The 576,716-nt window shown below is 48.0% G+C and overlaps 1 protein-coding gene and 1 non-coding gene across 2 annotated transcripts; both read right to left on the bottom strand.

The window, feature by feature from the left end:
- Positions 1 to 240,043: 240,043 nt before the first annotated feature.
- WDR75 (WD repeat domain 75) lies at positions 240,044 to 477,098 on the bottom strand. The gene is made up of 21 exons (XM_069225921.1): positions 476,917 to 477,098; positions 473,506 to 473,635; positions 464,239 to 464,304; positions 458,518 to 458,617; positions 447,623 to 447,747; positions 446,410 to 446,480; positions 442,591 to 442,707; positions 427,694 to 427,782; positions 427,177 to 427,335; positions 426,681 to 426,740; positions 426,482 to 426,597; positions 416,626 to 416,801; positions 407,971 to 408,134; positions 374,591 to 374,771; positions 370,271 to 370,365; positions 344,010 to 344,105; positions 320,433 to 320,602; positions 289,614 to 289,673; positions 287,426 to 287,560; positions 286,466 to 286,554; positions 240,044 to 240,310 (listed from the first exon to the last, which is right to left on the bottom strand). Exons 1-21 carry the CDS (start codon positions 477,003 to 477,005, stop codon positions 240,103 to 240,105), a joined length of 2,496 nt encoding a protein of 831 aa, XP_069082022.1. The 5' UTR covers positions 477,006 to 477,098; the 3' UTR covers positions 240,044 to 240,102.
- Positions 313,108 to 313,237, bottom strand: LOC138286282 (small Cajal body-specific RNA 24). Its single transcript, XR_011201941.1, has one exon. It is a non-coding gene; the product is annotated as a small Cajal body-specific RNA 24 (non-coding RNA).
- Positions 477,099 to 576,716: the final 99,618 nt, after the last annotated feature.

Genomic DNA, 576,716 nt, shown 5'->3' on the forward strand with positions numbered 1-576,716 from the left:
TCTCCATTTGTGCAGCAGTTGCTTGCAGTGGTGTTTAATCAGCTTGAGTTCTTCTATGTACCAACCAGGCTGTTGTCAATTTCTTGCCTTTGTGTTTCTTTTGAGTACCGCCAGGATGTTGGCACATGTGACAATACAGCTGCTGAGGTTCTTGATGGCTTTCAGCAAGTTGCCGGTGCGATCAAGCTGGTGCGAGGACAGGGTGGAAGCCCATTCTTTTTCTGTGATGCTTTACAAGTTGTGGCAGGTGTTTCCGGTGTTGGTTGGTCTGCAGTGGTGGGTGGATATGCCGAAACCGAAGAGGGCATATTCTTTCCAGGTTATGATTTCTGGCTTGTCAACTGTGATGTTGCCTATTGAGATTAAAATAAGGTCTAATACCTGTCCCGCAGTTTGGGTTCGCTCGATAACATGCTGGGTGAGGCCAAAATGTGTGATATTTTCTAGATGTGCCATAGAGTTTGGGTCGGTGAAGTCTTCTAGGTGAAAGTTAAGGTCTCCTAGGATGAAGGTTCTTTCATTGATGATGAGTTGTGCAACAAGATCTGCGATGTTGCTGGCAAAACTGGTGCAGGGTCCAGGTGCTTGGTATTAAAGGGTTCCAACCAGGAAAAAGCTAGCTGTGGGCTGTGATGTTTGAGCAGGTGGAGTTATCTGTGTAGGTGATGCAGCTGATGGTATCTTTGAATTTGATGGCAACTCCACCTCTGGGTTTGTGCTCACAGTCTTGTCTGACAATCTTCACTGGCAGGTGTGGCTATAGTGATGTCCAGTGCAGAGGTTAGGTGGTTTAGCCATGATTCTTTGTGGCACAGCAGGCCTTTAGTGTGCTCGTTCAGCAGGTCCTATATCTCCATGGTATGGTTGGTGAATGAGTGTGTTATGATCCATCTATAAATTCTAAATGATACTGTGAGTAGTTTACAGATCCTATAGCAGAAATTTCTGAGTGACAGAATAGCAAAATAATTACTGCCATGTCCATCTGTTCAGCTGAGAAAACCCTCTTGACTGTCTCTCAGACTGTGACATAAATCAGATCTTGTTAATTCTTAGTTAATGCTACATCCTCGATTGCAGTTCCTTGCAGGCTACACAACTTGAATATCCTGCTTTACTTTATACTAAGTGGACTCAATATATGATATGAGCCACTAAGTTATGTGGGTTACAGTAGAAATATTCTTACTCACAGCTCAGCTTAATTACATTTTTTATTATTGAAATCATCAGTTAGGATCACCTTGCTATAACACATATTTCATCCTTAAATTAATTTCTGCCACCACCAGAAATACTGCCTTCCTTGCTACTTTTAGCTCCCAAATAACACTAGCAAAAAACACACATGAAATCTGTACAGGAAAATAGCACTCAAAATCACATTTAACACTTGCTCATTCCAAGTTCAAAACCCTTGACCTTGTTCAATCCTTCCTATTCTCCCTTTGATGTTGAGTGATGAAACTTCCCCCATAGTATGGTCTCTCCCTGCAGATTGGACCTCCTATAAAACCTAAATGATAGACTCTGTTAAAAGCAAAAAGGCCATTGAATGAATGCTTGAATTAATTTAAGCCACAGGTAATGTCTCTGGGTAGCATTCTAGTTCATCCTTTGCACATGTTTACCCATCAATCTCTTGTAGTCATAAGTGCACTTTCTCACACCACAAAACTGAAACTCAGACCCTCAGCACCATGGGACACACAGGATTTCAACACAAGCACACAGTTGGTTTCCACCAATGCACACTCTGGCAATTCAAAAGATCTGAAATCCCATGTTTTCTACTGGAGTGATTCTATTGCAAATGCCATCTTTCAGTTGAAAATGCCTATGATGTTGACTGTAAGAAATACATGAGGGGATTTGGAGATTTTACTGGTCAAATGTACAGTCTCCCAGCTAGCATACACAGTACATCAAAGTGCACTGGTCTGAAATGGGAGGTCCCACTCAGACCCCACTGTGAGACCCAGGGCAATCTGGGCACTTCTATGACTATAAGCAAGTGCCCTCACACACCAAAATGGGTGTCATGCTTCATCCTCTGGCCTGCTCCTCATCGGGACAGTGCTGCCATGCCCAACGGGCCCCACAGGGGGGCTCTCTGCCAGAGGTCTTTTGGTAAATGCTGTGTGTTGAGAGAATTAATTCAGCCCTGCAGGTGAGGGGAGTTAAGGACTAGAAGGTGAACGTAAAAAATTGGCTCTAGGCCCTTAAACCTGTGTGTTTATTTACCTCTTAAAGGGTCTATGCCAAAGTTAAAAGTGAAGGGGGAGTGCTAAAGGAAGTAATGATCCTGCACTCACCGCAACAAAAGAAAAAAAGAGGGAAAACCCAGTGTGTAAGTCAACATTTTTCACGCCTGTGTTTGTCACTAAAGGATCAAGTGGTGTTTCATCAGGACTGAAAACAAAAACTTAGGCCCTCATTCTGACCTTGGCGGTCTTTTCGCAAGACCGCTGAGTTACCGCCGCGGTGAAGACCGCCGACCGCGGCGGTGTGCCGCTGTGCGCATTCTGACCGCTGGGAGCGTTCCGCCGGAATACCGCCAGCAGCCACACTGGCGGTCGGCGGGAAAGTGGAGACTGGTCAACCTCCACCGCCACGCCAGCAGAACACCGCCCACAGAATTACGACCCACATTTCTGTGTGGCGGTCTTCTGTTGGCGGTCTTCTGTTGGCGGTCACGTCCCTATGGCTCCCGTCGCCTCCCGGAGGACCAACGCACAAGGTAAGTTGATCGTCCGTGAGGGGAGGGGGTGGGGGGGTGTTGTGTGATGTGGGCGTGCATGGGGGTGTGCGTGTGAGTGTGTAGAGGGGGTGTGTGAGTGCGTGTATGCGGGCGGGGGGTGCTGCTGTGTCTATGGGTAATGTGTGCTGTTCGGCAGGTGCGCATGTCGGCATGTATGTGTGCGGGTATGTGTCCCCGTTGTGTATGTGTGTGTAGGGGGTGTGTATATGTGCATGTTGGGGGTGTGTGCATGTCGGGGTACATGTATGTGCATGTCGGGGTGGGGGTGGGGAGGGGGTTCGTACCACCTCTGGGGGGTGGCAGGGGGGTGGAGGGTGTGGGGGGAGGACTCGGGTGGGTAGTGGGGGGTGGGGGAGACCCCTATCAGTGCCAGGGAAGGAATTCCCTGGCCCCGATAGTGCTTACCGCCATGGTTCGCACGGCGGTTCCCGCCCGCAAGAAACCGCGGCGGTAGGCAGGGTCATAATACCCTTGGCGGTCTTGGGACGACCGCCGGGCCGGAGTGCGCAAACTCCAGCCCCGCGGTCATGACCGCCGCGGCGGTCGGAGTGGAGAAGTAGCGGTCGGTCGCGGCAGGGACCGCCGCGGTCAGAATGCCATTTTTAATACCGCCGGTCTGTTCGCGGTCCGACCGCCGTCTCTCCGCCGACCGCCAGGGTCAGAATGAGGGCCTTAGTCCTCACTACAGAGACCCTGAGTGTGTCTGTATTGTGTAGGAATGTGAAAGAAAACTTACATAAGTGCCCTAATTATAGGTTGACCTGGAAAGAAAAGAAAAATTGTAGAATTTGTACAACATAAATGAATAAATACATTCTAAAAAACATATAGGCCCTCATTCTGACCCTGGCGGTCGGCGGAGAGACGGCGGTCGGACCGCGAACAGACCGGCGGTATTAAAAATGGCATTCTGACCGCGGCGGTCCCCGCCGCGACCGACCGCTACTTCTCCACTCCGACCGCCGCGGCGGTCATGACCGCGGGGCTGGAGTTTGCGCACTCCGGCCCGGCGGTCGTCCCAAGACCGCCAAGGGTATTATGACCCTGCCTACCGCCGCGGTTTCTTGCGGGCGGGAACCGCCGTGCGAACCATGGCGGTAAGCACTATCGGGGCCAGGGAATTCCTTCCCTGGCACTGATAGGGGTCTCCCCCACCCCCCACTACCCACCCGAGTCCTCCCCCCACACCCTCCACCCCCCTGCCACCCCCCAGAGGTGGTACGAACCCCCTCCCCACCCCCACCCCGACATGCACATACATGTACCCCGACATGCACACACCCCCAACATGCACATATACACACCCCCTACACACACATACACAACGGGGACACATACCCGCACACATACATGCCGACATGCGCACCTGCCGAACAGCACACATTACCCATAGACACAGCAGCACCCCCCGCCCGCATACACGCACTCACACACCCCCTCTACACACTCACACGCACACCCCCATGCACGCCCACATCACACAACACCCCCCCACCCCCTCCCCTCACGGACGATCAACTTACCTTGTGCGTTGGTCCTCCGGGAGGCGACGGGAGCCATAGGGACGTGACCGCCAACAGAAGACCGCCAACAGAAGACCGCCACACAGAAATGTGGGTCGTAATTCTGTGGGCGGTGTTCTGCTGGCGTGGCGGTGGAGGTTGACCAGTCTCCACTTTCCCGCCGACCGCCAGTGTGGCTGCTGGCGGTATTCCGGCGGAACGCTCCCAGCGGTCAGAATGCGCACAGCGGCACACCGCCGCGGTCGGCGGTCTTCACCGCGGCGGTAACTCAGCGGTCTTGCGAAAAGACCGCCAAGGTCAGAATGAGGGCCATAGTGTGAGGACACAGTGGTCACATGCACTCACTTCGTGGAACAGTGCTGTGTTTCTGCCATCAAAGCTCATGTCGAAATTCATCACAGAGGCTGTGTTGTCACACAAAAATAGACATTGATGCCTTACTCTCCTATATTAAGTGAAGGGCTCCTCGGGAAAATGCGAGCCGTGGGACTGCTGCAAAATTATAATAAACAAAACTCAAAAGTAAAGTATACATTAAGAATAGAATTACAACATATCCATAAGCTGGCATCTTTTAGTATATCATAGTGAATCAATATGTTCCAGGCAGGTGAGAATGTGACTGAAAAATAAACGCATCATTCATGGACGGGATGATGCTCATGTAGGTGTTTATTGGATCATGTATAACCTGTCTGTATTATAGTAAATATGTAAGAGGGTGTAAAAATACTTCAATATCTGATGTCTTGGTGCCAATGTTCACTAATGCCCTCTCCCAGTGGGTAGGAAGGCTCAATGTTAGTAGTAGCATTGAAAATGTTGTCACGACAGAAATAATGGAGCGGGGGGCTCAATGTTGCCTTCACCTATCATAAGTAAGACAGGGTGATATCATAAGTGAGACAGGGTGATACTACAGCTCCCACCAAGTCCTGTAAGTGATCAGTATACTACCCTATGCGTATGCACCAGTGAGAGTTTAACTATGTAGTGCAACACCATGCATGGAGAATCTGGTAACACAACTGTAAACAATATTCATCACCAACAAACACTATATTTGCAAGCTGGAAAAACTGCCACATCACACAGAGCCACCGACCAATAACTGACACTACCAAGATAGTTTGAAAAACACAAACATGATAATGTGAAGTCAAACTCTAATCACTATCCGAAAGCCACATGTAAAAGCCATCTTTAACAAAGTCACACACTAATTCACACGTTTTCGACCAATCTCATTTTACACTCCAAAACATTAACCAGTACTTTATTAACTATGCAACAAAAACAATCAGCAGTACTTTGTCAACAATGCAACACCCATACAACAGAACGTCTTTACAGCCAATGCTCTTTCCAATTTGTTCTTGAAAGGTTCTGCTAATTGTAACCTTCTGAAGAGTAGCAATATATAACAGAATATGAGGGTGGTGCTGCTGACAATCTAAATCATGGGTTTACGCCCAATATCCAGTATATGTCAACATGGTTTCTCATAGAATAGTGCAACTAAGGAGCTAAGGAACATGGTGGAGTTGGAGGTCCTAACGTCATCGGTCTGGCGGTCGGATCGCTGCATTACAAGTTTGGCGCGTGTACCAATAAAAGACTGCCAGCGGTCTTCCAGCATCACCAGGCGAATATAAGTCAGAACAATGAATGCTGGATCCGCACATGCCTAAACAACCTGGTCAGAAAAATTACTGCGTTGTTTCCACGAATGCCTTTACCACGAATGCCTTAACAATGATTTTTCATTGTAAAGGCATTCCTGGTAAAGGCACGTGTGGTTCCAGCATGTGACCTCCCCCACCATGACCCCCCACCCGTAAAACAATTGTACCCCAATCTGACCGTGTCCTCCTCTGAAGCCAACTCTCTGTACGTTGTTCAGCACATGCATGGTTAAGGCACAGAAGAACAAAGTTGTGGTTAACAAAAGCGTTGTTCCACGTTCGTTGTCCACAACTTCATTCTTCCGGAGTTGTGGTTTGGGATGTTTCCCTCACCAAGCACCACAGACCGCCAAGGTCACGAGGAAGAACAAACGGGCCAGCAGAGCCTATGTTTCTGTTGGACTCATTACAAGGTTGCACACCGCTAATGTGCCCATGGTGATCCAACCACCATGTACAAGCTGGCAGGAATGGACAGTATAAAGGAGACACTCACCTGCAGGCAGCCTTACATGTCCAGTGCCACCATGGAGCCCTTTATTAACACCAAGCCGCTGCTGGTAATCTTCGAAAGACAACGAAATCCATGCCCCCGTGGACGGCATCAACCATAAGTACACACACCTACCTGTATGATTAACCTTCAAAACAGCTTGTGGCACCAGCTTACACTTCATAGGGGGTGGCATGCCATGAGCAGCAGGTACACATCTCAACCTATAAATACTCAGTAACATACAACAACACGGACACGTACATAATCACAATACACCCCCTGTGGGCATAACACCCACACTGCACTGCAACACTACACAAATACACATGACCACACAGCTCAGGTACAGGGAGACTGAATGCCACACAACATTGTCACACACATCAACAACAACACACCTACAGCACATATACAAATACAACTCACACAATCACATTCATCACTGGCCAAGGACTGTCCTCACATACAACAGACATATGTATCTATGTTGTATGGAACACAAACAACACCACCATTTAACAGCCCTGCAATGGACACACACATTACACACTTCACAGCACAATGGTATGCACAAAACACAGAGAGACAAATAGACAAAGAACAATATGGCAACTATGCCTGCACAATTGTGATGGGGCCATCTGGGACACCCATAGAAGGAGACTGCACTGGGACATATATCACTTTGAACAGGCCCCTCAAACAACATGTGCACAGGAAATGGCCTCACATGGGTCTCAGGGCCAAACAATACTAAACTGAAATGTCATGCACATCTGCACAACGGGGAAGGGCAAGGTAACTAAGGACATACAGCTCCTACTGCATGGGATGTACCTCTTCAGGAACCAGCTGCAAGACACACACCTATATGGACACTTGAACAGTCTAATGCAAACACAGCTAGCACAATTTAACACACTTCATGTCTGCACAAGCAAAACTCAAAATGATACACTTCACATGAATACATCAGCCATGCCAGGAGGACATGTCTAACACCATGCATGCCCACATTGGGCAACGTAAAAAGAAATACTTACCATACCAAACAGTACACAATGCCATGACACCACCATTGCATTTACACACACATACCAATACACACAACATATACCCTTCTCTTGGTGGACACCACCACTGCCCACAAAGTCACACACTACAAACAACAGCACATGGAGCAGCAGGCAGGCTGAAACACGCACAACTGGAGGCACACAACCAAAGTCACTCAGGAACAACATAAAGCTATGTGTTTGAGGTTTATAGACATAAGGCTCAGGTCGCCGTACTCTACGAGGCAGAGCTATGAGGACTAACTAATTTGAAACAACTAGCACTGCAAGAAAACAATTTTATGAGAGGATATTAGGATTACATGCTTCAACACCTTTGATCTCAGTGTTCCTCAATTTAAATATAACACAAATTGACCATTTAGCAGCTTTGAGGCCAATGCTCTGCTGGTGCAGATTGTGGATAACACAAGATTTGGTTCATTACAGGGAAGCATTAGTCAAGCGATTGGACCTAGATAGATTTGTAACCTTTCCCTGGCTTCGCCATGTTAGGATTTGGTTTTTCAAACTTAGCCTTAACTCTTTTTGGGAGGAACCCCATATTCTCACAGTGCAGTCAATGGGCCACTTGAAACAAGTGTATTGGGATCATCTTTTTAGCAATTTTTATCAAAATCCTGGACAGGGAAGACTGGCCACCCAATTTTTAAATATTAAACTAAATCCCAACTTTGAAGAGTGGCTAGACATAACTCAACCAAGGCATGCAAAAACACTCTACATAAAATGTTGATACAATACGCTTCAAGTTAAGGCATTTACTGCCAAATGGGATCAGCAGAGAAACAACAGAGATGATCTAATCTGCAGCTAATGCAACATAAGTAGTATCGAAACTACACAGCATGTGCTACTCTTTTGCAAAGCTTATCAGAAACCTAAAAGGAAATGGAGCCGCCCGATCTGTAATAACCTAGGAATTAGGGAGTACAAGGAAGTCTTAAGAATCTTAAGGTCTAACACCATTCCTTATATTGTATTTGGAGTAGACTGCTTTTTACTAACAGTATCACAGGCTAGAGAGCAAAGCAGCTTTGAACCTTTAGAATACTGCAAGCTATTCTATTTCCAAGGATATTAACCTGTCTCATTGGCACCTCTTCAATAAATCTTCGGATAAGGCCATAGCATGCTCCTAAAAAGCAGGTTGGATCATTAGATATATTGAGAAGAGAATATGACATCCTAATTCTTATGATAAAACAAGTACCCCCATCTAGACTGATTGTAACTAAGCACATTCTCACGTAAATAATAATTCTGCGATTGATCACAAATAATTAATTTTGTTGCAGCTGGTGAATGGTAAATCAGTCGCAATGCTAGAGCGAGCCATATTAAACCAGGATCCTTCGGTTGTTTGTTTAAAAACTGGGATATAAACCTATGAAGGAACTCCTGAATCAGATTTTTTTTTAGTACTATGGGACAGGAGTCCAGTGTTTTATTATTTGCTTTATAAACTCCTAAGCAAACCTTAAAATGATTGACAGCCTTTCTATCTGCTATAAAGGATACTGATTTGGTGGATCCAAGGCTGTATTATTCGCACCACTACTATGTATCTTAAACTCCAAATCTATTAAAGAATGTTAACAGCATCCCAAACTTTAACCTGAGATCTAGAATATCATCATGTGTTACAAATTATGCATGCACATTTTTAGACCCAGAAAATCATTGACTAATGTTGGTTGTTAACATGAGTTGTGAATATTGAATCTAGATTTTAACTGATCTGATTTAGATCTAGCACTTGCACTTTATTACGGCTTTCTTTTTAAGGTTGCTACATCTGTTTCTACCCTTATGTACCTTAGATTTCATAAATAATGTTTATAGTACTTCCAAATCTTAGACTTGGAAACTGATATGTGCTATAAGTTATGTATCTCAAGCCTTTTAGGCTTTGTGTGTGACCGAAATATGATTATATTGAACTATTTACCTTATGCTGTGTTTTTATTGATATTTATAAGCATGTTTTGTATTGTTGATTTACTATGGCATTATCCTTTTATGGCTTAAAACCGAATAAAGATCTTTGATTGATTGATTGAAACATAAAGCTAGAAAATGAATTGCAGGACAAATGTGTAGCCAAAACAAAACAACTCTTTGAGTTTATTCCAAAATCAAATGGGAAATGTCTAGTCCATTGGCCTGTCCATCAGTCCATCAGTCTATTGGCCAGTCCATCAGTTTTTAAAGTACACAGTTCTGTGCAAACTCTTGTCTCCTTTTACTGCCGGGGAACCACCACAGGAAGGGGCATCAAGGGGGCAGGCACCTCAGGGATTATCTGGGGGTGGGGGCCTGGGGATCAGATTTGGGAGGGGGGGTTTGGGCTTGGGAGGGGTGGTCTACTTCTTGGGAAGGCTGGGCTTCTTCTTGGGGAGGAGAGGTATGGCTACTTGCAGGGGGGTAGGGGAGGCCTTGGAGGTGGAAGGGGCAGCCTGGGAGCTGGGTGGGGTCCTTCTGGGTTTGGGACAGGGGTAACAGGACAAAGGTTAAGGTCACACAAGAAAAGTCCCTTTGATATACTGGGACGGTCATCCGAACGGGGTCGGGATTTGGAGGTTGAGGGAGTGGTTGTAAGCTGTGTTGGTGTGGATGTCTTGGGTGCGTGCTTCAGAGAGTTATGCTTGTGTGTGTTTTTGGTGTCCGTTGGGTGGGTGAGTGTGGGCCTTTGTATGTCTTCGGGGGGCAGGAAGTAAAGGTGCTGGGGATGTGGGAGTGGCAGATGTGTGTGTGTCTGTTGGGGTGGTGACTGTAGATTCGCTAGACGTGGTGGATGTATGTGTGCCTGTAGTTGTAGTGTCTACAGGGGTCGTGCTTGTGGTGGATGTCTGCAGGTCTGCTGGGGTGGTGCCTGCAGGTTTGATGGCTATAGTGGGTGTGTCAGTGACTGTTGGTGTTGTGTCTGGGTGTATGCTTGATGTTGTGTATGTGATGCTGGAGGTGGTGGAAGTGTCTGTGGAAGTAATGAATGTTGTTGTGTCTGTAGGTGACTGTTGTTTGTGTGTGTGCCGGTTTGTATTGTGGTGCTTGTGTTTGTGTGAGCTACTCTTGGGTGTTGACGTGGATGTCTGTGGATCTGTCTGTGTGCCTCGGGTAGGTAAGGGGAGGGAGGACTTGGATTGGGAAGAGGGAAGCTGAGGTGGACAGAAGGTGGAGGGTGACTGGCTACAGTCGGTGAGGAGGACAGAGCCTGAGAAGGTGTCTGTAGGCCAGCCATTGCACCTTGAATGATGCCTTCCAGGAATGCATTGACCAGTTGCAGATGACTCACCAATCACTGAATGGCATTCACAATGGCTGACTGGACCACAGAGATCGTCTTCAGGAGGTCAATATCCTCCTCACTGAGGGCAGCAGGGGGAACAGGGGTTGGGGTAGAGGTGCCTGCAAAAACCTCTTAGGTAAGCGGACACGGCCAACTTGGTGGGGAGCAACAGGGAGGGTGGTGATAGAACAGGGGGTGGTGGACAAGGATGGTACTGGTGGGTGCCCCGATGGGTCAGCCACCAATAGAGAGTGGCCACTGAAGGAAGAATCTGATGATAAAGTTGATGTTCTGGTCTCCCCCATGGCACTCCCCTCGCCACTGGATCCCTTTGTGTCAGCTGTGTCTTGACCCTAGGTCCCGTGGGCAGATACTTCCCCACTCAGCTCAGCCCTGTCTCCTCTGCTTGTTGGTGCTGATGCTACAAAAACAAAGAGGAATAGGGTTATCACATATCCATGATAAATCTTGAACCACAACTCTGGTTGACAAACAATTGCATTATGTGAACAAACTCCACCTAAGTAGCTCATGCATGTGCTGTAACATTTGCATGCATGCCATCTGGATTTTCTAAAGTTGCCCACAGAAAATCTGGATCTCAGACAACTACAATTGCATGGCTGAAGTCGTGCAACCACAATAACCATACAACAACTAGGAGACCTCTTCACCCTCAAAGCTGTGCCACATGCAGCAGTCCCCAGTTGTCTATTGACAAATATCCCACACAAGGACATGAACACATCTATGTGGCACATACATAATGAACCAACAATGAGAAATAATGCCCTGAAATCCTGCTATGTTGCTTACAAAAGTGCAACATCCTGGAGTAGGTGGCATGGAAATACATGCCATGCTGGAAACATATCAACAATGCACACTTCACCAAGTTCCATCTGTCCCAATAGAGCCAAGGAGGTAGTATCAGTGTTACTCAGATAGGCCTCACATGTGACATTGAAAGCAACATTGTTGACGTCATGTCCAATATGTCAAGGAGAGAAGTCACAAAACAATGAATCAGCAAGCCCCAGGATAGTCACCACCAATGTCTGACATCCATAACAATGACATTTTCAGAGTGTTTCCATAGAAGCCATCTGTCATTCGCATGTTGGAGAGACACAGAACTTGCAAGGCCCTCAATCTGTTGCCCAGTGAGAAGCAACACCACTATCCACATCCTGGACATGCCAATCCTGGTGTCTGTCTGTGGATGAATGCCTGAACCCAAACACATGTGGTGTCAACATCACTGCAAGTCACACCATGTTGCATACCAACAGTCAGGGTGCAATCATTGACCATATGTGCAGTACAGTTTTCCACATTATTCAACATCAAGGGCATAGATAAACACAAAGGCCCATATTTATAGTTTTTTAACGCCACATTTGTGTAATTTTTTGACGCAAAAGTGGTGCAAACTTACAAAATACATTTGCAGACGTACACCACTTCAGGGGTTCTGTGTGACTTATCATTAACACAGAACACACTTTTGAACATAGGTGTCCATATTGCATAGACTGCATTCACAATAACATAGGCATGCATTGTTCATTTTGTCCTGCAATGTGACTAAACTACTGAGTCTCATATCATGGGTTTCCAGGAAACAACACACTGTTTGCACTTTGAAAATGTCAGTAATGCAATGAACCTTCACAGGACATATATGGCTTGTATGAAGGTGACAACAGGGCTTTGGGACTAAGGGACCTGTCATGGGTCAGAGACACACATTGACAATGATGACAAGTGTACATCAGCCACAGATCAGTAACTCTCCTCTAAAACCATTTACAATCTTACCAAATGAAAGAGCCGCAAAAAGCTGCATATTAGCACAGAACCTACATGATACTCCAGTCCCATCACTTCCATGCATGACAGTACATCATGTAGCCAACAGCAATTTGGCATGTGGTGTGTGTTTGGCAACCTTAAAAGCAGTGAGAGTGATGACATGCCTCCCAACCAATAGTCTAGCAAGGGCAGATGTGTGAAGAAATATATGTGGCAATAGACACATAGCTCACTTTACACACAACTGACACATATGCCATGCATAAACAGCTCATGCTGTCATGCACATACATGTCTCACATTGACAACATTCACAAAGTAAGAGATGTCTGCGGGTGGCTGTAATGTCACCTCATCTAGTTATGTGCATCCAGCACATGGTGGATCAGGAAGGATACAAAACACACACACCACAATGTATTAGAACTCAACCCTTACCACTGAAAACAAATACATGCACGTTGACTCTCCCATTGATGCCACACTGACTCCACCTACAGGGCCTCGAATTTACATTCTGGCACACATGGGTACAATCTAGCCTGTGAGGAGGGAATATATGGTGAAGTACAGAGACAACTGTGCACATGAGGCACTTACCTACCCACCTGGTGCACCATAGAGCTGTTCATAGAGGGGTAGGACCTCAAACACCAGCTTCTCCAACTTCAACTCCTCTGGTGAGAAGGCAGGGTCCCTATCACCTGCTGGACGTGGCATGATTTCTCCCAGAGGCGGTACACAGCAGCTCAGGTAGTAGAGGACTTGCTGGTAGCAGTATCAGGAGTCAAGTGAGGGATTTTGCAGAACATGTCAGTCACGTCTGCCACATCTAGGGTCATCACCGCCAGTGGACACAGCCATTGGTCTGCGCCTGGCAACAATGTTAGCCTATGGCTGTGTACTCTGTGGTTACAAGCGCCTACCGCCATGACGACTTCCGCTGGCGGATACGGGCAGCTCCTAATTTCCAGTGGAATAGGTTGAGCAGCTGCCATTTTAGAGGCCTGAAATGCATTATAGGCCTCCTAAAAATGCATCAGACCTCCAAAAATGTGTTTTTAGCATCACAAACTGCTTTGTCTTGTGTTGAAATTAGGGTCCTGCTACTCAAACACTCCCGTTGTACCTGGCTGGGTACATATGGCAATTTACCCCCACGAAAAAAAGTCATTTTAATACTTGGGACATCTAGTGGGACAGGTATATCTACCCTGACTCTATATGGTTCAGCCATTCTTTGCTATGGCAGTCCAGACACTTTGACAAACTATGTGCTGTACAGTGTAATAAAATGTTGGTGTGACCAGACACTTGTATCAGTGTGTTGCTAATAATCCTCACCATGACACTATCTGTGACATATCCCTCCTTCCATTACCATCTTGTGTCTTCCTCATGTGCATCACATGGGCTTACAGCTCAACATTTAAAAATGTGGAACAGAAGCAAGCAGGCAATGATTTAATGATGGGTGAGTTTATTGACATAGGTGCAGGAGATAATAATGAGATGCACCACAAAAGGAAAGTGAAGGGATCAGTCATAGTGGATATAATCATTTTAGTAGATGCCACAACATTTGAAGTTCTAAGTCAAGTGTGCTACTACCGTAGAAAATGGAAGGTGGTTGAAGAACAGTCAACAGAGTGAATATGTGGCTCACAAAGGAGTTCCTTCAGGAAGAGGTCACTTGCTGGCAGTGGTTGGCGTCTTGCCATCCGATGCTCCTGGATTCTAGGCTGGATGTCACCGCTTGTGGGGGGTTCTGTTGCTACAGAGGCAGGGGTGTCTGAAGTGGGTCCTTCCCCTGACAGGGCCTCCCTTCCACTGGATGTCACAGTTGTTGACGGGACTGGTGTTGCTTGGCCAAAGGAAGGGGTGTAATGTTGCTCACAGTCCCTGATCAGGGTACTGCTTATTTCCTTGAACAACCTTAATAGGGAGGCCAGGATGGTGTTGGTGGCCTCCCACATTTCCAGTGACTCACAACGGAGTTCGGCAAGTACCTGGCCCAACACACCTTAGAATTCTTGATAGGCTAACAAGACTTGGCTGTTGGTGTCCTGGCCCACAACATCTGTCTTACGCACCTTACCCCCATGTGCCTGCACCCTTGCCGTAGATTGCTCCCTACCACTGGTTCCAGGACCATCATTGTCGGAGGTGTGTTGCTGTGACTCAGGATCCTGGATTGGGGCTCAAGATGGTTGTCACTGTTCTAGGGACACAGGTTGGGGAGCGAATGACTGCCTGCGATGTTGATGCAACCAGGCAGGGAGGACTTGATGTAGTCACGGCGGGGCTCACCGGTGTCATCTGACCAGGTTGCCCTGGTAGGCCAGAACTGCCCTCAACGTCCAGACGTCCAGGAGTGTTCTCATCACTGAGGGCTTCATCCATGGGGGTAGTGGCAGTCTGTTCAGTGGGCTCAGTGTTCCCAATGGCAGCTCAACTTGTTGATGTGAGAGATACAATGTTACTGGTTGTATTACAACATCTACATTGACATTTAGCAAAGACCATGTACACAATGGATATGCAGGTTTTCCTTATGTGACTGGTACACATGCTGTTAATTGTATAGACCTGACATTTGAGAAACATACCAATTCCATTTCAGTCAACCAAATGCAGAATGTAGGAGTTAATTAGCACTTGGGAGGATGGGCATAGACTTACATTTTGCCACCAGTGCAGGAAAAACAGTGGCTGGGCAGGATGTGAATGTTGTTCATTTTAAGGCCTAGTTGACTGTTATGCAGGCAGACCTAGAACTTTGTTGTATATGTGGTTGGAATCATATGTGGTCAGTGCATTGTGAAAGTGTCTGCTGCCAATACCATTCAGGTGATGCATCTTGAGGCCTTGGGTTCTTTTTTTGTTGCACACAGGTTGAGCTGTCCTTCCTGTGCACAATATGTTCATCTTGGATGAGCTGCTCAGGATGCAGCTAGGTGGTTTGCCACATCACAGAGTGTATCATGATCTTTATCTTGGCCTCTCCCAGGTGAGTAAACTTCATTCGTGAGTTCACAGACAGATGCATTATGGCAGATGGACACTGGCCTGGTGATTGGACTTACAGAGACTGGAACGCCTGTGATTTACAGTCATGTTACTCCATGTACTACACACAGTATACAGAAGTTATCCTTCCAGGTGAGTACACTTCCACTGCAAGTTAACGAACAGGGGTATTTGGACAGAGGCACACTGGTCTTGTGTTTGGAGTTAGAGAGAAAGAGCCTCCTGGCCTTAGCAGTCATGTCACTCCCGGTACTTCATGCACTTGTTGTATGTCACCCTCCCCTTGTGAGTACACTTCATGTGTGAATTCGTAAAGAAGGTTATTTTGGCAAGTGTGCACTGGACTTGTGGTTGGACTGATTGTAAGGGAGTCTCCTGTGAGTTGCAGCCATGTAACTCCCCGTATTACATACACTATACTGATGGTTTCTTCCCAGGTGAGTATACTTCAATGATGTTTTGGTACACAGGGGTATTTTGAGGGGCAAACACTGTTCTGGTGTTTGGAGTTAGGGGAACAGTGCCTGCTGTGAGTTGCACTCTCACTGCTCCCCAATACCTGAGAGATGCCAGCTGTCCCAGTACACATGATATGCGATTTAAAATACTGTGGTCTTCAGAGAAGAGGACACTGTTCTGGTGTTTGGAGTGACAGTACCAGTGCCTCCTGGCCTTAGCAGGCCTGTCAGTGCCTGTAATACTCACACTAAATAAATGTAATCCTTCCAGGTGAACACACTTCTCTGGGGAGGTCAGGGACAAGGGTCATTGGAGTAGAGAACACTGTGGTGGCTGAGTAAAGTGACAGTAGCAGTGCCTCCTGGCCTTAGCAGTCCTGTCAGTCCCTGTACTACATACAAACTATACAAATGTCATCCTCTCAGGTGGGTACACTTCAATGGGGAGTTGACAAGCAAGGTAATTTGGAGAAGGATACATTATTCTGGTTTTTGGAATTGTAGAACAGTGCCTGCTGGGAATTATAGCGCTGTAAACCCTGTACTACACATACCATACACAGATGTTGTTCCCCCAGGTGAGTCTACTTCACATATGAGATGTCAGATAGCGGTCAATGGACAGGTGGACGCTGGGCTGGTGAGTGGGGTGACAGTGAAGGTGGCAAAAGGGGAGCAGTGAACATGCATGACAATACATTTTGGTGACATGTTTTTGTGTTGTGACTTACCAGACTCCACTCCCCCATGCATTCCTGTTAAGCTCTCAGGATGCAGGATGGCCAAGACCTTCTCCACCCAAGATGTGAGTTGTAAGGGAGAAGAGGGGAAACCACTGCCGGTATTCTGGACCTGCAGCTGGTGCCTGGATACCATGTAATGGGCCTTTCCCCTGAGGCTGTTCCACCTCTTCCTGATGTCTTCCCTTGTGTGCAGGGCATACAGAATTCACTCTGTCAACTATCCTTTGCCACATTTCCATTTTCCTGGAGATAGTAGTGTGCTGGACTTGGGCTCCAAATAAATGTAGCTCCACTCATATAATTTCATCCACCATGACTCCTAACTCATCTTCAGTGAAATGGGGATTTTTCAGGGGAGACATGATAAAAAAAATAGTAGGAAATTAGCAGGTGATGGTGAGTTTATGAAGTTGGGAAGTGCAAATGAAGTGCAAATAGATGTGATTGGAAGTAAAAGTGTGTTGTGGGTATGATTATGTGCTTAGGGAAAGTTGGAGGAGTGCCTATTTTATAGTTTTATTTTTTTTTATATTGTGCTCTGGCTTAAATGCTTGGCATTGGTGATGCAAAGGATTGTGGTGTGTGAAGGTGGGTGTTTTATAGTATGCTTTGCAGTTGTGTCCGGTTTGGCAATGTGTGTCAGCTGTGTTGTTTTCAAATCCATCTAATGTGCAGTTGTGTTTTACTGTGGTAACCGCAAAACACCGTGGATGGTTCAGCCATCATTAGGTGGACCACCATGGCTGGCCGCCAAAGTGACTTTGAACTTCTAATGCGGTTGGTGGTTGGTCAGCGGACTGTCGGTGTTGGAGGTTGGATCGCCTATTTCCTTCCCTCCACGGTACTGGTGGTCTGGCTTTTTTGGCTTGCGGTCCTGCCTGTGTAAATATGGCAGTCTTTTGGCTACCGCCACTAAAGCAATCCAACCGCCAAACTCGTAATGAGGCTCTATGTCTTTCCTTCTACAGTAAATCACAGGACAAGCACCCCAAATTAATTATTTGTATTCTTCTGTTATTTTATGACATTTTCACATTATATTGGAAGGATGGTACATTCTTCAATACTAGTGTCAGGATGATACACCTACCATGTGCTTCACCCTTGATGGCATTGAAGTCTAGGCCTTACTCAAGGCTGGAAGATTGATATACCTTCATGAATAACATTCCAATTTTGAGCTCTGGTTCACTATAATATCAATCTGTGTAAAATCGAATTTATTGTACATGGAAAAAGAATCATACAACAAGAGGTGTACCTAGTGAAGTCACTCTGTGTAATCATACTTAGTGTGAGAAAGCACTGTTCAAAGTACATAATATAGTACATGTTCTTGTACGTGTACATGCATTATGTTTGAATTCAAATATGTTTCCTGGTATGTGTTGTGCAGCAAGGTTTCAGGTGGCATTTTAAGTGAGGGTAGTGTCAGTTTTTTGCCTATAACTATACATTGTGGTTAGGAGTCTAAAATAACGTTAGAAATATAGAAGAAAAAATATATTAAAAGACAACAGTTCATTGCTGAGGGCACAGTTCTAAAAGTGCAATGTTCTTCATGTCAATTGTTATAGAAACCAAAGAAAGAACATTTGTATCATTTGTATAATGAAAAAGAACACCAATTACTACTTAGTATATCATATTATGTATTATGTACCCAGGTTAGAATCAACTTTGTGTAGTGTTTGCAAGTTAAAATATAGCTCCTCTGGTTATTTTTTGGCATGCAAAGGAAAATAAAGGAAAATCATTTGATATTTGCAGGCACATTAGTATGTATTGGTATGTCACAAAATGAGAACCAAGGAAAAGGAGTGGCTATAGAATGAGCCACTGTTGCTGCTCCTACAGCTATAGCGTTTTGGCAAAAAAACTCAAAACTCTCTTCAACCCAGCTCTGTATTCACCAACACAGTTAAGTACTGGACTTTTATGCAGCCCTTCCCTAATGGCTATACAAGCTTCGAAACAGCTCAGTCTTCAGGCCTGACTTTGAATTACTTTGCTTTTCTACACTAAGAACCTCATTCTTAGTTGCCTGGCTTTCCTGATTCTGGTGCACATGGAAGTTGGTATTCTATTGTACTGTAATTTTGTTGGTGTTTGGACAAAATATTGTTCAAGGAATACTGTGATGTCCAAAATATCATGGACATAAATATTGAAGGTAAGAATATAGGCCCACATTTATACTTTTTTTGCGCCGCGTTTGCCTCATTTTTTTACGCTAAAGTGACGCAAACGTAAAAAATATAATTGCATTTTGTAGGTTTGTGCCGCATTTGCGTCAAAAAGTGACGCAAATGTGGCGCAAAAAAAGTATAAATATGGGCCATAGTTGTAAGTGTTGTTTTTAATATTGTTGCAAAATATATCATTAACATAAATATTGTTGTATCTAATACCGTTTTGTAGGTTAATTTTGTAGGGTCTTTATGTTATGCCTATAATTTGGTGTAATTTTTATAGAAAATGTTTTTATATTTATTTATAGTAAAAAGTTATTCTCTGTCATTTTATTTTGTTGTAATTTAAAAAAAATGTAATTCAGAAGTTAAATGTGTGTTTTTAAATGTTTTAGGAACAGGATTCTGGGTTTCTAGTGAAAAAGGTGGGACGATTTTTAGTTTATGTTTATTTAATACTTTTATTTATTATTTGAGTATGTAAAAATAAAACAGGAAGCATTTTTTAAATTGTATTGGATTTTTAAAATTTAGGTTTTACATTTAATAATAATGTATTATTGATATATTTATGTTTTGATATTTTAAATATGTTTGCATTAACTTAATGAAAAATTTTATCTTTTAAGTTTACATTTAAAATAATGTATTTTTATAAATAAATACTAGAGCTTTTTATTTTCTTATTTTGGGTTGTTCTGTAGTTTTTTGTGCTTGATTTATAATTTTTTCAGAAATAATTTTGATTTTTTGGGGGGAGGTTTATGTGGGATGAGGGTTGTTATTATTTGAATTCATCATTAAAAGTAAAATTGTTAGTTTTTATTTGGTGCCTCAAATAGTTTTTACAATATTGGTACATTTAGAGATGCTGTGGTAGATTTTGTATTAATTTAAATATATTTTTGAGATAGTGTAGAAAATTAGTATACTGAACCCCTTCGCTGCCAGGCCTTTTCCCCCTCAGGTGCCAGGCCTTTTGTTGGCTATTTGGGGCAGTTCGCGCTTAGGCCCTCATAACTTTTTGTCCACATAAGCTACCCATGGCAAATTTTTGACCTTTTTTCCAATGTCCTAGGGATTCGAGAGGTACCCAGACTGTGTGGGTTCCCCTGAAGGAGACCAATATATTAGCCAAAATACAGCAAAAGTTTCATTTTTTTCAAATAAATGGGATAAAGGGCGACAGGTGAAGGCTTGTGTTTTCTTTCCTTGAAAATGGCATCAACAAAGGGTTTACAGTGCTAAAATCACCATCTTACCAGCTTTCAGGAACAGGCAGACTTGAATCAGAAAACCACATTTTTCAACACAGTTTTGGCATTTTACTGGGACATAGCTAATTTTCACTATTTTTTGTGCTTTCAGCCTCCTTCCACTTTGTGACAAAAAAGGGTATGCAACATTTTTGAAAAGTAGATTCAATTCTGAATTCAGCAAGGGGTCATTTGTGTAGATCCTACAAGGTTTTCCCACAGAAAAGGAGGCTTCCATTGGTTACAATGGGCCTCTGGGTGCTTTGCAAGATTTTTTATGCTAATCCTGCAAAGCGTCGGACTAGCGTAAACAATTCTGATGCTAGTCCCCTAACTACTGCAATGCACCGTATTTGAAATATGATGCACACATGGTGGTGTTAGGGGGCGCTAGGGGGTGCAAGAAAAGTGCAAGCGTGCAGCACCACTTTTCTTAAATATGCCCCATAGTTCTGTTTTTTGCAACAGGCATATTAACCCTCTATGCTACTTTATGTTGAGGCAAAACTCCCACCTCTCTCTCTAGCAGGAACATTCAGGAGCATTCATCGCAACATGTATCTTGACGTTTTAATTGTTTCTTGAAGGCTAAACGCACAATCAACTTTTCAGCAGGTGCTTTTCAACAGCAAGTTTCAGAAGTTATTGCTAAACACATCAACCCCAGAGGTCAGCGCCCGGTGCGGTTGCACAGCTCGCACCGCCCAAAAGCCGGCCCTGCTTGCATCACCTCCGTAGAGTGTTGGAGGCCCTGCAAAAGGCAGGCCTCACTATAAAGGCTGGTAAGTGACAGATACGGCAGAGCTTTCTAGTGTACTTGGGGCACCAGGTAGGGCGGGGCCAGGTGGCACCCCTATAACCCAAGATTGACACTATTCTGGTTTGGGAGCCTCCCAAGACCCAGAATGAGGTCAGGGACTTTTTAAGTCTCACAGGTTACTATATAGGAGGTTTGTTAAGGGGTATGCCACCATTGTTGCAGATTAAACCTTCAAAAACCAACCAAAGAAAGTGATCAAGACTGAGGCCCTCATTACAACATTGGCGGTAAAAGCCGCTTACTGCCGTGCAGAAGACCGCCAACACACCCCTGCTGCCGCGGAAATCCACCACAGCTATTATGACCCACAGCACGGAATCCGCCAAAATTCAGACACCCACACAAGTCCACCACACCAAAGGTCAGTGATAAACTTGCGAAAACAAAACCTCCACCGTCACGCCAACAGAAATACGCCCACAATATCACAACATACGAATCCACGCAGCGGTCTTTCGACCGCGGTATTCCATTGGCGGTTCACACCGCCGCGCTCAAAATACACACACACACATACAAAACACAGCCACATTGGACAAATCGAAATACACACACCTGATACACACACCACTCCCACACACCCAATACAATATAAAACACACACCCACATCACCCACAAACCCCTACGACAACAATTGAGAAAGAAGCACAGAGAGAGACACCACCATCAACAATACTAGCATCCACAGGCATACAACACCATCACCCACATAACTTCCACGCACCTCACACAACACCCCACTACATATCAGCACACTTATCACCACACACACCACCCGACACATCACCCACACCACCCCATGGCACGGCAAAGACACCCCAGGTTCTCGGAGGAGGAGCTCGGGGTCATGGTGGATGAAATCGTCCGCGTAGAGCCACAGCTATTCGGATCACAGGTGCAGCACACCATTGCAAGGAATATGGAGCTATGGTGATGAATAGTGGACAGGGTCAACGCAGTGGGACAGCACCCAAGAAATCAGGGTGACATCAGGAAGAGGTGGAACGACCTACGGGGGAAGGTGCGTTCCGTGGTCTCAAGACACCACCTTGCGGTTCAGCGAACTGGCGGCGGACCCCCACCTCCTCCCCCACAACTAACAACATGGGAGGAGCAAGTCTTGGCGATTCTGCATCCTAAGGGCCTCGCAGGAGTAGATGGCGGACTGGACTCTGGTAAGTTAAATCTTAACTATTACATCCCCCACCCTACCTGCATGCCATCACATACCCCCACCCTCACCCCCATCACTCCAACTCCTCACAGATGTCCCACTATCACAAACCACACATCCCAACACCAACCCCTGCATGCAACACCAAAGCATGGACACCCATCACCAAAGCATGCCCACTGCACAAACCCATACACCCCCCTAAACCATCATCACACAAGGTCCCACACAGGAATGCAAGCACTGGGGTACACGGTCACCCACCCATTGCACACCATGCCACACACAGATGTAATAAACATCCTTTTATACCCCTGCAGGACCCCTACCCAACGTCACCGGACAGGAGGGTCCACACATGTCCACACCACCAACAGAAGAGGCCCACAGTGATGACAGCAGCTCTGTCCAACTGGATTTAGATGACCAGCCCGGCCCATCGGGGACCTCGGGACAGTCGGTTCCCCTGACAGAGGCCACCACAGAGCTTCCCCCCTCTGGAAACACCAGCACAGCACCCACCCAGCGGGCCCATACCTCTGTCCCCAGGACACGTCAATCAGCAGTGTGTCCACCACTACAGGGAACCCAGGCTAACCCACCACCCCAACAACAACAGGGACCTGGGGGCAGTGGCAGTGGGCACACGGTCCAAGGGACGGAGGCCCAGGAACACATGGGAACTGGAAGGGCTGCTGTGCAACAGGGGGAGGACAGGCCAAGGGAACCCACTCTCCACAAGGCCCTCTCCTCCATCATGGGACCCTACCACCACTCCCAGGAGACGATGGCAACGGTACTGGCCAAGTTTCAGGAGACCCAGCGCCTGCAGGAGGAACAGTATTTGGGCTTCAGGGAGGAACTCAGACCCATCAATTCCACGCTGGGCACCATTGTAGGGGCGCTGAAGGAAGTACTCAACACCAGGAGGGACACTGTGGCACAACAAGGGGCCCCTGACACTAGCATGGACGATGAACTGCCCACCACCTCCGCCGGAGCTAGTGGACAGGAGGCACAGCCACAGGACCACCACACCAGCACCCCACCCCCTGCAGAGGGAGAACCACCCCGCAAACGGTCCCTGAGATCCAGGACAAAGACAGAGAACGATGCCAAGACCCCGCCAAGAAATGAGACCACCCTGAATGTCATCCTTCTGTCCGACTTTGTCACCCTGTCCATCCTTAAACTGCCCCAGCTCTACTTCCTATGCCCATTTGGGCAATGCACCTGTTAGACTAATAGACTGGACTCTGCCATGGACATTCCTCCACCATCACCCCTCACCATTTTGCAACCCCTCCAATATTTTGCACTTAAATAAACACCCTTGAAGCACAAAACAATCTCAAGTCAGTCTGTGATTTCGGAATAGTGTATTAGCAATTACTGTGTCAAAAAGCTCTTTCAATTGTAATGTCAACATACCTATGTCACACAGCTCTAGTCCATGAGGAATCAAAGCAGATGTCACACAGTGGGACCCGCATCTGTGAAATCGTAAGGGAAAGTGACAACTCAGTGACCATACACTGGGTGAAAAGGACAGACAGTAGAGAGGTAGTAGTGTTAAAGTACATGTAGTAGGCAGGTTTGTATTCTTACCTGTGTCTCACTGGAAATATTGCTGGATCACCGAGTCCCTGTTGTCCATGTCCTCTTCTTCTGCTTCCTCGTCTTCACTGTCCACAGGCTCCAGAGCTGCAACAACACCGCCATCTGGACCATCCTCCTGCAGAAAAGGCACCTGGCGTCGCAAAGCCAAGTTGTGAAGCATACAGCAGGTCACGATGATCTGGCACACCTTCTTTGGTGAGTAGAATAGGGATCCACCTGTCATATGGAGGCACCTGAACCTGGCCTTCAGGAGGCTGAAGGTCCGCTCAATTATCCGTCGTGTTCGCCCATGGGCCTCCTTGTAGTGTTCCTCTGCCCTTGTCCTGGGATTCCTCACTGGGGTCAGTAGCCATGACAGGTTGGGGTAACCAGAGTCACCTGCAAATGGCGAGGGACAACTGTTAGACACACACTAACCTGTAGGGATAACCCCAGACCCAGAAAACCATTCCCACTGTCTTGCTTCCAGGTACTCACCTAATAGCCACACACGGTGCCTCTGGAGTTGACCCATCACAAAAGGGATGCAGCTATTCCGCAGGATGTAGGCGTCATGCACTGAGGCAGGGAACTTGGCATTCACATGGGAGATGTACTGGTCTGCCAAACACACCATCTGCACATTCATGGAATGATAACTCTTCCGGTTTCTGTACACCTGTTCACTCCTGCGGGGGGGTACCAAAGCCACATGTGTCCCATCAATGGCACCTATGATGTTGGGGATATGTCCCAGGGCATAGAAATCACCTTTCACTGTAGGCAAATCCTCCACCTGAGGGAAAACGATGTAGCTCTGCATGTGTTTCAGCAGGGCAGACAACACTCTGGACAACAGATTTGAATACATAGGGTGGGACATCCCTGATGCTATGGCCATTGTTGTTTGAAATGACCCACTTGCAAGGAAATAGAGCACTGACAGCATCTGCACTTGAGGGGGGATTCCTGTGGGATGGCGGATAGCTGACATCAGGTCTGGCTCCAGCTGGGCACACAGTTCCTGGATTGTGGCACGGTCAAGCCTGTATGTGATGATCACATGTCTTTCCTCCATTGTAGACAGGTCCACCAGCGGTCTGTACACCGGAGGATGCCGCCATCTCCTCACATGTCCCAGCGGACGGTGCCTATGAAGGACAACAGCGAGCACAGAGTCAAACAACTCAGAGGTACGTACCCACAGCTTACACAGAACACAAATCTTAATCCGAAAAGTGGCCTGTATGTGTGTTGAGTCTAGGCCTAGGTATGTGTGACACACTTAAAAATTAAGCCATGTCGGCCCCTGAAATGGCGGCTTCCTGACCTCTAAGGTGGGACAATGGGATGTGAGGTAACTGCGCTGGCGTTGTACACCGTTGCGGTAGGCGTTCGAAGACCGCAGCGCGAAAGCTGCATTGGTTAACATTGGACCCTATGGGTCCCAGGAGCCAATGACGATGTACGCCGGCGGTGAGGGTACGCACCGCCGCGGACGTGACCGCCATTTTCTATCTGTTCAATCACTCAATACCTGATCTTCGACAGGAGAGGACCTACACTGCAAGTGCTGTGTGACCTCGGTCTGGAAGAGACAGTGGCTCGAGTGTCTGGGGAAAGGGCCCCTGCCTTCACATCGGAGGAGTTGGAGAAACTCGTGGACGGGGTCCTCCCCCAGTACACGCTACTCTACGGTCCACCAGACAAACAGGTAAGTACACTGGGAGCATGCTGTATGGGCTATGCCTGTGTGGAGTGGGGTGAATGTAAGAAGGGTGGGGGAGATTGCGGCATGCATGAAACGACGGTGAGTGCATGTGCCACATGGCAAGGGTAGGGATGGGGGCCAGTGACTGTGACGGTGCAGTTGGTAATAACTTTTCTTTTCCCCATGTATAATTCATGTAGGTCAGCGCCCACCAGAAAAAAAGATATTTGGCGTGCCATCGCCAAGGACGTCCGGACCCTGGGGGTCTACCACAGACGGAGCACCCACTGCCGGAAAAGATGGGAGGACATTCGCCGCTGGAGCAAGAAGACGGCAGAGGCTCAGCTGGGGATGGCCTCCCAACGTGGGAGGGGTGCCCGTTGCACCATGACCCCACTGATGTTCAGGATCCTGGTGGTGGCGTACCCGGAGTTGGATGGGCGCTTGAGGGCATCACAGCAGCCACAAGGGGGTGAGTACACTCTCATCCTGCTGATTTTGCACGCAGTGGAGGTGTCTGGGTGGGGGAGGTGGGGGAGGTGAGCTGTGGGTTTCCCTAGGCCAGGGTGAGTTTAGTAGGCAAGGTCCCTCTGTAAGGCAGGCCATGTGGCACTCCATCCCACCTCTGTAGAGTGCCAAGTACACCTAGTCATGCCCCTGTGTCATCCATATGTGCAGATGTCATCCATAGCCTAGTAGGCCATTTCCCAGGGATTGAACAGTGGGGCCCAAGAGCGCGGTGTAGTGCAGGGGGCTTCTGTGTTTGTCGTGTCCGCCAACGGTAGCGGTAATGCATGCACTGAACATGTCTTTCTTCTGTCCCCCCCCCCTTTTTGTGGTCTCCCTGTTCTTGTATGCATTAGCATCATCAGGCGGAGGAGCAATGGCACCGGAGCACGAGGGAGCTGCATCCCACATGGCCCTGGAGGGCGACACTACGGAGTCTGAATTCGCCAGTGGGAAGGGGGGCGAGGGGAGCTCCAAGGCAGGGACAGGAGCTGAGACCAGCGACACGTACTCGTCCTCTGATGGGAGCTCCATTGTGGTGGTGGCAACATCTGTGCCCCCGCATCTACAGGTGCAGCCACCACCCCCCCTACCAGCACCGCCCTCCCAGCAGCCCCTCAGCCTTTGCCCCGTGCCCACTCACCCAGGAGGGTGGGCATCACCTTTCCCCCAGGCACCTCAGCCCCTGCCCCTGTCACCCCTGCTGCCCTCAGTGAGGAGAACATTGACCTCCTCAGGTCCCTCACTGTTGGGCAGTCTACCATTTTGAATGCCATCCAGGGTGTCGAAAGGCAGTTGCAACTAACCAATGCATTCCTGGAGGGCATTCATTCTGGTCAGGCGGCCCTTCAGCGAGCTTTTCAGACTCTGGCCTCCGCACTGATGGCAGCCTTTATCCCTGTCTCTAGCCTTCCCCCTCCAACGTCCTCCACCCAGACCCAATCCCCTGTACCCCAGCCTATCCCAAGCACACCTTCAGACCAGCATGCACACACGTCAACACACAAGGGAAGCTCAGGCAAACATAAGCACCACACATCCCACAGGCACTCACGCAAGCATCACACACATGCAGACACACCAACATCCACTGCCTCCACTGTGTCCCCCTCCTCCTCGTCTCCCTCCTCCCTCCCAGTCTCGTCTCCACTCACACCTGCATGCACTACATCTACAGCCACTACTGCCATCGCCAGCACACCCACCACCACACCCCGCTCACGTGCAGTCACCACCCCCACTACCATTCACACGTCCCCTGTGTCCTCTCCCAGTGTGTCTGTGACGCCACCTCCCAAGATACACAAACGCAGGCACACACCCACCCAACAGCCATCCACCTCACGACAGCCTCCAGCACATGCACATGCATTTTCACCCAAAGTCACCAAATGAACACCTCCTACAGCCACAACCTCTTCCTCAACTCCCAAACCCCCTCCAGCTACCCGTCCCAATGTCTCCAAAAAACTATTCCTGTCCAACCTTGACCTCTTTCCCACACCTCCCCCACCCCGTCCGTGTCCTAGGGCCCGACTCTCCAGGTCCCAACCTAGCACCTCAACCACAACATCTCCGGGAACAGTGGTGCCTGTAGTCACCGGAATCTGGAGTGCCCCGGCCACCAGGGCAGCCAGTGTGGCACGGAGCCACAGCACGGACAGTCCCCCACCTGTCAAGCATCAAAAGTTGGGCAGTGCCCAGCGGTAGAGGGGGAAGACTCCAGCCACCAAAGCTGCTCCCAGGGGTCCCGGTGGGAGCGTGGAGTCAGCTGCGACACCTTCCAAGGTGGGGAAGGGCCACAAGAAACCCAGAAAGTCTGGGAAGAGCAGCATGGGGGAGGAGACCGCCATCATCCCCGCTGCCCAGGAGGCCACTGCCATCATCCCCGCTGCCCAGGAGGCCACCGCCATCATCCCCGCTGCCCATGAGGCCACCGCCAGCACCTGCCCTGCTGCCCAGGAGGCCATCGCCAGCACAAGCCCCCCTGGGCTAGAGAGGACCACCAGCACAAGCCCCGCTGGGACAGAGAGGACCGCCAGCACAAGCCCCGCTGGGACAGAAAAGACCGCCAGGACACGCCCCGCTGGGACAGAGAGGACCACCAGCAGCTGAGTCACTGCAAAGGAGGCCGCCAGCTCAAGCACCGCTGAACAGGGCACCGCCGAACAGTGCACTGCCGCTACAAGCACCGCTGAACAGGGCACCGCCGCCTCATGCACCGCTGAACAGGGCACCGCCGTTACAAGCTCCACTGAACAGGTCATCGCCGCCTCATGCACTGCTGAACAGGGCACCGCCGCTACAAGCACCGCTGAACAGGGCACCGACGCTAGAAGCACCGCTGAACAGGGCACTGCCACCTCATGCACTGCTAAACAGGGCACCGCCGCCACAAGCACCGTTTAACAGGGCACCACCGCTACAAGCACCGCTGAACAGGGCACCGCCGCTACAAGCACCGCTGAACAGGGCACCGCTGCTACAAGTACCGCTGGCCCATGAGCGCCAAGGGCACTGACGCCACTGAGTCCGTCACGAGCAGGATGAAGCACTCTGGGCACAGTGCCCCCTCCAGAACCAGTGGATATTCCCATCCACTACCTCTGTCCTTAGCAGGATGAAGAACTCTGGGCACAGTGCCCCCTCCAGAACCAGTGGATATTCCCATCCACTACCTCTGTCCTTAGCAGGATGAAGCACTCTGGGCACCGTGCCCCTTCCAGAACCAGTGGAGACTGTCAGCCACTACCTCTGTCCTAAGCAGGATGAAGCACTCTGGGCACCATGCCCCTCCAGAACCAGTGGAGACTGCCATACACTTGAGAGACTGTGGCTTTGCACTCCCCAGGATGGCACAGTGGGCAACCCACCCACTGTATAGACTTGAGAGACTGTGGCTTTGCACTCCCCAGGATGGCACAGTGGGCAACCCACCCACTGTAAAGACTTGAGAGACTGTGGCTTTGCACTCCCCAGGATTGAACAGTGGGCAACCCACCCACTATATAGACTTGAGAGACTGTGGCTTTGCACTACCCAGGATGGAACAGTGGGCATGTGGCCCCCTCGTGGATTTGGCATTGTGCACTCAACCGGCTGAGGTGCCCCCCCCTTTCCCTCCCCCTGAGGTGCCTGTTTTCTTGCTCTCTGATGCCCCTGCAGTGTTCTATCCGTTATGATCGGGGATCTTGTGTGGGCCTTGCCCATACCGTGTGGGCCCAGTGTTCCACGGACTTCATTGGAGCACTACATGGACTACTACGCTTGGTGTATATTTTGTTTATGGTGTATATATATATTTTTGCTTACTTGATTTTAATATATTACAATGGTTACACTCATTTTCTTTTGTCTTTGCATTCTTCCTGGGGGGTTGAGGGTGTAACTATAACGTATAAATATGTATTAGTGTGTGTGTTGTAGTGGGTGAGGGTGGGGATGTTGCGTGTGTGTGTCCCTGTTTTTCCCTCCCTCCTCCCCTGTGTCGTAGGTGCAGTACTCACCGTTGTCTTCACCGCCGGCGTTCGTGCTCCTGGTAGAGGAGAAAGAAGATGAGGGCTGGCAGGATGTGCAGCTCGGGTTCCATGGCGTCCGGATTCCTTGTGGGGTATGTAGAGGTGAGCGTTTTCCCTTTGAAGTCCTGTTTCCGCCGTGTTTTTGTCCACGGGGAATCCACCCCGGAAAAGGTGGCGGATTGGTAGGTTGTGATATTGTGGGCGGTACTTTGTCTCCCGCCTGTCTGTTGGCGGTGACTGCCAAGCTGTTTGTCTGTACCGCCGTGGCGGTCGGAGTGTTAAAGTGGCTGTCTTTGTTGGCGGTTTCCTTCACGGTCGTAATTCCAATTTTTTTTACCGCCGGCCTGTTGGCAGTCTTACCGCCGCTTTAACACCATCCGCCAGGGTTGTAATGACCACCTGAGTCTTGCCTGACAGCTTTTGATGCCCTGAAGGCAGCCATATGCATGGTACCCATGCTGAAGGCACCTGACTTTTCCAAGGAGTTTGTCGTGCAGACTGATACTTTGGAGCATGGTGTAGGAGTAGTGTTGTCACAGCTAAATGAAGAGGGCCTAAATCAACCTGTAGCCTTCATCAGTAGGAGCCTACTTCCCCGGGAACGTAGGTGAAGTGCAATTGAGTGTGAAGCTTTTTTGTGGTCTGGGTGCTGAAGAAGCTAAGATCCTACTTATTTGGGACTCACTTCCGGGTTCAGACCAACCACAGGCCCCTGAGATGGTTAATGCAGATGAGGGGTGAGAATCCAAAACTGTTGAGGTGGTCCATTTCCCTACAGGGGATGGACTTCACGGTGGAACACCGCCCTGGAACAGAACACGCCAATGCTGATGGTCTGACCAGGTTCTTCCGCCTTAGTGAAGAGAACGCCCATGAGGTTGGGTAGTTCTTCCCACTTTCAGCTGGGGGACACACGTGTTAGACATGGCATCCTTCGAGTGGTGTCCCCTAACTTTTAGCCTCTGCTTCCCAGGTTGTTATGTGCTGGACTCTGTTTTTGTTACTCTGGGCACTTTACCACTGCTGACCAGTGCTAAAGTACAAGTGTTCCCTAATGTGAAATTGTATGTGTAATTGGCTTTTCCATAATTGGCATATTTGATTTGCTAGTAAGTCCCAAGTAAAGTGCACTAGAGGAGCTTGTGGCCTGTAAAACAAATGCTACTAGTTGGCCTGCAGCACTGATTGTGCCACCCACATGAGTAGCCCTGACAACTTGGCTCGGGTCCTGCCACTGCAGTGTCTGTGTGTGCAGTTGTAAAATGCCAATTTGACTTGGCAAGTGTACCCACTTCCCAGGCCTACACCTTCCACTTTATACATGTAAGGTGCCCCTAGGTAGGCCCCAGGTAGGCCCCAGGTAGGCCCATGGGCAGAGTGCAGTTTATGTTAAATGTGGGACATGTACTGATGTGTTTTACATGTCCAAGCAGTGAAATACTGTCAAATTCGGTTTTCACTGTTGTAAGGCCTATCTGTCTCATAGGTTAACATGGGGGCTGTCTTTAAATATCTTTTAAATGCGTATTCACTTTGAAAGCAGATAGATGTGTGGAGTTTGGGGTCTCTGAACTCACAACTTGAAAATACATCTTTTAGTGGAGTTGGTTTTTAGATTGATAGTTTGGAAATGCCACTTATAGAAAGTAGGCATTTTGTTACTTAAACCATTCTGTGACTCTGCTTTTTTGTGGATTCCCTGTCTAGGTCAGGCTGACAATTGGGCTGTTTGTGAATCTCCTCTAGACAGTGACACAAAGGGAGCTGGGGTGTAGCCTGCATATCCTGATAAACCATCTGGGCTAGAGTGGTCACTTACACCTGAATGGGCTGTGACTGCCATCACACAATGCAGTCTCCAACCCCCTGGTGTGTGTCTGGGGGCTGACCTGGGCATGGCAGGATAGTGTAAACAATAGAGACTTTTCTTTGAAGTTGGCCAACTTCAAAGGTAGAAAGGGGTGTAAGTATTGGACCCAAAACCCCAGACTTTAGATTTCTTCAAGATTTGCTTCTGGAACTAAGAGGAACCTCTGCCAAGGAGGTGTGCTAAAGAGCTGAGGAGAAGTGCTGCCCCTGCCTGTGACTGGGCTTTGTTGGGCTATCCTGCAGTTGCTGCTTCTGCCTGTCAAAGGGGACAAAGACTGGACTTTGTGGTATAATCCTGCTTGAGAAGAATCTCCAAGGGCTTGGATTGAGCTTGCCCCCTGTTCTGAAGACTCAGGGTTATCAAATACTTCCTCTGCCAGCACCTGGACTCTCTACTGAGACTCCCGCCCTGCCAAGTGGTGCCTAATCCAGTACCTGGGCCCTTGAAATGAGAAACTGGTGGAAAAACAAAGAAAACCAAGAGAACCGACTTTGGACAACTCTGGACTGACGCCGATGCCTAATCCTATGATGGCGCCTGCAACCAAAGCTGTGGTCCTCGCTGGAGTGCGACGACCCCACAGGCCCGACGCTACTGCACCCTTGCTGAAGTCTGCAACTCCGTAGAAGTCACCCCACCACGATGTGATCACCGGATACCAACTCGGCCGGAAGTGTGCGGATCAAATGCTTCGCACCGATGCTGCCTCACCTCCACCGCTCTGCAGCAAGGCCTCTTCATGACGCCTCTGCTCCTTCGCTCCGCAGCACCGGCACCAAAAACGCTTCGGACCCAGCGACGCTGTGATCCCTGACTGTGCCCAGGCTAGTTTCCTCATTTTCACAAGGTACTCTGGGGTCTGTGTGACTCCGTGACCGACGCCATTGGATTCAGATTGTTGGGAATGACTCCGTCATGATGCCGCAATATCACCATATCATCTAAACGAAGCATTTGTGTTTCTAAGCGCTATTTTTGTGTTTAATCTTTGAAAGTTCATAACTTTGCTTGTGTATGTTGGATTTTTGTCATTTTGGTCTTGTTTTGCTTAGATAAATATTGGCTATGTTTCTAACCTGGTGTTGAGTCATTTTGTGGTGTTTTCACTGTATTACTGTGTGGGTTAGTACAAATACTTTACGCATTGTCTTTGGGTTAAGCTTTTCTGCTGGTGTCAAGCTACCAAGTGGGTGAGCTGGGGTTAACCGAGTGTGATTCTCCTTTGCCTTGACTAGAGTGAGGGTCCTTTCTGGGGCAGGCGGCAACCTGACTGCTAACCAAAGACCCCAATTCTAACAGGTAACGATTACTAGGGACTTATCAGGGGTACAACATTGGGGAACAATTGTACAGTTTTAGGGAAAGATATCTGGCATGGGGGGTCTGGTTAGCAGGAACCCAGTGCTCTTTCAGTCAAAATTGCATCAAATACAAAGCAGAAAATGTGGGTGACCATGTCAAAAAGGGGCACTTTCTTACAGTGAGGGGCAGGCAAGGAGACTCTTCACCTCTGCACTCTAACTATATGGACATCACTTAAATATGTGATTGGATAAAGAGAGAGAATATTAGTGTTACTGTTTGCTGTGCTACTTGGTAGTTACCTGATATTTCTTTTACCATCAAATGTTGATTGCACTCAGAGGTTGAAGTGGCAAGGACTGTGGGGCATGATGTGCCCACCCTTTTTTTAATTTACCAAAAACAGTTACACTACATTTTCTTAAAAGATAGCTGTCATAACCATCCCTGGGTGGTGAATTCCAACAGTTGAGTAGCCTCATGTGAAGTGTAAGGGAAATGGTCTCCAGTGTTGTGAAGCGGAAGGATGGACAGACAGCTAAACATGAAACATGCCGTCTTGCTAGGATGCCTGCTGCATCACAAAAATGTAAATAGGTGCAATTGGTAATATGGAACAGTAAAGGCTGCTTGGAAGCTGGTATTGTCTTTAAGTGATGCATTCATTTGAAGCTCTGTCATGACAAAGATTTATTTTTTGACAGGTAGTGCAAGGGTGTAACAAGCTAAAGTGTGTGCTTTAATTGACAGTTATAAAATGTTTGCTCTAGGTACAGTCTGTATATTGCTAAAATCTGTAGTTTGGAAGCCATTTTGTAATATTAAACCTAAATCTTTTTTTAAGGTTGTGTTGCAGTGTATCTTACACTGTGTGTGATGGTGCATTTCCCACGAATTAGTTTAACTTGCATTTATGTTTCATTGATTGTGTGCATTATTTTATATGCAGTTACCTGAAGGTGAAAGACCAGCAAAATAGTTACATAATATACTTTCTTTTTAGTCATGCCTTTGACACTGCCCTCACTTTTACTGACTCTGCCCCATTGTTCTCAGCAACACAGTTCCCATTCTTTTTTAATGCAATTCGACAGCTGTTTGTACTTATATAATTAATGTTATGCCTGTCACGTGATTCTGCTTTCTTAACTACAGGAGCATAAATGATGCAACAAGTCCAGAGGCACTGGTCCCTGGGGTGTAAGAGGCCCATTGATGCCCAAATGTAACATTAATGCCAAACCACAGAATGGGCGCCCAAGTTTCGTGTTTGCAGTTCGGTATGACACCTCTGCTATGCCACTGCCCAATTGTACTTCTGAAATATGTTGATATGTATTTGTTTGTTTGACTTACCTTGCACCTAACATGCGCCATTCAGCCCCCTCAATTAGTTTTAGCCTTGAGTGAAAGCACAAATCAAAGGGTCAGGCAAACTCACAACATGGATTAAGGATGACTTGGTCAGTGCAAGAAGCAGCTCTGTATTGTCTTTGCTAGAGAGAGTGATTGTGATACCCTCACCGCCTATGGGTGCTGCGCCAGAGGAAAACACCATAAATATTTAGTTATCTAAGGCACTTAATTAGTATTACAATGACGTGTTTGTGACTGCTCAGGCAGCTGGATACATAAAATGATCATAGCTGTGTAGAAGAGCAACACTATTTTTTGTGGAAGCACTCAACCTCTGCCCAATCAAAACCTGTACTCCTGACTCCCAACATGTGGACGAAGACCAGGCACCTCTCCTGGTGGTTTTCACATAATTGTCTGGCAACAGTTGTGCTGTCAAGCCAGGCCATAAAAAGGTAAAGGATGTTATCGTTTTATGTTTTATAACAGCCAATAAAATCAGCTACACAAAATGTGCCCTCTTGTGCCAGCAAAGCAATGCCTTCTCAGCAGCCATGCCGCTGTGTGTCAAATCACACGTAGAAGCTTTAAATATAGAAGCATTCCACTGCCGAACGAGCAGTGGTGCCAGGGCCTTGAGTGTACCGGGTCCCGCCGGTGCTCATCACGGCAGTTCTTAAAAGCGGGCCCCTTTTTGGTTCTCAATTACTGCCCTCACCCTCAAGATAAAAACAAAAATCTTGACTCTGCAGCCTACCACCCTGCACTGCCTTTGATGTAACTTCAAAGACTACTTATAGTTGTTTGTCTCATTGTTTCATAACTGAAGCATGTTCTATGTTAAATACAACAAACCATTGTTGTGCTTGTTTATCTTATGCAACTAACAACCATTGGCAAAGCCAATAGACCTGGCTTGTTTTATATAGTAATGTCAGTTGTAGTACAGTGTATATCTGGATGCTGTTGTGTCGTAAGGTCACAGCACCTCACCACACAAAATGCTTGGTGGGGAAATGTCGCAGTAATACGTGGACGCATGTAACTGGTTGCTGGCCAGGAGGGAAACCTCCCTTGGCCTTTTACTAACGCCGGTTCCACATCACCGGCCATACCAACTTGCAAATCATTACAGGGGAGATTAACATCATCTCCCTCAATCAGTGTGCGTCATGGGCGGGTCCATGACGAACACAATAGATGCAAGGACAGAACAGCAGAATACCAGTCCGGCAGTACTCTAAGCTAAGCACAGATTCTAAACTTGCTGTTTTTAAGCCACGCCCTTAATTATACAGGTAATGCCCTTTGAGAGACTCCCAGCATTCTCATCCCACTTAAAGCCCTGAGTTGTGTTATGACTACAAGGGATTCGCATTTCACAACAGGCCTCCCGAGTAGAACACGGATATATTCACTGTTAAGACAAAGGTTTGGTACCGATGCGCATACTTTTCTGGGAAGTAAGATGGGGTTGCAATGTCAACCATCCTTTAAGCGTGAGGACAGAGGGAGTTGCAAAAAGAGGGAGTTTTAGAGCAGTGGCGGCCCGTCCTTTAGGGTGGAGGGGTCACATCCCCCCCACCTTTTGCCCCTCATGAAGAGTGTCTGTCAGGCTGAACAAAGGTCAGCCTGACAGACACCCTCCATGTTCAGCTCAGGCAGCCAGGAGCAGACATGCATGATTTGCGCACACTCCTAGCTGCCTGAGCTGAACTTTGCTGGGCTGAGGTCACAGCTCCTATGGGCGTGACCTCCTTGGCTCAGCAAAGGTGCCTCGAGGCCCTCCCCTGGGTGACGAGGGAAGCGTCACCAATTGACACTCTCCCTGGGCGCTTCAGGTTTATGCCCTGAAGTGCCCAGGGCGAGTGTCAATCAGTGACACTTCGTCACAGAGTGGGGTGGGGTCAGCAGTCTCACTGACCCCATCCCACTCTGTGACGAGGCTGGGACTGCTGCCTTCCCTCATTGGCTGACCCAAGGTCAGCCAATGAGGGAATGCAGCAGTCAGTGTGTGTGTCTGTGTGTGTGTGTGTATGTGTTTGTGATGTTTTAAATTGAATGTTTGGTGCGCGCGTGCATGTTTGAGTGTTATGAGTGTTGTTAATGGATGTGCGTGCGTGCGTGTGTGTGTGAAAGAATGAGTGTGTGCGATCTTTTAAAATGAATGTTTGGTGCGTGCGTGCATGTTTGAATGGTACGAATGTTGTTAATGGATGTGCGTGCATGCGTGTGTGAAAGAATGAGTGTGTGTGATTTAAAATGAATGTTTGGTGCGTACGTGCATGTTTGAATGGTATAAGTGTTGTTAATGGATGTGCGTGCGTGCGTTTCTGTGTGTGAAAGAATGAGTGTGTGTGTGTGTGTGTGCGTCCCGCCTGCCCCCCTCCCTCCTAAAGCCACTGGTTTAGAGTTATAGGGGAGAAATAGAAATACCGTAACTCAACGGTACTCAAAGTACGGCCCGCGGGCCGCCAGCGGCCCCACGGACCTAGCTTGGCGGCCCGCGAGACCTACGCCAAACGCCATATTATAATGGCAGCAGTATGTAAACATAGAAGAGGGCCGCGTGAGCATGCTCCCGCGGCCCTCCTCTATGTTTACATACGGCGGCCATTGTTTATGGCGTTGCCCTGACGATCCTGGAAGCCAAAGCCCCATAAAAGTCAGCGCTTGCAGCTAACTTTTACGGGGCTTTGGTCGTCTGCTTCCTGTCACCGGCTCCACGTCTGCTGCCCGCCTGCCTGCCTGCTGTTCCACATTTGTGGCATCTTCACAGTGCTTTGAGTCAGGTAAGTCTCTTTGGTTATTTATTTATTTGTTTTTAATATAGTGTGTGTTACTCGGGTAGGCATGAGAGCAGATTGCGCTGTGTGTGTGTGTTACTGGGGTGGTGTAGGAAGTTGGCTCTGTATGTGCTATTTCAAAGTAAGGAATAGCATGCACAGAGTCCAAGGGTTCCCCTTAGAGGTAAAATAGTGGTAAAAATAGATAATACTAATGCTCTATTTTGTGGTAGTGTGGTCGAGCAGTAGGCTTATCCAAGGAGTAGTGTTAAGCATTTGTTGTACATACACATAGACAATAAATGAGGTACACACACTCAAAGACAAATCCAGCCAATAGGTTTTTATATAGAAAAATATCTTTTCTTAGTTTATTTTAAGAACCACAGGTTCAAATTCTACATGTAATAGCTCATTCGAAAGGTATTGCAGGTAAGTACTTTAGGAACTTCAAATCATCAAAATTGCATGTATACTTTTCAAGTTATTCACAAATAGCTGTTTTAAAAGTGGACACTTAGTGCAATTTTCACAGTTCCTAGGGGGAGGTAAGTATTTGTTAGTTTTACCAGGTAAGTAAGACACTTACAGGGTTCAGTTCTTGGTCCAAGGTAGCCCACCGTTGGGGGTTCAGGGCAACCCCAAAGTCACCACACCAGCAGCTCAGGGCCGGTCAGGTGCAGAGTTCAAAGTGGTGCCCAAAACACATAGGCTAGAATGGAGAGAAGGGGGTGCCCCGGTTCCGGTCTGTTTGCAGGTAAGTACCCGCGTCTTCGGAGGGCAGACCAGGGGGGTTTTGTAGGGCACCGGGGGGGACACAAGTCCACACAGAAATTTCACCCTCAGCGGCGCGGGGGCGGCCGGGTGCAGTGTAGAAACAAGCGTCGGGTTTGTAATGGAAGTCAATGGGAGATCTAGGGATCTCTTCAGCGCTGCAGGCAGGCAAGGGGGGGGTTCCTCGGGGAAACCTCCACTTGGTCAAGGGAGAGGGACTCCTGGGGGTCACTCCTCCAGTGAAAGTCCGGTCCTTCAGGTCCTGGGGGCTGCGGGTGCAGGGTCTCTCCCAGGTGTCGGGACTTTGGATTCAAAGAGTCGCGGTCAGGGGAAGCCTCGGGATTCCCTCTGCAGGCGGCGCTGTGGGGGCTCAGGGGGGACAGGTTTTTGTACTCACAGTCTTAGAGTAGTCCTGGGGTCCCTCCTGAGGTGTTGGATCGCCACCAGCCGAGTCGGGGTCGCCGGGTGCAGTGTTGCAAGTCTCACGCCTTTTGCGGGGAGCTTGCAGGGTTCTTTAAAGCTGCTGGAAACAAAGTTGCAGCTTTTCTTGGAGCAGGTCCGCTGTCCTCGGGAGTTTCTTGTCTTTTCGAAGCAGGGGCAGTCCTCAGAGGATGTCGAGGTCGCTGGTCCCTTTGGAAGGCGTCGCTGGAGCAGGATCTTTGGAAGGCAGGAGACAGGCCGGTGAGTTTCTGGAGCCAAGGCAGTAGTCGTCTTCTGGTCTTCCTCTGCAGGGGTTTTCAGCTAGGCAGTCCTTCTTCTTGTAGTTGCAGGAATCTAATTTTCTAGGGTTCAGGGTAGCCCTTAAATACTAAATTTAAGGGCGTGTTTAGGTCTGGGGGGTTAGTAGCCAATGGCTACTAGCCCTGAGGGTGGGTACACCCTCTTTGTGCCTCCTCCCAAGGGGAGGGGGTCACAATCCTAACCCTATTGGGGGAATCCTCCATCTGCAAGATGGAGGATTTCTAAAAGTTAGAGTCACTTCAGCTCAGGACACCTTAGGGGCTGTCCTGACTGGCCAGTGACTCCTCCTTGTGGCTTTCTTTGTTCCCTCCAGCCTTGCCGCCAAAAGTGGGGGCCGTGGCCGGAGGGGGCGGGCAACTCCACTAAGCTGGAGTGCCCTGCTGGGCTGTGACAAAGGGGTGAGCCTTTGAGGCTCACCGCCAGGTGTCACAGCTCCTGCCTGGGGGAGGTGTTAGCATCTCCACCCAGTGCAGGCTTTGTTACTGGCCTCAGAGTGACAAAGGCACTCTCCCCATGGGGCCAGCAACATGTCTCTGGTGTGGCAGGCTGCTGGAACTAGTCAGCCTACACAGACAGTCGGTTAAGTTTCAGGGGGCACCTCTAAGGTGCCCTCTGTGGTGTATTTTACAATAAAATGTACACTGGCATCAGTGTGCATTTATTGTGCTGAGAAGTTTGATACCAAACTTCCCAGTTTTCAGTGTAGCCATTATGGTGCTGTGGAGTTCGTGTTTAACAGACTCCCAGACCATATACTCTTATGGCTACCCTGCACTTACAATGTCTAAGGTTTTGTTTAGACACTGTAGGGGTACCATGCTCATGCACTGGTACCCTCACCTATGGTATAGTGCACCCTGCCTTAGGGCTGTAAGGCCTGCTAGAGGGGTGTCTTACCTATACTGCATAGGCAGTGAGAGGCTGGCATGGCACCCTGAGGGGAGTGCCATGTCGACTTACTCGTTTTGTCCTCACTAGCACACACAGGCTGGCAAGCAGTGTGTCTGTGCTGAGTGAGAGGTCTCCAGGGTGGCATAAGACATGCTGCAGCCCTTAGAGACCTTCCTTGGCATCAGGGCCCTTGGTACTAGAAGTACCAGTTACAAGGGACTTATCTGGATGCCAGGGTCTGCCAATTGTGGATACAAAAGTACAGGTTAGGGAAAGAACACTGGTGCTGGGGCCTGGTTAGCAGGCCTCAGCACACTTTCAATTGTAAACATAGCATCAGCAAAGGCAAAAAGTCAGGGGGCAACCATGCCAAGGAGGCATTTCCTTACACAACCCCCCCCCAAACGAAAGAGGATGAGACTAACCTTTCCCAAGAGAGTCTTCATTTTCTAAGTGGAAGAACCTGGAAAGGCCATCTGCATTGGCATGGGCAGTCCCAGGTCTGTGTTCCACTATAAAGTCCATTCCCTGTAGGGAGATGGACCACCTCAACAGTTTAGGATTTTCACCTTTCATTTGCATCAGCCATTTGAGAGGTCTGTGGTCAGTTTGAACTAGGAAGTGAGTCCCAAAGAGGTATGGTCTCAGCTTCTTCAGGGACCAAACCACAGCAAAGGCCTCCCTCTCAATGGCACTCCAACGCTGCTCCCTGGGGAGTAACCTCCTGCTAATGAAAGCAACAGGCTGGTCAAGGCCATCATCATTTGTTTGGGACAAAACTGCCCCTATCCCATGTTCAGAGGCATCAGTCTGCACAATGAACTGCTTAGAATAATCTGGAGCTTTGAGAACTGGTGCTGAGCACATTGCTTGTTTCAGGGTGTCAAAGGCCTGTTGGCAGTCCACAGTCCAGTTCACTTTCTTGGGCATTTTCTTGGAGGTGAGCTCAGTGAGGGCTGTCACAATGGATCCATATCCCTTCACAAACCTCCTGTAGTACCCAGTCAAGCCAAGGAATGCCCTGACTTGAGTCTGGGTTTTTGGAGCTACCCAGTCCAGAATGGTCTGGATCTTGGGTTGGAGTGGCTGAACTTGGCCTCCACCTACAAGGTGGCCCAAGTAAACCACAGTTCCCTGCCCTATCTGGCATTTGGATGCCTTGATAGAGAGGCCTGCAGATTGCAGAGCCTTCAAAACCTTCTTCAGGTGGACCAGGTGATCCTGCCAGGTGGAGCTAAAGACAGCAATATCATCAAGATAAGCTGTGCTAAAGGACTCCAAGCCAGCAAGGACTTGATTCACCAACCTTTGGAAGGTGGCAGGGGCATTCTTTAAACCAAAGGGCATAACAGTAAACTGATAATGCCCATCAGGTGTGGAGAATGCTGTCTTTTCTTTTGCTCCAGGTGCCATTTTTATTTGCCAGTACCCTGCTGTCAAGTCAAAGGTACTTAGAAATTTGGCAGCACCTAACTTATCAATGAGCTCATCAGCTCTTGGAATTGGATGGGCATCTGTCTTGGTGACAGAGTTGAGCCCTCTGTAGTCCACACAAAACCTCATCTCTTTCTTTCCATCTTTGGTGTGAGGTTTGGGGACTAAGACCACTGGGCTAGCCCAGGGGCTGTCAGAGCGCTCAATCACTCCCAATTCCAGCATCTTGTGGACTTCCATCTTGATGCTTTCCTTAACATGGTCAGACTGTCTGAAGATTTTGTTCTTGACAGGCATGCTGTCTCCTGTGTCCACATCATGGGTACACAGGTGTGTCTGACCAGGGGTTAGGGAGAAAAGCTCAGGAAACTGTTGTAGGACTCTCCTACAATCAGCCTGCTGTTGGCCAGAGAGGGTGTCTGAGTAGATCACTCCATCTACTGTGCCATCTTTTGGGTCTGATGACAGAAGATCAGGGAGAGGTTCACTCTCTGCCTCCTGATCCTCATCTGTTACCATTAACAGATTCACATCAGCCCTGTCATGGAAGAGCTTAAGGCGGTTCACATGGATCACCCTCTTGGGGCTCCTGCTTGTGCCCAGGTCCACCAGGTAGGTGACCTGACTCTTCCTCTCTAGCACTGGGTAAGGGCCACTCCATTTGTCCTGGAGTGCCCTGGGAGCCACAGGCTCCAGAACCCAGACTTTCTGCCCTGGTTGGAACTCAACCAGTGCAGCCTTTTGGTCATACCAAAACTTCTGGAGTTGTTGGCTGGCCTCAAGGTTTTTGGTTGCCTTTTCCATGTACTCTGCCATTCTAGAGCGAAGGCCAAGTACATAGTCCACTATGTCCTGTTTAGGCTCATGGAGAGGTCTCTCCCAGCCTTCTTTAACAAGGGCAAGTGGTCCCCTTACAGGATGACCAAACAGAAGTTCAAAGGGTGAGAACCCTACTCCCTTCTGTGGTACCTCCCTGTAAGCGAAAAGCAGACATGGCAGGAGGACATCCCATCTCCTTTTGAGTTTTTCTGGGAGCCCCATGATCATGCCCTTTAATGTCTTGTTGAATCTCTCAACTAAGCCATTAGTTTGTGGATGGTAAGGTGTAGTGAATTTATAAGTCACTCCACACTCATTCCACATGTGCTTTAGGTATGCTGACATGAAGTTGGTACCTCTGTCAGACACCACCTCCTTAGGGAAACCCACTCTGGTAAAGATACCAATGAGGGCCTTGGCTACTGCAGGGGCAGTAGTCGACCTAAGGGGAATAGCTTCAGGATACCTGGTAGCATGATCCACTACTACCAGGATATACATATTTCCTGAGGCTGTGGGAGGTTCCAGTGGACCAACTATGTCCACACCCACTCTTTCAAAGGGCACCCCCACCACAGGAAGTGGAATGAGGGGGGCCTTTGGATGCCCACCTGTCTTACCACTGGCTTGACAGGTGGGGCAGGAGAGGCAAAACTCCTTAACCATGTTGGACATATTGGGCCAGTAGAAGTGGTTGACTAACCTCTCCCACGTCTTGGTTTGTCCCAAATGTCCAGCAAGGGGAATGTCATGGGCCAATGTTAGGATGAACTCTCTGAACAGCTGAGGCACTACCACTCTCCTAGTGGCACCAGGTTTGGGGTCTCTGGCCTCAGTGTACAGGAGCCCATCTTCCCAATAGACCCTATGTGTTCCATTTTTCTTGCCTTTGGACTCTTCAGCAGCTTGCTGCCTAAGGCCTTCAAGAGAGGGACAGGTTTCTTGTCCCTTACACAGCTCCTCCCTTGAGGGTCCCCCTGGGCCTAAGAGCTCAACCTGATAAGGTTCAAGCTCCAAAGGCTCAGTTCCCTCAGAGGGCAGAACTTCTTCCTGAGAAGAGAGGTTCCCTTTCTTTTGCTGTGTTGCAGTTGGTTTCCCAACTGACTTTCCTGTTCTCTTGGTAGGCTGGGCCATTTTTCCAGACTCCAGCTCTACTTTTTCACCCTGTGCCTTGCATTGTGCTCTTGTTTTCACACACACCAGTTCAGGGATACCCAGCATTGCTGCATGGGTTTTTAGCTCTACCTCAGCCCATGCTGAGGACTCCAGGTCATTTCCAAGCAGACAGTCCACTGGGATATTTGAGGAGACCACCACCTGCTTCAGGCCATTGACCCCTCCCCATTCTAAAGTAACCATTGCCATGGGATGTACTTTTCTCTGATTGTCAGCGTTGGTGACTGTGTAAGTTTTTCCAGTCAGGTATTGGCCAGGGGAAACCAGTTTCTCTGTCACCATGGTGACACTGGCACCTGTATCCCTCAGGCCCTCTATTCTAGTCCCATTAATTAAGAGTTGCTGTCTGTATTTTTGCATGTTAGGCGGCCAGACAGCTAGTGTGGCTAAATCCACCCCACCCTCAGAAACTAGAGTAGCTTCAGTGTGGACCCTGATTTGCTCTGGGCACACTGTTGATCCCACTTGGAGACTAGCCATACCAGTGTTACCTGGATGGGAGTTTGGAGTGGAACCTTTCTTGGGACAGGCCTTGTCTCCAGTTTGGTGTCCATGCTGTTTACAGCTATGACACCAGGCCTTTTTGGGATCAAAGTTTTTACCCTTGTACCCATTGTTTTGTGAAGAGGCTCTGGGCCCACCCTCCTGTGCAGGTTTTTGGGGGCCTGTAGAAGACTCTTTACTATTTTTAGTTTTGGTTGTCTCATCACCCTTCTGCTGGGGAGTCTTCGTGACCCCTTTCTTTTGGTCACCCCCTGTTGAAGTCTTGGACACCCTTGTCTTGACCCAATGGTCCGCCTTCTTTCCCAATTCTTGGGGAGAAATTGGTCCTAGGTCTACCAGATGCTGATGCAGTTTATCATTGAAACAATTACTTAACAGGTGTTCTTTCACAAATAAATTGTACAGCCCATCATAATTACTTACACCACTGCCTTGAATCCAACCATCTAGTGTTTTCACTGAGTAGTCAACAAAGTCAACCCAGGTCTGGCTCGAGGATTTTTGAGCCCCCCTGAACCTAATCCTGTACTCCTCAGTGGAGAATCCAAAGCCCTCAATCAGGGTACCCTTCATGAGGTCATAAGATTCTGCATCTTGTCCAGAGAGTGTGAGGAGTCTATCCCTACACTTTCCTGTGAACATTTCCCAAAGGAGAGCACCCCAGTGAGATCTGTTCACTTTTCTGGTTACACAAGCCCTCTCAAAAGCTGTGAACCATTTGGTGATGTCATCACCATCTTCATATTTAGTTACAATCCCTTTGGGGATTTTCAACATGTCAGGAGAATCTCTGACCCTATTTATGTTGCTGCCACCATTGATGGGTCCTAGGCCCATCTCTTGTCTTTCCCTCTCTATGGCTAGGATCTGTCTTTCCAAAGCCAATCTTTTGGCCATCCTGGCTAACTGGATGTCCTCTTCACTGGAGTTATCCTCAGTGATTTCAGAGTTGTTGGTCCCTCCTGTGAGGGAACCAGCATCTCTGACTATTATTTGTGGAGTCAGGGCTTGAGAAGCCCTGCTCTCCCTAAGTAGGACTGGAGGGGGGGAATTTCCCTCCAAGTCACTATCTTCATCCTCTGAGTTGCCATCCTCAGAGGGGTTGGCCTTTTCAAACTCTGCCAAAAGCTCCTGGAGCTGTACTTTGGTAGGTTTGGGGCCCATTGCTATTTTCTTTAGTTTACAGAGTGACCTTAGCTCTCTCATCTGTAGATGGAGGTAAGGTGTGGTGTCGAGTTCCACCACATTCACATCTGTGCTAGACATTATGCTTCTAAAAGTTGGAATACTTTTTAAGAAACTAAAACTGGTTCTAGAATCTAATTCAAACTTTTACAAACTTTTAAACTCTAAAAGAAATGCTAAACAGGATCTAACACAAGGCCCTAGCAGGTCTTTTAAGAATTTAGAAAACTTTTCAAATTGCAAAAATCAATTTCTAATGACAATTTTGGAATTTGTCGTGTGATCAGGTATTGGCTGAGTAGTCCAGCAAATGCAAAGTCTTGTACCCCACCGCTGATCCACCAATGTAGGAAGTTGGCTCTGTATGTGCTATTTCAAAGTAAGGAATAGCATGCACAGAGTCCAAGGGTTCCCCTTAGAGGTAAAATAGTGGTAAAAATAGATAATACTAATGCTCTATTTTGTGGTAGTGTGGTCGAGCAGTAGGCTTATCCAAGGAGTAGTGTTAAGCATTTGTTGTACATACACATAGACAATAAATGAGGTACACACACTCAAAGACAAATCCAGCCAATAGGTTTTTATATAGAAAAATATCTTTTCTTAGTTTATTTTAAGAACCACAGGTTCAAATTCTACATGTAATAGCTCATTCGAAAGGTATTGCAGGTAAGTACTTTAGGAACTTCAAATCATCAAAATTGCATGTATACTTTTCAAGTTATTCACAAATAGCTGTTTTAAAAGTGGACACTTAGTGCAATTTTCACAGTTCCTAGGGGGAGGTAAGTATTTGTTAGTTTTACCAGGTAAGTAAGACACTTACAGGGTTCAGTTCTTGGTCCAAGGTAGCCCACCGTTGGGGGTTCAGGGCAACCCCAAAGTCACCACACCAGCAGCTCAGGGCCGGTCAGGTGCAGAGTTCAAAGTGGTGCCCAAAACACATAGGCTAGAATGGAGAGAAGGGGGTGCCCCGGTTCCGGTCTGTTTGCAGGTAAGTACCCGCGTCTTCGGAGGGCAGACCAGGGGGGTTTTGTAGGGCACCGGGGGGGACACAAGTCCACACAGAAATTTCACCCTCAGCGGCGCGGGGGCGGCCGGGTGCAGTGTAGAAACAAGCGTCGGGTTTGTAATGGAAGTCAATGGGAGATCTAGGGATCTCTTCAGCGCTGCAGGCAGGCAAGGGGGGGGTTCCTCGGGGAAACCTCCACTTGGTCAAGGGAGAGGGACTCCTGGGGGTCACTCCTCCAGTGAAAGTCCGGTCCTTCAGGTCCTGGGGGCTGCGGGTGCAGGGTCTCTCCCAGGTGTCGGGACTTTGGATTCAAAGAGTCGCGGTCAGGGGAAGCCTCGGGATTCCCTCTGCAGGCGGCGCTGTGGGGGCTCAGGGGGGACAGGTTTTTGTACTCACAGTCTTAGAGTAGTCCTGGGGTCCCTCCTGAGGTGTTGGATCGCCACCAGCCGAGTCGGGGTCGCCGGGTGCAGTGTTGCAAGTCTCACGCCTTTTGCGGGGAGCTTGCAGGGTTCTTTAAAGCTGCTGGAAACAAAGTTGCAGCTTTTCTTGGAGCAGGTCCGCTGTCCTCGGGAGTTTCTTGTCTTTTCGAAGCAGGGGCAGTCCTCAGAGGATGTCGAGGTCGCTGGTCCCTTTGGAAGGCGTCGCTGGAGCAGGATCTTTGGAAGGCAGGAGACAGGCCGGTGAGTTTCTGGAGCCAAGGCAGTAGTCGTCTTCTGGTCTTCCTCTGCAGGGGTTTTCAGCTAGGCAGTCCTTCTTCTTGTAGTTGCAGGAATCTAATTTTCTAGGGTTCAGGGTAGCCCTTAAATACTAAATTTAAGGGCGTGTTTAGGTCTGGGGGGTTAGTAGCCAATGGCTACTAGCCCTGAGGGTGGGTACACCCTCTTTGTGCCTCCTCCCAAGGGGAGGGGGTCACAATCCTAACCCTATTGGGGGAATCCTCCATCTGCAAGATGGAGGATTTCTAAAAGTTAGAGTCACTTCAGCTCAGGACACCTTAGGGGCTGTCCTGACTGGCCAGTGACTCCTCCTTGTGGCTTTCTTTGTTCCCTCCAGCCTTGCCGCCAAAAGTGGGGGCCGTGGCCGGAGGGGGCGGGCAACTCCACTAAGCTGGAGTGCCCTGCTGGGCTGTGACAAAGGGGTGAGCCTTTGAGGCTCACCGCCAGGTGTCACAGCTCCTGCCTGGGGGAGGTGTTAGCATCTCCACCCAGTGCAGGCTTTGTTACTGGCCTCAGAGTGACAAAGGCACTCTCCCCATGGGGCCAGCAACATGTCTCTGGTGTGGCAGGCTGCTGGAACTAGTCAGCCTACACAGACAGTCGGTTAAGTTTCAGGGGGCACCTCTAAGGTGCCCTCTGTGGTGTATTTTACAATAAAATGTACACTGGCATCAGTGTGCATTTATTGTGCTGAGAAGTTTGATACCAAACTTCCCAGTTTTCAGTGTAGCCATTATGGTGCTGTGGAGTTCGTGTTTAACAGACTCCCAGACCATATACTCTTATGGCTACCCTGCACTTACAATGTCTAAGGTTTTGTTTAGACACTGTAGGGGTACCATGCTCATGCACTGGTACCCTCACCTATGGTATAGTGCACCCTGCCTTAGGGCTGTAAGGCCTGCTAGAGGGGTGTCTTACCTATACTGCATAGGCAGTGAGAGGCTGGCATGGCACCCTGAGGGGAGTGCCATGTCGACTTACTCGTTTTGTCCTCACTAGCACACACAGGCTGGCAAGCAGTGTGTCTGTGCTGAGTGAGAGGTCTCCAGGGTGGCATAAGACATGCTGCAGCCCTTAGAGACCTTCCTTGGCATCAGGGCCCTTGGTACTAGAAGTACCAGTTACAAGGGACTTATCTGGATGCCAGGGTCTGCCAATTGTGGATACAAAAGTACAGGTTAGGGAAAGAACACTGGTGCTGGGGCCTGGTTAGCAGGCCTCAGCACACTTTCAATTGTAAACATAGCATCAGCAAAGGCAAAAAGTCAGGGGGCAACCATGCCAAGGAGGCATTTCCTTACAGGTGGGGTGAGAGCAGATGGCGCTGTGTGCAGATGGCGCAGTGTGTGTTACTGGGGTAGGGGTGAGAGCAGATGGTGCTGTGTGTGTTACTGGGGTAGAGGTGGGAGCAGATGGCGCTGTGTGTGTGCGCTGTGTGTGTGTGTTACTGGGGTGGGGTGAGAGCAGATGGCGCTGTGTGCAGATGGCGCAGTGTGTGTTACTGGGGTAGGGGTGAGAGCAGATGGCGCTGTGTGTGTGTTACTGGGGTAGGGGTGGGAGCAGATGGCGCTGTGTGCAGATGGCGCTGTGTGTGTTACTGGGGTAGGGGTGGGAGCAGATGGCGCTGTGTGCAGAGGGCGCTGTGTGTGTTACTGGGGTAGGGGTGGGAGCAGATGGCGCTGTGTGCAGATGGCGCAGTGTGTGTTATTGGGGTAGGGGTGAGAGCAGATGGCGCTGTGTGCAGATGGTGCAGTGTGTGTTACTGGGGTAGGGGTGAGAGCAGATGGCACTGTGTGTGTTACTGGGGTAGGGGTGGGAGCAGATGGCGCTGTGTGCAGATGGCGCTGTGTGTGTTACTGGGGTAGGGGTGGGAGCAGATGGCGCTGTGTGCAGATGGCGCAGTGTGTGTTACTGGGGTAGGGGTGAGAGCAGATGGCGCTGTGTGCAGATGGCGCAGTGTGTGTTACTGGGCTAGGGGTGGGAGCAGATGGCGCTGTGTGCAGATGGCGCTGTGTGTGTTACTGGGGTAGGGGTGGGAGCAGATGGCACTGTGTGCAGCTGGCATTGTTTAGCATTGTTTTGAAAAAGGGGGTGGGGTGGTTGTTCCCCCTCTAAGCCCCGCCCCCTCTAAGCCCCGCCCCCCGCTGTCACTTCAGTGCGGCCCTCGGCCGCAAACCATACTGCAATTTTGGCCCCCGAGAAAAAGTTTGTGAGTACCCATGCCGTAACTGGTTCAGAGTATAAAAGGATTAGCTGAAGGCAAGCAGTGATGGTTTTGAAAACAAATTAAAAGATTTGCATTCATGTCAGACCTTTCCTCCAGAAAGTGCCACCTTGAGTGAATTACACCTCCTGCCCCCAAGGGATGGTAAGTCCAGTTTCCTCTCACCAATGGAAAGTAAAATCGTCTGTCATATAAGACGCGATAGAATTTTTTTCTCCTCTTTAACAGGTCTCTTACCGCAAAAGCTTGACCCTCTGCTGTGAAAATAAACGACTATTTCTGCTTCCTGCCTGTCACTGAAAACATTGAGTCTAATTTACAAAGGTTAAACTATGAGTAAATGTGACTTACTTCTGTTCAGAAGAAATCCAGGAATACTACAAGAGTAAGTAACTAGAAAATCTTTGTGAAATGGAATCCGTATCGCATATTTGTAAATTTAATCTTTCAGCACTGCAATGTTCTCTTTTGCAGTCTAACGTAGAGACACTTGCCTGTTAAAAGGAGAAGCGAAATTAACTTTTTTTTTATTTCAATATTCATTCTTTACACAGGGGGATGTAGCCAACAATTTACAAATGAACACCTGTGGGCTGTTCCACAAGTCTACAGACAACTAGCATTCAAACACTAAGGCCCAGATTTAAGAGGGCTGAGCGCCATTCCAACACCACATTGCCGTAATTTTTTTACGCTAATGTGGCACTGGAAAGCCAAAAACGCTGTACCATATTTACGAAGTGGCTCAATGCTTGCATTGCACCACTTTGTAACCTCTTGCGCCAGGCATAATGTATGCATGAGGGGCATTCCAGCGCTAGGGGGGCTGAAAAAATGGTGCAAAGGAATCTAAGAGATTGCTTTGCATCGTTTTTATCAGCAGTTTTAATGCCTGCTAAGAGCAGGAGTTAAAAGAAGGCTCCCATTGTTTTAATTGGGCATCTGGGTGCTTTGTAGGATTAGCGTCAACATTTTTTATGCTAATCCTGCAAATCGCCTTACCAGCATCAAAAATTATGTTAGTACCCCTCACTACCGCGATGGTGCGATGTATTTTAAACATGGCATACACATGGTGGCGTTAGAGGGGCCCTAAGGGGCTCATGAGCACCACTTTTAATAAATCTGCCCCTATCTGTCATTGTATAAAGAAATTAAAGGACAGGTCGGGGAATGAATAAAAAAAGGTTGAAAAGCAGGAAGCTGGGAGAAATGATTTAAAGTAGGATGAAGAAAAGTAGAAAATGGTATGGTTATGTAAACATTAAGAACCTTTAATATTACTTGAATACAGGGCCCTTCTAGGGATATTTGTGTAGAAACTTTGTAATAATGGCCTCATTGAGAGTCTCTCTGGTAACCCCTATGGAGCTGGTAATGCCAGTTACAGGCCCCCTCTCGATTATAAGTGTGTTTCAGCAGAAAGCACGGATTCATTGACGTCAATTAACCAAAATGCCAAGGGTAGCAGAAGTGACATCACATACTCTTTGACATTCACTTTCAGTCACACATGAATGATTACACACACACCCACCTTTAAATGTACACACACCCTCTTTTACATACACCATCTCTCACCCGCAAGCATGCATACAACATATATTTAATATCATTTTTTACTTAACGTAAGCTGTCAGAGAAGCCATATTCTAGGTAATTGTACTCCATTTTTTACGCTAATAGTGAACACCCTAATATTAGTCACTATTAGTGCAATGACAAAAATGACAGAAAACAAGGAGAGTGGAGCCCCAACCGACCTAAGACCAGGGGTCGCAAAGGTAATGCAAGGGTTTCAATGAGAAAGCCAGGGGTCTCAGTTGCGACCCTAACACATAAAGGACGTCAATGAAGGGATTCCAGCATGTCGTTTTAGCCACGTTTTACAAATTAATGCTAACTTTAGTAGCAAATTCTGTAGGAGGGGATCATTGTCATCTAACGAAAAACAGCGGTGGATAACATAGACTACCAAACCAGACCAGCAAGTGTTCAAGAGGATATTCACCTTAAAAAGCCTGCCTAAAACCACCTTGATTTCTTGCCAGAAAGGGTTGCTTTTACTGCTTGAACAGATCACATCAAATTCATTGGTGACTGAGCAAGGCTGCGCCGGTGACAATTGTGCCCTGCGACTTGCAATTAAAGGCCAGTCTAAAAATACATTTGCCCAAACTAATCAATGCTAGATCATGTTTGCATCAAATGAAAATTACATGTTACATAGAATGGTCTGTGCTAATGACAGCTCATATTTGCCTGGTTACAAGTAGAAAACTGCACGGCCTATAGTGAAATGCGAGTGCTCTGTTTCCACATGGAGCCTCGTCACTCCTGCAATGCCAACAATCACCTGAGATGACATCTTGAACTTTTTTGGTGGTGCCCGATTTGTGCAATGTATTAAGAAACAACCAGGCTTGTCCAATCAAAAATCTTTGGTCCTGACTTAAAGTCGGAATAAAAGGTTGGGGATTGTGTCTCTAAGAGGGGTGTGATCAAGGATGGGGTAACTAGAAACACAGTACAAATGGTGTGGCTTATGTAACTAACATAGTGGCCTATGACACAGCAAACAAAACATATGAAAATTGGGAATGTATACATACACAGCATATTGTATATGCAAAACGTTAAACAGTCAATTTGGTGAATAATGTCACTTTTCATTTAAACAACCAGCTGACATCATCAAACAAAGCAGCATTCTAGGATGTTCATCTTCTCAGGGCAAAATAAGTCAGCTCTTTCAAGGGCGGTGATGAGTCTGAGGGGTCCCTTCTGCAGAATAGTCCTGGTCCCAGCAAGCAGAAGCTTCAACTCAACCCTCAGCCAAGTCCTGACTATTTCAACAAGAGTACAATACCTGTCGGGGGTCGATTCGGGTCTAATCTCTTATTTTCTAGAGGTCTGGAAGAGCTTACAGCAGATCAATGGGTACTAGAAATAGTGGAGAAAAGTCTTCAGATTGGTTTCTCTACCCAGCCTCCAGAATTGTTCTGTCAGACTTTGTTGCATCAAACCAAGAGAAGCAAAAGGCCTCGAAAGAAAGAATCCAGACGCGGTTATTTAAGTGGCAATTGTACCAGACCCAGCACACCAAAGGGTAAAGGGTACCTACTTTATCCTCTTTTTTAGTAAAGAAGCCATTGAGAGAGTTCAGGCTGGTCCTGGACCTAAAGAATGTGAACAGGTACATTCTTCATAAAAAGTTCAAAATAACAACCCTGCAAGAGATCCTGCCCTTCATCAGTAAGGGGGATTTCCTGGCTTCTCTAGAACTTTTGAATGTGCTCCTGCTGCATGTGCCGATGCACCCCACATCTCTGAGGTTCTTGCCTTTCTGAGTCCGGATCAGTAGTACCAGTTACAGGTACTTCCTTTGGGCTCTTTTCATCCCTCAGAGTTTTTACTAAGGGTCTAGCACCTGTGGTGGAGGGACCTTAATGCTAGCGATATTCAGTTATTTCCATACTTGGATGATTGGCTGATTTTCCTCTTCTGATTTTTCCCAAGGCCCAGAGTCAGATCCAGGAGGTTTGGGGAATCATCGAGGAGCACAGGTTTTTGCTCAACCTAGAAAAAGTCAAGTCTTGTTCCTACCCAAGATCTGGTTTTCATAGGGGGACAGTTCAAGACCAATGAAGGGAAGGTATTTTACCCCAGGTAAGAAAGCACATTCTCAGAATGGAGATTGTGTCACTGTTGGCAGAAACTGCTCTTCGAGTATGACAGTGGGTGAGAATTCAACATCTTTTGGCTTCAACCCAGATGGTCCTGCATTAGGCTTGTTTACATATGTTCCCACTGATATGATAAACTGTTTGTGGGAGCACTGGGATACGTCTTCACAAGAATTTGAGCGAGAGGGTCCAGTGGTGGTACATGCAAAGGATGCACTATACTGGTGGTTGAGGGAGGAACACTTGAGCAAGTGCAGCCCTTTTCTCATAGAACAATAAAATGTAATCACAAACAATGGCAGCAAGGTGGGCTGGGTGCTACATTGGAAGGGACAACAGCACAAGGGAAATGGTCTACGATCCGGGCAGCAAAATCCTTGAGCTGGAGGGAACGTAAGGTTGTACATTTAGCCTTACTGGACTTTGTGCCACAGTTGGCAAAACATCATGTCCAAGTCAGAATAGACAACCGGGTGGTTACAGGCTATGTGAACCATCGTGGAGGCTACAGTGTTCATAGCCTTTATGTTCTAGTTCAGGAGATTTTGAGCTGGAGGGAATCCAATCTGATGTCACTTTCAGCCATCCATTAATCAAGGAAAGATAATTGGGCAGCGGGCAAGTTAAGCATGGTGTTTCCCCCAATGAGTTTCTTGTCCTTGAATAGGGAAATCGTACAGAAATTGCAGAGGAGGTTTTGCTATCCGACAGTGAATCTCTTCACCTCCAGGGAGAATTCTCTCCTTGCCTGTTTCTTCACAATTAATCCCTGTGCAGAGGCTTGGAGGAGAGGTGCTATGTCTTTCAGGTGGCCAGCAGGACTACTGTATACTTTACCTCTAAATTCCATGATAGGCAGGATCCTAAAAAAAGATCAGACAAGACAAGGCCTTGGTACTGTTGGTGGTTCTGGGGTGGCGAAGACTAATTTGGTACCCTCTGTTGTTGCAACTGGCACTTTGGTTGCTTCCATGGGACCGTTATCCTCTGACTAGTCCTTCTGTGTCAGTGGCAGTGTTTCAGTGCCTCCATCTTCAGGCATGGCTGTTGAGAGGGTGAACCTGTTAGTGAAGGGGTGTTCAGAGGTAGTACAGATGATCCAGCATTTGAGACGAACATCTACCCTGAAGACATACTCCCATCACTGGGACAATCTTACCAAATGGTGTTAAGATGGGGAATATTTTCCCAAATCTGTTGTAATGACGGGATTCTGGATTTCCTCAGGGATGGTGTTGTGGGTGGCTATAAAGACATTGTGTTTCAAGGAGACTGAGCCCACGGTAATCAAATTATTCAGAACCTTTTCCCTTGAAAGGCCGAGAGTGAGACGTCCATCGCCTGCTTGGGATTTACCGTTGGTTCTGAAGGCTCTCTAAAATCCTCCATTTGAACCCTTGCAGAGTATAGACCTCAGGTTTCTCATGCTTACGGTGGTGTTCTTAGTAGCAATCTCATCAGTTCTGAAAGTAGGAGAATTTGGATCACTTCTGAAGTCTGAACCTTTTTTAAAGGTATAGCCAGACACGCCAATCCTACGGTTAAATCCCAGGTTTGTTCCAAAGATTCCTTCTCACTTCCAATCTTATACAGATATTGTATTGCCAGTTTTGGTTCCAAACCCATTTTCGAAAGAGGACTCTTTGTTACATCTATTTGATGGGAAGAGGGTGGTTCTGATTTACTTACAGAGCACAAGGCAATTCAGGAAGGCTGACAATTTGTGAATTTTGTGCCAGTGGGAAATGGTCTAAAGGAAGTGTCTCTAACCAGTCAACTGTGAGCTACCCATAGCTCGTATACACCTATAGAGCATCTGGTAGCCTTGAGTTAATTTTTACATAAGCAAAGGGTCACATTTTCCTTGTACAATTAAGGGAAAGCGGTCTTTATTTTATATTACAATCTATGGGCTGCAGATAGCAGGGCCTGACAATGAGCAGTGATCAGTCAGATTTACAACCCAGGCTGGGACACAGAGGTGACGAATTGACCGCTGAGGTATTAGACTCTTAAATAAAAGTCCTTGTCAACTCATCATTGGAGTGAGAGATCAAAATGATGTTTCTGAATGCTTTTAAATGGGAGAAAATGTAAATGAAAACTTACATTTAATGTTTAAATGATTTCTTCATTATAATTTTTTCCCACTTCAGTGTCCCATTTACAACAGAAGGCCTCTTGTACCCAGTGGCCAGTAGACACTGTACCTTATTTATAGCTGGAAAATACTGTAATTGATTTTAATGGGAGGAATTTAAAGTGAAGAAAAATATATCTATGAAACACTAAGGGCCTCACCGCCAGCCCCGCGGTGGAGGTCAGGACCGCCGCTGCTGTGGTGGTGGTCCAACCACCACATAAAGACCTTGGCGGTCAGACTGCCAGGGTTCCACCAGCATTGCCGGGATCGGTGATCCCGACGGCCTGGCAGTGGCAGAGATCGTAATCTTTCTCTTGGCATGGGCAGTGCAGGGGTCCTCCTGCCCAGCAGTGAACATTGCGAGGGTGCTGGTGCACCCTGCAGACAACAGCATTGTCACTGGGTCAATTACAAGCCGGAGACAATGCTGTATACTGTTTCCAACTGGGCCAGCAGGTGGAAACCAAGGTTTCCGCCCACCAGCCCAGCAGGAAACTCCTAATAGGTCCGGAAGGGTGGTCGCCACTACTGCGGTGGCCACCCTGTCAGGAGTTTGGTGGACAGGTTTTCCCGTCTGCTAAACTCATAATGAGGGCCTAAGTGTTACTGTTTTTCTCCACATTTAATTACGCCAATTATGTCTTGATGTTTTATGAAGCATGTTTCGTCACTTTAAATTGTGCGTTTTTAAACAAATGCCTATATTTTTCTGTTATAAATATGGAACAGTTTCTACTGGCCACTGAGACCAAGATACCTGCTGTTTGCACATATGACACTTGGAAGTGGGAGAAAATGTGAAGAAGTAGTTTTATAGAATCCATATAAACATAACGTTAACTATGCAGTTTAATTTTCTCCCATTTCAAAGTGTCGTCCGTAAACACAGCAAGCATATTGCTCCCAGTGGCTGGTAGACATGGTGCCATATTTCTAACTGAAAAATACAGCCATTATTTTAAGTGGGAGATATTTAAGGTGCAGAAAAATGTTCCATATTATAAACACTTTTGCTGATCATTTCTACGCACTTTAAATTTCACCCATTTAAAAAAATGGTTGTGTTACACATGTCACGTTACACATAAGGCAAAAGGTATGTCCTGTACCACAAGTCTATCGACACAGGCCTTCAGTCACCTATACCCATATATGCCATTCATACACACACATCTTCATACATCCCCAAACACCACGTTCTCACTGGCACACATTGCAGTCTTTCATAGTTTCCCTTGGCAAAAGTATTTTGTTCAGACCATATTATTTGGCTGTATGGACATTAGGCATAACATGTCAATGAAGCTGGGTCTGGGAGTGTCTGGTAACAATGTGCAAGTTGCTTAGCCTTCAATGGCTCACAATCATTTTCACTGATCAGAAGTAGCTCTCGTACATAAAATGTTGGAGACCCCTGGTCTAATGCCTCCCACCTCCACCATAAGAAGAGGGGCCAGACAGATTATTCAGGTTAGCCCATGAGTTCCAGGGGAGACACTTGGTATCCCCTGTGCAAAGGAGGTTGACAAGAGGTAAGTCTGCCTATTAGGCATTATTTAAGGGAGCATCAGTGGAGGACATCCGTAATGCTGCCACTTGGGCTTCACCTAGTACTTTTATGAATCATTATCATTTTCAGATGGAAGGATATTCAGCTTGTGTTGCAATGTCAGTATTGAATGCCGTGACAGATTTATAATATGTGAGGTAACATATGAACTTTCTCTGGTGTTTATTAAAGCATGTATATTGCTGCATATAACAATGTCTGGTGGACATGTTTTTATATATTACTCTCTTGAAGTCAATATCTGCTTGGGTATCAGCTCATTGGTAAAGACTGCAGTGAGGAAGACAGATGAGGAGGTAAGACCCCAGTTACTTATCGGTAATCTTCATTACTCGACTCCAAGTGTTCCTCACCACAGTCAAGGTTTCCCATCCCTCCCATCACAGGAACATGTGGCTTCAGACTGTGTTTCATGCGTCAGAGAACTGGAAGATAGGGGAGTCGATGACCGGTTTTATATCAGTGTAAAGGAAGAGTAAGGCAGCCCTATTGGTAGAATTCAGTAATTCTTTGCTTAGAAGTGTTCTGTCCGCAGCAGCTAAGTTAATTGTAAAGACTGAGGGGTAGACGACTTTGACTTGGAGTAATGAAGATTACTGGAAGTAAACGGGGCATTCTGGAATTCTAGAATGCAGGAGTGGGTAAAGAGGACAGTTTATTCCTTATGTTGTATGGCTCCATTAAAGCTACTTTAGAAACACCATAAAGTACCAATCATCTGTCTGTACCAGCCATGTTGTGCTCCTCATAAAACAAAAAAACAATCCATCAAGTCAATTCGTTTTGTTGGACTACTGCATTACTATACCTCTGGAGGTGTGATGTGACCTGCTGACATAATATAAAAATGTGATATGTTTCTTGAATGTGGTTTTAATAATGAGGAAACAAACAATACATCTTCCCTTTAGTGCTTTTAAATTACTTGTGTAACTTGTTTCTTTTACCTTTGATGAAAGCGATGCTGTGTAGTCAGCTGTTTGCATGTCAACAGTGCTGGAACTGGAAAAAACACTACTTCCAAAGCCCAGAAATTAGGTGTCAAGGTGTGGCAGAAGGAAGGGGGTGGGGTCACAAGGGGCAGATTCATGATAAGCTGGGCCTGACAGTCAACGTATACAATATATTTTTTAAATCCACTGCAAAGAAATTGGCAACAAGGTCAAAGGTGACAGGAAATCTGCTCTGGTTAGATTGGTCATAAATAGGTTGCATTTAAAAAAAATCATACAGGGTCAACCCACCTGCTGCAGAGATCTTTGTGAGCTGAGCAATTTTCAAGGGATTATAATAATGGTAAAATAACTGGTGGTTATTACAGTTCCGGGAGAGTTCAATGTTTTGTTAAGTTTGGGCTCATATAGTAGCATATAGGGTTAATGTGACTGTTTCAAAGTGAATTGTATAACATGCTGATATCAGAATTACATTTTATGTGGATGGGTAAGTGGGTTACTGCTTTTGACAAAGAGATCCTTTTGTTACTTCCTGTTCATAAGACGCAGTCCTTCTACTACATCAAGATGAGCTATGAATTGTCATCAAGAAGCTGCATGCAAACTGCAAGTCGGAGGTTTAGATCCTTTCTGTTTTTTTTCTCAATCTAGTGGCGTGGCTTGGGGCTTCAAGATGGCGGCCGCACTTTGAGAGTGCTCCATACCCCTCTGTCATCTGCCACCATCCACGCCATACGGAGCCCCGCCGGGGCTGATGCTGGGACCCCCATCTGACTGTGGGGGAAGCCTGAAAATAAACAGGGGGACACCACAGGCCCTCCGGTGCATGGACTGCCTGACCCCCTCGAGGACCTCGGATGATGGGAGCCCAAGATGGCGGGCACCCGCTGAGAGAGGAGACGCTGCTTGGGACACCTCGCGCTTGGTGGTGGCCACTGGTGGCTTGGGCCAGAGGACACTGGTGATGGCCCGGCCCCCCTCACCTGGATCGGGGTTGCTGCTGCTTGGCCCGGGGAATCGGCGGATCGCGGGCTGGCAGTGGAGGCCTGGAGGAGACCCCACAGCTGTCAGTCCACGGGGGAACTGCTCCACCACCCTTTCTCTTCTTTTCTCCCCCCGCCTGGATATGTGCCCCTGGAACTGGCAGTGGAGAGGGGGTGGTAGCCTTCCTGGATTGCTCGGGGGGTGTCACTGCTCCCCAGGTGCTTCATGAGGTTCAGTGGTGCCGTGAGCGGTGTCCACAGCTGCTAGAGTTGCACAGCTGGTGGGCCTCGGACTGCGAGGTGACTGGCAGCAGGCGACTGGGTTCGTGCTGGAGGGAGTGGCCTGGACCTAGGCCCGGCGCAGCGCTGCAAGACCTGTGGGGTACGACTGGGCTCGCCTGTTGGCCCCTGACTGTATGGGACCTGTTTTGCTGGCCAGGCTGGGCACGTGGTTCTGAGGGTAGCGGAGTGGGCCGACAGTGCACGGCTGGGCCTGCGCTGGTGAAGACGGTCCAAACCTGGGCAGACGTGGCACTCCCGGGCCTGTGGGACATGACGGGGCTCACCTGCTGGCCCCTGACCATCTGTGACCTGTTTCACTGGGCCTGCTGAGCACGCGGGCCTTACACACCTAAGCTACATTGAGGTCTGGAGGGAGGGGACTGGACTTCCTGGTGCATCGCGGATTTAGCCACGGCTGCGGCGCATTGGCCCTTGGCATCATGGGGAAGGACAAACAGGCGAAAACATCTTCCTCTCAACCTCGTATTGACAAATTCACTACTCCAGCTGGGGCCCCTCAGGTTGGCACTGCTGGGGCTCCTGGCCTGACCGGATAGACCGAGGGAGACACAGACAGGATTCTACATGCCATACAATCCTCTCAGGCAGTGGTGGAGAACAAAATTGGGGAGGTCAGAGTAGACATGACGTTGCTGCGACAGGACCTCAAAAATGTCTTGGCACGACTCACCGAGACAGAAACTCATGTGTCGACAGTGGAAGACGAGGTCCGCGATCTCATTACCAAGGTGTCCTGCCTTCTAACCCGCACACACGAGCTACATTAATGCGCAGAGGATGCCGAAAACCGCTCAAGACGGAATAACTGGTGTTTCGTGGGATTTCCGGAGACGTACGAGGGTCACAGCCCTGTGGAGTTCTTGGAGGCTTGGTTCAGATCGTGGGTGCCCTTGGACAGTCTGCCCTCATGGTTTGACACTGAATGTGCCCATAGAGCACTCTCTACAAAGCCTCCACCGGGGGCACCGCCCAGGGCACTAATTGCCACCTTCCTCATTTTTCGAGATCGGGACGCTCTCCTGTGTGAGGCCGTACTCAGTTGGAGCTCCGCTGTCAGAACTCAAAGATACTGATCTTCCCGGACTACTCCTGGGAGGTCCAGGTAAAGCGGCGCTCATACGAACAGGTGAAACAAAAACTGAGGGCACTACATCTAAAATACACGCTCCTCTTCCCAGCCCGCCTTAAGGTCCTGCATGCAAGCAAAACACACTTTTTTGATACACAGGAGGCGGCCTGGGAGTGGGTGATGGAGGAGCGACTGCTTTGTGGGGTGCCGGTGGGTACTCCTCTCACTCCGGGTGGGTGCTGGCTGCCATGCCTGTGGTTGACCCGGGGGACTCCGGTCACCCTGGGCGGCCTCGCACTGGTTCCCGCCGCAGAAGACACCGATCCCGATGGGCTTCAAAAACTCATGGGGCAGGCCCGACCTTTCCATCGCTCCAGCGGCGGGAGGAGGCCTCCCATGGTCCAGGCGTCTCTGGGGCAAACCGCTTCGGAAGAAGGAGAAAGATGGAGTCAAACTCCACCCATTCGACTGCCCGGCAGGATGACGACAGGCTCAGTATGGGCCCACCAGTGGAACGCAGATGAGATCCAACCCAATGGAGGGGTCCACCACTCCACACCACTAGGGGTTCACTTTATCTTTTCCAGGGACCTTTCCAGGACGACAGATGCTTCTTCAAGTGGGAGGGGAAACATAGGGAGGGGGGAGGTGGGAGGTGTTCATCAATGCATGATTACGTTACTATGTTGTTGCTTATCCTTTACCTTCACCATCTGGATGTCACACTTTGGAAGACACAGACAAGTAGCTCAGAAACTAGGCATACACAGGATCCACCGCCCATACAGCCCCACTCAGACAAATGTCTCATTCCCACTGCTGCGTGTACGGAACTGGGAAATGCTCCTTTTCAAGACACTGTATGGCGCCCACCACTGTAGTCTCATGGAATGTTAATGGACTCCTTGACAAAATTAAACAGACGGCGGTGCTATGCCATGCGCAGCCTCCACCCTTCTATCCTACTTCTCCAGGAGACACACCTACTGGGGTCCAAATGCCCGTTCTTGGCTCACTATGGTTTTGACCGGATCTACCACTCAGGGTACACTCGTGGTCTAGGGCATAGCGATACTTCTGCACCGGGGACTACCCCTTAACGATACAGCAGACATGGGAGGACCCACAGGGGAGGTATGTGGCCCTGACAGGCAGATAGATAGGCATAACATCAACCTACTCAGCATATATGCCCCCCCCATGGGGCTTGATGAGTTTCTTCACACTCTTGCCGCCTTACAACCATGAGCAGTGACATGAATTCAGTCTTGGACCCGAACCTGGACATCACGGGTCCCCTATCGGACACGCGCCGCAGGCGCTCCCTATCTCTTTCCAAGGGGATGATGAGCACGGGCCTCTGTGACACATGGCGGGTGTGGCACCCCCGCTGGCGGCAGTACACCCACACCTCAGCGGCACACCACACCCAAGCCTGTATAGATATGATTCTTACACTGTTCGCTGATCTTTCCCTAGTTACCCAAATTCAGATACTCGCTTGGAGCCTCTCCGACCATGCCCCTTTACCTATGACCATTGGCCATCCTGATCAGAGTCAGAAACCTATGTGGCGTCTCAATGCATGGTTTTTGCAAGACAAGGCTTACTCTACGGACCTCCGCAAAGAGATCAAACACTACTTCAGTAACAATACGGGGTCGGTCCAGTCCCATATCACCCTCTGGGCAGCAGGTAAGGCCACAATCCGTGGCCATGCTAAGGGTCTTCTGTGACGATGGGAGAGGGAGAAACTAGCCCACAGGACGTTTCGTGAGGCCTGGGCACTCCTTTTGGAGCACAAGGCGATGAGAAGAGGAGAGGAGAGACACGGGCGAGCCCTGGAGATGGTGAGACAGGAAATTAGAACCAACTCCCTAGAGGAGGCAAAGCAGATCTGGCGGGCATCACAGGCCTGAATCTATGGCTGGGGGGATAAGAACAGTAATCTCCTTTACTGGCTGGCAATCAGACCAATGGAGGGACGGGTGATCCCAGAGATAACAGACGACTCTGGGACCATCTATACAACCCCTGAGACATAGCTGAGACCTTTGCTCGGTACTATGCCACTTTATACACTGCGGCACCCAGACCCATCATCGAACAGCAGATGCCACTGTTAAATGAAATAGACATGCCAACCGTCTCAACCCCAGTTAGCAGAAGTCTTGACAACCCCATAGCCATAGAGGAAATTGGGGAAGCCATTGAGAATCTTAGACCTGGGAAAACCCCTGGCCCAGATGGGTACCCAGCAGAATATTACTCTAAATTCCAGGACATACTATTGCCCCAGCTCCATGGTCTATACACCAAGGCCTTCTGGAAGGGTGCCTTCCCACACGACTTGGACCAGGCCACGATAGTAGTTGTACCTAAGTCCAAGACACCCTCTTTGTCCTGCACAGACTATAGTCCAATATCATTAATTAACAATGAACTTAAAATGTATGCCAATATATTGGCTAATGGTCTACAGCTGGTTCTACACCACTTGATCTAACCTGCCCAATGCGGCTTTATGCCAACCCACAGCACCAGACATTGCCTGCAAAGGCTTCATGTTGCCCTGGCACACAGACACACGCTCCTCTCCCCACTGGCGCTTCTCCTAATTGACTTTGAAAAAGCATTTGATACGGTGGACTGGGGCTACCTGGACTTGGTCCTCCAGAAAGCGCGCTTGGGGCACTCATTCCGGCGCATGGTTCAGCTACTATACGACACACCAAAGACCCATGTCCTGGTAAACGGGATGCTGTCAGAGGTCTTCCCCATCAGGAGGAGCACTAGGGGAGTTGTTCCCTATTCCCTCTCCTCTTGGCCCTAGCAATTGAACCATTTGTACAAATGATTTGCCAAGATGCCTTCTTAGGAGGCTGGCGATGGGCGGGAGGGAAGGAAGTCTGCATATCACTTTACGCCGATGTAATCCTGCTTTATCTATCGCGACCAGAGATAAGCGGCCCTAGGTGTCTTCAATTGCTGCGCATTTCCGGTGAGGCCTCTGGCCTTAAGATTAACTCCTAGAAATCTCTGTTGGTCCCGCTCTCGGAGTCTCGCACTCTGGTTGATTGGCAAGCGACCATTCCTATCAAACGTTTAAGCTTCACGTACCTTGGCATGAAGGTGGCACTTGACCCATCTATGACCTGGGCCCTCAACCTTACCCTTCTTGCCCGCAAGGTGAAAGCAGACGTGGGAAAATGGCAGACCCTGCCGCTAAACGTCATGGGTTGCATAGCACTCTACAAAATGCTTGTCCTACCCCGCTTTCTATATGTCCTCCAAAATCTCCCCATCCAGATTCCTCGCCACTGGTTTAAGGAGGTGGATGCAGCGGCTCGCTCCTTTATATGGCGCAAGCACGATGGCGCCTATCCTGGGACACCTGCCAGCACAGTGTATATGATGGCAGTCTAGTTATGTCTAACTTACACCTCTACTATTTGGTAGCACAGCTACTCACTATCAACGAATGGCTCACAGGGGATGGTACAACTCAACCTATCATTTAGAACTGTCCACAATGGGGTTCACATGTCTTATGGACCTGCGGTATGAAAATTTCATCTCCAGGGCTATACCAGAGGTCACCAGCCAGGTCCTGTATGGGTGTCGGGCAGCCCAAAGACTAACGGGGTGGTGGGGCCAGTCACACAACACACCCCTCTATGGTGGGGAACATGGCTACAAGAGGTTGCCAACCTTGAAGGCTTCACGTGCTGGGACGCCATAGGCATCACGGTAGTGGGAGACGTCTGGGAGGGCATGCACATAATGTCTTTTCAGCAACTCCAAGAAACATACGCACTGACCCAGACACAATTCCACAAGTTTTTACAGCTCAGACATGCACTACGTGCCCATGTTAACAATGATACCCAGATACCTGAATTCAGCCTTATGGAGGCAAAGGCAATGAGGGGGCTATGGGTGTGGGGTGATTCTCGCAGATTTACAGTTCCCTCGTACTAAACGCTTCACCACCCCTCCAGCCTCTATGGGCCCATTGGGAGACCTGGATTGGCCCCCTAGACTAGGAGGACTGGCGGGACGCGTTGATGGCACTGCGTGTCCTCACAATCCCAGCCAGGCTGCATATGGTGCAAATGTATTTCTTGAACTGTGTCTATCTGACCCGGTCCGACTCTTTCACGCCAGGCTCAGACCTCACTCTCAATAAAACAGATGCTTTCACTCACTGGCGGACTTCTTCCACATACCATGGTCCTGCCCCAAGATCCAACGATACTGGACACACATCCTGCATGAACTCTCTACTCTGATGGAGGACACTGGGGGCTACCAGGCAACTCTCACACTTGCAGGTACGACCCTACTTATTGCAAAAAGAGACATTGCTAGGTACTGGACGTCCAAGGCCTCTCCCTCGCTACAACAATGGAGGAGGGTGATGGATTGGTGTGCCCAAATGGAACGACCCGTATGCCAGGCAAGGGGATGTTTGTCTGGGCTCTACCTGAACATGAACATTCTATTCAGTCCAAGTGCTAAATGGACCTATCAACCTATGAATCTGAACCCATATGTGATACTGTGATAATGAAATGTGTCTTCTTCCCTGCGACATGTTGTTACACATATAAATCAATAAAAGTTGGTTATCAAAAAAAAATCTACAAATGTTGACAATAAGACACTCCTACACTTCATAGCGCTTATTGCCTTCTGTAACATTTCATGTTGATTTACACACTGTCTGATTGAATGTCTCACTGTGTGTGATGTAAGTGCTCTGACATCCTAAACTGGGGTGCTTAGCGCTATAAAACAATAAAACAAAAAATTAATTAGTAAGTGCCATTTAAATCATTATTTGTATTTTGATATACTCTAATACATCCCACATTCTTACAGTACATGCACATCTCTTACATTAAAAAACCTGCCTCAAAATCATATTTTCTCTGAAGTGCTTGTGGCATGATAAGATGAGGACCTTTGCTTTTCTCCATTGCATTGGCATCTGAGGGGATCCAGCCAGCTTCTAGACACAGTGATATTTGAACAAAATAACAGTTGATGCCCTTGTTTTCGGCCCAGCTGGAGGTGAAAATATCAAAAAAACCTACGTATATCGAGCAGCAGGGTGTGTCCTGTTACACACTGTGTATGGTCCCCTGATTACACCTGCAAGCAGGTCTGGGTGGCGGATAGCACAGCAATAGTGTTTAAATCCACTGAGCAGTCTACTGAATACCTGGGAATGCAGCTTCTGAATGTGACCAGTTTACATCTACCTCAGAAGCAGTGGTACACACTCTGAGAGGGCAGCGCCTCACGCCCCTCAATACCGACAGCATCGACACACTGAGTCCCGTGGGGGTGCACGCTTCATGCCTCTTTAGGTGCCTCTGGTGTGAGAAGGGGGAATAATCTCAGCATTTTTATCACTTCCAGCCCATCACATTGCAGATCATAAAGGCCTTCCAGGGAAGGGGCATCTGGTCGTGGTGCCATATGTTTACATCATTTAAAATAAGTTGACCAGAAACGTGAAATGATCACACTGGCCAATGGATGAACATCCCTTGATAAACATATATGTCCTCTATGTTAATTTTTGTATGCCATTTTTTTTTAACCCCGTAGCCTTTTTCAGCCGCCATATCAAGCGATTTGACGCCTCGTCAGGGGTAGTAAGCTCTATATAAATACTATTACAATACAATACAATAGAATATGTATTTTTTGCTGGAGTAAAGGGCAAGAATAGAAGCTCAGACTTAAAAGTAAACACGGACAAGACAAATATTATAGAAGAAGGGTAAATTAAAATGATTGAAATTAGTGCTGTTGCTACTATCTCGATGCATAAATTGGCCCCAAAAAAGCAAAGCATACTTCAAAAGCAGCATTCCAGAGATGTAAAATATTTACACTTCATGAAGAGAATTTGTTTTTAATTTTCCACTTATATGTCCATGTGCCAAGTAGCCTATGTCATGTGTGAAATCCAAACATGCAAGGTACTGTTGGTCAAAAACCCTGCCTGTGCACTCCTGGTATTATCCACTTTCACCTTTGCAGGTGGTCATGTGTATCTGTATACAATTTCTAGAATGCAGAGGAAAAAGAGGCTTAGGTAAGCTACTAATGCTTATTTAAGATGCCTCAGACAACACTCTCTGCCGCCTATCAAACATTGAGATGTGTCTTCAATTGTAAATCGGGTGCTCCCATTGGACATCTCCCGGTGCACCACAATGCAAACAGGCCTGTCTCTCTTAAGTGTACATCATCTAGTGTTCATCTAAAGCACAACAGCAAGAGGTGACCTCACAACAGTCACTGATTGATTCCTTGAGAGACATCACTCCATTCTTCTCGGAAGATCACCAGTACACCCGACTACAAAGTCCCATGAGGTTCATCCTTAATGCTCCCGAGATGCTCATCATTCTTCTGTCCTCTGGTGCACATCATCATGTGCTTCCAGGCTGCAAATCACCCCGTGCCCACCCTGCACATCACCCCGCGCCCACCCAGCACATCATCCCCTCCTCCGTTTTACTTATAGCACGGAATGCCTCCTACTGAACAGGATCACCTCTGACTGTGCCTTTGTGCATCAGGGCCTATATGTGCACCCATATGTTTGCATCTGTGCCTCAGCATATATTCGTTACAGAACAGCAAAACCTATTGACTTTGACAATGTTTGCCTATATTGTGATAAAAAAATAAATGAGAAAACAGTTGCATGGACCATAAAGATATCTAAGCCATTATAAAGAATGCAAGCTTTTGCATATACTAGAACGAAATTAGGCCTTTTAAGAAACAAAGGTGAAAATGGAGGCGAGCATGACAAATAGGCCCATATTTATACTTTTTTTTGCGCCGCATTTGCGCCGCTTTTTGACGCAAAAGCGGCGCAAACTTTCAAAATACAATTGTATTTGGTAAGTTTGAGCCGCTTTTTCGTCAAAAAGCGGTGCAAATGCGGCGCTAAAAAAAGTATAAATATGCGCCATAGTCTTCATAGATTGCGCAAATGATAGAAAAGAGAGCAGCGACATATCTACAAAGAATTGCCTGCGCAAAAATTGGCTTCTTAGCATGATGAACGCGTTGCGTTATTATAAAAAAGGCGAGACTGGACAGTCTAGTGTAGCATTTGTACCATGGAGGTACACCATGCAGTACAAATTCCTAGGTGTAATCAACAGCACAGGGCCAGACGTGTAAGATGTATGCTTTAGGGTACAGCACACTTATTGATATCGAAGGAATTGATATTGAAGGAATTTATAGAGAGCGTAGCTGCGACATAGGCTTCCCCGCGCTTGCACGTTACATCTAGGTATGTTAGGCCACATACATCACGACCTTGGTTGTGCCTGCTTTTTACTTGTCATTGAGGTTTGTGGCAAAGCCAGATCAAACTCATTTAGCAGACCTGGCTTAGCGTCAAAACGCAAAGTCGTAGAGCTGGACTAGCCAAGCACGGCTCATTGCATACATGAACGGGAGATGACCAGAGGGGTTTAGGCACAACGCAAGGATCAAGTTTTAGAGCAGAATAGATCTTGCTTGAGAAACGTCTCCCGCTGATGCTGGGCAAGCCCAAACCCTTTCAGATCGCTTAATATGTGTATAATATTCTACTGTCAATTTATTTATTGAACTAAGTCAAACTCTACTTCATAATCTTTTTCTACGTATTACAAAGTAATATGAGTTTAGGCTCATTAAATGTTGCTTTTAAAGTAGATTTATGCTGCGCTTGTCTCAAAAAGTGCCCAATGCACGTGAAAGTATTTACTTTCGGCAACAGCCTCCTTTAAAAGTAAAACATAAGTACCATAGTAATGCAATTGCAATTAATCAACAAAAAACGACTTATTACGCATTAATAAGATGGTGCTTAGTTGCCAACGTACTCTAAATTATGCCGGAATGTTCAATAACCTGCACAGCTGGCTGATAAATGCTTCAGTTTTGACTAGGCCTTTCTAACTGAATTGTTTTCCTAGTCTCAGTACATGACCTCTCACACACTAAGCACCACGTGATATTTCTTGTCAAACTGACAGCTCTTTCTACGGTGTTATGTATGCTTCTTCCTCTAGCTGCTTGCTTTGGACACAGTCAGCAGACAGCCAACATAATTCTGTGTTTTTTTAGCTGTAGAAACAGAAGTTCTCTGCCAACTCGACTGCACTGAAGAAAAAATAAAGGAGAGTCACATGCAGCAAGAATAATCGTTGCTTTAAAGAGCCAGGGGGCATATTTATAAGAGGTTTGCACCACGCAACGTGTTACATGAGTGCCGAAAACCTCCAAGCAAGATTTTTAAATTAGCGCAAAGGCAGTTTGAGTGGCTCCAAAAATGTGTTAAAATCTTATGCCACTCCAGGAGAGGCGTACCAAGGAGAAATATCTTTATTTCTCCTCATTTCTTCCTCTTTCTATGTGTGCTGCATTCTGCAGCACACATAGGTGAAAAAGCCTTTTAGGATTGTTTTTGTACAGGAAAGTGTCCCTTCATGCACAAAAACAATCCTACATGCAACTTAGGAACCCTTGCACCGTGGTGCAAGAGTACCTGTGTTGCTGCTAGGCAGCCCATTGTGCACCAGTACAGGGGGAAAGCCAGGAACTAACTGTATGCCTTAAATATGGCACATTCCTGCCCTTTCCAAGTGAGGCAGTGCAGCACATTAAGGCGACTTGCTGAGCTGTGCAACTTTCTAATAAATATGCCCCTATATAAACACTCATACATAGATAATATGGCAACAATGACTCTGGTTATAGATAAACTTATTATTAATTAGTATTAGTAATGAGGATAACATCGAAATAGCACATTTTCAGGGTTGGCATTAGCCAAAGATCACTTGTGCACAATACATAGTGGGCATTGGGTCAACCTGTTTCTGGAAATGGCTTGTGTGTGACAGTCTCCTTTTATTGCTTGGGTATAGCACACTCACTCATGCAATGGCTCTGTTTCCTGAAACACTTAACCCCAGAGAAATGACAGCCACAGATACTTTGATTAGAGTACAACATAGGAAATTCCACTTCAGGAAAACATATTGCAGAGCAGGGTAACAAAATACATATACATTTAATGTCTGCACATTATGGACATCCTCAGATGGATATCAACCTTGAAACTTGAATGCGTCGTAGTTTGACTCTTGCTTTAGGCAAAACTGCTGGTTTAAGGATGACAGAACTTTTGTTTGTAGGCAACTAGGCCAATCCTACAACATGTCACAACTGTCGTCCCAACCCTCCTGGCTCACAAGCAGTACCTCACCAAAAACTCAAACAGTAGAAGGTGATTTGTGGCAGACTTTATGCATGGACATAAGAGTGCGACATCTCAGGGAGGTCGTGGTTAAACGGAGATTACCAATTTATCACATAAACAACATGTCTCAGTCAAACACATGCAATTAAAGAGATGCTGTGAAGTTTTCAATAGGTTTTATTAACAAAACTGCTATCTACGATAAAATGCATGGGCTGCAATGATTAGGATAATGAACAATGCAAGGAACAGAATTGTAAAAACAAGAGTTATGAATATAAAGACCCCCACCATCTTGTAATAACGTAATATGAACTAGATGTGAAGGAGACCCTATTACCCTGGCATGATGAAACTAATCTCTAACCTCAAGAGAGCTAGGTGTGTTAAACCTGATTTGCCAGTACCATGTCCATGAGATGAGCCCCCCAACCCTTGTTACCTTGGAATGAGGTCTCTAGATCAGACTCCGTGGGGACACGAAGACTCGGTCAGCATCAAGGCAAAGTGTAGCATAGATAGTGTCAATGGCATCTGGTAGGAATCCCTCTGATTATCTTGTCCGTGTGAGATGTATTTATACAGATGTGGTGGACACCTTACGCAGGTATGTTCCCAAACAATAGAAAAGAAGGGATGCTTGGGGCGGCAAATACATCAGCAATTCTCTGAAAAGGTACATTATGTTACTGGCATACGAAAGTAGGAAAGTACATAACTTGAATACCTACGTATCTCATTTATCTTTGATGCTGATAGCGATGACTTTACAGAGTGGCACTGATAACATGAAACTAAAACATCTTCCTAACTATAAACATGGAAGCCATCCTGGAAGAAATAATTAAATTAATGTGCTAAAACAGAGCAGGGAAGTTGGTATTTAATAGGGATTGTACCTCAGCTGGTGATCTTGCTATCTGGAGAGCATAAGTCTTTCTAGCCGATGTCAACTCAATTTGTTTCTGGAACAGTAGTGCCTTTAGTCTGCTCAGCTTGTCATAATTTACATTAGTAGTATTAATGTGAGGCCACATTTCTGCTAATCTTATCTCTTGTGTGGGGGGGAATAAAACATGTCCGCAACACGTTACGATCTTAGAGTCTGCAATTGCATAGGCAATTCCTGGTCGCATACAGCAACAGCTTTGGTCACTCAGCACCACATAACGTCCATTCAAAAGTACATGTAATGTCGAACGAATCAAAGGGATGGGAGTACCCTTGAGAAAAAAGTTTGCGACCCCTTCATTGCAAAAGCCATGAAATGACATCTGTTTGTAAATCATTGAATGACTAACAGTAGTCTCACATTTGCTTCCGCGAAGAAAGACCTCTGTTTCGCCATTGAAACATTTATATTCAAAAGATAACTCCCACTCTTCTTTAATATAACTATCGCCTAGCCACTCGTATCAGCCCACAGCAAGATGTTTCAAGCATTTTGAAAAACGAAAAGTGGAAATGGGCAGATTTACAAAGCTGTGTACGAGTCAAACTGTCAATGGACTTTCTGCAACCATGAAAGGCAGTTTTTCTAGCTTTTCTATGTGAAGCATGGTGAAACTTGCTTCCCTTTTAGCTACTGTCTGTTGTTCCCTGGATGGATTAAAAGCAGCAAACAAGTCACTACTGTTAATATACTTCCATGGAACGCAGCCGCTTTTCAGAATCTGCAGTGTCCAACCTACCTGCATGATGGAACGCAGTTGACTTTGTCCATGGTGTGAAAGGGACATGTCATTCTGAATGATGTCAGTCACAAATGACACTGTTATTATGGGAATAAATCCTGTTGGACAAAGTGTTCATGCCATTATCGACACACCAGCTAAAGCCTTTTCTAACTTTTCTTTGTCTATCTGCCTTAAATGAGCAGCAGCTTCTATTTGATGAATATTTTTGAGCGTGGCTTTCTTGGACCAAGTCTATATCTTCAGAAAGAGTGTTAAGATGTTCCTTAACTGATGCTAAGGTGTTAGTCTGTAACCATTGTTGGCACAGTTTACCCACACTATGGGGGTCATTACAACCCTGGCGGACGGTGTTAAAGTGGCGGTAAGACCGCAAACAGGCCGGCGTAAAAAAAAAGGGAATCATGACCATGGCGGAAACAGCCAACAAAGACAGCCACTTTAACACTCCGACCGCCACGGCGGTACAGACAAGCAGCGCGGTGGTCACCGCCAACAGACAGGCGGGAGACAAAGTACCGCCCACAGTATCACAACCTACCAATCCGCCACCTTTCCCGGGGCGGATTCACCGTGGATAAAAACACGGCGGAAACAGCCATTTCAAAGGGAAAACGCTCACCTCAAACACTCCACGAGGAAGGAGGGCACCATGGAGCCAGAACTCCAAATACTCCCTGCGATAGTATCCCTGCTCCTGTACGATGACCATCAACGGCGGCGCTGAAGACAACGGTGAGTACTGCACCTACGACATAGGGGGGAGGGGAGGCAAAAGTCAGGGACACACACAGGCAACACCCCCACCCCCACCCTCACCCACTACAACGCACACACAAATGCATATCCAAACAACACAGTAACAACCCCCAACCCCCCCGGAAGAATGCAAAGACAAAAGGAAATGAGTGCAACCATTGTAATGTATAAAAAAACAGTAAGCTAATATATACAGATATATATACACATTCAACAAAATATACATCACGATTAGTAGTGCAGTATGCACCATTCAATGTCCGTGGACCACTGGCCCCAAAATGCATGAGAGAGGCCCACACTAGATACCTGAGCAAAACAGAGAGAACACTGCTGGGGCATCAGATAGAAATACAACAGGCACCTCAGGGGGAAGGGTAGGGGGGGGCACCTCAGCCGATGACAGCACCTCGCCAGATCCACGAGGGGGCTCCATGCCCATTGATGTATCCTGGGGAGTGCAAAGCCACAGTCTCACAAGTCTTTTCAGTGGGTGGTTTGCCCACTGTACCATCCTGGGGAGTGCAAAGCCACAGTCACACAAGTCTTTTCAGTGAGTGGTTTGCCCACTGTACCATCCTGGGGAGTGCAAAGCCACAGTCTCACAAGTGGGTGGTTTGCCCACTGTACCATCCTGGGGAGTGCAAAACCCCAGTCTCACAAGTCTTTTCAGTGGGTGGTTTGCCCACTGTACCATCCTGGGGAGTGCAAAGCCACGTTCTCTCAAGTCGATAACAGGATCCACTGGTTCTGGAGTGGGCTTGGTTCCCAGAGTGCTTCATCCTGTTAAGGACAGACAGAGTGGATGCATGTCTCCACTGGTTCTGGAGGGGGACTGGTGCCCAGAGTGCATCACTGTCCCCGTGACGGTCCCTGTTCCGTCACTGCCCCTGCCGCACATGTGCTAGCGGTGCTTGAGTTGGCGGTGCTTGCCCTGTTCAGCGGTGCTTGCCATGGCGGTCTTTGCCTTGTTCAACAGTGCTTGACTTTGCAGTTTCTGACCTGTTCAGCGGTGCTTGCCATGGCAGTCTTTGCCCTGTTCAGCGGTGCTTGCCCTGTTCAGTGGTGCTTGCCATGGCGGTCTTTGCCCTGTTCAGCGGTGCTTGCCATGGCAGTCTTTGCCCTGTTCAGCGGTGCTTGCCCTGTTCAGCGGTGCTTGACTTTGCTATCTCTAACCTGTGCAGCGGTGCTTGCCATGGCGGTCTTTGCCCTGTTCAGCGGTGCTTGCCCTGTTCAGCGGTGCATGCCATGGTGGTCTTTGCCCTGTTCAGCGGTGCTTGACTTTGCTGTCTCTGACCTGTGCAGCGGTGCTTGCCATGGCGGTCTTTGCCCTGTTCAGCGGTGCTTGCCATGGCGGTCTTTGCCCTGTTCAGCGGTGCTTGCCCTGTTCAGCGGTGCTTGACTTTGCTGTCTCTGACCTGTGCAGCGGTGCTTGCCATGGCGGTCTTTGCCCTGTTCAGCGGTGCTTGACTTTGCAGTTTCTGACCTGTGCAGCGGTGTTTGCCATGGCGGTCCCTAATTGCCCAGCGGGGCTGTGGCTGCCAGGGCCCTCCTGGGCACTGACTCTGGCGGTGGTCTCCGGACCAGTGACGATGGGACTGCCCTCCTGGGCACTGACTCTGGCGGTGGTCTCGTGACCACTGACGATGGGACTGCCGTCCTGGGCACTGACTCTGGCGGTGGTCTCCTGACCACTGACGATGGGGCTGGCGGAGGCCTCCTGGGCAGCGGGGATGATGGCGGCCTTCTCCGCCATGCTGCTCTTCCCAGACTTTGGCGCTTTCTTCTGCCCCTTCCCCACCATGGGAGGAGTCACAGCTGAGTCGACACTCCCCCCGGGACCCTTGTGAGCAGCTTTGCCGGATGGAGTCTTCCCCTTATCCCGTCGGGCACTGTCCAACTTCTGGTGCTTCACAGGGGGGGACTGGCTGTGTTTGGGTCCGTGTCACACTGGCTGCCCTGGTGCCCGGTGCACTCCACATACCTCTAACAGGCACTACTGGTACCGGAGATTTTTTGGCTGAGGTGCTAGTACGGGACCTATGAATCGGAGGGGGGGGTGGTGGGAAAGAGGTCAACGTTGCTCAGGAAAAGTTTCTGACGAACACTGGGACGGGTAGCTGGAGGGGGTCTGGGAGTGGAGGAAGAGGAGGTGGTTGTAGGAGGTGTAACTTTGGATGATTTGGGTGCAGGTGCATGTTCTGGAGGCTGTCGTGAGGTGGATGGATGTTGGGTGTGTGTGTGCCCACGTTTGTGTACTTTGGGAGGGGGCGTCACAGACACACTGGGAGAGGACACAGGGGATGTGTAAATGGTAGTGGGGGTGGTGAGTGCAGGTGAGCGGGGTGTGCTGGTGGATGTGTTGGTGCGAGTCCTAGTGGCTGTAGTGGTAGTGCATGCAGGTGAGAGTGTAGACGACACTGGGAGGGAGGAGGGGGACACAGTGGAGGCAGTGGATGTTGCTGTGCCTGTATGTGGGTGATGCTTGTGTGAGTGCCTGTGGGATGTGTGGTGCCTATGTTTGCCTGAGCTTCCCTTGTGTGTTGACGTGTGCAAGCTGGTCTGATTTGGTGCTTGGGATAGGCAGAGGTACAGGGGATTGGGTCTGGGTGGAGGAAGTTGGAGGGGGAGGCTAGACACAGGGACAATGGCTGCCATCAGTGCTGAGGCCAGAGATTGCAGGGTTCGATGATGGGCAGCCTGACCAGAATGAATGCCCTCCAGGAATGCATTAGTGTGTTGCAACTCCCTTTCTACACCCTGGATGGCATTCACAATGGTAGACTGCCCAACAGTGAATGACCTGAGGAGGTCAATGGCCTCCTCACTGAGGGCAGCAGAGGTGACAGGGGCAGGGGCTGAGGTGCCTGGGGTGAAGGTGATGCCCACCCTCTTGGGTGAGCAGGCACGGGGCACACGCTGAGGGGCTGCTGGGAGGGCGGTGCTGGTAGGGGGGGTGGTGGCTGTACCTGTAGAAGTGGGGGGCACAGATGTTGCTGCCACCACAAGGGAGCTCCCATCGGAGGATGAGTCCGTGTCACTGGTTGCTGATCCGGTGACCGACGTGAAGCTTCCCTCGCCCTCCGTCCCACTGGTGTATTCGGAGTCCGTGGTGTGGCCCTCCATGGCCATGTGGGATGCAGCCCCCTCGTGCTCTGGTGCCACTGTACCTCCGCCTGATGATGCTGATGCACAAAAGAACAGGGAGAGCACAAAAAGGGGGGGACAGAAGAAAGACAGGTTGAGTGCATGGCTTACCGCTACCGTTGGCAGTCAATACAGACACAGCAGCCCCCTGCACTATGCCGCGCTGTTGGGCTCTACAGATGTAGTTCCTGGGATATGGCCTACATGGCTATGGTGGACATCTGCACACATAGATGACACAGGGGCATGTATACCTGTACTTGGCACTCTACAGAGGTGGGGTGGAGTGGCACATGGCCTGCATTACGGAGGGGCCTAGCCTACGGAACTCGCCCTGGCCTAGGGAAACCCACAGCCCTCCTCCCTCACCCAGACCCCTCCACTTTGCGCAGAGTCAGCTGAATGAGAGTGTACTCACCCCCTTGTGTCTGCTGTGATGCCCTCAAGCGCCCATCCAACTCAGGGTAGGCCACTGCCAGGATCCGGAACATCAGGGGGGTCATGGTGCGACGGGCACTCCTCCCACGTTGGGAGGCCATCCCCAGCTGAGCCTCCACCGTCTTCTTGCTCCAGCGGCGAATGTCCTCCCATCTTTTACGGCAGTGGGTGCTCCGTCTCTGGTGGACCCCCAGGGTCCGGACGTCCTTGGCAGTGGCACGCCAAATATCCTTCTTCTGGTGGGCGCTGACCTACATGACATGGACAGGGGAAGAAGAGAAGTCATTACCAACTGCACCGTCAAAATGTGTGGCCCACATCCCTGCCCTTGCCATGTGGCACATGCATTCACAGTCCTTAATGCTCACAGAACTCTGCCCCCTTCCTTCTTACGACCAGCCCTCTCCAGCCAGGCATAGCCCATACAACTTGCACCCTATGTACTCACCTGTTGGTCTGGAGGAAAGTAGAGTAGCGTGTACTGGGGGAGGACCCCGTCCACGAGCTTCTCCAACTCCTGTGCAGTGAAGGCAGGGCCCTTTCCCCAGATGCACGTGCCATTGTCTCTTCCAGACCGAGGTCACAGCAGCACTTGCAGTATAGTTCCTCTCCTGTCGAAGATCAGGTATCGAGTGATTCAACAGATAGAAAATGGCGGTCATGTCCGCGGCGGTCACGTCCATGGCGGTGCGTATCATCACCGCTGGGGCACTTCCTCATTGGCTCCTGGGACCCATAGGGTCCAATGTTAACCAATGCAGCATTGCGCTGCGGTCTTCGACCACCCACTGCGACGGTGTACAACGCCAGCGCAGTTACCTCACATCCCATTGTCCCAGTTTAGAGGTCAGGCAGCCGCCATTTCAGGAGCCCACATGGCTTCATTTTCAACTGCGTCACACATACCTAGGCCTGGACTCAACACTCCTACAGACAACTTTTTGGATTATGTTTCATGTTCTGTGTAGCTGTGGGTACATACCTCTGAGTTGCTTGACTCTGTGGTCGCTTTTGTCCTTCCTAGGCACCGTCAGCTGGGACATGTAGGACATGGCGGAATCCTCCAGTGTACCGACCGCTGGTGGACCTGTTGACAATGGAGGAGCGACATTTAATCATCACCTACAGGTTTGACCGTGCCACAATCCAGGAACTGTGTACCCAGTTGGAGCCAGACCTGATGTCAGCAATCCGCCATCCCACAGGAATCCCCCCTCAAGTGCAGGTGCTATCAGTGCTCCATTTCCTTGCAAGTGGGTCATTTCAGACAACAGTGGCCATGGCATCAGGGATGTCCCAGCCTATGTTTTCCAACGTGTTGTCCAGAGTGTTGTCTGCCCTGCTGAAACACATGAGGAGCTACATCGTTTTCCCTCAGGTGGAGGATTTGGCTACAGTTAAAGGTGACTTCTATGCCCTTGGACATATCCCCAACATCATAGGTGCCATTGATGGGACCCATGTAGCTCTGGTCCCCCCCCACAGGAGTGAACAGGTGTACAGGAACCGGAAGAGTTATCATTCCATGAATGTACAGATGGTATGTTTGGCAGACCAGTACATCTCCCAGGTAAATGCTATGTTCCCTGGCTTTGTGCATGACGCCTACATCCTGCGGAATAGCAGCATCCCTTATGTGATGGGTCAACTCCAGAGGCACCGGGTGTGGCTATTAGGGGACTCTGGTTACCCCAACCTGTCACGGCTACTGACCCCAGTGAGGAATCCCAGGACCAGGGCAGAGGAACGTTACAATGAGGCCCATGGGCGGACTAGGAGGGTGATCGAACGCACCTTCGGCCTCCTAAAGGCCAGGTTCAGGTGCCTCCATATGACAGGTGGTTCCCTATTCTACTCACCAAGGAAGGTGTGCCAGATCATCATCGCCTGTTGTATGCTTCACAATCTTGCTTTGTGACACTAGGTGCCTTTTCTGCAGGAGGATGGTCCAGATGACGGTGTTGTGGCAGCTGTGGAGCCTGTGGACAGTGATGAGGAGGAAGCAGAGGAAGAAGACATTGACAACAGGGACTCAGTCATACAGCAATATTTCCAGTGACACACAGGTGAGAACACTTTCTTGACTACTACAAGTACTTTCATACTTCTACCTTTATCCTGTCTGTCAATTTCAACCAGTATTTGGTAACTGAGTTGTACATTTCCCTTACGGTTTCACAGGTGTGGTTACCAACGTGTGTCATCTGCTTGCACACTTCATGGACTTGTGATGTGTGACATAGGTATGTTGACATTACTATTGAGAACCGATTTTGTCACTGTAATTGCTAATACACATTTTCTAAATCACAGACTGACTCCAGATTGTTTTATGGTTCAAGGGTGTTTATTGAAGTGCTAAATATTGGAGGGGGTGGTAAAATGGTGAGGGTTGATGGTGTAGGAATGTCCATGGCAGAGTCCAGTCTATTACTCTCACAGGTGCACTGCCCATATGGGCATAGGAAGTGGAGCTGGGACAGTTCCAATATGGACAGGGTTATAAAGTGGGACAGTGGGATGACAATCAGGGTGGTCTCATTTCTTGGCGGGGTTCTTGCCATCGTGCTCTGTCCTGTTCCTGGATCTCAGGCACCGCTTGCAGGGTGGTTCTCCGTCTGCAGGGGGTGGGGTGCTGGTGTGGTGGTCCTGTGACGGGGCGTCCTGTCCACTAGCGCCGGCGGAGGTGGTGGGCAGTTCATCGTCCATGCTAGTGTCAGGGGCCCCTTGGAGTGCCACGGTGTCCCTCATGGTGTTCTGTATGTCCGTCAGCACCCCTACGATGGTGCCCAGGGCGGAGCTGATGTTCTGAGTTCCTCCCTGAAGCCCAAATACTGTTCCTCCTGCAGGCGCTGGGTCTCCTGAAATTTGGCCAGGACCGTTGCCATCGTCTCCTGGGAGTGGTGGTATGCTCCCATGATGGAGGAGAGGGCCTCGTGGAGAGTGGGTTCCCGTGGCCTGTCCGCCCCCTGTCGCACAGCAGCCCTCCCAGTTCCCCTGTGTTCCTGTGCATCCGTCCCCTGGACCGTGTGCCCACTACCACTGTCCCCAGGTCCCTGTTGTTGTTGGGGTGGTGGGTTATCCTGGGTTCCTGTAGTGGTGGACACACAGCTGATTGACGTGTCCTGGGGACGGAGGTATGGGCCCGCTGGGTGGGTGCTGTGCTGGTGTTTCCAGAGGGGGGAAGGTCTGTGTTGGGCTGTGCCTGTGTGAGGGGAACCGACTGTCCCGAGGCCCACGATGGTCCGGGCTGGTCATCTGGATCCAGTTGGCCAGAGCTGCTGTCATCACTGTGGGCCTCTTCTGTGGGTGGGGTAGAGATGTCTGGACCCTCCTGTCTGGTGACGTTAGGTCGTGGTCCTGCTGGGGTGTAAAAGTATGATTATTGCATGTGTGTGTGTCATGGTGTGCAATGGGTGGGTGAGCATGTACCCCAGTGCCAGCAGTCCTGTGTGGGGGCTTGTGTGATGATGGTTGGGGGGGGGGGTGTTATGGGTATGTGCCGTGGGCATGCTTTAGGCAGGGGTGTCCATGCTTTGTTGTGTCATGCAGGGCTTGGTGTTGGGATGTGTGGTTTGTGTTATTAGTACATTAGTGAGGAGTTGGAGTGATAGGGGGGTTGAGGGTGGGGGTGTGTGATAGCATGCAGGTAGGGTGGGGGATATGATAGTTAAGATTTGACTTACCAGTGTCCATTCCTCCACCGACTCCTCCGAGGCCCTCTGGATGCATAATGGTCAAGACCTGCTCCTCCCATGTTGTTAGTTGTAGGGGAGGAGGTGGGGGTCTGCCGCCAGTCCGCTGTACCGAGATGTTGTGCCTGGGGACCACAGAACGCACCTTCCCTGTAGGTCGTTCCACCTCTTCCTGATGTCCTCCCGATTTCTTGGGTGCTGTCCCACTGTGTTGACCCTGTCGACTATTCTTCGCCATAGCTCCATCTTCCTAACTATGGAGGTGTGCTGCACCTGTGCTCCAAATAGCTGTGGCTCTACCCGTCCGATTTCCTGCCCAATGACCCTGAGCTCCTCCTCAGAGAACCTGGGGTGTCTTTGGCGTGCCATGGGGTGGTGTAGGTGATGTGTGGGATGGTGTATGTGGTGATGAGTGTGGTGATGTGTAGTGGTGTGTGGTGTTTTGTGCGTGGATGTTGTGTGGTTGATGGTGTTGTGTGCCTCTGTGTGGTGGGGTTGTCTATTCTGTGCTCTCTCTCTGGCCTTCGTCAATAATTTTTGGTCATAGGGGTTTGTGGGTGATGTGGGTGTGTGTTTTATATTGTGTTGGGTGTGTGGGAGTGGTGTTTGTATGTGTATCAGGTGTGTGTAATTCGAATTGTCCAATGTGGCGGTATTTTGGAGATGTGTGTGTATTTTGAGTGCAGCGGTGTGTACCGCCATAGGAATACCGTGGTTGAAAGACCGCCACGTGGATTCGTGGGTCGTGATAGCCTGGGTGTGTTTCTGTTGGCGTGACGGTGGAGGTTTTGTTTTCGCCAGTTTATCACTGACCTTTGGTGTGGCGGACTTGTGTGGGTGTCTGAATTTTGGCGGATTCCGAGATGTGGGTCATAATAGCTGTGGCGGATTTCCACGGCCGCAGCGGTGTGTTGGCGGTCTTCTGCATGGCGGTAAGCGGCTTTTACCGCCAATGTTGTAATGAGGGCCTATATGTTGTAACTATACCTGAGTGTTGGCCTGAGACAAAGAGAGGGTCCGGCCGGCTAATCTTGAAACCCCCTGAGGAATTCACAAAACGTGCCTAACACCCATTTGTGTCTATTGGCCATAATAACAACCCGTCAGGCACGGAAAGTGAACAATTATATGTACCAGCCTGAACCTTTGCATCTAGTTCTTTCTCGATGACGTTCAGGAACGATTGTCAATTGGTTTAATTTTGCTGGTGTGGGGATGCTGGCTGCATTAATTTCCTTCATTTTTGCTAACCCCAGGCAGAATTTCTGTTGAATAGTGTCATTTAAAAAGATAATTTGTACAGAAATAAGGCACGCTCTAAATAAAGCTTCCCTACCCTGTATTTGCCAATCTTGTGTTCCCCATACACTCTTTACATCAATAGTGTTCTTCCAGTATTAGTAGCCTTCAACTGCAAGACGGGAAACAAAGGAATCTGAATAAATTAACTTTGTGTTTGCTAGCAAAAGTTTCCTAATTTTAGAAGGTGGTGACTTGAAATAGTATGATTCTGCATTTTTAATATCATGCTAAGAGAAATATGTAAATGTATCTGTGTAATGTTTTGGGGGCTTCCCGCAGGTGGAGTTGAACAGTGATCCCACTGTGTGTAATTGAATACTGATTTATGTCTAGTTGCACGGTGCAGGTAGTAGTGTCTCCAGTTGTAATAGCAGAACACATCCCCATAGTTCTTTGTGTTAGTGTAAGCATCATCCCTTTCAAATACAGTGTAATCATTAATTTTGTCTAACAGTGAATCAACTATTTGGACATCCCAGTCATCAGATACAACACCAGGTGCAATTACATCACTCATTGAAATTTTGTAAAACATATGGAATTTCAAATGACCTCAATGTGCCCATATGTATCAAATGGAACTTTATCCCACACAATCCCATCAGGAATCAGTACTTCTGAAATGTTCAGAAGGGACAAGTCTCTTTGGACCTTATGTGAGGAAAGATATGGAGTTAAGACTTCATCCACAGGCTCAATAGAGGAGAGTCCAGGAAGGTAATGACCATTTATAAGCAGGAAGAAAACCGTCACAAAATTAATCCATAAAAAAATGCAAGCAATGTCAGAAATAACCACAGATAGTTCCATGGGTAAATTAAATAGTTATTTCTAAGCCATATATACAGCTTACGTGTGTTTGAAACAGTTTCTGTAGCAGGTGCAGAAGTTTAAGAAAAATCATCAAGGTCGATGAAATAGCCAGAAGCAGTCTCTGCAAACACAGGAGCTGGTGCGTGGAGGCTCAAAGTAGGCAATGTCAGTTTGTGTAGAAGAGTAGAAAACAGCCACATCTTGGACAGGTGTCGTCGTTGAGGTAGTAACAGGAATCAGAAAAGACAAATTTTTCGCCCTCCCCATGCTCTAGGAGGCATTTGTAGTATCGTTGAACACGTTTGTGTAATTAGAAGTGTTGTTGTTTCTTCTTTGAATAGGTATGTCCTGTTAGGTAGTGAGAGGGGACTGGGAACTACCCAAGGGACCTCTGGGTCTACTGTGCAGGATCTGCCACATGATGAAGTTTGATGTTGTCAATCGAAACAAATCTGTTTGCTTTGGAGCCAGACAGCGGTGGTAGGATAACAGTTCTGGTACCTTGTATTCTCAGGACTTGGACCGGTGCTCTATAAGATGGGCCAAATTCCTTCTTCACAGCAATCTTCTCACAAACCAGATCTTGCCTTTAGGAATACAACCAGTAGAAGTTGTTGGCAAATCCCTTATTCCTAAAGTGGCAGCACTGGCGGATGATTTATCATCACAAAATTACTGAAGCTCCTGTAAGACAGTGAGACGTTCATTTATGTCAAAAGGTGTATCTGCTGCCACCAAACCAGAGCCATCTAAATCTCAGACATACGTAGGCATCCCAAAGAGAACCTCATAAGGAGTGCGGCCATCCAAGGAACCTTCTTGGCAGATTATTCAGAAGCCAACTGCAGCCAGATCCTAATACTCTAGCTGCTAAGGACTGCTTTAAATCTTAATTCCTCATTGTCACAACCGAAATTCCCTCAGGATAGTAGGGTGAGGAGTAATGAAGTTCAACACCCATCTTCCCCATGGTGTCCCTGAATGCCTTAGAAGCAAAGGCAGGGACCTGGTCCGAATGGCATGCTGCAACCGCATATGTACCTATAAAGATCAGCAAGTCTCTTTTAACAGTTTGAGCGTCAGTCGACCGCTGGGGCCATACTCACAGGAATCCAGAACAAGAATCTACAGCAACTAAGATGTATTTGTATGCACCATCAGGTTGTAGGGGACCACAATGGTCCAGGTACACACACTGTAGTTGCCTGTTGGACACTAAGAGGGATGTCTGCGGAGGACGTTAGATCCTTGAGCCCTTTCTCTGCTGGCAAATGTCAAAGCAAAGGACATATTGCTTAGCCTGCTTGTGAAGACCTGGCCACCAGAAGTGTTTCTGTAAGACTGTTATTGTGGCCGCAATACCAGCATGTGCAGATGCGACACCCTCATGCGCTGCTTTTATCAGATCTAATCTCTGGTCTTGGTTGAGGATCACTCAATCTCCAACCCCAGGAAAAGTTGCATAGGCAACATTCTGTTCACTGATATGGTAAAAGTATTTTGTAGGGTATGCTTTTAAGAGAGGCTTGACTTCAGCCGAGACTTTCACAGCAGCCAAAATTTAATTATCCAATCTCGTCTGAGAACGAGTCACTGCAGCCACAAAAGCCGTAGGTACTGCAGATTTGGCTGCTTCATCAGGCAAATTATTGCCAATAACTTGTACTCCTACACGTTGATGGCCCAGTGTATGGACTACATGAGCATTCTGTAGCTTATTCTTCCGCTCAGTCACTCTCCCCCACAGAGTTCTGTGTCTTATGGTGGTCTCTTTGGAATCTCTGAACCCGTTCAATCGCCAATGATCAAGATAATCATTGTAGAACTGGACGCAGGAATATGAGTCACAGACAATCATAGTGAGTTGTCCTGGATCCGTGTGTTCTAGCGCTGAGATGAGGGCTTTGAGTTCAGCCAGCTGAGATGTGCAGTTCCCCAGGGTCTGCATGTAGGTATTGCGAGGGTAGAGGTACAACATCCTTCATCACTCCGCTCACGGCTGCACAAGCGGCTGAGTATTGATGTTTAGTACTTACAGCTGGTTGTGTTGAACCATCAGTGTAGATTACAGTATGGTATCTGTCAAGTGGCAAGATGTCCAGAGGTCCGGGGTACTCCTGTTTGTATTTAGAAATTCCTGTGTCTGAAGTTTTGGATCAAAGATATAGGGGGTTATTACAACTTTGGAGGAGGTGTTAATCCGTCCCAAAAGTGACAGTAAAGTGACGGATATACCACCAGCCGTATTAGGAGTCCATTATATCCTATGGAACTCGTAATACGCCTGGTGGTATATCCATCACATTTGGAACAGATTAACACCTCCTCCAAAGTTGTGATAACCCCCATAATCAACATCAGTGGCAGTCAGGAAAGTTGCCCACTGAATCCAGCATGGATGTAATGCTTTGGTGACGGCCTCTAAAGCTGGCACGGGGGTGACAACAATAATGTGTTTCTGTTGGGCAAGTGGTCTCTCCTTAACGACGTCCATCTGTACAGCAGTCAGAATTTATTTTGTGGGTGCAAAGTGTTGTTCTGCATTAGAGTATAAACGTGATTTATATGCTATGGGCACCGTGACGTCTTCATTAAAGGTGACATAAGTGAACCCAATGGCACCAGCAATTATTCTGATGACCAAATTAGTTTTATTGTCACATGTGTGGAAGTGTTTTGCTACTAGCATGTCTTGATGCAGTTCTCTAAGGATGCACGTGTGTTCTACTGTCCAGTGTCTGCTAAAAAAAATCAGGGCAAATTAAGTGCATAGTCAGGAATGTAAGTTCTGCCAAAGTTAAAGAAACCAAGTAAAGACTGTAGTTACTCGATTGTATTTGGTGGCTGGAGTTGAACACAGTCACAGGCTCTTGCCCTCGTTTGATAGCTCGTATCCCAGAAACAATACGCTGAGAAAGGCTATTTTAGTTTTCCTAAAATTGAATTTGTAACCAGGGGCTGCGAATCCCAGAACTATACGATGGACCCTTGCAAGATGAATGTTGAGGTTGTCATCTGTGAGATAGATGTCATGGACATAGGACAGTGCCTCTGGATCAATATCAAGTAATATTGATGCCCCACGGTCTGAGAATAGCCCTGGGCTGTTCCTGTAGCCTTGGGACAAACGGCAAAAACGTTTCTGTGAGCCAAATGAGAATGCACTCAGGTCCTGACTTTCGTGTGCTAAGTTTTGGCAGAAACAAAACGTTGGAGATATCCAAGGTTGTTTTATATTTTTTACGCACTATGTTGTTAATTAGTGCTGTAATGTGTGAATTTTGTATTGCATATGTGCATGTATGACTATATAACTGTCTGTAATCTAAGACTATTCTGTAAGAATGGTCGGGTTTTCCAATGGGGAATAAAGAGTTATTCATTGCAGAGACACAGGGCTCAATTACTCCCTGGTACTCAAGCTCAGTGAGGATCTCCTTCACTGGGGCTTTGGCTTCATGTTTAACAGGATATTGTGGCTGAGGCTGGGGTGTAGACCTAATAGGTATTACATGGTAAAGAAAATCATTGTCCCAACCTACATGATTGCGGTATAACGCAGGTGCCTGTGCCAAAGCCCAATTGACAGCGTAGGCTTGTTTTACCGCCTCTAGAAAAAGATCAGAGAAAGAAGGCAAAATGGCATCTTCCCTATGTGGGAGCTTATGGATGTGCTCTGGTGTCCAGTCCCTTTCGGCCAGCAGGATGTTATAACTAAGTTCATCCCAAAATATCACACCAATGTTGCGCAACATCTCCCTCAATTTGGATATTTAAATCATAAACCCTTTCGGGTGGGAGAACTTGGCCATCCGCAGTCTCAACCGCAATGAAATCACTAGTTGTTGTCGCATCCAGATGATCTTTTAGACTCTGGATACATATGGTGACCTCTGCCGCGCTGTCTAGCAGTGTCACTGACCACGTCTTGCTCTTCAGCAATGTTCCCAAGTATACTGGCATTTTTAATTGACAGTGCTGCCATCTTTTTCTTTTTAAACTGTGGGGACTTATCTTCTTTTTTTGTCTGAAGACTATGGTGAGTCTTTCTTCTGTTTCACGTAGTCAGGATGTCACTCTGACAGGCCCATTCTCTTGCTACGTCTATCCGGTGCTTCCTGAAAGGAATGAGAGGGACGTGAATCAGTATATCTGTCAGGAGCTTTTATATTTTCTCTATTTCTGAGATTATGGGCCTGATTACAACTTTGGAGGAGGTGTTAATCCGTCCCAAAAGTGACGGTAAAGTGACGGATATACCACCAGCCGTATTACGAGTCCATTATGGGGGTCATTACAGCCCTGGCGGACGGTGTTAAAGGTGCGGTAATTCCACAAACAGGCCGGCGGACAAAAAAAGGGAATTATGACCGTGGCGGAAACCGCCAACATAGACAGCCACTTTAACACACCGCCCGCCACGGCGGTACAGACAAGCAGCGCGGCGGTCACCGCCAACAGACAGGCGGAAGACAATGTACCACGTACAGTATCACAACCCGCCAATCCGCCACCTTTTCCGGGGCGGATTCACCGTGGATAAAAACACATCGGAAACAGCTTTTGCAATGGAGAAAACGCTCACCTCAACACACTCCACGAGGAAGGAGGACACCATGGAGCCAGAATTACAAATACTCCCTGCCCTTGTCTACCTGCTCATCTACGAACACCAGCAACGGCGGCGCCGAAGACAACGGTGAGTACTGCACCTACGACATAGGGGACGGGGGAGGCAAAAGTCAGGGGGACACACACGTAACACCCCCACCCTCGCACATTACAACACACACACCAATGCATTTCCAAACATCACAGTAACAACCCACAACCCCCCCGGAAGAATGCAAAAACAAAAGGAAATCAGTCCAAACATTGTAATGTATCAAAATACAGTTCCAAATATATACAGATTTATATACACATTCAAAATTATATACATTATGAGAAGTAGTGCAGGTATGCACATATCAATGTCTGTGCACCACTGGTAAAAAATGCATGGGTGAGGCCCACACTAGATACCTGTCCACAAACGGAGAGAACACTGCAGGGGCATCAGATAGAAATACAACAGGCACCTTTAGGGGGAAGGGAAGGGGGGGCACCTCAGCCGGATCGCAGCACCACGCCAGATCCACGACAGGGCTCCATGCCCATTGATGTATCCTGGGGAGTGCAAAGCCACAGTCTCTCAAGTCTCTACAGTGGGTGGTCTGCCCACTGTTCAATCCTGGGGAGTGCAAAGCCACAGTCTCTGAAGTCTCTACAGTGGGTGGTTTGCCCACTGTTCAATCCTGGGGAGTGCAAAGCCACAGTCTCTCAAGTCTCTACAGTGGGTGGTTTGCCCACTGGTCAATCCTGGGGAGTGCAAAGCCACAGTCTCTCAACTCTCTACAGTGGGTCGTTTGTCCACTGTTACATCCTGGGGAGTGCAAAGCCGCAGTCTCTCAAGTCTCACAAGTGGGTGGGTTGCCCACTGTTCAATCCTGGGGAGTGCAAAGCCACAGTCTCTCAAGTCTCTACAGTGGGTGGTCTGCCCACTGTTCAATCCTGGGGAGTGCAAAGCCACAGTCTCTCAAGTCTCTACAGTGGGTGGTTTGCCCACTGTTACATCCTGGGGAGTGCAAAGCCACAGTCTCTCAAGTCTCTACAGTGGGTGGTTTGCCCACTGTTACATCCTGGGGAGTGCAAAGCCACAGTCTCTCAAGTCTCACAAGTGGGTGGGTTGCCCACTGTTCCATCCTGGGGAGTGCAAAGCCACAGTCTCTCAAGTGGATAACAGTCTCCACTGGTTCTGGAGGGGGACTGGTGCCCAGAGTGCTTCATCCTGTTAAGGACAGATGGAGTGGATGCATGTGTCCACTGGATCTGGAGGGGGAATGGTGCCCAGACTGCATCAGGCTCCCTGTGACGGTTCCTGTTCCGTCACTGTCCCAGCTGCACATGGGATAACGATGCTTGATGTGGCAGTGTTTTCCTTGTTCAGCTGTGCTTTGCCCTGTTCAGCGGTCTTCACCATGGCGGTCTTTTCCTTGTGCAGCGGTGCTTTGCCATTGCGGTCTCTGACCTGTTCAGCGGTGCTTTGCCCTGTTCAGCGGTGCTTTGCCATGGCGGTCTTTTCCTTGTGCAGCGGTGCTTTGCCATGGCGGTCTCTGACCTGTTCAACGGTCCTTTGCCCTGTTCAGCGGTGCTTTGCCATGGTGGTCTTTTCCTTGTGCAGCGGTGCTTTGCCATGGCGGTCTCTGACCTGTTCAGCGGTGCTTTGCCCTGTTCATCGGTGCTTTGCCATGGCGGTCTTTTCCTTGTGCAGCAGTGCTTTGCCATGGCGGTCTCTGACCTGTTCAGCGGTGCTTTGCCCTGTTCAGTGGTGCTTTGCCATGGCGGTCTCTGACCTGTTCAGCGGTGCTTTGCCCTGTTCAGCGGTCTTCACCATGGCGGTCTTTTCTTTGTGCAGCGGTGCTTTGCCATGGCGGTCTCTGACCTGGTCAGCGGTGCATTGCCATGGCGGTCTCTGACCTGTTCAGCGGTGCTTTGCCATGGCGGTCTTTTTCTTGTGCAGCAGTGCTTTGCCATGGCGGTCTCTGACCTGTTCAGCAGTGCTTTGCCCTGTTCAGCGGTGCTTTGCCCTGTTCAGTGGTGCTTTGCCATGGCGGTCTTTTCCTTGTGCAGCGGTGCTTTGCCATGGCGGACTCTGACCTGTTCAGCGGTGCTTTGCCCTGTTCAGCGGTGCTTTGCCATGACGGTCTTTTCCCTGTTCAGCGGTGCTTTGCCATGGCGGTCTCTGACCTGTTCAGCGGTGCTTTGCCCTGTTCAGCGGTCTTCACCATGGCGGTCTTTTCTTTGTGCAGCGGTGCTTTGCCATGGCGGTCTCTGACCTGGTCAGCGGTGCTTTGCCCTTTTCAGTGGTGCTTTGCCATGGCGGTCTCTGACCTGTTCAGCGGTGCTTTGCCATGGCAGTCTTTTTCTTGTGCAGCGGTGCTTTGCCATGGCGGTCTCTGACCTGTTCAGCTGTGCTTTGCCCTGTTCCGCAGTGCTTTGCCCTGTTCAGTGGTGCTTTGCCATGGCGGTCTTTTCCTTGTGCAGCGGTGCTTTGCCATGGCGGTCTCTGACCTGTTCAGCGGTGCTTTGCCCTGTTCAGCGGTGCTTTGCCATGACGGTCTTTTCCTTGTGCAGCGGTGCTTTGCCATGGAGGTCTCTGACCTGTTCAGCGGTCCTTTGCCCTGTTCAGCAGTGCTTTGCCATGGCGGTCTCTGACCTGTTCAGCTGTGCTTTGCCCTGTTCAGCGGTCTTCACCATGGCGGTCTTTTCCTTGTGCAGCGGTTCTTTGCCATGGCGGTCTCTGACCTGTGCATTGGTGTGTGGCATGACGCTCCCTCGTTGCCCAGCGGGGCTGTGGCTGCCAGGGCCCTCCTGAGCACTGACTCCGGCGGTGGTCTCCTGACCAGTGACGATACTGCTGCCCTCCTGGGCACTGACTCCGGCGGTGGTCTCCTGACCAGTGACGATACTGCTGCCCTCCTGGGCACTGACTCTGGCGGTGGTCTCCTGACCAGTGACGACGGTGCTGGCGGTGGCGTCCCGGCCGCCGGGGAGGAAGGCGCCCTTCTCCGCCGTGCTGCTCTTACCAGACTTCTTCTGGCCCCTCACCACCTTTGGATGAGTCACAGCTGACTCTGCAATCCCCCTGGGACCCTTGTGAGCAGTTTTGCCACCAGGAGTCTTCACCCTGTCCCGTCGGCCACTTTACAACTTGAGGTGCTTCACAGGGGGTGGACAGTCAGTGCTTCGGCTCCGTGTCACACTGGCTGCCCTGGTGGCCGGTGCACTCCACACACCTTGGAGGGGTGGGGGTGGCGGCAAAGAGGTCAACGTTGCTGAGGAAGAGTTGCTGACAAAGACTGGGATGGGTAGCTGGAGGGGGTCTGGGAGTGGAGGAAGAGGAGGTGGTTGTAGGAGGTGTAACTTTAGGTGTTTTGGGTGCAGGTGCAGGTACTGGAGGCTGTCGTGAGGTGGATGGATGTTGGGTGTGTGGGTGCCCGCGTTTGTGTACTTTGGACGGGGGCATCACAGACACACTGGGAGTGGACACAGGGGACGTGTAAATGGTAGTCGGTTAGTGAGTGCAGGTGAGCGGGGTGTGGTGCTGGGTGTTCTGGTGCGAGTCCTAGTGCCTGTAGATGTAGTGCATGCAGGTGAGAGTGTAGACGACACTGGGAGGGAGGAGGGAGACGACGAGGAGGGGGACACAGTGGAGGCAGTGGATGTTGCTGTGTCTGTATGTGGGTGATGCTTGCGTGAGTGCCTGTGGGTTGTGTGGTGCCTATGTTTGCCTGAGCTACGTGTGTGTGTTGAGGTGTATGCATGCTTGTTTGATGGTGTGTTTGGGATAGGCTGGGGAACAGGGGATTGGGTCTGGGTGGAGGAAGTTGGAGGGGGAGGCTAGACACAGGGACAATGGCTGCCATCAGTGCTGAGGCCAGAGATTGCAGGGTTCGATGATGGGCAGCCTGACTAGAATGAATGCCCTCCAGGAATGCATTAGTGTGTTGCAACTCCCTTTCTACACCCTGGATGGCATTCACAATGGTAGACTGCCCAACAGTGAGTGACCTGAGCAGGTATATGGCCTCCTCAATGAGGGCAGCAGGGGTGACAGGGGCAGGGGCTGAGGTGCCTGGGGCGAAGGTGATGCCCACCCTCCTGGGTGAGTGGGCACGGGGCGAACGCTGAGGGGCTGCTGGGAGGGCGGTGCTGGTAGGGGAGGTGGCGGCTGTACCTGTAGAAGTGGGGGGCACAGATGGTGCCGCCACCACAAGGGAGCTCCCATCAGCGGACGAGTCTGTGTCGCTGGTTGGTGATCCTGTGCCCGACGTGAAGCTCCCCTCGCCCTCCGTCCCACTGGTGTATTCAGAGTCTGTGGTGTGGCCCTCCATGGCCATGTGGAATGCAGCTCCCTCGTGCTCCGCTGCCACTGTACCTCCGCATGATGATGCTGATGCACAAAAGAACAGGGAGAGCAGAAAAAGGGGGGGGGGGCGACAGGTTGAGTGCATGGCTTACCGCTACAGTTGGCGGACAATACAGACAGCAGCCCCCTGCACTACGCCGTGCTCTTGGCCACTGCAGATGCAATTCCTGGGATCTGGCCTACATGGCTATGGTGGACATCTGCACACATGGATGCCACAGGGGCATGTATACCTGTACTTGGCCCTCTACTGAGGTGGGGTGGAGTGGCACATGGCCTGCATTACAGAGGGGCCTAGCCTACGTAAGTCGCCCTGGCCTACGGAAACCCACATCCCTCCTCCCCCACCCAGACCCCTCCACTGCGCGCAAAGTCCCCAGAATGAGAGTGTACTCACCCCCTTGTGTCTGCTGTGAAGCCCTCAAGAGCCCATCCAACGCCGGGTAGGCCACCGCCAGGATCCGGAACATCAGGGGGGTCATGGTGCGACGGGCACCCCTCCCACGTTGGGAGGCCATCCCCAGCTGAGCATCCGCCGTCTTCTTGCTCCAGCGGCGAATGTCCTCCCATCTTTTCCGGCAGTGGGTGCCCCGTCTCTGGTGGACCCCCAGGGTCCGGACGTCCTAGGCGATGGCATGCCAAATGTCCTTCTTCTGGTGGGCGCTGACCTACATGACATGCACAGGGGAAGAAGAGAAGCCATTACCAACTGCCCCGTCGATGTGAGTGGCCCCCATCCCTACCCTTGCCATGTGGCACATGCATTCACAGTCCTTCATGTTCCCTGAACTCTGCCCCCTTCCTTCTTACAACCAGCCCTCTCCACCCAGGCATAGCCCATACAACATGCCCCCTGTGTACTTACCTGTTGGTCTGGAGGACCGTAGAGTAGCGTGTACTGGGGGAGGACCCCGTCCACGAGCTTCTCCAACTCCTGAGCAGTGAAGGCAGGGGCCCTTTGCTCAGACGCAGCAGCCATTGTCTCTTCCAGACCAAGGTCACAGCAGCACTTGCAGTGTAGGTCCTCTCCTGTCGAAGATCAGGTATCGAGTAATTGAACAGATAGAAAATGGCGGTCACGTCCGCAGCGGTGACGTCCGCGGCGGTGCGTAACATCACCGCCGGCGCACTTCATCATTGGCTCCTGGGACCCATAGGGTCCAATGTTAACCAATGCAGCATTGCGCCGCGGTCTACGACCGCCTACCGCGACGGTGTACAACGCCAGCGCAGATACCTCACATCCCATTGTCCCAGTTTAGAGGTCAGGCAGCCGCCATTTCAGGGGCCCACATGGCTTCATTTACTACTGCGTCACACATACCTAGGCCTACACTCAACACACATACAGGAAGAGTTTAGTGTTTGATGTCGTGTTCTGTGTATCTGTGGGTACATACCTGGAAATTTGTTGACTCTGTGGTCGCTGTTGTCCTTCCTAGGCACCGTCAGCTTGGACATGTGAGAAGATGGCGAATCCTCTGGTGTACCGACCGCTGGTGGACCTGATGACAATGGAGGAGCGACATTTAATCATCACCTACAGGTTTGACCGTGCCACTATCCAGGAACTATATACCCAGTTGGAGCCAGACCTGATATCACCAATCCGCCATCCCACTGGAATTCCCCCTGACGTGCAGGTGCTGTCAGTGCTCCATTTCCTTGCAAGTGGGTCTTTTCAGACAACAGTGGCCATGGCATCAGGGATGTCCCAGCCTATGTTTTCCAACGTGTTGTCCAGAGTGTTGTCTGCCCTGCAGAAACACGTAAGGAGCTACATCGTTTTCCCTCAGGTGGAGGATTTGGCTACAGTGAAAGGTGACTTCTATGCCCTTGGACATATCCCCAACATCATAGGTGCTATTGATGGCACCCATGTAGCTCTCGTCCCCCCCCACAGGAGTGAACAGGTCTACAGGAACCGGAAGAGTTATCATTCCATGAATGTACAGATGGTATGTTTGGCAGACCAGTACATCTCCCAGGTAAATGCTATGTTCCCTGGCTCTGTGCATGACACCTACATCCTGCGGAATAGCAGTATCCCGTATGTGATGGGTCAACTCCAGAGGCACCGTGTGTGGCTATTAGGGGACTCTGGTTACCCCAACCTGTCCTGGCTATTGACCCCAGTGAGGAATCCCAGGACCAGGGCAGAGGAACGCTACAATGAGGCCCATGGGCGGACTAGGAGGGTGATCGAACGGACCTTCGGCCTCCTGAATGCCAGGTTCAGGTGCCTTCATATGACAGGTGGTTCCCTATTCTACTCACCAAGGAAGGTGTGCCAGATCATCATCGCCTGCTCGATGCTTCACAATCTTGCTTTGCAACGCCAGGTGCCTTTTCTGCAGGAGGATGGTCCAGATGGCGGTGTTGTGGTAGCTGTGGAGCCTGTGGAGCCTGTGGACAGTGATGAGGAGGAAGCTGAGGAAGAAGACATAGACAACAGGGAGTCAGTCATACAGCAATATTTCCAGTGACACACAGGTGAGAACATTTCTTTCTTACCATTACATTCACTTTCACACTTCTACCTCTGTCATGTCTGTTATTCCATAGCACTATTTGGTCACTGAGTTGTACCTTTCCATTACGGTTGCACAGGTGTGGTTACCAACGTGTGTCATCTGCTTGCATCCTTCAAGGACTTGTGATGTGTGACATAGGTATGTTGGCTTTACAATAGAAAACGCATTTTGACACTGTCATTGATAATACAAATTTACCAAATCACAGACTGACTCCAGATTGTTTTGTGGTTCAAGGGTGTTTATGTAAGTGCTCAAAAATGGAGGGGGGTTGTAAAATGGTGATGGGGGACGGTGGAGGAATGTCCATAGCAGAGTCCAGTCTATTGGTCACACAGCTGCACTGCCCATATGGGCATAGGAAGTGGAGCTGGGGCAGTTAAAGTATGGACAGGGTAACAAAGTGGGACAGTGGGAGGACAATCAGGGTGGTCTCATTTCCTGGCGGGGGTCTTGCCATCTTGCTCTGTCCTGTTCCTGGATCTCAGGGACCGCTTGCGTGGTTGTTGTCCGTCTGCAGGGGGTGGGGTGTTGGTGTGGTGGTCCTGTGGCGGTGCCTCCTGTCCACTAGCGCCGGCGGAGGTGGTGGGTAGTTCATCGTCCATGCTAGTGTCAGGGGCCCCTTGGAGTGCCACAGTGTCCCCCATGGTCTTTTGTATGTCCTTCAGCACCCCTACGATGGTGCCCAGGGTGAAGCTGATGGTTCTGAGTTCCTCCCTGAACCCCAAATACTGGTCCTCCTGCAGGCGCTGGGTCTCCTGAAACTTGGCCAGGACCGTCGCCATTGTCTCCTGGGAGTGGTGGTATACTCCCATGATGGAGGAGAGGGCCTTGTGGAGAGTGGGTTCCTTTGGCCTGTCCGCCCCCTGTTGCACAGCAGCCCTCCCAGTTCCCCTGTGTTCTTGTGCCTCCGTCCCCTGGACTGTGTGCCCACTACCACTGCCCCCAGGTCCCTGTTGTTGTTGGGGTGGTGGGTTATCCTGGGTTCCCTGTAATGGTGGACACTCTGCTGATTGACGTGTCCTGGGTACGGAGGTATGGGCCCGCTGGGTGGGTGCTGTGCTGGTGTTACCAGAGGGTGGAAGGTCAGTGTTGGGCTGTGCCTGTGCGAGGGGAACCGACTGTCCCGAGGCCCACGATGGTCCCTGCAGGTCATCTGGATCCAGTTGGCCAGAGCTGCTGTCATCACTGTGGGCCTCTTCTGTGGGTGGAGTGGAGATGTGTGGACCCTCCGGTGTGGTGACGTTCCTTAGTGGTCCTGCAGGGATATGAGAGCATGATTATTGCATGTGAGTGTATAATGGTGTGCAATGGGTGGGTGTGCGTGTATCCCAGTGCAAGTATTCCTTTGTGTGGGTTTGTGTGATGATGGTTAGGGGGTTGTTCTGGGTATGTGCAGTGAGCATGCTTTGGTGAGGGGTGACCATGCTTAGTTGTGTCATGCAGGGCTTGGTGTTGGGATGAGTGGTTTGTGTTATTAGTACATTAGTGAGGATTTGGGGTGATGTGGAGGGTGTGAGGGTGGGGGTGTGTGATAGCATGCAGGTAGGGTGGGGGATATGATAGTTAAGATTTGACTTACCAGTGTCCATTCCTCCACCGACTCCTCCAAGGCCCTCTGGATGCATGATGGTTAAGACTTGCTCCTCCCATGTTGTTAGTTGTGGGGGAGGAGGTGGGGGTCCGCCGCCAGTCCGCTGTACCGCGATGTTGTGCCTGGAGACCACAGAACGCACCTTCCCCCGTAGGTCGTTCCACCTCTTCCTGATGTCCTCCCGATTTCTTGGATGCTGTCCCACAGCGTTGACCCTGTCCACGATTCTGCGCCAAAGCTCCATCTTCCTGGCTATGGAGGTGTGCTGCACCTGTGAGCCAAATAGCTGTGGCTCTACCCGTAGGATTTCCTCCACCATGACCCTGAGCTCCTCCTCGGAAAACCTGGGGTGTCTTTGGCGTAACATGGGTTGGTGTGGGTGATGTGTGGGGTGGTGTAAGTGTTGATGTGTGTGGTGATGTGTAGTGGTGTGTGGTGTTTTGTGCGTGGAATGTTGTATGGGTGATGGTGTTGTGTGCCTCTGTGTGGTTGGGTTCTCAATTGCTGTGCTCTCTGTCTCTCTGGCCTTCCTTCGTGAATTATGGTCGTAGGGGTTTGTGGGTGATGTGGGTGTGTGTTTTATATTGAATTGGGTGTGTGGGAGTGGTGTTTGTATGTGTGTCAGCTGTGTGTATTTTGAATTGTCCAATGTGGCGGTGTTTTGGAGATGTGTGTGTATTTTGAGCGCGGCAGTGTGTACCGCCAATGGAATACCGCAGTTGAAAGACCGCCATGTGTATTCGTGTGTCGTGATAGCATGGGCGTGTTTCTGTTGGCGTGACGGTGGAGGAATTGTTTTCGCCAGTTTAACACTGACCTTTGGTGTGGCGGAGTTGTGTGGGTGTCTGAATTTCGGTGGATTCCGAGATGTGTGTCATAATAGCTGTGGCGGTATTCCGCGGCCGCGGCGGTGTTTTGGCGGTCTTCTGCACGGCGGTAATCGGCTTTTACTGCTGATGTTGTAATGAGGGCCTATATCCTATGGAACTCGTAATACGGCTGGTGGTATATCCGTCACATTTGGGACGGATTAACACCTCCTCCAAAGTTGTAATCAGGCCCTATATCTCATGTCAGAGTTCTCCAGGTGTGGAGAATCTGCTCTCTGACTTCGTCTGTCTTTAATTTGCTTTTTTCTCTCCCAGTGCTTTTTAGAACCCTTCTGTGCTTGTTAAGTACCTTCCTTAGGGTTGGTACTTTGTTTTTCAGGCTTTTTCGGCTTAGCTCCCAAACTATCCCGTCCTATACTGGTATAGGTATCAGAAATTCTTTTCGGTAGCTGTTTCACTTATTCCAAATGTGGAATCTCTGGGAGCCGCTGGCATATAGCCAGTTCTACTGCTTCCCCTTTAACGTTACTGAGTATAATTGAGGAAACTGTGTCAAACTTATGCATCAGTTTTATCCCCAAATCTAGGGCTGGTGCAGCTCTGTGCTCATTATGAATTTGTTTTAACACTTCCGGTAAATTGGTGAATGTCTGAGTACCATGTGTAGTAGTATACATCACAGCAAAGGCTGTACTCCATGTGGCGCAGTCATCCAGTGAGGGAACCATACCGAAGGGCAAGTACATTGTGAGAATTCTGTTTTTTTTTCCTTTGGTCCCGTATGGGGAAACACAGATTCCAGCTGATTCGTTTTCTGGGCTATCCAGAACGGGATATTCTCTTGTTCTGTGGGCACTTTACCCATGATAGAATGTACTGGTTGTCGATTAATCCCAGTAGTAGCCAATTGGTATCCAGCAGGTGCTGGTCGTGCTGGACGTGCTGGTGTAGTGTTCAGAGTTTGCATTACAAACTGAACAAGGCTATATAGTGTTACTAGCTCAAGGATAGATTGCACATAGATTGCACATAGATTGCACATAGATTGCACAGATCAGCGTCTTGCATGTTTTGTACACCAGGGTGAGGTGTATATGTGGCAAACATAGGCCATGTTGGTCCTTCATTACCTAAAGAACCTAATCTCACAAGTTGTATTACGTGTGGTAAGGAGCCATTAAACCAGTTCTGATGTTCTTGATAAGTAATCAGAATTTATTTCAAAATACTGGTATGCTTCGTACAGTTGTGGTACATTTGCAATTCTGTATGTGTGGAATGTGAATGATATTTGGTCTTTCTCAAGAAAGGTGACCCAAGAGTAGAATGTTTCTGTTTGGTAAGCTTCACTAGCTTCTACAATGAATGTAACATCCCGGCCCTCGTCTGTTAAGCCATGCGCTGCTAGGTGTAATGTTAATGCTTGCCTAGCATTCTCAGGAATGTCTATGGCATTAGCCATATTGTACAATGGGTAAAAAGATGGAACACCAAGTGGGGTGAAAGCCTTTTTAATATTTCAAGCTCAAACAACCTACAGTCTAGTTAGGTGCTCTCTGTTCAGCTGAGGAGGATCTTCCCCAAGACCACAAACCTCTCGGCTCACAAGCAGTACCTTACCAAAAACCCAGACAGCAGAAGGTGATTTGTGGCAACCTTTATGCATGGACTCAAGAGTGCGACATCTCAGGGAGGTCGTGGTTAAATGGAGATTACCCCTTTCACATATAAACAACGTCTCAGTCAAACACAGGCAATAAAAGAGATGCAGTGAAGTTTTCAATAGTTTTTTTTAACAAGACTGCAATCAACGATAAATTGCATGGGCTGCAATGATTAGGATAACAAACAATGCAAGGAACAGAATGGTAAAAACGTGAGTCATGAATAAAAAGACCCCCACCATCTTGCAATAACATGTAATATGAACTAGATGTGAAATAGGCCCTACTACCCTAGCATGATGAACCTAATCTCTAACCTAAAGAGAGCTAGGTGTGTTAAACCTAATCTGCCAGTACCATGTCCATGAGAAGTGCTCCCCACCCTCGATACCTTGGAATGAAGTCTCTAGATCAGACTCTGTGGGGACACGAAGACTGGGTCGGCATGAAGGCGACGTGTAGCATAGATAGCTTCGAAGGCATCTGGTAGGAATCCTTCTGATTATCTTGTCTTTTTGAGATGTGTTTATACAGATCTGGTAGGATCCCTGACACACATAAGTTCCCAAACAATAAAGAAGAAGGCATGCTTGGGTGGCAATTATATAAACAATTCCCTGAAAAGGTACATTATGTTACTGGCACCCAAAAATGGGAAAGTACATAATGTGAATATCTACAAATCCCATTTATCTTTGACGCTGATAGTGATGCCTTTACAGCGTGGCACTGATAATATGAAACTAAAACATCTTCCTAACTATAAACACGGCAGCCATCTTGGAAGAAGTAGTTAAATAAATGTGCTAAAAGAGAGCAAGCTAAGTAGGTTAAAAGGCACTGGGTGGTGGGGGCACAGGCCTGCAAGCCAGAAGGCTAAGCTAACTGATTCCCATTCAAACTAAATAGGATCCACTACAAATGTATATACATTTCCTAATTACATCCCGCTTGGGGCAGGCAGGGCACAAGGACTCGGCCACATAGTTTACTTGAAACAAAGAGAAAGGTTATTAAATATTAGCACAACGTTCACAGGTTTGACTCATTCCACCTTTATAAGGCAAACAACAGGGAGGCGCTTAGCGTATTGCCCTTCCCAGAGCAGCCTGTGATGATTAGGTTGTGCCCAAAGAAACATCATGGGTACCAGAAGTAGGGCTAGAAGGTGAGGACCACCCGCAGGTCAGTCTCCTCTCTCACCAGCCCCATACCCAAAGAACTGCCCTGGCAGAAGATTTTTGATAAGAAACTCAAGGGCACTACAGCGTTTTAGCACCATTATTTAGTAAGGGTGCTAAAATGCTATAGTGCCCAAATTCCCAAATCAACCTATGGAGTAGATGGGTGGGTGTTTTTCAGTTCTATTACACTGGACTTCATAAGTGTGGGGAAGCCATTTTATCTGTGTACTGGACACAGGTACACAATGGTAACTCTGAACCTGGGCATGTTTAGTATCAAACATGTCAGAATCATACCCCAATACTGTTGCCAGTATAGGTTGTATGATTCTATGTACTTTGGGGGCTCCTTAGAGGACCCCCAGTATTACTCCTACCAGTTTTCTGGGGTTTTCCGGGCAGCCTGCACTGCTGTCACCTCACAGTCACCTAGGCCAGCTCAAGCAGGGGAAGGCAGAACAAAGGATTTCCTGTGGGAGAGAGAGGCAACACCCTCTCCCTTGGAAGTAAGTGTGACAAGGCTTGGGACGGGGAGCCTACCGAAGCCACTGGTTTGCTTTGAAGGGCACATTTGGTGCCCTCCTTTCATAAATCGGTTTGTACCAGTCCAGCGACCACTGGTCCCTGCTCCGGCATGAAACTGGACAAATGAAAGGAGAGTGTCCACTCCCCTGTCCATCACCACTCCAGGGGTGGGGCCCAGAGCTCCTCCAGGTGGCCACTTGATTCTGCCCTCTTGAATCCAAGATGTGCAGAGGCCCCTTTGAGCATCTGAGTGGCCCGGTCAGGCAGGTGACATCACAGCCCCTTCCTGATAGGTTGTCACCTTGCCAGGTGACCAATACCCCTTCCAGGGCTACTTAGGGTCTCCCAATTGGGTGGGTCCTCAGATTTGATGTTCAAGACTCCACCAAGACTCCTCTGCATCATTTACTTCATCTTCTGGTCACTGGACCTGCAACTGGACTCTTCAGGAGCCAACAATCTGCAACTCCAGCAATAATTCCGCTTTTTAACATTGTTTCTCCGGCTCCTTCCGGCAGCTGCAACATTTCCCCTGCTGGGCATCCTCTGAGGCCCACAAGTCTCCAGCCTGCACCAAGAAGGAAGGAGGAATCTCCCTTTGAATGAAGGAGTCACTCCTCTGCATCTGCAGGCACCAACTGCATTGAAGACTGGCTGCGTGGATCTGCTCTCCTCTGGAACTGCATGGATCCTGCAACACAGTTGGTAATCTAGGGTGATCCTTTTGGACCTCTCTGCCAGCTGTCCAACTTGAGAGACGGTAAGCCCTTGCCTTTCCTTACAGGACAGTACCCCTTAGTAACCACAACACTTGCAACTACTAAGGCTTGTTTGCTCCTGCTCCTAAGGATATTCAAGCTCCATGTAGTCCAGGCCCCCAGCATTCCATTTTGCTAAGCACAGTCTTCTCTTTGCTGCTCCAGCAACATGAGACTCCTCTTCAGGTGTGCAGACTGGGCCTCACTGCGACTTACTGCGCCTTCTGCCAGTGGATTGCCTGTTGGGGCTGTGACTGCTTCTGTTGGCTCTCCCAACTGCTGAGGGTTACCTCGGACACCCCACCGTGGGTCAAGTCACCTGGACCTTGCAGGTCCTCTTCAGCCTTCCAACTCTTCCAACTCTTCTTTGTCTGCTTTTGCATTTGCCAGGTGGTTCCTGGGCACCACTCACCCACTGCAACCCGCCAGAACACCAACTGCATCACTTCAGGGATTCCTCTTCATCTGCTGCACTGCACAGCTGGTCTTTTTCTTCCCTCGTTGAACTAGTCCTGCATCCACAGAAGGGTGGGTAGTGGCTCCTGCAACAGCCAGACACTCCATCATGAACTGGACTTGGTCCCCTTCTGTAGGAGGCTGGCCTGGTTTGTAGTGGTACCAAGGGGTACTTACACTCTGCACCAGGTCCAGTTATCCCTTATTAGTGTAGAAGAGGTGTCTAGCAGCTTAGGCTGATAGAAAAGGTAGCTTAGCAGAGCAGCTTAGGCTGAACTAGGAGACGTGTGAAGCTCCTACTATACCAATGGTGTCATATGCACAATATCATAAGAAAACACGATACACAGATATACTAAAAATAAAGGTACTTTATTTTTATGACAATATGCCAAAAGTATCTCAGTGAGTACCCTCAGTATGAGGATAGCAAATATACACAAGATATATGTACACAATACCAAAATTATGCAGTAATAGCAATAGAAAGCAATGCAAGCAATGTACAGTCACAATAGATTGCAATGAGAGCACATAGGTATAGGGGCAATACAAACCATATACTCCAAAAGTGGAATGTGAATCACGAATGGACCCCAAAACTATGTGACCTTGTAGAGGGTCGCTGGGACTGTAAGAAAACAGTGAGGGTTAGAAAAATAGCCCACCCCAAGACCCTGAAAAGTGGGTGCAAAGTGCACCTAAGTTCCCCAGAGAGCACAGAAGTCGTGATAGGGGAATTCTGCAAGGAAGACCAACACCAGCAATGCAACAACGATAGATTTCCAGATGAGAGTACATGTGGAACAAGGGGACCAAGTCCAAGAGTCACACTCAAGTCGTGAGTGGGCAGATGCCCAAGAAATGCCAGCTGAGGGTGCAAAGAAGCTGCCACCAGATGGTAGAAGCTGTGGATTCTGCAAGAACGAAGAGGACTAGGAACTTCCCCTTTGGAGGATGGATGTCCCACGTCGTGAAGAAGCTTGCAGAGGTGTTTCCGTGCAGAAAGACCGCAAACAAGCCTTGCTAGCTGCAAGGGTCGTGGTTAGGGTTTTTGGATGCTGCTGTGGCCCAGGAGGGACCAGGATGTCGCCAATTGTGTGAGGAGACAGAGGGGGCGCCCAGCAAGACAAGGAGCTCACTCAGAAGCAAGCAGCACCCGCAGAAGTGCTGGAACAGGCACTACAAAGAAGAGCAAACCGGAGATCACCCGAAGTCACAAAGGAAGGTCCCACGACGCCGGAGGACAACTCAGGAGGTCATGCACTGCAGGTTAGAGTGTCGGGGACCCAGGCTTGGCTGTGCACAAAGGAAATCCTGGAAGAGTGCACAGGAGCCGGAGCAGCTGCAAATCACGCGGTACCCAGCAATGCAGTCTGGCGTGGGGAGGCAAGGACTTACCTCCACCAAACTTGGACTGAAGAGTCACAGGACGGTGGGAGTCACTTGGACAGAGTTGCTGAGTTCCAGGGACCACGCTTGTCGTGCTGAGAGGGGACCCAGAGGACCGGTGATGCAGTCTTTTGGTGCCTGCGGTTACAGGGGGAAGATTCCGTCGACCCACGGGAGATTTCTTCGGAGCTTCTAGTGCAGAGAGGAGGCAGACTACCCCCACAGCATGCACCACCAGGAAAACAGTCGAGGAGGCCGCAGGATCAGCGATAAAAGGTTGCAGTAGTCGTCTTTGCTACTTTGTTGCGGTTTTGCAGGCGTCCAGAGCAGTCAGCGGTCGATTCCTTGGCAGAAGGTGAAGAGAGAGATGCAGAGGAACTCTGATGAGCTCTTGCATTCGTTATCTAAAGAATTCCCCACAGCAGAGACCCTAAATAGCCAGAAAAGGAGGTTTGGCTACTTAGGAAGGAGGATAGGCTAGCAACACAGGTAAGAGCCTATCAGAAGGAGTCTCTGACGTCACCTGCTGGCCCTGGCCACTCAGAGCAGTCCAGTGTGCCAGCAGCACCTCTGTTTCCAAGATGGCAGAGGTCTGGAGCACACTGGAGGAGCTCTGGGCACCTCCCAGGGGAGGTGCAGGTCAGGGGAGTGGTCACTCCCCTTTCCTTTGTCCAGTTTTGTGCCATAGCAGGGCTGGGGGATCCCTGAACCGGTGTAGACTGGCTTATGCAGAGATGGGCACCATCTGTGCCCATCAAAGCATTTCCAGAGGCTGGGGGAGGCTACTCCTCCCCAGCCCTGACACCTTATTCCAAAGGGAGAGGGTGTAACACCCTCTCTCTGAGGAAGTCCTTTGTTCTGCCTTCCTGGGCCAAGCCTGGCTGGACCCCAGGAGGGCAGAAACCTGTCTGAGGGGTTGGCAGCAGCAGCAGCTGCAGTGAAACCCCGGGAAAGGTAGTTTGGCAGTACCCGGGTCTGTGCTAGAGACTCGGGGGATCATGGAATTGTCTCCCCAATGCCAAAATGGCATTGGGGAGACAATTCCATGATCTTAGACATGTTACATGGCCATGTTCGGAGTTACCATTGTGACGCTATACATATGTCGTGACATATGTATAGTGCACGCGTGTAATGATGTCCCCGCACTCACAAAGTCCGGATATTTGCCTTGAACAATGTGGGGGCACCTTGGCTAGTGCCAGGGTGCCCACACACTAAGTAACTTAGCACCCAACCTTTACCAGGTAAAGGTTAGACATATAGGTGACTTATAAGTTACTTAAGTGCAGTGGTAAATGGCTGTGAAATAACGTGGACGTTATTTCACTCAGGCTGCTGTGGCAGGCCTGTGTAAGAATTGTCAGAGCTCCCTATGGGTGGCACAAGAAATGCTGCAGCCCATAGGGATCTCCTGGAACCCCAATACCCTGGGTACCTCAGTACCATATACTAGGGAATTATAAGGGTGTTCCAGTATGCCAATGTAAATTGGTGAAATTGGTCACTAGCCTGTTAGTGACAATTTGGAAAGAAATGAGAGAGCATAACCACTGAGGTTCTGGTTAGAAGAGCCTCAGTGAGACAGTTAGTCATCACACAGGGAACACATACAGGGCACACTTATGAGCACTGGGGCCCTGGCTGGCAGGGTCCCAGTGACACATACAACTAAAACAACATATATACAGTGAAATATGGGGGTAACATGCCAGGCAAGATGGTACTTTCCTACACCTTCCTTTGCCAGAATCCTCCTTTGGGTTCTTCCAGTCTGGTTGGGGTCTTGCACAATTCTTTTGCTAAGTCCTGTTTGTTTTTGGGACAACCAGGTACTTACCTCTGCTCTCCTGGTTGCCGGGGGTCACTCTGGGACTCACCTCTTGGGCTTCCTAGTTCCTCCAGCTCCCCTCTAACAACTCCACATCCTTGGGTGGGGGACCGTATCTCACATTCCAATTTCTTAGTATATACAGCCCTCACTATTTTCTAATCCTTTTGCCAATGCTTATTGTTTCTATGCTATTTTCCAATTGCTAATGTGTATATAATTATTGTGCAATTACATCCAGTTGAGGGGAACTGCCTATAAGTATTCTAGTGGTGTGTACAATAATAAAGTATCTTTATTTTGGTAACATAAGTCTTGGCTGCTCATCCACAGCTACTGCTAGAACGCACCGGCTTCTTAGACACTGCCTAACCTTCACTAATAGGGGAAACCTGAACCTGGTGTCCACCACACACCAGGTCCAGCTTCCTACATTAAGTACTGGCTGGAAATTGAGGTATTTATTTGTACTAGCTGGTTTATTGAGTTTTGAGTCTCTAACCGCACACAGCCTTCCTAAATGAAACTGGGACCACTTGACTGCAATACCCTGAGGGCAGAGTGTTATATGGATTTACTTGGTTCTCAGTTTTGGACTCAGTAGTAGGGTTGAGTCTAATTGGTACAATATGAACCTAGTAACCCAGTTCTCTCCTGGTTTTCCTGAAAAAGCTCCCACAAGCGGTGAGTAGTGAAACAACAGTTTAGCTTGTAGCAGGGGATGAGATTGTTATACTGCTTATTTGACTACTCAGGGCACTTGGAACACATCCTCCAGGGCTATATCAGCAACAGCATGAGCTGCTGAAGCAAGTGTATTTGATGTGGCTGTTACAATGGTGGTGGAATCCCTAAGACCACTCTGTCCACCAAATGGTAAGAGGCACAGTCTGACTCATTCCTCTGTATAGCCATGTAACCAGCCTTCCTCTATATCCTAATATGTAAATAAAGGGTATGTATTCATGATTCATGCTTTGATGTATGCAAATCCATGATTACCCATATCTTGGGCACCGTCATTATTAGGGTCCTGTTTCTGAGGAGTTGTCCATTATGGAGCCCAAACCCCTCCACCAGTGACTCAAATGAAGTCAATAGACTCAGTAGGGTTCCATATTAGAAGCCCCAGGCCTGCCAGGTAAAGAGATGAGGAGTAGAAGAATCCCCCTTAGACAGTTTTTTATATTGCTGCATTCCTATGAGCTGGCTGGGACACAATGGAGGGAGGAAGGAAGGGATTTTTCCTTTGCACTTTCAAAAGGTTGCTCTTTGATTTACTGATAGTTCACAAGAAAGGGGTATGGACACATCTCAGGAAGGGAGATGAGATGAGGGAGGGTCATAAGGAAATTATAAAGAGTGGGGCTGGGAGTCCAGGATTAAACTTTTGATGCACGTACACTGTGGCTGACATCTAGGTGTGAACTCTGGTCACACCCATGAATTGTGTTATGGGTCAATCAGTTTCAGAGTCATTCCTGCAGTGACAGGCTTCCTTTCAGAGGAAAGAGGAAAATTAAAGATGTTCACTTCAAAGGAAGCAGAACCCCAACATAAAACATTAACAGACCCTAAAGCACATTTGTTGTCTGGAAAAGGACTAAAAGAGGGGGGAGGTTGAGACCCCAAACTTTGTGCTTTTCTAAGCAGCCAGACTGTCTGTATCAGGAGGGGAAGCCCTACAAGACTCATTACCCTTGTGCAGAGTTGGTTCTAAAAGTCCTGTATGCTAGGAAAGGGCTGCCTTGTTCTGAGCCGTGCCTGAAGTACTGTGCAGGAGGCACTAGACCGACATCACCACACTGTGGTGCCCTGTTGACCAGAGGGAGTCACTGGTGAACTGATTAGGGGTCAGGAAGACAGGACTTGTGACTACCGAAATTGGTGGCCCCATATGCTACCGTAGTGAGGGCGATTGCATAAGGAAAGTTGTGCCTGGATCATGAGTACAGCAGAAACCCTTATGCCAGGTGGGGCTGCCAATACCACTTTGGTTAAGGATTCGGGTCATAGCAGGTCACCACTCATACCAAAGGAATGCTGCTGTGAAGAGAGGGTCAAGCCCATATGCAGTGACCTGCACCTGACGGATTCCTAGAGAATCACCAGGACGCTGCCAAGGACATTGTAACCTTCTTGGACCTACAGTCAGGAGCTGGTGGAACACACCAGCACCCTGCCCCCTCCCCCTGCTAGAGAAAGAGCAATTTAACTTTGTGGATGCCAAGCAGAAGCAGCTCCAGTCACCTGAATGAACCAGCAGTGCTGCTCAACAGAAAGAGACTGCTGCTGCATGCATCACAAGCCTCCCTACTTCTCCCCACTCGTGAGTGCCCAAGGAGAGGGCACTTGCTGCACCACTGAAGACTGCCATACCACTGGAGCTGCTAAGAGTGGAAGTGGGCCTTTGGTGCCCCAGGGAACTTGCTGCTAAATGCGCTGCGGCACCATAGACACTTTTGGCCAATTCCTACAGAGTTAAAAAGAGAACTCTTGAGTATGGCTTAATAGTTTGCCTTCCCTGGATATGGCCACCAGGGAATGGGGAATAACTCTGAACATGTTACACAAAGGAGGGTGGCACAGGGATTCACCTGCCAACTACTAGAGCCCAAACTTCAAGAGGAATTATGTTATTGCTTCTGAATATCGTATACCTTTGCTTGTGTAGAGTTAGAAATAAATAAATAAAATGCTTCTTTTTTATATAAAAGTGAATATTGGACTGGACATTGATTTATTCTTTGTACTGTTTGCACCTTGAGTTATGAGTCGTGGTCACTGACCTGTATGTACATCCAAGTCCCCCACCCAAACCCCTGGGGGAGCCTTGACTGCTCAACCACAGCTATCACTTAAAGTCAAATGCAGAAGGGATGTTTGGTCCAGTTGCTCAGGATCAAGGTCATCCCAGGTACATCAGGAGTAAAAGGTCTCAACCACTACAGTTGGGCGCAGTAGCCTCTGGGTACCCTGTGGCCCTTTGAAAGGGATTCTGACACTGATCGTACCACATCCTGCATTAGTAGGGTAGAAAAGATAGTTTGTGATACCTTCTCAAAATTGTTCAGGACCATTGTGATTGGGAGAAGACTGTCCCATGCATAACGTATCTTCTGTATATAATGAGACACAGATCTCCATTTTGCAGGATGCCTCAGCCCTTGCTTACCTCAAGAGTGAACAGCAGTAGGGATATTGGGCAGCCCTGGTGTGTTTTTCTATCACCAAGATATGTGCCTGATATTATGTCCCCCATTTGACTCTTGCTTTTGGACTAATATATAACTGAGAGATCCAACTGATCAAGGTTCTTTGTATGCCAAACTTTATGAGCATGTGAAAGAGGTATTGTCAGTTCAGAGAGGCAAAGGCCTTTTTTTAAGTCTGGGGCCTGTAGAGTGGAGTGCAACCAAAAATGGGACACCCTCCACCACCTGAAACAGCCTTCTAATATTCAGGATCATGCTGACACTGGGGATGAACCCACTTTGCCCAGCATGGATCACTGTAGGCATATGTTGTAATAATATATGAGCCTGGATTTTCCTGCTAATTTTATAGTCCATCTTTAAAATCAATATTGGTTGATGTGAAGCCATATCTAGTTAGTTTTCCCAGGTTTCAACAGTGATACTATCATTGACTCTCAGGCCTTTGAGTGAAATTGTCCAACATAAACCAGCCAGTCCATATGTGTACTGTAGAACTTTGCGGGTGTTTGTATTTCTAGGTGCAGTACATTTTCTGTGAACAGTAGCTTCAAAATATGACAAAGATTCACTTGAGGAGATCCGTGAACCATGGTCATTTGTTTTAGCCTGGGCAGAGCAAGGTAACCTAAATTCTAAGTCTCTCAAAATTATTTTGGGGATGAAGAGGATTAGAGGAATGGATAGTAAAGTATAAAGTAAAGTCTGCCAGCTCAGAGAAAATGATGTGGCCTCAGAGACGTTCCCAGGGAAATATGTTCAATATGCTACACTTCCTGTTCACATACTGTAAATAAATGAATCGTGGTGTTCTACACACCGAAGATATCTTGACTGACCTCTGTATTACATGCCCATTCATGATTCGATGAAGAAAGTCTACTACTGAGTGAATAAACTGTTGCTTTCCACTTCTACAAGGTGCATTGCAAAAATTGCCTCTTCTTTCCCTATCGTCCAAGCCACAAAATCAGTACTTTGTGGCAGATGTTTTGCCCTGACACGTTTCCACTTGGTTGCATGGTATGCTAGCACCATACAGAGAGAAGGTACTTTATCAACACTAACTTAAGAGGACAAAGTTCTCACATTTTGATGGGGAGACAGTGCTTTTCCCTACATGGCAATTTGTTCACAACCATAAGACCTTTATTTTTTTAGGATTATGCAAGCAAAAAACGGGAAGTACTAAACTGGAAATTTTGCCTTCTCATTATTAACCTCACTAATTTACTGTGGTGCCTGATCGGAAATATCTTGGAGTTCCTTGGAGTCAAGGGAGCTCTAAAGGTCTATATCTCAGTGAATCTGTGCTTGTTTTACCATGTTTAACTTTTATTTCCTCAAATAACTGGTGAGAAAACAAAGGCATAAGATTAGGCAAACACCGCCACTTTTCTCGATACCCAAAAATTATCCGAAAAACAATATTTGCTCTTTTGTTTGCAGGACACTCTCTATTTATCCTTTCTCCAACAAGGCAAACACTTAATACAAGTGTGAGCATGGGAGAAAAGGACGGGGGTTCCCAACAATTGGTTGGAAGACCCATTATTGTGAGATGATCCTTATTTACACTGGCAAAAACATTTACACCATTCCCCTCACAGGGTTTTGTGCACACGCAGGATCAATGGCTTTGAAGCAATTTTAGTGATGTGAGACTAAAGTTAAACCAGATTTGTTGCTGTTGTTGATGTCTTCTGCTAGACCCTCTCACCAGACACAATGAAAATATTAAAGCAGCTACTGGGAAGATCAGGCTGCCTTTTTGAAGCATCTAGGATTTTCTGTGTTGCTGGTGGAACAGAAGAGTCTGGTCCCATTGAGATGTGCGTGGCTCTGCTCAGGGGATCTAAGGGCTCACCAAAACCTCATCTCTTTGTTGAAGGGCATGTTATTAGTTCATCTTGAAAATCGTGTGAAAATCCAAGATAGCATCCAGGATTCACATCTGAGTAGAACACTTCTACCCAAGGACACTAGGACCGCATCCATTATATCCTGGTTGGAATGCAGTGTTTATTCCAACATGTCCAACCTATTTTGAATCAGCTCTAAAAATTCTACTTAGGCTATCCATTTTATTTGACTATTGCAAAGTCACTTTCAAGGAAAGGATTAATGTTGGAATTTATATTGGTAAGTGGACAATCTACCTAGGGCCCATCATTGTTGTGAGTAGGGAATGGCTCAGGAATCCCAGACGAACTACAGAAGCTGCCAGCTCCCAGGGCATCTGATAGTAAGCTGAACTAGTTTTTTTAATACCTTTATTTATGCATTTTCTCAAATAAACGGTAACAAACAGCCATAACAGTTAGTACAATCTATGAAGTGGGAGTAGCCAGTTGACCCTGCCCCCATCTTAGAGGTCAGCAGTGTTGTCATAGTACAGGCATAAATGTCAGGTCTACATAGAGATCACATCCAACAACAATCATTTTGGTGCTGTCCCCAACTGTCATGTCATTTCTCTTATTTATATGTGTGCTGTAGCATGTTCCATCTCTGTAACTATTCTAGTTAGTATCCGATTCTATCTCATCCAGTTCGTTAAAGGAGTCTAACATTGCCTCCCCCCCAAGTTACCAAATCGTCTGTGATCTTATCATCTACGCGGGATAGTCTAATGTGCTGTACTCCCCTTTATAACACATCTTTGACCCACAGTGTCTCATCCGGGATCTTGGTCCCCATCCATCCTATAGCAATTCTCCGTTTGTCTAGTCATAGTGCCACTTATAGGAGTTTGTAAGGGCGCTTCCGTCCCCTAGTGTTTTTTTATCATGCCCAAGAGACATGCGCCTGGTAGGAGCGACACCTCAATCCCCACTGCCTCCTCTTTGGGGGGTACCAAGCATTCCCAGAACATTAGCACTTCTGTACACTGCCATGCCAAATGCAGAAAGGAAGCTTCTGAAGCTCCACAGAGTGCACAATTGGACGATCTGGAGGGGTCTATACGCGTAAGCCATCCAGGTGTCAGATATGTGCAATATAAAAAATTAAAATGAAGTAGTTTGAACAAATTGTTACAGGATACTTTTTTCACAAAGGCACATGCTTGTTCCCAACAGGTGTCATCAATGACGTTGTCTAAGACTCGCTTTCATGCTCTCTTAGATTTGAATGAATCTTTCATCATGTCCGCCCAAATTGTTATGTAGAATAGGGATGTAAAGTGACTGACCCCCCTCATAGCCCCCCAAAGGATTAGATAAGAATTCAAGAGTTCCTTTGCTGTATTTTCTAACTTAGCAAATTGCAAGAAATTACCCCTCCTTGCGCTAAAGGTGTCTCGGGCCTCTTGGAAAGTGAGGAACATTCCCCCTGGACAAAAAGCCCCAGCCAGTAGACACTCCCCTCCACTGTGCCATAGACATAGACAAGTGTTAAGTCACCCACCTGAATTCCCCAGTGTTCCAGTTCTTTGCACAACACTACAGCCAGAGGCTCCATCGCCAAGGCAAATAATAGCTGTTAGAAGGGACACCTCTGCCAGGCCCTCATGTCTACCACCCAGGAATCTGACATCTCCCCTCCCACCTTAAAGTGTGCCACAGGTCTCATGTAAAGTAGTTGAACTCAACCTCGAAAGCTCAGTCTTATTTCCATCGCCTTGTGCACTGACCAAACTTAATTCCAGCCAACTGTGTTGAACGCTTCTCAATGTCAAGCGATAAAAGAGCCATCTCTCATTCCAACCCAGTGGTCTCATGAATGACATCAGTAAGATGCCTTAGATTGAGTGCTGTGCTGGGGGCGGGCATAAACCCACACTGATCTTCGAGCATTACTCTCCGAATCACTCCCTTTAGCCATTTTGCCAACACCTTGCACAGTATTTTGACATCTGAGTTAATCATGGTGAGTGGCCTAAAGGATGCAGGATCTTCAGAGACCCCCTCCCCGGTTTCAGCATTAAACACAATGGGGGTCTTTACAACCCTGGCAGACAGTGTTAAAGGTGCGGTAATACCGCAAACAGGCCGGCGGACAAAAAAAGGGAATTATGACCCTGGCGGAAACCGCCAACAAAGACAGCCACTTTAACACACCACCGCCACGGCGGTACAGACAAGCAGCGCGGCGGTCACCGCCAACAGACAGGTGGAAGACAATATACCGCCCATAGTATCACAACCCGCCAATCCGCCACCTTTTCCGGGGCGGATTCACCGTGGATAAAAACACGGCGGAAACAGTTACTGCAATGGGAAAACGCTCACCTCAACACATCCCACGAAGAACGAGGACTCCATGGAGCCCGAATTACACATTCTACCGGCCCTTGTATTCCTACTAATCTACGAAGGCCAAAAGCGGCGCGGCCGAAGACAACGGTGAGTACAGCACCTACGACATGGGGGAGGGGGAGGCAAAAGTTATGGGGACACCCACGAAACACTCCCACCCTCACATATTACAACATACACACCAATGCATCCTAAAAAATCACAGTAACAACCCACAATCCCCCCGGAAGAATGCAAAGACAAAGCAAAATCTGTTCAAACATTGTAATGTATCAATATACATGTCTGTCAAAAATATACAGATATATAAGAAAATCAGGCAGAAATATATACATTACGAGAAGTAGTGCAGATATGCACATAGCAATGTCCGTGCACCACTAGTCCAAAAATGCATGGGCGAGGCCCACAAAAGATACCTGTCCTCAATCGGAGAGAACACTGCCGGGGCATCAGATAGAAATACTACAGGATACTCAGGGGGAAGGGAAGGTGGGGCACCTCAGCCGGATGACTGCAAAACTAGATCCACGATGGGGCTCCATGCCCATTGATGTATCCTGGGGAGTGCAAAGCCACAGTCTCTCAAGTCTCTACAGTGGGTGGGTTGCCCACTGCCATATCCTGGGGAGTGCAAAGCCACAGTCTCTCAAGTCTCTACAGTGGGTGGCTTGCCCACTGTACCATCCTGGGGAGTGCAAAGCCACAGTCTCTCAAGCAGATAACATCCGCCAGTGGCTCTGGAGGGGGACTGGTGGCCAGACTGGATCAGTCTCCCCGTGAAAGTTCCTGTCCCGTCACTGTCCCAGATGCACATGGGATAAGGATGCTTGATGTGGCAGTCTTTACATTCTTACCCGGTGCATGCCCTGTTCAGCGGTGCTTTGCCATGGCGGTCTCTGGACTGTTCAGCGGTGCTTTGCCATGGCGGTGCTTGCCCTGTTCAGCGGTGCTTTGCCATGGCGGTGCTTGCCCTGTTCAGCGGTGCTTTGCCATGGCGGTCTCTGGACTGTTCAGCGGTGCTTTGCCATGGCGGTGCTTGCCTTGTTCAGCGGTGCTTTACCATGGCGGTGCTTGCCCTGTTCAGCGGTGCTTTGCCATGGCGGTGCTTGCCCTGTTCAGCGGTGCTTTGCCATGGAGGTCTCTGGACTGTTCAGCAGTGCTTTGCCATGGGGGTTCAGGACTGTTCAGCGGTGCTTTGCCATGGCGGTCTCTGGAACGGGCATTGGTGTGTGGCATGACGATCCCTAGACTGGGGATTAGTGTGTGGCATGACGTTCCATGGACTGGGCATTGGTGTGTGGCATGACGATACCCAGACTGGGCATTGGTGTGTGGCATGACGTTCCCTCATAGCGCACCGGGGCTGTGGCAGCTGGGTCCCTCCTGGGCACTGACTCCGGCGGTGGTCTCCTGACCAGTGACGATACTTGGGCCCTCCTGGGCAATGACTCCGGCGGTGGCGGTGGTCTCCTGACCAGTGACGATACTTGGGCCCTCCTGGGCAATGACTCCGGTGGTGGTCTCCTGACCAGTGATGATACTTGGGCCCTCCTGGGCAATGACTCCGGCGGTGGTCTCCTGACCAGTGACGATACTTGGGCCCTCCTGGGCACTGACTCCGGCGGTGGTCTCCTGACCAGTGACGATACTTGGGACCTCCTGGGCAATGACTCCGGCGGTGGTCTCCGGACCAGTGACGACGGTGCTGGTGGTGGCGTCTCGACCGCCGGGAATGATGCCGCCCTTCTCCGGCGTGAGACTCACAACAGGCTGGGCAGACTCCCTCTGGCCCTTCCCCACCTTTGGTGGAGTCACAGCTGACTCTCCAATCCCCTTGGGACCCCTGTGAGTTGTTTTCCCACCAGGAGTCTTCACACGGTCCCGTCGTCCACTTTCCAATTTCAGAGCCTTTACAGGGGGTGGGCTGCCGGTGCCTTGGCTCCGGGTCATACTGCCTGCCCTGGTGGCCGGTGCACTCCACATACCTTGAACAGGCACCACTGGTATTGGAGGCTTTTTGGCTGAGGCGCTACAATGGGACTGATGAATTGGAGGGGGGTGGGGGCAAAAAGGTCAACTTTACACAGGGACAGTTTCTGACGAACACTGGGATGGGTAGTTGGAGGGGGTCTGGGAGTGGAGGAAGAGGAGGTGGTTGTAGGAGGTGTCACTTTAGGTGTTTTGGGTGCAGGTGCAGGTACTGGAGTCTGTCGTGAGGTGGATGGATGTTGGGTGTGTGGGTGCCCGCGTTTGTGTACTTTGGGAGGGGGCGTCACAGACACACTGGGAGAGGACACAGGGGACGTGTAAATGGCAGTGGAGGTGGTGAGTGCAGGTGAGCGGCTTGTGGTGCTGGGTGTCCTGGTGCGATTCCTGCTGCCTGTAGATGTGGTGCATGCAGGTGTGTGTGTAGACGAGACTGGGAGGGAGGAGGGAGAAGAGGAGGAGGGGGACACAGTGAAGGCAGTGGATGTTGCTGTGTCTGTATGTGGCTGAGGCTTGCGTGAGTGCCTGTGGGTTGTGTGGTGCCTATGTTTGCTTGAGCTACTTGTGTGTGCTGACTTGTGTGCATGCTGGTCTGTAGGTGTGGTTGGGATGGGCTGGGGTACAGGGGATTGGGTCTGGGTGGAGGAGGTTGGAGGGGGGAGGCTAGACACAGGGACAATGGCTGCCATCAGTGCTGAGGCCAGAGATTGCAGGGTTCGCTGAAGGACAGCCTGACCAGAATGAATGCCCTCCAGGAATGCATTACCGTGTTGCAACTCTCGTTCTACACCCTGGATGGCATTCACAATGGTAGACTGCCCAACAGTGAGTGACCTGAGGAGGTCAATGGCCTCCTCACTGAGGGCAGCAGGGGTGACTGGGGCAGGGCCTGAGGTGCCTGGGGCGAAGGTGATGCCCACCCTCCTGGGTGAGCGGGCACGGGGCGAACGCTGAGGGGCTGCTGGGAGGGCGGTGCTGGTAGGGGAGGTGGCGTCTGTACCTGTAGAAGTGGGGCGCACAGATGGTCCCACCACCACAAGGGAGCCCCCATCGGCGGACGAGTCCGTGTCGCTGGTTGGTGATCCGGTGGTCGACGTGAAGCTCCCCTTGCCCTCCGTCCCACTGGTGTATTCTGAATCCGTGGTGTGGCCCTCCATGGCCATGTGGGATGCAGCTCCCTAGTGCTCCGGTGCCACTGTACCTCCGCCTGATGATGCTGATGCACAAAAGAACAGGGAGAGCACAAAAAGGGGGCGAAAGACAGAAGAACAGGTTGAGTGCATGGCATACCGCTACCGTTGGCGGACAAGACAGACACAGCAGCCCCCTGCATTACGCCGTGCTCCTGGCCTCTGCATATGCAATTCCTGGGATCTGGCCTACATGGCTATGGTGGACATTTGCACACATGGTGCCACAGGGGCAACTAGGCCTGTACTTGGCACTCTACTGAGGTGGGGTAGAGTGCCACATGGGCTGCATTACAGAGGGGCCTAGTCTACGCATTTCTGGCTGGCCTAGGTACACCCACAGCCCTCCTCCCCGACCCAGACCCCTCTACTGCGCGCAAAGTCCACAGAATGAGGTTGTACTCACCCACTTGTGTCTGCTGTGATGCCCTCAAGCGCCCATCCAACTCCGGGTAGGCCACCGCCAGGATCCGGAACATCAGGGGGGTCATAGTGCAACGGGCACCCCTCCCACGTTGGGAGGCCATCCCCAGCTGAGCCTCCGCCGTCTTCTTGCTGCAGCGGCGAATGTCCTCCCATCTTTTCCGGCAGTGGGTGCCCCGTCTGTGGTGGGCCCCCAGGGTCCAGACGTCCTTGGCGATGGCACGCCAAATGTCCCCCTTCTGGTGGGCGCTGACCTACATCACATGCACAAGGGAAGAAGAGAAGTCATTACCAACTGCACCGTCGATGTGAGTGGCCCCCCTCCCTACTCTAGCCATGTGGCCCATTCATTGACATGCATTAATGTTCCCTGAACTCTGCCCCTTCCCTCTTCCAACCAGCCCTCTCCACCCAGGCCTAGCCCATACAACGTGCTCCCTGTGTACTAACCTGTTGGTCTGGAGGACCGTAGAGTAGCGTGTACTGGGGAGGACCCCGTCTACCAGTTTCTCCAACTCCTGAGCAGTGAAGGCAGGGGCCCTTTCCCCAGACGCAGCAGCCATCGTCGCTTCCAGACCGAGGTCACAGCAGCACTTGCAGTGTAGGTCCTCTCCTGTCGAAGGTCAGGTATCTAGTGATTGAACAGATAGAAAATGGCGGTGACGTCCGCGGCGGTGCGTATCATCACCGCCGGCGCACCTGTTCATTGGCTCCTAGAACCCAGAGGGTCCTATGTTAACCAATGCAGCATTGCGCCGCGGTCTACGACCGCCTACCGCGACGGTGTGCAACGCCAGCGCAGTTACCCCACAATCCCATTGTCCCAGTGTAGAGGTCAGGCAGCCGCCATTTCAGGGGCCCAAATGGCTTCATTCACTTCTGCGTCACACATAGCTAGGCCTACACTCAACACACATACAGGAAGGGTTTTGTGTGTGGTGTCGTGTTCTGTGTAACTGTGGGTACATACCTGGATGAAAATTGACTTTATCGTCGCTCTTGTCCTTCGTAGGCGCCGTCAGCTGGGACATGTGAGAAGATGGCGGAATCCTCCGGTGTACCGACCGCTGGTGGAACTGTTGACAATGGAAGAGCGACATGTCATCCTCACCTACAGGTTTGACCGTGCCACAATCCAGGAACTATGTACCCAGTTGGAGCCAGACCTGATGTCACCAATCCGCCATCCCACTGGTATCCCCCCTGACGTGCAGGTGCTGTCAGTGCTCCATTTCCTTGCAAGTGGCTCTTTTCAGACAACAGTGGCCATGGCATCAGGGATGTCCCAGCCTATGTTTTCCAACGTCTTGTCCAGAGTGTTGTCTGCCCTGCTGAAACACGTAAGGAGATACATCATTTTCCCTGAGGTGGAGGATTTGCCTACAGTTAAAGGTGACTTCTATGCCCTTGGACATATCCCCAACATCATAGGTGCCATTGATGGGGCCCATGTAGCTCTGGTCCCCCCCCCCACAGGAGTGAACAGGTGTACAGAAACAGGAAGAGTTATCATTCTATGAATGTACAGATGGTATGTTTGGCAGACCAGTACATCTCCTAGGTTAATGCTATGTTCCCTGGCTCTGTGCATGACGCCTACATCCTGCGGAATAGCAGCATCCCTGATATGATGGCTCAACTCCAGAGGCACCGTGTATGGCTATTAGGGGACTCTGGTTACCCCAACCTTTCCTGGCTACTGACCCCAGTGAGGAATCCCAGGACCAGGGCAGAGGAACGCTACAATGAGGCCCATGGGCGGACTAGGAGGGTGATCGAACGCACCTTCGGCCTCCTTAAGGCCAGGTTCAGGTGCCTCCATATGACAGGTGGTTCCCTATTCTACTCACCGAAGAAGGGGTGCCAGAACATCATCGCCTGCTCGATGCTTCATAATTTGGCTTTACAACGCCAGGTGCCTTTTCTGCAGGAGGATGGTCCAGATGACGGTGTTGCGGCAGCTGTGGAGCCTGTGGAGCCTGGGGACAGTGATGAGGAGGAAGCTGAGGAAGAAGACAACGACAACAGGGAGTCAGTCATACAGCAATATTTCCAGTGACACACAGGTGAGAACATTTTCAGATTTTACATTACATTCACTGTCACACATATTCCTCTATCCTGTGTGTAATTACTTGGGATTATTTAGTAATTGAGTTGTTTCTTTCCATTACGGTTTCACAGGTGTGGTTACCAACGTGTGTCATCTACTTGCATCCTTCAAGGACTTTTGATGTGTGACATTGGTATGTTGCTTTTACATCTCACAACGCATTTTCACACTGTCATTGATATTACATTTTAACAAATCACAGACTGACTCCAGATTGTTTTGTGTTTCAAGGGTGTTTATTGCAATGCTCAGAATTGGGAGGGTGTTGTTAAATGGTGATGGGTGATGGCGGAGGAATGTCCATGGCAGAGTCCAGTCTATTAGTCTCACAGGTGCACTGCCCATCTGGGCATAGGAAGAGGAGCTGGGGCAGTTCAAGTATGGACCGGGTAACAAAGTGGGGCAGTGGGGGGACAATCAGGGTGGTCACATTTCCTGGCGGGGGTCTTGCCATCTTGCTCTGTCCTGTTCCTGGATCTCAGGGCCCGCTTGCGTGGTGGTTGTCCATCTGCAGGGGGTGGGGTGCTGATGTGGTGGTCCTGTGGTGGGGCGTCCTGTCCACTAGCGCAGGCAGAGGTGGTGGGCAGTTCATCGTCCTGGCTAGAGTCAGGGGCCCCTTGGAGTGCCACGGTGTCCCTCAGGGTCTGCTGTATGTCCTTCAGCACCCCTACGATGGTGCCCAGGGCAGAGCTGATGGTTCTGAGCTCCTCCCTGAACCCCAAATACTGGTCCTCCTGCAGGCGCTGGGTCTCCTGAAACTTGACCAGGACCTTGGCCATCGTCTCCTGGAAGTGGTGGTATGCTCCCATGATGGAGGTGAGGGCCTCGTGGAGAGTGGGTTCCCTTGGCCTCTCCACCCCCTGTCGCACAGCAGCCCTCCCAGTTCCCTTGTGTTCCTGTGCCTCTGTCCCCTGGACCGTGTGCCCACTACCACTGCCCCCAGGTCCCTGTTGTTGGTGGGGTGGTGGGTTAGCCTGGGTTCCCTGAAGTGGTGGACACACCGCTGATTGACCTGTCCTGGGTAGGGAGGTTTGGCCCCGCTGGGTGGGTGCTGTGCTGGTGTTACCAGAGGGTGGAAGGTCAGTGTTGGGCTGTGCCTGTGCAAGGGAAACCGACTGTCCTGAGGCCCACGATGGTCCGGGCTGGTCATCAGGCTCCAGTAGGGCAGAGCTGCTATCGTCACTGTGGGCCTCTTCTGGGGGTGGAGTGGTGTTGTCTGGACGCTCTGGTGTGGTGACGGTCCTTCGTGTTCCTGCAGGGGCATAAGAGCATGATTATTGCATGTGTGTGTGTGATAGTGTGCAATGGGTGGGTGACCTGGTACCCCAGTGCTAGCACTCCTGTGTGGGGGCTTGTGTGATGATGGTTAGGGGGTTGTTCTGGGTATGTGCAGTGGGCATGCTTTGGTGATAGGTGTCCATGCTTAGTTGTGTCATGCAGGGCTTGGTGTTGGGATGTGTAGTTTGTGTTATTAGTACATTAGTGAGGATTTGGGGTGATAGGGGAGGGTGTGAGGGTGGGGGTGTGTGATAGCATGCAGGTAGGGTGGGGGATATGATAGTTAAGATTTGACTTACCAGTGTCCCATCCTCCACCGACTCCTCCGAGGCCCTCTGGATGCATGATGGTCAAGACTTGCTCCTCCCATGTTGTTAGTTGTGGGGGAGGAGGTGAGGGACCGCAGACAGTCCGCTGAACCGCGATGTTGGGCCTGGAGACCGTTGAACGCACCTTCCCCCGTAGGTCGTTCCACCTCTTCCTGATGTCCTCCCTATTTCTTGGGTGCTGTCCCACAGCGTTGACCCTGTCCACTATTCTTCGCCATAGCTCCATCTTCCTGGCTATTGATGTGTGCTGTACCTGTGAGCCAAATAGCTGTGGCTCTACCGGGACAATTTCCTCCACCATGACCCTGAGCTCCTCCTTGGAAAAGCGGGGGTGTCTTTGGCGTGCCATGGGGTGGTGTGTGTGATGTGTGGGGTGGTGTGAGTGTTGATGTGTGTGGTGATGTGTTGTGGTGTGTGGTGTTTTGTTCGTGGATGCTGTGTTGGTGATGGTGTTGTGTGCCTCTGCGTGGTGGGATTGTCTGAGCTGTGCTGTGTCTCTGGCCTTCTTTCTGAATTTTTGGTCATAGGGGTTTGTGGGTGATGTGGGTGTGTGTTTTATATTGCGTTGGGTGTGTGGGAGTGTTGTTTGTATGTGTGTCAGGTGTGTGTATTTTGAATTGTCCAATGTGGCGGTGTTTTGGAGATGTGTGTGTATTTTGAGCGCGGCGGTGTGTACCGCCAATGGAATACCGCGGTTGAAAGACTGCCTCGTGGATTCGTGGGTCGTAATAGCATGGGCGTGTTTCTGTTGGCGTGGAGGTGGAGGTTTTGTTATCGCCAGTTTATCACTGACCTTTGGTGTGGCGGACTTGTGTGGGTGTCTGAATTTCGGCGGTTTCCGAAATGTGTGTCATAATAGCTGTGGCGGAATTCCTCAGCCGCGGCGGTGTATTGGCGGTCTTCTGCACGGCGGTAAGCGCCTTTTACCGCTAATGTTGTAATGACCCCCAATATTCCTTCATGCATAGCTGGAGGCAGGATTCCAAGAGTTTGAGCCTCTTGAAGTACCTCGAGTAGTCGCTTCCCCAGTATGTCTGAATAGGCTTGGAAGAATTCAGAGGGAAACCCATCACCCTCTGGAACCTTGACCCTACCCAGCTCCCAGATTATGGCTCTAAGTTTCTCCAAAGTGAGAGGCTCATCTAGGTCTTGCATCTCTTCATGAGAAATAGAGGTCAGAGTCAGCCCCCTTAGAAACTCTTCGATCACGTCTGGAGGAGTTTCATCATCTGCCTGATACACCTTTAGAAAGTGTGCTGACAGTACTGCCAGTATGTCGTTTCATTGTGTCATTAACTGCCCTTTCCAATACCAAAGTCGCTGGGTTGGCAGGATATTCCACTCATGTTTCAATATGCTGGGCAGCAGGCAGCCTGATTTATCACCTTCCCTATGGAGGCGTTGTGGTAAGATCAGAGAGTATGCCTATCTAGGGTATCCCAGTTTTTCTGTAGGTTCCATTGGGAATGTACAACCTTGTTTCTAATTATGGCGGAACTAGGTTCTGCCTCCTGCAGTCATGCCAGCATTTACTTGTCCCTCTGTATGTCGGCTATGAGTTGTCGCCACAGTCCACAAGTCACTCTGGTACAAACCCCTCTCACAATGGCCTTAGGGACCTCCCATTCTGTGACTCTGCTGTCTGTCATGCCCATTTGTTGCGTATCTACTGCCCAAGGTCTTCTTCCAGTGACTCTTTACTCACTGAGTCTGTGCACTATGACCTCCCTGTACGTATCCTTTTTCTTCCCCAGCTCAAATGTACCTATACCAGGGCATAATCAGACAGGCCCCTATCCATATGTGTAGTTTTCTATATGGACTTAGGGTCCAGTCCTGCCATGTGAATCCTATTAAGTCTGCTAAAGGTGTTATGTGTTGTAGAATGACAGGTACAGCCATGGGTTTGTGGGTGACGGACACACCAGCAATCTATAAAACCCAGGTTCTGCATGACTCTGTCAGGGATTCGTTCCCAAACATGGTAGGCATAAATTTCAGTCTCAATCAAGTATACAGTTGAAATTTCCTGTCTACACTAGTGGAAAGCCCACACTGTCATCAAGAAGTCCCTGCATTGTGTAATAGAATTACCAGTCATCTATGTTGGGACCATAGATGTTCAAAATAGTAACATCCCTACCATCCATTGTACACTGTAGGAAAGAGAGAGAGAGCGCGAGAGAGCTAGAGAGAGAGCAAGACAGTGAGAGAGAGAGCAAGAGAGCGAGAATGTGTGCGTGTGTGCACGCACGCTCCGGGTCCTATCCAAATCACCATCACCACCCCCTTGTCATATGATGAATAGGAGGCAGAGAGAAGGTGGCCTCTCCACTTCTTGGCCAGCTTTTGGACCTCAGACCACAGATGTGTTTCCTTTAGACAAGCGATCTGGACTTTATGGCGCCAAAGGTATGAGTGCACTCTATAGCATTTAGTGTAACCCCCTGACATTCCATGTAAGAATACGTAGTGTCAGCCATAAGAATATGTATCCTGTCCTAGGAAGCAACTCTATGCGCCCACCGTAGCAGGCCTCCAGCATTTCCAACCTTCTATGGACTTGATCCCCACCAGCATCATCGATGCATTGTACCATCTAATGTAAACCCTGCGAACATCAGAGAATTAAAAAAAACTGTAACTGACTCCCTCCCCGGAAATACAGCATCAAAACTACCAAACTTGCTGTTCATCCATAAGTACTGAAGCTGCTGGGACCTGCAGCCTAAACTCAGTCCCCCCACCAACCAAGTCCTGCTGCAAATTGTGAAGAGGGGTCCACATCATCCCACAAATTGTACTATATAGTGCCAGTATTACACTGGCATGCATCTTGAACAATGGCCACCTACAACTATATTTTCTAGCCTCCCCAACTCTCTAGAAACAATGTAGAACAACAATAGTGCAGAACAATGAGAAGAAAAGCATCACAACACATATGAAATCAGATCTTTTCATTTTAGGTAGTGAGATCTGCCGAGGATATCTCCTCTAATAGGACTGGATCAGATACCAGCTGCTCTGACACCTCTGATAAGGGGACCATTGCCATAGTCCTATCCTCCTGCACCACAATGTGCCCTTGATCCGTATTTTCCGGACTCTCTGTGGTGATGGTAACAGGATCATCTGCGGATCTCCAGTTGCGACTACGACAGCCCCTTCCCTGGTGAGCATCTGATCTCCATGGGCCCCATTTGCCCCTGAGAGCCTCTTCCTGTACCTCCAATCAGCTCCATATGTCCTCTGGAGAGTCTAAAAAGTGGGACTTGCCTCCAGAGATCACCCGCAATCAGGTGGGTTAGAGCAACATATAGCAAAGACCCATGACGGCTAGCTTGGTCTTGGCCTCCAGGAAGTTCTTTCTGTGCGCTTGAACCTTATAAGTGTAGTCAAGGTAAATGTAGATTTTGTGGTTCTCATTAAGCTGCATTCATTTCTCGGGCCGTTCTTAGGATGCAGTCTCTATCCTTGTAATTAAGGATGCTCGCTATTATGACCCTTGGTAGTGCACCGAGTCTAGGCGGTGTTACTGCTGGCTTGTCCTTTAGACCCCTATATTTCTGTTGATATATTTTTTTATAAGGGGACACGTTGGGGGAGGTTGCATGGACCTTTGGACTTTGACAGTGAGAAAGGGTATGGTCTCAAAACAACTCATCAATAAACATTTCAATCAATAATATCACAAATTTGGTTAGTCAGTAACTTGAACGCACCATGACCTTTGTGGTCACAAATCACCACACCAGCTTAGTAAAGTTTGAACATTTATTTCCCTAGATTAACAATGCTAAAATCACATAAATCCAGCACAGAACAATATGATAGAAAAACACAAGGAACATTGGCTGTCCAAATCTCCTAAAGAAATTCAGCTTCTGCAAAACATGTATTGTTAAACACTCAAGAATAATCGTACAGAATAGCAACAATATCAATTGAATATTTGAAACAGAATACATTGAATTATGGCAGAGGAATCAATAACAATCAGTTTGAAACAACAGTCAAACTTGGGATGTGTGGAACCCTGACCTATTACCCTAATCAGGTTGCGCATGTTTGGGGCTTCATGCAAAAATAAAAAACAGGCCAAAATATAATTTTGGAAACCATCTACATATGGCGCTAACAGAAATCAGTGGGAAAACATTTAAAACCTGCAAGAAAAACAGATGCACATTTTTTTATACCTGTCCTTAACTGGGTTCAGCAGGCGGCGAGGATTTTCATCAGCAGAGCACCTCCACGGTCAGCTTCAGATGTGCAGTGACGTAAGGGAATGGTTCAGTAAAAGTGGGCTCAAAGTACCTGAACCATCAATGGCAGTAAGCTAAAGAATAAACATCAGGTAAAGTGGGAAGAAAAAGATTGAAACACAGTCAAGGAAAGGAAAGCCACTGAACATTACGAAAGGCTGGAAGACAACAGTAAGCAACTGCAGGGTTTGAAAGATAGAAAGACAACTGGAACAACTGAAAAGCAACTGAACAGAAAGCGGAGCAGGAGCTAGAGGGACTGAGACTGTGAGAGAGACTGACTTTGCTTCCTCATCACTGAAGGTTTTTTTTTAAGGTCTCAGAAAATATCTAAATTGTCTGCCATTGGACAGATACTAGGATGACTAAGAAGGAATCAATAAAATCAAATAAGTTTCATAATGTAACATCTTTCTTCGGTGGCATCTTCTCAGGCTCCTGTTCTCACGCAGAGGTTTTCACCAACTGCTTCTCACAGTCTTCACAATGTGCAGAATGTACGCCATTGTTCTCCACTGGCACATTGGGAATGAATGAGATATCATCTTCCCTTCACATCATTAATTCTAAACCTTTTCTACATGTCGAGTTAAATGTGGCTTTCAGCTGAAAGAAAACACGCATTTAAAATGCGCAATATAAACATTTCATAAGCTCTAAACTAAAACATTTTAATTTCATAAATCATTAGTTAATCACTGTGCAGAGTTAGTAAAATACGAAATACATTTCATAGTGTGTTTATTTCAGTAATACATTCATGTAACGTGCATTTATTAGTAAAGAGTAGGCCACATTTAAAACGTGTGCTCATGTTATTTCATGTGTGCAATGTTTAAACATATGCAAACAATATAATTAGTCACACAAGTGATTAACCCTAAATTACGCTCTCTCATTACTAGTGCCTGATGCGCCCTCTCAATGGCAAAGAACGATGACAACACAGTGGGTTGAAAGGTGTCGTTGATTCAATGTTTCCACTAAGTTTTCCATCCCCCCCTCCATTCATTCAGGAAAGCCCAGCAAGCTAATGTTATTGAGACAGGATCTCCCCACCGCATCTTCAGTTCTAAGTTCCAAATGTCTTGTTTTAGAGTTGATCATGGTCATTTGCAGTCTAAGTGTAGCTACCTCAGATTGGATTTCCACAATTGTCCCCTCCACAACATGCACTATTTCAGCTATCTTCCTCAGGACAGCATGGAGGAGGTTTATCTCTATGGCTAATTTCTCTATTTTTCCCTCTAATGACACTCGCGAGCCCTGAATCGCCACTCTGAGGTCTGCCTGTGAGGGTTCAACTGTTTCGGTATCCATGGTCCCATCTCCTCACCCTGTTCCTTGTCTTGTCTGTTGTTGTGACATCAGGGTCGCCCGCTGATCTATTGCATTTCCCTGTGTGGGGCCTGTATGCTTATTCCTTCCCATATCGTACTTGCCATAATCCTCACTTCTTATGGTACACTACTCCTCTGTCCATCATCCAATGACTGTCGCATGCAGCCCTGTCCAGATTCTTGGCCACCAAGTGCACAGCTGGTATAACCAGTTCTTATGTGTTGGGAATCTGGGTGCCCTAATCCATATTAGTGTGATGCAGTGGTTGCAGGCCTCCTATCAGATATGCTAAGTATGAAGTCAGTACACTGTCTAGTGGAAGTTCAGGTAGGACCAGGATCACATGGCTCTCCTTTTCAGTTTAAAGTCTATGGGTTATCTATATGCTGAGCACCCAGCCAAGAGTCATGCCCCAGCATAAAGGCCCCCTCAGATCTTCAGGATGTTTTGCCACCTCCTCCTCACCAGGTGCCAATCTATCAGTTATGTTAATCAGTGCCTGGGGGTTGTCTCTAGTCCCTTCACTCTTTCCAACCATGCATGCTTGCCTTGCCCAATCGTGCCACATCTGCCATAAATGTTTATCGTCAGAGGGCTGTGGGAAACTGGCCCTTTGTTACGGTACCCTCCCCCCCCACTTTTTGCCTGGTTGCTGAATGCAACTTGGACTGTAGTGCACTAGGTACCTGCTAACCAGGTCCCCATGGCCAGTGTTCTTCCCCTAAAATAGATAAAAATATTGTCACAACTAGCAACACTTTTAGCTGCCACTAAACGTCCCTGGTAAATAGTACTAAGGTACCAAAAGCATAAGGTACTAAGGGTAGGCCCCTGAGGGTAGCAGCACAGATTGTGTCACCCTCAGGGACCAAGAATCCCAGTGCAACCGGCACTGCCATTGCAGGCTGAGTGTCCTGGTGCAATCCTGAAATGCAAAACTGACATGGCACTGTCAGGTCAGCACCCCCTCCTTCACCGTGCCAGTCACAAAAATAGTCTAAAATCATGCTGGGCATGTGTAAGTAAAGTATCACCATTGGTATTAAACAATGCTTGTTGTAGATTATTGTTGCATTGGACAATGTTTGTTGAAGAACAAGTGTTACATTGGCCAATGTTTATTAAGGAACTTGTGCCAATCTGAAAATGACATAGCTGTTTACTCTGGGCACGTTTGAACTGCTCAGCAGAGCATCTTGAACAACGGGAGCATTCTTCCATTGTTTTAAGGGGGTATGTTTCTCAGGGATTTGAGCCGCACCCGCTAGGGTGACCACCCATCCGTAAATTTTATGGACTGCCCCTAATTTTGCCCTGCTGCCTGTTGTCCATGATGAAAGGCTTAACGGACGGCATTTGTCCGTAATTTTAGCCTTTCACCAAAAGGACAACAGACGGCAGGGCGAAATGACGGGCAGATTCGTTTCCCCAGCTGGATTGAAAGGCAGGGGGTCTCCTGTGCTCTGAGGGAGGGAGGGGCAGACAGATAAGAAAAGGCATTCTTGCCAGGGTGTCTCCTTCCCCAAAGAAATGCAAATGTGGGCAACAGGTAAATCTGCAAATGCAAAGGGGCTTGAAAACCTGCATTGACATTAATCAAAGGAGTCACATGAAGCTTTCTGATGGCAAAGATATTTTCTTTTAGAGAGGTACAGTAATGGTGTTCCAAGGTGAGCTGTGGAGTATGTGGTTTTAATGGACCATTATAAAAAATGTTAGTACTAGGTATAAACTGTATATTATTCAAATCTGTTTTGAGAAGCACTTTTTTTTATTTAACCAGAATGTATTTGCGCATTTTGTAGCAGCCTACATTATGATGTAATTGTATTTATATAGCGCTTACTACACCTGATGAGGCGTTGAATGCATGTTTGTTATAAGGACTTACACATTCACAGTTCTGTCAGGTACCGCAATACCTCATAGTACTAAAAAACAATAGGCCTCGTCTACATTAGAGTTATTGGCTTTGCTAATGTGTTTTAGCCATGTTATACACCAGAGTAGCTGCTGTTCAGCATGGCTAAAGGTTAGTGGCATAGTGGTGTGGAGTGGAGTAGAGTGGAATAGGAGCAGTAGCCTAGAGCCCAGTAGTGCAGAGTACAGTGCAGTGGGGTACGGTGCAGTTGTTTAGAGTGCATTGGCATAGAGTGTAGTGGCATGGAGTGGCGTGGGACAGAGTAGAGTTGCAAAGAGTGCAGTGGAGTAGAGTGGCAGAGTGTGCAGTACTGTAGAGTGGTGCAGAGTGCAGAATAGACTTGTGTAGCAGATAGTGCAGAGGCATAGTGTAGAGTAGTGCAGAGTAGAATATAGTGCTGTAGAGAGCAAAGTGATGCATAATAGAGTGGCATAGGGTGCAGTAGTACAGAGTATATTGGTGTACAGTACAGTGGCAGAGAGTGCAATGTTGCAGAGTAGAGTGTCAGTGCAGTGATGTAGAGTGGCACAGAGAGCAGTGGCATAGAGTACAGTAATGCAGAGTAAAGGGCAGTGGCATACAGTGCATTTGTTTAGAGTGCACTGACGTAGAGTGCAGTGGGATAGAGTGGCATGGGGCAGAGTAGAGTGGCATAGAGTGCAGTGGAATAGAGTGTATTGGTGCAGAACGTAGTAGTACAGAGTAGAGTGGTGTAGAGTATAGTGGCGGCCAGTGCAGTGTTGCAGAGTAGAGTGTCAGCGTGCAGTGGTGTAGAGTGCATTGAACTAGAGTGCAGTGGTCAGAGTGGCGTAGAGTGCAGTGGTGTAGAATAGATTGTTTCACAGTATAGTGAGGTGGCTTAGAGTGGAGAGGAGCAGGGCAAAGTGGAGTTTCATAAAGTGGCATAGAGTGTGATGGCATAGAGTAAAATTGTGTAGAGTGCCGTGGCATAGAGCGCAGAGGTTCAGAGTAGATTAGAGTGACGTACAGTGTATTGATGTAGAGTGCAGGGGCATAGAGTTAAGTGTTACAGAGTAAAGGGCACTAGCATAGAATGTATTAGCTTAGAGTGCAGTGGCGTACAGTGCATTGTTGCAGAGTGGCATAGAGTGGAGTTGTGTGGACTAGATTGGTGTTGCCTAGACTGGAGTGGTATAGCGTGCAGAGGAGCAGAGCACAGTGGTGTAGAGAGGAGTAAAGTGCATTGGCATAGAGTGGTACAGAGTACAGTAGAAAGGCTAGTGTGAAGTAGCATGGAGTGCAGTGGCAAAATGTGGAGTGGTTCAGAATGGAGAGGAGTGCAGTGCAGTAGCATGGAGTGGTATAAAGTGGAGTGATGCAGAGTAGGGTGCAGTGGGTGGACTGGTGCAGAGCAACATGGAGTATGCATGGTGTGATAACACACTGCCATTACAGACAACACATTTTTGATTGAAATGACCATTACATTTGCACAAACATACAGTTTTTCAAATCAAACTATACTGTGCACAGACGATGATGTGTGGAAATTGAATCACCTAATGCAATGATTTGTTTTAATCATATAAAGGTATTTGTTTCCAGCACAGTTCAGAATTAACAAAAATGTGCTTCATTTGTCATATTAGGAAGTTTATTTAAATGTTGTCATGTGATAAAAAAACTCTTTCCTAACCCCAGTATCCAGCAAGATTGTCGCATAACTCCTCACACTTTGAGGTCAGAGAAATAAAAGTAAACACTGAGGCCCTCATTACAACATTGGCGGTAAGTGCCGCTTACCGCCATGCTGACTGCGCCAACACACCGCACGGGATATATCGCTACGGGTATTATTAGCCACACATAGACATCCGCCACTATACAGACACAAACACAAGTCTGCCAGACCAAAGGTCAGTGATAAAAAGGCAGTACCAAAACCCACACCGTTACGGCAACAAAAATACGCCCACAGCATCATGACCCATGAATCACCGCAGCGGTCAACCATTGGCGGTACACACCGCCACGCTCAAAATACACACATACTAACAAAACTACACCACATTGGACATTTCAAAATACACACACCTGACACACATACACACACCACACCCACACACCCACAACACTATAAAACACACACCCACAATACCCACAACCCCTTACCACGAAAAAAAAAAATTGCCAACTTAGAGAGAGACAAGCCAGGAGCACCCACTGAATCTGAGCCACAAAACACCATCAATCATACACCATCCACGCACCTCACAGCACACACCCCAACACATCACCCCACACACCCTCACACACACCACTCACACTACACCCATGACACCACAACAACACCCCAGATTCTCTGAGGAGGAGCTAAGGGTCATGGTGGAGGAAATCATTTGGGTAGAGCCACAGCTATTCGGATCACAGGTGCAGCAGACGTCCATTGCAAGGAAGATGGAGCTATGGCAGAGAGTCGTGGACAGGGTCAATGCCGTGGGGCAGCACCCCAGAACAAGGGATGACATCAGGAAGAGGTGGAACGACATACAGGGGAAGGTGTGTTCCGTGGTTGCAAGACACCAGATAGCTGTACAGAGGACTGGCGGTGGACGCCCAACTCCTTCCCCACAACTAACAACATGGGAGGAGCAAGTCTTGGCGATCATGCATCCTGAGGGCCTCGCAGGAGTAGCAGGAGGACTGGACTCTGGTAAGTCAAATATTTATTACTAACATCCCCCTCCCTGCATGCCATCATAACCTCCTACCCCTACCCTCACCCCCCTCACTCCACCACCTCACAAATACCCCACCATCACAACCCACCCATCCCAATACCAAGCCCTGCATGTAAACCAATGCATGTGCCCCCATCACAGACCTGCATGGACACCCATCACCACAGCATGCACACTAGTGACAATCACTTAGCTAACCCAATAATATCTCACACAACCCAAAGGTGCCTTGCTAATAACAAACATATCCATGCACAAGATAGCACACGCAAAAACAATAACACTGCATTTACATCCCCACAGGACCCCCACTCAACGTCACCGGAGAGGAGGTGCCAGCCACATTCAGTCCACCCCGCCAGAAGAGGCCCACAGTGATGACAGCAGCTCTGCACGCCTGAATCACGATGACCAACCTGGCCCATCAGGGATCTCTGGACAGTTGGTGACCCAGCCACAGTCCCAAATCACCACAGAGCCTCCACCCTCAGGAAACACCACCACAGTACCCACCCAGCGGGCCCATCTCTCTGTCCCTAGGGCATGCCAATCTGCAGTGTGTCCACCACTACAGGGACCCCAGGCAACCCCACAAACACAGGACAATCAGGGACCTGGGGTCAGTGGCAGTGGGCACACAGTTCAGGGGAGGGAGGCACAGGACAACAGGGAAGCTGGGAGGACTGCTGTGTGACAGGGGGAGGACAGACCCAGGGAACCGACTCTTCACGAGGCACTCACCAACATCCTGGGAGCATACCACCATTCCCAGGAGACCATGGGCCAGATACTGGCCAAGTTGCAGGAGACCCAGCGGCTGCAGGAGGGACAGTAACTGGGGATCAGGGAGGACTTGAGGGACATCCACACCACCCTGATCACCATTGCAGGGGTGCAGGCAGACATGGCCAACACCATGAGGGAGGCAGTGGCACACCAATGGGCCCCTGACACTAGCCACTCCGAAGAACAGCTCCGCCCTAACCTCTGCCGACGCTAGTGGACAGGAGGCCCCCCCCCCACTGGCAAAACAGGTCCCCAGCACCCCATCCCCTGCAGAAGGAGAACCACCACGCAAACAGTCCCTGTGATCCAGGCAGAAGCCAGAGAACATTGCCAAGACCCCCGCCAGGAAATAAGACTCTCCTGTTTGTCACCCTTGTGTCCCACTCTGTCACCCTGTCCACCTTGAACTGCCATTGCTCCTCTTCCTATGCCCCCTTGGGCAATGCACCTGTGATAAAAATAGACTGGACTCTACCCTGGACTTTCCTCCATCATCAACCCAGCCCATTGCAATGCCCCCTTCACTTATCACCTAAATAAACACCATTGGAAAAAAATCAAATATGGAGTCTGTCAATTGTGTCACAAATGTATTAGTTACACAAACGTTAAACATTGCAATTCAAATGTACTGTAATATTTACATGGGTATGACCTGTAGTGGCCAGCAGTAAACACACAAGGAGCCAGAGTGGGGCACACAGATCTGAAAATAGAGATGCCAAAGGGTACAGTAAGTGGCCATAGAAATAGGGAATTCAGGCTGCCATGTTCAATGTCCAACACAAAACTGCAATGGAAGGTGAAGTTACTGTGTCTTACCTGTGTGTCACTGGAGGTACTGCTGAATTAATGTGGTTCTGTTATCCACATCTTCTTCCTCTGCCTCCTCTTCATCACTGTCCACAGGCTCCACCGCTGCCACACGACCATACCCAGGCTCATCCTCCTGCAGAAGAGGCACCTGGCGTCTCAAGGCCAGGTTGTGCAACATGCAACATGCAACGATGATCTGGCACACCTTCTTAGGTGAGTAGTACAGGGACCCACCAGTCATATGCAGGCACCGGAATCTGGCCTTGAGGAGGCCAAAGGTGCGCTCAATGATCCTCCTTGTTCGCCCATGTGCCTCATTGTAACGTTCCTCTGCCCTTGTCCTGGCATTCCTCACTGGGGTCAGTAGCCTTGAGAGGTTGGGGTAACCAGAGTCACCTGCAAAATCGAGGGATACCTGTTAGCCACACACTCACCCTTAGGGCCAACCCCACACCTTTATACCTACATAAACTGGGTGGGGACCATGGGCTCACTTATTAGCCACTCCCGGTGCCTCTGGAGTTGAGCCATCACATTTGGGATGCTGCTATTCCTCAAGATAAAGGCATCATGCACAGAGCCAGGATACTTAGCATTGACTTGAGAGATGTACTGGTCCGCCAAACACACCATCTGCACATTCAGAGAGTGAACGCTTTTTCTATTTCTGAACACTTGTTCATTTCTCCGGGGGGGACAAATGCAATATGTGTACCATCAATGGCACCAATGATGTTGGGGATGTGTCCCAGTGCATAGAAGTCAGCCTTCACTGTGGCCAAATCCTCCCTGGATCTCTCTCCTTAATTGGTTAGGGACCCTGTGTTTGGCCAAGGCCAAGAAGGGGACACCAGCCAGCAAGGGGAAGGAGGCACCACCAGGCAGCAAGAAAAAGACACCTGCTGGCAGAAGCAAGGAGGCACCACCATCTGCCAGGGCCAGGAAGGGGCACACAACACCAGCCATGGCACTTCAGCTGTCCAAGGCTGCAGGTCTAGGCCTGAAGGCTGCCACCACCACTGGCAGCACTACCACCTGCACCATGGCCAGCACAGCCACATGCACCGCCGCCAGCAGCACCACTGCCAGCAGCAGCAGCCCCAGTGGGCAGCCGTCCGAGGCTGCAGGTGAAGGCCTGGAGGCTACCACTGGCAGCACCGCCACCTGTACCGCAGCCAGCACCGCCACCTGCACCGCGGCCAGCATCACCACATGCACCGCCTCAAGGAGCACCACTGCCAGAAGCAGCAGCCCCAGTGGGCAGCTGTCCGAGGCTGCAGGTGAAGGCCTGGAGGCTACCACCACCAGTGCCTGCACCTCTGGCATCCACTGAGCAGCCATCACCACCGGCGAGCAGTGTGTAGTGGTGACTACATGGGCTGCAGTGCGTCCTGGCCCCTGCAACACCTGTTGGTGTGACACACAGGTGAGAGACTGTGACCTTGCCTCATTCAGGATGAAGCACACTGGGAACAAGGCCCCCTCCAGAACCAGTGGAAGAAGGCATCCACTCAGCCCCTCCTTGCCAGGATGAAGCACACTGGGCACAAGGCCCCCTCCAGAACCAGTGGAAGAAGGCATCCACTCAGCCCCTCCTTGCCAGGATGAAGCACACTGGGCACAAGGCAAACTACCCACTTGAGAGACTGTGGCTTTGCACTCCCCAGGAGCAAGCAGTGGGTAAACTACCCACTTGAGAGACTGTGGTTTTGCACTCCCCAGGACCAAGCAGTGGTCAAATATCCACTTGGGATACTGTGGCTTTGCACTCCCCAGGCCCAAGCAGTAGGCAAACCACCCACTTGAGAGACTGTGCGCTTGCACTCCCCAGGACAAAGCAGTGGGCATGGAGCTCCCTCCAGGCCAGTGGCATTGTACCATCATCCGGTTGAGGTGGCCCCCCCCATCCCCGTCCCCCTGAGGTGCCTGTGTGTTTTTGACCTGATGCCCCTGCAGTGTTCTCTCCGTTTTGAGGCGGGAGTCAAGTGTGGCCTTGGCTTATGTGTTTTGGGCCAGTGGGCCACAGACATTTTAGAGTGTGCATTGTCCCTCCTTTTGTATATATTGTACATACTGTTTCTTGATTTAAGTACGTATTTTTCTAAGACTTTACTATTACACTCATTTTACTCCATTCCTTTTGTCCTTGCGTTATTCCTGAGGGTTACGGGGTGTATATGTAATTTTGTTGCATCTGTTTGTGTGTATGGTGTTGGGGGTGAGGGTGGGGGTGGGGGTGTTGCAAGTGTGTGTCACTCTCTTTTTCCTCCGCCCTTCCCTTGTGTGCTAGGTGCAGTACTCACCGTGGTCATCTTCGCCGGCGTTCGTGTTCCTGGTGTATGAGAAGGTACACCAGCATTGGGAACACCTGTAGCTTGGGCTCCATGGCTTAGTGGTTCTTCCTTGAGTGTCGAGAGGTGAGTCGTTTCCCTTCACAGTAGTGTTTCCGCCGTGCTTTTGATGGTGTTGGTACAGCCAACAAAAGCTGACGGATAGGCGTGTTGTGATGCAGTAGGTGGTACATTGTCTTCCGCCTGGCTGTTGGTGGTTACTGCCGCGGTGTTTGTTGCTACCGCCGAGGTGGTCGGTGTGTTAAAGTGGCTGTTTCGGTTGGCGGTTTCCGCCAAGGTCACTATTCCGATTTTTTTACCGCTGGCCTGTTGGCGGTGTTACCACCACTTTATCACCACCCGCCAGGGTTGTAATGAGGGCCTAAGTTCCCACCGAAGACCGAGCCTGACATTTGACTTTGTTCATTGAATGCATAGCAAATGTGATGCGATAAGAATAAGATATACAGGCCTATTTACAGAATGGGAGCACTCAGAAGGATACTGTAAATAAGGGTTGAGCAAGGGAAGAGATGAACTCAAGCTGCATAGCTTCAAACAAATAAAGCCAGCAAATTGAAAGCAACAGAATGTGAGTTACAAACCACAAGGCCAATGGCAAGCAACAGGCAGAATGCATTCCCAAGGAAGCACTATGAATGTACTTAAAGTGATAGCCGTGGGATACTTTGTGGGAAAAGTCCAGTATTTTAGTCCATTCCGTATCTTGCAGAGGTTCGGCCAAATCAATCACCCAGGTGCTATGACGAGAAGACCTGGAGTGGTTTCCATGTTGCAGGAAAGGTCTGTACACCCATTCTATCAGTTTGCCACCAGTTCCTATAGTGTAGAGCTTCTGCCACACGTATTCTAGGGTTAGTGCTAGGTTGCAGACATGAAATTGGGCATTTAATTATTATTTAAGGTGGTTGTAAGTAAGGAGTTGGTCTGGGTGAAGATGGTAGTCTGCCACAAGGCTTTGGAAATTTAGTTGCTCGCTGTCCAGAAACAAATCCCCTAATTTTTAGATACCTGCAGCATGCCACTGATAGGGTTGCTCTGAGCACAGACATCCTGTGCGAGTGGGGAGGCTTAGCAAAGGTAGTGTAGGAGCACAGGGTTTCTTCGTGTCTGTCACGCCGCTGCGCGCGGCACGAGCTAAACATTCGGCTTGGGCCGCAGTACGCGGCAGGAAGACGCGCTGCGTCCCCAGCCTGCTGTGCACAGTACGAGGCCACATATTGGGTATGGGGCCTCGTTCTTTCTTAGTGTGACACGCTTTCATGCAGGTCTTTCACAAATGTCTTCAATATCTGATTCATTGGAAGAGTTACCCTCTCAGTGAATGCTCTTGGGAAGATGCGTCTTCTGTTCATGCCCCTCTTCTGATTCGTCATTTTCACCGCTTGTTTCTGAACAAACCTGGGCCTTTGTGGGGGGGAGGGGACCTACTGTTGCGCTGTCGCGCGGCACAAGCCAAACATTCGGCTCGAAACACAGCATGAAGACGCGCCGCATCCCCAGCCTGAAGTGCACAGTACGAGGCCCCAAATTGGGCATGGGGCCTCGTTCTTTCTTAGCGTGACGCGCTTTCATGCAGGTCTGACCTCCCCCACTCACCTGTTCTTCTTCTCTTCTTCTTTTTCTGTCTCTTCATTGTGCCTTCCTTTATGTTTTTTCCTTTTCCCATATTACCCCTCTCTTCCCAGCGTGCCTTCGTTCCCTACTCTCTATGGCTCCTAGTCCATTATGTTCAATGTTTTTTTCCCTATCTAAGATGGTGTCCTACTTCCTGTTAGTCGCTTCCTGTTTTTTGGTATTTAAGGGCTGTGATTCTTTCTCTCCTTGCGCTGCAACACTTTCTGTTTGGATGGTGTCTTCGCTCCTGCTTTCTCGTATTCGATACTGGCTCACGTCTGTTCCAGTGTTTTTTCCTGTACTTTGCTCTTGTATTTACCTATTAATTTTGCTCCTCTTTCAAGAACCTTTCCTTTTTGGAGTTTATTTCCCCTTTCAGGGTTTTTTTCCCTCTGGCACTACTTCTGAAGGACACGGCCTGCTCTTGGCGTTTCCATTGCCTGCAGCACTGTGGCTACCAGAAAGAGTCGCCCCTACCTGGGCCAAGGCCGAACATTCAGTAACAAGATCCTCGCCACTCATTCTGCGGACTCCAGGTTAAAGCAGCGTGTAAGTCGTGACAGTGTCAGTGAGTTTACAGGTTCTAGCAAGGCAATAGAAAGCTGTGCATAATAACCCTGGATGGTGATCCGTAGAATGGTCAGTAGGAAATGATGAGCAGTGCATTAAGCCTTCTTCAAAAGTCTTTACTGATAAACCCGCATCTCATGCAGGGGGCAGGCAGAAAGTCAGGGTGCCACCCATTGGACCTGTGCAGCTGAATAATAGCATTCTAAGTCCAGAAGACCTAATCCACCCACAGTCACGGGTAGCTTTAGAGAGGAAAGAGCTACCTGACGGTGCCACAGCAACCAAATCAGATGTGTGGCATGTCTGAAGAAGGACAATCAGGGGAAGGTTTGCAAAATAATAATGTCATCAGGGTAGCACACCATCTTTACTAGTGCCACGTGGTCCACTACAGAAAGTAGAAGAGAAGACCAAAAAGCAAACTGGGTTTGGAGGGAACATGACGCTCTGCCAAGATTTCCATCATGCAAATCAGCAGAAGAATGGTAAATATTAATCACTAGGTATCGAAAGGTAACTGGTTACCAGTTCAATCTGAGATCTAATTGTGTATAAAGGGGAAAACAGTGCCATGTGTTGAAGAAATACTAATTACATTTTTAAATGTTTACATTTTGTTTTTGCAATTTACATCCCAAATATTTTGAAGTTTCTATGTGTACTTGACACTTAGTGATAACCCAGATCACTAGTTTGTCTCAATTTCAAAACCATTTAAAGACATGAACAAAGCGGTCAATTGCCTTGCACAACCTTGCAAGGTGCCTGGCCCCTGCTCACCCTTCACAAGCACGAACAGTGGACCACTGCACCAGAAGAGTTTGCCAAGGTGGATGGGTGATGCTTGTTCGCCCACTTGACAGTGCCTCTTCTGCTTCTCTCCTGTGTGCAGAGAAAAATCCCCAGGTACCCAATACCTTCAAATAGTCTTGGTGGACCCATCTTGTCTGATTATAGGAATTGTCCCACCTTGTTCTTCTCTTACTTATTTATCCAGTTCTGAGCAACAACCCTTTGAATCACTTGCCGTGGATCTCCCATTTGATCTTGATTTCATCCTCCTCTTTTATTATCTTTGATTGGTAGTCCGGGCTCCCATTTCTGAGATAAATGTAAAGTCACAGACATACTGTGGGTACCTCACATCCTGACATTAGGTGTAAGACTGTCGCCCACACCATCTGCCCTGCCTCTTTAAATTCTTTTTAGGTTGAAAGTCCATGGGCGGTTGGGATAAGCCAGATGTTTTTGTTCAATTTATTTAAACTAGCATAAGGTTAATTACCTTAATGTTTCCCATACTGTTCACCAAGGGTCTTACAATGTTCAGAAACACAATCAAAATGTTGCTGTTACTTTCTCTTCAAGAATGATTGTGTAGATTTGGGTAGGGGCGATGGCCTTGACGCAGTACTGAAAGGCATTAATTTACTATTGAACAAGGACATATTGTGACACCTGAATGTAGCATAACAGGAGGCAATCACAAAAAGACCACAGTGAATAAATAGTGCTATGTTAAAAAAAGAGTAAAGAAATGCACTGACAACATAGTGAGGCATGGCCTCTCGTGTGTGTCTGTAAAACATTTATTCTTGAACTTTTGTCCTTAATTTTGACCACTTGTCCTGAATTTTTGTCCTGAATTTTGACCCTTGTCCTGATTTTTTACAGTCCTGTCCAGAATTTGTCTCAATGCCAGGTGGTCACCCTAGCCCCCATCCCAAATCTCTGCTTGCTGTAGAAGAGATTCTTCGGTGCGGTGCGGAAGCATTCTTGACTCCAGTGGTGATTCCGGCTCTTCTTTGGCAATCTTGCTGTTGGACACGGAAAAGCTTCAGCCTAAGAACAACGTGCCACGTGCGCAGACTTAAAAGAGCCTATTCATACTTGGAGGAATTCGACTGTAGCATTCATTCTTTAAGTATTGACAACACAGTCGGAACAAAATGTCGTAGCTTGTCAGCTTGCCTTAACGCTTTGAGTGCATTGTCTCGGTGTAACGTTATTGGATGTCTGCTAAGGAAAGCAAGTACAATCCCTGAAGAGGTTACTGTACAATGGTGATGTTTAGTCATCATACTATTGCTTAATCATCTCTCTGTCATGAATGCCGCTTTGGCAGGTGTGGATGTATGTGAAACAATTATGATGTCAGTATGCATTAATACTGCAGGCGCATAACCATACAATGATTCCAGTATGCATTAATACTACAGGTGTATAACTGTATACAGTATGCTATACTACTGTAACACTATTAACCTTTGTGTGAGACTGATGTTAAACACTATTGTGCCTGTTAGACCTGGCATCCTTGACATGGTTCCTCCTATCTTTTTGCCTCTGCTTCATGTATTTTTGACTGTGTGCTGGACTTTGTTTTTGCTGGTTTTTGGTACTCTGGGCACTTTACCACTGCTGACCAATGCTAATGTGCAAGTGTTTCCTGTGTAACTTGCAATTATGATTGATTATCCCTGATTGGCATTTTTAATTTATTAGTAAGTCCCTAGTAAAGTGCACTAGAGGTGCCCAGGGCCTGTGAATCAAATGCTACTAGTGGGCCTGCAGCACTGATTGTGCCACCCATGTGTAGCCCTGTAAACATGTCTCAGACCTGCCACTGCAGTGTCTCTTTCTGCAGTTTTGCACTCCCAGTTCGTCCTGCCAACTGTACCTACTTGTCAGGCCCAAACCTCCCCTTTTACTACACGTATGTCACCATTAAGGCAGACCCTAGGTAGCCCTCTGGGCAGGGTGCAGTGTATTTAAAAGGTAGGACTTGTACTGGTGTGTTTTACATGTCTTGATAGTGAAATACTGCCAAATTAGTTTTTCACTATTGCAAGGCCTATCTCTCCCATGAGTTAACATAGAGACTGCCTTTAAATATCTTTTAAGTGCAGTTTCCTATTGGGCGCAGATAGAGATATGGAGTTTGCGGTCTCGATTCACAATTTAAAAATACATCTTTTGGTAGAGCTGTTATTTCTGTTTGAAAATGCCACTTTTAGAAAGTGGGCATTTGTTGCTTAACCATTCTGTGCCTCTGCCTGCCTGTGAAATCCACATCTGGGTCAGACTGACAGTTGGGCTGTTTGAATTCCCTCTAGACAGTGACACAAAGGGAGCTTAGGAGTGGCCTGCATATCCTGATGAGTCTCCTGGGACAGAGTGGGGAGGGAGGAGCTGACACTTATACCTGAAAGGGCTGTGCCTGTCCTCACACAATGCAGTCTCCAACCCCCTGGTGTGTGTCTGAGGCCAGGCCTGGGCAAGGCAGGATCTTGTGAACAACAGGGACTTTCCTTTGCAGTTTGTCTACTCCAAAGGCAGAAATTAGTATAAGTAGTGGACCCGAATCCCCAGATTTTTAGAATACCTCTGCATGAAGAGGAACCTCTGCCAAGAAGAGCTGAAGATCTGGATGAGGAATACTGCCCCTTTGCTGTGTGTGCATTGCTGGGCTGGCCTGCAGTTGCTCCTTCTGCCTGAGAGAGGACAAAGTCTGGACTTTGCTGTGTATCCTGCTTATGAAGATTCTCCAAGGGCTTGGACTGAGCCTGCCCCCTTTTCTGAAGTCTCAGGGCCATCAAAGTCTTTATCTGCCAGCATCGGGGATCTCTTGCTGAGATCCCTACCTTGTCAAGTGGTGCCACATCCAGTCCCTGGGCCCTTGAAAGGAGAAGCTGGTAAACACAAGGTGAGAACCTGCGCACCGGAGCCAAGCAACAGAAAAATTGATGCAGCGCCTGCACTGCGGCTGAAAAATCGACGCATCACCAGCTCAGCATTGATTAATCGCTGAAGTGCGTCCGGATTTTCCACGCATCGTCCCTGAGCATTAAAACCTGCAACATAACCGCGCAGACCCGAGGCTGCTTGTCCGGAAATCAACACATCTCTACCATGAAGGACACCCTGATCAATAGGTTTGGTTTCACTCCACAGCAGTACAAGGAGAATCAACACATCGCTTGCCCATAGGGTAAAGAATCGATGCACGGCCTCACTTGTGAATAGGGAATAAGCACATTGGTTGCTTTTCCTATGCACGCTCACCAGTGCAGCTTTATTTTTGATGCATACTAGGTACATTGTGCTAAAACAATACAGCCATTGATTTCTATGGATTAAGACTCTTTTTACTTTAAAAAATCATATCTTGGCATGTGTATGCTGCATTTTTGTCATTTTGGTCTTGTTTGATTTAGATAAATATTGCCTATTTTTCATAACTGGTGTGGAGCCCTTTTGTGGTATTGTTCACTGTGTTACTGTGTGTGTTTGTACAAATACTTTACACTTTGCCTCTGAGATAAGTCTGACAGCTTGTGCCAAGCTACCAAGAGAGTGAGCAGGGATTATCTGAGTTGTGTATCTCCTTTGCCCTGACTAGAGTGGGGGTCCCTACTTGGACAGGGTGTAAACTGACTGCCAACTGGAGACCCCATTTCTAACATTGGTGATCAGCGGTGAGGATAGGACTTGTATTCGTACTTAACATACAGTGATTGATGTACACTCCTGTTTTATTGCAGACCATTACACAATCACATACTGATTTGTTCTCTTGGATTTATTTTCCTTGTTGTCCTTCTTGGGATCTCTCTGCCTTTTGAGACTGTGCACCTTTATTGAGCCTTGTCCACGAAGATATCTCAGTCTGGGGAGCCACCAGCAGTTGTTACAAAAGTGGTGTTGGAGCTAGAGAAATTGGCGAGTTACACAGTGGCCCAGCTCAAGGAATTTTGTAAGGAGTTCCAGTGCCCAGTCAAAAGCTCTACCAAGAAGGATGATCTGTAAGAGGTGCTGAGGGCCTGGTTGGCAGCAAGGGAGGCTGAGTGGCACACAGCAGAGGTGAAATGGCTGTGGATGAGGAGGTACAGAGCATGCATGGCAATTTAGTGGATAACCTTTACCTTCCTGGAGGGAGGGCCTCCAGGGCAGGCAGCAATGTTTCTTCTAAAGGTCTGACCCCAGAGGAACTGAGGGACAGACAGGCAGAGAGGCAACAGCATTTGGTGCTTGAGAACATCATGGTAGAATTGGCTAGTCTGGACAGAGAAGCAGTAGCAAAGAAAATGCCAATGGCCATGAAGGAGAGAAAAATGTTGTTGGCTCATGAACTGAGTTTAAAGGAGCTGGATCTGAAAGGCAGGTCCAGCACAGATGGTGACAGCAGAAGCCCAGTGCAACCTGAGAAGAGAGTGCACACTCCTAAAGATCTGGGGAAGGATTCCAAGAGGGATGATGACTTATACTTGCGGTGTAAGGGGTATGAGTCTGCTCTTCACATAACCCTGGTTCCTGAGGTACACTGGGGTGCAAGTCTGTAGAAGCACTTTGAGCTAGAGGGGCACCTTGACAGCCCTAGGAGATCCTCAGGGGCTCACCTACTCTACCATGAAGGACGCTCTGATCACTAGGTATGGTCTCACTCCACAGCAGTACAAGGAGAAGTTCAGATCTTGAAAGGGGGTTCTCAAGCTTGGTTAGAATGTGTTGATTCTTTTTGCAGAGCACTAGATAGTTGGGTGAAGGGCAGTAAGGTAACAGATTATAAGGGGATGTACAATATGATTGCATGTGGGACACTTGTATAGTCTTTGTTTTCCAGAGCTACGCCAGCACCGAATTGACAGCAAGGTGACTAACCCCAGGAAGCTTGCCCAGGAAGCGGATCAGTGGGAGAACACCAGGGTCCAAAAGAGGTATGAGGGAGACACTGCCAAGGGTGGGCAGGGTCTCCATCAGAAGAAGTGGGGGGGTAAGGGTAAACCGGGGGGGGGGGTTCTCTAAAGGGCCCCAACCTAGTTCCCAGGGTAAGGATTTCCAGCCCCCAGGTAAGAAGAAACCATAAGTGTCTACAGGGAAGCCTGCAGAGAGGGGACCCCGTAAGTGCTATGCATGTGATCAGGAGGGTCACATGAAGGGGGATCCCAAGTGTCACAGCGTTTGGCCAGTGTAGCACTTGGGGGAAGAGTTGATTCCAGAAGAAGGGTGAGAGCCAGCTGAGATGACCCTTGTCTCACTAGGGGACAGAGAGGTGGTCTAGAGGGCCCTTGTGCCTGTGAACACAAAGAAATACAGGCAGTGGGTGACCATCAATGAACAGAGGACTTAGGCACTGAGAGACACTGTAGCCAGTGCAGCTACTGCCAGGTGTCTGAAGAGCAGGTGGTCCCTAATGTACTTCAGCAAGAAGTTGTTGTAGACAACTCAGAGCACATGTGTAAGGTAGCACAGGTTCCCTTTGAATGGGAAGGACTTAGGTTCCTTGAGGGTAGCTGTGAGTCCAACCATGCCTGTTGATTGTCTGCTAGGTAATGACCTGGAGCATTCCCCTTCGAGTGAGGTGGAGGGCCGGTCACACTTGGAGATGTTGGGTCTGCCTGGGTGGGTATGAATGATCACCTGGTCTGTGGCAGCCAGACAGGGTGATCAGGAGGCCCTGGAACCTGAAAGAGTTGCCAAGTTGCCTGCCATGAAAAGGAAGGGCAAGGGGTGTGGGAAACCTGCCCCAGAAGTTCCCATGGTCTGGGAGGAGGCTGAACCTGAGGGGGATGCCTGGGAGCCTCCAGAGAACAAGTAGCTGAGCTTGGGGATGTGCCAGAGCTGACCCATTGGCAGCAGGAAGAGGGACCCACCAGGGAGGAGATCTGCGAGGTGCAGAGGACATGCCCTTCTTTTGAGGGTCTGCGGCGGCAGGCTGCAGACCAGGCATCTGGCAAGAAATCTGTCTCACACTGGATTTACTGGGAGGATGGCCCCCAGTATAGTGAGCCTAAGGTTGGTAAGCTTGGGGCAGCACATGTGCTGGCGCTACCCAATCGCTTCAGAACCTTCCTACTGGGGCTGGCTCGTGATGTGCCTTTGGCAGGACATTTGGGGCAGGACAAGACTTTTGAGAGGATTGTCACCCACTTTTACTGGCCCCAAATGCGCAGGCACTCTGACCACTATTGTAGGTCTTCCCAGACTTGCCAGGCGAGTGGTAAGAGTGGGGGAGATGTAAGGTTCCCCTCTAACCATTCCCTGTTGTCAGCACCCCTTTTGAACGGGTGGGAATTGACATTCATGAGATACAGGTTCAATCTGGTCCTGGTGGATAATGATACCCGGTACCCAGATGCCATTCCTCTGAGGTCAGTGAAAAGCCCCGGTGGTGGCCGGGCATTGAATGGAATTTTTAACCTGCATGGGGTTCCCCAAGGAGGTGGTATCTGACCGGGGTACCAAATTCATATCTACCTATATGACGTCTCTGTGGAAGGAGTGTGAGGTAATCTACAATTTCACCACTCCTTACCATCAACAAGGAAGTGGGCTAGTTGAAAGGTTCAACCACACCCAAAAGGGCATGATTAAGGGTCTGTCAAAACCCATGACGTGTCAGTGGGATGTTCTTTTGCCATGCCTTCTCTTTGCCTACAGGGAGGTATCACAGAAGGGACTTGGTTTTAGCCCCATTGAGCTGCTGTATGGCCACCCTGTGAGGGCCCTCTGAGTCTGGTAAAGAAGGGCTGGGAGAAATTCGTTCAGGCACATCTGGAAGCCAGCCAGGAGGACATGAACTGTGGTACATCCAGAATGCCACTCTGGTTGAGTTTCAGCCTGGCCAGAAGGGGTAGGTCAAGGCCCCAGTGGAGCCTTGTGCTCTTCAGGAAAGGTGGACTGGACCTTTTGAGGTGGTGGAGCGCAAGAGTAATGTCACCTATCTGGTGAACTTGCAGACTCCCAGGAACCCTTTGAGGGTCCTACATGTGAACCACCTCAAACCACATTTTCAGAGGTCTGAACTGACCATGCTCTTGGCAACAGTTGATGGGGTGGAGGAGGAGAGTGTATCTCTTCCTGACCTCCTGTCTGCCCAAGGCAAGGATGGGTCTGTAGAGGGTGTGAATCTCTCCTAGACACTGCCCCTGGAACAGCAGAGGGACTGTCACCAGTTGCTGTGGCAGTTTGCCTCTCTGTTTCCCTTGACCCCAAAGGTCACTTATTTGTGTACACATAGGGGGTCATTCTGACCCCGGCGGTCATGGACCGCCGGGGCCAGGGTTGGAGGGAGCACCGCCAACAGGCTGGCGGTGCTCCACAGGGTATTCTGACCGCGGCGGTTCAGCCGCGGCCAGAAAGGGAAAACCGGCGGTCTCCCGCCGGTTTTCCGCTGCCCTGGGAATCCCCCATGGCGGCGCAGCTTGCTGCGCCGCCATGGGGGATTCTGACACCCCATACCGCCATCCTGTTCCTGGCGGTTCGACCGCCAGGAACAGGATGGCGGTATGGGGTGTCGTGGGGCCCCTGGGGGCCCCTGCAGTGCCCATGCCAATGGCATGGGCACTGCAGGGGCCCCCGTAAGATGGCCCCACATTGTATTTCAGTGTCTGCATTGCAGACACTGAAATACGCGACGGGTGCCACTGCACCCGTCGCACCTTCCCACTCCTCCGGCTCAATTCTGAGCCGGCGTCCTCGTGGGAAGGCTCTTTTGCACTGGGCTGGCGGGCGGCCTTTTGGCGGCCGCCCGCCAGCCCAGTGCAAAAGCCAGAATCACCGCAGCGGTCTTATGACCGCAGAGCGGTGTTCTGGAGGGGGGAACTCTGGCGGGCGGCCTCCGCCGCCCGTCAGGGTTAGAATCACCCCCATAATGTGTACACATGATAGGGACACTGCACACAGTCCACCTGTGAAGCATAAGAGCTACAGGGTGACTGACAAGGTTAGAGCCAGCATCAAGGATGAGGTTTCCAAGATGCTAGTATTAGGGGTGACCAAGTTCTCCAGGAGTCCTTAGTCCAGCCCAGTGGTCTTGGTTCCAAAGGCTGCTGCCCCCTGTGCCACTTCTGAACTTAGGTTCTGTGTGGACTACTGTGGACTTACCGCTGTCACTAAGACTGACGCGCACCCCATCCCCTGAGCTGATGAGCTCATAGATTGGCTAGGAGCTGCCAAGTTCCACAGCACATTTCACTTAATTTCTGGGTACTGGCAGATTGCCTTGACCGATGGGGCCAAAGAGACGTCAGCGTTTTCAACACCAGAGGGGCACTACCAGTTCAGTGTCATGCCCTTTCAGTTGAAAAATACCCCTGTCACCTTTCAGATGTTGGTCAAACAGGTTTTAGCTGGGCTGAAGAATTTCAGCGCTGCCTTCCCTTCCTGGAGGACATTACAATGTTCCGCTCCCCCTGGCAGTGTCTAGTAGCCAGGCCCTCCAGAGGTAGCTGTGGATGAGCAGCCAAGGCTTATTGAGGAGATTGCAAACCTCATGCAATACCACTGTAGTCACACACCACTTACACATATGAAAGAAAAAACTCTGTTACAAAAGTAAAGATACTTTATTTTAGTGACATGATTATCAAAAAGTACTATAGATGCAACCCTCCAATAGGAGGTAAGTAACACACTAGATATGTACACTAGTAATCAGAAATAGGCATCAAAAGAAGTAGAAAACAGTGCAAAAAGCAATAGACAATAGGGTCCCTAGGGGGAGCCCAAACCATATACTAAGAAAATGGAATGGGAATGCAGGACCTCCACCTAGGTAAGTGGACTGTGTAGAGGGGAGCTGGGGGAACTAGGAAACCCCAAAGGTAAGTACCATAGGGCCACCCAGCGACCAGGAGGAGAGAAGTAAGTTACTGGATTTTCTCCAAACCACTCAAATCGACTAAAAAAAGAATAATGCAACACCCAGACAAGACTGCAATAAACCAACGGTGGATTCCTGAAGAGGAAGACCTGTGGAAAAAGAGGATTAAGTTCAGAGGTTGCAGGAGTGTCCGGTGGTGGCAGGAGCCACTACCCACCCGTCTGTGGTTGCAGAAGTTGGTTAACGGTAGGACGAAGATGGTCAGCAATGCAACCCTGGAGCCAGAGAAGAGTTCCTGGAGGATGCAGTTCACGTCCCACGCTAGATAGAAGATGTCAGTCGGTGGCGTGGAAAGGCCACCAAAAAGCCTTGGCAAAGGCAGAAGTCACAGTGAAGCACAAGTGGAGCTGCCGGGGACCAGCAAGGTCCAGGAGGACTCAACCCATGGTGGGAGGCCTGGGGGGACCCTCAGCAAGGCAGAGAGTCCACAGAAGAAAAGGCAGCTCCCATAGGAGACCCATTGGAAAAGGAACCAGGAGCCGCAGAGGAGCCCACGTAGCACACATGGAGAAGTGTCCCACGCCGCAGAAGAGGCATGCAGAGGGCTGTGCATCACAGGAAGGAGTGCTGGGGGCTAGGGGTTGGGGCTACAAGGAGCCTGAAGATCCCTTGGAGTAGATGCCGACAAGCCTTGGTAGCTGCAAGAAAGGTAAGGCATGGGCTTTCCACCACCAAAGTTGAACAGCTAACAGAGAGGACCAAGGGGACTACTCCAGACCACCATCTGTGATGCAGGATCCATGCAGCGGAGGATGAGAGGAGATCCACTCAGCTGGTCGTCGTTGCAGTTGGTGCCTGCGGATGCAGGGGAGTGACTCCTTCAGTCCAAGGGAGATTCCTTCTTCCTTCTCATGCAGACTGAATCCTCAGAGGATTCACAGCTGGGGGAATGTTGCAGAAGCTGGAAGCAGCCATGGAAACAATGTTGCAAGCAGAGTGTTTGTCGTGGATGCAGATTGTTGGTTCCTGGAGGGTCCAGTCACAGTTCCAGTGGCTAGAAGTCAAAGTAGAGGTTGCAGAGGAGTCCTACTGGAATCTTGCAAGCCTAATCTGAGGACCTACCCCAGAGGAAGACCCTAAATAGCTCTGACATCACCTGCCTGACCTGGCCATTCTCTTGGATTCAAGATGGCAGAGTTAAGGGACGCTCTGGAGGAGTTCTGGGCACCATCCCTGGGGTGGTGATGGACAGGGGAGTGGTCACTTTTGACCAATTTGGCACCAGTGCAGTAACTGGGGGTCCCTGAACCGGTGTACACTAATTTATGCATGGAGGGCACCAAATGTGCCCTTCAAAGCATACCAGTGGCTTTGGCAGGCTACCCCTCCCAAGCCATGTAACACCTATTTCCAAAGGAAATCCTTGTCTGCCTTCCTGGACTTGAGCTGATCAAGCACCCATGAAGTCCACGAAAATGGAACTGAAGTTCATGAGGGCACCTCTGCTAGTGCAGGGGTGCCCTCACACACAGGTACTTGCACCCTGCCCTCTGGGCTAGGAGAGCCTAACATAGGGGTGACTTACAGTGACCTGGTGCAGTGATCTGTAATGAAAAAGGTTCCTGCACCCTTTCATGCAGGCTGCAATGCCAGGCCTGCAGATACACTTTGCATGGGCTCCCCATAGGTGACATATGCTGCAGCCCATGGGGATCCCCTGGTACCCCAATGCCCTCGATACCATATACTAGGGACTTACATGGGGCACCAGTATGCCAAAGTGGGGTGCATGTGGTTCAAGTAACCAAGTTTAAAGGGAGAGAGCATTTTCACTGGGATCCTGGTTAACAGGATCCCAGTGAACACAGTCAAACACACTGACAACAGGCAGACAATGGGGTTAACCATGCCAAGAAAGAAATACTTTCCTACAGTATTCATAGAAGATAGCAAAAAGTGGCACTGTTTCTTCTTGCAGAATAACTCCACTGTGATATAGAGGATTTTTTTTTGCAGGGGATCCAACTAAATTTAACATTTTTATGAATCAATGTTGACTCTGTTTCTTGTGTAGACCTACCCCTTTTCCCAATAAACAATCTAAAGTGGCCTTTGTACTCTCCTATTTGGCAGGACCAGCGGCGTCTTGGTCCATACCTTTAGTGGAACAGGATGACCACTTGTCTGATTATTGGGCCTTTAAGGCAGAGATGAAGAAACTTTGTGATAAACATACATTTATGCAGTCCGTAGATACGCAATTGCCTAATTTACTGCAAGGTAGTAAGGATTTCCTTACCTACATAACTACTTTCAATAGACCGGTAGCCGAGCCTGAATGGCCTGAAGAAAAGAGGACTTCGAGATGAACTCAGAGATTTCCTAACCCACCGGATACTTGTGAAGAGCTGATAAGCATATTCTTGCTTAGGTTTGATTATATAGCATGATTGTGTATTCGTAATCTGAGTTGTAGAGCTACCAGCTATTCCAGTTCGTCCGGTGAAGTCAGTAGGAAAAACAGAATCTTAGGTAGATGACCAGACATTGGTAAGGGTGGGAGGTATTCATAGAAGATAGCAATAGGAGACACTGTTTCCTCTTACAGAATAATGCCACAGCGATCTACAAGAATAAGAGAGTGAGAGGGCATCACATTCGGGAAAGGGGATCCACCCAGGTAGTTGAATACGCAGTTGGATTAACAAAAGATTATAGTACATTACATTGGTTCACCACATACTTACTGGGACATATGTTACAGGGAACATTAATGACTACAAGAACTGGACCAGATTCCCAGATATGTACATCCACGATCAGAAGTGATGACAAGATCTCTCTCTCTCTTCCAAATCCCCTTTTCCTCAGCACACCTCAGTGCTGGTCATGTGAACCTTGTGACTAGGGCTTAGACGTCCAGTTGGAATTGGGACTCGATGGTGTGTCTCTGTGGGGAAAACCAGTCAGACCTAGACAGGTACATAGCCTGTGTGCCCTGTCCACTACACACTGCATGCAATATAGGTAAGTCACCCCTCTGGAAGGCCTTCCAGCCCGAAGGCTGGGCGCACTATATTGCATGTGTGGGCATAGAGGCATGAGTAATATGCCTCTACTGTATCCTTGCCAAACCTGGGACATGGTAAGTGAACAGAGCAGCCATTTTACATGCACTGGTCAGTACGAGTTTCACAACCACATGATGGCCACTCTGCACCCTGGGTTGTTTGGTATCAAACAACTCAGAATGATAAATCCAAACTGGTGCCAGTATAGGATTTATTGCAAAATGTACCCACGTGCCACTTTCAAGGTGCCCCCTGCAAAAGCTAAGTACTCTGGCATGGTTTCTGGATGGTAACAACCAGCCCGCCACCATCAAACAGGATTATGGAAACCTGGGGTGAGAGCCTGTGCTCCAGAGAACAAAGCCCTTTCCGGGCAGAGGTGTTACACCTCCTCCCCCTGTAATATGCCAAGCCCTGCCTATGAGCTTCAGGGGGCTTTCCGCTCATGAAACTCAACCCCCAGCCCTGCTGCTAGCAGCAGATGGCCGCCCCAGTGCAAACCCCCACTTTTGATGGGTAGCAATGGAGGGAAAATGCAGAGGAATGGCCACCCCCAGCTTGCACCACTTCTAAGGTGACCTTTCTATTTCATTTTCCTCCACCTTCCATGGTAGGAACATAGCTTTGTCAGGGATAGGAAGGTGACCTCTGCCCACAGGAAGTGGTCACATAGTGGGTGTAGCCATCCGAAGGTAGATGACTCATTGGTCACTACTAGGTACTCCCCTAAATGCCCAGTAAATGCAGTATTTAGTGGTCACTCCTAGACCTGCAGATCAGATTACAAGGACACAAGATAACCAGCAACAAAGAAGACCCAAAGTTTGAGAACTGCATTCCTGCTGCACAAAGAAAAAGGTGCCAACCCTGCCTGTTGCACCCATGACTCTTCAATCGCCACTGAGGGGTTACTCGGACATCGGACAGATTCTAAAAATCCCCAGAGGACCTCCATTCTTCTAAAAATTGCTGAAGATCTCCCTCCAGGGTAAAGGCATCACTCTTTTGCAACAAAAAACCCAAAGACCAGTGAAGTTCAGTTCACTAACCGGCTGCTGACCAAGGAACCAGACGCTGCATCCAGACCAAATTTTACCTGATAGTCCCAGAGGACAAATCCTGCAAGTGTGCCAAGTTTGGTGGCACTGCACCCTCCAGTGGCTGAACCGTGCAATAGCCTGAGGTACTGGTCACTCAATGTTGGAGACCAAGAAGAAAAGTCCACACTGGACTCCAAAAGGACCAGGAGGAAGCTCAGTCAAGAGACTTCGGAAACCACAGGACCACCCATCAAAGTAGACCTGATGGCCTGCAAGTGACCCTCAAATTGACCTACCTCCTGCTTCCAAGGGCACCTTTGCACACAGCTGTTGGCTCACCTGACTGCTCTGCACCTGACCTCCTTGGTTCCTGCACCGGAGACCCAGCTGTGCTCTAAGGATTCCCCACCCCTTGTAACCTCTACACTCCAAGGGGACCCACCGGACTCACCTTGAAGTTTATCCATGCATTGCTTTTCCAAGTTGTCTCCCGCAAAGGTCCTACACCAGATACAAGGACATTTCAGAAGCTCTTCCCGCGAAAACCCAGAACCACCTGAACTCCTCTGGTGGGCCCACAGGACTTGACCTAAGAGCAAAAGGAGACATTGGTAAACACATTGCCTGATTTTATATGCATTTTTTAAGTTTTCTCCCATTGATTCCTATGGTGTATACTTGTGCACAAAAGACTATTTTTCCTAACATTTGAAAAATGATAACTTAAAAAGTACTTACCCAATTTTGATGATCTTGGTCTTAAAAATGTGATAAAAGTCTGAGGTATTTTTGTAAATTGGACTCGAGTTATTCCTTTGAGTATGTGTCTTGCTTTATTGATAATGTGAGTACAACAAATGCTTTGCACTTCTCCAAGATTACCCTAACTGCTCGACCAAGCTACCACAAAAGTTAGAGCATTAGGTGGTCTGGATTTTACCTCTGTAAACCAAAGTGTGGTTGTCTGGACTCTCTGCACAGTGTGCCTGGTTTTGCACACTACATAAAGAGCCAGCCTCCTGTAAGGGCCCTAGGGAAAAGGCCACAACAGGGCCCCTACTGTCTATCCTGCACCATTAGTCACAGCTCCCAGTGGCGCAGGCTCAGCATCAGCATTCCTGGGACTAGAGGGACAACGTCCACAGCAACACAAGGCCTGCACCGCCCACTGTCCGGTCCCAAGGCATCACCGCTCCCAGGCAGTCACTGCAGCGTCAATCCAGAGCACCTTAGGATCCAGAGGGCCCCTGCAGCCAGTCAGCGGGTCACGCTGCATAGTCTCAGGCCACCCATCTCACCAAGTTTCACGGCAGGTAAGCTTTAAAAATGTGAACAGGCTTCCAGGTCGACGATAAGGGCTGCTTTTCTGCACAAGGTGGGGGCCCGAAGCCAAAACAGATCTCACTCCTATCCTCCCCCTGCTGCCATCATGCTTCTCCTCACCTCACAACACGACTCACGGCTCCCAGCGGCACGGGCCTCCACCTCCGATCCCCCCAGGTAAGCGATGGGTGGGGGAAGGTACAGTGCTGCGACAAACTTTAACCAGAACGGTCTGCTCCACCCGAGCCTCTTTGCCCTATGCAGCTACAGAAACATTGTGGGCAGCAGCCATCACCCACCAGGACACAGCCAAAAATGAATTCCTTGCAGAGCCACCCTAAAGTTAGCAGCTCCAGAGGATCCTGCAGTACTGCCATGGTGGTAAAATATATATATATATATATATAGTCCAGCCTTATATATGTTTTGATGCTACTGAGGGAATAACATGGACCCACCATTCTCCATCCCTGTCGACAGTGCTGAGTATATTCAAGACTGTGCGTGGCCCCGACTGCAAAAAAGGGGATAGAGGAAGAGAGATATGAGAAAAAGAATAGAATAGATTTAATCAATTTATAGCCACACAGCTCATCTCTTCAGAAGGAAGTTCTCTCAGATTTTCTGCAGTTTCAATAGAGTCACCTTATTATACTAAAGAGAACATAAGACTACTGCTAATCTCTGCTCTTACATCAACTCAAAATACACAGTTTTTTATTCAGATAGATTTCCCATGAATGGTAACATTCTATATGAAATGAGACATATTCAATGTTTAATATATTCACTTTGGCAAACATTCAACATAATAATGGCATAGTATCTTGTTATGATGTATAGCAGTTATTAACGCTTTGAAACATCAATCTGAAATAAAGGTTCACACAGTTGTCTGCCTATAATACTTCAGAGGCCCAAAAGATAGTGGTTACAATACAGCTTTGTGGGTGCGATGGAATGCCAGTGTATAAGTGCAAGGTACAGTACAGGGGCCCAAGATTAGTCCGACAATACAAACAATTATTATCTAAGTTTGCCAAGGTATCACTGACGTGAGGCCTCTGAAGACAGCACTGGGAGATGATGAATAATTCCAAGAATGCAGTGAAAGACTTTGATGTGACAGGAAGAAGAAAATCCAAGAAGTGTTGCAAAAGGAAAACCTTTTGTAAAATGTTCTCAATAACTGGCTTGAAGATAATATTGACTGGAGAGCTAGAAACCTGGATAAATAGCTGAGTCTATGGCGAAGAATGCAGGCCGAGCAGAAGCTCCCCCTCATCAACGCAGAGGAAAGCAAAGAACCTGGCCATGACCTGGGTATAGCACCTAACAGGCTTATGCTTGTCTGGGTGATGAGAGTGAAATAGGTAAACTAAACCAGGAGCACAGACAGCCCAGCTGACCCTTAATACCTATCCTCGGGTCATACACTTTTCAGTCTACTGGGTAAAACAGTTGTCTCTGTTGCACCTGGAGCCTAAAGGACGTTTGCCTCATATTTCATATGACAATCTACATGTACAGGAGGAGGTGGATCATAGCTACTGTGTTCATCACTGGGCTTCAGCAACGAAACATGAAAAGCAGGATGTACAGGGAGATCCGTTGGGCAGAACTAATTGAACTGCCGTTGCCTTAACATACTTCCTGTGGCAAAGGGACCCAAAACACATGACTTTAACTTTCCTGGGCTTCGTAACTGTAGGCGCTTGGTTCTTTCCCAAACATGAGGCACTGGTTGTCTATTTTTATTTGACTGCTTTTGATGAACAATCTTGGATTACTGCAAATATTTCCTAGCGTGTTCCAAAATGTCCTGGAGATGCTGAGAGTGTTCTTTCACAGATGGCACCTGACTCTCCCCATGTCATCACGAGGCATAAACAAACTCAGCAAGACTGAGTGCTTCTATCCCATCGGCGTTATAAGTGGTCAGAAAGCATTGCAGGACTGTTCCAACATTTGGTTTTACATGTTCCATTTATCTATCGCTCTGCCAGTGGTAGGCTGTGGACAAATGGACGTCAATGTCTAAAAATACATAAAACACCAGAACTTGGACATGAACTAAGGCCCAGAGTCCGAAATAATGACAGCAAGAAGGTCATGTGGTCATAGAATATATTGAGTGAACACCTCTGCCAATTCCTTTGTTTTTGGATGTGATACAGGGCAATAAAATTGTGGTTAATAGAAAATCCACTATGGCCAGGTTGGTGGTCTCACCACAAACTGGTGCCAATCAGTTACAAAGTCCATAGTAATAGTATGCCGAAGGGAAGGCACCACAGGTAAAGACTGTAGCAGTCCAGCAAGAGGAGAATGCATGCTTTTGTTGCTCCGTAGATTGTGCAGTTGTAGACAAATGCCTGTTCATCTAATACAGGTTTCCCACCAAAACTAAAGTTGACTAAATAGAAGACTTTTACACTCTACAGGATGTCATGCCAGAGGTTCAGAATGACACCAATGAAGTGCCTGCTGCTACAAGTCTAGGGTAGATACAAATAAGGCCCCCTTTCTGAAGTACAGATCATGTCGAATTGTGCCTTCAGGATCTTGAAGTAACTCAAAGGGAGTGGCCCCACGTGCATTCTCAGTGTATGTTGATGACATGAGCTCTGGCAGACAGCTGAAGCAGTCTGTAGCCCGGCCTAATTAATTCGTGGTTATTAACCCCTTAGCTGCTGGACCTTCCCCTCATCCCTCTCCCCCCAGTGCTGAGCCCTTTCTTTGCCATTTGGGGTGGTTCGAGCTTAAAGCTTCATATTTGTCCACATAAGCTATTCACACCAAATTTTTGTTCTTTTTTAACAACATCCTAAGGATTCTAAAGGTACCCAGGGTTTGTGGATTCCCATATAGCAACATTCTTTTAGACAAATAGGGAAACATTTGCTCCAGATAAAAGTGTATTTTTTTCCCCTAAAAATGGCATCCACATACAGTTTATTGTACTAAAGTCACCATCTTCCCAGCTTTCAGGAACACGCAGAGCTGAATTAAAAAAAAAACTAATTGTGTACCACAGTTTTGCCATTTTTCAAAGAGAAAGCGTATTTTCCCAATTTTTTGTGTTCTCAACCTATTTTCAGTTTGTGGTGGAAACCAGTTTGAAACCCATGGGCGATCTGAAAAGTAGACAAAATCCAGATCCAGAAAAGCTATGGATGTCTGAAAAGTACAGAAAACTTCAAATTCATCAAGGGATCATATGTGCATATCCCTCAAGTTTTTCCCAAGGAAAATAACTGTTGAAATAAAGAAATATTAAAATTGAGTAGGAAAAACAATGGGCGTTTGTGACATCTTCATCTGTAAATTTTTGTCACAATGGCCAATTTGCAAAAAGAATATACCATTACGTCCACTAGACTCTTCTGGTTGCAGGAATATATGGGGTCTGTAGGCTGTCCAAGAACCCAAGGTGCCCAGAGAGCCAGTAACTGAGCTGCACCGTACAATGGTTTTCCATTGAGTGCTGAGTATACACTAATTCATACAGCAAAATAGGCAAGGGCGGCCCCTCAGCTATGGTGGAGGAGCGTCACCCCAGTGCTAATAAGGCAGCAGAAAAATAAAATGATAATAAATTATTTTATTTTTCCTCTGTCTAGGGCGGGGCAGGGCCAGCATCCTCCGTGTCAGGAGGAGGCAGAGTCGGGGTGCACTCTAAATGCGCATGTCAGTTTGATCGGCCGCCTAAAGCTGGCCAAACTGACGTGCGCTTAGAACTATCCACTCAGCTGTATTTCACTGCTGGGTGGAGACCAAGTGCAGGCTCCCACTCCACCCCTGAACTGCATTTCAGCCTGCTTGGGTCAATCACAGCACTTTTCTCATGCTGTGTAACAGCATGAAAGAAGCGTCTAGATCGGGTGGGGGAGGGGAGCAAAGCAAGCACAGAGGTGGTGAAAGCGGAAGAGGTGAGGCGACAGCAGGAGAGGCGAGGCAGCAGGTAAGTTCACATTGTTTTTTTATTCCCCCCCGCGTTGCCCCACAAGACCTGCCTGGTAACAGCTGCCACTGGAAATAGGCAGAGTGAAAAATGGGTTTCTAAGAAACCTATATATTTCTGAAATGAGCACAAGAGATGGCGTTTGGAAGCAGGGGCTATTTGTACATCTCTGAATTTGTGGGTACCCATACTAGCGTATGATTTAGAGGGTAGTATTCAAAATGTCATCTTTCTTACACACTGGCTTATATTTACTGTAAAAGCCTCAAATTCAGTGAAATTGAATCGGTAATAACAAATGTTCTACTATTCTATGCTCCCACAAATCTTCCAATAAAAATGGTACATAACTTGTTTGGGTAGACCTAGTGCCCGCAACAGGAAACAGTCCAAAACTCAACATGGACACATCATATTTTTCCACCATAAACTGACACTTTTTTTCAATGTGGGTAGCTCTAGATTTCTGACTCTAGCTCAGCCAACACTTCGGGAAACCTAGCCAACCTGTAATTTTTTTTAAAGCTAGACATCTAGGGATATCCTAGGTAGGCTGACTTGTGTGGGTCTCACCACATTTTGTTTTACCCAGGATCGTTTGCAAACCTCAAACTGACTAAAAAAACACAATTTCCTCACATTTCCATGATGGAAAGTTCTGGAATCTGTGGAGAGGGACAAACTTCCATCCACCTGGCATTTCCCCAAGTCTTCAAATAAAAATGGTACCTCATTTGTGTGGGTAAGCCTCGTGCCCATGATAGAACAGGTCAAACCAAGGTCAATGAGTGTCCCTTTGCAAGGACTCCCACTGATGTTAGGTTGATCCTTTTCTTTCGCGGGCACTATTCCCACCTACACAACTGGGGCAGCATTTTTAATGGATTTTATTGGAACAAAAGGGAAAACTGTTCTGTGAATTCCTTGTGATTCTGGAAGAATAAGGCACAGAAAGTCAGTGAAAATGTATGCTTTTAATCAAATTGTGAGGTTTCCCGGGCATTGAGGATAAGAAAACCTTACGGGATCAATCAGAGGCACACCACCCTCTACTCCCCTGGGTGTCTAGTTTTCAAAAATGCCTGGGTTTGGTAGGTTTTCCTGGACGCCCACCGAACTGAGGCCCAAAAACTTCAGCTAACTCTCTTGTTGGTGTTGCCACATTGCATCTTGGACCCACACGGTTGCATGCACACAGGTGAGGTACTATATTTATCAGGAAATATGTAGGAACTCTGGGCAGCAGGAAGTTTGAGGCTCCCAGCAGATTCCAGTACTTTGAGAGATCCATGCAAACCACCTCTGAGTCCTTCCGGTTTCTAGTTTATGAAAATATCTAGAGTTCATAGATTTTACCTAGAGACAATGTACACCCTAGCAAAGAAAAACAGAAAAGACAAATATTGCTGCAGAACCATCTACTCCTCAAGTACACACACATACTGGTTGGATTTGGCATGAGGGTGAGTGAAAAGTTCAAAATGTAAATTTTATTAACAAGAGATTTCACAGAAATGAAATACACTGTTAATAATTTAAAGTAAATAAAAACAGAACCAATGACTCACAGCTCATGAGCTGTAAAGCCACAACAAGCACCAACCACTTTACAGGCCATTCAGACACCTTCCATGTATGACACACACAAAACCATTCACACTGCCAGCCACAGGCCCAGCACATTACAACACTCACATCAATCAATCAATCAATCAATCAAGACATTTATAAAGCACGCTATGTACCCGTTAGGGTTTCAAGGCGCTAGGGAGGGGGGGGGGTAGCTGCTATCGGTCGAAGAGCCATGTCTTGAGGAGTCTCCTGAAGGTGAGGAGATCCTGGGTCTGGCGAAGGGAGGTCGGAAGTGAGTTCCAGGTCTTGGCGGCGAGGTAAGAGAAGGATCTGCCGCCAGAGGTCTTGGGCTGGATTCGGGGGACGATGGTGAGGGAAAGGTTGGCAGAGCGGAGTTGGCGGGAGGGGACGTAGAAGTTGAGTCTGATGTTCAGGTAGGCGGGTCCGGCGTCGTGTAGTGCTTTGTGCGCGTGGGTGAGAAGTTTGAAGGTGATCCTCTTGTCCACGGGGAGCCAGTGGAGGTCCTTCAGGTGGTGGGAGATGTGGCATCGGCGGGGTATGTCGAGGATCAAGCGGGCAGATGCGTTCTGGATGCGTTGGAGTCGTTGGATGTCTTTTGTTGGGATGCCTGTGTAGAGTGCGTTGCCGTAGTCAAGTCTGCTACTGACGAGGGCTTGGGTCACCGTCTTTCTGGTTTCCGTAGGGATCCACTTGAAGATTCTGCGGAACATGCGGAGGGTGTTGAAACAGGAGGAGGAGACTGCGTTGACCTGTTTGGACATGGTGAGAGCGGAGTCGAGGATGAAGCCGAGGTTGCGTGCGTGGTTGGCTGTAGTGGGTGGGGGGCCCAGTGCGGTGGGCCACCAGGAGTCGTCCAAGGCCGAGGGGGAACGACCGAGGATGAGGACTTCTGTCTTGTCGGAGTTTAGTTTCAGACGGCTGTTTCTCATCCATTCGGCGATGGATTTCAGTCCCTCGTGTAGGTTGGCTTTGGCGGTGTGTGGATCTTTAGTGAGGGAGAGGACGAGCTGGGTGTCGTCGGCGTAGGAGAGGATGCTGAGGTTGTGCTGACGGGCCAGTTGTGCGAGGGGTGCCATGTAGACGTTGAACAGCGTCGGGCTGAGCGAGGAGCCTTGGGGGACGCCGCAGATGAGGTTGGTGGCTTTGGAGCGGAAGGATGAGAGTCGGACTCTTTGGGTTCTACCGGAGAGAAAAGAGGAGATCCAGTTGAGGGCATTGTCTTGAATTCCGGCTTCGTGGAGTCGGGTTAGTAGGGTGCGGTGGCAGACCGTATCGAAGGCGGCGGATAGGTCTAGGAGGATCAGGGCTGAGGTTTCGCTGTTGTCCATTTGTTGTCTGATGTCATCTGTGGCAGCGAGGAGTGCAGTCTCGGTGCTGTGGTTGCGTCTGAATCCGGATTGGGAGGGGTCTAGGATGGAGTTGTTTTCGAGGTAGTGGGAGAGCTGTGCGTTGACGATCTTCTCGATGACCTTCGCTGGGAAGGGGAGGAGGGAGATCGGTCGGAAGTTTTTGAGGTCGTTGAGGTCAGCCTTGGGTTTCTTGAGGAGGGGTTGGATGTCGGCATGCTTCCAGCTGTCCGGGAAGGTTGCAGTGTTGAAGGAAAGGTTGATGATCTTGCGGAGTTGGGGGGCGATGGTGGCGTTGGCTTTGTTGAAGACGTGTTGTGGGCAGGGGTCAGAGGGAGATCCTGAGTGGATGGAGTTCATGGTCTTTAGGGTTTCGGCGTCGTCTACGTGGGTCCAGGTGGTGAGGCAGTCGGCGTGGGAGGGGTTGTTGGGGGTGGGGTCTGGCGGAGGTGTGGTGTTGAAGCTGTCGTGGATGGTGGCGATTTTCTGGTAGAAAAAGGTGGAGAGAGCGTCGCAGAGTTTCTGGGATGGTGGGACGTCGTTGACGTTGGCGTTGGAGAGCTCCTTCACGATGCAGAAGAGTTCCTTGCTGTCGTGTGCGTTGTTGTTTAGGCGTTCTGTGAAGTGGGAGCGTTTGGCGAGTCGGATCAGTTGGTGGTGTTTGCGGTTGGCTTCCTTGTGGGTTGCTAGGCTGTCGGGTGTGCGCTCGCGGATCTATTTTTTCTTGAGTTTCTGGCAGTTGCGTTTGGAGGTGATCAGTTCGTCTGTGAACCAGGCTGCTTTTTTCTTTTCTTGGTTGACGGTGGGTCTCTTGAGTGGTGCTAGGATGTTGGCGCAGTTGAGGATCCACTGTTGGAGGTTGATGGCGGAGGAGTCTGGGTCGGTGGGGTCGGACGGTGGGTTTTTGGCGAGGGTGCTGGTTAGTTGGTCTTCGGTGACATTTCCCCAGCGGCGGTGAGGCGGTAGTGGGGTGCGGTGGTGTTCGGTGTTTTTCTTGAAAGTGAAATGGACGCAGTGGTGGTCGGTCCAGTGGAGTTCGGAGGTGTGGCTGAATGAGATGTGGTTGCTTGCAGTGAAGAGTGGGTCAAGGGTGTGACCGGCGATGTGGGTGGGTGTGTTGACCAGTTGTCTGAGTCCAAGGTTGGAGAGGTTGGTGGTCAGAGATGCGGTGTTGGCGTCGTTGTTGTTCTCCAGGTGGAAGTTGAGGTCTCCCAGGAGGATGTAGTCCGTAGAGGCGAGGGCGTTGGTGCTTGCGAGGTCGGAGATGGTGTCACTGAAGGGGGGTCTTGGTCCTGGAGGTCGGTATATGAGGGTTCCTCTGAGGGTAGTGTTGGGGTCCGTGTGGATCTGGAAGTGGAGGTGTTCGGCTGTCTTGAGGGTGTCGTCCGTGTGGGTGTGGATCTTGAGGGTGGATTTGTGGGCGATGGCTATCCCTCCACCGATTCCGTTGGTGCGGTCTCTTCTGGTGATCTTGTAACCGTCAGAGATGGTGATGGCGATGTCTGGGGCCGAGGAGTCGTTCCACCAGGTTTCGGTTAGGAAGGCTACGTCTGGGGCAGTGGTGTCGAGCAGGTTCCCAGAGCTGGATGGCGTGCTTTCGTGCGGAGCGTGTGTTGAGGAGGATGCAGTGCAGGTGGTTGGTGTTGGTTGTTGTAGGCTTCGTTGTTCTGTTGCAGGTGAACTTGCAGGTGCGGCAGGAGAAGGGCCCTTTGGTGTGCTTCGGGGTGGCCTGGAAGCAGGCTGTGGAGGGGCCAGGGTTGAGGGCGAGGAGTTCGCTGGCCGAGTAGCGAAGGCTGGGGATGCGGGGGGCGTGAGGACCAGGGGGGGTGGCGCTGGGCGCGGTCCAGGTGCGGACGGGTGCAGACGGGCTTGCCTCTGGCACACCTCCGGCGCGCCAGCGGCGCAGCGCCAGCCATTAAGAAGGGAGGGGGGAGGGAGGAGCAGCTGGGAGGTGGGAGGCGGGAGGGAGCGGCGAATGGGGGCGCGAGGGGGGCGGGCCGCAGGGAGGCAGCGGCAAGGGTAGATCGGCAAGGGGGAGCGCCCAAGGGGCGAAAAAACCAGGGAAAAAGCAAGGCACAAACAGTAAGGAAAAGTTCAAAAACAGTCACAAAATACAATTATGGCACAAATTACAATCGGGGTACAGTAATCAGAAGGAGCACAACGGGGACAGAAGCACAAGGAGGCAAGGCGCTGAAAAATAGGAAAAACACTTACAGGACGGCGAAAAGCGGCACACGGGTCAAGTGAAGCTTAAAAAGAGCCCACTAGGCACCAGGGATGAGGCGCAGGAGGATGCCTGCGGGTGGAGGAGGGCCTCGAACACGCTAGCAGCAGCGTGGGCGGGGGTCAGGGGCACGAGACAGCTGGGTGGTGCTGCGGACGTGGGGGGCGAGCTCTAGACCTAATGCAGGTCAGAGGTCGCTCACTCGCGACGCTCAGCGCCAGCCATTAAGAAGGGAGGGGGGAGGGAGGAGCAGCTGGGAGGCGCGAGGCGGGAGGGGGGAGGCGGGAGGGAGCGGCGAATGGGGGCGCGAGGGGGGCGGGGCCGCAGGGAGGCAGCGGCAAGGGTAGATCGGCAAGGGGGATCGCACAAGGGGCAAAAAAAACAGGGAAAAAGCAAGGCACAAACAGTAAGGAAAAGTTCAAAAACAGTCACAAAATACAATTATGGCACAAATTACAATCGGGGTACAGTAATCAGAAGGGGCACAACGGGGGCAGAAGCGCAAGGAGGCAAGGCGCTGAAAAATAGGAAAAACACTTACAGGACGGCGAAAAGCGGCACACGGGTCAAGTGAAGCTTAAACAGAGCCCACTAGACACCAGGGATGAGGCGCAGGAGGATGCCTGCGGGTGGAGGAGGGCCTCGAACACGCTAGCAGCAGCGTGGGCGGGGGTCAGGGGCACGAGACAGCTGGGTGGTGCTGCGGACGTGGGGGGCGAGCTCTAGACCTAAAGCAGGTCAGAGGTCGCTCACTCGCGACGTGCAGCGCCAGCCATTAAGAAGGGAGGGGGAGGGAGGAGCAGCTGGGAAGCGGGAGGCGGGAGGGAGCGGCGAATGGGGGCGCGAGGGGGGCGGGGCCGCAGGGAGGCAGCGGCAAGGGTAGATCGGCAAGGGGGAGCGCCCAAGGGGCGAAAAAAACAGGGAAAAAGCAAGGCACAAACAGTAAGGAAAAGTTCAAAAACAGTCACAAAATACAATTATGGCACAAATTACAATCGAGGTACAGTAATCAGAAGGGGCACAACGGGGGCAGAAGCGCAAGGAGGCAAGGCGCTGAAAAATAGGAAAAACACTTACAGGACGGCGAAAAGCGGCACACGGGTCAAGTGAAGCTTAAACAGAGCCCACTAGACACCAGGGATGAGGCGCAGGAGGATGCCTGCGGGTGGAGGAGGGCCTCGAACACGCTAGCAGCAGCGTGGGCGGGGGTCAGGGGCACGAGACAGCTAGGTGGTGCTGCGGACGTGGGGGGCGAGCTCTAGACCTAAAGCAGGTCAGAGGTCGCTCACTCGCGACGCGCAGCGCCAGCCATTAAGAAGGGAGGGGGGAGGGAGGAGCAGCTGGGAAGCGGGAGGCGGGAGGGAGCGGCGAATGGGGGCGCGAGGGGGGCGGGGCCGCAGGGAGGCAGCGGCAAGGGTAGATCGGCAAGGGGGAGCGCCCAAGGGGCGAAAAAAACAGGGAAAAAGCAAGGCACAAACAGTAAGGAAAAGTTCAAAAACAGTCACAAAATACAATTATGGCACAAATTACAATCGAGGTACAGTAATCAGAAGGGGCACAACGGGGGCAGAAGCGCAAGGAGGCAAGGCGCTGAAAAATAGGAAAAACACTTACAGGACGGCGAAAAGCGGCACACGGGTCAAGTGAAGCTTAAACAGAGCCCACTAGACACCAGGGATGAGGCGCAGGAGGATGCCTGCGGGTGGAGGAGGGCCTCGAACACGCTAGCAGCAGCGTGGGCGGGGGTCAGGGGCACGAGACAGCTGGGTGGTGCTGCGGACGTGGGGGGCGAGCTCTAGACCTAAAGCAGGTCAGAGGTCGCTCACTCGCGACGCGCAGCGCCAGCCATTAAGAAGGGAGGGGGGAGGGAGGAGCAGCTGGGAGGCGGGAGGGAGCGGTGACTGGGGGCGCGAGGGGGGCGGGGCCGCAGGGAGGCAGCGGCAAGGGTAGATCGGCAAGGGGGAGTGCCCAAGGGGCGAAAAAAACAGGGAAAAAGCAAGGCACAAACAGTAAGGAAAAGTTCAAAAACAGTCACAAAATACAATTATGGCACAAATTACAATTGGGGTACAGTAATCAGAAGGGGCACAATGGGGGCAGAAGCGCAAGGAGGCAAGGCGCTGAAAAATAGGAAAAACACTTACAGGACGGCGAAAAGCGGCACACGGGTCAAGTGAAGCTTAAACAGAGCCCACTAGACACCAGGGATGAGGCGCAGGAGGATGCCTGCGGGTGGAGGAGGGCGTCGAACACGCTAGCAGCAGCGTGGGCGGGGGTCAGTGGCACGAGACAGCTGGGTGGTGCTGCGGACGTGGGGGGCGAGCTCTAGACCTAAAGCAGGTCAGAGGTCGCTCACTCGCGACGTGCAGCGCCAGCCATTAAGAAGGGAGGGAGGAGCAGCTGGGAGGCGGGAGGGAGCAGCGAATGGGGGCGCGAGGGGGGGCGTGGCCGCAGGGAGGCAGCGGCAAGGGTAGATCGGCAAGGGCGAGCGCCCAAGGGGCGAAAAAACCAGGGAAAAGGCAAGGCACAAACAGTAAGGAAAAGTTCAAAAACAGTCACAAAATACAATTATGGCACAAATTACAATCGGGGTACAGTAATCAGAAGGGGCACAACGGGGGCAGAAGCGCAAGGAGGCAAGGCGCTGAAAAAATGGAAAAACACTTACAGGACGGCGAAAAGCGGCACACGGGTCAAGTGAAGCTTAAACAGAGCCCACTAGACACCAGGGATGAGGCGCAGGAGGATGCCTGCGGGTGGAGGAGGGCCTCGAACACCCTAGCAGAAGCGTGGGCGGGGGTCAGGGGCACGAGACAGCTGGATGGTGCTGTGGACGTGGGGGGCGAGCTCTAGACCTAAAGCAGGTCGGAGGTCCCTCACTCGCGACGCGCAGCGCCAGCCATTAAGAAGGGAGGGGGGAGGGAGGAGCAGCTGGGAGGTGGGAGGGAGCGGCGAATGGGGGCGCGAGGGGGGCGGGCCGCAGGGAGGCAGCAGCAAGGGTAGATCGGCAAGGGGGAGCGCCCAAGGGCCGAAAAAACCCTTTTTAGTTACAATATAACTCATTTGTTGATGGTACCATGCTAATTTAGGAATTGTGATGTGTTCTAAGGTAATTTTACCCTGCTGGGATTTCTTGAATTATGTCTGAGAAAGAACTGTTTTCTCATGATTGAATGGAAGGTGCTCCAGAAGCTAAAATTAGAGCATATTTTCTGTAAATTCACTCTATCTTTCTCAACCATATGAGAATGAAGCCTGACATTCTATGTCAGGACCGGAGGGAAGGATTATGCAGTACTTTCTTCACTTTATTAATAGAGCAAGTTCAAATAATAAAAACGTAATAGAAACTCCAACTCCCATGATGCCCATGATCGTAACCAGTAAGCCAATCCAGTGTCCATCCGAATATCCATATAAATGTCAGACGGGAGCAGTCCATCCTCTTTCTTCACTGCTGCCCGTCAGTTAAGTCCTCGCTTCCTTCTCATTCTTTTACAAGGGGTTGTCGGGGATTGCCTTGTGTTATTACAGTATGTGCATTGTGCTGAGCACATTTACTGTGTTTTTCTATTATTGGCATATTTCAGTTGAAGAGAGATGCGCAGAGGGCTGCGGCCCGAGCGCAGAGTGCAGTGACTACCAGAGCTGCTAGGGGTGCGCTTGCGCGCTGTTATCACACTCTGGTGAACACTTGACAGATTGCGCTTCAGCACTTCTTTAGCGCGTATGCTACCTTCCCACGTGTGTGGGGGACCATTCAAACCCTGCCCTCAGGTTTTTTTTTAGCAGATTATTGCCCCCCATCCCTCGCTGACACCGCACTCGCAGTAGATGCAGTCTGGGCCTGCTAAAATCTTTATTTGGTGGAAACACAATAGTGGGATTTCTTAGCAACCACTTAACTGGGGAGCACAGCGAGGGGGCTGCCCTTAAATAATTTAGTATTTGGGCAAATTCTGGTGCTCTCCCCCCAACAAAAATTTATATTCCTTTAAGGGAGTACGACATACATATTTTTTTGTCCAAACGGCCCAGAGACATATTCTGATGGAGTCCTTTAAGAACCATTCCTATGCTCCTTCCTAAGTGGCTGAGGAGCTGTGGCCCCCTCAACGCCAATTACCTGCAGGAGTGGACAAACTCCTTTCGCAGGCAGTAGCTAAGGCTTTAGCACCCCTGCAGGATAGAGTTGACAGATTAATGGACCAAGTGTCTAACGCCCCTGGCATATTTGGGGACTCCGGTACAAGGGCCAGTGCCTCTAGTAGCTTGTCCTTCTCTAGGCCATCTAAGCGTGACGCAGGGCACCTGGAAGGTTTCAACAAATTGAGAGAGACCTTCCGTAAGAGTGTGTAGACACTCACAAACATACCCTGCCGGGAGGATGCAACACCCAGAGAGCATGGCACCGCGGCTCCCCTAGAGATGGATCCCTTCATGGGATCGCCCTGTTCCGGGGGTGAAACCGGTGTGGGCTCATCGGACGAAGGGCGCGTTTTGGGCAGACCTTGGCACCCATCAGCGACCACTTCTAGCCTAGAGGAGGAGGGGCTGAACGATTCCAATATGTTTGACTTTGTTGACATATGCTATCCAAGGTCCTCAGAATGAGTACCTGACCCCAAAGTAGCAGTTTATGTGGCCTAGACTATTCGGCACCCTTTAGAGAAGGAGGTTAGAGCCTGCCTTCGCACGGAATGCCCCAGACCCACACTGGAGGACAAAGTGGAGGCCACTTTGTCTATCGACCCCAAATTATGCACCTTTTTTTCTAAGAACATGTGCGACCCCAAGAAAGGGATCGATCGCTCCTGGCGTGCTTGGCAGGATAAACTTTTGAACGTCCTGGGACCATTGACAATAATAATTGAACTGGCAGAGTCGGTCAGACAATCAAGAGTGCCCATGCACACCGACGTCATCGCGGGATGGACACAACGGGCAGTCTGTCTGCTGGGGAATGTGAATTGTGCCATCTCTGCGAAGAGACGCCGCTCCCTCCTAATAAAAATTTATCCCAAACTGGGAGAGTTATTCAGCTCTGAGATAGGCACGGTTGCACAAGGCAAACTGTTTGGGGACCCTTTTGTAAAAGAGTTGGGGAAGTTTGTGGCACCTTTCTCAGCTCTTGACAAAGCACAATCTTCCATGTGAAAGATTTTTCTGGGGCAGGTTTTCCATGGGGCCGGAAGAGGCAGGGGTCACTCCTCCGGCCTCTCCCTGTAACCAGGCCCATCCAGAGCTCAGGCCCACTGCAACAATGGCTGTAACAATGGGAGACAAGGTGTCTTCTTCCCCAATGAGGTTCTGTTAGAAGCCGACCCTCCCGCTTTACCAGAGGAGGAGGCGGCAGTAAGCACTCCCCTTTTTTCCCCTCAAAATCCATGATAGAGAATAAGCCTATACATCCGACCCATGAGTCTTGGAGACGGTGAAAGGTTCCCACATAGAGTACCCCGATGCAACGCGCGAGGCCTCGCCCCATCCAATTCAATTTGCAGTAACCTCAAATGATAGACACGGAGATACAACATCTTCTTGGCAGAGTCCATTACCCAAACGAGCCTTCACATCCAAGGGGTTTCTTAAGCAATATCTTCTTGGTCGAAGGATTCCGACCCATGATAAACCTCAAGGAATTCAACGAGTGGATGGCCTACCAACACTTCAAAATGGAGGCTATCCATCTTCTCAGGGACCTTCTGTGCCAAGGAGACTGGCTGGTCCATCTGGACCTCAAGGATGCTTACCTCAGGGTCCTGATCTTCCCTCCTCACCGATCTTTTCTGCAATTTCAGTGGCGGGATCTAATTTACGAATTCCTGTGCTTCACGAAGTTGTTGAAACCAGTGGTGGAGTACCCGAGGACCAGGGTGTCAGACTAATAATTTATCTCGACGATATACTTTTGATGGACCAATCACGTACTCAGCTGCTGGATTACGTGAACATGACTATTGCCTTGCTTCCGGATCTCGGATTCATTATCAACGGGGAGAAGTCTATACTCCTCCCGTCACAATCCACAACCTTCCTGGGGTTTGTAGTAGACACTACGTCGGCGATGCTGAAACTTCCAGAGAACAAGATCTCCCAGATCAAGAAAGAATTATCCTCAGTGCTAAGGAGGGACAGGATCTCCCTACGGCAGATAGCCAGGATAATAGGACTTCTGTCTTCGTCAATACAGGCTATCTTCCTGGGCCCACTGCAATATAGGGCCCTCCAGCAATTGAAAGCATCACACCTCAGTAAAGGACATACGTATTCGGAACCGGTGGAGCTGTCATCAGAAGCCAGATCGGAGATGCAGTGGTGGCTGGATCACATGGACACATGGAATGGGAGAGCGATCTATGGGTCCCTTCCCGACTTGGTGATAGAGTCAGACGCCAGCAGACTGGGCTGGGGGGCCAGGTGTGGACAAATATCCATGGGAGGTCTCTGGACCACAGAGGAGCTGAATCTACACATCAACTGCCTGGAACTCCTAGCGGGTTAGTTCGCAATCAGATCGCTGACACAAGACAAGGTATCTTGCTGTATCCTGTTAAGACTAGACAATATCTTAGTGTTCCAATAAATCAACAGGTTGGGGGGCACTCGCTCCAGAGCCCTGGAGGAACTGGCAAAGGACTTCTGGCATTATGGCCTACAAAAACAGATCTCAGTGACAGCGGAATACCTCCCGGGAGTGCAGAACAAGGTGGCAGGCTGGAATTCCCGATATCTCAGGTATTCCAGCGACTGGCAACTGGAACCTGCGATTTTTTGATCTATGATGGATCGCTGGGGACCCTGTGGGGTGGATCTGTTTGCGTCACAACTGAACACTCAGCTTCCCAAGTATTTCAGTTGGAGACCGGAACCAGGAGTGGTGGCCGTGCACGCTTTTCTGTAGGATTCGTCGGGAATTCAGGGATATGCTTTCCCTCCATTTCTGTTGATCCCCAGGGTGGTAGCTCAAGTCAGACTACAGAGAGCATCATTGATCTTGATCACACTGGTTTGGAAAGCTCACATGTGGTTCTCTACACTTCTGGAATTGTCATGGATTGCACCCCTCAAACTTCCGACATCTATGGGAATCCTTCGGGATCCAGCTGGATGTCCACACCCATTAGTGAATCAGGGTCATCTCAGCCTCATGGCTTGGAGGATTTCAGGGTATGTTGGCAAGATATCCAACTTTCACAAGGCGCTAATACACTTATCAGACAGTCGTGGGTTCCGGGCCCGATCAAGCAATACAAGTCAGCCTGGAATTGATAGGCTCGTTGGTGGGTGGAGAGGAAGGTGGATCCTGTGGGGGCTCTCGTTACTCTCATAGTCAACTTCCTAGCAGAATTGTACAATTCCGGCTTGGCATATTGCATGATCAATCCGATCGGCCATTTCTACGGGCCACAACCAAATCAATAATTTGCCGGTCGGTGAACATCCTTGGGTGAGTAAACTACTTAAGGAGTTAGATTGTCGAGACCTCCAGAACCCAGATACTCTGGCTTATGGGACATCAAAAAGGTACTCAACCTCATCTCTTTGTGGCAGGATAATCAGTTTCTGTCCAGAAAACAAATCTCTGCAAAATTGGTGATGCTGTTGTGCCTGATTTCCTGCAAAAGGTATCTCGGGCCCCCACCATGCAGTTTTTTCCTAAACCATTCTACTACAAATATTACATTGATATTATCAATGATGTTGTCAAAAATGTCATTAGTGCAGTAATTTGTGGGGTGATTAGCAGTGCATGGTGAAGGCACGAGTTATAGTTACTGTAGGAAGTTGGCTCTGTATGTGCTATTTCAAAGTAAGGAATAGCATGCACAGAGTCCAAGGGTTCCCCTTAGAGGTAAAATAGCGGTAAAAATAGATAATACTAATGCTCTATTTTGTGGTAGTGTGGTCGAGCAGTAGGCTTATCCAAGGAGTAGTGTTAAGCATTTGTTGTACATACACATAGACAATAAATGAGGTACACACACTCAGAGACAAATCCAGCCAATAGGTTTTGTTATAGAAAAATATCTTTTCTTAGTTTATTTTAAGAACCACAGGTTCAAATTTAACATGTAATATCTTGTTTGAAAGGTATTGCAGGTAAGTACATTAGGAACTTTGAATCATTTCAATTGCATGTATACTTTTCAAGTTATTCACAAACAGCTACTTTAAAAGTGGACACTTAGTGCAATTTTCACAGTTCCTGGGGGAGGTAAGTTTTTGTTAGTTTTACCAGGTAAGTAAGACACTTACAGGGTTCAGTTCTTGGTCCAAGGTAGCCCACCGTTGGGGGTTCAGAGCAACCCCAAAGTCACCACACCAGCAGCTCAGGGCCGGTCAGGTGCAGAGTTCAAAGTGGTGCCCAAAACGCATAGGCTAGAATGGAGAGAAGGGGGTGCCCCGGTTCCGGTCTGCTTGCAGGTAAGTACCCGCGTCTTCGGAGGGCAGACCAGGGGGGTTTTGTAGGGCACCGGGGGGGACACAAGCCCACACAGAAATTTCACCCTCAGCAGCGCGGGGGCGGCCGGGTGCAGTGTAGAAACAAGTGTCGGGTTTGTAATGTTAGTCTATGAGAGATCAACGGATCTCTTCAGCGCTGCAGGCAGGCAAGGGGGGGCTTCCTTTGGGAAACCTCCACTTGGGCAAGGGAGAGGGACTCCTGGGGGTCACTTCTGCAGTGAAAGTCCGGTCCTTCAGGTCCTGGGGGCTGCGGGTGCAGGGTCTTTTCCAGGCGTCGGGACTTAGGTTTCAGAGAGTCGCGGTCAGGGGAAGCCTCGGGATTCCCTCTGCAGGCGGCACTGTGGGGGCTCAGGGGGGACAGGTTTTGGTACTCACAGTCGGAGAGTAGTCCGGGGGTCCTCCCTGAGGTGTTGGTTCTCCACCAGCCGAGTCGGGGTCGCCGGGTGCAGTGTTGCAAGTCTCACGCTTCTTGCGGGGAGTTGCAGGGTTCTTTAAAGCTGCTTCTTGAAACAAAGTTGCAGTCTTTTTGGAGCAGGTCCGCTGTCCTCGGGAGTTTCTTGTCATCGTCGAAGCAGGGCAGTCCTCAGAGGATTCAGAGGTCGCTGCTCCCTTTGGAAGGCGTCGCTGGAGCAGAGTTCTTTGGAAGGCAGGAGACAGGCCGGTGAGTTTCTGGAGCCAAGGCAGTTGTTGTCTTCTGGTCTTCCTCTGCAGGGGTTTTCAGCTAGGCAGTCCTTCTTCTTGTTGTTGCAGGAATCTAATTTTCTAGGGTTCAGGGTAGCCCTTAAATACTAAATTTAAGGGCGTGTTTAGGTCTGGGGGGTTAGTAGCCAATGGCTACTAGCCCTGAGGGTGGGTACACCCTCTTTGTGCCTCCTCCCAAGGGGAGGGGGTCACAATCCTAACCCTATTGGGGGAATCCTCCATCTGCAAGATGGAGGATTTCTAAAAGTTAGAGTCACTTCAGCTCAGGACACCTTAGGGGCTGTCCTGACTGGCCAGTGACTCCTCCTTGTTGCTTTCTTTGTTCCCTCCAGCCTTGCCGCCAAAAGTGGGGGCCGTGGCCGGAGGGGGCGGGCAACTCCACTAAGCTGGAGTGCCCTGCTGGGCTGTGACAAAGGGGTGAGCCTTTGAGGCTCACCGCCAGGTGTCACAGCTCCTGCCTGGGGGAGGTGTTAGCATCTCCACCCAGTGCAGGCTTTGTTACTGGCCTCAGAGTGACAAAGGCACTCTCCCCATGGGGCCAGCAACATGTCTCTAGTGTGGCAGGCTGCTGGAACTAGTCAGCCTACACAGACAGTCGGTTAAGTTTCAGGGGGCACCTCTAAGGTGCCCTCTGTGGTGTATTTTACAATAAAATGTACACTGGCATCAGTGTGCATTTATTGTGCTGAGAAGTTTGATACCAAACTTCCCAGTTTTCAGTGTAGCCATTATGGTGCTGTGGAGTTCGTGTTTGACAGACTCCCAGACCATATACTCTTATGGCTACCCTGCACTTACAATGTCTAAGGTTTTGTTTAGACACTGTAGGGGTACCATGCTCATGCACTGGTACCCTCACCTATGGTATAGTGCACCCTGCCTTAGGGCTGTAAGGCCTGCTAGAGGGGTGTCTTACCTACACTGCATAGGCAGTGAGAGGCTGGCATGGCACCCTGAGGGGAGTGCCATGTCGACTTACTCGCTTTGTCCTCACTAGCACACACAAGCTGGCAAGCAGAGTGTCTGTGCTGAGTGAGAGGTCTCCAGGGTGGCATAAGACATGCTGCAGCCCTCAGAGACCTTCCTTGGCATCAGGGCCCTTGGTACTAGAAGTACCAGTTACAAGGGACTAATCTGGATGCCAGGGTCTGCCAATTGTGGATACAAAAGTACAGGTTAGGGAAAGAACACTGGTGCTGGGGCCTGGTTAGCAGGCCTCAGCACACTTTCAATTGTAAACATAGCATCAGCAAAGGCAAAAAGTCAGGGGGCAACCATGCCAAGGAGGCATTTCCTTACACAACCCCCCCCCCCCAAACGAAAGAGGATGAGACTAACCTTTCCCAAGAGAGTCTTCATTTTCTAAGTGGAAGAACCTGGAAAGGCCATCTGCATTGGCATGGGCAGTCCCAGGTCTGTGTTCCACTATAAAGTCCATTCCCTGTAGGGAGATGGACCACCTCAACAGTTTAGGATTTTCACCTTTCATTTGCATCAGCCATTTGAGAGGTCTGTGGTCAGTTTGAACTAGGAAGTGAGTCCCAAAGAGGTATGGCCTCAGCTTCTTCAGGGACCAAACCACAGCAAAGGCCTCCCTCTCAATGGCACTCCAACGCTGCTCCCTGGGGAGTAACCTCCTGCTAATGAAAGCAACAGGCTGGTCAAGGCCATCATCATTTGTTTGGGACAAAACTGCCCCTATCCCATGTTCAGAAGCATCTGTCTGCACAAGGAACTGCTTAGAATAATCTGGAGCTTTTAGAACTGGTGCTGAGCACATTGCTTGTTTCAGGGTGTCAAAGGCCTGTTGGCATTCCACAGTCCAGTTCACTTTCTTGGGCATTTTCTTGGAGGTGAGTTCAGTGAGGGCTGTCACAATGGATCCATATCCCTTCACAAACCTCCTGTAATACCCAGTCAAGCCAAGGAATGCCCTGACTTGAGTCTGGGTTTTTGGAGCTACCCAGTCCAGAATAGTCTGGATCTTGGGTTGGAGTGGCTGAACTTGGCCTCCACCTACAAGGTGGCCCAAGTAAACCACAGTTCCCTGCCCTATCTGGAATTTGGATGCCTTGATAGAGAGGCCTGCAGATTGCAGAGCCTTTAAAACCTTCTTCAGGTGGACCAGGTGATCCTGCCAGGTGGAGCTAAAGACAGCAATATCATCAAGATAAGCTGTGCTAAAGGACTCCAAGCCAGCAAGGACTTGATTCACCAACCTTTGGAAGGTGGCAGGGGCATTCTTTAAACCAAAGGGCATAACAGTAAACTGATAATGCCCATCAGGTGTGGAGAATGCTGTTTTCTCTTTTGCTCCAGGTGCCATTTTTATTTGCCAGTACCCTGCTGTCAAGTCAAAGGTACTTAAGAATTTGGCAGCACCTAATTTATCTATGAGCTCATCAGCTCTAGGAATTGGATGAGCATCTGTCTTGGTGACAGAATTGAGCCCTCTGTAGTCCACACAAAACCTCATCTCTTTCTTTCCATCTTTGGTGTGAGGTTTGGGGACTAAGACCACTGGGCTAGCCCAGGGGCTGTCAGAGCGCTCAATTACTCCCAATTCCAGCATCTTGTGGACTTCCACCTTAATGCTTTCCTTAACATGGTCAGACTGTCTAAAGATTTTGTTTTTGACAGGCATGCTGTCTCCTGTGTCCACATCATGGGTACACAGGTGTGTCTGACCAGGGGTTAAGGAGAAGAGTTCAGGAAACTGTTGTAGGACTCTCCTACAATCAGCTTGCTGTTGGCCAGAGAGGGTGTCTGAGTAGATCACTCCATCTACTGAGCCATCTTTTGGGTCTGATGACAGAAGATCAGGGAGAGGTTCACTCTCTGCCTCCTGATCCTCATCTGTTACCATCAACAGATTCACATCAGCCCTGTCATGGAAGAGCTTAAGGCGGTTCACATGGATCACCCTCTTGGGGCTCCTGCTTGTGCCCAGGTCCACCAGGTAGGTGACCTGACTCTTCCTTTCTAGCACTGGGTAAGGGCCACTCCATTTGTCCTGGAGTGCCCTGGGAGCCACAGGCTCCAGAACCCAGACTTTCTGTCCTGATTGGAACTCAACCAGTGCAGCCTTTTGGTCATACCAAAACTTCTGGAGCTGTTGGCTGGCCTCAAGGTTTTTGGTTGCCTTTTCCATGTACTCTGCCATTCTAGAGCGAAGGCCAAGTACATAGTCCACTATGTCTTGTTTAGGCTCATGAAGAGGTCTCTCCCAGCCTTCTTTAACAAGAGCAAGTGGTCCCCTTACAGGGTGGCCAAACAGAAGTTCAAAGGGTGAGAATCCTACTCCCTTCTGTGGCACCTCTCTGTAAGCAAAAAGCAGACATGGCAAGAGGACATCCCATCTCCTTTTGAGTTTTTCTGGGAGCCCCATGATCATGCCTTTTAATGTCTTGTTGAATCTCTCAACTAAGCCATTAGTTTGTGGATGGTATGGTGTAGTGAATTTGTAAGTCACTCCACACTCATTCCCCATGTGTTTTAGGTATGCTGACATGAAGTTGGTACCTCTGTCAGACACCACCTCCTTAGGGAAACCCACTCTGGTAAAGATACCAATGAGGGCCTTGGCTACTGCAGGGGCAGTAGTGGACCTAAGGGGAATAGCTTCAGGATACCTAGTAGCATGATCCACTACTACTACTAGGATGTACATATTTCCTGAGGCTGTGGGAGGTTCCAGTGGACCAACTATGTCCACACCCACTCTTTCAAAGGGGACCCCCACCACTGGAAGTGGAATGAGGGGGGCCTTTGGGTGCCCACCTGTCTTACCACTGGATTGACAGGTGGGGCAGGAGAGGCAAAACTCCTTAACCTTCTGGGACATATTGGGCCAGTAGAAGTGGTTGACTAACCTCTCCCACGTCTTGGTTTGTCCCAAATGCCCAGCAAGGGGAATATCATGGGCTAAGGTCAGAATAAACTCTCTGAACGACTGAGGCACTACCACTCTCCTAGTGGCACCAGGTTTGGGGTCTCTGGCCTCAGTGTACAGGAGTCCATCTTCCCAATAGACCCTATGTGTTCCATTTTTCTTGCCCTTGGACTCTTCAGCAGCTTGCTGCCTAAGGCCTTCAAGAGAGCGACAGGTTTCTTGTCCCTTACACAGCTCTTCCCTTGAGGGTCCACCTGGGCCTAAGAGCTCAACCTGATAAGGTTCAAGCTCCGAAGGCTCAGTTCCCTCAGAGGGCAGAACTTCTTCTTGAGAAGAGAGGTTCTCTTTTTCTGACTGTGTTGCAGTTGGTTTCCCAACTGACTTTCCTTTTCTCTTGGTAGGCTGGGCCATTTTTCCAGACTCCAGCTCTACTTTTTCACCCTGTGCCTTGCATTGTGCTGTTGTTTTTACACACACCAGTTCAGGGATACCCAGCATGGCTGCATGGGTCTTTAGCTCTACCTCAGCCCATGCTGAGGACTCCAGGTCATTTCCAAGCAGACAGTCTACTGGGATGTTTGAGGAGACCACCACCTGTTTCAGGCCATTGACCCCTCCCCATTCTAAAGTTACCATTGCCATGGGATGTGCTTTAGTTTGATTGTCAGCATTGGTGACTGTATAAGTTTTTCCAGTCAGGTATTGGCCAGGGGAAACCAGTTTATCTGTCACCATGGTGACACTGGCACCTGTATCCCTCAGGCCCTCTACACTTTTCCCATTAATAAAGAGCTGCTGCCTGTATTTTTGCATGTTAGGCGGCCAGGCAGCTAGTGTGGCTAAATCCACCCCACCCTCAGAGACTAGAGTAGCTTCAGTGTGGACCCTGATTTGCTCTGGGCACACTGTTGATCCCACTTGGAGACTAGCCATTCCAGTGTTACCTGGATTGGAGTTTGGAGTGGAATTTTTCTTGGGACAGGCCTTGTCTCCAGTTTGGTGTCCAGACTGACTACAGTTTCGACACCAGGCCTTTTTGGGATCAAAGTTTTTACCCTTGTACCCAGGATTGTTTTGTGAAGAGGCTCTGGGCCCACCCTCCTGTGCAGGTTTTTGGGGGCCTTTAGAAGACTCTTGACTATTTTTATTTTTGGCTGTCTCACCACCTTTCCCCTGGGGAGGTTTTGTGACCCCTTTCTTTTGGTCACCCCCTGTGGAAGTTTTGGACACCCTAGTCTTGACCCAATGGTCCGCCTTCTTTCCCAATTCTTGGGGAGAAATTGGTCCTAGGTCTACCAGATGCTGATGCAGTTTATCATTGAAACAATTACTTAACAGGTGTTCTTTCACAAATAAATTGTACAGCCCATCATAATTACTTACACCACTGCCTTGAATCCAACCATCTAGTGTTTTTACTGAGTAGTCTACAAAGTCAACCCAGGTCTGGCTCGAGGATTTTTGAGCCCCCCTGAATCTAATCCTATACTCCTCAGTGGAGAATCCAAAGCCCTCAATCAGGGTACCCTTCATGAGGTCATAAGATTCTGCATCTTGTCCAGAGAGTGTGAGGAGTCTATCCCTACACTTTCCTGTGAACATTTCCCAAAGGAGAGCACCCCAGTGAGATCTGTTCACTTTTCTGGTTACACAAGCCCTCTCAAAAGCTGTGAACCATTTGGTGATGTCATCACCATCTTCATATTTAGTTACAATCCCTTTAGGGATTTTCAACATGTCAGGAGAATCTCTGACCCTATTTATGTTGCTGCCACCATTGATGGGTCCTAGGCCCATCTCTTGTCTTTCCCTCTCTATGGCTAGGATCTGTCTTTCCAAAGCCAATCTTTTGGCCATCCTGGCTAACTGGATGTCCTCTTCACTGGGGTTATCCTCAGTGATTGCAGAGTTGTTGGTCCCTCCTGTGAGGGAACCAGCATCTCTGACTATTATTTGTGGAGTCAGGGCTTGAGTAGCCCTGCTCTCCCTAAGTAGGACTGGAGGGGGGGAATTTCCCTCCAAGTCACTATCTTCATCCTCTGAGTTGCCACCCTCAGAGGGGTTGGCCTTTTCAAACTCTGCCAAAAGCTCCTGGAGCTGTATTTTGGTAGGTTTGGGGCCTATGGTTATTTTCTTTAGTTTACAGAGTGACCTTAGCTCTCTCATCTGTAGATGGAGGTAAGGTGTGGTGTCGAGTTCCACCACAGTCACATCTGTGCTAGACATTTTGCTTCTAAAAGTTGGAATGCTTTTTAAGAATCTAAAACTGGTTCTAGAATCTAATTTCAAACTTTTACAAACTTTTAAACTCTAAAAGAAATGCTAACAGGGACTAACACAAGGCCCTAGCAGGACTTTAAAGAATTTAGAAAATTTTTCAAATTGCAAAAATCAATTTCTAATGACAATTTTGGAATTTGTCGTGTGATCAGGTATTGGCTGAGTAGTCCAGCAAATGCAAAGTCTTGTATCCCACCGCTGCCACCAATGTAGGAAGTTGGCTCTGTATGTGCTATTTCAAAGTAAGGAATAGCATGCACAGAGTCCAAGGGTTCCCCTTCGAGGTAAAATAGCGGTAAAAATAGATAATACTAATGCTCTATTTTGTGGTAGTGTGGTCGAGCAGTAGGCTTATCCAAGGAGTAGTGTTAAGCATTTGTTGTACATACACATAGACAATAAATGAGGTACACACACTCAGAGACAAATCCAGCCAATAGGTTTTGTTATAGAAAAATATATTTTCTTAGTTTATTTTAAGAACCACAGGTTCAAATTTAACATGTAATATCTTGTTTGAAAGGTATTGCAGGTAAGTACATTAGGAACTTTGAATCATTTCAATTGCATGTATACTGTTCAAGTTATTCACAAATAGCTACTTTAAAAGTGGACACAGTGCAATTTTCACAGTTCCTGGGGGAGGTAAGTTTTTGTTAGTTTTACCAGGTAAGTAAGACACTTACAGGGTTCAGTTCTTGGTCCAAGGTAGCCCACCGTTGGGGGTTCAGAGCAACCCCAAAGTCACCACACCAGCAGCTCAGGGCCGGTCAGGTGCAGAGTTCAAAGTGGTGCCCAAAACGCATAGGCTAGAATGGAGAGAAGGGAGTGCCCCGGTTCCGGTCTGCTTGCAGGTAAGTACCCGCGTCTTCGGAGGGCAGACCAGGGGGGTTTTGTAGGGCACCGGGGGGGACACAAGCCCACACAGAAATTTCACCCTCAGCAGCGCGGGGGCGGCCGGGTGCAGTGTAGAAACAAGCGTCGGGTTTGTAATGTTAGTCTATGAGAGATCAACGGATCTCTTCAGCGCTGCAGGCAGGCAAGGGGGGGCTTCCTCGGGGAAACCTCCACTTGGGCAAGGGAGAGGGACTCCTGGGGGTCACTTCTGCAGTGAAAGTCCGGTCCTTCAGGTCCTGGGGGCTGCGGGTGCAGGGTCTTTTCCAGGCGTCGGGACTTAGGTTTCAGAGAGTCGCGGTCAGGGGAAGCCTCGGGATTCCCTCTGCAGGCGGCGCTGTGGGGGCTCAGGGGGGACAGGTTTTGGTACTCACAGTCGGAGAGTAGTCCGGGGGTCCTCCCTGAGGTGTTGGTTCTCCACCAGCCGAGTCGGGGTCGCCGGGTGCAGTGTTGCAAGTCTCACGCTTCTTGCGGGGAGTTGCAGGGTTCTTTAAAGCTGCTTCTTGAAACAAAGTTGCAGTCTTTTTGGAGCAGGTCCGCTGTCCTCGGGAGTTTCTTGTCGTCGTCGAAGCAGGGCAGTCCTCAGAGGATTCAGAGGTCGCTGGTCCCTTTGGAAGGCGTCGCTGGAGCAGAGTTCTTTGGAAGGCAGGAGACAGGCCGGTGAGTTTCTGGAGCCAAGGCAGTTGTTGTCTTCTGGTCTTCCTCTGCAGGGGTTTTCAGCTAGGCAGTCCTTCTTCTTGTTGTTGCAGGAATCTAATTTTCTAGGGTTCAGGGTAGCCCTTAAATACTAAATTTAAGGGCGTGTTTAGGTCTGGGGGGTTAGTAGCCAATGGCTACTAGCCCTGAGGGTGGGTACACCCTCTTTGTGCCTCCTCCCAAGGGGAGGGGGTCACAATCCTAACCCTATTGGGGGAATCCTCCATCTGCAAGATGGAGGATTTCTAAAAGTTAGAGTCACTTCAGCTCAGGACACCTTAGGGGCTGTCCTGACTGGCCAGTGACTCCTCCTTGTTGCTTTCTTTGTTCCCTCCAGCCTTGCCGCCAAAAGTGGGGGCCGTGGCCGGAGGGGGCGGGCAACTCCACTAAGCTGGAGTGCCCTGCTGGGCTGTGACAAAGGGGTGAGCCTTTGAGGCTCACCGCCAGGTGTCACAGCTCCTGCCTGGGGGAGGTGTTAGCATCTCCACCCAGTGCAGGCTTTGTTACTGGCCTCAGAGTGACAAAGGCACTCTCCCCATGGGGCCAGCAACATGTCTCTAGTGTGGCAGGCTGCTGGAACTAGTCAGCCTACACAGACAGTTGGTTAAGTTTCAGGGGGCACCTCTAAGGTGCCCTCTGTGGTGTATTTTACAATAAAATGTACACTGGCATCAGTGTGCATTTATTGTGCTGAGAAGTTTGATACCAAACTTCCCAGTTTTCAGTGTAGCCATTATGGTGCTGTGGAGTTCGTGTTTGACAGACTCCCAGACCATATACTCTTATGGCTACCCTGCACTTACAATGTCTAAGGTTTTGTTTAGACACTGTAGGGGTACCATGCTCATGCACTGGTACCCTCACCTATGGTATAGTGCACCCTGCCTTAGGGCTGTAAGGCCTGCTAGAGGGGTGTCTTACCTACACTGCATAGGCAGTGAGAGGCTGGCATGGCACCCTGAGGGGAGTGCCATGTCGACTTACTCGTTTTGTCCTCACTAGCACACACAAGCTGGCAAGCAGAGTGTCTGTGCTGAGTGAGAGGTCTCCAGGGTGGCATAAGACATGCTGCAGCCCTCAGAGACCTTCCTTGGCATCAGGGCCCTTGGTACTAGAAGTACCAGTTACAAGGGACTTATCTGGATGCCAGGGTCTGCCAATTGTGGATACAAAAGTACAGGTTAGGGAAAGAACACTGGTGCTGGGGCCTGGTTAGCAGGCCTCAGCACACTTTCAATTGTAAACATAGCATCAGCAAAGGCAAAAAGTCAGGGGGCAACCATGCCAAGGAGGCATTTCCTTACAGTTACCTTAGGGCATGAGTTATAGTTACTTTAGTTAACTAACAGGTGAATTTCTATAGTTTTGTACATTTAAAATGGGAGAATAACAATAACGTCCCTATAACCTTTGTTTTTTTTAAGTGAATGTCTATTTTTTTAAATTATATTTCCTAACCATAACATCCTTGTAACCTTTGTTTTTTCAGTGAATTTCTATGTTTTTTTTAAACTTAAAGTAATTGTAATTACTATAGATTAATCCAACCTCCGCCACGTACACGCCTTTGGCTGTGTGTGGGGTCAGCTGGCCGCAGGGCCCTGTGACCAACCCCTAAAACCACCCAACCTTGCGCAGCACACGGCCTTTGGCGATGCACGGTGGAGTTGGCCGCAGGGACTGGCCACGGCCAACCCCTCTTAACACCCAACCCTGAAAAAGAGGGAGAGAAATAAGAGATTGAGAGAGAGAGTAATTTTGGCTTTGATGAATTTTATATTTAGACTGAGATATTTTCGGACATGTTGAAAATAAAAATGTGTTGTCAATTAAAAAGAGTGAGATCACCTTTCAGTATGTAACTTAAATATTCATAGCTGAAAAGAAACTAAAGCAGGAAATGACCACAGACTCACCTAGACTAGAACCCTTAATCTTTAGTGTGCATGTCTGAGACTTTAACCACTAGGTCAGAGGTTACTGCTTACTGTGCAGTGTCCAGACTTAGCCATGACATTCAACCTACACATTTTGAGGCGAAAAAATACGTCAATGTTCCTTCACTAGGAATGTTTAACAGTGAAAACACTAGAAAATAAACAAACACATAGGCAAGCGATACTAGGATATGAACCTTTAGCCTACTAAGTGAAAGCACAATTGACCATTAAGCCAGAAGTGATTCTGTTCCACTCTGCATCCAAATGTAACTATAACATTCATACCAAACATCTTCCTAGTCTGACTCTTTTAAGTTATTGTGTGGGAAAAACCATTGAAATAACAATCTCTCATAATAGGATGGAAGAGAGTAACAGGACCACAGGGGTACCCTGAAGGCCCCTGCGGTCCTAGCTGGCTCCCCACGTCCTGCTGGAGCTCACATTGTTCCTACAAGCAGGGAGCTACTTTAAATAGCAGCTACCTGCTTGCTGGAGCAATGTTTTAATCTGTTTCCCTGCACGCATATTTGGGTGCAGGGAAACAGATGAAAACTTCACTTCTGCAAGTGAGAGCTGTTTGACAGCTCTCGCTTGCAAAAAGTGAAGTGTTTGCTCTGACTTGGAAGGAGCTGCCAAAGTTCCCGCCAAGTCACAGCAAACAGCTATGTCTCAAGGGTGGGCATTCAGGGACATAGCAAGAGCCAGCCCTGGGCTCTGTTAGTCCCATCTATGTCCTCCCTCCAATGTTAAGTAGCCCTGGGGAGGTGGTGGTCCCAAGGGCTGCAGGGGGGGTCAGCACGCCCCCTCTGCACTGCAGTTGATTTGAATCCCTGGGGAGGTGGTGCCCCCCCAACTGTATCTGATTTGAGCCCTGGGGAGGTGGTGGTCCTCGGGGCTGCATGGCCACACGCACTGTATTGAATTTGAGCCCTGGAGAGGTGGCAGTCCCCAGTGCTGCGGAGAGCTGCACGGCCCCCTCACACTCTATTTAATTTGAGCCCCGGGGAAGTGGTGGTCCACTGAGCTGCAGGGGGGCAGACAGTCCCCTGCCTTGCATTTGATTAGAGCCCCGGGGAGGTGGCAGTACCCAGCCCCCGAGACCTTCCCCATGGAGGGGCTGCACTTAAAGAAGCGCAGGAGGCTGGGCTTGGTTTATTTTAACATTTTTGGTGGATACAGGGATCTGCTGCGTCTCCTGCCAAAATAGTTTTTTTTTAAATGCTTTATTTTTGGCTCTGGGGGGGGGAGTCCCTCTTGGACCCCAAGACCAGACCTAAGGGGTGAGGGTGTCCGTAGTCTGGACCCTTTTTCTTTTTTTTAAATCTTTTTTCAGGGACTTGGTTGTAGAAGTGTTGGCAGCCAATCAAATCTCAGAACAAGATCAGAGTGTTTGCAGAGCCTTCAAGCCCCTATATATACAAATATATTTTTTGTTCAATATTTCAAAAACTACTGAAGGGATTTACATCAAATAAGAAAAAGGGTGCTTCCTGGGCCAAGACCTACCTTTCTGCCAAATTTGGTGTAATTCCGTCTAGCAGTTTGGGCTGTAGACGGTTCAGAAATCCTGTGGAAATTAACATGGGAAAGACACCTTTTTTGATCCACTTTTTTCTCAGCCCCCGCTTGATGGATCACCCTGAAACTTTACAGCTAACAAGAGCATCTAATTTGTTTTGGAAAATTTCAGAAAGATTCGTCAAGCGGCGCCAAAGATATAGGCAAGTTAAAAAACACTTTTTTTATGGATACTAGTTCCTAACTATACCTAGTGGCGACCGCTACTAGGTTTTATTCATATATATATATGTATATATATATATATATATATATACACATATTACACCAAATTTGGCAGAAAGCTAGCACTTGCTCAAGAAAGTGTGCTTTTTGTGCTATGGTGTAAATCCATTCAGTAGTTTTTAGAATATTAAAGTTTAAAAATATTGATAGCTAGGGACACGGGTCCAACTGTCCCCATGCTGATAAGGAAGTGTTTGCTGCCATTTTGGGATTCGGCTTCAGCTGAGTCCCAAAGCAAAAACACAAAAAAAAAAGAAAAGGGGCCAGGGTAAGAATACCCTGAGCCCCTAGCCTTAGTCCAGGGGTCCCCCTGGGACCGCGCCACGGCTAAAAAGTATTTACAAATATATATGTTAGAAGTCTGTGGACTGATCTCACATTTTTCTATGATTTAAAAAAGAAATGTGTGGTCTCCTAGTGCTCTTAATTTGTTTTGCCACCAGGTGGGCCTGGTCCCGGGGACTTTATGGCCTACAAATAGGAGGGGGTGCATGGTACCCCCCTCCTAGGGCTTTTAGAAGTCCCAGACACCACCACCTCCCTGGGACTCAGCTTAATAACAATGGGGGGTGCATGGCCTCCTGTACCCCAGGAAACACCTACAAGTAAAATAATATAATAATACATTATATATATCTATATAGATATATATATATATATAGACATATATATATACAGAAAGCACCACCTCCCTGGGCTATTTCTACAAACTATGCGGGGTGTGTGGCTCTTCTGTGCCTCGGAACCACCACCTCTCTGGGGCAATATATTAAAAAATGTACATGGGGGTCCTGCGGGTCCTCCTGTCTCCTGAGATGCCCAACCGTGGGTGTTAGCTGTTTGCTTTAGCTCCCACCAAGCAAAAGCAAACACTCCGCTTTCAGCAAGCGGGAGCATGAAAAATAAACATGCTTGCTCAAAGTGTAGTTTTCATCTCTTTCCCTGCCTGCTAATATGCTAGCAGGGAAAGCTATGTCTCGGGACATAGCTGTTTGCTTTGACATGGCGGGAGCTTTTGACAGCTCCCGCCGAGACCAAACACAACTCCACTCCCAGCAAGCGAGAGCTGTCAAATAGCTCTCACTTGCTTGGGTGGAGTTTTCTTCTGTTTCTCTGCCCCCAGAGATGCAGGCAGGGAAATAGATGAAAGAATTGCGCTCACAGATATGGATCCGCATGTTTAGCAGCTCCCTGTCCGTGATAGCGATGCCGGCTGGGACCAGGAGCATTCAGGCTCCCTCATGGTCTCCAACGGTGGTGACTGGGTGCCCTGTGGGGCGCCCAGGTGACATGGCCAGGTCCTGTGGGATGGGGTCCCCAGGGCAGAGTTCAGGAGTTGGACCCTAAGGTAAATATAACTTGTGCCCCTGTCATGCACAGTGTTTTGTTCAATAATTTGACTGTTAATGTTTCATTGATATTTTTATTGATGTTATAAATGTTGGCATGAGTGCTGTAATATCTGAGGTAATTAGTAATTCAGAAACTCAACTATTATGTTCCTGTAACCTTTGAATTTTTAAGCAAATTTCTATATTTTTTTAAAATTCTATTTCCTAACTAGAACGTCTCTGTAAACTTTGTTTTTTCAGTGAATTCTATGGTTTTTAGAACGTAAAGTCATTTTAAATACTATACACTAATCCAACAACTGCTGTGCATGGCCAGGCTCAGTGATCAACCCCTATAACCACCCAACCCCATGCTGCGCACGGCCAAAGGTTAGGGGTTGGGTGGTTATAGGGGTTGGACGCTGGACCTCTCTCTGGGTGTGAGAGGGTGTCTTTGGGTGTGTGAGTGGGTGTGATAGTGTCTGGGTGTGAGAGTAAGTGTGAGAGGGAGTCTGGGTGTGAGAGTGGGTGTAATAGTGTCTCAGAGTGTGTGTGTGGGTTTGTGTGTGTCTGTTAGTAGGTGTGTGTGAGTCTGAGTGGGTCTGTGAGTGAATGAATGAGTGTCTTGTGCAGAGTAATGCTTGTGTATAACTCCGGCCCAGCACACAAAGTATGCATTGCAAATGTCTTACCAGTTGTTCCTGTGGCACATAGCATTGCAAATAGAGTCCTACTGGGCTGGAATGCATCAATGGTACACTCACAGCAGATGAGTAGGCTCTGAATTTGCATTGTACAGCAACTGTCCCAGTGGGCTGAAACTTATGAATAGTTTTATCACCGTGGGATATGCAGCAGCAAAACCTAATATAGTGAGTCCATAATGTTAGTATCAAAAAGTGGCGTGAACTTTTTTCTTTGCCTAAAAATTATTTTTATCTAACCCAGGGGAAAAAAAAACATTTTAAAATAAAAGTATGCCACCTTCTGAGGGGGTTGGCCTGTTAGCCACGAGGGCTGACCCCCTCCAACACTGACCTTTGGTGGCCTAGTGGTATTCCTGCTTGTGGATTGCACCATTGAGTGCAATCCATGAGCAGCAATAGGGTTGTGAGATGCATTGCTAGGAGGCTCTCCACTTTCCAACAATGCCTCCCACAAACATGGAGAGGCATCCTAATGGGACAAACCACACCGGACGCAGCAGCAGCATACTTACTTGCCATCTTCTTCCCCTTGTGGGGGTTTGTGATATCAGCGTGTCGCAAGGCGTGATTACATCACAGATGGGCATTAGGGGTGGCGGGGGCGGGGGCGGACATGGAAGTGACTCCATCTCTCCCCTGCCCTTTAGGGGAAAAAAGGAATCTTCAAGTACTTGCACTGGAGGATTCTTTGAAGCCCTCCTTGGTGGCAGCCAATGGCTGACATATGCACCAGGGAGAGTGTGCGTGTGTCAGCCATTAGTCCAAAAACACACACACACACACACACACACACAAAAGTAGTTAATATTAACATGTATCTATTTTAACTAAATTTCCATCTCCCATAGGTCTGACACAATTACATGAAGGGCTGGCTTATCACAGAAGCATGAGTTGCATCGATAACATACGTTCTCAATCGAAGCAGTAATGTTTCATTCTGCCCACAAAAGTGGATGTTCACAAATGCAAAATAAACAATCTAAGAAACTGCCTCTAAACTCATAAGAAGTGCCAGATGCCCACATCTTCAAACACAATTCTCAAGAGATATTACATTAGTGGTTTAAGTGTACCCACTCTATCTAATTCAGATTAATTTTGTGAAATTGTGCAACGTCACTGTATATTGTGCCTAATATTTTATGAACAACATGATTATGACAACGTACATTATACTGTTGTAAGGCCAAGCTCTGACTTAAAGCCATATTCATCTGTACTCTAGTATTTTTACCAAAGTGTTCTGCCAATCTAGCAAAGGAAAACAACAAACAACCCCTCTCTCAGCGTGTTTGACTAGGCTCTGGTCAGGCATCCTCCATTTTCAAAAGTTTTCTAAATGATCTTGCTATCAGGCTGTTCATGCTAGATTAGGAAACTTCCTCATACTTCTACTTTTTAATGGCAAGGCATAGCCCAATATTTGATTTCCTATGAGCTTCAAAGTATGTGGCATCTCTAAAATGTACTGGGATAGCATAGGCTTCATTAGCAATGACCCAAGAAAAACCTGTATGTTGACGAATTGTAGGAGATGCACGTCGGCCCATTACACCTGAAAGATTTCCCACATGTTCAGAGATCACTACTGGCCAAGCAGTGATTTCTGTAACTTCAGAGGAACTGCCGTCACAGCAGCACTACAAATTTGATGGAGAGTTACTCTATGCTAGATGGCTGGTCACCAAACCCAAAGTATGAGTTTGACGGATGGCAGTGGTGGCCTGTCCTTTAGGGCGGAGGGGCCACACGCCCCCACCTTTTGCCCCTCATGAAGAGTGTCTGTCAGGCTGACATGTGTGATTTGCGCACTCTCCTGGCTGCCTGAGCTGAACTTTGCTGGGCTGAGGAGGTCACAGCTCCTATTTGGGGGGGGGGGGAGAGATAGAGGGAGGGAGGGAGGGAGGGAGGGAGGGAGGGAGGGAGAGAGAGAGAGAGAGAGAGAGAGAGAGAGAGAGAGAGAGAGAGAGAGAGAGAGAGAGAGAGAGAGAGAGAGAGAGAGAGAGAGAGAGAGAGAGAGAGTGTGTGTGTGTGTGTGTGTGTGGCCACTGTCGGTTAGGTGCTTTTTTTTTTTTTTTTTACCCAACTTTTTCATTATTCACAAACACCCAAAGTGATAATTTGCTTCTGAAACAAAAAAATGGTGACTCGCTTTATTCTTTCATTTGTTTTCTTCTTTGTGTCTCAAATGTACTGTCTTTGCTGGTTTTCCGCCCTATGTCTCCAAGCGTTCCTTCAGGGCTCCTGGAAAGATTCAGTGCCAAATGGTTCTGTTCTGTGTCCACTGTAGTTTTACTTCTATATAATTAGGTGTTACATTAGCCAAGATCTTTTGATTTTACAAAATAATATGTATAATATACGTATAATTTATATTTATTTTGCATTTATAAAATTGAAAAAAAAACATTTCCCAGCAGTCTCTCCCTTCTCCCCATCACTCCCCCCCAGTGAGAGAAGCTGGACACAGTATGGCTGCTTTCGCAGTAAGATATTTCGCATTTCAGAACAGTACCAGCATCACTGTAAGACTTCATTCATATTAAACACATCTCATTTCAAATATATGTACATCAGTTCATCCTTCCATTGCCCCATCATTTTGCATATCTGCATCCCCACCCATTTCCTGTTGTAAGCGAACCTCTGCCATGCCCCACACCATTCTGCCCACTTGTCTTGAGCCAGTACAGACCAGTCTATGTCTCACAACACATTCGGCCTGCATCCATTTCCCAAATTTCCATAGCCATTGTTTACGTGTGGGTAGTTGAATCATTAGCCATGGTACAGGAATGCATTTCTTTGCCACTGGTAATCCCAATTCCAATATCTTTTCTGCATGTGTTGTGTATTTAGCCTATTTCACCAGACCCAGTAGGCAAAGTGAGATTGTGGGCCTCAGCGTGAAACTTCTCAGGTCCTCCAACACCTTTACCACTAACTCCCAATATCCACTTATCCCCAGGGCATAGCCACCACATGTGTATGTATTTTCCCATCAATATCTTGCATTTCAGACAGTGTTCTGCCCTAGAGTGGTCTATCCCATGCATCTAATGTGGTGTTACATAATCTCTATGCACCCATTGGTAATGTATCAACTTTAGCCTTGCATTGCGTGTCACCCTCCTACTTTTACTCACTATGGACATCCAGTCCAAATCCCGTATTCCATCACCTATTTCATTCTCCCATTGAAATTTAAATGCATCCATACGGTGAGCAGTCTGTGGTAACACCAATGTATTGAGTCATGTCATCAATCTGCCTTCTCCTCCCATATCTGGCAAAGCCTGGTTTAGTGTGTGAGTGTCTGGCTCCCTGGGGAATCCCACCTATGCCTTGCTAATTGCCACCCAAAAGCCTCCATAGGCCAGAAAGCAGCCGCGTCATCCCCCATCTGTTGCAAAAGGTTGCATATCCCATCAGGCAGCCATCCTCATATAGTTCCCCTAGAGTCTGCGGAACTACTCCACCCTCCCAATGTCACAGAAATAGGGGCAGCATAGGGCTAATCCATGTGTATCATGGGACCAGCTGTTGAACATAAATATAATCATCCCCCTCTCTCCAGAAACCTTGTCCTCACTGGGTCAGTACCCCCCTCAAGAAACCACAGAACCACATGCTGTAATAGGGATACCCAGTAATAGATACAGAAATTCAGGGCTTGCAAGCCTCCTCCATTCCAGCGCAGTCTTAGGACCTCTAAGCTGATACGTGCCCTCCATTCACCCCAGCACCTTAATCGAGATGCAAAAGCAGGCATCTGGTATACACATAGGCACATGTTGTAATATATATAATATTTTAGGTAACATGATCATTTTACTCAGCAATATCCTTCCCATCAACAACATTAGGAATTTCAACCATCTATACTCTTTTCTCTAGCGAATGACATATCATACTTCTCAGGGAAGTCGTGGTTACTCATGTGGCATCTGGTTCTCTCATTCTCAATTTAGTCTCATATATAAATGACAATAAAAAGCAGTATGAGTTTTAAAGACTGGTTTAATAAAACAACTGCATTTTAGATAGCAAAGCATGAGCTGCAATAACCAGTACGACACAACATGACAATATTAAAATGGTGACGATAAGAGTAAAGCATAAGAATAACGCTATCATATTGCTACTAGAATCGATGGACTATTTTCTATCTGAGTCATAATCTGAGCACAGCATGTTAAACTCTAATTCTGTCTTTCAGGTTCTCCCGGGAGGACATCGACTCTCATACCTGAGCAAAGGCCTGTAGTCTGCGTTAGCATCTGCAGCGAAGCATTCAGCAATCAGCATACAGTCGTGGTTCCCTGGCTGGAATCTCCCTCTTAACGTGTAATGGGACTGGGAAGTGTTTTTATATTAATACAGCTAATGTTCTAAGAAAATGTCCCTACGTAAGGATGTGTATTTTCTACGAATGTTGGAGACTAAGGGCCGTATTTATACTTTTTGGCGCACAACTGCACCAACGCAGTTGTGCGTCAAAATTTTTTACGCCGGCTAACGCCATTCTAAAGCGCCATGCGGGCGCCTTATTTATGGAATGACGTTAGCCGGCGGAGCTGCCTGGTGTGCGTAAAAAAAAATGACTTACACCAGGCAGCGCAGGCGTAGGGGAAAATGGAGCTTGGGCGTCAAAAAATGGGGCAAGTCAGACTGAGGTAAAATTTTCGCCTCAACCCGATTTGCGCCATTTTTTTTTACTCCCAACCCCCATTGAAATGACTCCTGTCTTAGCAAAGACAGGAGTCATGCCCCCTTGCCCAATGGCCATGCCCAGTCTAACCCTGGGCATGGTCATTGGGCATAGTGGCATGTAGGAGGGCACAAATCAGGCCCCCCTATGCCACAACAAAAAAATATATATATACTTACCTGAACTTACCTTAAGTTCCCTGGGATGGGTCCCTCCATCCTTGGGCGTCCTCCTGGGGTGGGCAAGGGTGGCAGGGGGTGTCCCTGGGGGCATGGGAGGGCACCTCTGGGCTCCTTCCGAGCCCACAGGTCCCTTAACGCCTGCCCTGACCAGGCGTTAAAAAAATTACGCTAAAGCGGCTGGACGTCATTCTTTTTGACCCGCCCACTCCCGGGCTTCATTTTTGCCCGGGAGTGTAAATACGGCGCACATGCCTCGGAGTCATTTTTTAGAAGGGAACGCCTACCTTGCATATCATTAACGCAAGGAAGGTGTCCACGCTAAAAAATGACGCAAACTCCAAGATCTTTGGCGTTAGACGGGTCTAACGCCAAAGTATAAATATGGAGTTAGTTTTGCGTCGGATTTGCGTTAAAAAAAACGACGCAAATCCGGCACAAACAGAGTATAAATATGCCCCCAAGCTTCTACCATGTCCACCAGCAATGTACCAAACTGTAGCCTTGACTGAAGCACAAAGTGATCAAGAATGTCTTGTTTGAAAACACAGTGCTAGGCTAAGCAAAACAGTTAGATGAAATTAAAACAAGACCGTAAAACTGGTTATTGTAAAAATAACAATGCGAAGCCGAATAAAATATATCTAGGTCAAAGTGCACAACGTGCATAGAGCTATAGCTTAAAATGGCTACACAACAGAGTCAAGCATATGACCCACATTTGTCTCATATACCTCAATTAAATCTGAACTTAAATACATGCCTAAGTATTTAACTGGGTTTGTTTTAATTCTTATATTGGGTAGATTACTGTCTGCTATCTGGTATATCCCATGGGGTACAGTACAGATTTATCCGCATTGAGTTTGAACTCCAAGTGTGTCCCCACTGTCGCATTTGTATTGTAAACTGCTTAATCTCTGGGTTCTGGATGGTCAACAAAATGTCATCTGGGCAAAGGGAAATTATTTCCCTCTTCTCTCCCACCATCATCCCACCTGTTTCATGCTTGGGCCAAACAAGGCATGCCAGTGGTTCAATTACTAATGCAAATATAAACAGGAAGAAGGGACACCCCTGTGGGTTCCCTTCTCCACCTTCCAACTGTCTGAGACCCTGTTACTCACTGTTACCCTTGCTCTACAAGCTTGTACAAGAGGTGAACCCATTTTAGGTAATCTGCTCCCAATTTATATTGTTGTAGCACTTAGTCCATAAACACCCAGTCTACAGTATTGAAGGCTTTGTGAGTGTCCATACTCGCCAGGGCGCAAGGCTCTCCCCACTTCTCTATCTGTTCCATTATCAGAAATGCCTTCCTGTTGTTGGTGGTAGTAGTGCAACCCCCAATGAATCCTGCCTGGTCCAGGTGTATAACATACAAGAGGTAGGTCAGTATCTTCCCCAGGATCTTGACATCTATATTGATCAAAGACAAGGGGCAATTTGATTCTCATTCACTTGGATCCCTGCCCACTTTAGGGAGAACCACTAATACAAGCCTTCCTCAGGGACTCCAGTAACACCCCAATCTCAAGTGCCTCCCTATACATGGCTAGGAGCGGTGCATAATCCTGATATACCTCAACTGAGAAACCATTGCTCCCAGAAGCTTTCCCTGTGTTCATTTGTTTTATGGCCCATCTAACATTTGACTCCTCTACTGGGGCCTTCAGTGCTTCTGTCACTACATCCTCCACCTGAGGTAGATGTGCTTCATCTAAGATTTCAGTTATACCCACTATATCTCTTTGGCCTTACTTTGCAAAATGTCACAGAATGCCCTCCTATGCTGTGAGAATCACCCCATCTGCATCCTTTATTGCCACTACTGTGTTCCCTCCTTTCTCCCTATTGGCCAGCCATGCTAGCAGCCTGCCTCTGTGTGTCCCCTATTCATTCATGTTGGAGTTCCGTGTATGCTTTAAGGTCAGGTTTCCCAAGGGTGTCCTGAAACTCCTCCAGTTCTCTTTGTAATATGTTTCTATCTTTCAATATTGCTTCTGTGTGCTAGGCTTGCCTGTCTATATCACCTATCTGATTTTCCAGTTATGTCACTGTGTTTGTCAAGAATTTACATACCCCATAGGTGGTAGCTATACATTTCCCCCCGATTGTTAGCTTAAACCTTTCCCAGAGTACCCCAGCAGAGGCAACCAATCCCATATTGAGAGCAAAGAACTCCCGGGATGCTCCCCTATTTTCTTTCCTGTACGCCTGGTCCCCGAGTGCCCAGGATTGAAACCGCCACTGTGGAATTGGTACCATGTATGTGCGGCCTCTTAACTCGACCACCAATGGGACATGAATTGATAACGTGCAGTCTAAATATCTACTCTCCCCAAAATCCGCTACCTGTTCCGGAAGTGTCAATAAGTAGTCCATCCTAGAAAATGTGCCATGTGGGTGTGAATAAAAGAAGTACACCCTTGTGTTCCCCTGTGCTCCCTTCCCCCACAGTTCTAGAAGATTCAGGGTGTCCAAACCTGTTATTAGTGCACTTGAGGCCCTGCCCAATGGCCTAATCACCTGTCTGGAGCTATCTATTTATTTATCCAGTACACAATTGTAGTCCCCCACCCACACCACAATGTAATGGGCATAGGGTATCATCAGGCTCACCACCTTTTCAGAGAAATCTGCAGTGTCAATATTGGGAGCATATGTGTTTAGCAGTATTTTGGGCATGCCACCAATCTCTCCCACTACTCCAACGTATCGGCCATCAGCCGCTTTTAGTTCAATATCTACTCATAAGGGAACACTAGCATCCACCCAAAGCAACACTCCACGTGCCAAGGAGCTAAAGCTGGCATACCATATTCTGCCCCCCTGTTTAGCATGCAACTTCTCAGGTTCCTGTGGCAGTAGGAACGTCTCCTGAAGCATCACTATTTTTGCTCACTGTTTACATATATATGACCATATCAGATGTTGCTTGACGGGATCATGGATCCACTTTGCATTCCAGAATAAAATTGTTACCCCCATGTGTCAGTGTACTGTCTAAGCCATCAACTCAGTGTTTGCTCCCTCTCCTTGGGTTAAAAACATGAACATCCCTCCGACCCCCTCCCATGTGGTCTACCCCAACCAGGCCATCATAAATGACACATGTAGTGTTCTACCCCTCCCTCCCTCTCAAAACCCACTTTGCCCATTACAGCACGTGGTTCCCTGGTAGGGGGCACCCCAGGGACAGTGCTGCCATTTATCACACACATAGTAAGGAGTGCCAATATACTCAATTTTCACTTCCCCCTGTCAGACATATATAATATGCTCTGTCAACTGTTATGTACCAACCTTACCTGTGACAATACCATGGTCGTTGACTTCCCCTTCTCATCAAAACAACATTTTACAACATAAATCACATTTTCTTCCACCACAATTAGTAATTCTCAGTGATTCATATATCTCACTTCCCAGTCAGCCCGTCAATCACTCTCTATGAAGTGCATGACTTCTTCAGCTTGTTAAAAAAAAAAGCCTTTTCTTCTGTAAGTCGTCTGAGACATGCTGGTGGCAGCAGGGCGTAGGCCAACCTTTTCTCTTAGTTTCCTCTTCACCTCCACAAATTTTATGCCTCTCCACTCCATAATCCGGGTAGAAGGAAATGCACTTTCCATCGAACTCAACCTCACCCTGCTGATGCACTGACACCAGTATACTTATCTTGTCCTTGTATTGTAGCGTTTGGGCAATCAACAAGCTAGGCGGTGTGCCGGGTTTGGCCTTTCACCAGGTGTTTTATGTTCTCTGACCACTTGTAAGCCATCCTCAATGCCCAGCCTTAGCAGCACTGATGGTATCTATGCCTCCAAAAACTATTCAACTGGTGCGGACTCAGTGTCTTTCAGTACCCCCAGTAAACTGTCAACACCAGAGCAATACGCGCTCTATTGGCGACAAAAATGCAAAAACCCAGCACTCTCAAAACAAAGTAATTTATGCATTGTGCTGATATGTTGTGGTTTAACCTTTTGCATTGCAGAGTTCAATCCTGAAAACTTATTTTTAATATGCTTACAAATACTGTTCCTTTGCAATGTATTGCTGCAGGTTTTCAGAGTGTGTTAGGGTGTGGCCCCTTTCCAGGGCCTTCCAGAGACTTTCCCTGCAACATGCCTGGGCGTGGTTCTGGGCTGGGCCAAGACTCTATAAAAGAGAGCCAGCCCAACTCCCAGTGCTCACTATTCAGAGGTCCTGGTGCAGAGCAGCAGCTTCTTCCTGAGCTCCTGTCCCGGCGGCTTATTTGGATCTTCCAGTCTTCTGCCCTAATCCTTCATTGGTGATCATTGTTCCAGGCGGTAAGACGGTGGTTGGACTGTTCCGACACCGTTATTTAGAATTTTCATATTCTTGGTTTAAATTCTTAAATGAGTAACAGATTACTTGCGCGCTACCATTTCTTGACATTTATATGGTAGTTTACAAATAGGCAAGACGTGCAATTTATTTCATAAAGGTTTGACTTTGTTATTCATTGCGCGCTACCATTTCTTGACATTTACATGGTGGCTTAAGAATCGGCAAGAAGCGCGATTCGTTTTAAGGTGTTTAAACATTGTTGTCCATTGCGCGCTACTATTTCTTGACATTTACATGATGTTTTACGAATTAGCAAGACGCACAACTCATTTCATGAGCTTTTAACTTTGTTGTTCATTGCGCGCTTCCATTTCTTGACATTTTACATGGTGGCTTAAGAATCGGCAAAAGAAGCACGATTCGTTTTCATTGTACTTTGATCTTGTTATGTATTGTGAGCTGTTATTCCTTGACATTTACATCGTGTTTTACGAATCAGCAAGACGCGCGATTCGATTAATGATGGTTTGACTTTGATATTCATTGCTTGCTACCATTTCTTGGTATTTTACATGGTAACACTCGAATTGGCAAGACGCACGATTCTCTCCTCAAGTTTAATTCATATTGTTTATTGTATGCTACTATTCTAAGATATTTATTATGTAATATTCGAGTTGACAAGTTATGTGATTTGTTTCCTGAATCCATATTGTGTTATTCATGGTGCACAATCCTTTTATGGTGTTTACTATATATATATATATCTGCAATATGCGCAATTTGTGTTGAAACATTTTAAGAGTACACAGAAGGCCAGAGTTTCTAGATGCAATGTTGTATGGTCCTAGTATACATTCTCAAAAACAGGATTTATATGACTGGTTTAAAATTTAGTCAGAATGTTTTTTCTGATTCTCATGTAAAGGAAAGTACTTGAATAAGAAAGTTTTCATTTAATTCATCTTGATTCCCCTACAGGTATCCGGCCATCTTGAAACTTAGTCATTTTAAACTTAACTCTTAGATTGTTCATGTTTTCAGAGTGACTAGGCTTATAATTATAGTCTAGTATTGATTTCAGGAGATATAATTTTCATATTGTGTGTTCTAACCTTTTTCTTACTACATGTCTCCTTCCCAGATGTTCACTTCCTAATCCCCTCTTGGACTCTCTCAGTCTCTGTGATTTATCTATCAGAGTCATGAAGCTGTTCAATGGTGGATGTGTTGGGAACGTGCACAGACCCAGAGGATCTGGTGACTCTGACATAACACACATTGTTCTGGCATGATCTGTCCTCTAAGTCGGCCAGTTTAGCTTCCTGGTGTTTCAAGTGCCTCTCCTGGACCGCAAGTTGGCTAGTGTGTGCTCTCAAGATCTCCTCAGCGCAGTAATCTCTTGTACCCAGTTCCTTCACCCGCTTCCTCATTTTCTCCATGTCCTGATGCATTAATGCCAGGGTAATGGCCACTCCATCTTTTTTCTCAGTTATAGACTTGTTCCCATCCAGTATGAAGTTCTTAATGTCCTCATCTGGGGGTCCTCCCTGCGTCACTCTGGCAATACCCTATTCAATTGTGTGTCTTGTTTTGGGGGACGCTCCGGAGCCGCCCGAACGTTTGGGAGGCATGCATGGCCAAAGGAATCACACAGCGTGATCCACAGTCTGGGGCTCCAAAACTCCCCCCTGTGCACTCAAATATCCGCGAGCTTCTAGTCACAGATATGTAAGAGGGAGGTGTATGCAATATTCCATGCTCCCCTGACCTGTCCTGCACACACACTGCTAGTATCTCCGGTTCTGTAATAATGTATCCAGTGGTAGGAGGTGGGGCAAATAGAACACATATGCTAACAAGTAGTCTCCACCAAAGAGGGATCTACCCTCAGTGTGCCTCTAGTAACACCCACCTAGCAGATCCCCTGTACGCTAGCTTGCAGGCCCCGGCAGCCCTGTCCTGTGTGTAGACCTCCAAGCACCCCAGGCCTTAGTCTCGCACTCCAGAATTGTGTGTGTGGGTGGGGTTGGGGAGTTAGCTATTTCGTGTCCCCTGTGTTGACTCCAATTGAGCTTGGCTTTCAGGCCTCACATGTGGTCCACCATGATCTCGTGGAACCGCTCAGCCATACCTCTTAGCTTGCTTCCACAGCCGATCACAGTGACAGCTCATGTTGCCTACAACACCACTGCCACCTGTTTCCCTGGCCCGCACAACACCAGTGCTGGTCATCTGCCATTGTTCTCCGATGCCATGCCCTCTGTAGCAATGTTGCTCCCTTCCCAGCAGAACTCCCGCAGCCCCGCAAATGCGGGTGAAGAGGCTCTATTTGCGGATTTCTCAGGCTGGCACCTCCAGTGCATGCGAGGGTGCACCATCTCCTTCGCGGGGGCCCAACTGTGGCCAAGAATAGCCAATGGGGGTCTTAGCATATGTGGCCTGATGGAGCTCTGATCACTAACATATACTCTGCCTACATATATGCTCTGCATATATGCTCTGCCTCCTTTGTATAACATACCTACTTAAAGGGGCTTTCAGCCACATCTCTTCATCCATTGGTCTGTTCTTGTGTCATTCATACATTGCTCTGACCACTACAGCATACCAGTATGTGGCAATGGGTCAGCCTATAACAGTGAATGATTAACTTCACTTTGAGCAACTGAATTTTGCTCTTTCACATGGAGCACGCCCACACAAAAGTAGTTCCCTTTAGCGTCAATGTTTTTATTTTTGCTTTGCAATTTCTTTGATATAGCTTGATGTGATTGCAGGATGCCTTTGAAGTGAGCACAGGCCAGATTCCAGCTTTATCAGTTCTTGTCTCTTGCCAATGCTGTTGTAAATTTCTTTCGGAATGGCCTTTGTTTATCTGACTAATGCGATTTCACAGCATATGATATTGTGTATTTGAACCAATGATTCTTCAATAAGCTTTAAAACCACAAACTTTACTTGAATTTGCAGCGTTCTTGTAACAATTATGTAAAAATAGATGGGGTGTACTTTGAGCTTTAGTATCCAATAATTTATTCTGTGAACATTTATTTCTTCCTTCTTTCCAACTTCTGCCTTTCTTTTTCTTTCCATATTCTATTTTTCATATTTCTTTCCTTCTTCATCTTTTTCTTTCCCTATCCTTTTTAGCAGTTTTTCCTTCACTTTCTTTCCTTCTTTTTTGCCCTGTTTCCCTTCTTCCATTTGTTCTTTTTACATTCATTCCCTTTTTCTTTTTCTTGCTCTGTCTTTTCTTTCATATTTGTCTTCTTTATTTCCTTCATTATTTTTTGCCCTATTTCCCCTTTCTTTTTTCCCTTCTTCGTTTTTAACCTTCTTTTCTGCTTTGCCTATTTTTCTATATTGCTTTCTTCCTTCCTTGTTCTGCTTTACCTTATTTTTTCCTTCCTTCCTTTTTTCTTTCTTTCTTTCATTCTTTCTCTTTTGCCTGCTCTAATATTTTCTTTCATTTTTCCTACTTTTTCTTTCCTTAGCGGCTTTTTTTTAGGTTAGGTTAAAATATCACTAGCACAAAGGACCCAACCTAAGTATATGCAATGAGTATTGCCTTATCATCCACTGCACTGACTCAGAGAACATGTGTCTTCATTTCATTAAAGAAAAAAGGATTGTTGTATTGCATGACCTCAGAGGAAGGAGTGCTCAAAATCGTTAACGCCTCAGCCTTTCCGAGGCAGAGTGCTATATGTAGCATGGGGAAGGCTGGGTGGTAACCATCTGGGTTGAGCTAAAAACACAGTGCACTAGATTTTATTGTCCCACTCTGTACACCAACAATGAGAGATCCTGTCTACATTGTTCTCATTGTTAATGATATAACCCTGGCGATATCCTGAGGGTTTCATCTCTTATTGCTGATAATCATTTCAGTTTGGTAGAGATGCCCTTTGCAGGTCCTTAGATTACCTTCTTTTAGGGTTACAGATACATCTGAGTTATTGTGTATCGCCTCATACATGAAAGCTACACCTTTAAATATCATGAGCATGTAAGGAATTGTAGAGTTTTCTCAGGAGATCATGACAGATAAGGGATGACTTCTCAGATCACAACTAGTGTCTAAGGTAAGCAAACTATTGGGAATCACCAAAAGTGTGTTTCTTTATTAACCCAGAAGTACATATTAGTCAAAAGGTACAAGACCCATTTGAAAAAGTAATATATGAAGATGGCACCGACAAAAAAAAAAAAACTACCCTTGGTCTTATATGTTATTCAGTGTCCCCCCTAAAGAATCCACCAGCCTTACAGATTACTATTTCTGAGACTTGCAGTAACTCCCCAAGAGTTCTTGTTACAAAGCCAGACAAGACCCTAAGGTTTTGCATTGGCTTTAGAAGTCAGTGACATTTCACAATTTGATACTTGCCCAACACCCATTATTGATTAAATAATTCACACCTCAGGCAAAAGCATTATTTGTGATCGCTCTTTGCTATACTAAGGGTTACTGGCAAATTCAACTTTCCCCAAAAGAGCAATAAAAAAATGTCTTTCTTCATTCCCTTTGGACTATCCCAGTTTACTATTCCACCATTTGCTCTATGTAGAGCACCTGCCATACTCCAAAGGCATGAGGCGCCATACTGACTCCCTATTGATCATATCAAGCAGGTTATTGTCCGAACCTACTGCATTGCCAAAGAGAGGTCCTAAGCACTACTAGAAGCAGGCTTCTATTCAATACCAGAAAAAAGTGCTGTAGGAAAAAAGTTGGGAGAATGAACCATAAGGCTTCAAATAAACACACTTGAAGAAATTAGATTTGTAGCCCATACCCATGCCTGGAAGGCTATGACGGCCTTTTATGGGGCTAGTCATTTATCGGGGATGCCTCATTTTGAGCTATGAAAACACTGCTGCCACTTTACCCCATCTCCTGAAAAGTCAGTATCCAATAAATTACCAACCCCTCCAATGACCTGCAGTATAGAATGCTCTATTCTGAAATATACCATATTTAGCTATCGAGGGCTTTGTCTTTAGATTTTGACAACTTTTCCATTTGCAAACTGACACCTCAGCGGTCAGGATTGGGAACTTTGTTGTCCAGGCCTGATGAAACATGGGTGTTTGGACAAAATATTGACTTAAAAATATTAGGAAACAAAAATATTGGAAATTAAATATCATCACACACAAATATCATGATGCACAAATATCATTGATAAGCATTGTAAGGAAATGCCTCCTTGGCATGGTTACCCCCTGACTTTTTGCCTTTGCTGATGCTATGTTTTGAATTGAAAGTGTGCTGAGGCCTGCTAACCAGGCCCCAGCACCAGTGTTCGTTCCCTAACCTGTACTTTTGATTCCACAATTGGCACACCCTGGCATCCAGGTAAGTCCCTTGTAACTGGTACTCCTGGTACCAAGGGCCCTGATGCCAGGGAAGGTCTCTAAGGGCTGCAGCATATCTTATGCCACCCTGGGGACCCCTCACTCAGCACAGACACACTGCTTGCCAGCTTGTGTGTGCTGGTGAGAACAAAACGAGTAAGTCGACATGGCACTCCCCTCAGGGTGCCATGCCAACCTCACACTACCTATGCAGTATAGATAAGTCACCCCTCTAGTAGGCCTTACAGCCCTAAGGCAGGGTGCACTATACCATAGGTGAGGGCACCAGTGCATGAGCACTGTGCCCCTACAGTGTCTAAGCCAAACCTTAGACATTGTAAGTGCAGGGTAGCCATAAGAGTATATGGTCTGGGAGTCTGTCAAACACGGACTCCAAAGCACCATAATGGCTACACTGAAAACTGGGAAGTTTGGTATCAAACTTCTCAGCACAATAAATGCACACTGATGCCAGTGTACATTTTATTGTAAAATACACCCCAGAGGGCACCTTAGAGGTGCCCCCTGAAACCTAATCCAACTACCCGTGTAGGCTGACTGGTTCTAGCAGCCTGCCACACTTGAGACATGTTGCTGGCCACATGGGGAGAGTGCCTTTGTCACTCTGTGGCCTGTAACAAAGCCTGCAATGGGTGGAGATGCTATCACCTCCCCCAGGCAGGAGCTGTAACACCTGGCGGTGAGCCTCAAAGGCTTACCCCCTTTGTTCCAGCACCGCAGGGCACTCCAGCTAGTGGAGTTGCCCGCCCCCTCCGGCCACAGCCCCACTTTTGGCGGCAAGGCCGGGGGAGATAATGAGAAAAACAAGGAGGAGTCACTGGCCAGTCAGGACAGCCCCTAAGGTGTCCTGAGCTGAGGTGACTCTGACTTTTAGAAATCCTCCATCTTGTAGAAGGAGGATTCCACCAATAGGGATAGGAATGTGCCCCCCTCCCCTTGGGAGGAGGCACAAAGAGGGTGTACCCACCCTCAGGGCTAGTAGCCATTGGCTACTAACCCCCCAGACCTAAACACGCCCTTAAATTTAGTGGCGAGTGAAGCGTGAGCAAGCCTTGCTTGAGAAAGAGCAGCGGAAGAATGTATATGTGAAAGCATTGGAAATGAGAAAGAAAGAAATAAATGACTTAAAGGAGCTAGAAGAGAAAGAATGTAAATTACAGGTAACTGGCCAATACACTGTTAGGCAACCTCTCTATCCTATCCTTAATAAACCACATGATGATTTATTGTTACTAGATCGCCCTCCACCTCCGTATTTCGTCCCTTCTGCCCCTCACGAGTTAGCTAAGGTCTCCAGTTCGGAGCAACAGAAGATGCGAGACAGTCGCTCTATGTTGCCTGCTGACCGTGCGTCTGAGCTTAGATCTATTGCTCGTAAAACAATTCGTAGCGTTGTCTCTGCTTCTGAACTTTTAGATAACATGAAAGGGTGGACGGAAAAGGAGCAGCTATATTTTACTGAGGCATTTGGCTCAGACGTTATTGAACTATATCGGAAATATTCTGATGAGTTAGAGCCCGAAGATGTAGCAGCTGATCATAAGCAAATGTGTGATGTTTTTTTTGTTTTCTCCCAGGTGGCTGATGCAATCAGGCGGTTGGTGAAATTATGTGTTACGGCAGTCCATTTGCAAGAGGAGAAACGTGCTGTGGCCGTAGTTGCACGGACATCTCAGACCGGTGGGGTGCAAGCTTCCATCTTCGGAACAGATAAGCCTATGATAGTTCACGCGAAACCAGTGCGGGAGGCCGCGCCTTTGTATGTTCCTCCTAAAGGATTGGGTACAAGTGATGATAAAACTTCTGTTGATGCTAAGGGTTATTTTATTTATAATTGGGTGTACACTCCTTGGAATAGGGCAGATGTAATGGCACTTAAAACAGCATTACCTGACCCGCGGAAAAATCCAGCCGCCTTTTATGAGGAAGTTGAGGGAGCAATTAGTTCTTGTACTAGGACTTTGGCTGACATTGATTTATTTTTCGGATTGATATTACCGCCAGATATGTGGAGAACTGTTCGTAAAATTGATGATCGTGCAGTTTTTGGGGCGTCATGGAAAGAATTAGAACAGATGGACGGGGATAGGGAACCTGCGAAAAAGCCATATCAGTCGATTCTAGATCTTCCTGCAGCCATATTAGTTAAGTTAAAAACGATTATCCCCCCTAAAAAGATAGATTGGATTGTTTTAGCGTCTTGTAAGCAAAAGGCAGATGAATCGGTCTCTGATTTCTTTACACGCTTTGAAGAAGCATTTCATGATTTTAGCGGTCAGTTATTGTCAGATGATATGGGCAGACATTTATTTGCAAATCTGTTACCAGGAATAGCTAGTCGTCTAAAAGCTAGTGAAAGTTCATGGACTACCTCTACTCAGGTTTCTCTTTTGACTATGGCTCAGTATTATGAACGTCAGGAATTAGAAGCAAAAGGTAGCGAGGACAAAAAGATTAAAGAATTAAAGACGAAGGTTATGTTGGCTCAAGCTTATGGTCCGCCTTTTAGAGGTAGTGATAGAGGTGGACGTGGATCTTATGGTTCTTCTTACACTCGTTCGAATTTGTCTGTTGATCAGTGTGCGTATTGTAAGAAATTTGGGCATTGGGCTGCCGATTGTCCAGCACTACGTGTTCAGCAGTGTTGACGTGGTCGGGGACAAATGAGAAATCCACTCAGGGTATTCAGGACCTAGAAGAAGCACAAATGATCATGCTAGGGTTGATGCTAATGTACGAGGGCAGGATGAGTTTAACACTTTTGATAGACGGAACCAATTCCAGATGTCTAACTATGTGCAGCCTGATTTCCAAGATTCTGCTTATGCATAGGATTGCCTAGGATGGGTAAGGAATCAGTTGAAGTTCCAGTAGATGAGAGGGGTCCCTATGTTACAGCACATGTTTTGGATTCTACTGATCAGTTTCTGATTGATACAGGAGCTACTCATAGCGCCTTGTCTAAACAATTGATTCCAAGGGCTCCCCTGTCTGGCGTAACCATTACATCGATAGGTTTCGATGGAACACCTTCCCCTAGCCCATTGTCACAACCACTTGCATTCCATGTTGATACATTTACTGCTCCATGCCCATTTTTGCTTTGTCCAAATACACCAGACCATATTGTGGGTCTTGATATGCTCAAGTATTTCAGGGCTACAATACGATGCTCTCCTGAAGGGGTGCGTGTTATTTTAAATGATAATCATCCTGTGATGGAAAGAGTTTGTCTTGTTAAAGAGGATATTGCATTAGCTTCACTCCCTAGTACTTTGTGGGCTACTTCAGATACTGATGTGGGACAAATGATTATTCCACTGGTACATATTAGTGTCAAGGAGGGAGCTGTATTGCCACGTTTGCCTCAATACAAAATTTCACTGGAGGGCGAAGAAGCACTCACACGAATTGTGCATGATCTTATTGCAGTTGGAGTTGTTGAGGAAGTTCTGTATAATGTTTGTAACAGTCCGATTCTTCCTATTCTGAAAAAGGATACTGATACTAGGATTTACCGATTCATTATTGATTTACGAGAAGTCAATAAGATTGTGATACCACAATATCCTGTGGTATCTGACATCACAACACTCCTCACTTTGGTTCCCCTGACAGCAACTACGTTCTCTGTGATAGACTTGAAGAATGTTTTCTTTTCGATCCCTATTCATCCTGACAGCCGATATTTGTTTGGTTTTACTTTGAATAAACGATCATATAGATTTTGTAGAGGCTATACGGAGAGTCCAAATATTTATAGTCAAGCGTTAAAACGACAACTTGATTCTTTTGTTTTGCCTGAACATGCTCTCATACAATATGTCAATGATATTTTGTTGGCGGCTGATACCCCTGAGCAATGTGAAAAGTGCACTTTGTCCTTACTTTCTTTTCTTGCTTCACACCATCATAAAGTGTCACGAAAGAAATTGCAATATTGTAGACCAAAGGTAACCTATTTAGGTCACCTTTTGTCTAAGGAGGGCCGTGCACTTACATCAGATCATATTCAAGCAATTTTAGACACACCAGTACCCTCTACTCAGAAAGATGTTCGGGCATTCCTTGGTCTTACTTCTTTTTGTAGGCAATGGATATTAGGGTTTTCACACATTGTCAAACCTTTGCTAGCACTTTTGACTAAAGATACTCCAATGCCCCTCCCATGGACAGATGAATGTGAGACTGCTTTCAGGCAGCTGCGACAAGCCCTTTATTCCGCACCAGTGTTAGGTACTCCAGATTACATGAATCCTTTTGCACTTTACGTACATGAGAAAGATGGATGTGCATTGTCAGTTTTAGTACAGACACATGGCGATAAGCAGCGTCCCTGTGCATATTTTTCAGCAGTACTTGATCCTGTCGCTCGAGCGTTGCCTGGGTGTTTTCGTTCAGTTGCCGCAACAGCTGTGTCAATACGTCAGAGTGAAGGGATAGTTTTGTCACATAAGCTGTTGGTGTTAGTACCCCATGCGGTTGATGCTCTTTTAAATCAAACAAAGACACAACATTTAACTAGCGCCCGTATAACGGGATATGAGTTGACATTGTTGGCTCCTCACATTACACTGAAGAGATGTGCAACACTAAATCCAGCCACTTTGTTGCCATATCCGGTGACTCAGCCTCAGTCACAAGAAACACATGATTGTATATTCCTTACCGAAGAACAGACAAAGGGTCGTATTGATTTACAAGATACGCCCCTTTTAGATGTAGACGGGGAATTGTTGGTTGATGGGTCTTGTTTGAAGTTGCCAGATGGTACGACCTCAGCTGCATATGCAATCACCACAATACACACGGTAGTGGAGACAGCTCGTAAACCACAGAAGTCAGCTCAAGCAGCTGAACTAATAGCTTTGACACAAGCATGTGAGCTTAGTACTGACTTAAGTGTGAACATTTATACAGACAGCCTCTATGCTTTTGGAGTGGCTCATGATATTGGTTTGCTTTGGAAGGAGAGAGGCTTTCTCACATCCCACGGGATGCAGATAATGCATGGAGAATTAGTGCATAACCTCTTGACTGCATTGACGTATCCAAAGAAACTAGCTATTGTGAAATGTAGTGCACATAAGAAAGTGACCGATAAGATAGGGCAAGGTAATGCTCTTGCAGACCGCGTAGCACGTGAGACTGCGATGCAGCGAAGTACTACTTCTATGTATGTAGTGAAGCCACAAGCTGAACGTTGGCATAATGCTAGACAAGACATATTAGATATACAGAAATCTGCTTCTGTGAAAGAACGTGAGCAATGGTCTGAAGATGGAGAATTGGATGATGAGGGCTGTTGGCGGAATAAGCAGATGGATAAATGGAAATTGCCTATAGCTTTTGTACAACCTATGGTTCAGATGGCACATGGGCTGGCACATGTTGGAGCTTCAACAATAACGAAGTTGCTTACGCAAGTTTGGGAGCATCCAGAAATTTCCAGTACAGCTAAGAGAGTAGTACAGTCTTGTTTGATCTGTTTACAATACAATCCTGGAAAAGCGACACGTACTCCTGCGGGAAGGTTTGCTACACCAACTGCACCTTTTGAAGTTCTACAAATGGATTATATTCAGCTTGAACGCTGCAACAATTTAAAGTATGTCTTGGTGGTGGTTTGTGCCTTCAGTAAATGGATAGAGGCGTAACCCACAAAGGATAATACTGCCATTACCACAGCGAAGGTGCTTTTGAAATAATTTTTCCCTAGGTTTGGTGTTTGCAGACTTTTATGGAGTGATAACGGACCTCATTTTGTTGGGAAAGTTATTAAGTATGTCCTGAAAGGATTAGGGATCAAACAGAAGTTCCATGCGGTTTTCTACCCACAATCAGAAGGGTTGGTGGAAAGGTATAATGCTACTTTGAAGCTGAAGTTAGCGAAGATACAGGCTTCCACATCCTTAACTTGACCGGATGCATTACCATTGGCATTATTGTCTATTAGGTCAGTGCCACACTCTCAAACAGGCCTGACCCCCTATGAAATTGTATTCGGGAGGCCAATGAATATTTGGGGAGTTCCTAAGCCAAAATCTGTATATGATGTACCTTGTGTCCTGATGAACGATTATTTGGCACAGTTAACCGACAATTTGGTTTCTATTCATCAACAGGTTCGAGAAGCACTTCCTGACAGATCTACAGGTGAAGGCCATGAACTCTGACCTGGTGACGAGGTGATGATTAAGTCTTTTGAAAGATCAAGCAGCTTGGAACCAAGGTGGCGAGGCCCAGAACAGGTGCTCCTTGTGACAAGGACAGCAGTTGGAGTGACGAACCGAAAGAATTGGGTCCATAGTACTCACTGCAAGAGAGTGCTACCTACCTTGGTGAAACCTGCTGTGCTGACCGATCATCGAGAGATTTTGACTACGGAGAAAGGCCTTGCTATATCACCTGACGAATCTGCAGAGGTCTTCCCGGACCATACGACTTCTGGAGTGTTGCGATATAATTTGAGACCGAGGAAAGAATCTGACAATTTTTTTAAACAAACTGGTTGAGCTACCGCCCTGGGTTAGTGAAACGGAGAGCCAATGTGGCAAGGGGGGGGGGGAATCAGCCATGCATTAGAGTAGTGACACCCGTCTTGGCCCGTGGTGAAGAAATCAGCGGCTGCCCAGGGATAAGAGCTCCAACGATTGTTTTTAATCCATTTCTGAAAGGGTCGATTATCACTGTTGCTAAAATGAATAACAAACTGATCATTAGTACTATGGGGTTTGTTGTTGTTTTGGTGGTTACAGCAACAATCACCTGGTTTGTTGAAAAGAAGGCTCCTGCTCGTGAGTTTTTTGTTGCCACTACTCCAGTACCAGAGGATCACTATTACTTTACGCTTCCCTATCAGGAGCAGAAGCACCGTCAATCGTACTTCAATAATACTTTCATTCAGATGTTGCATCATACTCATAATGCTACAAATACTACTAACTGTTGGGTATGTGGAATGATACCTGCGCATCAAAAGAAAGGAGGAACACCTTTCATTCCTCTTCCTTTTTCACACAATGGTTCTTGTCAAGCTTGGTACACGCTTTTGTTTGTATCTGGAAAACGTACAGAGGGCGGACATCTTTTTCGCCTTAATAAGGTATGCTACCAAGACAAAGATGGGTATCCCCAAGCCAAAGGAACTAAATGGGAATGGGAAGAGTATCAACCGGACAATGTTTCAATACCATATGTCTTCACAAATATAAGAGACTCTGACAAGAAAGAACAATTTGTGATTTCTGTTACAAAAACTAAAGCAGATTTATGTATACGTAGCATTGGGCGAATTCCAGTAGGGATAAGTGATTGTACCTTGATTTTAACTATTGAGGGTATAAATAATAGTAGTTTTACAGCTTCACATAATACACATTTTGTTTGTGGTAACTATGGATATTACCAACTACCTGTTGGGTGGTCAGGTGTGTGTTATGTATCTTTTCTATTACCCCCTGTGTTTTTGGCCCCTGCATCATATCACCGAGATTTAAAACTGTTCAATGACATCATTAACAATATATATAAGAGGGCAATAAGTACAAATGAGGTAGACCAAACGGATACTAGCCTGCAACAATATGTTGATTTTAATTTAGGATTGTTCCCCTTTGTGGGTGCTGCGTTAAATAGTAGGAAAGTGAGACGATTGACTAGGGTTGTGGAAGCTGTTACCAATCAGGCAGCTCTGGCACTTGGGAATATTTCTGAGGAGCTCCAAATTGCGAGGATTGTATCGCTCCAAAATCGTATGGTACTAGATGTGATATTAGCTGACCGAGGTGGTGCATGTCGCATCATCGGTAGTAGTTGCTGTGTTTTCATTCCCGATCACTCACCTTCAGTATATGAAGCAATATCTAAATTGCATAAAATTGCTGCAGAAATCCACACAGAGACTGGTACTTGGACTTTTTCTGGATGGTTTTGGGCTCTTGTTTCCGCCTGGGGCTGGAAACTACTGACTATCCTGTGCGTAATGATTGCAATATTTTTCACATGCTGTATCTGTATTCAGTGTGGTCCAATGTTCTGCTCCATGTGTATAACTACTTGTATGCCTACCAAAAGAAATATTACAGAAATGAAAGCACAACATATGTTAGATAAGGAAATAGCTGAAATAATGAGCATAAATATACAAGATGAATATTTAGATTATCCCAGAAAGACGAATGTCTTCAGCTAATGCTGAAAGGGTCGTCTGTTGTAGTTTAGCAGCGATTAGATTAAGCATTAGTGGAAGACATCTGTGTTTGTAACTATTGTGAACATTTCGCGGAATCCATTTTGTATTCATGGCAGCCATTTTCTCTGCCACATGCTGCCATGTGCTCACCATGTGCTCTGTCCTACCTTTCTGTTAACTACTCTTGAAATCTGCCTAGTGACAAGTTATATTTAGCATCTCCCACTTTCGCACATGCTCAGTAAGGTCTGCAGCTGTTAGTCCTTGAAAACTGTTAACTCCTCCTACCTGTCGACTGTGCATTTTCCACATGACCTTACATGTATAAAAGTCTTGCTTCTATAATTGTACCACCTCCTTTTAGCCCCTGTGTGGGTATAAAAGGACCATGCTCTCTCAGTTCAGTGTGCTACTTCAAGCATTACCTAAGGGTGCTGTTTGAACTGTAGTACCACCTCATGAGGTTAATAAACTTTGGGGGTGATTCTAAGTCTGGCGGGCGGCGGAGGCCGCCCGCCAGACTTCCCCCCTCCAGAATAACGCACCGCGGTCGGAAGACCGCTGCGGCTATTCTGTGTTTTACACTGGGCTGGCGGGCGACCGCCAAAAGGCCGCCCGCCAGCCCAGTGTAAAACTACCTTCCCACGAGGACGCCGGCTCAGAATTGAGCCGGCGGAGTGGGAAGGTGCGACGGGTGCAGTTGCACCCATCGCGAATTTCAGTGTCTGCAAAGCAGACACTGAAATTCTCTTTGGGTCCCTCTTACGGGGGCCCCTGCAGTGCCCATGCCATTGGCATGGGCACTGCAGGGGCCCCCAGGGGCCCCGCGACACCCCATACCGCCATCCTGTTCCTGGCGGGAGAACCGCCAGGAACAGGATGGCGGTATGGGGTGTCAGAATCCTCCATGGCGGCGCAGCTTGCTGCGCCGCCATGGAGGATTCATTTGGGCAGCGGAAAACCGGCGGGAGACCGCCGGTTTTCCACTTCTGACCGCGGCCGAACCGCCGCGGTCAGAATGCCCAGCGGGGCACCGCCAGCCTGTTGGCGGTGCCCCCGTCATTTTAGCCCTGGCGGTCTTGGACCCCAGGGTTAGAATGACCCCCTTTGTCTTTTATTTCAGTTCCTGTGCCAACTTCTTCCTACATGGTCTGAGGACTTTGTGCAGAGAAAGGTGAACCCCTTGCACTAGTAGGCCTTGCTGAGGCTTACTTCAACACAGGAACATACCCCATTTTTACTATTTTTGGTGCTTTCAGCCTCCTTCCAGTTAGTGACAGGAATGGGTGTGAAACCAATACTGGATCCCGGAAAGCTAAGCATTTCTGAAAAGTAGACAAAATTCTGAATTCAGCAAGGGGTCATTTGTGTAGATTCTACAAGGTTTTCCTACAGAAAATAACAGCTGACAGATATTGAAATTGAGCTGAAAAAAACAGCCATTTTTCTCAGCGTTTTACTCTGTAACTTTTTCCTGCAATGTCAGATTTGTTAAAGCAATATACCGTTACGTGTGCTGGACTCTTCTGGTTGCAGGGATATATATGTCTTGTAGGTTCATCAAGATCCCTAGGTACCCAGAGCCAATAAATGAGCTGCACCTTGCAATGGGTTTTCATTCTATACCGGGTATACAGCAATCCATTTGCTGAAATATAAAGAGTGAAAAATAGGTATCAAGAAAATGTTTGTATTTCCAAAATGGGCATAAGATAAGGTATTGAGCAGCAGTGGTTATTTGCCCATCTCTGAATTCCAGGGCGCACATACTAGCATGTGAATTACAAGCCATTTCTCAAATAGAAGTCTTTTTTACACACTGTCTTACATTTGGAAGGAAAAAACGTAGAGAAAGACAAGGGGCAATAACCCTTGTTGTGCTATTCTGTATTCCCCCAAGTCTCCCGATAAAAATGGTACCTCACTTGCGTGGGTAGGCCTAATGCACGTGACAGGAAAGGCAACATGGACACATCACATTTTTACATTGAAATCTGACGTGTTTTTTGCAAAGTGCCTAGCTGTAGATTTTGGCCTCTAGCTTAGCCAGCACCTAGGGAAACCTAGCAAACCTGCACAGTTTTGAAAACTAGACACCTAGGGGAATCCAAGATGGACTGACTTGTGGGGCTCTGATCAGGTTCTGTTATCCAGAATCCTTTGCAAACCTCAAAATGTGGCCAAAAAAAACACTTTTTCCTCACATTTCGGTGACAGAAAGTTCTGGAATCTGAAAGGAGCCACAAATGTCCTTCCAACCAGCGTTCCCCCAAGTCTCCCGATAAAAATGGTACCTCACTTGTGTGGGTAGGCCTAGTGCCCGCTACAGGAATAGATCACACAATGGTCAATGTTGGTACTTACATGAGGCAACTGTTGACCCTGGGGTTATCCATTCCTTACGCAGGCAGTAGGTATAGGCACTGAAGTGGGGTCATTCTTTTTATCAGGACAGGTGAGGAATCACTGGGTGGTAGGAATTTTGTGGATCGCAGCATATTCCTGTAGTTTGTGTGACAGAAATGCAAGAAAAAATAGAGTTTTTATTCAACATTTCAGCTTTGCAGGGTATTCTGGGTAAGACAACTTTGGGGAATCCACACAAGTCACACCTCTGTGGACTCCCCTGGATGTCTAGTTTCCAGAAATGTTTGGGTTTAGCATCTTTCCCTCTATAGCCGCTGAACCCAGGACCAAAAACACAGGTGCCTGCCTTACAAAACCAGTTTGTTTTGTGATAGATAATTTTGATGTCTCCACAATACAATTTGGGCAGTGGAATTCGGGGCTGAACTAAATTGGGGAGCTCCCAAGAGAGCACCCTCTCTGTGTTTGCCCCCGCATTCACCTGCTCTCTGGGTTGGGCTAACCCACTATTGCCCTGTTGCACAGACTGTGCTTGAGAAGGGACAACAGGACTGCCCTCATCACCTCCCTCACAATTTACTGGAAGGAGTTATCCAATGGGACTCCTCCAACTGAAAAATCACTCCCAGAGTCTGCGCCATTGTCCTATCCTTCAGATGCTGTCTCAGTATCTGCTGTCTCAGTCTCTGATCCTATGTCAGAGCTGTCCTCTATAACCAGAGTGACATCAGCAGCAGTCATCCATCAAGATGCCATCTCTGCTTCTCTGCTACTGGATAAACTGTTGCTCTAAAACACTAGCCTACATAGACAGCCACAAAATTGCTGGTGAGTGTGTGTGATACGTGCAACAGTAGAGGCCACCTTACCTGCGCTTCTTCCCTCAATCAGCATGTTCTTTCAAGACACTCAAACACCTTGTCACATACCATTCGTCACAGTTTTTAGCACCTCCTGTGCCCAGTCCAACAATCATTATTGGTGCTCCCACTCCCATGTCCTCCTCCTCAGATTCCCTCATTACCACCCAGCAAACGTGCTCTTAATCTCTCCATAGCCACCCCGCACATACATTTTATTTGTATTATAGCGCAGGTAGTGGCTGACTTTACTAACGTACTCAGCTATTTACTTAAAATACAGATTTGCTCTTTGCAGTAGTCATATAAACCTTCTGCGCTTCTTTATGGTACTAAAACTGCCACTAGACAAAAGTCTGATCCTTTTGTAGCAGAAACATAATCACAAGACTTACTTGACTTCTTTATTGCTGAAAAGCTGCAGTTGAAATGTGTCAGTTTAAGTATGTGCACTGGTTTGAAGACGCAAACTGCAACTGCAAGACAACTGGTGGCAAATATATATATATATATATATAAATAAAAAAGATATATATAGATCACTTTAATATGTGGGTCTGGTTTTCCTGGGGGCCGATTGCAGCCCCCAGGGAAACCACACATGCACTGACAAATGTGCATCTATCTATCTACATGGATATTTCTATAGATATATATATATATATATATAGATCTATATATATAGATCTATCTATAGATATATCCATGTAGTTAGACATATCTATCTACATGGATTGATATATCTATCTCTCTATAGATCTGTATTTTTTTTTGTAGTTTTAGGTTTTCCTTAGGGCCAAAATGGCCCCCAGGGAAACCCTACAACTACAAAAAAAAAAAAAAAATCCACACAGGGGGTCGCCCTGCCTATGGGCGACCCCCTGTCAATGTTGTTTTTATATTTTTTAAATTAGCCCCTGGGGGAGGCGCGATTGCGCCCCCCCCCCCCCAAGGGGGCCCCAACATCAAAAAATATGGCCCCACAGGGGGTCGCCCTGTCTATTGGCGACCCCCTGTCAATTCTTTTTTTTTAAATAAGCCCCAGGGGGCCCCAACATTGAATTTTAAAAATATGTCCCCCGGGGGGCGGCCCGTTTTCCTGCGGGGGAAAAGCCCCCCCCCCTCCGCCCCAAGTGAAATCCCTGGCATCTAGTGGCGTTTCCTGGCCTCTGATCGCAGCTATGCATTCAGGAAGGCCTCGTATGAAAGGGGAGAGTCCCCCCTTTCATACGAGGTCTTCCCGAACGTGGAAAACAACACTGTCACAGCGGCGCGCTGACGTCACAAAGGGGCGGGGGAGACACGGAAGCTCTTCCATGTCTCCCAGGGCTATTTAAAAAAAAAATATATAAAAAAAATCCTGAGATGCGACGCACCCGAGGATTTTCAAACCCCCTCCCCAGTGTCGGCCACTGGTCATGAGCCGCACCAGGGAGGTAGTGCGGGGCGTCGGCCACTGGCCGACGCCCACACTAAAGTGGTTAAAATATTGTTTTAAGTTATTTGAATGTGTTTTAGTTGATATATTAATTATGTGTTACTTTTGTGTATAATAAATTGTATTAATTTGAGTATATAGTTTGAGAGAGATTTAGAATTTTTTTATTTAATAGTATTTTATAGCATATCAGGTTTGGTTTATTGGGGATAGGTTGGGAAATTAATCAGGTTATAATTAATTATTGAATACATTTTCATATTTATCTTATGATAATGTAAATAAGGTAATACTGACCTATTATGTCTGTGGGGGTAGAGGGTGGGAAGTTAATTAAGGCAATAATTAACTATTATTAATTGTTAATTATTTAATTGATTCTTAAATATGTAAAATATGGAATACAGATTTATTTTATGTATATTTTAGTAGTGGGATGCTAGCTTTATATATCAGTGTAGGGTGGAAAGTTAAGTAATTGATTAACTATTGATTGTTATTTGTAAATTAACTATTTAACTGAGTTCTAAATTATTAGAACAGTTATTTTTTTTAGTTATATTTTTGGTGCAGGCGGCTAGGTTTGTAGGCGTATAGGGTGGGTAATTAATAATGGAATAACAAATATTCATTAATTGATCATTGTTTTATTGAATAGTAATTATGTACATTAATTAAATGATTGTTTTTAGTTTATTACATACTTTTCATGTTAATTCATAATTTTAATATTATGAGTTTAATATTTTTTCTACATTCATGGTGTTACTTATATATGCAAAGTTTTTGAAGTGAAGTTCTTTCTCTACTTTTGTTTAGACCTCAGTAGGAATAGTAAAATTAACCTCTTTGTCGTTGAACACTTTCCCTACTGTTGTATAGTTTGTAGTGGGAATAGTACATTTACCCCCTCCAAAGTCCAATGCTTTCCCTACTGTTGTACTGATTAGAGTTGGAAAAGTAAATTTGACTCTTCCATGGTCCACCACTTTCCCTACTGCTGCACTGTTTAAAGTGGGAATAATTAATTTAACCCATCTGCAGACCAATGCTTTGCCTATCTTTGCACAGACTGGAATATGAGTAGCAAATCCCACCTCTCTGAAGTCCAGCACTTTACATACTGTTGTGCTGTTTGTAGTGGAAATAGTAAATTCAACCCCTCTGAAGTCCAATGCTTTCCCTAATATTGCGATGACTGGATTAGAAATAGTAAATAGAACCCTCTCCAAAGTTCAACACTTTCCCTACCGTTGCACTGACTGGAGTAGGAATAGAAAATTTAACCTCTACGAAGCCAAACGCTTTCCCTACCGTTGCACTGACTGGATAAGGAACAGTAAATATAACTTCTCTGCAGTCTAAAACTTTCTTACTACTGAAATATCCATCTAAAAAACTAAAGGTTACAGGGATGTTATAGTTAGGCTCACTTTTTAAACATACCAAATTTATAGAAATTCACGTTGTAGCGTTATCTAAAGTAATTTAACTCGTGCCCTATGGAAACTATCACTCAGTTTTTTATGAACAATTTGACAACAAATGTCACAGTGATATTATCAATGATGTTATAAAAGATGTCATGATTGCTGTAAAATCTGGGGTAATTAGCAGTGCATGGAGAGGGCACGAGTTATAGTTACTTTAGATAACTAACTAGAACAGGTGAATTTCTATGGTTTGGTACGTTACAAATATGAGCATAACGTCCCTTAAACCTTTGGCTTTTTAAGTGAATTATCATTTTTTTTTTAAATTCTATTTCCTAACTATAAAGTCCCTGTAACCCATGTTATTTTCAGTGAATTTCTATGCTTTTTTTTTTTTAACGTAAAGTAATTTTCATTACTATACATTAATCCAACCACACACTTGTGTGCAGGGAAGACAGATGAAAACTCAGTTTTCTGCCAGCGGGAGCTGTTTGACAGCTGCTGCTGTCAGTTAACGGACTTTGTTTGCTTTTGCTTGGTGGGAGCTGTCAAAGCTCTCACCAAGAAAAAACAAAAAACTATGTCCCAGGAGTGAGCAGCCCGGGACACAGCAGACCCCAGGGCCATCAGTGGATCCACGAGTTCCGCTGCACTCTAAATATAGCCTTGGGGTAGTGGTCCCCAGGGTTGCGAGGGGGGCACACAGTTCACGCATACACTATTTAAATATAGCCCCGGGAGGTGGTCAGCTCCGAGGATGCGGGCGGTGGGTGGGGGCTGAGGTGGTCGGGCAAAGCAGATAGTGATCTTTGAAATGGTGTTGGGCAGGGGGACCCCTGCACTTGTTCTCTCCCAGCCTTTTCATGGCTGGCATAGAATGAGGTAGTAATCAGGAGGGTGGTGCTGCATGCAGCGCCGTCCTTGCTGATTGTGATTGCCATCGCCGGCAGGCGGTGCTCGTGGTGCCCTGGCAGTCTAACCACCAAGGTCTTAATGTGGCAGTCGGACCACCACGGCAGCTGTGGTCCTGACTGCCATCACGAGGCTGGTGATCTTAAGACCGCCAGCCTCGTAATGAGGGCCGATGTCTCCATTACTACTCAATGTCATTAACATGCAATGCCTTTACCTCCCATGCCTTCACAACATTTTAAGTATAGTACAGGTAAAGAAAACCTCTATTTTTTTATATATTTTATTGTTCAAGGGCGTGCATATGCATTATTGGAAGCATGCAATTGCTTATGCCTAATAGAGGTTCCAAATACCATAAATGTTTGTTATGGCTCTTGCCAGGTGATCAGGCTGTTAGCCAGCCGAAAAGCATCTGGTCTCAAGTTGGCTGATTTCATAAATGGTTGATTTATTCCTGTCTTTGAGTGCTGTATTTCTCTCTGAGGAGGTGGGGGGGGGGGGGGGAGACAGAGCGAGAGAGAGAGAGACACAGAGAGAGAGAGAGTGTGAGTGAGTGTGTGTGTCTCTATATATAATTTATATAATTTCAATAAAGCACCAGGGTTGAGGTGATTATTGCTGCACCTTCTTCCTTAGTTACATTCCTGATTGGAAACACTATTGGTGCTCAGGTCTTGAGGATCAACCCCATAAGCCTCAAATAACCATATGTTTTTAAACATTCAGAGAAGACCCGGCACATCAACGCGTTAATTAGTATCCAAAACCTTTTTGACCTATCTCTTCAAGTTTCATTTGAGATCACACAGTCCACAATCCAATTAATAGAATTAGTATTTTTTACTTTTTATTAGTTACTGATCCAATTAGAATTACATGATCCATAGCCAACACGTTTCGTCCCAACGGACTTCTTCAGGGCAAGTGGATGAGCTCCGCATTTTGTAAATTTTTAAAGGCTGCTTAGTCTGGGTTGCTTAGTCTAAAATGCAGGGATTTATCCCATAAATTTACAAAATGCGGGACTCCCAAGGTGCCCACCATCGAGAGAGAGAGAGAGAGAGAGAGAGAGCAGTTTACTTTCAGTTGGCAGTAGGTTTGACAGCTTCTGCCAAGCAAGAGCAAACTCTAAGTCTGCTTCCAGCAGGCAGGAGCAGGAAAACTGGGAAAGAGATCTGTACCAGGGAACCTGGTTAGCAGCAACTTTGAAACCATATCAAATACCATGCAAAAAGTGGGGGCTAACCATGTCAAAAAAGGGCCTCTCTCACACTACCCCCTTTCCCCAAAGAAAGAGGATGATACTACCCTTTCCCTAGTGAGTCTTCATCATCTAAGTGGTAGAACCTGAAAAGGCCATCTGCATTGGCATGGGCAGTCCCAGGTCTGTGTTCCACTTGCAGGTCCATTCCCTATAGGAAAATAGACCAACAATGTAGCTTGGGGTTTTCATCTTTCATGTGTTGTAATCATCTGCAAAGCCTTTGGTCTATTTGATCAATGAAGTGAGAGCCAAACAGGTATGGCTTCAGCTTCTTCAAGGCCCAGACCACAGCAAAGGCTTCCCTCTCTATGGCACTTCATTTTTTGTTCCTTGGGGAGTTGTTTTCTGCTTATAAAAGCAACATGCTAGCCATGTCCCTAATCATTTTTCTTGGACAGGTTCTTTCAAACCCTCAGTTCTGAGGCATCTGTTTGGACAATAAACTGCCTGGAGAAGCCTGGAGCTTGTAGGACTGGAGCAGAGCACATATCATTCTTCAGAGTGCCAAAGGCCCTTTAACAACTCACTGTCTAGTTAAACGTTTGGGGAATCTTCTTGGAGGTCATTTCTATGAGGGGGGCAACTATGGCGCCTTCACAAATCTCCTAAAATACCCAGTGAAGACAAGTAATGCCCTGACCTGAGACTGTGGGAGCTTTCCAAGCCAGAATGGTCTAGATCTTGGATTCGAGGGTTTGGACTTGGCCTCCACCTACCAGGTGGCCCAAATAAACAACTTTATCCTGCCCTATATGCACTTACTGCCCTTGATAGTAAGGGCTGCCTTTTGAAGAGCCCCATGAACCTTCGGTAGGTGGATCAGGTGATCCTGCCAGGTGGAGCTGTAGACAGCTATGTCATCCAAATAAGCTGCACTAAAGGATTACAGCCCAGCAAGGACTTGGTTCCCCAACCTTTGGAAGGTGGCAGGGGCATTCTTCAAAACAAAAGAAATAACAGTAAACTGGTAATGTTCACTTGGAGTGGCAAACACAGGCCTCTCTTTTGCTCCTGGGGTCAGACCAATCTGTCAGTCCCAGATGTCAAATCAAACGTACTCAGATATCTGGCTGCTCTTAATTTATCTATGAGCGCATCAGCTCTTGGAAATGGGTGTGCATCTGTCTTGGTTAGTGAGCTGAGGCCCCTGTAATCCACACACAACTGTTTCCTTTTTCTCTTCTTTAGAATGAGGTTTGGGTACTAAAACTACTGGGTCAGCCCAGGGGCTCTCCGAGGGTTCAATGACACCCAAAGCCAAAATTTTCTTGACTTCCGTTTGGATTCTCTCCCTGACATGGTCTGTCTGTCTGTAAATTTTGTTTTTGACAGGCAAGCTGTCACAAGTGTCCACATCATGGGTACACCAATCAGTCTTCCCAGGTAACAGAGAGAATAACTCTGCATACTGGTCAAGGTCTTGCCTGCAATCAGCCTGCTGCTGTTCTGTGTGGGTATCTGACAAGACCAACCCATCCATAGAAACATCTTATGGATTCCTGGAGATGAAATCACGGAGAGGTTCACTCTCTTCTTCCTGTCCCTCATCTGTAACAATGAGCATGGTCACATCATCTCTGTCAAATTAGGGATTTAGGCGGTTGACATGGTTAATTCTCTTAGGGTTTTTGCAACTGCCTAAGTCAACCAAGTAGGTGACTTCCCCTTTTGTTTCAAGAATGGGATAGGGCCCAGACCACTTTTCCTGAAGAGCCTTAGGAACCACAGGCTCCAACAAACACACTTTCTGCCCTAGTTGGAACTCCACCACAGCAGCTTTTTGGTCATACCAGTGCTTTTGCAGCTATTGTCTGGCCTGAAGGTTTCTGCTTGCTTTCTCCATGTACGTTGCCGTTCATGAACGTAGGCCAAGTACATAGTCCATCATGTCTTGCTTGGGATCTCTGGGAGGCTTCTCCCAGCCTTCCCTTACAAGATTCAGTGGTCCCATAACAGAATGCCCAAACAAAAGTTAAAATGAAGAGAATCCTATTCCCTTTTGTGGCACTTCCCTGTATGCAAAAATCAGACATGGAAGTAAGACATCCCATTCTCCTTCTGAGTTTTTCAGGGAGTCCTCCAACCACGCCTTTTAGGGTCTGTTTAAATCTTTCAACCAACCCATTTGTTTGTGGATGGTATGGGGGTACTGAATTTATAGGTCACTCCACACTCCTGCCATGTGTTTTAAGAATGCAGACATGAGGTCTGACCCTCTGTCTGATACTACCTCCTTAGGGAACCCAACCCTGGTAAAAAACGAAAAAAAAAAAACACGAGGGCTTTTGCTACTGCAGGAGCAATGATGGTCCTAAGGGGTATAGCCTCAGGATTATCTAGTGGCATGATCCACTACCACTAGGATATATCTATTTCCTAATGCTGTCTGGGGGATTGGAGGGGCCAACAATATCAACCCCAACCTTCTCAAAGGGAACCGCAACCACAGGTTGTGGAAAGAAGGGGGCCTTTAGGTGGCCACCTGCTTTGCCACTGGCTTGACAGGTGGCACAGGACTGGCAAAAGTCCTTCACTTTCTGGGACATTCCACACCAGTAAAACTGATTCACTAGCTTGCTCCAAGTTTTATTTTAGCCCAAATGCCCAGTTAGGGGAATGTCATGGGCTAGAGTGAGGAGAAACTCTCTGTACTGCTGGGGTACTACCACCCTCCTGATTGCACCAGGCTTGAGGTCTCTAGCCTCAGTGAACAGGAGTCCAACCTCCCAATAAACCCTGGGGGTACCACTGACACTACCCTTTTCTTCCTGTGCAGCTTGCTGCCTCTGGCCTTCAAGACTGGAACAGGTAATTTGTCCCTGGCACAGATCCTCCCTGGAGGGTCCCCCAGGGCCTAAGAGTTCTGGGTGGTAAGGCTCCAGCGCTGCAAGCTCAGTTCCCTCTGGGAATAAAACATCCTCTTCTTGAGAAGAGGGGTTCTGACTTGAGATCTGTTTTGAAGCTGGTTCCCCAGTCTTTCTGCCTATTCTCTTGGGAGGGTGGTCCACTGTTTCAGGATCCAACACTCCCTTTTCTCTCTGAAGATTGCACTGTGACCTAGTCTTAACACAGGCACATTCTGGGATCCCAAGCATGGCTCTTCAGTTCTACTTCAGCCCAGGGGGAAGGCTCCAGGTAATTTCCAAGCAGACAATCTACTGGGAAGAATGGGAACACAACCACTTCTTTTTGACCAACTACTCCCCCCCACCACCAAATCAAATGCTACCATAGCGAGGGATGTAACTTTACCTCATTGTCAGCATTAGTGAAAGGATAACATTGCCTTACCAGGAACTGATTCGAGTGGACCAAGTGCTGGGTCCCCATGGTGACACCAGCTCCTGTGTCCTTCAGGGCTTCAACTTTTTCCCCATTTATCAAAGGGTGCTGCCTGTATTTTTGTATATTACTAGGCCAGGCAGCACAGGATAATTCTAGCCCTCCCTCTGTGACTAGTGTTAACAGTGTAGGTTCACTGACCTGGTCATGCCACAACTGTGGTCCCATCTGGAGATTAGCAACTGCATTTACTACAGGTTGGCTAGTGCCATTTTTCCTGTTTTTACAGCTAGCGTATCCAATTTGGTGCACTCTATTCTTGCAATCATAGCACCAAGCCTTGTTGGGATCAAAATGCTTTGCTTTGTACCCACTCTTACCCTGCGAGGAGTCTCTGGACCCACCCCCTGTGCAGGTTTTTGGGGACCTTGAGAAGTCTTTATTTTAGTTCTTGCTCCCATCTTTCCCTTGGGAGCTTTTTGGCCTCTTTCTTTAGGTCTCCCGAACCAGTGGTGACCCTAGTCTTGACCCAATGGTCTGCCTTCTTCCACAACTCTAGAGGAGAAAGTGAACCTAGGTCTACCAGGTATTGATGTAGTTTCTCATTGTAAGAATTACTTTGCAGATGCTCTTTCATGAACAGGTTACAAAGCCCATCATAATATTGTACCTTGTTACTGGCGAACCAACCATCCAGCATTTTTACTGAATAGTCCACAAACTCTACCCAAGTTTGGCTCTGGGTTTTTCAAGCCTTTCCAAACTTTATGCAGTATTCTTCAGTTGTAAATCCAAAGCCCTTAAACAGGGTACCCATCATAAGATCATAGTAATTACAATCTGCCCCATTCAGTGTCAGGAGCCTATCCCTGCACTTTCCTGAGAAAAACCAATGTTTCTTTTCAATTTCACACCCAATGCAGCCTCTTTCAAAGGCAGAAAACCAAAACATTTTACTATATCATCCCCTTCTGAGAAGGGAGGGGCAACTCAATTTGGGAGTTTGAGGTTGAAAGGTTTCTCTCTCAACACTTGTAAGTTGCCAGCAGAGATGGGTCCTAGGCCCAGCTGTAAGGAAATGCCTCCTTGGCATGGTTACCCCCTGACTTTTTGCCTTTGCTGATGCAAAGTTTTGATTTGAAAGTGTGCTGAGGCCTGCTAACCAGGCCCCAGCACCAGTGTTCTTTCTCTAACCTGTACTTTTGTTTCCACAATTGGCACACCCTGGCATCCAGGTAAGTCCCTTGTAACTGGTACCCCTGGTACCAAGGGCCCTGATGCCAGGGAAGGTCTCTAAGGGCTGCAGCATATCTTATGCCACCCTGGGGATCCCTCACTCAGCACAGACACACTGCTTGCCAGCTTGTGTGTGCTAGTGGGGATAAAAAAGACTAGGTCGACATGGCACTCCCCCTCAGGGTGCCATGCCAACCTCACACTGCCTATGAAGTATAGATAAGTCACCCCTCTAGCAGGCCTTACAGCCCTAAGGCAGGGTGCACTATACCATAGGTGAGGGCATAAGTGCATGAGCACTATGCCCCTACAGTGTCTAAGCAAAACCTTAGACATTGTAAGTGCAGGGTAGCCATAAGAGTATATGGTCTGGGAGTCTGTCAGGCACGAACTCCACAGCACCATAATGGCTACACTGAAAACTGTGAAGTTTGGCATCAGACTTCTCAGCACAATAAATGCACACTGATGCCAGTGTACATTTTATTGTAACATACACCCCAGAGGGCACCTTAGAGGTGCCCCCTGAAACCTTAACCGACTATCAGTGTAGGCTGACTAGTTTTAGCAGCCTGTCACACACCAGACATGTTGCTGGCCACATGGGGAAAGTGCCTTTGTCACTCTGTAGCTAGTAACAAAGCCTGCACTGGGTGGAGGTGCTTCACACCTCCCCCTGCAGGAACTGTAACACCTGGCGGTGAGCCTCAAAGGCTCACCCCCTTTGTTACAGCACCCCAGAGCACTCTAGCTAGTGGAGTTTCCCGCCCCCTCCGGCCACGGCCCCACTTTTGGCGGCAAGGCCGGAGGAAATAATGAGAAAAACAAGGAGGAGTCACTGGCCAGTCAGGACAGCCCCTAAGGTGTCCTGAGCTGAGGTGACTAACTTTTAGAAATCCTACATCTTGCAGATGGAGGATTCCCCCAATAGGATTAGGGATGTGCCCCCCCTCCCCTCAGGGAGGAGGCACAAAGAGGGTGTACCCACTCTCAGGGCTAGTAGCCATTGGCTACTAACCCCCCAGACCTAAACACGCCCTTAAATTTAGTATTTAAGGGCTCCCCAGAACCTAGGAACTCAGATTCCTGCAACCTAAGAAGAAGAGGACTGCTAAGCTGAAAAACCCTGCAGAGAAGACGGAGACACCAACTGCCTTGGCCCCAGCTCTACCGGCCTGTCTCCCCACTTCTAAAGACACTGCTCCAGCAACGCTCTCCCCAGGGACAAGCGACCTCTGAAGCCTCAGAGGACTGCCCTGCATCTAGAAGGACCAAGAACTCCAGAGGACTCCCTGTTCACCAAAGACTGTAACTTTGAAACAAAGAAGCAACTTTGCTACAACTTGCGGTTCCCGCCGGAAGCGTGAGACTTGACACTCTGCACCAGATGCCCCCGGCTCGACTTGTGGAGAACAAACACTTCAGGGAGGACTCCCCGGCGACTGCGAGACCGTGAGTAGCCAGAGTTGCCACCCTGAGCCCCCACAGCGATGCCAGCTGAGGGAATCCCGAGGCTCCCCCTGACCGCGACTGCCTGCTTCTAAGAACCCGACGCCTGGTAGGGACACTGCACCCGCAGCCCCCAGGACCTGAAGGATCCGAACTCCAGTGCAGGAGTGACCCCCAGGAGGCCCTCTCCCTTGCCCACGTGGTGGCTACCCCGAGGAGCCCCCCCCTTGCCTGCATCGCTGAAGAGTCCCCTTGGTCTCCCATTGAAACCTATTGAAAACCAGACGCGTGTTTGCACACTGCACCCGGCCGCCCCCGTGCTGCTGAGGGTGTACTTTCTGTGTGGACTTGTGTCCCCCCCTGGTGCCCTACAAAACCCCCCTGGGTCTGCCCTCCGAAGACGCGGGTACTTACCTGCTGGAACCGGGGCACCACTTTGACCTCTGCACCTAACCGGCCCTGAGCTGCTGATGTGGTAACTTTGGGGTTGCTCTGAACCCCCCACGGTGGGCTACCTTGGACCCAAACTTGAACCCCGTAGGTGGTTTACCTACCTGCAAAATCTAACAAACTCTTACTCCCCCCAGGAACTGTTGAAAATTGCACTAAGTGTCTAGTTTTAAAATAGCTATGTGTGATTTATGTGAAAACTGTATATGCTATTTTGCTAATTTAAAGTTCCTAAAGTACCTACCTGCAATACCTTTCATTTGAAGTATTACATGTAAATCTTGAACCTGTGGTTCTTAAAATAAACTAAGAAAATATATTTTTCTATATAAAAACCTATTGGCCTGGAATTGTCTCTGAGTGTGTGTTCATTTATTGCCTGTGTGTGTACAACAAATGCTTAACCCTGCTCCTTTGATAAGCCTACTGCTCGACCACACTACCACAAAATAGAGCATTAGTATTATCTCTTTTTGCCACTATCTTACCTCTAAGGGGAACCCTTGAACTCTGTGTATACTATTCCTTACTTTGAAATAGTGCATACAGAGCCAACTTCCTACACCAGCTCTTTTCTTTTTGCTTCAATTTCCAAAAACTGGGTCTCCAAGGCCAGTCTTTTGGTCAGCCTAGGGCCAGGTCTTCCTTTATAGGTGCACTAATGCTAAGGGAAGAGGAGCTAACCTCATACCCACTGTCCACAGTGTTTTCTTCTCCATCAGTGGTCTCATCATTTGCTTCCTCTGGGGAGTTAGCGTTTTCATGCTGAGCTACTAGGAACCTAAGCTGATCAGCTTTAGCATGTTTCCCAGTAGGGATATTGTGCAGCCTATAGTTTCCTTAAATGGGCATGGATATGTTAGACCTGACATCCTTGGCATGTTTTCCCCTATCTTTTTGCCTCTGCTTCCTGTATTTTTGACTGTGTGTTGGATTTAGTTTTTGCTGGCTTTGGTACACCGGGCACTTTACCATGGCTGAGCAGTGCTAAAGTGAATCTGCTCTCTATCTAAGTTGTGATTATGACTGGTTACCCCGGATTGGCATATTTGATTTACTAGTAAGTCCCTAGTGAAGTGCACCAGAGATGTCCAGGGCCTGTAAATCAAATGCTACTAGTGGGCCTGCAGCACAGATTGTGCCACCCATATGAGTAGCCCTGTAAACGTGTCTTAGATCTGCTATTGCAGTCTGCTCCATGGGATCAGGAACCCACAAAGAACAGGTCAGTCAGTGGTGCAGTGACTCCTCTCCTCAGGCAGAATCATGTAAGGGCTCTCCAGGTGCAGATGGCAGTGGATGGGCTATGGTTTGTGGGTCCTCTGATGGAGCAATCCTAAAACCAGACCGCCATCTCACCCTGGCTGGCCATGCTCCCCTTCAGTTTCAATTACATGATACCAAACACTGCACCCAAACCTACACACATGAATCACAGTTGTTACCTGATGGCCATTTCATTTTCCACCAAAATGCGCTAGATGTTCGCCAAAGAACGAAAGTGGAGAATCTGAGGATTTTAATAGGTCTGTGAAGGGATTTTTTTCTACAGAGGTAAGGACCTGCAACACGGATAGCTGTAGCCGTTTACGCACTGGTAACCAGAGAACAGACTTGAGAGTTCAGGGCTGAGGGAAAATACACAAGCAAGTTAAGCACCAGACAAGGTGCAGCATTTAAATGGTTTGAGTTTTTTTCAATAAGGATTCTGTACTGCTCATGTAAAGAGCATTGTCAAAGAACATTACTAGTGCTTCCATGACAGTTGTGCAACAATCTAAAGGAATCCATTGAAAATTTTGCATAACATGTACAGGAAACCTTGGCAGTAACTTGCTCTTTTATGGAAAGGGAATGGTTGATTATGATCTTTAGGTTCCTACCCATGTTAGTGGGACAAGGAGAGGCACTCAGCTTGCTTGGCCACCAATCCTTTGCTTTACAAAAAAAGAATGACTTCAGACAGCTCTTGTTCCTGAAGATAGCAATTTTAAGTATGCAGTCCAGAAAAATGTGCCTGGTCTCTTCAGCAAGAAGAATGTTGTGGCTGTTCGGATAGGCCAGGACCAGACAGGCCTTATGGAACTCATTAATATGGTGGATGTTACAGGTCTGGCCTCCTACATTATGCATTTTCAGTCAGCCTGTGGTAAACTGTAGGAGCAGTCTTGGGGGCTTCAGATTCCAAGGACACTGCACAATCATCAATTTTTAGTAGGCCACAGTTATACTTAGTGGACCATCCCACCCTACTCTGGCATCAAAAACACAGAGAAAGTGAAACTTATTAGTCCAGCTCAACATTTGAAAGAAGCCTAAACTGACAGCTAACAAAAGGTAGCAAAAAAAACAAAAAAAAAAATACACAGGGTTACTAAGGTACTCAATGCTTTGGAGAAAACAAACTGCCCCTGGCAAGGAGGGTGTGGTGATGTATACTCAGGAGATTCTTCTGCATGTAGTCAATGGACAGACATTTTACCCCACCGTGGTTGTTGAGGATGGCATTCATGAGATCTCTGATGGAGTCTTCCAAACAAGGCTGTATCTCCTATGTTGAGTCATAGGTCAAGAGATTAGTGAACATTTTATAGCATATTCTTGGTGGAATGTCTGGAGTCTGTGTCAGGCTGTTGGTTGAAGTGGAGAAGCATCCTGACATCCGCATATCAAGCAACAGGCAGAGGGAAAGGTCACATCAGCAGGCAGAATACAGCAATGCAATACCGTTTAATCATTGTGTGCGCGTAACAGGATATCAAGGGTTGAACACTATCCATGTCTAAGAGATTGTCTGAAGGACCTGCCCTCTCGATCACAGCACACTGATGAGGTGAGCAGAGCTTGAGGTCCTTGAAGAACTGTGGCTTACCATTCATAGTGATGCAGATTTTGGCAGGATACATCAGCATGCTGAATAAAGACTTATTGCAAATCTCTTAACGGGGAGAAACTCCATATTAGCAGTGCACACCGCAAGGATGGAGTACAGATCTGTTGACATCTTGTTTCCCTCATATGTGATGGAGTGTGATCTTTGGCTGCGTGCAAGGGTGTGTCCCTGTCTTTGAAATTCAGGAGCTGAGCTATGATGGCGCAGGCAATCTGGGCAAAGGGAAAAGGCCCAGCAATCTGTGCACCCACTCAAACAAGAACATGGGGATGAAAGCAGCTTTATCGAGACATCTGCAAATTTTCCACACAATCTTTCATTCTTCCCATGCCTGCAGATCCTGTGATCCTCAAAATCCACGTTGTTTCAGCTTATCACTGCACGCGCGCGCTGTGTTCTGCATTTGTTATTCTCTGTTCTAGGTAATCTATATTTTCCACTTGTTTATTTATGTGTTCCTTCATCTGGCCAAGTCTGTCTGTTAAGGTACCAATCCTCGATTCAATGATGACAAGGCTCTGTTGCATGTTAGCAAGTAGGGCCCAAAGGCCCTGTTCAAGTAGACCCTCCAACCCTGAAAGCCAGGGGAAGAAGGGCGAGTTCCAATCATTTGTCTCAGTAGGAACCAGCTTTCAAAATTGCTCCTGGAATGATTGTTGTCATGCGTACTCATGTTCAAATCAGTATGGATGCATATGTGATGTCTGCTCATCCATCTGCTACCTAATGGTAGTAAGCATTGGTGGCAGTAGCTTCCGTCCTATCTGAGTCGCACCCAGCACTTCTCTGGGGCTATATAAATGACCTCATAGGCATACTTGCAGAGGGCAGGTCAGCCCAAGTCCGAATTTGCCACCTGCACTGCTGAACTCTTTGTTGGTTTGTGGGCAAAGTGGGGCGGGCATGGAGCATACCAAACCCAGTCAGGCCTCCACATAGCCTGTTGCAGCAGAAAATAAGAGGTTGTTGTAAGGAAATGCCTCCTTGGCATGGTTGCCCCCTGACTTTTTGCCTTTGCTGATGCTATGTTTACAATTGAAAGTGTGCTGAGGCCTGCTAACCAGGCCCCAGCACCAGTGTTCTTTCCCTAACCTGTACTTTTGTATCCACAATTGGCAGACCCTGGCATCCAGATAAGTCCCTTGTAACTGGTACTTCTAGTACCAAGGGCCCTGATGCCAAGGAAGGTCTCTAAGGGCTGCAGCATGTCTTATGCCACCCTGGAGACCTCTCACTCAGCACAGACACCCTGCTTGCCAGCTTGTGTGTGCTAGTGAGGACAAAACGAGTAAGTCGACATGGCACTCCCCTCAGGGTGCCATGCCAGCCTCTCACTGCCTATGCAGTATAGGTAAGACACCCCTCTAGCAGGCCTTACAGCCCTAAGGCAGGGTGCACTATACCATAGGTGAGGGTACCAGTGCATGAGCATGGTACCCCTACAGTGTCTAAACAAAACCTTAGACATTGTAAGTGCAGGGTAGCCATAAGAGTATATGGTCTGGGAGTTTGTCAAACACGAACTCCACAGCACCATAATGGCTACACTGAAAACTGGGAAGTTTGGTATCAAACTTCTCAGCACAATAAATGCACACTGATGCCAGTGTACATTTTATTGCAAAATACACCCCAGAGGGCACCTTAGAGGTGCCCCCTGAAACTTAACCGACTATCTGTGTAGGCTGACTAGTTTTAGCAGCCTGCCACAAACCGAGACATGTTGCTGGCCCCATGGGGAGAGTGCCTTTGTCACTCTGAGGCCAGTAACAAAGCCTGCACTGGGTGGAGATGCTAACACCTCCCCCAGGCAGGAATTGTCACACCTGGCGGTGAGCCTCAAAGGCTCACCTCCTTTGTGCCAACCCAGCAGGACACTCCAGCTAGTGGAGTTGCCCGCCCCCTCCGGCCAGGCCCCACTTTTGGCGGCAAGGCCGGAGAAAATAATGAGAAAAACAAGGAGGAGTCACTGGCCAGTCAGGACAGCCCCTAAGGTGTCCTGAGCTGAGGTGACTCTGACTTTTAGAAATCCTCCATCTTGCAGATGGAGGATTCCCCCAATAGGGTTAGGATTGTGACCCCCTCCACTTGGGAGGAGGCACAAAGAGGGTGTACCCACCCTCAGGGCTAGTAGCCATTGGCTACTAACCCCCCAGACCTAAACACGCCCTTAAATTTAGTATTTAAGGGCTACCCTGAACCCTAGAAAATTAGATTCCTGCAACTACAAGAAGAAGGACTGCCCAGCTGAAAACCCCTGCAGAGGAAGACCAGAAGACGACAACTGCCTTGGCTCCAGAAACTCACCGGCCTGTCTCCTGCCTTCCAAAGATCCTGCTCCAGCGACGCCTTCCAAAGGGACCAGCGACCTCGACATCCTCTGAGGACTGCCCCTGCTTCGAAAAGACAAGAAACTCCCGAGGACAGCGGACCTGCTCCAAGAAAGGCTGCAACTTTGTTTCCAGCAGCCTTGAAAGAACCCTGCAAGCTCCCCGCAAGAAGCGTGAGACTTGCAACACTGCACCCGGCGACCCCGACTCGGCTGGTGGAGATCCAACACCTCAGGAGGGACCCCAGGACTACTCTGATACTGTGAGTACCAAAACCTGTCCCCCCTGAGCCCCCACAGCGCCGCCTGCAGAGGGAATCCCGAGGCTTCCCCTGACCGCGACTCTTTGAATCCAAAGTCCCGACGCCTGGGAGAGACCCTGCACCCGCAGCCCCCAGGACCTGAAGGACCGGACTTTCACTGGAGAAGTGACCCCCAGGAGTCCCTCTCCCTTGCCCAAGTGGAGGTTTCCCCGAGGAACCCCCCCCTTGCCTGCCTGCAGCGCTGAAGAGATCCCGAGATCTCTCATAGACTAACATTGCGAACCCGACGCCTGTTTCTACACTGCACCCGGCCGCCCCCGCGCTGCTGAGGGTGAAATTTCTATGTGGGCTTGTGTCCCCCCCGGTGCCCTACAAAACCCCCCTGGTCTGCCCTCCGAGGACGCGGGTACTTACCTGCAAGCAGACCGGAACCGGGGCACCCCCTTCTCTCCATTCTAGCCTAGGTGTTTTGGGCACCACTTTGAACTCTGCACCTGACCGGCCCTGAGCTGCTGGTGTGGTGACTTTGGGGTTGCTCTGAACCCCCAACGGTGGGCTACCTTGGACCAAGAACTGAACCCTGTAAGTGTCTTACTTACCTGGTAAAACTAACCAAAACTTACCTCCCCTAGGAACTGTGAAAATTGCACTGTGTCCACTTTTAAAACAGCTATTTGTCAATAACTTGAAAAGTATACATGCAATTTTTATGATTTAAAGTTCCTAAAGTACTTACCTGCAATACCTTTCAAATGAGCTATTACATGTAGAATTTGAACCTGTGGTTCTTAAAATAAACTAAGAAAATATATTTTTCTATACAAAAACCTATTGGCTGGATTTGTCTCTGAGTGTGTGTACCTCATTTATTGTCTATGTGTATGTACAACAAATGCTTAACACTACTCCTTGGATAAGCCTACTGCTCGACCACACTACCACAAAATAGAGCATTAGTATTATCTCTTTTTGCCACTATCTTACCTCTAAGGGGAACCCTTGGACTCTGTGCATGCTATTCCTTACTTTGAAATAGCACATACAGAGCCAACTTCCGAGCCAAGGAATGCAGACAGCCTTTAAGGGCCTTGCCTTAGTTCCTGCACACTCATGGGTGTTCCGCTATCCAGTCGGTTACCAAGGGGGAGGGGGAAGAAGTCCTTGTTGTTGCTTACATAGAGTGAGTTGACTATTCTTCAACACACTGAGTCTACAAGGCAGCAGGGGGGAAGGGCTGGGGGGGGTTACACAGGACCCGCTGTGGGGCACCATCATCCCTGAAGATCAATGTGCCAAAAACGAACCACCTGCTCAGGCCCACAAAGCTCTTTCCACATATCTGGTAGTGAATAGGAACAGTTTCACCAGGCACTCAAGTCCCCCCTCTGCAAAACCCATGCATCAAATTCAACATGCCAGGTCAGCAATCCAGACTGTCAGCCCTCCCAGCAGCAAATAGATTATAGTTAGTATCTGTGCGAGTCTGGGCAGCTGCAATAATTAATCTTGGCAAGAGAAAGTGAGCCATATGTGCAGCACAGACTGCCCATCTCATCAGTTCGATTGTATCCAGTTGACCACAGGAGCTGCACCTACCCACATCAGCAGCCACAGTGATGTTGGGAAGATTTCTCCTGCTAGGATGGCACCAAGAACCACAGTTAGTTTGGACAGCTGTCAGATGATTGTTTTGGCAAGCGCCAGCCTTCCTCCTTATAAGGTATAACCTTACTACATTTTTAACCAGCCCAGTAGGACTCAAAAAATGTATTTTCCTTGGCATCAAGGCAATCTACCACCAGTCACTGGTCATACAAAAAGTACTAATGTTCTTTGTTGCACTGAACGTACCATGAGCTAAAGAGATTGGCTAGGTGTCACTTTTGGTTACAGTATTTAGGCTGTGATACTCCACACTGAAGTGCAGGTCTGCTGACCCTTGCTTAGGACCCAACACCACTAGCATGGTCCATGGACTACAGGAAGGCTCACTAACATCCATGTCGAGCATCTTAGCCACTTGATACACTCTTGGACCAAGTCTGATACCAAAGTCTTGCTCTCAACAGATGTGGTGTATCCTGTGTCTAGGTCACGGACAAAGACAGGTGTCAGCCTGGGGGTAAATGAGAAGAGATGGGAAAATCATACCAGTATGCTTGATGTTCAGAAATCAGTTCAGAGGTGAGTTCAACTCCCTCCACTGAACAAAATGGTTACTTACCAGTAGGAGTAGTTGCAGCCTGAAGAGTTTTCTCAATTCACATGCTGTGCATCACTCCGCCATCTAGTGGTTGGGTACGGAATTTAGTTTTTTTTTTTTTTGCTGGGCATCAACCACCATTTGGTGCTTTGGTTCGTCCCCCGCATGACATACGACGCCCTGTAAATTCGTGTGCATGGTAGCAATATTCTGATTCTTTTTCCCCCATTGAGTTTTTGTTTCCTGTTTTCTCCGACCTCTTCCCTAACCTGTTTGTCCTGTTCTCATTTCTGGGGAAGTGGGTCGCATGTGAATCCAGAAAACTCTACAGGCTGCAAAACTACTCCTGCTAGTAAGTAACCATTTAGTTTTTTAGTATGAATCCTTTTCCAGCTTCACATGCTGTGCATCAGATTGTGTAGCGGTTTATCCCCTTCCATTGGGTTGGCTGGGTTTAAATGATAAGTTTGCAAGTAGGTGCTGTAGTACTTTCTGTCCAACTTGGGCTTCTTTATGCATCTGGATGTCTACACAATAGTGTTTTGTAAACGGGTGTGGAGATGCCCATGTTGCTGCTGCGCAAAGTGTCTATGGGCATGTTTGCTATGAATCCCAATGTTGCACCCTTTTTCCTTGGTCAGTGTGCCTTTGGGCGGTGCGGCAGCTGTTTGCCTGCTGCTGCACAGCACATTTGAATTGTTTACATGATCCATTGTGCGATAGTCCCCTTTGTGAAGGGGGTTCCCCTGTTGGATTTAGCATATGCTATGAATAGTTGGTTTCCCTTGCAGAATCGCTTGGTCTCCTCCAAGTAGTATATTAGTGCCTTTCTTATGTACAGTATGTAGTTTTTTCTCCATTTAGATAACTGGTAACTGTATGGTTTGATTGACATGGAATTTGGTGACCACATTAGGGTAGGAACTGTGGGTTTGTTCGAAGAACTACCTTGCCCTGGAGGATTTGCATGTATGGTTCTTGTATTGTTACAGCTTGAATTTCCCTTTCTCTCTGTAGAAATGTGATCGCTATCCGGAAGGCATTTTTTTTATCTGATAAACCGCAGTTCAGCCTTGTGCATGGGTTAGAATGGTTTGGTAATTGTAGGAAGTCGGCTCTGTATGTGCTATTTCAAAGTAAGGAATAGCATGCACAGAGTCCAAGGGTTCCCCTTAGAGGTAAGAAAGTGGCAAAAAGAGATAATACTAATGCTCTATTTTGTGGTAGTGTGGTCGAGCAGTAGGCTTATCAAAGGAGTAGTGTTAAGCATTTGTTGTACATACACACAGGCAATAAATGAGGAACACACACTCAGAGACAATTCCAGGCCAATAGGTTTTTGTATAGAAAAATATATTTTCTTAGTTTATTTTAAGAACCACAGGTTCAAATTCTACATGTAATATCTCATTTGAAAGGTATTGCAGGTAAGTACTTTAGGAACTTTGAATAATCACAATAGCATATATACTTTTTACATAAAACACATCTAGCTATTTTAAAAGTGGACACTGCAATTTTCACAATTCCTGGGGGAGGTAAGGTATTGTTAGTTCTTGCAGGTAAGTAAACCACCTATGGGGTTCAAATTTGGGTCCAAGGTAGCCCACCGTTGGGGGTTCAGAGCAACCCCGAAAGTCACCACACCAGCAGCTCAGGGCCGGTCGGGTGCAGAGGTCAAAGAGGTGCCCAAAACGCATAGGCTTCAATGGAGAAGGGGGTGCCCCGGTTCCAGTCTGCCAGCAGGTAAGTACCCGCGTCTTCGGAGGGCAGACCAGGGGGGTTTTGTAGGGCACCGGGGGGGGACACAAGTCAGCACAAAAAGTACACCCTTAGCAGCACAGGGGCGGCCGGGTGCAGTGTGCAAACACACGTCAGGTTTTCAATAGGTTTCAATGAGAGACCAAGGGGTCTCTTAAGCGATGCAGGCAGGCAAGGGGGGGCTCCTCAGGGTAGCCACCACCTGGGCAAGGGAGAGGGCCTCCTGGGGGTCACTCCTGCACTGGAGATCCGATCCTTCAGGTCCTGGGGGCTGCAGGTGCAGGGTCTTTTCCAGGCGTCGGGATTTTAGAGTCAGGCAGTCGCGGTCAGGGGGAGCCTCAGGATTCCCTCTGCAGGCGTCACTGTGGGGGCTCAGGGGGGACAACTTTGGTTACACTCAGTCCCGGAGTCGCCGGGGGGTCCTCCCTGTAGCGTTGTTTCTCCACCAGTTGAGTCGGGGTCGCCGGGTGCAGTGTTGCAAGTCTCACGCTTCTTGCGGGGATTGCAGAGGTCTTTAAATCTGCTCCTCTGGAAACAAAGTTGCAGTCTTTGTTGAACAGGGCCGCTGTCCTCAGGAGTTTCTTGGTCTTTTGGAAGCAGGGCAGTCCTCTGAGGATTCAGAGGTCGCTGGTCCTGGGGGAAAGCGTTGCTGGAGCAGTTTTCTTCTGAAGGAGGGAGACAGGCCGGTAGGGCTGGGGCCAAAGCAGTTGGTGTCTTCTTCTCTGCAGGGTTTTTCAGCTCAGCAGTCCTCTTCTTCTTTAAGTTGCAGGAACCTAAATTCTTAGGTTCAGGGGAGCCCTTAAATACTAAATTTAAGGGCGTGTTTAGGTCTGGGGGGTTAGTAGCCAATGGCTACTAGCCCGGAGGGTGGGTACACCCTCTTTGTGCCTCCTCCCAAGGGGAGTGGGTCACATTCCTATCCCTATTGGGGGAATCCTCCATCTGCAAGATGGAGGATTTCTAAAAGTTAGTCACTTCAGCTCAGGACACCTTAGGGGCTGTCCTGACTGGCCAGTGACGACTCCTTGTTATTCTCATTATTTCCTCCGGCCTTGCCGCCAAAAGTGGGGCCGTGGCCGGAGGGGGCGGGCAACTCCACTAGCTGGAGTGCCCTGTGGTGCTGGAACAAGGGGGGTGAGCCTTTGAGGCTCACAGCCAGGTGTTACAGCTCCTGCCTGGGGGAGGTGTTAGCATCTCCACCCAGTGCAGGCTTTCTTACTGGCCTCAGAGTGACAAAGGCACTCTCCCCATGTGGCCAGCAACATGTCTCGAGTGTGGCAGGCTGCTAAAACCAGTCAGCCTACACAGGTAGTTGGTTAAGGTTTCAGGGGGCACCTCTAAGGTGCCCTCTGGGGTGTATTTTACAATAAAATGTACACTGGCATCAGTGTGCATTTATTGTGCTGAGAAGTTTGATACCAAACTTCCCAGTTTTCAGTTTAGCCATTATGGTGCTGTGGAGTTCGTGTTTGACAGACACCCAGACCATATACTCTTATGGCTACCCTGCACTTACAATGTCTAAGGTTTTGCTTAGACACTGTAGGGGCACAGTGCTCATGTACTGGTGCCCTCACCTATGGTATAGTGCACCCTGCCTTAGGGCTGTAAGGCCTGCTAGAGGGGTGACTTACCTATACTGCATAGGCAGTGTGAGGTTGGCATGGCACCCTGAGGGGAGTGCCATGTCGACTTTCTCGTTTTGTTCTCACCAGCACATACAAGCTGGCAAGCAGTGTGTCTGTGCTGAGTGAGGGGTCCCCAGGGTGGCATAAGATATGCTGCCGCCCTTAGAGACCTTCCCTGGCATCAGGGCCCTTGGTACCAGGGGTACCAGTTACAAGGGACTTACCTGGATGCCAGGGTGTGCCAATTGTGAAAACAAAAGTACAGGTTAGGGAAAGAACACTGGTGCTGAGGCCTGGTTAGCATGCCTCAGCACACTTTCAATTCAAAACATAGCATCAGCAAAGGCAAAAAGTCAGGGGGTAACCATGCCAAGGAGGCATTTCCTTACAGTCATGAGTTGTTTTAGCACTGCGTTCAAGTTCCACATCGGGGCCAGTGCCTTTCTTGAAGGGGCAATTCTTTTGCATCCTTCCAGGAATCTTTTTATAACAGGTGCTGTGACAAAACCTATGTATAATACCCCTCTGGTGTAGGCCATGATTGCTGCCAAGTGTACCTTGAGGGAGGAGTAGTTGATTCCGCATCTAGCAGGTGTGTGAGAGGTTATTACTGTCTCCTGCCTAGATATTGGTTCTAGGGTATTGCTTCCTGTGCCCTACAGAAGGTATATTTTCCATTTTGATATGTAGCACCTCCTTGTTTTAGGCTTCCTAGCTTCCTTTAGTATCTTCATGGTTGTGTGGTAGGTTTAGGTGTCCAAATCGAATTCTATGTATTCAGGTGTCATGTTGCTACACTGAGTGTTGCTGGTTCCAGGTGGAACACTTGCCCCCTTGTATTGTGAGTAGTCTTGTTCTGGTTTAATCTTTATACTCTCTCCCTTGGACAGTTCAAGTAGGTCCAACTACCACGCTTGCATGGCTCATTTGGGTGGGGGTGGGGGGGGGGGGCGGGGCTATAAGGATGAGGTTTGTTCCTGGTCTCCTAAGCCTTCTCCAGTATTTTTTTATATTACGGGAAATTAGTGGAAAGGCGGAAGCAAATCTTCCTGACAAGTTTAGTGACAGGGCATTCCCTTCTTATTGGTGGTGTGGAAACCTGGAGGCAAGGTTTTGGCATTTTTTGTTCTCTGCTGATGCAAACTGGTTGATTGTTGGTACGCCTCAAATCCTGAAAATCTTTTCTAGGCTCCCTTATGTTCCATTTGTTTGTACTGTTTTCTTGTCTGCTTAGTTTGTCCACCTCTATGTTGTCCTTTCCTGGTAGGTGTATTGTTTGTAGGTTGATCCCTTGAAGTATTGCCCATTTCCATATTTCTTGGGCTACTTTCTTAGAGTGAACAATTTTGCACCCCCTTGCTTGTTTAGGTAGAACATTGATGCATTGTCTGTTTGTAATTGTACTGTTTTCCCTGCTATTTCCATTTGGAATGCTTTCAGGGCCAGTAACACTGTTTTCAGTTCAAGGAAATTGATGTTTTATCGCATCTGTTTTGTTCTAGTGGCCTCAGATTCTTAGATTGTCCGTGTGTGCTCCCCGCCCCCTGTGGGATGCATCCATGGTGATGGTCACAGAGGGAGGAGTTGTCTTGAAAGGTCTTTCCTTGGTTATTTGTTTGGATGCCCACCACTGTATTTCCTTTTGTATTTTCCTCGTTACAACCACTAGATCCTCCTAACTCCCTGTGGTTTGTGATCAATTGTTGATTAGCCATTTGTGGTTTATACTGAACCCAGGCTCTTGTAGGGTTGTTATAACGGTTTTGGTTTTTCTGACAATTCTCCTTTGTAGGTGCTCTTATAAGCCAGTCATCCAGGTAGGGGTACACATGAACTACTCTTCTTCTTAGGAATGCTGTCACTAGGCATTTTGTGAAAACTTGGTGTGGATTTTATTCCAAATGGTAAGACCTTGAATTGATAGTACTCCTTCAAGCACAAATCTCAGGTATTTCTTGTGTGCCAGACTTATTGTTATGTGCAGAGGCGTCCTGGAGGTCTATGGTTGCCATGTAATCTCCCCTTTGCAGGAGTGGTATTACCTCCTGAAGTGTTATTTTGAAATGCGGAGTGTGAGTGAATTTGTTTATGAACCTGAGGTCTAGGATCGGTCTTAGTGTAAGGTCTTGTTTTGGCACCAAGACGTAGGGTGAGTAATTCCCCTTGTTTAATTCACCCTTTGGTACTTTTTCTATTGCCTGTTTTGCAAGAGTTCTTTCACCTCCCTTTTCAGTTGAACCAGCTTTGTTGTCTGATATTTTATTTTCCTTGGGTGATTTGGTGGTGGTAGCTTTGGGAGTTCTATACAGCAGCCTTGGTGTGCCACGTTTAGTACCCAATTGTCTGTAGTAATGGTCTTCCACCGATGTGGGTACAGAGCTATTCTACCCCTACCGGTGTTGTGCAAGGGCTTGAGGGCATTTGAGAGTCATTTGATTATTACCCCTCCTCTGAGAGGTTGGCCCCTTGCTCTCCCTCTGCCTCAAAGGTGCTGTCTGGTGGGGTGTTGCCATTTATGGTATCTGATTTGTTTGCTGCCCTGTAAGGTACTCCCCTGGATTGACTGCTGTTGCTGTTGTTACCCAGAGATAAAAGCTCGTTTTACTGTGGGCCTTCGGATGCTTCTCCCTCTCCCTCTCCTGAAATTATCTCTGAATTGTAGTCACAGCATCAGCTTTGTCTGTATCTTTGTCCTTTTTGATTTGCTGCAAGGACTGATCCACTTCTTGGCCAAACAAGGCCTATCCAGTGAATGGCTTGTTAATTATAAAGACCTGCACTTTGGGTTTGAAGCCGGTAATCCTATATTCATGGGTGCCTTCCAAGTGTTGACCCTGTGCACATTTGCCTGCCAGCTGTGGCCACAGCATCCAGAGCAGATTTTAAACATGCATTGGCAATAGTTTTTCCTTCTTAAATAATCACCTATGCCCTCTTATCTCCTTCTGGGATTTTTTCATGAGTTGCTCAATTTCATCCCATTGCTGGTGGCTGTATCTATTTATGAGGGTCTTGGAGTTGACTAGATGTCTCTGCATTGCTGCTTCTCTTCCATCTTCTTCCCACCCATGTCCAGTCTCTTGCTTTCTCTTTCTGGGGGGTGAACGGGGGGGGGGGGCAGAAGGGGGGTGACTTGGATGAGTGTGCATTGCACCTCCTCCTTGCTGTTGTTACTATAATGGAGTCGGCAACAGTTTCCCTGAATGTATCTGGGGTCCTTGAGAGGGTTTGTACTTCTTTTCTACCCTCAATGTACCTCCCTTGGCTGCTGCAGGTTCCCTTAAGGACTCCTTACCTTGGTCCAGTATGCTTGGTAACATGGGTAGGTATAGATTGCCCTTGCTCGAAAGCATGAGGGTTTCCAGTAGAAAGCAAGAGTCCCCTTTCTCTTCTTCCAGGGGTATTCCATGTGTCTGTTGCCCTCTTCACCAGGTTGTTGTACCATGTGATGTTGTCGGGACGAAGGATTCGAGCAGCAGCTGTTGACCTCCTCTTGTGAGCTCTCTGTTTCAAGGTCATTCCAATCGTCCTTGAAACTCCCTGTGGCTTCCTCTTCCTCGGGTTCGTAAAACTCCTCCTCCGCCACTTCTACGTGTCTCTCAGGGGTTGCCCGGGCTTCGAGGGCAGTTTCTTCCTCTTCTGCGTCCATGGAGGGGATCAATGGAATTCAAAATTGTTTTAGTTTATTGTCAAATTTGTTTCTATGCAGGAGCGTTGCCATTTCAGCCTCCAGACCACGCTCTTTCTCCACCTCAGATGCCTCTTCGATATTTGTTCTGTCAAAGGTCGGCTTTTCGGCATATGTTCCCCCAATGGCTTTAGGGTCTGGTTCCCCTATGGTTTTGAGGTCTCTGCTGCAAAGTGGGGTCTCGCCTGTTTTGGCAGCCAGTCCTCTTCGGGATCCGTGGGGGATCTCTTACTTTTGGCTTGCCTTCAATCGTCATTTTCTTGGACGTCGGGCTGCCTTGTTGTAAGAAGTTGGCTCTGTATGTGCTATTTCAAAGTAAGGAATAGCATGCACAGAGTCCAAGGGTTCCCCTTAGAGGTAAAATAGTGGTAAAAATAGATAATACTAATGCTCTATTTTGTGGTAGTGTGGTCGAGCAGTAGGCTTATCCAAGGAGTAGTGTTAAGCATTTGTTGTACATACACATAGACAATAAATGAGGTACACACACTCAGAGACAAATCCAGCCAATAGGTTTTGTTATAGAAAAATATCTTTTCTTAGTTTATTTTAAGAACCACAGGTTCAAATTTAACATGTAATATCTTGTTTGAAAGGTATTGCAGGTAAGTACATTAGGAACTTTGAATCATTTCAATTGCATGTATACTTTTCCAGTTATTCACAAATAGCTATTTAAAAAGTGGACAGTGCAATTTTCACAGTTCCTGGGGGAGGTAAGTTTTTGTTAGTTTTACCAGGTAAGTAAGACACTTACAGGGTTCAGTTCTTGGTCCAAGGTAGCCCACCGTTGGGGGTTCAGAGCAACCCCAAAGTTACCACACCAGCAGCTCAGGGCCGGACAGGTGCAGAGTTCAAAGTGGTGCCCAAAACGCATAGGCTTCAATGGAGAGAAGGGGGTGCCCCGGTTCCAGTCTGCCAGCAGGTAAGTACCCGTGTCTTCGGAGGGCAGACCAGGGGGGTTTTGTAGGGCACCGGGGGGGGGACACAAGCCCACACAGAAATTTCACCCTCAGCGGCGCGGGGGCGGCCGGGTGCAGTGTTAGAACAAGCGTCGGGTTCGCAATGGAAGTCAATGAGAGATCAAGGGATCTCTTTAGCGCTGCAGGCAGGCATGGGGGGGCTTCCTCGGGGAAACCTCCACTTGGGCAAGGGAGAGGGACTCCTGGGGGTCACTTCTGCAGTGAACGTCCAGTCCTTCAGGTCCTGGGGGCTGCGGGTGCAGGGTCTTTTCCAGGCGTCGGGACTTAGGTTTCAGAGAGTCGCGGTCAGGGGAAGCCTCGGGATTCCCTCTGCAGGCGGCGCTGTGGGGGCTCAGGGGGTGACAGGTTTTGGTACTCACAGTCGTAGAGTAGTCCGGGGGTCCTCCCTGAGGTGTTGGTTCTCCACCAGCCGAGTCGGGGTCGCCGGGTGCAGTGTTGCAAGTCTCACGCTTCTTGCGGGGAGTTGCAGGGTTCTTTAAAGCTGCTTCTTGAAACAAAGTTGCAGTCTTTTTGGAGCAGGTCCGCTGTCCTCGGGAGTTTCTTGTCGTCGTCGAAGTAGGGCAGTCCTCAGAGGATTCAGAGGTCGCTGGTCCCTTTGGAAGGCGTCGCTGGAGCAGAGTTCTTTGGAAGGCAGGAGACAGGCCGGTGAGTTTCTGGAGCCAAGGCAGTTGTTGTCTTCTGGGCTTCCCCTGCAGGGGTTTTCAGCTAGGCAGTCCTTCTTGTTGTTGCAGGAATCTAGTTTCTAGGTTCAGGGGGAGCCCTTAAATACTCAATTTAAGGGCGTGTTTAGGTCTGGGGGGTTAGTAGCCAATGGCTACTAGCCCTGAGGGTGGGTACACCCTCTTTGTGCCTCCTCCCAAGGGGAGGGGGTCACATCCCTAATCCTATTGGGGGAATCCTCCATCTGCAAGATGGAGGATTTCTAAAAGTTAGAGTCACCTCAGCTCAGGACACCTTAGGGGCTGTCCTGACTGGCCAGTGACTCCTCCTTGTTGCTTTCTTTGTTCCCTCCAGCCTTGCCGCCAAAAGTGGGGGCCGTGGCCGGAGGGGGCGGGCAACTCCACTAGCTGGAGTGCCCTGCTGGGCTGTGACAAAGGGGTGAGCCTTTGAGGCTCACCGCCAGGTGTTACAGCTCCTGCCTGGGGGAGGTGTTAGCATCTCCACCCAGTGCAGGCTTTGTTACTGGCCTCAGAGTGACAAAGGCACTCTCCCCATGGGGCCAGCAACATGTCTCTAGTGTGGCAGGCTGCTGGAACCAGTCAGCCTACACAGATAGTCGGTTAAGTTTCAGGGGGCACCTCTAAGGTGCCCTCTGTGGTGTATTTTACAATAAAATGTACACTGGCATCAGTGTGCATTTATTGTGCTGAGAAGTTTGATACCAAACTTCCTAGTTTTCAGTGTAGCCATTATGGTGCTGTGGAGTTCGTGTAAAACAGACTCCCAGACCATATACTCTTATGGCTACCCTGCACTTACAATGTCTAATGTTTTGCTTAGACACTGTAGGGGCACAGTGCTCATGCACTGGTACCCTCACCTATGGTATAGTGCACCCTGCCTTAGGGCTGTAAGGCCTGCTAGAGGGGTGTCTTACCTACACTGCATAGGCAGTGAGAGGCTGGCATGGCACCCCTGAGGGGAGTGCCATGTCGACTTACTCATTTTGTTCTCACTAGCACACACAAGCTGGTAAGCAGTGGGTCTGTGCTGAGTGAGGGGTCTCTAGGGTGGCATAATACATGCTGCAGCCCTTAGAGACCTTCCCTGGCATCAGGGCCCTTGGTACCAGAGGTACCAGTTACAAGGGACTTATCTGGATGCCAGGGTGTGCCAATTGTGGAATCAATGGTACATTTTAGGTGAAAGAACACTGGTGCTGGGGCCTGGTTAGCAGGGTCCCAGCACACTTCTCAGTCAAGTCAGCATCAGTATCAGGCAAAAAGTGGGGGGGAACTGCAACAGGGAGCCATTTCTTTACACTTGTGGTATCTTTTTGCAGGGATTTTCTCCTCCAGATCCTTCAGTGGCTTTTTTAAAATAAAAATTGTAACCTTTTCGGGTCCCTTTTTGGCATCCTTTGTCATCTTCTTTTGCGGCTGTTTTCTCTCTGTCTGCGTCTCCCTCGAAGAGTACAACATCCAACCATCCGTGCGTAAATTTTGGGCCTCCCGCTTGCGCTTCATCGTCGCTGGATAGGCGTAACTCCTTCAGCGACTCGTGGCACTTTTGACTCCGCATCGCTACATGGTGTTCTTCTGCTTTAGCCACGCTTTAAGTGTCTTGGGGACAAATGTTGCGCGGGTTTTTCCAGCCTTCGTCTCTGTGATCTCTTAGAAGGCACAGGTTGCAGGCATCGTGTGGGTCACACTGGGCAAATATAGTGGCAATTTGGGCAGAATTAAAAAGGGGTGTTTTCCATGACCCCTACCTTGCTTCATTCTCCTGCTCCATCTCCTGAAGCCCAGGACAAAGTTCACCACACCAGTTTGGGATTAGGAACGTCAGATTGATCTTTTCGACCGATCAAGGGACCTCAGACATGGTACTCAAAATGTAATTCAAAGGGACTGAACAAAAACCCCTTTGTGTTTTTATCTGCAGGCCAAAAAAAAAAAAAACTAGCAAGAGTAGATCCCACTTCCTTTTGAGGGAATCAGAGTCACATTCATATTCTTTAGCGTTTTACTGAAGCTTTCCACCAACCTGCTAGTCCTGGAGAGATACGTTGTGGAGAAGTGATAAGTCACCTACTTCTACCAACATTGCCTTCATATAAGAGGAGATTAAGTTATGCTGTCCTAAACCACAGTCTGGGGGAATCCAACTCTAGTATTGCCCTAGTTACCACATTAATTAACAGGAGTGCTCCTTAAGGCCAGCAACTCAAGGTACCGGGGGAATGATCCACCACAAGAAAGTACTTACTGAGGATGATGGATTGTCAAAGGGAACTTCTATATCAATCCCTACCCTCTCAAAGGTACCCTCAACCACAGACCGTGGCACCAATGGTTTGCTGCAATGGCCATCAGGCTTGCTGCTGGCCTGAGAGGCAGTTAGGTCCGGCAAAACCTCTCCACATATTGGCCAGTAGAAAAGAAGTACTAACCAGTCTTTAATCCTCTTGATACCCAGGTGAATCATTATGGGTACTTCATGGCTATCTGCAACAGGAAACTCTGTACACCAGAGGAACGGACTATCCTTTTGATGATCCTTGGCTCAGGGCCACTGTGCTCACAATACAGGAGTACATCTGCTGAAGCCACTTTGTGCTTTGACTACATCAAGAGGAGACATGCCACTAGGCAATCTTCCAGAGACACAAAATTATAGGACACTCAACCTGTACCTTACAAAACTCCTCCCAAGATGGTCCTTCTGCTGCAAGCAGCTCCTGAGGCTCTGACTCCCAATACCTTATCTGCTTCTGGATGTTCACCTTACCCCACTTGGAGTGGAAGGTGAACAGCAGGTGCAGTCTAAGAATATGCCCTTGGTTCTGATCTACTGCTCTCTGGTCACCCCCTCCTCTACGGTGGTCCCCATCTAACTGAAAAGCTGCTTTACAATCTGTGCCCTTGTGAGCACAGCTGATAAAATCCTGGACAAACATCTCAGGCACTGGTGCTAACCCAGGCTCAACAAGGTCTCGTAGGGAGCACCAAGTGCACTTCTCTTGCAAATCCATGTATACCATGGCTGCCTTCCTATTCACCTCTATCCCCTAATCTGGCAAGAATACTCTATATCATCGCTGTTAGCTACAAGAACATAATCCTTGAAGTAAAGGATGATCTCCTCTGGTTTGAGATATTTCTGCTCAACCATAGTCCTGTGGATGCCAGTATCTCACATGCTGGAATCTTCCTCCCAGTGATACCTGCAGCACTCCTATACCCAGCTGAGTTTGAGAAAAAGTCACAAGTGATAACTGGGAACTAGATCCAGAAACCCTTGAGCACAAAGTTAAACTCATTTGAGCCTCCCTTTTTGTCGGCCCTCAATGAAATCACACTAGCTGTAATGTGCACCACTGACATCACACAAGTCACTGGGCAGCCCTTAATGTGCCAGTTACACCTAAAGCATTCCACTACTTCCTTCCCTCTATTTCCTTGCTGGTGCTTACTACAGACCTTGTTCCTTTTAGACTTATGTCATGGATGAGAGGCTTGAGAACTATTCTGGCCCTTCCCCTCTGGATAAGGGCAGACTGCAGGGAGTTAGTTTCGCTGTTGGGCTTAGAGCAGAGATGCTCCTGCCCCTTGGTGTCACTGTTGGCAGGAGGCTTATCAGTCAACACTGCATGTTTTTCTGGATCCTTCTCAAAAAGGTGAGAAGTATTTCTGAGAGGGATAGAACACTCTTCCTGGAGTCTCTCTGCTATTATTAAATGATATACAGACAGGTAATCATTCGCTTCCATCTCTCACTCAGTCTAGTCATATACTAGGTCATAAATCCAGTTCTCCAATTGAACTCCATCCCCTTCTTGTTCTCACAAAACCTGGGTGAGTACTGGGCTGCCTTTAACCTAGGCTAACGAAAACACCATTCAAACACATATGTCAGACTGTCCCTCTCAGGCATCGTTTCAATGACCTCAGCCCCTTCCTGCCCAGCCCTGTACTTCATTTAGACTGAGCCTTGCATGCAATTACAAAACAATGGATCTAGCGGAGAATCAGTGCCTAGGACATACATGCGTATCAATTCCTTTAGTACCTTGGGAGGACTGGAGGGAGACTCACTATTCAAAAGGTGCAGAACTTTCCCTGCTGCTAGCCTAAGCTTCTCTTTCTCCTGGGATATCCACTCCTTCTCCAGTTCTTATCTCTTTCTCCTGCCACTCCCTTTCTTTCATCTGCCTCTCTCACTCACCGTCATGCCTCCCCTGCACATGTTCCTTCTTCAAAGCACACTCTTTATGTCTGTCCTATCACCACTCATCTGCCTACAGGGTAATCCTTAGCTTCTCCGTCTCAATTTCCCTTATCCTCTGCTAAATCCTTAACTTCCTGCAGTTTCATTTCCTCTTGGGGCATGGAAAAAGTTAACCCTAGAGATGGGAGGGGGTTGGGGGTAGAAAATTTAGGAAGAGGTCTAGAGAAACTAAGGGGCAGGTGAAGTCTACAGGGAAGGACTGGGAAGGAGTGACAACAGTGCTCTTTCCTCTAGGTCTTTAACGACTCCTCACCCTGCACTGCAATGGCCTTACTCAAGCAGTTCCTTATGTAGCTAAAAGAAAATCCCATTCTTAAACCATGGGACATTCCACCCAGTCATCACACGTTTGCTTACATAGACTATGGTCAGGTACTGCAGTTCAGAACCCTCTTCAATGGGTCTAACGAAGTCTGGGAACAGTTACTGGCACCCCATCAATCCAGTAGCCACTGGGCAACTGTCAGAGGATAGTGGCAGGCTTAGGTACCAGTCCACCACAATCCCCTGACTCAAAGGTGGGAGGCGGCATCACAGAATCCACTGGTTGCAGTCTAACGTTTCTAATAGCAGGGCACACACTGGGACAGTGCTGTTTGCTTCTAGAGCCAGACAAGCAAGGGCAAAGCTGGAGACTATGCAAGCAGTCTCACCTTCATTTATAGTCTTCTTTGATGTTGAGGTGCAGCAGGTTTCCTTATCTTTAGCAGCTGCCTGGAGTCTCCTTGTGCTTCAAAGCACCAATTGCCTTGATAAATCTCACACATAGCTTGTTCTCTGTTGGGATCTGGGTGATGAATGAAGCACATCTCCTTCCATCAGACTGGAAAATTCCTTTTACAGGTTATGTTTCACTGAGAGAGCTCCTAGTCTTTGGTGTGCCAACAGCAATCCAGCTTCTGGGTCTCTAACTACGCCCCCATCCCAGGTGTAGAAGGTCTGAGAAAGAGCGCTGAACAAACATCTGGAGGATGAGGCCATACTTATTCCATGATGAACAGGTGATCCAAACAAGGGAGTCTGCTACTTTTGAATCCTAGACTCCTCTAATTCGGGGCATATTTCATGTATGTTCAATGCATGAACAGTGCATGCTGTACGTCTTCCCTGTACCTTGTTCTCTCTCTCCCAGCTATCCCCAGAGAGGAAGGTTAATCAAATCCACACTAGGAGGCCCTGGCCATCACACAGCAGAAAGAGGAGCTATGAGTGCAACACCGAGGAGTTGGTGTCTTCCCCTCCTAGCTACGCTTCTAAAAGGACTAGGGGTTTGTACAGGGGAGTTGAACGTCCAGCAGACCAGATTTCAGCTCGGTTGCATTAAACACAACGGTGCACCATACTCTCCCAGGGAACCCACTGGCTACCAAAAGACACATCCCAGATATGATAGAGGTAAAAAGAACCTAGGTAAGGGAGAGGGCACAGACTACCAGGAGGGGACTGGAAGGCAAACCCACATAAGGAGTACATGTAACCCATGACTATAGATTAATGCTGCCAACACAGTCTCCACAACCAGAGTAGAGAGGGCAGTAGTCATTCTCTGTAAAAGAGGTTTGCACTATGTATGCCCCTTGACCTTTGATCCAAGCTCAACAGTCTCTATCCATGTAAAAATGGAAAAAAAGGGAGATCCTCAGTGTACACGTGATTTCAGTGACATAGGGCAGGGAAGCACTCTCTCGCCATCCCCAAACCCCTCATTTTAATTAGGCATGACCATCCAAGAACAGACCGCTATTGTATGACAATAAGATCAGATTCAAGATAAAGGTTCTGGATTCGAAATATATTATAAAAATATAAGGTGCAAAAACGTTTCAATATTTCTACAAAGTTGAAATCCAACTATAATCTTTTTTCCTTAGTCTTTTCAATTCTCTCTCTTGATATTTTGAAAGTTGGGGACAGGTTTCCTCCATATAAGGTGGTGGTGGTGGTATTTCCTGGTTTCTCTCTGTAGAATCCATTTCTTCATCAGAATCCTCCACTCCATTTTCACTCTGCATTTCCACTTCATCTGGAACTTCTTCAGTGCTGAAATGGGAACCACAGAAAAAAACAGTAAAATAGGTGTTGAGTTTTGCTGAAAATCTTGCTGGGAAATATGTGCAACTATGAGCATGGACCAGCTATTAGGACAGACTACTGCAATTTGGACAAATGACTGTGTTGCACTGCAAATAATGTGTATAACCTAGGATTATTTTATCCCTAAAATTAACAATGTGTGTGGCTTGTAGGAGTAAGTACTGTCTCAAGAACAAGTTAAACACAGAAGGATTATTTAAGGCTTTTGTCAAAACCTATTTTCCTCCATCAGCATAAGATTTAAACATGAGATTAATCAGATATTTTTCATGTTATTCACTAGTGTCGAGCTCAGGGACAACAGGCAACTCTGACCATACCCCCACCTCAAACCCATTACAACACAGGGCCATCAAGCATTTGTATTATGATTAGGGTTTCCTGTTTTCAGTCATTATTTTTTGTGGATTTCAGTGGTGGTTTCTCAGTGTTTGAAACCAGTGTTTAGTAATGTTTGACTGTCCAACCACCAAAATAGACGTGTTTTTCCGTATTTACAAAACCTTTTTTGCACTGATTAAGCACATATTTAATTTAAAGACGAAGTAATGCAGGGTATGGAATTCCTGTAATCCTAGTTCTCTCCGGTGAATCTCCATTAACAACATAAACACTGTATGGTCCCGCCAACATGTGGGAACCCCACTGCAGTTCCTTCAAAGTCACATCTACTTTGTAAAGGCCAGGAAACATGCGCCAGACATGTTAACTTTTGCAACTTTTAAAACATGCGACCAATATTTATTGAATTACTTTTCAAATTAGAAGGAAAAAAAAAGGTGATACTCTTAAAAGTCACTAAAGCAAATGAAGTAACCTTAAAACATCCTTCACAAACCCTTTTTACTTATTTTTGAAGTAAGTAAAGGAATAATACATAGCAGCATAGCCTGTATAGGCTATAGCTTTGAGATAATGCAAATAGGACATTGCGCCTTTAAGGGCCACTTGACCTCCGGTGTCCCATCATGCCCTGTAGAAGGAAGTCTAAGTTCTTTTTGACAAGTGTAAAGAAATGGCTCCCTGTTGCAGTTACCCCCCACTTTTTGCCTGATACTGATGCTGACTTGACTGAGAAGAGTGCTGGGACCCTGCTAACCAGGCCCCAGCACCAGTGTTCCTTCACCTAAAATGTACCATTGTATCCACAATTGGCACACCCTGGCATTCAGATAAGTCCCTTGTAACTGGTACTTCTAGTACCAAGGGCCCTGATGCCAAGGAAGGTCTCTAAGGGCTGCAGCATGTCTTATGCCACCCTAGAGACCCCTCACTCAGCACAGACACACTGCTTACAAGCCTGTGTGTGCTAGTGAGAACAAAATGAGTAAGTCGACATGGCACTCCCCTCAGGGTGCCATGCCAGCCTCTCACTGCCTATGCAGTATAGGTAAGACACCCCTCTAGCAGGCCTTACAGCCCTAAGGCAGGGTGCACTATACCATAGGTGAGGGTACCAGTGCATGAGCATGGTACCCCTACAGTGTCTAAACAAAACCTTAGACATTGTAAGTGCAGGGTAGCCATAAGAGTATATGGTCTGGGAGTCTGTCAAACACGAACTCCACAGCACCATAATGGCTACACTGAAAACTGGGAAGTTTGGTATCAAACTTCTCAGCACAATAAATGCACACTGATGCCAGTGTACATTTTATTATAAAATACACCCCAGAGGGCACCTTAGAGGTGCCCCCTGAAACTTAACCGACTATCTGTGTAGGCTGACTAGTTTTAGCAGCCTGCCACAAACCGAGACATGTTGCTGGCCCCATGGGGAGAGTGCCTTTGTCACTCTGAGGCCAGTAACAAAGCCTGCACTGGGTGGAGATGCTAACACCTCCCCCAGGTAGGAATTGTCACACCTGGCGGTGAGCCTCAAAGGCTCACCTCCTTTGTGCCAACCCAGCAGGACACTCCAGCTAGTGGAGTTGCCCGCCCCCTCCGGCCAGGCCCCACTTTTGGCGGCAAGGCCGGAGAAAATAATGAGAAAAACAAGGAGGAGTCACTGACCAGTCAGGACAGCCCCTAAGGTGTCCTGAGCTGAAGTGACTAACTTTTAGAAATCCTCCATCTTGCAGATGGAGGATTCCCCCAATAGGGTTAGGATTGTGACCCCCTCCCCTTGGGAGGAGGCACAAAGAGGGTGTACCCACCCTCAGGGCTAGTAGCCATTGGCTACTAACCCCCCAGACCTAAACACGCCCTTAAATTTAGTATTTAAGGGCTACCCTGAACCCTAGAAAATTAGATTCCTGCAACTACAAGAAGAAGGACTGCCCAGCTGAAAACCCCTGCAGCGGAAGACCAGAAGACGACAACTGCCTTGGCTCCAGAAACTCACCGGCCTGTCTCCTGCCTTCCAAAGATCCTGCTCCAGCGACGCCTTCCAAAGGGACCAGCGACCTCGACATCCTCGGAGGACTGCCCCTGCTTCGAAAAGACAAGAAACTCCCGAGGACAGCGGACCTGCTCCAAGAAAAGCTGCAACTTTGTTTCCAGCAACTTTAAAGAACCCTGCAAGTTCCCCGCAAGAAGCGTGAGACTTGCAACACTGCACCCGGCGACCCCGACTCGGCTGGTGGCGATCCAACACCTCAGGAGGGACCCCAGGACTACTCTGATACTGTGAGTACCAAAACCTGTCCCCCCTGAGCCCCCACAGCGCCGCCTGCAGAGGGAATCCCGAGGCTTCCCCTGACCGCGACTCTTTGAACCTAAAGTCCCGACGCCTGGGAGAGACCCTGCACCCGCAGCCCCAGGACCTGAAGGACCGGACTTTCACTGGAGAAGTGACCCCCAGGAGTCCCTCTCCCTTGCCCAAGTGGAGGTTTCCCCGAGGAATCCCCCCCTTGCCTGCCTGCAGCGCTGAAGAGATCCCGAGATCTCTCATAGACTAACATTGCGAACCCGACGCGTGTTTCTACACTGCACCCGGCCGCCCCCGCGCCGCTGAGGGTGAAATTTCTGTGTGGACTTGTGTCCCCCCCGGTGCCCTACAAAACCCCCCTGGTCTGCCCTCCGAAGACGCGGGTACTTACCTGCAAGCAGACCGGAACCGGGGCACCCCCTTCTCTCCATTCTAGCCTATGTGTTTTGGGCACCACTTTGAACTCTGCACCTGACCGGCCCTGAGCTGCTGGTGTGGTAACTTTGGGGTTGCTCTGAACCCCCAACGGTGGGCTACCTTGGACCAAGAACTAAGCCCTGTAAGTGTCTTACTTACCTGGTTAACCTAACAAATACTTACCTCCCCTAGGAACTGTGAAAATTGCACTAAGTGTCCACTTTTAAAACAGCTATTTGTGAATAACTCGAAAAGTATACATGCAATTTTGATGATTTGAAGTTCCTAAAGTACTTACCTGCAATACCTTTCGAATGAGATATTCCATGTAAAGTTTGAACCTGTGGTTCTTAAAATAAACTAAGAAAATATATTTTTCTATACAAAAACCTATTGGCTGGATTTGTCTCTGAGTGTGTGTACCTCATTTATTGTCTATGTGTATGTACAACAAATGCTTAACACTACTCCTTGGATAAGCCTACTGCTCGACCACACTACCACAAAATAGAGCATTAGTATTATCTCTTTTTGCCACTATCTTACCTCTAAGGGGAACCCTTGGACTCTGTGCATGCTATTCCTTACTTTGAAATAGCACATACAGAGCCAACTTCCTACAACAAGCAAATCAGTACTATATTGGTATACACATTATCTATTCCATAAGGAAGGAGTGAGGGTTGCTGTGATTTCAATGGAGATTCTCCTGAGAAAGAACTAGGATTATAAGAAACCTTTTTTTCCCTCTCTCTCTAAGATTCTGTGAAGGAAGAGATCAAAGAAGAAAGGGAAAAGTAAAATTAGGTTTAGAGATGCTTACCTAACTTTGACATCCAAATCAAGACAATATATTGTGTATCAAAGGTGTGAACTGATCTCCAAGTTGCAGCCTTGCAAATCACAGCAATTCGGATGTTCCTAGGCAAAGCAGCAGTAGCTGGTTCACCGAGTGGGTCCAAGGTTTACCAGACAGGGTTTCTCTTTTTTTATAGCAAATTATTATGCTGGGGAAAATCCTGCTAGATAAGGATTGTTTGGAAGTGACAGTGTGTCTGCGGACGACCACAGTTAGCCAAGCGGTCTACATTTTCTTAAAAATGTTGTCCTACCTAGATAAAACTTCAAAACCTTTCTAACATCGAGAGTGTTGAAAGACCTCTCTGCAAGAGAAGAGGGTTTCTGAATGAATGAAAGTAAAGTAATAGTCTGACACTGAAATCTGAGCCTACCATAGGGAGGAATTTCAGATGGGTCCTCATCACTACCCTGTTGCTATGGAATACTGTGAAAGGTTCATGAGGAAAGAGCGTATGAATCTCTAACTCAGCAAGCTGAAGTAAAGGCTGCTGAGAAGGATGCCTTCTAAGAGTTGTTGATAAGAAGCCTTTTGAATGGGTTCTAAGAGAGGACCCATCAGGCGAGAGAGGACAATGTCTAACTCCCATGGAAGAGGTGGTCTCCTGACGGGAGGATGCATCATCTTAACGTCTTCCAGAAAATCTTGAACAGGCATTGTGAAAAAGGACATTTGTGAAGGACATTTTCGATAAGCTGTGACAACTACAAGATGTGTTCTAATTAAGGAGAAATTAAATTTCGCAAGATGTAGGAAGCTGGCTCTTTAGGCACAATATCTTATTTTGATATCTTATAGAGTCCAGGGGTTCCCTTACCAGTGGACAAGGGCTTGCACTAGCAATCCCAAGGTGCTCTTTTAGGGTGATGTGTGGTCACGCAGCCTTAGGCTCATCAGAGAGGATTGTCTGACATCTGCAAATACACAGTCAATAAATGAGGCACACAACTCATGCCTTTGCTGATGCTAAGTTTTGATTTGAAAGTGTGCTGAGGCCTGCTAACCAGGCCCCAGCACCAGTGTTCTTTCCCTAACCTGTACTTTTGTTTCCACAATTGGCACACCCTGGCATCCAGGTAAGTCCCTTGTAACTGGTACCCCTGGTACCAAGGGCCCTGATGCCAGGGAAGGTCTCTAAGGGATGCAGCATGTCTTATGTCACCCTGGGGACCCCTCACTCAGCACAGACACACTGCTTGCCAGCTTGTGTGTGCTGGTGGGGACAAAAACGAATAAGTCGACATGGCACTCCCCTCAGGGTGCCATGTCAAACCTCACACGGCCTATGCAGTATAGATAAGTCACCCCTCTAGCAGGCCTTACAGCCCCAAGGGAGGGTGCACTATAACATAGGTGAGGGCACAAGTGCATGAGCACTGTGCCCCTACAGTGTCTAAGTCAAACCTTAGACATTGTAAGTGCAGGGTAGCCATAGGAGTATATGGTCTGGGTGTCTGTCAAACACGAACTCCACAGCACCATAATGGCTACACTGAAAACTGGGAAGTTTGGTATCAAACTTCTCAGCACAATAAGTGCACACTGATGCCAGTGTACATTTTATTGTAACATACACCCCAGAGGGCACCTTAGAGGTGCCCCCTGAAACCTTAACCAACTACCCGTGTAGGCTGACTGGTTTTAGCAGCCTGCCACACTCGAGACATGTTGCTGGCCACATGCGGAGAGTGCCTTTGTCACTCTGTGGCTAGTAACAAAGCCTGTACTGGGTGGGGGTGCTTCACACCTCCCCCTGCAGGAACTGTAACACCTGGCGGTGAGCCTCAAAGGCTCACCCCCTTTGTTACAGCACCACAGGGCACTCCAGCTAGTGGAGTTGTCCACCCCTTCCGGCCACGGCCCCACTTTTGGCGGCAAGGCCGGAGGAGATAATGAGAATAACAAGGAGGAGTCACTGGCCAGTCAGGCCAGCCCCTAAGGTGTCCTGAGCTGAGGTGACTAACTTTTAGAAATCCTCCATCTTGCAGATGGAGGATTCCCCCAATAGGGATAGGAATGTGACCCCCCCTCCCCTTGGGAGGTGGCACAAAGAGGGTGTACCCACCCTCAGGGCTAGTAGCCATTGGCTACTAACCCCCCAGACCTAAACACGCCCTTAAATGAAAATGTCACTTACCCAGTGTACATCTGTTCGTGGCATCCGTCGCTGAGATTCACATGGTATGCATGAGCTCGCCATCTGGTGATGGGTCGGAGTGTTACAAGTTGTTTTTCTTCGAAGAAGTGTTTTCGAGTCACGGGACCGAGTGACTCCTCCTTCTGTGCTCATTGCGCATGGGCGTCGACTCCATCTTCGATTGTTTTCCCCGCAGAGGGTGAGGTAGGAGTTGTACTATAGTAATAGTGCCCGCGCAATGAAAAATGTAAATATGTACCTATTAAAGGATTAAATATATATACAAATTGAAGGTAACTTCTGAACTGCTACAGGCTTCCGGGGAGGTGGGTGGGTCCATGTGAATCTCAGCGACGGATGCCACGAACAGATGTACACTGGGTAAGTGACATTTTCAGTTCGATGGCATCTGTCGCTGTAGATACACATGGTATGCATAGACTAGTAAGCAGTTAGTTCCCCATAAGCGGTGGTTTAGCCTGTAGGAGTAGAAGTTGTCTGAAATAGAGTTCTTAATACAGCTTGACCTACTGTAGCTTGTTGTGCGGATAGCACATCTATACAGTAGTGTTTGGTGAATGTGTGAGGCGTAGACCAAGTGGCTGCCTTACATATTTCCTGCATTGGGATGTTTCCTAAAAAGGCCATTGAAGCACCTTTTTTCCTTGTTGAATGTGCCCTGGGTGTAATGGGCAGTTGTCTTTTTGCTTTAAGGTAGCAGATTTGGATGCATTTAACTATCCATCTGGCTATACCTTGTTTTGATATTGGGTTACCTGCATGAGGTTTTTGGAATGCAATAAATAGCTGTTTAGTTTTTCTGATGTTTTTTGTTCTGTCAATGTAGTACATTAATGCTCTTTTGACATCTAATGTATGTAGTGCTCTTTCAGCCACAGAATCTGGCTGTGGGAAAAAAACTGGTAGTTCTACCGTTTGATTTAGATGGAATGGTGAAATAACTTTGGGTAAAAATTTTGGATTAGGTCGTAGGACGACCTTATTTTTATGTATTTGTATAAAAGGCTCTTGTGTTGTGAACGCTTGAATTTCACTTACTCTTCTTAGAGATGTAATGGCGATGAGAAAGGCAACTTTCCAGGTTAGGAATTGTATTCCGCAAGAGTGCATGGGTTCGAAAGGTGGGCCCATGAGTCTTGTTAGAACCACGTTTAGGTTCCATGAAGGAACAGGTGGTGTTCTTGGTGGTATAATTCTTTTAAGCCCTTCTATGAATGCTTTGATAACTGGTATCCTATACAAGGAAGTTGAATATGTAGTTTGCAAGTATGCAGATATTGCTGCAAGATGTATTTTAATAGAAGAGAAGGCTAGCTTTGCTTTTTGTAAATGGAGCAAGTAATTTACTATATGTTTTGGAGTTGCGTCTAGTGGTTGTATCTGATTATGATGGCAGTACCAAACAAATCTTTTCCACTTACTTGCGTAGCAGTGTCTAGTGGATGGCCTTCTGGCCTGCTTTATGACTTCCATACACTCTTGGCTAAGTTGTAAGTGTCCGAATTCTAGGATTTCAGGAGCCAGATTGCTAGATTCAGCGATGCTGGGTCCGGGTGTCTGATCTGTTGGTTGTGTTGCGTTAACAGATCTGGTTTGTTGGGCAGTTTGATGTGTGGTACTACAGACAGATCTAGCAGTGTTGTGTACCAGGGTTGTCTTGCCCACGTTGGTGCTATTAAAATGAGTTTGAGTTTGTTTTGACTCAATTTGTTTACTAGGTAAGGAAGGAGAGGGAGAGGAGGAAAAGCGTAAGCAAATATTCCTGACCAGTTCATCCATAGGGCATTGCCTTGGGATTGCTTGTGTGGGTATCTGGACGCGAAGTTTTGGCATTTTGCGTTCTCTTTTGTTGCAAACAAGTCTATTTGTGGTGTTCCCCAGAGTGTGAAGTAGGTGTTTAGAATCTGTGGGTGGATTTCCCATTCGTGGACTTGCTGGTGATCTCGAGAGAGATTGTCTGCCAGCTGATTCTGGATCCCCGGAATAAACTGTGCTATTAGACCAATTTGATGGTGGATTGCCCACTTCCATATTTTTTGAGCTAACAAGCTTAACTGCGTTGAATGTGTTCCTCCTTGTTTGTTTAGATAATACATCGTTGTCATGTTGTCTGTTTTGACAAGGATGTATTTGTGGGTTATGATTGGTTGGAAAGCTTTTAGTGCTTGAAAAACTGCTAATAATTCTAGATGATTTATATGCAGTTTTGTTTGATGTATGTTCCATTGTCCTCTTATGTTGTGTTGATTGAGATGTGCTCCCCACCCTGTCATGGAAGCATCTGTTATTACGTACTGTGGCACTGGGTCTTGGAAAGGCCGCCCTATGTTTAAATTTATACTGTTCCACCATAGAAGCGAGAGGTAAGTTTGGCGGTCTAGCAACACCAGATCTAGAAGGTGACCCTGTGCTTGAGACCACTGTGAGGCTAGGCACTGTTGTAAGGGCCTCATGTGCAGTCTTGCGTTTGGGACAATGGCTATGCATGAGGACATCATGCCTAGGAGCTGTAGTATTGTTCTTGCTTGTATTGTTTGGTTTGGAGACATGTGTTGAATGACCCTGTTGAAATTGTGGATCCTTTGTGGAGTTGGCGTTGCTACTCCTTTTGTTGTGTCTATTATGGCTCCTAGATATTGCTGTACTTTGCTTGGCATAATGTTTGACTTTGCCAAGTTGACGGTGAACCCTTGTAAGGAAATGCCTCCTTGGCATGGTTGCCCCCTGACTTTTTGCCTTTGCTGATGCTATGTTTACAATTGAAAGTGTGCGGAGGCCTGCTAACCAGGCCCCAGCACCAGTGTTCTTTCCCTAACCTGTACTTTTGTATCCACAATTGGCAGACCCTGGCATCCAGATAAGTCCCTTGTAACTGGTACTTCTAGTACCAAGGGCCCTGATGCCAAGGAAGGTCTCTAAGGGCTGCAGCATGTCTTATGCCACCCTGGAGACCTCTCACTCAGCACAGACACACTGCTTGCCAGCTTGTGTGTGCTAGTGAGGACAAAACGAGTAAGTCGACATGGCACTCCCCTCAGGGTGCCATGCCAGCCTCTCACTGCCTATGCAGTATAGGTAAGACACCCCTCTAGCAGGCCTTACAGCCCTAAGGCAGGGTGCACTATACCATAGGTGAGGGTACCAGTGCATGAGCATGGTACCCCTACAGTGTCTAAACAAAACCTTAGACATTGTAAGTGCAGGGTAGCCATAAGAGTATATGGTCTGGGAGTCTGTCAAACACGAACTCCACAGCACCATAATGGCTACACTGAAAACTGGGAAGTTTGGTATCAAACTTCTCAGCACAATAAATGCACCCTGATGCCAGTGTACATTTTATTGTAAAATACACCACAGAGGGCACCTTAGAGGTGCCCCCTGAAACTTAACCGACTATCTGTGTAGGCTGACTAGTTTTAGCAGCCTGCCACAAACCGAGACATGTTGCTGGCCCCATGGGGAGAGTGCCTTTGTCACTCTGAGGCCAGTAACAAAGCCTGCACTGGGTGGAGATGCTAACACCTCCCCCAGGCAGGAATTGTCACACCTGGCGGTGAGCCTCAAAGGCTCACCTCCTTTGTGCCAACCCAGCAGGACACTCCAGCTAGTGGAGTTGCCCGCCCCCTCCGGCCAGGCCCCACTTTTGGCGGCAAGGCCGGAGAAAATAATGAGAAAAACAAGGAGGAGTCACTGACCAGTCAGGACAGCCCCTAAGGTGTCCTGAGCTGAAGTGACTCTAACTTTTAGAAATCCTCCATCTTGCAGCTGGAGGATTCCCCCAATAGGGTTAGTGTAAGGAAATGCCTCCTTGGCATGGTTGCCCCCTGACTTTTTGCCTTTGCTGATGCTATGTTTACAATTGAAAGTGTGCTGAGGCCTGCTAACCAGGCCCCAGCACCAGTGTTCTTTCCCTAACCTGTACTTTTGTATCCACAATTGGCAGACCCTGGCATCCAGATAAGTCCCTTGTAACTGGTACTTCTAGTACCAAGGGCCCTGATGCCAAGGAAGGTCTCTAAGGGCTGCAGCATGTCTTATGCCACCCTGGAGACCTCTCACTCAGCACAGACACACTGCTTACCAGCTTGTGTGTGCTAGTGAGAACAAAACGAGTAAGTCGACATGGCACTCCCCTCAGGGTGCCATGCCAGCCTCTCACTGCCTATGCAGTATAGGTAAGACACCCCTCTAGCAGGCCTTACAGCCCTAAGGCAGGGTGCACTATACCATAGGTGAGGGTACCAGTGCATGAGCATGGTACCCCTACAGTGTCTAAACAAAACCTTAGACATTGTAAGTGCAGGGTAGCCATAAGAGTATATGGTCTGGGAGTCTGTCAAACACGAACTCCACAGCACCATAATGGCTACACTGAAAACTGGGAAGTTTGGTATCAAACTTCTCAGCACAATAAATGCACACTGATGCCAGTGTACATTTTATTGTAAAATACACCACAGAGGGCACCTTAGAGGTGCCCCCTGAAACCTATCCGACTATCTGTGTAGGCTGACTGGTTCCAGCAGCCTGCCACACTAGAGACATGTTGCTGGCCCCATGGGGAGAGTGCCTTTGTCACTCTGAGGCCAGTAACAAAGCCTGCACTGGGTGGAGATGCTAACACCTCCCCCAGGCAGGAGCTGTAACACCTGGCGGTGAGCCTCAAAGGCTCACCCCTTTGTCACAGCCCAGCAGGGCACTCCAGCTTAGTGGAGTTGCCCGCCCCCTCCGGCCACAGCCCCCACTTTTGGCGGCAAGGCTGGAGGGAACAAAGAAAGCAACAAGGAGGAGTCACTGGCCAGTCAGGACAGCCCCTAAGGTGTCCTGAGCTGAAGTGACTCTAACTTTTAGAAATCCTCCATCTTGCAGATGGAGGATTCCCCCAATAGGGTTAGGATTGTGACCCCCTCCCCTTGGGAGGAGGCACAAAGAGGGTGTACCCACCCTCAGGGCTAGTAGCCATTGGCTACTAACCCCCCAGACCTAAACACGCCCTTAAATTTAGTATTTAAGGGCTACCCTGAACCCTAGAAAATTAGATTCCTGCAACTACAAGAAGAAGGACTGCCTAGCTGAAAACACCTGCAGAGGAAGACCAGAAGACGACAACTGCCTTGGCTCCAGAAACTCACCGGCCTGTCTCCTGCCTTCCAAAGATCCTGCTCCAGCGACGCCTTCCAAAGGGACCAGCGACCTCGACATCCTCTGAGGACTGCCCCTGCTTCGAAGAGACAAGAAACTCCCGAGGACAGCGGACCTGCTCCAAGAAAAGCTGCAACTTTGTTTCCAACAGCTTTAAAGAACCCTGCAAGCTCCCCGCAAGAAGCGTGAGACTTGCAACACTGCACCCGGCGACCCCGACTCGGCTGGTGGCGATCCAACACCTCAGGAGGGACCCCAGGACTACTCTAAGACTGTGAGTACAAAAACCTGTCCCCCCTGAGCCCCCACAGCGCCGCCTGCAGAGGGAATCCCGAGGCTTCCCCTGACCGCGACTCTTTGAATCCAAAGTCCCGACACCTGGGAGAGACCCTGCACCCGCAGCCCCCAGGACCTGAAGGACCGGACTTTCACTGGAGGAGTGACCCCCAGGAGTCCCTCTCCCTTGCCCAAGTGGAGGTTTCCCCGAGGAACCCCCCCCTTGCCTGCCTGCAGCGCTGAAGAGATCCCTAGATCTCCCATTGACTTCCATTACAAACCCGACGCTTGTTTCTACACTGCACCCGGCCGCCCCCGCGCTGCTGAGGGTGAAATTTCTGTGTGGACTTGTGTCCCCCCCGGTGCCCTACAAAACCCCCCTGGTCTGCCCTCCGAAGACGCGGGTACTTACCTGCAAGCAGACCGGAACCGGGGCACCCCCTTCTCACCATTCTAGCCTATGTGTTTTGGGCACCACTTTGAACTCTGCACCTGACCGGCCCTGAGCTGCTGGTGTGGTGACTTTGGGGTTGCTCTGAACCCCCAACGGTGGGCTACCTTGGACCAAGAACTAAGCCCTGTAAGTGCCTTACTTACCTGGTTAACCTAACAAATACTTACCTCCCCTAGGAACTGTGAAAATTGCACTAAGTGTCCACTTTTAAAACAGCTATTTGTGAATAACTTGAAAAGTATACATGCAATTTTGATGATTTGAAGTTCCTAAAGTACTTACCTGCAATACCTTTCGAATGAGCTATTACATGTAGAATTTGAACCTGTGGTTCTTAAAATAAACTAAGAAAAGATATTTTTCTATATAAAAACCTATTGGCTGGATTTGTCTCTGAGTGTGTGTACCTCATTTATTGTCTATGTGTATGTACAACAAATGCTTAACACTACTCCTTGGATAAGCCTACTGCTCGACCACACTACCACAAAATAGAGCATTAGTATTAACTCTTTTTACCACTATTTTACCTCTAAGGGGAACCCTTGGACTCTGTGCATGCTATTCCTTACTTTGAAATAGCACATACAGAGCCAACTTCCTACAGTTAGGATTGTGACCCCCTCCCCTTGGGAGGAGGCACAAAGAGGGTGTACCCACCCTCAGGGCTAGTAGCCATTGGCTACTAACCCCCCAGACCTAAACACGCCCTTAAATTTACTATTTAAGGGCTACCCTGAACCCTAGAAAATTAGATTCCTGCAACTACAAGAAGAAGGACTGCCTAGCTGAAAACCCCTGCAGAGGAAGACCAGAAGACGACAACTGCCTTGGCTCCAGAAACTCACCGGCCTGTCTCCTGCCTTCCAAAGATCCTGCTCCAGCGACGCTTTCCAAAGGGACCAGCGACCTCGACATCCTCTGAGGACTGCCCCCGCTTCGAAAAGACCAGAAACTCCCGAGGACAGCGGACCTGTTCCAAGAAAAGCTGCAACTTTGTTTCCAGCAGCTTTAAAGAACCCTGCAAGCTCCCCGCAACAAGCGTGAGACTTGCAACACTGCACCCGGCGACCCCGACTCGGCTGGTGGCGATCCAACACCTCAGGAGGGACCCCAGGACTACTCTGATACTGTGAGTACCAAAACCTGTCCCCCCTGAGCCCCCACAGCGCCGCCTGCAGAGGGAATCCCGAGGCTTCCCCTGACCGCGACTCTTTGAACCTAAAGTCCCGACGCCTGGGAGAGACCCTGCACCCGCAGCCCCCAGGACCGGACTTTCACTGGAGGAGTGACCCCCAGGAGTCCTTCTCCCTCGCCCAAGTGGAGGTTTCCCCGAGGAATCCCCCCCTTGCCTGCCTGCAGCGCTGAAGAGATCCCGAGATCTCTCATAGACTAACATTGCAAACCCGACGCCTGTTTCTACACTGCACCCGGCCGCCCCCGCGCTGCTGAGGGTGAAATTTCTGTGTGGACTTGTGTCCCCCCCGGTGCCCTACAAAACCCCCCCTGGTCTGCCCTCCGAAGACGCGGGTACTTACCTGCAAGCAGACCGGAACCGGGGCACCCCCTTCTCTCCATTCTAGCCTATGTGTTCTGGGCACCACTTTGAACTCTGCACCTGACCGGCCCTGAGCTGCTGGTGTGGTGACTTTGGGGTTGCTCTGAACCCCCAACGGTGGGCTACCTTGGACCAAGAACTAAGCCCTGTAAGTGTCTTACTTACCTGGTTAACCTAACAAATACTTACCTCCCCTAGGAACTGTGAAAATTGCACTAAGTGTCCACTTTTAAAACAGCTATTTGTGAATAACTTGAAAAGTATACATGCAATTTTGATGATTTGAAGTCCCTAAAGTACTTACCTGCAATACCTTTCGAATGAGATATTACATGTAGAATTTGAACCTGTGGTTCTTAAAATAAACTAAGAAAATATATTTTCCTATACAAAAACCTATTGGCTGGATTTGTCTCCGAGTGTGTGTACCTCATTTATTGTCTATGTGTATGTACAACAAATGCTTAACACTACTCCTTGGATAAGCCTACTGCTCGACCACACTACCACAAAATAGAGCATTAGTATTATCTATTTTTACCACTATTTTACCTCTAAGGGGAACCCTTGGACTCTGTGCATGCTATTCCTTACTTTGAAATAGCACATACAGAGCCAACTTCCTACATTGGTGGATCAGCGGTGGGGTACAAGACTTTGCATTTGCTGGACTACTCAGCCAATACCTGATCACACGACAAATTCCAAAATTGTCATTAGAAATTGATTTTTGCAATTTGAAAAGTTTTCTAAATTCTTAAAAGACCTGCTAGGGCCTTGTGTTAGATCCTGTTTAGCATTTCTTTTAGAGTTTAAAAGTTTGTAAAAGTTTGAATTAGATTCTAGAACCAGTTGTAGATTCTTAAAAAGTATTCCAACTTTTAGAAGCAAAATGTCTAGCACAGATGTGACTGTGGTGGAACTCGACACCACACCTTACCTCCATCTTAAGATGAGGGAGCTAAGGTCACTCTGTAAAATAAAGAAAATAACAATGGGCCCCAAACCTACCAAAATACAGCTCCAGGAGCTTTTGGCAGAGTTTGAAAAGGCCAACCCCTCTGAGGGTGGCAACTCAGAGGAAGAGGATAGTGACTTGGAGGAAAATTCCCCCCTACCAGTCCTATCTAGGGAGAACAGGGTCCCTCAAACCCTGACTCCAAAAATAATAGTCAGAGATGCTGGTTCCCTCACAGGAGAGACCAACACCTCTGAAATCACTGAGGATAACCCCAGTGAAGAGGACATCCAGTTAGCCAGGATGGCCAAAAGATTGGCTTTGGAAAGACAGATCCTAGCCATAGAAAGGGAAAGACAAGAGATGGGCCTAGGACCCATCAATGGTGGCAGCAATATAAATAGGGTCAGAGATTCTCCTGACATGTTAAAAATCCCCAAAGGGATTGTGACAAAATTTGAAGATGGTGATGACATCACCAAATGGTTCACAGCTTTTGAGAGGGCTTGTGTAACCAGAAAAGTGAACAGATCTCACTGGGGTGCTCTCCTTTGGGAAATGTTCACTGGAAAGTGTAGGGATAGACTCCTCACACTCTCTGGAAAAGATGCAGAATCTTATGACCTCATGAAGGGTACCCTGACTGAGGGCTTTGGATTCTCCACTGAGGAGTACAGGATTAGGTTCAGGGGGGCTCAAAAATCCTCGAGCCAGACCTGGGTTGACTTTGTTGACTACTCAGTGAAAACACTAGATGGTTGGATTCAAGGCAGTGGTGTAAGTAATTATGATGGGCTGTACAATTTATTTGTGAAAGAACACCTGTTAAGTAATTGTTTCAATGATAAACTGCATCAGCATCTGGTAGACCTAGGACCAATTTCTCCCCAAGAATTGGGAAAGAAGGCGGACCATTGGGTCAAGACAAGGGTGTCCAAGACTTCAACAGGGGGTGACCAAAAGAAAGGGGTCACAAAGACTCCCCAGGGGAAGGGTGATGAGACAACCAAAACTAAAAATAGTAAAGAGTCTTCTACAGGCCCCCAAAAACCTGCACAGGAGGGTGGGCCCAGAGCCTCTTCACAAAACAATGGGTACAAGGGTAAAAACTTTGATCCCAAAAAGGCCTGGTGTCATAGCTGTAAACAGCATGGACACCAAACTGGAGACAAGGCCTGTCCCAAGAAAGGTTCCACTCCAAACTCCCATCCAGGTAACACTGGTATGGCTAGTCTCCAAGTGGGATCAACAGTGTGCCCAGAGCAAATCAGGGTCCACACTGAAGCTACTCTAGTTTCTGAGGGTGGGGTGGATTTAGCCACACTAGCTGTCTGGCCGCCTAACATGCAAAAATACAGACAGCAACTCTTATTTAATGGGACTAGAATAGAGGGCCTGAGGGATACAGGTGCCAGTGTCACCATGGTGACAGAGAAACTGGTTTCCCCTGGCCAATACCTGACTGGAAAAACTTACACAGTCACCAACGCAGACAATCAGAGAAAAGTACATCCCATGGCAATGGTTACTTTAGAATGGGGAGGGGTCAAGGGCCTGAAACAGGTGGTGGTCTCCTCAAATATCCCAGTGGACTGTCTGCTTGGAAATGACCTGGAGTCCTCAGCATGGGCTGAGGTAGAACTAAAAACCCATGCAGCAATGCTGGGTATCCCTGAACTGGTGTGTGTGAAAACAAGAGCACAATGCAAGGCACAGGGTGAACAAGTAGAGCTGGAGTCTGGAAGAATGGCCCAGCCTACCAAGAGGAAAGGAAAGTCAGTTGGGAAACCAACTGCAACACAGCAAAAGAAAGGGAACCTCTCTTCTCAGGAAGAAGTTCTGCCCTCTGAGGGAACTGAGCCTTTGGAGCTTCAACCTTACCAGGTTGAGCTCTTAGGCCCAGGGGGACCCTCAAGGGAGGAGCTGTGTAAGGGACAAGAAACCTGTCCCTCTCTTGAAGGCCTTAGGCAGCAAGCTGCTGAAGAGTCCAAAGGCAAGAAAAATGGAACGCATAGGGTCTATTGGGAAGATGGACTCCTGTACACTGAGGCCAGAGACCCCAAACCTGGTGCCACTAGGAGAGTGGTAGTGCCTCAGCTGTTCAGAGAGTTCATCCTAACATTGGCCCATGACATTCCCCTTGCTGGACATTTGGGACAAACCAAGACGTGGGAGAGGTTAGTCAACCACTTCTACTGGCCCAATATGTCCAACATGGTTAAGGAGTTTTGCCTCTCCTGCCCCACCTGTCAAGCCAGTGGTAAGACAGGTGGGCATCCAAAGGACCCCCTCATTGCACTTCCAGTGGTGGGGGTTCCATTTGAAAGAGTGGGTGTGGACATAGTTGGTCCACTAGAACCTCCCACAGCCTCAGGAAATATGTATATCCTGGTAGTAGTGGATCATGCTACCAGGTATCCTGAAGCTATTCCCCTTAGGTCGACTACTGCCCCTGCAGTAGCCAAGGCCCTCATTGGTATCTTTACCAGAGTGGGTTTCCCTAAGGAGGTGGTGTCTGACAGAGGTACCAACTTCATGTCAGCATACCTAAAGCACATGTGGAATGAGTGTGGAGTGACTTATAAATTCACTACACCATACCATCCACAAACTAATGGCTTGGTGGAGAGATTCAACAAGACATTAAAAGGCATGATCATGGGGCTCCCAGAAAAGCTCAAAAGGAGATGGGATGTCCTCTTGCCATGTCTGCTTTTCGCTTACAGAGAGGTGCCACAGAAGGGAGTAGGATTCTCACCCTTTGAACTTCTGTTTGGTCATCCTGTAAGGGGACCACTTGCCCTTGTTAAAGAAGGCTGGGAGAGACCTCTCCATGAGCCTAAACAGGACATAGTGGACTATGTACTTGGCCTTCGCTCTAGAATGGCAGAGTACATGGAAAAGGCAACCAAAAACCTTGAGGCCAGCCAACAGCTCCAGAAGTTTTGGTATGACCAAAAGGCTGCACTGGTTGAGTTCCAACCAGGGCAGAAAGTCTGGGTTCTGGAGCCTGTGGCTCCCAGGGCACTCCAGGACAAATGGAGTGGCCCTTACCCAGTACTAGAAAGGAAGAGTCAGGTCACCTACCTGGTGGACCTGGGCACAAGCAGGAGCCCCAAGAGGGTGATCCATGTGAACCGCCTTAAGCTCTTCCATGACAGGGCTGATGTGAATCTGTTGATGGTAACAGATGAGGATCAGGAGGCAGAGAGTGAACCTCTCCCTGATCTTCTGTCATCAGACCCAAAAGATGGCACAGTAGATGGAGTGATCTACTCAGACACCCTCTCTGGCCAACAGCAAGCTGATTGTAGGAGAGTCCTACAACAGTTTCCTGAACTCTTCTCCTTGACCCCTGGTCAGACACACCTGTGTACCCATGATGTGGACACAGGAGACAGCATGCCTGTCAAGAACAAAATCTTTAGACAATCTGACCATGTCAAAGAAAGCATCAAGGTGGAATTCCACAAGATGCTGGAATTGGGAGTAATTGAGCGCTCTGATAGCCCCTGGGCTAGCCCAGTGGTCTTAGTCCCCAAACCTCACACCAAAGATGGAAAGAAAGAGATGAGGTTTTGTGTGGACTACAGAGGGCTCAATTCTGTCACCAAGACAGATGCCCATCCAATTCCAAGAGCTGATGAGCTCATTGATAAATTAGGTGCTGCCAAATTTCTAAGTACCTTTGACTTGACAGCAGGGTACTGGCAAATAAAAATGGCACCTGGAGCAAAAGAAAAGACAGCATTCTCCACACCTGATGGGCATTATCAGTTTACTGTTATGCCCTTTGGTTTAAAGAATGCCCCTGCCACCTTCCAAAGGTTGGTGAATCAAGTCCTTGCTGGCTTGGAGTCCTTTAGCACAGCTTATCTTGATGATATTGCTGTCTTTAGCTCCACCTGGCAGGATCACCTGGTCCACCTGAAGAAGGTTTTGAAGGCCCTGCAATCTGCAGGCCTCTCTATCAAGGCATCCAAATGCCAGATAGGGCAGGGAACTGTGGTTTACTTGGGCCACCTTGTAGGTGGAGGCCAAGTTCAGCCACTCCAACCCAAGATCCAGACTATTCTGGACTGGGTAGCTCCAAAAACCCAGACTCAAGTCAGGGCATTCCTTGGCTTGACTGGGTATTACAGGAGGTTTGTGAAGGGATATGGATCCATTGTGACAGCCCTCACTGAACTCACCTCCAAGAAAATGCCCAAGAAAGTGAACTGGACTGTGGAATGCCAACAGGCCTTTGACACCCTGAAACAAGCAATGTGCTCAGCACCAGTTCTAAAAGCTCCAGATTATTCTAAGCAGTTCATTGTGCAGACTGATGCCTCTGAACATGGGATAGGGGCAGTTTTGTCCCAAACAAATGATGATGGCCTTGACCAGCCTGTTGCTTTCATTAGCAGGAGGTTACTCCCCAGGGAGCAGCGTTGGAGTGCCATTGAGAGGGAGGCCTTTGCTGTGGTTTGGTCCCTGAAGAAGCTGAGACCATACCTCTTTGGGACTCACTTCCTAGTTCAAACTGACCACAGGCCTCTCAAATGGCTGATGCAAATGAAAGGTGAAAATCCTAAACTGTTGAGGTGGTCCATCTCCCTACAGGGAATGGACTTTATAGTGGAACACAGACCTGGGACTGCCCATGCCAATGCAGATGGCCTTTCCAGGTTCTTCCACTTAGAAAATGAAGACTCTCTTGGGAAAGGTTAGTCTCATCCTCTTTCGTTTGGGGGGGGGTTGTGTAAGGAAATGCCTCCTTGGCATGGTTGCCCCCTGACTTTTTGCCTTTGCTGATGCTATGTTTACAATTGAAAGTGTGCTGAGGCCTGCTAACCAGGACCCAGCACCAGTGTTCTTTCCCTAACCTGTACTTTTGTATCCACAATTGGCAGACCCTGGCATCCAGATAAGTCCCTTGTAACTGGTACTTCTGGTACCAAGGGCCCTGATGCCAAGGAAGGTCTCTAAGGGCTGCAGCATGTCTTATGCCACCCTGGAGACCTCTCACTCAGCACAGACACACTGCTTGCCAGCTTGTGTGTGCTAGTGAGGACAAAACGAGTAAGTCGACATGGCACTCCCCTCAGGGTGCCATGCCAGCCTCTCACTGCCTATGCAGTATAGGTAAGACACCCCTCTAGCAGGCCTTACAGCCCTAAGGCAGGGTGCACTATACCATAGGTGAGGGTACCAGTGCATGAGCATGGTACCCCTACAGTGTCTAAACAAAACCTTAGACATTGTAAGTGCAGGGTAGCCATAAGAGTATATGGTCTGGGAGTCTGTCAAACACGAACTCCACAGCACCATAATGGCTACACTGAAAACTGGGAAGTTTGGTATCAAACTTCTCAGCACAATAAATGCACCCTGATGCCAGTGTACATTTTATTGTAAAATACACCACAGAGGGCACCTTAGAGGTGCCCCCTGAAACTTAACCGACTATCTGTGTAGGCTGACTAGTTTTAGCAGCCTGCCACAAACCGAGACATGTTGCTGGCCCCATGGGGAGAGTGCCTTTGTCACTCTGAGGCCAGTAACAAAGCCTGCACTGGGTGGAGATGCTAACACCTCCCCCAGGCAGGAATTGTCACACCTGGCGGTGAGCCTCAAAGGCTCACCTCCTTTGTGCCAACCCAGCAGGACACTCCAGCTAGTGGAGTTGCCCGCCCCCTCCGGCCAGGCCCCACTTTTGGCGGCAAGGCCGGAGAAAATAATGAGAAAAACAAGGAGGAGTCACTGACCAGTCAGGACAGCCCCTAAGGTGTCCTGAGCTGAAGTGACTAACTTTTAGAAATCCTCCATCTTGCAGCTGGAGGATTCCCCCAATAGGGTTAGGATTGTGACCCCCTCCCCTTGGGAGGAGGCACAAAGAGGGTGTACCCACCCTCAGGGCTAGTAGCCATTGGCTACTAACCCCCCAGACCTAAACACGCCCTTAAATTTAGTATTTAAGGGCTACCCTGAACCCTAGAAAATTAGATTCCTGCAACTACAAGAAGAAGGACTGCCTAGCTGAAAACCCCTGCAGAGGAAGACCAGAAGACGACAACTGCCTTGGCTCCAGAAACTCACCGGCCTGTCTCCTGCCTTCCAAAGATCCTGCTCCAGCGACGCTTTCCAAAGGGACCAGCGACCTCGACATCCTCTGAGGACTGCCCCCGCTTCGAAAAGACCAGAAACTCCCGAGGACAGCGGACCTGTTCCAAGAAAAGCTGCAATTTTGTTTCCAGCAGCTTTAAAGAACCCTGCAAGCTCCCCGCAAGAAGCGTGAGACTTGCAACACTGCACCCGGCGACCCCGACTCGGCTGGTGGCGATCCAACACCTCAGGAGGGACCCCAGGACTACTCTGATACTGTGAGTACCAAAACCTGTCCCCCCTGAGCCCCCACAGCGCCGCCTGCAGAGGGAATCCCGAGGCTTCCCCTGACCGCGACTCTTTGAACCTAAAGTCCCGACGCCTGGGAGAGACCCTGCACCCGCAGCCCCCAGGACCTGAAGGACCGGACTTTCACTGGAGGAGTGACCCCCAGGAGTCCCTCTCCCAAGTGGAGGTTTCCCCGAGGAATCCCCCCCTTGCCTGCCTGCAGCGCTGAAGAGATCCCGAGATCTCTCATAGACTAACATTGCAAACCCGACGCCTGTTTCTACACTGCACCCGGCCGCCCCCGCGCTGCTGAGGGTGAAATTTCTGTGTGGACTTGTGTCCCCCCCGGTGCCCTACAAAACCCCCCCTGGTCTGCCCTCCGAAGACGCGGGTACTTACCTGCAAGCAGACCGGAACCGGGGCACCCCCTTCTCTCCATTCTAGCCTATGTGTTCTGGGCACCACTTTGAACTCTGCACCTGACCGGCCCTGAGCTGCTGGTGTGGTGACTTTGGGGTTGCTCTGAACCCCCAACGGTGGGCTACCTTGGACCAAGAACTAAGCCCTGTAAGTGTCTTACTTACCTGGTTAACCTAACAAATACTTACCTCCCCTAGGAACTGTGAAAATTGCACTAAGTGTCCACTTTTAAAACAGCTATTTGTGAATAACTTGAAAAGTATACATGCAATTTTGATGATTTGAAGTCCCTAAAGTACTTACCTGCAATACCTTTCGAATGAGATATTACATGTAGAATTTGAACCTGTGGTTCTTAAAATAAACTAAGAAAAGATATTTTCCTATACAAAAACCTATTGGCTGGATTTGTCTCTGAGTGTGTGTACCTCATTTATTGTCTATGTGTATGTACAACAAATGCTTAACACTACTCCTTGGATAAGCCTACTGCTCGACCACACTACCACAAAATAGAGCATTAGTATTATCTATTTTTACCACTATTTTACCTCTAAGGGGAACCCTTGGACTCTGTGCATGCTATTCCTTACTTTGAAATAGCACATACAGAGCCAACTTCCTACAACCCTAGTTTGTAGAGGGTTTGTATGACTTGATTTGTGTGGTTTGAGCATTGTGTGAGCGAACTGGTTTTGATTAGCCAGTCGTCTAGATACGGGAACACATGTATTTGCTGCCTTCTGATGTGTGCAGCGACTACTGCTAGGCATTTTGTGAATACTCTTGGAGCGGTTGTTAAACCAAAAGGCAATACTTTGAATTGGTAATGTATTCCTTTGAATACAAACCTTAGATATTTCCTGTGTGATTGATGTATTGGTATATGGAAATATGCGTCCTTGAGGTCTAGGGTTGTCATGTAGTCTTGTTTTTTGAGCAATGGTAACACTTCTTGTAGTGTGACCATGTGAAAGTGGTCTGATTTGATGAATGTGTTTACTACCCTGAGGTCTAGAATTGGTCTCAGTGTTTCGTCCTTTTTTGGTATCAAGAAGTACAGTGAATAAACTCCTGTGTTTATTTGTGTGCTTGGTACTAATTCTATTGCATTTTTTTGCAGTAGTGCTTGAACTTCTATCTCTAGAAGCTGTGAATGGTATTTTGATAAATTTTGTGATTTTGGTGGTATGTCTGGAGGGAATTGCATGAATTCTATGCAATAACCATGTTGGATAATTGCTAGGACCCATGTGTCTGTAGTTATTTTGTCCCATGCTTCGTAATATTGACGTATCCTCCCCCCCACTGGTGTTGTGTGGGAGGGGTGAGTGACGTGTGAGTCACTGCTTGTTGGTAGTGGTTTTGGGGCTTTGAAATCTTCCTCTATTCCTAGGGAATTGCCCCCCTCTATACTGGCCCCGAAAACCTCCCCTGTACTGTCCCTGGTAGGTGGGCGGTGCGGACTGTGAGGTGCTAGCTTGTGTGGCCTGACCCCGAAACCCTCCTCTAAAAGGTGTTTTGCGGAAGGTGTTATAGGATCCTCTGCTCTGCGGGGAGTAGAGTGCGCCCATGGCCTTGGCAGTGTCAGTGTCCTTCTTGAGCTTTTCTATGGCTGTGTCGACCTTCGGACCGAACAGAAGTTTTTCGTTTACTGGCATGTTAAGCACTGCTTGCTGAATTTCTGGCTTGAAACCAGACGTTCTGAGCCATGCGTGCCTACGGATGGTAACCAACGTATTAATGGTCCTTGCGGCCGTGTCTGCTGCATCCATGGAGGAGCGTATTTGATTGTTGGAAATGTTTTGACCCTCCTCAACAACCTGTTTTGCTCTTTTTTGCAGATCTTTTGGGAGATGTTCAATGAGATGCTGCATCTCATCCCAGTGGGCTCTGTCGTATCGCGCTAGCAGCGCTTGTGAATTTGCGATGCGCCACTGGTTTGCTGCTTGGACAGCAACCCTCTTCCCGGCTGCATCGAACTTCCTGCTTTCTTTATCTGGGGGAGGTGCATCCCCAGAAGTGTGTGAATTTGCCCGTTTTCTGGCAGCCCCTACCACCACAGAATCTGGTGGCAGCTGAGAGGTGATGAATACAGGGTCCGTAGGAGGCGCCTTATACTTTTTGTCCACCCTAGGCGTCACTGCCCTACTTTTAACTGGCTCCTTGAAAATGTCCTTTGCATGGCGTAGCATGCCTGGGAGCATCGGCAGGCTTTGGTAGGAGCTGTGGGTTGAAGAGAGGGTGTTAAATAAAAAATCATCCTCTACTTGTTCCGAGTGTAGTTCCACATTATGGAATAGTGCTGCTCTAGCCACCACCTGTGAGTAGGCTGTGCTGTCTTCCGGTGGTGATGGCCTAGTTGGGTATGTGTCTGGGCTGTTATCAGACACTGGTGCGTCGTACAAGTCCCACGCATCCTGATCTTGGTCATCGTGGCTCATGGCGGTGTGAGCTGGCGAATGTGACGGGGTGTAAGTTGGCGAAGCCGGAGTTACAGGTGGAGGCGAGGGAGGTGTTACCTTTTGTGCTGTTTGTTGCTGAGGAGTAAACTGAAGCGTTCTCTTTCGTTTGACAGGTGGAAGGGTACTGATCTTCCAGTCCCCTGCTGAATAAAGATACGCTTTTGCGTGTGATCCACGTCAGTGGATTGCAGTTCTTGTTCAAATCTATGTTTCTTCATTTGTGAAGACATAGAATGCTCTTCAGTATAGGAGCCTGAAACAGGGTCTGATGTCGCTATTTTCAGCTCCGAAAACCCTGTTGATTGTTTTTTCGGCTCCGAGGTAACCTTCCTCTTTTTCTGTGCCGAAAATTCTTGGCCTCTATGGTCTTCGGTGCCACTGTCTCGGCGTCGATCCGTGTCGACACCGAACTCTCGGTGTCGATGCTTCTGTTTAGCACTCTCTCGGTCCCGAGGAGGCTGCGTGCCGGTGTCTCGACCGAAGTCGGACGATCTCGACACTGAATGGGCCTTTTTCGGTGCCGATCGTTGGTCACCGAGAATTTGGGTGGAGCCATGGCCGGTTGGCAGTGGCGTCCCCTGGGCCTTCTTTCCTTTTTTAAGTTCTGATCTCAACGTCTTACTCACAGTTTTTGTAGAGTCTAGCTCGTCGGAGTCTGAATCCTGGATGGAAAAGGATTCCTCCTGTTCCTCTTCTGTCTCGAACTGTCGACGCTCCTTTGGCGTGGACGCCATCTGCAGTCTTCTCGCTCGACGGTCGCGCAGAGTTTTTCGGGACCGGAACGCCCGACAGGCCTCACAGGATTCTTCGCTGTGCTCGGGTGACAGGCACAGGTTACAGACCGAGTGTAGGTCCGTATAAGGATATTTGTTGTGGCATTCGGGGCAGAATCGAAACGGGGTCCGTTCCATCGGCGTTGTTCTCCACGCGGTCGGGCCGACTAGGCCCCGACGGGGTGCCGAAATCTACCCCGAAGGGCACCGAAGCGCTTCGATGTTCAACGCGTCGTCGTATGTGTTTATCTCGAACCGGATCGCAACGATACCGTCGAAAATCTTCCGTTTTCAGCTATCTTTCCGTTCCGAAACCCGGAGCGACAGGAACACGTCCGAACCCGATGGCGGAAAGAAAACAATCGAAGATGGAGTCGACGCCCATGCGCAATGAGCACAGAAGGAGGAGTCACTCGGTCCCGTGACTCGAAAACACTTCTTCGAAGAAAAACAACTTGTAACACTCCGACCCAACACCAGATGGCGAGCTCATGCATACCATGTGTATCTACAGCGACAGATGCCATCGAACTTTAGTATTTAAGGGCTCCCCAGAACCTAGGAACTCAGATTCCTGCAACCTAAGAAGAAGAGGACTGCTGAGCTGAAAAACCCTGCAGAGAAGACGGAGACACCAACTGCTTTGGCCCCAGCTCTACCGGCCTGTCTCCCCACTTCTAAAGACACTGCTCCAGCGACGCTTTCCACAGGGACCAGCGACCTCTGAAGCCTCAGGAGGACTGCCCTGCATCTACAAGGACCAAGAACTCCCGAGGACAGCGGCTCTGTCACCAAAGACTGCAACTTTGCACCAAAGAAGCAACTTTGAAACAATGCGCGTTTCCCGCCGGAAGCGTGAGACTTGGCACTCTGCACCCGACGCCCCCGGCTCAACTTGTGGAGAACAATCACTCCAGGGAGGACTCTGCGGCGACTGCGAGACCGTGAGTAGCCAGAGTTGACCCCCCTGAGCCCCCACAGCGACACCTGCAGAGGGAATCCTGAGGCTCCCCCTGACCGCGACTGCCTGCTTCAAAGACCCGACACCTGGTAAAGGCACTGCATCCGCAGCCCCCAGGACCCGAAGGATCCGACCTCCAGTGCAGGAGCGACCCCCAGGTGGCCCTCTCCCTTGCCCAGGTGGTGGCTACCCAGAGGAGCCCCCCCCCTTGCATGCCTGCATCGCTGAAGAGACCCCTTGGGTCTCCCATTGATTTCTATTACAAACCCGACGCTTGTTTACACACTGCACCCGGCCGCCCCCGTGCCGCTGAGGGTGTACTTTCTGTGTGGACTTGTGTTCCCCCCCGGTGCCCTACAAACCCCCCTGGTCTGCCCTCCGAAGACGCAGGTACTTACCTGCTGGCAGACTGGAACCGGGGAACCCCCTTCTCCATTGAAGCCTATGCGTTTTGGACACCACTTTGACCTCTGCACCTGACCGGCCCTGAGCTGCTGGTGTGGTAACTTTGGGGTTGCTCCGAACCCCCAACGGTGGGTTACCTTGGACCCAAACTTGAACCCCGAAGGTGGTTTACTTACCTGCAAAAACTAACAAACTCTTACTCCCCGCAGGAACTGTTGAAAATTGCACTGTCTAGTTTTAAAATAGCTATATGTGATTTAAGTGAAAACTGTATATGCTATTTTGCTAATTCAAAGTTCCTAAAGTACCTACCTGCAATACCTTTCATTTGAAGTATTACATGTAAATCTTGAACCTGTGGTTCTTAAAATAAACTAAGAAAATATATTTTTCTATACAAAAACCTATTAGCCTGGAATTGTCTGAGTGTGTGTTCCTCATTTATTGCTTGTGTATGTACAACAAATGCTTAACACTACTCCTTTGATAAGCCTACTGTTCGACCACACTACCACAAAATAGAGCATTAGTATTATCTCTTTTTGCCACCATCTTACCTCTAAGGGGAACCCTTGGACTCTGTGCATACTATTCTTTACTTTGAAATAGTGTTACAATGCCCCAGGGCACTCCAGCTAGTGGAGATGCCTGCCCCCTGGACACAGCCCCCACTTTTGGTGGCAAGTCCAGGAGAGATAATGAGAAAAACAAGGAGGAGTCACTGGCCAGTCAGGACAGCCCCTAAGGTGTCCTGAGCTGAGGTGACTCTGACTTTTAGAAATCCTCCATCTTGCAGATGGAGGATTCCCCCAATAGGATTAGGGATGTGCGCCCCTCCCCTCAGGGAGGAGGCACAAAGAGGGTGTAGCCACACTCAGGGCTAGTAGCCATTGGCTACTAACCCCCCAGACCTAAACACGCCCTTAAATTTAGTATTTAAGGGCTCCCCAGAACCTAGGAACTCAGATTCCTGCAACTTACGAAGAAGAGGACTGCTGAGCTGATCACTTGAGGCCCCCCAAGGGGGGCCCGCCCCCCAGTTTGAAGACCTCTGCCTTAGGGGCTGTCCTGACTGGCCAGTGACTCCTCCTTGTTCTCATTATCTCTCCTGGACTTGCCGCCAAAAGTGGGGGCTGGGTCCAGAGGGCAGGCATCTCCACTAGCTGGAGTGCCCTGGGGCATTGTAACACGAAGCTTGAGCCTTTGAAGCTCACTGCTAGGTGTTACAGTTCCTGCAGGGGGGAGGTGTGAAGCACCTCCACCCAGAGCAGGCTTTGTTTCTGTCCTCAGAGAGCACAAAGGCTCTCACCGCATGAGGTCAGACACTCGTCTCTCAGCAGCAGGCTGGCACAGACCAGTCAGTCCTACACTGAACAATTGGGTAAAATACAGGGGGCATCTCTAAGATGCTCTCTGTGTGCATTTTTTAATAAATCCAACACTGGCATCAGTGTGGGTTTATTATTCTGAGAAGTTTGATACTAAACTTCCCAGTATTCAGTGTAGCCATTATGGAGCTGTGGAGTTAAGTTTTTGACAGACTCCCAGACCATATACTCTTATGGCTACCCTGCACTTACAATGTCTAAGGTTTTGCTTAGACACTGTAGGGGCATAGTGCTCATGCACATATGCCCTCACCTGTGGTATAGTGCACCCTGCCTTAGGGCTGTAAGGCCTGTTAGAGGGTTGACTTACCTATGCCATAGGCAGTGTGAGGTTGGCATGGCACCCTGAGGGGAGTGCCATGTCGACTTAGTCATTTTCTCCCCACCAGCACACACAAGCTTGTAAGCAGTGTGTCTGTGCTGAGTGAGGGGTCCCTAGGGTGGCATAAGACATGCTGCAGCCCTTAGAGACCTTCCCTGGCATCAGGGCCCTTGGTACCAGGGGTACCAGTTACAAGGGCTTACCTGGATGCCAGGGGTGTGCCAATTGTGGAGACAATGGTACATTTTAGGTGAAAGAACACTGGTGCTGGGGCCTGGTTAGCAGGGTTCCAGCACACTTCTCAGTCAAGTCAGCATCAGTATCAGGCAAAAAGTGGGGGGTAACTGCAACAGGGAGCCATTTCTTTACAGGGGGGTTTCGAGGACCGAGCACAGAAACCTCACAAACAAGACCCACTTACCAGAGTCTATATCAGAGGGGACGTTTTCGGGGACAATACAGAGGGGGACAGTTCCCTACAGTGACTTCAGCGTCACAAATCCCCAACACATAACACCAGTGGGGGGGAGACTAACCAATTTTTACAAAAACTGGGAGGAAATAAGACACGTGGGTCCTAGCCATTATCCAACATGGTTATTGCATAGAATTCCTACAATTCCCTCCAAAGGTCCCACCGAAAACACACATGTCCAAACACATGGATCTATTACAACTGGAGGTCCAAGCGGTGTTGCAAAAAGATGCAATAGAACTAGTACCAATTCATCAGAAAGGAACAGGGGTTTACTCCCTGTACTTTCTCATACCCAAAAAAGACAAAACTCTAAGACCTATCCTAGATCTCAGAACATTAAACATTTACATCAAATCAGATCACTTTCACATGGTGACACTGCAAGACGTGATCCCATTGCTCAAACAACAAGACTACATGACAACACTAGACCTCAAGGATGCGTATTTCCATATACCCATACATCCTTCACACAGAAAGTACTTAAGGTTTGTAATCCAAGGAGTACATTACCAGTTCAAAGTGTTGCCATTCGGAATAACAACAGCGCCAAGAGTTTTTACAAAATGCCTTGCCGTAGTGGCAGCCCATATCAGAAGGCAGCAAATACATGTGTTCCCGTACCTAGAAGATTGGTCAATCAAAACCAATACGCAAGAACGGTGTTCACAACCCACAAAGTATGTCATAGAAACCCTTCACAAGCTAGGTTTCTCATTCAGCTACAATAAATCACACCTTCAGCCGTGTCAAATACAACAATACTGAGGAGCAACAATCAACACAACAAAAGGGATTGCCACTCCAAGTCCACAAAGGGTACAGGCATTCCAAAACGTAATACAGGCCATGCACCCAAACCAAAAGTTCCAGGTAAAATTAGTAATGAAACTACTAGGCATGATGTCCTCATGCATAGCCATTGTCCCAAACGCAAGATTACACATGCAGCCCTTACAACAGTGCCTAGCATCACAATGGTCACAAGCACATGGTCAACTTCAAGATCTAGTGTTGATAGACCGCCCAACATACACCTCGCTTCAATGGTGGAATACTATAAACTTAAACAAAGGGCAGCCTTTTCAAGACTCAGTGCCTCAATACGTAATCACAACGGTTGCTTCCATGATAGGGTGGGGAGCACACCTCAACCAACACCGCATCCAAGGACAATGGGACACTCAGCAGAGACAGCTTCATATAAATCACTTAGAACTACTAGCACTATTTCTAACGTTGAAAGCATTTCAACCTATAATAACCCACAAACACATTCTTGTCAAAACAGACAACATGACAACAATGTATTATCTGAACAAACCGGGAGGGACACACTCGACACAATTGTGTCTCTTAGCTCAAAAGATATGGCATTGGGTGATTCACAACCACATTCGCCTAATAGCGCAGTTCATACCAGGAATTCAAAATCAGTTAGCCGACAATCTCTCTCGGGATCACCAACAGATCCACGAATGGGAAATTCATCCCCAAATACTAAAAACTTACTTCCAAGGATGGGAAACACAGCAAATAGACCTATTTGCAACAAAAGAAAACGCAAAATGCCAAAACTTTGCATCCAGGTACCCACAGGCTCACTCTCAAGGCAATGCGTTATGGATGAGTTGGTCAGGGATATTTGCATACGCTTTTCCCCCTCTCCTTCCGTATCTAGTAAACAAATTGAGTCGAAACAAACTCAAACTCATATTAATAGCACCAACTTGGGCACGACAACCTTGGTACACAACACTACTAGACCTCTCAGTAGTGCCTCATATCAAACTGCCAAACAGACCAGATCTGTTAACTCAACACAAACAACAGATCCGACACACGAATCCAGCATCGCTCAATCTAGCAATTTGGCTCCTGAAATCTTAGAATTCGGACACCTAGACCTTACACAAGAATGCATGGAGGTCCTAAAACAAGCTAGGAAACCAACCACAAGACATTGCTACGCAAATAAGTGGAAAAGATTTGTTTATTACTGCCATAATAATCAAATTCAACCATTACACGCATCTGCTAAAAACATTGTAAGCTACCTACTACACTTACAAAAGTCCAAGTTAGCTTTTTTCATCCATTAAAATACATCTCACTGCAATTTCAGCTTATCTGCAAATTACGCACTCAACTTCATTATTCAGAATCCCAGTCATAAAAGCATTTATGGAGGGTCTGAAAAGGATTATCCCACTAAGAACACCACCAGTTCCTTTGTGGAACCTCAACATCGTATTAACATGACTCATGGGTCCACCATTTGAACCCATGCACTCATGTGAGATACAGTACTTAACATGGAAAGTAGCATTTCTAATAGCTATCACATCTCTCAGAAGAGTAAGTGAAATACAAGCCTTTACCATACAAGAACCCTTTATACAAATACACAAACATAAAGTAGTTCTACAAACAAATCCTAAATTCTTACCTAAAGTCATATCACCGTTCCACTTAAATCAAACAGTGGAACTCCCAGTGTTCTTTCCTGAACCAGATTCTGTAGCTGATAGAGCATTACATACATTAGACATCAAAAGGGCACTAATGTACTACATTGATAGAACAAAACAAATTCGCAAAACAATTGTTTGTTGCTTTCCAAAAACCTCATACAGGGAATCCAATATCCAATCAAGGCATTGCCAGATGGATAGTTAAATGTATTCAAGCCTGTTATATAAAAGCAAAAAGAGAACTGCCTATTACACCAAAGGCACACTCCACTAGAAAGAAAGGTGCTACCATGGCCTTTCTAGGAAACATACTGTAAAGAAATGGCTCCCTGTTGCAGTTACCCCCCACTTTTTGCCGGATACTGATGCTGACTTGACTGAGAAGTGTGCTGGGACCCTGCTAACCAGGCCCCAGCACCAGTGTTCTTTCACCTAAAATGTGCTTTTGATTCCACAATTGGCACACCCTGGCATCCAGGTAAGTCCCTTGTAACTGGTACCCCTGGTACCAAGGGCCCTGATGCCAGGGAAGGTCTCTAAGGGCTGCAGCATATCTTATGCCACCCTGGGGACCCCTCACTCAGCACAGACACAATGCTTGCCAGCTTGTGTGTGCTGATGAGAACAAAACGAGTAAGTCGACATGGCACTCCCCTCAGGGTGCCATGCCAACCTCACACTACCTATGCAGTATAGATAAGTCACCCCTCTGTTACAGCTCCTGCAGGGGGGAGGTGTGAAGCACCTCCACCCAGAGCAGGCTTTGTTTCTGTCCTCAGAGAGCACAAAGGCTCTCACCGCATGGGGTCAGAAACTCGTCTCTCAGCAGCAGGCTGGACGAGACCAGTCAGTCCTGCACTGAACAATTGGGTAAAATACAGGGGACATCTCGAAGATGCCCTCTGTGTGCATTTTTTTTATAAATCCAACACTGGCATCAGTGTGGGTTTATTATTCTGAGAAGTTTGATACTAAACTTCCCAGTTTTCAGTGTAGCCATTATGGAGCTGTGGAGTTCGTTTTTGACAGACTCCCAGACCGTATACTCTTATGGCTACCTTGCACTTACAATGTCTAAGGTTTTGCTTAGACACTGTAGGGGCATAGTGCTCATGCACCTATGCCCTCACCTGTGGTATAGTGCACCCTGCCTTAGGGCTTTAAGGCCTGCTAGAGGGGTGACTTACCTATGCCATAGGCAGTGTGAGGTTGGCATGGCACCCTGAGGGGAGTGCCATGTCGACTTGGTCTTTTTCTCCCCACCAGCACACACAAGCTGGCAAGCAGTGTGTCTGTGCTGAGTGAGGGGTCCCTAGGGTGGCATAAGACATGCTGCAGCCCTTAGAGACCTTCCCTGGCATCAGGGCCCTTGGTACCAGGAGTACCACTTACAAGGGACTTACCTGGGTGCCAGGGTTGTGCCAATTGTGGAGACAACAGTACATTTTAGGTGAAAGAACACTGGTGCTGGGGCCTGGTTAGCAGGGTCCCAGCACACTTCTCAGTCAAGTCAGCATCAGTATCAGGCAAAAAGTGTGGGGTAACTGCAACAGGGAGCCATTTCTTTACATACTCCATCTTGCAGATGGAGGATTCCCCCAATAGGGATAGGAATGTGACTCCCTCCCCTTGGGAGGAGGCACAAAGAGGGTGTACCCACCCTCAGGGCTAGTAGCCATTGGCTACTAACCCCCCAGACCTAAACACACCCTTAAATTTAGTATTTAGGGGCTCCCCAGACCCTAGGAACTCAGATTCCTGCAACCTAAGAAGAAGAGGACTGCTAAGCTGAAAAACCCTGCAGAGAAGACGGAGACACCAACTGCTTTGGCCCCAGCTCTACCGGCCTGTCTCCCCACTTCTAAAGACACTGCTCCAGTGACGCTTTCCCCAGTGTAGGAAGTTGGCTCTGTATGCACTATTTCAAAGTAAGGAATAGTATGCACAGAGTGCAAGGGTTCCCCTTAGAGGTAAGATAGTGGCAAAAAGAGATAATACTAATGCTCTATTTTGTGGTAGTGTGGTCGAGCAGTAGGCTTATCAAGGGATTAGTGTTAAGCACTTGTTGTACACACAAGCAATAAATGAGAAACACACACTCAGAGACAAATCCAGGCCAATAGGTTTTTGTATAGAAAAATATATTTTCTTAGTTTATTTTAAGAACCACAGGTTTAAATTTTACATGTAATACTTTAAGTGAAAGGTATTGCAGGTAGGTACTTTATTCAAAGTTCCTAATCAAAATAGCATACACAGTTTTCAAATAAATCACATATAGCTATTTTAAAACTAGACACTTAGTGCAATTTTCAACAGTTCCTGGGGGGAGTAAGAGTTAGTTAGTTTTTGCAGGTAAGTAAACCACCTACGGGGTTCAAGTTTGGGTCCAAGGTAGCCCACCGTTGGGGGTTCAGAGCAACCCCAAAGTTACACCAGCACCTCAGGGCCGGTCAGGTGCAGAGGTCAAAGTGGTGCCCAAAACGCATAGGCTTCAATGGAGAAGGGGGTGCCCCGGTTCCAGTCTGCCAGCAGGTAAGTAGTACCTGCGTCTTCGGAGGGCAGACCAGGGGGGTTTTGAAGGGCACTGGGGGGGGGGACAAGAGGAGGGGAGGGGGGGGGGAGAAGGACGGACACAAGTCAGCACAAAAAGTACACCCTCAGCAGCACGGGAGGTTCTGTGTGGACTTGTGTCCCCCCCCGGTGCCCTACAAAACCCCCCTGGTCTGCCCTCCGAAGACACGGGTACTTACCTGCTGGCAGACTGGAACCGGGGCACCCCCTTCTCCATTGAAGCCTATGCGTTTTGGGCACCACTTTGACCTCTGCACCTGACTGGCCCTGAGCTGCTTGTGTGGTAACTTTGGGGTTGCTCTGAACCCCCAACGGTGGGCTACCTTGGACCCAAACTTGAACCCCGTAGGTGGTTTACTTACCTGCAAAAACTAACAAACCCTTACTCCCCCCAGGACCTGTTGAAAATTGCACTGTCTAGTTTTAAAATAGCTATATGTGATTTATGTGAAAACTGTATATGCTATTTTGCTAATTCAAAGTTCCTAAAGTACCTACCTGAAATACCTTTCATTTGAAGTATTACATGGAAATCTTGAACCTGTGGTTCTTAAGATAAACTAAGAAAATATATTTTTCTATACAAAAACCTATTGGGCTGGATTTGTCTGAGTTCCTCATTTATTGCCTGTGTTTGTACAACAAATGCTTAACACTACTCCTTTGATAAGCCTACTGCTCGACCACACTACCACAAAATAGAGCATTGGTATTATCTCTTTTTGCCACTATCTTACCTCTAAGGGGAACCCTTGGACTCTGTGCATACTATTCCTTGCCTTGAAATAGTGCATACAGAGCCAACTTCCTACATTTGGGTTTCTAGCTCTCAGAGGTATAAACCCTGTCTAAGCGGGAACCACAATCCTAATCAGGGTAAGTCACAAACACACTAAATTAGCCTGTGCTTACTTACCCTCTGGTAGCTTGGCACAGAGCAGTCTGGCTTAATTTAAGAGCAATGAGTTAGGCATTTGTGCAACACTTCGAACAGTAAACCATTGAAAACGCAGAGACCACATCGGGTTAGAATATTAGAACTAAATTTAATGAAGAAAAGAAGACCAAAAGTGACAAAAACCCAATTAGTATAACTTAAGACATGAATTTGTAAAGTAGTAAGTTGTATTGCCTAAAAGCATAAAGTGCCAACCAGAGCTATTTGGCCATGCTAGAACATGTCAAATCTGTAGAGTCAGACCAACCACGATGGAGAGCAGGGTTAGACACACAGACCAGCCTTGGCCCACTGAAAACAGTACCTTGGTTTGCGGTTGCATCAAAGGCGAGAGCAAGATCCGAGGAACAAAGGAGGCGATGAATCGGCACCAGTCTCGCAGATGTAGGTGATGCCTCGGTTCCAAGCTCAGTAATGTCAGAGATGCATCATGAATGTAGATTATGTGTCACGCGGTTGGCATTGCGGTGTTCCCAAACCTCGCAGCAGCAGTGAGGCACTGGCATCAACGGCGATATGGTTTTCTTGATCCTTATATCAATGGTGATGCGTTTGAGTTGGTGCACCGGTTCCGAGCAGCACAATGGCATTGATGCATGGATTTTGGACTGGAGCAGCATTTTATACCCACTTCCAAGTACCTATGTCTAGACAGGCACCACTTGGCAGTGTGAGACTTGCAACAAACAAAGTTCAGGTGCTGTAGGTGAGGAGTTGGCAGTCTTGTGTCCCCGAGACCTCGGAAGACTAAGAGGCAAGCCAGCAAGCTCATGGAGTCACTCTGTGTAGGAAGTTGGCTCTGTATGTGCTATTTCAAAGTAAGGAATAGCATGCACAGAGTCCAAGGGTTCCCCTTAGAGGTAAAATAGTGGTAAAAATAGATAATACTAATGCTCTATTTTGTGGTAGTGTGGTCGAGCAGTAGGCTTATCCAAGGAGTAGTGTTAAGCATTTGTTGTACATACACAAGACAATAAATGAGGTACACACACTCAGAGACAAATCCAGCCAATAGGTTTTTATATAGAAAAATATCTTTTCTTAGTTTATTTTAAGAACCACAGGTTCAAATTCTACATGTAATATCTCATTCGAAAGGTATTGCAGGTAAGTACTTTAGGAACTTCAAATCATCCAAATTGCATGTATACTTTTCAAGTTATTGACAAATAGCTGTTTTAAAAGTGGACACTTAGTGCAATTTTCACAGTTCCTGGGGGAGGTAAGTTTTTGTTAGTTTTACCAGGTAAGTAGGACACTTACAGGGTTCAGTTCTTGGTCCAAGGTAGCCCACCGTTGGGGGTTCAGAGCAACCCCAAAGTCACCACACCAGCAGCTCAGGGCCGGTCAGGTGCAGAGTTCAAAGTGGTGCCCAAAACACATAGGCTAGAATGGAGAGAAGGGGGTGCCCCGGTTCCGGTCTGCTTGCAGGTAAGTACCCGCGTCTTCGGAGGGCAGACCAGGGGGGTTTTGTAGGGCACCGGGGGGGACACAAGTCCACACAGAAATTTCACCCTCAGCAGCGCGGGGGCGGCCGGGTGCAGTGTAGGAACAGGCGTCGGGTTCGCAATGTTAGTCTATGAGAGATCTCGGGATCTCTTCAGCGCTGCAGGCAGGCAAGGGGGGGATTCCTCGGGGAAACCTCCACTTGGGCAAGGGAGAGGGACTCCTGGGGGTCACTTCTCCAGTGAAAGTCCGGTCCTTCAGGTCCTGGGGGCTGCGGGTGCAGGGTCTCTCCCAGGCGTCGGGACTTTAGGTTCAAAGAGTCGCGGTCAGGGGAAGCCTCGGGATTCCCTCTGCAGGCGGCGCTGTGGGGGCTCAGGGGGGACAGGTTTTGGTACTCACAGTATCAGAGTAGTCCTGGGGTCCCTCCTGAGGTGTTGGATCGCCACCAGCCGAGTCGGGGTCGCCGGGTGCAGTGTTGCAAGTCTCACGCTTCTTGCGGGGAGCTTGCAGGGTTCTTTAAAGCTGCTGGAAACAAAGTTGCAGCTTTTCTTGGAGCAGGTCCGCTGTCCTCGGGAGTTTCTTGTCTTTTCGAAGCAGGGGCAGTCCTCAGAGGATGTCGAGGTCGCTGGTCCCTTTGGAAGGCGTCGCTGGAGCAGGATCTTTGGAAGGCAGGAGACAGGCCGGTGAGTTTCTGGAGCCAAGGCAGTTGTCGTCTTCTGGTCTTCCGCTGCAGGGGTTTTCAGCTGGGCAGTCCTTCTTCTTGTAGTTGCAGGAATCTAATTTTCTAGGGTTCAGGGTAGCCCTTAAATACTAAATTTAAGGGCGTGTTTAGGTCTGGGGGGTTAGTAGCCAATGGCTACTAGCCCTGAGGGTGGGTACACCCTCTTTGTGCCTCCTCCCAAGGGGAGGGGGTCACAATCCTAACCCTATTGGGGGAATCCTCCATCTGCAAGATGGAGGATTTCTAAAAGTTAGAGTCACTTCAGCTCAGGACACCTTAGGGGCTGTCCTGACTGGCCAGTGACTCCTCCTTGTTGCTTTCTTTGTTCCCTCCAGCCTTGCCGCCAAAAGTGGGGGCCGTGGCCGGAGGGGGCGGGCAACTCCACTAAGCTGGAGTGCCCTGCTGGGCTGTGACAAAGGGGTGAGCCTTTGAGGCTCACCGCCAGGTGTTACAGCTCCTGCCTGGGGGAGGTGTTAGCATCTCCACCCAGTGCAGGCTTTGTTACTGGCCTCAGAGTGACAAAGGCACTCTCCCCATGGGGCCAGCAACATGTCTCTAGTGTGGCAGGCTGCTGGAACCAGTCAGCCTACACAGATAGTTGGTTAAGTTTCAGGGGGCACCTCTAAGGTGCCCTCTGTGGTGTATTTTACAATAAAATGTACACTGGCATCAGTGTGCATTTATTGTGCTGAGAAGTTTGATACCAAACTTCCCAGTTTTCAGTGTAGCCATTATGGTGCTGTGGAGTTCGTGTAAAACAGACTCCCAGACCATATACTCTTATGGCTACCCTGCACTTACAATGTCTAAGGTTTTGTTTAGACACTGTAGGGGCACAGTGCTCATGCACTGGTACCCTCACCTATGGTATAGTGCACCCTGCCTTAGGGCTGTAAGGCCTGCTAGAGGGGTGTCTTACCTATACTGCATAGGCAGTGAGAGGCTGGCATGGCACCCTGAGGGGAGTGCCATGTCGACTTACTCATTTTGTTCTCACTAGCACACACAGGCTTGTAAGCAGTGTGTCTGTGCTGAGTGAGGGGTCTCTAGGGTGGCATAAGACATGCTGCAGCCCTTAGAGACCTTTCTTGGCATCAGGGCCCTTGGTACTAGAAGTACCAGTTACAAGGGACTTATCTGAATGCCAGGGTGTGCCAATTGTGGATACAATGGTACATTTTAGGTGAAGGTACACTGGTGCTGGGGCCTGGTTAGCAGGGTCCCAGCACACTTCTCAGTCAAGTCAGCATCAGTATCAGGCAAAAAGTGGGGGGGTAACTGCAACAGGGAGCCATTTCTTTACACTCTGGTTCTGGGTTCAAGTGTTGTGGGTCCACCCCTTCTCGTCCAGGCAAAGGTGGCAGCAGGTGAGCACAGCAAGAAAACAGTTATTTCATAACATCAGTCCAGCAGAGTAGCAGTCCTTGTAGCAGCACAGCAGTCGTCCTTCCTGGCATAGTATCCACAGGTGCAGAAGTGTACCTAAGTGGTGGTGTCAGAGGCCCAGTAATTATACCCAGCTGTGCATGTGAAATGGGGAGACTTCATGGAGATCTTTGAAGTGCACAGAGTCCCTGTCTTCCCTACCATGGTTCCAGACTGACAACAGGGGGTAAAGGGAGGAGGTGGGGTGAATAGGGATGTGGGGGGTTTGGTATGTAGCCTTTTGTATGGGGGCAGGACACTGCCTATTCAGGTGTGTCAGCCCCTCCCTCCCATCAGTCACACCTAAGCTCCCTTTGTGTGTGGCTCTCTAGAAGGATCGCACAAGTCCAGCTGCCACCCCCAACCCAGATATGTAAAAGAGATAGGGTGAAGGCACACAGGAAAATACAAACTTTCTTAAAGTTGTAGTTTCAAAACTGTGACAATAAAACAGACTGTACCATTAAAGAGGAATGAAAATGTCACTTACCCAGTGTACATCTGTTCGTGGCATCAGTCGCAGTAGATTCGCATGTTCTGCAATAGCTCGCCATCTGGTGTTGGGCCGGAGTGTTACAAGTTGTTTTTCTTCGAAGAAGTCTTTCGAGTCACGGGACCGAGTGACTCCTCCTTTTGTCTCCATTGCGCATGGGCGTCGACTCCATCTTCGATTGTTTTTCCCCGCAGAGGGTGAGGTAGGAGTTGAATTGTAGTAATAGTGCCCATGCAATGGAGTGACTAAGTATGCACTTATTTAAGGTTGAGATGATACATATATAAATAATTGAAGGTAACTTTCAAACTGCTACAGGCTCCCGGGGAGGCGGGTGGGCACATGCGAATCTACTGCGACTGATGCCACGAACAGATGTACACTGGGTAAGTGACATTTTCAGTTCGATGGCATCTGTCGCTGTAGATACGCATGTTCTGCAATAGACTAGTAAGCAGTTATTTCCCCAAAGCGGTGGATCAGCCTGTAGGAGTGGAAGTAGTTTGAAATAATGTCCTTAATACAGCTTGACCTACTGTGGCTTGTTGTGCGGATAACACGTCTACACAGTAGTGCTTGGTGAATGTGTGAGGCGTAGACCATGTGGCTGCCTTACATATTTCTTGCATTGGGATGTTTCCTAGAAAGGCCATAGTAGCACCTTTCTTTCTGGTTGAGTGTGCCCTTGGTGTAATGGGCAGCTGTCGTTTAGCTTTAAGGTAGCAGATTTGGATGCATTTAACTATCCATCTGGCTATACCTTGTTTTGAAATTGGGTTTCCTGCATGAGGTTTTTGAAATGCAATAAAGAGTTGTTTAGTCTTTCTGATGTTCTTTGTTCTGTCAATGTAATACATTAATGCTCTTTTGACATCTAATGTATGTAGTGCCCTTTCAGCTACGGTATCTGGCTGTGGAAAGAACACCGGAAGTTCCACTGTTTGATTTAGATGGAACGGTGAAATAACCTTTGGCAAAAATTTAGGATTGGTCCTTAGGACGACTTTATTTTTGTGTAGTTGTATAAAAGGTTCCTGTATAGTAAACGCCTGAATCTCGCTTACTCTTCTCAGGGAAGTAATGGCGATGAGAAATGCCACCTTCCAGGTTAGGAACTGTATGTCGCAGGAGTGCATGGGTTCAAAAGGTGGACCCTTAAGTCTAGTTAGGACAACATTTAGGTTCCATGAAGGAACAGGTAGTGTTCTTGGTGGTATAATTCTCCTAAGGCCCTCCATGAATGCTTTAATGACTGGTATTTTATATAGGGAAGTTGAATAGGTAGTCTGCAGGTATGCAGATATTGCTGCAAGGTGAATCTTAATGGAAGAGAAAGCTAGGTTAGATTTTTGTAAGTGAAGCAAGTAACCCACTACATGTTCTGGAGTTGTGTGTAATGGTTGTATTTGATTAATATGGCAGTAGCAAACAAACCTCTTCCATTTACTTGCATAGCAGTGCCTGGTGGATGGCCTTCTTGCTTGTTTTATGACTTCCATACATTCTTGGGTAAGTTGTAAGTGCCCGAATTCTAGGATTTCAGGAGCCAGATTGCTAGATTCAGCGATGCTGGATCTGGGTGTCTGATCTTTTGGTTGTGCTGTGTCAACAGATCTGGCCTGTTGGGCAATTTGATGCAGGGTACCACTGATAGGTCTAGCAGGGTTGTGTACCAGGGTTGCCTTGCCCAAGTTGGTGCTATCAATATGAGTTTGAGTTTGCTTTGACTGAGTTTGTTTACCAGGTAAGGAAGGAGAGGGAGAGGAGGAAAAGCGTAAGCAAATATCCCTGACCAGTTCATCCATAGGGCATTGCCTTGGGATTGTTTGTGTGGGTATCTGGATGCGAAGTTTTGGCATTTTGCGTTCTCCCTTGTCGCAAACAAGTCTATCTGAGGTGTTCCCCAGAGTTTGAAATAAGTGTTCAGTATTTGGGGGTGAATTTCCCATTCGTGGACCTGTTGGTGATCTCGAGAGAGATTGTCTGCGAGTTGATTTTGTATCCCTGGTATAAACTGTGCAATTAGGCGAATTTGGTTGTGAATTGCCCAATGCCAAATTTTTTGTGCTAACAGGCTTAACTGCGTGGAGTGCGTCCCTCCCTGCTTGTTTAGATAATACATTGTTGTCATGTTGTCTGTTTTGACGAGAATGTATTTGTGAACTATTATTGGTTGGAAAGCTTTTAGTGCTTGAAAAACTGCAAGAAGTTCTAGGTGATTGATATGCAGTTTTGTTTGATGTACGTTCCATTGTCCTTGTATGCTGTGTTGATCGAGGTGTGCTCCCCACCCTGTCATGGAAGCATCTGTTGTTATTACGTATTGTGGCACTGGGTCTTGGAAAGGCCGCCCCTTGTTTAAATTTATGTTGTTCCACCACAGAAGCGAGAGGTAAGTTTGGCGGTCTATTAACACCAGATCTAGAAGGTGACCCTGTGCTTGAGACCACTGTGATGCTAGGCATTGTTGTAAGGGCCTCATGTGCAGTCTTGCGTTTGGGACAATGGCTATGCATGATGACATCATGCCTAGGAGTTGTAATACCATCTTTGCTTGTATCTTTTGTGTTGGATACATGCGTTGTATGATGGTGTTGAAATTTTGAATTCTTTGTGGACTTGGAGTGGCTACTCCTTTTGATGTGTCTATTATGGCTCCCAGGTATTGTTGTACCTTGCGTGGCAGAATTTTGGATTTTGTGAAATTGACGGTGAACCCTAGTTTGAAGAGGGTTTGTATGATATGATTTGTGTGATTTGAGCACTCTATTAACGAATGGGCCTTGATTAGCCAGTCGTCTAGATATGGGAACACATGTATTTGCTGCCTTCTGATGTGTGCAGCGACTACCGCTAGACATTTGGTAAAGACTCTTGGTGCGGTTGTTAATCCGAAAGGCAGTACCTTGAATTGGTAATGTATTCCTTTGAATACAAACCTTAGGTATTTCCTGTGCGATGGGTGTATTGGTATATGGAAATAAGCATCCTTGAGGTCTAAAGTTGCCATGTAGTCGTGCAGCTTTAGCAATGGCAATACTTCTTGTAGTGTGACCATGTGGAAGTGGTCTGATTTGATGAAAGTGTTGACTACTCTGAGGTCTAGGATTGGTCTCAGTGTTTTGTCCTTCTTTGGTATCAGAAAGTACAGTGAGTAAACTCCTGTGTTTATTTGTGTGTTTGGCACTAATTCGATTGCATTCTTTTGCAATAGTGCCTGCACTTCTATCTCTAGGAGATTGGAATGGTGTGTTGTTAAATTTTGTGCTTTTGGTGGTATGTTTGGAGGAACTGTAGAAATTCTATGCAGTAACCATGTTGGATAATTGCTAGAACCCAAGTGTCTGTAGTGATTTTTGTCCCATGCTCTGTAATAATGACCTATTCGTCCCCCCACTGGTGTTGTGTGGGAGGGGGGTGAGTGACATGTGAGTCACTGTTTAGTAGTAGGGGTTTTGGGGCTTTGGAATCTTCCTCTATTTCTAGGGATTGCCCTCCTCTATATTGTCCCCGAAAACCTCCTCTATACTGTCCTTGGTAACTGGACGGTGTGGCTTGTGAGGTGCTGGCTTGTGTGCTTTGACCCCGAAACCCCCCTCGAAAGGGCGTTTTACGGAATGAGCTGTAATTCCCTCTGCTCTGCGGGGAGTAGAGTGCGCCCATGGCTTTGGCAGTGTCCGTATCTTTTTTGAGTTTCTCAATCGCTGTGTCCACTTCTGGATCCGAACAGTTCTTTTTCATTAAAAGGCATATTGAGAACTGCTTGTTGAATCTCTGGTTTAAATCCAGACGTTCGGAGCCATGCATGCCTTCTGATAGTTACAGATGTATTAATTGTCCGTGCAGCTGTATCTGCAGCGTCCATGGAGGGAGCGGATCTGGTTGTTGGAGATGGCTTGTCCCTCCTCAACCACTTGTTTTGCCCTATTTTGGAAGTCTTTGGGCAGATGTTCGATGAGATGTTGCATCTCGTCCCAGTGGGCTCTGTCATAGGCGCGCAAGTAGTGCCTGGGAGTTCGCGATGCGCCACTGGTTTGCAGCTTGTGCTGCGACTCTCTTACCAGCTGCATCAAACTTGCGGCTTTCTTTATCTGGGGGTGGTGCATCTCCAGATGTGTGAGAGTTGGCCCTTTTCCTAGCTGCTCCTACAACAACAGAGTCTGGTGGCAGCTGTGTTGTGATGAAAGCTGGGTCCGTAGGAGGCGCCTTGTACTTTTTTTCCACCCTTGGTGTGATTGCCCTACTTTTGACCGGGTCCTTAAATATGTCTTTTGCGTGCCGGAGCATACCAGGAGCATAGGCAGGCTTTGGTAGGAGCTGTGGGTGGAGGAGAGTGTGTTGAACAAGAAATCATCCTCGACTTGTTCTGAGTGGAGGCTTACGTTGTGAAATTGTGCTGCTCTAGCCACCACCTGAGAGTACGCGGTGCTGTCTTCTGGTGGAGATGGTTTTGTAGGGTATGCCTCTGGGCTGTTATCTGACACTGGGGCGTCGTATAGGTCCCATGCGTCCTGGTCTTGGTCACCCTGGCTCATGGTGGTGTGAGCTGGGGAGTGTGATGGCGTTTGTGCTGGTGAAACGTTAATCACGGGGCGGAGGAGAGGGTGGTGGTGTAACTCTTTTCACCACTTTTGGTTGTGGTGCTTGTTCCGTCTGGAACTCCAACCTTCTCTTTCTCCTAATGGGGGGAAGGGTGCTTATTTTTCCTGTCCCCTGCTGAATGAAGATACGCTTTTGCGTATGGTCCGCATCAGTTGCTTGTAGCTCTTCCTCAAACCTATGCTTCTGCATTTGGGAGGTTAGCGAGTGCTCTTCTGTATAAGAGCCTGAAGCTGGGTCGCTTGCAGTTTGTTTCGGCATCGAAACTTTGTCTGCGTGTTTTTTCGGCTCCGAGGTGACTTTTTTCCTTTTCGGGGCCGAAACCTCTCGGGCGTCGATCTGGTTTCGGTGCCGCTGTCTCGGCGTCGAGCCGTGTCCACACCGGCATCTCGGTGTCGAGGCTTGTCTCCAGCACTTTCTCGGTCCCGAGAAGGCTGCGTGCCGGTGTCTCGACCGGAGTCGGACGATCTCGGCACTGTTTGGGCCTTTTTTCGGTGCCGACCGGTCGGGTCACCGATTTTATGGGTTGAGCCATGGCCTGGTGGCAGTGGCGTCCCCTGGGCCTTGTAAATGTTTCTTTGTGTGGTTTTCGACGTCTTACTCACGGTTTGTGTATCGTCGAATCCTTCGGAGTCTGACCTTCGGAGTCTGAGTCTTGGATCGAGAAGGTACCTTCCTCTTCCTGTTCCTCGAACTCCCGTTGGGCTGTCGGTGCGGACGCCATTTGAAGTCTTCTGGCTCGACGGTCTCGGAGTGTTTTGCGGGACCGGAACGCACGACAGGCCTCGCAGGTGTCTTCGCTGTGCTCAGGTGACAGGCACAGGTTGCAGACCAAGTGTTGGTCTGTGTAGGGGTATTTATTGTGGCATTTGGGGCAGAAACGGAACGGGGTCCGTTCCATCGGCGTTCCTCAGCACGCGGTCGGGCCGACCAGGCCCCGACGGAGGATCGAAAAACTACCCCGAAGGGCACCGGAGCTCTTCGATCTTCGATGCGGTGTTGAATCTAAGTACGCCGATCCCGAACGCAACAATACCGACGAAAATCTTCCGAAATTAACTATTTTTTCTGTTCCGAAACTCGGAGCGACAGGAACACGTCCGAACCCGATGGCGGAAAAAAAACAATCGAAGATGGAGTCGACGCCCATGCGCAATGGAGACAAAAGGAGGAGTCACTCGGTCCCGTGACTCGAAAGACTTCTTCGAAGAAAAACAACTTGTAACACTCCGGCCCAACACCAGATGGCGAGCTATTGCAGAACATGCGTATCTACAGCGACAGATGCCATCGAACTTATCATTACAAAACATGACAGGTCTACCCCTTCCCAATCTGGGATTACAGCTTATTAAATGCAATAATGAATCCCCAATGTTATACTACGGGAGAGGTAGGTCTCAAAGTAGTGAAAAACGAATTTGAGGGTTCTTCACTACAAGGACATATAAAACTAAAAAGTATTTGTCCTGACTTATTTACACAGCACCCTGCCCTGTAGACTACCTAGGCCTACCTTAAGGGTGACACTCATGTACTAACAAGCATTTGCTATGAAATGGGTCTTGTATTTGCTCGAGTTAGCTATTGACGTAAATTCGGAACTGGATTTTTCTTGCCACATAAATTGGTCAACCCTGCCTCATAATTTGGTCTTTTCCTGCCACATAATTTCAGTGGCCCTGCAAATAACTAAAGCACTTCCATTTACCTTCTTTCTCTATCTGCAGCCAAAAATGAAAAAGCTGCCATTTAGCATCCTAATTTAAATCTGCCATGCCAATTCCAATAGAATATCACTTTCAACTCCCCACCATCAGAGTTGCTGTTCCCAAAACAAGACAGCCATGGAGAAGTAACGAGAAATAAACTAGAAAGGTCACCCAAACATTTCTAGTGTGTTCAAACAGTCAGTGTAATAAGGATGTTAAGTTGGCCTAAATCATGGTCATAATAATTGCAATAAAGAGAAATTAATAAAACATTAAATTATCATATAAACCCAATAAAAATCTTTATCACAAATAAAAGTTTGGCATTAGACTGTATTGCTCAGAAAAGCCCCTAGAGCAGTGGTTCCTAACCTTTTGACTTCTGTGGACCCCCTCTTCATCCTCACTAGAACCCAGGGACCCCCACTTAATCATTACAGGAATCCGGGGTCCCCTACTGAGTCATTACTGAAAGCTGGGGACCTGATCTATTAATATTACATAATTTCCTAAGCAGTCGCGCACCCCCTAAAGAGGCTTTGTGGACCCCCAGAGGTCTCCAGACCCCAGGCTGGGAACCACTTGCCCTAGCTGACACCACAATGAAAACAGCATTTGTAAGAAACATGGTCGTGTTACAATATAGCAGGAAAACAAAATGATGGAAAATATTGCAGTATAAACATACACTGCCCCAAGGGAGCGTAGCGCATTTCACAGCTAGCAGGCGCCCTGCAATGACATTACAAACAAGGCCCTTGAAACGCAAACTACTCTCAGCTGTAAAACAAGAGTTTAAGCCAGGAGAGAGATTAAAAAGACACTAAATGGAGGGAGGGGTTATTTTGGGGTCCCCACTAACCTACTGTGGGGACCCAGAAATGATATAGACAGAAAGAGTAGGTTGTAGTGAACGTTTTGTCGGTGGTCCCATTGTCCTAGGACCAGCACAGGCTTAGCTAGTTATGAGCAAAAACGTTTTGTAAAAGAATGCCCTACAAAGCATTATGGGACGACCAAGTGCATGTAGTATGCAGACTGTAATGCTCAGAACAGCCTCGAGAGAACACCACAATAAGAACAGCATTTGTAAGAAACATGGTCATGAGACCATATAATTAACCTCTAGAGGACAAATATATGAAAATAGAATAGTATGAAATAATGTAGTACAACCATATATTCTGCCCTAGAAGGCATAGTGCCTTATACATTTTCAGGCTTAGCAGGTCTACTGCAATACTTAGGCCCTTAGAACACAAACATTCCCCCAGCTGTAAAACGGAAGTTCTCATCCATAACAAAGCTTAAAAAGGGACTGCATGGTGGGAGGGGTTATTTTGGAATCCCCACTAACCTAGAGGAGGGGGGGGGGGGGGGGGGGGGGGGTGGAGGGGGTGACTCGGGACTCATAGATGACCTAAACAGAAAGTGTGTCACGCTGAACATTATGGTGATAGTCCCACTGTCCTAGAGCCACCACAGGCTGAGTTACGGGCAAACATGCTTTGAAAAAGAATGCTTGCAAAGCATTATGGGCTGAATTGTATCAACGTGTGGCAAAACATTTATAATTTGATTATATGTCTATACGCACAGAAACATTTATGAGTTACACACTAACACATGTATCTTACCTCTCTTGTTTTGATATCAGCAATGAATTGATGAACATGGAACACAAAAAAGAAGCTGCAGGAAGGACATGGGCCGGAGTGTTTAGCAGCTGAAAGGCAAACAACATGTTTTATTTGTGAGCACATGACTTTACTTTTTTTTCCCCTCAGACTTCAGGTTGTTACTAAGCCACAGGCAAGGACATACTTCTCGCATCCATAACACTTCTCATTGAGAATGAAGAAAGTCATTAAAAAGATTTGATTAACCACTAAGAACTGTAACCTGTGTAGCCACCCAACAGGTTCATCATGAAAAGTTAATTAACACTAATATCTGAGTCGCAGTCCTAAACAAGGTTCAGTATGATAGAGAGTGCCTTTTACAACCATTAATCCTTGCCTCTACTAACAAGTGTGCTTTAACTGGTGGTATCTGAACAGCATTTTGAAGATCATTATTTTCAAAGGCGGATAGGTTTTCTTGTCATACATTACAAACCCACCCCCCCTTTTCTTCTAAAACAAGAGTATTGACATAAGTGCGCAACAAGACAATTGGTTGTGATTCATTACTTAAAGGGAAAGCTGTGGTGGCACCATTACAAATCGTGCAAAAACTAATGTAGTGGTCCAAACTATAAGTATCTCTTCCCAACAAGTACAGTAAAGACTGATTAGGATCTAGCAAAGTTAACAGTAATGTGAAAACAAGAAATTACAGAAAAATCTAACACCATATTGTTGCTTGTATTGCTGGCCACCCTGTCACAGAGATGTGATTTGAAACTATGAATTGCACAGATGCTGCCCACTGTTTCAACATCTTTTTACACTCCTTTAATCGGGACCAATACATTAATCTGTGTACCTCAAAACAGAGATTCATGCCCAAAAACATGTATTTTGCTTCACCACGCTATTCACTTTATATTTCTGTTCACCTAAGATAAGCAGTTGCTTAGATGGACTCAATAATACCTCTTTAATCGCGACAGAGCCTTGTGCCTTCTGTGAGGAAGCCCTTCCCATGTCTAAATCCATTTTCTCTTGCTTGCGCGGTTTCCCTAAAAGTTGCTGAAACGGAGTAACTGGGAGGCTTTCTTCTGCAGCCAACTGAAAAGAAAAGAAAATATGCAGCTTTAAATATGCTTGAGAATTAATTCTGTACCATACCTGGAGGATGACTCGCTCTAAGTCTGTCACAATGAGGTGTCTAGTCACCATAGTGTTGCTCATTATTACTGTATTCCTGTAGATTTACAGGATAACAATCATAATCAGGTTGTGCATGCAGTCCTGTAACAGGATGCCTGGTTATGTCTGTTTATGGAATCTGGCCCAAGGGAGGAAATACCTACTTTGGAACAATGGTTGTACTTTTGCCTTCTACTTGTACTCCCCAAAGACTCCTTCCTAGCTTCCATTTTGCATACAATAAACTCAACAATTGAAGCTTTTCAAGGTCGAACTAGATTTCAGATGGTGCGAAAGGGGCAAGAAGATAGGAGAAGGAGGGAGGAGGGGGAAAAGGAGAAGGAGGGGGAAAAGGAGAAAGAGGGAGGAGGGGGGAAAAGGAGAAAGAGGGAGGAGGGGGAAAAGGAGAAAGAGGGAGGAGGGGGAAAAGGAGAAAGAGGGAGGAGGGGGAAAAGGAGAAAGAGGGAGGAGGGGGAAAAGGAGAAAGAGGGAGGAGGGGGAAAAGGAGAAAGAGGGGAGGAGGGGGAAAAGGAGAAAGAGGGAGGAGGGGGAAAAGGAGAAATAGGGAGGAGGGTGAAAAGGAGAAAAGGGAGGAGGGTGAAAAGGAGAAAAGGGAGGAGGGGGAAAAGGAGAAGAGGAAGAAGGTGGAAAAGGAGAAGAGGAAGAAGGTGGAAAAGGAGAAGGAGGAAGAAGGTGGAAAAGAAGAAGGAAGGAGGAAAAGGAGAAGAAGGAAGGAGGCAAAGGAGAAGAATAAGAATCAGGAAGGGAGAGGAATCCGGGAGAAGGAAGAAGAAAGAATGAAGGAAGGAGAAGGAAGATTAAGAAAGATGACAGAAGGAGAAGGAAGATGGTCTACGATGGAAGAAGAATAAGGAAGATAAAAGAAGGAGAAAGAAAGACGACTGAGGAAGAGAAGGAAGAAAAATGTATTAGAAGGAAGAATCAGGAAGAAGAAAAGAAGAGGAAGGAGAGGAGGCAGAGAGAGAGAGAGAGAGAGAGAGAGAGAGAGAGAGAGAGAGAGAGAGAGAGAGAGAGAGAGAGAGAGAGAGAGAGAGAGAAAAAAAGATAGAGACATAGCTAACTGGAGCATTCACAGAGGGGAGCCCCTTATAAAATGTCTTAATTTTTTTCTTTAACAATCTGAATGATTTAAAGCTAACTAACCAAGTTCTTCTCTCTTATCATTTCTGGCAAGAGCAATGGAAGAGAACTTGTTTGAGAACAATCATGGTAAAAGCGCAAGTCAAGTAAGGGTCCGCACGTAAAATGTGCTCTGCAAAATGCTTACATTCTCTGAAGAAAAGGTTTCTTCCATAACTTGATATTTTCCTGAAGTCCATTGAAAACTGGACTGAAGAAAACTCCAGCAATAAATCCTGAACCACAGAGAGTTTAAATCTACTGTTATCAAAGATGAAAAAAAAAATCTTGGAAATAGCTGTCGGTGAGGGGCTGTTAAGGAATGGTACTGGGGGAGGGGCAGTAGGTGTGTTGGGTGGCCAGGGCTAGGGGATGTCTCAGAACAATCTAGGGGGTGACAGAGAAAGTAAGTGGAACTAAAAATGAAAATAGACCTTTAGCATGGGCCTGTTTAAAGGCATGTAGTCGACATTTTTGACAGAGGGATACCCGATATATACCACTGCAATGCTTTTAAAATAAGTACCCCAATAAAAGTAATTGCAATAAGTATACAAATTAAACTTCAAAGCTAATAGAATTTAATGGCACATGAAAGCACAATGGCTTCTACTGAATGGTTGACACTATTAGCTTGCTATACCTACATGTGTATGGCATGCTATACTTAAATGCATAAAATATCTATTTTAGCAATAAGTCACAAGGCTTCTCCTGTAGTTTTATGATGTGACCTCAAATAATCATTCTGTTACAAGAAGATGGAAACTTCCTTGTGAAGATCAAATCTTCACAAACCTGAAGTGGTTAGAGTAAAAAACAGAAAAAATACCTGTTTGCTTAATGGAGTGAGCCTATCTTCTGGAGACTCCGTGCTGAATGTCATCAGGTCCTAGAAAGCAAAATCTTACATTTATCAAAACAAAATTGGTAAGGTTGAGCTAATTTTCAAAGTCCTGCTCTTTCCATAAACAAACAGACAAAAAAAAAACAGAGCATGAATGACTCACACTGAATGTGCTAAATGAACAAGTTACTTACCTCTGGTAACGCACTGATAGAGACAGTCTAGTTGCAGATTCCTCACCTTAGAATTTCCCCCCAGGCGTCAGTCTGGATCTGGAGACTTTTCTCAAGCAGTACCCCTGCGTGTTGATAGCTGGCGTTGGGTGGCTCGACATCAGCTGTCATGTGCACCGGAATGATGTCGCAGGACCTATATGTAAGGAAATGCCTCCTTGGCATGGTTACCCCCTGACTTTTTGCCTTTGCTGATGCTATGTTTTGAATTGAAAGTGTGCTGAGGCCTGCTAACCAGGCCCCAGCACCAGTGTTCTTTCCCTAACCTGTACTTTTGATTCCACAATTGGCACACCCTGGCATCCAGGTAAGTCCCTTGTAACTGGTACCCCTGGTACCAAGGGCCCTGATGCCAGGGAAGGTCTCTAAGGGCTGCAGCATATCTTATGCCACCCTGGGGACCCCTCACTCAGCACAGACACACTGCTTGCCAGCTTGTGTGTGCTGGTGAGAACAAAACGAGTAAGTCGACATGGCACTCCCCTCAGGGTGCCATGCCAACCTCACACTGCCTATGCAGTATAGATAAGTCACCCCTCTAGTAGGCCTTACAGCCCTAAGGCAGGGTGCACTATACCATAGGTGAGGGCACCAGTGCATGAGCATTGTGCCCCTACAGTGTCTAAGCCAAACCTTAGACATTGTAAGTGCAGGGTAGCCATAAGAGTATATGGTCTGGGAGTCTGTCAAAAACGAACTCCACAGCTCCATAATGGCTACACTGAAAACTGGGAAGTTTGGTATCAAACTTCTCAGCACAATAAATGCACACTGATGCCAGTGTACATTTTATTGTAAAATACACCCCAGAGGGCACCTTAGAGGTACCCCCGGAAACCTAAACCAACTACCCGTGTAGGCTGACTGGTTCTAGCAGCCTGCCACACTCGAGGCATGTTGCTGGCCAGATGGGGAGAGTGCCTTTGTCACTCTGTGGTCATGTGCACCGGAATGATTTCGCAGGACCTATATAAATGCCACCCGATGCGCTGACAGTTTTTCACGAATTTCCACGCCAGAAACACGAAGCCATGATGAACAGTTAGAACTAGGGCCCTGAAAGGAAGTCCCTGTCACTAGAAATCAGTTTGCAGAGCACGGCGAATGGGTGGGTTGGTAAGGAATTTGCAATTAGAATATGTCTCTACCAGATAATGATTTACCGAACGCAAGTAACTTGCTCATCTGACAGAATTCTAGTTGCAGATTTCTTACCACAGAATAGATACCCAAGGAACACCATCCCCAGAGGTGGGTCTGCAAACCAAGATCATACTAGGAAGTCATGCACGACCAAACGGGCAAAATACCCATCCCTTAGGACCAGACTGTCCAGTCAATAGTGTTTGCTGAACGTCTGCAATGAAATCCACGTTGCTGCCTGTAGGAAGTTGGCTCTGTATGTGCATACTATTCCTTACTTTGAAATAGTGCAGAGTCCAAGGGTTCCCCTTAGAGGTAAGATAGTGGCAAAAAGAGATAATACTAATGCTCTATTTTGTGGTAGTGTGGTCGAGCAGTAGGCTAATCAAAAGAGTAGTGTTAAGCATTTGTTGTACATACACACAGGCAATAAATGAGGAACACACACTCAGAGACAATTCCAGGCCAATAGGTTTTTGTATAGAAAAATATATTTTCTTAGTTTATTTTAAGAACCACAGGTTCAAATTCTACATGTAATATCTCATTTGAAAGGTATTGCAGGTAAGTACTTTAGGAACTTTGAATAATCACAATAGCATATATACTTTTTACATAAAACACATAGCTATTTTAAAAGTGGACACAGTGCAATTTTCACAGTTCCTGGGGGAGGTAAGTGTAGGAAGTTGGCTCTGTATGCACTATTTCAAAGTAAGGGATAGTATGCACAGAGTCCAAGGGGTCCCCTTAGAGGTAAGATAGTGGCAAAAAGAGATAATACTAATTGTAAAGAAATGGCTCCCTGTTGCAGTTACCCCCCACTTTTTGCCTGATACTGACTTGACTGAGAAGTGTGCTGGAACCCTGCTAACCAGGCCCCAGCACCAGTGTTCTTTCACCTAAAATGTGCTTTTGATTCCACAATTGGCACACCCCTGGCACCCAGGTAAGTCCCTTGTAACTGGTACCCCCTGGTACCAAGGGCCCTGATGCCAGGGAAGGTCTCTAAGGGCTGCAGCATGTCTTATGCCACCCTGGGGACCCCTCACTCAGCACAGACACACTGCTTGCCAGCTTGTGTGTGCTGATGAGAACAAAACGAGTAAGTCGACATGGCACTCCCCTCAGGGTGCCATGCCAACCTCACACTGCCTATGCAGTATAGATAAGTCACCCCTCTAGTAGGCCTTACAGCCCTAAGGCAGGGTGCACTATACCATAGGTGAGGGCACCAGTGCATGAGCACTATGCCCCTACAGTGTCTAAGCAAAACCTTAGACATTGCAAGTGCAGGGTAGCCATAAGAGTATATGGTCTGGGAGTCTGTCAAACACGAACTCCACAGCTCCATAATGGCTACACTGAATACTGGGAAGTTTAGTATCAAACTTCTCAGGATAATAAACCCACACTGATGCCAGTGTTGGATTTATTAAAAAATGCACACAGAGAGCATCTTAGAGATGCCCCCTGTATTTTACCCAATTGTTCAGTGTAGGACTGACTGGTCTGTGCCAGCCTGCTGCTGAGAGACGAGTGTCTGACCTCATGCGGTGAGAGCCTTTGTGCTCTCTGAGGACAGAAACAAAGCCTGCTCTGGGTGGAGGTGCTTCACACCTCCCCCCTGCAGGAACTGTAACACCTAGCAGTGAGCTTCAAAGGCTCAAGCTTCGTGTTACAATGCCCCAGGGAGATGCCCGCCCCCTGGACCCAGCCCCACTTTTGGCGGCAAGTCCAGGAGAGATAATGAGAATAACAAGGAGGAGTCACTGGCCAGTCAGGACAGCCCCTAAGGTGTCCTGAGCTGAGGTGACTCTGACTTTTAGAAATCCTCCATCTTGTAGAAGGAGGATTCCCCCAATAGGGATAGGAATGTGACCCCCTCCCCTTGGGAGGAGGCACAAAGAGGGTGTACCCACCCTCAGGGCTAGTAGCCATTGGCTACTAACCCCCCAGACCTAAACATGCCCTTAAATTTAGTATTTAAGGGCTTCCCTGAACCTAAGAATTGAGATTCCTGAAACCTACAAGAAGAAGACTGCTGAGCTGAAAAACCCCTGCAGAGGAAGAACAGAAGACACCAACTGCTTTGACCCCAGTCCTACCGGCCTGTCTCCTGCCTTCCAAAGAACCCTGCTCCAGCGACGCTTTCCAAGGACCAGTGACCTCGGAGGACTGCCCTGCTTCAAGAAAGACAAGAAACTCCCGAGGACAGCGGCACTGCTCCAAAAGAACTGCAACTTTGTTTCAAGGAGCAGACTTAAAGACCCCTGCAACTCCCCGCAAGAAGCGTGAGACTTGCAACACTGCACCCGGCGACCCCGACTCGACTGGTGGAGAACCAACACCTCAGGGAGGACCCTCCGGCGACTCAGAGACCGTGAGTAACCAAAGTTGTCCCCCCTGAGCCCCCACAGCGACGCCTGCAGAGGGAATCCCGAGGCTCCCCCTGACCGCGACTGCCTGAACTCCATTTCCCGACGGCTGGAAAAAAAAACCTGCACCCGCAGCCCCCAGCACCTAAAGGAACAGAACTCCTGTGCAGGAGTGACCCCCCAGGAGGCCCTCTCCCTTGCCCAGGTGGTGGTACCCCGAGGAGCCCCCCCTTGCCTGCCTGCACCGCTGAAGAGATCCCTTGGTCTCTCACTGAAAACCATTGAAAACCCGACGCGTGTTTGCACACTGCACCCGGCCGCCCCTGCGCTGCTGAGGGTGTACTTTTTGTGCTGACTTGTGTCCCCCCCGGTGGCCTAAAAAACCCCCCTGGTCTGCCCTCCGAAGACGCGGGTACTTACCTGCTGGCAGACCGGAACCGGGGCACCCCCTTCTCTCCATTGAAGCCTATGTGTTTTGGGCACCTCTTTGACCTCTGCACCTGACCGGCCCTGAGCTGCTGGTGTGGTAACTTTGGGGTTGCTCTGAACCCCCAATGGTGGGCTACCTTGGACCCAAACCTGAGACTTGTAAGTGACTTACTTACCTGACAAAACTAACAAAAACTTACTTCCCCCAGGAAATGTGAAAATTGCACTGTGTCCACTTTTAAAACAGCTTATTGTGTTTTATGTAAAAAGTATACATGCTAATGTAATGATTCAAAGTTCCTAAAGTACTTACCTGCAATACCTTTCAAATGAGATATTACATGTAGAATTTGAACCTGTGGTTCTTAAAATAAACTAAGAAAATATATTTTTCTATAACAAAACCTATTGGCTGGATTTGTCTCTGAGTGTGTGTTCCTCATTTATTGCCTGTGTGTATGTACAACAAATGCTTAACACTACTCCTTTGATAAGCCTACTGCTCGACCACACTACCACAAAATAGAGCATTAGTATTATCTCTTTTTGCCACTATCTTACCTCTAGGGGGAACCCTTGGACTCTGTGCATGCTATTCCTTACTTTGAAATAGCTCATACAGAGCCAACTTCCTACACTAATGCTCTATTTTGTGGTAGTGTGGTCGAGCAGTAGGCTTATCCAAGGAGTAGTGTTAAGCATTTGTTGTACATACACACAGGCAATAAATGAGGAACACACTCAGAGACAAATATAGGCCAATATATTTTGTTAAAGAAAAATATATTTTCTTAGTTTATTTTAAGAACCACAGGTTCAAATTCTACATGTAATGTCTCATTTGAAAGGTATTGCAGGTAAGTACTTTAGGAACTTTGAATAATCACAATAGCATATATACTTTTTACATAAAACACATTTAGCTGTTTTAAAAGTGGACACAGTGCAATTTTCACAGTTCCTGGGGGAGGTAAAGTAATGTTAGTTCTTGCAGGTAAGTAAACCACCTACGGTGTTCAAGTTGGGGTCCAAGGTAGCCCACCGTTGGGGGTTCAGAGCAACCCCAAAGTCACCACACTAGCAGCTCAGGGCCGGTCAGGTGCAGAGTTCAAAATGGTGCCTAAAACGCATAGGCTTCAATGGAGAAGGGGGTGCCCCGGTTCCAGTCTGCCAGCAGGTAAGTACCCGCGTCTTCGGAGGGCAGACCAGGGGGGTTTTGTAGGGCACCGGGGGGGACACAAGTCCACACAGAAAGTACACCCTCAGCAGCGCGGGGCGGCCGGGTGCAGTGTGCAAACAAGCGTCTGGTTCGCAATAGGATTCAATGGGAGACCAAGGGGTCTCTTCAGCGGTGCAGGCAGGCAAGGGGGAGGGGGGGGCTCCTCGGGGTAGCCACCACCTGGGCAAGGGAGAGGGCCTCCTGGGGGTCACTCCTGCCCTGAAGTTCCGATCCTTCAGGTGCTGGGGGCTGCGGGTGCAGGGTCTTTTCCAGCCGTCGGGATTTTAGAGTCAGGCAGTCGCGGTCAGGGGGAGCCTCGCGATTCCCTCTGCAGGCGTTGCTGTGGGGGCTCAGGGGGGACAACTTTGGTTACTCACAGTCTCGGAGTCGCCGGAGGGTCCTCCCTGAGGTGCTGGCTCTCCACCAGTCGAGTCGGGGTCGCCGGGTGCAGTGTTGCAAGTCTCACGCTTCTTGCAGGGGTCTTTAAATCTGCTCCTCTGAAACAAAGTTGCAGTCTTTTTGGAGCAGGGCCGCTGTCCTCGGGAGTTTCTTGTTCCTCTTGAAGTAGGGCAGTCCTCTGAGGATTCAGAGGTCGCTGGTCCTGGAGAAAGCGTCGCTGGAGCAGGTTTCTTTAGAAGGCAGGAGACAGGCCGGTAGGACTGGGGCCAAAGCAGTTGGTGTCGTCTTTCTTCTTCTGCAGGGGTTTTCAGCTCAGCAGTCTTCTTCTTCGGTAAGTTGCAGGAATCTAAATTCTTAGGTTCAGGGGAGCCCTTAAATACTAAATTTAAGGGCATGTTTAGGTCTGGGGGGTTAGTAGCCAATGGCTACTAGCCCTGAGGGTGGGTACACCCTCTTTGTGCCTCCTCCCAAGGGGAGGGAGTCACAATCCTATCCCTATTGGGGGAATCCTCCATCTGCAAGATGGAGGATTTCTAAAAGTTAGAGTCACTTCAGCTCAGGACACCTTAGGGGCTGTCCTGACTGGCCAGTGACGACTCCTTGTTTTTCTCATTATCTCTCCTGGACTTGCCGCCAAAAGTGGGGGCTGTGTCCAGGGGCAGGCATCTTCACTAGCTGGAGTGCCCTGGAGCATTGTAAAACGAAGCTTGAGCCTTTGAAGCTCACTGCTAGGTGTTACAGTTCCTGCAGGGGGGAGGTGTGAAGCACCTCCACCCAGAGCAGGCTTTGTTTCTGACCTCAGAGAGCACAAAGGCTCTCACCGCATGGGGTCAGAAACTCGTCTCTCAGCAGCAGGCTGGCAGAGACCAGTCAGTCCTGCACTGAACAATTGGGTAAATTACAGGGTGCATCTCTAAGATGCACTCTGTGTGCATTTTTTAATAAATCCAACACTGGCATCAGTGTGGGTTTATTATTCTGAGAAGTTTGATACCAAACTTCCCAGTTTTCAGTGTAGCCATTATGGGGCTGTGGAGTTCGTTTTTGACAGACTCCCAGACCATATACTCTCATGGCTACCCTGCACTTACAATGTCTAAGGTTTTGCTTAGACACTGTAGGGGCATAGTGCTCATGCACATATGCTCTCACCTGTGGTATAGTGCACCCTGCCTTAGGGCTGTAAGGCCTGCTAGAGGGGTGACTTACCTATGCCACAGGCAGTGTGAGGTTGGACACAAGTCAGCACAAAAAGTAAACCCTCAGCAGCACGGGGGCGGCCGGGTGCAGTGTGTAAACATGCATCGGGTTTTCAATAGTTCCCTATGAGAGACCACGGGGTCTCTTCAGCGATGCAGGCAGGCAAGGGGGGGGGGGGGGGCTCCTTGGGGTAGCCACCACCTGGACAAGGGAGAGGGCCTCCTGGGGGTCACTCCTGCACTGGAGTTCCGATCCTTCAGGTGCTGGGGGCTGCGGGTGCAGGGTCTTTTCCAGCCGTCGGGAAATTAGAGTTCAGGCAGTCGCGGTCAGGGGGAGCCTCGGGATTCCCTCTGCAGGCGTCGCTGTGGGGGCTCAGGGGGGACAACTTTGGTTACTCACGGTCTTGGAGTCACCGGAGGGTCCTCCCTGAGGTGTTGGTTCGACACCAGTCGAGTCGGGGTCGCCGGGTGCAGTGTTGCAAGTCTCACGCTTCTTGCGGGGAGTTGCAGGGGTCTTTAAATCTGCTCCTTTGAAACAAAGTTGCAGTCTTTTTGGAGCAGGGCAGCTGTCCTCAGGAGTTTCTTGTCTTTCTTGAAGCAGGGCAGTCCCCTGAGGATTCAGAGGTCGCTGGTCCTTTGGAAAGCGTCGCTGGAGCAGGTTTCTTTGGAAGGCAGGAGACAGGCCGGTAGGACTGGGGCCAAAGCAGCTGGTGTCTTCTGTTCTTCCTCTGCAGGGGTTTTTCAGCTCAGCAGTCCTCCCCTTCTTGTAGTTTCAGGAATCTAAATTCTTATGTTCAGGGAAGCCCTTAAATACTAAATTTAAGGGCGTGTTTAGGTCTGGGGGATTAGTAGCCAATGGCTACTAGCCCTGAGGGTGGGTACACCCTCTTTGTGCCTCCTCCCAAGGGGAGGGGGTCACAATCCTATCCCTATTGGGGGAATCATCCATCTGCAAGATGGAGGATTTCTAAAAGTTAGAGTCACTTCAGCTCAGGACACCTTAGGGGCTGTCCTGACTGGCCAGTGACTCCTCCTTGTTATTCTCATTATTTCCTCCGGCCTTGCCGCCAAAAGTGGGGGCCGTGGCCGGAGGGGGCGGGCAACTCCACTAGCTGGAGTGTCCTGCGGTGCTGGAACAAAGGGGTGCCGCCAGGTGTTACAGCTCCTGCCTGGGGGAGGTGTTAGCATCTCCACCCAGTGCAGGCTTTGTTACTGGCCACAGAGTGACAAAGGCACTCTCCCCATGTGGCCAGCAACATGTCTCGAGTGTGGCAGGCTGCTAAAACCAGTCAGCCTACACAGGTAGTTGGTTAAGGTTTCAGGGGGCACCTCTAAGGTGCCCTCTGGGGTGTATTTCACAATAAAATGTACACTGGCATCAGTGTGCATTTATTGTGCTGAGAAGTTTGATACCAAACTTCCCAGTTTTCAGTGTAGCCATTATGGTGCTGTGGAGTCCGTGTTTGACAGACTCCCAGACCATATACTCTTATGGCTACCCTGCACTTACAATGTCTAAGGTTTGGCTTAGACACTGTAGGGGCACAGTACTCATGCACTGGTGCCCTCACCTATGGTATAGTGCACCCTGCCTTAGGGCTGTAAGGCCTACTAGAGGGGTGACTTATCTATACTGCATAGGCAGTGTGAGGTTGGCATGGCACCCTGAGGGGAGTGCCATGTCGACTTACTCGTTTTGTTTTCACCAGCACACACAAGCTGGCAAGCAGTGTGTCTGTGCTGAGTGAGGGGTCCCCAGGGTGGCATAAGATATGCTGCAGCCCTTAGAGACCTTCCCTGGCATCAGGGCCCTTGGTACCAGGGGTACCAGTTACAAGGGACTTACCTGGATGCCAGGGTGTACCAATTGTGGAGACAATGGTACATTTTAGGTGAAAGAACACTGGTGCTGGGGCCTGGTTGGCAGGGTTCCAGCACACTTCTCAGTCAAGTCAGCATCAGTATCAGGCAAAAAGTGGGGGGTAACTGCAACAGGGAGCCATTTCTTTACAGGGGGGTTTCGAGGACCGAGCACAGAAACCTCACAAACAAGACCCACTTACTAGAGTCTATGTAGGAAGTTGGCTCTGTATGTGCTATTTCAAAGTAAGGAATAGCATGCACAGAGTCCAAGGGTTCCCCTTAGAGGTAAAATAGTGGTAAAAATAGATAATACTAATGCTCTATTTTGTGGTAGTGTGGTCGAGCAGTAGGCTTATCCAAGGAGTAGTGTTAAGCATTTGTTGTACATACACATAGACAATAAATGAGGTACACACACTCAGAGACAAATCCAGCCAATAGGTTTTTATATAGAAAAATATCTTTTCTTAGCTTATCTTAAGAACCACAGGTTCAAATTCTACATGTAATATCTCATTCGAAAGGTATTGCAGGTAAGTACTTTGGGAACTTCAAATCATCAAAATTGCATGTATACTTTTCGAGTTATTCACAAATAGCTGTTTTAAAAGTGGACACTTAGTGCAATTTTCACAGTTCCTAGGGGAGGTAAGTATTTGTTAGGTTAACCAGGTAAGTAAGACACTTACAGGGCTTAGTTCTTGGTCCAAGGTAGCCCACCGTTGGGGGTTCAGAGCAACCCCAAAGTCACCACATCAGCAGCTCAGGGCCGGTCAGATGCAGAGTCCAAAGTGGTGCCCAAAACACATAGGCTAGAATGGAGAGAAGGGGGTGCCCCGGTTCCGGTCTGCTTGCAGGTAAGTACCCGCGTCTTCGGAGGGCAGACCAGGGGGGTTTTGTAGGGCACCGGGGGGGACACAAGTCCACACAGAAATTTCACCCTCAGCGGCGCGGGGGCGGCCGGGTGCAGTGTAGAAACAAGCGTCGGGTTCGCAATGTTAGTCTATGAGAGATCTCGGGATCTCTTCAGCGCTGCAGGCAGGCAAGGGGGGGATTCCTCGGGGAAACCTCCACTTGGGCAAGGGAGAGGGACTCCTGGGGGTCACTTCTCCAGTGAAAGTCCGGTCCTTCAGGTCCTGGGGGCTGCGGGTGCAGGGTCTCTCCCAGGCGTCGGGACTTTAGGTTCAAAGAGTCGCGGTCAGGGGAAGCCTCGGGATTCCCTCTGCAGGCGGCGCTGTGGGGGCTCAGGGGGGACAGGTTTTGGTACTCACAGTATCAGAGTAGTCCTGGGGTCCCTCCTGAGGTGTCGGATCTCCACCAGCCGAGTCGGGGCCGCCGGGTGCAGTGTTGCAAGTCTCACGCTTCTTGCGGGGAGCTTGCAGGGTTCTTTAAAGCTGCTGGAAACAAAGTTGCAGCTTTTCTTGGAGCAGGTCCGCTGTCCTCGGGAGTTTCTTGTCTTTTCGAAGCAGGGGCAGTCCTCAGAGGATGTCGAGGTCGCTGGTCCCTTTGGAAGGCGTCGCTGGAGCAGGATCTTTGGAAGGCAGGAGACAGGCCGGTGAGTTTCTGGAGCCAAGGCAGTTGTCGTCTTCTGGTCTTCCTCTGCAGGGGTTTTCAGCTAGGCAGTCCTTCTTCTTGTAGTTGCAGAAATCTAATTTTCTAGGGTTCAGGGTAGCCCTTAAATACTAAATTTAAGGGCGTGTTTAGGTCTGGGGGGTTAGTAGCCAATGGCTACTAGCCCTGAGGGTGGGTACACCCTCTTTGTGCCTCCTCCCAAGGGGAGGGGGGTCACAATCCTAACCCTATTGGGGGAATCCTCCATCTGCAAGATGGAGGATTTCTAAAAGTCAGAGTCACCTCAGCTCAGGACACCTTAGGGGCTGTCCTGACTGGCCAGTGACTCCTCCTTGTTTTTCTCATTATTTTCTCCGGCCTTGCCGCCAAAAGTGGGGCCTGGCCGGAGGGGGGCGGGCAACTCCACTAGCTGGAGTGTCCTGCTGGGCTGGCACAAAGGAGGTGAGCCTTTGAGGCTCACCGCCAGGTGTGACAATTCCTGCCTGGGAGAGGTGTTAGCATCTCCACCCAGTGCAGGCTTTGTTACTGGCCTCAGAGTGACAAAGGCACTCTCCCCATGGGGCCAGCAACATGTCTCGGTTTGTGGCAGGCTGCTAAAACTAGTCAGCCTACACAGATAGTCGGTTAAGTTTCAGGGGGCACCTCTAAGGTGCCCTCTGTGGTGTATTTTACCATAAAATGTACACTGGCATCAGTGTGCATTTATTGTGCTGAGAAGTTTGATACCAAACTTCCCACTTTTCAGTGTAGCCATTATGGTGCTGTGGAGTTCGTGTTTGACAAACTCCCAGACCATATACTCTTATGGCTACCCTGCACTTACAATGTCTAAGGTTTTGTTTAGACACTGTAGGGGTACCATGCTCATGCACTGGTACCCTCACCTATGGTATAGTGCACCCTGCCTTAGGGCTGTAAGGCCTGCTAGAGGGGTGTCTTACCTATACTGCATAGGCAGTGAGAGGCTGGCATGGCACCCTGAGGGGAGTGCCATGTCGACTTACTCGGTTTGTCCTCACTAGCACACACAAGCTGGCAAGCAGTGTGTCTGTGCTGAGTGAGAGGTCTCCAGGGTGGCATAAGACATGCTGCAGCCCTTAGAGACCTTCCTTGGCATCAGGGCCCTTGGTACTAGAAGTACCAGTTACAAGGGACTTATCTGGATGCCAGGGTCTGCCAATTGTGGATACAAAAGTACAGGTTAGGGAAAGAACACTGGTGCTGGGGCCTGGTTAGCAGGCCTCAGCACACTTTCAATTGTAAACATAGCATTAGCAAAGGCAAAAAGTCAGGGGGCAACCATGCCAAGGAGGCATTTCCTTACACAACCCCCCCCCAAACGAAAGAGGATGAGACTAACCTTTCCCAAGAGAGTCTTCATTTTCTAAGTGGAAGAACCTGGAAAGGCCATCTGCATTGGCATGGGCAGTCCCAGGTCTGTGTTCCACTATAAAGTCCATTCCCTGTAGGGAGATGGACCACCTCAACAGTTTAGGATTTTCACCTTTCATTTGCATCAGCCATTTGAGAGGTCTGTGGTCAGTTTGAACTAGGAAGTGAGTCCCAAAGAGGTATGGTCTCAGCTTCTTCAGGGACCAAACCACAGCAAAGGCCTCCCTCTCAATGGCACTCCAACGCTGCTCCCTGGGGAGTAACCTCCTGCTAATGAAAGCAACAGGCTGGTCAAGGCCATCATCATTTGTTTGGGACAAAACTGCCCCTATCCCATGTTCAGAGGCATCAGTCTGCACAATGAACTGCTTAGAATAATCTGGAGCTTTGAGAACTGGTGCTGAGCACATTGCCTGTTTCAGGGTGTCAAAGGCCTGTTGGCATTCCACAGTCCAGTTTACTTTCTTGGGCATTTTCTTGGAGGTGAGTTCAGTGAGGGCTGTCACAATGGATCCATATCCCTTCACAAACCTCCTGTAATACCCAGTCAAGCCAAGGAATGCCCTGACTTGAGTCTGGGTTTTTGGAGCTACCCAGTCCAGAATAGTCTGGATCTTGGGTTGGAGTGGCTGAACTTGGCCTCCACCTACAAGGTGGCCCAAGTAAACCACAGTTCCCTGCCCTATCTGGCATTTGGATGCCTTGATAGAGAGGCCTGCAGATTGCAGAGCCTTCAAAACCTTCCTCAGGTGGACCAGGTGATCCTGCCAGGTGGAGCTAAAGACAGCAATATCATCAAGATAAGCTGTGCTAAAGGACTCCAAGCCAGCAAGGACTTGATTCACCAACCTTTGGAAGGTGGCAGGGGCATTCTTTAAACCAAAGGGCATAACAGTAAACTGATAATGCCCATCAGGTGTGGAGAATGCTGTCTTTTCTTTTGCTCCAGGTGCCATTTTTATTTGCCAGTACCCTGCTGTCAAGTCAAAGGTACTTAGAAATTTGGCAGCACCTAATTTATCAATGAGCTCATCAGCTCTTGGAATTGGATGGGCATCTGTCTTGGTGACAGAATTGAGCCCTCTGTAGTCCACACAAAACCTCATCTCTTTCTTTCCATCTTTGGTGTGAGGTTTGGGGACTAAGACCACTGGGCTAGCCCAGGGGCTGTCAGAGCGCTCAATTACTCCCAATACCAGCATCTTGTGGACTTCCACCTTGATGCTTTCCTTAACATGGTCAGATTGTCTAAAGATTTTGTTCTTGACAGGCATGCTGTCTCCTGTGTCCACATCATGGGTACACAGGTGTGTCTGACCAGGGGTTAAGGAGAAGAGTTCAGGAAACTGTTGTAGGACTCTCCTACAATCAGCTTGCTGTTGGCCAGAGAGGGTGTCTGAGTAGATCACTCCATCTACTGTACCATCTTTTGGGTCTGATGACAGAAGATCAGGGAGAGGTTCACTCTCTGCCTCCTGATCCTCATCTGTTACCATCAACAGATTGACATCAGCCCTGTCGTGGAAGAGCTTAAGGCGGTTTACATGGATCACCCTCTTGGGGCTCCTGCTTGTGCCCAGGTCCACCAAGTAGGTGACCTGACTCTTCCTCTCTAGTACTGGGTAAGGGCCACTCCATTTGTCCTGGAGTGCCCTGGGAGCCACAGGCTCCAGAACCCAGACTTTCTGCCCTGGTTGGAACTCAACCAGTGCAGCCTTTTGGTCATACCAAAACTTCTGGAGCTGTTGGCTGGCCTCAAGGTTTTTGGTTGCCTTTTCCATGTACTCTGCCATTCTAGAGCGAAGGCCAAGTACATAGTCCACTATGTCCTGTTTAGGCTCATGGAGAGGTCTCTCCCAGCCTTCTTTAACAAGGGCAAGTGGTCCCCTTACAGGATGACCAAACAGAAGTTCAAAGGGTGAGAATCCTACTCCCTTCTGTGGCACCTCTCTGTAAGCGAAAAGCAGGCATGGCAAGAGGACATCCCATCTCCTTTTGAGTTTTTCTGGGAGCCCCATGATCATGCCCTTTAATGTCTTGTTGAATCTCTCAACTAAGCCATTAGTTTGTGGATGGTATGGTGTAGTGAATTTATAAGTCACCCCACACTCATTCCACATGTGCTTTAGGTATGCTGACATGAAGTTGGTACCTCTGTCAGACACCACCTCCTTAGGGAAACCCACTCTGGTAAAGATACCAATGAGGGCCTTGGCTACTGCAGGGGCAGTAGTCGACCTAAGGGGAATAGCTTCAGGATACCTGGTAGCATGATCCACTACTACCAGGATATACATATTTCCTGAGGCTGTGGGAGGTTCTAGTGGACCAACTATGTCCACACCCACTCTTTCAAAGGGAACCCCCACCACTGGAAGTGGAATGAGGGGGGCCTTTGGATGCCCACCTGTCTTACCACTGGCTTGACAGGTGGGGCAGGAGAGGCAAAACTCCTTAACCATGTTGGACATATTGGGCCAGTAGAAGTGGTTGACTAACCTCTCCCACGTCTTGGTTTGTCCCAAATGTCCAGCAAGGGGAATGTCATGGGCCAATGTTAGGATGAACTTCCTGAACAGCTGAGGCACTACCACTCTCCTAGTGGCACCAGGTTTGGGGTCTCTGGCCTCAGTGTACAGGAGTCCATCTTCCCAATAGACCCTATGCGTTCCATTTTTCTTGCCTTTGGACTCTTCAGCAGCTTGCTGCCTAAGGCCTTCAAGAGAGGGACAGGTTTCTTGTCCCTTACACAGCTCCTCCCTTGAGGGTCCCCCTGGGCCTAAGAGCTCAACCTGATAAGGTTCAAGCTCCAAAGGCTCAGTTCCCTCAGAGGGCAGAACTTCTTCCTGAGAAGAGAGGTTCCCTTTCTTTTGCTGTGTTGCAGTTGGTTTCCCAACTGACTTTCCTGTTCTCTTGGTAGGCTGGGCCATTCTTCCAGACTCCAGCTCTACTTGTTCACCCTGTGCCTTGCATTGTGCTCTTGTTTTCACACACACCAGTTCAGGGATACCCAGCATTGTTGCATGGGTTTTTAGCTCTACCTCAGCCCATGCTGAGGACTCCAGGTCATTTCCAAGCAGACAGTCCACTGGGATATTTGAGGAGACCACCACCTGTTTCAGGCCATTGACCCCTCCCCATTCTAAAGTAACCATTGCCATGGGATGTACTTTTCTCTGATTGTCAGCGTTGGTGACTGTGTAAGTTTTTCCAGTCAGGTATTGGCCAGGGGAAACCAGTTTCTCTGTCACCATGGTGACACTGGCACCTGTATCCCTCAGGCCCTCTATTCTAGTCCCATTAATTAAGAGTTGCTGTCTGTATTTTTGCATGTTAGGCGGCCAGACAGCTAGTGTGGCTAAATCCACCCCACCCTCAGAAACTAGAGTAGCTTCAGTGTGGACCCTGATTTGCTCTGGGCACACTGTTGATCCCACTTGGAGACTAGCCATACCAGTGTTACCTGGATGGGAGTTTGGAGTGGAACCTTTCTTGGGACAGGCCTTGTCTCCAGTTTGGTGTCCATGCTGTTTACAGCTATGACACCAGGCCTTTTTGGGATCAAAGTTTTTACCCTTGTACCCATTGTTTTGTGAAGAGGCTCTGGGCCCACCCTCCTGTGCAGGTTTTTGGGGGCCTGTAGAAGACTCTTTACTATTTTTAGTTTTGGTTGTCTCATCACCCTTCCCCTGGGGAGTCTTTGTGACCCCTTTCTTTTGGTCACCCCCTGTTGAAGTCTTGGACACCCTTGTCTTGACCCAATGGTCCGCCTTCTTTCCCAATTCTTGGGGAGAAATTGGTCCTAGGTCTACCAGATGCTGATGCAGTTTATCATTGAAACAATTACTTAACAGGTGTTCTTTCACAAATAAATTGTACAGCCCATCATAATTACTTACACCACTGCCTTGAATCCAACCATCTAGTGTTTTCACTGAGTAGTCAACAAAGTCAACCCAGGTCTGGCTCGAGGATTTTTGAGCCCCCCTGAACCTAATCCTGTACTCCTCAGTGGAGAATCCAAAGCCCTCAATCAGGGTACCCTTCATGAGGTCATAAGATTCTGCATCTTGTCCAGAGAGTGTGAGGAGTCTATCCCTACACTTTCCTGTGAACATTTCCCAAAGGAGAGCACCCCAGTGAGATCTGTTCACTTTTCTGGTTACACAAGCCCTCTCAAAAGCTGTGAACCATTTGGTGATGTCATCACCATCTTCATATTTAGTTACAATCCCTTTAGGGATTTTCAACATGTCAGGAGAATCTCTGACCCTATTTATGTTGCTGCCACCATTGATGGGTCCTAGGCCCATCTCTTGTCTTTCCCTCTCTATGGCTAGGATCTGTCTTTCCAAAGCCAATCTTTTGGCCATCCTGGCTAACTGGATGTCCTCTTCACTGGGGTTATCCTCAGTGATTTCAGAGGTGTTGGTCTCTCCTGTGAGGGAACCAGCATCTCTGACTATTATTTTTGGAGTCAGGGTTTGAGGGACCCTGTTCTCCCTAGATAGGACTGGTAGGGGGGAATTGTCCTCCAAGTCACTATCCTCTTCCTCTGAGTTGCCACCCTCAGAGGGGTTGGCCTTTTCAAACTCTGCCAAAAGCTCCTGGAGCTGTATTTTGGTAGGTTTGGGGCCCATTGTTATTTTCTTTATTTTACAGAGTGACCTTAGCTCCCTCATCTTAAGATGGAGGTAAGGTGTGGTGTCGAGTTCCACCACAGTCACATCTGTGCTAGACATTTTGCTTCTAAAAGTTGGAATACTTTTTAAGAATCTACAACTGGTTCTAGAATCTAATTCAAACTTTTACAAACTTTTAAACTCTAAAAGAAATGCTAAACAGGATCTAACACAAGGCCCTAGCAGGTCTTTTAAGAATTTAGAAAACTTTTCAAATTGCAAAAATCAATTTCTAATGACAATTTTGGAATTTGTCGTGTGATCAGGTATTGGCTGAGTAGTCCAGCAAATGCAAAGTCTTGTACCCCACCGCTGATCCACCAATGTAGGAAGTTGGCTCTGTATGTGCTATTTCAAAGTAAGGAATAGCATGCACAGAGTCCAAGGGTTCCCCTTAGAGGTAAAATAGTGGTAAAAATAGATAATACTAATGCTCTATTTTGTGGTAGTGTGGTCGAGCAGTAGGCTTATCCAAGGAGTAGTGTTAAGCATTTGTTGTACATACACATAGACAATAAATGAGGTACACACACTCAGAGACAAATCCAGCCAATAGGTTTTTATATAGAAAAATATCTTTTCTTAGCTTATCTTAAGAACCACAGGTTCAAATTCTACATGTAATATCTCATTCGAAAGGTATTGCAGGTAAGTACTTTGGGAACTTCAAATCATCAAAATTGCATGTATACTTTTCGAGTTATTCACAAATAGCTGTTTTAAAAGTGGACACTTAGTGCAATTTTCACAGTTCCTAGGGGAGGTAAGTATTTGTTAGGTTAACCAGGTAAGTAAGACACTTACAGGGCTTAGTTCTTGGTCCAAGGTAGCCCACCGTTGGGGGTTCAGAGCAACCCCAAAGTCACCACATCAGCAGCTCAGGGCCGGTCAGGTGCAGAGTTCAAAGTGGTGCCCAAAACACATAGGCTAGAATGGAGAGAAGGGGGTGCCCCGGTTCCGGTCTGCTTGCAGGTAAGTACCCGCGTCTTCGGAGGGCAGACCAGGGGGGTTTTGTAGGGCACCGGGGGGGACACAAGTCCACACAGAAATTTCACCCTCAGCGGCGCGGGGGCGGCCGGGTGCAGTGTAGAAACAAGCGTCGGGTTCGCAATGTTAGTCTATGAGAGATCTCGGGATCTCTTCAGCGCTGCAGGCAGGCAAGGGGGGGATTCCTCGGGGAAACCTCCACTTGGGCAAGGGAGAGGGACTCCTGGGGGTCACTTCTCCAGTGAAAGTCCGGTCCTTCAGGTCCTGGGGGCTGCGGGTGCAGGGTCTCTCCCAGGCGTCGGGACTTTAGGTTCAAAGAGTCGCGGTCAGGGGAAGCCTCGGGATTCCCTCTGCAGGCGGCGCTGTGGGGGCTCAGGGGGGACAGGTTTTGGTACTCACAGTATCAGAGTAGTCCTGGGGTCCCTCCTGAGGTGTCGGATCTCCACCAGCCGAGTCGGGGCCGCCGGGTGCAGTGTTGCAAGTCTGACGCTTCTTGCGGGGAGCTTGCAGGGTTCTTTAAAGCTGCTGGAAACAAAGTTGCAGCTTTTCTTGGAGCAGGTCCGCTGTCCTCGGGAGTTTCTTGTCTTTTCGAAGCAGGGGCAGTCCTCAGAGGATGTCGAGGTCGCTGGTCCCTTTGGAAGGCGTCGCTGGAGCAGGATCTTTGGAAGGCAGGAGACAGGCCGGTGAGTTTCTGGAGCCAAGGCAGTTGTCGTCTTCTGGTCTTCCTCTGCAGGGGTTTTCAGCTAGGCAGTCCTTCTTCTTGTAGTTGCAGGAATCTAATTTTCTAGGGTTCAGGGTAGCCCTTAAATACTAAATTTAAGGGCGTGTTTAGGTCTGGGGGGTTAGTAGCCAATGGCTACTAGCCCTGAGGGTGGGTACACCCTCTTTGTGCCTCCTCCCAAGGGGAGGGGGTCACAATCCTAACCCTATTGGGGGAATCCTCCATCTGCAAGATGGAGGATTTCTAAAAGTCAGAGTCACCTCAGCTCAGGACACCTTAGGGGCTGTCCTGACTGGCCAGTGACTCCTCCTTGTTTTTCTCATTATTTTCTCCGGCCTTGCCGCCAAAAGTGGGGCCTGGCCGGAGGGGGGCGGGCAACTCCACTAGCTGGAGTGTCCTGCTGGGCTGGCACAAAGGAGGTGAGCCTTTGAGGCTCACCGCCAGGTGTGACAATTCCTGCCTGGGAGAGGTGTTAGCATCTCCACCCAGTGCAGGCTTTGTTACTGGCCTCAGAGTGACAAAGGCACTCTCCCCATGGGGCCAGCAACATGTCTCGGTTTGTGGCAGGCTGCTAAAACTAGTCAGCCTACACAGATAGTCGGTTAAGTTTCAGGGGGCACCTCTAAGGTGCCCTCTGTGGTGTATTTTACCATAAAATGTACACTGGCATCAGTGTGCATTTATTGTGCTGAGAAGTTTGATACCAAACTTCCCAGTTTTCAGTGTAGCCATTATGGTGCTGGGGAGTTCGTGTTTGACAAACTCCCAGACCATATACTCTTATGGCTACCCTGCACTTACAAGGTCTAAGGTTTTGTTTAGACACTGTAGGGGTACCATGCTCATGCACTGGTACCCTCACCTATGGTATAGTGCACCCTGCCTTAGGGCTGTAAGGCCTGCTAGAGGGGTGTCTTACCTATACTGCATAGGCAGTGAGAGGCTGGCATGGCACCCTGAGGGGAGTGCCATGTCGACTTACTCGGTTTGTCCTCACTAGCACACACAAGCTGGCAAGCAGTGTGTCTGTGCTGAGTGAGAGGTCTCCAGGGTGGCATAAGACATGCTGCAGCCCTTAGAGACCTTCCTTGGCATCAGGGCCCTTGGTACTAGAAGTACCAGTTACAAGGGACTTATCTGGATGCCAGGGTCTGCCAATTGTGGATACAAAAGTACAGGTTAGGGAAAGAACACTGGTGCTGGGGCCTGGTTAGCAGGCCTCAGCACACTTTCAATTGTAAACATAGCATTAGCAAAGGCAAAAAGTCAGGGGGCAACCATGCCAAGGAGGCATTTCCTTACAGTCTATATCAGAGGGGACGTTTTCGGGGACAATACAGAGGGGGACAGTTCCCTACAGTGACTTCAGCGTCACAAATCCCCAACACATAACATCAGTGGGGGGGGAGACTAACCAATTTTTACAAAAACTGGGAGGAAATAAGACACGTGGGTCCTAGCCATTATCCAACATGGTTATTGCATAGAATTCCTACAATTCACTCCAAAGGTCCCACCGAAAACACAAGTACAGGTTAGGGAAAGAACACTGGTGCTGGGGCCTGGTTAGCAGGCCTCAGCACACTTTCAATTCAAAACATAGCATCAGCAAAGGCAAAACGCCAGGGGGTAACCATGCCAAGGAGGCATTTCCTTACACTGCCCGACAGATGTCCAGGACTGGAACTCTGTGTGCTAACGCAGTGGTTACAACTATCGCTCTGGTAGAGTGAGCACGCAAACACACCGGGGTTGCTACTAGGCCAATGCGTAGCACTTTTTAAAGCAGAAAACAACCCATCTGGAGGTTGTCCTCTTCTGCACTGCCCGACCTTTCTTCGCACAGACATAACCCACAAAGAGTTGTTCATCCACCCGGAACTCTTTGGTACAATTAAGGTGCAACGCCAATGCTCTTTTTGGGTCCAGGTGGTGGAGTCTCTCCTCTTCCTTGGAAGGATGTGGGTGAGTGTAAAAAAGTAGGCAAGGTGATGGATTGTCCTACGTGAAATGGCGTGACTACTTTTGGGTAAAAAAAGAAGGAATAGTTTCTTTCTTGTAACTCCAGTTCCGTCGTAGGGGACTCTGTTGAAGCCAAAAGCTTTTGAACAGTTCTACCCACGTGCGGTATCCCGGAGCACTTCATTACATAGTCTATTCTTAAGTGTAGACGTTCGCCTTGCTTTAGGAAGGCCTGCAAAGACACTTAAGAAAGAACATAATATGTTCTGGTGCAAACTGGATTATGCAAAAAAAAGGCACTAAATGTGCCCTTCAAAGCAAGCCAGTGGCATGTGGAGGGTACCCCTTGCCAGCTTTGTAACACCAATTTCCAAGGGAGAGGGTGTTGCATCCGCTGTCCCACAGGAAATCCTTTCTTCTGCCTTCCCCCGATTGAACTGGTCAAGCAGCAGGACGGCAGAAACCTGCCTGAGGGGCTCCTTGCAAAACCCCAGAAGACTGGCAGGAGCAATACTGTGGGCCCTCATAGGAGCCCCCAGAGTACATGGAATCAAGTAACCAATACTGGCATTAGCATCGGGTTATGATTCCGACATGTTTCGTAACGAACATGTCTAGGTCCAGAGTTACCACTATGTAGCTGGATCACAGGTAGTGAGTGACCTGTGGCCAGTACATGGGTAAAATGGTTTCCTCGCACTTACGAAGTCCAGTGCATTGGAACTGGCGTTTGTAGGGGCACCTCTACCCATGCCTGGGGACGTGGAGGCTTGGATAACCAAGTTCTTACAGATTGGGTGTTGGGTAAAAACACTGGGTCATTAAGTCGAGATGGCACAACCTCCTCCAGTTCAGATCTTGGAACTGATCCCTGGGTGTCCTCCAGAGCGGAGGCCAAAGCCACTGTTGTGGAATCCGAGGGGGCCCCTGCTATCCCACCGGGCACGAAGGTTCTTCAGTGGGATCAGCCTGCCCAAATATGAGGCGCATGGCCTTACAGAACTCATGAAGTTGGGCGAGGTGACTCTGGTTCCTGGAAACTCAGGGAGGTGAAGAGCCAACCTAGAAGCAGGCTCCGAAGACAGAAGCCTACAGCAACGATGCACTTTTTCCTGCATCGCTTCAGCCGAACGCTTGCTCTTCGATGGCCTCTTCCGCTTACCCAATCATCACGAGGACTTAGAGTGGGAAGACGAAGAGTGGAGCTTTGCGACTGTTCTTGGGACCCTCCTCTTGACCAAAAGCAACACGGAGCAGAGCTCCGGGCTGCAAGTAGCTTTAGGGAACACTCCTGTAAAGTTTTCGGATTAACCGCCAGACACTGAGAACAACTTTGGGTAGTTGTCGTGCTCCAAACATCACAGACACATGAAGTGCGGCTCCGTCACATATCATCCAATGACGGGAGTCGCAGGGCTTGAACCTGGTTTTCTGTCACAACATCTCGATGCACCAGGAGTGTCAAAAATGCTTTGACAAAAGTTTTTAAAAAAAGTCCAGTCAAAAAGTGACTGTAGGGGTAGCTCTTTTTCGGGTCTGCACAACAGATAATGAAAAGAACTAACGTCAGCGAGCTGGGGTGGCACCTATATAGGTCCCGTTCCGTTATTCCAACGCACATGATGCCACCTAACATTGTGCAGTGGTTCTGCTCAAGAAAAATCTCCAGATTCAAGCTGACATCTGGGGGAAATTGTAATGTAAGGAATCTACAAACAGAATTCTCTCAGATACCAGACATTCTTTAAAGAATGTCCAAAGAGCATTAGGGAGTAGCACAGCTAAGTACCATGAAGCTGGTTATAGTAGTATCTGGAACCACATAATGGATGAGTAATGGGAGCAAAACAGGCATTTTGCTAGTATAACAGAAGGGAGTACTAACACCAGTGCAGCATTTCTGTTCATTGCCCTGGTGCACATTTCTTTTCGGCACAATATGCAGATGCCATTGTGTGATGAAATGAACAGATGCATTTACCTATGCCACATTATAGACTCAGGAGAGGGAACAAATAGGTGCTTTAACTGTGTGCCACAGAAGAAATATGGCACTGTTCGCGAACTTTACAACCCCCGCCCAACCAAATTGCTTTACTCAACTCAAAAGACACACTTGATCTGCCAGCAGTGAAATAGTGGGAAGGGGTATAAGCAGAATCTTTCACCACTGTGCTCTCTCCCGATTATCGATTTCTTGTATGATTGAATACACGATCCCAAATCTGCACCTGCCGTTCATGAAGAGAGTAAGCAACAGTGCAAATTGGTACTGTTTAAAATATCCTTAATTTGACCATTTGCTTACAGAGCTACAAAATGGCAAAACTGTGCCAGCAGGAGCAAAACAAAACAATTTTGTTAGTCAGGAATTTGTATCAGACCAAATAGTTTGTTACTACTGCCTAGAACACAGGGCCCCCAGACACATGCAAAGACATTATGTGGTTAGTGTAGCTGAGTTATTTTACTATAGTAGGTTTTACTAAATGTCAATCATTTCCCAGTTCTGACCTATGGACTTCCATTCACAAAAGGCTACCAAGAACACAGTTTTAGACAGAGGTTTAGTGATCTTAGTTTAGAGTTTATGGGGAGCTTAAATATCAACTCCTGGCAAAAGATTTCAAAATTACAGCACTTGGTGTGGGGTAGCAAATTTGGACATGCATACAGTTTACAGGACAGATGTGTAGAAGTGTGCAGATTATATTGGCAGTTGTCACATTTACAAGAGGCTCGGGAGACTGGAAAGCCTGTTCAAATACCTCATACTAGATTATCAGCATTCCCCTTTGATCGGGTAGCCACATAAAAATTCTAATTGTCGGCTTCAGCTTCTGGTAAGACTTGTGTAGACCAGAGTGACCTCAATCAGTTTAGTGCCAACATTTGCCCTAGTCATTCATTCATTCATATATATTGCAGTTTTCTAGCATGCAGACAAGACTTAAAATGGGGGGCGTGGGTCAAATAGCTTTACATAGAACGTAATTACAAATGAGAACCAACACATCAAAACGTTGGACTATTTTTTTTTTTTTATAAGGCCATTTCCATGGCTCTATATAGACTTATCACAGGTGAGTGCGATACAGAAGTAACTGATATTTTGATCCTCTTTAGAAGGTTTTGAAGAAGTTCTTTTGGCACACACACAGGCAAGGGTTGTCAAAGTGTTCTATTCATTTGGAAGGCTGTAGCTCAGTAAGGAGGATATAATATGTTCAGTTTACCCAAGGCTAACATATAGGCTCATAATGCACTGGGAGAAAGATTTAGTCACACTGGCTGGTGTGAAAATGTAAGAGGTGGAACGAGCCAGCCCATTTAAACTTCTACGAGCTGGTCAGATAACCTCTGTTACTGTTGGACACTTGTGTACAGTTATCACCATGAATTGGAGAAACTGGTAACACCTAAGCATCCATTATCATGAAGTACTAATTGTATAATTGTCAATGACCCTAACAAGTAAAATATTTATACTTAAAAGTTTCTAGTACTAGGAAAAACAACACTTTATGAAGACAAGATCAGACCACCGTTATAATAAATCCAACTGAATGCAGACAATTTTCAGACTGACCAATTTCCTTTAAAATTGAATAAAATGAGGAGCGGGCTGCAGCCTCCCATGCTTTCATTGGCAAGAAAGGGCGGGGGTGTCGATGGGAGAGGAGGGGGGAGGTGTGGGGTGAGTGATACCACTCAAAGGCAACCTGTGAGAAAAAATATGAACCAATTAAGGCTTGGCAGACAGATGATAGATGGAAGCTGTACAGTACATCAGAGATCGGAGCACAGATTGTGAATAAGCAGGAGGCTTATAGTCTTATGATGTAATTTGTGGCAGGTGATGTCAATAGTGGAATTCAAAGGTATTCAAACTCTAAAACCTCAGGTACCAAATTGCTAGGTTAAGTTCCCTGAACTTCACAATCTGCACTTACCCTAATGCTCAGTAAGCATGTCTGCTTTAATCAGTAGTATCTTTTTGAGTGGATGAATTGACATTTCTAGGAATACTTAGTACCATGTCTGTCTCGCCCAAGTTGCTGCGACCAGAATGGGGTCATGGATGTTTGCCTGTTCTTTCTCACTAAATATGGGAAATAGTGGAGAAAAAGCGCAAGAGAAGACTTCCTCACCAATTCCTCCACAGGTCACTACCCAGTGATCGCAGGTGTAGGTACCAGGAGGTCAAGTTTTGCCACCTTCAACAACACGAAATGCCATGCAGATCGATTATGGGTGTGTTCCACATTCTTGAGGATTAGTTTTACATTTGTAAACTTGTTGATACGTTCTGCTTAAGGGGTCTGCAAACCTTTTTCCACCCAATGCAGGTGCTCTGCTGAGAGCTGATTGTGTTTGTTAACGACCCCCTCCCCACACACGCACACACACACACACACACACACACACACACACACACACACACACACACACACACACACACACACACACACACACACACACACACACACACACACACACACACACTTCTGAACATATGTGACGGTCATTTGTCTGCATTTGCTAGTACTATACAATTGAGGGTATATCACTGAGCGTCAACTGGATAATTGTGAGCTCTAGATAATTGATATGTTAACCCTGTTCCTGTTTCCAAGTATCTTAAACAGTCATGTAGCTGAGGTGTTCTTCACAACCTTTGAGTGAGGAGTGTGGGGTAATGGTCACCTGCAGTTGAGGATCCAGAAATAGTTTGGCCAATAATAAGTTCCTTTTGTTCCACCACACATAAATGGGGCGGAGAACTCAAGGTCCAAGAGCTCGAGATGAACATCAAAATACAATGGCATAAAATACTCCAAGGCATTGATACTGGATGGCAAAAGCATGCACGTTTATCTACAGCAACACATTGCAAATTTATGCCTACAGCCACTTAAATTTATTTCACATATGTTCAACATTCCTTCCTGCCTCCAGAGTCTGTCTACTACGATTTTATTTTTCAACTGATATACATTTTGCCACTATCCATTATAAGTGTTATGTCGGCTGTGATGTGTTTTTGTTAACCATTTGTATTGATTTCAAAACAACGTGGTACTAGAATAAACACACCTGTAGGTAGCTGGCTCTCTGTATAGTGCACTAAAACGGAGGTACACTATGCAGAGAGTCCAGCAGATTCCCGATTGGTATTGCAGAGGCAAAAGTAAATAGGACTAATGCTCTATTTTGTGGTAGTGTGGGCGAGCAGTTCGTTTATCAGAGAGTAGAACTAAGCATTTGTTGTACTCACAGAGGCAATAAATGAGAAAGAATAAATCTGAGACCAATTTAGAAAAATAACAATACTTTTAATATATATTTCAAACCTAAGAACTTCGTAATCAGGCAAGTAGACTTTTAAGCAGGAATACTTCGCAGTTTCATAAATCAAAGCTTCGTGCAATTTTCAGAGTTCTTCTCAAAGTTATCTTATAGAGGAATAAAAATGTTCAGCAAACACAGGGTTAACTTGTGAGGCCAATCTCAGCGAGTTAAAGTAAGTTCTGGGCACTGATCAGAACCACGACAACAGGTCACAGTGGGTGGCACTGGAGCGACCGAGTGCAGTAAGGCGTCAGGTGCCCAATGGTTTCCTGTGGGAGTTTGGTCCTCATGAATACAAGCTGCAGGCTCTGGCTAGGAAGCCAGTCAGGGACAACAAGTAGGTAGGTAGTAGACTTTGGGTTCTCGGCGACGTAGGTGCACCTTTAGTCTTTTCCTGTGCCCAGGGGGGGATGGATACAGGTGTGTCTGTAGGCATCTGGTTTTCACATCCCAGAGTACTCGCGGTCAGAAGGTTCTGTATTTTGAGGCTGTAGGTGTTGGGGGGGGGATGTCCGGCAGGGGTGGACTCGAGCTCTTAGGAGCTAGGGTACATCGTTGGCAGTAGCTATCGGATTTTCTCTCTCCACAAGCCTGTGGGAAAGGGAGCCTGCATGTAGAGGCTGCAGGCATCTCGGGAAAGTCCAAGAGGAGTAAGGCCACACTAGGCTCCGTCTCTGGGCAGCTGGGGACCCGCTTTGGCACTGTTGGTTGGCTTCACCTCACTGGTGTCGGTTTCCAGGGTCCAGCAGCTGCAGAGTCTGTTCTTTGGAGTTTTCTTCTTGCAGGGCAAGTCCGCTGCCCACAGGAGACTCTAGTCTACATTGAACGCTGGACAAGTTCACTTTTTGTGTAGGATCCTTTAAGGTCAGCAGGCAGTCTGGAGGGGCTGATTCTAGGTCAGCTGCTTCTCTTCCTCTTCTGCAGGTGCAACTCTTCTTTGTCCGGGTCTTCTCAGGTGGTAAAAATCTGAGTTCTAGGGGTTAGGGGTCCCACCTAAATACTCAAGTTATGGGTGTTATAGGGAGTGCCAGGTGGTAGCCAATGGGCTGACCACCTTTAGGGTGACTACACCATTCTTATGGTCATTTCCGCTGCGAAGTGGAAGTAACCCTAACCCTAGTGGCCAAATTCTTTCCAAACAAGATGGAGGATTTTAAAAAGTAGCATCCACTTCAGCTCGTCCACCTTAGGGGTGGGACTGGTATGAAGTGGGCACTCCTAATTTAACTAATTTTCCCACCTCTGCTGACGCCAAAATAGGGGTCAGGACAGGGGGGTTGGTCATCTCAACCATCTGTAAAGACCTAGGTCACATTATAAAGGCGGCAAGGCTTTTGCAGCTCCATGCCCTGGAATGACCATCCTGCCCTGGAGAGGTCACCCCTCTGCCTAGTGCAGGGTTTTGTCTCAGGCCCTTGATAGTGAGGCTCTCACCTTGGGAGGCCAGGAACGCATCTGTGGTGGCTGAATCGATCAGGACCAGTCAATAGACTAGTAGCCGGTAGGTTTTCAGGGGGCACCTGTAAGGTGCCCTCTGAGGACATTTTCTGATAAATCCATCACCAGGGTCAGTGAGGATTAATTATTCTCAGATGTCTGATACCAAACATCCCAGATTCAGAGAAGCCATCATATAGCCGAGGAACTTGGAATGACCACTGTCCAGAACAGGCATTAAAAATGGCTTCCTTGTGCACTTACTAGGTCTCGTAATCCACAAAGATATAGCCGGACTTCTGCAGATATGCCCTCACATATAATTTAATGCACCTGGACTTAGGGCTGCAAGGCTTGCTAGAGGGGTCGCTTACATATAATGCATGCAGTTTTTAGGGAACATGGCATATAGGCGGTATGCCATGGTGTGTTTTCAATTTTGGGAGCACCTCGTCATGCAGCCTGCAATGGCAGTCTGCATAAGGTTGGTGCTGGGTCGTTCAGAGTGGCACAAGTTGTGCTGCAGCTCTGAGAGGTCCTCTTTAGTACCCATGCCCTAGGTACCAGGGGTACGATTTACAAGGGACTTGTAGGGGGCTGAAGGGCCTGGTCACTTGGGAATGAAGTGACCAGGTGTCTTGTTTTAGGGAAGGAACGTGGGCACAGGGGACCTGGGTAGCAGGGGAGTTGGGAGGGAGGGGTAGAAAGAGAGAGAGCTGGTTCTGCAGCCAGAAACCAGCTTTCTGAAGCATCTTTCGCTGCCCAACCACACACACCATGACACTTTGTACAGGATTACAAACAATACCTTTTATTCAGTAATTCATAGACCGCAATGATCCAGCCAAGACTCCCCATAGATGTTCATATTTATGGGGCAACATCCTGACTCATACAGGTTTCTCTTGTGCTGTGCACCAATCCTTTCGGTCTGCACAGGCTCTATAGACAGTTTCCACTGTGGGCAATGTCACTTTTTACCACCACCCTGGCCATCCCAATGCCATACCTCTACCCTCTGGTATCACCAAGATTGCCCAAGACCCCTAGCAGTGCCTTCCCTCAGTGGCAGGACAAGGGTGTATCTCAGGACCTGTGATAAGGAGTGTGCAATTTGTTTCATGAAGTGTTGGAGTGATTTCCTGACCTGCCACAGTTCTAAGAGTGTAATATGTGTGAAGTGAAGGTAATTCAACTGAACAAGTCGCAGACATAAGAACATCACTATCTCGCATAGAACCATACTGGCCATGCATCATTTATGGGGGCCTTTCCAGGCCTTCCACTTCGTCAAGGGGGTAAATACGCCAGAAGCATTGTTAAGCATAGTATGGTAGATATGCAACACCCCTCCTTTCCCCAATGCACCAATCAACAGTTTCCAGCGGACTAAGCGCTGGGAGCACGCTAAGGCAGTCAATATACACAGCGAGTGTGTGCCTGATATTTATGGAATTGGGTTTTAGAAAGGGTGTATTGTACCTGAAGGTGATGAAAGAACTGAATGTGGTCCCCTTCCCACATGTCACCTAGGGCTATAATAGCAATGTAGTCCCATGTTTGAAAGACTTGGACCGTGGAGACATGGCGAAGATGTCAGCCCTGCCATACTGGGATGTCTGTTGGGTAAGTAGGTTACATCTTCCCATGGATCGTACCGCAGCTTAACAGGTTTAGCAAATTGCTTTAGTCACTTAAGGAAAATATTTTGGGATGAGTTCTCTATTTAGTAAGGCAAGTTCGGTTCGAGGGATCACCCCCAACCCTGGTGAAATGAAATAGTAATATAGCAGCACACAAACACCCAAGGGCGACAAGGAGATAAAGAGTTGCTAGTTCAGATAAAAAATAAATAAAAATATACATCAGTCTCTCTGTTCTGGAGCTCTAAAGGGCCGTGGTTTATAACGTGAAATCAAGGTTTAAGGGCTTTCCTTAGGGTTGCATGTTTTTTCATACCGGTAATACGATGGGCAGTGAGTTCCATGACTTAGCAGTGGACACAAAAAAGACTCTACTGCCCCTCCTGCATTCCGAACTACGGGAACTGCTACCAGATTTTGAGCTACCAAGCGACGCAGTAGGTAGATACCAATGGAACATTGTTCTGAATGCTCCAGGCCCTGAACTATGTAAGACCTTGTGACAATGCACAAGGCCCTAAACATGATAATGCATTTTCAGTGGTAACAAGTGAAGCTTGTTTGGACCCACTGCAACTGAATGATATTTGGGAATGTCTACTAACAGTCTTGCTGATGCATTTTGAACAGTTTGCATCTTAGTCAGGGCCGACTTTTTGATGTTCACAGAGCGCATTGCAGTAATTAGGTTGGGTGAATATCAGAGCCAGAACCACTTGTTTGCATTCAGGAACTAAGACGTAGGGAAAACCTTTATGAAGCTAATAATACAAAAGCATGTGGAAACTGTGCGATTAACCTGTAGGTCAAATGCACGATTTTTGTCCACAAGCACTCCTAGATTTTTTTTTGCCGAGTCAATCGGGGTAGGCGGTGCTCTAAACATCTCTGGCCACTAGTTGCTTTTTTTCATATGGAAGATTCTTTTTTTGGATGGATACATCCTGGAAACAGAGATAAACTTGGAAATAGACGCTGAAATTCAACAATGTCGTGTGATACTCTACAGGCGAACGGGTTCACAATGGCGACAAGGCAAGCAGTCAAATGGAGAGCCACGTTTAAGGTAGCAGAGGGCTTGACAGACTTAGCTGGTGAATTAAGCAGTTAACTGAAAACAGGTAGTTCTGGACTAGGTGATCCAACTTATTTGTAGAGGTTGGGTGTACTAGTTAGTAAAAATAAAATGTTAGGTCATCACAGAGCATCTTGCAACATCTGGGGAAAGCAAAGGAGAAAAATCCCATAGATTCCCAGGACTGAAGTCAGGAGAAAGGAGGAAAATGCCTAACGCTAGCCAAGTGTACGTACTTTAACCCTCTATGCGTAATGAATCAGACCTGGAGCCTAACTACTTCAGCATGTCAGAGCAATCTTGCCCTCTTTAATGTCTTCTTATCAGAAGAGTCAAAGTAAATGAAGGCTGGTAAACAAAATCCCTAAGAAACATCTCTCTGATAATAACATCATAGTCTACACACCCTTCTGAAACAATTTATACAATATGAAATTCTTGCCTGACTTGTCAAACACACTTCCATTTGAACCCCACAAAGTATTAGACCTGACCCAAATGAGATTACTGACAATAACCAACACTGCACTAATTTCAAGACCACTAGCTCCCAGTGGACTTTAATAATAGTGCACCCACCACACCCTTCTTAGCAGAGTAAACCAATTCAGTAAAGAGGGATGTGCAGTCTTTTGTCTTGTGGATAAAACAAACTGCATTCATCTGCCCCTCAGAAAACAGTTCAGTACTTCTGCAGGCATCTGGCCTCAAACTTATCTCTACCTTCACTATTCAACGTCTCTTCCATACACACAAATCTTCCCAATCCACTGCATCAGCATGAGAAGTTTATAATAATGCAGATCAGAGTAACTAAATCCACCACACTTTGGCAGCTACTTACTACTGAAGTGCCATCATGAAGTCAATCTTAAGACGACCTGAAACCACCAAAAGCTCAAACAAACAAGACATCCTGGTAATCAGTGAATTACTCAGAACCCCAACCACTGTGCCCTGTCAAAACTGACAAAACTACTGTACTAGCATGAATTAAAGATAAATACTTTACATGCTCAAAATAAGACACTTACTTTATTGGGTGTTTTAGAGACATGAACACAAAACCTTAAATGGAAATATCTATAACCACTACATATTGGAGCTTGTTTTCTCACCTGTGTCTCTGTGAGAAAGTAGAGCTGAGATCTATTTAACCATTGGTGTTTTTCTGAGCTGACCGATTCAGGAATACCCCTTGGTACAAACACAGCCCATTGTATTTTTCCACGACAGACACCTTTCTGGACATACAGTGGTCTAGGCTCATCAGGTTTGAAAACAAACACTGCCAAACAAAAAACAACAAGACGTGATCAAAACGTGCATCAAACAAGGGAATTAATCACAATGCAGTGCATGAAAATCAGTCACATTTTCAAAACTTCCAAAAGCCCTACTAGGAAGACCATGTACAACAATTACATCTTTTAGTAATGAGACCTTTAAAGCCCAAAACTCCAGCTGCTACTTTGTACCCCTCCGGATGGCTTCAGGTTCCATGTTGCCAACAGAGTGCAAACAGAGGGCTCCATTTAAGCCATTTGCTCAGCTAGTTTTCAAGGTTTACATGTAGATTGATGCTGTCCTTGAAGTCCATGGCATTTTGTTAAAGGTTAGACTGTTGCCCATTTCTGTTCCCAGTCTTCAACTTCAAAGAAATAAATTCTCCACAAACTGGCTTTGTTTCACTCTTCCTCCACTTTCCTGTTCTGCATACCTCCATTTCCTCCAGTCACTGTTGCCTGCATTATGCCATTGACTTTCCCTTTTTACAGTGCCAGATTTCGATTTACACCCCTCCTTCACTCCCCACTGCATTATCCATATGTTTTAAGTCTGTTGTCTATGTGTTTCGATTTCTAATATATTGCTGGATTGCACCTAATCAGAAAGCTTGTTACACCATGGCTTAACTTCTTAAGTCAGAGCAGTATCTTGATAGGAAAGAGTAACAGCCTGCATGTCTCCTCTTTGTACCTGCACAGTCTTCCAGAGAATTCCAGTTTATACACTCTACACAAAGTTAGTTACGTGTACCTGCAATTTTCCAGTGTTGGTGTTTTCATAGATTCACATGTGAATCTTTCGCAGTCATCAAGGTGGTAATCCAACAGTAATGTTGCAACACCAGCACAAAGGACAATTGCCTGAAAGGCTTCAAAATCAGTGCTATTTTAGTAGCACACCCATCACTGAAAAATCCCTCAGTCAGCCAATGAGCTTGTAGTGCCCTGAGCCTCATCCCTCCAAGAGGCAAAATCTCACTTCAGATTTCTAGCAGGAGTGTAAAATGTAAAAACTTGGTCGTGATATTGTTGAGGTGAACTTACCAGTAGTAATTTTGCAGCTTGAAGAATTTTCTTGAATCACAGGCTGTGCATTATTCTGCCATCTAGTGATTGGCCATGGAAAATTCTAGTTAGTCCTCTTTTTCTCTTTCTAACCCCCCCTCCCTCCCCCCCAACCCCCGAGCATGGTCTATAGCCATTTGGCGCATTGTCTATCATTCTGTGATGTCAAACATGCAACTCAGAAGCCCCTTTGCATGGCCGTCATCTTCAGATTCTATGTCGGGACCGGAGGCGAGGATTATGCATCACCTTTCTTCACTTTTATTTAACAGCAGGTTCGAAGTTCAACAAAAAACGAAATACCCATGGGGCCCATCCCCATGGTAACCAATGTCCAATCACACTGCCATCCGACTGTCCATATAAATGTCCATGACAATGACGTTCTTCCTCTTTCTTCACTGCTCTCTGATTCAGATAAGTAGTTGTAGAGTTGAAAGTTTGTTATTCTTGAGCGTTTATCCTTAACATTGAAATCCTTTTCCTTGCTGCGCGCTGTTTGTGTATCGTTGCATAGCAACGAGACACGCTGTAGGCTTTTGTTTGCCCGAGCGCGTTGTTCATTTAATCTAGGTCGGGTCCACCAGAGGGCGCTCTTTCGTGCGCTCTTATTCTTGAGCGTTTCGAGTTGCGTTTGCGCTCAAACACCTTAGAAAACGCTTTTGGGTCTCAAGTCAGTTCGCAGCTCACTTTTGACCCTGCCAACCTCCGCGAACACCGCTTTGCGGTTGATTGCACTTGGTGTTTTTTTATATCGCGCGTCGAGGCCTCATTGCCTCGGGGGCACTTTTTTTCTGGACAGGAGCGCTGGGGGGCTGCCCTGTGAGTGCAAAGGGTGTTTCTTCTTGTTTTTTCACCCCTCTGTGTCCCTATGCAGTCCCCTCAGAACCATGAGAATTTCCCCACCCTGTCCCCGGCGGAGGATTACTCTCCGCGGACTCTGGCCCCTGAGGTGGACCTCCTTTTGACGCAGGCCATTAGCAGGGCCCTGGGCCCATTAAAAGATAGCATGGCGAGATTATCGGAGCATGTGTTTAAGGGGACAGGCATATCTGGGGCGACTGAGACTGACCTGAAGGGAGGGGCAGTCGACAAGAAATGTCGCAAGCGTGACGCAGGGCACCTGGAAGGTTTTGGTATTTTGGCTGAAGCCTTCCGTAAGAGTGCGCGCATGCTAAAGCGCCCACCCTTCCGGGAGGGTTTTGAACCTGGAGAGACCTGTGAAGTGGTTCACACCAGATCGAACCCTGATCAAGGTTTCCCCAAGCGGGTCGCAGGGGACACAGACGGGGATTCTTCCAGGAGGCAGGACGTCCTTGGCGTCCGACTTCTAGCCTGTCAGACCCGCCCGGAGCTGAAGACTCCGAACCAGAGATCTTCCAGCCAGAGGATTTGTATCATCCTCATTCCTCCGAGTGGCACCTGGAAAAAAAGGTGGCAGATTATGTGGCCAGCAAAATCCGCCAACCACTTGAGAAAGAGGTTCGGGCCAGGTTGCGTGTGGAGTGCCCTCACCCTACACTACCAGTGGAATAGCGGCAACCCCAGAGTTGGATCCAAAAATGGGTACTTTCTTTGGGAAGTACATTAAAGATCCCAAGAAGGGCATTGACCGTTCCTGGAGGGGGTGCCAGGATAAATTATTGGATGTCCTGGGCCCCCTCACACAGATAATCCAGCTTGCGGAACAGGCTAAGCAGACCAACTCTCCCATGCCCACAGATATTGTGGCAGGGTGGGCCCAGAGGACGGTCTGCTTGTTAGGGAACGCTAACTGTGCTCTTTCGGCAGAGAGGAGAAGATTCCCTCCTTATAAAGATTGACCCTACTAAGTTAGGAGAACTCTCCAACTCAGAGGCTGGGGCGGTGGCCCAGGGGAACTTATTTGGTGATCCTTTTATAAAGAAATTGAGCAAGTTTGTTGCTACTTTTTCTGTGCTCGACAAGGCGCAAAGTTCCATCAATGAAAATCTTCCAGGGGAAGATTTTCGGCGGTGCCGGATGAGGCAGAGGCCGCTCCCTCCGGCCGCGTGTTCCAGCAAGGCCCTAGTCCCTACCCACCGCGAAACAACGGATGCAGAGACGGCCGGTAGGGTGCCTTCTTCCTCAATCGGGCTAGAGGGAAGGCCAGAAGGGCCGCCCGAGGTGGAGCTAATGCCCCCAGAGGCGCCAACAGTGAGTGTTACCCTTTCTTCCCCTCTCATTCTCGGGGGGTGGGTGGGGAGGCTGCGGTTCTTTGCGCACAAGTGGGCCACACTAACGACAGATGCTTGGGTGCTGCAGACGGTGTCGGGGTTCCACATAGAGTTCTGGGGAACTCCGGTTCAGGATTCCCCTTCACGGCCCTTAGTCTTTTCAGACTCGGCACTGATAGACGAAGAGGTCCAGGGGCTTTTACAGAAAGAAGCGATTTGCCCTGCGACTATTCACCCCAGAGGTTTCGTGGGCAATCTTTTCCTCGTAGAGAAGAAAGACAAGGGCTAACGGCCTGTCAATCTGAAGTCCTTCAACGATTGGGTGGTCTATCGCCACTTCAAAATGGAGGGCATCCACATTGTAGGAAGTTGGCTCTGTATGTGCTATTTCAAAGTAAGGAATAGCATGCACAGAGTCCAAGGGTTCCCCTTAGAGGTAAAATAGTGGTAAAAAGAGATAATACTAATGCTCTATTTTGTGGTAGTGTGGTCGAGCAGTAGGCTTATCCAAGGAGTAGTGTTAAGCATTTGTTGTACATACACATAGACAATAAATGAGGTACACACACTCAGAGACAAATCCAGCCAATAGGTTTTTATATAGAAAAATATCTTTTCTTAGTTTATTTTAGGAACCACAGGTTCAAATTCTACATGTAATATCTCATTCGAAAGGTATTGCAGGTAAGTACTTTAGGAACTTCAAATCATCAAAATTGCATGTATACTTTTCAAGTTATTCGCAAATAGCTGTTTTAAAAGTGGACACTTAGTGCAATTTTCACCGTTCCTAGGGGAGGTAAGTATTTGTTAGGTTAACCAGGTAAGTAAGACACTTACGGGGCTTAGTTCTTGGTCCAAGGTAGCCCACCGTTGGGGGTTCAGAGCAACCCCAAAGTCACCACACCAGCAGCTCAGGGCCGGTCAGGTGCAGAGTTCAAAGTGGTGCCCAAAACACATAGGCTAGAATGGAGAGAAGGGGGTGCCCCGGTTCCGGTCTGCTTGCAGGTAAGTACCCGCGTTTTCGGAGGGCAGACCAGGGGGGTTTTGTAGGGCACCGGGGGGGACACAAGTCCACACAGAAATTTCACCCTCAGCAGCGCGGGGGCGGCCGGGTGCAGTGTAGGAACAGGCGTCGGGTTCGCAATGTTAGTCTATGAGAGATCTCGGGATCTCTTCAGCGCTGCAGGCAGGCAAGGGGGGGATTCCTCGGGGAAACCTCCACTTGGGCAAGGGAGAGGGACTCCTGGGGGTCACTTCTCCAGTGAAAGTCCGGTCCTTCAGGTCCTGGGGGCTGCGGGTGCAGGGTCTCTCCCAGGCGTCGGGACTTTAGGTTCAAAGAGTCGCGGTCAGGGGAAGCCTCGGGATTCCCTCTGCAGGCGGCGCTGTGGGGGCTCAGGGGGGACAGGTTTTGGTACTCACAGTATCAGAGTAGTCCTGGGGTCCCTCCTGAGGTGTCGGTTCTCCACCAGCCGAGTCGGGGTCGCCGGGTGCAGTGTTGCAAGTCTCACGCTTCTTGCGGGGAGCTTGCAGGGTTCTTTAAAGCTGCTGGAAACAAAGTTGCAGCTTTTCTTGGAGCAGGTCCGCTGTCCTCGGGAGTTTCTTGTCTTTTCGAAGCAGGGGCAGTCCTCAGAGGATGTCGAGGTCGCTGGTCCCTTTGGAAGGCGTCGCTGGAGCAGGATCTTTGGAAGGCAGGAGACAGGCCGGTGAGTTTCTGGAGCCAAGGCAGTTGTCGTCTTCTGGTCTTCCGCTGCAGGGGTTTTCAGCTAGGCAGTCCTTCTTCTTGTAGTTGCAGGAATCTAATTTTCTAGGGTTCAGGGTAGCCCTTTGTAAAGAAATGGCTCCCTGTTGCAGTTACCCCCCACTTTTTGCCTGATACTGATGCTGACTTGACTGAGAAGTGTGCTGGGACCCTGCTAACCAGGCCCCAGCACCAGTGTTCCTTCACCTAAAATGTACCATTGTATCCACAATTGGCACACCCTGGCATTCAGATAAGTCCCTTGTAACTGGTACTTCTAGTACCAAGGGCCCTGATGCCAAGAAAGGTCTCTAAGGGCTGCAGCATGTCTTATGCCACCCTAGAGACCCCTCACTCAGCACAGACACACTGCTTACAAGCCTGTGTGTGCTAGTGAGAACAAAATGAGTAAGTCGACATGGCACTCCCCTCAGGGTGCCATGCCAGCCTCTCACTGCCTATGCAGTATAGGTAAGACACCCCTCTAGCAGGCCTTACAGCCCTAAGGCAGGGTGCACTATACCATAGGTGAGGGTACCAGTGCATGAGCACTGTGCCCCTACAGTGTCTAAACAAAACCTTAGACATTGTAAGTGCAGGGTAGCCATAAGAGTATATGGTCTGGGAGTCTGTTTTACACGAACTCCACAGCACCATAATGGCTACACTGAAAACTGGGAAGTTTGGTATCAAACTTCTCAGCACAATAAATGCACACTGATGCCAGTGTACATTTTATTGTAAAATACACCACAGAGGGCACCTTAGAGGTGCCCCCTGAAACTTAACCAACTATCTGTGTAGGCTGACTGGTTCCAGCAGCCTGCCACACTAGAGACATGTTGCTGGCCCCATGGGGAGAGTGCCTTTGTCACTCTGAGGCCAGTAACAAAGCCTGCACTGGGTGGAGATGCTAACACCTCCCCCAGGCAGGAGCTGTGACACCTGGCGGTGAGCCTCAAAGGCTCACCCCTTTGTCACAGCCCAGCAGGGCACTCCAGCTTAGTGGAGTTGCCCGCCCCCTCCGGCCACGGCCCCCACTTTTGGCGGCAAGGCTGGAGGGAACAAAGAAAGCAACAAGGAGGAGTCACTGGCCAGTCAGGACAGCCCCTAAGGTGTCCTGAGCTGAAGTGACTCTAACTTTTAGAAATCCTCCATCTTGCAGATGGAGGATTCCCCCAATAGGGTTAGGATTGTGACCCCCTCCCCTTGGGAGGAGGCACAAAGAGGGTGTACCCACCCTCAGGGCTAGTAGCCATTGGCTACTAACCCCCCAGACCTAAACACGCCCTTAAATTTAGTATTTAAGGGCTACCCTGAACCCTAGAAAATTAGATTCCTGCAACTACAAGAAGAAGGACTGCCTAGCTGAAAACCCCTGCAGAGGAAGACCAGAAGACGACAACTGCCTTGGCTCCAGAAACTCACCGGCCTGTCTCCTGCCTTCCAAAGATCCTGCTCCAGCGACGCCTTCCAAAGGGACCAGCGACCTCGACATCCTCTGAGGACTGCCCCTGCTTCGAAAAGACAAGAAACTCCCGAGGACAGCGGACCTGCTCCAAGAAAGGCTGCAACTTTGTTTCCAGCAGCTGTAAAGAACCCTGCAAGCTCCCCGCAAGAAGCGTGAGACTTGCAACACTGCACCCGGCGACCCCGACTCGGCTGGTGGCGATCCAACACCTCAGGAGGGACCCCAGGACTACTCTGATACTGTGAGTACCAAAACCTGTCCCCCCTGAGCCCCCACAGCGCCGCCTGCAGAGGGAATCCCGAGGCTTCCCCTGACCGCGACTCTTTGAACCTAAAGTCCCAACGCCTGGGAGAGACCCTGCACCCGCAGCCCCCAGGACCTGAAGGACCGGACTTTCACTGGAGAAGTGACCCCCAGGAGTCCCTCTCCCTCGCCCAAGTGGAGGTTTCCCCGAGGAATCCCCCCCTTGCCTGCCTGCAGCGCTGAAGAGATCCCGAGATCTCTCATAGACTAACATTGAAAACCCGACGCTTGTTTCTACACTGCACCCGGCCGCCCCCGCGCTGCTGAGGGTGAAATTTCTGTGTGGACTTGTGTCCCCCCCGGTGCCCTACAAAACCCCCCTGGTCTGCCCTCCGAAGACGCGGGTACTTACCTGCAAGCAGACCGGAACCGGGGCACCCCCTTCTCTCCATTCTAGCCTATGTGTTTTGGGCACCACTTTGAACTCTGCACCTGACCGGCCCTGAGCTGCTGGTGTGGTGACTTTGGGGTTGCTCTGAACCCCCAACGGTGGGCTACCTTGGACCAAGAACTAAGCCCTGTAAGTGTCTTACTTACCTGGTTAACCTAACAAATACTTACCTCCCCTAGGAACTGTGAAAATTGCACTAAGTGTCCACTTTTAAAACAGCTATTTGTGAATAACTTGAAAAGTATACATGCAATTTTGATGATTTGAAGTTCCTAAAGTACTTACCTGCAATACCTTTCGAATGAGATATTACATGTAGAATTTGAACCTGTGGTTCTTAAAATAAACTAAGAAAAGATATTTTTCTATACAAAACCTATTGGCTGGATTTGTCTCTGAGTGTGTGTACCTCATTTATTGTCTATGTGTATGTACAACAAATGCTTAACACTACTCCTTGGATAAGCCTACTGCTCGACCACACTACCACAAAATAGAGCATTAGTATTATCTCTTTTTACCACTATTTTACCTCTAAGGGGAACCCTTGGACTCTGTGCATGCTATTCCTTACTTTGAAATAGCATATACAGAGCCAACTTCCTACATTGGTGGATCAGCGGTGGGGTACAAGACTTTGCATTTGCTGGACTACTCAGCCAATACCTGATCACACGACAAATTCCAAAATTGTCATTAGAAATTGATTTTTTGCAATTTGAAAAGTTTTCTAAATTCTTAAAAGACCTGCTAGGGCCTTGTGTTAGATCCTGTTTAGCATTTCTTTTAGAGTTTAAAAGTTTGTAAAAGTTTGAATTAGATTCTAGAACCAGTTGTAGATTCTTAAAAAGTATTCCAACTTTTAGAAGCAAAATGTCTAGCACAGATGTGACTGTGGTGGAACTCGACACCACACCTTACCTCCATCTTAAGATGAGGGAGCTAAGGTCACTCTGTAAAATAAAGAAAATAACAATGGGCCCCAAACCTACCAAAATACAGCTCCAGGAGCTTTTGGCAGAGTTTGAAAAGGCCAACCCCTCTGAGGGTAGCAACTCAGAGGAAGAGGATAGTGACTTGGAGGAAAATTCCCCCCTACCAGTCCTATCTAGGGAGAACAGGGTCCCTCAAACCCTGACTCCAAAAATAATAGTCAGAGATGCTGGTTCCCTCACAGGAGAGACCAACACCTCTGAAATCACTGAGGATAACTCCAGTGAAGATGACCCCCTGTTAGCCAGGATGGTCAAAAGATTGGCTTTGGAAAAGCAGCTCCTAGCCATAGAAAGGGAAAGAAAAGAGATGGGCCTAGGTCCCATCGATGGTGGCAGCAACTTAAATAGGGTCAGAGATTCTCCTGATATCCTAAAAATCCCCAAAGGGATTGTAACAAAATATGAAGATGGTGATGACATCACCAAATGGTTCACAGCTTTTGAGAGGGCTTGTGTAACCAGAAAAGTAAACAGATCTCACTGGGGTGCTCTCCTTTGGGAAATGTTCACTGGAAAGTGTAGGGATAGACTCCTCACACTCTCTGGAAAAGATGCAGAATCTTATGACCTCATGAAGGGTACCCTGATTGAGGGCTTTGGATTCTCCACTGAGGAGTATAGAATTAGATTCAGGGGGGCTCAAAAATCCTCGAGCCAGACCTGGGTTGATTTTGTAGACTACTCAGTAAAAACACTAGATGGTTGGTTAACTGGAAATGAAGTGTGTGACTATGTTGGGCTTTATAATTTGTTTATGAAAGAACACATTTTAAGTAACTGCTTCAATGAAAAGTTGCATCAGTATCTGGTAGACCTAGGTCCAATTTCTCCCCAAGAATTGGGAAAGAAGGCAGACCACTGGGTCAAGACTAGGGTAACCAAAACTTCCACTGGGGGTGACCAAAAGAAAGGGGTTACAAAAACTCCCCAGGAGAAAGTGGGTGACACTAGAAACAAAGAAAAAGAGTCCTCTGTAGGCCCCCAAAAACCAGAACAGGTGGGTGGGCCCCAAGACACAACCCAAAACAAAGGTGGGTACCAGGGTAAGAACTGGGATGCCACTAAGGCATGGTGCCACAACTGTAAACAGTCTGGGCACCACACCAAGGACACTTCTTGTCCCAAAAACAAACCCCAGAACAAAATTCCAGGGGTAACCAGTGTAGCCATGGGAGATGACTCCTCAGATGAGGAGGTCTTCATAGCCTTCAACTGGAAACAGGGCCCAACAGGTGAGTTGGAGATTCCAGAGGGAAGTAGACACTTCCACCACCTACTGGTGAATGGAATCCCAACCACTGCCCTGAGAGACACTTGTGCCAGTCACACTATTGTGCATGACAGGCTGGTGCTCTCAAACCAGTACATCCCAGGTGAGACTGCCAGGGTAAGAGTTAGCCTAGACAGGGTCACTAAGAGGCCTGTGGCTTTAGTACCCATAGAAGTGGGTGGCACTCTTAGCTGGAGAAGGGTAGTAGTCAGTACAGACCTCCCCCTTGATTGTCTCCTTGGAAATGACTACCCAGAGGTTAGTCAGAGCCCAAGAGAGGAACTGGTCCAGTGCCAGTCCTCTCCCAAGGATTCTGGAAGTCCTGCCTCTGCAGTAAATGCAAGCAGGCCCCAGAAGAAGAAGAAAAGAAAACAGAGTAGGAAGGGTGGACAACCTTTAGCCAAGGTTACAGCAAGCCAAGGAGATTCTGCTCCAGTAGGGGAGAACTCCAAAAATGGCCCTGATAAAGTCCAACCTGACCCACAAGAAGTCCTGGCTAGTCAGGCAACTGTTAAACCTGAGTGGGTGGCTCCTCAGCTAACAGAAGAAAGAGTGGAAGAAGGGTGTTTACTACAAGATGTGGTAACCCCCCACTCTAATACAGCAGACAGGCAACCTGAACCCAAAGAGGCCTGTAACTTAGCCCCTTCCCTTTTAGGTGAAGAGCTAAAGGTGTGGTTCTGGGCACTGACAGCTGTCAGTGGCCTCTGCTGGGTGTTAGCCTTTATGGCTGCACTGTCCTTGGCATGGTGGTCAGACCCCATGCCAAATAGCAAGTTAGGCCCCCTGACCCTGTTGGTCATGGTGGGGTTACTCCAGCTCTGGGTAACCTCTTTGGGTAAGCTAGGGATGACCCTGGCTAAGATAAGATTAGCAGAGGTGGATACCTCTAAACCCAAAATAAAAAGAATGGGTGGAGACATTGAAGAGGCAGACAAGAGGCAATTCAGACTAGGTCCTATCACTGTGGAAGTGGGTCAGTTCCCCAAAGGGAATGACCTGAACAGAAGGATGTAAGGCAGAGTAGGCCCTGCAACTAACCAGCCTATTTCTCCTACTCTTCCTCGCCTGACAGACTAGGAAGACTCTCCCAGCTTGGGCTGAGTCTCCTGGCCTGTGGGCTGGGGGGGGCTTGTGTAAAGAAATGGCTCCCTGTTGCAGTTACCCCCCACTTTTTGCCTGATACTGATGCTGACTTGACTGAGAAGTGTGCTGGGACCCTGCTAACCAGGCCCCAGCACCAGTGTTCCTTCACCTAAAATGTACCATTGTATCCACAATTGGCACACCCTGGCATTCAGATAAGTCCCTTGTAACTGGTACTTCTAGTACCAAGGGCCCTGATGCCAAGAAAGGTCTCTAAGGGCTGCAGCATGTCTTATGCCACCCTAGAGACCCCTCACTCAGCACAGACACACTGCTTACAAGCCTGTGTGTGCTAGTGAGAACAAAATGAGTAAGTCGACATGGCACTCCCCTCAGGGTGCCATGCCAGCCTCTCACTGCCTATGCAGTATAGGTAAGACACCCCTCTAGCAGGCCTTACAGCCCTAAGGCAGGGTGCACTATACCATAGGTGAGGGTACCAGTGCATGAGCACTGTGCCCCTACAGTGTCTAAACAAAACCTTAGACATTGTAAGTGCAGGGTAGCCATAAGAGTATATGGTCTGGGAGTCTGTTTTACACGAACTCCACAGCACCATAATGGCTACACTGAAAACTGGGAAGTTTGGTATCAAACTTCTCAGCACAATAAATGCACACTGATGCCAGTGTACATTTTATTGTAAAATACACCACAGAGGGCACCTTAGAGGTGCCCCCTGAAACTTAACCAACTATCTGTGTAGGCTGACTGGTTCCAGCAGCCTGCCACACTAGAGACATGTTGCTGGCCCCATGGGGAGAGTGCCTTTGTCACTCTGAGGCCAGTAACAAAGCCTGCACTGGGTGGAGATGCTAACACCTCCCCCAGGCAGGAGCTGTGACACCTGGCGGTGAGCCTCAAAGGCTCACCCCTTTGTCACAGCCCAGCAGGGCACTCCAGCTTAGTGGAGTTGCCCGCCCCCTCCGGCCACGGCCCCCACTTTTGGCGGCAAGGCTGGAGGGAACAAAGAAAGCAACAAGGAGGAGTCACTGGCCAGTCAGGACAGCCCCTAAGGTGTCCTGAGCTGAAGTGACTCTAACTTTTAGAAATCCTCCATCTTGCAGATGGAGGATTCCCCCAATGGGGTTAGGATTGTGACCCCCTCCCCTTGGGAGGAGGCACAAAGAGGGTGTACCCACCCTCAGGGCTAGTAGCCATTGGCTACTAACCCCCCAGACCTAAACACGCCCTTAAATTTAGTATTTAAGGGCTACCCTGAACCCTAGAAAATTAGATTCCTGCAACTACAAGAAGAAGGACTGCCTAGCTGAAAACCCCTGCAGAGGAAGACCAGAAGACGACAACTGCCTTGGCTCCAGAAACTCACCGGCCTGTCTCCTGCCTTCCAAAGATCCTGCTCCAGCGACGCCTTCCAAAGGGACCAGCGACCTCGACATCCTCTGAGGACTGCCCCTGCTTCGAAAAGACAAGAAACTCCCGAGGACAGCGGACCTGCTCCAAGAAAGGCTGCAACTTTGTTTCCAGCAGCTGTAAAGAACCCTGCAAGCTCCCCGCAAGAAGCGTGAGACTTGCAACACTGCACCCGGCGACCCCGACTCGGCTGGTGGCGATCCAACACCTCAGGAGGGACCCCAGGACTACTCTGATACTGTGAGTACCAAAACCTGTCCCCCCTGAGCCCCCACAGCGCCGCCTGCAGAGGGAATCCCGAGGCTTCCCCTGACCGCGACTCTTTGAACCTAAAGTCCCAACGCCTGGGAGAGACCCTGCACCCGCAGCCCCCAGGACCTGAAGGACCGGACTTTCACTGGAGAAGTGACCCCCAGGAGTCCCTCTCCCTCGCCCAAGTGGAGGTTTCCCCGAGGAATCCCCCCCTTGCCTGCCTGCAGCGCTGAAGAGATCCCGAGATCTCTCATAGACTAACATTGAAAACCCGACGCTTGTTTCTACACTGCACCCGGCCGCCCCCGCGCTGCTGAGGGTGAAATTTCTGTGTGGACTTGTGTCCCCCCCGGTGCCCTACAAAACCCCCCTGGTCTGCCCTCCGAAGACGCGGGTACTTACCTGCAAGCAGACCGGAACCGGGGCACCCCCTTCTCTCCATTCTAGCCTATGTGTTTTGGGCACCACTTTGAACTCTGCACCTGACCGGCCCTGAGCTGCTGGTGTGGTGACTTTGGGGTTGCTCTGAACCCCCAACGGTGGGCTACCTTGGACCAAGAACTAAGCCCTGTAAGTGTCTTACTTACCTGGTTAACCTAACAAATACTTACCTCCCCTAGGAACTGTGAAAATTGCACTAAGTGTCCACTTTTAAAACAGCTATTTGTGAATAACTGGAAAAGTATACATGCAATTTTGATGATTTGAAGTTCCTAAAGTACTTACCTGCAATACCTTTCGAATGAGATATTACATGTAGAATTTGAACCTGTGGTTCTTAAAATAAACTAAGAAAAGATATTTTTCTATACAAAACCTATTGGCTGGATTTGTCTCTGAGTGTGTGTACCTCATTTATTGTCTATGTGTATGTACAACAAATGCTTAACACTACTCCTTGGATAAGCCTACTGCTCGACCACACTACCACAAAATAGAGCATTAGTATTATCTCTTTTTACCACTATTTTACCTCTAAGGGGAACCCTTGGACTCTGTGCATGCTATTCCTTACTTTGAAATAGCATATACAGAGCCAACTTCCTACACCCTTAAATACAAAATTTAAGGGCGTGTTTAGGTCTGGGGGGTTAGTAGCCAATGGCTACTAGCCCTGAGGGTGGGTACACCCTCTTTGTGCCTCCTCCCAAGGGGAGGGGGTCACAATCCTAACCCTATTGGGGGAATCCTCCATCTGCAAGATGGAGGATTTCTAAAAGTTAGAGCCACTTCAGCTCAGGACACCTTAGGGGCTGTCCTGACTGGCCAGTGACTCCTCCTTGTTTTTCTCATTTTCTCCGGCCTTGCCGCCAAAAGTGGGGCCTGGCCGGAGGGGGCGGGCAACTCCACTAGCTGGAGTGTCCTGCTGGGTTGGCACAAAGGAGGTGAGCCTTTGAGGCTCACCGCCAGGTGTGACAATTCCTGCCTGGGGGAGGTGTTAGCATCTCCACCCAGTGCAGGCTTTGTTACTGGCCTCAGAGTGACAAAGGCACTCTCCCCATGGGGCCAGCAACATGTCTCGGTTTGTGGCAGGCTGCTAAAACTAGTCAGCCTACACAGACAGTCGGTTAAGTTTCAGGGGGCACCTCTAAGGTGCCCTCTGTGGTGTATTTTACAATAAAATGTACACTGGCATCAGTGTGCATTTATTGTGCTGAGAAGTTTGATACCAAACTTCCCAGTTTTCAGTGTAGCCATTATGGTGCTGTGGAGTTCGTGTTTGACAGACTCCCAGACCATATACTCTTATGGCTACCCTGTACTTACAATGTCTAAGGTTTTGTTTAGACACTGTAAGGGTACCATGCTCATGCACTGGTACCCTCACCTATGGTATAGTGCACCCTGCCTTAGGGCTGTAAGGCCTGCTAGAGGGGTGTCTTACCTATACTGCATAGGCAGTGAGAGGCTGGCATGGCACCCTGAGGGGAGTGCCATGTCGACTTACTTGTTTTGTCCTCACTAGCACACACAAGCTGGCAAGCAGTGTGTCTGTGCTGAGTGAGAGGTCTCCAGGGTGGCATAAGACATGCGGCAGCCCTTAGAGACCTTCCTTGGCATCAGGGCCCTTGGTACTAGAAGTACCAGTTACAAGGGACTTATCTGGATGCCAGGGTCTGCCAATTGTGGATACAAAAGTACATTTTAGGTGAAGGAACACTGGTGCTGGGGCCTGGTTAGCAGGGTCCCAGCACTCTTCTCAGTCAAGTCAGCATCAGTATCAGGCAAAAAGTGGGGGGTAACTGCAACAGGGAGCCATTTCTTTACACACATGCTCAGGGATCTCCTGTTGCACGGGGATTGGATGGTTCGTCTGGACCTCAAGGACGCCTATCTTACGGTCCCAATCTTTCTCCCTCACCGCCGATTCCTGCAAGTTCATTTGGAGGGATCAGGTGTTTGAGTTCTCGTCCCTGCTGTTCGGACTGTCGTCAGCACCGTGGTGCTTCACGAAGCTACTCCAACCAGTAATGGAATAACTACGGTCTGGGGGGGTTCATCTGATTATTTATCTTGACGACATCCTCCTGATGGATCAGTCGCGCTCCCGGCTGATATCCAACGCGAACATAACTATTCAGCTTCTGCAGGACCTGGGGTTCGTGGTAAACTCACAGAAGTCAGAACTGCTTCCCTCGCAGTCCATGACCATTCTGGGGTTCCTCATCGACTCCCAGGCGGCCTCCCTCAGTCTCCCGGGCTCAAAGATTATGAAAATCAAGAAGGAACGGTCCAAGGTCTTCAGACAGGACAGAACCTCCCTGCAACAGTTGGCCAGAGTGGTGGGGCTCCTCTCATCCTCGATTCAGGCCATTTTCCCGGGACCACTCCACTACAGGGCCCTTCAGCGCCTCAACGCTCACCACCTGCGACGAGGCCCAGGAGGCGCGGATAGAGATCCAGTGGTGGCTGGATCATATGGAGGCGTGGAACGGCAGGGCGATTTTCGGGGCCTCGCCGGATCTAGTCAGTCAGACGCCAGTCGGTTTGGCTGGGGAGCTCGCTGTGGGGATGTCTGTTTCGGGGGCCGCTGGACCCAACGGGAACTCAGCCTCCACATCAACTGTCTGGAACTCCTTGCGGGTTCTTTCGCGATCAGATCCCTGACACGGGACAAGGTCTCTTGTTGCATCCTTTTGAGAATGGACAACGTGTCGGCGGTACAATACATCAACCACTTGGGGGGGGGACCCGCTCGAAGGCTCTAGTGGAATCGGCAGAGGACTTCTGGCACTTCTGCCTCCAACGCCAAATCTCGGTGACTGCAGAATATCTTCTGGGATCCCAGAACGCTCTGGCGGACTGGAACTCCAGATATCTGTAGGATCCCAGCGACTGGCGCCTGGACAGAGCAGTGTTCCTAGCTCTTCTGGATCAGTGGGGCCCTTGTTCTGTGGACCTCTTTGCGTCCAGGTGGAACGCGCAGTTACCCCGATACTTCAGCTGGCACCCGGATCCCGGGGCGGCGGTAGTGGACGCTTTTCTTCAGGACTGGGGTCGGGATCAGAATTATGCGTTTCCCCCCATCCTCTTGATCCCGAGAGTGACAGCACAGATTTGTCGCCAAGGGGCGACAGTGATATTAATAACCCCACTTTGGCTGTCTCGGGTATGGTTCCCATCTCTTCTGGAGCTTTCTTGCGATCTTCCTATTCCCCTGCCGGTCAGTCCGAACATGCTGCTGAATCCAGAGGGACAAGCTCATCCGCTGGTCCTTCAGGGTCATCTCTCACTCGTAGCCTGGAGGATTTCCGGGATCGTTGGACGGACCACAGACTTTCACAGGAGGCTGAAAGATTCAGACAGGCATGGGCTCCAAGTACTTGCAAGAGATACAGATCGGCCTGGAACTGCTGGGCTCGTTGGTGTGTGGGAAGGCACATCGATCCCATGGGGGCCTAGATTACAGATGTCCTAAATTTCTTAGCCGATCTAGCGGCTTCCGGGCAGTCATATTGCTCGATTAACTCGTTCCATCACTTTCATTCATTTGTGGGCTTACCTTTCAAAAATCTCTTTTGGGTGTTAATAAATGCTTTACGTTTGTCCCGCCTTGTGGCGGTTTTGTTACTGCCTTGCAGACTGTGCATACTATTCCTTACTTTGAAATAGTGCATACAGAGCCAACTTCCTACAGTCAGAGTCCAAGGGTTCCCCTTAGAGGTAAGATAGTGGCAAAAAGAGATAATACTAATGCTCTATTTTGTGGTAGTGTGGTCGAGCAGTGGGCTTATCAAAGGAGTAGTGTTAAGCATTTGTTGTACATACACACAGGCAATAAATGAGGACCACACACTCAGAGACAAATCCAGCCAATAGGTTTTTGTTATAGAAAAATATCTTTTCTTAGTTTATTTTAAGAACCACAGGTTCAAATTCTACATGTAATATCTCATTTGAAAGGTATTGCAGGTAAGTACTTTAGGAACTTTGAATCATTACATTAGCATGTATACTTTTTACATAAAACACAATAAGCTGTTTTAAAAGTGGACACTTCCTGGGGGAGGTAAGTTTTTGTTAGTTTTGTCAGGTAAGTAAATCACTTACAAGTCTCAGGTTTGGGTCCAAGGTAGCCCACCGTTGGGGGTTCAGAGCAACCCCAAAGTTACCACACCAGCAGCTCAGGGCCGGTCAGGTGCAGAGGTCAAAGAGGTGCCCAAAACACATAGGCTTCAATGGAGAGAAGGGGGTCCCCGGTTCCGGTCTGCCAGCAGGTAAGTACCCGCGTCTTCGGAGGGCAGACAAGGGGGGTTTTGTAGGGCACCGGGGGGGGGGGGGGGGGGGGGGGGGGAGACACAAGTCAACACAAAAAGTACACCCTCAGCAGCGCGGGGGGCGGCCGGGTGCAGTGTGCAAACACGCGTCGGGTTTTCAGTGGTTTCCAATGAGAGACCAAGAGATCTCTTCAGCGTTGCAGGCAGGCACGGGGGGGGGTTCCTCGGGGTAGCCACCACCTGGGCAAGGGAGAGGGCCTCCTGGGGTCACTCCTGCACAGGAGTTCCGTTCCTTTAGGTGCTGGTGGCTGCGGGTGCAGGGTCTTTTCCAGCCGTCGGGAAATGGAGTTCAGGCAGTCGCAGTCAAGGGGAGCCTCTGGATTTCCTCTGCAGGCGTCGCTGTGGGGGCTCAGGGGGGACAACTTTGGTTACTCACGGTCTCGGAGTCGCCGGAGGGTCCTCCCTGAGGTGTTAGTTCTCCACCAGTCGAGTCGGGGTCGCCGGGTGCAGTGTTGCAAGTCTCACGCTTCTTGCGGGGAGTTGCAGGGGTCTTTAAATCTGCTCCTTGAAACAAAGTTGCAGTTCTTTTGGAGCAGTGCCGCTGTCCTCGGGAGTTTCTTGTCTTTCTTGAAGCAGGGCAGTCCTCAGAGGATTCAGAGGTCGCTGGTCCCTTGGAAAGCGTCGCTGGAGCAGGTTTCTTTGGAAGGCAGGAGACAGGCCGGTAAGTCTGGGGCCAAAGCAGTTGGTGTCTTCTGTTCTTCCTCTGCAGGGGTTTGTCAGCTCAGCAGTCTTCTTCTTCTTGTAGTTTCAGGAATCTAAATCTTTAGGTTCGGGGAAGCCCTTAAATACTAAATTTAAGGGCGTGTTTAGGTCTGGGGGGTTAGTAGCCAATGGCTACTAGCCCTGAGGGTGGGTACACCCTTTTTGTGCCTCCTCCCAAGGGGAGGGGGTCACATTCCTATCCCTATTGGGGGAATCCTCCTTCTACAAGATGGAGGATTTCTAAAAGTCCGAGTCACCTCAGCTCAGGACACCTTAGGGGCTGTCCTGACTGGCCAGTGACGACTCCTTGTTTTTCTCATTATCTCTCCTGGACTTGCCGCCAAAAGTGGGGGCTGTGTCCAGTGGGCGGGCATCTCCACTAGCTGGAGTGCCCTGGGGCATTGTAACACGAAGCTTGAGCCTTTGAAGCTCACTGCTAGGTGTTACAGTTCCTGCAGGTGGGAGGTGTGAAGCACCTCCACCCAGAGCAGGCTTTGTTTCTGTCCTCAGCACAAAGGCTCTCATCGCATGAGGTCAGACACTCGTCTCTCAGCAGCAGGCTGGCACAGACCAGTCAGTCCTGCACTGAACAATTGGGTAAAATACAGGGGGTATCTCTAAGATGCCCTCTGTGTGCATTTTTTAATAAATCCAACACTGGCATCAGTGTGGGTTTATTATTCTGAGAAGTTTGATACCAAACTTCCCAGTATTCAGTGTAGCCATTATGGAGCTGTGGAGTTCGTTTTTGACAGACTCCCAGACCATATACTCTTATGGCTACCCTGCACTTACAATGTCTAAGGTTTGGCTTATACACTGTAGGGGCATAGTGCTCATGCACTGGTGCCCTCACCTATGGTATAGTGCACCCTGCCTTAGGGCTGTAAGGCCTACTAGAGGGGTGACTTATCTATACTGCATAGGCAGTGTGAGGTTGGCATGGCACCCTGAGGGGAGTGCCATGTCGACTTACTCGTTTTGTTCTCATCAGCACACACAAGCTGGCAAGCAGTGTGTCTGTGCTGAGTGAGGGGTCCCCAGGGTGGCATAAGATATGCTGCAGCCCTTAGAGACCTTCCCTGGCATCAGGGCCCTTGGTACCAGGGGGTACCAGTTACAAAGGACTTACCTGGATGCCAGGGTGTGCCAATTGTGGAATCAAAAGTGCATTTTAGGGGAAAACACTGGTGCTGGGGCCTGGTTAGCAGGGTCCCAGCACACTTCTCAGTCAAGTCAGCATCAGTATCAGGCAAAAAGTGGGGGGTAACTGCAAAAGGGAGCCATTTCTTTACACTGACCCTTTTACATGGATTATCACACGATTGCTGATATGTTTTATGTGAGCAAAAATGTTTTCTTCCGTCTCTCCGTCACGCTCATGGCGACTAATGTGATTTGAATTGGCTCGCAATGCAATCCCCAGCACCTCCTGCTCGTCCCTCAGTTTCCTGTTTGTGTCTGCCGCTACCACCCCTCCCAGAAATAAACTGATGTAAAAAGAAAAAGTGATTTGACACTTGAGGCCAAGCGGAGAAGCCGGGACTAGACAAGAGTACAGTTTCCAAAACTGACAATCTAGCATCAGTGCAGATCACCCTGGCGGTGGCAATTGTTGTAATGCCGAAACGTTGAAGCTGTGTCCATTGCAGACGTCTCCATCTAGGAGTTGAAACGGCCAGCGTGTGATTTACAGAGTTGTAGGAGGTGCAGGGTAAATATTAAGCGATTCTTTGCTGCCAAGCAGAAGAGACGCCAGAGGCATGAGATCCGCTCATCTCAATGTATATAGGTAAAGTACTAGGTACAGAAGCCTGGTTGGGACAGTTACTGCCGTCTCTCGGTATAGGGTTTGTGCTGATAATGCCAGCCTGTAAATTAGCTGAGCGGGTTGAGCAGTCCTTTGGGGATCTGGGTGTTCCTCGCAGGGGAGAGCTTTGCATGCCTGTGCCGGCCCAGAGTGCTGATGTCTATAAAATGGGGGGGAAGTGAGCTGGTAATGATAACAAATGTTATGTGGAGCAGTAACTCGGTGTGCAGTGTATACAAAGGGTATATAGGTACTGCTTTAAGGGGCTCGGATGTGAAAATAGGCCATTCAATTTCATGTACTCCTCTGTCCACCTCTAAATAGCACCAACAATCAGAAACGTGCTTTAGTTTGCGGAGGTACAGTTCTGCTTCGGGAGCTCAGGGGTTTACTGACTGAACCTTTCTGTGAGATCAGTAATGAGATGAGCCCAACTGTGGCATCATTCAACAGATAGGACCTACCATCATGTCATTCACTCTAAGAGCTCTACTCTGACATTTGTCAGATGAGCCCTACTGTGACCCAGATGAAGCCTATTGCCATGCCATACTCTATTGTGACATCATTTATCAGATGAGCTCTACTGTTACATCAATTATCGGATGAGCCCAACTATGACCTCACTCAACAGATGAAGCCTATTGCTGTGTCAAGCTCTATTGTGACATGATTTATGAGACGAACTGTAAGGAAATGCCTCCTTGGCATGGTTGCCCCCTGACTTTTTGCCTTTGCTGATGCTATGTTTACAATTGAAAGTGTGCTGAGGCCTGCTAACCAGGCCCCAGCACCAGTGTTCTTTCCCTAACCTGTACTTTTGTATCCACAATTGGCAGACCCTGGCATCCAGATAAGTCCCTTGTAACTGGTACTTCTAGTACCAAGGGCCCTGATGCCAAGGAAGGTCTCTAAGGGCTGCAGCATGTCTTATGCCACCCGGGAGATCTCTCACTCAGCACAGACACACTGCTTGCCAGCTTGTGTGTGCTAGTGAGGACAAAACAAGTAAGTCGACATGGCACTCCCCTCAGGGTGCCATGCCAGCCTCTCACTGCCTATGCAGTATAGGTAAGACACCCCTCTAGCAGGCCTTACAGCCCTAAGGCAGGGTGCACTATACCATAGGTGAGGGTACCAGTGCATGAGCATGGTACCCCTACAGTGTCTAAACAAAACCTTAGACATTGTAAGTGCAGGGTAGCCATAAGAGTATATGGTCTGGGAGTTTGTCAAACACGAACTCCACAGCACCATAATGGCTACACTGAAAACTGGGAAGTTTGGTATCAAACTTCTCAGCACAATAAATGCACACTGATGCCAGTGTACATTTTATTGTAAAATACCCCCCAGAGGGCACCTTAGAGGTGCCCCCTGAAACTTAACCGACTATCTGTGTAGGCTGACTAGTTTTAGCAGCCTGCCACAAACCGAGACATGTTGCTGGGCCCATGGGGAGAGTGCCTTTGTCACTCTGAGGCCAGTAACAAAGCCTGCACTGGGTGGAGATGCTAACACCTCCCCCAGGCAGGAATTGTCACACCTGGCGGTGAGCCTCAAAGGCTCACCTCCTTTGTGCCAACCCAGCAGGACACTCCAGCTAGTGGAGTTGCCCGCCCCCTCCGGCCACGGCCCCCACTTTTGGCGGCAAGGCTGGAGGGAACAAAGAAAGCAACAAGGAGGAGTCACTGGCCAGTCAGGACAGCCCCTAAGGTGTCCTGAGCTGAGGTGACTCTAACTTTTAGAAATCCTCCATCTTGCAGATGGAGGATTCCCCCAATAGGGTTAGGATTGTGACCCCCTCCCCTTGGGAGGAGGCACAAAGAGGGTGTACCCACCCTCAGGGCTAGTAGCCATTGGCTACTAACCCCCCAGACCTAAACACGCCCTTAAATTTAGTATTTAAGGGCTACCCTGAACCCTAGAAAATTAGATTCCTGCAACTACAAGAAGAAGGACTGCCTAGCTGAAAACCCCTGCAGAGGAAGACCAGAAGACGACAACTGCCTTGGCTCCAGAAACTCACCGGCCTGTCTCCTGCCTTCCAAAGATCCTGCTCCAGCGACGCCTTCCAAAGGGACCAGCGACCTCGACATCCTCTGAGGACTGCCCCTGCTTCGAAAAGACAAGAAACTCCCGAGGACAGCGGACCTGCTCCAAGAAAAGCTGCAACTTTGTTTCCAGCAGCTTTAAAGAACCCTGCAAGCTCCCCGCAAGAAGCGTGAGACTTGCAACACTGCACCCGGCGACCCCGACTCGGCTGGTGGCGAACCAACACCTCAGGAGGGACCCCAGGACTACTCTAAGACTGTGAGTACAAAAACCTGTCCCCCCTGAGCCCCCACAGCGCCGCCTGCAGAGGGAATCCCGAGGCTTCCCCTGACCGCGACTCTTTGAATCCTAAGTCCCGACACCTGGGAGAGACCCTGCACCCGCAGCCCCCAGGACCTGAAGGACCGGACTTTCACTGGAGGAGTGACCCCCAGGAGTCCCTCTCCCTTGACCAAGTGGAGGTTTCCCCGAGGAACCCCCCCCTTGCCTGCCTGCAGCGCTGAAGAGATCCCTAGATCTCCCATTGACTTCCATTACAAACCCGACGCTTGTTTCTACACTGCACCCGGCCGCAAAATAGAGCATTAGTATTATCTATTTTTACCACTATTTTACCTCTAAGGGGAACCCTTGGACTCTGTGCATGCTATTCCTTACTTTGAAATAGCACATACAGAGCCAACTTCCTACAAGGTGCTTATGATTAATTAACCCGGCTACTGTGTGACTACTTCCACAATCCCAGGATACGGAAGTGGCTTTCAAGTCGAGCACGCAAGCGCTTCCCCATCACTTCCATTTGTTCGTAGGCTTGCCTCTCAAAAATCCCTTGAGGGCGTTGGTAAATGCTTTGTTTGTCCAGCCTTGGGGTGGTTTTTGTTACCGCCTTGCAGACTAGCCCTGTTACATGGAATATCACACGATTGCTGATACGGTTTATGTGAGCGTACCATTTTTCCTCTTCTTTGGGCTCCTGGCGGCTGGTCCCCAGCACCTCCTGCTCATCCCTCAGTTTCCTGTTCGTGTCTGCCATCCCCACTTCCTCTCCTACGTCATTCTTTGTTATTTAACTTCGGTCACAAGTCACTGTTTGAGTGAAAGCTAACTGTATGACATCTTTAAATGTCAATATTGCCTTGCCATTGCATTTAATCCAGCAGCAAATAAGTTTCAAATACTATTACAAAGGCCTTGATAATATTAGATTACCTGAAGTGTAAGCTTGTTCATATTTGCATTTTATTTATTTTTTATGTTGCATTTAAAGAAACACTAATTTGCAGGCAGGGTTGACCAATTTATTTGGCAAGAGAAGTCCAGTTATGATTTTAACACGCCAATAGCTCTAACTCAAGCAAATGCAAAACCCATGGTATTGCAAATGCTTGTTCTTTCTTTCCTATGAAGCAACAAGGGTTTATACCCTTCTTTCTGTCATTAATTCAGTCTTCTTTCCTTTTATCACTCCTTTTGTGTGTTTTGTTTAACAGTGCTGAGATATTACACATGTTACACAACTGATCATGTGATATCTGAAATTTGAACTGTTTATGAAAACTGGAGATTTTCCATCACAATTTTTTATTATTCACTTTTTGTCCGTTGTGCTGATTTGTAAATGTCTGCTTGCAGTCCCGGTGGCTGCTGCTGTGCTTTAGCTTGAATGAACATTCTCACAAAAACCAGCGTGGCTTCAGGCTGACAAGAAGCTTGTGTCTGACTAACAGTTATATTCCATGAATGGTTCTGTAGAGCGATTTCACACAATTGTGAATGATTATGATGTCATGAATAAACAATGCATGTTTAAAAAGTGATGTAGCTTTAACAAGCCCTAAAACAGCAAAGGAGTACTTACAGTCAGAATTTTCAGACAGCCAGGAGATAGCAGCGATGTTTTCAGACAGGGGGTCAGGCTGCAGTATGATAATGTTCAGCTTAGCACTCCACTGCACTGTTAAAATAAAAATTAGATACATGTGAGCCAATCTAAACAAGGTATTTTGATGATGCAGTTCAATAAGGGAGGGACATGGGAATATATTTAAGAAATCCAGAACTGGCAATTATATACACTCCAAAAACAATTTTAAAAAGGTGCTTTAAACAATAAGGAAAATGTCACTTACCCAGTGTACATCTGTTCGTGGCATTAGTCGCTGCAGATTCACATGCTGTGCATAGTCCGCCGTCTGGTGTTGGGCTCGGAGTGTTACAAGTTGTTTTTCTTCGAAGAAGTCTTTTCGAGTCACGAGACCGAGGGACTACTCCCACTTCGGTTCCATTGCGCATGGGCGTAGACTCCATCTTAGATTGTTTTCCCCGCAGAGGGTGAGGTAGGAGTTGTGTATGCTAGTAATAGTGCCCATGCAATGGAATGAATACGTATGTACCAAATGAAGGTTAAAGTAATATATTTACAAATGTACAAATGTTGAAGATATACTTCCAAACGGCTACAGGCTCCCGGGGAGGCGGGTGGGCGCATGTGAATCTGCAGCGACTAATGCCACGAACAGATGTACACTGGGTAAGTGACATTTTCCCGTTCGGTGGCATGTGTAGCTGCAGATACACATGCTGTGCATAGACTAGTAAGCAGTTATCTCCCCAAAAGCGGTGGTTCAGCCTGTAGGAGTGGAAGTAGTTTGAAATAAAGTTCTTAGTATGGCTTGCCCTACTGTGGCTTGTTGTGCAGATAACACATCTACACAGTAGTGTTTAGTAAATGTATGAGGCGTAGACCATGTTACTGCCTTACATATTTCGTTCATTGGAATATTTCCTAGAAAGGCCATAGTAGCACCTTTCTTTCTGGTTGAGTGTGCCTTTGGTGTAATAGGCAGCTCTCTCTTTGCTTTAAGATAGCAGGTTTGGATGCACCTAACTATCCATCTGGCAATACCTGGTTTTGAAATTGGATTTCCTGTATGAGGTTTTTGAAAGGCAATAAATAGTTGTTTTGTCTTTCTAATTACTTTTGTTCTGTCAATGTAGTACATTAGTGCTCTTTTGATGTCTAATGTATGTAGTGCTCTTTCAGCTATTGAATCTGGCTGTGGGAAGAACACTGGTAATTCTACTGTTTGATTTAAGTGGAACGGTGAGATAACCTTTGGTAAGAATTTTGGATTTGTTCTTAGAACTACTTTATTCTTGTGTATTTGAATAAATGGTTCTTGTATGGTAAACGCCTGTATTTCACTTACTCTTCTTAGAGATGTGATGGCAATGAGAAATGCAACTTTCCACGTTAAGTATTGCATTTCACAAGAATGCATGGGTTCGAAAGGTGGACCCATGAGCCTTGTTAAGACAATGTTGAGGTTCCATGAAGGAACAGGTGGTGTCCTTGGTGGTATAATTCTCTTTAGGCCTTCCATAAACGCTTTAATGACAGGTATTCTAAACAGGGAAGTTGAATGAGTAATCTGCAGGTAAGCAGATATTGCGGCGAGATGTATCTTTATGGAAGAGAAAGCTAGATTGGATTTTTGCAAATGTAGTAAATATCCTACTACATCTTTTGGAGACGTATGCAATGGATGAATTTGCTCATTATGGCAGTAATAAACAAATCTTTTCCATTTACTTGCATAGCAGTGTCTAGTGGAAGGTTTTCTAGCTTGTTTTATGACCTCCATACATTCTTGTGTGAGGTCTAAGTGTCCAAATTCTAGGATTTCAGGAGCCAAATTGCTAGATTCAGCGATGCTGGGTTTGGATGCCTGATCTGTTGTTTGTGTTGTGTTAACAGATCCGGTCTGTTGGGTAGTTTGACATGAGGTACTACTGACAGGTCTAGTAGTGTCGTATACCAAGGTTGTCTTGCCCATGTTGGTGCTATTAGTATGAGTTTGAGTTTGTTTTGACTCAATCTGTTTACTAGATATGGAAGGAGAGGGAGAGGGGGAAAAGCGTACGCAAATATCCCTGACCAATTCATCCATAGAGCATTGCCTTGGGAGTACCTGTGTGGGTACCTGGATGCGAAGTTTTGGCATTTTGCGTTTTCTTTTGTTGCAAATAGATCTATTTGAGGTGTTCCCCAAATTTGAAAGCAAGTGTTCAGTATTTGGGGGTGAATTTCCCATTCGTGGATTTGTTGGTGATCCCGAGAGAGATTGTCTGCTAGTTGGTTCTGGATCCCTGGAATAAATTGTGCTATTAGGCGAATATGGTTGTGAATTGCCCAATGCCATATTTTTTGTGTTAGGAGACAACTGTGTCGAGTGTCCCCCCCCGTTTGTTTAAATAATACATTGTCGTCATGTTGTCTGTTTTGACAAGAATGTATTTGTGGGTTATCATGGGTTGGAATGCTTTCAACGCTAGAAATACTGCTAACAGTTCCAAGTGATTTATGTGAAACTTTCTTTGATGTATGTCCCATTGTCCTTGGATGCTGTGTTGATTGAGGTGTGCTCCCCACCCTGTCATGGAAGCATCTGTTGTTATAACGTATGTTGGCACTGGGTCTTGGAAAGGCCGCCCTTTGTTTAAATTTGTACTGTTCCACCATAGAAGCGAGATGTATGTTTGGCGGTCTATCAACACCAGATCTAGAAGTTGACCCTGTGCCTGTGACCATTGTGATGCTAGGCACTGTTGTAAGGGCCGCATGTGCAACCTTGCGTATGGGACAATGGCTATGCATGAAGACATCATGCCGAGGAGTTTTAATACTATTTTTGCTTGTATCTTTTGTGTTGGATACATGGCCTGTATTAACTTGTGAAATGTTTGAACCCTTTGTGGACTTGGAGTGTTGATTGTCGCTCCTAAGTATTGCTGTGTTTGACACGGCAAAAGGTGTGACTTTGCATAGTTGATGGAGAAACCCAGCTTGTGAAGGATTTGTATAACATAATTTGTGTGATGTGAACACTTTGTTAGCGTGTTGGTCTTGATTAACCAATCGTCTAAGTAAGGGAACACGTGTATTTGCTGCCTTCTGATATGTGCAGCTACTACTGCTAGGCATTTTGTAAAGACTCTTGGCGCAGTTGTTATTCCGAATGGCAACACTTTGAATTGGTAATGTATTCCTTTGAATACGAACCTTAGGTATTTCCTGTGCGAAGGATGTATCGGTATATGGAAATACGCATCTTTTAGATCTAATGTTGTCATGTAGTCTTGCTGTTTGAGCAGTGGGATTACGTCTTGTAATGTGACCATGTGAAAGTGGTCTGATTTGATGTAGGTGTTTAGTGTTCTGAGATCTAGTATTGGTCTTAGAGTTTTGTCTTTTTTTGGTATTAGAAAGTACAGTGAGTAAACTCCTGTGTTCTTTTGATGACGTGGTACCAGTTCTATTGCGTCCTTTTGCAGCAATGCTTGAACTTCTAGTCCTAGAAGGTCTATATGCTGTTTTGACATATTGTGTGTTTTCGGTGGGACGTTTGGAGGGAGTTGGAGAAATTCTATGCAATAACCATGTTGGATAATTGCTAAGACCCAAGTGTCTGTTATTTCCTCCCAAGATTTGTAGAACTGGCTTAGTCTTCCCCCCACTGGTGTTGTGTGAAGGGGTTGTGTGACTTGTGAGTCACTGTTTATTTTGAGGGGTTTTGGGACCTTGACATTTTCCCCGGTTTCTTGGGAATTGGCCCCCTCTGTATTGTCCCCGAAAACCTCCCCTTTGATATTGTCCCTGGTAGGTAGGTGGTCTTGTTTGTGAGGTGCTGGTTTCTGTGGGTTGACCTCGAAACCCTCCCCTAAAAGTTGTTTTACGAAATGTGCCAAATGTGCCTCTGCCCTGCGGGGAGTAGAGTGCGCCCATGGCTTTGGCTGTATCGGTGTCCTTTTTTAATTTTTCAATTGCAGTGTCGACCTCCGGCCCAAACAATTGCTGTTCATTAAACGGCATATTGAGCACAGCCTGTTGTATTTCGGGTTTGAACCCAGATGTGCGCAGCCATGCGTGCCTCCTTATTGTGACAGCAGTATTTATTGTCCTTGCAGCTGTATCCGCTGCATCCATGGAAGACCGTATCTGATTGTTCGAGATACTTTGTCCCTCTTCCACCACCTGTTGCGCTCGTTTTTGGAACTCTTTGGGGAGGTATTCGATGAGATGTTGCATCTCATCCCAATGAGCCCTGTCGTATCTCGCCAGGAGTGCTTGCGAGTTGGCGATGCGCCACTGATTTGCCGCTTGTGCTGCAACCCTTTTTCCCGCTGCATCAAATTTGCGTCTCTCCTTGTCCGGAGGTGGTGCGTCGCCTGATGTATGCGAGTTGGCTCTTTTACGAGCTGCCCCCACAACTACTGAGTCTGGTGTCAGTTGTGGTGTAATAAAAACAGGGTCTGTGGGCGGAGCCTTGTATTTTTTCTCCACCCTTGGAGTTATGGCTCTGCTTTTAACTGGCTCTTGAAATATTTGTTTTGAGTGCCTTAGCATTCCTGGAAGCATGGGAAGGCTTTGATAATGGCTATGGGTGGACGACAGGGTGTTAAAGAGGAAGTCATCCTCAATAGGCTCCGAATGTAGCGAGACATTATGGAATTCGGCTGCCCTAGCTACCACCTGTGCATATGATGTACTGTCCTCAGGTGGTGACGGTTTAGTTGGGTACGACTCCGGGCTATTGTCCGATACTGGAGCGTCGTGGTGGAGAGGGTGGTGGAGTTACCTTCTTTACCACCTTCGCTTGTGGTTGCTTGTCTCCTTGCTGGAAGTCAAGTTTCCTTTTCCTTTTGATTGGGGGAAGAGTGCTAATCTTCCCTGTATCCTTTTGAATAAAGATCCGCTTTTGCGTGTGATCTGGCTCAATTGTTTGTAATTCCTCCTCAAATCTGTGTTTTTTTTTAGTTGAGAGGACAGTCCCTGTTCCTCTGAGTAGGAACCAGTTTTCGGTTCGGTTGCCGGGTGTTTCGGCACCGAAACCGTGTCTCTGGATTTTTTCGGCTCAGACAAGATCTTTTTTCTTTTCGGCGTCGTGCCCTCTCGGTGCCGACCAACTTCGGTGCCGCTGTGTCGGTGTCGAATTCTTTCTGCGTTACTCTCTCGGTCCCGAGATTGCTGCGTGCCTGTATCTCGACCGGAGTCGGATGACTTCGACAGCAGCTCGCCCTTTTTCGGTGCCGATGGACGGTCACCTACTTTCCGGGTTAAGCCATGGCCTGTTGTCGGTGGCGTCCCCTGGGCTTTGTCAGTCTTTTCGTGTGATTTTTGTTTCGACGTCTTACTCACGGTTGGTTGTTCTTCGACGTCGAATTCTTCGGAATCCGACTCGTGGATGGAGAAAGTTTCTTCTTCCTCCTCCTCGAACCGTTGTTGTCCTGTCGGCGTGGACGCCATCTGCAACCTCCTGGCTCTTCGGTCTCCGAGCGTTTTTCCTCGACCGAAACGCGCGACAGGCTTCGCACGTATCCTCCTTGTGCTCGGGGGACAGGCACAAGTTACAGACCAAATGTTGATCCGTATAAGGATATTTATTATGGCATTTAGGACAGAATCGGAACGGGGTCCGTTCCATCAGTCTCGATGCTGCACGCGGTCGGGCCGACCAGGCCCCGACGGATGTTCGAAATTACCCCGAAGGGCTACCGGAGCTCTTCAAGATTCGGTGTCGATTTGTTCTAACTAACCCGATACCGAACGAAACAATACCGACAAATTTTTCAGAGATTCTGACTAACTTTCCGACCCGAAACACGGAGCGAAAAGGAACACGTCCGAACCAGACGGCGGAAAAGAAAACAATCTAAGATGGAGTTGACGCCCATGCGCAATGGAACCGAAGTGGGAGGAGTCCCTCGGTCTTGTGACTCGAAAAGACTTCTTCGAAGAAAAACAACTTGTAACACTCCGAGCCCAACACCACAGCATGTGTATCTGCAGCTACACATGCCACCGAACATAAAGGTTACTTGTAGGAAGCTGGCTATCTATGTAGTGTACCAATGTAAGGGGATACTCTGCAGATAGTTCAGGGGACCCTCTCTGGTTTACAGGGGTTAATGTAATAATCCCAAACGTTCTCCTCAAAAGGGTAGTGCTGGGCATTTGTTGAATTCAAGAACAAACTTAAGATCAATTTAGAAAATTAACAGATTTTTATCTTATTTTAGACACCAAGATCTTAAAAGTTCATGTAAGTACTTTTTGAGTTACTGATATTTCAAAAGTCAGAATACACAAATGTCAAATGTGAGGCATGAGCCTCGAACACTTAATGTTATCCTTTGCAGAAAACATATACTGCACAGGGGTTACTTGCAATCAACTTCTAGGACTGTTCTTCAGGACTTGAGGTAAGTACAGGCCAAGATCCTTAGAACCACCAGCAGTTTTGGATTACCTGCCCTGGTGCGTCTGGGTCTCGGCTGCAGAGACACCAGCAATTATCTTTAGCCCAGGCTGGGGAGCTCAGGTGCAGAGGTGTTTTGTTCAGCAGGTCCCTGGTGTTAAAGGCTTTCACTACTTGGGGCCAACCTGGAGACAGGAGAGAAAAGAGAAAAACAAGGCAGTAAGGCCACTCTTGGTCATACTGACATCGCATTGGTAGCACGATCCTGGTGGCGTTGATGTCCGGCTGGACACTAAACAAGCCTAGGTGCTTGCAACTGGCTGTGGTACTCCAGATATTGGTGCGGGGAGGTTCCTGGCAAGTTCAGCGTTGCGAAGATAGGCTAGGTCGACGGGGCTGAACTCCTGTACACTCGGGATCCTCCATTTCACAAGATGCTCCCTTGCGGGACCCGATGGTCAGCAAAACAGAGAAGCTGCCATTCGCGTTTGCTGCCTGCTGGTGCAGGGAAATGGCTCCTCCACTCTAAGAGAGAGGCTGGCTGGTGGGAAGTACCGTCAGTCCTTCAAGGTTCTGGGCGGATGCACAGCTGCAGGCTAAGTCGGATCTTTGCAACTGTCTGGACAATGGAAGGCTGGCAGGGATTCACGCCAAGTCCTCAGCTAGTCAACAGTTCTTCCATCTACGGCTCTTCTTTGTCCTTTTTCTCTTTGCAGTCAAGCAAATCTGAAGTCCTGGTGTCAAGGGGCCACCTAAATGCTCAACTTAGGAGTGTTTAGGGGAGGGTCAGGCAGTAGCAAACAACCCCTATATGACCACTTCCTGAGGGGAATGGGCATAACCCTGTTCCAGAATTCAAAATTCCCCCCCAAAACAAGAGAGTATAATCCTTCCTTTGTGGAGCACATCAGGCTGCCCACTTTAGGGGTGTGACTAGCCTGGTAGTGCATCACTCCTCCTTGCATAGCTAATTTCCTGCCTGTCCTGGTGCCAGATGGGCGTCAGAGTAGGGAGGTGACATTCCCCAGGTCTGAGGGGAGTCAGGGTCGCATATCAAAGGTGGCAGAGGCTTTGAAGCCTCTGGCCTTGGTATGCTGAATTACTAGCCATCCTGCTGGGGGAGGCGATAACACCTTCCTCCGGAGCAAGCATTGTTTCTGGCCTCCGTAAGCAGGAGCTCTTACCTCCAGGGGGTCATAAACTTGTCTGTGGTGGCAGTCTGGTTGATAGTAGCCGACCATCACAATTAAGGACTAGCAGGTTTCAAGGGGCCTCTCTAAGGTTCCCTCTGGGTGCATGTCATAATAAATCCAATACTGGCATCAGTATGGATTTATTAAACAAGGTGTTTGATACAAAACAATATTTCAGGGAAGCCATTATAAAGCTGGGTAACTCACACTGACGAGTGTCCAGTACATACCATTATACAGCTTCCCTGTCACTCGCAATACCTAGTAAAAGAACTAGACATCACAAGTGCATATCTGCTCATGCAGACATGTATTATAATAATTAGAGTGCCCGGTTTTATGGTATTTTTATTTTTTTTAAACATTTCCGTCTGAATTTATCCATATTTATTTTTTGCCTATCTTATTTGTATTTATCCATATTTATTGTGTTTTGTGAACAGATCAGGTGATAACTTGTATATTTCCACATTTAATGGTCAAACGTGCACTCATACTTTGATGCCTATCAGAATTTAGCACATTACAGAGTCAAAATGAAAATGTCACTTACCCAGTGTACATCTGTTCGTGGCATCAGTCGCTGGAGATTCACATGTTCTGCATAGCTCGCCATCTGGTGTTGGGTCGGAGTGTTACAAGTTGTTTTTCTTCGAAGAAGTGTTTCGAGTCACGGGACCGAGTGACTCCTCCTTCTGTCTCCATTGCACATGGGCGTCGACTCCATCTTCGATTGTTTTCCCCGCAGAGGGTGAGGTAGGAGTTGTGTTGTAGTAATAGTGCCCATGCAATGGAGTGATTAAGTATGTACCTATTTAAGGTGGAAATATATACAAATGTACAAAGTTGAAGCTAACTTCCGAACTGCTACAGGCTCCCGGGGAGGCGGGTGGGCACATGTGAATCTCCAGCGACTGATGCCACGAACAGATGTACACTTGGTAAGTGACATTTTCAGTTCGATGGCATCTGTCGCTGTAGATACACATGTTCTGCATAGACTAGTAAGCAGTTATCTCCCCAAAAGCGGTGGCTCAGCCTGTAGGAATGGAAGTAGTTTGAAATAATGTTTTTAACACGGCTTGACCTACTGTGGCTTGCTGTGCGGATAGCACGTCTACACAGTAGTGCTTGGTGAACGTGTGTGGCGTAGACCATGTGGCTGCCTTACATATTTCTTGCATTGGGATGTTCCCTAGAAAGGCCATGGTAGCACCTTTTTTTCTGGTTGAGTGTGCTCTTGGTGTAATGGGCAGTTGTCGTTTTGCTTTAAGGTAGCAGATTTGGATGCATTTAACTATCCATCTGGCTATACCTTGTTTTGATATTGGGTTTCCTGCATGAGGTTTTTGGAATGCAATAAATAGTTGTTTAGTCTTTCTGATGTTCTTCGTTCTGTCAATGTAGTACATTAATGCTCTTTTGACATCTAAGGTATGTAGTGCCCTCTCAGCTACGGAATCTGGCTGTGGGAAGAACACTGGTAGTTCCACTGTTTGATTTAGGTGGAACGGTGAAATAACCTTTGGTAAAAATTTAGGATTAGTCCTTAGGACGACTTTATTTTTGTGTAGTTGTATAAAAGGTTCTTGTATTGTAAACGCCTGAATTTCGCTTACTCTTCTTAGAGATGTAATGGCGATGAGAAATGCAACCTTCCAGGTTAGGAACTGTATTTCGCAAGAGTGCATGGGTTCAAAAGGTGGACCCATGAGTCTTGTTAAGACAACATTTAAGTTCCATGAAGGAACAGGTGGTGTTCTTGGTGGTATAATTCTCTTAAGGCCTTCCATGAATGCTTTAATGACTGGTATCCTATATAGGGAAGTTGAATAGGTAGTCTGCAGGTATGCAGATGTTGCTGCAAGGTGTATTTTAATGGAAGAGAAGGCTAGGTTAGATTTTTGTAAGTGAAGCAAGTAACCCACTACATCCTTTGGAGTTGCGTGTAAAGGTTGGATCTGATTATGATGGCAGTAGCAAACAAACCTCTTCCATTTACTTGCATAGCAGTGCCTAGTGGACGGCCTTCTGGCTTGCTTTATGACTTCCATACATTCTTGGGTAAGTTGTAAGTGTCCGAATTCTAGGATTTCAGGAGCCAGATTGCTAGATTCAGCGATGCTGGATCTGGATGTCTGATCTGTTGGTTGTGTTGTGTTAACAGATCCGGCCTGTTGGGCAATTTGATGTGGGGTACTACTGATAGGTCTAGCAGTGTTGTGTACCAGGGTTGCCTTGCCCAAGTTGGTGCTATTAATATGAGTTTGAGTTTGTTTTGACTCAATTTGTTTACCAGATAAGGAAGGAGAGGGAGAGGAGGAAAAGCGTAGGCAAATATCCCTGACCAGTTCATCCATAGGGCATTGCCTTGGGACTGCCTGTGTGGGTATCTGGATGCGAAGTTTTGGCATTTTGCGTTCTCTTTTGTTGCAAACAAGTCTATTTGAGGTGTTCCCCAGAGTCTGAAGTAAGTGTTTAGAATTTGGGGGTGAATTTCCCCATTCGTGGACCTGTTGGTGATCTCGAGAGAGATCGTCTGCAAGTTGATTCTGGATCCCTGGAATGAACTGTGCTATTAGGCGAATGTGGTTGTGAATTGACCATCGCCATATCTTTTGTGCCAGCAGGCTCAACTGCGTTGTGTGTCCCCCCTTGTTTGTTTAGATAATACATTGTTGTCATGTTGTCTGTTTTGACAAGAATGTATTTGTGAGTTATAATTGGTTGGAAAGCCCTTAATGCTTGAAAAACTGCTAGCATTTCTAGGTGATTTATATGCAGTTTTGTTTGATGTACGTTCCATTGTCCTTGTATGCTGTGTTGATCGAGGTGTGCTCCCCACCCTGTCATGGAAGCATCTGTTGTTATTACGTATTGTGGCACTGGGTCTTGGAAAGGCCGCCCTTTGTTTAAATTTATACTGTTCCACCATAGAAGCGAGAGGTAAGTTTGGCGGTTGTAGGAATTTGGCTCTGTATGTGCTATTTCAAAGTAAGGAATAGCATGCACAGAGTCCAAGGGTTCCCCTTAGAGGTAAAATAGTGGTAAAAATAGATAATACTAATGCTCTATTTTGTGGTAGTGTGGTCGAGCAGTAGGCTTATCCAAGGAGTAGTGTTAAGCATTTGTTGTACATACACATAGACAATAAATGAGGTACACACACTCAGAGACAAATCCAGCCAATAGGTTTTTATATAGAAAAATATCTTTTCTTAGTTTATTTTAAGAACCACAGGTTCAAATTCTACATGTAATAGCTCATTCGAAAGGTATTGCAGGTAAGTACTTTAGGAACTTCAAATCATCAAAATTGCATGTATACTTTTCAAGTTATTCACAAATAGCTGTTTTAAAAGTGGACACTTAGTGCAATTTTCACAGTTCCTAGGGGAGGTAAGTATTTGTTAGTTTTACCAGGTAAGTAAGACACTTACAGGGTTCAGTTCTTGGTCCAAGGTAGCCCACCGTTGGGGGTTCAGAGCAACCCCAAAGTCACCACACCAGCAGCTCAGGGCCGGTCAGGTGCAGAGTTCAAAGTGGTGCCCAAAACACATAGGCTAGAATGGAGAGAAGGGGGTGCCCCGGTTCCGGTCTGCTTGCAGGTAAGTACCCGCGTCTTCGGAGGGCAGACCAGGGGGGTTTCGTAGGGCACCGGGGGGGACACAAGTCCACACAGAAATTTCACCCTCAGCAGCGCGGGGGCGGCCGGGTGCAGTGTAGAAACAAGCGTCGGGTTTGTAATGGAAGTCAATGGGAGATCTAGGGATCTCTTCAGCGCTGCAGGCAGGCAAGGGGGGGGTTCCTCGGGGAAACCTCCACTTGGGCAAGGGAGAGGGACTCCTGGGGGTCACTCCTCCAGTGAAAGTCCGGTCCTTCAGGTCCTGGGGGCTGCGGGTGCAGGGTCTCTCCCAGGTGTCGGGACTTAGGATTCAAAGAGTCGCGGTCAGGGGAAGCCTCGGGATTCCCTCTGCAGGCGGCGCTGTGGGGGCTCAGGGGGGACAGGTTTTTGTACTCACAGTCTTAGAGTAGTCCTGGGGTCCCTCCTGAGGTGTTGGATCGCCACCAGCCGAGTCGGGGTCGCCGGGTGCAGTGTTGCAAGTCTCACGCCTTTTGCGGGGAGCTTGCAGGGTTCTTTAAAGCTGCTGGAAACAAAGTTGCAGCCTTTCTTGGAGCAGGTCCGCTGTCCTCGGGAGTTTCTTGTCTTTTCGAAGCAGGGGCAGTCCTCAGAGGATGTCGAGGTCGCTGGTCCCTTTGGAAGGCGTCGCTGGAGCAGGATCTTTGGAAGGCAGGAGACAGGCCGGTGAGTTTCTGGAGCCAAGGCAGTAGTCGTCTTCTGGTCTTCCTCTGCAGGGGTTTTCAGCTAGGCAGTCCTTCTTGTAGTTGCAGGAATCTAATTTTCTAGGGTTCAGGGTAGCCCTTAAATACTAAATTTAAGGGCGTGTTTAGGTCTGGGGGGTTAGTAGCCAATGGCTACTAGCCCTGAGGGTGGGTACACCCTCTTTGTGCCTCCTCCCAAGGGGAGGGGGTCACAATCCTAACCCTATTGGGGGAATCCTCCATCTGCAAGATGGAGGATTTCTAAAAGTCAGAGTCACCTCAGCTCAGGACACCTTAGGGGCTGTCCTGACTGGCCAGTGACTCCTCCTTGTTGCTTTCTTTGTTCCCTCCAGCCTTGCCGCCAAAAGTGGGGGCCGTGGCCGGAGGGGGCGGGCAACTCCACTAAGTTGGAGTGCCCTGCTGGGCTGTGACAAAGGGGTGAGCCTTTGAGGCTCACCGCCAGGTGTCACAGCTCCTGCCTGGGGGAGGTGTTAGCATCTCCACCCAGTGCAGGCTTTGTTACTGGCCTCAGAGTGACAAAGGCACTCTCCCCATGGGGCCAGCAACATGTCTCTGGTGTGGCAGGCTGCTGGAACTAGTCAGCCTACACAGACAGTCGGTTAAGTTTCAGGGGGCACCTCTAAGGTGCCCTCTGTGGTGTATTTTACAATAAAATGTACACTGGCATCAGTGTGCATTTATTGTGCTGAGAAGTTTGATATCAAACTTCCCAGTTTTCAGTGTAGCCATTATGGTGCTGTGGAGTTCGTGTTTGACAGACTCCCAGACCATATACTCTTATGGCTACCCTGCACTTACAATGTCTAAGGTTTTGTTTAGACACTGTAGGGGTACCATGCTCATGCACTGGTACCCTCACCTATGGTATAGTGCACCCTGCCTTAGGGCTGTAAGGCCTGCTAGAGGGGTGTCTTACCTATACTGCATAGGCAGTGAGAGGCTGGCATGGCACCCTGAGGGGAGTGCCATGTCGACTTACTCGTTTTGTCCTCACTAGCACACACAAGCTGGCAAGCAGTGTGTCTGTGCTGAGTGAGAGGTCTCCAGGGTGGCATAAGACATGCTGCAGCCCTTAGAGACCTTCCTTGGCATCAGGGCCCTTGGTACTAGAAGTACCAGTTACAAGGGACTTATCTGGATGCCAGGGTCTGCCAATTGTGGATACAAAAGTACAGGTTAGGGAAAGAACACTGGTGCTGGGGCCTGGTTAGCAGGCCTCAGCACACTTTCAATTGTAAACATAGCATCAGCAAAGGCAAAAAGTCAGGGGGCAACCATGCCAAGGAGGCATTTCCTTACACAACCCCCCCCCAAACGAAAGAGGATGAGACTAACCTTTCCCAAGAGAGTCTTCAGTTTCTAAGTGGAAGAACCTGGAAAGGCCATCTGCATTGGCATGGGCAGTCCCAGGTCTGTGTTCCACTATAAAGTCCATTCCCTGTAGGGAGATGGACCACCTCAACAGTTTAGGATTTTCACCTTTCATTTGCATCAGCCATTTGAGAGGTCTGTGGTCAGTTTGAACTAGGAAGTGAGTCCCAAAGAGGTATGGTCTCAGCTTCTTCAGGGACCAAACCACAGCAAAGGCCTCCCTCTCAATGGCACTCCAACGCTGCTCCCTGGGGAGTAACCTCCTGCTAATGAAAGCAACAGGCTGGTCAAGGCCATCATCATTGGTTTGGGACAAAACTGCCCCTATCCCATGTTCAGAGGCATCAGTCTGCACAATGAACTGCTTAGAATAATCTGGAGCTTTGAGAACTGGTGCTGAGCACATTGCCTGTTTCAGGGTGTCAAAGGCCTGTTGGCAGTCCACAGTCCAGTTCACTTTCTTGGGCATTTTCTTGGAGGTGAGCTCAGTGAGGGCTGTCACAATGGATCCATATCCCTTCACAAACCTCCTGTAGTACCCAGTCAAGCCAAGGAATGCCCTGACTTGAGTCTGGGTTTTTGGAGCTACCCAGTCCAGAATAGTCTGGATCTTGGGTTGGAGTGGCTGAACTTGGCCTCCACCTACAAGGTGTCCCAAGTAAACCACAGTTCCCTGCCCTATCTGGCATTTGGATGCCTTGATAGAGAGGCCTGCAGATTGCAGAGCCTTCAAAACCTTCCTCAGGTGGACCAGGTGATCCTGCCAGGTGGAGCTAAAGACAGCAATATCATCAAGATAAGCTGTGCTAAAGGACTCCAAGCCAGCAAGGACTTGATTCACCAACCTTTGGAAGGTGGCAGGGGCATTCTTTAAACCAAAGGGCATAACAGTAAACTGATAATGCCCATCAGGTGTGGAGAATGCTGTCTTTTCTTTTGCTCCAGGTGCCATTTTTATTTGCCAGTACCCTGCTGTCAAGTCAAAGGTACTTAGAAATTTGGCAGCACCTAATTTATCAATGAGCTCATCAGCTCTTGGAATTGGATGAGCATCTGTCTTGGTGACAGAATTGAGCCCTCTGTAGTCCACACAAAACCTCATCTCTTTCTTTCCATCTGTGGTGTGAGGTTTGGGGACTAAGACCACTGGGCTAGCCCAGGGGCTGTCAGAGCGCTCAATGACTCCCAATTCCAGCATCTTGTGGACTTCCACCTTGATGCTTTCCTTAACATGGTCAGACTGTCTAAAGATTTTGTTCTTGACAGGCATGCTGTCTCCTGTGTCCACATCATGGGTACACAGGTGTGTCTGACCAGGGGTTAAGGAGAAGAGTTCAGGAAACTGTTGTAGGACTCTCCTACAATCAGCTTGCTGTTGGCCAGAGAGGGTGTCTGAGTAGATCACTCCATCTACTGTACCATCTTTTGGGTCTGATGACAGAAGATCAGGGAGAGGTTCACTCTCTGCCTCCTGATCCTCATCTGTTACCATCAACAGATTGACATCAGCCCTGTCGTGGAAGAGCTTAAGGCGGTTTACATGGATCACCCTTTTGGGGCTCCTGCTTGTGCCCAGGTCCACCAAGTAGGTGACCTGACTCTTCCTCTCTAGTACTGGGTAAGGGCCACTCCATTTGTCCTGGAGTGCCCTGGGAGCCACAGGCTCCAGAACCCAGACTTTCTGCCCTGGTTGGAACTCAACCAGTGCAGCCTTTTGGTCATACCAAAACTTCTGGAGCTGTTGGCTGGCCTCAAGGTTTTTGGTTGCCTTTTCCATGTACTCTGCCATTCTAGAGCGAAGGCCAAGTACATAGTCCACTATGTCCTGTTTAGGCTCATGGAGAGGTCTCTCCCAGCCTTCTTTAACAAGGGCAAGTGGTCCCCTTACAGGATGACCAAACAGAAGTTCAAAGGGTGAGAACCCTACTCCCTTCTGTGGTACCTCCCTGTAAGCGAAAAGCAGACATGGCAGGAGGACATCCCATCTCCTTTTGAGTTTTTCTGGGAGCCCCATGATCATGCCTTTTAATGTCTTGTTGAATCTCTCAACTAAGCCATTAGTTTGGGGATGGTAAGGTGTAGTGAATTTATAAGTCACTCCACACTCATTCCACATGTGCTTTAGGTATGCTGACATGAAGTTGGTACCTCTGTCAGACACCACCTCCTTAGGGAAACCCACTCTGGTGAAGATACCAATGAGGGCCTTGGCTACTGCAGGGGCAGTAGTCGACCTAAGGGGAATAGCTTCAGGATACCTGGTAGCATGATCCACTACTACCAGGATATACATATTTCCTGAGGCTGTGGGAGGTTCCAGTGGACCAACTATGTCCACACCCACTCTTTCAAAGGGCACCCCCACCACTGGAAGTGGAATGAGGGGGGCCTTTGGATGCCCACCTGTCTTACCACTGGCTTGACAGGTGGGGCAGGAGAGGCAAAACTCCTTAACCATGTTGGACATATTGGGCCAGTAGAAGTGGTTGACTAACCTCTCCCACGTCTTGGTTTGTCCCAAATGTCCAGCAAGGGGAATGTCATGGGCCAATGTTAGGATGAACTCTCTGAACAGCTGAGGCACTACCACTCTCCTAGTGGCACCAGGTTTGGGGTCTCTGGCCTCAGTGTACAGGAGCCCATCTTCCCAATAGACCCTATGTGTTCCATTTTTCTTGCCTTTGGACTCTTCAGCAGCTTGCTGCCTAAGGCCTTCAAGAGAGGGACAGGTTTCTTGTCCCTTACACAGCTCTTCCCTTGAGGGTCCCCCTGGGCCTAAGAGCTCAACCTGGTAAGGCTCCAGCTCCAAAGGCTCAGTTCCCTCAGAGGGCAGAACATCTTCCTGAGAAGAGAGGTTCCCTTTCTTTTGCTGTGTTGCAGTTGGTTTCCCAACTGACTTTCCTTTCCTCTTGGTAGGCTGGGCCATTCTTCCAGACTCCAGCTCTACTTGTTCACCCTGTGCCTTGCATTGTGCTCTTGTTTTCACACACACCAGTTCAGGGATACCCAGCATTGCTGCATGGGTTTTTAGTTCTACCTCAGCCCATGCTGAGGACTCCAGGTCATTTCCAAGCAGACAGTCCACTGGGATATTTGAGGAGACCACCACCTGTTTCAGGCCATTGACCCCTCCCCATTCTAAAGTAACCATTGCCATGGGATGTACTTTTCTCTGATTGTCAGCGTTGGTGACTGTGTAAGTTTTTCCAGTCAGGTATTGGCCAGGGGAAACCAGTTTCTCTGTCACCATGGTGACACTGGCACCTGTATCCCTCAGGCCCTCTATTCTAGTCCCATTAATTAAGAGTTGCTGTCTGTATTTTTGCATGTTAGGCGGCCAGACAGCTAGTGTGGCTAAATCCACCCCACCCTCAGAAACTAGAGTAGCTTCAGTGTGGACCCTGATTTGCTCTGGGCACACTGTTGATCCCACTTGGAGACTAGCCATACCAGTGTTACCTGGATGGGAGTTTGGAGTGGAACCTTTCTTGGGACAGGCCTTGTCTCCAGTTTGGTGTCCATGCTGTTTACAGCTATGACACCAGGCCTTTTTGGGATCAAAGTTTTTACCCTTGTACCCATTGTTTTGTGAAGAGGCTCTGGGCCCACCCTCCTGTGCAGGTTTTTGGGGGCCTGTAGAAGACTCTTTACTATTTTTAGTTTTGGTTGTCTCATCACTCTTCCCCTGGGGAGTCTTTGTGACCCCTTTCTTTTGGTCACCCCCTGTTGAAGTCTTGGACACCCTTGTCTTGACCCAATGGTCCGCCTTCTTTCCCAATTCTTGGGGAGAAATTGGTCCTAGGTCTACCAGATGCTGATGCAGTTTATCATTGAAACAATTACTTAACAGGTGTTCTTTCACAAATAAATTGTACAGCCCATCATAATTACTTACACCACTGCCTTGAATCCAACCATCTAGTGTTTTCACTGAGTAGTCAACAAAGTCAACCCAGGTCTGGCTCGAGGATTTTTGAGCCCCCCTGAACCTAATCCTGTACTCCTCAGTGGAGAATCCAAAGCCCTCAATCAGGGTACCCTTCATGAGGTCATAAGATTCTGCATCTTGTCCAGAGAGTGTGAGGAGTCTATCCCTACACTTTCCTGTGAACATTTCCCAAAGGAGAGCACCCCAGTGAGATCTGTTCACTTTTCTGGTTACACAAGCCCTCTCAAAAGCTGTGAACCATTTGGTGATGTCATCACCATCTTCATATTTAGTTACAATCCCTTTGGGGATTTTCAACATGTCAGGAGAATCTCTGACCCTATTTATGTTGCTGCCACCATTGATGGGTCCTAGGCCCATCTCTTGTCTTTCCCTCTCTATGGCTAGGATCTGTCTTTCCAAAGCCAATCTTTTGGCCATCCTGGCTAACTGGATGTCCTCTTCACTGGAGTTATCCTCAGTGATTTCAGAGTTGTTGGTCCCTCCTGTGAGGGAACCAGCATCTCTGACTATTATTTGTGGAGTCAGGGCTTGAGAAGCCCTGCTCTCCCTAAGTAGGACTGGAGGGGGGGGATTTCCCTCCAAGTCACTATCTTCATCCTCTGAGTTGCCATCCTCAGAGGGGTTGGCCTTTTCAAACTCTGCCAAAAGCTCCTGGAGCTGTACTTTGGTAGGTTTGGGGCCCATTGCTATTTTCTTTAGTTTACAGAGTGACCTTAGCTCTCTCATCTGTAGATGGAGGTAAGGTGTGGTGTCGAGTTCCACCACATTCACATCTGTGCTAGACATTATGCTTCTAAAAGTTGGAATACTTTTTAAGAAACTAAAACTGGTTCTAGAATCTAATTCAAACTTTTACCAAACTTTTAAACTCTAAAAGAAATGCTAAACAGGATCTAACACAAGGCCCTAGCAGGTCTTTTAAGAATTTAGAAAACTTTTCAAATTGCAAAAATCAATTTCTAATGACAATTTTGGAATTTGTCGTGTGATCAGGTATTGGCTGAGTAGTCCAGCAAATGCAAAGTCTTGTACCCCACCGCTGATCCACCAATGTAGGAAGTTGGCTCTGTATGTGCTATTTCAAAGTAAGGAATAGCATGCACAGAGTCCAAGGGTTCCCCTTAGAGGTAAAATAGTGGTAAAAATAGATAATACTAATGCTCTATTTTGTGGTAGTGTGGTCGAGCAGTAGGCTTATCCAAGGAGTAGTGTTAAGCATTTGTTGTACATACACATAGACAATAAATGAGGTACACACACTCAGAGACAAATCCAGCCAATAGGTTTTTATATAGAAAAATATCTTTTCTTAGTTTATTTTAAGAACCACAGGTTCAAATTCTACATGTAATAGCTCATTCGAAAGGTATTGCAGGTAAGTACTTTAGGAACTTCAAATCATCAAAATTGCATGTATACTTTTCAAGTTATTCACAAATAGCTGTTTTAAAAGTGGACACTTAGTGCAATTTTCACAGTTCCTAGGGGAGGTAAGTATTTGTTAGTTTTACCAGGTAAGTAAGACACTTACAGGGTTCAGTTCTTGGTCCAAGGTAGCCCACCGTTGGGGGTTCAGAGCAACCCCAAAGTCACCACACCAGCAGCTCAGGGCCGGTCAGGTGCAGAGTTCAAAGTGGTGCCCAAAACACATAGGCTAGAATGGAGAGAAGGGGGTGCCCCGGTTCCGGTCTGCTTGCAGGTAAGTACCCGCGTCTTCGGAGGGCAGACCAGGGGGGTTTCGTAGGGCACCGGGGGGGACACAAGTCCACACAGAAATTTCACCCTCAGCAGCGCGGGGGCGGCCGGGTGCAGTGTAGAAACAAGCGTCGGGTTTGTAATGGAAGTCAATGGGAGATCTAGGGATCTCTTCAGCGCTGCAGGCAGGCAAGGGGGGGGTTCCTCGGGGAAACCTCCACTTGGGCAAGGGAGAGGGACTCCTGGGGGTCACTCCTCCAGTGAAAGTCCGGTCCTTCAGGTCCTGGGGGCTGCGGGTGCAGGGTCTCTCCCAGGTGTCGGGACTTAGGATTCAAAGAGTCGCGGTCAGGGGAAGCCTCGGGATTCCCTCTGCAGGCGGCGCTGTGGGGGCTCAGGGGGGACAGGTTTTTGTACTCACAGTCTTAGAGTAGTCCTGGGGTCCCTCCTGAGGTGTTGGATCGCCACCAGCCGAGTCGGGGTCGCCGGGTGCAGTGTTGCAAGTCTCACGCCTTTTGCGGGGAGCTTGCAGGGTTCTTTAAAGCTGCTGGAAACAAAGTTGCAGCCTTTCTTGGAGCAGGTCCGCTGTCCTCGGGAGTTTCTTGTCTTTTCGAAGCAGGGGCAGTCCTCAGAGGATGTCGAGGTCGCTGGTCCCTTTGGAAGGCGTCGCTGGAGCAGGATCTTTGGAAGGCAGGAGACAGGCCGGTGAGTTTCTGGAGCCAAGGCAGTAGTCGTCTTCTGGTCTTCCTCTGCAGGGGTTTTCAGCTAGGCAGTCCTTCTTCTTGTAGTTGCAGGAATCTAATTTTCTAGGGTTCAGGGTAGCCCTTAAATACTAAATTTAAGGGCGTGTTTAGGTCTGGGGGGTTAGTAGCCAATGGCTACTAGCCCTGAGGGTGGGTACACCCTCTTTGTGCCTCCTCCCAAGGGGAGGGGGTCACAATCCTAACCCTATTGGGGGAATCCTCCATCTGCAAGATGGAGGATTTCTAAAAGTCAGAGTCACCTCAGCTCAGGACACCTTAGGGGCTGTCCTGACTGGCCAGTGACTCCTCCTTGTTGCTTTCTTTGTTCCCTCCAGCCTTGCCGCCAAAAGTGGGGGCCATGGCCGGAGGGGGCGGGCAACTCCACTAAGTTGGAGTGCCCTGCTGGGCTGTGACAAAGGGGTGAGCCTTTGAGGCTCACCGCCAGGTGTCACAGCTCCTGCCTGGGGGAGGTGTTAGCATCTCCACCCAGTGCAGGCTTTGTTACTGGCCTCAGAGTGACAAAGGCACTCTCCCCATGGGGCCAGCAACATGTCTCTGGTGTGGCAGGCTGCTGGAACTAGTCAGCCTACACAGACAGTCGGTTAAGTTTCAGGGGGCACCTCTAAGGTGCCCTCTGTGGTGTATTTTACAATAAAATGTACACTGGCATCAGTGTGCATTTATTGTGCTGAGAAGTTTGATATCAAACTTCCCAGTTTTCAGTGTAGCCATTATGGTGCTGTGGAGTTCGTGTTTGACAGACTCCCAGACCATATACTCTTATGGCTACCCTGCACTTACAATGTCTAAGGTTTTGTTTAGACACTGTAGGGGTACCATGCTCATGCACTGGTACCCTCACCTATGGTATAGTGCACCCTGCCTTAGGGCTGTAAGGCCTGCTAGAGGGGTGTCTTACCTATACTGCATAGGCAGTGAGAGGCTGGCATGGCACCCTGAGGGGAGTGCCATGTCGACTTACTCGTTTTGTCCTCACTAGCACACACAAGCTGGCAAGCAGTGTGTCTGTGCTGAGTGAGAGGTCTCCAGGGTGGCATAAGACATGCTGCAGCCCTTAGAGACCTTCCTTGGCATCAGGGCCCTTGGTACTAGAAGTACCAGTTACAAGGGACTTATCTGGATGCCAGGGTCTGCCAATTGTGGATACAAAAGTACAGGTTAGGGAAAGAACACTGGTGCTGGGGCCTGGTTAGCAGGCCTCAGCACACTTTCAATTGTAAACATAGCATCAGCAAAGGCAAAAAGTCAGGGGGCAACCATGCCAAGGAGGCATTTCCTTACAGCGGTCTATCAACACCAGATCTAGAAGGTGACCCTGTGCTCGTGACCATTGTGATGCTAGGCACTGTTGCAAGGGCCTCATGTGCAGTCTTGCGTTCGGGACAATGGCTATGCATGAGGACATCATGCCTAGGAGTTGTAATATCATCTTTGCTTGTATTGTTTGTGTTGGATACATGCGTTGTATGGTCTTGTTGAAATTTTGAATTCTTTGTGGACTTGGAGTGGCTACTCCTTTTGTTGTGTCTATTATGGCTCCCAGGTATTGTTGTACCTTGCACGGCAAAATGTTGGATTTTGCAAAGTTGACGGTGAAGCCTAGTTTGTAGAGGGTTTGTATGATTTGATTTGTGTGGTGTAAGCACTTTGTTAGTGAATTGGTTTTGATTAGCCAGTCGTCTAGATACGGGAATACATGTATTTGCTGCCTTCTGATGTGTGCAGCCACTACTGCTAGACATTTGGTAAAGACTCTTGGTGCGGTTGTTAAACCAAAAGGCAATACCTTGAATTGGTAATGTATTCCTTTGAATACGAACCGTAGGTATTTTCTGTGTGATGGATGTATTGGTATATAGAAATACGCGTCTTTGAGGTCTAGGGTTGTCATGTAGTCCTGTAGTTTTAGCAATGGTAACACTTCTTGTAGCGTGACCATGTGAAAGTGGTCTGATTTGATGTAGGTGTTCAGTATTCTGAGGTCTAGGATTGGTCTCAGTGTTTTGTCCTTTTTTGGTATTAAGAAGTACAGAGAATAGACTCCTGTGTTTGTTTGTGTGTTTGGTACTAATTTGATTGCATTCTTTTGCAATAGTGCTTGAACTTCTATTTCCAGAAGTTCGGAATGTTGTTTTGATAAATTCTGTGATTTTGGTGGTATGTTTGGAGGGAATTTTAGGAATTCTATGCAATAACCATGTTGGATAATTGCTAAGACCCAAGTGTCTGTAGTTATTTCCTCCCATGCTTTGTAATAATGACCTATTCTTCCCCCCACTGGTGTTGTGTGGAGGGGGTGAGTGACATCTGAGTCACTGCTTGGTTGTAGGGGTTTTGGGGCTTTGAAATTTTCCTCTATTCCTAGGGAATTGCCCTCCTCTGTATTGACCCCGAAAGCCTCCCCTGTACTGTCCCTGGTAGCTGGACGGTGTTGCCTGCGAGGTGCTGGCTTGTGTGGCCTGACCCCGAAACCCCCCTCTAAAGGGTGTCTTGCGGAAGGTGCTGTAGGTTCCTCTGCTCTGCGGGGAGTAGAGTGCGCCCATGGCTTTAGCAGTGTCAGTGTCTTTTTTCAGTTTTTCGATGGCCGTGTCCACTTCTGGTCCGAACAGTTGTTTTTCGTTGAATGGAATATTGAGCACTGCCTGCTGTATCTCTGGTTTGAGCCCAGACGTTCTTAGCCATGCGTGCCTTCTAATGGTCACAGATGTATTAACTGTTCTTGCAGCTGTGTCTGCTGCGTCCATAGAGGATCGTATCTGGTTATTTGATATGTTCTGTCCTTCCTCGACCACCTGCTTTGCCCTCTTTTGTAGTTCCTTGGGTAGATGCTCGATGAGGTGTTGCATCTCATCCCAATGGGCTCTGTCATAGCGCGCAAGTAGTGCTTGAGAGTTAGTGATGCGCCACTGGTTTGCAGCTTGTACTGCGACTCTTTTCCCAGCTGCATCGAACTTGCGGCTCTCTTTATCTGGGGGTGGTGCATCCCCAGATGTGTGGGAGTTGGCTCTTTTCCGAGCTGCTCCTACTACGACGGAATCAGGTGGCAGTTGTGTGGTGATGAAAACAGGGTCTGTAGGAGGTGCCTTATATTTCTTTTCCACCCTTGGCGTTATTGCCCTACTTTTGACCGGCTCCTTGAAGATTTCCTTTGCGTGCCGAAGCATACCTGGCAGCATAGGCAGGCTTTGGTAGGAGCTGTGGGTGGAGGAGAGGGTGTTGAATAAAAAGTCATCCTCGACTTGTTCTGAGTGGAGGTTTACGTTGTGGAATTGTGCCGCTCTAGCCACCACTTGAGAATATGCTGTGCTGTCTTCTGGTGGTGAGGGCTTTGTTGGATATGCCTCCGGACTGTTGTCCGACACTGGGGCGTCATATAAGTCCCAAGCGTCTTGATCCTGGTCACCTTGGCTCATGGTGGTGTGAGCCGGGGAATGTGACGGGGTTTGTGCTGGTGAGACGTTAATTACAGGTGGAGGAGAGGGTGGCGGAGTCACCTTTTTCACCATCTTGGTTTGTGGCGCCTGGTCAGTGTGAAACTCCAGTCTCCTTTTTCTCCTAACAGGGGGAAGGGTGCTTATTTTTCCTGTTCCCTGCTGTATGAAAATACATTTTTGCGTATGGTCCACTTCGGTGGATTGCAGCTCTTCCTCAAACCTATGCTTTCGCATCTGAGAGGACAGTGATTGCTCCTCTGTATAAGAGCCTGGACCTGGGTCGGTTACGGGTTGTTTCGGCACCGAAGCCCTGTCTGTATGTTTGTTCGGCTCCGAGGTGGCTTTTTTCTTTTTTGGAGTCAAAACCTCTCGGCGTCGATCTTCGTCGGTGCCGCTGTCTCGGCGTCGAGCCGTTTCTACACCGCTATCTCGGTGTCGTTGCTTTTCCCCAGCACTATCTCGATCCCGAGAAGGCTGCGTGCCGGTGTCTCGACCGGAGTCGGACGATCTCGGCACTGTTTGGGCCTTTTTCGGTGCCGATGGTCGGTCACCGAATTTATGGGTGGAGCCATGGCCTGGTGGCAGTGGCGTCCCCTGGGCCTTGTCACTTTTCTTATGTGTTGTTTTCGACGTCTTACTCACGGTTCTTTGATCGTCGAATCCCTCGGAGTCCGATTCGTGGATCGAAAAGGTTTCTTCTTCCTCTTGTTCCTCGAACTCTCGGTGCGCTGTCGGCGTGGACGCCATCTGAAGTCTCCTGGCTCGACGGTCACGGAGTGTCTTTCGGGACCGGAACGCGCGACAGGCCTCGCAAGTCTCCTCACTGTGCTCAGGTGACAGGCACAGGTTACAGACCAAATGTTGGTCTGTATACGGGTATTTGTTGTGGCATTTGGGACAAAAACGGAACGGGGTCCGTTCCATCGGCGTCGGTCTACACGCGGTCGGGCCGACCAGGCCCCGACGGGGGATCGAAAGCTACCCCGAAGGGCACCGGAGCGCGTCGACCTTCGATGCGGTGTTGAATCTAACTACGCCGATCCCGAACGCAACAATACCGACGAAAATCTTCCGATATTTACTAACTTTCCGTTCCGAAACTCGGAGCGACAGGAACACGTCCAAACCCGATGGCGGAAAAAAAACAATCGAAGATGGAGTCGACGCCCATGCGCAACGGAGACAGAAGGAGGAGTCACTCGGTCCCGTGACTCGAAACACTTCTTCGAAGAAAAACAACTTGTAACACTCCGACCCAACACCAGATGGCGAGCTATGCAGAACATGTGTATCTACAGCGACAGATGCCATCGAACATAATAATATAATAAACCCACATTAAAAAATACCATAATAGCACAAATGCTGTTGAGATATGCACTCATTTAAACAAATCACATTGAGTTTTGTGCCTTGGGAGTTTTGCGGTGCTGCCAATATGTAGCTGAAAGTCATGAATCTCAGCAAGCTGAGTCACTCAAATTAAGCCAAATTATCTGTATTTTCCAACTTTTAAAAATAAATACAGACAGTAAACATTATGTTTTCTGTCTGTATTTATCTGTAAATATCAGTAAATATCAGTAAAAACAGAAAACATGGAGCCCTAATTATAACACACCCTGCCTTAGGGCTCTTATGGCCTGCTGTAGGGGTGAATTGCTCAAAATACATGCAGTGACTTTGGCTTGGCACACAACGAGAGCGTCATGTGTTTTCTCTCATGGCTTGCACCATGACATGCAGTCTGCAAAGGCATGTGATGTGCAATTTGTGTGGGGGTCCCTTAAGGTGGCACAATACATGCTGCAGCCCCTGGGGACTCTCTTTAACATCATTTCCTAGGTACCAGGGGTACCATTTACTAGGTACTTACAGGGGTGCTTAAATCCTGCCAATTGTTTCATAATTCAGTAGGTTGTTTTTTAGAAGAAAGAATACCAGCACTGGAGCCTGTTTAGCAGGCTGGAGAGCACGGTCAGAGACAACAAACAAAACTGCATCTAGCAGTTCAATTGGGGCGACATCTGCAAAGAGGTCCAGCTTCCTACATTACTTAGAACAACATTTTTCCATAATGGTTATTTTTAGTCATGCTATTAATGCATGTGTACGTGTCTGGATCTTTATGAAAAGAGAAATGCTATAAAAACTACAGTGCCCATTTAATAGTATTTTATTTGTTTTTACTTTTTGCTAAATTGAATCTCATTTATATAAAAGCCCACCAGTACATAGAATAACGGAATCAAATGCACATTAATTAGCTGCTACTCAAACCACATTCAGAATAGTTGGATGTAGGCAAGTTAAACGCGATTGAAGTGGAGTACATCATGGAGGTCACAGATTTTTTTTTTTGGGAGGGGGAACGACTGCAACTGACTATTTCCACAGGTCAAAGGGATTACAAACTCAAGATAAATATCACAAAGGCAATACTCAATATTTAATTGATGGTTATGCTAGGAGGAGGGGAAGCAAAGCAGGAACAAATGGTGTCAGGGAATCCAGGGATGGGCCCATGTAATGCTTTGTTAAATGGCACATAGATGTTAAAGCTACAGAGGTTGTCAAACATTACACATTAGCCACTGTTAAAAAATAAAAATAAACAGAGGGCATGAATGATTGGAAAACTACTTAAACCGTTAAAGGTTTGCCATGAACTTAGAGGAGGGGGCATGCCACAGCATATAGTTGAGAAATGTATGGAGTAAACAGCCAGCAACATCAGCAGTAAACAAGTGCATGGGTACAAAGAGTGAATGCCGGATGAGTCAAAAACACTGCCTCAGTGTACTACAATGGACATAAGTAGAATACAGAAAATGAAATGGAATGTACAGCCATTACCCAAAAGTAGATCTCTCGTACCTTGAAGTGTCACAAAGTAATGTTGTTACCACTTGTAATAAAGAAATTATCTTGTTGACATGGGACTCACAAAAGCCCTGCTCGTTCAGAAGCATACTCAGCTTGATACATGCATTTTAATGAAAGACATAATTTACTTGCAAATTGTTAGCAAATGCTAACTGTAAGAACAATTTAAATGCAAAACATGCAAAAGTGAAACCATGTGTAAAATGTAGATTTAAATATTCTTACATTCACAGCTAAGCAGGTTCCAGCAGCACAAAAACTCATTGTCTGTGGCACCAACAAGAAACTTTGAACAGTTCAACCTCCCAAAACAGAGACTCCTGGAAGTAGAAACAGAGTAAACAGATTACGCTAAAATGGGTTTGAGGTTTGCTTTTTTGATGCACAGAATTAAACATTGCAGCCTTCTTACTAAACATGTACAAAAGGTTCTCTAGTCCACGTGAAAACATAGGATGCAGTGAAAGAATTAACAACATGCTTTCTCCCTTTAAACCTGGTAACATGCTCCACAAACGGATATGGATGACAGTACTGGTATGTCAGGTGTGTGTGTAAGTAAAACAGCTTGTGGATTTAAGTTGTGAAGCCTTTTTGAATGTACTGCCCAGTGTGCTGTAGCAACAGATGTCCCAAACTGGTAAGCTAGAATTTTGACCCAATATTTATTTTGAGTAGAAAAAAATTAAAAGTATCAATTTTTACCAACAGATTTGCTTTAAATAAAGCCTATAAACTGTATCACATCATAATGGAGGAAACATTCAGCCAAATGGGGATGTCAGTGGTGGAACGAACCAGCCCACTTGAACTTGAATAGGCTAGACAAATACCCTCTATTACTATGGGACAGTCATTTACAGTTATCACCATGAAGTGGAGACACTGATTAGAGCGTCCGTGAAAATAAAACATTTATTGGGTATTTTGAGCTACTACAAGCCAATATCATATTTCTATTTAGTGAAGGTTTCTACAAGCAGATTACCCCCAACCTCACCCAAACAACAACAGTCTTTCTGTAGAAAAAACCACATGCAGATATTTATAGTTTCATTAACCTTTGCTAATGATTTGACGAGGAGGCACAAATATTCAAATAACCATTCCATTCATTTCAGAAATAGGCAAAACATGGCTTGAGATCTTCATTTTAAAAGGCAATTGTAAAAATGTTATTTTTCATATCTACAAACCTCCCAATCCAATGCCACAACACTCAAAGGATAAAATCATCCGCTAATCCAATGTTTAAATGGTAATTCCAGGAACTATCAGATTAGATTTGTGCTCATTAAGGGCAGTTTAGCTTGGCACGTTAATCTGATCACCATAAATGACTCCATAATATGGTTTCTCTTCCAACAGTATGGAATTGGGTGGCTAAATTACCAATGAGGTGCAGCACAGTAACTTAATTGAGCACCTTCAAATAGCTTAAGCCTCAATTATTTTCAATAAAGAAATTAAGTACTGGCATGCATGCTTCAGCTTATATTTGTGATGTGTGATTGGGCATCTGTTTCTCAATTTTCATCTGCTAGGCCTCAGTTCTAGAAAAACCTTTATAGGCTTTGTTGTAAAATAAATTGAGGGTGATCCCCTATAAACCCACCTCCCACATAACTGTAGCTCACTGTTCTTCCTTTACCTTGTTGTTAGCTCCCCGGGGTCTTAGTCCCTCCGACGAGGAATGTTGCACCCTGGGTCAGGATATACACCCCACTCCCCCCCCCAACCCACCACCCTCGTGCTCTGGAGTTGTATCTTTGTGTCATGTAGCCAATGGGGGAGCCTTTCTTGCACTGTATCACGTATTATGGTCTGATTTTTTTCCAGTTTTGGATTTCCCAAATGATAAAGACTAAAAGTTTAAAAAATAAACATCACAACATCTAACAACATACCACACAGGGATGTGGAATTCCTATCACTCGATGCCCGGGACAAATTGTTTGATGTCAAGGGCAACAAGTTTTCATGTTGATTTTGTCCTTAGGAAAAGTAGGCCCAGCCCCCTCCAGCACAAACCCTTTGGATGACAGTTTACAGAGAAGTGAACTGTCTGCAGGTGAAGTAATATGTGCCCATATGTTAATGCTGTTCGAACTTGTATTTATGGTTCATTAATGAAAAGCCTTCATTATTAGGGTGTGCGCTATAAATAAACGTTTTATGGTCACACTGCACTACTGACAGTGGTTCCAGTACAAAAAAAAAAAAAAAAAACACGTTTGAAAAGCTTAACAATATGAGGCGAAGTATAATACTCCCAGAATGCTCTGTAATTAGATGCAAATATTTGCAGAAGCTTGTAAGCAAGAGTGATGATTCTTTGCTTTCAAAATAAAATGTTCAGAAAAAAATGCAAGTAGGAAAAAAAAAGTTGTGCTATGAAATTTTAGGTGCCATTTCTTTGAAGCGTCATTTAATAAGATGTGTTACTGAATGCTACTATTTCAAAAAAATATTCCTAATGGAAAATCAGTATAACCATTTTCAACAAGATTATGGAAGTATGCAAATAAACAAGCACTGGCAATGCCAACCAATCCAACATTTTTGTAAGTCTTTTGGTTTCGTCAATGCGTGTCTTGTTTTGACATGGCCTTTGTAACCTTTTATTGTTGTGGGAGCTGCCACCATTGTAACAAACATCAGCAAAAAGCAAAAAAAAGTTCTCATGTTCTTTGAAGGGAGGTCACCTACAGTCTTGTTACGCCACCGACTGCCACAGTAGTTCATGGCACTGAGCAAATCTACTTTGCATGGCAATATGCTCCTTGTGGAACAGCAGAATGTGATCACTCACAGTAAAGCCAGTCAATAGAAAGAGAAAGAAATAGAAGTTTAATAAAAACAAAATATCTTTGTTAACGCTAGACTTAATTAGGGAATTCTTAAAGAAAGACACAAAAGTGCACCCATGGTATATGTCTAGGAATTAGTGCCTTTCATGAATTCGCAAGAACTTAGATCAGGAAATAGAACTCCTACAAAATATTTGTGAACTGTAATTTAGCACAAGCAAATATGCATGTGCAGTTTTGCTCATGTGAAATCTATTGAGCGTTTACAAGTTCACTTTACCTTCAACCACTTTTTTCACAACCCTGGAAGAACTACTTCTTCTGCCATTGACAGGAGTAAATTTCCAACCTCTCTCATTATGGGAAAAAATCTGAAATGAGCTGGTAAAAGTCCTTACAAACATGAAAGTTAGTAGGTTTGCAGACTCAATGGCATTCCGGCCAAGGAACTATTGCTTCCTGCTTCCTACAGCCCCAGCATGTAGATCTGCAGAAAGGTGGCAAAATAAAGAAATTGCTATAGTAGGGATTGAAATTGCAAATATTCAAGCCCTACTATAGTAGTAGCCATGTCAGAGGCATTAAATAATGAGATTGCTGCCATAATTTGTCACCGCACTAAATGGCACCAGAGGGACAAGTAGATTTATGAAGCAACCTGTCCCATGGACAAGTAGATATTTGATTAAATTCCACATCCCTGCCACATCTCTAATACTTAAGCCCTCTTCCACACAGGACATCTTACCTAGCCTCCATTTGCTAAGTTGTAGTTCCCTATCTTGTTGCATCTTCTCCTTTTGCCCCACAGCATTAGTGACAACCAGGCATGCCTTGAGTTGGTTTGCATAGGACTGTGCTATCAGGGGTGCTTGTTTTTTGTTTCTTTTGGGTTGTTTTTTTCGTCCGGCAGGTTTCAGTGCGGCAAAGTCTTGTTTTCTGTGTGCTGGATACCCACATACAGAATCAACCTCAACTTCTGAAGGATCAGAACATGCTTATAGCAGAAGTAATGGAGATACACTTCTAACAACTTGAATTAGACATGAAGGAGAACACGAGGTAGAAGGGCAAGACACACCCAGTTACGTGCTTAGAACACATCGTACTGAAACCCAACAACCTACAGAACCACATTCTAGTCCACAGAAAGACCTGGTGAAGCTCCACACCCTACTATTAACCCACAACAAGTCCTGTGTAGCCAGAGATGTCACTGTTCACATCAATAATTTACTGTGTGCACAGCCATCACACTTCCCTCCCCATAATGCGATGTGTGTGTGTACCTATTGTATTATTGTATAGCAGTTCATATGTGCAATTAAAACTGAAAAAAATGAATGTGATGCATCAAAATCTGAAAGAGCAGTAATAGAATGTAAACACAGGACGCTTGGACAGATGTACTAAGCATCACTGTAGTATAAGGGGGACGCCCACAGTCAAAAGCAAAGTTTAACTTGTCTGTAACAGAAGCCTCTAAGTCAAGTTGCTACACCAGAGCTTTGTTGACAAGGTAATACAAGATAAATGAGGTCTTTAATAGTGGTGATAAAGCTAACAGATCCATTTTTTTAAACTAATTAAACAATGCATTTTTATTATAAAACCAACTGATCATATTGCAGTAAAAAGGGGGTTTTTGTTTTATTATGAATTTTACCTGTACGATTCTGAATTTTCGGACAATAACTCAAATTAAAGGCTTTGTACCCTACAGAGTGTCACTCACCGTATTTTCCCCGGGGGTTGGCAAAAGGTGCACTTTAACTCCCAGGTGCCAGTCTCCCACACTGTGACAATCTCCTCAAAGCTGACAGCTAGTAAAGAGCCATCTTCAGAAAAGCAACAGTTTGTAGCTTCATAGTTGTGATACGTGCCAACAAAATCACAGCTCCAGCCCATCGATTGTTCTATTAAAAAAAATATATAATACACGGGGGTGGAGAGGGTCATAATTAGAGGAAAACAACATCACGTTAAACAAGAAAAATAACTTTTCAATCACTCCCAACCACAATACTTGCATTTAATGAGAATAACTTGAAAGAAAAAAGTGAACTGTAACTCAGTACTTTCTGTGCACTAAATAAGCAGTATCTTGACCAGAGGCAGAAAAATGAGAACAGAAAAAAAAGTGTAATTTTCCAAGTAATGTAATACAAAAAACTGCTGAAACAGACATTGTAGGAAGTTGGCTCTGTATGTGCTATTTCAAAGTAAGGAATAGCATGCACAGAGTCCAAGGGTTCCCCTTAGAGGTAAAATAGTGGTAAAAATAGATAATACTAATGCTCTATTTTGTGGTAGTGTGGTCGAGCAGTAGGCTTATCCAAGGAGTAGTGTTAAGCATTTGTTGTACATACACATAGACAATAAATGAGGTACACACACTCAGAGACAAATCCAGCCAATAGGTTTTTATATAGAAAAATATCTTTTCTTGTTTATTTTAAGAACCACAGGTTCAAATTCTACATGTAATAGCTCATTCGAAAGGTATTGCAGGTAAGTACTTTAGGAACTTTAAATCATCAAAATTGCATGTATACTTTTCAAGTTATTCACAAATAGCTGTTTTAAAAGTGGACACTTAGTGCAATTTTCACAGTTCCTAGGGGAGGTAAGTATTTGTTAGTTTTACCAGGTGTAGGAAGTTGGCTCTGTATGTGCTATTTCAAAGTAAGGAATAGCATGCACAGAGTCCAAGGGTTCCCCTTAGAGGTAAAATAGTGGTAAAAATAGATAATACTAATGCTCTATTTTGTGGTAGTGTGGTCGAGCAGTAGGCTTATCCAAGGAGTAGTGTTAAGCATTTGTTGTACATACCCATAGACAATAAATGAGGTACACACACTCAGAGACAAATCCAGCCAATAGGTTTTTATATAGAAAAATATCTTTTCTTAGTTTATTTTAAGAACCACAGGTTCAAATTCTACATGTAATAGCTCATTCGAAAGGTATTGCAGGTAAGTACTTTAGGAACTTCAAATCATCAAAATTGCAGGTGTACTTTTCAAGTTATTCACAAATAGCTGTTTTAAAAGTGGACACTTAGTTCAATTTTCACAGTTCCTAGGGGAGGTAAGTATTTGTTAGTTTTACCAGGTAAGTAAGACACTTACAGGGTTCAGTTCTTGGTCCAAGGTAGCCCACCGTTGGGGGTTCAGAGCAACCCCAAAGTCACCACACCAGCAGCTCAGGGCCGGTCAGGTGCAGAGTTCAAAGTGGTGCCCAAAACACATAGGCTAGAATGGAGAGAAGGGGGTGCCCCGGTTCCGGTCTGCTTGCAGGTAAGTACCCGCGTCTTCGGAGGGCAGACCAGGGGGGTTTTGTAGGGCACCGGGGGGGACACAAGTCCACACAGAAATTTCACCCTCAGCGGCGCGGGGGCGGCCGGGTGCAGTGTAGAAACAAGCGTCGGGTTCGCAATGTTAGTCTATGAGAGATCTCGGGATCTCTTCAGCGTTGCAGGCAGGCAAGGGGGGGGTTCCTCGGGGAAACCTCCACTTGGGCCAGGGAGAGGGACTCCTGGGGGTCGCTTCTCCAGTGAAAGTCCGGTCCTTCAGGTCCTGGGGGCTGCGGGTGCAGGGTCTCTCCCAGGCGTCGGGACTTTAGATTCAAAGAGTCGCGGTCAGGGGAAGCCTCGGGATTCCCTCTGCAGGCGGCGCTGTGGGGGCTCAGGGGGGACAGGTTTTGGTACTCACAGTATCAGAGTAGTCCTGGGGTCCCACCCGAGGTGTTGGATCGCCACCAGCCGAGTCGGGGTCGCCGGGTGCAGTGTTGCAAGTCTCACGCTTCTTGCGGGGAGCTTGCAGGGTTCTTTAAAGCTGCTGGAAACAAAGTTGCAGCTTTTCTTGGAGCAGGTCCGCTGTCCTCGGGAGTTTCTTGTCTTTTCGAAGCAGGGGCAGTCCTCAGAGGATGTCGAGGTCGCTGGTCCCTTTGGAAGGCGTCGCTGAAGCAGGATCTTTGGAAGGCAGGAGACAGGCCGGTGAGTTTCTGGAGCCAAGGCAGTTATCGTCTTCTGGTCTTCCGCTGCAGGGGTTTCAGCTAGGCAGTCCTTCTTCTTGTAGTTGCAGGAATCTAATTTTCTAGGGTTCAGGGTAGCCCTTAAATACTAAATTTAAGGGCGTGTTTAGGTCTGGGGGGTTAGTAGCCAATGGCTACTAGCCCTGAGGGTGGGTACACCCTCTTTGTGCCTCCTCCCAAGGGGAGGGGGTCACAATCCTAACCCTATTGGGGGAATCCTCCATCTGCAAGATGGAGGATTTCTAAAAGTTAGAGTCACCTCAGCTCAGGACACCTTAGGGGCTGTCCTGACTGGCCAGTGACTCCTCCTTGTTATTCTCATTATTTTCTCCGGCCTTGCCGCCAAAAGTGGGGCCTGGCCGGAGGGGGCGGGCAACTCCACTAGCTGGAGTGTCCTGCTGGGTTGGCACAAAGGAGGTGAGCCTTTGAGGCTCACCGCCAGGTGTGACAATTCCTGCCTGGGAGAGGTGTTAGCATCTCCACCCAGTGCAGGCTTTGTTACTGGCCTCAGAGTGACAAAGGCACTCTCCCCATGGGGCCAGCAACATGTCTCGGTTTGTGGCAGGCTGCTAGAACTAGTCAGCCTACACAGATAGTCGGTTAAGTTTCAGGGGGCACCTCTAAGGTGCCCTCTGTGGTGTATTTTACAATAAAATGTACACTGGCATCAGTGTGCATTTATTGTGCTGAGAAGTTTGATACCAAACTTCCCAGTTTTCAGTGTAGCCATTATGGTGCTGTGGAGTTCGTGTTTGACAGACTCCCAGACCATATACTCTTATGGCTACCCTGCACTTACAATGTCTAAGGTTTTGTTTAGACACTGTAGGGGTACCATGCTCATGCACTGGTACCCTCACCTATGGTATAGTGCACCCTGCCTTAGGGCTGTAAGGCCTGCTAGAGGGGTGTCTTACCTATACTGCATAGGCAGTGAGAGGCTGGCATGGCACCCTGAGGGGAGTGCCATGTCGACTTACTCGTTTTGTCCTCACTAGCACACACAAGCTGGCAAGCGGGGTGTCTGTGCTGAGTGAGAGGTCTCCAGGGTGGCATAAGACATGCTGCATCCCTTAGAGACCTTCCTTGGCATCAGGGCCCTTGGTACTAGAAGTACCAGTTACAAGGGACTTATCTGGATGCCAGGGTCTGCCAATTGTGGATACAAAAGTACAGGTTAGGGAAAGAACACTGGTGCTGGGGCCTGGTTAGCAGGCCTCAGCACACTTTCAATTGTAAACATAGCATCAGCAAAGGCAAAAAGTCAGGGGGCAACCATGCCAAGGAGGCATTTCCTTACACAACCCCCCCCCAAACGAAAGAGGATGAGACTAACCTTTCCCAAGAGAGTCTTCATTTTCTAAGTGGAAGAACCTGGAAAGGCCATCTGCATTGGCATGGGCAGTCCCAGGTCTGTGTTCCACTATAAAGTCCATTCCCTGTAGGGAGATGGACCACCTCAACAGTTTAGGATTTTCACCTTTCATTTGCATCAGCCATTTGAGAGGTCTGTGGTCGGTTTGAACTAGGAAGTGAGTCCCAAAGAGGTATGGTCTCAGCTTCTTCAGGGACCAAACCACAGCAAAGGCCTCCCTCTCAATGGCACTCCAACGCTGCTCCCTGGGGAGTAACCTCCTGCTAATGAAAGCAACAGGCTGGTCAAGGCCATCATCATTTGTTTGGGACAAAACTGCCCCTATCCCATGTTCAGAGGCATCAGTCTGCACAATGAACTGCTTAGAATAATCTGGAGCTTTGAGAACTGGTGCTGAGCACATTGCCTGTTTCAGGGTGTCAAAGGCCTGTTGGCAGTCCACAGTCCAGTTCACTTTCTTGGGCATTTTCTTGGAGGTGAGCTCAGTGAGGGCTGTCACAATGGATCCATATCCCTTCACAAACCTCCTGTAGTACCCAGTCAAGCCAAGGAATGCCCTGACTTGAGTCTGGGTTTTTGGAGCTACCCAGTCCAGAATAGTCTGGATCTTGGGTTGGAGTGGCTGAACTTGGCCTCCACCTACAAGGTGTCCCAAATAAACCACAGTTCCCTGCCCTATCTGGCATTTGGATGCCTTGATAGAGAGGCCTGCAGATTGCAGAGCCTTCAAAACCTTCCTCAGGTGGACCAGGTGATCCTGCCAGGTGGAGCTAAAGACAGCAATATCATCAAGATAAGCTGTGCTAAAGGACTCCAAGCCAGCAAGGACTTGATTCACCAACCTTTGGAAGGTGGCAGGGGCATTCTTTAAACCAAAGGGCATAACAGTAAACTGATAATGCCCATCAGGTGTGGAGAATGCTGTCTTTTCTTTTGCTCCAGGTGCCATTTTTATTTGCCAGTACCCTGCTGTCAAGTCAAAGGTACTTAGGAATTTGGCAGCACCTAATTTATCAATGAGCTCATCAGCTCTTGGAATTGGATGAGCATCTGTCTTGGTGACAGAATTGAGCCCTCTGTAGTCCACACAAAACCTCATCTCTTTCTTTCCATCCGTGGTGTGAGGTTTGGGGACTAAGACCACTGGGCTAGCCCAGGGGCTGTCAGAGCGCTCAATGACTCCCAATTCCAGCATCTTGTGGACTTCCACCTTGATGCTTTCCTTAACATGGTCAGACTGTCTAAAGATTTTGTTCTTGACAGGCATGCTGTCTCCTGTGTCCATATCATGGGTACACAGGTGTGTCTGACCAGGGGTTAAGGAGAAGAGTTCAGGAAACTGTTGTAGGACTCTCCTACAATCAGCTTGCTGTTGGCCAGAGAGGGTGTCTGAGTAGATCACTCCATCTACTGTACCATCTTTTGGGTCTGATGACAGAAGATCAGGGAGAGGTTCACTCTCTGCCTCCTGATCCTCATCTGTTACCATCAACAGATTGACATCAGCCCTGTCGTGGAAGAGCTTAAGGCGGTTTACATGGATCACCCTTTTGGGGCTCCTGCTTGTGCCCAGGTCCACCAAGTAGGTGACCTGACTCTTCCTCTCTAGTACTGGGTAAGGGCCACTCCATTTGTCCTGGAGTGCCCTGGGAGCCACAGGCTCCAGAACCCAGACTTTCTGCCCTGGTTGGAACTCAACCAGTGCAGCCTTTTGGTCATACCAAAACTTCTGGAGCTGTTGGCTGGCCTCAAGGTTTTTGGTTGCCTTTTCCATGTACTCTGCCATTCTAGAGCGAAGGCCAAGTACATAGTCCACTATGTCCTGTTTAGGCTCATGGAGAGGTCTCTCCCAGCCTTCTTTAACAAGGGCAAGTGGTCCCCTTACAGGATGACCAAACAGAAGTTCAAAGGGTGAGAACCCTACTCCCTTCTGTGGTACCTCCCTGTAAGCGAAAAGCAGACATGGCAGGAGGACATCCCATCTCCTTTTGAGTTTTTCTGGGAGCCCCATGATCATGCCTTTTAATGTCTTGTTGAATCTCTCAACTAAGCCATTAGTTTGTGGATGGTAAGGTGTAGTGAATTTATACGTCACTCCACACTCATTCCACATGTGCTTTAGGTATGCTGACATGAAGTTGGTACCTCTGTCAGACACCACCTCCTTAGGGAAACCCACCCTGGTAAAGATACCAATGAGGGCCTTGGCTACTGCAGGGGCAGTAGTCGACCTAAGGGGAATAGCTTCAGGATACCTGGTAGCATGATCCACTACTACCAGGATATACATATTTCCTGAGGCTGTGGGAGGTTCCAGTGGACCAACTATGTCCACACCCACTCTTTCAAAGGGCACCCCCACCACTGGAAGTGGAATGAGGGGGGCCTTTGGATGCCCACCTGTCTTACCACTGGCTTGACAGGTGGGGCAGGAGAGGCAAAACTCCTTAACCATGTTGGACATATTGGGCCAGTAGAAGTGGTTGACTAACCTCTCCCACGTCTTGGTTTGTCCCAAATGTCCAGCAAGGGGAATGTCATGGGCCAATGTTAGGATGAACTCTCTGAACAGCTGAGGCACTACCACTCTCCTAGTGGCACCAGGTTTGGGGTCTCTGGCCTCAGTGTACAGGAGCCCATCTTCCCAATAGACCCTATGTGTTCCATTTTTCTTGCCTTTGGACTCTTCAGCCGCTTGCTGCCTAAGGCCTTCAAGAGAGGGACAGGTTTCTTGTCCCTTACACAGCTCTTCCCTTGAGGGTCCCCCTGGGCCTAAGAGCTCAACCTGATAAGGTTCAAGCTCCAAAGGCTCAGTTCCCTCAGAGGGCAGAACTTCTTCCTGAGAAGAGAGGTTCCCTTTCTTTTGCTGTGTTGCAGTTGGTTTCCCAACTGACTTTCCTGTTCTCTTGGTAGGCTGGGCCATTTTTCCAGACTCCAGCTCTACTTTTTCACCCTGTGCCTTGCATTGTGCTCTCGTTTTCACACACACCAGTTCAGGGATACCCAGCATTGCTGCATGGGTTTTTAGCTCTACCTCAGCCCATGCTGAGGACTCCAGGTCATTTCCAAGCAGACAGTCCACTGGGATATTTGAGGAGACCACCACCTGTTTCAGGCCATTGACCCCTCCCCATTCTAAAGTAACCATTGCCATGGGATGTACTTTTCTCTGATTGTCAGCGTTGGTGACTGTGTAAGTTTTTCCAGTCAGGTATTGGCCAGGGGAAACCAGTTTCTCTGTCACCATGGTGACACTGGCACCTGTATCCCTCAGGCCCTCTATTCTAGTCCCATTAATTAAGAGTTGCTGTCTGTATTTTTGCATGTTAGGCGGCCAGACAGCTAGTGTGGCTAAATCCACCCCACCCTCAGAAACTAGAGTAGCTTCAGTGTGGACCCTGATTTGCTCTGGGCACACTGTTGATCCCACTTGGAGACTAGCCATACCAGTGTTACCTGGATGGGAGTTTGGAGTGGAACCTTTCTTGGGACAGACCTTGTCTCCAGTTTGGTGTCCATGCTGTTTACAGCTATGACACCAGGCCTTTTTGGGATCAAAGTTTTTACCCTTGTACCCATTGTTTTGTGAAGAGGCTCTGGGCCCACCCTCCTGTGCAGGTTTTTGGGGGCCTGTAGAAGACTCTTTACTATTTTTAGTTTTGGTTGTCTCATCACCCTTCTGCTGGGGAGTCTTTGTGACCCCTTTCTTTTGGTCACCCCCTGTTGAAGTCTTGGACACCCTTGTCTTGACCCAATGGTCCGCCTTCTTTCCCAATTCTTGGGGAGAAATTGGTCCTAGGTCTACCAGATGCTGATGCAGTTTATCATTGAAACAATTACTTAACAGGTGTTCTTTCACAAATAAATTGTACAGCCCATCATAATTACTTACACCACTGCCTTGAATCCAACCATCTAGTGTTTTCACTGAGTAGTCAACAAAGTCAACCCAGGTCTGGCTCGAGGATTTTTGAGCCCCCCTGAACCTAATCCTGTACTCCTCAGTGGAGAATCCAAAGCCCTCAATCAGGGTACCCTTCATGAGGTCATAAGATTCTGCATCTTGTCCAGAGAGTGTGAGGAGTCTATCCCTACACTTTCCTGTGAACATTTCCCAAAGGAGAGCACCCCAGTGAGATCTGTTCACTTTTCTGGTTACACAAGCCCTCTCAAAAGCTGTGAACCATTTGGTGATGTCATCACCATCTTCATATTTAGTTACAATCCCTTTAGGGATTTTCAACATGTCAGGAGAATCTCTGACCCTATTTAAGTTGCTGCCACCATTGATGGGTCCTAGGCCCATCTCTTGTCTTTCCCTCTCTATGGCTAGGATCTGTCTTTCCAAAGCCAATCTTTTGGCCATCCTGGCTAACTGGATGTCCTCTTCACTGGGGTTATCCTCAGTGATTTCAGAGGTGTTGGTCTCTCCTGTGAGGGAACCAGCATCTCTGACTATTATTTTTGGAGTCAGGGTTTGAGGGACCCTGTTCTCCCTAGATAGGACTGGTAGGGGGGAATTGTCCTCCAAGTCACTATCCTCTTCCTCTGAGTTGCCACCCTCAGAGGGGTTGGCCTTTTCAAACTCTGCCAAAAGCTCCTGGAGCTGTATTTTGGTAGGTTTGGGGCCCATTGTTATTTTCTTTAGTTTACAGAGTGACCTTAGCTCTCTCATCTGTAGATGGAGGTAAGGTGTGGTGTCGAGTTCCACCACATTCACATCTGTGCTAGACATTATGCTTCTAAAAGTTGGAATACTTTTTAAGAAACTAAAACTGATTCTAGAATCTAATTCAAACTTTTAACAGACTTTTAAACTCTAAAAGAAATGCTAAACAGGATCTAACACAAGGCCCTAGCAGGTCTTTTAAGAATTTAGAAAACTTTTCAAATTGCAAAAATCAATTTCTAATGACAATTTTGGAATTTGTCGTGTGATCAGGTATTGGCTGAGTAGTCCAGCAAATGCAAAGTCTTGTACCCCACCGCTGATCCACCAATGTAGGAAGTTGGCTCTGTATGTGCTATTTCAAAGTAAGGAATAGCATGCACAGAGTCCAAGGGTTCCCCTTAGAGGTAAAATAGTGGTAAAAATAGATAATACTAATGCTCTATTTTGTGGTAGTGTGGTCGAGCAGTAGGCTTATCCAAGGAGTAGTGTTAAGCATTTGTTGTACATACCCATAGACAATAAATGAGGTACACACACTCAGAGACAAATCCAGCCAATAGGTTTTTATATAGAAAAATATCTTTTCTTAGTTTATTTTAAGAACCACAGGTTCAAATTCTACATGTAATAGCTCATTCGAAAGGTATTGCAGGTAAGTACTTTAGGAACTTCAAATCATCAAAATTGCAGGTGTACTTTTCAAGTTATTCACAAATAGCTGTTTTAAAAGTGGACACTTAGTTCAATTTTCACAGTTCCTAGGGGAGGTAAGTATTTGTTAGTTTTACCAGGTAAGTAAGACACTTACAGGGTTCAGTTCTTGGTCCAAGGTAGCCCACCGTTGGGGGTTCAGAGCAACCCCAAAGTCACCACACCAGCAGCTCAGGGCCGGTCAGGTGCAGAGTTCAAAGTGGTGCCCAAAACACATAGGCTAGAATGGAGAGAAGGGGGTGCCCCGGTTCCGGTCTGCTTGCAGGTAAGTACCCGCGTCTTCGGAGGGCAGACCAGGGGGGTTTTGTAGGGCACCGGGGGGGACACAAGTCCACACAGAAATTTCACCCTCAGCGGCGCGGGGGCGGCCGGGTGCAGTGTAGAAACAAGCGTCGGGTTCGCAATGTTAGTCTATGAGAGATCTCGGGATCTCTTCAGCGTTGCAGGCAGGCAAGGGGGGGGTTCCTCGGGGAAACCTCCACTTGGGCCAGGGAGAGGGACTCCTGGGGGTCGCTTCTCCAGTGAAAGTCCGGTCCTTCAGGTCCTGGGGGCTGCGGGTGCAGGGTCTCTCCCAGGCGTCGGGACTTTAGATTCAAAGAGTCGCGGTCAGGGGAAGCCTCGGGATTCCCTCTGCAGGCGGCGCTGTGGGGGCTCAGGGGGGACAGGTTTTGGTACTCACAGTATCAGAGTAGTCCTGGGGTCCCACCCGAGGTGTTGGATCGCCACCAGCCGAGTCGGGGTCGCCGGGTGCAGTGTTGCAAGTCTCACGCTTCTTGCGGGGAGCTTGCAGGGTTCTTTAAAGCTGCTGGAAACAAAGTTGCAGCTTTTCTTGGAGCAGGTCCGCTGTCCTCGGGAGTTTCTTGTCTTTTCGAAGCAGGGGCAGTCCTCAGAGGATGTCGAGGTCGCTGGTCCCTTTGGAAGGCGTCGCTGAAGCAGGATCTTTGGAAGGCAGGAGACAGGCCGGTGAGTTTCTGGAGCCAAGGCAGTTATCGTCTTCTGGTCTTCCGCTGCAGGGGTTTCAGCTAGGCAGTCCTTCTTCTTGTAGTTGCAGGAATCTAATTTTCTAGGGTTCAGGGTAGCCCTTAAATACTAAATTTAAGGGCGTGTTTAGGTCTGGGGGGTTAGTAGCCAATGGCTACTAGCCCTGAGGGTGGGTACACCCTCTTTGTGCCTCCTCCCAAGGGGAGGGGGTCACAATCCTAACCCTATTGGGGGAATCCTCCATCTGCAAGATGGAGGATTTCTAAAAGTTAGAGTCACCTCAGCTCAGGACACCTTAGGGGCTGTCCTGACTGGCCAGTGACTCCTCCTTGTTATTCTCATTATTTTCTCCGGCCTTGCCGCCAAAAGTGGGGCCTGGCCGGAGGGGGCGGGCAACTCCACTAGCTGGAGTGTCCTGCTGGGTTGGCACAAAGGAGGTGAGCCTTTGAGGCTCACCGCCAGGTGTGACAATTCCTGCCTGGGAGAGGTGTTAGCATCTCCACCCAGTGCAGGCTTTGTTACTGGCCTCAGAGTGACAAAGGCACTCTCCCCATGGGGCCAGCAACATGTCTCGGTTTGTGGCAGGCTGCTAGAACTAGTCAGCCTACACAGATAGTCGGTTAAGTTTCAGGGGGCACCTCTAAGGTGCCCTCTGTGGTGTATTTTACAATAAAATGTACACTGGCATCAGTGTGCATTTATTGTGCTGAGAAGTTTGATACCAAACTTCCCAGTTTTCAGTGTAGCCATTATGGTGCTGTGGAGTTCGTGTTTGACAGACTCCCAGACCATATACTCTTATGGCTACCCTGCACTTACAATGTCTAAGGTTTTGTTTAGACACTGTAGGGGTACCATGCTCATGCACTGGTACCCTCACCTATGGTATAGTGCACCCTGCCTTAGGGCTGTAAGGCCTGCTAGAGGGGTGTCTTACCTATACTGCATAGGCAGTGAGAGGCTGGCATGGCACCCTGAGGGGAGTGCCATGTCGACTTACTCGTTTTGTCCTCACTAGCACACACAAGCTGGCAAGCGGGGTGTCTGTGCTGAGTGAGAGGTCTCCAGGGTGGCATAAGACATGCTGCATCCCTTAGAGACCTTCCTTGGCATCAGGGCCCTTGGTACTAGAAGTACCAGTTACAAGGGACTTATCTGGATGCCAGGGTCTGCCAATTGTGGATACAAAAGTACAGGTTAGGGAAAGAACACTGGTGCTGGGGCCTGGTTAGCAGGCCTCAGCACACTTTCAATTGTAAACATAGCATCAGCAAAGGCAAAAAGTCAGGGGGCAACCATGCCAAGGAGGCATTTCCTTACACCAGGTAAGTAAGACACTTACAGGGTTCAGTTCTTGGTCCAAGGTAGCCCACCGTTGGGGGTTCAGAGCAACCCCAAAGTCACCACACCAGCAGCTCAGGGCCGGTCAGGTGCAGAGTTCAAAGTGGTGCCCAAAACACATAGGCTAGAATGGAGAGAAGGGGGTGCCCCGGTTCCGGTCTGCTTGCAGGTAAGTACCCGCGTCTTCGGAGGGCAGACCAGGGGGGTTTTGTAGGGCACCGGGGGGGACACAAGCCCACACAGAAATTTCACCCTCAGCGGCGCGGGGGCGGCCGGGTGCAGTGTTAGAACAAGCGTCGGGTTCGCAATGGAAGTCAATGAGAGATCTGGGATCTCTTAAGCGCTGCAGGCAGGCAAGGGGGGGCTTCCTCGGGGAAACCTTCACTTGGGCAAGGGAGAGGGACTCCTGGGGGTCACTTCTGCAGTGAAAGTCCGGTCCTTCAGGTCCTGGGGGCTGCGGGTGCAGGGTCTTTTCCAGGCGTCGGGACTTAGGTTTCAGAGAGTCGCGGTCAGGGGAAGCCTCGGGATTCCCTCTGCAGGCGGCGCTGTGGGGGACTCAGGGGGGACAGGTTTTGGTACTCACAGTCGTAGAGTAGTCCGGGGGTCCCTCCTGAGGTGTTGGATCGCCACCAGCCGAGTCGGGGTCGCCGGGTGCAGTGTTGCAAGTCTCACGCCTTTTGCGGGGAGCTTGCAGGGTTCTTTAAAGCTGCTGGAAACAAAGTTGCAGCTTTTCTTGGGGCAGGTCCGCTGTCCTCGGGAGTTTCTTGTCTTTTCGAAGCAGGGGCAGTCCTCAGAGGATGTCGAGGTCGCTGGTCCCTTTGGAAGGCGTCGCTGGAGCAGGATCTTTGGAAGGCAGGAGACAGGCCGGTGAGTTTCTGGAGCCAAGGCAGTTGTCGTCTTCTGGTCTTCCTCTGCAGGGGTTTTTCAGCTAGGCAGTCCTTCTTCTTGTAGTTGCAGGAATCTAATTTTCTAGGGTTCAGGGTAGCCCTTAAATACTAAATTTAAGGGCGTGTTTAGGTCTGGGGGGTTAGTAGCCAATGGCTACTAGCCCTGAGGGTGGGTACACCCTCTTTGTGCCTCCTCCCAAGGGGAGGGGGTCACAATCCTAACCCTATTGGGGGAATCCTCCATCTGCAAGATGGAGGATTTCTAAAAGTCAGAGTCACCTCAGCTCAGGACACCTTAGGGGCTGTCCTGACTGGCCAGTGACTCCTCCTTGTTGCTTTCTTTGTTCCCTCCAGCCTTGCCGCCAAAAGTGGGGGCCGTGGCCGGAGGGGGCGGGGCAACTCCACTAAGCTGGAGTGCCCTGCTGGGCTGTGACAAAGGGGTGAGCCTTTGAGGCTCACCGCCAGGTGTCACAGCTCCTGCCTGGGGGAGGTGTTAGCATCTCCACCCAGTGCAGGCTTTGTTACTGGCCTCAGAGTGACAAAGGCACTCTCCCCATGGGGCCAGCAACATGTCTCTGGTGTGGCAGGCTGCTGGAACTAGTCAGCCTACACAGACAGTCGGTTAAGTTTCAGGGGGCACCTCTAAGGTGCCCTCTGTGGTGTATTTTACAATAAAATGTACACTGGCATCAGTGTGCATTTATTGTGCTGAGAAGTTTGATACCAAACTTCCCAGTTTTCAGTGTAGCCATTATGGTGCTGTGGAGTTCGTGTTTGACAGACTCCCAGACCATATACTCTTATGGCTACCCTGCACTTACAATGTCTAAGGTTTTGTTTAGACACTGTAGGGGTACCATGCTCATGCACTGGTACCCTCACCTATGGTATAGTGCACCCTGCCTTAGGGCTGTAAGGCCTGCTAGAGGGGTGTCTTACCTATACTGCATAGGCAGTGAGAGGCTGGCATGGCACCCTGAGGGGAGTGTCATGTCGACTTACTCGTTTTGTCCTCACTAGCACACACAAGCTGGCAAGCAGTGTGTCTGTGCTGAGTGAGAGGTCTCCAGGGTGGCATAAGACATGCTGCAGCCCTTAGAGACCTTCCTTGGCATCAGGGCCCTTGGTACTAGAAGTACCAGTTACAAGGGACTTATCTGGATGCCAGGGTCTGCCAATTGTGGATACAAAAGTACAGGTTAGGGAAAGAACACTGGTGCTGGGGCCTGGTTAGCAGGCCTCAGCACACTTTCAATTGTAAACATAGCATCAGCAAAGGCAAAAAGTCAGGGGGCAACCATGCCAAGGAGGCATTTCCTTACACAACCCCCCCCCAAACGAAAGAGGATGAGACTAACCTTTCCCAAGAGAGTCTTCATTTTCTAAGTGGAAGAACCTGGAAAGGCCATCTGCATTGGCATGGGCAGTCCCAGGTCTGTGTTCCACTATAAAGTCCATTCCCTGTAGGGAGATGGACCACCTCAACAGTTTAGGATTTTCACCTTTCATTTGCATCAGCCATTTGAGAGGTCTGTGGTCAGTTTGAACTAGGAAGTGAGTCCCAAAGAGGTATGGTCTCAGCTTCTTCAGGGACCAAACCACAGCAAAGGCCTCCCTCTCAATGGCACTCCAACGCTGCTCCCTGGGGAGTAACCTCCTGCTAATGAAAGCAACAGGCTGGTCAAGGCCATCATCATTTGTTTGGGACAAAACTGCCCCTATCCCATGTTCAGAGGCATCAGTCTGCACAATGAACTGCTTAGAATAATCTGGAGCTTTGAGAACTGGTGCTGAGCACATTGCCTGTTTCAGGGTGTCAAAGGCCTGTTGGCAGTCCACAGTCCAGTTCACTTTCTTGGGCATTTTCTTGGAGGTGAGCTCAGTGAGGGCTGTCACAATGGATCCATATCCCTTCACAAACCTCCTGTAGTACCCAGTCAAGCCAAGGAATGCCCTGACTTGAGTCTGGGTTTTTGGAGCTACCCAGTCCAGAATAGTCTGGATCTTGGGTTGGAGTGGCTGAACTTGGCCTCCACCTACAAGGTGTCCCAAGTAAACCACAGTTCCCTGCCCTATCTGGCATTTGGATGCCTTGATAGAGAGGCCTGCAGATTGCAGAGCCTTCAAAACCTTCCTCAGGTGGACCAGGTGATCCTGCCAGGTGGAGCTAAAGACAGCAATATCATCAAGATAAGCTGTGCTAAAGGACTCCAAGCCAGCAAGGACTTGATTCACCAACCTTTGGAAGGTGGCAGGGGCATTCTTTAAACCAAAGGGCATAACAGTAAACTGATAATGCCCATCAGGTGTGGAGAATGCTGTCTTTTCTTTTGCTCCAGGTGCCATTTTTATTTGCCAGTACCCTGCTGTCAAGTCAAAGGTACTTAGAAATTTGGCAGCACCTAATTTATCAATGAGCTCATCAGCTCTTGGAATTGGATGAGCATCTGTCTTGGTGACAGAATTGAGCCCTCTGTAGTCCACACAAAACCTCATCTCTTTCTTTCCATCTGTGGTGTGAGGTTTGGGGACTAAGACCACTGGGCTAGCCCAGGGGCTGTCAGAGCGCTCAATGACTCCCAATTCCAGCATCTTGTGGACTTCCACCTTGATGCTTTCCTTAACATGGTCAGACTGTCTAAAGATTTTGTTCTTGACAGGCATGCTGTCTCCTGTGTCCACATCATGGGTACACAGGTGTGTCTGACCAGGGGTTAAGGAGAAGAGTTCAGGAAACTGTTGTAGGACTCTCCTACAATCAGCTTGCTGTTGGCCAGAGAGGGTGTCTGAGTAGATCACTCCATCTACTGTACCATCTTTTGGGTCTGATGACAGAAGATCAGGGAGAGGTTCACTCTCTGCCTCCTGATCCTCATCTGTTACCATCAACAGATTGACATCAGCCCTGTCGTGGAAGAGCTTAAGGCGGTTTACATGGATCACCCTTTTGGGGCTCCTGCTTGTGCCCAGGTCCACCAAGTAGGTGACCTGACTCTTCCTCTCTAGTACTGGGTAAGGGCCACTCCATTTGTCCTGGAGTGCCCTGGGAGCCACAGGCTCCAGAACCCAGACTTTCTGCCCTGGTTGGAACTCAACCAGTGCAGCCTTTTGGTCATACCAAAACTTCTGGAGCTGTTGGCTGGCCTCAAGGTTTTTGGTTGCCTTTTCCATGTACTCTGCCATTCTAGAGCGAAGGCCAAGTACATAGTCCACTATGTCCTGTTTAGGCTCATGGAGAGGTCTCTCCCAGCCTTCTTTAACAAGGGCAAGTGGTCCCCTTACAGGATGACCAAACAGAAGTTCAAAGGGTGAGAACCCTACTCCCTTCTGTGGTACCTCCCTGTAAGCGAAAAGCAGACATGGCAGGAGGACATCCCATCTCCTTTTGAGTTTTTCTGGGAGCCCCATGATCATGCCTTTTAATGTCTTGTTGAATCTCTCAACTAAGCCATTAGTTTGTGGATGGTAAGGTGTAGTGAATTTATAAGTCACTCCACACTCATTCCACATGTGCTTTAGGTATGCTGACATGAAGTTGGTACCTCTGTCAGACACCACCTCCTTAGGGAAACCCACTCTGGTAAAGATACCAATGAGGGCCTTGGCTACTGCAGGGGCAGTAGTCGACCTAAGGGGAATAGCTTCAGGATACCTGGTAGCATGATCCACTACTACCAGGATATACATATTTCCTGAGGCTGTGGGAGGTTCCAGTGGACCAACTATGTCCACACCCACTCTTTCAAAGGGCACCCCCACCACTGGAAGTGGAATGAGGGGGGCCTTTGGATGCCCACCTGTCTTACCACTGGCTTGACAGGTGGGGCAGGAGAGGCAAAACTCCTTAACCATGCTGGACATATTGGGCCAGTAGAAGTGGTTGACTAACCTCTCCCACGTCTTGGTTTGTCCCAAATGTCCAGCAAGGGGAATGTCATGGGCCAATGTTAGGATGAACTCTCTGAACAGCTGAGGCACTACCACTCTCCTAGTGGCACCAGGTTTGGGGTCTCTGGCCTCAGTGTACAGGAGCCCATCTTCCCAATAGACCCTATGTGTTCCATTTTTCTTGCCTTTGGACTCTTCAGCAGCTTGCTGCCTAAGGCCTTCAAGAGAGGGACAGGTTTCTTGTCCCTTACACAGCTCTTCCCTTGAGGGTCCCCCTGGGCCTAAGAGCTCAACCTGATAAGGTTCAAGTTCCAAAGGCTCAGTTCCCTCAGAGGGCAGAACTTCTTCCTGAGAAGAGAGGTTCCCTTTCTTTTGCTGTGTTGCAGTTGGTTTCCCAACTGACTTTCCTGTTCTCTTGGTAGGCTGGGCCATTTTTCCAGACTCCAGCTCTACTTTTTCACCCTGTGCCTTGCATTGTGCTCTCGTTTTCACACACACCAGTTCAGGGATACCCAGCATGGCTGCATGGGTTTTTAGCTCTACCTCAGCCCATGCTGAGGACTCCAGGTCATTTCCAAGCAGACAGTCCACTGGGATATTTGAGGAGACCACCACCTGTTTCAGGCCATTGACCCCTCCCCATTCTAAAGTAACCATTGCCATGGGATGTACTTTTCTCTGATTGTCAGCGTTGGTGACTGTGTAAGTTTTTCCAGTCAGGTATTGGCCAGGGGAAACCAGTTTCTCTGTCACCATGGTGACACTGGCACCTGTATCCCTCAGGCCCTCTATTCTAGTCCCATTAATTAAGAGTTGCTGTCTGTATTTTTGCATGTTAGGCGGCCAGACAGCTAGTGTGGCTAAATCCACCCCACCCTCAGAAACTAGAGTAGCTTCAGTGTGGACCCTGATTTGCTCTGGGCACACTGTTGATCCCACTTGGAGACTAGCCATACCAGTGTTACCTGGATGGGAGTTTGGAGTGGAACCTTTCTTGGGACAGGCCTTGTCTCCAGTTTGGTGTCCATGCTGTTTACAGCTATGACACCAGGCCTTTTTGGGATCAAAGTTTTTACCCTTGTACCCATTGTTTTGTGAAGAGGCTCTGGGCCCACCCTCCTGTGCAGGTTTTTGGGGGCCTGTAGAAGACTCTTTACTATTTTTAGTTTTGGTTGTCTCATCACCCTTCTGCTGGGGAGTCTTTGTGACCCCTTTCTTTTGGTCACCCCCTGTTGAAGTCTTGGACACCCTTGTCTTGACCCAATGGTCCGCCTTCTTTCCCAATTCTTGGGGAGAAATTGGTCCTAGGTCTACCAGATGCTGATGCAGTTTATCATTGAAACAATTACTTAACAGGTGTTCTTTCACAAATAAATTGTACAGCCCATCATAATTACTTACACCACTGCCTTGAATCCAACCATCTAGTGTTTTCACTGAGTAGTCAACAAAGTCAACCCAGGTCTGGCTCGAGGATTTTTGAGCCCCCCTGAACCTAATCCTGTACTCCTCAGTGGAGAATCCAAAGCCCTCAATCAGGGTACCCTTCATGAGGTCATAAGATTCTGCATCTTGTCCAGAGAGTGTGAGGAGTCTATCCCTACACTTTCCTGTGAACATTTCCCAAAGGAGAGCACCCCAGTGAGATCTGTTCACTTTTCTGGTTACACAAGCCCTCTCAAAAGCTGTGAACCATTTGGTGATGTCATCACCATCTTCATATTTAGTTACAATCCCTTTGGGGATTTTCAACATGTCAGGAGAATCTCTGACCCTATTTATGTTGCTGCCACCATTGATGGGTCCTAGGCCCATCTCTTGTCTTTCCCTCTCTATGGCTAGGATCTGTCTTTCCAAAGCCAATCTTTTGGCCATCCTGGCTAACTGGATGTCCTCTTCACTGGAGTTATCCTCAGTGATTTCAGAGTTGTTGGTCCCTCCTGTGAGGGAACCAGCATCTCTGACTATTATTTGTGGAGTCAGGGCTTGAGAAGCCCTGCTCTCCCTAAGTAGGACTGGAGGGGGGGAATTTCCCTCCAAGTCACTATCTTCATCCTCTGAGTTGCCATCCTCAGAGGGGTTGGCCTTTTCAAACTCTGCCAAAAGCTCCTGGAGCTGTACTTTGGTAGGTTTGGGGCCCATTGCTATTTTCTTTAGTTTACAGAGTGACCTTAGCTCTCTCATCTGTAGATGGAGGTAAGGTGTGGTGTCGAGTTCCACCACATTCACATCTGTGCTAGACATTATGCTTCTAAAAGTTGGAATACTTTTTAAGAATCTACAACTGGTTCTAGAATCTAATTCAAACTTTTACAAACTCTAAAAGAAATGCTAAACAGGATCTAACACAAGGCCCTAGCAGGTCTTTTAAGAATTTAGAAAACTTTTCAAATTGCAAAAATCAATTTCTAATGACAATTTTGGAATTTGTCGTGTGATCAGGTATTGGCTGAGTAGTCCAGCAAATGCAAAGTCTTGTACCCCACCGCTGATCCACCAATGTAGGAAGTTGGCTCTGTATGTGCTATTTCAAAGTAAGGAATAGCATGCACAGAGTCCAAGGGTTCCCCTTAGAGGTAAAATAGTGGTAAAAATAGATAATACTAATGCTCTATTTTGTGGTAGTGTGGTCGAGCAGTAGGCTTATCCAAGGAGTAGTGTTAAGCATTTGTTGTACATACACATAGACAATAAATGAGGTACACACACTCAGAGACAAATCCAGCCAATAGGTTTTTATATAGAAAAATATCTTTTCTTGTTTATTTTAAGAACCACAGGTTCAAATTCTACATGTAATAGCTCATTCGAAAGGTATTGCAGGTAAGTACTTTAGGAACTTTAAATCATCAAAATTGCATGTATACTTTTCAAGTTATTCACAAATAGCTGTTTTAAAAGTGGACACTTAGTGCAATTTTCACAGTTCCTAGGGGAGGTAAGTATTTGTTAGTTTTACCAGGTAAGTAAGACACTTACAGGGTTCAGTTCTTGGTCCAAGGTAGCCCACCGTTGGGGGTTCAGAGCAACCCCAAAGTCACCACACCAGCAGCTCAGGGCCGGTCAGGTGCAGAGTTCAAAGTGGTGCCCAAAACACATAGGCTAGAATGGAGAGAAGGGGGTGCCCCGGTTCCGGTCTGCTTGCAGGTAAGTACCCGCGTCTTCGGAGGGCAGACCAGGGGGGTTTTGTAGGGCACCGGGGGGGACACAAGCCCACACAGAAATTTCACCCTCAGCGGCGCGGGGGCGGCCGGGTGCAGTGTTAGAACAAGCGTCGGGTTCGCAATGGAAGTCAATGAGAGATCTCGGGATCTCTTAAGCGCTGCAGGCAGGCAAGGGGGGGCTTCCTCGGGGAAACCTCCACTTGGGCAAGGGAGAGGGACTCCTGGGGGTCACTTCTGCAGTGAAAGTCCGGTCCTTCAGGTCCTGGGGGCTGCGGGTGCAGGGTCTTTTCCAGGCGTCGGGACTTAGGTTTCAGAGAGTCGCGGTCAGGGGAAGCCTCGGGATTCCCTCTGCAGGCGGCGCTGTGGGGACTCAGGGGGGACAGGTTTTGGTACTCACAGTCGTAGAGTAGTCCGGGGGTCCCTCCTGAGGTGTTGGATCGCCACCAGCCGAGTCGGGGTCGCCGGGTGCAGTGTTGCAAGTCTCACGCCTTTTGCGGGGAGCTTGCAGGGTTCTTTAAAGCTGCTGGAAACAAAGTTGCAGCTTTTCTTGGGGCAGGTCCGCTGTCCTCGGGAGTTTCTTGTCTTTTCGAAGCAGGGGCAGTCCTCAGAGGATGTCGAGGTCGCTGGTCCCTTTGGAAGGCGTCGCTGGAGCAGGATCTTTGGAAGGCAGGAGACAGGCCGGTGAGTTTCTGGAGCCAAGGCAGTTGTCGTCTTCTGGTCTTCCTCTGCAGGGGTTTTTCAGCTAGGCAGTCCTTCTTCTTGTAGTTGCAGGAATCTAATTTTCTAGGGTTCAGGGTAGCCCTTAAATACTAAATTTAAGGGCGTGTTTAGGTCTGGGGGGTTAGTAGCCAATGGCTACTAGCCCTGAGGGTGGGTACACCCTCTTTGTGCCTCCTCCCAAGGGGAGGGGGTCACAATCCTAACCCTATTGGGGGAATCCTCCATCTGCAAGATGGAGGATTTCTAAAAGTCAGAGTCACCTCAGCTCAGGACACCTTAGGGGCTGTCCTGACTGGCCAGTGACTCCTCCTTGTTGCTTTCTTTGTTCCCTCCAGCCTTGCCGCCAAAAGTGGGGGCCGTGGCCGGAGGGGGCGGGCAACTCCACTAAGCTGGAGTGCCCTGCTGGGCTGTGACAAAGGGGTGAGCCTTTGAGGCTCACCGCCAGGTGTCACAGCTCCTGCCTGGGGGAGGTGTTAGCATCTCCACCCAGTGCAGGCTTTGTTACTGGCCTCAGAGTGACAAAGGCACTCTCCCCATGGGGCCAGCAACATGTCTCTGGTGTGGCAGGCTGCTGGAACTAGTCAGCCTACACAGACAGTCGGTTAAGTTTCAGGGGGCACCTCTAAGGTGCCCTCTGTGGTGTATTTTACAATAAAATGTACACTGGCATCAGTGTGCATTTATTGTGCTGAGAAGTTTGATACCAAACTTCCCAGTTTTCAGTGTAGCCATTATGGTGCTGTGGAGTTCGTGTTTGACAGACTCCCAGACCATATACTCTTATGGCTACCCTGCACTTACAATGTCTAAGGTTTTGTTTAGACACTGTAGGGGTACCATGCTCATGCACTGGTACCCTCACCTATGGTATAGTGCACCCTGCCTTAGGGCTGTAAGGCCTGCTAGAGGGGTGTCTTACCTATACTGCATAGGCAGTGAGAGGCTGGCATGGCACCCTGAGGGGAGTGTCATGTCGACTTACTCGTTTTGTCCTCACTAGCACACACAAGCTGGCAAGCAGTGTGTCTGTGCTGAGTGAGAGGTCTCCAGGGTGGCATAAGACATGCTGCAGCCCTTAGAGACCTTCCTTGGCATCAGGGCCCTTGGTACTAGAAGTACCAGTTACAAGGGACTTATCTGGATGCCAGGGTCTGCCAATTGTGGATACAAAAGTACAGGTTAGGGAAAGAACACTGGTGCTGGGGCCTGGTTAGCAGGCCTCAGCACACTTTCAATTGTAAACATAGCATCAGCAAAGGCAAAAAGTCAGGGGGCAACCATGCCAAGGAGGCATTTCCTTACACAACCCCCCCCCAAACGAAAGAGGATGAGACTAACCTTTCCCAAGAGAGTCTTCATTTTCTAAGTGGAAGAACCTGGAAAGGCCATCTGCATTGGCATGGGCAGTCCCAGGTCTGTGTTCCACTATAAAGTCCATTCCCTGTAGGGAGATGGACCACCTCAACAGTTTAGGATTTTCACCTTTCATTTGCATCAGCCATTTGAGAGGTCTGTGGTCAGTTTGAACTAGGAAGTGAGTCCCAAAGAGGTATGGTCTCAGCTTCTTCAGGGACCAAACCACAGCAAAGGCCTCCCTCTCAATGGCACTCCAACGCTGCTCCCTGGGGAGTAACCTCCTGCTAATGAAAGCAACAGGCTGGTCAAGGCCATCATCATTTGTTTGGGACAAAACTGCCCCTATCCCATGTTCAGAGGCATCAGTCTGCACAATGAACTGCTTAGAATAATCTGGAGCTTTGAGAACTGGTGCTGAGCACATTGCCTGTTTCAGGGTGTCAAAGGCCTGTTGGCAGTCCACAGTCCAGTTCACTTTCTTGGGCATTTTCTTGGAGGTGAGCTCAGTGAGGGCTGTCACAATGGATCCATATCCCTTCACAAACCTCCTGTAGTACCCAGTCAAGCCAAGGAATGCCCTGACTTGAGTCTGGGTTTTTGGAGCTACCCAGTCCAGAATAGTCTGGATCTTGGGTTGGAGTGGCTGAACTTGGCCTCCACCTACAAGGTGTCCCAAGTAAACCACAGTTCCCTGCCCTATCTGGCATTTGGATGCCTTGATAGAGAGGCCTGCAGATTGCAGAGCCTTCAAAACCTTCCTCAGGTGGACCAGGTGATCCTGCCAGGTGGAGCTAAAGACAGCAATATCATCAAGATAAGCTGTGCTAAAGGACTCCAAGCCAGCAAGGACTTGATTCACCAACCTTTGGAAGGTGGCAGGGGCATTCTTTAAACCAAAGGGCATAACAGTAAACTGATAATGCCCATCAGGTGTGGAGAATGCTGTCTTTTCTTTTGCTCCAGGTGCCATTTTTATTTGCCAGTACCCTGCTGTCAAGTCAAAGGTACTTAGAAATTTGGCAGCACCTAATTTATCAATGAGCTCATCAGCTCTTGGAATTGGATGAGCATCTGTCTTGGTGACAGAATTGAGCCCTCTGTAGTCCACACAAAACCTCATCTCTTTCTTTCCATCTGTGGTGTGAGGTTTGGGGACTAAGACCACTGGGCTAGCCCAGGGGCTGTCAGAGCGCTCAATGACTCCCAATTCCAGCATCTTGTGGACTTCCACCTTGATGCTTTCCTTAACATGGTCAGACTGTCTAAAGATTTTGTTCTTGACAGGCATGCTGTCTCCTGTGTCCACATCATGGGTACACAGGTGTGTCTGACCAGGGGTTAAGGAGAAGAGTTCAGGAAACTGTTGTAGGACTCTCCTACAATCAGCTTGCTGTTGGCCAGAGAGGGTGTCTGAGTAGATCACTCCATCTACTGTACCATCTTTTGGGTCTGATGACAGAAGATCAGGGAGAGGTTCACTCTCTGCCTCCTGATCCTCATCTGTTACCATCAACAGATTGACATCAGCCCTGTCGTGGAAGAGCTTAAGGCGGTTTACATGGATCACCCTTTTGGGGCTCCTGCTTGTGCCCAGGTCCACCAAGTAGGTGACCTGACTCTTCCTCTCTAGTACTGGGTAAGGGCCACTCCATTTGTCCTGGAGTGCCCTGGGAGCCACAGGCTCCAGAACCCAGACTTTCTGCCCTGGTTGGAACTCAACCAGTGCAGCCTTTTGGTCATACCAAAACTTCTGGAGCTGTTGGCTGGCCTCAAGGTTTTTGGTTGCCTTTTCCATGTACTCTGCCATTCTAGAGCGAAGGCCAAGTACATAGTCCACTATGTCCTGTTTAGGCTCATGGAGAGGTCTCTCCCAGCCTTCTTTAACAAGGGCAAGTGGTCCCCTTACAGGATGACCAAACAGAAGTTCAAAGGGTGAGAACCCTACTCCCTTCTGTGGTACCTCCCTGTAAGCGAAAAGCAGACATGGCAGGAGGACATCCCATCTCCTTTTGAGTTTTTCTGGGAGCCCCATGATCATGCCTTTTAATGTCTTGTTGAATCTCTCAACTAAGCCATTAGTTTGTGGATGGTAAGGTGTAGTGAATTTATAAGTCACTCCACACTCATTCCACATGTGCTTTAGGTATGCTGACATGAAGTTGGTACCTCTGTCAGACACCACCTCCTTAGGGAAACCCACTCTGGTAAAGATACCAATGAGGGCCTTGGCTACTGCAGGGGCAGTAGTCGACCTAAGGGGAATAGCTTCAGGATACCTGGTAGCATGATCCACTACTACCAGGATATACATATTTCCTGAGGCTGTGGGAGGTTCCAGTGGACCAACTATGTCCACACCCACTCTTTCAAAGGGCACCCCCACCACTGGAAGTGGAATGAGGGGGGCCTTTGGATGCCCACCTGTCTTACCACTGGCTTGACAGGTGGGGCAGGAGAGGCAAAACTCCTTAACCATGCTGGACATATTGGGCCAGTAGAAGTGGTTGACTAACCTCTCCCACGTCTTGGTTTGTCCCAAATGTCCAGCAAGGGGAATGTCATGGGCCAATGTTAGGATGAACTCTCTGAACAGCTGAGGCACTACCACTCTCCTAGTGGCACCAGGTTTGGGGTCTCTGGCCTCAGTGTACAGGAGCCCATCTTCCCAATAGACCCTATGTGTTCCATTTTTCTTGCCTTTGGACTCTTCAGCAGCTTGCTGCCTAAGGCCTTCAAGAGAGGGACAGGTTTCTTGTCCCTTACACAGCTCTTCCCTTGAGGGTCCCCCTGGGCCTAAGAGCTCAACCTGATAAGGTTCAAGTTCCAAAGGCTCAGTTCCCTCAGAGGGCAGAACTTCTTCCTGAGAAGAGAGGTTCCCTTTCTTTTGCTGTGTTGCAGTTGGTTTCCCAACTGACTTTCCTGTTCTCTTGGTAGGCTGGGCCATTTTTCCAGACTCCAGCTCTACTTTTTCACCCTGTGCCTTGCATTGTGCTCTCGTTTTCACACACACCAGTTCAGGGATACCCAGCATGGCTGCATGGGTTTTTAGCTCTACCTCAGCCCATGCTGAGGACTCCAGGTCATTTCCAAGCAGACAGTCCACTGGGATATTTGAGGAGACCACCACCTGTTTCAGGCCATTGACCCCTCCCCATTCTAAAGTAACCATTGCCATGGGATGTACTTTTCTCTGATTGTCAGCGTTGGTGACTGTGTAAGTTTTTCCAGTCAGGTATTGGCCAGGGGAAACCAGTTTCTCTGTCACCATGGTGACACTGGCACCTGTATCCCTCAGGCCCTCTATTCTAGTCCCATTAATTAAGAGTTGCTGTCTGTATTTTTGCATGTTAGGCGGCCAGACAGCTAGTGTGGCTAAATCCACCCCACCCTCAGAAACTAGAGTAGCTTCAGTGTGGACCCTGATTTGCTCTGGGCACACTGTTGATCCCACTTGGAGACTAGCCATACCAGTGTTACCTGGATGGGAGTTTGGAGTGGAACCTTTCTTGGGACAGGCCTTGTCTCCAGTTTGGTGTCCATGCTGTTTACAGCTATGACACCAGGCCTTTTTGGGATCAAAGTTTTTACCCTTGTACCCATTGTTTTGTGAAGAGGCTCTGGGCCCACCCTCCTGTGCAGGTTTTTGGGGGCCTGTAGAAGACTCTTTACTATTTTTAGTTTTGGTTGTCTCATCACCCTTCTGCTGGGGAGTCTTTGTGACCCCTTTCTTTTGGTCACCCCCTGTTGAAGTCTTGGACACCCTTGTCTTGACCCAATGGTCCGCCTTCTTTCCCAATTCTTGGGGAGAAATTGGTCCTAGGTCTACCAGATGCTGATGCAGTTTATCATTGAAACAATTACTTAACAGGTGTTCTTTCACAAATAAATTGTACAGCCCATCATAATTACTTACACCACTGCCTTGAATCCAACCATCTAGTGTTTTCACTGAGTAGTCAACAAAGTCAACCCAGGTCTGGCTCGAGGATTTTTGAGCCCCCCTGAACCTAATCCTGTACTCCTCAGTGGAGAATCCAAAGCCCTCAATCAGGGTACCCTTCATGAGGTCATAAGATTCTGCATCTTGTCCAGAGAGTGTGAGGAGTCTATCCCTACACTTTCCTGTGAACATTTCCCAAAGGAGAGCACCCCAGTGAGATCTGTTCACTTTTCTGGTTACACAAGCCCTCTCAAAAGCTGTGAACCATTTGGTGATGTCATCACCATCTTCATATTTAGTTACAATCCCTTTGGGGATTTTCAACATGTCAGGAGAATCTCTGACCCTATTTATGTTGCTGCCACCATTGATGGGTCCTAGGCCCATCTCTTGTCTTTCCCTCTCTATGGCTAGGATCTGTCTTTCCAAAGCCAATCTTTTGGCCATCCTGGCTAACTGGATGTCCTCTTCACTGGAGTTATCCTCAGTGATTTCAGAGTTGTTGGTCCCTCCTGTGAGGGAACCAGCATCTCTGACTATTATTTGTGGAGTCAGGGCTTGAGAAGCCCTGCTCTCCCTAAGTAGGACTGGAGGGGGGGAATTTCCCTCCAAGTCACTATCTTCATCCTCTGAGTTGCCATCCTCAGAGGGGTTGGCCTTTTCAAACTCTGCCAAAAGCTCCTGGAGCTGTACTTTGGTAGGTTTGGGGCCCATTGCTATTTTCTTTAGTTTACAGAGTGACCTTAGCTCTCTCATCTGTAGATGGAGGTAAGGTGTGGTGTCGAGTTCCACCACATTCACATCTGTGCTAGACATTATGCTTCTAAAAGTTGGAATACTTTTTAAGAATCTACAACTGGTTCTAGAATCTAATTCAAACTTTTACAAACTCTAAAAGAAATGCTAAACAGGATCTAACACAAGGCCCTAGCAGGTCTTTTAAGAATTTAGAAAACTTTTCAAATTGCAAAAATCAATTTCTAATGACAATTTTGGAATTTGTCGTGTGATCAGGTATTGGCTGAGTAGTCCAGCAAATGCAAAGTCTTGTACCCCACCGCTGATCCACCAATGTAGGAAGTTGGCTCTGTATGTGCTATTTCAAAGTAAGGAATAGCATGCACAGAGTCCAAGGGTTCCCCTTAGAGGTAAAATAGTGGTAAAAATAGATAATACTAATGCTCTATTTTGTGGTAGTGTGGTCGAGCAGTAGGCTTATCCAAGGAGTAGTGTTAAGCATTTGTTGTACATACACATAGACAATAAATGAGGTACACACACTCAGAGACAAATCCAGCCAATAGGTTTTTATATAGAAAAATATCTTTTCTTGTTTATTTTAAGAACCACAGGTTCAAATTCTACATGTAATAGCTCATTCGAAAGGTATTGCAGGTAAGTACTTTAGGAACTTTAAATCATCAAAATTGCATGTATACTTTTCAAGTTATTCACAAATAGCTGTTTTAAAAGTGGACACTTAGTGCAATTTTCACAGTTCCTAGGGGAGGTAAGTATTTGTTAGTTTTACCAGGTAAGTAAGACACTTACAGGGTTCAGTTCTTGGTCCAAGGTAGCCCACCGTTGGGGGTTCAGAGCAACCCCAAAGTCACCACACCAGCAGCTCAGGGCCGGTCAGGTGCAGAGTTCAAAGTGGTGCCCAAAACACATAGGCTAGAATGGAGAGAAGGGGGTGCCCCGGTTCCGGTCTGCTTGCAGGTAAGTACCCGCGTCTTCGGAGGGCAGACCAGGGGGGTTTTGTAGGGCACCGGGGGGGACACAAGCCCACACAGAAATTTCACCCTCAGCGGCGCGGGGGCGGCCGGGTGCAGTGTTAGAACAAGCGTCGGGTTCGCAATGGAAGTCAATGAGAGATCTCGGGATCTCTTAAGCGCTGCAGGCAGGCAAGGGGGGGCTTCCTCGGGGAAACCTCCACTTGGGCAAGGGAGAGGGACTCCTGGGGGTCACTTCTGCAGTGAAAGTCCGGTCCTTCAGGTCCTGGGGGCTGCGGGTGCAGGGTCTTTTCCAGGCGTCGGGACTTAGGTTTCAGAGAGTCGCGGTCAGGGGAAGCCTCGGGATTCCCTCTGCAGGCGGCGCTGTGGGGACTCAGGGGGGACAGGTTTTGGTACTCACAGTCGTAGAGTAGTCCGGGGGTCCCTCCTGAGGTGTTGGATCGCCACCAGCCGAGTCGGGGTCGCCGGGTGCAGTGTTGCAAGTCTCACGCCTTTTGCGGGGAGCTTGCAGGGTTCTTTAAAGCTGCTGGAAACAAAGTTGCAGCTTTTCTTGGGGCAGGTCCGCTGTCCTCGGGAGTTTCTTGTCTTTTCGAAGCAGGGGCAGTCCTCAGAGGATGTCGAGGTCGCTGGTCCCTTTGGAAGGCGTCGCTGGAGCAGGATCTTTGGAAGGCAGGAGACAGGCCGGTGAGTTTCTGGAGCCAAGGCAGTTGTCGTCTTCTGGTCTTCCTCTGCAGGGGTTTTTCAGCTAGGCAGTCCTTCTTCTTGTAGTTGCAGGAATCTAATTTTCTAGGGTTCAGGGTAGCCCTTAAATACTAAATTTAAGGGCGTGTTTAGGTCTGGGGGGTTAGTAGCCAATGGCTACTAGCCCTGAGGGTGGGTACACCCTCTTTGTGCCTCCTCCCAAGGGGAGGGGGTCACAATCCTAACCCTATTGGGGGAATCCTCCATCTGCAAGATGGAGGATTTCTAAAAGTCAGAGTCACCTCAGCTCAGGACACCTTAGGGGCTGTCCTGACTGGCCAGTGACTCCTCCTTGTTGCTTTCTTTGTTCCCTCCAGCCTTGCCGCCAAAAGTGGGGGCCGTGGCCGGAGGGGGCGGGCAACTCCACTAAGCTGGAGTGCCCTGCTGGGCTGTGACAAAGGGGTGAGCCTTTGAGGCTCACCGCCAGGTGTCACAGCTCCTGCCTGGGGGAGGTGTTAGCATCTCCACCCAGTGCAGGCTTTGTTACTGGCCTCAGAGTGACAAAGGCACTCTCCCCATGGGGCCAGCAACATGTCTCTGGTGTGGCAGGCTGCTGGAACTAGTCAGCCTACACAGACAGTCGGTTAAGTTTCAGGGGGCACCTCTAAGGTGCCCTCTGTGGTGTATTTTACAATAAAATGTACACTGGCATCAGTGTGCATTTATTGTGCTGAGAAGTTTGATACCAAACTTCCCAGTTTTCAGGGTAGCCATTATGGTGCTGTGGAGTTCGTGTTTGACAGACTCCCAGACCATATACTCTTATGGCTACCCTGCACTTACAATGTCTAAGGTTTTGTTTAGACACTGTAGGGGTACCATGCTCATGCACTGGTACCCTCACCTATGGTATAGTGCACCCTGCCTTAGGGCTGTAAGGCCTGCTAGAGGGGTGTCTTACCTATACTGCATAGGCAGTGAGAGGCTGGCATGGCACCCTGAGGGGAGTGTCATGTCGACTTACTCGTTTTGTCCTCACTAGCACACACAAGCTGGCAAGCAGTGTGTCTGTGCTGAGTGAGAGGTCTCCAGGGTGGCATAAGACATGCTGCAGCCCTTAGAGACCTTCCTTGGCATCAGGGCCCTTGGTACTAGAAGTACCAGTTACAAGGGACTTATCTGGATGCCAGGGTCTGCCAATTGTGGATACAAAAGTACAGGTTAGGGAAAGAACACTGGTGCTGGGGCCTGGTTAGCAGGCCTCAGCACACTTTCAATTGTAAACATAGCATCAGCAAAGGCAAAAAGTCAGGGGGCAACCATGCCAAGGAGGCATTTCCTTACAGACATGGTTTCTCAATATTGATAACATTGTAACTAATATGAACAATAGTAATGTGGAAAAGCTACACAATTGCCTATTTGGTAGTTTGTAGACCGAGAGACAAAATATTTTCTTCCAAATTTGGTGCATTGACCCTGAAGAATGTTTGGTGACAGAGTTGCCAACTTTTGAGTTAAGTGGATTAAGCACCAACTTTGGCTAAGGCCAACTAAACACGATTACAATATAAATGGTAGGCAAATGAATGTCAGAAGTGGAACGATTCAGCCCTTTTGAACTTGCCAGGGCTGAACAGATAACATCTTGTAGGAAGTTGGCTCTGTATGTGCTATTTCAAAGTAAGGAATAGCATGCACAGAGTCCAAGGGTTCCCCTTAGAGGTAAAATAGTGGTAAAAATAGATAATACTAATGCTCTATTTTGTGGTAGTGTGGTCGAGCAGTAGGCTTATCCAAGGAGTAGTGTTAAGCATTTGTTGTACATACACATAGACAATAAATGAGGTACACACACTCAGAGACAAATCCAGCCAATAGGTTTTTATATAGAAAAATATCTTTTCTTAGTTTATTTTAAGAACCACAGGTTCAAATTCTACATGTAATATCTCATTCGAAAGGTATTGCAGGTAAGTACTTTAGGAACTTCAAATCATCAAAATTGCATGTATACTTTTCAAGTTATTCACAAATAGCTGTTTTAAAAGTGGACACTTAGTGCAATTTTCACAGTTCCTAGGGGAGGTAAGTATTTGTTAGGTTAACCAGGTAAGTAAGACACTTACAGGGCTTAGTTCTTGATCCAAGGTAGCCTACCGTTGGGGGTTTAGAGCAACCCCAAAGTCACCACACCAGCAGCTCAGGGCCGGTCAGGTGCAGAGTTCAAAGTGGTGCCCAAAACACATAGGCTAGAATGGAGAGAAGGGGGTGCCCCGGTTCCGGTCTGCTTGCAGGTAAGTACCCGCGTCTTCGGAGGGCAGACCAGGGGGGTTTTGTAGGGCACCGGGGGGGACACAAGTCCACACAGAAATTTCACCCTCAGCGGCGCGGGGGGCGGCCGGGTGCAGTGTAGAAACAAGCGTCGGGTTCGCAATGTTAGTCTATGAGAGATCTCGGGATCTCTTCAGCGCTGCAGGCAGGCAAGGGGGGGGTTCCTCGGGGAAACCTCCACTTGGGCAAGGGAGAGGGACTCCTGGGGGTCGCTTCTCCAGTGAAAGTCCGGTCCTTCAGGTCCTGGGGGCTGCGGGTGCAGGGTCTCTCCCAGGCGTCGGGACTTTAGATTCAAGGAGTCGCGGTCAGGGGAAGCCTCGGGATTCCCTCTGCAGGCGGCGCTGTGGGGGCTCAGGGGGGACAGGTTTTGGTACTCACAGTATCAGAGTAGTCCTGGGGTCCCTCCTGAGGTGTCGGATCTCCACCAGCCGAGTCGGGGTCGCCGGGTGCAGTGTTGTAAGTCTCACGCTTCTTGCGGGGAGCTTGCAGGGTTCTTTAAAGCTGCTGGAAACAAAGTTGCAGCTTTTCTTGGAGCAGGTCCGCTGTCCTCGGGAGTTTCTTGTCTTTTCGAAGCAGGGGCAGTCCTCAGAGGATGTCGAGGTCGCTGGTCCCTTCGGAAGGCGTCGCTGGAGCAGGATCTTTGGAAGGCAGGAGACAGGCCGGTGAGTTTCTGGAGCCAAGGCAGTTGTCGTCTTCTGGTCTTCCGCTGCAGGGGTTTTCAGCTGGGCAGTCCTTCTTCTTGTTGCAGGAATCTAATTTTCTAGGGTTCAGGGTAGCCCTTAAATACTAAATTTAAGGGCGTGTTTAGGTCTGGGGGGTTAGTAGCCAATGGCTACTAGCCCTGAGGGTGGGTACACCCTCTTTGTGCCTCCTCCCAAGGGGAGGGGGTCACAATCCTAACCCTATTGGGGGAATCCTCCATCTGCAAGATGGAGGATTTCTAAAAGTTAGAGTCACCTTAGCTCAGGACACCTTAGGGGCTGTCCTGACTGGCCAGTGACTCCTCCTTGTTATTCTCATTATTTTCTCCGGCCTTGCCGCCAAAAGTGGGGCCTGGCCGGAGGGGGCGGGCAACTCCACTAGCTGGAGTGTCCTGCTGGGTTGGCACAAAGGAGGTGAGCCTTTGAGGCTCACCGCCAGGTGTGACAATTCCTGCCTGGGAGAGGTGTTAGCATCTCCACCCAGTGCAGGCTTTGTTACTGGCCTCAGAGTGACAAAGGCACTCTCCCCATGGGGCCAGCAACATGTCTCGGTTTGTGGCAGGCTGCTAAAACTAGTCAGCCTACACAGATAGTCGGTTAAGTTTCAGGGGGCACCTCTAAGGTGCCCTCTGTGGTGTATTTTACAATAAAATGTACACTGGCATCAGTGTGCATTTATTGTGCTGAGAAGTTTGATACCAAACTTCCCAGTTTTCAGTGTAGCCATTATGGTGCTGTGGAGTTCGTGTTTGACAGACTCCCAGACCATATACTCTTATGGCTACCCTGCACTTACAATGTCTAAGGTTTTGTTTAGACACTGTAGGGGTACCATGCTCATGCACTGGTACCCTCACCTATGGTATAGTGCACCCTGCCTTAGGGCTGTAAGGCCTGCTAGAGGGGTGTCTTACCTATACTGCATAGGCAGTGATAGGCTGGCATGGCACCCTGAGGGGAGTGCCATGTCGACTTACTCGTTTTGTCCTCACTAGCACACACAAGCTGGTAAGCAGTGTGTCTGTGCTGAGTGAGAGGTCTCCAGGGTGGCATAAGACATGCTGCAGCCCTTAGAGACCTTCCTTGGCATCAGGGCCCTTGGTACTAGAAGTACCAGTTACAAGGGACTTATCTGAATGCCAGGGTGTGCCAATTGTGGATACAATGGTACATTTTAGGTGAAGGAACACTGGTGCTGGGGCCTGGTTAGCAGGGTCCCAGCACACTTCTCAGTCAAGTCAGCATCAGTATCAGGCAAAAAGTGGGGGGTAACTGCAACAGGGAGCCATTTCTTTACACATCTGTTTTACTGTGGGACGCTCGTGTTCAGTTATAACCATGCATGGAGAAACTGGTAAGTTTTAAGCGTCCACTAGGTTACAATTTCAGAAATGCTATATGATCCCCACATAAGATAACAAGTTTGTGCAACCAGAGAGGTTCATGCATCAAGCAACAAACTGTCATCCTGTTACCAAAATACATGTATCAAATGATGACTCAAATGTACACATGCAGCATATACACCATCAAGAAGGGCACAAACCAGATAACTACGAACATAGCTTTCTACATTTTTGCCCCCAACATTCCCAACTCTGAGGTCCCTCTTTCCACCTTAAAATTCACAAATGTCACATCTTTGCTTAGTCAAGGCTTCAAAACCTGGATATAAGGTTTACCAGCAGATGTAAAGCAAAGATATGAATAATAAACATCTGGCAAAATTGGCTAATTTCACCTTACCTTCAAAAGGGAGGCCTCCGGGACTAACGACATAGAAACCTGAATTAACACTTCATGTTCTCAGCTGCTAACCCTACAGCTGTATTTATACATATTGTAAACTAGTAACTAGACTAAACTCATTAATGGGCTCTCCAACTTAAACCTGGACCTGAAACATTATAAGGGCAATCAATAGTGGATTTGTATCCGATGTCCAGACCCACAAGTTGAAAGCAAGCAGAGATGGCGATGAGGGGGCAGGTTCAAGGGATTTGGGGCTTTTTATGAGATTGGATGCACATTCTGTTCTCTCTTAAACCATTTAGAACAATACTTGCAATATTTTAAGAGCGCAGTTTTCAGAGCTTAAGACACGTTTGGAGAAAATCTCTCTAAGTCAGTCAATTAAGGCAAGGTATTACATTACCGCTACATTTCCTGTCTCCACATCACCTTAGCTACGATGTTTGACCCAATAACACTTTGGAAGCAAATACTTCCATGTGGATTGTTGGAGCAACACAGAAAACATAAAAGTACACTTAAACACTAAACCTCTACCACTCGCACACCTATCAAGAGATATCTGAACTCCCAATCTGGGATAGGAATACTACTCCCTCCAGCCACCGATTCCTAAGGCAAATCTAGCTTTACATTATTATGAAACATCTTTCACTCCCAAACACACAGCAATGCAAGATCTGTCGAAAAAACAAATTAAGCCCAGGCCTGGACTAACGGAGATAAATGGAGGCAATACTTACAAGAGGATACTGAAAACTAGGAAAAACATTCCTTTAAAGGCCATCTATGTCGACAGATACATTAAGTTTAAAAAAAAAAAATGGACTTTCAATGTACTTACTGTAGATATCAGAGTCATCACTTAAAACCCAAGCTTTAAATCGTCCATCTCTTCCTGTGGTTACAAAGGTTGGAATTCCATCTTCCTGGTCATCTGTGTCAGAGAAACACAGGGAAGTGATTTGGTCTTCATGAGGCATGTTTATCCTGGTGTTCAAAACAAAGCTTTGGGGAAGAAAACCAGTACTTATCACTTGCCTGCAACTCTAATAAGAACTAGGCGAATTGTGCCTTTTAATTAGGCAAGAGTTTCTTCTAAGATGAAGCTAGTATACAATAATATTTAACTCAGATCAACATCATCCCATAAAGGATGAGCAGAACATGCAGGGAACAGTTACCTGATTAAACCCTCCATATTCACAAAGTCAGAACATGTAAGACAATAATCAACTCTTGCTATCAAATTTCAGTGAAATCCTTCTTGAAAATTCTGCGGCTGCTTCGATATCAACTGGACCTTTATCAGTAACCACATCAGAAGAGATGATTCACTAGCTGAAGACAAAACATGCAATGCAGTTCTACTACTTTGGACTATCACCTCACTGCTACATTTAAACATTATGCTTCCTGTAGGAAAGTACCCTCTTTCTTGGCATGGTTATCCCCATTTTCTGCCTGTTTTCGGTATGTTTGACTGTGTCTACTGGATTCCTGCTAACTAGGACCCCGGTAGTTTTGCTCTATCTTCTAAATTGTACCTTTGTCTTCCCACAATTGGCGTACTGGTCCCCCCCCCCCATGTAAGTCCCTAGTATATGGTACCTAGGTACCCAGGGCATTGGGGTTCCATGGGATCCCTAAGGGCTGCAGCAGTTATTCTGCCACCTAGCAGGCCTGCCATTGCAGCCTGCGTGAAACGGGCGCATGTCCCAGTTTTCACTACAGGTCACTAAGTCACCCCTATTGTAGGCCCTCTCAGCCCAGAGGCAGGGTGCAGGTACCTGTGTGTGAGGACACCCCTGCACGAGACCCCACAAATTCCAGATCCATTTTCCTGGACTTTGTGAGTGCGGGGATGCCAATTTATGCGTGTACTGGACCTATGTAATGCTACATAATGGTAACTCCGAATCTGTGCATGTTTAGTATCAAACATGTCTGAATCAGACCCCAATACTGTTGCAATTATTGGAAGTATGATCCCATGCACTCTGGGGGCTCCTTAATGGAGCCCCAGCATTGCTACCACCAGTCTTATAGGGTTTTCCGGGCAGCCCAAGCTGCTGCCACCCCTAGCTGCTGCCACCCCTCAGACAGGTTTCTGCCATCCTGCTGCTTGATCTGATCAAGCCCAGGAAGGTAGAACAAAAGGATTTCCTTTGGGAGAGGCGGTAACACCCTCTCCCTTTGGGAATAGGTGTGACTGGCTTGGGAGAGGTAGCCTCCCTGTAGGAAGTTGGCTCTGTATGCACTATTTCAAAGTAAGGAATAGTATGCACAGAGTCCAAGGGTTCCCCTTAGAGGTAAGATAGTGGCAAAAAGAGATAATACTAATGCTCTATTTTGTGGTAGTGTGGTCGAGCAGTAGGCTTATCAAAGGAGTAGTGTTAAGCATTTGTTGTACATACACACAGGCAATAAATGAGGAACACACACTCAGAGACAAATCCAGGCCAATAGGTTTTGTTATAGAAAAATATCTTTTCTTAGTTTATTTTAAGAACCACAGGTTCAAATTCTACATGTAATATCTCATTTGAAAGGTACTGCAGGTAAGTACTTTAGAAACTTTGAATAATTACAGTAGCATATATACTTTTCACATAAAACACAAATAACTGTTTTAAAAGTGGACACAAGTCCACACAAAAAGAACACCCTCAGCAGCGCGGGGGTGGCCGGGTGCAGTGTGCAAACAAGTGTCGGGTTCGCAATGTAAATCAATGGGAGACCAAGGGGTCTCTTCAGCGGTGCAGGCAGGCAAGGGGGGGGGGGCTCCTCGGGGTAGCCAGCACCTGGGCAAGGGCGAGGGCCTCCTGGGGGTCACTCCTGCACTGAAGTTCCGATCCTTCAGGTGCTGGGGGCTGCGGGTGCAGGGTCTTTTCCAGCCGTCGGGATTTTAGAGTCAGGCAGTCGCGGTCAGGGGGAGCCTCGGGATTCCCTCTGCAGGCGTCGCTGTGGGGGCTCAGAGGGGACAACTTTGGTTACTCACAGTCTCTGAGTCGCCGGAGGGTCCTCCCTGAGGTGTTGTTTCTCCACCAGTCGAGTCGGGGTCGCCGGGTGCAGTGTTGCAAGTCTCACGCTTCTTGCGGGGAGATTGCAGGGTTCTTTAAAGCTGCTCCTTTGGATAAAGTTGCAGTCTTTTTGGAGCAGGTCCGCTGTCCTCGGGAGTTTCTTGTCGTCGTCGAAGCAGGGCAGTCCTCAGAGGATTCAGAGGTCGCTGGTCCCTTTGGAAGGCGTCGCTGGAGCAGAGTTCCTTGGAAGGCAGGAGACAGGCCGGTGAGTTTCTGGAGCCAAGGCAGTTGTTGTCTTCTGGTCTTCCTCTGCAGGGGTTTCAGCTAGGCAGTCCTTCTTGTTGTTGCAGGAATCTAATTTTCTAGGGTTCAGGGTAGCCCTTAAATACTGAATTTAAGGGCGTGTTTAGGTCTGGGGGGTTAGTAGCCAATGGCTACTAGCCCTGAGGGTGAGTACACCCTCTTTGTGCCTCCTCCCAAGGGGAGGGGGTCACATCCCTAATCCTATTGGGGGAATCCTCCATCTGCAAGATGGAGGATTTCTAAAAGTTAGAGTCACCTCAGCTCAGGACACCTTAGGGGTTGTCCTGACTGGCCAGTGACTCCTCCTTTTTATTCTCATTATTTTCTCCGGCCTTGCCGCCAAAAGTGGGGGCCGGGGCGGAGGGGGCGGGCAACTCCACTAGCTGGAGTGTCCTGCGGCGCTGTGACAAAGGGGTGAGCCTTTGAGGCTCACCGCCAGGTGTTACAGCTCCTGCCTGGGGGAGGTGTTAGCATCTCCACCCAGTGCAGGCTTTGTTACTGGCCTCAGAGTGACAAAGGCACTCTCCCCATGGGGCCAGCAACATGTCTCTAGTGTGGCAGGCTGCTGGAACTAGTCAGCCTACACAGACAGTCGGTTAAGTTTCAGGGGGCACCTCTAAGGTGCCCTCTGGGGTGTATTTTGCAATAAAATGTACACTGGCATCAGTGTGCATTTATTGTGCTGAGAAGTTTGATACCACACTTCCCAGTTTTCAGTGCAGCCATTATGGTGCTGTGGAGTTCGTGTTTGACAAACTCCCAGACCATATACTCTTATGGCTACCCTGCACTTACAATGTCTAAGGTTTTGCTTAGACACTGTAGGGGCACAGTGCTCATGCACTGGTGCCCTCACCTATGGTATAGTGCACCCTGCCTTAGGGCTGTAAGGCCTGCTAGAGGGGTGTCTTACCTATACTGCATAGGCAGTGAGAGGCTGGCATGGCACCCTGAGGGGAGTGCCATGTCGACTTACTCATTTTGTTCTCACTAGCACACACAAGCTGGTAAGCAGTGTGTCTGTGCTGAGTGAGGGGTCTCTAGGGTGGCATAATACATGCTGCAGCCCTTAGAGACCTTCCCTGGCATCAGGGCCCTTGGTACCAGAGGTACCAGTTACAAGGGACTTATCTGGATGCCAGGGTGTGCCAATTGTGGAATCAAAAGTACAGGTTAGGGAAAGAACACTGGTGCTGGGGCCTGGTTAGCAGGCCTCAGCACACTTTCAATTCAAAACATAGCATCAGCAAAGGCAAAAAGTCAGGGGGTAACCATGCCAAGGAGGCATTTCCTTACAATTCCTCTGCAACCTCCACTTCGACTTCTAGCCACTGGACCCTCCAGGAACCGACAACGCTGCTACAGCAAAGATGACTACTCTGCAACTTTGTTTCCACATCTCCTGCCGGCTTTGCAACATTTCCCCAGCTGTGCATCCTCAGAAGACTGCAACTCTTCAGCCTGCACAAGAAGAAGGAATTTCCCTTGGAGTGAAGGAGTCGCTCCCCTGCAACCACAGGCACCTACAACAAGTGACGACCAGCTGCGTGGATCTCCCCTCATCTTGAGCTCTGTGGATCCTGCATCACGGGTGGTGGTCTGGAGTAGTCCTCTTGGTCCTCTCTACCAGATGTCCAACTTTGGTGGAGGTAAGTCTTTGCCTTCCCATGCAGGACAGTGCCCCTGTCCACTGCGTATCTTACAGCTGCCACAACTTGTTTGCATCTCCTCCCTGGGATCTTAAGGCGGCGTGTAGCTCCAGCCTGCAGCACTCCATTGTACAAAGCACAGCCTCCTGCATGGTTCTCCTACGGCGTGGGATCCTCTTTTGTAGTGCTGTGTGGGATTCTTCTGCAACTCCTGTGTATCCGTCTTGTGGGTGGTGCCTCTGCTCCTGTGGACACACTGCGATGCCAAGGGTCCCCTGTGACTCCCCCTCCTGGGTTGAGTCCCCCATGGCCTTTCTGGTCCCCGGCAGCACCTCTTTTCCACTAACCGTGAGTTTGCCTTTCATCTGCATCCATCAGGAACTGCAGTGCTGACATGTTCATCATCGTCGACCAACTCCTGCATCCACAGCTGGGTGGGTAGTAGCTCCTGCTCCTCCTCCTACTCCTCCTGGGCTCCCCTGTGATTCTTGGACTTGGTCCCCTCTCGCCACATGTCTTTATTCAGGAATCCACTGCTGGTTTTTTGGCAGTCTTTTCTGGGTGTCTTTTTTCTTCTTTTCATCTTTTTGGGTGGGTTGGGAAAAATCTAGTGATTTACTCCTGCATTCCTGGTCTTTAGGGGGGGCAGAGTTTTTTTTGTGGTTTTCTGGTACTCCCAGCTCCCGTCTACACATTTTACTTACCTAGATAGGGTTACCTTGTTCGCATTCCATTTTTTTTAGTATATGGTTTGTGCACCCCCTAGGGCAGTGTTCTCTGAACTTTTTAATGCCGCAGCCCCCTTCCCCCCCCCCCGCAGTTGAAAAATAAAAATCATTGCCCCCCCCCCCCCTCAGAATTGTTCACCATTATTTCAACATTGCCATCTTTATAAAATACGTCTAGACCTATTTAAACATTGCAGTTAATTACGGCTACCTTTTTAAAAATGCAGTAACCTGCTTCTTCTTAAAACAAAGGCCTGTTATCTGTATAATGTTTTTTTTTTGGCCAGAGTCTGGAGCCCCCCCTGGGATCATTTGAGGCCCCCCTAAGGGGGGGGGGGGGGGGGACCTCTGCCCTAGGGTCACTATTGGTTATTGCTATTTGCACTGTTTTCTAACCTTTTCTATGCCGGTTTCTGATTGCTAGTGTGTATATTTCGTGTATTACTTACCTCCTAGGGGTGGGGGACCTGTCTAGTATATTGTGATTTGTTACAAAAAAACTAAATACCTTTATTTCTGAACAACTGAGAGTTTTTCTTTTATGTGAGTAAGTGCTGTGAGACTACAGTGGTATTGCATGAGCTTTGCATGTCTCCTAGATAAGCCTTGGATGCTCATCCACAGTTACCTCGAGACACCCTGGCTTCTAGACACTGCCTACACTTCACTAAGAGGGGATACCTGGACCTGGTATAAGGTGTAAGTACCATAGGTACCCACCACACACCAGGCCAGCTTCCTACACTTCCCTTAGCCAAACATTAAAAAATAAGCCACAAGCATGAAATCCATGACTCTGTCAGGTGGCATGGAATCTTGACCAAGAGCACAATACGCTATCGGTCCTGCTGCTCCGCAGAAAGGTGTTCACACCTCCTCCAGCAGGATGGCTAGTGATTTAGCATACCAAGGCCAGGGACTTCAAAGTCCCTGCTGACTTTGATATGCGACCCTGGCATCCTCCAGACCTACAGGATGCCATCCCTGGCCCTGAGGCCCATTTGGCACAGGGACAGGTGGGAAATTAGCTATGCGAGGAGGCATGGAGTCCACCAAGGACAGAAATACCCCTAGGATGAGCTGCCTGATGTAACCCACCCTAGGAAAATTCTGCCATCTTGAATTAGGAACTCTGTGACGGGGTTATGCCCAATCCCCACAGGAAGTCATCATATAGAGGGTGTAGTGACCCTCAGTGCTACTCCCCTGCACTCGCAGGAACCCAAGAAGAACTGTGAGAGCCCCAGATTGTGGAAAACCAGACAACAAAAAGCATCACTGCACCTGAGGTTTGACCACATTGGTCCCACAGTCACTGCCTGCAGCCTCTTGTGCAGACACCAAGACCCACAAGGACTCTCTGCGACCCTGCCAGACAAAGCACAACTGCACATGCTCTTCCCAGTCCAAGTTCCTGTGGACTAACAATGGCCCTGTGTGCACAAGTCCCTTGAGACCTGGACCCCCCCCCCCCCCCAACCCCCCCCTTTGGGTTCAGCCAGACTGGCCCCCATTCCTCACCTGCAGCCTCTTTTCCTTGGAACCGCTTCCCAGTGAAATCAGCCCCCAGGCCCGCCCACACCCTGAGCTGTCCCCCCACCTACTAGAATTCTCCCCCCCCCCCCCCCTACGGGTCTTCACAACTGTCGGGACAAGAGCAGTTAGGCAAGGTTTGGCACCCAAGGCTCTAGTGCATGTCAGCTATGTCGTCCTTTTCTTGTAGTAAGGCAAATCTAAGTTCCTGGGGTCAGGAGGCAACCTAAATACTGAATTTAAGGACCTTAAGGGGAGTGTAGAATAGTGGCCAATGGACTACTTACTCCTAGAGAGACTACACACCCTAGATGACCACTTCCAGTGGGAAGTGGGCATTTTCCTGACCCAGGGTACCTAGTTCCACCAAAAACAAGATGGTGGAACCCTTCATTTGTGGAGCACATCAGGCTGGAAGTACAGCACACCTACTGCATTACTAATTTCCCACCTGTCTTGGTGCCAAATAGACCTCAGAGCAGGGGGTGGCATTCTAGAGGTCTGGGGAAGCCAGTGTCGCATATCAAAGGGTGGCGGAGGCTTTGAAGCCTCTAGCCCAGATATCCTGATTTACCAGCCATCCTGTTGGAGGAGATAACACCTTCCTCTGGAGCAGGCATTGTTTCTGGCCTCAGAGTGCGGGCTCTCGCCTCCAGGGACTCAAACTTGTCTGTGGTGGCAGGCTGGTCGATACCAATCAGCCAGCACACTAGAGGACCAGTAGGTTTTTAGGGGGCTCCACTAAGTTGCCCTCTGAATGCACGTCATAATAATTCCAATACTAGCATCAGTATGGATTTTTTGGTTTAGGCAAGGTGTTTGATACCAAACACCATAGGTTTCAGTGAAGCCATTATGTAGCTGGGTAACTCGTAATGACCTGTCCCTAGTACATACCTTCAAACAGCTTCCCTGTTCACTAATATCTAGTAACAGAACTAGATATCAGATGGGCATATCTGCTCATGCAGACACGTCCTAACATATAACATACTCTGCCTTAGAGCTCCAAGGCCTGCTTTATGGGGGTGGAGAGGAATGATATATGAGGAGTCACTCAATCCTGTGACTCCAAAAAGACTTCTTTGAAGAAAAACAACTTGTAAAACACCAAGCCTAACACTAGATGTCGGAAGAGCTATGCATAGTATGTGTATCTGCAGCTACACATGCCATCAAACATATATATGTATACACACACACAGAGTGACTTTGGCATGACACGTGTGCTATGTTGTGTTTTCACAGTGTTTGCACCATGCCACACAGCTTGCATCCAATTTGTAGGGGTGTCTCTTGGGTTAGCATAATACATGCTGCAACCTTAGGGACCCTCTTTAGTACCTAGGACCTATGTACCAGGGGTACTATTTACTAGGGACTTACAGGGGTGTTTAAGTGTGTGCAAACTGTACAGATTTAGACCATCTGCCGTGTTTTATTGAAAGGACACTGCAAATGAGAACTTGGTTAGGAGTGACCGAGAGCACTTTCAGTCGAAAAACTGTGGCAAAAAGTGGGGGTGACCATGGCTAAAGGGGCACTTTCCTACACAACCCACAACACTTTCAATTAGGCCACTGAATGGCTGGAAGACTGCACACGCCGGAGGGACTTGATCTAATAATGTAAACCTAACTGTTGCCAAATATTACAGATTCTCATCAACTGGTTTGAATTTGCGGATATGAGGCAGAATATTAACAAATATTCACAAACCAATTCATTACCTAAAAAAACAAAGTCTGCCTGAAGGGCTAATTGTTTTAGCTAATTAAATGGCTACAGGGTGGAGAACCTTTAAGATTGAAACATGACAGACAATATATCAACTGCCCCTTAGTTAAATGATGCAGGTTTTTCCACGTCCTACCAGCACTCTGAGATTTAGAGCTTAAACACAAACTGTTAAATAATTGTTATTTTGCCAACAAAGCTCAACAAATATGGTGCTGCGAGGTTATGACACCAAATGATATTACTGCTAAATCACTTGTTACAATTTGGTAAACAAATCCACAAAGAGGAGCTCTATATCCTAGGACAAAGGTTGGGATACTCCCTTGCGAACACTTGGCAATATTCTAGAGTAAGCTCAGACACATGTAAAAAGAAGCTTGCCCATAAATCATCATGGTTACAAGTGCTCACTGCTGCTATTGGGCATGTAACATATGGCACACCAATACATAGACGTAACATGGTGGTTTTTTTTTACAATATCAGTTAAGAAAACAGTGGACATGGATGTATTAAAGCTCACCTTTGGTTAGCTTCCTCATATTCCCATAGTTTCATCTGTAACTCCATTTCTGCATCATTTTCCTGCCGCTGTTCCACTGTGGCCAGCCAGACACCACGTGCACTAAAGGCACATTTCACCAGCTCTACCTGATTCAACCCGGTCTGGTGGATATACTCTTGTTGTACTATGTCCAGCTTCAGATACAAAATAAAAGACATATCAAATATAGAATATCACTGAGGCATTTGTTAATGAACAACATATCAAACATGCGGCAAAATAGCTCTTGCGCATTAATGCCTTGCATAGTCATTTTGTGTTGAGGGGGGGGGGGGGGGGGGGGGGGGGGGGGGGGAGGGGACACACAAAAGGCCAGAGTCTGATGAAGGGTTGTAAAGCCTTTTTCATTTAGTTCTCAGGTTCTGAGCAAGTGGTTCACTTCAATATTTTCATACAGTCTCATTACCATGAGACTAAGATGCCAAAGAAAGGTCCACGCCGATATGCTATAAGGGCAACATAAGCAGCTGATCTCCATCCAGATCTTGGAAGACTCAACATCTATATTGTTAATTTTAGCACATGAAAAGGGACTTAAGGCTTGAACTTCTGTACTCATCAAGCCCCTGAGAAGCGTTTGAACAGCATTTCAAGCCTTACCTATTTGTATGTACTGTCATTAAATCATGTATGTACCCCAGAAAGAAAGTTAACGTCTAAATAGAAGATCCAAAAACACAAACTTTATGAATATCATCTTACTGCTGGCAGCAGATCTCAGAATATGCGCAACTGTGGCAGCCTTTGACGAGGCCTTCAACATCACCAATACTGTGGAAAAGCACAGCTTGTAACATGTTTTTCTTTTCAATACCACAACACAATAGACTGCAGGAGAATAAAAGCAGACCCAACAACAGGCACAACTGCGAGCAATAGGGACTTGTATTTTATCTTTAGGAAATGTTTCAATAGATCACACAGCGGAAGCAAAGCCGCCAAAGTGCAGGGTGGATCAGGATCTATGCTGGATTGTCCCTGGTGTTATATAGGATTATCAGGAATGAGCCGTGGGTCATGTCGTTATCTTGGGTGTCAAAGCTAATGCTTCATGTGAGCGCACTGAAATAAAAAATTGCTGCAGTTATATAGACACGCACTGTAGGAAGTTGGCTCTGTATGTGCTATCTCAAAGTAAGGAATAGCATGCACAGAGTCCAAGGGTTCCCCTTAGAGGTAAAATAGTGGTAAAAAGAGATAATACTAATGCTCTATTTTGTGGTAGTGTGGTCGAGCAGTAGGCTTATCCAAGGAGTAGTGTTAAGCATTTGTTGTACATACACATAGACAATAAATGAGGTACACACACTCAGAGACAAATCCAGCCAATAGGTTTTGTTATAGAAAAATATATTTTCTTAGTTTATTTTAAGAACCACAGGTTGAAATTTAACATGTAATATCTTGTATTGCAGGTAAGTACATTAGGAACTTTGAATCATTTCAATTGCATGTATACTTTTCAAGTTATTCACAAATAGCTACTTTAAAAGTGGACACAGTGCAATTTTCACAGTTCCTGGGGGAGGTAAGTTTTTGTTAGTTTTACCAGGTAAGTAAGGCACTTACAGGGTTCAGTTCTTGGTCCAAGATAGCCCACCGTTGGGGGTTCAGAGCAACCCCAAAGTTACCACACCAGCAGCTCAGGGCAGGTCAGGTGCAGAGTTCAAAGTGGTGCCCAAAACGCATAGGCTATAATGGGGAGAAGGGGGTGCCCCGGTTCCGGTCTGCTTGCAGGTAAGTACCCGCGTCTTCGGAGGGCAGACCAGGGGGGTTTTGTAGGGCACCGGGGGGGGACACAAGCCCACACAGAAATTTCACCCTCAGCGGCGCGGGGGCGGCCGGGTGCAGTGTTAGAACAAGCGTCGGGTTCGCAATGGAAGTCAATGAGAGATCAAGGGATCTCTTCCGCGCTGCAGGCAGGCAAGGGGGGGCTTCCTCAGGGAAACCTCCACTTGGGCAAGGGGGAGGGACTCCTGGGGGTCACTTATGCAGTGAAAGTCCGGTCCTTCAGGTCCTGGGGGCTGCGGGTGCAGGGTCTTTTCCAGGCGTCGGGACTTAGGTTTCAGAGAGTCGCGGTCAGGGGAAGCCTCGGGATTCCCTCTGCAGGCGGCGCTGTGGGGGCTCAGGGGGGACAGGTTTTGGTACTCACAGTCGTAGAGTAGTCCGGGGGTCCTCCCTGAGGTGTTGGTTCTCCACCAGCCGAGTCGGGGTCGCCGGGTGCAGTGTTGCAAGTCTCACGCTTCTTGCGGGGAGATTGCAGGGTTCTTTAAAGCTGCTCCTTTGGATAAAGTTGCAGTCTTTTTGGAGCAGGTCCGCTGTCCTCGGGAGTTTCTTGTCGTCGTCGAAGCAGGGCAGTCCTCAGAGGAGTCAGAGGTCGCTGGTCCCTTTGGAAGGCGTCGCTGGAGCAGAGTTCTTTGGAAGGCAGGAGACAGGCCAGTGAGTTTCTGGAGCCAAGGCAGTTGTTATCTTCTGGTCTTCCTCTGCAGGGGTTTTCAGCTAGGCAGTCCTTCTTGTTGTTGTTGCAGGAATCTAAAATCTTAGGTTCAGGGAAGCCCTTAAATACTAAATTTAAGGGCGTGTTTAGGTCTGGGGGGTTAGTAGCCAATGGCTACTAGCCCTGAGGGTGAGTACACCCTCTTTGTGCCTCCTCCCAAGGGGAGGGGGTCACATCCCTAATCCTATTGGGGGAATCCTCCATCTGCAAGATGGAGGATTTCTAAAAGTTAGTCACCTCAGCTCAGGACACCTTAGGGGCTGTCCTGACTGGCCAGTGACTCCTCCTTGTTATTCTCATTATTTTCTCCGGCCTTGCCGCCAAAAGTGGGGGCCGGGGCCGGAGGGGGCGGGCAACTCCACTAGCTGGAGTGTCCTGCGGTGCTGTGACAAAGGGGTGAGCCTTTGAGGCTCACCGCCAGGTGTTACAGCTCCTGCCTGGGGGAGGTGTTAGCATCTCCACCCAGTGCAGGCTTTGTTACTGGCCTCAGAGTGACAAAGGCACTCTCCCCATGGGGCCAGCAACATGTCTCTAGTGTGGCAGGCTGCTGGAACTAGTCAGCCTACACAGATAGTCGGTTAAGTTTCAGGGGGCACCTCTAAGGTGCCCTCTGGGGTGTATTTTGCAATAAAATGTACACTGGCATCAGTGTGCATTTATTGTGCTGAGAAGTTTGATACCAAACTTCCCAGTTTTCAGTGTAGCCATTATGGTGCTGTGGAGTTCGTGTTTGACAGACTCCCAGACCATATACTCTTATGGCTACCCTGCACTTACAATGTCTAAGGTTTTGCTTAGACACTGTAGGGGCACAGTGCTCATGCACTGGTACCCTCACCTATGGTATAGTGCACCCTGCCTTAGGGCTGTAAGGCCTGCTAGAGGGGTGACTGACCTATACTTGCATAGGCAGTGAGAGGCTGGCATGGCACCCTGAGGGGAGTGCCATGTCGACTTACTCGTTTTGTTCTCACTAGCACACACAAGCTGGCAAGCAGGGTGTCTGTGCTGAGTGAGAGGTCTCCAGGGTGGCATAAGACATGCTGCAGCCCTTAGAGACCTTCCTTGGCATCAGGGCCCTTGGTACTAGAAGTACCAGTTACAAGGGACTTATCTGGATGCCAGGGTCTGCCAATTGTGGATACAAAAGTACAGGTTAGGGAAAGAACACTGGTGCTGGGGCCTGGTTAGCAGGTGTAGGATGTTGGCTCTGTATGTGCTATTTCAAAGTAAGGAATAGCATGCACAGAGTCCAAGGGTTCCCCTTAGAGGTAAAATAGTGGTAAAAATAGATAATACTAATGCTCTATTTTGTGGTAGTGTGGTCGAGCAGTAGGCTTATCCAAGGAGTAGTGTTAAGCATTTGTTGTACATACACATAGGCAATAAATGAGATACACACACTCAGAGACAAATCCAGCCAATAGGTTTTTATATAGAAAAATATCTTTTCTTAGTTTATTTTAAGAACCACAGGTTCAAATTCTACATGTAATATCTCATTCGAAAGGTATTGCAGGTAAGTACTTTAGGAACTTCAAATCATCAAAATTGCATGTATACTTTTCAAGTTATTCACAAATAGCTGTTTTAAAAGTGGACACAGTGCAATTTTCACAGTTCCTAGGGGAGGTAAGTATTTGTTAGGTTAACCAGGTAAGTAAGACACTTACAGGGCTTAGTTCTTGGTCCAAGGTAGCCCACCGTTGGGGGTTCAGAGCAACCCCAAAGTCACCACACCAGCAGCTCAGGGCCGGTCAGGTGCAGAGTTCAAAGTGGTGCCCAAAACACATAGGCTAGAATGGAGAGAAGGGGGGTGCCCCGGTTCCGGTCTGTTTGCAGGTAAGTACCCGCGTCTTCGGAGGGCAGACCAGGGGGGTTTTGTAGGGCACCGGGGGGGACACAGGCCCACACAGAAATTTCACCCTCAGCAGCGCGGGGGCGGCCGGGTGCAGTGTAGAAACAAGCGTCGGGTTTGTAATGGAAGTCAAGGGGAGATCTAGGGATCTCTTCAGCGCTGCAGGCAGGCAAGGGGGGGGTTCCTCGGGGAAACCTCCACTTGGTCAAGGGAGAGGGACTCCTGGGGGTCACTCCTCCAGTGAAAGTCCGATCCTTCAGGTCCTGGGGGCTGCGGGTGCAGGGTCTCTCCCAGGTGTCGGGACTTAGGATTCAAAGAGTCGCGGTCAGGGGAAGCCTCGGGATTCCCTCTGCAGGCGGCGCTGTGGGGGCTCAGGGGGGACAGGGTTTTGTACTCACAGTCTTAGAGTAGTCCTGGGGTCCCTCCTGAGGTGTTGGATCGCCACCAGCCGAGTCGGGGTCGCCGGGTGCAGTGTTGCAAGTCTCACGCTTCTTGCGGGGAGCTTGCAGGGTTCTTTAAAGCTGCTGGAAACAAAGTTGCAGCTTTTCTTGGAGCAGGTCCGCTGTCCTCGGGAGTTTCTTGTCTTTTCGAAGCAGGGGCAGTCCTCCGAGGATGTCGAGGTCGCTGGTCCCTTTGGAAGGCGTCGCTGGAGCAGGATCTTTGGAAGGCAGGAGACAGGCCGGTGAGTTTCTGGAGCCAAGGCAGTTGTCGTCTTCTGGTCTTCCTCTGCAGGGGTTTTCAGCTAGGCAGTCCTTCTTCTTGTAGTTGCAGGAATCTAATTTTCTAGGGTTCAGGGTAGCCCTTAAATACTAAATTTAAGGGCGTGTTTAGGTCTGGGGGGTTAGTAGCCAATGGCTACTAGCCCTGAGGGTGGGTACACCCTCTTTGTGCCTCCTCCCAAGGGGAGGGGGTCACAATCCTAACCCTATTGGGGGAATCCTCCATCTGCAAGATGGAGGATTTCTAAAAGTTAGAGTCACTTCAGCTCAGGACACCTTAGGGGCTGTCCTGACTGGCCAGTGACTCCTCCTTGTTGCTTTCTTTGTTCCCTCCAGCCTTGCCGCCAAAAGTGGGGGCCGTGGCCGGAGGGGGCGGGCAACTCCACTAAGCTGGAGTGCCCTGCTGGGCTGTGACAAAGGGGGGAGCCTTTGAGGCTCACCGCCAGGTGTCACAGTTCCTGCCTGGGGGAGGTGTTAGCATCTCCACCCAGTGCAGGCTTTGTTACTGGCCTCAGAGTGACAAAGGCACTCTCCCCATGGGGCCAGCAACATGTCTCTGGTGTGGCAGGCTGCTGGAACTAGTCAGCCTACACAGACAGTCGGTTAAGTTTCAGGGGGCACCTCTAAGGTGCCCTCTGTGGTGTATTTTACAATAAAATGTACACTGGCATCAGTGTGCATTTATTGTGCTGAGAAGTTTGATACCAAACTTCCCAGTTTTCAGTGTAGCCATTATGGTGCTGTGGAGTTCGTGTTTGACAGACTCCCAGACCATATACTCTTATGGCTACCCTGCACTTACAATGTCTAAGGTTTTGTTTAGACACTGTAGGGGTACCATGCTCATGCACTGGTACCCTCACCTATGGTATAGTGCACCCTGCCTTAGGGCTGTAAGGCCTGCTAGAGGGGTGGCTTACCTATACTGCATAGGCAGTGAGAGGCTGGCATGGCACCCTGAGGGGAGTGCCATGTCGACTTACTCGTTTTGTCCTCCCTAGCACACACAAGCTGGCAAGCAGTGTGTCTGTGCTGAGGGAGAGGTCTCCAGGGTGGCATAAGACATGCTGCAGCCCTTAGAGACCTTCCTTGGCATCAGGGCCCTTGGTACTAGAAGTACCAGTTACAAGGGACTTATCTGGATGCCAGGGTCTGCCAATTGTGGATACAAAAGTACAGGTTAGGGAAAGAACACTGGTGCTGGGGCCTGGTTAGCAGGCCTCAGCACACTTTCAATTGTAAACATAGCATCAGCAAAGGCAAAAAGTCAGGGGGCAACCATGCCAAGGAGGCATTTCCTTACAGCAGGCCTCAGCACACTTTCAATTGTAAACATAGCATCAGCAAAGGCAAAAAGTCAGGGGGTAACCATGCCAAGGAGGCATTTCCTTACACGCACACACTCCTAAAACAGTGCATCCAAGGGGCTGGCAGGTAACAGGATAAACTGTTTTGGTTTTTTAAACATATCGTGCTTCATAAGACACACATTTGCCTTTGGTGAGCGCTGTAAATACCAGATCTTACCAATATCCAATTTAATGGTACTGAATTTAGAAATCCATGACGTACAAAAGACCGAGTCGAACATACTAGGATTCAAATAAGTTCACTGCAGAGTACGAGTAGTGCTTAACTCAGCCATCATACTCAATATGGTATAATCTACATCACAGCATGTCAGGTGTTGTGCTTGGTGGTCCGAAATGTATCTCCAACAATAAGGGCTCAATTAATATGCAATTGCTAATCAGAATAGGGCCAATGTTGCACATAAGCGAGATCATGTAAGCCTACATTCTCGCCCGATCTGGGGATGAAACACTTGCCTGACTAAACTATCATTTTAATAGCTGAAACAATCAGTTGAGGTATGGGGTAATTGTGACTCATCCTTCATCAGTAGATAATTATGTCAAATTTAATTAGTGTGGATAAGTATTCTGATAAAGGCGCGAGGTCAACACCAAAGGAGGATGATCAGTGCTGTAGGAAGTTGGCTCTGTATGTGCTATTTCAAAGTAAGGAATAGCATGCACAGAGTCCAAGGGTTCCCCTTAGAGGTAAAATAGTGGTAAAAAGAGATAATACTAATGCTCTATTTTGTGGTAGTGTGGTCGAGCAGTAGGCTTATCCAAGGAGTAGTGTTAAGCATTTGTTGTACATACACATAGACAATAAATGAGGTACACACACTCGGAGACAAATCCAGCCAATAGGTTTTGTTATATAAAAATATCTTTTCTTAGTTTATTTTAAGAACCACAGGTTCAAATTTAACATGTAATATCTTGTTTGAAAGGTATTGCAGGTAAGTACATTAGGAACTTTGAATCATTTCAATTGCATGTATACTTTTCAAGTTATTCACAAATAGCTATTTTAAAAGTGGACACTTAGTGCAATTTTCACAGTTCCTGGGGGAGGTAAGTTTTTGTTAGTTTTACCAGGTAAGTAAGACACTTACAGGGTTCAGTTCTTGGTCCAAGGTAGCCCACCGTTGGGGGTTCAGAGCAACCCCAAAGTTACCACACCAGCAGCTCAGGGCCGGTCAGGTGCAGAGTTCAAAGTGGTGCCCAAAACGCATAGGCTTCAATGGAGAGAAGGGGGTGACCCGGTTCCAGTCTGCCAGCAGGTAAGTACCCGCGTCTTCGGAGGGCAGACCAGGGGGGTTTTGTAGGGCACCGGGGGGGGGGACACAAGCCCACACAGAAATTTCACCCTCAGCGGCGCGGGGGCGGCCGGGTGCAGTGTTAGACCAAGCGTCGGGTTCGCAATGGAAGTAAATGAGAGATCAAGGGATCTCTTCAGCGCTGCAGGCAGGCAAGGGGGGGCTTCCTCGGGGAAACCTCCACTTGGGCAAGGGAGAGGGACTCCTGGGGGTCACTTCTGCGGTGAAAGTCCGGTCCTTCAGGTCCTGGGGGCTGCGGGTGCAGGGTCTTTTCCAGGCGTCGGGACTTAGGTTTCAGAGAGTCGCGGTCAGGGGAAGCCTCGGGATTCCCTCTGCAGGCGGCGCTGTGGGGGCTCAGGGGGGACAGGTTTTGGTACTCACAGTCGTAGAGTAGTCCTGGGGTCCTCCCTGAGGTGTTGGTTCTCCACCAGCCGAGTCGGGGTCGCCGGGTGCAGTGTTGCAAGTCTCACGCTTCTTGCGGGGAGTTTGCAGGGTTCTTTAAAGCTGCTTCTTTGGATAAAGTTGCAGTCTTTTTGGAGCAGGTCCGCTGTCCTCGGGAGTTTCTTGTCGTCGTCGAAGCAGGGCAGTCCTCAGAGGATTCAGAGGTCGCTGGTCCCTTTGGAAGGCGTCGCTGGAGCAGAGTTCTTTGGAAGGCAGGAGACAGGCCGGTGAGTTTCTGGAGCCAAGGCAGTTGTTGTCTTCTGGTCTTCCTCTGCAGGGGTTTTCAGCTAGGCAGTCCTTCTTCTTGTTGTTGCAGGAATCTAATTTTCTAGGGTTCAGGGTAGCCCTTAAATACTAAATTTAAGGGCGTGTTTAGGTCTGGGGGGTTAGTAGCCAATGGCTATTAGCCCTGAGGTTGGGTACACCCTCTTTGTGCCTCCTCCCAAGGGGAGGGGGTCACAATCCTAACCCTATTGGGGGAATCCTCCATCTGCAAGATGGAGGATTTCTAAAAGTTAGAGTCACCTCAGCTCAGGACACCTTAGGGGCTGTCCTGACTGGCCAGTGACTCCTCCTTGTTATTATCATTATTTTATCCGGCCTTGCCGCCAAAAGTGGGGGCCGGGGCCGGAGGGGGCGGGCAACTCCACTAGCTGGAGTGTCCTGCGGTGCTGTGACAAAGGGGTGAGCCTTTGAGGCTCACCGCCAGGTGTTACAGCTCCTGCCTGGGGGAGGTGTTAGCATCTCCACACAGTGCAGGCTTTGTTACTGGCCTCAGAGTGACAAAGGCACTCTTCCCCATGGGGCCAGCAACATGTCTCTAGTGTGGCAGGCTGCTGGAACTAGTCAGCCTACACAGACAGTCGGTTAAGTTTCAGGGGGGCACCTCTAAGGTGCCCTCTGGGGTGTATTTTGCAATAAAATGTACACTGGCATCAGTGTGCATTTATTGTGCTGAGAAGTTTGATACCAAACTTCCCAGTTTTCAGTGTAGCCATTATGGTGCTGTGGAGTTCGTGTAAAACAGACTCCCAGACCATATACTCTCATGGCTACCCTGCACTTACAATGTCTAAGGTTTTGCTTAGACACTGTAGGGGTACAGTGCTCATGCACTGGTACCCTCACCTATGGTATAGTGCACCCTGCCTTGGGGTTGTAAGGCCTGCTAGAGGGGTGTCTTACCTATACTGCATAGGCAGTGAGAGGCTGGCATGGCACCCTGAGGGGAGTGCCATGTCGACTTACTCATTTTGTTCTCACTAGCACACACAGGCTTGTAAGCAGGGTGTCTGTGCTGAGTGAGGGGTCTCTAGGGTGGCATAATACATGCTGCAGCCCTTAGAGACCTTCCCTGGCATCAGGGCCCTTGGTACCAGAGGTACCAGTTACAAGGGACTTATCTGGATGCCAGGGTGTGCCAACTGTGGAAACAATGGTACATTTTAGGTGAAAGAACACTGGTGCTGGGGCCTGGTTAGCAGGGTCCCAGCACACTTCTCAGTCAAGTCAGCATCAGTATCAGGCAAAAAGTGGGGGGGTAACTGCAACAGGGAGCCATTTCTTTACAAGTGCCTACAGATTTTGATAACTCATTTAAAAATATGTCTCTTCAATAACTTGCTTACATTGTATAGCTGCTTGTCCCTCTGGAGAGAATAAAACTGTAGGTGACCAGGCTTCCCATTCAGAACCAGGGCCTGTGTTCTAGGATCTACAACAAGACCGGTCTTGATGATCTCACCTGCAAGCAATAACAAGACAAACCTGTCACAACTTTATCCTGTGAAGAAATTTACGTTACTAGTGCTATCAATATTTACCTACCTTTCACCAGCCCCTGGATCACTGCCGAAACCCTCAGATTGGGCTGAATTATCATGATCTCTGTAGGTAAAAATACAAAGTTGAACAGCTGACCACAGGAGCTAAATAAAAGGGTTTAAATATATTATCAATGTTAGCCTGTCAGATACCCTGCAGTACATTTATTGTCCATGCAACTCTTTTCAAAGTACACTGGTATACCAAAAACACACAAAAACAACTAATATATCATGCTTCACAATAATGGAAGTTGATAACGCTCAAAAACGTAGTGTTCTTCGTAAAAGACTTGTGATTTTCTATACATTATCAATATTGCAGAACTTTGAGTGTTGCGTTTAAAGTGATAATATTCAGCAAATGTTATTTGTTGCTAACAATGTAATTTACTTAAACTGGCCAGCATCTGACAGGATCCAAATTGTATTATTTCTACCCAAAACAAACATTTCTGCCAAGTCTTCTAGTGTAGCTGTTTCTGTAATTGTAAGCTTACTGTTATCAGAATGTGAGGTGCAATAAAGAGCTCCATCTGGAGAGGCAGCTATATGTTCAATAGCTGTTCCCAGTCGTGGAAGGAACTCTTTCTTAATTTCTGCTCCATAACGCCACTGAACGAGTACAGATTCAATACCACCACTCAGGAAGCTGGTGCCTGGGAGAGGAAATAATTTACGTCAGATACCAAATGAACACAGATAATGCACCACATTTAAGGTTATATGTCGTCATCTAAGACAGCAAATGTCCCTATCAAAAAAAGTGACACTTCAAACAAATTAGGACGAGATATATAATTCACCCTCCACTAGCTCATATTGCCAGAACATTTTAACTTCTGCATGTACTTTGTCACTCTTGGGATGGATATCCTCATCACCAGCCATCAAGAAGTCCAACTAATGTCCTGAAGGAACAAGATCCATTCCCAAAGCCAGAACCCTAGTTTAGGACACTTCCGTCAGTTCAATTCTCAGAGATTTACAAATAAAAAATGTAAATCCATAGCTTACCTTCAGTTGAAAAGATAAGATCCATCACTCGGTCATGGTGCCAGTGGAGGGAAGAAAATGTGTATTCCTGTTTGTGATGAAAGTTTCTCCTGAAAAGAAATAGGCTGGTTAACAAGTGAGTGTTCCAGCTCAAGAGGTTGTGCAAAGCTTGTGAATTTCCCCACACAATTTGTCTGCAAGTGAAGTTTACCAAAAAAAGCTGTTAATTGAAGAGGTTTCTACTTCACAATTTGCCATTTACAAATGCTTCAGACTAGTCTTTTGAAAACAAATCACTGTAAGGAAATGCCTCCTTGGCATGGTTGCCCCCTGACTTTTTGCCTTTGCTGATGCTATGTTTACAATTGAAAGTGTGCTGAGGCCTGCTAACCAGGCCCCAGCACCAGTGTTCTTTCCCTAACCTGTACTTTTGTATCCACAATTGGCAGACCCTGGCATCCAGATAAGTCCCTTGTAACTGGTACTTCTAGTACCAAGGGCCCTGATGCCAAGGAAGGTCTCTAAGGGCTGCAGCATGTCTTATGCCACCCTGGAGACCTCTCACTCAGCACAGACACACTGCTTGCCAGCTTGTGTGTGCTAGTGAGGACAAAACGAGTAAGTCGACATGGCACTCCCCTCAGGGTGCCATGCCAGCCTCTCACTGCCTATGCAGTATAGGTAAGACACCCCTCTAGCAGGCCTTACAGCCCTAAGGCAGGGTGCACTATACCATAGGTGAGGGTACCAGTGCATGAGCATGGTACCCCTACAGTGTCTAAACAAAACCTTAGACATTGTAAGTGCAGGGTAGCCATAAGAGTATATGGTCTGGGAGTCTGTCAAACACGAACTCCACAGCACCATAATGGCTACACTGAAAACTGGGAAGTTTGGTATCAAACTTCTCAGCACAATAAATGCACACTGATGCCAGTGTACATTTTATTGTAAAATACACCACAGAGGGCACCTTTGAGGTGCCCCCTGAAACTTAACCGACTGTCTGTGTAGGCTGACTAGTTCCAGCAGCCTGCCACACCAGAGACATGTTGCTGGCCCCATGGGGAGAGTGCCTTTGTCACTCTGAGGCCAGTAACAAAGCCTGCACTGGGTGGAGATGCTAACACCTCCCCCAGGTAGGAGCTGTAACACCTGGCGGTGAGCCTCAAAGGCTCACCCCTTTGTCACAGCCCAGCAGGGCACTCCAGCTTAGTGGAGTTGCCCGCCCCCTCCGGCCACGGCCCCCACTTTTGGCGGCAAGGCTGGAGGGAACAAAGAAAGCAACAAGGAGGAGTCACTGGCCAGTCAGGACAGCCCCTAAGGTGTCCTGAGCTGAGGTGACTCTGACTTTTAGAAATCCTCCATCTTGCAGATGGAGGATTCCCCCAATAGGGTTAGGATTGTGACCCCCTCCCCTTGGGAGGAGGCACAAAGAGGGTGTACCCACCCTCAGGGCTAGTAGCCATTGGCTACTAACCCCCCAGACCTAAACACGCCCTTAAATTTAGTATTTAAGGGCTACCCTGAACCCTAGAAAATCAGATTCCTGCAACTACAAGAAGAAGGACTGCCTAGCTGAAAACCCCTGCAGAGGAAGACCAGAAGACGACAACTGCCTTGGCTCCAGAAACTCACCGGCCTGTCTCCTGCCTCCCAAAGATCCTGCTCCAGCGACGCCTTCCAAAGGGACCAGCGACCTCGACATCCTCTGAGGACTGCCCCTGCTTCGAAAAGACAAGAAACTCCCGAGGACAGCGGACCTGCTCCAAGAAAAGCTGCAACTTTGTTTCCAGCAGCTTTAAAGAACCCTGCAAGCTCCCCGCAAAAGGCGTGAGACTTGCAACACTGCACCCGGCGACCCCGACTCGGCTGGTGGAGATCCAACACCTCAGGAGGGACCCCAGGACTACTCTGATACTGTGAGTACCAAAACCTGTCCCCCCTGAGCCCCCACAGCGCCGCCTGCAGAGGGAATCCCGAGGCTTCCCCTGACCGCGACTCTTTGAATCCAAAGTCCCGACGCCTGGGAGAGACCCTGCACCCGCAGCCCCCAGGACCTGAAGGACCGGACTTTCACTGGAGGAGTGACCCCCAGGAGTCCCTCTCCCTTGACCAAGTGGAGGTTTCCCCGAGGAACCCCCCCCTTGCCTGCCTGCAGCGCTGAAGAGATCCCGAGATCTCCCATTGACTTCCATTACAAACCCGACGCTTGTTTCTACACTGCACCCGGCCGCCCCCGCGCTGCTGAGGGTGAAATTTCTGTGTGGGCTTGTGTCCCCCCCGGTGCCCTACAAAACCCCCCTGGTCTGCCCTCCGAAGACGCGGGTACTTACCTGCAAGCAGACCGGAACCGGGGCACCCCCTTCTCTCCATTCTAGCCTATGTGTTTTGGGCACCACTTTGAACTCTGCACCTGACCGGCCCTGAGCTGCTGGTGTGGTGACTTTGGGGTTGCTCTGAACCCCCAACGGTGGGCTACCTTGGACCAAGAACTGAACCCTGTAAGTGTCTTACTTACCTGGTAAAACTAACAAAAACTTACCTCCCCCAGGAACTGTGAAAATTGCACTAAGTGTCCACTTTTAAAACAGCTATTTGTCAATAACTTGAAAAGTATACATGCAATTTTTATGATTTAAAGTTCCTAAAGTACTTACCTGCAATACCTTTCAAATGAGATATTACATGTAGAATTTGAACCTGTGGTTCTTAAAATAAACTAAGAAAAGATATTTTTCTATACAAAACCTATTGGCTGGATTTGTCTCTGAGTGTGTGTACCTCATTTATTGTCTATGTGTATGTACAACAAATGCTTAACACTACTCCTTGGATAAGCCTACTGCTCGACCACACTACCACAAAATAGAGCATTAGTATTATCTCTTTTTGCCACTATCTTACCTCTAAGGGGAACCCTTGGACTCTGTGCATACTATTCCTTACTTTGAAATAGTGCATACAGAGCCAACTTCCTACATTGGTGGATCAGCGGTGGGGTACAAGACTTTGCATTTGCTGGACTACTCAGCCAATACCTGATCACACGACAAATTCCAAAATTGTCATTAGAAATTCATTTTTGCAATTTGAAAGTTTTCTAAATTCTTAAAAGTCCTGCTAGGGCCTTGTGTGTTAAGTCCCTGTTTAGCATTGTCTTTTTAGAGTTTAAAAGTTTGTTAAAAGTTTGAATTAGATTCTAGAAACAGTTTTAGATTCTTAAAAAAGTATTCCAACTCTTAGCAGAATAATGTCTGATACAGAGATGCAGGTGGTGGAACTCGACACCACACCTTACCTCCATCTTAAGATGAGGGAGCTAAGGTCTCTCTGTAATATCAAAAAAATAACCATTGGCTCCAGACCTACCAAAATTCAGCTCCAGGAGCTGTTGGCAGAGTTTGAAAAAGCCAACCCCTCTGATGATGACCTCACAGGGGAAGAAATTAGTGACTTGGAGGCCAATGTCCCTCCTCCAGTCCTAAATAGGGAGAACAGGACCCCTCAAGTCCTGTCTCCAACTGTGTTAGTCAGAAATAGTGAGTCCCTCACAGGAGGGTCCCACATTTCTGAAATCACTGAGGATGCTCTCAGTGAAGATGACCTCCTGTTAGCCAGGATGGCCAAAAGATTGGCTTTAGAGAGACAGCTCCTAGCCATAGAAAGGGAAAGACAAGAGATGGGCCTAGGACCCATCAATGGTGGCAGCAATATAAATAGGGTCAGAGATTCTCCTGACATGTTAAAAATCCCCAAAGGGATTGTGACAAAATATGAAGATGGTGATGACATCACCAAGTGGTTCACAGCTTTTGAGAGGGCTTGTGTAACCAGAAAAGTGAACAGATCTCACTGGGGTGCTCTCCTTTGGGAAATGTTCACTGGAAAGTGTAGGGATAGACTCCTCACACTCTCTGGAAAAGATGCAGAATCTTATGACCTCATGAAGGGTACCCTGATTGAGGGCTTTGGATTCTCCACTGAGGAGTACAGGATTAGGTTCAGGGGGGCTCAAAAATCCTCGAGCCAGACCTGGGTTGACTTTGTTGACTACTCAGTGAAAACACTAGATGGTTGGATTCAAGGCAGTGGTGTAAGTAATTATGATGGGCTGTACAATTTATTTGTGAAAGAACACCTATTGAGTAATTGTTTCAATGATAAACTGCATCAGCATCTGGTAGACCTAGGACCAATTTCTCCCCAAGAATTGGGAAAGAAGGCGGACCATTGGGTCAAGACAAGGGTGTCCAAGACTTCAACAGGGGGTGACCAAAAGAAAGGGGTCACAAAGACTCCCCAGGGGAAGGGTGATGAGACAACCAAAACTAAAAATAGTAAAGAGTCTTCTACAGGCCCCCAAAAACCTGCACAGGAGGGTGGGCCCAGAGCCTCTTCACAAAACAATGGGTACAAGGGTAAGAACTTTGATCCCAAGAAGGCCTGGTGTCATAGCTGTAAACAGCATGGACACCAAACTGGAGACAAGGCCTGTCCCAAGAAAGGTTCCACTCCAAACTCCCATCCAGGTAACACTGGTATGGCTAGTCTCCAAGTGGGATCAACAGTGTGCCCAGAGCAAATCAGGGTCCACACTGAAGCTACTCTAGTTTCTGAGGGTGGGGTGGATTTAGCCACACTAGCTGTCTGGCCGCCTAACATGCAAAAATACAGACAGCAACTCTTAATTAATGGGACTAGAATAGAGGGCCTGAGGGATACAGGTGCCAGTGTCACCATGGTGACAGAGAAACTGGTTTCCCCTGGCCAATACCTGACTGGAAAAACTTACACAGTCACCAACGCTGACAATCAGAGAAAAGTACATCCCATGGCAATGGTTACTTTAGAATGGGGAGGGGTCAAGGGCCTGAAACAGGTGGTGGTCTCCTCAAATATCCCAGTGGACTGTCTGCTTGGAAATGACCTGGAGTCCTCAGCATGGGCTGGGGTAGAACTAAAAACCCATGCAGCAATGCTGGGTATCCCTGAACTGGTGTGTGTGAAAACCAGAGCACAATGCAAGGCACAGGGTGAACAAGTAGAGCTGGAGTCTGGAAGAATGGCCCAGCCTACCAAGAGGAAAGGAAAGTCAGTTGGGAAACCAACTGCAACACAGCAAAAGAAAGGGAACCTCTCTTCTCAGGAAGAAGTTCTGCCCTCTGAGGGAACTGAGCCTTTGGAGCTTGAACCTTATCAGGTTGAGCTCTTAGGCCCAGGGGGACCCTCAAGGGAGGAGCTGTGTAAGGGACAAGAAACCTGTCCCTCTCTTGAAGGCCTTAGGCAGCAAGCTGCTGAAGAGTCCAAAGGCAAGAAAAATGGAACGCATAGGGTTTATTGGGAAGATGGACTCCTGTACACTGAGGCCAGAGACCCCAAACCTGGTGCCACTAGGAGAGTGGTAGTGCCTCAGCTGTTCAGAGAGTTCATCCTAACATTGGCCCATGACATTCCCCTTGCTGGACATTTGGGACAAACCAAGACGTGGGAGAGGTTAGTCAACCACTTCTACTGGCCCAATATGTCCAACATGGTTAAGGAGTTTTGCCTCTCCTGCCCCACCTGTCAAGCCAGTGGTAAGACAGGTGGGCATCCAAAGGCCCCCCTCATTCCACTTCCAGTGGTGGGGGTTCCCTTTGAAAGAGTGGGTGTGGACATAGTTGGTCCACTAGAACCTCCCACAGCCTCAGGAAATCTGTATATCCTGGTAGTAGTGGATCATGCTACCAGGTATCCTGAAGCTATTCCCCTTAGGTCGACTACTGCCCCTGCAGTAGCCAAGGCCCTCATTGGTATTTTTACCAGAGTGGGTTTCCCTAAGGAGGTGGTGTCTGACAGAGGTACCAACTTCATGTCAGCATACCTAAAGCACATGTGGAATGAGTGTGGAGTGACTTATAAATTCACTACACCCTACCATCCACAAACTAATGGCTTAGTTGAGAGATTCAACAAGACATTAAAAGGCATGATCATGGGGCTCCCAGAAAAACTCAAAAGGAGATGGGATGTCCTCTTGCCATGTCTGCTTTTCGCTTACAGAGAGGTGCCACAGAAGGGAGTAGGATTCTCACCCTTTGAACTTCTGTTTGGTCATCCTGTAAGGGGACCACTTGCTCTTGTTAAAGAAGGCTGGGAGAGACCTCTCCATGAGCCTAAACAAGACAAAGTGGACTATGTACTTGGCCTTCGCTCTAGGATGGCAGAGTACATGGAAAAGGCAACCAAAAACCTTGAGGCCAGCCAACAACTCCAGAAGTTTTGGTATGACCAAAAGGCTGCACTGGTGGAGTTCCAACCAGGACAGAAAGTCTGGGTTCTGGAGCCTGTGGCTCCCAGGGCACTCCAGGACAAATGGAGTGGCCCTTACCCAGTGCTAGAGAGGAAGAGTCAGGTCACCTACCTGGTGGACCTGGGCACAAGCAGGAGCCCCAAGAGGGTGATCCATGTGAACCGCCTTAAGCTCTTCCATGACAGGGCTGATGTGAATCTGTTGATGGTAACAGATGAGGATCAGGAGGCAGAGAGTGAACCTCTCCCTGATCTTCTGTCATCAGACCCAAAAGATGGCACAGTAGAGGGAGTGATCTACTCAGACACCCTCTCTGGCCAACAGCAAGCTGATTGTAGGAGAGTCCTACAACAGTTTCCTGAACTCTTCTCCTTAACCCCTGGTCAGACACACCTGTGTACCCATGATGTGGACACAGGAGACAGCATGCCTGTCAAAAACAAAATCTTTAGACAGTCTGACCATGTTAAGGAAAGCATCAAGGTGGAAGTCCACAAGATGCTGGAATTGGGAGTAATTGAGCGCTCTGACAGCCCCTGGGCTAGCCCAGTGGTCTTAGTCCCCAAACCTCACACCAAAGATGGAAAGAAAGAGATGAGGTTTTGTGTGGACTACAGAGGGCTCAATTCTGTCACCAAGACAGATGCTCATCCAATTCCAAGAGCTGAGGAGCTCATAGACAAATTAGGTGCTGTCAAATTCTTAAGTACCTTTGACTTGACAGCAGGGTACTGGCAAATAAAAATGGCACCTGGAGCAAAAGAGAAAACAGCATTCTCCACACCTGATGGGCATTATCAGTTTACTGTTATGCCCTTTGGTTTAAAGAATGCCCCTGCCACCTTCCAAAGGTTGGTGAATCAAGTCCTTGCTGGCTTGGAGTCCTTTAGCACAGCTTATCTTGATGATATTGCTGTCTTTAGCTCCACCTGGCAGGATCACCTGGTCCACCTGAAGAAGGTTTTGAAGGCTCTGCAATCTGCAGGCCTCTCTATCAAGGCATCCAAATGCCAGATAGGGCAGGGAACTGTGGTTTACTTGGGCCACCTTGTAGGTGGAGGCCAAGTTCAGCCACTCCAACCCAAGATCCAGACTATTCTGGACTGGGTAGCTCCAAAAACCCAGACTCAAGTCAGGGCATTCCTTGGCTTGACTGGGTATTACAGAAGGTTTGTGAAGGGATATGGATCCATTGTGACAGCCCTCACTGAACTCACCTCCAAGAAAATGCCCAAGAAAGTGAACTGGACTGTGGAATGCCAACAGGCCTTTGACACCCTGAAACAGGCAATGTGCTCAGCACCAGTTCTAAAAGCTCCAGATTATTCTAAGCAGTTCATTGTGCAGACTGATGCCTCTGAACATGGGATAGGGGCAGTTTTGTCCCAAACAAATGATGATGGCCTTGACCAGCCTGTTGCTTTCATTAGCAGGAGGTTACTCCCCAGGGAGCAGCGTTGGAGTGCCATTGAGAGGGAGGCCTTTGCTGTGGTTTGGTCCCTGAAGAAGCTGAGACCATACCTCTTTGGGACTCACTTCCTAGTTCAAACTGACCACAGACCTCTCAAATGGCTGATGCAAATGAAAGGTGAAAATCCTAAACTGTTGAGGTGGTCCATCTCCCTACAGGGAATGGACTTTATAGTGGAACACAGACCTGGGACTGCCCATGCCAATGCAGATGGCCTTTCCAGGTTCTTCCACTTAGAAAATGAAGACTCTCTTGGGAAAGGTTAGTCTCATCCTCTTTCGTTTGGGGGGAGGGGGGGTTGTGTAAGGAAATGCCTCCTTGGCATGGTTGCCCCCTGACTTTTTGCCTTTGCTGATGCTATGTTTACAATTGAAAGTGTGCTGAGGCCTGCTAACCAGGCCCCAGCATCAGTGTTCTTTCCCTAACCTGTACTTTTGTATCCACAATTGGCAGACCCTGGCATCCAGATAAGTCCCTTGTAACTGGTACTTCTAGTACCAAGGGCCCTGATGCCAAGGAAGGTCTCTAAGGGCTGCAGCATGTCTTATGCCACCCTGGAGACCTCTCACTCAGCACAGACACACTGCTTGCCAGCTTGTGTGTGCTAGTGAGGACAAAACGAGTAAGTCGACATGGCACTCCCCTCAGGGTGCCATGCCAGCCTCTCACTGCCTATGCAGTATAGGTAAGACACCCCTCTAGCAGGCCTTACAGCCCTAAGGCAGGGTGCACTATACCATAGGTGAGGGTACCAGTGCATGAGCATGGTACCCCTACAGTGTCTAAACAAAACCTTAGACATTGTAAGTGCAGGGTAGCCATAAGAGTATATGGTCTGGGAGTCTGTCAAACACGAACTCCACAGCACCATAATGGCTACACTGAAAACTGGGAAGTTTGGTATCAAACTTCTCAGCACAATAAATGCACACTGATGCCAGTGTACATTTTATTGTAAAATACACCACAGAGGGCACCTTAGAGGTGCCCCCTGAAACTTAACCGACTGTCTGTGTAGGCTGACTAGTTCCAGCAGCCTGCCACACCAGAGACATGTTGCTGGCCCCATGGGGAGAGTGCCTTTGTCACTCTGAGGCCAGTAACAAAGCCTGCACTGGGTGGAGATGCTAACACCTCCCCCAGGTAGGAGCTGTAACACCTGGCGGTGAGCCTCAAAGGCTCACCCCTTTGTCACAGCCCAGCAGGGCACTCCAGCTTAGTGGAGTTGCCCGCCCCCTCCGGCCACGGCCCCCACTTTTGGCGGCAAGGCTGGAGGGAACAAAGAAAGCAACAAGGAGGAGTCACTGGCCAGTCAGGACAGCCCCTAAGGTGTCCTGAGCTGAGGTGACTCTGACTTTTAGAAATCCTCCATCTTGCAGATGGAGGATTCCCCCAATAGGGTTAGGATTGTGACCCCCTCCCCTTGGGAGGAGGCACAAAGAGGGTGTACCCACCCTCAGGGCTAGTAGCCATTGGCTACTAACCCCCCAGACCTAAACACGCCCTTAAATTTAGTATTTAAGGGCTACCCTGAACCCTAGAAAATCAGATTCCTGCAACTACAAGAAGAAGGACTGCCTAGCTGAAAACCCCTGCAGAGGAAGACCAGAAGACGACAACTGCCTTGGCTCCAGAAATTCACCGGCCTGTCTCCTGCCTTCCAAAGATCCTGCTCCAGCGACGCCTTCCAAAGGGACCAGCGACCTCGACATCCTCTGAGGACTGCCCCTGCTTCGAAAAGACAAGAAACTCCCGAGGACAGCGGACCTGCTCCAAGAAAAGCTGCAACTTTGTTTCCAGCAGCTTTAAAGAACCCTGCAAGCTCCCCGCAAAAGGCGTGAGACTTGCAACACTGCACCCGGCGACCCCGACTCGGCTGGTGGAGATCCAACACCTCAGGAGGGACCCCAGGACTACTCTGATACTGTGAGTACCAAAACCTGTCCCCCCTGAGCCCCCACAGCGCCGCCTGCAGAGGGAATCCCGAGGCTTCCCCTGACCGCGACTCTTTGAATCCAAAGTCCCGACGCCTGGGAGAGACCCTGCACCCGCAGCCCCCAGGACCTGAAGGACCGGACTTTCACTGGAGGAGTGACCCCCAGGAGTCCCTCTCCCTTGACCAAGTGGAGGTTTCCCCGAGGAACCCCCCCCTTGCCTGCCTGCAGCGCTGAAGAGATCCAGAGATCTCCCATTGACTTCCATTACAAACCCGACGCTTGTTTCTACACTGCACCCGGCCGCCCCCGCGCTGCTGAGGGTGAAATTTCTGTGTGGGCTTGTGTCCCCCCCGGTGCCCTACAAAACCCCCCTGGTCTGCCCTCCGAAGACGCGGGTACTTACCTGCAAGCAGACCGGAACCGGGGCACCCCCTTCTCTCCATTCTAGCCTATGTGTTTTGGGCACCACTTTGAACTCTGCACCTGACCGGCCCTGAGCTGCTGGTGTGGTGACTTTGGGGTTGCTCTGAACCCCCAACGGTGGGCTACCTTGGACCAAGAACTGAACCCTGTAAGTGTCTTACTTACCTGGTAAAACTAACAAAAACTTACCTCCCCCAGGAACTGTGAAAATTGCACTAAGTGTCCACTTTTAAAACAGCTATTTGTCAATAACTTGAAAAGTATACATGCAATTTTTATGATTTAAAGTTCCTAAAGTACTTACCTGCAATACCTTTCAAATGAGATATTACATGTAGAATTTGAACCTGTGGTTCTTAAAATAAACTAAGAAAAGATATTTTTCTATACAAAACCTATTGGCTGGATTTGTCTCTGAGTGTGTGTACCTCATTTATTGTCTATGTGTATGTACAACAAATGCTTAACACTACTCCTTGGATAAGCCTACTGCTCGACCACACTACCACAAAATAGAGCATTAGTATTATCTCTTTTTGCCACTATCTTACCTCTAAGGGGAACCCTTGGACTCTGTGCATACTATTCCTTACTTTGAAATAGTGCATACAGAGCCAACTTCCTACAATCACCAACACATTTACTTCAGTATAGCTTCCAAATGGCACACATGATCTCAGCCTGCTGGCGCCTTTTACTACACAGGGGCTCATTCCTTCAATGTCATTATCAAAGGGTAGGGCACCTTGTACTTCCAGGTGCAGGATTAATGCTATGCCGTGAATCTGAAGGTATTTTCTGGTCCACAAATGCAAACAAGATTCTAAACTCGAGAAGCACGGTTGATGTGCGTTCAGCTGGGTGGGGGAAGCAATGTTGGAGCCTGAAATAAGGGGTAACCCACCCCACATCCCTTCCGTAAAGAGCAAACACCTGCACAGCGCCCAGATGACTGAAGCTCTGTGTTGAAAACAACTCAGATTTTATGTGCCCAGAAGACATGATTGCACTGCAGTCAAGCCGGCCAGTCAAAGTAACCAGCATCACCAGAAAAAGAGGAGCAGTAAAGATGCTTTCCCACATATTAAACAACTGGTGGGCTGGAAAAGTCCTCAACATCACACCAAACTGGGGAGTTAATATTATGCCCCCAAACAAGCTTCCTCAGGAAACTGAGAATGTTTATCTACGGTTTTGGCTTGGTCTCCCGTTGGCTGCAGTTATACCTCTGAATTCCACAATTGGTTGCACAATCTATTTGGCTCTCTCAGTTCTAGCTCTCCACATCTCGTTTTAAGATGAGGATCTCTAATGGTTTGCATCCTCACCTTTGTAAATGCTAGTCCACTTCAGTCTTTGTCCCCTTTAAAATATTTTTAAGCAAGCAAGACCAGCTGCCTCCTTACATGAGCCCCCTTTTTCTTCAAGGTATTGAGGGTGTAACACTATGGGAGGCTGTTTTCTGGCACTCAGCAACAGACTTCACACTCAAACTGCCCAATCTGGCATGTGGAGTAGTAAACAAATTATAGAGGAAAGAGGCAAGTAAATTAAACTCTAGAAACCTAGTACTTATTTGAGTTGCACCTTCATTCCACTGACTAGTCTGGGAGTTACGCTCTTAACTAAAAACTGGCTATGAGGTTTCATAAAGAGCTACCCATGAGGTAAGTCTTCAAGTTCAAAAGAGACTAAACTCTTTGGCACAGTTTTAGCAAAGATACTATAGAGAAAACCAACGTGAAAATGTAGTAACGGGGCATCATACTTTCAACCTCAAGTTTTAGAACTGTGAGGGTGTAAGGAAATGCCTCCTTGGCATGGTTACCCCCTGACTTCTTGCCTTTGCTGATGCTAAGTGTTGATTTGAAAGTGTACTGGGGCCTGCTAACCAGGCCCCAGCACCAGTCTTCTTTCCCTAACCCGTACTTTTGTTTTCACAATTGGCACACCCTGGCATCCAGGTAAGTCCCTTGTAACTGGTACCCCTGGTACCAAGGGCCCCGATGCCAGGGAAAGGTCTCTAAGGGATGCAGCATGTCTTATGCCACCCTGGGGACCCCTCACTCAGCACAGGCACACTGCTTGCCAGCTTGTGTGTGCTGCTGAGGAAAAAACGAGTAAGTCGGCATGGCCCTCCCCTCAGGGTGCCATGCCAACCTCACACTGCCTATGCAGCATAGATAAGTCACCCCTCTAGCAGGCCTTACAGCCCTAAGGCAGGGGGCACTATACCATAGGTGAGGGCACAAGTGCATGAGCACTGTGCCCCTACAGTGTCTAAGCCAAACCTTAGACATTGTAAGTGCAGGGTAGCCATAAGAGTATATGGTCTGGGAGTCTGTCAAACACGAACTCCACAGCACCATAATGGCTACACTTAAAACTGGGAAGTTTGGTATCAAACTTCTCAGCACAATAAATGCACACTGATTTCAGTGTACATTTTATTGTAACATACACCCCAGATTGCACCTTAGAGGTGTCCCCTGAAACCTTAACCAACTACCCGTGTAGGCTGACTGGTTCTAGCAGCCTGCCACACTCAAGACATGTTGCTGGCCACATGGGGAGAGTGCCTTTGTCACTCTGTGGCTAGTAAAGCCTGTACGGGGTGGAGGTGCTTCACACCTCCCCCTGCAGGAACTGTAACACCTGGCGGTGAGCCTCAAAGGCTCACCCCCTTTGTTACAGCACCACAGGGAACTCCAGCTAGTGGAGTTGCCCGCCCCCTCCGGCCACGGCCCCACTTTTGGTGGCAAGGCCGGAGGAAATAATGAGAACAACAAGGAGGAGTCACTGGCCAGTCAGGACAGCCCCTAAGGTGTCCTGAGCTGAGGTGACTAACTTTTAGAAATACTCCATCTTGCAGATGGAGGATTCCCCCAATAGGGATAGGAATGTGACCCCCTCCCCTTGGGAGGAGGCACAAAGAGGGTGTACCCACCCTCAGGGCTAGTAGCCATTGGCTATTAACCCCCCAGACCTAAACAAGCCCTTAAATTTAGTATTTAAGGGCTCCCCAGAACTTAGGAACTCCGATTCCTGCAACCTAAGAAGAAGAGGACTGCTGAGCTGAAAAACCCTGCAGAGAAGACGGAGACACCAACTGCTTTGGCCCCAGCTCTACCGGCCTGTCTCCCCACTTCTAAAGACACTGCTCCAGCGACACTTTCCCCAGGACCAGCGACCTCTGAATCCTCAGAGGACTGCCCTGCTCTAGAAGGACCAAGAAACTCCCGAGGACAGTGGCTCTGTTCACCCAAGACGGCAACTTTGTTTAAAAAAAGCAACTTCAAGACAACTGCGTTTCCCGCCGGAAGCGTGAGACTTGCTACTCTGCACCCGACGCCCCCGGCTCAACTTGTGGAGAAACAACACTTCAGGGAGGACTCCCCGGCGACTACGAGACTGTGAGTAGCCAGAGTTGCCCCCCCTGAGCCCCCACAACGACGCCTGCAGAGGGAATCCGGAGGCTTCCACTGACCGCGACTGCCTGTTTCCCAGATCCCGACGCCTGGTAAAGACTCTGCACCCGCAGCCCCCAGGACCTGAAGGATCGGAACTCCAGTGCAGGAGTGACCCCCAGGAGGCCCTGTCCCTTGCCCAGGTGGTGGCTACCCCGAGGAGCCCCCCCCTTGCCTGCATCGCTGAAGAGACCCCTTGGTCTCCCATTGGAAACCCGAGGTGTGTTTGCACACTGCACCCGGCCGCCCCCGTGCTGCTGAGGGTGTACTTTCTGTGCTAACTTGTGTCCCCCCCCGGTGCTCTACAAAACCCCCCTGGTCTGCCCTCCGAAGACGCAGGTACTTACCTGCTGGCAGACTGGAACCGGGGCACCCCCTTCTCCATTGAAGCCTATGCGTTTTGGGCACCACTTTGAACTCTGTACCTGACCGGCCCTGAGCTGCTGGTGTGGTAACTTTGGGGTTGCTCTGAACCCCCAACGGTGGGCTACCTTGGACCCAAACTTGAACCCCGTAGGTGGTTTACTTACCTGCAAGAACTAACAAACTCTTACTCCCCCTAGGAACTGTGAAAATTGCACTGTCTAGTTTTAAAATAGCTATATGTGAATTATTTGAAAAGTATATATGCTATTGTGATTATTCAAAGTTCCTAAAGTACCTAAAGTACCTACCTGCAATTCCTTTCATTTGAGGTATTACATGTAAAATTTGAACCTGTGGTTCTTAAAATAAACTAAGAAAATATATTTTTCTATACAAAAACCTATTGGCCTGGAATTGTCTCTGAGTGTGTGTTCCTAATTTATTGCCTGTGTGTGTACAACAAATGCTTAACACTACTCCTTTGATAAGCCTACTGCTCGACCACACTACCACAAAATAGAGCATTAGAATTATCTCTTTTTGCCACCATCTTAACTCTAAGGGGAACCCTTAGACTCTGTGCATACTATTCCTTACTTTGAAATAGTGCATACAGAGCCAACTTCCTACAGAGGGTATGAAGTTAAATGTACATGTGACACAGTAGAACTCTGCCAGACGATTCTCCAGAGACAGAATTTCTCTCAATTCAGATGCTCAGTCTAAGGTTTATTGCTGCTTCACATGTGTTTTTTTTTGTTCCTTTACCTGTTGAATTTAGTCCTAGTGCCGAAAACTATGGTGCAGCAAGCCCATCGAAATATATACTGTAAATAGTTAACAACTATAACGGAATTTAAGTAAACAACATTGCTATCCCAGCATTAACAATATGCAAAGTCAAGATAAGAAACTGCAAGCAACCAGTTGAAGCCTACTAGATCACAGAAGAAGCTTACCAAAGCCGAATTCTACCATCTTCATGACCTGTAGCAATACAGTCTTCTTTAGGATGGCATGCCACACAGGTAAAGGTGTTTTTCATGCCATTCTTATTTGCTGCACTCAAGGGAAACCTTGGAAAGGAAAATAATATCTAAATTCAAATAAACAAACATAGCTACAATGAAGAACAAATCAGCAACTATTGTATACTTCTACTGCATCAAGACAATAACTTGAAAGAAAACAATTATGTGATGTAATACCCACAAACCAAACAATTCATTGTTCTTCCATGCAAGAAAAATAATTAATTTAAGATTAACAGACTTACAGGTGAAGGAGACCTGCTATAACGTTCATACCACAGAGGAGACGATGAAACGTTTTAAAGTAATGCCTCATTCACACTCAAAGCAATATTACGACTCAGCATATTATTGTTGAGTGCTACTCTGCAATATTGTGTTAAGTTCTGGAAGACGCATATCCAGTACAAATAACTTCTGAAATAAGTTCATAGATAGTGTAAAGAAATGGCTCCCTGTTGCAGTTACCCCCCACTTTTTGCCTGATACTGATGCTGACTTGACTGAGAAGTGTGCTGGGACCCTGCTAACCAGGCCCCAGCACCAGTGTTCCTTCACCTAAAATGTACCATTGTATCCACAATTGGCACACCCTGGCATTCAGATAAGTCCCTTGTAACTGGTACTTCTAGTACCAAGGGCCCTGATGCCAAGAAAGGTCTCTAAGGGCTGCAGCATGTCTTATGCCACCCTAGAGACCCCTCACTCAGCACAGACACACTGCTTACAAGCCTGTGTGTGCTGGTGAGAACAAAATGAGTAAGTCGACATGGCACTCCCCTCAGGGTGCCATGCCAGCCTCTCACTGCCTATGCAGTATAGGTAAGACACCCCTCTAGCAGGCCTTACAGCCCTAAGGCAGGGTGCACTATACCATAGGTGAGGGTACCAGTGCATGAGCACTGTGCCCCTACAGTGTCTAAGCAAAACCTTAGACATTGTAAGTGCAGGGTAGCCATAAGAGTATATGGTCTGGGAGTCTGTTTTACACGAACTCCACAGCACCATAATGGCTACACTGAAAACTGGGAAGTTTGGTATCAAACTTCTCAGCACAATAAATGCACACTGATGCCAGTGTACATTTTATTGCAAAATACACCCCAGAGGGCACCTTAGAGGTGCCCCCTGAAACTTAACCAACTAGCTGTGTAGGCTGACTGGTTCCAGCAGCCTGCCACACTAGAGACATGTTGCTGGCCCCATGGGGAGAGTGCCTTTGTCACTCTGAGGCCAGTAACAAAGCCTGCACTGGGTGGAGATGCTAACACCTCCCCCAGGCAGGAGCTGTGACACCTGGCGGTGAGCCTCAAAGGCTCACCCCTTTGTCACAGCCCAGCAGGGCACTCCAGCTTAGTGGAGTTGCCCGCCCCCTCCGGCCACGGCCCCCACTTTTGGCGGCAAGGCTGGAGGGAACAAAGAAAGCAACAAGGAGGAGTCACTGGCCAGTCAGGACAGCCCCTAAGGTGTCCTGAGCTGAAGTGACTCTAACTTTTAGAAATCCTCCATCTTGCAGATGGAGGATTCCCCCAATAGGGTTAGGATTGTGACCCCCTCCCCTTGGGAGGAGGCACAAAGAGGGTGTACCCACCCTCAGGGCTAGTAGCCATTGGCTACTAACCCCCCAGACCTAAACACGGCCTTAAATTTAGTATTTAAGGGCTACCCTGAACCCTAGAAGATTAGATTCCTGCAACTACAAGAAGAAGGACTGCCTAGCTGAAAACCCCTGCAGCGGAAGACCAGAAGACGACAACTGCCTTGGCTCCAGAAACTCACCGGCCTGTCTCCTGCCTTCCAAAGATCCTGCTCCAGCGACGCCTTCCAAAGGGACCAGCGACCTCGACATCCTCTGAGGACTGCCCCTGCTTCGAAAAGACAAGAAACTCCCGAGGACAGCGGACCTGCTCCAAGAAAAGCTGCAACTTTGTTTCCAGCAGCTTTAAAGAACCCTGCAAGCTCCCCGCAAGAAGCGTGAGACTTGCGACACTGCACCCGGCGACCCCGACTCGGCTGGTGGAGATCCGACACCTCAGGAGGGACCCCAGGACTACTCTGATACTGTGAGTACCAAAACCTGTCCCCCCTGAGCCCCCACAGCGCCGCCTGCAGAGGGAATCCCGAGGCTTCCCCTGACCGCGACTCTTTGAACCTAAAGTCCCGACGCCTGGGAGAGACCCTGCACCCGCAGCCCCCAGGACCTGAAGGACCGGACTTTCACTGGAGAAGTGACCCCCAGGAGTCCCTCTCCCTTGCCCAAGTGGAGGTTTCCCCGAGGAACCCCCCCCTTGCCTGCCTGCAGCGCTGAAGAGATCCCGAGATCTCTCATAGACTAACATTGCGAACCCGACGCCTGTTTCGACACTGCACCCGGCCGCCCCCGCGCTGCTGAGGGTGAAATTTCTGTGTGGACTTGTGTCCCCCCCGGTGCCCTACAAAACCCCCCTGGTCTGCCCTCCGAAGACGCGGGTACTTACCTGCAAGCAGACCGGAACCGGGGCACCCCCTTCTCTCCATTCTAGCCTATGTGTTTTGGGCACCACTTTGAACTCTGCACCTGACCGGCCCTGAGCTGCTGGTGTGGTGACTTTGGGGTTGCTCTGAACCCCCAACGGTGGGCTACCTTGGACCAAGAACTAAGCCCTGTAAGTGTCTTACTTACCTGGTTAACCTAACAAATACTTACCTCCCCTAGGAACTGTGAAAATTGCACTAAGTGTCTACTTTTAAAACAGCTATTTGTGAATAACTTGAAAAGTATACATGCAATTTTGATGATTTGAAGTTCCTAAAGTACTTACCTGCAATACCTTTCGAATGAGATATTACATGTAGAATTTGAACCTGTGGTTCTTAAAATAAACTAAGAAAAGATATTTTTCTATAACAAAACCTATTGGCTGGATTTGTCTCTGAGTGTGTGTACCTCATTTATTGTCTATGTGTATGTACAACAAATGCTTAACACTACTCCTTGGATAAGCCTACTGCTCGACCACACTACCACAAAATAGAGCATTAGTATTATCTATTTTTACCACTATTTTACCTCTAAGGGGAACCCTTGGACTCTGTGCATGCTATTCCTTACTTTGAAATAGCACATACAGAGCCAACTTCCTACAGATAGGCTACAAAAGTGACAAAGTATTTACACCTGGAGAATTGTATGTATATACTTGAAGAATGTGAATGCTAGTGTATGAGAAACAATTCAAAGCCTACAGGAAAAAAAAAAAAAAAAAACAACAAAAAAAAAACAGTACAAATGTGCAAGCAGCCTGCCGCTGAAAAGAACTAGCTTGGCTATCTAATTAGAGGAGTACATATTGTTGTTTGGAGGTAATCACAATGTAAACAGCTGTGCATAAGGAAGGATAGAGGCTGTCTAGCACACGTTGCAAACATTTCCCTAGCACTTGGAGGGGATGGAGAAGATTAACAGAATGAGCAAAGATAATGGTAGGTAAGATGAGTCCAGATAATATATTTTACCTCAAATTCTACTCTTGTCGTCATTGAGTTACGTACCAGGTGGAATCACTTACTTATAGGAAAATAGGTCATACATCAAAACTCACATCTAGCTACAAGCAAACACCATGAATGGCTAAAAAGGGACTACAAATGTTTTTTAAAGATGAAGTCAAAACAATTTTATAATCAAATAAGTCACTTTGGGCACATTATCAGATTGTATTTAAACTGCTAGATTTGAATTTATTTGTAATGTTTTTTATTTCTTACCTGTGCAACTTCCTCTTTTTTAAAAAGTAAACTGAAAGCTGAAAACTCTTCCCTGAAGCCACAAATTCACCCTGTAAAATAAGGTAGACTGTGTTTAGCAGTGTAATCTGGACTTTTTGCAGTGCCCTAGTAATTGGAGGCTGCCATGTAGGTGGACTGGGACAACAAACCGTTTTTATAGACGTGATAGAGATTGACCAAGGATCTTGATGCATGTGTTCACATGCCAGTGTCAACATGGGTTGCCAAGGCCAATAGTTCGAAATTTTAAGGAAGAGACCTAGTGGCTTTACCAAAGTTTTCCCTAATATGGTGGCAAAACTCCAAGAGGTGGACAGTAAACTGAGTGCACAATCATGCTGATACTGCTCTCATTCATTAGAAATGGGTGATCTGCTCGAACCTAATGGAAGAATATATTTAAGTAAAAGACTTTTAGAAAAATTAATGAAAGCACAAGTATGTACTAGTGATACAGTCATATTGCAGACACTTTAAGAGTCACTTTAATCACAATACCTCTGGTATGCTTAACGTGAACATTAAAGAGGAATGATAACAAGGTCACCTCTTTTCCTGTAATATAAGGAGGAAGCGATGCACTCAAAGATGCTGCAAAGTCTTCCTCTAGGAAAGCACCCCAAGATGAAGAATCAGTGGATGTTTCTTGGCACATTCTCTTTAGTTAATGATCGGCTGAGATTTCAGTATAAGACACTTCAGAATCTATAGAATCAGCCAGGGGTTTGTGACAATGAGTTTGGAGGAGGTGAGTAAAGGAGAATACTTTACAGTGGGGTCCAACAGGAGATCATGAAGCTGCTTTAGTTGATTCTATTGCCCCTGTAAAAGTACATATAACCAGGATTCCACTGCTATGCGCACAATAGCAGCCCCATCAGAATTGCTATATGGACGGAAAATAACTAGTTTTCTTTTTTTTTTAATACTAAAACCATTATATAATGTTCTCAAATTAAAGCTAAGTCACCAGAACTAGCCTGATTTGGTTTCTTCACCACATTCAAGGCTACATAGGAACTAGAAAAAATAAACTCAGCACTGCACTAGTTATGTGTGCTCATAGCATACAGCCTCAACTACAGAACAAAGGAGACATCAAGCAAGCCATCTTTTTCCCTGAAGTTAGCTACTGGCACCAGACATAACTGTATTTTTTATTGGGGGTAGGAAAAGAAATACAAGTTCTCACATCACGTCCAAATGCGGTACACTTCGTTGACCTGCTTATGTCTTCTAAAACCACAGACAGCTCCTTGGCTTCTACCTCTTGTTCTGGGGATTTTGGCAGTTTCACAGAAACCAGCTGAAAAATCTCTGGGAAGGAAGGAAACAATTTTATTATTAAATATGCATTTACCTTCATTGGATACATAAGAAATTAACACACCTGCAGCGAAGCACTTAAGTTAGGCACTGCAGGTAAAGACAATGTAATCAAGATGTCACAGCATGGGCCTAAGGTTTTCTAATTAGGGCTGTAAATGCTTTAGGGGGTTCTGTCAACATGTCATAAGAAAAGCTAAGCAGAATTACTGTGAACAAAAAGTCTGAAAAGCCCCCAACACAAAAATAACGAGTGCCACTTCTACCTGCCTCACAAACGAGGTCTATTATTCATTCTTCCAATGAGTGTGGTTGCTCCTCTTGGTACGACACCAGATATAAATGATGAGGAAAGGTTCAGAGAGAGACAGAAAGGAGAATACAAACCTTTCTTGGGATATTTTGTGAAGGAAATCTTTAATTGCAGATTGGAATACACTTGCACAGGGTTGTGGGCTTTGAAAATGATGCATGGTCCATTTTTATTAATAAGTGCAGTCTTTCAAATACCATGCTCGTAGAACACAAATCAGTGGCCAAATTATGATGCATAAACACATAATTAATATTTCACTCTTCTCTTTGAGATTTACACCCAGTTTGTATAGAAGGAGATGCGTTGTATGTTTAAAAAAAAAAAAAAAAAAAAAAAAAAAGGGGGGGGGGGTGATCCATGTATAGCAATCGTGGACTCCTATAAAATTCAAATTATCTTCAACAAGAAACAACATTAAATCAAAACAATTGAGTCTGTTGCAACTTTTAGTTTTGTAAACTGATTATTCAAAAAGATTTTCATAATGACATACTGTAAGAAATCGGGCTATTAGGTGTTCAGGATGCAAGTCCTTCACAAGTAATACATTCAACAATTATCTCGATACTGGGACCCAAGTAACCTATTGCAGCACTTGACTCGGAGGGCAGCAAAGCAGGAGTCCAAAGTTTACTCAGGGGAGATGGTTTCTCAATAAATGGTTATCTAGTCACTACTTTCTTTGAAAACGGAAAAGCACACTTATTACACACACTACTAAATACTACACATTGAATTACAAATATGTACATCAGATAGATGGAAATAACTGGTGACACATTATGTGATATCTCCCCCCCCCCACAACCCCCCCACAAGTGGGTCAGGCGCCCAATAAACAAAATGCCTCACATCTATACCAAATGCAAAATTATAATGTAAGAGAATGTCCTTGTATAAATGGCAGGGCTAGTGATTTGTCACAGGATTATCATTACATTAAATAAGAAAGGCCTATTGGCTTGGTCTGAGTGCACTTCTTTTGTATTTATGAGTGCCCTGATCAGTATACTATATAATGCTAACAATATGTCACCTTTCTTTATTTGCCTGATTTGCTTAATTGTTAGACAATAAGCAGCCCACAGCTGCCAACATAGCTGCCTCATGCTTTCCAGAGTTCCCTCTGCGACCTCCAGCTGCTCTCTCCACGCTCCTCTGGAGCCAGCAAGCATCTAGTTTCCTACTTTGGCCATGCAGGAGCACTCTCATAGGGCTCCTGTGACAGAGAGCAGTTTGCTTCCCCCGCTCTCGGTCGTAGGAGCCCAATCCAAAGCAAATGCTACATTTTTGCATGTGTGATGGCATCACTAATTTAGGCCAACTGAAAGAGAGTAGAGCCATAGTGCAATGCCACGGTATGGCAAACTGAGCCTAGTAAGGAAATAGGTTAAAATCCTACAGCAGCACATAAAAGTGGTCCACTATAGTTTTCATGGTTGGTCTGAGGAGAGTCAGTCATCTCATTGTTAAGTGCATATATGTGCTACTTCTGTAACATTTCAACTGGACCAACGGGGCCAGTAACATGCCCGACTTGCACATCCATCTTAGTTCTTTCTCAAAAAGAGATTATTCCAGTACTTGTAACATCCCCTCTCCGAGTTTCTTCAGAATTACCTATTGATTATTCTCATTAATTTGCATCTCTAAGAAAGGATATGTCATACAGGAAGGATATGTCATACAGGAAGAAGACCAGTGGTACCAAATGCTACTTCATACCAGTCATACCAGTGTACCTTAAATTTTTTAACAAGGCCGAAGGCTCCTATTATGCTTTATCTTTTCTTATTTATTTTAACAGCAGCTGCAGTCAAGATGAAAAAACTACAAATCCCATAAGGAAAAACGACAGTAGCCAATGGGAAACAACATGTAGACCAATATCGCACACTAATCACCAACGAGCTGTCCCCAGAATACTTACCTTGACTGAGAACAGCCCTCTTTTCTTGCTGCTCGCAGAGTACTAAACCTTTTAATCCCGTGCCTTCACCCACTCTGGCTCCTGGGTCTGTTGGATTATGTCCTTAGGAGGCATAGATACCTCCGCCTTTGGTGCCCACTCAGCTAGAGGAGCTACGGCTTCTAAAGATTTCTGGGCTGGCTCTCGTCTAGAGGACATTCTCAGATTGGCTGACTGGTCTAATGATAATGTATTTAAAGTGTTTTATTGTAAGCCAGTACAACATGCTTCATTGAATGTTATTGATTTGCTTTAAACTAGCATTACAGGAGCCTCCGGTCTTGTTATAAAATGTAGATTTTCCTAGTAACTTATGAAGGAAAGTCTTAATTTTATTAAAGACACGGAGATGAGTATTATCCCATCACCACAAACTCTTACCTTTTGTTTTGTTCCCTCCCTAACAGCATCTTCAACGACTCAGCAGGCCTCTTCCTAGAGATCCCATCTATAATCAATGCCTTATAGCAGTATCGGCTTCAACTACTTTCCTGAACACCCATCTCTCTTCAGATGCACGGATCATTCCAAATTTTGTTTCTGGACTTCTATTTGTTGTACAAGAACTTTTATCCGTCCTGATGGCAATATGCATTTGTTGTTCTATTATTCCATTATTTGTTACTTTTTAGTCCCGTCCAGAAAAGAGGGCTGTTCGCAGTCAAGATAAGTATTAAGGGGACAGCTCGTTGGTGATTGGTGCTTTATATTGGACTACATGTGGTTTCCCACTGGCTACTGTCGTTTTGCCTTCTGGGATTTGTCATTTTTTCATCTTGACTGCAGCTGCTGTTAAAATAAATAAGAAAAGATAAAGCATAATACTCGCCTCCGTGTCTAATAAAATTAAGAGACTTTCCTTCATAAGTAACTAGGAAAACCTACATTGCATGGACATGCAATCACATAAATGTAATTCTCTTTTGTAGCAGGTCTGTCTGCTTAACTGCCAGGGGTCAATCGCTTTAGTAGTAGTAACAATAGTACCTCTCCCAAACGGGTACTGCCCACCATTGCAGGGATTGCCAAGTATGATTTGTTATTTTGAGAGCCTTTGTTTCCTGTAGGGCCTTATATGTACCAACATATCTTCAATGTTCTGCCCTCGTTTGAAGTCAAATAGGGTTTGTGTAATTAAGTTGTGCTTGTTTTCAGGATGTTCCAAAGTTTGCGGATATTTTTTCTCAAATACTGTTACACAGTCATGAATATGTTGTTACACAATTAAGTCTCAGTAGGTGGTTGCTGTAAAGAAATGGCTCCCTGTTGCAGTTACCCCCCACTTTTTGCCTGATACTGATGCTGACTTGACTGAGAAGTGTGCTGGGACCCTGCTAACCAGGCCCCAGCACCAGTGTTCTTTCACCTAAAATGTACAGTTGTTTCCACAATTGGCAGACCCTGGCATCCAGATAAGTCCCTTGTAACTGGTACTTCTAGTACCAAGGGCCCTGATGCCAAGGAAGGTCTCTAAGGGCTGCAGCATGTCTTATGCCACCCTGGAGACCTCTCACTCAGCACAGACACACTGCTTGCCAGCTTGTGTGTGCTAGTGAGGACAAAACGAGTAAGTCGACATGGCACTCCCCTCAGGGTGCCATGCCAGCCTCTCACTGCCTATGCAGTATAGGTAAGACACCCCTCTAGCAGGCCTTACAGCCCTAAGGCAGGGTGCACTATACCATAGGTGAGGGTACCAGTGCATGAGCATGGTACCCCTACAGTGTCTAAGCAAAACCTTAGACATTGTAAGTGCAGGGTAGCCATGAGAGTATATGGTCTGGGAGTCTGTTTTACACGAACTCCACAGCACCATAATGGCTACACTGAAAACTGGGAAGTTTGGTATCAAACTTCTCAGCACAATAAATGCACACTGATGCCAGTGTACATTTTATTGCAAAATACACCCCAGAGGGCACCTTAGAGGTGCCCCCTGAAACTTAACCGACTATCTGTGTAGGCTGACTAGTTCCAGCAGCCTGCCACACTAGAGACATGTTGCTGGCCCCATGGGGAGAGTGCCTTTGTCACTCTGAGGCCAGTAACAAAGCCTGCACTGGGTGGAGATGCTAACACCTCCCCCAGGCAGGAGCTGTAACACCTGGCGGTGAGCCTCAAAGGCTCACCCCTTTGTCACAGCACCGCAGGACACTCCAGCTAGTGGAGTTGCCCGCCCCCTCCGGCCCGGCCCCCACTTTTGGCAGCAAGGCCGGAGAAAATAATGAGAATAACAAGGAGGAGTCACTGGCCAGTCAGGACAGCCCCTAAGGTGTCCTGAGCTGAGGTGACTAACTTTTAGAAATCCTCCATCTTGCAGATGGAGGATTCCCCCAATAGGGTTAGGATTGTGACCCCCTCCCCTTGGGAGGAGGCACAAAGAGGGTGTACCCACCCTCAGGGCTAGTAGCCATTGGCTACTAACCCCCCAGACCTAAACACGCCCTTAAATTTAGTATTTAAGGGCTACCCTGAACCCTAGAAAATTAGATTCCTGCAAACTACAAGAAGAAGGACTGCCTAGCTGAAAACCCCTGCAGAGGAAGACCAGAAGACGACAACTGCCTTGGCTCCAGAAACTCACCGGCCTGTCTCCTGCCTTCCAAAGAACTCTGCTCCAGCGACGCCTTCCAAGGGACCAGCGACCTCTGAATCCTCTGAGGACTGCCCTGCTTCGAAAAAGACAAGAAACTCCAGAGGACAGCGGACCTGCTCCAAAAAGACTGCAACTTTGTTTCAAGGAGCAGCTTTAACGACCCTGCAATCTCCCCGCAAGAAGCGTGAGACTTGCAACACTGCACCCGGCGACCCCGACTCGGCTGGTGGAGAACCAACACCTCAGGGAGGACCCCCGGACTACTCTACGACTGTGAGTACCAAAACCTGTCCCCCCTGAGCCCCCACAGCGCCGCCTGCAGAGGGAATCCCGAGGCTTCCCCTGACCGCGACTCTCTGAAACCTAAGTCCCGACGCCTGGAAAAGACCCTGCACCCGCAGCCCCCAGGACCTGAAGGACCGGACTTTCACTGCAGAAGTGACCCCCAGGAGTCCCTCTCCCTTGCCCAAGTGGAGGTTTCCCCGAGGAAGCCCCCCCTTGCCTGCCTGCAGCGCTGAAGAGATCCGTTGATCTCTCATAGACTAACATTGCAAACCCGACGCTTGTTTCTACACTGCACCCGGCCGCCCCCGCGCTGCTGAGGGTGAAATTTCTGTGTGGGCTTGTGTCCCCCCCGGTGCCCTACAAAACCCCCCTGGTCTGCCCTCCGAAGACGCGGGTACTTACCTGCAAGCAGACCGGAACCGGGGCACCCCCTTCTCTCCATTCTAGCCTATGCGGTTTGGGCACCACTTTGAACTCTGCACCTGACCGGCCCTGAGCTGCTGGTGTGGTGACTTTGGGGTTGCTCTGAACCCCCAACGGTGGGCTACCTTGGACCAAGAACTGAACCCTGTAAGTGTCTTACTTACCTGGTAAAACTAACAAAAACTTACCTCCCCCAGGAACTGTGAAAATTGCACTAAGTGTCCACTTTTGAAATAGCTATTTGTGAATAACTTGAAAAGTATACATGCAATTGAAATGATTCAAAGTTCCTAATGTACTTACCTGCAATACCTTTCAAACAAGATATTACATGTTAAATTTGAACCTGTGGTTCTTAAAATAAACTAAGAAAAGATATTTTTCTATAACAAAACCTATTGGCTGGATTTGTCTCCGAGTGTGTGTACCTCATTTATTGTCTACGTGTATGTACAACAAATGCTTAACACTACTCCTTGGATAAGCCTACTGCTCGACCACACTACCACAAAATAGAGCATTAGTATTATCTCTTTTTACCACTATTTTACCTCTAAGGGGAACCCTTGGACTCTGTGCATGCTATTCCTTACTTTGAAATAGCACATACAGAGCCAACTTCCTACAGTTGCTTAATAGTTTCAAATAGTGATTCCGGGTGTTTATGATTGCCCTTCTAACAACTCATGCAGCATATTTTCTTTCAGTTAGACTGTCTGACAAGACTGCTGTCTGTTCATTGTATTTGGGAAATTTTTAACAGTTTCTTCTAAGTTGGATGAATTGGCATGGACAAAATTACTACCCATATACACACAAAGTATCTATTGCGAAATTATTCCTCCATAGTCAAAGCAGATTGCTTTTAGTACCAGAGATGGACAACCCATTAAAAATTGGTTGGAGATAAATAATTTAACATACTAATTTCAAGAAGCTCCTCTAGGACTGGTATCCTGTAGCATACTTGTTTAGAGTTCTTCTACAGCAAGACTCATTAAATGTTCACTTTCAAGGTTAAAACAGGTTTGTCATACCAAGCTACATAACAACCTTGGTGTACCTCAAACATGAAGGTATTTTCCTCAGACCACTGGTCTCAGCAAAGTTGCCAAACATTATAGGGTTCTACTATTGATCCTATCCCAGATATCACAGAAAAGCAAAAAGGGTTTTGTTTGTTAAGCAAGATGTAAAAAGGCGGTATCTTCAGTGTGCTGTCTAAGAATTTAGACTCAAGATTCGCTATCCAAGCCTCACTTTCGCCTTCCACAACCAAACCCTCAATAACTGAGTAATTCAGCTGGAGTCATTTTTAATAATCATTTAGTATAGTGCATTTCTCCCTATATGCTACACTTGTCTAGATTACAATTGCTTCCTCAATGTCCACCGGTTTTATTACAAGGTCTGCACTCTTGTTGTATGGGTCGGTACAACCCCCCAGGGCTCTGGCTTTCTTTGCCAGGGCCTCATGCATACCAGAGGTCTGTCTCTGATTCAAGTTTTTCCAACCGGTGTGTACCCAATCGTTTCTAGGTGTAGGCCTCTACTTCTGGTGTGTTTATATGTCTGTTGCAGAGGTCCTCAAACTGTAGGTCAAGCCCCCACAAGAGGCTGGCAGCTAAAAATGATCTCAGGGCAGGTAGAGGTGCCAACTTCCTGATAGGAGAATGTATCGCACGGTAAATAGAGAACATACTATGCTGTAAATAGTGCTGCGTTTCTAGTGAAAGAAAATTAAGTGACAATGAGTCACTCTGTAGTGGGCCATTAGAAACTTCTGTTGTAACTTATGCCTTGCCTCGGAGTAGGTTTAAAAATGTGAGGGGGCAAATAAACACCCTCCCTGAGGCCCGTCCAATTTGCCAATAAAGAAGAGAAGGCTGTCAACAAAATGTAGCGAACTATGTATTTGACTGCATTTTAACAACAGTATAACCTCAAATACAATCAAGGTCTGACAAGTTAATTATATTCAGTGCTGCAAATTTTACAGAATAACTAAAACATACTAATGCATTTTATTTTACATTGACGGCAGAGGGATAGAGAGAGAGAGGAGGTGAAGAACATACAATTACACAGTGAGAACACCATTAGCTGACAGAGCAAGATTTAATCAAATTAACAGGAAACACTTGGGTGCTGGCTCAAATTGCACCTGCCATGTTGGTCTGCTAATATGTGCGCCCTAGTCAATACTTGGAACAAAAAAACCTAAAGGGAAAACTGATAAAATCTCATGCAGGGGGGATATTTGTAAAGAAAATTAATATTTCAAGCTAAAAGAAACTGAACAACACTGGCATCATTTACAGAATTCTTGAAATACTAATTTAAAAAACTAAATGCATTAAGAAAGGCAGTGTGAAGATCATTCATTAAAAGTTCAGAAACTCAAATGGACAGAGTTATGTTAAGTATTAACAAGTCCATGTCAGGTGAAGGGGTGACTCCACATTAAAGCAATGCAAAAGGGAAACAAAGTTTAATAAATCAGCAAGGAATTTGAAAGAGTAAACAATGGGACGAAAAGGGCACTAGAGGACAATCATTTGGCTATTGGGTCACAACTATAGACGGTTAGCACATTGATGAAGTAAGGAAATAGGGAAGTTAAAAGGAGTAAAATATAAACTAAACAATATGAAAATATTCTGCTCCTACATTTTTTTTAAAGGCAGCATGATTGTGTGATGGCTGATTGGAAACGCTAGCAGGGGTTGTTTTCAACTGTTACTGGAGTAATCATACAGAATTACTCAACAGAACGATGCATCTGGTAGTAAAACTGAGCATTACAAAAATGAGGCCTTATCGAGAGTTTGCCGGATGGAATATTCCATCAAAATAGGACAGATGTAAAGTTCACCATATTATAAGTGCCATAAGCTATAACGCACTTGTAATAAGGAGATGGGACACCCACCATGTTTGTGATGAATATCCCATCCACAATAGTCTAAATAAAACCCTTAGTCTTCAGGTTAACATTTACTAATTGTTTCAGCCCTGTTTAAAAACAGAACTTTACCAAAGCGTATAATAAAGTCTCAGGTCAAAGATTTTGTTAAAAACAACAACAACAACAAACAGATGTCTTCTTTGTCAGGATTATGCAATAATAGTTGTTTCTTTACAGTTCAATTTGTGGTAGGACAGACAGCAAGTGGACTAATGACTTCAAGATCATTAACGAGTTGCAAAGTTTGCAATTCAGTCTTACTGACAAAAATGGATGGCTCTTTCAACAAACATCCCCTCAAAATAAGCATTACCAAGAGAACAGTAACAAATTAATTTAACAAGCAATTCAAGCTGAGTGTATTGAAACGTAAACTCAATCTGTTCCATTTCAGCTAACATATAAATACAAATGCTTGCAATGGATATGAAGGATTCAGCTAGTCTAGAAGAGGAAAGGTGCAGAAAAGTCTTAATGAAACCATACTTTTCATATGCAGGAATACGGATATTCTGCCAAAACAGTTCCAAAAATATTGCAAGGCACAACTACTGGTATTTAAAAAATATTGTGGGATAGCATAAACACATGAATAGCATTTTTTAAGTCTTTATCATTTGTTACATAGTGTTACACATAAGAACTCTTAATTTGAGTTTTATTAGTTTGTGGTATAAGTTATTAGTATTTTAGTATCTGTTTATATTTAGTACAACTTTTTTGATTTGGCAATGCATTGTTAGTCTTTTCATTGGCAGGCATTTGGGTTTGTGAGGGAATAGGGTGGGAAGTGTTTTTAAATATTTAAATGATTGAAACGTATACAAAACGTATGATTTAGTAATTATGTAATGTTTTACTGCATTGATAATTTTTAAACTTCGGTCACAATTTTTCTACTGCTTAAATAAATAATTGACCAGGAGTGAGCAAATCTTACATCCTAGTCCTTGATACTCAGAGGATTCTTTATAAAAATGTTTTAAGTCAGATTAAGCAAGGGCATGACTATTACAGCAAGTTCAAGCCAATGGTTCATTTAAATGAGGAAGGGAACCTTTCCACACACAAGACATTTTTTTCATAACTGATATGATCTACTTATTGAACAACTGCATCAAGTTATCAAAGAAGACGGATCCTGAAGAAGGGTGCATACTTGAAAAGATGAGGAAAATGTCAACTAACACACCCAATGATAAACCTGGGGTAGATGACGGTTGGTGTTATTTATCAGTAACTCATGTTGAATTATATTTGTTATCCCCAAAAATGCTTCATGCATTTAAACATACATTACAAGGTTTAGTTTTTACACAAAATCTACAATGATCCTCAAACAAATTATTTTTAATACTATGTATATACACAAAATATCTGCTTTTGTTCAAGGTCACCGGATGATTTCCCTAGAAAAATAATTCTATTCCTGGTATTTACAATTTTATCTGAAACCTACAGTTGTCCCCAAGCAAAGGTGAAATAAAAGTTTACAAAATAATTAGGAAACAGATACTCAATAGACTCAGGTAAAGCTTTTGATTAACTATAATCATGTCAGTCTTTTGTTAACAATATTTAGGTGACATTAAATGTAGCCCTAAGACCCACAACACTGGGTTACTACTTTTTCAAGCCCATGGTGCGTTTAAAATAATGCCAGTTAAACATTGGCAAAATTAATTTTGTTAATTCAAAAAGCATGTAATGTGAAAGTGCCTGTTCTGGCTATCAAAGTTGTGTGTTACTGAAACCGCAAAGTTGTAAGTATTATTGTTTGTGGAATAGATGGTCATCGTTGTAGCGCTATAGGTTTTGTTAACAGATACTAAATGGAAAATATTATCACACTTGAATGAATGGTAAATGTAAATTCTCAGAAGATACAAAAATGCATCCTAAAATATATAATACAACCCCAAACAAACCACACTCCAAACCATGTAGTATACAAAAGATACTATGTGATATGGTAAATGCTACACTGCAAATTACATGTAATGAAAGGGAGCTTCTAAAGAAAAAAATAAAAAATTAAATAAAAAAATAAAAACTTATGACAAGAACAGCCCAAAAAAGGAGAGGAAACAAAAACATATACATTCATACATATATATATATATACACACACACACACACACACACACACTAGAGACTATCATCTGACCCAATATAGAAAGCCATTATTCAGAATGTTTTCCTACCTGAATCTTCATTTTTATCCTGTGAAGAGATGGCAAAGACAGAGTCCTCGGCAGCAGCAGATGTGTACAGTTCAAAAAGTTTACATCCAACCAGAAATGTCTATGAAAGATATAACTGGTTACCTTTTCAAGATATAAAATGAACTTGACCACACACAACATGCTAGATTCTCAAATGTCAACTCTGCTAGTGTATTTGGCCCAACATTGTAATCTTGCTGCCGGTGCAAAAGTACTCAATCCATGTACCATTCTTCATAAGGAACTTGATTTCTTCTTTACGCCCCAGTTTGAGTAATACAAACACCGAACACATATTTGGGTGTTTAGGCAGAAAGCCTAGTTTTAAGATGTAGGAGGTATCCCTTGACACAAATGTGCAATTTAATAACACAGACTAGAACAGATTTCAATTTCCTACCTTATACCAAGCTTCACTGATTATTTTCTGATAAGCTAATAATAAATTAAACTGAAGGCTATGTGTAGGAAGTTGGCTCTGTATGTGCTATTTCAAAGTAAGGAATAGCATGTACAGAGTCCAAGGGTTCCCCTTAGAGGTAAAATAGTGGTAAAAATAGATAATACTAATGCTCTATTTTGTGGTAGAGTGGTCGAGCAGTAGGCTTATCCAAGGAGTAGTGTTAAGCATTTGTTGTACATACACATAGACAATAAATGAGGTACACACACTCAGAGACAAATCCAGCCAATAGGTTTTGTTATAGAAAAATATATTTTCTTAGTTTATTTTAAGAACCACAGGTTCAAATTTAACATGTAATATCTTGTTTGAAAGGTATTGCAGGTAAGTACATTAGGAACTTTGAATCATTTCAATTGCATGTATACTTTTCAAGTTATTCACCAATAGCTATTTCAAAAGTGGACACAGTGCAATTTTCACAGTTCCTGGGGGAGGTAAGTTTTTGTTAGTTTTAACAGGTAAGTAAGACACTTACAGGGTTCAGTTCTTGGTCCAAGGTAGCCCACCGTTGGGGGTTCAGAGCAACCCCAAAGTTACCACACCAGCAGCTCAGGGCCGGTCAGGTGCAGAGTTCAAAGTGGTGCCCAAAACGCATAGGCTATAATGGAGAGAAGGGGGGTGCCCCGGTTCCGGTCTGCTTGCAGGTAAGTACCTGCGTCTTCGGAGGGCAGACCAGGGGGGTTTTGAAGGGCACCGGGGGGGACACAATCCCACACAGAAATTTCACCCTCAGCAGCGCGGGGGCGGCCGGGTGCAGTGTAGAAACAAGCGTCGGGTTTGCAATGTTAGTCTATGAGAGATCAACGGATCTCTTCAGCGCTGCAGGCAGGCAAGGGGGGGCTTCCTCGGGGAAACCTCCACTTGGGCAAGGGAGAGGGACTCCTGGGGGTCACTTCTCCAGTGAAAGTTCGGTCCTTCAGGTCCTGGGGGCTGCGGGTGCAGGGTCTTTTCCAGGCGTCGGGACTTAGGTTTCAGAGAGTCGCGGTCAGGGGAAGCCTCGGGATTCCCTCTGCAGGCGGCGCTGTGGGGGCTCAGGGGGGACAGGTTTTGGTACTCACAGTCGGAGAGTAGTCCGGGGGTCCTCCCTGAGGTGTTGGTTCTCCACCAGCCGAGTCGGGGTCGCCGGGTGCAGTGTTGCAAGTCTCACGCTTCTTGCGGGGAGTTGCAGGGTTCTTTAAAGCTGCTTCTTGAAACAAAGTTGCAGTCTTTTTGGAGCAGGTCCGCTGTCCTCGGGAGTTTCTTGTCGTTGTCGAAGCAGGGCAGTCCTCAGAGGATTCAGAGGTCGCTGGTCCCTTTGGAAGGCGTCGCTGGAGCAGAGTTCTTTGGAAGGCAGGAGACAGGCCGGTGAGTTTCTGGAGCCAAGGCAGTTGTTGTCTTCTGGTCTTCCTCTGCAGGGGTTTTCAGCTGGGCAGTCCTTCTTGTTGTTGCAGGAATCTAATTTTCTAGGGTTCAGGGTAGCCCTTAAATACTAAATTTAAGGGCGTGTTTAGGTCTGGGGGGTTAGTAGCCAATGGCTACTAGCCCTGAGGGTGGGTACACCCTCTTTGTGCCTCCTCCCAAGGGGAGGGGGTCACAATCCTAACCCTATTGGGGGAATCCTCCATCTGCAAGATGGAGGATTTCTAAAAGTTAGAGTCACCTCAGCTCAGGACACCTTAGGGGCTGTCCTGACTGGCCAGTGACTCCTCCTTGTTGCTTTCTTTGTTCCCTCCAGCCTTGCCGCCAAAAGTGGGGGCCGTGGCTGGAGGGGGCGGGCAACTCCACTAAGCTGGAGTGCCCTGCTGGGCTGTGACAAAGGGGTGAGCCTTTGAGGCTCACCGCCAGGTGTCACAGCTCCTGCCTGGGGGAGGTGTTAGCATGTCCACCCAGTGCAGGCTTTGTTACTGGCCTCAGAGTGACAAAGGCACTCTCCCCATGGGGCCAGCAACATGTCTCTAGTGTGGCAGGCTGCTGGAACTAGTCAGCCTACACAGACAGTCGGTTAAGTTTCAGGGGGGCACCTCTAAGGTGCCCTCTGGGGTGTATTTTGCAATAAAATGTACACTGGCATCAGTGTGCATTTATTGTGCTGAGAAGTTTGATACCAAACTTCCCAGTTTTCAGTGTAGCCATTATGGTGCTGTGGAGTTCGTGTTTGACAAACTCCCAGACCATATACTCTTATGGCTACCCTGCACTTACAATGTCTAAGGTTTTGTTTAGACACTGTAGGGGTACCATGCTCATGCACTGGTACCCTCACCTATGGTATAGTGCACCCTGCCTTAGGGCTGTAAGGCCTGCTAGAGGGGTGACTGACCTATACTTGCATAGGCAGTGAGAGGCTGGCATGGCACCCTGAGGGGAGTGCCATGTCGACTTACTCGTTTTGTTCTCACCAGCACACACAAGCTGGCAAGCAGTGTGTCTGTGCGGAGTGAGAGGTCTCCAGGGTGGCATAAGACATGCTGCAGCCCTTAGAGACTTTCCTTGGCATCAGGGCCCTTGGTACTAGAAGTACCAGTTACAAGGGACTTATCTGGATGCCAGGGTCTGCCAATTGTGGATACAAAAGTACAGGTTAGGGAAAGAACACTGGTGCTGGGGCCTGGTTAGCAGGCCTCAGCACACTTTCAATTGTAAACATAGCATCAGCAAAGGCAAAAAGTCAGGGGGCAACCATGCCAAGGAGGCATTTCCTTACACTATGAATGGACAGAGCACTGGCAAAACGAAAGTGGAACAGAATGAATGACTAAAAAAATTATTGCATATTTAATTAAGAATATTTCAGGTTCACTCATACAGTCGAGTGACAGTAAACGTCTGTGTCTAAAAGTACAAGAAAAAGATGAGAAAGCAAGCCAGTGCATCTGTTTCCCTGTCTTGCTGCTGCATCCCATCAACATCAAAATAAAAAGCTGGCTCAGAAGTTCAAATTCTGGGCTCAGTGCATCTATTGGTGTTACTTGCCCCTTACTATTTGTATTCCTTATTTAGGGGCCGCTGGTTAGCTGAAGACTTCTCAAATCCCTAATCATTGTTGTTTGTACTCTGTGCAACGTTGATAGTTTCAACTATAATTTACAGTGACATTCTTTCAAAGTAACTTTTTTTTCCCCATCACTTCTAGCTCTGCAGCTATGTTTGCAATACTGAGTGCATAGTGTCCATTTTAACCACAAGCTCATGGGACTGCCAAGCAAGGATATTTGTGGCTCCCAGGAGAGGGACACCGTTTGATGTCAGCAGTGCGCCTCGTGTTTTGTGAAGGATTAGAGGAGACACCCCCCATCCCCCCCGTACTGCTCCCACCAGTCTTTCCACTCTGCTGCTGCAGCCCCTCGGACAGGATTCTGCCCTCCTGCTGCTTGACCAGTCTAAAGCATGGGAAGACAAAACAAAGGATTTCCTGCGGGAGAGGGGTGCAGCCTCCTCTCCTTTTGGAAATAGGTGTTATAGGGTTGGGGAGGGGTAGCCTGCCACGCCACCCTTTGCTTTGAAGAGCACATTTGATGCCCTCCTTGCATAATCTGGTTTGCACCAGTCCTTGGACACCGGTCCCTGCTCTGGCACAAAACCCGACAAAGGCAAAGGTAGTGACCAATCTCCTGTCCATCACTACTCCAGGGGTGGTACCCAGGGCTCCTCCAGGTCGCCACTTGGTTCTGCCATCTTGAAATCAAGATACGCAAAGGCCCCTGGGAGCATCTGACTGGTCAGTGTACATAGCTGACGTCAGGGACTCCCTCTGTTAGGTGGTCAACTTGCAGAGTGACCAAGCCCCTTTTCTGCAAGGGCAGTCTCCTCTCTGCTGCTCCAGCAACATAGGACTCCTCTTCAGGTGTGCTGACTGGGCTGCACTGCACTTACTGTGCCTGCAATCAGTGGGTTGCTCGTGGGGGCTCTGACTGCTTCTGCCTGCTCTCCTGTCTTGTCCGGGTCAGCCCAGCCTTCCCTCCAAGGGCTGAGTCCCCAGGACCTTGCTGGGCCTCTTCAGCTCTGCAAATCTCCAACAGGTCCAGTTACATTTGCTTGTTGGTGGCCCTCCTGACCACGGACACATCTGCAATCCAGCAACCAAAGAGGGACAGCTCCTAGGTGACTCCTCTGCAGCTCCTGGACTCCGAAACTGTGCTTCCTCCATCACGGTCGACCCAGATCTTCACCCACAGAAGGGTGGGCATTGCCTCCTGCCCCACATGGACACTCATGGACTGGATTCTGTCCCCTTCTTTTGAAGGCCCTCTTCATCCAGAATCCATCTTTGGGTTCCACAGGCCTGGTCCTGCCTTTCCAATATTCCATTTACGAGTGCCTATGTTAGCCTATGGGGCGACCAGTTAACTTACCTCTCCTGCTCGCTGGGGGTCTTCTAGATACTTACTTCTTGGGGTTTCACTCTCTCCCAGACCTTGGCTAACTACTCCATATCCTCTAGTGGAAGCCCATTCTAACATTCCTCTTTTTTAAGTATGTGGGTTTGCACCCACCACCGCCACCCATAGGACCCTTGCTTTTTTTATGCTATTTCCTAGTACTTGCCTGTGTATATTTTATGTGCACTTACCTCCAGTAATCTAGTTTGGTGTTCCCGTAATAAAGTACCTTTATATTTGCAACATTGTGTTTCCTTTCATGTGTGATAAGTTACTGTGGTATTGCAAGTGCTTCACACTCCTCTTAGATAAGTCTTGGCTGTTCACTACAGTTGCCATTAGAGAGGCCTGGCTATCTGAACACTGTAACACTATCTAATAAGGGTTGCCTGGACCTAGAATAAGGTTTAACACCATTGGTGTCCACCACACACTGGGCCAGCTTCCTACATGCTTACAATAGGGGACAGTCTGTTCAAATTCTCAGACAATTGCATTTCTCTAATTACCATTACAGCAAACTCAAACAGCCTCACTATAAAACATGACCACCAAGGCCAGGATGGCCATCAAATAAATGTTTAAAAAAATAAAAACTGTTGGGGCATCTATGTACACCAGCAACACATTTAACCAGGTATACCAGCAATACCAATATGTCAAAAGAATCAGTGGACCTGGATCACAGGTTAAACAAAGAGTGATGCAAATGTATTGAATAAACCTAAGTAAATAAAAAGAGCCATCACAAGTATAATTGAGGAAAAACTTATACTTGCATTTCTTAAACCTGTAAAACATCTTGCACGAAGTTATGATCTCAAACCTACCCCAGACATTTATCACTTGCCCTGATAAAACCTAAGTGTCACATACCTTAATTAAAATACCATCCATGAAGTCCCAGAGTTTAATACTGCCATCCAGTGAGCAGGAATACAGCTGGAAAAAAGTGAAAATATGTTAAATGAAAAATTATCAGATTCTCACTTCAAGTAGTTTGTCACATATTCAGACTGCTTAAGAACCTGTTTTGGGTTGTTCACTGAGCAATAAAAAATTAATAGAGCAGTGTAGGAAGTTGGCTCTGTATGTGCTATTTCAAAGTAAGGAATAGCATGCACAGAGTCCAAGGGTTCCCCTTAGAGGTAAGATAGTGGCAAAAAGAGATAATACTAATGCTCTATTTTGTGGTAGTGTGGTCGAGCAGTAGGCTTATCCAAGGAGTAGTGTTAAGCATTTGTTGTACATACACATAGACAATAAATGAGGTACACACACTCAGAGACAAATCCAGCCAATAGGTTTTGTTATAGAAAAATATATTTTCTTAGTTTATTTTAAGAACCACAGGTTCAAATTTTACATGTAATAGCTCGTTTGAAAGGTATTGCAGGTAAGTACTCTAGGAACTTTGAATCATTACTTTAGCATGTATACTTTTCACATAAAACACAATAAGCTGTTTTAAAAGTGGACACTTAGTGCAATTTTCACAGTTCCTGGGGAGGTAAGTTATTGTTAGTTTTCACAGGTAAGTAAGTCACTTACAGGTTTCAGTTTTTGGTCCAAGGTAGCCCACCGTTGGGGGTTCAGAGCAACCCCAAAGTTATCACACCAGCAGCTCAGGGCCGGTCAGGTGCAAAGGTCAAAGAGGTGCCCAAAACACATAGGCTTCAATGGAGAGAAGGGGGTGCCCCGGTTCCAGTCTGCCAGCAGGTAAGTACCCGCGTCTTCGGAGGGCAGACCAGGGGGGTTTTGTAGGGCACCGGGGGGGGGGGGGGGGGGGGGGACACGAAGTAGCACAGAAAGTACACCCTCAGCAGCGCGGTGGCGGCCGGGTGCAGTGTGCAAACACGCGTCGGGTTTTCTTCAGGTTTCAATGGGAGACCAAGGGGTCTCTTCAGCGATGCAGGCAGGCAAGGGGGGGCTCCTCGGGGTAGCCACCACCTGGGCAAGGGAGAGGGCCTCCTGGGGGTCACTCCTGCACAGAAGTTCCGTTTCTTTAGGGGCTGGGGGCTGCGGGTGCAGGGTCTTTTCCAGCCGTCGGGAAATGGAGTTCAGACAGTCGCGGTCAGGGGGAGCCTGGGGATTCCCTCTGCAGGCTTCGCTGTGGGGGCTCAGGGGGGACAACTTTGGTTACTCACAGTCGTAGAGTCGCCGGAGGGTCCTCCCCGAGTTGGTTGTTCTCCACCAGTCGAGTCAGGGTCGCCGGGTGCAGTGTTGCAAGTCTCACGCTTCTTGCGGGGAGTTGCAGAGGTCTTTAAATCTGCTCCTTGTAACAAAGTTGCAGTTCTTTTGGAGCAGTGCCGCTGTCCTCGGGAGTTTCTTGTCTTTTTCTAAGCAGGGCAGTCCTCAGAGGATTCAGAGGTCGCTGGTCCCTTGGAAAGCGTCGCTGGAGCAGGTTTCTTTGGAAGGCAGGAGACAGGCCGGTAAGTCTGGGGCCAAGGCAGTTGGTGTCTTCTGTTCTTCCTCTGCAGGGGTTTGTCAGCTCAGCAGTCCTTCTTGTAGTTGCAGGAATCTAATTTCTAGGTTCAGGGAGAGCCCTTAAATACTAAATTTAAGAGCGTGTTTAGGTCTGGGGGGTTAGTAGCCAATGGCTACTAGCCCTGAGGGTGAGTACACCCTCTTTGTGCCTCCTCCCAACGGGAGGGGGTCACATCCCTAATCCTATTGGGGGAATCCTCCATCTGCAAGATGGAGGATTTCTAAAAGTTAGAGTCACCTCAGCTCAGGACACCTTAGGGGCTGTCCTGACTGGCCAGTGACTCCTCCTTGTTATTCTCATTATTTTCTCCGGCCTTGCCGCCAAAAGTGGGGGCCGGGGCCGGAGGGGGCAGGCAACTCCACTAGCTGGAGTGTCCTGCGGTGCTGTGACAAAGGGGTGAGCCTTTGAGGCTCACCGCCAGGTGTTACAGCTCCTGCCTGGGGGAGGTGTTAGCATCTCCACCCAGTGCCGGCTTTGTTACTGGCCTCAGAGTGACAAAGGCACTCTCCCCATGGGGCCAGCAACATGTCTCTAGTGTGGCAGGCTGCTGGAACCAGTCAGCCTACACAGATAGTCGGTTAAGTTTCAGGGGGCACCTCTAAGGTGCCCTCTGTGGTGTATTTTACAATAAAATGTACACTGGCATCAGTGTGCATTTATTGTGCTGAGAAGTTTGATACCAAACTTCCCAGTTTTCAGTGTAGCCATTATGGTGCTGTGGAGTTCGTGTTTGACAGACTCCCAGACCATATACTCTTATGGCTACCCTGCACTTACAATGTCTAAGGTTTTGCTTAGACACTGTAGGGGCACAGTGCTCATGCACTAGTGCCCTCACCTATGGTATAGTGCACCCTGCCTTAGGGCTGTAAGGCCTGCTAGAGGGGTGTCTTACCTATACTGCATAGGCAGTGAGAGGCTGGCATGGCACCCTGAGGGGAGTGCCATGTCGACTTACTCAGTTTGTTCTCACTAGCACACACAAGCTGGTAAGCAGTGTGTCTGTGCTGAGTGAGGGGTCTCTAGGGTGGCATAATACATGCTGCAGCCCTTAGAGACCTTCCCTGGCATCAGGGCCCTTGGTACCAGAGGTACCAGTTACAAGGGACTTACCTGGAGGCCAGGGTGTGCCAATTGTGGAATCAAAAGTACAGGTTAGGGAAAGAACACTGGTGCTGGGGCCTGGTTAGCAGGCCTCAGCACACTTTCAATTCAAAACATAGCATCAGCAAAGGCAAAAAGTCAGGGGGTAACCACGTCAAGGAGGCATTTCCTTACAAGCAGTGACAGCATCTGAGATACAAGAACATTTTAAGTGCACAAGGAGGGCCAGGGTGACTGTGCCAAATCATACCCCTCCCCTCACAGGTCACATATGTGAAATATCAGAAGATGAATAAACAGCAATGGTATGTTTATCATATGAGCCACATTTCAGCTACTTCCCCAATCTCTTAAACGCAAAGTGTAGGAAGTTGGCTCTGTATGTGCTATTTCAAAGTAAGGAATAGCATGCACAGAGTCCAAGGGTTCCCCTTAGAGGTAAAATAGTGGTAAAAAGAGATAATACTAATGCTCTATTTTGTGGTAGTGTGGTCGAGCAGTAGGCTTATCCAAGGAGTAGTGTTAAGCATTTGTTGTACATACACAGAGACAATAAATGAGGTACACACACTCAGAGACAAATCCAGCCAATAGGTTTTGTTATAGAAAAATATCTTTTCTTAGTTTATTTTAAGAACCACAGGTTCAAATTTAACATGTAATATCTTGTTTGAAAGGTATTGCAGGTAAGTACATTAGGAACTTTGAATCATTTCAATTGCATGTATACTTTTCAAGTTATTCACAAATAGCTATTTTAAAAGTGGACACTTAGTGCCATTTTCACAGTTCCTGGGGGGAGGTACGTTTTTGTTAGTTTTACCAGGTAAGTACGACACTTACAGGGTTCAGTTCTTGGTCCAAGGTAGCCCACCGTTGGGGGTTCAGAGCAACCCCAAAGTCACCACACTAGCAGCTCAGGGCCGGTCAGGTGCAGAGTTCAAAGTGGTGCCCAAAACGCATAGGCTTCAATGGAGAGAAGGGGGTGCCCCGGTTCCAGTCTGCCAGCAGGTAAGTACCCGCGTCTTCGGAGGGCAGACCAGGGGGGTTTTGTAGGGCACCGGGGGGGACACAAGCCCACACAGAAATTTCACCCTCAGCGGCGCGGGGGCGGCCGGGTGCAGTGTTAGACCAAGCGTCGGGTTCGCAATGGAAGTCAATGAGAGATCAAGGGATCTCTTCAGCGCTGCAGGCAGGCAAGGGGGGGCTTCCTCGGGGAAACCTCCACTTGGGCAAGGGAGAGGGACTCCTGGGGGTCACTTCTGCAGTGAAAGTCCGGTCCTTCAGGTCCTGGGGGCTGCGGGGTCTTTTCCAGGCGTCGGGACTTAGGTTTCAGAGAGTCGCGGTCAGGGGAAGCCTCGGGATTCCCTCTGCAGGCGGCGCTGTGGGGGGTCAGGGGGGACAGGTTTTGGTACTCACAGTCGTAGAGTAGTCCGGGGGTCCTCCCGGAGGTATTGGTTCTCCACCAGCCGAGTCGGGGTCGCCGGGTGCAGTGTTGCAAGTCTCACGCTTCTTGCGGGGAGATTGCAGGGTTCTTTAAAGCTGCTCCTTTGGATAAAGTTGCAGTCTTTTTGGAGCAGGTCCGCTGTCCTCGGGAGTTTCTTGTCGTCGTCGAAGCAGGGCAGTCCTCAGAGGATTCAGAGGTCGCTGGTCCCTTTGGAAGGCGTCGCTGGAGCAGAGTTCTTTGGAAGGCAGGAGACAGGCCGGTGAGTTTCTGGAGCCAAGGCAGTTGTTGTCTTCTGGTCTTCCTCTGCAGGGGTTTTCAGCTGGGCAGTCCTTCTTCTTGTTGTTGCAGGAATCTAATTTTCTAGGGTTTAGGGTAGCCCTTAAATACTAAATTTAAGGGCGTGTTTAGGTCTGGGGGGTTAGTAGCCAATGGCTACTAGCCCTGAGGGTGGGTACACCCTCTTTGTGCCTCCTCCCAAGGGGAGGGGGTCACAATCCTAACCCTATTGGGGGAATCCTCCATCTGCAAGATGGAGGATTTCTAAAAGTTAGAGTCACCTTGTAAAGAAATGGCTCCCTGTTGCAGTTACCCCCCACTTTTTGCCTGATACTGATGCTGACTTGACTGAGAAGAGTGCTGGGACCCTGCTAACCAGGCCCCAGCACCAGTGTTCCTTCACCTAAAATGTACCATTGTATCCACAATTGGCACACCCTGGCATTCAGATAAGTCCCTTGTAACTGGTACTTCTAGTACCAAGGGCCCTGATGCCAAGAAAGGTCTCTAAGGGCTGCAGCATGTCTTATGCCACCCTAGAGACCCCTCACTCAGCACAGACACACTGCTTACAAGCCTGTGTGTGCTAGTGAGAACAAAATGAGTAAGTCGACATGGCACTCCCCTCAGGGTGCCATGCCAGCCTCTCACTGCCTATGCAGTATAGGTAAGACACCCCTCTAGCAGGCCTTACAGCCCTAAGGCAGGGTGCACTATACCATAGGTGAGGGTACCAGTGCATGAGCATGGTACCCCTACAGTGTCTAAACAAAACCTTAGACATTGTAAGTGCAGGGTAGCCATAAGAGTATATGGTCTGGGAGTCTGTCAAACACGAACTCCACAGCACCATAATGGCTACACTGAAAACTGGGAAGTTTGGTATCAAACTTCTCAGCACAATAAATGCACACTGATGCCAGTGTACATTTGATTGTAAAATACACCACAGAGGGCACCTTAGAGGTGCCCCCTGAAACTTGACCGACTATCTGTGTAGGCTGACTAGTTTTAGCAGCCTGCCACAAACCGAGACATGTTGCTGGCCCCATGGGGAGAGTGCCTTTGTCACTCTGAGGCCAGTAACAAAGCCTGCACTGGGTGGAGATGCTAACACCTCTCCCAGGCAGGAATTGTCACACCTGGCGGTGAGCCTCAAAGGCTCACCTCCTTTGTGCCAACCCAGCAGGACACTCCAGCTAGTGGAGTTGCCCGCCCCCTCCGGCCAGGCCCCACTTTTGGCGGCAAGGCCGGAGAAAATAATGAGAAAAACAAGGAGGAGTCACTGGCCAGTCAGGACAGCCCCTAAGGTGTCCTGAGCTGAGGTGACTCTGACTTTTAGAAATCCTCCATCTTGCAGATGGAGGATTCCCCCAATAGGGTTAGGATTGTGACCCCCTCCCCTTGGGAGGAGGCACAAAGAGGGTGTACCCACCCTCAGGGCTAGTAGCCATTGGCTACTAACCCCCCAGACCTAAACACGCCCTTAAATTTAGTATTTAAGGGCTACCCTGAACCCTAGAAAATTAGATTCCTGCAACTACAAGAAGAAGGACTGCCTAGCTGAAAACCCCTGCAGAGGAAGACCAGAAGACGACAACTGCCTTGGCTCCAGAAACTCACCGGCCTGTCTCCTGCCTTCCAAAGATCCTGCTCCAGCGACGCCTTCCAAAGGGACCAGCGACCTCGACATCCTCTGAGGACTGCCCCTGCTTCGAAAAGACAAGAAACTCCCGAGGACAGCGGACCTGCTCCAAGAAAAGCTGCAACTTTGTTTCCAGCAGCTTTAAAGAACCCTGCAAGCTCCCCGCAAGAAGCGTGAGACTTGCAACACTGCACCCGGCGACCCCGACTCGGCTGGTGGCGATCCAACACCTCAGGAGGGACCCCAGGACTACTCTGATACTGTGAGTACCAAAACCTGTCCCCCCTGAGCCCCCACAGCGCCGCCTGCAGAGGGAATCCCGAGGCTTCCCCTGACCGCGACTCTTTGAACCTAAAGTCCCGACGCCTGGGAGAGACCCTGCACCCGCAGCCCCCAGGACCTGAAGGACCGGACTTTCACTGGAGAAGTGACCCCCAGGAGTCCCTCTCCCTTGCCCAAGTGGAGGTTTCCCCGAGGAATCCCCCCCTTGCCTGCCTGCAGCGCTGAAGAGATCCCGAGATCTCTCATAGACTAACATTGAAAACCCGACGCTTGTTTCTACACTGCACCCGGCCGCCCCCGCGCTGCTGAGGGTGAAATTTCTGTGTGGACTTGTGTCCCCCCCGGTGCCCTACAAAACCCCCCTGGTCTGCCCTCCGAAGACGCGGGTACTTACCTACAAGCGGACCGGAACCGGGGCACCCCCTTCTCTCCATTCTAGCCTATGTGTTTTGGGCACCAATTTGAACTCTGCACCTGACCGGCCCTGAGCTGCTGGTGTGGGGACTTTGGGGTTGCTCTGAACCCCCAACGGTGGGCTACCTTGGACCAAGAACTAAGCCCTGTAAGTGTCTTACTTACCTGGTTAACCTAACAAATACTTACCTCCCCTAGGAACTGTGAAAATTGCACTGTGTCCACTTTTAAAACAGCTATTTGTGAATAACTTGAAAAGTATACATGCAATTTTGATGATTTGAAGTTCCTAAAGTACTTACCTGCAATACCTTTCTAATGAGATATTACATGTAGAATTTGAACCTGTGGTTCTTAAAATAAACTAAGAAAAGATATTTTTCTATACAAAAACCTATTGGCTGGATTTGTCTCTGAGTGTGTGTACCTCATTTATTGTCTATGTGTATGTACAACAAATGCTTAACACTACTCCTTGGATAAGCCTACTGCTCGACCACACTACCACAAAATAGAGCATTAGTATTATCTATTTTTACCACTATTTTACCTCTAAGGGGAACCCTTGGACTCTGTGCATGCTATTCCTTACTTTGAAATAGCACATACAGAGCCAACTTCCTACACACCTCAGCTCAGGACACCTTAGGGGCTGTCCTGACTGGCCAGTGACTCCTCCTTGTTATTCTCATTATTTTCTCCGGCCTTGCCGCCAAAAGTGGGGGCCGGGGCCGGAGGGGGCGGGCAACTCCACTAGCTGGAGTGTCCTGCGGTGCTGTGACAAAGGGGTGAGCCTTTGAGGCTCACCGCCAGGTGTTACAGCTCCTGCCTGGGGGAGGTGTTAGCATCTCCACCCAGTGCAGGCTTTGTTACTGGCCTCAGAGTGACAAAGGCACTCTCCCCATGGGGCCAGCAACATGTCTCTAGTGTGGCAGGCTGCTGGAACTAGTCAGCCTACACAGACAGTCGGTTAAGTTTCAGGGGGCACCTCTAAGGTGCCCTCTGGGGTGTATTTTGCAATAAAATGTACACTGGCATCAGTGTGCATTTATTGTGCTGAGAAGTTTGATACCAAACTTCTCAGTTTTCAGTGTAGCCATTATGGTGCTGTGGAGTTCGTGCAAAACAGACTCCCAGACCATATACTCTTATGGCTACCCTGCACTTACAATGTCTAAGGTTTTGCTTAGACACTGTAGGGGCACAGTGCTCATGCACTGGTACCCTCACCTACGGTATAGTGCACCCTGCCTTAGGGCTGTAAGGCCTGCTAGAGGGGTGTCTTACCTATACTGCATAGGCAGTGAGAGGCTGGCATGGCACCCTGAGGGGAGTGCCATGTCGACTTACTCATTTTGTTCTCACCAGCACACACAAGCTGGTAAGCAGTGTGTCTGTGCTGGGTGAGGGGTCTCTAGGGTGGCATAATACATGCTGCAGCCCTTAGAGACCTTCCCTGGCATCAGGGCCCTTGGTACCAGAGGTACCAGTTACAAGGGACTTATCTGGGTGCCAGGGTGTGCCAATTGTGGAATCAAAAGTACAGGTTAGGGAAAGAACACTGGTGCTGGGGCCTGGTTAGCAGGCCTCAGCACACTTTCAATTCAAAACATAGCATCAGCAAAGGCAAAAAGTCAGGGCGTAACCATGCCAAGGAGGCATTTCCTTACACAAAGGAAAAATATAAATTCTTATTTTAGTTGAGGACATGGTGGGGGTTTCACTTACTGCAAATAAGGTATGTCAATGTGCTATAAAAAATGAAAAACAGCTAAATACATGGGCATTCATCTTTATCTGTAAGAGTGAATTGATGACTAGCTTCCTAAACAAATTATTTAGTTTTGTTTCTTCAAACTTAATTGATGCAAATCACTCAATGTCTTTGAAAGGTTTATAAATCTCAAAAGCACGTAATCCAGTGGAGACAATGTATCCATCTGTTGTTTGTGAACTTACATGATATTCTCAACTTAGAATAATTTCTGGACATTCATAATATTTTCTTTCATAGTGAAAATGGACATTCGATTCCTCACAATGCACCTACCTATATCTGTTCAAGAAATCACTTTCTAAAGAGTTGTTCGACTTTGCCTATTGTATCACATATAATAACTGCTGTTACTCTCAACCCTCTTCATTTCCGCACCACAACCCCCTTTCATCTCCTTTAATTTCTACTCCAACTGCTCCATTCCTCTGTTTTTCAAGCTGTGGCATGTCTGCCAAGATGGCCAGTAAAATAAACAACCATAAAGTGGGGAACCGCACAAACAGTATGTCGTAAATAAAATTAAAAAAAATCACTTACTTTGAGAATTAGATTCATGTTAACTACTATATCCAGAATTAAGAAGTACCTCGCCAAAAGTATTAGAACAGGAGTTAATGTTCACTAACAATTTTCAAGACAGAACTCAATTCAAGAGATCACTTCTTCAATCTATTCTATTTTCTAGTGGTAAGAGCAAATGTCAGACTCACCTGCAAGTGATTCTTAGGGTTGAGCCGAATTCCTGTTACCAAATTGCTGTGTCCCTGCAAGATGTGTAGACATTCTTCTGTAGTTGTGCTGAATACTTTGATGTAATCTCCAGAGACACAGAGTAGGCACCTATCAAGAAGACAAATGATATATATAGTAAATGCAGCTTGTGGTGTCTGTAAAGCATTTACTGAAGCAGCGTTTAATGAGAATGTTCTAGGTTGATGTTAAAAGCCTCTCTCTATTTAACACCCATTATTATTTTATGCATGAAGCCTAGATTAATAATCTTAGTTACAGTTAGTTATCTGATTGATACTTTTGCTTAACAGCTACAATAAATAATAAAGGACAGGGGCTGCCCAATAACCACCTGAACCAGGGGCAGTAAATCATAATAAGAACAGTGGTTCCTAGTGGAATAATTCAATTCAAAGATAAGTTACTTTTAAAATAGGTCAATTAAACGAGCCAATAAAAAGTGATGCAGAGCCATACAACTGTTCTAGATACATCTTATTTAACGCATCTTGGTCGTGCTCAGTGATCACATATGTAAAGGTTAGACAAGAACAGCGAGTATCGCTTATGACAGGGCCCTGGCCAAAAATAAATAGTTGTTTGTGTGATAAATTCATAAGTAAATGAATTAACATCTAACATGAAGAGTGCATTTAATATTGTGTCATTCGCCTTTGGTGTTGAAGGCATTTCATCTATAACAACTTTGTAAGACTGTTTGTAAAATAGTCTAGTCTTGCCACAACAGTGACGTCTACGATGCCAGTGAGGACTGCTAGATTGATCTAATTGAGATCTGCTACATATTTTTACAACTGCAAAGCCTTTACCTCCTGCTTGCTTCAGGCAAATTCTTTTACAATCATTGCATAAAAAGTGAACATTCATAAGTTTTCATCGACCATAAATATTGGATTCCCAAGTACTACAAACACTAGTAAGGATCCGCTTTATGGATCAATTAGTTGATACATCATTTGTTTTTTAAAGAGTTATTTGCTAGCTCTATTTTTTTTAAGCAATTCTGTTCTAGGCAATCTTTCCCCTCGTGTTATCTGAAAAATAAGAGTCCACAGTTTGTGTGGCGTGTAGTTAGAACGTTCATTTAATCTTTGCTCCTGTTCTGCATTTCCTGATTTTTAATCACCTGTCTAAATTGTACAATTTGCATGGTTCCAGTGTTCTACAGCTGCTCTCGAGGGAAGGAGAGTATTAACAGGGTGGAATGTCTTGTGGGGGTAATTGTGGCACTTAGGTAGGTTGCACTGTGATAGTTTGCAGTTTCACAGTGTAAGTCTGAGTGGAGATATGAATTAAAATGCACGAGATTTTCGGTTGTGTGCTTTTAATTTGTGGTGCATTAGGTGGTTAACTGATTTTGTCCTATGTGACTTAAAGTCGGTTTAGCACTGTGCTCAAGTGGGAAGAGGCTCATTTTGTGTAAAAATATATTGGATTGCTTTATTTGCTGCTTACAATAATCTGATTTGTCGAAATCCAAGCTCTAGATATACTGTCAAACGTATTATAGTGCTGCTGTATTTTGTGAGGTGCCACATACACACTGTGACAGCTTTTTTTCTGAATTATCAAGATCCATTGAGTTGTACATGTTATAATCACATTTACTTAAACTGTTGTTTATCATTTGGTACACTAGGGTAAACGCACTAATCAAGGGTGGGTTACTGCGGACCGTGAATCTGCCCTAATGTGATTGACAGGGCTACAAACATACTGAATCTTCTTTATTTGGCAAGACTGGCTTATGACTTCTTCCATACTCTTATTAAGGTTAAGTAGACAAGATTGATTGTATCTGTATGTGTGGTTTGTAGTGGCTAACAACATTTTTTGATTTTGTTCAATCAAGAAGCAAAAGACAAAAAGGTATGCAGACTACTATGAATATAACAAATGAATATTGGTTGAGATGGTGATCAGATGTAACTATGTGATGTTTTATTTAAAATCATTGATATAAACTTATTGCAATTTAAACAATGATGTAATGTAAAGAATTTTGTTTTTCTGACCTTCGCCAAACTAGGCCTCGAAACCATTTTGAATGTGTTTGGTTGCTGCTTCATAATATTCATTGTGTGTTTAGATTTCTCACCAACGTCGCATTCAGGAACATGTGCACTGCTTGTTCTGTAGTGACAGGTTGTTCTTGAACAACTCAGGAGAAAGCCGTAAGTAACTTTTCAAGGCTCTTCCCGCTCACTTGCTGTAGACAAATCATTTGAGTCTTTTCCATGGTTTTATAGTAACGGATTTGTTGTGACACCAATGACACTAGGTCAGAAGAGGTTCATAATTATTCAGTTTAGGGGGAGGGATAGTGCTGGGATGGTGGTATCATGACATTTTATACTGCTGTGGTATTTGATGTTGTATAGATACATTTGCCAATCCCATGCTAAATATGCGATTTCCACTACTTTGAATAGGGACAATTATTATAAAAGGTCAAACACTGTCCCAAATGCGCTTCATCTTAATCCTGCAGAATATCTGAGAGATAGCGCCCACAGGGGCTTGCCATGCCTCAGTGCGTCCCAATTTGTAGCACAGTACAGTGTCACTGCTAAAGGTAGCCCTAGGAGCTTAACACTTCAGCCCTGTCACGCCACCCGTTCTCAAGTCATCACAAAGATTGGAAACGGCGGGGTTAAAAAGCACAAGGCTGAAAGCTGGCACCTGCTTAGTGAATCGGCATAGGCGCAGTCACGGGGGGTGGGCTGATATACTGCCAGACTCGAGTTCCATCACCAAGCAGGAGGCTCAGAACTGAATATGAAGATACGTTAGCAAAGCAGCTGAAACGTGACTCATGCTTGCAGCTTAAGGGTAAGTATAGAAAAAAAAAAACACACACACACACAACAAACAAGCATTGGCAAACCAAAGTTGGCTTTACCAAAGCAGACCTAGCTTTGCAAATGCTTTTTGTCAATACTAATCGGCATTGACAAAATTATTCCGGATGCTAAAATGGATCTGCAAAATGTTGGCAGATTTCAAAACTATGACATACAGCACTTAAGTGGTGTGCACAGAAACGTCGACATTTAGCGAACTGGGATTATAATTCAGGACTCCACGATCTCCAGCCAGTAGACCACTTCATTTACATTCGTCTCCGAACGGAAAACGAATGCATCGACAGATGTGGACGATCGGAGGAAAACAAAAAAAGGATAACACATAACTGTAACAGACAACCCCTTTAAATAAACATAAATAGGCTTACTAAACTCTTCAACTTTATGACTGCACAGAGACTACACAAACTCCTACAATTCCCATAATGTACAGATCATATATTCTGCCAGAAGAGCACATTTTTTGCTCTGGTTAGCTGCGCGCTTATTTCTTTCACTTACTTGGAGTCAGCAGTAAACAAGGCTCTTCTAAAGTTGAGTCTACTACCGCCGCACCGCACCACGCGGATATCACCAGCTGCTGCCACCATTTTGCCTGTGCCTTTTAGTCTTCATCCATCACGACCATGCGGGACAACTTCGGCGGCCATCTGCAATTACGTTACAGCAGCAGTCGAGGAAAAATGACGTAACGGCCACCCACCAACAGAGTCCTTCAGTTTACCTAAATGACATAGACACTGAAAGGAGACTACTGACGGCAAGGCGCTCACATGACTGTAATGGGAACGGATACCCCAGGTCATAACTACCATTTCCCTTCTGTTCATATCCGTGTCTAATTATTTAGTACTTTCGTTTTGTAATGTTCTAAGTTGAGATTAGTAAAACGAAAACGTCTGAAGTTGGTATTTTTTCGAAAGATTACAGGACTAAAATAGCCACATTGTGGCTTCAAACTATTTATATTTTTAACCATTGAAAATATAACTTTTGCAAATTCGTAAGACCTATGCAGGGTATTTCTTTTGCTTGATCCCTGACGGCTGTTTTAGTGGTAGATGTAGTAACCTTTCTTGATGTGCATTACAAAACGGCCGGGCTTTAGTTGGGTGCAGCAGTGCCAGCCGGATACACTCCGCTTGTGTCCCTCCTTTCGTTGGTTATTTGCAGCTGAAATCGACACAGGACTGAGAGGATGTAGCATGTAACTTGAGGAATGTCCCAGTAGACATAAACAATGATTTGCAAAGGAAATAGGCCTCGCCCTTGACTGTAATAAATCCTCACAGCGATCAGGTTACTTAATTCCTTCAGGGTATATGTACAGAGCTGTAACTATCTTTATGCACCTTTAGAAGAATAAATCATGACATTCTCCTCCACCCTTCTCATCCTCCACATCACTACATTCTAGATTCCACATTGCTACTACATTCCATTACATCCTAGTCTCTACACATCCCCTTTTCTACCATTAAAAAAACAATTTAATCTATATAAACATTAATACTAACAATACATACTATTACAATTACTTCAACAACCCCACTTCCTCCCATCGTAACAACTAAGAAAGAAGAACAAAAACAAACATTTAACAGAAAAGCATTAACCTATCATTCAAACAGAAAGTTTTCCAGCCCTTTTGTTTTTTATAACATTATTCCAAATTTGCTCCTTTAGTCACCTATAGTTTTCACATTGTCATTCTTCTTATTACTGCTTGCATCACAACTATCACCAAAATTATCAGACCTTTCTTCCATATTTTGTGACACAACTTCTTCTACATCTGTTCTATATTTCTCTTTATTTTCCTGATCCAAATGAGTCCACCAATATTTGTCATATTTGAATCTTTGTATATAATTTCTTTGTACATTATCCTCCATACTCTCAATATTTTCACATGCCCTCCTAGCCAATGCAATACAACTCATGTGACATATATTCCCACCTTCTAATTCTACTGTATTTTTTCTAACTGCTTTAATTCTTTTAGGTTCACTGAATCTGCTCTCACCCTTAGCCACTTTCTTGACAGCTTTTACTCTCACCCATTGTCCAGCTTTTAGATACACCTCTTTAACACCATGCCTGCTGTCATTATAGACCTTATTCTTTTCCTGAGACTTCAAAATATTTTCCTTACATCTTATGTGTTCCAAATCAATTGCTTGCTCCTGCACATCCATCCTGGATTTAATTTGGAAAAAGGTACCCGACCTCTCATTAAACCAAAAGGACTCTCCCCAACAGACTCATGAGGTGTTGATCTATATGGCCATAGGATTTTCTTCAGTTCATATTCCCAATTCTTATCTCCTGTTAGCTATTTGCACAATACCTTTAATAACTCTATTTACTCTTTCCGCTACAGCATTACCTCTAGCATGATGCAATGCTGTAAATGTTTGCTCTATACCTGCCAACTTCACAAAATGCCTCATCTCTTCTGACTTAAACTGTACACCATTGCCTGTTAATATGGTAGCTGGAAACCCTTCTGTTATGAATACTTCCTCTAAGAACTCAATGAAAATATTAGTGTTGATCCTTTGAACTACTTCCATTTCTATCCATCTAAATAAACATATTGTAGGAAGTTGGCTCTGTATGTGCTATTTCAAAGTAAGGAATAGCATGCACAGAGTCCAAGGGTTCCCCTTAGAGGTAAAATAGTGGTAAAAAGAGATAATACTAATGCTCTATTTTGTGGTAGTGTGGTCGAGCAGTAGGCTTATCCAAGGAGTAGTGTTAAGCATTTGTTGTACATACACATAGACAATAAATGAGGTACACACACTCAGAGACAAATCCAGCCAATAGGTTTTGTTATAGAAAAATATCTTTTCTTAGTTTATTTTAAGAACCACAGGTTCAAATTTAACATGTAATATCTTGTTTGAAAGGTATTGCAGGTAAGTACATTAGGAACTTTGAATCATTTCAATTGCATGTATACTTTTCAAGTTATTGACAAATAGCTACTTTAAAAGTGGACACTTAGTGCAATTTTCACAGTTCCTGGGGGAGGTAAGTTTTTGTTAGTTTTACCAGGTAAGTAAGACACTTACAGGGTTCAGTTCTTGGTCCAAAGTAGCCCACCGTTGGGGGTTCAGAGCAACCCCAAAGTCACCACACCAGCAGCTCAGGGCCGGTCAGGTGCAGAGTTCAAAGTGGTGCCCAAAACACATAGGCTAGAATGGAGAGAAGGGGGTGCCCCGGTTCCGGTCTGCTTGCAGGTAAGTACCCGCGTCTTCGGAGGGCAGACCAGGGGGGTTTTGTAGGGCACCGGGGGGGACACAAGCCCACACAGAAATTTCACCCTCAGCAGCGCGGGGGCGGCCGGGTGCAGTGTAGAAACAAGCGTCGGGTTTGCAATGTTAGTCTATGAGAGATCAAGGGATCTCTTCAGCGCTGCAGGCAGGCAAGGGGGGGCTTCCTCGGGGAAACCTCCACTTGGGCAAGGGAGAGGGACTCCTGGGGGTCACTTCTCCAGTGAAAGTCCGGTCCTCCAGGTCCTGGGGGCTGCGGGTGCAGGGTCCTTTCCAGGCGTCGGGACTTAGGTTTCAGAGAGTCGCGGTCAGGGGAAGCCTCGGGATTCCCTCTGCAGGCGGCGCTGTGGGGGCTCAGGGGGGACAGGTTTTGGTACTCACAGTCGGAGAGTAGTCCGGGGGTCCTCCCTGAGGTGTTGGATCTCCACCAGCCGAGTCGGGGTCGCCGGGTGCAGTGTTGCAAGTCTCACGCTTCTTGCGGGGAGTTGCAGGGGTCTTTAAAGCTGCTCCTTGAAACAAAGTTGCAGTCTTTTTGGAGCAGGTCCGCTGTCCTCGGGAGTTTCTTGTCTTTTTCGAAGCAGGGCAGTCCTCAGAGGATTCAGAGGTCGCTGGTCCCTTGGAAGGCGTCGCTGGAGCAGAGTTCTTTGGAAGGCAGGAGACAGGCCGGTGAGTTTCTGGAGCCAAGGCAGTTGTCGTCTTCTGGTCTTCCTCTGCAGGGGTTTTCAGCTAGGCAGTCCTTCTTCTTGTAGTTTGCAGGAATCTCGTTTCTAGGTTCAGGGAGAGCCCTTAAATACTAAATTTAAGGGCGTGTTTAGGTCTGGGGGGTTAGTAGCCAATGGCTACTAGCCCTGAGGGTGAGTACACCCTCTTTGTGCCTCCTCCCAAGGGGAGGGGGTCACATCCCTAATCCTATTGGGGGAATCCTCCATCTGCAAGATGGAGGATTTCTAAAAGTTAGAGTCACTTCAGCTCAGGACACCTTAGGGGCTGTCCTGACTGGCCAGTGACTCCTCCTTGTTGCTTTCTTTGTTCCCTCCAGCCTTGCCGCCAAAAGTGGGGGCCGTGGCCGGAGGGGGCGGGCAACTCCACTAAGCTGGAGTGCCCTGCTGGGCTGTGACAAAGGGGTGAGCCTTTGAGGCTCACCGCCAGGTGTTACAGCTCCTGCCTGGGGGAGGTGTTAGCATCTCCACCCAGTGCAGGCTTTGTTACTGGCCTCAGAGTGACAAAGGCACTCTCCCCATGGGGCCAGCAACATGTCTCTAGTGTGGCAGGCTGCTGGAACTAGTCAGCCTACACAGACAGTCGGTTAAGTTTCAGGGGGCACCTCTAAGGTGCCCTCTGTGGTGTATTTTGCAATAAAATGTACACTGGCATCAGTGTGCATTTATTGTGCTGAGAAGTTTGATACCAAACTTCCCAGTTTTCAGTGTAGCCATTATGGTGCTGTGGAGTTCGTGTTTGACAGACTCCCAGACCATATACTCTTATGGCTACCCTGCACTTACAATGTCTAAGGTTTTGTTTAGACACTGTAGGGGTACCATGCTCATGCACTGGTACCCTCACCTATGGTATAGTGCACCCTGCCTTAGGGCTGTAAGGCCTGCTAGAGGGGTGACTGACCTATACTTGCATAGGCAGTGAGAGGCTGGCATGGCACCCTGAGGGGAGTACCATGTCGACTTACTCGTTTTGTTCTCACTAGCACACACAAGCTGGCAAGCAGTGTGTCTGTGCTGAGTGAGAGGTCTCCAGGGTGGCATAAGACATGCTGCAGCCCTTAGAGACCTTCCTTGGCATCAGGGCCCTTGGTACTAGAAGTACCAGTTACAAGGGACTTATCTGGATGCCAGGGTCTGCCAATTGTGGATACAAAAGTACAGGTTAGGGAAAGAACACTGGTGCTGGGGCCTGGTTAGCAGGCCTCAGCACACTTTCAATTGTAAACATAGCATCAGCAAAGGCAAAAAGTCAGGGGGCAACCATGCCAAGGAGGCATTTCCTTACACAACCCCCCCCCCCAAACGAAAGAGGATGAGACTAACCTTTCCCAAGAGAGTCTTCATTTTCTAAGTGGAAGAACCTGGAAAGGCCATCTGCATTGGCATGGGCAGTCCCAGGTCTGTGTTCCACTATAAAGTCCATTCCCTGTAGGGAGATGGACCACCTCAACAGTTTAGGATTTTCACCTTTCATTTGCATCAGCCATTTGAGAGGTCTGTGGTCAGTTTGAACTAGGAAGTGAGTCCCAAAGAGGTATGGTCTCAGCTTCTTCAGGGACCAAACCACAGCAAAGGCCTCCCTCTCAATGGCACTCCAACGCTGCTCCCTGGGGAGTAACCTCCTGCTAATGAAAGCAACAGGCTGGTCAAGGCCATCATCATTTGTTTGGGACAAAACTGCCCCTATCCCATGTTCAGAGGCATCAGTCTGCACAATGAACTGCTTAGAATAATCTGGAGCTTTTAGAACTGGTGCTGAGCACATTGCTTGTTTCAGGGTGTCAAAGGCCTGTTGGCATTCCACAGTCCAGTTCACTTTCTTGGGCATTTTCTTGGAGGTGAGTTCAGTGAGGGCTGTCACAATGGATCCATATCCCTTCACAAACCTCCTGTAGTACCCAGTCAAGCCAAGGAATGCCCTGACTTGAGTCTGGGTTTTTGGAGCTACCGAGTCCAGAATAGTCTGGATCTTGGGTTGGAGTGGCTGAACTTGGCCTCCACCTACAAGGTGTCCCAAGTAAACCACAGTTCCCTGCCCAATCTGGCATTTGGATGCCTTGATAGAGAGGCCTGCAGATTGCAGAGCCTTCAAAACCTTCTTCAGGTGGACCAGGTGATCCTGCCAGGTGGAGCTAAAGACAGCAATATCATCAAGATAAGCTGTGCTAAAGGACTCCAAGCCAGCAAGGACTTGATTCACCAACCTTTGGAAGGTGGCAGGGGCATTCTTTAAACCAAAGGGCATAACAGTAAACTGATAATGCCCATCAGGTGTGGAGAATGCTGTTTTCTCTTTTGCTCCAGGTGCCATTTTTATTTGCCAGTACCCTGCTGTCAAGTCAAAGGTACTTAAGAATTTGGCAGCACCTAATTTATCTATGAGCTCATCAGCTCTAGGAATTGGATGAGCATCTGTCTTGGTGACAGAATTGAGCCCTCTGTAGTCCACACAAAACCTCATCTCTTTCTTTCCATCTTTGGTGTGAGGTTTGGGGACTAAGACCACTGGGCTAGCCCAGGGGCTGTCAGAGCGCTCAATTACTCCCAATTCCAGCATCTTGTGGACTTCCACCTTGATGCTTTCCTTAACATGGTCAGACTGTCTAAAGATTTTGTTTTTGACAGGCATGCTGTCTCCTGTGTCCACATCATGGGTACACAGGTGTGTCTGACCAGGGGTTAAGGAGAAGAGTTCAGGAAACTGTTGTAGGACTCTCCTACAATCAGCTTGCTGTTGGCCAGAGAGGGTGTCTGAGTAGATCACTCCATCTACTGAGCCATCTTTTGGGTCTGATGACAGAAGATCAGGGAGAGGTTCACTCTCTGCCTCCTGATCCTCATCTGTTACCATCAACAGATTCACATCAGCCCTGTCATGGAAGAGCTTAAGGCGGTTCACATGGATCACCCTCTTGGGGCTCCTGCTTGTGCCCAGGTCCACCAGGTAGGTGACCTGACTCTTCCTTTCTAGCACTGGGTAAGGGCCACTCCATTTGTCCTGGAGTGCCCTGGGAGCCACAGGCTCCAGAACCCAGACTTTCTGCCCTGGTTGGAACTCAACCAGTGCAGCCTTTTGGTCATACCAAAACTTCTGGAGCTGTTGGCTGGCCTCAAGGTTTTTGGTTGCCTTTTCCATGTACTCTGCCATTCGAGAGCGAAGGCCAAGTACATAGTCCACTATGTCTTGTTTAGGCTCATGAAGAGGTCTCTCCCAGCCTTCTTTAACAAGAGCAAGTGGTCCCCTTACAGGGTGACCAAACAGAAGTTCAAAGGGTGAGAATCCTACTCCCTTCTGTGGCACCTCTCTGTAAGCAAAAAGCAGACATGGCAAGAGGACATCCCATCTCCTTTTGAGTTTTTCTGGGAGCCCCATGATCATGCCTTTTAATGTCTTGTTGAATCTCTCAACTAAGCCATTAGTTTGTGGATGGTATGGTGTAGTGAATTTATAAGTCACTCCAAATAGCTTCAGGATACCTAGTAGCATGATCCACTACTACTAGGATGTACATATTTCCTGAGGCTGTGGGAGGTTCTAGTGGACCAACTATGTCCACACCCACTCTTTCAAAGGGGACCCCCACCACTGGAAGTGGAATGAGGGGGGCCTTTGGGTGCCCACCTGTCTTACCACTGGATTGACAGGTGGGGCAGGAGAGGCAAAACTCCTTAACCTTCTGGGACATATTGGGCCAGTAGAAGTGGTTGACTAACCTCTCCCACGTCTTGGTTTGTCCCAAATGCCCAGCAAGGGGAATATCATGGGCTAAGGTCAGAATAAACTCTCTGAACGACTGAGGCACTACCACTCTCCTAGTGGCACCAGGTTTGGGGTCTCTGGCCTCAGTGTACAGGAGTCCATCTTCCCAATAGACCCTATGTGTTCCATCTTTCTTGCCCTTGGACTCTTCAGCAGCTTGCTGCCTAAGGCCTTCAAGAGAGGGACAGGTTTCTTGTCCCTTACACAGCTCCTCCCTTGAGGGTCCCCCTGGGCCTAAGAGCTCAACCTGATAAGGTTCAAGTTCCAAAGGCTCAGTTCCCTCAGAGGGCAGAACTTCTTCCTGAGAAGAGAGGTCCCCTTTTTCTGACTGTGTTGCAGTTGGTTTCCCAACTGACTTTCCTTTTCTCTTGGTAGGCTGGGCCATTTTTCCAGACTCCAGCTCTACTTTTTCACCCTGTGCCTTGCATTGTGCTCTTGTTTTTACACACACCAGTTCAGGGATACCCAGCATGGCTGCATGGGTTTTTAGCTCTACCTCAGCCCATGCTGAGGACTCCAGGTCATTTCCAAGCAGACAGTCTACTGGGATGTTTGAGGAGACCACCACCTGTTTCAGGCCATTGACCCCTCCCCATTCTAAAGTTACCATTGCCATGGGATGTGCTTTAGTTTGATTGTCAGCATTGGTGACTGTATAAGTTTTTCCAGTCAGGTATTGGCCAGGGGAAACCAGTTTCTCTGTCACCATGGTGACACTGGCACCTGTATCCCTCAGGCCCTCTACACTTGTCCCATTAATAAAGAGCTGCTGCCTGTATTTTTGCATGTTAGGCGGCCAGGTAGCTAGTGTGGCTAAATCCACCCCACCCTCAGAGACTAGAGTAGCTTCAGTGTGGACCCTGATTTGCTCTGGGCACACTGTTGATCCCACTTGGAGACTAGCCATTCCAGTGTTACCTGGATTGGAGTTTGGAGTGGAACCTTTCTTGGGACAGGCCTTGTCTCCAGTTTGGTGTCCAGACTGACTACAGTTTCGACACCAGGCCTTTTTGGGATCAAAGTTTTTACCCTTGTACCCAGGATTGTTTTGTGAAGAGGCTCTGGGCCCACCCTCCTGTGCAGGTTTTTGGGGGCCTTTAGAAGACTCTTGACTATTTTTATTTTTGGCTGTCTCACCACCTTTCCCCTGGGGAGGTTTTGTGACCCCTTTCTTTTGGTCACCCCCTGTGGAAGTTTTGGACACCCTAGTCTTGACCCAATGGTCCGCCTTCTTTCCCAATTCTTGGGGAGAAATTGGTCCTAGGTCTACCAGATGCTGATGCAGTTTATCATTGAAACAATTACTTAACAGGTGTTCTTTCACAAAAAAATTGTACAGCCCATCATAATTACTTACACCACTGCCTTGAATCCAACCATCTAGTGTTTTTACTGAGTAGTCTACAAAGTCAACCCAGGTCTGGCTCGAGGATTTTTGAGCCCCCCTGAATCTAATCCTATACTCCTCAGTGGAGAATCCAAAGCCCTCAATCAGGGTACCCTTCATGAGGTCATAAGATTCTGCATCTTGTCCAGAGAGTGTGAGGAGTCTATCCCTACACTTTCCTGTGAACATTTCCCAAAGGAGAGCACCCCAGTGAGATCTGTTCACTTTTCTGGTTACACAAGCCCTCTCAAAAGCTGTGAACCATTTGGTGATGTCATCACCATCTTCATATTTAGTTACAATCCCTTTAGGGATTTTCAACATGTCAGGAGAATCTCTGACCCTATTTATGTTGCTGCCACCATTGATGGGTCCTAGGCCCATCTCTTGTCTTTCCCTCTCTATGGCTAGGATCTGTCTTTCCAAAGCCAATCTTTTGGCCATCCTGGCTAACTGGATGTCCTCTTCACTGGAGTTATCCTCAGTGATTTCAGAGGTGTTGGTCTCTCCTGTGAGGGAACCAGCATCTCTGACTATTATTTTTGGAGTCAGGGTTTGAGAGACCCTGTTCTCCCTAGATAGGACTGGTAGGGGGGAATTGTCCTCCAAGTCACTATCCTCTTCCTCTGAGTTGCCACCCTCAGAGGGGTTGGCCTTTTCAAACTCTGCCAAAAGCTCCTGGAGCTGTATTTTGGTAGGTTTGGGGCCCATTGTTATTTTCTTTATTTTACAGAGTGACCTTAGCTCCCTCATCTTAAGATGGAGGTAAGGTGTGGTGTCGAGTTCCACCACAGTCACATCTGTGCTAGACATTTTGCTTCTAAAAGTTGGAATACTTTTTAAGAATCTACAACTGGTTCTAGAATCTAATTCAAACTTTTACAAACTTTTAAACTCTAAAAGAAATGCTAAACAGGATCTAACACAAGGCCCTAGCAGGTCTTTTAAGAATTTAGAAAACTTTTCAAATTGCAAAAATCAATTTCTAATGACAATTTTGGAATTTGTCGTGTGATCAGGTATTGGCTGAGTAGTCCAGCAAATGCAAAGTCTTGTACCCCACCGCTGATCCACCAATGTAGGAAGTTGGCTCTGTATGTGCTATTTCAAAGTAAGGAATAGCATGCACAGAGTCCAAGGGTTCCCCTTAGAGGTAAAATAGTGGTAAAAAGAGATAATACTAATGCTCTATTTTGTGGTAGTGTGGTCGAGCAGTAGGCTTATCCAAGGAGTAGTGTTAAGCATTTGTTGTACATACACATAGACAATAAATGAGGTACACACACTCAGAGACAAATCCAGCCAATAGGTTTTGTTATAGAAAAATATCTTTTCTTAGTTTATTTTAAGAACCACAGGTTCAAATTTAACATGTAATATCTTGTTTGAAAGGTATTGCAGGTAAGTACATTAGGAACTTTGAATCATTTCAATTGCATGTATACTTTTCAAGTTATTGACAAATAGCTACTTTAAAAGTGGACACAGTGCAATTTTCACAGTTCCTGGGGGAGGTAAGTTTTTGTTAGTTTTACCAGGTAAGTAAGACACTTACAGGGTTCAGTTCTTGGTCCAAAGTAGCCCACCGTTGGGGGTTCAGAGCAACCCCAAAGTCACCACACCAGCAGCTCAGGGCCGGTCAGGTGCAGTGTAGGAAGTTGGCTCTGTATGTGCTATTTCAAAGTAAGGAATAGCAGGCACAGAGTCCAAGGGTTCCCCTTAGAGGTAAAATAGTGGTAAAAATAGATAATACTAATGCTCTATTTTGTGGTAGTGTGGTCGAGCAGTAGGCTTATCCAAGGAGTAGTGTTAAGCATTTGTTGTACATACACATAGACAATAAATGAGGTACACACACTCAGAGACAAATCCAGCCAATAGGTTTTTATATAGAAAAATATCTTTTCTTAGTTTATTTTAAGAACCACAGGTTCAAATTCTACATGTAATAGCTCATTCGAAAGGTATTGCAGGTAAGTACTTTAGGAACTTCAAATCATCAAAATTGCATGTATACTTTTCAAGTTATTCACAAATAGCTGTTTTAAAAGTGGACACTTAGTGCAATTTTCACAGTTCCTAGGGGAGGTAAGTATTTGTTAGTTTTACCAGGTAAGTAAGACACTTACAGGGTTCAGTTCTTGGTCCAAGGTAGCCCACCGTTGGGGGTTCAGAGCAACCCCAAAGTCACCACACCAGCAGCTCAGGGCCGGTCAGGTGCAGAGTTCAAAGTGGTGCCCAAAACACATAGGCTAGAATGGAGAGAAGGGGGTGCCCCGGTTCCGGTCTGCTTGCAGGTAAGTACCCGCGTCTTCGGAGGGCAGACCAGGGGGGTTTCGTAGGGCACCGGGGGGGACACAAGTCCACACAGAAATTTCACCCTCAGCAGCGCGGGGGCGGCCGGGTGCAGTGTCGAAACAAGCGTCGGGTTTGTAATGGAAGTCAATGGGAGATCTAGGGATCTCTTCAGCGCTGCAGGCAGGCAAGGGGGGGGTTCCTCGGGGAAACCTCCACTTGGGCAAGGGAGAGGGACTCCTGGGGGTCACTCCTCCAGTGAAAGTCCGGTCCTTCAGGTCCTGGGGGCTGCGGGTGCAGGGTCTCTCCCAGGTGTCGGGACTTAGGATTCAAAGAGTCGCGGTCAGGGGAAGCCTCGGGATTCCCTCTGCAGGCGGCGCTGTGGGGGCTCAGGGGGGACAGGTTTTTGTACTCACAGTCTTAGAGTAGTCCTGGGGTCCCTCCTGAGGTGTTGGATCGCCACCAACCGAGTCGGGGTCGCCGGGTGCAGTGTTGCAAGTCTCACGCCTTTTGCGGGGAGCTTGCAGGGTTCTTTAAAGCTGCTGGAAACAAAGTTGCAGCTTTTCTTTGGAGCAGGTCCGCTGTCCTCGGGAGTTTCTTGTCTTTTCGAAGCAGGGGCAGTCCTCAGAGGATGTCGAGGTCGCTGGTCCCTTTGGAAGGCGTCGCTGGAGCAGGATCTTTGGAAGGCAGGAGACAGGCCGGTGAGTTTCTGGAGCCAAGGCAGTTGTCGTCTTCTGGTCTTCCTCTGCAGGGGTTTTTCAGCTAGGCAGTCCTTCTTCTTGTAGTTGCAGGAATCTAATTTTCTAGGGTTCAGGGTAGCCCTTAAATACTAAATTTAAGGGCGTGTTTAGGTCTGGGGGGTTAGTAGCCAATGGCTACTAGCCCTGAGGGTGGGTACACCCTCTTTGTGCCTCCTCCCAAGGGGAGGGGGACACAATCCTAACCCTATTGGGGGAATCCTCCATCTGCAAGATGGAGGATTTCTAAAAGTTAGAGTCACCTCAGCTCAGGACACCTTAGGGGCTGTCCTGACTGGCCAGTGACTCCTCCTTGTTTTTCTCATTATTTTCTCCGGCCTTGCCGCCAAAAGTGGGGCCTGGCCGGAGGGGGCGGGCAACTCCACTAGCTGGAGTGTCCTGCTGGGTTGGCACAAAGGAGGTGAGCCTTTGAGGCTCACCGCCAGGTGTGACAATTCCTGCCTGGGGGAGGTGTTAGCATCTCCACCCAGTGCAGGCTTTGTTACTGGCCTCAGAGTGACAAAGGCACTCTCCCCATGGGGCCAGCAACATGTCTCGGTTTGTGGCAGGCTGCTAAAACTAGTCAGCCTACACAGATAGTCGGTTAAGTTTCAGGGGGCACCTCTAAGGTGCCCTCTGGGGTGTATTTTACAATAAAATGTACACTGGCATCAGTGTGCATTTATTGTGCTGAGAAGTTTGATACCAAACTTCCCAGTTTTCAGTGTAGCCATTATGGTGCTGTGGAGTTCGTGTTTGACAAACTCCCAGACCATATACTCTTATGGCTACCCTGCACTTACAATGTCTAAGGTTTTGTTTAGACACTGTAGGGGTACCATGCTCATGCACTGGTACCCTCACCTATGGTATAGTGCACCCTGCCTTAGGGCTGTAAGGCCTGCTAGAGGGGTGTCTTACCTATACTGCATAGGCAGTGAGAGGCTGGCATGGCACCCTGAGGGGAGTGCCATGTCGACTTACTCGTTTTGTCCTCACTAGCACACACAAGCTGGCAAGCAGTGTGTCTGTGCTGAGTGAGAGGTCTCCAGGGTGGCATAAGACATGCTGCAGCCCTTAGAGACCTTCCTTGGCATCAGGGCCCTTGGTACTAGAAGTACCAGTTACAAGGGACTTATCTGGATGCCAGGGTCTGCCAATTGTGGATACAAAAGTACAGGTTAGGGAAAGAACACTGGTGCTGGGGCCTGGTTAGCAGGCCTCAGCACACTTTCAATTGTAAACATAGCATCAGCAAAGGCAAAAAGTCAGGGGGCAACCATGCCAAGGAGGCATTTCCTTACACAACCCCCCCCCAAACGAAAGAGGATGAGACTAACCTTTCCCAAGAGAGTCTTCATTTTCTAAGTGGAAGAACCTGGAAAGGCCATCTGCATTGGCATGGGCAGTCCCAGGTCTGTGTTCCACTATAAAGTCCATTCCCTGTAGGGAGATGGACCACCTCAACAGTTTAGGATTTTCACCTTTCATTTGCATCAGCCATTTGAGAGGTCTGTGGTCAGTTTGAACTAGGAAGTGAGTCCCAAAGAGGTATGGTCTCAGCTTCTTCAGGGACCAAACCACAGCAAAGGCCTCCCTCTCAATGGCACTCCAACGCTGCTCCCTGGGGAGTAACCTCCTGCTAATGAAAGCAACAGGCTGGTCAAGGCCATCATCATTTGTTTGGGACAAAACTGCCCCTATCCCATGTTCAGAGGCATCAGTCTGCACAATGAACTGCTTAGAATAATCTGGAGCTTTGAGAACTGGTGCTGAGCACATTGCCTGTTTCAGGGTGTCAAAGGCCTGTTGGCAGTCCACAGTCCAGTTCACTTTCTTGGGCATTTTCTTGGAGGTGAGCTCAGTGAGGGCTGTCACAATGGATCCATATCCCTTCACAAACCTCCTGTAGTACCCAGTCAAGCCAAGGAATGCCCTGACTTGAGTCTGGGTTTTTGGAGCTACCCAGTCCAGAATAGTCTGGATCTTGGGTTGGAGTGGCTGAACTTGGCCTCCACCTACAAGGTGTCCCAAGTAAACCACAGTTCCCTGCCCTATCTGGCATTTGGATGCCTTGATAGAGAGGCCTGCAGATTGCAGAGCCTTCAAAACCTTCCTCAGGTGGACCAGGTGATCCTGCCAGGTGGAGCTAAAGACAGCAATATCATCAAGATAAGCTGTGCTAAAGGACTCCAAGCCAGCAAGGACTTGATTCACCAACCTTTGGAAGGTGGCAGGGGCATTCTTTAAACCAAAGGGCATAACAGTAAACTGATAATGCCCATCAGGTGTGGAGAATGCTGTCTTTTCTTTTGCTCCAGGTGCCATTTTTATTTGCCAGTACCCTGCTGTCAAGTCAAAGGTACTTAGAAATTTGGCAGCACCTAATTTATCAATGAGCTCATCAGCTCTTGGAATTGGATGAGCATCTGTCTTGGTGACAGAATTGAGCCCTCTGTAGTCCACACAAAACCTCATCTCTTTCTTTCCATCTGTGGTGTGAGGTTTGGGGACTAAGACCACTGGGCTAGCCCAGGGGCTGTCAGAGCGCTCAATGACTCCCAATTCCAGCATCTTGTGGACTTCCACCTTGATGCTTTCCTTAACATGGTCAGACTGTCTAAAGATTTTGTTCTTGACAGGCATGCTGTCTCCTGTGTCCACATCATGGGTACACAGGTGTGTCTGACCAGGGGTTAAGGAGAAGAGTTCAGGAAACTGTTGTAGGACTCTCCTACAATCAGCTTGCTGTTGGCCAGAGAGGGTGTCTGAGTAGATCACTCCATCTACTGTACCATCTTTTGGGTTTGATGACAGAAGATCAGGGAGAGGTTCACTCTCTGCCTCCTGATCCTCATCTGTTACCATCAACAGATTGACATCAGCCCTGTCGTGGAAGAGCTTAAGGCGGTTTACATGGATCACCCTTTTGGGGCTCCTGCTTGTGCCCAGGTCCACCAAGTAGGTGACCTGACTCTTCCTCTCTAGTACTGGGTAAGGGCCACTCCATTTGTCCTGGAGTGCCCTGGGAGCCACAGGCTCCAGAACCCAGACCTTCTGCCCTGGTTGGAACTCAACCAGTGCAGCCTTTTGGTCATACCAAAACTTCTGGAGCTGTTGGCTGGCCTCAAGGTTTTTGGTTGCCTTTTCCATGTACTCTGCCATTCTAGAGCGAAGGCCAAGTACATAGTCCACTATGTCCTGTTTAGGCTCATGGAGAGGTCTCTCCCAGCCTTCTTTAACAAGGGCAAGTGGTCCCCTTACAGGATGACCAAACAGAAGTTCAAAGGGTGAGAACCCTACTCCCTTCTGTGGTACCTCCCTGTAAGCGAAAAGCAGACATGGCAGGAGGACATCCCATCTCCTTTTGAGTTTTTCTGGGAGCCCCATGATCATGCCCTTTAATGTCTTGTTGAATCTCTCAACCAAGCCATTAGTTTGTGGATGGTATGGTGTAGTGAATTTATAAGTCACTCCACACTCATTCCACATGTGCTTTAGGTATGCTGACATGAAGTTGGTACCTCGGTCAGACACCACCTCCTTAGGGAAACCCACTCTGGTAAAGATACCAATGAGGGCTTTGGCTACTGCAGGGGCAGTAGTTGACCTAAGGGGAATAGCTTCAGGATACCTGGTAGCATGATCCACTACTACCAGGATATACATATTTCCTGAGGCTGTGGGAGGTTCCAGTGGACCAACTATGTCCACACCCACTCTTTCAAAGGGCACCCCCACCACTGGAAGTGGAATGAGGGGGGCCTTTGGATGCCCACCTGTCTTACCACTGGCTTGACAGGTGGGGCAGGAGAGGCAAAACTCCTTAACCATGCTGGACATATTGGGCCAGTAGAAGTGGTTGACTAACCTCTCCCACGTCTTGGTTTGTCCCAAATGTCCAGCAAGGGGAATGTCATGGGCCAATGTTAGGATGAACTCTCTGAACAGCTGAGGCACTACCACTCTCCTAGTGGCACCAGGTTTGGGGTCTCTGGCCTCAGTGTACAGGAGCCCATCTTCCCAATAGACCCTATGTGTTCCATTTTTCTTGCCTTTGGACTCTTCAGCAGCTTGCTGCCTAAGGCCTTCAAGAGAGGGACAGGTTTCTTGTCCCTTACACAGCTCTTCCCTTGAGGGTCCCCCTGGGCCTAAGAGCTCAACCTGATAAGGTTCAAGTTCCAAAGGCTCAGTTCCCTCAGAGGGCAGAACTTCTTCCTGAGAAGAGAGGTTCCCTTTCTTTTGCTGTGTTGCAGTTGGTTTCCCAACTGACTTTCCTGTTCTCTTGGTAGGCTGGGCCATTTTTCCAGACTCCAGCTCTACTTTTTCACCCTGTGCCTTGCATTGTGCTCTCGTTTTCACACACACCAGTTCAGGGATACCCAGCATGGCTGCATGGGTTTTTAGCTCTACCTCAGCCCATGCTGAGGACTCCAGGTCATTTCCAAGCAGACAGTCCACTGGGATATTTGAGGAGACCACCACCTGTTTCAGGCCATTGACCCCTCCCCATTCTAAAGTAACCATTGCCATGGGATGTACTTTTCTCTGATTGTCAGCGTTGGTGACTGTGTAAGTTTTTCCAGTCAGGTATTGGCCAGGGGAAACCAGTTTCTCTGTCACCATGGTGACACTGGCACCTGTATCCCTCAGGCCCTCTATTCTAGTCCCATTAATTAAGAGTTGCTGTCTGTATTTTTGCATGTTAGGCGGCCAGACAGCTAGTGTGGCTAAATCCACCCCACCCTCAGAAACTAGAGTAGCTTCAGTGTGGACCCTGATTTGCTCTGGGCACACTGTTGATCCCACTTGGAGACTAGCCATACCAGTGTTACCTGGATGGGAGTTTGGAGTGGAACCTTTCTTGGGACAGGCCTTGTCTCCAGTTTGGTGTCCATGCTGTTTACAGCTATGACACCAGGCCTTTTTGGGATCAAAGTTTTTACCCTTGTACCCATTGTTTTGTGAAGAGGCTCTGGGCCCACCCTCCTGTGCAGGTTTTTGGGGGCCTGTAGAAGACTCTTTACTATTTTTAGCTTTGGTTGTCTCATCACCCTTCTGCTGGGGAGTCTTTGTGACCCCTTTCTTTTGGTCACCCCCTGTTGAAGTCTTGGACACCCTTGTCTTGACCCAATGGTCCGCCTTCTTTCCCAATTCTTGGGGAGAAATTGGTCCTAGGTCTACCAGATGCTGATGCAGTTTATCATTGAAACAATTACTTAACAGGTGTTCTTTCACAAATAAATTGTACAGCCCATCATAATTACTTACACCACTGCCTTGAATCCAACCATCTAGTGTTTTCACTGAGTAGTCAACAAAGTCAACCCAGGTCTGGCTCGAGGATTTTTGAGCCCCCCTGAACCTAATCCTGTACTCCTCAGTGGAGAATCCAAAGCCCTCAATCAGGGTACCCTTCATGAGGTCATAAGATTCTGCATCTTGTCCAGAGAGTGTGAGGAGTCTATCCCTACACTTTCCTGTGAACATTTCCCAAAGGAGAGCACCCCAGTGAGATCTGTTCACTTTTCTGGTTACACAAGCCCTCTCAAAAGCTGTGAACCATTTGGTGATGTCATCACCATCTTCATATTTAGTTACAATCCCTTTGGGGATTTTCAACATGTCAGGAGAATCTCTGACCCTATTTATGTTGCTGCCACCATTGATGGGTCCTAGGCCCATCTCTTGTCTTTCCCTCTCTATGGCTAGGATCTGTCTTTCCAAAGCCAATCTTTTGGCCATCCTGGCTAACTGGATGTCCTCTTCACTGGAGTTATCCTCAGTGATTTCAGAGTTGTTGGTCCCTCCTGTGAGGGAACCAGCATCTCTGACTATTATTTGTGGAGTCAGGGCTTGAGAAGCCCTGCTCTCCCTAAGTAGGACTGGAGGGGGGGAATTTCCCTCCAAGTCACTATCTTCATCCTCTGAGTTGCCATCCTCAGAGGGGTTGGCCTTTTCAAACTCTGCCAAAAGCTCCTGGAGCTGTATTTTGGTAGGTTTGGGGCCCATTGCTATTTTCTTTAGTTTACAGAGTGACCTTAGCTCTCTCATCTGTAGATGGAGGTAAGGTGTGGTGTCGAGTTCCACCACATTCACATCTGTGCTAGACATTATGCTTCTAAAAGTTGGAATACTTTTTAAGAAACTAAAACTGGTTCTAGAATCTAATTCAAACTTTTAACAAACTTTTAAACTCTAAAAGAAATGCTAAACAGGATCTAACACAAGGCCCTAGCAGGTGTTTTAAGAATTTAGAAAACTTTCAAATTGCAAAAATGAATTTCTAATGACAATTTTGGAATTTGTCGTGTGATCAGGTATTGGCTGAGTAGTCCAGCAAATGCAAAGTCTTGTACCCCACCGCTGATCCACCAATGTAGGAAGTTGGCTCTGTATGTGCTATTTCAAAGTAAGGAATAGCAGGCACAGAGTCCAAGGGTTCCCCTTAGAGGTAAAATAGTGGTAAAAATAGATAATACTAATGCTCTATTTTGTGGTAGTGTGGTCGAGCAGTAGGCTTATCCAAGGAGTAGTGTTAAGCATTTGTTGTACATACACATAGACAATAAATGAGGTACACACACTCAGAGACAAATCCAGCCAATAGGTTTTTATATAGAAAAATATCTTTTCTTAGTTTATTTTAAGAACCACAGGTTCAAATTCTACATGTAATAGCTCATTCGAAAGGTATTGCAGGTAAGTACTTTAGGAACTTCAAATCATCAAAATTGCATGTATACTTTTCAAGTTATTCACAAATAGCTGTTTTAAAAGTGGACACTTAGTGCAATTTTCACAGTTCCTAGGGGAGGTAAGTATTTGTTAGTTTTACCAGGTAAGTAAGACACTTACAGGGTTCAGTTCTTGGTCCAAGGTAGCCCACCGTTGGGGGTTCAGAGCAACCCCAAAGTCACCACACCAGCAGCTCAGGGCCGGTCAGGTGCAGAGTTCAAAGTGGTGCCCAAAACACATAGGCTAGAATGGAGAGAAGGGGGTGCCCCGGTTCCGGTCTGCTTGCAGGTAAGTACCCGCGTCTTCGGAGGGCAGACCAGGGGGGTTTCGTAGGGCACCGGGGGGGACACAAGTCCACACAGAAATTTCACCCTCAGCAGCGCGGGGGCGGCCGGGTGCAGTGTCGAAACAAGCGTCGGGTTTGTAATGGAAGTCAATGGGAGATCTAGGGATCTCTTCAGCGCTGCAGGCAGGCAAGGGGGGGGTTCCTCGGGGAAACCTCCACTTGGGCAAGGGAGAGGGACTCCTGGGGGTCACTCCTCCAGTGAAAGTCCGGTCCTTCAGGTCCTGGGGGCTGCGGGTGCAGGGTCTCTCCCAGGTGTCGGGACTTAGGATTCAAAGAGTCGCGGTCAGGGGAAGCCTCGGGATTCCCTCTGCAGGCGGCGCTGTGGGGGCTCAGGGGGGACAGGTTTTTGTACTCACAGTCTTAGAGTAGTCCTGGGGTCCCTCCTGAGGTGTTGGATCGCCACCAACCGAGTCGGGGTCGCCGGGTGCAGTGTTGCAAGTCTCACGCCTTTTGCGGGGAGCTTGCAGGGTTCTTTAAAGCTGCTGGAAACAAAGTTGCAGCTTTTCTTTGGAGCAGGTCCGCTGTCCTCGGGAGTTTCTTGTCTTTTCGAAGCAGGGGCAGTCCTCAGAGGATGTCGAGGTCGCTGGTCCCTTTGGAAGGCGTCGCTGGAGCAGGATCTTTGGAAGGCAGGAGACAGGCCGGTGAGTTTCTGGAGCCAAGGCAGTTGTCGTCTTCTGGTCTTCCTCTGCAGGGGTTTTTCAGCTAGGCAGTCCTTCTTCTTGTAGTTGCAGGAATCTAATTTTCTAGGGTTCAGGGTAGCCCTTAAATACTAAATTTAAGGGCGTGTTTAGGTCTGGGGGGTTAGTAGCCAATGGCTACTAGCCCTGAGGGTGGGTACACCCTCTTTGTGCCTCCTCCCAAGGGGAGGGGGACACAATCCTAACCCTATTGGGGGAATCCTCCATCTGCAAGATGGAGGATTTCTAAAAGTTAGAGTCACCTCAGCTCAGGACACCTTAGGGGCTGTCCTGACTGGCCAGTGACTCCTCCTTGTTTTTCTCATTATTTTCTCCGGCCTTGCCGCCAAAAGTGGGGCCTGGCCGGAGGGGGCGGGCAACTCCACTAGCTGGAGTGTCCTGCTGGGTTGGCACAAAGGAGGTGAGCCTTTGAGGCTCACCGCCAGGTGTGACAATTCCTGCCTGGGGGAGGTGTTAGCATCTCCACCCAGTGCAGGCTTTGTTACTGGCCTCAGAGTGACAAAGGCACTCTCCCCATGGGGCCAGCAACATGTCTCGGTTTGTGGCAGGCTGCTAAAACTAGTCAGCCTACACAGATAGTCGGTTAAGTTTCAGGGGGCACCTCTAAGGTGCCCTCTGGGGTGTATTTTACAATAAAATGTACACTGGCATCAGTGTGCATTTATTGTGCTGAGAAGTTTGATACCAAACTTCCCAGTTTTCAGTGTAGCCATTATGGTGCTGTGGAGTTCGTGTTTGACAAACTCCCAGACCATATACTCTTATGGCTACCCTGCACTTACAATGTCTAAGGTTTTGTTTAGACACTGTAGGGGTACCATGCTCATGCACTGGTACCCTCACCTATGGTATAGTGCACCCTGCCTTAGGGCTGTAAGGCCTGCTAGAGGGGTGTCTTACCTATACTGCATAGGCAGTGAGAGGCTGGCATGGCACCCTGAGGGGAGTGCCATGTCGACTTACTCGTTTTGTCCTCACTAGCACACACAAGCTGGCAAGCAGTGTGTCTGTGCTGAGTGAGAGGTCTCCAGGGTGGCATAAGACATGCTGCAGCCCTTAGAGACCTTCCTTGGCATCAGGGCCCTTGGTACTAGAAGTACCAGTTACAAGGGACTTATCTGGATGCCAGGGTCTGCCAATTGTGGATACAAAAGTACAGGTTAGGGAAAGAACACTGGTGCTGGGGCCTGGTTAGCAGGCCTCAGCACACTTTCAATTGTAAACATAGCATCAGCAAAGGCAAAAAGTCAGGGGGCAACCATGCCAAGGAGGCATTTCCTTACATGCAGAGTTCAAAGTGGTGCCCAAAACACATAGGCTAGAATGGAGAGAAGGGGGTGCCCCGGTTCCGGTCTGCTTGCAGGTAAGTACCCGCGTCTTCGGAGGGCAGACCAGGGGGGTTTTGTAGGGCACCGGGGGGGACACAAGCCCACACAGAAATTTCACCCTCAGCAGCGCGGGGGCGGCCGGGTGCAGTGTAGAAACAAGCATCGGGTTTGCAATGTTAGTCTATGAGAGATCAAGGGATCTCTTCAGCGCTGCAGGCAGGCAAGGGGGGGCTTCCTCGGGGAAACCTCCACTTGGGCAAGGGAGAGGGACTCCTGGGGGTCACTTCTCCAGTGAAAGTCCGGTCCTCCAGGTCCTGGGGGCTGCGGGTGCAGGGTCCTTTCCAGGCGTCGGGACTTAGGTTTCAGAGAGTCGCGGTCAGGGGAAGCCTCGGGATTCCCTCTGCAGGCGGCGCTGTGGGGGCTCAGGGGGGACAGGTTTTGGTACTCACAGTCGGAGAGTAGTCCGGAGGTCCTCCCTGAGGTGTTGGATCTCCACCAGCCGAGTCGGGGTCGCCGGGTGCAGTGTTGCAAGTCTCACGCTTCTTGCGGGGAGTTGCAGGGGTCTTTAAAGCTGCTCCTTGAAACAAAGTTGCAGTCTTTTTGGAGCAGGTCCGCTGTCCTCGGGAGTTTCTTGTCTTTTTCGAAGCAGGGCAGTCCTCAGAGGATTCAGAGGTCGCTGGTCCCTTGGAAGGCGTCGCTGGAGCAGAGTTCTTTGGAAGGCAGGAGACAGGCCGGTGAGTTTCTGGAGCCAAGGCAGTTGTCGTCTTCTGGTCTTCCTCTGCAGGGGTTTTCAGCTAGGCAGTCCTTCTTCTTGTAGTTTGCAGGAATCTCGTTTCTAGGTTCAGGGAGAGCCCTTAAATACTAAATTTAAGGGCGTGTTTAGGTCTGGGGGGTTAGTAGCCAATGGCTACTAGCCCTGAGGGTGAGTACACCCTCTTTGTGCCTCCTCCCAAGGGGAGGGGGTCACATCCCTAATCCTATTGGGGGAATCCTCCATCTGCAAGATGGAGGATTTCTAAAAGTTAGAGTCACTTCAGCTCAGGACACCTTAGGGGCTGTCCTGACTGGCCAGTGACTCCTCCTTGTTGCTTTCTTTGTTCCCTCCAGCCTTGCCGCCAAAAGTGGGGGCCGTGGCCGGAGGGGGCGGGCAACTCCACTAAGCTGGAGTGCCCTGCTGGGCTGTGACAAAGGGGTGAGCCTTTGAGGCTCACCGCCAGGTGTTACAGCTCCTGCCTGGGGGAGGTGTTAGCATCTCCACCCAGTGCAGGCTTTGTTACTGGCCTCAGAGTGACAAAGGCACTCTCCCCATGGGGCCAGCAACATGTCTCTAGTGTGGCAGGCTGCTGGAACTAGTCAGCCTACACAGACAGTCGGTTAAGTTTCAGGGGGCACCTCTAAGGTGCCCTCTGTGGTGTATTTTGCAATAAAATGTACACCGGCATCAGTGTGCATTTATTGTGCTGAGAAGTTTGATACCAAACTTCCCAGTTTTCAGTGTAGCCATTATGGTGCTGTGGAGTTCGTGTTTGACAGACTCCCAGACCATATACTCTTATGGCTACCCTGCACTTACAATGTCTAAGGTTTTGTTTAGACACTGTAGGGGTACCATGCTCATGCACTGGTACCCTCACCTATGGTATAGTGCACCCTGCCTTAGGGCTGTAAGGCCTGCTAGAGGGGTGACTGACCTATACTTGCATAGGCAGTGAGAGGCTGGCATGGCACCCTGAGGGGAGTACCATGTCGACTTACTCGTTTTGTTCTCACTAGCACACACAAGCTGGCAAGCAGTGTGTCTGTGCTGAGTGAGAGGTCTCCAGGGTGGCATAAGACATGCTGCAGCCCTTAGAGACCTTCCTTGGCATCAGGGCCCTTGGTACTAGAAGTACCAGTTACAAGGGACTTATCTGGATGCCAGGGTCTGCCAATTGTGGATACAAAAGTACAGGTTAGGGAAAGAACACTGGTGCTGGGGCCTGGTTAGCAGGCCTCAGCACACTTTCAATTGTAAACATAGCATCAGCAAAGGCAAAAAGTCAGGGGGCAACCATGCCAAGGAGGCATTTCCTTACACATATCCACAAGAACTATTATGTATTTACATGTACCATCCTTCCGTGTAATGGGACCCATTATATACAAAGCAACTTCCTCCACGGTACATCTGGACACCCTAATGACGACACAGGTGGACTTAATGTTTTCTGAGTCTTGTCACTCGTCTCACAATCCACGCAGTTACGTACGTATCTTACAACATCTAAATCAACTTTAGGCCACCAATCCAATTCCTTTATTCTTTTCTTTGTACCAGTTATTCCTGAATGTCTTTCATGGCCAATAGCTATCAAACCTTGCCTTACACCACAAGTAGGAATAACTTTCTCACTCCTACATACAAAAGTTTCCTCAACACCCAGTTCATCCCTTACTTCCCAATATGCCTTCAATTACTCTTTTATTTTTGCTTTTCCACATTCTTCACATCCATTCACAATCCTGTTTCTTCTTTCAACACTACATCTTTCTCATACTCTTCCATCCATAATTTTTTTTGTATACTTGTGCTAGCGCGTCGGTCCTTAATAAGTAAACTTACAAGTTGATGCATATAGGTCGATGAACCTTTTGATTTGCATGGAGTATCCTAGTCACACTGTGACAAGTGTACATAACATTTAATGCGCAGCTTCAATAACATTATTCAAAGCATCAAACAATTAATCAAGAATACCAAATGATACACACATCATGACCTTCCAGCCATGAATAACCACACCTCAAAAATATACGTTTAGTAGTTGTATTGCCCTTTTGTTATAATACTAAGTCATAAGATAGATCAAACTTTATTTAGTTCAATAAACCACAATTAGTCAATCAGATGATGCCATGATCACACCTTGCATCACGATATATTCTAGAGCATAAGCACAAATCAGCAAGAAAATTAATCTCAATAACCCATTTAGTGGCATAAGTTGAGTAGAATTTGTCCATCAATCAAAAATCATATAGTCACGTCAAGTACCGTCATGTACGAGAGAAAACCTTATCTAACCCAGATAAGCATTAGCATGTGGGGCATCATGCGAAAACAAGTTAGAACGTGAATTTGAAGAAAAACATCTAACTAAGGAATACTATATAGACAGCGCAGTTGGTACCTAGAAAAGAAAATCAATGCAATACAGTCACATTGTCATATCTACCTATCCTCGGTTTGGGTCAGCAACAGAATCAGTCTTCGTCCTCAGGTCATCAGTCGATCAGCAACGCATCAGGCTCTCAGTCAGAGTCTCGAGCCCAATGACAAAATCTCGAGTCACCTCTGCAATTTCGATAAAATCTGCTGCCCTCTCCCTGTCCATCTGAAGTCTTTTTCCTCTGTCACGATGTTATATCAAAGTCACCAAGACTATCCCCTAATTCCTAATTGGCCCATTAGTCGCACGTTATTTACTTAACCAATGAATAAAATGTAGGAGGCTGGCCTGGCTTATAGTGGGTACCTTGTGGTACTTACACCTTGTGCCAGGTCCAGTTATCCCTTATTAATAGATTAGACAAGAGGATCACCTTTAAACTCCTCACCCACGCACACAAGGCACTACACGACACCAGACCTACCTACCTGAACACCAGACTCAACTTCTACGTTCCCTCACATCAACTACGATCTGCCAACCTTGCCCTCGCCATCGTCCCCGGAATCCAGCGCAAGACCTCTGGCGGCAGATCCTTCTCCTACCTCGCCGCCAAGACCTGGAACTCACTCCCGGCCTCACTACGCCAGACCCAGGACCTCCTCACTTTCAGGAGACTCCTCAAGACATGGCTCTTTGAACGACAGCAGCACCCCCCACCCCCCTAGCGCCTCGAAACCCTAACGGGTACATAGAGCGCTTTATAAATTTATTTATTGATTGATTGATTGATTAGAGGTGTTCTAGCAGCTTAGGCTGATAGAGGTAGCTATAGCATAGCAACTTAGGCTGAACTAGGAGACATGCAAAGCTTCTACTATACCACTTATATCATATAGCACTATATCATAAGAAAACCCAATACTGAGAGTTACTAAAAATAAAGGTACTTTATTTTAGTGACAATATGCCAAAAGTATCTCAGAGGATATACTCCCTTAGGAGGTAAGTAATATACACCAAATATACACACACAAACCAAAATCAGGTAAGTAACAGTTAGAAAGTAGTGCTAACAAAGTAGAATCACAATAGAATGCAATAGGAAGAAATAGGCCTAGGGGCAACACAAACTATATACTCCAAAAGTGGAATACGAACCGCAAATGGACCCCAGGCCTAGTGTGGTGTGTAGAGGGTCGCTGGGAGTGTAAGAAAACACTAAGGGTGTCCAAGATACCCCACCCCAAGACCCTGAAAAGTAGGAGTAAAGTTACCCTACTACCCCAGAAAGACAGTAAAGTCGAGATAGGGGATTCTGCAAAGACAACAACTGACTGCAAAACACTGACAACGGATTCCTGGACCTGAGGACCTGTAAAGGAAGGGGACCAAGTCCAAGAGTCACGCAAGTGTCCAGGGGGGCAGGGGGGCAGGAGCCCACTAAACCTCAGATGAAGGTGCAAAAGGGCTGCCTCCGGGTGGAAGAAGCCAAAGATTCTGCAACAACAGAAGGAGCCAGGGACTTCTCCTTTGGTCAGAAGGTGTCCCACGAAGTGCTAGAGGATTCAGAGTTGTTTCCACACGGAAAGACCGCAAACAAGCCTTGCTAGCTGCAAGAGTCGCGGTTTAAGGTTTTGGGAGCTGTCAGGGTCAAGGAAGGACCAGGAGGTCGCCCCTTCGAGGAGGAGACACAGAGGGCGCTCAGCAATACGGAAAGCCCACGCAGAAGCAGGCAGCACCTGCAGAAGTACCTGAACAGGCACTTAGAAGATCTGAGGACGACGGTCGACTCAGAACAACAAAAGAGGGTCCCACGACGTCGGAGTCCAACTCAGCGAGTTGGGCAATGCAGGACGGAGTGCTGGGGTACTGGGCTAGGCTGTGCACAAAGGAAGTCTTGCAAAAGTGCACAGAAGCCCGAGCAGCTGCAGTTCACGCAGTACACAGGATTACTGTCTGGCGTGGGGAGGCAAGGACTTACCTCCACCAAATTTGGACAGAAGGGCCACTGGACTGTCAAAGACCCTTGGACCCAGCTTGTGTGTTCCAGAGACCACGCTCGTCAGGATGAGAGGGGACCCAGAGGACCGGTGATGCAGAATTTTGGTGCCTGCATTAACAGGGGGAAGATTCAGTTGACCCACTGGAGATTTCTTCTTGGCTTCCAGTGCAGAGTGAAGGCAGACAGCCCTTAGAGCATGCACCACCAGGAAACAGTTGAGAAAGCCGGCAGGATGTGTCGCTACAATGTTGCTGGTAGTCTTCTTACTACTTGGTTGCGGTTATGCAGGCGTCCTGGAGCAGTTAGCGGTCAATCCTTGGCATAAGCCGAAGAGGGAAGTCCAGAGGAACTCTGGTGAGCTCTTGCATTAATTATCTGGTAAGATACCCACAGGAGAGACCCTAAATAGCCCACAGAGGAGGATTGGCTACTGAGAAAGGTAAGCACCTATCAGGATGGGTCTCTGACGTTACCTGCTGGCACTGGCCACTCAGTGCTGTCCATTGTGCCCTCACACCTCTGTATCCAAGATGGCAGAGGTCTGGGACACACTGGAGGAGCTCTGGGCACCTTCCCTGGGACGTGCTGTCAGGGAAGTGGTCACTCCCCTTTCCTTTGTCCAGTTTCGCGCCAGAGCGGGGCTGGGGGGATCCCTGAACCGGTGTAGACTGGCTTCTGCAAGGAGGGCACCATCTGTGCCCTTCAAAGCATTTCCAGAGGCCAGGAGAGGCTACTCCTCCTAGGCCCTTCACACCTATTTCCAAAGGGAGAGGGTGTAACACCCTCTCTCAGAGGAAATCCTTTGTTCTGCCTTCCTGGGACCAGGCTGCCCAGGCCCCACGGGGGCAGAAACCTGTCTGAGGGGTTGGCAGCATCAGTAGCTGCAGAGGAGACCCCGGAAAGTTAGTTTGGCAGTACCCGGGCTCTATGCTGGAGACCCGGGGATGCATGAAATTGTCCCCCCAATACCAGAATGGTATTGGGGGGACAATTCCATGATACTAGACATGTTACATGGCCATGTTCGGAGTTACCATTGTGACGCTACATATAGGTATTGACCTATATGTAGTGCACACGTATAATGGTGTCCCTGCACTCACAAAGTCCGGGGACTTTGCCCTGAACAATGTAGGGGCACCCTGGCACTAGCCAAGGACGTTATTTCAATCAGGCTGCAGTGGCAGTCCTGTGTAAGAACTGTCTGAGCTCCCTATGGGTGGCAAAAGAAATATTGCAGCCCATAGGGATCTCCTGGAACCCAAATACCCTGGGTACCTAGGTACCATATACTAGGGAATTATAAGGGTGTTCCAGTGTGCCAATCAGAATTGGTAAAATTAGTCACTAGCCTGCAGTGACAATTTTAAAAGCAGAGAGAGCATAAACACTGAGGTTCTGATTAGCAGAGCCTCAGTGATACAGTTAGGCACCACACAGGGAACACATATAGGTCACAAACTTATGAGCACTGGGGTCCTGGCTAGCAGGATCCCAGTGACACATATCAAACATACTGACAACATAGGGTCTTCACTATGAGCGCTGGGCCCTGGCTAGCAGGATCCCAGTGAGACAGTAAAACACCCTGACATATACTCACAAACAGGCCAAAAGTGGAGGTAACATGGCTAGAAAGAGGCTACCTTCCTACACAACCCCCCCCAAACGAAGGACAATAAGGCTAACCTTGGCCAGTTGAGTCTTTATTGTCTAAGTGGTGATAATTGGAGAGTTGCTCTGCAATAGATTGGTTACTCCCTTTATCATCCACTATATGGTTACTTCCCTGTGGGGATGTAAACCACCCTGTTTGAAGTTTTTTAGCTAGCCAACAATGTGAAGTTATATTCTCAGAGTTTCTATTAGTATGTTTAAGTTTGGAGCAGTGGGAATTGTCCACTGGACCTATATCAAGTGATGAGAATGCCAGACAGACAGGGATGCTGTCCCAGTAAAGCCATAGCTGGGCAAAAACTTTGTCCATATGGCTGTAAGAGAGAACAAGGATGCTGTTTCTTTGAGTTGGAGCAGGACAGGGATGCTGTCCTATGAGCTCCACACTAGGGCAGGGCTGCTGTCCTACGTGTTGGGAGGCAGTGCAGGGTTGCTGCACTAAAGTTTCTCTGGGAGGGTTGGAGTGATGCTCCATGTTAACTAAAATGGTGGACTTTTTCTCACCAATATTAGTTATCCCACAGAGAGGTACTTCTACCTCAGGGAGTACTGCTGTGTTAGCTGATGGTTCCCTTGGTACAGGTGCCACCCCAGGAGAGGTTTCTCCCACCACGCGAATGGTATCCTGAATGGCAGGGTGGGTATGGAATACTTTGATGCCCTTTTTAACTGTTGTTGGATAAGGATCCTGAGTTTTCAGGCCTTTTTCTCTCCCTTGCTTTTTCATTTCAGCTGAAATGAGAGGAAGCAATTACTCAGGGATACCCAGCATGGCTGCATGAGTATTAAACGCTACCTCAGCCCAACGTGAGGCCTCTAGGTCATTACCTAAGAGACAGTCTACAGGTAAGCTAGGTGATACTACCACCTGCTTAGGGCCAGTAACTCCACCCCAACTAAACTGAATTATAGCTAAGGGCAGGAACTTAGTGGAGTTATGGACATCAATAATCTTGTATTGTTGTCCAATGATGTGTTGTGTAGGAAACACTAGGTTTTCAGTCACCAAAGTGATACTGCCACCTGTGTCCCTGTAGGCATGAGCCTCAACAGCATTTATTGAAACTGTCTGCCTGTACTTATCCATTGTAAGGGGACAAGCAGCCAGTGTGGCAAGGCCAATGCCACCAGGTGTGACAGAAACTGTATTGGGACTGACTTCCCCAGTTTCTATGATGGACCCAAAAGTGAACCCCAACTACACCCTTATTTTGACTGTTGCCAGCAGTCCCACCACTATTACTACTACTGCTAGGCGCACTAGAGTTTGATGTATTAGTGGTGGTAGGCTCAGGGGGTTTACCTGGGCAGGACTTATCCCCTGGCCTTTATTTTTACACACATAGCACCAAGGCTTTTTAAAGTGTGTGGGTTGTCAAGCAGAGGAAGAAGGTGATTTATCCCCAGCCCCTGAAGAGTGTTTAGGAATCGAAAAAGGATCTTTAGTTTTACCCTTATCCCCATGCTTATCCTGAGATTTCTCATCATCTTTCTTCTTGCCATCCTTGTCACCTCCTGTATGAACTTTTCTGTTCACTCTTGTTCTGAACCATTTGTCTGCCTTCTTTCCCAATTCTTGGGGAGAGGTCAGATCTGAGTCTACCAAGTACTGGTGCAACAAATCAGACACACAGTTGTTCAAAATATGCTCTCTCAGGATTAGATTATACAGGCTTTCATAGTCAGTCACCTTACTGCCATGTAACCAACCCTCCAAGGCCTTCACTGAACAGTCTACAAAGTCTGTCCAGTCTTGAGAGGACTCTTTTCTGGGGTCTCTGAACTTAATCCTGTAATGTTCAGTGGTTAAGCCAAATCCATCCAAGAGTGCATCCTTCAAAATGTTGTAGTTATTAGCATCACTTTCTCTGACAGTAAGGAGCCTATCCCTACCCTTACCAGTGAAAGATAGCCACAAGATAGCAGCCCACTGCCTTTGAGGGACCAACTGTACCATACAGGCCCTCTCAAGTGCAGCAAACCACTTGTTAATGTCATCCCCTCCTTGTAAGGGGGACTATCTAATGCAGGTTTCTGGAATCTTGCTCTCCAACAGGATTGCTATCAAAAACACTGCTGCCACCATGGGGAACTAACCCCAATTTCTGCCTTTCTCTCTCTACATCCAGGGATTCCCTGTCTAAGGCCAGCTGCTGCTGTTTAAGCTTCAGCCTGGCCTGTCCCAACCCTGCTTTCTGAGTTCCCTTTCCATTAAGTTATCCCCAGGGTGGGAGGCTTGGGAATGGTGAGAACAGAGGAAATGTGGGAATTGGCAGAGAGAGACCTGTCCCTAACTGGCTGGACCCTAGTAACTTGGCCTTTAGGAGTGAAAGGTGCCCTACTAATGTGTGACCCCCTCCCACTACCAGTGTCACTAGGTGGCCTGCTAGGTGGCAGGTCTTTGGAAGAAGCCTCCCCAGTCTCTTCAGGGAACTCCTCTGAGTCTGACTGGGTACCCTCCCCTCCTACCTTCTGTTCCTGGGATGGGCCAAACTGGTTCTGGTCACTTTCTAGGAGAAGGTTAAAGAGAAAGTCTTTGGTAGGATTCTTGCCAATGCTTAAACCTTTTTCTATGCAGAGACCCCTCAAGCGTTTAAAGTTTAAACTCTCATAGGTTGCCTGAACAATTGTGGGAGTGAGCTCTACTGCAGACATGATAGAAAAGGTTTAGGACAGAGAGAGAATTGTTTTAGAACTTTTGAAAGCACAGAGAAAAAACTTTTTCAAAGTTTTTGAAAACTTTAAAAAGTTTTCAGAACTTTTCAGAAACTTTGTAGAACGTTTTTGAGCAGAACAGTTAAACTGTTTGGTTCAATTTGTATATATTGAAGTATTAGGAATAAGTTTTTCTCATGAAAAGCAGCAATGACAAAGTGGTAAAGCAGTTACAAGTACTTATCCCATTGCTGCACCACCAATGTAGGAGGCTGGCCTGGCTTATAGTGGGTACCTTGTGGTATTTACACCTTGTGCCAGGTCCAGTTATCCCTTATTAGTAGATTAGAGGTGTTCCAGCAGCTTAGGCTGATAGAGGTAGCTATTGCAGAACCGCTTAGGCTGAACTAGGAGACATGCAAAGCTCCTACTGTACCACTTATATCACTTAGCACTATATCATAAGAAAACACAATACTCAGAGTTACTAAAAATAAAGATACTTTATTTTAGTGACAATGTGCCAAAAGTATCTCAGAGGATATACTCCCTTAGGAGGTAAGTAATATACACAAAATATACACACACAAACCAAAATCAGGTAAGTAACAGTTAGAAAAGTAGTGCAAACAAAGTAGAATCACAATAGAATGCAATAGGAAGAAATAGGCCTAGGGGCAACACAAACCATATACTCCAAAAGTGGAATGCGAACCACGAATGGACCCCAGGCCTAGTGTAGTGTGTAGAGGGTCACTGGGAGTGTAAGAAAACAACAAGGGTGTCCAAGATACCCCACCCCAAGACCCTGAAAAGTAGGAGTAAAGTTACCTTACTACCCCAGAAAGACAGTAAAGTCGAGATAGGGGATTCTGCAAAGACAACAACTGACTGCAAAACACTGAAGATGAATTCCTGGACCTGAGGACCTGTAAAGGAAGGGGACCAAGTCCAAGAGTCACGCAGGAGTCCAGGGGGGGCAGGAGCCCACTAAACCCCGGATGAAGGTGCAAAAGGGCTGCCTCTGGGTGGAAGAAGCCAAATATTCTGCAACAACAGAAGGTGCCAGGGACTTCTCCTTTGGTCAGAAGATGTCCCTCGAAGTGCTGGAAGATGTAGAGTTGTTTTCACGCAGAAAGACTGCAAGCAAGCCTTGCTAGCTGCAAGAGTTGCGGTTGAAGGTTTTGGGTGCTGCCAGGGCCCAGGAAAGACCAGGAGGTCGCCCCTTGGAGGAGGAAACAGAGGGGGCGCTCAGCAACACAGAGAGCCCATGCAGAAGCAGGAAGCACCCACAGAAGTACCTGAACAGGCACTTAGAAGATCTGAGGATGATGGTCGACTCAGAACAACAAAAGAGGGTCCCACGACGTCGGAGTCCAACTCAGCGAGTTTGGCAATGCAGGACGGAGTGCTGGGGACCTGGGCTAGGCTGTGCATGAAGGAAGTCTTGCAAAAGTGCACGGAAGCCCGAGCAGCTGCAGTTTACGCAGTACTCAGGATTACTGTCTGACGTGGGGAGGCAAGGACTTACTTCCACCAAATTTGGACAGAAGGGCCACTGGACTGTCGAAGACCCTTGGACCCAGCTCCTGTGTTCCAGGGTCCACGCTCGTCAGGATGATAGGGGACCCAGAGGACCGGTGATGCAGAAGTTTGGTGCCTGCATTAGCAGGGGGAAGGTTCCGTCGACCCACAGGAGATTTCTTCTTGGCTTCCAGTGCAGGGTGAAGGCAGACAGCCCTCAGAGCATGCACCACCAGGAAACAGTCGAGAAAGCCGGCAGGATGAGGCGCTAAAATATTGCTGGTAGTCTTCTTGCTACTTTGTTGCGGTTATGCAGGTGTCCTGGAGCAGACAGCGGTCGATCTTTGGCAGAAGTCGAAGAGGGAATTGCAGAGGAACTTTGGTGAGCTTTTGCATTCTTTATCTGGTGAGATACCCACAGGAGAGACCCTAAATAGCCCACAGAGGAGGATTGGCTACTGAGAAAGGTAAGCACCTATCAGGAGGGGTCTCTGACGTCACCTGCTGGCACTGGCCACTCAGAGCTGTCCATTGTGCCCTCACACCTCTGTATCCAAGATGGCAGAGGTCTGGGACACACTGGAGGAGCTCTGGGCACCTCCCCTGGGAGGTGCTGGTCAGGGGAGTGGCCACTCCCCTTTCCCTTGTCCAGTTTCTCGCCAGAGCGGGGCTGGGGGGATCCCTGAACCGGTGTAGAGTGGCTTATGCAAGGAGGGCACCATCTGTGCCCTTCAAAGCATTTCCAGAGGCCAGGAGAGGCTACTCCTTCCAGGCCCTTCACACCTATTTCCAAAGGGAGAGGGTGTAACACCCTCTCTCAGAGGAAATCCTTTGTTCTGCCTTCCTGGGACTAGGGTGCCCAGGCCCCAGGGGGGCAGAAACCTGTCTGAGGGGTTGGCAGCAGCAGCAGCTGCAAAGGAGACCCCGGAAAGTTAGTTTGGCAGTACCCGGGCTCTATGCTGGAGACCCGGGGAAGCATGGAATTATCCCCCCAATACCAGAATGGTTTTGGGGTGACAGTTCCATGATCCAAGACATGTTACATGGCCATGTTCGGAGTTACCATTGTGACGCTACATATAGGTATTGACCTAAATGTAGTGCATGCATGTAATGGTGTCCACGCACTCACAAAGTCCGGGGAATTTGCCCTGAACAATGTGGGGGCACCTTGGCTAGTGCCAGGGTGCCCACACACTAAGTAACTTTGCACCTAACCTTCACTAAGTGAAGGTTAGACATATAGGTGACTTATAAGTTACTTAAGTGCAGTGTAAAATGGCTGTGAAATAACGTGGACGTTATTTCACTCAGGCTGCAGTGGCAGTCCTGTGTAAGAACTGTCTGAGCTCCCTATGGGTGACAAAAGAAATGCTGCAGCCCATAGCGATCTCCTGGAACCCCAATACCCTGGGTATCTAGGTACCATATACTAGGGAATTATAAGGGTGTTCCAGTGTGCCAATCAGAATTGGTAAAATTAGTCACTAGCCTGCAGTGACAATTTTAAAATCAGAGAGAGCATAAACACTGAGGTTTTGGTTAGCAGAGCCTGAGTGATACAGTTAGTCACCACACAGTGAACACATATAGGTCACAAAATTATGAGCACTGGGGTCCTGGCTAGCAGGATCCCAGTGACACATATCAAACATACTGACAACATAGGTTCTTCACTATGAGCACTGGGCCCTGGCTAGCAGGATCCCAGTGAGACATAAAATCACTCTTATATATACTCACAAACAGGCCAAAAGTGGGGGTAACAAGGCTAGAAAGAGGCTACCTTCCTACATAAAACACATCATATCTATAGATTTGAATATTTCATAGTTCTCAGACTGTTGATTGGCCTGTCTTGCAATGTCCTCATTGTGCGGCTCGTCAGGTATAGAAAATGTTGCATCTTCTTCTCTAGTCAGTGTCTTCATTGTTTGAGTCCTGGAAAAGTACACCCAGTCTGACTTACACTGCAATTGCTACAATTCTGATTCTACCATCTCCTGTCCGTCGATTCACATGAAGGTCTTTTGCTTAGCAGATTTCATTAAACAATAAGCAATTTAGGGTTAGTTCAGCTCACTAACATTTTTCCTTTTTGCCATTAGAAATACAGCTTTTGAAATGAGGCCTGGAAAGCCTAGGCCAAAACAATTGCTAAGTTTAAGGCACATAATTAATAAAACATAGGTATATCCTTCAATATGTCACATTACTACATTATTTTTATTTACGCATAAGTTAGTCTTCTTCTTAATATTTTCATTAGCATTGGTGGCCTCACTCCGTGATCACAATTTCAGACGTGCACACTATTAATTTTTCTACTTATTTCATCATTCAAATTACATAAACATTCATTAATAATTTCTAATTAATACATTTGCGTTAACAATCCCTCCTCTGACGACTAAATATGTCATCACACTACTTTTCCCTTTTGTCAGATTTACAATTCAATTTCCTCAACATTTTGCCTTCTCTTCAAATCTTCTCTATAAGTTCTTTCTCTGTTTCGTTCTTCCCTCCTCTGTTTATTTTGAGACCTTTTCAATTGAATCTTTTAACATAATTTGCATAATCCCCATATACCTAATAAACAAGCAATTACAATCAATAATCCCTGAATAATTTTTAATAGCACCCCATTCCATGTCTGACTAAGCCTATTTCCTACTGAAGCAAATCCTTTCCCAACCTTTTCCAAAACACCTGGTTCCTTCAACTCCTTCAAGTCACTACTCGAGTTAGTCAGGTTGATAAGTAATTCCATTACCTCTTTACTATTGTTAGGGATGTATGAACAGCAATGCCTAGAGTTAATCATTTTACAATCTCGGCTGTCCTTCGCTAGAAGGATGTCTAAAGCAAGGCGATTTTGAAGCGTCATAGCTGTGTCCGCAGCCAATTCGGTATCAATCAGGAGTATTGCCCCTGTAAAATCTGTCAGCATGTTATTTAGAATAGTAGACAACTTTCGAATTTTGATCGAGTTCAGGATGACTCCCAGTGAAGGAATCGCTGCACCAAATATATCACCCACCACTGCAGAAGATGATTTCCTCCTCTGTCTTTTATGATGTAATTCAGTCATTTACAGGAACTTTTTTAAGTGATCTATCAGATAAATCTTTGGGAATACTATCCCCAAATAACATGTCCCATACCACCCTTTTGGAAGACGGTAATAAGCATTAAGTCCACAAATATAATAGATTCCTGGAATTGCAGGGTCCTGACCATTCTACATAAAAGTCCATTTACTCTGGAACAAAAACACATGCCTACATTCACTCATTCCCACAAATAAAGTGTCAGTGTGTGATTTTGGCCTATGTATACAAAGCTTCCCTACGTGTAATGCATCTAAAGCTAACTTCCCTTCTGTCTTTATTGCAGTGTAAGCACAATCATTCTTATAAATCCTTTTCTCTAAGCCTTTTTCTAATCTTTCTTTTAATGCCTTTCTCCCATCAGTATGACCTAAAAAGCTCTCCTCTAAAGGTGTAAGCAAGCATGTAAGATTATTGCGATGAGCCTAAGCAGTCCCAAACGTTAGCCTGGGCTCAAAGAATCATCTAACCAGTACTATGTCATGATCTTTAGCTACTCTACTCAAATACCTAATAATAGAGACAAATGAAAACACCACGTTGTGGTTGTAGTAAAAATATTGGATATACTTGTGATCATAAAACCTTGTTAGTAGCAGACTACAACTTATCCCAGAGGTTAAAGGCAAGCTATGGTAAGTAACTCCTTCCTCCACTGGTGAAGGAATTTGCGTGCACACAAGACAATTGTTCGCATCCATTCTCTCAACATACTCACCTAGCAAGCAATAGAACACGTTAGAAAAAAGTTCTCCTTGAGCATTAGTATTATCATGCAAATACTTCTCATCTAGCTTAAACTTCTCTAAAGCAGTCATTGTAGTTGTTTCAATAGAAATAGTATGGTTGGCTCCTTTCATATCAAGAACAGACATTCCCACAATCATTACCACAAACAAAATCCCACACATCATCGCCAAACCAATGCTCATATATTTACAGCGCTTGACATTTCTAACTTTGTTATTTAGCTCAGCCATGATCTGTAAAGAATCAGAAAGCAGAAGTAACTCTTATAAAGTGCAGCAAAAATCAAAAACAAAAATTCTTCTTCAGCAATTCAGTTTCACTCTTTAGGAACCCTTTTTGTCAAAATTGATTAGCAGCTTGTCACATCCAGTTTTTCAATGTCAATTCAGGTTATCAATGTCTCTTTTCAGATTATTTTCAACAGTGTCTTTCTTAAGCTATTTTCAGATTTTCCAGCAATTCAGTTCCTTGATCACCTTCAGATTACATCGGAACATCCCTATCAAAGCGGAAGACATACACTTGTGTTGCCATTCATTTGTGTTTGCGTATGCCCACTCAGGGCCTGCGTATCTGCGACATGCTATTCTCTTTCTTTTCAGCTTGCGGTCACCACTTAATTCCCCTTCACTCAATTCTTCTTTTCTTGTTGTATCTACCTCTTCCTCTAGTGTCTCATTTATAACTAATTATTTATTTTTCCCTATTTGCGATTCTGGCCATTTGTCTCCTTTTCTTGTTCCTTCAGTCAATATTTTTTTCAGAATTGGACTCTTCTCTTCTCCTTTTCTATGGTGCTTTCTCTTGATAGACCTGCAATAGGCTCAAGAAGAGTTGAATCGTCTTGACTTTGATCCAGCTCAATTCTTTCACCCTCTAGGTCTGCTCCTTGCGCTGTTTGTTTGCTAGGCTCTCCAGCTGTATCAGTTATGATGGATTTCCTGCTGTGTCGGTTGAGATAGGTTCTCCTGCACCCTCCTGTAGCTCTTTACCTTCGTCTCTTACAGGGGTGATAGAACCCTCTTCCACCAGCTCTGGTTCGACTTCAGGCTCTCTCTGTTCCTTCTCCGGTTCTGGAGCTGCAATTTGTTTCGCAATCACTGGAGCTCTTAATAATGCTTCTTCGTTATCCAGTGGGCATGCCACTTTCTTCGTGTGACTGGTGTGAATCCAACTCGGGATTCCTGCACACTTCACAGCTGTTATAGTTGTTAGAATGACCTGGTATGGCCTTCTCCAACGTGGCTGTAAACACGTCTTGCGAACATGTTTTCAGACGATGACTCATTAGTCGGCTCTCAGGTTATGTTCTGGTTTGTGAATTGGTGGCAGTGTGGTGGCCTCCACCTGCTGAGAGAAAGAGCGAACCACGGGCCAGATGTATGAAGAATGCACTTCGCGATTCTCTAATAGCAATTTTTAAGAAATCGCTATTTCTGAATCGCAAAATGGTATGTATAATATTTCCAATTCGGTAATAGCGATTTCATAAAAATCGCAAATGCTATAACCAAATTGCAAATAGCGATTCTGAGCCCATTTGCACCTTTGGGCCTGTAGGCCCATATTTGCGAATTTTTTGCATTTCCCAACTTGCGAATTCCTAACTGGAATTCTCAATTTAGGAAATACAAAACCCCAGGGTGCTGGGGGCCTAACGCCCCCTCTGCTGCACCCCAAAAAAACATTTCAGGACATGTAAGGTGCACACATGCCAAAGGGGCATGTGTGTGATACATGTACATTTTTAAAATGCATTTTTAATGCATTTTTAAAATTTGCATATGGTTACCACCAAGTTTTACTTGGTGGTAATTGCGATTCCTTAATGCCCAATTTGCATTAAGGAAAAGCTTGATACATGTGCTTAAGAAATCGCAAATAAGGATTCCTTATTTGAGATTTCTTATTTAGAGAATCGTAATTTGCGATTCTCTTAATGGGCTCGCAATTTTAAGGAATCGCTATTTTAGCGATTCCTTAAAATTGCAAAGCGAATGCCTTTCATACATACTGAGAGGCATTTTTGTGTTCGCAAACGGCCATTCGCACCGTTTGCAAATGCAAAAACGCTTGATACATTTGGCCCCACATCAGCTAGACCCTTGCAGTAGTCCAACACCATATCATCTGTAATATTTACAAGTGCATTGGCTGGAACTGCTGGCAACCTCATTGCTCTGCCCATAAGAATTTCATGGGGAGACAATCCTGTTTTCCTGTCAGGTGTATTTCTCATTGACATCAGCACCAAAGGCAATGCATCTGGCCATTTCAGATTTGTTGCTGCACACATCTTGACAGTTCTTGATTTTAGAGTACCATTCATCTGCTCCACTAGTCCTGATGATTCAGGGCGGTAGCTGCAATGCAACTTCTGCTCAATGTTTAGTGCTGCACACAAAAGTTTAATCACTTCATTATTGAAGTGCGTTCCCCTATCTGATTCTAAAGAGATCGGAAATCCGAAATGTGGTATCAACTCTCTAAGCAACAACTTTGCTACTGTGAGACTACCTATCCTTCGTGTAGTATACGCTTCAATCCAGTGGCTAAAAATGCACACAATCACCAACACATACTTCCAACCTCCACACACAGGCATTTCAATGAAATCCAATTGCATTCTGCTGAATGGTCCTCCTGCTCTTCCAATGTGGCTCAAATTTACTACGGTCCCTTTTCCTGCATTAAGCTGCTGACAAATTACATAGCGATGGCATAGTGCTTCCGCTGCTTGTCTGAATTTAGGATTGAACCAATCAATTTTGAAAAACCAAACCATGGCAATCCTACCAATGTGTGCATGACCATGGTAATACCTCGCCATTTGTGATAGTAAGCTATTTGGCAGAACCATCTGACCCTCTTCGGATACCCATATCTCATCAGGCCTTTGAACACATTTCAATTTGGACCAAAGTCGTTTCTCTTCCTTGTCAACATTACTCTGTAAAGTTTTCAACTCTTCTAGAGTATCGATCACTCTCAATGCAAAGCTTGTACAGGTATTATCTTCTTCTGACATCAGTTCCCACTTGTCCTTGAACAATATACAGTTCAATGCACAAAACCTTGCGGCTTGATCCGCATATCCATTTCCCAGTGAGATGTAGTACTGTGACTGTAGATGTGCACTGCATTTCACCACAGCAATCTCTTCAGGCAATTGTATTGCATACAGCAACTCTTTTATTTTCTCGCCATTCCTTACTGGTGAACAAGTAGAGGTCAGGAAACCTCTTTGTGACTACAATTGACCAAAATCATGAACAATTCCAAATTCATATTGGCTATCAGTAGGGATTGTGACCCTCAATCTTGCAGAAACATGGCAGGCTCTAGTAAGAGCCACAATTCTGCTACTTGAGCAGAATACACTCCTCAAAGCCAAGAGGCTTCTAAAGTACCTGTAGTCGTGCACACAGCATATCCTGCTCTTAAAGTTCCTGTACCATCTCTGAGACAGGAACCATCAACAAAAACAATTTGGTAATTTTCTTCCAATCGAGTATTTCTAATATCAGGTCTCGGTTTAGTGCACAACTCAGTTACTTCAAGACAATCATGCTCAATGTCTTCCTCTTTTTCAATTTCAGCAGTATCGCTTGGAAGTAAAGTTGCCGGGTTCAACACTGTACATCTTTTAAGTGTCACATTAGGAGCACCTAATATACTCATCTCATACCTTGTCAGTCGAGCACCCGTCAAATACTGCGTTTTCGTCCTTGTCAATAAAAGCTTAATTGAGTGAGGGATCATTACCGTCAAGGGATATCCCATCACTACTCCCTCACATTGTGAAAGGCTTTGACCAACGGCGGCAACTTCATGCAAACAACCTGGTAAGTCTGCTGCAACCGGGTCCAAGGTAGCTGAAAAATATGCTACCGGGTGATGACCACCTCCATGGACCTGAGTCAAGACAGACAAAGAACATGCATCACTCTCATGACAAAACAATGTGAATGGTTTTGTGTAATCAGGCATACCTAAGGCTGGAGCCCTGCACAAACTCTCTGTCAATTCGGTGAATGCTTACATCTGCTCCTCATCTAAGGTTATGGGATCAGTAAAATCCTTGTGTGTCAATTTCTGCAATGGCTTTGAGATTTCAGCAAAATTTGGAATCCACTGTCAACAGTAACCTACCATTCCCAGGAAAATCCTGACATCTCTCTGTGAAGCCGGAGGACTTCTCTGCAATAGTCAAAATGGGGAGCACCCTGTCTTCCATTCCAGCATTTGTGACCCCAAGGCATCATGGTAAATGCAGTCATTAGCACGAATTTGAACAGAGTTTTAAAAGTTTTTCACCATAAGTTGGTGCGGCGAGTGCCGTATCTTCGGACACGTGTTTCTGGCTATTTGGCCGTCGTCAGCGAAGAGCAACGTGTAGCTGGCGGGGTTGCTTGAAATGCCGCCTTGAAAGTATTCACAGGTTTAAGTACCACTCAAGAAGGCGCACAGGTGCTTCACCCGAGCTCGTCAGCTCAGAGGCTCACGGGAGCCTTAATTACAACAGTCAAAATGGGGAGCACCCTGTCTTCCATTCCAGCATTTGTGACCCCAAGGCATCATGGTAAATGCAGTCATTAGCACGAATTTGAACAGAGTTTTAAAAGTTTTTCACCATAAGTTGGTGCGGCGAGTGCCGTATCTTCGGACACGTGTTTCTGGCTATTTGGCCGTCGTCAGCGAAGAGCAACGTGTAGCTGGCGGGGTTGCTTGAAATGCCGCCTTGAAAGTATTCACAGGTTTAAGTACCACTCAAGAAGGCGCACAGGTGCTTCACCCGAGCTCGTCAGCTCAGAGGCTCACGGGAGCCTTAATTACAACAGTCAAAATGGGGAGCACCCTGTCTTCCATTCCAGCATTTGTGACCCCAAGGCATCATGGTAAATGCAGTCATTAGCACGAATTTGAACAGAGTTTTAAAAGTTTTTCACCATAAGTTGGTGCGGCGAGTGCCGTATCTTCGGACACGTGTTTCTGGCTATTTGGCCGTCGTCAGCGAAGAGCAACGTGTAGCTGGCGGGGTTGCTTGAAATGCCGCCTTGAAAGTATTCACAGGTTTAAGTACCACTCAAGAAGGCGCACAGGTGCTTCACCCGAGCTCGTCAGCTCAGAGGCTCACGGGAGCCTTAATTACAACAGTCAAAATGGGGAGCACCCTGTCTTCCATTCCAGCATTTGTGACCCCAAGGCATCATGGTAAATGCAGTCATTAGCACGAATTTGAACAGAGTTTTAAAAGTTTTTCACCATAAGTTGGTGCGGCGAGTGCCGTATCTTCGGACACGTGTTTCTGGCTATTTGGCCGTCGTCAGCGAAGAGCAACGTGTAGCTGGCGGGGTTGCTTGAAATGCCGCCTTGAAAGTATTCACAGGTTTAAGTACCACTCAAGAAGGCGCACAGGTGCTTCACCCGAGCTCGTCAGCTCAGAGGCTCACGGGAGCCTTAATTACAACAGTCAAAATGGGGAGCACCCTGTCTTCCATTCCAGCATTTGTGACCCCAAGGCATCATGGTAAATGCAGTCATTAGCACGAATTTGAACAGAGTTTTAAAAGTTTTTCACCATAAGTTGGTGCAGCGAGTGCCGTATCTTCGGACACGTGTTTCTGGCTATTTGGCCGTCGTCAGCGAAGAGCAACGTGTAGCTGGCGGGGTTGCTTGAAATGCCGCCTTGAAAGTATTCACAGGTTTAAGTACCACTCAAGAAGGCGCACAGGTGCTTCACCCGAGCTCGTCAGCTCAGAGGCTCACGGGAGCCTTAATTACAACAGTCAAAATGGGGAGCACCCTGTCTTCCATTCCAGCATTTGTGACCCCAAGGCATCATGGTAAATGCAGTCATTAGCACGAATTTGAACAGAGTTTTAAAAGTTTTTCACCATAAGTTGGTGCGGCGAGTGCCGTATCTTCGGACACGTGTTTCTGGCTATTTGGCCGTCGTCAGCGAAGAGCAACGTGTAGCTGGCGGGGTTGCTTGAAATGCCGCCTTGAAAGTATTCACAGGTTTAAGTACCACTCAAGAAGGCGCACAGGTGCTTCACCCGAGCTCGTCAGCTCAGAGGCTCACGGGAGCCTTAATTACAACAGTCAAAATGGGGAGCACCCTGTCTTCCATTCCAGCATTTGTGACCCCAAGGCATCATGGTAAATGCAGTCATTAGCACGAATTTGAACAGAGTTTTAAAAGTTTTTCACCATAAGTTGGTGCGGCGAGTGCCGTATCTTCGGACACGTGTTTCTGGCTATTTGGCCGTCGTCAGCGAAGAGCAACGTGTAGCTGGCGGGGTTGCTTGAAATGCCGCCTTGAAAGTATTCACAGGTTTAAGTACCACTCAAGAAGGCGCACAGGTGCTTCACCCGAGCTCGTCAGCTCAGAGGCTCACGGGAGCCTTAATTACAACAGTCAAAATGGGGAGCACCCTGTCTTCCATTCCAGCATTTGTGACCCCAAGGCATCATGGTAAATGCAGTCATTAGCACAAATTTGAACAGAGTTTTAAAAGTTTTTCACCATAAGTTGGTGCGGCGAGTGACGTATCTTCGGACACGTGTTTCTGGCTATTTGGCCGTCGTCAGCGAAGAGCAACGTGTAGCTGGCGGGGTTGCTTGAAATGCCGCCTTGAAAGTATTCACAGGTTTAAGTACCACTCAAGAAGGCGCACAGGTGCTTCACCCGAGCTCGTCAGCTCAGAGGCTCACGGGAGCCTTAATTACAACAGTCAAAATGGGGAGCACCCTGTCTTCCATTCCAGCATTTGTGACCCCAAGGCATCATGGTAAATGCAGTCATTAGCACGAATTTGAACAGAGTTTTAAAAGTTTTTCACCATAAGTTGGTGCGGCGAGTGCCGTATCTTCGGACACGTGTTTCTGGCTATTTGGCCGTCGTCAGCGAAGAGCAACGTGTAGCTGGCGGGGTTGCTTGAAATGCCGCCTTGAAAGTATTCACAGGTTTAAGTACCACTCAAGAAGGCGCACAGGTGCTTCACCTGAGCTCGTCAGCTCAGAGGCTCACGGGAGCCTTAATTACAACAGTCAAAATGGGGAGCACCCTGTCTTCCATTCCAGCATTTGTGACCCCAAGGCATCATGGTAAATGCAGTCATTAGCACGAATTTGAACAGAGTTTTAAAAGTTTTTCACCATAAGTTGGTGCGGCGAGTGCCGTATCTTCGGACACGTGTTTCTGGCTATTTGGCCGTCGTCAGCGAAGAGCAACGTGTAGCTGGCGGGGTTGCTTGAAATGCCGCCTTGAAAGTATTCACAGGTTTAAGTACCTCTCAAGAAGGCGCACAGGTGCTTCACCCGAGCTCGTCAGCTCAGAGGCTCACGGGAGCCTTAATTACAACAGTCAAAATGGGGAGCACCCTGTCTTCCATTCCAGCATTTGTGACCCCAAGGCATCATGGTAAATGCAGTCATTAGCACGAATTTGAACAGAGTTTTAAAAGTTTTTCACCATAAGTTGGTGCGGCGAGTGCCGTATCTTCGGACACGTGTTTCTGGCTATTTGGCCGTCGTCAGCGAAGAGCAACGTGTAGCTGGCGGGGTTGCTTGAAATGCCGCCTTGAAAGTATTCACAGGTTTAAGTACCACTCAAGAAGGCGCACAGGTGCTTCACCCGAGCTCGTCAGCTCAGAGGCTCACGGGAGCCTTAATTACAACAGTCAAAATGGGGAGCACCCTGTCTTCCATTCCAGCATTTGTGACCCCAAGGCATCATGGTAAATGCAGTCATTAGCACGAATTTGAACAGAGTTTTAAAAGTTTTTCACCATAAGTTGGTGCGGCGAGTGCCGTATCTTCGGACACGTGTTTCTGGCTATTTGGCCGTCGTCAGCGAAGAGCAACGTGTAGCTGGCGGGGTTGCTTGAAATGCCGCCTTGAAAGTATTCACAGGTTTAAGTACCACTCAAGAAGGCGCACAGGTGCTTCACCCGAGCTCGTCAGCTCAGAGGCTCACGGGAGCCTTAATTACAACAGTCAAAATGGGGAGCACCCTGTCTTCCATTCCAGCATTTGTGACCCCAAGGCATCATGGTAAATGCAGTCATTAGCACGAATTTGAACAGAGTTTTAAAAGTTTTTCACCATAAGTTGGTGCGGCGAGTGCCGTATCTTCGGACACGTGTTTCTGGCTATTTGGCCGTCGTCAGCGAAGAGCAACGTGTAGCTGGCGGGGTTGCTTGAAATGCCGCCTTGAAAGTATTCACAGGTTTAAGTACCACTCAAGAAGGCGCACAGGTGCTTCACCCGAGCTCGTCAGCTCAGAGGCTCACGGGAGCCTTAATTACAACAGTCAAAATGGGGAGCACCCTGTCTTCCATTCCAGCATTTGTGACCCCAAGGCATCATGGTAAATGCAGTCATTAGCACGAATTTGAACAGAGTTTTAAAAGTTTTTCACCATAAGTTGGTGCGGCGAGTGCCGTATCTTCGGACACGTGTTTCTGGCTATTTGGCCGTCGTCAGCGAAGAGCAACGTGTAGCTGGCGGGGTTGCTTGAAATGCCGCCTTGAAAGTATTCACAGGTTTAAGTACCACTCAAGAAGGCGCACAGGTGCTTCACCCGAGCTCGTCAGCTCAGAGGCTCACGGGAGCCTTAATTACAACAGTCAAAATGGGGAGCACCCTGTCTTCCATTCCAGCATTTGTGACCCCAAGGCATCATGGTAAATGCAGTCATTAGCACGAATTTGAACAGAGTTTTAAAAGTTTTTCACCATAAGTTGGTGCGGCGAGTGCCGTATCTTCGGACACGTGTTTCTGGCTATTTGGCCGTCGTCAGCGAAGAGCAACGTGTAGCTGGCGGGGTTGCTTGAAATGCCGCCTTGAAAGTATTCACAGGTTTAAGTACCACTCAAGAAGGCGCACAGGTGCTTCACCCGAGCTCGTCAGCTCAGAGGCTCACGGGAGCCTTAATTACAACAGTCAAAATGGGGAGCACCCTGTCTTCCATTCCAGCATTTGTGACCCCAAGGCATCATGGTAAATGCAGTCATTAGCACGAATTTGAACAGAGTTTTAAAAGTTTTTCACCATAAGTTGGTGCGGCGAGTGCCGTATCTTCGGACACGTGTTTCTGGCTATTTGGCCGTCGTCAGCGAAGAGCAACGTGTAGCTGGCGGGGTTGCTTGAAATGCCGCCTTGAAAGTATTCACAGGTTTAAGTACCACTCAAGAAGGCGCACAGGTGCTTCACCCGAGCTCGTCAGCTCAGAGGCTCACGGGAGCCTTAATTACAACAGTCAAAATCTGCAATATCATTGTGATACTTTCTCTGGATAGTTTCCTTGAACCTTTCTCAATCTGATGACCCAAGTACTTCACCATTTTCAGTACTGCAATTTCAATGGTGACACCTTAGTGGCAAATTTTCCCAAATGATTCAATATGGCAATCAAGTAGTACTTACATTTCTCCCTTGTTTTAGATGCAATCAACAAATCATCAATGTAGTGTACCAGAGTCGATTGATACAGTAATTCCAATGACTCCAAGTTCTTTTTCAGGATCTGATTGAACAAGAAGGGAGACTCCATGTAGCCTTGTGAAAGCCTGCACCAGCTGTAGACTGTCTAGAAATTTGAAACTGAAAAGAAACTGACTATCCTCGTGAAGAGGCACAGAAAAGAAAGCTTGTGACAAATCAACCACTGTGAACCACTCTGCATCACATGGTATCTGAAACATTATTACTGCTGGATTTGGCACTACGGGACAACACTTGACCACCATGTCATTCACTTTCTTCAAGTCTTGAACAATTCGTACTTTCCCACATGGTTTCTTAAAACCCATTATCGGTAAATTACATGTGCTGCTCAACACCTCTTTTAAAACTCCCTGTTTTACAAAGTCTCTGATTATCTGCGCCACTTTCATCAAAACATCTTGTGCCATATTGTACTGTGGAAGCTGCGGAAACACTACATTCGGCTTCAAAGTGATTTTAATTGGTTCCACTCTCTTGATCAAACCTACTTTCTTTCCTGTCAAGTCCCACACGTTTTACTGCACTGTTCCCTGTAATTCTGTATGTAGCTCTTACACTGTGAACATGGGAAAAAACTCAATAAATGGATACCCTTCATTTGTAATCCGGCACTCCATTTCGGGAGTTGTGTCCTCCTCATTGTCACTGTTTGTCTGAATTTCAGTTCCATCTGTTGAACAAGTAATTGAACACCTTGTTTTACACAAGTCCTTACCCAGTAGGGATACTAGACTCGAATCACAGACCACAAACCTATGTAGTCCCTGGAATTTGCCAATCTCAACTTGTACTGGATCTCTAATTGGATTAGTCAAGTGCTTATTTGCTACCCCTATCACCTGAACCGTTCTTCCTGAAAGAGGTAAATTCAGTATTTCTGCACTCCTCACAGTCGAACGTGTAGCTCCTGTGTCTACCAAGAATTAAACCTTTTGACCCCATTACCTTTCCCTTCACATAGGGACCTCGCTGATCTACTTCTAATGAAGCTGCAAGCACACATGTCTCCTCATCTGAACTATCGTTCATCCATTCACCATTTCATTCTCACTGTGTAACTGGAATTGGTGCACTGTGCCACTATTTCTGTCTTGTCTCTGACCCGTGACCTGTGGAGTAAGTATTATCTGGTGCTGTTCCATTGGGGCTTGAGGTATCTGCATTTGCCGTCTAGGTACTGTTAGAAATTGGGTTTTTGGTTGGCAGTCAGGTTACCCTCTGTCCAAGCAAGAACCCTCACTCTAGTCAGGGTAAGTCACACACAATCCAAAATTATCCTGTGCCCACCCTCTGGTAGCTTGGCACGAGCAGTCAGGCTTAACTTAGAAGGCAATGTGTAAAGTATTTGTGCAATAAATCATACAATAACACAATATAGCACCACAAAAATACACCACACAGTGTTTGGAAAAATATGTAGGTGGTCATTACAACCCTGGCGGACGGTGTGAAAGGTGCGGTAATACTGCAAACAGGCCAGTGGACAAAAAAAGGGAATTATGACCCTGGCGGAAACCGCCAACAAAGACAGCCACTTTAACACACCGCCCGCCACAGCGGTACAGACAAGCAGCGCGGCGGTCACCGCCAACAGACAGGCGGAAGACAATGTACCGCCCATAGTATTACAACCCGCCAATCCGCCACCTTTTCCGGGGCGGATTCACCGTGGATAAAAACATGGCGGAAACAGTTGCTGCAATAGGAAAACGCTCACCTGAACACATCCCACGAGGAACGAGGACTCCATGGAGCCGGAACTACACATACTCCCTGCGCTTGTCTTTCTGCTCCTCTACGACTACCATCTACGTAGGCGCCGAAGACAACGGTGAGAACTGCACCTACGACATGGGGGAGGGTGGAGGCAAAAGTTAGGGGGACACCCACGAAACACCCCCACCCCCACCTTCGCATATTACAACATACACACCAATGCATTTCCAAACATCACAGTAACAACCCACAATCCCTCCGGAAGAATGCAAAGACAAAGCAAAATCCGTTCAAACATTGTAATGTTGCAATAAACAAGTTTTGCAAAAATATACAGATATATACGAAATTATGGCAGAAATATATACAGTACGAGAAGTAGTGCAGATATGTACATATCAATGTCCGTGCACCACTAGTCCAAAATTGCATGGGCGAGGCCCACAAAAGATACCTGATCACGATCGGAGAGAACACTGCTGGGGCATCAGATAGAAATACTACAGGCACCTCAGGGGGAAGGGAAGGGGGTCACCTCAGCCGGATGACTGCAAAGCCAGATCCACGACGGGGCTCCATGCCCACTGTGCCATCCTGGGGAGTGCAAAGCCTCAATTTCGCAAGTAGATAACATCCGCCAGTGGCTCGTGAGGGGGACTGGTGCCCAGACTGGATTAGTCTCCCCGTGAAAGTTCCTGTCCCGTCACTGTCCCAGCTGCACATGGGATAAGGATGCTTGATGTGGCGGTCTATTCATTCTTACCCGGTGCATGCCCTGTTCAGCGGTCTTCACCATGGCGGTGCTTGCCCTGTTCAGCGGTCCTCACCATGGCGGTGCTTGCCCTGTTCAGTGGTGCTTTGCCATGGCGGGGCTTGCCATGTTCAGCGGTCTTCACCATGGCGGTTCGGGACTGTTCAGCAATGTTTTGCCATGGCGTTTCTGGACTGTTCAGCGGTCTTCACCATGGCGGTTCAGGACTGTTCAGCGGTGCTTTGCCATGGCGGTTCTGGTACGGACATTGGTGTGTGGCATGACGTTCCCTAGACTGGGCATTGGTGTGTGGCATGATGTTCCCTCATAGCCCACCTGGGCTGTGACAGCCGGGGCCCTCCTGGGTACTGACTCCGGCGGTGGTCTCCTTACCAGTGATGATACTTGGGCCCTCCTGGGCACTGACTCCGGCGGTGGCCTCCTGACCAGTGACGATACTTGGGCCCTCCTGGGCTATGACTCCGGCGGTGGTCTCCTGACCAGTGACGATACTTGGGCCCTCCAGGGCACTGAATCTGGCGGTGGTCTCCTGACCAGTGACGATACTTGGGCCCTCCAGGGCACTGACTCTGGCGGTGGTCTCCTGACCAGTGACGATGCTTGGGCCCTCCTGGGCTATGACTCCGGCGGTGGTCTCCTGACCAGTAACGATACTTGGGCCCTCCTGGGCACTGACTCCGGCGGTGGCCTCCTGACCAGTGACAATACTTGGGCCCTCCTGGGCTATGACTCCGGCGGTGGTCTCCTGACCAGTGACGACGGTGCTGGCGGTTGGGTCTCGACCGCCGGGAATGATGGCGCCCTTCTCCGCCGTGATACTCACAACAGGCTGGACAGACTTCCTCTGGCCCTTCCCCACCTTTGGTGGAGTCACAGCTGGCTCTCCAATCCCCTTGGAACCCATGTGAGTTGTTTTCCCACCAGGAGGCTTCACACGGTCCTGTCGTCCACTCTCCAATTTCAGAGCCTTTACAGGGGGTGGGCTGCCAGTGCCTTGGCTCCGGGTCACACTGCCTGCCCTGGTGGCCAGTGCACTCCACATTCCTTGAACAGGCACCACTGGTATTGGAGGCTTTTTGGCTGAGGCGCTACGACAGGACTGATGAATTGGAGGGGGGCGGTGGGGGCAAAAAGGTCCACTTTACAGAGGGACAGTTTCTGATGAACACTGGGACGGGTAGTTGGAGGGGGTCTGGGAGTGGAGGAAGAGGAGGTGGTTGTAGGAGGTGTAACTTTAGGTGATTTGGGTGCAGGTGCAGGTACTGGAGGCTGTCATGAGGTGGATGGATGTTGGGTGTGTGATTGCCGGCGTTTGTGTACTTTGGAAGGGGACGTCACAGACACACTGGGAGAGGACACAGGGGACGTGTAAATGGCAGTGGAGGTGGTGAGTGCAGGTGAGCGGCTTGTGGTGCTGGGTGTCCTGGTGCGATTCCTGGTGCCTGTAGATGTGGTGCATGCAGGTGTGTGTGTAGACGAGACTGGGAGGGAGGAGGGAGAAGAGGAGGAGGGGGACACAGTGGAGGCAGTGGATGTTGCTGTGTCTGTATGTGGGTGAGGCTTGCGTGAGTGCCTGTGGGTTGTGTGGTGCCTATGTTTGCTTGAGCTACTTGTGTGTGCTGACTTGTGTGCATGCTGGTCTGTAGGTGTGCTTGGGATGGGCTGGGGTACAGGGGATTGGGTCTGGGTGGAGGAGGTTGGAGGGGGGAGGCTAGACACAGGGACAATGGCTGCCATCAGTGCTGAGGCCAGAGATTGCAGGGTTCGCTGAAGGACAGCCTGACCAGAATGAATGCCCTCCAGGAATGCATTACCGTGTTGCAACTCTCGTTCTACACCCTGGATGGCATTCACAATGGTAGACTGCCCAACAGTGAGTGACCTGAGGAGGTCAATGGCCTCCTCACTGAGGGCAGCAGGGGTGACTCGGGCAGGGCCTAAGGTGCCTGGGGCGAAGGTGATGCCCACCCTTCTGGGTGAGCGGGCACGGGGCGAACGCTGAGGGGCTGCTGGGAGGGCGGTGCTGGTAGGGGAGGTGGCGGCTGTACCTGTAGAAGTGGGGCGCACAGATGGTGCCGTCACCACAAGGGAGCCCCCATCGGAGGATGAGTCCGTGTCGCTGCTTGGTGATTCGGTGGCCGACGTGAAGCTCCCCTCGCCCTCCGTCCCACTGGTGCATTCTGAGTCCGTGGTGTGGCCCTCCATGGCCATGCGGGATGCAGCTCCCTCGTGCTCCGGTGCCACTGTACCTCCGCCTGATGATGCTGATGCACAAAAGAACAGGGAGAGCAGAAAAAGGGGGGGGGAACAGAAGAAAGACAGGTTGAGTGCATGGCATACCGCTACCGTTGGCGGACAAGACAGACACAGCAGCCCCCTGCATTACGCCGTGCTCCTGCCCTCTGCATATGCAATTTCTGGGATATGGCCTACATGGCAATGGTGGACATCTGCACACATGGATGCCACAGGGGCAACTATACCTGTACTTTGCACTCTACTGAGGTGGGGTAGAGTGCCACATGGGCTGCATTACAGAGGGGCCTAGTCTTCAGTGTTTCTGGCTGGCCTACATACACCCACAGGCCTCCTCCCCCACCCACACCCCTCTACTGCACGCAAACTCCGCAGAATGAGGTTGTATTCACCCCCTTGTGTCTGCTGTGATGCCCTCAAGCGCCCATCCTACTCCGGGTAGGCCACCGCCAGGATCCGGAACATCAGGGGGGTCATGGTGCGACGGGCACCCCTCCCACGTTGGGAGGCCATTCCCAGCTGAGCCTCCGCCGTCTTCTTGGTGCAGCGGCGAATGTCCTCCCATCTTTTCCGGCAGTGGGTGCCCCGTCTCTGGTGGGCCCCCAGGGTCCGGACCTCCTTGGGGATGGCACGCCAAATGTCCCTCTTCTGGTGGGCGCTGACCTACATGACATGCACAAAGGGAAGAAGAACAGTCATTACCAACTGCACCGTCGATGTGAGTGGCCCCCTCCCTACTCTGGCCATGTGGGCCATTCATTCACATGCATTAATGTTCTATGAACTCTGCCCCCTTCCCTCTTACAGCCAGCCCTCTCCACCCAGGCCTAGCCCATACAACGTGCTCCCTGTGTACTAACCTGTTGGTCTGGAGGACCGTAGAGTAGCGTGTACTGGGGGAGGACCCCTTCTACCAGTTTCTCCAACTCCTGAGCAGTGAAGGCAGGGGCCCTTTCCCCAGACGCAGCAGCCATCGTCGCTTCCAGACCGAGGTCACAGCAGCACTTGCAGTGTAGGTCCTCTCCTGTCGAAGGTCAGGTATCTAGTGATTGAACAGACAGAAAATGGCGGTGCGCATCATCACCGCCAGCGCACCTGTTCATGGGCTCCTGGGACCCATAGCATCCAATGTTAACCAATGCTGCATTGCGCCGCGGTCTACGACTGCCTACCGCCACAGTGTGCAACGCAAGCGCTGTTACCCCACAATCCCATTGTCCCAGTTTAGAGGTCAGGCAGCCGCCATTTCAGGGGCCCACATGGCTTCATTTACCTCTGCGTCACACATAGTTAGGCCTACACTCAACACACATACAGGAAGGGTTTTGTGATTGGTGTAGTCTTGTGTGTAACTGTGGGTACATACCTGGATGAAAAATGACTGATTCATCGCTGTTGTCCTTCGTAGGCACCGTCAGCTGGGACATGTGAGAAGATGGCGGAATCCTTCGGTGTACCGACCGCTGGTGGACCTGTTGACAATGGAAGAGCGACATGTCATCATCACCTACAGGTTTGATCGTGCCACAATCCAGGAACTATGTACCCAGTTAGAGCCAGACCTGATGTCACCAATCCGCCATCCGACTGGATCCCCCCTGACGTGCAGGTGCTGTCAGTGCTCCATTTCCTTGCAAGTGGGTCATTCCAGACAACAGTGGCCATGGCACCAGGGATGTCCCAGCCTATGTTTTCCAACGTTTTGTCCAGAGTGTTGGCTGCCCTGCTGAAACACGTAAGGAGATACATCATTTTCCCTGAGGTGGAAGATTTGCCTACAGTTAAAGGTGACTTCTATGCCCTTGGACATATCCCCAACATCATAGGTGCCATTGATGGGACCCATGTAGCTCTGGTCCCCCCCCACAGGAGTGAACAGGTGTACAGGAACAGGAAGAGTGATCATTCGATGAATGTTCAGATGGTCTGTTTGGCAGACCAGTACATCTTGCAGGTAAATGCTATGTTCCCTGGCTCTGTGCATGACGCCTATATCCTGCGGAATAGCAGCATCCCTGATATGATGGCTCAACTCCAGAGGCACCGTGTGTGGCTATTGGGGGACTCTGGTTACCCCAACCTGTCCTGGCTATTTACCCCAGTGAGGAATCCCAGGGCAGAGGAACGGTACAATGAGGCCCATGGGCGGACTAGGAGGGTGATCGAACGCACCTTCGGCCTCCTGAAGGCCAGGTTCAGGTGCCTCCATTAGACAGGTGGTTCCCTATTCTACTCACCGAAGAAGGTGTGCGAGATCATCATCGCCTGCTCGATGCTTCATAATTTGGCTTTGCAATGCCGGGTGCCATTTCTGCAGGAGGATGGTCCAGATGACGGTGTTGTGGCAGCTGTGGAGCCTGTGGACAGTGATGAGGAGGAAGCTGAGGAAGAAGGCAACGACAACAGGGAGTCAGTCATACAGCAATATTTCCAGTGAGACACAGGTGAGAACATTTTAATTTTTACCATTACATTAACTTTCACACGTCTACCTCTATCCTGTCTGTTGATTTCAACCAGTATTTGGTAACTGAGTTGTTTCTTTACATTACGGTTTCACAGGTGTGGTTACCAACGTGTGTCAACTGCTTGCATCCTTCAAGGACTTGTGATGTGTGACATAGGTATGTTGGCTTTACAATGGGGAACGCATTATGACTCTGTCATTGATAATACATATTTACAATCTCACAGACTGACTCCAGATTGTTTTTTGTTTCAAGGGTGTTTATTGAAGTGCTCAGAAATAGGAGGGGGTTGTAATATGAGGATGGGTGATGGCGGAGGAATGTCCATGGCAGATCCAGTCTATTAGTCTCACAGGTGCACTGTCCATCTGGGCATAGGAAGTGGAGCTGGGGCAGTTCAAGTATGGACAGGGTAACAAAGTGGGTCAGTGGGGGGACAATCAGGGTGGTGTCATTTCCTGGCGGGGGTCTTGCCATCTTCCTCTGTCCTGTTCCTGGCTCTCACGGACCGCTTGCGTGGTGGTTGTTCGTCTGCAGGGGGTGGGGTGCTGGTGTGGTGGTCCTGTGGTGGGGCATCCTGTCCACTAGCGCCGGCGTAGGTGGTGGGCAGTTCATCATCCATGCTAGTGTCAGGGGCCCCTTGGAGTGCCACGGTGTCCCTCATGGTGTTCTGTATGTCCTTCAGCACCCCTACGATGGTGCCCAGGGCAGAGCTGATGGTCCTGAGCTCCTCCCTGAACCCCAAATACTGTTCCTCCTGCAGGCGCTGGGTTTCCTGAAACTTGGCCAGGACCGTGGCCATCGTCTCCTGGGAGTGGTGGTATGCTCCCATGATGGAGGTGAGGGCCTCGTGGAGAGTGGGTTCCCTTGGCCTGTCCGCCCCCTGTCGCAGAGCAGCCCTCCCAGTTCCCCTGTGTTCCTGTGCCTCCGTCCCCTGGACCGTGTGCCCACTACCACTGCCCCCAGGTCCCTGTTGTTGTTGGGGTGGTGGGTTCTCCTGGGTTCCCTGTAGTGGTGGACACACCGCTGATTGACGTGTCCTGGGGACGGAGGTATGGGCCCGCTGGGTGGGTGCTGTGCTGGTGTTACCAGAGGGTGGAAGGTCAGTGTTGGGCTGTGCCTGTGCAAGGGGAACCGACTGTCCCGAGGCCCACAATGGTCTGGGTTGGTCAACAGGATCCAGTAGGGCAGAGCTACTATCGTCACTGTGGGGTGTTGTCTGGACCCTCTGGTGTGGTGACGGTCCTTCGGGTTCCTGCAGGGGCATAAGAGCATAATTAATGCATTTGTGTGTGTGATGGTGTGCAAAGGGGGGGTGTCTGTGTACCCCAGTGCTAGCATTCCTGTGTGGGGGCTTGTGTGATGATGGTTAGGGGGTGTTCTGGGTATGTGCAGTGGGCATGCTTTAGTGAGGGGTGACCATGCTTAGTTGTGTCATGCAGGGCTTGGTGTTGGAATGTGTGGTTTGTGTGATTAGTACATTAGTGAGGAGTTGGAGTGATAGGGGAGGGTGTGAAGGTGGGGGTGTGTGATAGCATGCAGGTAGGGTGGGGGATATGATAGTTAAGATTTGACTTACCAGTGTCCCATCCTCCACCGACTCCTCCGAGGCCCTCTGGATGCATAATGGTCAAGACTTGCTCCTCCCATGTTATTAGTTGTTGGGGAGGAGGTGGGGGTCCGCCGCCAGTCCGCTGAACCGCGATGTTGTGCCTGGAGACCGTTGAACGCACCTTCCCCCATAGGTCGTTCCACCTCTTCCTGATGTCCTCCTTATTTCTTGGGTGCTGTCCCACAGCGTTGACCCTGTCCACGCTTCTGCGTCATAGCTCCATCTTCCTGGCTGTGGAGGTGTGCTGTACCTGTGAGCCAAATAGCTGTGGCTCTACCCGGATGATTTCCTCCACCATGACCCTGAGCTCCTCCTCTGAGAAGCGGGGGTGTCTTTGGCGTGACATGGGGTGGTGTGTGTGATGTGTGGGGCGGTGTGAGTGTTGATGTGTGTGGTGATGTGTAGTGGTGTGTAGTGTTTTGTGCGTGGATGTGGTGTGGGTGATGGTGTTGTGTGCCTCTGTATGGTGGTGTTGTCTTGGCTGTGCTGTCTCTCTGGCCTTCGTCCATGAATTTTGGTCATAGGGGTTTGTGGGTGATGTGGGTGTGTGTTTTATATTGTAATGGGTGTGTGGGAGTGGTGTTTGTATGTGTATCAGGTGTGTGTATTTGGAATTGTCCAATGTGGCGGTGTTTTGGAGATGTGTGTGTATTTTGAGCGCAGCAGTGTATACCGCCAATGGAATACCGCGGTTGAAAGACCGCCGCGTGGAATCGTGGGTCGTAATAGCATGGGCGTGTTTCTGTTGGCGTGGAGGTGGAGGTTTCGTTTTTGCCACTTTAACACTGACCTTTGGTGTGGCGGAGTTGTGTGGGTGTCTGTATTTCGGCGGATTCCGAGATGTGTGTCATAATAGCTGTGGCGGACTACCGCCGCCGCGGCGGTGTATTGGTGGTCTTATGCACGGCGGTAAGCGCCTTTTACCACCAATGTTGTAATGACCCCCATAATATTTATCAGGATAATTGTAGGTCAAAACGAATAAAGATGCAATGTGAAATTGTAGAGATATCACTGAAAAGTGATATAAATGGGGTTATTCTAACTTTGGAGGAGTGTTAATCCGTCCCAAAAGTGACGGTAAAGTGACGGATATACCACCAGCCGTATTACGAGTTCCATAGGATATAATGGACTCGTAATACGGCTGGTGGTAAATCCGTCACTTTTCCGTCACTTTTGGGACGGATTAACACCTCCTCCAAAGTTAGAATAACCCCCAAAGTGTCTTAAGTCTTTAAAAAGCAAACAAAGGGGGTCATTCTGACCCTGGCGGTCAGTGTTAAAGCGGCGGACAACCCGCCAACAGGCAGGAGGTCAAAAAAATTTAATTGTGACCCTGGCGGGAACCGCCAACACAGCCCGCCACTTTAACACTCCAACCGCCATGGCGGGACAGACAAACAGCGCGGCAGTCACCGCCAACAGGCAGGCGGCAGACAATGTACCGCCCACCCTATCACAACTCACCAATCCGCCACCTTTTCCGGGGCGGGAGCCCCGGCGATAACAACACGGCGGAAACAGACTACGAACGGGAAAACGCTCACCTATACACACTCCACGAGGAAGGAGGACAGCATGGAACCCGAATTACACATCCTACCAGCTATTGTCTACCTGCTCATCTACCAGGAGTACGAACGCCGGCGCAGACGACAGCGGTGAGTACTGCACCTACGACACAGGCGAGGAGGGAGGAGGAAAGCTTACGGGCACACACATGCGCCATACACCCACCCCCCCACCACAACTACCTACACCCCAATGCCGAGCAACAAGTCAGAGTGACACCACATAAACCCCCCGGAATAATGCAAAGACACAATTAAAATGATCTATAAAATATATGTATAAATAGCTCCATTGAAGGTATGGGAAAAATGCCATATAAAAGATACAAAAATAAGGAATGAACATATTCTACAATATAAACATAGGCAAAAAGTCCTGCACATTCCGTCAAAGTTCCATAGTCCGTGGGACAATGTGCACAAACACATGGGCAAAGCCCACACAGGAGACCAGATACCATTGGAGAGAACACTGCTGGGGCATCAGATGATAAAACTACAGGCACCTCAGGGGGAAGGGAAGGGGGGGCACCTCAGCCACATGAGTCCACGACGCCAGATCCACGAGGGGCCTCCATGCCCACTGTGCCATCCTGGGGAGTGCAAAGCCACAGTCTCACAAGTCTCTACAGTGGGTGGCTTGCCCACTGTTCCATCCTGGGAAGTGCCAAGCCACAGTCCATCAGACGGATTACCGACTCCACTGTTAATGGAGGAGGCATGGTGCCCAGAGTGCTTCGTGAAGCCCTGCTCGACACAGAACCGGCACTGTCAATGGGCCAGCGGTGCTTGAGACGGCGGTGGCCAGCGGAGTGGTGCTTGAGATGAAGGGCCCAGCGGAGCGGTGCTTGACAGGAAGGGCCCAGCGGAGCGGTGCTTGAGACGGCGGTGGCCAGCGGAGCGGTGCTTGACAGGAAGGGCCCAGCGGAGCGGTGCTTGAGACGGCGGTGGCCAGCGGAGCGGTGCTTGAGATGAAGGGCCCAGCGGAGCGGTGCTTGAGATGAAGGCCCCAGCGGAGCGTTGCTTGACAGGAAGGGCCCAGCGGAGCGGTGCTTGAGATGAAGGGCCCAGCGGAGCGGTGCTTGACAGGAAGGGCCCAGCGGAGCGGTGCTTGAGAGGAAGGGCCCAGCGGAGCGGTGCTTGAGATGAAGGGCCCAGCGGAGCGGTGCTTGACAGGAAGGGCCCAGCGGAGCGGTGCTTGAGATGAAGGCCCCAGCGGAGCGGTGCTTGAGACGGCGGTGGCCAGCGGAGCGGTGCTTGAGATGAAGGGCCCAGCGGAGCGGTGCTTGAGATGAAGGCCCCAGTGGAGTGGTGCTTGAGACGGCGGTAGCCAGCGGAGCGGTGCTTGAGATGAAGGGCCCAGCGGAGCGGTGCTTGAGATGAAGGCCCCAGCGGATCGGTGCTTGACAGGAAGGGCCCAGCGGAGCGGTGCTTGAGATGAAGGCCCCAGCGGAGCGGTGCTTGACAGGAAGGGCCCAGCGGAGTGGTGCTTGAGACGGCGGTGGCCAGCGGAGCGGTGCTTGACAGGAAGGGCCCAGCGGAGCGGTGCTTGAGACGGCGGTGGCCAGCGGAGCGGTGCTTGAGATGAAGGCCCCAGCGGAGCGGTGCTTGACAGGAAGGGCCCAGCGGAGCGGTGCTTGAGATGAAGGGCCCAGCGGAGCGGTGCTTGAGATGAAGGCCCCAGCGGAGCGGTGCTTGAGATGAAGGGCCCAGCGGAGCGGTGCTTGAGATGAAGGGCCCAGCGGAGCGGTGCTTGAGATGAAGGCCCCAGCGGAGCGGTGCTTGACAGGAAGGGCCCCTGTTCAGCGGTGCTTGTCCCGGCGGGGCCCGTTCAGCGGTGCTCCTCCCGGCGGGGCCCAATCAGCGGTGCTCCTCCCGGTGGGGCCCCGTTCAGCGGTTCTTGTCCCGGCGGGGCCCTGTTCAGCGGTGCTCCTCCCGGCGGAGCCCCTTCAGCGGTGCTCCTCCCGGCAGGGCCCCGTTCAGCGGTTCTTGTCCCGGCGGGGCCCTGTTCAGCGGTGCTCCTCCCGGCGGGACCCGTTCAGCGGTTCTTGTCCCGGCGGGGCCCATTCAGCGGTGCTCCTCCCGGCGGGGCCCCGTTCAGCGGTTCTTGTCCCGGCGATGCCCTGTTCAGCGGTGCTCCTCCCGGCGGGACCCGTTCAGCGGTTCTTGTCCCGGCGGGGCCCTGTTCAGCGGTGCTTGTCCTGTGTGTCTAGGGAGCCAGACCTGGGCAAGACTTCCCGCTCATTCACCATCCGAACTTGCGGTCGCGGCGCCCTCCTGTGATGGAGTCCTGGGCCCGTGGGTGTCGTCCGTCACACCCGGAATGGGGCTGGTGGGGCACTCCTGGCCAGCTCGCCTCCTGCCTGACTTCTCCGCCCTGCTGCCCTTGCCCTCCGCTGAAGCTCTGTGGCCCTTGCCTCCCTTGGATGATGTGGCAGGTGACGGGGCAAGGCTACTGTCCTTGGTGGCAGCCGTCTCAGTCTTGTCGCGCCGGGCCTTTTTCTTCTTTGTCCTCTTCCCAGGGGGTGGGCTGGCTGTCCCCTTGCTGCTGGCCGATGTTCCTGCCCTAGGATCTATTGGACTCCAATAGCCCTGCACTTTGGTCACAGTAGATGCAGGGCTGGTGGTGGCTGAGGTGCTTTTTTTACTCTTACCAGATGGAGGGTGTGGGTCAGTGATTGGAACGAGCTCAAGGTTGGAAAGGAAAAGGACTTTGGAAGGACAGGGACGGGTAGGTGTAGTGGGTTTGGGAGTGGAGGAAGAGGATGTGGATGTAGGAGAGTCAAGTGTGCTGTCTTTGGGTGCAGGTGCCTGTGACGGAGGCTGTCGTGAGGTGGATGGCTGTTGGGTGGGTGGCTGCCTGCGTTTGTGTGCTTTGGAAGAAGGGGTGACAGACACACTGGGAGAGGACACAGGGGACGTGTAAATGGCAGTGGGGGTGGTGACTGCACGTGTGCGGACTGTAATGGAGGGTGTGCTGGTGATGGAAGTACTGGCTGATGGTGGTGTGCATGCAGGTGTGAGTGGAGACGTCACAGGGAGGGAGGAGGGAGATGAGGAGGTGGGGGACACAGAGGTGGTAGTGACTGTTGGCATGTCTGCATCTGGATGTTGCTTGGGTGAATGCTTGTGGGATCTGTGGTGCTTATGTCTGGATGAGCTGCCCTTGGGTGTAGAGGTGTGTGCAGGCTGGTCTGATGGTGTGGATGGGATAGGCAGAGGAACAGGAGACTGGGACTGGGTGGAGGGAGTCAGAAGAGGGAGGCTGGAGACAGGAACAATGGCTGCCGTCAGTGCTGAGGCCAGAGCGTTGAACGATCGCTGATGGGCAGCCTGACCCGAATGAATGCCCTCCAGGTATGCATTGCTCCGATGCACCTCCCTTTCTACACCCTGGATGGCATTCAAAAGGGTAGACTGCCCAACAATGAGTGTCCTGAGGAGGTCAATGACCTCCTCACTGAGGGCAGCAGGAGTAACTGGGGCAGGGCCTGAGGTGCCTGGGGCGAAGGAGATGCCCGCCTTCCTGGGCGAGCAGCCATGGAGCGGAGGCTGAGGGGCTGCTGGGAGGGCGGGGCTGGTGCGCTGGGTGGCGGCTGTACCTGTGGTGGCGGTGGGCACGGATGTTGCCGCCACCGCTAGGGAGCTCCCTTCCGAGGACGTGTCGGTGTCGCTGACGTCTCCACGGGTCCCCGTTGTGGAGCTCCACTCGCCCTCCGTCTCACTGGTGTACTCGGAGTCTGTTGTATGGCCCTCCGGGGCCATGTGAGATGCACCTCCCTCGTGCGCCGATGCCACTTCTCCTCCGCCTGATGATGCTAATGCACACATGAACAAGAAGTCAAAGAAAATGGGGGGGGGGGGAAATGAAGACAGGTTGAGTGCATGCATTGGCAACACCGTTGTCGGAGAGGACAGACACAGAAGCCCCCTGAACTAGGCCGCACAATGGGGGTACACTACTCAGTTGTTGTGACTAGGCCTACAGGTCTATGGACGACAAATGCACACATGGGTGAGGCCAGACCATGGATAGCTGTACTTGGCACCCTACAGAGGTGAGGGGCGGGGGCACAGGGCCGTGTCTAACGGAGGGGCCTAGCCTACAGAATGCGCCCTGGCCTGGAGATAGCCACAGCCCTCCTCCCCCACCCAGACACCTTCACTGCGCGCAAAGATAGCAGAATGTGCTGATACTCACCCCCTTGTGTCTGCTGTGATGTCCTCACGCGCCCATCCATATCGGGGTAGGCCACCGCCAGGATCCGGGACATCAGGGTGGTCAATTGGCTTGGCGGCTGGCACCCCTCCTACGTTGGGAGGCCATCCCCAGCAGAGACTCAGCGGTCTTTCTGGTCCCGCGGCGGATGTCCTCCCACCTCTTTCGGCAGTGGGTACCCCGTCTGTTGTGGACCCCCAGGGCCCGGACGCCCTTGGCGATGGCACGCCAAATGTCGATCTTCTGATGGGCGCTGACCTATGTGACATGTACAGGGTGGTAAAGGAAATCGCATCAGTTTTCTGCCTGGTCAATGTGAGTGCCCCCCCCTCCCCAATCTTGCCATGTGGCACATGCTCTCATCTTTCGTGCGTTGCACTCCTCATTCGCTCCCCTCCCCACCATCTTACATACACCCCACTCAACACAGGCATAGCCCATTCAACGTGCACCCTGTGTACTAACCTGTTGGTCTGGAGGACCGTAGAGTAGCGCATACTGGGGGAGGACCCCATCAACAAGTTTCTCCAATTCTTCGGAAGTGAAGGCAGGGGCCCTTTCCCCAGTCGCAGCAGCCATTGTATCTCCCAGACCGAGGTCACAGCAGCACTTGCAGTATAGGTCCTCTCCTGTGGATGATCAGGTCTCGAGTGATTAATCTGATAGAAAATGGCGGTCACGCCCGCGGCGGTGCGTACCGCGGCGGTGCGTACCGCAACCGCCGGCGCACATCGTCATTGGCTCCTGAGACCCATAGGGTTCAATGTTAACCAATGCTGCTTTGCGCCGCGGTCTTCGACCGCCTACCGCCACGGTGTGCCACGCCAGCGCAGTGACCTCACATCTCACTGTCACACTTCACAGGTCAGGCAGCCGCCATTTCAAGGGCCCACATGGCATGATTTCTACTGCGTCACACAGGCCTAGGCCTTGCATTGCCACTCATACAAGCCTTTCAATGCATAGCGATTTGTGTACTGTGCAAGCTGTGTGAACGAACCTGTGGGTTGCTTGACTCTGTGCTCCATGTTGTCCTTCCTAGGCACCGTCCGCTGGGACTTGCGAGGAGAAGGATGGATCCTCCCGTGTACCGACCGCTGGTGGACCTGTCGACAATGGAAGAACGACATATCATACTTACATACCGGCTTGACAGAGCAACTATACATGAACTATGTGCCCAGCTGGAGCCAGACCTGATGTCCCCCATCCCCCAACCCACAGGGATTCCCCCTCTGGGGCAGGTTCTGTCAGTACTCCATTTTTTGGCAAGTGGGTCTTTTCAGACAACAGTGGCCATATCATCTGGGATGTCTCAGCGTATGTTTTCTAAGGTTTTGTCCAGAGTGTTGTCTGCCCTGATGAAATACATGCAGAGCTACATTATTTTCCCTGAGGTGGGCGAGTTGGCTACAGTGAAGGGTGATTTCTATGCCCTTGGACATATCCCCAACATCATTGGTGCCATTGATGGGACCCATGTGGCTTTGGTTCCCCCCAAAGAAAGTGAACAGGTATACCGAAACAGAAAAAGTTATCATTCGATGAATGTCCAGGTGGTCTGTTTGGCTGACCAGTACATCTCCCAGGTAAATGTCAAGTTCCCTGGGTCAGTGCATGACGCGTATGTCATGCGAAATAGCAGCATCCCTTATGTGATGGAACAGCTACAGAGACACCGTGTGTGGCTAATTGGTGACTCTGGTTACCCCAACCTGTCGTGGCTACTGACCCCAGTGAGGAATCCCCGGACCAGGGCAGAGGAACGGTACAATGAGGCCCATGGGCGATCTTGGAGGATCATAGAAAGGACCTTCGGGGTCCTGAAGGCCAGGTTTAGGTGCCTGCATATGACAGGGGGATCCCTCATGTACTCACCAAAGAAGGTGTGCCAGATCATCGTGGCCTGCTGTATGCTTCACAATCTTGCATTGCGACACCAGGTGCCTTTTCTGCAGGAGGATGGTCCAGATGGTGGTGTTGTAGCAGCTGTGGAGCCTGTGGAGAGTGAAGAGGAGGAAGACGACGGGGACGACACGGACAACAGGGAGACAGTCATACAACAATACTTTCATTAGCACACAGGTAAGAATCACCCACGCCATTTTACATTTACTTAAGGCCTCATGCGTCTCCACTGTCTGTGTTTCCCCCCAGTTCCAGTTAACTGATTTGTGACTTTCCCTTCCCTTTTCAGAGCTGTATGACCCACTGCCTGACTTCAGCTTTGTTTGCCCATGGACTAAAGCTTATTGAAATTGGTATGTTGTCATCACAAAGTAACTGGACATTATAGCACCGTTATGTGTAATACATTTGTTAAGAATACAAGCAGACTCCTGTTTTTTTAAGTGGAATCAGTGATTTATTTTAAGTGCTACATATAGGTACATGATTGGGAAACAGTGATGGGTGGGGGTGGAGTAATGTCCATGGCAGAGTCCAGTTCTCAGTCGCACAGGTGCATTGTCCATATGCCTGGGGAAGGATGGAGCAGGGGCAGTTCAAGGTTGGACAGGGTGACAATGTGGGACAGTGGGATGACATCAGGGGGTATCTTAGGCTGGCGGGGGTCTTGCAATCCTACTCTGTCTTCTTGTGAGATCTCAGGTTCCGCTTGCGGGGTGGTTCTTCTTCTGCAGGAGGTGGGGTTCTGGTGGCCATGTTCCTCAGTTCCTCCCTGAACCCCATGTACCGTTCCTCCTGCAGTTCCTGGATCTCCTGGAACCGGGCCAGTACCGTCGCCATCGTCTCCTGGGAGCGGTGGTATTCTCCCATGATAGAGGAGAGGGCCTCTTGGAGAGTCGGTTCCCCGGGCCTGTCCCCCCCGGTCGCACAGCTCCCCTGTGTTCCTGGGCCTCTGTCCCCTGGACGGTGTTCCCACTACCACTGCCCCCAGGTCCCTGTTGTTGTTGGGGTGGTGGGTCAACCTGGGTGCCCTGTAGTGGTGGACACACCGCTAATTTACGTGTCCTGGAGACAGAGGCATGGGCCCGCTGGGTGGGAGCTGTGCTGGTGTTCCCAGAGGGGGTTGGGTCTGGTGTAGCCTGTGGCTGTCTGTGGGGAACCGACTGTCCAGAGGTCCCCGATGGGCCGGGCTGGTCGTCTGGCTCCAGGGAGGCAGAGCTGCTGTCATCGCTGCGGCCTCTTCTGGGGGTGGGATGGACATCTCTGGACCCTCCGTGGCGGTGTGGTGGCGTTCGGGTCCTGCAGGGGTATAAGAGAATGGTTATTGGTTCTGTGTGTAGCATTTCGTGTGATGGGTGGGTGTCCGTGTACCCAAGTGCAGGCATTCCCTTGTGGGGGCTTTTGTGAGGGTGGCTTGTGGGGGTGATGTGTGTGTGCAGTGGGCATGCTTTGGTGATGGGTGTCCATGCTTTGTGGTCGCATGCAGGGCTTGGTGTTGGGATGGGTGGGTTGTGATGGTGAGCCTTTTGCTAGGGGTTGGTGTGATGGGGGAGGGGGTGAGGGTGGGTGTATGATTTGGCATGCAGGTGGGGTGGGGGTGGGAAGCAGTAGTGAAGATTTGCCTTACCAGAGTCCATTCCTCCGCCTACTCCTGCGAGGCCCTCAGGATGCAGGATGTGCAAGACTTCCTCCTCCCACGCGGTAAATTCTGGGGGAGTAGGTGGGGGTCCGCCGCCAGTCTTCTGCACCACAATGTTGTGCCTTGATACCATGGAACGCACCTTCCCCCGCAGGTCGTTCCATCTCTTCCTGATGTCCTCCCGATTGCGTGGATGCTGTCCCACCACGTTAACCCTGTCCACTATCCTTTGCCATAGCTCCATCTTCCTGGCAATTGTGGTGTGCTGCACCTGTGCCCCGAAGAGCTGGGGCTCTACACGGACTATTTCCTCCACCATGACCCTGAGTTCGGCGTCACTGAACCTGGGGTGTCTTTGGGGTGCCATGGGGTGGTGTGGTTGAGGTGTGGGGTGGCGTTTGTGGTGATGTGTGTGGTGCGTGTGGTGGTGTGTGGTGTTTTGTGCATGGATGTTGTGTGGGTGATGGTGTTGTGTGCCTCTGTGTTGTGGGATTGTCTATTCTGTGCTCTCTCTCTAGCCTTCGTCAATGATTTCGGGTCGTAGGGGCTTGTGGGTGATGTTGGTGTGTGTTTTATATTGTGCTGGGTGTGTGGGAGTGGTGTTAGTATGTGTATCAGGTGTGTGTATTTCAAACTGACCAATGTGGCTGAGTTTTCTATGTGTGTGTATATTTTGACCGCGGCGGTGTGTACCGCCAATGGAATACCGCGTTTGAATGACCGCCGCGTGGATTTGTGGGTCGGAATGGTATGGGCGTATTTCTGTTGGCGTGACGGTGGAGGTTTGGCCATCGCCATTTTTTCGCTGACCTTTGGTGTGGCGGACTTTTGTGGATGTCGGGTTTTTGGCGGTTTGCCAGTTGCGGGTCAGAATGACCGTGGCGGTTTGCCACGGCCGCGGCGGTGTTATGGCGGTCTTCTGACCGGCGGTAAACGCCTTTTACCGCCGAGGTCAGAATGACCCCCAAAGTCTCTTTCAAGCACTAAGTACCTGGTTTAAAGTGGAAAATCTCCGCAAAGGGCCGCAGAAGAAGAGATATGTGGAAAAATGGTGTGTGAGTCGATTTCTCCCCTGCACACACGGACTTGCGTCGTTATTTTTCACGTGGGGAAGTCGTGCGTTGTTTTGTGGGTTGCGGGATTACCAGATGTCCCGGGGTCTGTGCGTGGATTCTTCGGCTTGTTTTCTGGCTGCGCGTCGTCCTGGGAGGCTGTGCGTGGAATTATCGTTCTCACGGCAGGTGTTGCGTCGATTTCCCCTCTGGAAGTCAGGCGGCGTTGTCCTTGTGAGGCCGTGCGTCGAAGTTCCGCTCGCCCCGAAGGTGTCGCGTCGATCAGCGTCAGTGTGCAGCGATTTTCTCGCCGCAGAGCAAGCTGTGCGTCGACATTTTCGGCGCACGAAGAGTCCAAATGAAAAAGAGAAGTCTTTTTGGTCCTGAGACTTCAGGGAACAGGAGGCAAACTCTATCCAAGCCCTTGGAGAGCACTTTTACAGCCAGACAAGAGTTCAGCAAGGCAGCAGGGCAACAACAAGGCAGCAGTCCTTTGTAGAAAGCAGTCAGGTGAGTCCTTTAGGCAGCCAGTCAGTTCTTCTTGGCAGGATGCAGGTTCTGGTTCAGGTTTCTTCTCCAGCAAGTGTCTGAGGTGGTAGGGCAGAGGCCCTGTTTTATACCCAAATGTGCCCCTGAAGTGGGGGAGACTTCAAAGAGTGGTTTAGAAGTGCACCAGGTCCCCTTTCAGTTCAATCCTGTCTGCCGGGGTACCAGTAGGGGGTGTGGCAGTCCTTTGTGTCAGAGCAGGCCCTCCACCCTCCCAGCCCAGGAAGACCCATTCAAAATGCAGATGTATGAAAGTGAGGCTGAGTACCCTGTGTTTGGGGTGTGTCTGAGTGAATGCACAAGGAGCTGTCAACTAGCCCTAGCCAGACGTGGATTGTAAGGCACAGAAAGATTTAAGTGCAGAGAAATGCTCACTTTCTAAAAGTGGCATTTCTAAAATAGTAATATTAAATCCAACTTCACCAGTCAGCAGGATTTTGTATTACCATTCTGGCCATACTAAATATGACCTTCCTACTCCCTTCAGATCAGCAGCTGCCACTTCAACAATGTATGAGGGCAGCACCAATGTTAGCCTATGAAGGGAGCAGGCCTCACAGTAGTGTAAAAACGAATTTAGGAGTTTTACACTACCAGGACATGTAAACTACACAGGTACATGTCCTGCCTTTTACCCACACAGCACCCTGCTCTAGGGGTTACCTAGGGCACATACTAGAGGTGACTTATGTGTAGAAAAAGGGGAGCTTTAGGCTTGGCAAGTACTTTTAAATGCCAAGTCGAAGTGGCAGTGAAACTGCACACACAGGCCTTGCCCTGGCAGGCCTGGGACAAGGTAGGGGGCTACTTGAGTGGGTGGCACAACCAGTGCTGCAGGCCCACTAGTAGCATTTAATCTACAGGCCCTAGGCACTTACAGTGCACATTACTAGGGACTTATAAGTATATTAAATAGTGCAATTGGATATGATCAAAAGTTACCATGTTTACAGGGAGAGAGCATATGCACTTTAGTACTGGTTAGCAGTGGTAAAGTGCGCAGAGTCTAAAAGCCAGCAAAACAGGCCCAAAAAGTGGAGGGAGGCAGGCAAAAAGTTAGGGGTGACCACCCTAAGGCATGTCAGGTCTACCAGGTACCATAGGAACCTGCTGCTGCACTGGTTGCAACTGTGTTATCTGTGCTTGCGGCACTTGCACTTGCTGCATCGGTTGAGAAATTTGCATCTGATTCATGTTATTCTGAAAATGTTGATTGACACCTCTCATTCTGGGCACTCTGACATATTGCATTGTATTGACATCACCATTCTGCTGACCCACACCTTCCTGGACCATCGACTGACACTCCCGCTTCCAGTGCCCCACGGCTCCGCAAATGTGACACGGTAACACCTTCTTCATCCATTGCACATCATTTTGAACCACCACAGTATTTAAGTCAGGACATCCACGTCCCCTACCTCTCATCTGCGGCTAGAACATAACAGTTCCCTGTTGCTGAGGTATCTGCTGCACAACGGCTCCCTGTACTGTTTAAGCTGCCTTAATCTGCATCACCATTGCTTTCTCCTTTAACTTTTTCTGTCTCAATTCAAACTCATCACTACAGTATTTCACATACTGTAACACCTCATCAATCGGTTTTGCTTGCTAACAAATCAAATGACTTTTAATCATCTGACCTATTTCAGGTCTCAGTCCTTCCACAAACCTGAACACAAAGTGCAACATGTCTTTCGGCTCAATTGCTTCCTTGCCACTGTACTCCTTGAATGCTTTTAACAATCTCTCATAGTACGCATGTATCAACTCTATCACCTCCTGCACTGTCCTGTCAATCCTATGTCAATCAATATTTTTAGGTGAAATTCTCGTCTTCAGGAACTCAGTCACTTTAAAATAATGCTTCATTACTTCAGGTGATGGTGCACCTGTTGTCCTTTCTCTTTCTGGTTCACTTGTCGGGCAATCTACTGCTCTCTTGCACTCGACCCATAAATCAGCTGGAACCACTATTTCCAACAAAGTATTCAGATCCTCCCAAAGACATTTTGAAAGCTTCACAAATCTGTCTATTTGCTGGTACTCGACTGGTTTCTCTCTCAATTTTGGATAATCATTCGTAAAAGACAGAAGGTCACCCCTATGCCAAGGAACATGAACGAATACCCCCCTGAGATATCTCTCATTGGTAAAATCTTTACTGGATCTTTATCCTTCTGCATAATTTCAGGCCCTTCTTGTGAATCTTGCTTCCATTTATCCTTCCTCTTTGCCCATCTGCCTTCCCACTTTTCTAAGGGTCCCCAAATTTGTGCATTTTGCAGTAACTCCTTAAGGTGTGCTTTCATTCCGGCTGATCTTATGTGCTCAAAATCATTTGCCTCAAAATCTAATCTATAACTCCTTTTCAAGTGCTTTGTTATCTCAATATCTATGTCATGTTTTTCTACCAAGTCTGCCAATTTCTGATGCACCTTGCCCACCTCTTTGGTAATTCTGGGACAAATGTATCTCAATTCTGCTTCAGTATAGGATTCTAACCTATTCACCCCCATTGATCCTTCAACTAGTTCTGTTACTTCAGTGATCAACCTGACACGATCAATCTGCTCTTCCCCTTTAGAAGCATTTTCCTGTGTCTTCAAACTATCTAACCACTCATTCAGCTGTTGTGCTGTCAGTCCCTGCAACGTAATGTTACTTGCATTCGGTGTGGATACTTATTGCACCACTGCTTTTGGAGTCTGTGGAGTCAATAACTTCAGGCTCTGGCCTACGCTTGGGCCATTTACTGCATTGGGAAGTGCGACAAGTGGACTGAGATCCAACAAAGGCCTAGATCCATCAAAAGTCTGACCCATGGAAGAAACTACCTGAACCTGTTCACTTATCCCCCTCCCCACTAGGCTCTGGGGCATCTCACCATGTTCTCCGGTGATCGGTTTCTTCTGCGAAAATAATGGTACCGCTGAACCAACAGTAATTGGCAGCAATATTGCATCTAGGGCTACTCTAGCACCATCAGTCTGAGGGAGATCTACTCCCATAATCTGATGCATAACTGGAGTCAAATCTGAATGTGTCCCAGTCATTGGGGTAAATTTCGGCATACCCCTTGGCTGAGCCTGGGGCATCATTATCGGAGTTGGCTCGGTCTGGACCAACAATGGTCTCGGAACCACTTGCCATGTGGGCACCGCTAAGTTCGATGTTGTCTCAAGAACTGGTACTTCAGGATAAATCCTGTGTATCAGTGGCGGATCCACCTGTGCCTGAACCACTGAAGTAGTCAATACACTAGAGTCGCCTTGTATCCCATTTGAGATCTGCTCACCAATAACCTGTACTGGACTCACTGTCCCCGCTGCCTGTGCCGGGCCTGTCAGAGCAGAACTAGTACTTGGACCCCCCTCATGCACTGCATATAGTGGAGGTCCGTCCCTCAGCGTCTGTGTAATAAGATTCTCTACATGTGAATCCTGTTCTTCTATGTAGGTCTTTTTATTCTTTTTACCCCCAGACGAACTCATCACTTTTGCTAGTCTCATCTTTCCCTTCTGCCTCATTTTCCTCTGTGATAGCAGGAAACAACTTAACATCCTGCAGTGTCACTGTCCTCCACTTTTTCTGTTCCCAATCCTATCTCCCTTCAGCTAGAGACTTCTCTACCCTTTTTATCCTTCTCTGAAATTTTATTTCCTGCTGTTGCCTCGCTATCAGCTCCCAAACAGCTAATTCCTCAAATTGTGCTGATCTCTTTAGCGGTCTTATGTCATACAGTGACATTCGTAACTGATCCAAAATTCTCAAATTAAAAGTTCTGTGCTCAGGAAACGCTACAACTCCTTCTTTCTCTGTCAATTTGCACCATTGCTTTAGCCAAAGACATGGCACAACACCTTGCTCCTCCATCACAGTATAAGCTGGATAATTTTCTGGTGGGGTAGGCTCCTCTACAGTCACTTTGATATACATGTCTCCCTTCAGAGCACCCTTTGATGCCTTGAAAAACGTAATCTTGCTTCTGTTGTATTTATTCAATTTAAATAAGGAAATGACTTTTACTCCCAGAATTCCCTTCACCCGCTAACTCAACCAGTTGTCTCTCACGGACGGCTGCCAAACCGCTCTAGACTCTTCTCACTAACCAACCTATCCCAGCGTGGCCCCACTGACATCACACTCACAACTATTGCGGCTGAAAAAGTCTTGCGGCTTGTCCTCCTAACTCAGAACTCTCATAACTAAGGCAAAATATTGCGAGCACTAATCAAAGCCAAACTCAAAACAAATCTGCTGGTTTACTACAGGAAAGGTAACACAATTGCTTCGGAAACCTTACGGATTTTCACTGATGTCACTTTCGCTCATGCAGCTATTCCTCTTTCTCGGTTCCCCAGATTCGCAAGCAAAATTTCACCCACAAATTTTACTCTCAACTGGTTAAAGGGTCTGTCCTGGTGCACATAGGACTCGCCAAATCTCAGTCAAAATTTCCCCTCCTCACTTTAACTCACACACACCGACTTGTTGACCACGCCTGATCAACCTACTAAAGGAGCCAGATTACAACATGTAACCAAGTGTCTCCTACATTTGGCAATATACTCTGGAGTCTTGTACCACGCAGGGTCCGTACATCAACAACAACCATGCGTACAATTTTTTGGCACAAAGTGCCAGACACATATGAAGTTCGACGACTTCCCTACTCTCATACTGCGGAGTATGCACACTCCTACTAAACTTTACTTGGAGTACACAGACTCCCTAACTTGCCTCACATACGTCACAATTCACCTGCGATTTGCATAAGCTGTGCAAGCGCAACCTATCTCACACACTGTCATTAAAATGCTGAGAACATACCCAACATTAGTAGCAGGAACTAGGACCTGGGAAAGTCATTTCTGGGCTTAAGGGAACATCATTCTTGCTACAATTGCCATTTCAGAAAAACAAAATCCAAATTCAATTATGCTGAACAACTAACCTAACTTAAACTACTACCATAACCACTTTGTCACCATGTAACTAGTTTTCCAAGGAAACTAACCATAAAGCTGCTACCAAAAACTGTTAGCGCGTCGGTCCTTAATAAGTAAACTTACAAGGTGACGCATATAGGTCGATGAACCTTTTGATTTGCATGGAGTATCCTATTCACACCGTGACAAGTGTACATAACATTTAATGCGCAGCTTCAATAACATTAGTCAAAGCATCAAACAATTAATCAAGAAAACCAAATGATAGACACATCATGACCTTCCAGCCATGAATAACCACACCTCAAAAAGATACGTTTAGTAGTTGTATTGCCCTTTTGTTACAATACTAAGTCATAAGATAGATCAAACTTTATTCAATTCAATAAACCACGATTAGTCAATCAGAAGATGCCATGAACATAATCTAATCAAACCTTGCATCAAGACACATTCTAGAGCATTAGCACAAATCAGCAAGAAAATTAAGCCCAATAACCCATTTAGTGGCATAAGTTCAGCAGAATTTGTCCATCAATCGAAAATCATATAGTCACGTCAAGTACCTTCATGTACGAGAGAAAACCTTATCTAACCCAGATCAGCATTAGCATGTGGGGCTTCATGTGAAAACAATTTAGAACATGAATTTGAAGAAAAACATCTAACTAAGGAATACTATATAGACAGCACAAGTGGTACCTAGAAAAGAAAAGCAATGCAATACAGTCACATTGTCATATCTACCTATCCTCGGTTTGGGTCAGCAACAGAATCAGTCTTCGTCCTCAGGTCATCAGTCGATCAGCAACGCATCAGGCTCTCAGTCAGAGAGTCGAGCCCAATGACAAAGTCTCGAGTGACCTCTGCAATTTTGATAAAATCTGCTCCCCTGTCCATCTGAAGTCTTTTTCCTCTGTCACGATTTTATATTAAAGTCACCCAGACTATCCCCTAATTCCTAATTGGTCCATTAGTCGCACGTTATTTACTTAATCAAGGAATAAAACACATCAAATCTATAGATTCTAATATTTCATAGTTCTCAGACTGTTATTGGTCTGTCTTGCGATGTCCGCCTCATCTGGCTCGTGAGGTATCGAAAATGTTGCATGTTCTTCTCTAGTCAGTGTCTTCATTGTTTGAGTTCTGGGAAAGTACACCCAGTCCGACTTACACGGCAATGGCTATAATTCTGATTCTACCATCTCCCGTCCATTGATTCACATGAAGGTCCTTTGCTAAGCAGATTTAATTAAACAATAAGCAGTTCACCGTTATTTCAGCTCACCAACGTTTTTCCTTTTTGCCATTAGAAATACAGCTTTTGCGATGAGGCCTGGAAAGACTAGGCCAAGACAATTGCTAAGTTTAAGACACATAATTAATAAAACATAGGTTATATCCTTCAATATGTCACATTACTACATTATTTTTATTACATGTTTCTTTATTTACGCATAAGTTAGTCTTCTTCTTAATATTTTCGTTAATATTGGTGGTCACACTCCGTGGTCACAATTTCAAACATGCACATTATTTTCTACATTATTCATTTTTCTACTTATTTCATCATTCAAATTACATAAACATTCATTAATAATTTCTAAATAATACTTTTGCAGTAACACTTGTTCCAACCCCATCTGTGAAAATTCCAGCTACACAACACTCATTCCAGGGATCCTGATCTAGTTCTTTCAAAGGTAATGACATTCTGCTAAGAAAATCTACAGTCACAATTTTTTTTCTTGGTACATATTGTACTTCATAAAGGACATCTTGCAATCTCATCAACAACCTTGCAATTCTTGCAGACTCTCTAGACAGACCCTCTGTCGCCAAAGGTTAATAAGCGGTTTATGATCAGATCTTACAATACATTTCCTGCTGCAAACAAATTTGAGAAAATGTTCCAGCGCTCACACAACTGCCATTGTCTCTCCTTCTATAACAGAATACTTCTCCTCACTTGGTGATAATGACCGAGAAGCGAATGCAACAATGCGCTCCTTTCCATTTTTATTCTTTTGCGTTAAAACTCCACCCAGTCCCTTACTGCTTGCATCAGTGGTGACGATTGCTTGTGCCTCTGGGTTAAAACCCTGCAAAAGTGGAGCCTTTACAATTGCCTCTTTTATAACTTCAAAACTTTTTGACAATAATCACTCCATATGAACTTTGCTTTGTTCTTCAATAATAACCTAATTTCATATGTTTTGTGAGAAAAAACTTTCTACAAACTTTGAGTAAAATTCTGCTAAACCTGAAAAGGATCTTAAATCGTCCTTCAGTCTAGGAGAGGGTGCATTTACAATGGCTTCAATTAATTTCTCTTTAGGTTGAATGGTTGAATTCCTCCTTGGTTAATTTCATGACCTAAGTATGTAACGCTCTTCTGAGCAAACTTACACTTACTACTTTCTGCTGTTAAACCTTTTCCTTCCAAAATGGTTAAAACATTCCTTAAATTGTCATCATGTTGTTTTCCCATTACATAGATGTCATCCTGAAAGAAAGTTACTGCAGGTATATGCCCAAATAGTTGTGTCATCAGTCTCTGAAGTACTGCTGATGCTAAACCAAACGACATGTGCTTGAATTGGAAACATCCAAATGGTGTACAAAAAGTTGTAAGATGTCTACTGCTAGGCTCTAGAACTGCTTGGTGGTAAGCCGTGGACAAGTCTAATGTGGAGAACCACTTAGCTTGCCTAGTTAGCAATAACATCTCATCGATCCTAGGTAATGGAAATTGATCCACAATGATGTTATTGTTTAAGCATCCCAAATCCACACATAAACAAACCTTTCCATGAGGGAGGAGCCAAAATGGCGGCCGGGACGGTCGCTTGATCCGAGCTCTCCGTCCCCGGCTCGGCCAAATCATCCTGAAGGGCGCCCCTCGCAGCGTTGCTGCAGCAGCTGGGGCGGCGGCCCGATGGAGGGGAACCGGGGCTCTTGCTGTGGACCGGGCGCGGCCCGCGGGGTGCGGCGGAGCCGAGGCTGGATCGCGGGGACCTGTGCCGGATGCTGGGACCGGTGAGTGGAGCTGCTTCGGCAGCTCCAGACGCGCTTCTGCTTCGGGAGGCCTGCCCCCGCACTCCGCACTCGCGGTCGCGTGTGATGAAAGAAAACGACAGCGCGAGTCAACAGGGTCCCCCGCACTGCACCCCCGAGGCGTGGGCGGCTGGAGCTGGCCCGGAGGGAGCAGAGACGCCATTTTGAACACCGCAGCAGCGAGTCGCGAGGAAACACAGTCAAAAATAAAAGAAGGGCACTCCTGCCCTGAAATAAAGCACTTTACAGCCAACAGCTCAGGAGGGAGCAGTGGCCTTTGGACAGGAGCCTGCACCTTGCACCAAGGGGGGAAATCTGGGGGGACCAACTCGACCCATGCAGAGGGGACACTCCTGAACCCCCAACCAACCCTCCCCCTCGCTGCCCCATCATCATCGCAACCCACCCGCGCCCCCTGAGATGGAGACAAGCGCTTGAACTTTAAAGGAAAAAGTGCGCTAGACCAATAAGCGCTCTGGGCCTCCATAGGCTCGGGCCGGACAGCCTACGCTGCACAGACGGCTGGTGCGTGCTGGGGGCGCCAGGGTCGCGCCGGTGCCCCTGCGGTTGGCACTTGCTTAAATCGCCCTGCGCTGCGTGGAATCTACCCGCGACCTCTGACGTCCGCCCCACTCCTCGGCCCATTACGCCGCCTGCCTCGGCCTTCAATCACGTTCAGCCTTTCTCTGGGGAAACCTTCGGCACCAGGCCCCGCCGCCACCTATGAGGGCGAGAGCGCTCTCCTCCAGCTGTTACGCTCCCCACATACATTGAGGCGCCCCGCGGATGGTCCCATGGGGACTCAACGCCGGACTGTCGCGAAATCCAGCGGCCGCTGCACCTGTCAACGAACGTACGGCTACAGGCAATGAGCACGCATAAATAGGACTACGCTCTCCATTGGCACTGCTGGCCAGCCCCACGCTCTCAACGCTGCATGTGTACGCCACATCGAGGACACTCAACAAAAGTTTAACTTACTGAACTAAAAGTGCCAAATAGCGCGAAATCACTGCAGACTAGGAAGAGATCTCGGGACAGCCAAAATGGCCGGCAGAGCCAAATCAGCTAAGAATATGGACCGAAGCACCCATGGTTCAACATCTGCCGACCAACAATCTAACCCATCCCTACAGTCACTGCAAAACACGCTCATGACGCATTCTGCTCAGTTTGAGAAAGTATTACAGGCGATCTTGGACACTAAGGGGGTCATTCTAACCCTGGCGGTCGGCGACCGCCAGGGCTAAAATGATGGAAGCACCGCCAACAGGCTGGCGGTGCTTCCTTGGCCATTCTGACCGCGGCGGTAAAGGGTTTACCCCTGGCCCAGGGAATCCTCCATGGCGGATTCCGACCCCCTTACTGCCATCCTGTTACAGGATGGCGGTAACGGGTGTCGTGGGGCCCCTGGGGGGCCCTGCAGTGCCCATGCCACTGGCATGGGCACTGCAGGGGCCCCCTAACAGGGCCCCACTAAGATTTTCAGTGTCTGCAAAGCAGACACTGAAAATCGCGACGGGTGCCACTGCTCCCGTCGCACCCCTTCGACTCCGCCGGCTCCATTCGGAGCCGGCATCCTCGTAGAAGGGGGTTTCCCGCTGGGCCGGCGGGCGGCCTTCTGGCGGTTGCCCGCCGGGCCAGCGGGAAAGCCAGAATGGCCGCCGCGGTCTTTTGACCGCAGTTCGGTCATTCGGCGGTTCCCGCTTGGCGGGCGGCGACTGCCGCCCGCCAATGTAGGAATGACCCCCTAAGTCATCTCTAGAAAATAGAATTGACGCAGTTACACAAGACTTGAACCTCCTACGGGTGGACCATCGAAGCCTAGCTGAACGAGTGAAAACAGCCGAAGCTGAAATATCCGACTTAATCCCAATGGCGCAAGGAAACCAAAAACAGATCCAGCGCAAGGACGCAGAGTTGAAGGTACTCTGGAGGAGATCGGAGGAAATGGAGAGCAGGGCGCGCCGCAACAACGTGAGGTTTCTGGGCTTTCCAGAAAGTATGCGACAACTGGAATCGGAAATCCCCCTAGAACAATGGCTATTCAAGGAGGTGTTAAACGGGGCTCCATCCAAGTTTTTCTCAGTTGAAAGGGCTTACAGAATTCCGGGTAGACCGCCGGCCCCTGGCCAGCCCCCTAGACCACTGATCGTTAGATTCCTGAACTATAGAGACCGGGATGCAATATTGCAACAATTTCGCAGCAAAGGCCCATTTAAGTATGAAGACTCGATTATTAACGCATACCCAGACTTCACACAGGAGGTGCAGAACCAACGCAACTCTTTCGTCAAAATTAAACAACGCCTACGAGAACACAAGATAAAATATGCTTTGCTCTTTCCTGCGAAACTAAAGGTAGTAGCGGAGGACCGCACCCACATATTCACAAACCCCGAGGATGCTTGGACATGGCTACACGCCAAGGGCCTAGCTCACCCTCGGGAAGACACGGAAGGGGATGAGAAATGGCAAACTCCTGCTGCTGCAAGAAAGCGATCTAAAAGACGTACCAGGGGCCAGCCTAACGACTGGCAGGCAGCAGAAGAAAGAGCAAAAGTGCTGAAGGAGACGCCTCTACATATGCAAAGCAACTGTGCAATTGCTAGGAAACCTCCAGAGCTGGGATCGGACTCAGACACGGCCAGCTCCAAATCTACAATGATAGGAGAACTAGGTGGGCCAAAGGTCACCCCCAGATCCGCTGACGAACTTTAAGCTACTGACATCCACCCCGAGAGGCCGCTAGCGATGATGCTTGAAACCTGAAACTTCAAGAGACGCTGTGGTGCCGGCGAGGCGTGGGGACAATGCGCCTCCAATGATGTGTATCTTTGATATAAATATTAAGCTGGATTAATGGGGTCATCTGCGGGTGGATCGTGGTTGGCGGAGCGGGTTGGAGGGAATAATCATACGTTTCGAGGGGCCCCCAATGGTATTAGCAGACTAAGTCTGCGGAAAGATGTGAGCCCCTTATAAGAGCCACATCTGGACGATATGAGAATCCCACTATGCAAATCCAACCGGATATGGGTTATCACACGTGTTGTTAAGTTTAGTAGTTTCACGATAGTTAGAAGTAGTAACGGGGATTCAATAAGGGGAGTTGGGGTTAATAGTTTAGTAGAAACACATGTACCGGAACCACTCAAAGCACAAAATGAACAGTTGCACCCGCCATATTTAAATACCAGCTACAGAAAGGCAGTGACCAGGTGGGCCAACCCTAGAACCAAGAAACATACCCCCAAAGCCCCAAATGATGCCTCCAAGTAACAATATCAAAAACCAGTATATTATAGTAACTTGGAATATTAGGGGCCTGGGGGCGCTGAGTAAAGGGGCTAGAGTGCACGCTCGACTCAAACGACTAGGAGTGCACATTGCCATTCTACAAGAGACACACATGTTAGAGGGGGACTTACGTGACTTGCGCACAAAATGGGGAGGCCTGCTGATAGGCACAACGTACTCGGCCTTTGCGAGGAGAGTGTTGGTCTGGATAGCAGCGGGAGTCCCATTTCTCTTGTCGACACACAGGATAGATCAAGGAGGGAGATATGTGGTGGTAGAGGGCAGTCTAGACAGCAGACAAATAGCAGTGATCGGCATATACCCCCCAAATAGTGGCATTACGGGTTTTCTCACTACCCTCACTCCAACACTTCTGTCCCACCCCATGACCCTAGCCCTCTGGGGTGGCGACTTCAATAGTACCCCGTCTGCAGTACTGGATAGAACTAGTGCCTCTACCAGCTCACTAACCAACAGAAAACCCACAAGTCCCCTGCAAGACTGGGCAAGCGTTATGAGGCTTTACGACATATGGCGACTAGGCCACCCAGAACAAAGAGAATATTCATTTTACTCAGCACCACACAACACCCACACTAGAATAGACATAATATGGGGCACTCGCGAAATAGGGGCATTGGTCAGCGAATCGGAATACCTAGCAAAGACACTGTCGGATCATGCGCCATTGAGAGTAACACTGAATTGGGGAAGAACAAGTCAGGCAGTCCCCACTTGGAGGTTCCAGACGGAGGCATTACAGGACCAAGTATTTGCTGAATCACTGAAAGAATCTATAAGCCAGTATTGGGATATAAATGCTATGTCCGCAACAACTCGGGCAATAGAGTGGGACGCCCACAAAGTAGTAGCACGCGGAGTATGCATATCCACCACGTGGGGAGTGAGACGCTCGTTACAGGCAGAGATTGGCAAACTAGAGAAGGAACTCAGGGCAGCGGAAATAGCGGTAGCACTAGGGGAAATTTCTAATATTGTCCTAAAAGAAAAACGCTCAAAATATAATGACGCAGATAGCAAACTCCGCTGCCATGACTACAACTATTACTTAACCAGGTTGCAAACGGAAGGGGATAGATCAAGCAGAATGTTAGCATGGCTGCTCCGCGAAGATAGACAACAAGCTCCAATAGGTGCCATCCGAGTGGGCGCACAGGATATGGCGACCACACAAGTAGAAATAAACGAGACATTTAGGAAATACTACTCAAACCTATACACCAAACGTACCTCATGCACTGCTACACAACTCAAGGCTTTTCTCGCCGATTCTCTCCTGCCCCAACTACCACAAACAGATAGAGATATAATTGAAACCCCCATGACAATAGATGAAATAGAGCTAGCCGTTGCACAGCTGCCCAGGAATAAAGCGCCTGGGACAGACGGCCTCCCTCCGGAATATTATAAAGCCCACTCATCCTGCCTGAAACCCCACCTGCTGGGAGTGTTCACAGAAGCGTGGACTGATGGAAGCTTGCCCTTATCCCAAAGGGAAGCTATGATTGTGGTACTCCCTAAACAGGGCCGGGACCCCACGGATGTCAAATCCTACAGACCACTATCGCTTCTAAACACAGATTGCAAAATATTAGGCAAAATATTAGCTAACAGATTAGCTCCCCTCATGCACTTACTGGTACATGCAGACCAAAATGGTTTCATCCCTAAGCGCAACACCTTCCTAAATATTCGCAGACTACTGGGCATAATGGGGGACACTCCCCGTGACGCACAAGAGGAAATGGTGCTATCATTAGATATCGAAAAGGCCTTTGGCACGCTTGAGTGGGATTACCTACTGGCCACAATGGCTCGCATGGGAATAGGCCCCAATTATATTCGCTGGGTCCGGACACTGTACTCCAATCCAAGCGCGAAGGTGAGGACGGGCGGGGTGATCTCTGATAGCTTCTCGATTTCCCGGGGCACACGGCAGGGCTGCCCCCTATCCCCGCTATTGTTTGCCATAGCTATGGAACCGCTAGCGGCAAGAATACGTCTCATGGAACATGAATGGGGAATAATCAGAAGCGGGCTACGTCACACGATTTCACTATACGCAGATGATGCCTTAATATACATCAGGGACGGCCGCGCAGTTATTCCCTCAGTAATATACTTACTGGCAGAGTTTGGAGACTTGTCAGGCCTTGTGGTGAATTGGGAAAAGTCCTGTGCGTTTCCCCTGTTTAAGAGAACACCCAATAATCAGGATGCTCATCAGATAGGGCGCCTTAAGTGGTGTCCAGCTACATTTAAATATCTTGGGATAAACATATACCACGACACAGAAGATGCTCTCCTAACTTGTTAATGAACAAATTATGCCATATATTCTCTGATATAATGGTGAATGGAGAACCTGAATCAGCAGCAACTTGCAAAAATACTCCTCCAAATGATACCCAACACAATGGCTTAGTACCTTTTCCTTCTGCTATATACAACACTACTTTACTACTTCTTTTGTATTTGACCCTTTCATGAGCTTCCTCACTCTCTCCTGATGACTCCTCTTCATCACTTTCTTTCACACATGCAACCTTCTTGTGACCACTCTTCTACAAACACTGGCAAAATGTCTAACTATGCCACACTCAATACACTTTGCATTTTTCGCTGGGCACTTTTCAAATCTCGACAAATGAAATGTGCTACCACATTGATAACAACTTCCATTAAAGGTATTAAAATGTTTAACTTGACTTATGTTGTCTCATTTTTTTTCCCTTTATTAACATCAACATCACGTCCTCCAGTAGGCTTATACTTTTGTCTTCCTGCTGAAACCTTATTTACCATTTCTACATTACTTTTTTCTTGTGCTAAAGTGGCTTTAGTGCAACAATCTGCTTTTTTACCATTCCAATAACAACATTAAGATTTGCTTCCCCTTCTACCCATAACTTTTCTTGTATAGCTTTGTTTTTAGTGTACATAACTATCTGGTCTTGTTCTTATTCATCATGCAAATTTCCAAATCTACATGATCTTGCTAACTTCTTTAAGGAGGAAACATAGTCATCAATGTTCTCATGCTTTTCCTGCTTTCTTTGAAAAAACACATGAACGTGTAACCGCAATGCATACAGATAGTGAAAAATGTCCATCAAAATCCTGCATAGCATTTCTGAAAACATCACCATCTCCACTTCCTCTATCTTATTTTTGTAGGTGATTGTAAATACTTAAGCCCTCTGGTTCTAAGCAGTACATGAGAATCCTTTTTTTCTTTCTGGTGTGAGTGGACTATTGCAATCCTCCAGGTTATCCAAATAGTTTAAGAAATATTCCTTCCACTCACTCACTCCACTGCACCACTGGCTCTCCTGGAATTGCCAAAAATTCTTTTGGTGAATTCAAATGTAGTTGTGCCAAGCCACAACTAGGTGGGTCTCCAATAGTTGACATGTTCTTCCAGTATCAAAAAAACAAACAACAAAAAATATAATTTGTAAATAATGTGTCACTGTATCCATTACTGTACTCACTTGAGGTGCTCACCAGCCAACAAAAATAATAAAAATAACTTGCTTATTTACAGTAAAAACAAACACCCATATTGTAAAGGCAGTATTTACTTCCACATACGATCATGAGTGCTTCCTTATTTGGGGGTTAAGATCTTTCACGACCCACAGGATATCCTAGAGAGTAATGTGGAGGGTTCACTGAGGTCACTAAGGTCCAGTATGGCCTTTTGGCAAACCTTGCCTTTGTCTGTTGTAGGAAGAGTAGTGATTCTTAAAATGATAGTGCTACCAGAACTATTATACCATTTTACTGTCCTTCAAGGTGTGTATACCCAGGGCCATATTTAAAGAGCTTGAATCAATGGCTGTTGCATTTCTGTGGGGCGGCGGATGGAGGAGAGTGGCCTTGGTTTAATTGCAGAGGCATTCCACGGATGGAGGGCTGGCGGTTCCGGATTTTGAAGCTTACTACTTGGCAGAGCAGCTCCAATGGTTGGCACAACGGATTGCAGGTAGAGCAGAACCGGAGTCGAGGGTACATCCATCCACCCCTACAGGGGCTAGGATATTTGAGGTATTGCTGGGATGCCCGGTGATGGGAGACAAGATCCCCCAGAACTTAAAATACTGACTCATTGCTGGAAAAGTTTCCTTCGCAAAATCAAGATTAAAACCCCATATTCCCCAGAGCTCCCTCTACTGTCCTTGCGGGCTCTGCCGCATCGCGGCGATTGGGGGGACTTCAGGCTTGGGTGGAGGCAGGAATTTAGACAGTAGGAACATTGTTTAAAGAGGGGACATTAATACCCTTTGATGCTCTCAGAGCAGAATTCGAGTTGCCAAGAGGTCACCTTTTATTGTATTGTGCCACTGCGGCCAGTATTCGTAAGCATTGGCTGGGAGGAATGGGCGAGCCTCCTGCTCAAGCAACATGTACATATTTGGCGACATCCTCGGGCCAAAATAAAGCAGTGTCAAATCTATATAGCAGGATTCAAGCTGACAGGACCCTACCCTTCACCCAACTTAAATTGACATGGGAAGAGGACCTGGGGACTGACATCACTGATGCAGACTGGGGGCGCATACTAGAGGGGATTCCCAAATCAACCCAAAATACCAGGTTTAAACTTATTAACTTTTATGTACTACTTCGAGCATACCTTACTCCCAGCCGGATCAATAGGTACTTAGGAACTGCGGAAGTAGGATGCCCGAGATGTGGATTGACGGGAGCTGAATTTAAACATCTGTTCTGGGACTGCCCTCAAGTGGTGATATTCTGGACGACAGTGTGCAGGATCGTGGCCACCTCCATAGAAAGGGAAATCCCCTGTACAATGGGCCACTGCCTGCTCGGTTGGTTCACACATTCTGCCAAGTACAAGGTCAGTAACAAGTTCCAAGACCTGGCCTATACATTGGCAAAAAGGGAAATCGCGATGTCCTGGAAGAACCCAGTAGGTCCAAGAATACCCCAATGGACAAGAGAATTGACCAGGTGGGCTGAGTGTGAGGGGAGAATTCTTCATGGGGAGGCCAGGAGAGGGCTGAGACCACCAGAAGTGGTGCAGGGCTGGGAAATAGTGCTGGTAGCCCTTATGGAGGAAACCCGAGCGGATCCCGACCCTGACGGAGGTGCAGTTGGATAGGTAATTGAGCCACACCTATGTTCCACTACTAAGGGACTTCATTCACGACTGTAGGCTCAGGAGGTATGAGTGTATAGAGGGAGGTCTTCTTCCTCAGATATAGGGAGTGGAAGCTCATATTCCGGACAATACACATCCAGGCGCACTGTAGCTACGACACGGTATGGATGGCTCACCTAAAGGGGGGAGGGGAGGTAGGGTGGGGGAGACCGAATTACTAGGATTAAGATTGGCATTAGGCATTAGATAACAGGATCATTCTGTATTGTATGATACTGTATTATGTTTACCTGAATAAAACTACAATAAAATACGTTTTAAAAAAAAATAAAAAAAATGAGTGCTTCAAGATGTCTGCTGCAAATAACAAGCCACATTGGTGGTGGGGCTTGTTTGAAACGTGCTGAGCATCTACACACGCTTAAAACGTCCTGTGTGTCTACAACGCTTACATCCAAAGAAATGTGCTCCACGGCAAACACACCAGCACCCAGCAACAGCAGCTGTTATAGAAACGTCGCAGCACGCGAGGAAAGCTGCAATGACAGCAAGCATGCACTGACCATTTAAAAGATGCAGTCCAAGTAAATCCTCTGGTTTTCAGACTTCAGTTTAGGTAAACAGTATTTGATGTCAGGATTAACACCCAAGACTGCATGCAATACAGAAAATAAAACTCACAATCGGTCCACAAAATTATTCAAGGTCCTCGTTTTTTGTGAAACGTAGATGGAATTCACCACCTGCTGATATTCCTCACGAAGTTCATACTCCTCGCTCATCGCCAAAACGGTGTAGTAAATCCTCACAGCAATCAGATTACTTAGGCCCTCATTCCGACCCTGGCAGTTTCAAACCGCCAGGGTGGAGGACCGCGGGAGCACCGCCGACAGGCCGGCGGTGCTCCAATGGGCATTCCGACCGCGGCGGTAAAGCCGCGGTCGGACCGGCAACACTGGCGGTCTCCTGCCAGTGTATCGCCGCCCATAGGAATCCTCCAAGGCGGCGCAGCTAGCTGCGCCGCCAAGGGGATTCCGACCCCCCCTACCGCCATCCAGTTCCCGGCGGTTCTCCCGCCGGGAACCGGATGGCGGTAGGGGGGGTCGCGGGGCCCCTGGGGGCCCCTGCAGTGCCCATGCCACTGGCATGGGCACTGCAGGGGCCCCCGTAAGAGGGCCCCTAAATGTATTTCACTGTCTGCTTCGCAGACAGTGAAATACGCGACGGGTGCAACTGCACCCGTCGCACAGCTTCCACTCCGCCGGCTCGATTCCGAGCCGGCTTCATCGTGGAAGCCTCTTTCCCGCTGGGCTGGCGGGCGGCCTGAAGGCGGCCGCCCGCCAGCCCAGCGGGAAAGTCAGAATCACCGCCGCGGTCTTTCGACCGCGGAACGGTATTCTGGCGGCCCCCGACAGGCCGGCGGCGACCGCCGCCGGCCAATGTCGGAATGAGGGCCTTAATTCCTTCTTCATTTGTACAGGATATAAATATACAGAGCTGTAACTGCCTTTATGCACCTCTAGAAGAATGAATCAAACATTCTCCTCCACCCTTATCATCCCCCAGATCACTACATTCTAGATTCCACATTGCTACTACATTCCATTACATGCTAGTCACTACAGAGACTATTTGGTTTCAGCAATGCTTGTTGATACAGTTGCCTCTGCCACTGTATTGCTATGTCTTTAATGATATCCCCCCATACCCTGCTACCCAGGAATGTTTGTGTTGAGGATAGAGCAGTCTGTCCTTCACCGCCTGGACAGTGAAATGTTGACACCAGGAAGGCACCAGAAACATTTGCCCTTAGCAGGAGACGGTGCAAGAGCTATTGGCTTGGCCAATATTAATTTATTTTAGCTCTAGCACCGCACTCTGCAAGAGAGTCCCTTGGCAGTTAAAAATAAATCATTGACCAAAGCAACGCAGCATTTAGGGCTCTATCCATATGCAGTGCCCCACCTCTAACACATCAGCAGGATATCACAAATAGGAGCCTTAGGAGCCTTGGGTGAACAATAAAGATCTCCTGAGGCTAGGTGAAAAATAAACAGTGGCAGAGTCAAGCCCACAGCCAGCAAATTCAATTTAACATGTGAACTGACAGAAAGACTTGTGGTGCATAACTGCACTCAAAGAAAATGTGATAGGTCTGTTAGTGGGCTTAATTAATGCAGCTCTGGAACAGGTTTAAAAGTGTTTTCCATTTATATTTGCGGTTTCAAGTATGTACCGCCTAAGAAATCGCAATGCTGGTGAAGCCGGTAGAAAAACGATCAGGTGGCAACTCTCATCTGAATCACAAAGTCATTTATTGCCATGATTTTCAGAATTATAAAAAGACTATGGGTTAAAGGGCTTGGGAAGAGAGAACGGAATAAGTCAGTACCTTGCCCTTTAAATCTGCCTTGACTTCTTCTGCATGTAAATGAGCTGCAGCTATTTCAAAGCTGAGCGTGCTCTGAATAAAGTAACACCTCATCTGCCTCTCGGTCCAGACAGTGCGCTCTGGGCTATTGTGAAAAGACGAAGATGTTGAGTGGCCCTTTTCACTAATTCGCTAATTTGATCTGAGAGTTTCTCCTTACTCTGTCAGGTCAGAGTTAACAATGGATTTCGCCCACTAATTTGGCTTCTGAAATGCTTTTAATAAAAAAAAAAAAAAGGCATAGGTGGTTTTTATGTCAAGCGTAAACGTATAGCCTCTTGTATACTTTTAAGTATACTTCTTCTGTGGGCTTCCAGCTATTTCATTTGTTAGTTTAAGTGTCATTTAAAAATGCTTGCTTGCTAGTGGTTAGTCATGCTTCTTTGTCCCTCCTTCTTCTGTGTGGGAGTAGGGACAAACTACTGTATAGTTACGCTTTGTCCTGTTTATCTGGTCTGAAGGGGACCCTGTCCACGGAAGCTTCCCTTTTCATTTTTAGAGCATTCTTGCTCTGAGCTTAGCTGTAAACAAAGCTATATATCAGGCTGTTATCTTGGTCGCATTTGGTCTTTGTGGGCACTCTGCACCCTCTCTCAGCTGCCTGACTCACGCCCTTCCTTGGCTTTGATTTTCTTTACCAAGTGTGCCTGCCTGTGGTCCTCAGTGCTGAGAGCCAGGGCGGAGGATCGCTTGTAATTGTTTAATGCCTAGGCACCCACCTCTACCAGGGTTCTGCAGTCCTTAGAGACAGTGTCCACTTCTGCTCCATATTGTGATCCCACTTGCAGCTCCATCAGTGCACTTCAGAACACACTTCAAGCTCTCAGCCATGCCAGTGCCAGGCACCCCACACACGCTGTCTGCCAGGGCACCTCAGTTCTTGCAGTCAGTACACTCAGCTGCTCCTGTACTGGGACCTCAGGCGCAGCTCCATCAGTCCACCTCAGTTCACATACTCCAAGCCCTCAGCTGTGCCAGTCCCAGGAAACCCACACACTCTGTCTGTCAGAGCACCTTAGTTCTTGCAGTAAGTACACTCTGCTCCTCCAGTACTGGGACCTCGGGCACAGATCCAGGAGTGTACCTCAGTTCACACACTCCAGGCCCCCAGCCGTGCCAGGAACCCCACACAAGTTGTCTGTCAGAGCACCTCAGTTCTTGCAGTCAGGTCACTCTGCTGCTTCAGTACTGGGACCTTGGGCGCAGCTTCATCAGTGCACCTCAGTTCTACCCCGACAAGGCCACTTTCTTTCTGATACTGAGTCCCCCACTCATATACAGTTCCATTACAGCAACTCAATTCTAATATTCAGTCCCACTGCCAAGCCAATACTTGACCCAAAAGAGAAAAACACAGCTCACTCAGTGCACCTCAAGTCTAACATCCAACGCCATTGTTGATGGGAACTACCACAGCTCCGCCAGAATTCATCAACTCTAACATTCAGTGTACATTTCTTCTCAGTACTAAGGCTCACACATGCGCCCTTCAGGACTCCTCACGTCTGTGATTCAGAGGCAATGCCACTCCATACTGGGCCCCACTCACAGCTTTGCCAGGGCACCTCCAGTACACTGGCACACCAGTATTAGGTTCCACACAAAGCTCCATTAACATACCTCACTTCTGACCTTGTGTGCCCGTTACTATTCCAGTACTTCAGCCTACATACAACTCTGTCAGTGCACCTCACCCCCAACCTGCAGCCCAGCATTATTTCAATATCAGAAATTACATGACGCTGCGTTTCTCATTCCTCCCCTGCTGCCTTTCTGTTATTGCAGCACTGGGACGGGACCCAGCGCTGTCTATTCCCTCAATCCTGATCTGAAGTGCCCCAGTATTGCTGTATTGTGGTTCCCATACAACTCTTCTAGTGCATCTCCTACTGTTCTGCAGTGCACCCTGCTGTTCCACACCCTGGCTTCTTTTTGAGGACGTGGGGGAGCCATTTAAATCTATTCTTAGCTGCCATCATTCTTTGGGATGTTCTGTTTCACCTATCTCACTCTTTTCTTTCTTTTACTCTGTTTACTCTCAATGTTTTATTTCTCCCCGACTTTTCTCTTTCCAGCTCTTGAAATCCACATGTTAACTGTTTCACTCTTTCTTTCAACTGTTCATTTTGACTGCTCTCCTTTTTTTATTTCTCTCTTCCTCCTGCTACCTCCTCTTTCAAACTCTTTCCTTGTTTCGTTCCTCTCTTTTTTCTTCATCAGTCATTCATTCTGTCACAATATTTTTCTCTTCCCTTAATTCTTTCTTTGTCTTTTTTATTTGCTTTTTCCATTGACTCTGTATGCGTCCTTTCACTTTTTTGTAGGTCCTTCTTCCTCCCTTCCTTTCTCTGGTGTTTGTCTTATCTTTATCTGTCAGTACACATTTCACTATAAATTCATCTTTTTCCCGTCTCTATGTGGAAGCCCCAAGTTACTTGTCGGGACCCGAAGTGTCAAAGTGGTTTCCCCATTCTGTGTCTGTGGGAAATGTGTCAGTACATACATTGCCTGGTTCTTTCACTGCTTGTTTCTCTCACCATCTCTCTTTTTTCTCTAATGTTCATTTGTCTCTTTTTTCACACTTCTTTCATAATTTTTTCCTCTATCTTTAGTTCGCTAGCTTCCTTCTCTTTTTTCTTTTGTCTCACATGTTTGCTCTATTTCTTCTCTTAGTTGTGTTTTCATTTTCTCATGTGTTCTTTCCCTTCTTTCTTTTATTTCTTTGCGACCTCTTCTCTTTCTTCCTTTTGTCTGGTGTATTCCTTTTGCTGCCCCATCCGCTTTCTCTCCTGTAGTCTAGTTATCAATTGAGCAACAGATGCAGTAGCACTGGGGCCCAGAGACCTACGGACCTCACTCAACTCTAATTACTGCTGTATTTTCCTGACAAAATTCCAGTCTACCATTTTACTTTCGTACTTCAGGGCCCATGACACTGTTACTACGCCACCTGTCCTCTCCCTCTTTACTTCCAACTCACTCCTTCCTTTCACCCTCTAATCCGTCCCAAATTAAATTTTTGTTATGGTGTTTTTAGCATTACACTCTAATGCCAAAAGTTTATTTCTGATAAAGTTTATATGATAATTGTATATGTTTTATGATAAAGGAAAAAGGTAAATGGAAGTGCTTTAGTTGTATGCAGGGCCACTGGATTTATATCGCAGGAAAAGATGAAAGTATGTGGCAGGGTTGACCAATTTATGTGGATAGAAAGGTCCAGTTATGAATTTACAATGCCAATAGCTCTGACTCAAGAAAATGGAGACCTATTGCATTGCAAATACGTTTTGTAACTTTGCACTATTTCCAGGTATAGCGCATTGAAATTCCCGGGCGGAGTGCACTTTATAATAATTTTACTACCATTTGCTTGCGCCTTCTGAAAGTGTCAAAAATACGTTGCAGATTCGGTACAAATTAGCACAGGACATAAGGTGAATTCTATTAGGTTTGCACTATGAATATTGCTTGAAATCTACGGTAACAGTTAACAAAAAATGAAATTACCTTAAACCAATATTCAAGGTTAAAATTCTAGTTATTTTCATTAATGGTAACAGACGCTGCAGATGCAAGCACGCTTTGGTGCAGTTCAACATCTTCAAGATTATTTTTTTTTCAGTTTTATACAGCACCAACTCCCCCCAAAGGTATTGGAGCTCTTTACATGACCACCAATTACATTTCACAATGACACATTCATTTTTTGCCCAGAATCACAGGATGCTGAGCTGACGCCGAGACTCAGAACCTTGTTCTCCAGCTCCAGAGTTGTCAGCTCTGGCCATTATGCCACATCCTCCACGGATGTCGTGATAGAATATCTTTCATTTATATTCTTTTATCCAGTAACCATCTCTTGCTGCTAAACACCATCCAGGACTGCAGTCTAACAATAGCCAAAATTTGCTGGCAAAAAGCACACACTGTCTACAGTGCCACAAACCTGCAAAATGGTGGTGGTAAGCGCTATATAAACAAGCAAAGCAACAACGACTAGGAATATGAACTACGAAAAGGAAACCTTCCCAAATGACAGGCAGACTCTAACAATTCGAAGTAAGTGCTGCGGGAATGAGGGACACGGAAGCAGCTTGATGGTACAAGAGGCCAGAGGGGGAAAATAAACTAAAACAAGCAGTGAAGCAGGAGGTGACCTTTGAAAACAGATTCTGCCATTTGATCTCAATCTTTGAATAAAGCCTGGAAGCGACAACAGCAGCTCTCTTAACCTGATGCAAGTAGTCTGAGTGAGCAAAATGCAGGTGAAATGAAAAGTTCACAGTGTTTGTTTTTAAGTCCAAAAGCAAATAGAATTGTGGATTTAGGATGAAAAATACAGCCGACGTCTTCATAATATCACAGTTAAACTGTACAAAAGCTAACATTCCTAAAATAATACTCTTTTGATAATAAACAACCGAAAGTCTTGTTAACCTCAAAACGTGTGCACAAAAAACACAACAAAGCGGTCCAATACCCCTCATCGAGTTCACGCTGTTTGTGCTGTGAGCACCATGGATGAAGGGGAGAGACAAAAGAAAAAAAAAAAGTTCACCCACACTGAAGTATATGGCCGATGGTGCAATAGTCCATGTAATAGGGTCAGTCTGCAAGGCTGTAACATCCCAGCTTGAAGGCGGGACAAACGTAATGCATTTATCAATTACATCAAGGGATTTTTAAAAGGCAAGCCCACGAATGAGTGAAAGTGATGGGCGTGAAGTAGGCATGGTTAAAAGCCCATAATACTTACAACAGGTCACAAGCACTTGCACGCTCGACCTACAAAATGGACAAGTAGTATTAGCGCATGCCAGTAGATCACTGTCATTGGATTCCGTTCTTAGGACAAATCTGTTAACGTTTACTGACTGCATGCTTCACGGGCTTGTCTTTCCACACCCATGACAAAGGAAATCGTTGGAGTGTCAAAGGTTGGCAATACAAATTTTTCTAGCTGTTGTGTCAAAGAATTTTCAATTCTATTACGGACAAGGAAGCTAGGATTATGCTTCTCTAGTCTATGTCATGACCGGAGGCTTTGGATTATGCTTCTCTTTCTTTACTACTGAAAACACTGAAGCCAATCAAACTTGAAACAGAAATAATACTACATTTCTCACGAGTCTTTGTTCCACCATACAGTTCCACAATCATGATCCATCAGATCGTACTAGACATCATGTGACCTGACCTTAGTCCTTCCTCTTCCTTTGCTGCTGCACAGCAACAGATAAGTCAAATTTTTCTCACTACGGTGTGTGATATTATAACTTGACAGTAATTGTTTGGCCCACTAGGTGGTTAATGAGTGTTTACACTCCCTCTTTGTAATCACACCAGCATAGAGCAGGAGTGGGACTTTCTAGGTGTATATGCAGAGCTCTGAGGATTTTATCCCCTTTCTCTGCCAAGTGCCAGGCTCTGAGACTGGGGCTCGGACATCCTGGGACTCAGCCCACCCCATTCCCTCGCTTCTGAGACCAGACATGGGATCCCAATCCCATCCCACTACACTGGGCCCTACCTAGGACACTGCAAGCCTCTCCCACCGCACCTGGTTGGGAAACACCTAGACCACTCCCTTTAGGAACACCCCCAAATACCTCACCAGACCCTATGGCACTCACCCAGAGGTCTGCCTCCTTTGCAAGCTCCCTGACGTCAGAGAGCTCACACACTGACAAGTGGTGGAATAGCCCTGAAAAACAACAACGAAGCAGGTGCTCTCTGACAATCAGATTAAACAGCCCTTGAAAATTGTCTGCTGTGCTACCCTTCACCCATCCATCCAGTGCCATGCAGCAGTCTTCCACAAACTCCCCCCAAGACTGGTGGAACAGATTCTTGTTGCCCCTGAACCTCTTTCTGTATTCCTCAGGGGTGAAACCATACTTCACAATCAGTGCGTCTTTCAAGGCAAGTAGGGAATACCTCCCCTCCTCAGGAATATAGCTCCCTAGGCCAGTCCCCCAATCCTTCTCAGGGATCCTGCACTCTACCAGAGCCCTCTTATATTCCTTCAACCACTGACCTATGTCTCCCCCCTCATGGAACCTACCTAGGTCTGATCTGTAGGTATGTGAGGATCATCTCTGCCACTGCACTTAACATTGCTGCCACCACTGGACTCCACCTGCAATGCTGGTGAGTCCAGACCCTTCCAACTGCACTCAGCAGTGAGCCTCTCTCTGGCAAAGGCCCTCTCTGCCTCTGCCATCCTCTCCTGAATTAAGGTCTTCTCCACCTCAGCCCTTCTCTCTTCCACAGCAAGTCGCACTAGCTGCAACTTCAGGTCCCCCTCTTATGGCGTATCTTTAAGGTCATCAGGCGACAGGTAATGAGAGGTGACACTGCTCCTTACACTGGACCCAGCAAGAGACTGTATCACTGGGGCCTTCCCTGTCAAATGACGTCCCCACCCGGTCATTCTCAACCTCCTGGTCAGTCTCTTCACCGCCCACTAGGGATGAGGTTTGGAAACCCTCACATTGGGAACCCTCACTACAATCAGGATCCTCTGAGTACCCCCTAAGAACACTCCTCCCCAGGTATATGTCACAAACCTTTCAAAGAAATTCAGAGATCTCACAAAGTCCCCTCTCTCTCTGCAGAACCTCTTTAATTCCTCCAGCGTGTAAAACGGCAGGCACTCTGGGTTAAAGGTCAGCCCTATTTTGATAAAGTACACAAAGACAAGTATGACAACCCAAATATGCAAGCGTAAGAACTGAAAAGAGGAAAAATTTGAGAAAATCAGGAGAAACAAAATGTGATGGTTTAAAATACAGTTTGTGGTGCAGCAATGAGTCACAATGTCATTGTGCAAGCGCAAGTCCCATCCTCACCGCTGACAACCAGTGTTAAAAATTGGGTTTCTGGTTGGCTAACATATGCACCTAAGCCAGGCAGAACCCACCCTCTCTAGTTAGAGCGAGGGAGTTACACACCCAAGATAACCCCTGCTCACCCCCTTGGTAGCTTGGCACGAGCAGCCAGGCCTATCCCAGAGGCAATGTGTAAAGCGATTGCATAACACACACACACAGCACACGTGACTCACTATCCCCACCACAAAGGAAACACAACACTAAGTTATATAAAAATAAACTGTATTGTACAAAACATTATTAGACCAAACACAACATGTCAGAAATACCCTGCTACCCAAGCAGTTGTCAGAACAATACACAGTGCTATTACTCTGCAAAACGCAGCAGTGGTCACATACAACACATATGTTACTGGTTATCCTGCAAGATAAGTAGTAGTCAGGTAAACATTACTAAAAGAATGCACGTCATACTAAACATATGATATTCTTTGCCAAAGCATTATCATGACTGCACATAGTATGACACAGCACAAAATCTCATGGCATTATCATACAGTAAAACAATATCATGACTGTAACAACAACATCATGAATGCACATAAAACTGAAACATCAGAATAGCTCATGGCATCATTATCACCACACCACATTATGGCTCCACGTAAGAGGAACCATCTCCCCAAAAATACACTTGGTGCAGTCACCACATTAATGGAGGCAAAAACGTTATTCTGAATATACCTCCAGGACTATTCCACTTAGTTGTATGTCCTCATTATCACCCACCTCAAGGTAGAGAAAACGCAAGATCATCCAGGAGGGGGGTTCACAGGGTAAGCACAGTCCGCCCTGTTTACCAGGGAGCTCAGGGGAAAAACAGTGCATGGGGACTGGCGACCCCACTCCTCCCTCGGGTGCCACCTCATCTCTTTGACCCACAGCCAGGTGGGGCTCTCCTGCAGCCAGCGTGGGCATGAGTGCTCCAAACTGCACTCTGCACTTCAATGAGGGCCCAGCAGGAGGGGGGAACCTCCATCGTGGTTGCCACCCTGCCCGTGATCCTCCAGACAGAGAAGGGGGCCCGGCGGAGCGGGGGGCCTCCGATGAGGCTCCCCCCTGCCGACGATGTTCCTCCACCTTACGTGATGCGCGAGCCTCCTTCTTGGACCTTCCTGGGTCGCAGCAGAGAATGTACAAGAAGAAGGGCCCACTGGTGCCCCGGGTGCTCTCCCCTCAGTACTCCTCACCCTGGGAGCACTACCAGGAGCGATCTCGCTCCAGACCTTGCTCTCTCATGCCCTGGGGCACCTCACCGAGCACGTTTCGGATGCGCTGTAACGTCGCAGCCCACCCGGGTCGCAGTGGTGATTTTTCCCTCAGGGAGAGGCAGAAAAGCGCTCTCAAGGTGAAGTAAATAAATCAAATAGAGCAGTCCTTTATGCGCTTCACGGAATAGAGAAAAGTGCTATGCTCCAGTACAGGAGCCTTCTGAATTAGCGCTGGAAGCAAATAGCTGCATTGGCGCAGGGGCCACAGCACCCATCCCCTAGGGACACCAGTGGAAGCACAGGGCCGTAGGGCCCAACAAGCAAGCCAGCACACGGGGTTGTAGTCAGGCAGTTCCTACTAGTTACCCAGCAGGTCACAGGTCAGCACAACAGGAACAGTCCAAGGTGGTTCCTGATGAGTCCCTCCAGCAGCATTCTGTGTCCAAAAGTATCTCTCCTTGCTTCAAGGTGTCTAAATATGGGGAAAACCCCCTGTACTTATACACAGTTTTGCACAACACTTTCAAAGAGGGGGAGAAGAAGTTCCAACCATTTACAATAGGTTCCAAGAGTGTCCCCTCTCTCCTCCAGCACAAGCTCCATACATCAGTTGGGAGTAAATGAGCCCTTTGTGTGAGGCCAGGACACAGCCTTTACAATTGCAGGTGTGCCCTGCTTTCCCTTTTCTCAGCCCAGAAAGAACATTCAATATGCAGATGCACCTCTGTGACACCTCCACCCTCCCTGTGTACAGGCTGTCTGAAAACTATGCTCAAAGCCCAACTGTCACTCTGTCCCAGACATGGATTGGAGTCAAGCTGCAAAACACCAGAATCATTAGCACAGAAAAATGCTCACTTTCTAGAAGTGGCATTTCTATAATGGTAATAAAAATCCACCCAAACCAGTAAGCAGCATTTCTTACTGCCATTACAACCATACCAAACATGCCTACGCTACCCCTCATAGATCAGACAGTACCCCCTGGACATAAGGCAGTGCATTTCCAATGCAATCCTATGAGCAAGGCAGCACTTACAGCAGTGAGAAACCAAATAGGCTGTTTGTCACTACCAGGACAGGCCACACAACCAGGCACATGTCCTGCCGTATGCATACATAGCACTCTGCCCATAGGGCTAGCTAGGGCCTATCTTAGGGGTGACTTACATGTAGCACAAGGGGAGTTCCAGGCCAGGCAAGTAAGTTTAGATGTCAGGTCCCTGTGGCAGTAAATTGTGCATGCAGTCCTTGCTCTAGAAGGCCTTAGACAGGGTTGAGAGGCTACTTCTGTGGGTGGTGCCAGCAGCACTGCAGGCCCAATAGTAGTATTTAATTTACAGATCCTGGGTATAGAGATACCACTGTAAAAGGGACTTACAGGTAAATTAAATGTGCTGATTAGGTGTAAGCTAATCATTCCAACTTTAGAAGGGAGAACACCTGCACTTCAGCACTGATAAGCAGTGATAAAATGCTCAGAGTCCTAGAGCCAACAACAAGGGGTCAGAAAAAATGAGAGGAAGGAGGCAAAAAGTTTGGGGATGTCTCTGCAAAAAGAGCCAGGTCCGACAATGCATAAATTGTTAATGAAGAGGATTCTTTTTGGGGAACACTATGAAGTTCCTTATGAGCATCAAGTGAGGATAGGTTGGTGAGGACACTGGACAACCACGTGCAAGACTCTGTGAACAGGCCTTCGTTAAGGTGTTCCACCCCTTTACAGCTCCTCTAATACGCAATTGTTAGAGAGAACTGGGCACAGGCCATTCTGGAACACCCTCTTCCCCCCAGTTAGAGGCTAAGTCCATGGGCCCCGGTCCTCCTCGAGATGGGGCGACCGAATGGCCTCATGCTGCGGCTTTGGAGCAAGTGGCCAAATCAGTTCTTTTGGATCATGAACATGGCTCTATGTCAACACCAGGACCTTCAGCGTTCGCCCAAGAGGAGGGACATGGTTTAGGGGAATCTTCCGTTCACTCCTCCGCACGGAACAATCCCGGGATGAATCCCAACTGGCTTCCAAGTAGAAATGTAAGACCCATCATTCCAATGAAAGCTCGTCTGAGCTACACAACATAAATCTGATAGTCAACCCGGATGACATCATTCACCCTTGTTCGACAGATTAGGTTCCCTGCCCATAGATAGCTGATAATGTCCAGACCTGCTTGCGCAAGGGTTTTGAAAGGGGGGTTTGTAACACTTTACGCTGTGAATGTCCTTGTCCTTCACTCCCAGGAAAGGTGGCTGACACCCCTGATCACGACCTAAACATGGCAACATTCTTGAAAAAATTTGCCACAGACCCCAAGATAGAGATTGTATGACCTGGCCTGGTTGCCAACTTCTAGATCTCTCGGGTCCACTCACAAAGATCTTTGAACTTGCTGTTCAGGCTAAGGACTCCAACACCCAAATAGATTCTGATGCTCTGTTTGAATGATCCCAACGTGCTTTGTACCTCCTGGGCAATGCTAATTGCACCAATCCTGCTGAAAAACGCAAATCATTATTAATGTACATCAGTCCTAAATTGACTGAATTAGCAACTGCCCAAGAAGGTCCTCTAGTGAATGGCATCCTGTTTGGCGATAAATTTGGAAAAGATTTGGGCAAATACATCACAGACAACAGTCCTGCTGCAACAAAGTGTGAACAATGAAAATTACAACAGTAATCACCAAGTACAATGTTCTATAAGAATCTGGACTACACCATTCATATAAATTATCCAAAGAAAGTTTTAGTTACCAAAAAGTAAAAAACAATTCCAATAGCTTAATGCACAAGGAGTTTTTATTAAAAAAAGTAGCAATCACAATGATGTTACAAATATAAAACAATGCAAAGATCTCACAATCACATACTGGTGAAATATAAATGCCCATAGTACAATCGTAGTGTACCCGGTTTATACAATTTAGGGAAACGTGTGAATAGTTCAGACAATGGAAGATAGCAATAAGCTACAGTTGGTCATTTCTTGCTATGATATCTAATTAGATTCCACAGCCAAGTGTGTTTCGTCTAAAGAAACGTCCTCAGGACTGTTGAAATACAAGAAAATTATAAATACCCAAATGCAGTCATCCGTACAGTCACTAAAAAGTAAAAAAGTCATACAAAAAATCCATATAAGAATAGTTCCACCATCACAAAAAACACCCAAATACACTTACCAAAATAAATAGATAGTACACAGTGCGAGAAAAACAAAAACCACAACCAGAGGAGAGTAAAGATAAACAAAAACACACATAAGTGATAGCACCAGTTTATCCACTTATCACCCAAAGAGCCTTAATAAAACATAAGTGAAAATGGCTATAGGACGTCACCTAATCATAGTAATCAATGCAGTAAAAAGCAACAAGCAAGCATAAGGGCAAACAAAGTGCAGCAAAAGTGCACACAGCTGCAAAGAAAAAGATACTTTCAGTTGAAAACTGTCAGTCATATTAGCCAGAGAATGTTAGGTCATAAAGAAATAATATTCCAATGTTTCCAGTTGGCGGCCGGACCCTGTGGTGGTAAGTTCAGATGCTTTTCTCCAGTTGTGAACGGGGAAATTAGCATATGCATTTGCCCCTTTCTCAATGATTCAGGGAGTTCTCTTTCATTTGTGCCATTAGACCACTGTTGTGATTCTGGTAACCCCTTGTTAGGTTATGTTTGTCATGGTTTCGGTGGTTATGGCGCTATCTTGCCCTTCACTATTTCTGATCTGGTCTTTCAAGGGCCTTTTTCAGATCCAGTGGGTCTTCCTAATCCGTTGGTGCTTGAGGAACTGTTGTCACTCATGGCGTGGAGGATTTCAGGAGACAGTGGCTAGTGCCAGGTATTTTGGAACAAGCTATGTTCTTCTTATCACAATCTTGGGCCCCAAGTACTCTCAAGAGATATAAGGTGGCATGGCGATGATAGGTTCATTGGTGTAGAGAACAGGGTGTGGATTCCTGGGTGCAAATGTGCAGGCGATTGGCAATTTTCTATCACATCTGGCCACTCAGGGTTTAACCTTTAGGACGATCAGTAATTTCAGCTCCTACATCTCAGTGGATCACCTTCATTTAGAAAGTAAACCTGCCCCCCACCAATGAAGTATTCAATTTTGTGAGATGTTGATGTGTTTCTTCAATTTTTACAAGTATGACCGGGAAATGAAAATCTCACAAGAAAATATTTGTCAACTAAGTTAACTGTTCTTCTGTGCCTCATTTCCTTTAGATAGGTTTCTGATGTGAAAGCCCTAGATATAGCAGGTAGAATATTTATCCCCTCAGGGGTCTCTTTTCCTATATCCAAACGTACTAAGACTAGTCTGCGTTGTGTATGTGATCCAGAATTTCCTGACAATCAGAAATTGTATGTGGGGAAATGTCTTAAAGCATATGAAGATTGTACTCGCAAATGTTGCAGGGACAATTCAGGACAGTTGCTTATCTCTCTCCAAAACCCTTTTTGTCCAGTTTCTTCAGCAACGTTGGCCCGTTGGGTTAAATGGTTTTTAGTTGAAATTGATGTAGCTATTTTTGGAGCACATGCTGTTCGAGGTACCATGGTACCAAGGGTTTTTCTTCAGGGTCCAGGCTGGCAGACATGGCAGCTGCTGACTGGTCGTCTGATACCACTTTTAAAATGTTTTATCACAAACCAAGTATGGCTGTGGCTTCAGTGTTGGTGGCACATCTTTGAAGCAGCATAATCTTAAACCTCCAGTCCTAACATAGATTATAAATTCTTTCTAACTAGCTCATCAAGAATTTTCAATTCTTTTAAGGATATGGAGGCAAGGATTATCCCACCCTCAAGGGTCTTGATCATGTTTGTCATAAAGTTTCTTGTTAGAAAAGTATATCAGTTTGATATTCTTCTGATTACTTAACCCACCTATGTTTATTATTATCTCTGATAATGATGAGATATCACGACTAAGTTTTCTTGTTGACAGTCATTGACAACAAACCAGCATGAGTCACGCCGGAGCACAGACCGTTATGAGTTCTGGAGTAAAGAACAGGAGCTGAAGGATCAGTTTACCTGGATACCGAGTTCAAGCTCCTCAGTTGATCAATGGTGTAGTGTCCTTCCAAGCCTGGTAACCCACCAATTAATATGTCACATACAGAACTATGTATTACACATCTTTATTTTTCAGCATGTAACCACAAACTTAACATTTTAACCCTGCATCCATTTCAGCAACGTTCTAACATGTACGTCATCATACTACGGACCCCTTCAGGATCCAAAAAGGTTCCATCATACATCCTAACACGGCACAAAATCCCCCCCTCTGTTAAATTAAAAATTACAATTTCTTTACAACTTACACACATTATAGTTCTTCAGTGAGTCTTGGTGCTTGTATGAGTCATCTAGATTGTGTCTTTGGAAACTGGAAATCAATAATCAGAAGGTCCATGATCTGCTTTGGTGATGTAGGAGTAGTGACAGTTTGGGATTCTTCTAGGGTTCTCTCTTATATAGTCTGTATATTGTCAATAATGTCCAATTTGCGTGATAAGATTTTTCTGGAAGTTCGGCTGTCATCATGTACCTTTTGCTGGTTACAACTTGAAATGGCCTACCATCAAAAGGAGCATCAGCCTTACATCACTGTGGCTGACTAACAAGCACTTGATTTCCTCATTTGAAAAACAGTATTTTTCGCATGACGCCTTTTGTCAGCATAGGCTTCATTTTCTGCTTATGACTGGCCTATTCTATGTGTCTCTGTATCAGTTTTGGATCTGAGGTTTGCCCACTGAGGTAAATTTGTCGTTATGTCTCTCCTGAACATCAATGTTGCCGGGCTTTCACTGTGGTTGAGTGAGGAGTTGACGGTAAGCTCGCAGGGCAGAATTCAAGACAGTCTTGAGGTTGAGCTTCTTTAATTCAGCACGCCAAACAGCTTTCTTTAACGTACTCATGAAACGTTTAAAAAAGCCGTTACCCTGTGGCCAAAGAGATGTCTTCTTCCGATGTTTCACAGGAAGCAAGAGTATTTGTCTGCAATCAACATCAGCTGATATACATTATCCAGTGGACTGGAAAAGTCAACAGCAGTTCTTTCCTAGTCATGCTTGGGCATCTCTGACATGTTCAAGGGGTGTGAAGTAGTTTTCAAGGGCAGGCAGTTGCAAAGATGACAGATTTTTGATTCTTTTCCAACTTGTTCATCAAGATGAGGAAACCAGCCTCGATTGCGGAAAGCTAGTTTAGTGGCAACAATTCCACGATGTCCTTCATGAGCCATTTCAATCACTTCCTGTTGTATATTCTCCAGAATAGCAATTCTTAAACCCCTCAGGACAATTCCTTCTTGTGTCTCTGACAGTTCATATTTGACATTCTTGTATTTCTGATACTCAGTCCCACTGGTAAGAGGTTGAGTATGTTGATTCCATGACTGATACGTAATAATGTTTTTCAATTTCATGAAACTATCTTGACTCATGGCAGTAAGAATTTGTTCCAACAAAATGGCGGCTGGCAAGTTCGATTTCACAGTGCAATTTATGTAGGCTTCAGCAGGCTTAGATGGGGTACATCAGCATTCTATAGGCGCTTTTGGGAAGTAATCAGCAGGGTTTTGATTTTACCTGGATGATTGTGTAGTTGCACTGTTGCAGTCGTAGACCCCAGTGTTTCAATTCATGGAGGCATCTTGGCTTTTGGATTGCCAAAGATAAACTGCAATGCTTGATGATCTGTCACAAGTGTGAAAAGTTTTCTGTACAGGAATTCATGGAAATATTCACAAGCCCACACCACTGCTAAACATTCTTTTTCTGGTTGTGAATAAGCATGTTCAGACTGGGACAAACTTTTACTTGCATAGGCCACAATATGTCTTCTAGCATTTGGCTGTCCACTCTGTTGGTCAAGGATGACACCTAACCCGACTGGGCTAGCATCAACAACAACTTCATTATATAGCTTTGGATCACACTATGACATTTCAGTAGCGTCTTCAATAGCTTAATTCTCTTAAAACTCTGCTCGCATTCATGTGATCAATGAAATGAAACATTCTTTTTTGTCAGCTCTCTCATTGGACCACTCACAGTGGCAAAGTCTTGTATATATTATGAAAAGTAAGTGGCCATGCCAAGGAATGAACGCAACATGGACGTATCTTGTTGAGAACTTGTATTTGACAACGCTTGTACCTTAGTTGGATTGGGTGTCATACCCCATCAGAAAAGATATGGCCAAAGAACTTTAGCTTTGTGTTATTGAATTCACATTTCTCAGCATTTAGTGTTAAGCCAGCATCAACAAGTAGACATCACACTTGCCGTAAGGATTTGTCATGTTCCTTCTGTGCAGCTCTGAAAACCAATATGTCATTGCTATAGTTGAAAGCATTTACACCAGTTTGTATAATACATCTAATGACATCTTGAAAAATCTCAGCAGCAAATGATACACCAAAACTAAGGTAGTCATTATGAACATGGCGGGAAACACTGTCGCCCGCCGTGGTAACGGTGAACAGAAGACCGCTATTGGCGGTGAATAGAAACCCGCCATATAATGATGCCAAAAACAGAAACCTCCAAAAATTCTGCTAGCTCCAGCCACCGCCAGGGTCCTTGATGGCAAAAAGGCTGCACACCCCACCACCACCAAGTAGACAAATCCCCCGCCTCCCAAATAATGATGCACAAATCACCACGGCGGATAGTGGATGTTGAACGACCATTGGCGTATGGACCGCCACGGCCAGCAAGTGGACCTAACAGCAAGACACCTGACACACATCCACACTATAAAACATTCACATACATACCCCACAATCCTTAGCATCGCCAATAGGACAACTGAGAGTGACAACACAACACGCATACA

Source organism: Pleurodeles waltl, chromosome 3_1 (genome assembly GCF_031143425.1).
Source record: "Pleurodeles waltl isolate 20211129_DDA chromosome 3_1, aPleWal1.hap1.20221129, whole genome shotgun sequence".
Lineage (NCBI taxonomy): Eukaryota > Metazoa > Chordata > Amphibia > Caudata > Salamandridae > Pleurodeles > Pleurodeles waltl.

Bases quoted from the DNA above. Each gene is read 5' to 3' on its own strand.
- WDR75 (XM_069225921.1), bottom strand. From the start codon at position 477,005: ATGGTGGCAGCAGCTGGTGATATCCGCGTGGTGCGGTGCGGCGGTAGT. The intron at 427,336-427,693 runs GTAAGCTATGGA...TTCCTCTCCCAG, and splicing joins TCTTATCTTTTCAACTGAAG to GCACCAGCTTCCTGAGTGGT. The intron at 426,598-426,680 runs GTAGGTAAATAT...TATTGCTTGCAG, and splicing joins GATCCAGGGGCTGGTGAAAG to GTGAGATCATCAAGACCGGT.